Genomic DNA, 405586 nt, shown 5'->3' on the forward strand with positions numbered 1-405586 from the left:
GGCAATATGAGAGAGAGACGGATACAGCACAAGTTTGGTGCTCCCTGCTTGGGTGTATGTTGTGTGCTCTTGCCCCTCCCATCCCAGACAGAATGTCATTCCACGATGGACTTAAGGTTGACTCTGCAACCCAGGATCTTTCCCACATTCCATTTATCATTGTGTCATGGTGCCCAACGATCATACACACACGATTGCTGCATAAACATTTGCTGCAGTAATTGCTGGAGGTTTTGAATGAGGTCGCAACGCTTGCAGAGGGGCAGACTCTTTAGTTGGGGTGCTCTTACAGTCTAGTTGGCGTCATGAGCTGCTCAGGTAGTGCTTTCAGCACATTTCTTGGTCATCGTGTGCATGCACCTTTTAATTAAAGCTGAGCAAAGGGTTCTTAAGTCAGTTGAACATCATGCTGTTTTGAGGCCAGAAAATGCCTGCAGTGCAAGGGAGCCTGCAGAGATCAACCAGACCTGCCAGGATTGCACTTGGTACATGTGGGGACACTGGGATTTCAACTTCCCACCACATGCTTGCTAGATAGGTGTTCAAAACCACTATACATGGGCACCTCCTAGCTTAATACATTTGGAGCTGTTTGCTGAAAGGAGTTTTTCTCTGCCATAAAAGGCATGACCTAGTCCAGATTCCTTATGTCTGACAAAGGGATGAACAAAATGCTGCTGAGAACACATCATAGTGCTATCTACTCCCTGAAAGTCTGTCAGTGTGAGAGCAGGCACAGCCACAGAAAGAATGTGATTCCTGCACACCATACACATGGATCTCCTGGTGAACAACTATGAAGGGGCCATGGTCCAGTCAACAGCCAGTATTTAATAAAATGAACGGAGTCCTTTACAGCAACAGCTTTTATTACATAGACTGGAATACACAGCACACAACAATCATGACCTCTGAAATTTAACAATCATGTTCAAGAAAAGTCCATTAATGTTCTCCTTAGCACTGATTTCTTAGAATTCTTTTTCATAAAGCCTTGCAAAGAGAGGATAAGCACCAGTAAGACTTTTGCTAGCAACAGGTTTTATTTCTTCATCATTTTCATCATCAACATCAAACATGCAATTTCTTTCTTCTATGTACATGGCATTGTAAAATGGCTGCTACACTCTGTGGTACAAAGTTTATGAACAAAGTATACCATTACAAAGTTGAGCCATTTTAAAAAACAACTATGCAATAATTCCAATGTGGTTTGTGGATGGACTCTACAAAGATTTAGCAACGATATACAGACAGAAACATTTAATGTTCTTCTGGAGAAGGGCCAAAAGGGGAACTTGCTACAGGCTACTGACATGTTTTCCATGTTGCTCCCCATTTACTTTCTCTCTGCTATTATCTTTAAATATTGCAAAGCATTGTGAGCTGCATCACTCTGTGCATTGCCACAGGAGATCCCCGAGCCATGACAGACTGTGATGGGACTGGTGGATAGTTCAGCGAGACACTGATACTGTCCGTTGGCACTCAGTTCTTCTGTAAGGACATATTCAAACATGAAGGTTAATGCCAGGTGTACGAACAAGCAGATCCTTTGTAAAAAACCATACAGCCTTTATCACTGTCTTTTCCTGCAAGCATCCATGACATACTGGTGCTTCTACTTACCATCTTTGATGTTCTTGTATGAATAATGACCAAAACACAATTGCTCCACTAGGGTCAGTCTCCAACACAGCTGTGCTTCATAATTACCAGAGGGAATATTCCAGAACTACATGTTGGTAGAGCTCCTTCTAGCCCAGTGGTTATCAACTGCTAGGATCATGCCAGTCCGCAGGTGTAAAAGGGGTGAAAACCGTGCAGGATTCTAGCCTGCTCAATCAGCAGAGCAGAGCTGGGGGAGCCAGGGCCAGAATTGTACATTTTTAGAAAAAGCTCCCAAGGCAATTTTAACATAGTTAAATAATGTCTGCAAATTACTGAATCATCATAACTTTTCGAAAAGGGAACAAAAGTACCTTCTGGAGGGCAGGGGAAACTGTTTCCATTCTGAAATCTAAGGTTATTTTCAGTAGACCCAGGAATCAAGAAACACATTCAGGACAAAACCGCCCTTGTGTCTTCATACTTTTTTGGCAATGAGAGTCTAGTTCCACCTTGTATATGGGCTAGGGTGGCTTAAAAACAATAGCTAAATCCAGGAAACATATTCTTCTCGTCAACTGATGAATCACTTTTAATTGAGTTACCCTGAATTACAGTTATTCGTGACTGAATTTTAGACTCTTTCTAAAGATGGTTGAATGGAACAGGGGAAGAAATAGAAAGAGGTAACTTACAATTTTTTTTTAAATTTTAGGCTTCTCCAGCTATGCTCAGGAAACCCAGGATCTACTCCCAGCATTGCCTGCCAACTTGGCCAGATAGTCGAATGCTTGGGCCTGGCAATGCAGCACTGCCGAACCTAAAGGCGCTGGGAATCATCCTGTGGTGCTGTGGATCAAACTCAAGTCTTAGTGCATGTGAAACATGCACTTCTGACCCTGGAAACATCTCCCAGGCTTGAGTTTTGAGTTACCTATTTTAATTTTTTAAGTTATATCAGCTGAAGTTAATATAATAGAAAATTTCCCAACACAATGAATTTAATGTTTGAATTAAAATGAACATGTTAAAGGGATTTTGATTCTAACATCTAAGGCTTTATTTTTATTTTTTCAACTGACATGAAATTCACATAACCATTTTAAACAACTTTAAAGTGAGCTATTCAGCAGCACTGAACACATTTACTATGTTGTAAAACCATCACCTCCGTCCAGTGACATTTTTTTCAGTTCACTAGCAACACCACCCCCTTGATCAGTTGTGTTCCATTACTATCCTCACATCTCTCACAGCTTCTGAGTATCACCAAACAAGGGATTTAATATTCTGAATATCTGATATAACAATCATATAATGTGATTTACTGTGGCACTTTTCTTCACTTGATCTTTTAAAGTATTTCTGAGGTTCATCCAAGTTGTAGCATGTATAGAAACTAAATTTCTTTACAATGCTGAATTTTTATTTTATTGATCTGTAACAAGTGATTTATTCACTCATCAATACTAATGGTCACGGTCACGGTCCTCCTGTTGTTCATCGATTTGCTCGAGTGGGCCCAGTAATGGTTGGAGACTTTGTTGTTACTGTGTCTGGCATATCAATTTGGAATATATCCACCTTCTATTATATATAAGTAATGCTGTGAATATGTGTGCATAGGGAGTGAATGTCAGTTTTCTTTTCTGTTTCACAAATACCTAGGAGTGTCTGGGTCATAAAGTAACTCATGTGAGGAACTGTAAAACTGTTTTCCACAATAGCAGGAACCATTTTACCTTTCTACCAGCAATGCATAAGAGCTACACTTTCTCTAATCCTGGCCAACATTTGTCACTTTTATTTTCTTCATCATAGGAATCTTAATGAGTATGGACTGGTACCTCCCTGTAGTTTTCATTTATATTTTCTTGATGACTGTAACACTGAATATTTTTTCAAGTGTTGGCCATTTGTATCTTCTTTGGAGTTGACTGCAGAGAAATTACCCGAAACACTGTGGTTTTTAGATGGCTATTCTAGATGTAAGAAACTACTCTGTTTTTGACCTTCGGTGGATGGTGGAGGGGCCGTCCCAGCAGTGCCAGCAGACATCAGTGGACATGTGAGGTAGGAGCTCCAGCCTCTGGAACTATCTCTCCAGCCCAAGAACTCTTTTAGTTCTTAAAGTTAGTAAGAAGCTTCTGAGATGCATCATTAGTTCATAATCTAAAAAGTACCATCTTAAATTTCCAGATTCAAAACATTCAAGCCCGTATCATGACATGGTTAATCATTTATGTGTCACACACCCAATAATGGTGTAGAAAATTATAAATATTTCCTTGATGAATGGTCTCCCATTGCCTTTTCTGATCATCTCTGTTGGTACTCAGTTCCCATGTTCAGCATCATTCTCAGTAAGATACTATTATGCTGTACTTGATCCATCAAATACACATAGATTTATCAATCAAAAATTGGAAAAACTGGGGCTGGAGCAATAGCACAGCGGGTAGGGCTTCTGCCTTGCACGCGGCGAACCCGGGTTCGATTCCCAGCATCCCATATGGTCCCCTGAGCACCGCCAGGGGTGATTCCTGAGTGCAGCCAGGAGTAACCTCTGTGCATTGCTGGGTGTAACCCAAAAAGAAAAAAAAAATTGAAAATCCCTAAACCAAGTAGCTTTCCCATCTATTTTTGTTATCTATTTTATTTTGTTTTTTCCTTGGGGGCAGGAGGGTGTTTTTGTTTTTGGGTCACACCCAACAATGTGTCAGGGATTACTCCTGGCTCTGCACTCAGGGATTATTCCTTGTGGGCTCAGGGGACCTTCTGGGATGCTTGGGTCAGCCACATGCAAGGCAAACTCCCTACCCAGGGCCCAGCAGTTGTCTATTTTAATGATTAAAGACTAGAGAAAATACTGATGATAACTGAGATGGGGCAAAATGTAAACTAACATGTCACTATTTTTTGTCTCAGAATTGGCACAGATACAAAGTAAAGGCTTAGGACCCCACCCAACTAGAAATCACTCTAGAAAAGTGGCTACCTTTTTACCTCTCAAGCTGCCATGAGCTGTTTAATCAACTGATGCTACTAATTATTTCTTTAACCAAGAGTGAGTTTCCTCTCTCGTTTCTGCTTTATCGTTCCCCCTCATTATAAGAAGAATATATCTACCTTCACAAGATGAGAGATATCAGTATATTTGTAAATCAATATATATTATGTGTCACATAATAAACAGTACTGAGTACATAATAAAACTATAAATCTTAGCTGTTATTTTATTTAACTGTATAGATGTTATGATTATAAAAATGAGACATATGAATAATATAATCTGTTCTGCTAATTATATCATTCAAAAAATAAATTTAATCAGAACCTTTTAATTAATATATATATACACACATATATAAGAAATATATATGTCTTAAAATATGAGATTAATACCCAAGAATAGCTGAGATCAGCACCAGGAGGATTACTCCATAGCTTAGTGGCCACCCGGGCATTCTAGAGGAAAGGGCAGCTCAGATAGAGAAGGGAGCACCAAATAAAGGGTGTTTGGAGGATCCTCCCAGGAGGGGAGATGCATGTCGAAAGTAGACTATGGACTGAACATGTTTGCCACTCAATGCCTCTTTTGCAGACCACAATACCCAAAAGGAGAGAGAGAACACAGGGGATTGCCCTGCCACAGAGGCAGGGGGGGATGGGGGGATGGGGGTGGGGGGGATATTATCCATGGTGGTGGAAAATGGGCACTGGTGGAGGGATGGGTATCTGATCATTGTATAATTGAAACCCAAGCACAAAAAATTGTAAATCTACAACTGTACCTCATGGTGTTTCACTAATAAAATAAATAAATAAATAAAAAGAAAAATATATATGTCTTATATATATAAGTATATATAAAAGAAAACCTTTCATTTCTTAAGTGTATATATATATACATATATATATATTTTTTTTTTATTGGCCTAGCCCAACTGTTCTCAGGGTTTACTCCTAGGCTTCGAGCTCAGGGGTCTCTCCTGGCAGAGTCTGGGGAACTAAATATAATAAATATGATGTCAGGGATTAAGCCTGGGCTGGCTGCATGTAAGGCAAGTGCATTACCTATTGTACTATCTCTCTGGCCTGTTTCTTAAAACATATCTTAAATAGAACACAGTTTGGAATAATTCAAAGAATAAAATTAATACCTATATCCAAATATGTGATGTTAAAACCTTGCTCCTTGGCGATTTCACTAAGAAGCTGGATATAATCTGTATTTGGAATACTGAGAAGACTTCTTTTCAGTAAGTTGATCTTTTCACCAGGAGAATTCCTCAAGGAATGCCAAGTACATCCTAAAGAATGTCCAACTACATTTGTCTGAAAATCAGAAATGAAGATTAATCCTCTTAACTAGAACTGGATTACAACAATGATGCAATGAAAAGTAATAGGCACTCTTTTAGTAACTTGTAAAGCATGTTTATCTGATTATCATTTGCCTTTTTAATTTAACTAGCTAATAGTTAACAAGTACACACATACTTTTTTGCTTTGTTTAAAAAAAAAAAAGGGCCACACCTGGCAGTGCTCAGGGCTTACTCCTGGTTCGGGAATCACTCCTAAAAGAGGGCTGGGGGGACCATATGTAATATTGCGGATAAAACCCAGGTTGGATACATGCATGGTAAGCACTTTACCCATTGTACTCTCTCTCCAGTCCCAACAAGTACATGCTTTTAAACATGTGTCACAAGAGGAAAAGAAAAGCACGTATAACAATATACCAGTCTCTGGTCCACATTAACATCTTTTTTCTATTAATCAAATTTTTCCAGGGATGTTAATCAATGAGAAAGCAGCTACCTCATATATATCTGAGATCTGGGTTTGTCCCCAGCACCACCCAAACTGTATTATTTGTATACTGTCATTGAGTTTTTTCTATAGAATGAGACCTCATCTTATAAGCTTAAAGATACCGCTACAGTCCTCATGTCTCATTTTTCAAATAATGTTCTCACATAATGAACCACAAGATCAACCTATCTGTAATTAACAGAATCTCAAGCAAAATGTGTAGCCCAATCTCTGAAGTTCTATGTCCATATATCCAGCTGGCTACTCATCTATGTTTACTTAGACATCCTATATACACTTCAAGCTTAATTTATCTTACATTAGCTTTCCCTCAACTCCTCATTTTCTTTGTTCCCAGAACTATCAAACTGTAAAACCATCAACAAAGTAAAAATGTCCATTTACTCTTTTGTTCTTAAGTCCATTCAATTACTAAGCCCTTCAGTTTTCTAAATTTTAGTTTTATTTTATTTTTTCTTTTTGGGGTCGTGCCTGGTCATGCCTGTCAGTGTCAGGGTGTTTTCCTGGCTCTGTGCATAGGGGTCACTCCAGGTGGTGCTCAGGGGACCATATGTGGAGATTAAACCTGCTGGTCATATGCAAAGCAAGTGCCTTACCCACTATTTCTCCTACCTTCAGTTTTCTAAATTTTTTAATCTACCAGTTCTACTATGACTATCTCAATTTATACCATCATTAATTCTTATCTGCTTTCTATAAGATTTCAGTAGGATTTTTATTATTAATGTTCATTCATAAATGCGAACTGTTTCTTTTCTAATATGAAGATTATATCCTGCCCATTGTAGTTTACAATTCTTCAATAACTTTGACTACCCTTAGAATCAAATTAGGTCCTTAATTTAGTAGTATTTCTGTCCACAATCACCCCTCTTTACCTTTCTGGCCTCATTATTTGAAATTCCCTCCTTCCCTGCAAGTCTAGGTTCTAGTCAAACCAAATTATTTGGTGATTCTAGACTGTGTACACTTCACTTCCACAAGCTCTTTCTTCTCCCGAAAGTTCTTTTGCCCCTTTTTCTTCTATAGGTGTCACTTAACACTTCTTTCCAGAAGCCATCCTGAAACTTGCAGTCTTGGCTGTATGCCTCTTGGGATCAGTTTGTAAATTTATTGCTCTTTCTAGCTATAAAAATTCAGAAGCAAAGAGTGTCTTATTCACTGTATGCCAGTATCTAGTACTAAGCCTGACATACCAAATAAACTTACTACATGTCAGGTGAGTACATATATGAATGGATAAACAAGATAGGAATACAGTGGCACTGTAAAGGCAAAAAAAAGGCCTCATTGGTCTAACATCTTAAGATCCCATTCTAGGGCCTGGAGATTATTACAGAATTAAGGCACTCAGCTTGTATGCAATCAACCCCTTCAATCTCCAGAATCACATATGGTCCCATGAATAAATGACAGGAATGAGCATGGAGCAGAGCAAGGAGTAAGCCCGGTGCTCTTCTGGGTATGGTCCCTAAGCCATAAACAAACCAAATGTATAGATTCCACTCTGTATTCTGAATGAGGTTGCATTTCCTGAAAGTTCCTATCTGTTTGCTGCGGTCACTCTGGTTCATGCCTAGAATACGGACAAAATGGTTGAGGGGGAGGGAGAGGTATAAAACTGAACACAGAGATACTTTGAAAAAACTGAAAATTTAAAGATCTATATAAGAGGATATTAAAAAGGGACCAAAGTAATAGTACAGCAGGAAAAGGGTTTGACTTGCACATAGATGACCAGGTTTCAATCCCCTGGGCCCCTTTATGGTCCCTCGTGCCCACCAGGAGTGATTCCCAAGCAAAGAAGGGTATGGCCAAATTTAACAAAATAGGAAAGGGAAAAAAGAATGAAATTAAGAACAGTTTTCTACAGCAAGAGGAACTTAATGTGCACAATCACGTTAATATTGTAGGTGGCCAATTATGACTCACTAAAGGAAAGTGATTCTCTGGAGAAATTGTACTGAATTTAGCAAGGAATTTCTCAGCAGCATTCCTCTTGGCTTGCTTTTTCGATGCCCCCTTTCCTAAATAGGGAAAAAGAAATGGTAGATTAAGAAAAAAGAGTTCATATAGCATTGGATTTAATTAAAGAACAATCTCACGACTTTTATGCATTAGCCATCCCCTTACTGCCCTGGTACCTTTCCTGTATTTCATAGTTACTAGTTCTTTTCTTATTTGGGTTACACCAGAGGTGCTTGAGAGCTACTCCAGCTTGGCTACTGGAAGCCGGAGATGGGGGGTGTGGCTGGGGGGGGGGGGGTCATATAAGTTCTGGCTATACTCGTGGGACTCCATGGTATTAAGGATCAAACCCAGGACTACTTCAAAGTGCAAAGCACACATTCCATCTCACTGTGCTATCTTCCCAGTTCCACATACTGAGGCGCTTTATCTAAGAGATATAAAATCTCTATCTTTATAATGGGGTTGGAGTGATAGCACAGTGGGTAGGGCCTTGCACGCTGCCGACCTGGCTGACCCAGGTTCGATTCCTCCACCCCTCTCAGAGATACTGAGAGTATCTCGCCCGCACGGCAAAGCCTGGCAAGCTTCCCATGATGTATTTGATATGCCAAAGTAACAAGTGTCACAACGGAGATGTTACTGGGCCTGCTTGAGCAAATCGATGAAGAACAGGAGGACAGTGACAGTGACAGATCTTTATAATATAGTTATAACGTCAATGTTTATGCTTTTGATATGCAAAGCTACTGCACTTTCACCACCAAGGTGCCTAAAATCCTCAACCACTGTCCTTATGTCACTTCTATCTGGCCCTATCCTGCCCCCTTCATTTCCCTACTTGAAATTGCACTTCTGCAGTCAGAACATAAGTGTTTGTTTTCACTGGCTACTAGCCATTCCCTTTGTTTTATATACCATATAGAAGAGGTATCATCAAGGATTACTCCACTGGATTATTTTGCTTAATTTGACATTCTCTAGTTCTATGTTGTAGCAAAATCAGTAGTGTACTTCATTATGTATATATACCACAATTTTTTCCTTTTTTTTTTTTGGGTCACATGCAATGGTGCTCAGGGCTTACTCCTGGCTCTGCACTCAGGGATCGCTCCTGGTAGGCTCGGGGAACCTGGGGATCAAACTTAGTTCAGCCACATGCAAGGTGACTGTCCTGCCTACTATACTATCGTTCTGGCCCCACACCATAATTTCTTTACTTACTTATCTGTCACTTGGCATTCTGGTTGTTTCTAGATCCTGGCCACTGTAAAATGTGCTATAATAATACAGATGTGCACATATGTATCTTTCTGAATATTTTACTATTCCAGGGACTAGATGCCAAGGAATAGAATCACTGGATCAGATGTTTGTTCATAAAAATTTTTTGGGCGACAATTCCTGGAAAAGCTTGGGGGACCACTTGGTTGTGGAGACTGAACCTGTGTCTCCCATATGTGAAGCATATGCTCCAATTCATCAAACTACCTCCTTGGTCCCCATTTAAATGTTTTTTAAGTCTTCAAACTGTTTTCCATAGAGACAGAATGAGATGACGGTGCAAACAGTGAACAGGATTCTTTTTACCCCATCCACGTCAGCACTGGTTCTTTCCAGACTTGTTGAGCTAAGCCACTCTTACTGTTGTGAGATGGTAGCTCAGAGTCTGCTTATGGTGCTGGAGGTTCCAAACGGCAGGGCACTAAGTGGGCAGAACCGGGGGCTGAACTCAGGGCAGAGCTATATTCCCTGGGGCCCAGTGTTGCCTGTTTTTTTATTTTTTATTTATTGTTTTGGATTTGGGGCTATACCTGACAACACTCAGGGCTTATTCCTGGTTCTGTGTTCAGGGGTCACTCCTGGCAGGGCTTGAGGAGACCATATAGGGTGTTGATCAACCACACGCCAGGGGAGGCAGGTGTGTTACCTGCTGCACAATCTCTCCAGCCCTAATATGGCCTGTTTCTTTAACATGAATAAGAAAGGTATAGGAAATGTTCATATTAAAACACCATGAATACTAGCCACTTTAATGCTTTTTTAAAAAAGATTTGAAAGCTGTAAAAAAAAATAATTACCTTGATAAATAAGTACTTTAAAAGCAAATGAAACTGAGAACTAGGGAGGTTAATTTGCTTCTTTGACAATCAAGAATAGAATTACAGTGGAAGCTAAGGTCCTGCCGGTGTCTGATCCTGCACTTCCTGAATGGCCCACATTACACCTAAAAGTAAAAAGTTGCTCATCATTTCAAACATCTAGTCAAGGTAAACTTCCATCTTGAGATACTTTGATATATACATGCTAGCGATGTTGAAATGGGAATTCTTATTAAAAATTTTTAAAATGAGTGCTTTTTTCAGGGCTGGAGCAATAGTACAGGGGTAAGACATTTGCTTTGCACACAACCAACCCAGGTTCAATCCCCAACACCACCACTCAGGACTAATCCCTAAATGCATAGCCAGGAGTAAGTCCTGAGCACTGCTTTGTGTAGACCCCAAATCAAAATAAATAATGCTTTTTCTCGTATTTGTGATTTTTTTTCTTTTTGGGTCACATCCAGCAATGCACAGGGTTTACTCCTGGCTCTGCACTCAAGAATTACTCCTGGCAGTGCTCAGAGGAACCATATGGGATGCTGGGAATCGGGTTGGCCGCGTGCAAGGCAAACGCCCTACCCGCTGTGCTATGGATCCAGCCCCTCGTATTTGTGATTTTTAACAAAATTACAATGTAAAGAATTCAAAAGGATAATTTCTACTTCATTTTTATCTTACATTATCACTTAAAAGGATTATTTCTATTTTGTTTTATCTGAATGCAAATTTTTGCCATTTACTGTCTTATACATGTTTTGGGATCTGCGGGGACAGGGGACATTTGACTATGCACAGGACTGAGTCCTGGCTCTGTGCTCAGGTGTCACTCCTCATAGGGCCTGGATGGAGGGCCTCTGGGGATCAAACCCAGACAGGCTGCATGCAAAGGAAGCTCCTTAACTGCTGTTATATCTCCCTAGTCCTCATTAATTGTCTAATTAGTCATCTAGCTTCAAATGTATTCTTCTAGTTCTTCTATTCTCTGAACAATGAAATTGACTCCAAGTGACTATTACTTTTTTTCTTCCGTTTGAATTAATTTGTAGGGATAGGGGTACCAGGGATCATACCTAGCTCTCCTGCATGCAAAAGCACACACTCAGCCCACTGAGTCATTTCTCCAGCTTGTTTGAGATTTTAGAAGTCACTAACATAGCAATCAAACCTGTTTAAAGAATTGTTAATAACCCATAGTTTAAAATAGCAACCCATAGTTTAAGAAGCTTGGGGGGAAAGGCTGGTGCAGGGGATGGAATCCAGGGCCTCAGATTTGCAAAGGCAAGAGCTCTACAACTAAGTTGTATTCCCAGCCCCTAAACACCCACTCCTCCCAATAATTACTATAACACTGTTTTAGTTTTTGGGTCATACTTAGTGATACAGGGGTCACTCCTTGCTCTGCACTCAGGAATTATTCCTGGAGGTGCTCAGGGGACAACACGGGAATGCCAAGGATCAAACGTGGGTCGAATGCATGCAAGCGAAGCGCCTTACCCGCTGAACTCTCTCTCCAGCCCCATCGCCCAAGGATTCTTAAGTCAAATATTTATACTTAAATTCAACTACAGAAAAGATAAGAGGCCAAGAGAAGTATATTGATTCTTTCCCATAGGAATATCTGAAAGAAGATCACAACAGAAATTTCTAGTATTTCATCAAAGAATTTCAAATGTCATCAAATGTATGAGAGTACAAAGAACTAAGTACCAGTTTCCATATACGACTCTAGTCTGCAAATTGTGGTATATTCCCTCTTATGAGCAGGTCCTCCCTCCTGGGAAAGTGTATATTCAGGAAGTCTCCAACCATGATGAATAGCCAATTCCTACAAAATTGAGATATTGAGAGGTTTTAATGTAAGTTTTATTAGGCAATTGTTTGATTATACAAACGGTATTTTTCCAAAATTTTCATTTCATTCCTATTTATTTGAAAATAGTGATATTCTATAATGAAAAATGAGAAAACGCTCTATTTCCCAAAAATTTTTCTGCATTTTATATCTTACAAGCCCAGTCCCTACTGGGCTTAGAAGACAGTACCAAAATGGATGCAGTTTCCTGCTATGAATAGTGTTCTTCCACCAAACCACTGTAAAGTTGATATCAAAATGTGCAAATGGAGAAATTACTATCATCCTCTTTGAGAACATCAAAGAATAACATTAAGGCGCTTGCCTTGCATGCAGTTGACCCAGGTTCAATCACAGCACCACATATATTTCTCCAAGTACCACCAGAAGTGATCCCTGAGCATGGAGTCAGGAGTAAACCCTAAGCATAGAGCCAGAAGCCCTGAGCATCACAAGATGTGGATCAAAAACAAAAACAAAACAAAACAAAAATGACAGCTAAAAGTCTCACCATATACTCCCAATTACAGAGGAACTTCTAGTTATATACATTTCCACACTGCCGATTAACGACTGTAGGTTTTTTGGTTTTTTGTTTTTGGTGCCCTGCTTTAATGGTGCTAGGGATCAAACTCATGGCCTTCTACATGCGAAGCATATGTACTACCACTGAACTAAATCTTGGCCCCGGTTAGCCACAATTTTATCAAGAGCAGCTGAGCAGAGGGAGCAAACAGGCTTTGACGAGGCTGAGGATAGGAGGGAAGGAAGACCACAAAAACTCTTAGCAGGAAAGCGTGAGGAGGGGAATTGTCCAACAGAGCACATGGATAATCTGCCAAAAGGGAATCTGCATGCAGAAATTCAAAGCTGAATATATTTGTAGAAGAATAAGCAAATAAACAGATTACTTCCCTTTTCTTGAATTAGGTTACCCAGTTGGGGCACTTTATAAAGTCTTCTGTCTCAACAGAAGCAGAAAGAGTTTAGTCACGTGAGTGGAAAGAAATACTCTTATAATACAGAGCACTCTACCCTTGTGCACTGAGGTTCTGATGATCTCAAATGAGAACGGGACAAACCAAAAGATGATACTATATGTGGAAAAAAATCCAAAACACAAACAGGAAAATAATTTCAAGTTAGTGCTGTGATATATAATGATCTTAGATTGGAAAACAAATTATTGGACAAATCTTATCTTTAAAATATGAATTCCTATCCTAGTACCCTTTTTCAGTAATAAAGGCATTCAGCAAAGGGAAACCATGTGCTTACCTGTAATGACCCAATAGGATTAAGCTGGTTCTTTGGTTGCTTGGAAGGGTCAGGCATTAAGGGATCAGGAGCTGCAAAACTGAATGTTCAGTAATGTTATTAAACAATTTCTTCCAAATTATTAAATAATTGATCAATGTTTTCTATTTAACTCACTTTGCCTTTGCTCTTGCTATTTCTTCTATATGGAAAGCCTTTTCTCTCTACCCTTCTAGAATAATCTAACAACCCAAGGGGTATCTCAAAGGCTAAGAAACCAACCTTTTTAAACCAGCCGAACAGAGTTTCTACTTCCTTTGAACTACTATAAAATTTGATTTGACTCTGTCTCTAGGAAATTATTTTATCATAAATTAGATATTCTTACAAATACATAAAATTTGTCCATTCATCACGCTATCACTGCTCTATTCAGTCTGTAAATTCCTTCTATACTGTTCATGTATTACTTACCTGTGACAGTTTTGTAATACTTTGTACATAATAAGGTTGGGTTTTTTTTGCTTTTTGGGTTACACGCAGCGATGTATAGGGATTACTCCTGGCTCATGCACTCAGGTATTACTCCTGGCGGTCCTCAGAGGAACATATGGGATGCTGGGAATCAAACCCGGGTCAGCCGCATGCAATGCAAATGCCCTATCCGCTGTGCTGTCACTCCAGCCCCCATAATAAGTTTTAATAAAAACTTATATGAATAAAACAAATTGTTACAACAACACAAAAAAGAAGAATGTCAAAGAGCCTTGTAATTGAGTCCTTTAGCCCCCAACTGTAGGTAATATAGATTATAAATGTTACCCATCCAGGTAACTATGGAAAAAGTATGTATTTTCTCAGTCCTGGGAAAATTATTTCAAGAATTATGTGTATCATGAATAAAAGGTCTGTGTGAATCTGGTTCCAGCATGTGGAGACTGTGACTAGGGAAAAAGTGAACAATCCCTTCTGAAACTTCGGAGATTTGGTAACTAAAAGTAAGCTGCATTCCAAGGCTACTGCCACCAGGGCCAACTAAAAGTTATTTCTTATCAATTACTAACAATTAATGTAGTTTAGGTATAGGCAAAATGAAGTTATTTTCTGGGGTTTTTTTGTTTGTTTTTTTTTTTGGGCCACACCCAGAGGTGCTCAGGGCTTACTCAGAGGTCACTTTTGGTGAGTTCAAGGGACTCTATGTGGTCAGGGGATCAAACCCGGATTTGCTGTGTATAACGCAAATGCTCCACCCACTGTAGTATGTCTCCAAAGATTTTTTTCTCTTTTTAACTGCCAGAGTTTCAGATTGTACATAGCGGGATGAATATTTATTCACAGTAACAAATGTGAAAGCTATCCAGTGAATTGTAATAAATAAGTGAGAAAGTCCTTATATTAAAGCAGACCATATTAGGCCTGATTAAAGTTTAGTAATTCCCATCTCATCCGTTAAGAAGCACAAATATACAGTAAAGTTAAGTTGTATTTGCTAAAAAGTGAAGTGCCTGTGTGCAGAGAAGAACATTCCAAACATGCTTTTATATATTACCGACTTTGGATGGATCTTTGAACTTCACAGAAATAGTCTGGTAACAGCTACCATGTTTTTTAGCATGTCACACAAATTAGCACAAATCATTTATAATGTATGACATAGAGAATTAAGCATCCAAGGTTTGGCTAGTTCTAAAATACCCGAAAGGTTTTGAAATACTTAGAAAAGGGAGGAGTGTAGGGCCAGAGATAGTACAGTAGGCAGGGAGCTTGCCTTGCACTCAGCCAACCTGAGTTTGACCCCTGAAGTCTGCCAAGAGTAATACCTGAGTGCAGAGCCAGGAATAAGCCCTGAGTATCATGACATCACCAGCTGAGGCCCAATCCCCCTACTCCTCGGAGGAGCACAGCATGAGACTAAACACATCCTATGCTAAACACTTGCTATGACCAAAGAACAAAAATCTATCCTAAATTCCCACTGACCTCTGTTGTCAGCAATGAGCAAATCATATTAGTTTGTGGTGCAAGTACATTTGAGTATGTGCAAAGGGAAGAATTTGAAGGCATACCATGTCCTAGGACATGCTGATTAGAAATCAAAGGAATCAAACTTATGAGCTGCTTCAGACCAATACTCTCCAAAAGCAGCTAAAATTCAAGCACATCTATTTTGGAAAGATATGTTAAGAAAAAACACCCTGCTTAATATCCTCTTGAATCTGCCATACTGACTACATAAACAAAAACACACAGCTCTTTGTTTTCCTTCTTTCCCATTAGAATTCCCAAAAGAATACTTTTAGCTGATTTTTATCCATCTCACATCTGTTTCTTCAGTGTAGAAATAAGATCTTAATAAAGAGTTACTTCCAGAAAAATTACAGTTTTCTGTACCACAGGTGATAACAAAAACACCTTAATTCACAAGTGCCATCATTTAATAGTTAATTGGGAGATTAAATTTCTTAAGGATAAAGTTATTTTTAAGGAATAACAGATTTTTCATGAGGATACAGAACTATTTATTTATTTTGTTACTTCTGTGAGCATTCAAATCTTTAGTCTTACCTCGGCCATGATATTTTTGAGCTGCAGAATAAAAAGAAACTTAGCTCACCAAATACTTGCACTGGCTTTCAAAATGTTTATGGCAGCCTCTGCAGCTCTATGTTTCGCTAACTTCTTACTTGTACCTTCACCTGAAATGAGGTTAAAAAGAAAAAGATTTGATATACTGTCAAAATAAGAGCTTATACTGATGTGTTTATAATACAAACAACAGTGCGACAGTATATATATGTACATATAATATTGATATATATGCTTATAAGTTACACCCTATGAAAGCAGTGAAATCAGTATATTAAAGCGTTTTTAAAATTCTACATACTTAATTCTATGCATACTTATATAAACATTTCTACATTAATTACATAAAAGACAATAAAGTAGACTATGATATGCCTCTAAAAATATGTAACTTAGTGTTTTACTCTTTCTTTACTATGAGAGAAGCAAACTCTTCTGTAGTAAGAAGTTTCCTTTAAGGGAACTATTTACAGCAATACTGTTTCACAGCAAAATAGGTCCATTTGATTCTAACAGCCTGTCCTATACAGGATTTAAGCCCCTCACCCACCCACCTGGTTATGTAGTCCTAGCCGAAAATTGGGTAGAGCTGGTAAGATTTAAGGATTTCTTTCTAAAGATTTCTTTGGGAAGAAACAGACCTATATTCCATGTATTCCATCGCCTTTATGGAGTTGCTAAGGGGGGTTGGTGGAAGGGGATAGGTGTGACTAATCACTGAGATGTCTAAATTTCAATAGATTGAAACATCTGGTAAATGGTAAATTCAACTAGGAGTTGTAAGCCTTTCAAAAATGGCATAAGAATGCTAATGTTCATTCCTTTGGTGTGGCCAAAGTAGAGAAGATATGGAAAAAGTTTTAAGTGTGATCCTCAAGTTGAAAGAACACACAAACCATATCCCTTTCCCCAATGACAGAGGTTTTATGAACACAGCAGAGAACGCAAGCCAAATCCAAACCCTCAGAGAGTACACAGTCTCGAGCAGCGTTTCCTCCTCAGAGGTATGTGGAAAAAGAAGTACATGCTACATCAGCCTCAGTGCAGGCTTGGGAAGGTACATGGCAAGGGCAGCTCCCCAACTCTTGGCAAGCATTCTGAAAGGCTTTACAAAGGAAGAAGTAACTGTATGTATGTCTGAACGATTAATAGACGCTAACTAAGGTGAAGAGACTTGGAGAATTAGAAAGCCAAGCACATCGCACCTGCGAAGAAATGCTCAAGGTTGCACAAAGAACAGTGTTCTCAGGAGCCCCAAGAGGTTGTGGTTTAAGAACTTGAGGAAATAAATTTTGAGATAAAAGACTAGAGGTTAGAAATTGGGGGGCAGGGTTGATGGGGAGCGTGGGATAGTCTTCTAAACATGTTCTTCTCAAACTTTAATATGGATAGGTATTACTGAATTGCCAGAAAATCTCATCTAAAAAAATGCACACTCCAATCTAGATTCAGCACGGGCTGGCCTGTCACAGGGCCTGCTAGTTTACGTTATAATGAAGTACACAGTCAATCAAAGTGGTGTTGCTGATCATTCCTTGAGGAGCAAAGTTGTAAGTCATGGTAAGAAATTAGGGTTGGCCGACAGCGCAGCAACTGTGGCACTTGTTTTGCACAGCCCAACCTGGGTTTGATCCCTGGAATCTTGTATAGTTCCCTGGGCACACCGAGGAGTGATCCCTGAGCAGAAATCCAGGAATAAGCCCTGAGTATCTCTAGATATGACCCCAAAACAAAAAAGAAAAGAATTTAGTATTTACCCAGGAGGTGATGGGGAGCCACCGAACATTTAGTTTTGGTTTTCTGATGGGTGCGGAGGAATGGAGGCCTCTGAAGCAAGGCTAAGGTGTTTCCCCACAGATGTCCAATCAATTGGACTAGAGGGCAATCAGATGGTGCTCAGTCCCAACACTGCTGAGGATCATCAGGGCCACCCAGGAAGTGGAGTGGGGAGAACAGGGGAGGAAAATGTGGTGCCTGAGATCAAACTTGGGTTTCAAAGGATGTGCTTCAGTCTTTTGAGTTATCACTCCAGTTCTGAACACATACTAAAAAGAAATGTAAGAACAGATTTGAATACTAAAAAGTTAACTCTGGTTGTCACCTGCAAAATGGACACCCCAAGACTAGAAACTGAAAGAACTAAGATCACAACAATAATCCAAGCATATATGACCATGGCCTGAACAGTCACTGGAGGAAGATGAGAGAAACAGATTCATGAGATATTTAGGAAATAGTATCTGGTGAGATTGGATGAGAATGTGTATGTGGTGGCTGGGGAGTTAGGGGATGGGGCAGTAGGACAGTCAAAAAGATAAAACTCAGTGCTGGAGAGAGAGTATAGCAGGTAGGGCACTTGCCTTGCAAACAGCCGACCAGGGTTCGATCTCTGGCATCCCATACGGTCCCCTGAGCACCGCCAGGAGTAATTCCTGAGTGCAGAGCCAGGAGTGACCCCTGAGCATCGCTAGGTGTGGCCCCAAAACCAAAAAAGAAACAAGAAGATAAACTCAATTTTCTACTGCAAACAAGTGAATGGTAGTGGTGCCTTTACTGAGCTAGGAAATGTACTTGAGGGACAAGACCCATTCAGTTTGGGACACTCAAGTGTCTTTGAATCAAAGAACCAAAGGGATGGGGTTCTGCAACCAGACCTGAGCTGAAAATAGAGCATTCTACATTAGCAGTCTTATGCAGTATTGGAAGCTTGGAGGCAGAGAAGCTTGCACAAGACAGGACAGCTGAAAAGACAAGGCACAACAGACCACAGACGTCAATTGGTAAAACAAACGGAAGGAGAACAGACTACTACTTACACTGAGAATTTGATTTATATACAAACTAAAGCAGTAATGCAGTGCTGATTCTATGCTCACAAAAGAACTCTCCAGCAATCCTTGAAGAGATTCAAAAATTTTTTTAAAGTGGCTTCAGCAAAAACAGTGGAAATGATTTCAAGCTCATAAACAAATGATGCCTTCAGGAAACCAGATGGTGGAGCTTCAGTTTACCTGAATTTTTTTTAATGTTGGGGGGGGGGGCATTCTTCCAAACTAAATTTAGTATTTAATATTCCTGTGCTTGAGGGTTCCCCCATGGAATAGCCTGGCAAGTTCCCTGTGGCACATTCGATATGCCAAAACCAGTCAGTCTCACAATGGAGACGTTACTGGTGCCTGCTCGAGAAAATCAATGAACAATGGGAGAACAGTGACCGTGATGCTTGAGGGCTGGAGTGATTAGTACAGCGGGTACAGTATTTGCCTTGCACATGGTCAACTTGGGTTTCATCTCTGGCATCCCATATGGTCCTCTGAGCACTGCCAGGAATAACCCCTGAGTGCAGAGCCAGGAGCATTGCTGAGACCCAAAAAGCCAAAACATTTTTTTTTAATTAAATATATTCTTATGCTTCAGTCCTCTGCTCTACCAGCTGAACTGGAGCAACAGTACAGCAGTAGGGCATTTGCCTTGCATGCGGCCGACCTGGCCAACCCAGGTTTGATTCCTCCACCTCTCTCGGAGCGCCCGGCAAGCTACCAAGAGTATCTCGGGGGCTGGAGCGATAGCACAGCGGGTAGGGTGCTTGCCTTGCATGCAGCTGATCCGGGTTTGATTCCCAGCATCCCATATGGTCCCCCTGAGCACCACCAGGAGTAATTCCTGAGTGCAGAGCCAGGAATAACCCCTGTGCATCGCTGGGTGTGACCCTCCAAAAAATAATAATTAAAAAATTTATCTTAACCAAGAGTATCTCGCCTGCACAGCAAAGCCTGGCGAGCTATCCATGATGTATTCTATATGCCAAACACAGTAACAACAAGTCTCACAATGTTACTGGGCGCACTCAAGCAAATCCATGAACAATGGGAGGACAGGGACAGGGATTGTTACGCTTGCAACTAAATATATCAGTCAGCAATAAGTAGGCAACTTTATAAATGGGCAACTACAGTTCACGTTGAAGCTGAAGCTCACAGACCATCATGTATCTGAACTGTAAAATTCCACTACCATGTTAAACTAGTAACATTACTTAATGTCTTTCCAAATCTGTTTCTGCATGTATAACACAAAGGAGCTAACATCTTATTAAAATACTGGGACATGGGCTAGGTATGTAGTTCAAAAGCAGAACTTCAAATATGAGGTCCTGGGTTAGACCCTGTAACCACCAAAAGTGTTACACTGTCACACTGTCCTCCCATTGTTCATCTATTTGCTTGAGTGGGCACCAGTAACAACTCCATTGTGAGACTTGTTGTTACTGTTTTTGACATATCTAATACGCAAAGAGGGGCTTGCCAGGTTCTGTCCTGCCGGCGGGATACTCTCAGTAGCTTGCCGAGCTCTCCGAGTGGGACGGAGGAATCAAACCTGGGTCGGCTGTGTGCAAGGGAAACGCACCACGTGCTTGTGCTATCGTTCCAGCCAAAAAATATTAAAAATAAAAAAATTTTAAAATAGGTCCAGAGGGTTCAGAGAGAGAGAGTACCACAGGTAGGGATCTTGCCCTACAGACAACTGACCTGGGTTCAATCCCCAGCACCTGTATGGTTCCCCCAACCTTCAAGGAGTAATCTCTGAGCGCAGAGTCAAGACTAAGCCCTGAGCACAGCCAGGTGAGCCTATCCTGCATTAAAAGTACAAAAAGATTGTACAGGGGATAAAGTGCTTGCCTTGCAAGTGGCCTGGCCCTAGTTTAATCCCTGGTATTGCATATGGATCTCTGAACACTACCTAGGAGTGATCTCTGAGCAGAGCCAGGAGTAAGCCCTGAACACAGCTGGGGATAGCCCCAAAAACATATTTAAAAAATTAAAGAATATTAAATAAAATACCGGTATAATTTCATAAAAGGAACTAGAAGCTAAAAGATTATAATAGTATAGTTGAGAGTTTGTCTTCCTCGTTTTGTCTAGATGTAGACGGAAATGTGGTACAATGGCTCAGATACTCTAGGGCATCCCTAGAAAGGAAAAGGCTCAGAAAATTCTGGGGTCATGTCTCCTGAGTCAAATGATTGCCATCTGCTATTAACTATGAAATGTGATAGCACTGATAATCTTCAACCTTTCTAACAAATTACCTTTCTTCTTCTCCCTAGTCCTTGGAAGAAACCTAGGAAAATCCTAAGTTAGATATCTGAACTTCTCTTGACATCTGAGGTCAAAATCAGGAAGATTATCAGAACTTGCAAAGTGTGAATCATCTCAGTTTCAAGAGCCTGCTCTTCATAGTTGTCTATGTTGAAAGTGGCCCTTTTTTCTCTACTTAAAACCACAAAAACTTATTTCATTAAAGATATCATTCATTTTATAACTTATTTATCAGTTGTCTGCAGCTCCTTAAAAAAAATATTACCAGCGTGGGGACGGTGCTCAACGACAGCATTATATGTTTGAGGCTGTGAGCTCAATACCTAGTAACTCCCCTTCTACTGGAGTGCCAGGCTAAATGCCACAAGAAATGGGTCTCTGATGCTTCCCAAAAGAATGCTGGAATGTGAGAGCAACAGTCAAGAGTTCCACCCACAGCATGCACCACAAACAAGTGTGAGCCTCACATCAAAGTGCGCAACTCCCAAACATCACAATAACAGAGGGAAGGACTTGCATTAACAAATCGTAACAAAAGCAAACGTTGAAACAGACATTCTGAAGCCTTGTTCAGACACTGTCCCGACTTCATGCCTGCTAAAACAGGGAGGGGTAATTCAATCCTCCGCACTTGGTACAGAGAAGTGCCTCCCGTCTACTCTACTTCGCTAAGAGGTTCAGCAAGAAGCTGTAACGGCCAAGGTGAGAGGAGAAAAATACCAAGAACTCGAGGGGCGCTTTTTCCAAAGGGAAAAGCAAACTCAGGGCACTGAGCACAGCACTGCTGGCTGGGGGAGGGCCCGGGGCCTTACCGACCTGTGCAAGTTATGTCACCGACGGTGACTCGGAAGGTGAATGTGGGCACGTGTATCTGCACATCAGACTTTTCGCACTCATAAACCGGGATGTTCTTGGTCTTCATGCCGTATTCGTGTAACACTTGAATCGGGGTTTTCCCTGGCTTAGCTGTAATCATCTTGCCCGAACTGCAACACAAACAAGCCCACAAAAAGAAGGGGGGGTGTGTGTGTAAAAAAAAAAAGTGTTTTTGCATATTTTTGCATATCAGCGCGGGGAGGGACGCAAAAGGACTCACAAAGGCCCTTTGGGCATTCACGACCCGCCACAGAGGAAGCGGCGTCAAGGCTGTCCCGCGGCCAGGGTCAGAGCAAGTGGGGTAGCGGGGTCGGGGCGTGGGGAGAGGGTGGGGGTTATTGAGAGGGGGTGGGCACTGCCAGTCCGCACCCCCTCACCCCCAAGCAGCCCCGCGGTGGCGGGAGAAGGCAGAAGGCTGGGAGCTCTCTCCAGGGCGGGAAGGCCGGAAGGAAGAAGGCTCGTGCGGGAGGCGAGCGGGTGCAGCTGCCGGGGCCACTCGCTTTCTGGGACCAGCCCTTCCAAAGCCTCCCCTCCGCCGGCCCGCTCCGGGGGTCGCCGCCGGAGGGGCGGGGCCAGGCCGCCGACCAGGGGGCGGGGCCGAGCGCGGGCTCTCCGTCGGGGGCGCCCCCGCGGCCCTACCCAGAATGCCTCCCGCTCGCCCCCTTCCCCACCTCCCGCTCGCCCCCCCCCACCCCCGCCGCCCCCGGCCTGTGCCCAGCTGGGCCCCGCTAGCCCGTGCACCGACCTGAACGTCCCGCCGTCTTCGCGCTCCGGCGGCGCGGCCGCCGCCAGGCGATGCCTGCTCTGGGACATAGCGAGAAGAGACGGCGAGGCGGCGCGGGCGAGAACAACGCGGGGCAGCAGTGTCCTTGCCCCCTGGCTCGGCAGGTCCGGGAGAAGCGCGCTCCTACCGCCGCCGCCGCCTCCCCCTTTCCCCTCCCGGCCTGCGTCCCTCTTCGGAAGGAGGCGGGCGGGCGGGCGGGGGTGCGCTCCGGCCGCCGAGCCGCGGTGCTGCAGCGCCGGGCCCCGCCCCTCGCCCCGCCCCTTCCCGGTACTAGCCCCGCCCCTCCCTTTGGCCACGCCCCTCCCTTGGGACCTAACTCTTTCCCTCTGCCAGCCCCGTCGGACTTCCCCGCCCCCGGGTTTCTAGCGCTCGCTTTTCGCAGATGGGGAGCTCACGGCCGCGGGTCCTGATCCCGGAGAACGCGGGTTCTCCATCCGCAAGGCTCACAATCTGGGAGGCCTGCAGCTCAGCCTGAGCTGCCTTCCTTTGTTTTTGGTGGCTCTGGCGGTGTTGGAATCGACTGCCGGGGAGGGGGCGCCGCGCGTCACTGCAGATTCCCGGGTTCTAATGTGAGCTCGGAGCGCCTTCCTGGGACCCAGACGTTTGAGACTCGCGTTCCATCCGCCCCTCCCCACCCTGAGCGCTGCAGTCGGTTCATCCCAAGCAGGCCCTCCTGCTAAACGGGGCTCGCCGGGATGTCGGGAGACCCCTCCCCTCCTGTTCACTGAGCTCCTTTGTCTTCTGAGCTCTGGTTGCAAGGGGAATGCTGGGCCGGCAGGTGCCCCAGCGGGCGCCCTGGATGTGTGGACCGGAGCGGTCCTGTGCGCCTGATTCGCAGCATGTGCGCTTTCTGCGCACCTGTGTTGCTTGTAATGGCGCTTCCGGGATGCATTACCTTTGGGGAATCACACAGTGACTTTTACTTGCGCCTGTTCTATAGGGACTCTTGTCTGTATGTGCTTTCCTGTGATCTAGAAAATTGCTTTGCACGGTAATGTTCGCACAAGAGACTTTACAGGATAGTCTTTATTTTTGCTGGGGAGTCCTGGATCCTTCAAAGTGTATACGGGAACGGGGGGTGGGAGGGGACTGGTGAGGTTTTAATAAAATTGATTTGCGTTAGAAGCTTGAATTAACCCTATTTTCCCTTATCTCTACCCGTCCTACATGTGCATATAAATTACTATTCACGATGTAACTTTTTTTTTCTTTTTGGGTCACACCCGGTGATGCACAGGGCTTACTCCTGGTTCATGCACTCAGGTATTACTCCTGGCGGTGCTTGGAGGACCAAATGGGATGCTGGGAATCAAACTGGGGTTGGCCGCGTGCAAGGCAAACGCCCTGCGGGCTGTGTTATCACTCCAGCCCACGATGTTACATTGTAATTAATATTTCGTTTTAAGTACCACATAGCCACTTTTTCCAAACTTTGACTACTTCACTATTGGAATTCAAAATTTCTCTAATTTGTAGATAAAATTTATCTTCAGTCACACAATTTCTTTAAAACAAATTAATACCTTAAGAAGCTCTTTATTTTAAGCTTTTACTTATTTTTTTTGAGGGGGACAAGTAAACCCATTGGTGCTCAGGGCTCACTCCTTGCAGTGCTCAGTGGACTATATAGGGTACGTGGGATTGAATCCTGGTCAGATTCAGGCAAGGCAAACAAATTACCAGCTGTACTATCTCTCAGGTACCCTTAAGAAGCTCTTTAAAGATTGCATAATTGGGAGGGCCAGAATGATAGTATAGCTGATAGGGTATTTGTCTTGCACATTGCTTACCCTGGTTCAATCCCCAGCATCCCATGTGGTCCCCTGAGCCCCGCCAGGAGCAATTCCTGAGGATAGAGCCCGGAGTAATCCCTAAGCATCGCTGGGTATGATCCCCAAACCCAAAAATAAAAATAAAGATTGCATAATTGGGATAGTGATGGAACTCAAAATGTAGGTGTGACCCCATTTCAAAAAGACGTCTATAAGCTTCATAGTGATAAACTATGTCATAGTTTATCATTTATATGTAAATCTAGCGGGCTGGAGCCATAGCACAGCGGTAGGCTGTTTGCCTTGTGCGAAGCCGGCCTGGCCGAGCTGGGTTCAGCCAGTTCGATTTTTCCGCCCCTCTCTGAGAGCCGGGCAAGCTACCAAGAGTATCTCGCCCGCAGGACAAAGCAAGCTACGGAGAGTATCTCACCCCCTGACATATTCAATATGCCAAACACAGTAACAAGTCTCACAATGGAGACGCTACTGGACCTGCTGGAGCAAATCGATAAATAACAGAAGGACCATGACTGTGATGTAAATCTAGCATTATTTTATCATTATTTTATGAGAGTCTCCTGCCCCCGCGCCTGGCTGTCCTTGCCGAGGCCCCTTGGAGGGGAGCGGGATGAGTTTCCCTACCCACCCTGACCAGGGCTCCAGCAGTCGAAGACCTCCAGAACCAGCCACCACCATGCTGAGACCACTCTCCACATACATGAAGGTACCAGCAGAGGAACAAAGGCATGCGGGTCCCGGGGCTGAGATCTCCAAGCCTGCTCGAATTGGGGCTGAGCATCCTCCTCCCAGATCCTCCATTTTCCAGTAGGCAAGGGCCACACCCACCAACTGACTCCTGGCACTGTGTAATTCCATCAACGGCCAAGACCCAGAGACTATTAAACCCAGCTCCCAGAAGCATGTGGCCGCATTCGCTTCACGGCTGTGTGATACCTTATTATCTCATTCTTACTTTGGACAAAATGGCATGCTACTGAATGTAACCTGCCCTCACGGCAGAGTCTGGCAAACTCCCTGTGGTGTACCCTGTGTAAACACACAAAAATAAAAAGGGCCTGCGGTCTATCTCTCCCGCCGCCCGCGTTTGGTAATCACAGGCCGTTTCCCCACTCCACGGGGGTCGATGGCGATGGTCAGGAGAAGGAAGGAAACGAGGCCAAGCTGGTTGGTCTTAGTGATATCGGTGGGCCCCACGGGTGACTTACGTGAAGCGGGGAGGAGAAAGACAGTCACTTTCTCCCCACCCGCCTCTGCCACTTGGGACCCAGGGTTGCTGGGTTCTTGTCTCGCCTCGCAGAAAGGAATTTCAGGAGTAGACAAGCAGTGAAACAAATAGATTTTATTTGGAGGATTTTTAGGTATGGAGGGAGGGAGAGAGAGTGAGTAAAGTTAGACACGAAAGCATGAAAGTACACATTTCAAGAGGGGAGATGCGGGCAACACATGTGCTCGGGCACCACATGTGCTCGGCCACGTGGGTGCAAGCAGCACATGGGCTCAGGCAGCATATGCACGCTCTTCCTTTGTTCAAGGTGGCCTTTATAGGGTTTCTCCAGCCTGTCCCCACATGAGGCCTCTTTCCAGGTAAAAGTTCGTTGCTAAGGAGGTTACCAGGGAGGTCCAAAAAGAGGAATTTTATGGAGAGGCCTATATCCTCAGGGTCTGCGGATGGTCTTATCAGGCCTTTGCTTTCTGTATCCACAAGTTGGGTCATTTCTAGAATTCTTCTTCCATTGCAAAGGACCTTTCCCTATCTACCTGCCTACATCATTAGCAGCAGTTTATTACATGGAAGAGATGTATGTCATGGAGGCCCCAGGATCTCTCAAGCACGTGCACCTTTGTTCTCTCCGCTTCTGTTCTCAGCCCCATCTTCCCAGGTTCTCTGATGCACGTGTCCCCCCAGAGAGTCCTGAAATCTTCCTTATATAGATCATAGTCCTCTAAAAGGCGCATTACAGTGATGTCATCAAAAGGAGTTACAGAAAGAACATTGAGGTGGCAAACATACATTGTTTCTTTACATCTGCAGGCCAGGAATCCTGGTCTCACCTTTATAAGCTACAAGCACTTGGATTTGCATCCCAAAGACCAGCCTGGCCAGAGCTGGAAATCTACATCCCAAAGATCAGTCCTGGCTAGTACTTGAGATCTGCATATCCAAGACCAGCTAGGTTTCTGTAAGAAAAGAGAAACTGCCTCAATATACTGAAATCATTTACTGAAGGCAGTTTGAAGGGGAGAAAGTTCAGTCTCATCCCAGCTAGTCAGGACACACAGGAAAACTGCTTCTAGGATGTGTTTCTCCTCTCCTTGTCCAACCAACATGTAAGCATACATAATATTAATCATTTTGTATGGATACAGTAAGAAATACCTTGAGCTTATAGAATTGCTCTCCTAGGGCCATCTCGATCTCAGACTGCAGTGCTCAGGCCAGATAGCTTTCCTATTCTTAGCAGCAGGGTTCTAGTCTCGTCGTTACTTTTGGATCATGACAGCATTTGCCTATGATCAAACTCTTAACTTATAGCTAAGAATCCGTGGCACCTTGGCCTGGCCCATCGCGATACCAGGGTAGCACATAACTTACCGGCTTGCCCTGGTTCCATCCAGTCCCACGTCGGGACCCTGCCCTTGGGGTGCTAGGAAGTGAGGGCAACTGAGGCTTAAGTTGAGAAGGCAGATGCCCAGGAGTGAATAATATTCAAAGCCAATTAAATCCTAAGTTATAAAGCATAATATTAATTAATTGTCTTCCTGTATCTATACAAAAGGACATTGCATTAAGGTAAACTGCTCAAAAGACATAAGGAGAGGAGAAAGGCAATATTAACTTACAGTACAAGTTCAGTGTCCTAGAAGGATGAGACCTTACAAATGGGTTGGGGAAGAGAGCATAGAGGTGGTTACAGGCAGACAAAGTAATGGGAGTGACTCGGGAGCTCTGTGATGAGTGCGACCCAATAAACCTAAGCTCCGTATACTCCAACAGTACCCAATATGCCAAATACCAGTAACAATGATGGGTCTCATTCTCCTAACCCTGGAAGAGCTTTTAATATGGCACTTTTTAAAAAATCTCAGGGCTAGGATGAAGGAGACATTACTGGGGCCTGCTCTAGGTAATCGACGAACAACAGGATGGTTGTGATTGTGATCGTGATCATTTTATCATTGCAGGAACAGCATGCAGTTATGTTATGTTCCTGTATTTTATGTTAATAAATTGGGTTTTATAAGCAGAGAAAATCAATGAAATGCTCAAAATAATTGAAGACTATTTAAGTATTCCAAAGAATACTTCTTTTGTTGTCAAAGTTGATATGATGTAGCAGTGAGGGAATTCCCTTTGGTCTTAGGTGCCCTGTAATTTGTGTCAGGGGTTGTTAATGTCAGTGTTTAATTTGTTCTGTACTCCATAGGGCTAAATGCATTTCGAAAACTTGGCAAAAGGCTATCAGACCTGACTCTCATCAATGACTTTGCTAGTATTTAAAAGCAATTACCTTTCTGTGCCTATTTAGTGCTACAGGCTGTAATTCCAAATTAGACTCACTTTTAGTTGTATCATTTTACACAGTTGATATATAATTCATTATCTGAGACACCAGGGGAGGCAGTGAAGTGAATTGTACACTGGTCAACTATCTGGTGGAACCATGTTTTCTATTTTTTAACAGATATAACCATATTTAAGATAAAACAAGGCATAGTTTTGTGGCCGATTCTCTTTAAAAATATGGATTTGCTTTCTAAGGGTTCCAGGTGATGTTTTTGGCACCCTATTACTATGTTTGCTGCTGCTACCAAGAGCTTTGTTAAACAAGTTGGAAATGGAGGGAGATTAGTTCCTGTTCCAAGCCTCAGTGAGGCTGACAAATATCAGCCTCTAAGTCTTGTGGTAAAAAAGAAGCGATGTTTTCTGTTTCCCAGATACAAATTTACCTCAACACCTTTTACTCTGAAAGATATTCTAATAGGAGACAGAGAAATTTCAGCTGGTAAGTTTTCTTCCTTTTTATTTTTCATTTGCTAAATTTCCATGTCTGCTTAGGTATGACTTCATTCAGCTATATCATTGATAATATAAATATATAAATATAATATAAACATAAGCATTGATAATATAAATATAATATAAACATAAGCTGTAAATAGTAACGTTCCTACTTTTTTATACATTTTATTGATAAAAGAAATTTTTATTATAGGAGTAATATCATTAAGACAAAGAGTGCCTAAAGTTTATATACTCCCGTTTCTTATTGATTGAATAATCTTCAAACTATTTTGTAGACTAATTTTGTTTCAGTTTTTTTAAAAATTATTTTAATCAAATTAGGCTATGATGTTAGAAATGTGTTTATTTATAAAATGATCCTTTTTTCAAGTCTTACCTGTGTTAGTGTCAAATGAGATGAAAGTAATTTTTATTTATTTTGTATTAATCAGTTAAGATTACAGTTGATAAACTAAAATATATTTTACAGGCTAGAATAGAAAATAAATGAACATTCTGACTCTCATAACAATTTTTGGGTTGGATTTTGTTTTTTCCAATTACCCAGCCGATCTTGATACTTAAGAAGTTGTAGGCTGCATTTGAATTCGTCTAAGGATTCTGGATATTATTTATTTTTGCTGTCAAATAATTGAATTGTTGCTTTTAATCTTAGTTTGGGTAATGGAGCCACATAGCAAATTAATGTACTATCAATTGATCTATATTAGATGCATTCAAGACAATGAAAATACTAATTTTCTTTTTTAAAAGGTATTTCATCTTACCAATTACTGAATTATGAAGACGAATCAGATGTCTCTCTCTATGGAAGGCGTGGCAACCATATTGTGAATGATGTTGGAATTAATGTTGCTGGGTCAGATTCCATTGCAGTAAAAGCTTCATTTGGTGTAGTAACCAAACATGAAGTAGAAGTTACAACATTACTCAAGGAAATTACTACACGGTCAGTACAATAATCCTTCATCTACTTGTCTTTTCATCAGATATTTTAATTATATATACTTTATTACCAAGAATATTTTAAATACTCAGGTAATATTTCTAGGTATAATATGACTGGCTTGTTTGAAATTAGTAATATATCTAAACTACGAATAGTAGATGTTCAAAATCATTTGGAATTTTCAATATTTCCTGAAAGTTGCTTTGGTTCTTCTAAGTTATTTGATAAAAAAAAGAACATGTGAATCTGCTGCAACAAATATTCAAAGAGAATCTCTCAATAGGTTCCTAGAATCATGTCTTAAGAAAATAGAAATAAGAGGAATATCATTCTTTTGAGCATACTTTCTCTGATTTGTAATAGACCTGCCTTGATTAGCTCTAAAAGTGGACTTTGAATAGGCAATACATGATAGTGAAAAATGTACTTGAGTATATGTAAATGGATGTTTTCAGACCCTTGTGAATGGTTCTTTATTTCAGAAAAATTAATTTTGACCACAGCTTGATACGTCAATCCAGGAGCAACAGAAAGGCTGTGCTATGTGTGGTTATGGAAAGCATTCGAACCACACGGCAGTGCTCACTGTCTGTGCATGCTGGAATTCGTGGGGAAGCCATGAGGGTAATGAGCCCTATTCATTCTGCTGCTTTGACATCAGAGCTGAAGTGGGAATTGTTTTCAAGTACTCAGATTCAATGAGACTGGTGTATTTTGTCAATTGTTTTTATTATGAAGCTGCAATTATAATTTCTATGGTATTTTTTTAAAATTTCGGATAGAATATGGGTTCTACACAGTTCGAAACACTAATCCTTGGGAAATAATGTGCATGCTGGAGTCCTTCCTATTTCAATTTAAATGCTATTTTAAAAATAGAAATGAAGCATTTATGTTAAACTTTTAAATTATCTTTTATCTTTACTTTTAAAGTCATATCTACTTGTAAATTAAATTAATTTCTAAAGTAAGTAATATTGTCGATAGCCAAATAGTTCCATTCGATGTTAAATCTCTTTTTCAAAACTCATGAGGGGTCAATACACAGCTTAATAGTAAGGTATATGTCTGAGACCCTGCCTTCAATCCCTGTCCTCCCCACAACAAAAGATCTTGAATGTAATTTGTATATAATTTTTAGTTCAACTGTGATGTTATTTGTCCTTATGATTCAGTGATGCATTAAAATGACCTGACTGGTTTTATTAAAATGAATAGTTAAAAAGATAGTTTCAATAATTATCTTCTTAACTCTTGGTAAATATAAGTTCAGTACTCTATGTTCAGCTGCCCACCAATTTCTCTGTAGTAGGATTATTTGGGGGGCATGAATGGAAAGATTTACTTAATTTTTTACTGATTGGTTTGGAAAATAAGTTGATGATTGCTATGTAAAACAGCTGAAATTTCTGAGGAGACAGGTAGGCTAAAAATAATGGCAGTCTTTAAACACAATGGTTTCCAAGATATACAGTTGCCTGAGAGAATTTACTGCTGTGGGAGCATTAATCTTTGTCTCCTCTACAAAGTGAGAGGGGGGAGGTATTCCTAAGAGAGCTCATGAGTTCCTGCTGGAACTTTTGGATTCTACTAGAAACTGTTTAACTGTGATGGTTATTTCTGGTTTTTTGTTTTGTTCTGCTTTGTTTTTAATGGTTATAAGGGTGTTTCGTTTCTCTGAAAAGTGATCCTTACATGTTATATCCCTTAATGGTGTTGTTTATTTATTTAATATAGTTTCATTTTATGGATGAACAGAATCCCAAGGGAAGGGACAAAGCTATTGTTTTTCCAGCACACACAACCATAGCTTTCAGTGTTTTTGAACTCTTCATTTATTTGGATGGTGCCTTTGGTGAGTGCATGAAAAAGTAAAGTAACTATATTGTGAAAGGAATCTTTGTAATAAGTTTAGAATTGTGATGCTCTCAATTCTATTAATTTTATGTGTGGATGAGGTAACTGTCTCTATTTAACAAATGCCTCTTTTCCTTTTCTTGGTGAAGACTGTGGACTTTCCACCTCCCACAAATAGCCAAAATGAATCTACCAAGTATTCCTGATTTATCTGGTGAAAACAGTAAACCCTTGAATAGGTAGTTTCTAATGATGGCAAACAGAGGACAGATAGTCATTAAACCTGAAGATGTCAGGGGATATCAGGAGACAACTCTCCACCAGTTCTTCCCATTTTCCCAGCTATCTTTCCTCTCTTTCTCCTCCAACTTCTTAAAAAGTAACCATAGCAGCTGGAGAGATAGTTCAGCGAGTAGGTTGCTTGCTTTACAAGCATAGCTGACCTGGGTTGAATCCCTGGCATCCCGTATAGTCCCTTAAGCATTGCCAGGAATAATCCTGAATGATGAGCCAATTGAAACCTCTGAACATCACTGGGTATAATACAAACCAAAAAAGGTAACTTTAAGGGCCAGTGAAATAGTGTAAAAATGAAGGCACTTAGTTTGCTACAGCTTGGTTCAGCAATCAATGGTTCAAATATCAGCTAATGGTTCAAATATCAGCAAATACTGGGTATCCCTGAACACCACCAGGTGTGGCCCCCCAAATCAAGTGATGATGATGATGATAATAATAATAATAATAACTTATGAGTAAAATACTTCTCTTAAAATAGTCAGCTCTATTGCATACTACCTGAGGTGCCTTCAACTTCAGAGTTGCTTGTTTCACCGGTCTTTAAGATGCAATGGCCAGACCACTGAAGTCTAGTGCTGCCTTAAAATCTGGGTAAGGGAGCTGGTTAACCAGGGCAATCAATAAACATTTTTAGAATTTTTTTGTTTCTGTACTTTGGGGGTAGGAGTATAAAAGGAGTTCAGAAACAAAATCACTCTAGTTTTTTTTTAACTTTAGATGTAGGTGTAGATAATTATATTGATAAGGGAGAAGTGTGAACTGACATACATTATACATCAAAATTTTAAGTGTATATAAACTACAGCCAAACACTTTTATCCTATAGGTATACTTAGATGTATGTGAAAATATGTAAATATATTAAGTGGAAACAGCCACAGTGTGTTATTAGCATTTAGTTAAATAATGGCATATTCACACAATAGAATACTATGAAACCACAATTAAGAAATGAGGAAACACTGTGGATCCTGGCATGGAATGGCCTCAAAGAGATATTTTAAAGAAATATATATATATATATATATAATATGTAACAGTCCCAATTTTATAAACACACATATATACATATTACTTTATCCCTACAAAACAGTCTGAAATTTGTAAATTGTATGAAACATTTCTGGAATTTGACACAAGAAACTAACAGTAATTACCTTTGGAGTGGAGAACTGAGGTTGGTGTCAGAATTGAGCAGAGACTCATTTTTCACTGTATTTTCTTTCTCTATTCTTGAATTTTGTACCATATTTCTTTCCCAGAAATATGTGAAATTTAACTTTAACAAGTGTATTGAATAGCATTTACCAGGATTCATTGCCCACAACCAAAACTCCCAGTGAGCTCTTTCAGTAATAACATCTTCTAATTTTTTTTATAGACCTTTGTGTCACTTCAGTGTCAAAAGGAGGATTTGAAAGGGAAGAGACGGCAACATTCGCAGTGCTCTACAGATTGAGAAATATACTTTTTGAAAGAAGTATGTGCACCAAGGAATAATTCAAATATTTTCTTGGATTAACACGTGTGGTATATAAACAGTGATCCTGTCTGCTAAGGAAGAATTTTAATGCAAAAGCTAAATGACTGTATTTAGAAATGTAGTTCAGTTATCTAAGTTTTATTATTTCTAACGCGTGTCTCTATTTTGCTCTTTTAGATAGAAGGGTGATGGATGCCATTTCTCGTTCACAACTTTACTTAGATGAACTTTTCTCCGACTACTATGACAAACCTCTCAGCATGACTGATATTTCACTTAAGGAAGGGACTCATATTCGAGTTAACTTACTTAATCACAACATTCCAAAAGGACCTTGCATACTCTGTGGAATGGGGAACTTAAAAAGGGAGACAGTTTATGGGTGCTTTCAGTGCTCTGTGGATGGGCAAAAGTATGTAAGACTTCATGCAGTTCCCTGTTTCGATATTTGGCACAAGAGAATGAAATAAATGAAAAATGAATACACATGACTGTTGATGTACGTCCTACTCTGCCACTGAAATTATCAAGGTTCACGGTGATGAATTATAACAAATTTGGAGGGAGAGAAAATGTAAACCATGTAAAAAGTGGAAATCATAATAGTATCTGCTGCATAAATTATTATGATTGATGTAACTTATGTTAAGTAAAGCTTAAATGTAAAGTACAGAATACATATACTTTTTTTTTTGCAGTGCCAAGGTAATGCTCTACCACTAAGCCACATCCCTGGCCTAAAATTCTTACACAAAGTTGCCATTCAGAGTCTAGAGAGACAGTAGGTAGGGCACTTGTTTTGCACATGGCCGACCAGGGTCCGATCCCTTGTATGGCATATGATCCCGAGCCCTGCCAGGAATGATCCCTGAGTGCAGAGCCAGAAGTAAGCTCTGAGCACCACTGGGTGTGTCCCCCAAACCAAAAAATCTGTCATTCATTCAAGGAGTATTTTGTCTATCATTTTATAACTTTATACATAGAATTTTCTAAACAGCAAATTCAATCTACGTTTAATTCAGTATTTAAGGATGAGAAGAGTGCACTGTGGTAAAGTCATGGTGGTTTGAATATAGCCCTTGGTCTGGTAAAGTGAGGAAAATGTATTAATAATTCAATGTTATCCTAAATGTTTAATAGCAGTATCAGATTAAAAAGCATACTGAACTCAGCTTGGCATTCTGTATGTCAGTTAACATGGTGACTGAGGCTGCCATACTGCAGTGTACATATGCCCACAACTTTTGTCTTTAAACAAATTCATTATTGTCATTTTAATGCTAAGTTAGTTAGGGTGTATTCATTTTCCTCCTTAAAAAAATTAAAATGGGTCAGAGCAATAGTACAGCAGATAGTGCATTTGTCTTGCATGTGGTGAACCCTCATTTCATCACCAGCACCCTCTATGGTCCCTGAAGCCTGCCAGGAGAGATTCCTGAGTGCAGAGCCAGGAGTAAGCCCAGAGCACTGCTGGTTGAGGTTCCAAAACAACTACAAAATGTTAAAACACTTGACATTTCAACCTGAGAGATCCGTTTGTTTGTATTTCTGAGCTACACACAGCTGAGCTCACGGATTAGTCCTGGCTCTGCACTCGAGAATTAATTACTCCTAATGGGATGACAATGGATGCCAGAGACTGAATCCAGGTTGGCCACCTGGAAGGCAAACACCTTACCCACTGTATTACACTCTGGCACCAAAATCCTGAGAGATCTTTATCTACTCTTAAAGCTATCTTTTGAACTTTTTGTATACAAACTTCTTAATCTAAATTGTAAATTTTTATGCCCAATAAAATAATTGAAAAGTATATTAAAATTCTAGAACTTAAAAATGTATTACAGAACTCACTATAAGGTCTGTGCCTATGAGGACATAAGGCAATCGAGTAAAAATAGAGAAAACAATACATGTAGAATTAATAGAATTTAAAATGTGACAAAAATTGCAGAGTAAATCTCCATACTTGTCATATGTGTGTATATGTTTGTGTATATATATTATATATATATATACATATATATATATATATGGGCTGCAGCAATAGCACAGCGGGTAGGGCGTTTGCCTTGCATGCCGCTGACATGGCCGACCCGAGTTCGATACCTCTGCCCCTCTCGGAGAGCCCAGCAAGCTACCGAGAGTATCTCGCCCACACGGTAAAGACTGGCAAGCTACCCGTGACATATTCGATATTCCAAACACAGTAACAAGTCTCACAATGTTACTGGGTCCCCTCGAGCAAATTGATGAACAATGGGAGGACAGTGACAGTGATATATATGTATGTACACAACTATATAATTTTAATATATAATTGAACTTAGATTTCATTCATGCAAGAATGAATATATGATATATACTCACTTCACTTGAGTCAGATGTAAAGCCTGTTTTCTTTTTCCTAAATTTTTAGCTACTGTGAGATTACAAAATTATTATTGTTTGAGGCATACATTGTTTCAACCCTAATCTCTTCATCAGTGCCCACTTATCTCCACCAATCCCTACCCCAACTTGCCTCTCACCCACCAGTCTAACTCTATGAGGGGCACTTTAAAAAAATACATTTTGCACTGTGGTTTGCAATACTGTTGCTGACAGGGTTTCATAAATAACGCTTTACCATTTTCAGCACCATCTCCTCTTCCTGGCTGAGCCCTTCCCTTTATCATAGGCATTGCCCCCTCCCTGTCCTCTCCCCTGGCCACCTCAGGCGACTTGTTTCCTATTGAATACCAGTTCTTGGGGGTACAGTGCCACGCAGCAGGTCAACCTGTACCTGTGGGGTGAGTACATCAGCAGCCTGAATGTGACTTTAGGCTTCCTGATACCCCCAAATTGCTGCTATGACTCTGGCCAGACTCCAACAACTTGGGGCCAAGTTTACTAAGAAATTAAATGGTCAAAAGTTAGGTATGTGGGAGCAACACCCACAAACCACCTCCAGCTCAGCTATACAAGCTCATTTATTGGCCTTGCTTCAGAGACCCATAAATCTCAAGAGAGATCAAAATCGGGCCACTTTAAAGCCCATTAATGACCGTGATCACAAATGAATCTTGGAAGAGAGCAGCACGCTGCAGAGACATCTCCCCACCCTGCACCAGGCTGATTTCACCAGGGCAACTTGGAGGAGGGCAGGCGTGTCCCTCTTCCTGTCCCAAATGAACTCCAGCAGCTGCAGACTTCCAGAACCCAATCGTCGCCTGCTCACGGCCAACCTTCACACGCTCATCCCAGGCCCCCCACGCATGAGAATTGAATGCCAGTCTCATGTTCTTTGTTCTGTCTTTGGGCATTCATTATTGTTTCCTTATACCCCTCATGAGGGAGATCATTCTGTGTCGGTCTCTCTCCCTCTAACTTCACTCAGCATGATAATTTCTAGGTTTCTCCATGTTGCAGTAAACTGACCTTTATCTTTTCTTGTGGCTGATAATATTCCATTGTGTATGTACCAGTTTTTCTTCTTTTTTTTTTTTTGCTTTTTGGGTCACACTCAGCAATGCACAGGGGTCAATCCTGGCTCTGCACGCAGGAATTACTCCTGGTGGTGCTCAGGGGACCAGATGGGATGCTGGGATTCGAACCCAGGTTGGTCGCATGCAAGGCAAATGCCCTACCCGCTGTACTATCACTCCAGTCACCTATCAAATATCTTTTCTCCATTTTGGTTTTGGACCCTTGGGTTTTATTCTGAGAAGTGGGGTGCCTGAGTCAGATGGAAGCTCAATTTCTAGATTTATTTAGCAATGTCCAAGGCTAGACCAGTCAATATTCCCACCAGCTATGAATGAGGCTTTCTCCCTGCATCCACTCCAGCACTGGTTGCTCTTGTTCTTTTTGATGTGTGCCAGTCTCTGTGGTGTGAGATGATACCTCATTGTTTTGATTTGCATCTCCCTGATAATTAGTGATGCAGAGCACTTTTTAATGTGCTTTTTGGCCATTTGTATTTATGTCTTTGAGGAAGTTTCTGTTCATCTTTTTTCCCCATTTTTTGATGGGGTTGGATTTTTATTTTTTTGTAAAGTTCTACCAGTGCCTTGTATATTTTAGATATTAACCCCTTATCAGATGAGTGTTGGATAAATAGTTTCTCTCATTCTTTGTGCTGTCTCTGTATACTGGTTATAATTTCCTTTGAGGTACAGAAACTTCTTAATTTAATGCAGTCCTATTTATCTTTGCTTACACTTGTTTGGTCAGCAGAGTTTCATCCTGGAAGATGCCTGCAGCTTCCATTTCATGAAAAGTTCTGCCTAAAATTTCCTCTGTAACTTATATCAGACAAGTCCACTCAAGGGTGAAATACTACCAAGGGTGTGTTTCTCCTTTCCTTAGTCCAACAATCATTTAATTAATATCTTAATTAACATCTTAGTTCTACTTCTTAATATTAGTTATTTTGTATGGACACAGTAAGAGATTCAATAAGCTTGTAGCGCGGCTCTCCTGGGGACATCTCGCTATAGATCTCAGACTACGGTGCTCAGGCCAGATTAGTCTTTCCTAACCCTAGCAGGGTCCTAATCTAGTTGCTACTTTTTGGATTATGACAGAATTTGTCCATGACCGTGCTCTTAACTTACAGTTAAGTATTATGGCCTGGTCCATTTCAATGCCAGAGTAGCTCACAGCTTGCCCTGGGTCCATCCAGTCCCTCATCAGAATCCTGCTTTGGGGGTGCTAGGAAGTAAGGGAAACTGAGGCTTAAGTGGAGAGAACAGATGCCCAGGAGTGAATATTATTTGGAGTCAATTAACCCCCAAGTTACAAAAGCATAGCACTGTCTTCCTGTGTCTATACAAAAAGCACATTGCTCTGAATTAACTGTGCAAAGGACTTAAGAAGAGAAAAGCAATATTTACAAGTTAACAGAGCACAAAGAAAGAGGTTACAAATAAACACAGAGAATGGGAGCACTGTGATGGGAATAAACCAATAAACCTTAATTCCCTGTGGCAAGGTGGAAAGGACAAACCAATGTTATCCTACAGTATGGAACTGCTCGACCTCCACTACCTCCACTACCCAGCCGCCACCACGCTCCAGGCCACTGTTCGACCCTGCGGTCACTTCACGGCTGTGTGACACATCATAAAACACTTAATACCCATCTTCCAAGATTAAAAGGTAAAAGGTAAAGGCCCTCCTGTTGATCATCGATTTGCTCGAGGGGGCCCAATAACATCTCCATTGGAGACTTTGTTGTTACTGTGTCTGGCATATCGAATACGTCACAGGGAGCTTGCCAGGCTCTGCCGTGTGGGCGAGATACTCTCGGTAGCTTGCCGGGCTCTCCGAGAGGGGCGGAGGAATCGAACTCGGGTTGGCCATGTTGGCTGCGTGCAGGCAAATGCCCTACTGCTGTGCTATCACTTCCAAGATTACTGTACCATATTTGATGGGGTTCAAATATGGTTTGAACCATGGGAACACCTGCAAGGGTGATTAGAGGCCGCCCTAAAAGCTTCTATCCTTCTTGGAGAGCCCGGCAAGCTACCAAGAGTATCCCACTCACACGGCAGAGCCTGGCAAGCTATCCATGGCGTACTCCATATGCCAAAAACAGTAAATACAACGAGTCTCATTCCCCTGACCCTGAAAGAACCACCAATACGGCAGTGTTAAGAAGGATGAGGAAGGAGAGGCTGACAAAATCTCAAGGCCGAACTAGGCAGCCAAAACGAAGGAGGACAAAAATGACTGTCTGTACTTTCAATGCATGTATGCTGGCATCGGATGCATTCATCAAGGACCTGATGGTGCAAGCACGAAAGATCAAGTACGACATCATTGGTCTGACTGAGACAAGGAGGCATCAACCACATGACTCCATTTTCGACACTGGAGAAGTACTGTTCCTAGGAACATGCGACAAAAGAGGCATTGGTGGTGTCGGTGTCCTTGTCAACACAAACTTGGCCATGAGCATTGATTCATTCAAATGCCTAACAACCAAAATTCGATGATTATACTTAAATAGATGTGGCTCACTGCCGGCAGTTTCTATCTTCGTTGTCTACCCACCAAGATCCAATTATGATGAAGAAATTGAGAAGTTCTACATGGAGCTGGAGAAGTTGTATAAAAAAGACCACACCTTCCACAAGACCACTGTTGGTGATTTTAATGCCAAGATAGGACCAAGAAGATCAGCTGAAGAACTCGACATTGAGACCCATGGCCTAGAATGGAATGAACAGGGTGAGAGACTGTCTGAGTTCATCATGTTGACCATGGTAACTCATAGATCCAGAAGGCTGAATCTAAACGTTGGACAGGGGAGTCTCCCGGTGGACGGTTCCACAACAAAATTGACCACATCATATTCAATCGATGATTTTGCCTGCCTGATGATGCTGTTGTCCCAAAATTCCAAACAGGATCAGACCACCGTCTCCTTTGTGCAAATTTCTACTTCATGGAGTGGGGAGAAAGGGCTGCAAAGTTTAAGAAGAGAACTCCCAGAATGACCACCAACTAGGAGCTCTTTGGCACTATTGCGGCAACATGGGAAGATGCCAATCATTGACAACATTAAGGAAGAATATGATCGACTGGTTCAGCACCTCCATGATTGTGTGAGGAACACCGAGAGAGAGAAAGCCACAAAAAGACGCCTGTCTTCGAAAACTCTCGAGCTCATTCACCAACGTGGCTTGGGGCGAGCCTTAGGCAACCACAAGCGAATGTCCAAGGTCACAAAGCAGTGCAGAGAAGCGATCAAGGAAGACCTCAAAGAGAGAAGAGCAGCAGTGCTGGCCGATGCAGCAGAAGCTGGGAAAAGCATTTGCAACACCCGCCTGTTCTTCACCAACTACAAGACCAAGATGACTGTCCTCAGACGGCCTGATGGATCTATCACATCTTCCAGAAGGGTAATGGAGATTATCCACGACTTCTATTCGAATCTCTTCTATAGCCACGTCCACCTCCACATACCAATTCCACAGGATGGATATGTCGTTCCCAATGTTTTCCCTTCTGAAATCCAATACGCCATTTCATTGGAAAAGAAGTGAACAGCACCTGGCCCAGACAAGGTCAGACCTGAAGATTCTGTTGTCAGTACTCATCAATAGACTTGCTTGGCTCTGCAGAAGCTACCTGTCTGAATGCAAGGTTCTGTCCCAATGGAAAACCAGCAGGACCGTTCTACAGTACAAGTAGGGAGACATCCATGACATTGGCAACTACTGCCTGATCTGCCTGTTGTCCGTCGTCTATAAGCTGTTCACTTGAGTATCCTGAATAGGATTGACAGAACATTAGATGAAGGACAACCATGTGAGCAAGCCAGCTTCCAAAAAGGATTCAACATGATTGACCATATCCACACTGAAACCAAGCTTATTGAGGTTTCTCAGGAGTTCAAGATGCTGCTCTGTCTAACATTCATTGATTTAAAAAAGGTCTTTGATTGTGTTGAGATGGAAGCAGTCATTGAAGCCCTAGCCAAACAGTGTTCAAACTCAATATATCAGGATCCTCCGTGAACTGTATTATGGATTCACTACCAGGATCTCACCATTCTACAAGGACGTGATCATCGACGTCAAGAGGGGTTCAGCAGGGTGATACCATTTCACTGAAACTCTTCAGTGCCACCCTCGAGAACATCATGCGACAAGTGGAATGGGAAAGAATGGGAGTAAAAACAGTCGGCAACTACACCACCTCTGCTTCGCGCTGATGACATCGTTCTAGTAATACCAAACATTAGTCAAGCAGCACAAATGCTGGCCGACTTCGACCGTGAGTGTGGAAAGGTCAGACTGCAGCTGAATCTCATGAAGACAATGTTTATGAGAAACGAAGTCGTTCCTGACATTCCATTTGCTCTCAATGGAATGAACATCTCCTAATGCAACAGTTATGTGTACCTAGGTTGAGAAGTCAACATGACAAATAACCTGGTACCTGAGTTGCACAGGAGGAAGAGAGTGGCTTGGAACACCTTCAAGAGTGTTGAAGAAATAGCTAAGAGGATGAAGAACCTTTGGCTCTGGGCACATCTCTTGGACTCCACCGCTCTTCCTGCATTAACACACACCTCAGAGACCTGGGCCCTACGAAAACAGGATGAGAACACTATTCAGGTCTCCCAAAGAGGAATCAAAAGAGCTATACTTGGATTATCACGCTTCACTTAAGTGAGAGAAAGAATTTGGAGTTCCGACCTCCATCGACGATTGAAAATCAGGGATTCTGTGTCGTTTGCCAATGTGTCGAAAATCAGATGGGCTGGACACATAATGCAATTTGGAGATGACCACTGGAATAGAGCCATTACTGACTGGATTCCATGGGATGTCAAAGGATTGTGTGGTGCTCACCTACGAGATGGTCACACTTCTTTGTCAAGACCCTGAACGATCGGTTTGAGGCTCTTCATGTTCCTGGAGCAAGGAGACGCCATTGGGTTATACTAGCACACAACAGGGACGAATGGAGATGTTACTGGTGCCCACTCGAGCAAATCAATGAGTAACGGGATGTCAAGTGATCAAGTGATGGCAGTGCTCAGGGGTCACTCCTGGTTCTGTGCTTGGGGATTGCTCCTGGTGGGGCTCAGGGATCAAACCTGGGTCAGCTGTGGAAGGAAAGTGTCTTCCCCCTGTACAAACTCTCCAGTCCAGGGATGATAGATATTTCACTATAAAGACCTAGCAGGAAGAAGAGTGGCACATCTATAATGATACGTGAGGGAGTGAATATCAGGCAAAGTATAAACTTGCCTGATAGAAGAGGCACAAAGTCTTTGGTAAAATATTTTAAAAAATTCCTCATTGATAGAAGTCCCAAGCCCAGAAGATTGCATGAAAAAGAGACTATGTTTCAGCTTTCTTTATACATAAATATTTGTTTTTTTGGCTATACTCAGCACTGCTCAGGACTTACTTCTAGTTCTTGCTCAGGAATCATACCTGGTGGGCTCAGAGGACTGTATAGGATGCTGGGCCCTGAACTCGGGTTGGCAATGCGCAAGGCAACCCACTGTACTATCACTCCAGCCCCAGCCTTATCATTTTTATATCTTGCTACCTGTTAAATCATGAAATATATACACACAAGAATTGTTATTTCCTGAGTTCCTACTAAGTATTTTTCAAATAGGTGGCATTTTTTTTCTTTTTGGGTGACACCCGGTGATGCACCGGGATTACTCCTGGGTCCACACTCAGGAATTACTCCTGGTATTGCTACCTGTTAAACCATGAAATACAGACATGAAATGTTAATTCCTGAGTTCCTGCTAAGTATTCCTCAAATAGGTGGCATTTTATTTTTCTTTTTAGGTTATACATGGCGATGCACAAGGGTTACTCCTGGTTCTACACTCAGGAATTACTCCTGGTGTTGCTTGGGGGACCATACAGGATGCTGGGAATTAAACCTGGGTCAGTCATGTACAAGGCAAGCCTACCCACTGTGCTATAGCTCCAGCCCCTAGTTGGCATTTTAACACTTAAAAAAATCTTTTAAAAATTGGTATTTACATACTATTTCATTGTGTTGCAATTCATGTTCACAGAATAAAGCAATAGACAATACAATCAAACCTCTCCTCAAAGTTAAATTTGCAAAGCAGCCTCATGTTTATTGTACTAAAATCATACATTTTCATGAGTATCAAAATATGTTCTCATAGGGGAAACAATAACTCGGAGTGTGTATGTGTGTGTGTATTCATAAATATATGTAACAACTACATATGTATAAAATACAATAAAAGTAAAATGAAAATATGCTATAATTCATCATGTTGATATATATTGTATTCTCTGGAGGAAATGAAACCATCACCATCATGGTCATTCTTCTTAAAAATATCTTCTAAAACTGCATTCTGGTATGACTTGTCACGTGGCTTCTCATCTTTTTCAAATTCCTTTTCCAAGTAGTGATTTATCTAGGGAACCAAAGTAATATTTCTTTAATATAAAGGCATCACAATAAACTTTCATGACACTGAGGAATGTTTACATTCAAAGATTTGCACATTACCTATCAGACATGGAAAAGAATATCTGCTTCTCTGGTCTAGGTAGACAGTACAAAGGACTGTAACACACGCCTGACACCCAGAGGACAGAGTTTGATGTCCCACACTACAAAGCCCCTTTGACCATTGTCAGAAAAGGGACTGAGCAGTACTGCATCACTGGGCCTGATCAGTGAAAGTCAGACCTACACTACCAGCTGAGCACTGCTGTGAGTTGCCTGAGGCCTTGAGCACTGCTTGGGTGGCCTCCTTCCAAAGGAAAAAAAAAAAGACCCTTAATATTTGAGACAGTTTACAAATAATTTAAAAGCTATAGGATGCTAATTATTTTTAAAGCTTTGAAGCAATTTTCTCAATAGAAGAAATCTTCAATTTAGCCTTCTGAGTTTATAGATATTTAAGCTCTGTAAATAATGTACATATCCAAAGATTAACAACTGAGTTTGGTTAAAATAAATGCTTTTCAATAATCTACACTGTTCACATTATCAAAGGAAAATCAATCTCAGTGATTTTTATTTGTGGACATAATTCAAATGGGCATTTTATTAATTTTTATTTGCCTCTATGGCTTACTTTATAATAAACATAAGTATTACAACGCCTGATAATACAAAATAAGCGAACAATTATTGCAAAGTATTCTCTTTCCTGTATATAATATTCTTGCACATTGAAGCTTAAACACTAAGAAGGAAACAAGCACTGACTGAAGTGGCAGCTACTAGTCCCACACACCAACCAACCACTTGAAACACGGTAAGATCAAACTGAGATCAAACTGCAGGAGCAAAATACACATTAAAAAGACAACAAGTATTACTTTGATAGCACAAAGAGATGGTAAATTTTAGATGTACTGCATTAAAATATATTAAGACTAAATGTCATTGTTTCTTTTACTTTTAAAGATGTGGCTACTAAGAGTATTTTGATTTTTGGCCCATACCCAGCAGTACTCAGAGATCACTCCTGGTGGGGAGTAGGAAAAATATGTGTTGCTAGAGTCCAACCAGTGTTGGCCATATGCAAGGCAAGCACTTTATTCTCTGTACAGTCTCTCTGGCCCCCAAGGAAAAATATTTTGATTATACGTGTGGCTCAATATTACCATTGGCAAGCACATATGTACATATACGGGCTGGAGCGATAGCATAGCGGTAGGGCGTTTGCCTTGCATGCAGCCAACATGGCCGACCCGAGTTCGATTCCTCTGCTCCTCTCGGAGAGCCCGGCAAGCTGCCGAGAGTATCTCGCCCGCACGGCAGAGCCTGGCAAGCTCCCTGTGACGTACTCGATATGCCAAACACAGTAACAACAAAGTCTCCAATGGAGATGTTACTGGGCCCGCTCGAGCAAATCGACAAACACGGGAGGGCCTTTACCTTTATATATAATAAAGAAAGCAATTAATTTTTCAATTAATGTGGAAAAATGTGTTAAGCAAGGTGAGGGCATTTTAAAGGCAAGCATATTTAGTGGCAATTTGTTCCCTGAGAAATTTATAGAGTTACACATTCCAAACCCTATTCATATGCATAGAATTTACTTTAGAAAGTTCAATGAGTTGTGTGCTTGTAGAGGGTGGTAGGGGCTAAGGTTGGGGCTTAGGCCACACAGTGTGGTGCTCTGGGGCAATTCCTTGCTCTAAACCAGGGATCATTCCTGGCAGTGCTCATATGTGGTGAGGGAGACTCAGAGTTGGTCACGTGCAAGGCAAAAAGTTAATGACTGTACCATCTCTTCAGCCCCTGCTCAGTGGATCTTATTGAAGGGTAGAGCAACTGTTTTAAATAGGTTTTATGATTTATGTGAGGGAGATACTTTTTTTTTTTCAACAGAGCTTTAGCAACTCTAAGGTGAAAGAATTTTAAATGGCTGGAAATAATCCTGATTTGACTAAAATTTTCTGATAAGGCAAGTTTCTTCTTTGTTTCCTTCTTTCTCTTCCTTTCCCCTTCCTTTTTCTTCTTCCTCCCTCCGCCTCCTCCTCCTTTTCTTTTCACGATTCTCTGTTGTACCAGGCGGTTACTCCCAGCTCAGTTCTTGTGGGGGCCACTTGCGGGACCCTGAGGTGTCCTAGCCAGACTTTCTGTATACAAATCTTCCACTCAGCTAGCTCACTGAGCCAACTCTCCAGTCCTGTGAAGCAAGGTAGTTTCTTCAAGTTCATCTTTCCAGTCCAGGTTTCACCATGGACTGGCTGTGTGATCTTAGATAAATAACTCAAACTCTTTGAATTTTTCTAGTGAGGACAAAAATATAATAAAAATAATACAGATGTATTGTTTAATTGGAGTTTAATCACTGCCTGTGGCCGTCATTGAGAGAAAGCTATCATTATTCAGGCATAAATGACTCATCCACTTAGCAATAAAGCAGTTGACACCTGAGAAACACCTGGAAAAATTGTAGGTAGGCAACACATGATTATGGACTTTTTTATTTTTATTTTCCAGGTAGGATCTGAGATTCCTGAATGTCACCCAAGCAGTATTCATAATGAAAGAGGCAGTGCTTGGTGTATAGGGGATACTGCATCTCAGTGTGTACAGAGGTTGCATCCTGAATACTATGTGAATTCACCTGCAGCTGCTGTTCACGCTAGGGAGGGTGCTCAGGAGCCAACGGAAAACACATTCTGGGAGCAGTTTGCCACCCCTTTAATTGTGCTTCATTTTAAAGAACAATGGGTACTATATTTCCTTATCTCTCTCATACTGTTGACCAGCCAAAGAGCCTCATTAATAAGTAGGAGTAGGGAGTAGAATTAGGGAAGGAAAAGGATGAAGGTGGTGGAGGCAAGATATAGAGCAAGAGGGCTTACTCTTATCACTTGAAATCAACAATTACTTTTTATTCCTTAACTATTGTGTCAGTGTTACAGGGATGGGGGGCCCTGGTAGTGACTAATGGGGATAGAAACACTCTCTGGAGCCTAAACCAGTCCACAGACAAGAAGGTCTATGAGACACAGGGTCCATCAGAGGAGACCAGAAAACCTTTTCAGAAACAGAATTCCAGGCACAGAGCATGGCTATCCACCAGCCCCTGAGAGAAGAATCTCCACAGCTGGAACTGTGAGTTCACAAAATAAAAGTGGGGGCTGGACCACTGTGAGTTCCATGGCCCAGAGCCTCCTCCCCACCTCCCCTACAGAAAGACAGGGAGGCAGAGGAGGGCAGGGGGGGCACAGTCTGATAGTGAAATTGGCCCATTTAATGCAGAGCTGCTAGCATACTTACAGAACATCTGAATGGGGAGTTGAGATAAGGACATAGGTGTGATTGATCATTTACTTAGATAAACATTTGGTGGAGAAAACTCTCTTGGGGAGATTAACTCAAGGAGACACTGTCTCCCAGGACATCTGGAATGGACCCGGAGATGACATCTACGTTGCTTTTATCTTTTCTTCTAGTTGTATAAGTTATTAATACTTGCAGTTGTTTGGATGAACACAGGAAGAGACAAAGATCCTAATACTTAGCTCTCTGGGCTTTGAGAGTAATCAAGGCTTTTAACATTTCTCTGAGCTCTGAGACCAAGCAAGGCTTTTACCATAAATCTCAGACTAAGCTCTCAGGCCAGCTCAGCTTGTCCTTCCCCAAGGGGGTCCTGTCTCTTAAATTGTAACAGCTTACATCAAGACCAAGCATTTGTGCTTTCTAGAATGTTCCATTTTGATGCTAGGTGGCTTTGCCACTCGCTTCGGGTCCATCCCAGTCCCATGGCGGGACCTCCCTTTCTGGGGTCTTAGGAACTACAGCAACTGAAGCCTGAGTCAAGTAATTATGACCAAGTAATTATCCCCAGGAGTAGATATATTTCAGAGTCAATCAACTCCAAATGTTAGGAGCATAGCATTAATGGTTTTTCTGTGTTTAACCAAAGAACACTGCTCTATAGTAAAATATGAAAAGGCTATAGGGGAAATAGAAAAACAGGTACAAATATACAGCAATTCAAATACAAAGCAGTACAAATATAAAATTCAGAATTACCAGAAAGTTTTGAGCTATAAGTAATCAAAACTGACTTGGGGAACTGTGACAATGAGAGGTAAAATGCCAGGGAAAGGTTAAAGAAAAACTTTAACTAAATTAGGAATGCTAGCAAGAGCATGTTAAACTTCTCTGGGAAGAAGAAAGGGGGCAATTCACCAGTGAAGCCTGAAACAGGGTTGATATCCAGCAGGAGGAAAGACTATGTAAAGAATGTCAAAGACCATCAACAGCTCCAAGCTCTCCCTGTTGGCAATGGGCCTGGTAATAGACTTCAGGACCAGTTTAGGATAACTGCGTAGATATGAACTTGGTAATAGAACCGTAAGCATTCACCTGCATCTGTCTGAGATGTTTTTTCTTTTACACTAGGGCTTCTTTGGCCCCCATCTCTCCTGAGATGAGCATTTTCTTAGTTTAGGGCACATTTCCCCACACTGGGAAAATGGTCTGTATATCCGTTCTTGGCATGTGTTCTTTTTCTTCCTACTCTGGAGAAGCCTGTGTTCACTCTTAAACACATGTTTTTTCCTTCCTTTATTTACCAAACACAATTGTTTATTTACCTTTATTTGGGGGTGGGGTGGGGGGGCACATCCAACAGTGCTCAGGGACTTTGCACTCAGAGATCACTCATGGCAACGTAAGGTGACCATATGGTATTCTGGGGATCCAACCCAGGTTAGAGGCATCCTGCCTCTGTACTATTGCTCTAGCCCCCAAATAAACTTGTCTTACCTCACTATTCATCTTCTCTCAAAATTATTTTCTGTGCGGGAAGGGAATGAACTTATAAAAGTAAGATTTAGGACTAACTTCCCTTCCCTTGCAAAAATCCTGAGTTCCAACAGCTCCCCTAGAAATTCATTGCAGGGATCATTTCCTACACCCTTAAGAACAATTGGGACTCAAGTGAGGTTTCACAAGCACCTCATGGGCATGGTGAGACATGAGGTATGTAGCATGCAGGTGATCATAGAAAACTCTCAACAGTCCTAGGTTCCCCAGACACTTTCCTGGGTAAGAGGAAAACGGTTGTCTGTCCACTCCTGGCTGCTGCCTTTCTCCTCCCCACTTCACATAAGCCACACATAAGCCTCTTTTCATGAGTCACCTCTCCCATTGGCAACTGCAGTTCTACTTATTACACTTCCTCTAACAGAGGAGGATGACTAGACCAATTTGAGCAAAAGTGTACAGTCAGTGATACTAAGACAGAATTCAACAAAAACTTTGACCTGGTAATATTCACGATGAAAATATCCAGAGTGGCAAATCTGACTCTGCATATAAGAAAACTCTTGCAGCTAGATTGCTAGGGTTCAGCTTGCCAACCAGACCGGAATTCCTGATACAGGAAGGGAGTGTGGCCTCCATGGCAGGGGTATGGCCTTAGGGGGCAGCAGTAGTTATTTTCCCCTGTCCCCACACTCTGGACTTATATCTCAATCTCCATTACCTAACTCTTCGGAGAATATCTTGGCCATCTCAAACACAATAAGCCAATAGGTCAATAGCCTATTTCAATTTCACCAAAACACTGATGAACACAAGAAGCTGTACAATCCTAATATAAAAGAATATATTCTTTGAAGAGACCCTCCTTCACTGCTGGTGGGAATGCCGACTGGTTCAGCCCTTTTGGAAAACAGTATGGGCAATTCTCAAAAAATTAGAAATTGAGCTCTCCAATTTGATCCAGCAATACCACTCCTGGGAATATATTCCAGAGAGGCAAAAATGTATAGTCGAAGTGACATCTGCACTTGTTTGTTCATTGCAGCACTCTTTACAATAGCCAGAAACTGGAAGAAACCTGAATGCCCAAGAACAGATGACTGGTTAAAGAAACTTTGGTACATCTATACAATAGAGTACTATGTAGCTGTTACAAAAGATGAAGTCATGAAATTCATATATAAGTGGTACTACATGGAAAGTATAATGCTAAGCAAAATGAGTCAGAGAGAGAGAGATAGACATAAAAAGACTGCATTCATCTGGGGGACATAAAGTAACAAAATAGGAGATTAATACCCAAGAATAGCCGAGATCAGTACCAGGAGGATTACTCCATGGCTTAGAGGCCAGCCAGGCATGCTAGGGGAAAGGGCAGCTCAGATAGAGAAGGGAGCACCAAATAAAGGGTGTTTGGAGGATCCTCCCAGGAGGGGAGATGCATGTTGAAAGTAGACTATGGACCCAACATGATTGCCACTCAATGCCTCTTTTGCAGAACACAACACCCAAAAGGAGAGAGAGAACAAAAGGGAATGCCCTGCCACAGAGGCAGGGTGGGATGGGGAGATGGGGGTGGGAGGGATACTGGAATCCATGGTGGTGAAAAATGGGCACTGGTGGAGGGATGGGTATTTGATCATTGTATAATCGAAACCCAAGCACAAAAATTTGTAAGTCTAAAAAAAAAAGAATAAAAGAATGTATGATGGCTTCTATGATTTCCTAACATGAATTATTTTCATGTCTTCAAAAAAAAAGAATATATTCTTTGAAACTTCACTTGAAGTCTCACATAAGTCAGAGAGGAGCACCTAAGTGGAACATTGTATTCTAGAAAGGGAAAAAGGTGACCAGCATTGACCGAGCTCATCGAGAATCCTTTCTCGCAGCAAGAGGGGAATACTGATAGTGAACTGGAAGGTCCCACCTCCATACTACCACAACATAAAGAAATAGCACAAATCCTCACCATGAGGAGAGGATGAAGAAAAGAGTTCAGGAGCCTCAATAGAGGTTACCCACAAATATGATCTCTCTTATAAAGAATTCAGAGATGAAATGTTGAAGATGCTCAATGAACTCAAAGAAACAATGGAACAGGCATCCAGTAAATTAAAGGAGGACATGAAAGAAACAGTGGAATCGACAGCCAAGAAAATATAGGAAGAAATGAGAGCAGAAATAAGAAAGCTACAAATAGTGGTGTCACTAATAAAGGATTTGGTAGATGAAATAAAAAACTCAGTGGGTGCCCTCAACAGTAGAACTACAGCTGAAGACAGAATCAGTGAGCTTGAAGATGAGCTGCAGAAAGCTTACAGGCAACAACATACAATGGGAAAAGACCTCATAATAGCTCTAGGGCGAAACAGAGACTTAAGGGAAGAATCCAAGAGGAACAGCATAAGAATCATAGGAGTACCAGAAGGACAGGGAGGCAACCCCAATGAAAAAGCCACAGTCAAAGATATCATTGCTGAGAAATTCCCAGAGCTGGAGAATGCAGGCATCCATATCCAAGGACCCCATAGGGTGCCAGTCAAAAGAGACCACAGATTGCTAGGGTTGCAATCTGCTTCTGACTTAGAGCTGTGTGGCCCTTAGGTCAGTGGCTAAGCCTATCTGAACATCATTTTCACTTGCATGAAATGGGGATGATGGCAACGGTGTCTACTTTATGAGTTGAAGATTCAATGAGTTTATACAGTAATGTGTTTAATCACCAGCTACAGGGAATCCATTGGCTCTCTCTTGCCTCTTGTATTCGGTGGTCTCTCTCGGACCAACTCCCCGCATTGCGGGTAACAACCAAACCCTGGTCCTATAGCACAATCAACATTTAAGAGCCCTCCACTCAAGGGTGAAATACCACCGAGGGTGTGTTTCTTCTTTCCTTAGTTCAACAATAATTTAATTAATATCTTAATTAACATCTTAGTTCTACTTCTTAATATTAGTTATTTTGTATGGACACAGTAAGAGATTCATTAAGCTTGTAGAGTGGCTCTCCTGGGGACATCTCGCTATAGATCTCAGACTACGGTGCTCAGGACAGATTAGTCTTTCCTAACCCTAGCAGGGTCCTAATCTAGTTGCTACTTTTTGGATCATGACAGAATTTGTCTATGACCATGCTCTTAGAGTTAAGTATTATGGTGCTTTGACCTGGCCCATTTCGATGCCAGGGTAGCTCACAGCTTGCCCTGGGTCCATCCAGTCCCTTGTCAGAATCCTGTTTATGGGGCGCTAGGAAGTAAGGGCAACTGAGGCTTAAGTGGAGAGAACAAATGCCCATGAGTGAATATTATTCAGAGTCAATTAACTCCCAAGTTACAAAAGCATAGCATTAACTGTCTTCCTGTGTCTATACAAAAAGCACATTGCTCTGAATTAACTGTGCAAAGGACTTGAGAAGAGAAAAGAAATATTTACAAGTTAACAGAGTTTGATTAGGAGATTAAGCTGATTGACCAGTTGGGGAAGCACAGTACAAAGAGGTTACAAATAAACACAGAGGAATGGGAGCACTGTGATGGGAGTACCCAATAAACCTAAGCTCCCTACGGTAAGGCAAAAAGGACAAACCAATGTTATCCTATAGTAATGTACTTCTAATATTATAGGCTACAAAGAAAATAAGAAAAAAATACATTTTACTGAGATTGTTACTACTCCCTCAAGTAATACAAAAATAAAACTCACTGGAATGTGGAAGACTAGGAAGCTGAACCTTCTGGATTCTGTTTACCAGCTTTCTAATTCTCACAAGGATTTTTCTTAATCCTATTCATACTCTGAGGAGGTAGGAATAATTGGCTCTATTATGACTTATCATACCAGTGATTGAGATCTACTACTATAGTCCAAATGCTGGAAATGCTCGGTAGACATTACTTTGGTATTTAGATAGGGTTTTGTTTGTTTTGGGGCAACATCTGGCAGTGCTCAGGGATAACTCCTAGCAGTGCTCAGGGGACTGTATGAATTGTCAGCAGTTAAACCATGGTTCACCACATGCAATGTAAACATATACCCTCTGCTTTATCTTTCTGACACTACTTTAGTGTTTTAGTGACCTTTTTGTGGAGAAAAGCAAACAACCCAGCTACAAATGGAATAATGAAAAAAACACATTTTCTTTTGCAAGCTTAGACTTGCTGGTAACCCGCACTAGTCAAAGTTTCCAACCCATATTAGGTAAACTGAAAAATTATAGCTGAAACACATATATATTTAAATTATTATGGCATAATCCCAACCATACACATGGAATTGTCTAAATTACCTCAGTTTTAGAAAGTTGCCTGTCATTGTCTATATCTATCTGTTTAAATGTTTCAACACTTCGTGGTCCTTTGGTCACAGCATAAAGTTCAATCTCAAAGATCAGTGTTGCGTTGGCTGGAATCTTGCCATCAGCTGAGGATATAAATTTTAACAGTTTAACTTACATGATGATAAATGTTGAAATATTTATTCACAAATAGTCATTTTTATGATTACATCACCTTAAAAAAACTGATTTCTAAGTAATTTTAAGGAAAAATTTCTGTTTTGAAAACAAATCAAAGGACCCAGGAGATCATCATACCCTCATCTATCTTTCTTTCTTTCTTTCTTTCTTTCTTTCATGTTTTTTTGGGTCACACCTGGCGATGCTCAGGAGTTACTCCTGGCTCTGCACTCAGGAATTACTCTTGGCGGTGCTCAGGGGACCATATGGGATGCTGGGAATCAAACCTGGGCCAGCCATGTGCAAGGCAAACGACCTCCCCACTGTGCTCTCTCTCCAGCCCCCATACCCTGATTTTTAAAATTGTGTAATTTGTGTTAATTTATACTCCATTAATAGTGATCACTATGCAGGAGACACAGAAAAGAAATGCACGAGTGGGATGGCCGAGAGCCAGAGAAGTGCAAGTACAAGTGCTTGCCTTGCCTATAGTTAGTTATTCCATGATACCACCGGGTACGGCCCCCAAACAAGACCAAAAACAAATGAAATAAAAGCATAGGTGGAAAAATTTCAAAGTGAGAAACAGAAGTCTCCTAGAAAATGATTTTGTGTAGCTCTTTTGAAATGCAAATAAAACATTCTAATCAACATACTTACCTCTCAAATTTCTCTTTTTTGGGGGAGGTCATTTGGCCCACACCTGGCAGTGTTCAGGGGCAATACTGGCTCTCTACTTCAGGGTCAATGCTGGTGGTGCTCAGGGCACCAGGCAGTATTGGGGATCAAACTGGGGTGGACTGCATGCAAGGCACGTGCCCAAACAGCCCATGTACTATCTCTCTGGTTCAAGAAGAAATTTCTAATTACAATAACAATTAAACATTACATTGAATAGTTCTCTTAAGTTTATAAACAAGTTTCACTTCATTTTTTTAGCAAGCTATGGAACTTTTAAATGACCCTTTCAAAAACTGATTTGCTACAACACAAGTGGCTAACTTCTCACTCTGCCTGGTCCATTATATTGTTGAATGAATGGCACCTAACATTAAAAACAGTGACTGTATGTCCTCAGAAGGGCATAGCAATTTCCTTGGTGAAAAAGTATAAAAGTCGTTATAAAGTATTTATATAATTTAAAGAGAAAAAAAGATTCAAAGATAGTCGTCAGTCATTTCAAAAACCAGGACGCAAATGTGCAAGTCCCAACACCATCTATTACCTTAAGACCAAAAGAGTCAAATATCTAGAGATTTATTCAGTGGTCACTTTTGTCAAAATACATTTTTATTTAATCCAATCATGATCTTTTGGAAGAAAAATAATTGACAATTAGTAAATCCAAATTTGTCTTCTCTATTCTAGGTTCTGAAACACACCAGCAGTGCTCAGGGGCTAGTCCTTGCTTGATGCTCCAGGGGCTCTGTAATGTCTGGGATTGAACCCAGGAGTCCTATATATAAATCATATTCTCCAACCATTATCTCTTTTCCCCCCAACCTCTAAATATCTTTTTTCGACATGTATGAATCATACCCAGGGAATCACATGTGTAAGGCAAGTGCTCTGCTGCTAGCTACTTTCCTGGCCCAAATTTATATTTTTTAATTAGTTAATTAATTTGTTTATTGGTGTTAGGGCTACACCCAGCTGTGCTGGCTCTGCATTCATGATTCACTTCTGGCTGGTTTTGTGCATCATGTGTGGTGGCCAGGGAATGAATCCAGGTTGGCTGTGGACATGGCAAGCAGCCCATCCTCTGTAGTATCTCGCCAGGCCCCAAGTTTATATTTCTTAAGAAAAGTATTAAAGGGCTCAGAGAACTGGAGCACATGCTTTGTAGGTAGAAGGCCCAGGTTTGCCCCACAGCACTGCATGCCTTCTAGAGTACAAGTGGCAGTAAATTGCAAGCACTTAGACAGGTGTAGCTGCCTGGGCATCACCAAGTTTGCCCTCCCTCCCTCAAATGGGAAATAAAATAACAGTAAAGAAGGCAGAAGCAGAAATCTCTGAACCGTCAATTAGGCTTTTTTGCTTACAAATAAATTAGAGAAAAACATTTATTTGCCATTGAGAATTACTTGCATTTAGAAAAGAGAAAAGACAGAAGAGAATGTCAAGACTATACATACCATCAGTACTGTTAATGAAAGTGGGGGAAAGTCACATGCATTTCAAAACATGCAGGAGGTGCTGTGACATGAAGCAAGGGAACTGCTCAGAGGAAAGACTTCATCAAGTATTACCTAAAATAAAATTAGAGCTAGTGTTAGTTCTTAATGATAGCTTATTTCAAAAAGCTTATTTGATCGATTTGTTTGTTAAGCAATTTCTTACAGTCTGCACTGCAACTTTTAAAATAATTGAATATGGAGCTGGAAAGATAGTACTGTGGGTAGGGTGCTTGCTTTGCATGTGGCCAACTGAGGTTAATCCTTGGCACCTCGGATGGTCCCTTAGGCCCCATCAGGATTGATCTCTGAGTACAGTCAGGAGAAAGCCCTGAGCATAGTCAGGTTTGGTACCCAAGTCAAAATAAATAAAATCAATTCAAACTATCTTAATGCAGATGGGGTACTTCTAGAAAACACACCTGAGGGGTGGAGGCCCGTTTCTTTAAATATAAAAGTAAGTTTGTGGTGGTGGTAGTAGTTGGGTTCTTTTTGTAAAAAAAATTTTAGTTTTTTAAATTTTGGGGCCATACTTTGCTCAAGGTTTATTTCTGGCTCTGCACTCAGGGATCAGGACTGGCGGTACTCAAGAAACCACAGGGTGCTGGGGATTGAAACAGGGTTGGCAACATGCAGCATGCAAGGCAAACCACCTTAAGCCTTGTACTATCACCCACACTCAGGATTCATGATCTCTATCTCTAATGGAGATATCTCAAACTGAGTATGACCGTCTTCAAGTTAAATTTCAACAGACATTTAGCAAAGGTCTGAATCATTAGTTTTGGCCTCTTGGGTAAACATTCTTATCTAAATCCATACTAGTTTATGTAAAGGGTGAACTAAGCAACCTTTTACTTTAGGGTGCAGGGACTCAACAGGATGAGCACCTACTGGAGAGGGATGTGGGTGTTTAGGCAGTAGGGGAGTGGGTGAGTGGGCAGAATGTGACTGCATCTGCAACAGAAAGGAAAACTCTAAAAACAAGATGAATACTTTGGCATTTATTTATGCTATTCTTCTTTGGGTCTAAAACTCAACCCTTAGTACCCCAGGTGGGACTTGAACCCACAATCACTGGTTTAGGAGGCCAATGCCTTATTCATTAGGCCACCAGGGCAGGAGAGATAGCACAGCAGGTAGGGCATTTGCCTTGCACGAAGCCAACATGGCCAATCCAAGTTCGATTCCTCCTGCCCTCTTGGAGAGCCTGGCTAGCTACCGAGAATATCTCGCCAGCACGGCAAAGCCTGGCAAGCTACCTGTGACGTATTCGATATGACAAACACAGTAACAAGTCTCACAATCTTATTGGGCCTGCTCGAGCAAATCGATGAACAATGGGAGGACAGTGACAGTGACAGTGATTGTTCTTTGGGTCAACCTGGTGGTGGTCAGGGCTTACTCCTGGCTCTGCTCCCAGGTATCACTCCTGGAAAGTTTGGGAGACCATATGGGGCATCAGGGGTAGAACCTGGGCCAGCTGTGCACAAGGCAAATGCCTTCTCTACCCTCTGAACTATTGCTCTTGCCCTTTATCATTATGCCTAGGAATTGGCCTCAACGTATGACAGCATTTTCAGAACAAATACTGCACCCAATTTATCTTTAATTTTCTCTTTGCCAGGTTTCTCTACTAAAAATAAAACATGCAAACTACGGTTTCACGGGTCTTGAATGGGAACACACGACTGGCCAAAAGGGACTGACATGGAAGCTGTTGCTTATAGAACTGCCTCTTTAGGAGTTGTGAGTCTGCTGGGTCTGATTTTCAATACTAACCTCTCTCCTGTCCAGTCTGGAGCGGTGACCCTCGCCTCTGTAAGAGAAGGGAATCACTTCTCAGGAGGAAACAGTCTCAAAAAAGCCTTGCCAGAGCTGGAGAGACAGGCAGAAGTTCTGTCTTGAGCACAGAGCCTGCATAGCAACTGATTACTGCCTGATGTGGTCCAATCAGTCCCCATCTCTCCCCCACCCTGCACCATATCCCCAAAGGTGTGCTATATCAATAGACTATGTGGGATAAAAAAAATTTAAAGAAATCTTCAATTGCTTTAATTATCTACCAAGTATTAAAAATAGGTGAAGTTAGTAAAGGTTGTAAATATACTCAGTAAATTCATTCTAGCCTATATACAGCTGCAGGAAGTAAAACCCTATGGGGTTAGTCTGCATCTTGGAAAACAGAGAAAAAATTTTCCGAGATGGAAAATACCCTTCTGCACAATTTGCTCCTATTCCCTCTCTTTTTTGCTTCTTTATTAACTTCAGTGATTTTAAATTTTTTAATGCTGGGGGAAAAGGAAGCTCAGATAGGGAACACCAAGTTAAGGATGTTTGGAGGATTGGCTTGGGATGCGAGATGCGTGCTGAAAGTAGACTATAGACCAAACACGATGGCCACTCAATACCTCTATTGCAAATCACAACACCCTAAAGAAAAGAGAGAATAAAAGGGAATGCCCTGCCACAGAGGCGGGGCGGGGGTGGGGGGTAGGGATGGGGGGGTGGGAGGTCTACTAGGATCACTGGTGGTGGAGAATGGGCACTGGTGGAGGAATGGGGTACTCGATCATTGTATAACTGAAACCCAAGCATGAAAGTTTGTAAGTCTACCACTGCACCTCATGGTGTTTCACTAATAAAAATATAAATAAATAAAAATAGTAGATTGTATGGGTAAAATAGTTAAGCAGTACAAAGATTATTGAAGTAAATATTACAATGTAAGAAATTTCACTTTTAATGCTCAGGCCTCTTTCTGAGGGACAGTCATATCATGAGGTGCTTCTATCTTTCCAGATACAGGCTGTCGAGATGCACAATACACACAAGAACTCCCTTTCTCACAGGCAAGCTCATAAAGGACAGGGAACTATTTGCACGCTGCTCTAAGTACAATCCTTAGAATGGAGCAAGGTGCTGATGTTAAATATTCACTACTGCAAGAATATTTTCTATCTTACTTTCCCATACCTGAAACAATTAAACCTATAATTAGCACTGCACTGTAGCACTGTCCTCCCGTTGTTCATCGATTTGCTTGCGCAGGCCCAGTAACGTCTCCATTGTGAGACTTGCTGTTACTGTGTTTGGCATATCAAACGAACACGTCACAGGTAGTTTGCCAGGCTTTGCCGGGCGGGCAAGATACTCTCATAACTTGCCGGGCTTTTCCGAGAGGGATGGAGGAATCAAACTCAGGTTGGCTGCGTGCAAGGCAAATGCCCTACCCGCTGTGCTATCTCTCCAGCCTAGTGGGAGCTCTAAGGACCAGATATCTGGAATAGCACTATGAGCAACATTGGGTGTGGTTCAGAAACGAAATAACAAGCTTTTCTGTGTCAGCAAATAGAGATCCACTGCATTCTCAACTGCTCCATCACATTATGCTTGCTGTCTGAATCCACCTGCACTATTTAACCAGTCCCTAACTGGCAGGCATGGATTCTTGTCTGTAACAAACAATGCCTACAATTAATGTTTTTAAATTATGTATCTGTGCACATTCTTGGAATTGGAACTACTAGATCAGGAACAATGCTTATTAAAATTTTGATAAAAAAATGCTAGAGATTTGCATTCCATAAGGCATACTATTGCTTATTCTATCTTTGCCAATTTCATGGGTAGAAGAGGAATCTCATTAAAGAATATTTTAATTAAACTGTTTTAATTTTACTTCTAATTATAAATAGAATTAATTCTCTTACAGATTTAAAGATCATTTGCATAATGGGCTGCTGAAGTTGCCCATTTCTACAGGCTGGCCATTTTTGGTTCTGGCTAATATCAGTCTTCATACATGCTGCTTGCATTTTCCACACTTATTTTTGCTTTACCCATTCTCAGATATCACTCTAGAGTTTTACAAATAGGCAAAGTGTTAAGAGAAGCAGTTCCTTTCCCCCACATTTTAGGCCTCTCTAGTAACAGCTTGTATGTCAGATGTTCTTTTAATAATGCTCCACTGCTATTTTCTCTAAAATTACAAGTTCCAGTTTCTAGAGTTTTAAGTATTTGGATTTGCACTGCTTACTGAGATATATGCTATAGATATAATAATAAAATAATGTATTCTAAAGGTAAAAACAACTAAGGTAAAGCTTACAGAATATACTCCATCATATGAATATCACCATTGTGTAGGAAAAAGAACTTTGGTAGATTCCAGCTATGCCTTATATTCTTTATTAAAATAGAGAATTGGATAGGATCAAACTAGATAAAGGTAAGTTGATTGCACCCTATAGTTCTGTAATAATTTTCTACATTTTTGAGCAAACTGAAAAAATTAATTTGGGGAAGATAGATATAAAAGAAAATTTACCATAGCAACCATTTTAAGAATCGAGTTCAGTAGTGATAAACGCATTTACATAGGGGCCAGCTTAAGGCACATAACCTTACATGTCATCAACCCTGGTTCAAGCCCGGGTACCGTATATGGTTCCCTGAGTATAGCCAGGAAGGATCCCTGAGCACAGAGCTAGGACTACGACCTGAGAACTGCTGAATGTACTTCCTCCCTCACAGAAACAACGACAACAAAATATACTTACATCAATCTCCAGAACCCTCTTTTGATTTTGTGAAATGGAAATTACACTCATGTTGAGTCATAACCCCATCCCTGGCTTTACTAGGCTCTGGGATCCAAGAGTCTTTTTCTGTCTCTGTGAATTTGATGAGCTCAGTGGAATCACACAAAGTTTCTTGTGATGGTTTATTTTACCTAGGATAATACATTCAAGATTCATCCCAGTAGCATGTATTAAAATTTCCTTCCCTTTAAAAGCTGAATCCTGGGGGTGGGGGGGGGGGGCGAGGGATACTGGGATCCATGGTGGTGGGAAATGGGCACTGGTGGAGGGATGGGTATTTGATCATTGTATAATTGAAACCCAAGCACAAAAATTTGTAAGTCTACAACTGAACCTCATGGTGTCTCACAAAAAATAAAATAAAGAGAATAAAAGCTGAATCCTATTCCACTGCATGAATATACAAATGTGCCTTGTTTTCTTTACTGATTCATTGCCAGTAGACACATTTTTTAGCTATTTGAGTGATGCTGTGAAATACAGGTATGGAAATATCTTGTTGCGACTCACTTTTAATTCTTTTTGGATATACATATGCATATATATATTTCACATATAGATGAACATATATTTTTGCTGTGATTTAAAGGTATTTCATCTCACATTACTCCTGGCTCTATGTTCAGGGGGAGTCACTCCTGACAGTGCTGTGGGATCATGTGGGGGCAGGATCAAACCAGGGTTGGCCATATGCAAGGTGTTATCCCCGTACTACCTCTCCAGCCATTCTATATTTATTTTTAATGAGAAATTAAAAAAAATAAGAGAAAATATAAGCACTTTACCATGGCCTTCCTTTCCATAGGCAAATGAAGGTGGTATAATCACTTTCCTCTTCTCTCCTGGGCACATATCCATCATAGCAACGTCGAGACCTTTAATGACTTGTCCAACCCCAAGAACAAACCATTTAGGGTGACCTTCATTTTGTGTCCGGCTATAGTAAAAATGACATTTGGGTCATCGGATTTCACAAAAAAAAAAAAAGCATGATCAAATTTAGAAAGCTGTGCTTATTTAAAACTGAAGTTCTCTTTAATCATGTCTTTTGCCATATGAACACTTACTCTGAACTGCAGGGTTGGGAACTTGGTTCTTAAAAGCCAGAAAGAGGTATGACATCACAAAGCTCAACATTTGGGTGTCATCACAATCTTTGGTTCATCTTTACAACCATTCAACAGTTAGCTTTTTATTTGGCCACATCCAGATGACATCTCAGGGGTTATCAGGGCCACAACCAATAGCAGTGCTCATGGGCATGTGGGGATCAAACCCAGGGTCACCACAAGCAATCTACCACTGGGATCTACAGTGTGCAACACATGAATCTTGGCCCTGTATTCACCCTCCTGTCCCAGTTGATTTTTGTTTTGGAGACACAACCGGCCATTCTCAGGGTTCACTCCTGGCTCTGTACTCAGGGATCACTCGAGTAGGCCCGAGGGACCCTATGGAGCGCTGGGGATCAAATCTGCATCTGTGATGTGCAATGTAAGGACTCTACCCACTGTACTATCTCTCTGACCCTCCAGTTTAATTTTTAATGAACTTCTGCACCACAACTAGCCCCACAACTTGTATAACTCATTCGATCTCTCCTCTCAACCAAAAGGATTTCACAAGTTTAGTTTTAGAAAATCATTTTAGCAACTGTTAAAGTGCTATTTTTTCTATGGAAACTATCCTATCTTCATAAAGTATGGCTTAGAAGTAGGAGACATTCCTCTCCTGGATCAGAAACCATCAATTAAATCAAAGCAGTGACAGGGTGGGGCTGGTGAGAACACAGGACCCAGAATTCCCGAGGGTATCTGTTGCCAGCAGCTTCAGAAAACAAAAATACCCATATTTATAAGTTTTACCAGGATCTTCGTGCCCAGGGCGCTTCCCCCATAGCTTTCGAGGTCCAGTTAATGTAGGGATTCATGGCATGACAGAATCCATCTCCTCTGTATGGAATAATGTGTTCTGCATCTCACAACCCCCAGATGCCCCCCAGGAACAAAAGGCTCAACTCTTACTCTTTAACAAAACATGTATCTCGTTGGTGGACAGAGTCTCACCGTCTGCCGGAGCAGTCCTCGACCTTTTCCTACCTGCAGTAGAATTTGGAGCCGTCTTCAGCCAAGTAGCCATCATAATGGGCATGTAGTAGGTCTCCCTTCTTGCTGGTCTTAGAACAGTTTTCTGGCCGATGCAAAACTTCTATCTTCACTTCTTCAGTGCTGCCTTGCCGAGCGGTCAAGACGTCCCACAGGCAGAAGAGAACTACAAACCCGAGTGAAAAGTGCATGATTCCGAAGCCGGCCCGGGAGGACCAGAGCACTCTCCACAGCTGGCTGCAGAGGAACTGGACGCGTGGCAGGCACGCAGGCATTGTCCTGCGTCACAAAGGGCGGGGCGGGGGCGGGGCCACAGCGACAGTGGGGGCGGGGCCGGGGCCCTGAGCTGCGGGAGGGGCAGTCCCGCGCTCGCGGAGGTCCCCCTGTCCCTGCGTGGTGCCGCTTCTCTTTGCCGAGTCCCGCATTTGCAACCACTTTCCTAGGGGGAGGGGTCGTGAGCCTGGAGTTTCCCAACAGAAACTCACCGAAGGCGCGGTTATGGGGGGCTAGGCATTCTGGAAGAAAAGCGTAGAAAGGAAGTGTGCGCGGGAGGTGGGGTGGGGTGGGGGGAACATTCTGAATACTTTCTGGAGGGGGGACTGTCTCGAGAAGCTTTCCCGGGGTCTGAGCCGTGCCTTTGCAGAAGTTTCGGGCAAAGCCGTGCACAACCCGGCGACCTTCCGCACGCGCGTCCCGGGCGGCTGCGGTTCCACTTCCCATCCTCGCGCACCGGCGATTCGCGCCCAGCAGCAATTGGTCGATAAGAGTTTCTGCCCCTTCCGCTCCCTGGCGCTCTTAAAAGAGTAACCGCTGGGAAACCTGCCTCCCCGCAGCAGCGTGGCTGGGCTCTGCGAAGTCGGGAATTAAGTCACATTACACAGGAAACATCCTTTGCTAACATCACGGATGGAACCAAACCTGCATCGCTCACATTGTGTTGCAAAAACTTTCAAGTGCACAGAAAAATAGGAGCGCTACGGTCCTATCCTCGCGGCCTTATTTAATTGCATCCTCCCGGAGGATGCTGTGACAAGTGAGATAGGCAACAGCCCCCTCTATCGAGCCATCAGTGCACTTTAACTGCCAGGTGAACAAATCTCCTCCCACCAAGATCTGGATTAGATGCAGGGGACCCAGAGCCGCAACCCTGGGCTTGCTTTGTCAGTTTCGCTGAAAGCTTGTACCAGTCCCCGCGTCCCGAACGTCACTGTAGGGTTCTGTAAGACGACGAGGCGCTGGCAGGGAGCTCCCATTTCTGGAACGGAACAAACCTCCCAAGTTTGATTCCGTTCTCTATGCCAGCAGAAACGGTTTGGCCACGGCCCGCGTAATGACAATCCCTGGGGGACAACCTCGGCGATCCCTGCCGCCAGCGCTTACAGTTTCCCTAGATAATTCCTCTGCACTCCAAAAAACGAGGCAGCTCGGAAGGAAACGTAAATAGGAAGCCTTTTCTTTCTCCCCCACCCCCCACCCATCGGGCCTTTCCGGTTCGGAGGGGGACGAGGGTGACCGCCGGCTGTACACCCCAGGGATCGCTCCTGGGCAGTGCTCCGGGGACCGTGTGGGAGGAAACGGGAATCGAACCCGGGCCGGCCGCCAGCAAGGGCAGGCGCCCAGCCCGCTGTGTGCTCTCTCTCTCTCCTTGGAAGGAGCCGCGACTCACGTTCTAAGAAAACCTGCGAGGCCTAAGCCCCGCACGCCGCCCGGGTCGCGGGGAGCTGGTTCTCGAGTCGGCCGGGCGCTGGGGCGTGCGGGGTTGGAGGGGGTTCGAGAGCGCCGGTTGGAGGCCGCAGGCTGCGCCCCAGGGCGCCGCGAGCAGGTGGGGAGGGGGGAAGCCGCGGGCCCGCGGCCGAGAGCCCGAGGGAGGAGGCTGCCCGGTGGGGTGGGGTGGGGTGGGGTGGGGGTGCGGGGTGCGGGGTGGGGGACGCCGGGGGAGGCTGGGCCCCCCCCACCCGCCCTCCGCGCTGCCTGCAGCCCTGCGGCGGGGGCAGCAGGCCGGGCCCGCGCGCCCGCCCGCCCGCTGCCGGGGAGGGGTTTCCCGGGCCGAGCCGGCCCCTTTCATCCAGGAAGTGAAAACGACGTCGGGGTCAATGAAAACAAACGGGGAGCCCGGGGGGAAGGAAGGCGGCAGCCGAGCTGGGAGCGCCGGGCCGCGGTGGGAGCGCGCGCGGGGGGCCCGGCTGCACTCGCGACCCGGCCGCGCGGCCCAGGCCCGCCCGGGGATGCCCGAGCCCGCGCCCGGCCGCCCGCGAGCTGCACGCGCCGGCCGCCGTCCCGGCCTCTAAAGGGCGGCGCAGTCCAGGCTGGAGACGCGCGCGCCGGCGGGCGGAGGGCGGCTCGGGGCGGGGTGCGGGTGGGGGGTGCCCGGGAGGGGCCGCTGAGGCCGCGCGCCCACCCATCACCGCGGTCCGCGCCCGGCCAGGAGGATGTGCGGCGCCGGGCTCTGAAGCATGGAGGGGGTTCTGTACAAGTGGACCAACTATCTCACGGGTAAGCGGGGGCCCCCGGCTGTTGCGGGAGAGGCGGCGGGCTGGGGGCCGGGACTTGGGGGGTGCCCGGTGCTGTCCACCCGCACGCGACCCGGCTCTCTGGCTCTGGGGCCGATCCCTCTCCCTCCTGGAACCCATCTGGCCTCTGCAGGGGATCGATGGTCAGCTGCGCACCTCGCCGAGGCTCGCGAGTGCACCTGGTCCGCTTCTTTGCACGCGCAGGAATGCTTGTGTTTCCTCCTGTCGTTTTCGGAAACAGCCCCTCGTCTCTCGACGAGATGTGGCAGTGACTCCTCCTTGATTCACGCTTAATTGTCTTTTGTTCCACAACTTGAGTTCTAGGGGAGTGAGGGGTGGAATGCCACCTTTATTTGCAAGATTGAATTTGCGGAACGCTTCTTCAGGATTTCTTTCTAAAAAAATTTCCGGAGCCGCATGATTCATTTTCAAAGTCTTCCAGGTGGAGGTAGCATGCTTTTTGGAAGGTCTCCCCAGAATAATTCTCCCCTAGGTGTTCGTGGTCAGTGAGGTAGCTCTGGCCTTCAGAAGTGTGTAAGGAGGAGTGGAAGGGCTGGAAGAAAGTAGTGCCAGCCATAGAAGGAAAGAAGGACCGTGAAAGGAAGGAAGGAAGGGAGGGAGGATGGGGGGGAGGGAGGGAGAGAAGGTAGGCAGTCTCAGTATATCCAGGGGAGGTAAGAAGAGAGGGAGGGGAATGAGAGATCAGCATCTAGGACCCTCTTCAGAATGTCTGCAACCTGGTGTATTCAAAGAGACAGATCTACAATATTCTCTGCTATCAACTCACAATAAAGGAGTAAAGACTGGCCTTTTATTCTCTCAAGACTTCAGTTTGATAAGACCAGGATGGTGAACTATTTTGTCTGGAAGGAGTCCTTCCAGTTACCAGAATTTTATCATCTCACCAAATTAGAGGGAAGGGAATGGATTTAAAATAAGATGAAATAGAACAAAAATAACACTTCACATGAAGTAAATGATGACCTTTTGGGGCCTGTTCCTGTCCCTACCATGCTGAAAATGTGAAGGATACTTTTGACCAATAAACAATTGGATTATGTATTTGAGATGCTTTTGGTCAATCTGAGTTTCTGTGAATTTCCATTAATATTCAGTCTTTCATGAAAGAATATTTCCTAAACTTTTTTTTTAAGTATATAAAGTTGGGGCCGGAGCAGTAGTATAGTGCGTGATGTGCTTGCCTTGCATGCAGTTGCCTGGGTTTGAGCCCCTGAATCCTGTAAGGTCCCCTCTCAGCACTGCCAGGAGGTACCCCTGGGCATCACTGTGTGTGGTCCAAAAACAAACAAAAAAACCCTCCCCAAAAAGCCCCAACAAAATAAATAGCAGGCATTTTCTGATCTGTTACTCTCTCTCTCTCTCTCTCTCTCTCTCTCTCTCTCTCTCTCTTTATTTTTGGTGCTATAAGTATCCGATCCCTTAGTAAGTATATGATACTCTCCACTTATGTCCATGCCGCCTGTGTCCACCCATCTTAATCGAAACCTGTAGGTAAACATTTTATAAGCACTTGAGCCACGGCTGCCTCTTTTATCCCATTATTTGGAATCATAGAGCCAAATTTATAGCAACAGTTGCCGTAAAGTTTTTTTGCTGTTGTTTTGTTTTAGGGCCACACCCAGTAGTGTGCAAGGGGTCACTCCTAGCACTGCTTTGGGACCATATATGTGCTGGAAATCAAATTGCATGCAAGTTAGCTGCATGCAAGGCAAGCCAGCACCTTACATACTGTCTTGCTGCCCTTCAATTAAGTTACTTGTTCGGATAATACATGTACACATTTGGTCTTTGGTTGTGGTTCTCACGTGAGGTCATACACTTGTTGGTGCTGCTTGCACAGCCCTGGTGCCAGTACTCTGGGATTTCCTGTTTTGTGGCTGTGATGCTGAGGGTCTCAAATCAGCACATGTAGGTGCATAGGGAATTTTGAGGCCTTATGGTTTCAAGGCAGGTGCTTTTTGAGCTATCTCCAGGCCCTGAATGATATATTTTAAAAACAAAACAAAATAGGAGGCATGAAAGAATGGAGCAACTGGTGTTTTGCAGTTTTGGTGTTTGGACCATCCCTGGTAGTGCTGGGATGTGGGGATAACACCTGACGGTGCTTGGTGCTCAGGACGTGGTGTTTGGGATTGAAGTCTGGGCCTCCGCTCACTGGCCTTGCTCTCTAGCACTTTGTGCTCTCTGGCTCTGGCTCTGGCAAATGTATGTCATTAAGCATTTTCATTTGGGCTACAGTGAGAACAGTTGAGCTCAGGCAGTCATTTCTCATTGTTGTGATGCAAGGGATCGCCTCATTGCAAACATTGATCAATTTAGTGTCTTGGGAGACTATTTAAAGGGACACATGCATAGCCCAGAGCAGTGGGCATGATTGAAATGAGTCATGATTTATTCCTGGAGTGCTGTGTGGTCTTGTGGTCTTTCTCCGATCCTGTGTCACAGACCTAGCTAGTTGAGCCTTGACCCACAAGTGGATGCTTAAGGTTTTCCTTTCGGCAGAGCTTTTCGGTTAACTGCTAGCATGCAGTGTGCAGGAGGCTTGCATCTTTTGTTTGAAAGTTTGTATTTTTAATTTAAAATCGACTGAATGCCTTGCTGATAGTGGTACATCCTAGGTCAGCAGGCCGAGCAGTTTATATTAAAAAACCTGGTTTGATGACTGTTTTTAAAATTTCCTTTGTTAGAGAATACGGATATACAGAATGTTTAGGTGTTTGAGATGAAAGAGCATTTTTAAGAGACTGTCAGAAATACGTATCTGTCAGTCTTTTTCACAGACATAGCCTGCATGTAAATGTGTGAATCAGTTGGAGATTAAGTATTTTTTCGAATGGTGTGTAGTTATAAGAATTAATCATAATCGTCTTTCAAGTTGCTACAAGTGCTAAATGAATCACTTTGGCAAATATTTAGGGATTTGGGGGCCATACTCGAGGGTGGGGGTGGGGGTGGGGGCATTGAACAAGGGATGTGACCAAAAGGGCCGCTTGTAAGACAAGTGCCTTTATCTTGAACTGTCTCTTTGGCCTGCCCAGGATTTATTTGGAAGAAAATTTGAATCTCACTAATACAGGTTTATAAAATTATAATTATTTTCTATAGGCATATAGGATTTAGGGCATTTAAATATATTGTAACACACCCTGCTTAACTGTGTTTGCTAAATGTAAATTAGTATTTGGAAAGATAATGTTTTTGTAATTCCTGTGCATACATAAAGTAATATACTTTTATGAACTATTGCTGTGTGATCATGGCTAACTTGCCCTCTCATTGTTCTGTTGTTTAATCATTCATTCATTCACTCTTTTTTAGATACTATGTTTTTATGTACCTGTTTTATGCCAGGTGCCATTCTGGGTGCTGGGAATGTCATGAAGAATGAAATAAAGTTGATGTATCAGGAGAACTTGCCTTCTGATTTGTGAAGAGGCCTCTTTGGAAATAATTTTCCATGTAGAGGTTTTCGCAAATCTTTGGCTCTTGTTTTAGTTATTTTGGACTTTCTGCAGTGTATTATGACATCCCCTGTTGTGACATTTTACCTATTTTTTAAGACTCAGCACTCTCATTTCAAAAGTGTTAACGGTAAAGCTCTTTGGGAAAAGTATCTCTTGGGCCAGTATTAGGGTATAAGACTATTTTATCTGTCTGCTACTATCTTGGCCCTGAGAGAGTTAATTTTATAGATATGAGAAATCTGATGTCACCAGTCTGAGGCTAGGTGTGTGGCTTACGTGGTAGGACATAAGCTTGGTGTGTATGAAGTTCTGGGTTCCCCAAGGTTATCCCAGGTTATCCAAACACAACAGTATCAACAACAACACATAAGTAAATAAAACTGGGACCAGGTTGCTTTAAAAGGGAAAAAACCCAAAAAAAACATTAACACTAAAGAATACAAATAAAGTGAGGAGGCTGAATTGTGATTTCATGTTCACAGGAAGAACAAGGCAGTCACATGCATGTCAGCAGCACAGTCAGCAGAAAAGATTTCAGGAATATGCTAAAAGGGCCACTCTGCTCTTCATCCCCTGATATGCCTTGGAGCTGTCCTTGATAGTTGTACACTTCAATCACTGAATAAATTCTAAGGAAGTTGGGTGCGGGGCAGGGGAGCAGGGAATCTGTGAGCTCACCACCAGTCTGCAGCTTCTGGCTGAGGCCCTGAACACCTTTAGTACTTCCTCACTGTGTGCAGGGAGCTGCATTTCAGAAGGGAGGGGAGGCCACCTTGTAGAATGAAGGCGCAGGGTGGCATCTGAGATTGGCATCTTGTACCACCCAGTCTCTTTGGAGGCCAAGATCTTTTGATATTTGCTGACATAAGAAACTTTGTTCCTGGCTATTCAGCAGAAGGATGATTCTAGAGCCAAGGCTAGAATACTAGGGGTAGTGTAGGTATCTCTGATTACACTACAGCCTTACTCTTGCCCCTTTTAGAAAAAGGACACAGTTACCCCCTGACTCTCGCTCTACTTAGGAGTGTTATGGTTTTCAATATAGATAGTGAGAGGCAATCATGTCTGGTCCTTTACTTTCAGCATACACAGAGGCAGGGGATGGGGGGGGATGGGGGAGAGGGAAACTTGGGGACGTTAATGGTGGAAAATGTACATGGTGGAGGGATGGGTGTTTGATCATTGTATGACTGAAACTCAATCATGAACGTTTTGTAACTGTAGCTCACTGTGATTCAATAAAAAAAGAAAAGTTTTAAATGTTAGTGAAAAATCTGATCATTTCAAAGGATTTTGTCGGAAAGTTTGAATCATAACAATGAAAGCAAGATCTACGGCTAGGAAGCTGGTTTCACATGCTGGGAAAAAAGTGCAGCTGGGATAGAGAAGGGACCATTAAGTAAATGATGGTTGGAGGGCTCGCTTGGGATGGGAGATGCAGGCTGAAAGTAGATTATGGACCAACATGTTGGCTGCTTAGTACCTGTATTGCAAACCACAATACTCAAAGGGAGAGAGTAAGAGGGACTGTGCCTGCCACAGAGGCAGATGGGTGGAAAGGGGTACAGGTGGTGGGAGGGATACTGGGAACATTGGTGGTAGAGAACGGTCACTATTAGTGGGATGGGTATTTGATCATTGTTTAAATGAATTGTCATCATGAAAGTTTGTAAGTCTGTAACAATATCTCAGGGTGATTCATTAAAAAAAAGAAAGCAAAATTAAATCATATTGAAAAATACTAATTACAAATATATTTTAAGTGTTTTCATTGGGAAATAATTATACCAACTAATAACGTGTTGAAGCATCACTAATAATAAAATTTAAATACTTAAATCTTGACAAAATTGAAAACTATCAAAGTATGATTTTGATAATATTATTTTGGTAATAAACTATTACAAAATATTAAGTAAATATTATAAAATAGGTATTGTTATAATAGCATATAATAAAAGGAATGTTTACTGCTCTCTCTCCGGCCCTAGTAAATGCTATTTTAAATTAATCTTGACAGTTGGAGGGATGGGTGTTCGATCATTTTATGACTGAAACTCAATCATGAAAACTTTGTAACTGTATCTCATGCTGATTCAATTAAAAATAAAGAAAGAAAAGAAAGAGGACACAATTATGTTGCACCCTGTATCCAACTATGGAGGATGGGTCTTAGGGGTTCTTACCCAGAAGGTTGGGGTCTGAATAAAGTAATTATTCCCCATATTTATGCTGGTCTAGAGATTGCTCTAGAAGTCTCTCCCAACAAAGTGGAGGTTGATGTGAGAACACTTTGGCCAGTGATTTGCTGTAAAACATTACAGACTTGTTTTTGAGCCAACGAACAATAGATGGCAAGCACTGAAATTGTAGTTTTCTAAGTGGGCAAAGTAATTTCCTTATTTATCTTTTGTTATTTATGATCTTTGTAGGTTGGCAGCCTCGTTGGTTTGTTTTAGATAATGGAATTCTGTCCTATTATGATTCACAAGATGATGTTTGCAAAGGGAGCAAAGGAAGTATTAAGATGGCAGTTTGTGAAATTAAAGGTAAGTGAATACATGAAATTAGAGGAATTTTAGGTGAGCAAAAGCTTTTTCAGCATACTTCGAGAAAAAATACAAGTATTCCAACCAAGTGGTAATCTTTTAATGTTTTTCGTATCCTTAGCAATCCAGAATGACACCATTGTCAAGCACAGTTTTTGCTATTTCTCCCATTTTAAATTGAAATTCAAAAATAATAGTACTTGTCTTCCAGTTTGGACTTGAAAATCAATTTTTTTTGCTTATATTGAGTCTACAATTGTTCTTACATTCTTATTATAGTAAAGTGTTGTAAAAATTGAGCTCTGAATATAACAAGAGTATTCTTGTATGATTCTGATAAAGTTTGAAGTCAGTAATAATTTGCTGAATCAAAGACACACTTTTTTGGTGTTAAGAGGTTGTTCCCTTTCCTTCTAAGCCAGGAGAAATAAATATAGAGCTCATTGTGTAATTTCCATGAAGGAAGGTTTTATGGACCATTGATTCATTCATGTGGGTGGTTGAGGTGCTCGGATTGGAAGGGAAGAGATCAGATAGAATGATAATGAAAGTATTGAATTCTTCAAAGAGAGTTAAAGGAAAATTAAAACACTAAGGGGCATACATTAATCCCCTATATGCCTTTCTCATTTCTTCTGTGGAGCTTGAATCCTGTCCTTCAGAAAGGGTAGGTAGTTTTTTCCATATGGTAAACTCGTGATCATAGCAGCAAAATATTCCAGACTCATCTTAAGGCTCAGCACACTTTCTTAATTAGATTAAACCAAATGTATTAAGTTGCATTTTTCAGGTTGGATTTACAACATCGTTGTGTGCTTTTGTGGTAGGTCTTTATTAAGATTGAACATGGATATGAGGATTTCTGCTTACTGCACTTCTGGTTCTCCCCCCCTCCCTCCCCCCCCCCACACACATACTTTTGTGTCCAATAGGGCTCTTTCAAAAAAATTTTATAGTGCTGGGTATCAAACCCAGGGCCTCATACATGCAAGGCAAGTGGTCTGCTATTGGTCACATTCCCATCCCTGTAGAGGAGATCCTCAATTTAGGGTTCATCCAGGGAGATTTTGTCAAAGACAGGTGATAATATAACATGTGAGTTTCAATAGAAAGGAGTGGTGGCTTGCGTGACATGAGCGTTTTGGTGAGCGAGAGCCATCTCCCCAGGCCAGATGACGGTGAGGGATGGACTGAGGACCAGGAAATCGTGAAACAGGTTCCCAGGCTGTTGGTAGTCAGTTTATTTCTCTCTCCTCCCCAGCGTAGACCATCTCTCCCCTTACAGCACAATTGTAGTTGTAGTTTTGGTTGTAGTCCCAGTCATCATAGTTCCATCATCCTAGTCTCCTCATAGACCTCAACGTTCTCTCTTTCATTATCTCCTTCTTCGTCTTGTCTTGTTATAGTCTCATAGTCCCCTCTTTCCCCTTACAGCATAGTTATATAGAAATCATGAAGGGTGGGGGTACACATTGTCATAACAACAAACAGAGGTAAAGCCCCTCCTTCAGGGGAAGTCCTGGGGGATTAACTCAAGGAAGAAATCTCATCTATGGGTTCAGCACTCCAGATTACAGATCCGCTCAAGGGCGGTATTCCATCCAGGGTGTGTTGCTTTCTCTTTTCCTCAGCCAGTAGTCCATTTAAACAATTATAGTAAATTTACTTCTTATAATATTTCTAGTCATTTTGTATGAACACAGTAAGAGATATATTAAGCTTAAAGGTTGTCTCTTGCTGGGGACATCTTGCTATGTGTTCCAGACCACAGTCCTGAGGCCAGTTAGTCTTTCCTAACTCCAGTAGGGTCCTCCTTATTCAGTTACTTCTTTTTGGGTCATGACAGAGTTTGTACCATGACCGTACTCTTAATTACTATGCTTATGTTGCTTAGCTTGTCCCCTTTCAATGCCAGGGTAGCTTACCTCTTGCTCTGGGTCCATCCAGTCCCTTCGTTGGGACCCTCCTTTCTGGTAATGATAGGAAGTAAGGGCAACTGAGGGTTAAGTCAGGTAAATATGATGGATGCCCAGGAGTAAATATTATTTTGGAGTCAATTAACTCCCATGTCACGAAAGCTTTCTGTGTCTATTCAAAAAGGACATTGCTGAATAAACCATACAAATGACATAAAGGAAAGAGAAGAGCAATATAGGATTATTAGTGCCTGATGGAATTGGGTATGCCTCAGGGGCACTGTTGTGGGAGTAACTCAATAAACCTAAGCTTCCTATGGGAGGAGCAAGGACAACCCAATGTTATTCAACAATAACATGCTCCCTTTACTGCAGTGCTAGTGGATGGAAGTCATGGCACTGCATCATACAGAAACGTCTCGGCTTGATGCATCATTACTTACATGTTTCTTCAAATATGTGGGATATTGCTTTGTTGTTTAATTCATCAGTTCTTTTATTTTGGAGTCATACCTTGCTGTGCTTAAAGCATGTGCTCCAGTCCCATTGAGCCATTTCCCTGCCCTATGTATTTATCTTAATTGGGATCACACTTGGCAGAGCCAAGAATGGACCCTGATTACCTCTGCGTGTAGTCTTATATCCTTCCACCTATTTCCCTCACCCCATTCCCTCAAAAAATGTAATATACATTTACATCATGAGTGGTGGTGCCAAGGATCAAACTCTCAGCCTCATGTCACAAGGTATGTACTCTAGCATGGAACCACATGCATGGGCCTGAGATGTTTTTCTCTGGGGGTGTGGGAGGGGACTTTTGGGCCACATGTAGAGGTGCTAAGGCATTACTCCTGTCTCTGTTCTCAGAGATCACTCCTGGAGGGGCTTTGGAGACCATATGTGACACCAGAATCAAACCTCATGCAAGGAAAGTCCCTTAACTCTTTTACTCACTTTCCTGATTAATTTTGAACATTTTATAAATGGAAGAATTCAGTATTGGCTTCTGGCTTCTTTCACTCATTCTGTTTGTGAAACTCATCCTTGTTTTTCTGTGTAGTAGTAGTAGTAGTAGTATCCCTCCCGTTGATCGTCGATTTGCTCGAGCGGGCCCAGTAACGTCTCCATTGGAGACTTTTGTTGTTACTGTGTCTGGCATATCGAATACTCTCGGTAGCTTGCCGGGCTCTCCGAGAGGGGCAGAGGAATCGAACTCGGGTCGGCCATGTTGGCTGCGTGCAAGGCAGACGCCCTACCCGCTGTGTGTAAAGATAGTTATTCAGTCATTCTGATGTTTAGTTATTTCCATTGTGTGAATATGCAACAATTGGGTTCTCCAGTCTTGTAATGGATTTTCTTTTTTTCATTTGGAACAATATTATGTAAAGATGCTTTGTTGAAGTATACACACACACACACACACACACAAACACATATGTGTATATATTCTTTACTGTTTATTATGTTTCTAGGAATGAAATTGCTGAGGCTTGTATATCACAATTCAACTTTAGTAGAGAAAAATTATTCTTCACAATTGTTTACAGTAAAGCGTGATCCCAAACTTGCAGATTACCAAAAAATGGGTTCTGATTTTAAAAGAGTCAGTAACAAATGTGGTAAGAGTGACAGTGTGTGTGTGTACTGTAAACGGTAAAGGCGGCCCCAAGGGAGGGAGTTTTGCCCCTGCACCGCTTTCCAGTGCTTTCCAGTATGTAGTTCATCGCTGTTTTCTCTTTCAGTTGTCTCCACCACTCTGGCACCACTGCCAGTGTGGGTGTGTGAGGACAAGTAGCTTTTGCAGGTGTCACCACATGGTCGTCCAGGGAAGGGCACTGACTATTACCTTGCATCATAGTTTGTTGTTTTAGCGTCTGAAACATCTGCGAATCTGTAAGAGTGATGATTTAATTCTCCCAAATTACTTAAGTGCGTCTGTGTTCATCCTCACAGTTCACTCAGCAGACAACACGAGAATGGAGCTGATCATTCCAGGAGAGCAACATTTCTACGTGAAAGCAGTGAACGCAGCTGAAAGACAAAGGTGGCTGGTTGCTCTGGGAAGTTCCAAAGCCTGTTTGACTGATACTCGGACTAAAAAGGAAAAAGGTAAGTATTTAAATTTCCCCTTTGTGATGATGATATTTTCTTAAACGTAAGTATGAATCGTCCTTACCATTTCATAATCTAAAGAAATCATCAGAATGCTGTGGATCTGGCTTAGTGGTAGGAACGATAGGAAAGAATTGGTAATGTTACTGCCTTTGGAAAGGGAATTTTTTGAGTTATTCATTTTTTTGTTATATTTACTTATTGAATCACTGTGGGAAAAGTTACAAAGCTTTCAGGTTTAAGTCTCGGTCATACAATGATCAAACACCCTTTCCTTCACCAGTACTTATTTTTCATCACCAAGAACCCCAATATACCCCCCTCCCACCCCTCCCAATGTTTGTGAGGCAGATGATTTCTACTTAACTCTCTACTTGATTACATTCATTATTTTGACAAAAGATGCACCATTATTGTTTAGAATTTCCCCCCAACAATCAGAACTGCTGAAAAGGCATTGTGAAATAATTTGTTTTCTATAGCTGGTTATGAGAATCATAGGATGTCTGATATTTGAACCATATGATTTTGGATTTCTGATATTTTACTAATTAAGTCTGGAGGGATTTCTGCCAAGAGCCAGATAATTACAAGATTGGTTTTTGTGTGTCTGGTGCTATGGCCATGCTGGAGAGCCGCTCGTGGGGGGCAACTTGTGACTTCAGTAGGGCGTGAAGGATGAGCCGGTACTGCCCCCCATTCCATTGAGGCTGCAGTTGCCCCATCACCACCGGCTCATACCTGGCTTTCCAATAAGCTCTGAGGCAGCAGCCACCTTGCTGGGGGAGGGGGGGACAGAGGCAGAAGGGAGAGACACCCTTTTCCTCCCAGGGAGGCATGGTACCATAGTTCAATGCAAAGTCCATTCACTTTTCTGCCACAAGCTTTTGGGCTCTGGATTAAGTCCTTGGCCTCTGGAGCCATGGCCTTGCCGGAGAGCCGCTCGTGGGGGGCAACTCGTGACCTTGGTAGGGCGTGAAGGATGAGAATTTTTTTTTTTATTGTATGCCTTTTGGTGTCTTTTGAGTTCCAATTAAAAAAAAATAATAAAGATAAAAGCAAAACAAATCATTTGGGATTCAATTATATATAGCTATAATATGAAAGTAGTTACATTTATATTTTAATAGTTTGCAATTATGATTGTTATTCTTTGTATTTTATGACTTTCACAAGTCTTTCATTGAGTACGCATTACTTTATAATTAGGAAAGGGTAGACTTTTTTTTTAAATTAGTGAAGTTGGCTAAGTTGCAGGTATTAAAAGGCAAAGAGTGAGGATTAAATTCATAGTAGTTTCATAAGCGGAGTTTGGTTCAGGGAGGAGATGGACTGGATGGGAAGAGGGGTGGTTGAGTGAAACTGGTAAAGGGCTCACATATGTGAAGAATAGAAATGTGACTTTTGGTGAAGATCATAGTAAGGGCATCCAGGAATTGAATTACAGAACTGTTCACTTAAAACTTATATTGTTTTAAGTTCAGTGTTCCCTCCATAAAATCTATTTAAAGAAAGAGAAGGAATAGCTATTCACAATTACCAAAAGATTATTACTAACCCAAATTTGGTGAGACAGATGAATTGGTAAACAAAATGCAGTGTTTGCATGCCATAGAATATTATTCAGCCTTGACATCCTAGGGAATTCAACACAAGGGCATTGGTGGAAATTTCATACCCTAAAGAAGAACATGGGCCACCCCAGTAGAAATAAAAGGAAAAGAAATTATTTACCTGGGTTGGAATGCGAGTATCTCCTGAATAGTTGTGCCCAATCTATCTAAACTTAACAACCTATGACTGATAGTCTTTCCCTAATTATCTGAAAAGAAGTGGTTTCTTTCTATTCTGTTTACAAGGTCTCATTCTTAAGTCATAGCTTTACTTATAAAATGATAGAATTTATTAATTTTTCGAAACATATAAAAACAGTTTGACGAAGTGTTTATGTTCCTTTTAGAAATCAGCGAAACCAGCGAATCTCTGAAAACCAAAATGTCTGAACTTCGCCTCTACTGTGACCTCCTCATGCAGCAAGTTCACACAATCCAAGAATTCGTTCACCACGACGAGACTCATTCCTCTCCCAGCATAGAGGTATAACAGAATGATCCCTCTCAGAGTTATGCTTTTCAGGACATAGTGTGGTGTGGGTGTGCTTGTATGTATGTGTGGGGGTGGGTAGGTGGGGGGAGGCACTTTCAGAATGAGTTACTTTCAGCTATTTTCGGTTCTCCCTACTGAGCACTACCCCTAGAACTGTAGGATATTCTAGAATTTATTTATGCTGCCAAAGCAAAGCAAAAAGCAGCATATTCTTTTAGAGGTTCACAGTCTTTGCAGTCCAGCTGATCATTTGGAGGTTTGGTTGCAGAAGAAACTTTTCAGATTCTGTTCTCCTGACTGACTAAATGAATTAATTGGCCATGCTTTTTTTTTTTTTTGGCATTTTTGGATCACACCTAATGATGCTCAGGGTTTACTCCTGACTCTGTACTCAGAAATTACTCATGGCAGTGATCAGGGGACCCTGGGGATACTGGGGATTGAACCTGGGTTGGTGTGTGCAAGCCAAATGTGCTACCTGCTATACTATCATTCTGGACCCTGCTATTCTTTTTATTTTGATAGTTGTCGTCCTTCTATATCTGGTGAGAATTGATAAACTGGCTTTATGAAAATGACTTCAAAATGAAGATCCCTTTCAGGACAGTGATGGAAGAATCAAACTTTGAATGTATATGATCTGACTATGAAATTCATGAGTTCTCAGGAATTCATTCTGATAAAGGCTTACTCATTCTGATAAAACAAAACAAAACAAAACAAAACCATTGGTTCTTACTGCTCTTTGGCTTGAGGGCCAAATTAGCTCCCAGTTTCCTTTTGCCTAATTTGGGAGAAGTGGGATAAGAAATCTTATCTCTCCTGAGGCCTCGGGTTGGGGAGGAATATTGTGTGAGATGGCTGTAGATACATTCAACTCTAAGGGGACTTAGGTCTCTTCCTTACAAGCACTCTGTAACTCCATGTCCCCAAATATGTTCCAGCAGCGCTGTGATGGTCCTAGAGATACAGACTGGGCCCAGGCTTCCACTCTGCCATGCTTGGTGTGTTGGGTTTTAATCCTCAGACCACAGCTTTTTTCAGGGCTATTTCCAAGAAGATTCAGAGGCAGGAGGCAGTGGGGTAGCCAGTGGGAAAGAATCCTTTTTAATTTGTTGTGCTAATCTTTGATTACAGGATAGAAAATCCGAGAAAGTCTAATGATCTTTTTTTGGGTTGTTGTTCGGAGCCAGAGGGAAAACGAGTATTAGACAAAGAGTCATGGGACAACGGGGCTTAGCAACAGCCCTGAGTTAAGTCAGGGCTGACTTAAACCAATCTGGATTCATCACCTGGGGTCAGAGCACTTTGTTGTCTTTAAAAAGTTGTGCAGGGTCAGGGGTAGGGGTTAGGCTTTACTTTCTTAAGGAGGGAGTAGGATGTCGGATCTAGGACAGACGAGGATTGTAGACAGTTTAAATAATACTTAAGGTCTTCCACTGCTGTGGCTGCATCAGAGTTCTGAGAGTTCAGGTTTGTGGAAGATCATTTTTATTTAATAGCAAAACTATTTTCATGGAATCTAATAATCTCATAAGTAGTTTGCCCCACGATGCCTATTTCTTTTTCTTTTTTAAATGTATTTATTGAATCACCGTAGCAGCTACAAAGCTTTCAGGTTTAAGTCTCAGTCATACAATGATCAGATACCCATCCCTTCACCAGTGCATATTTTCCACCACCAGGAACCCTAATATACCCCCGTCCCACCCCTCCCCCTGCCTGTGAGGCAGATGATTTACACTTAACTCTCTCTCTACTTTGATTGCATTCATTATTTCGACAAAAGATGCACCATTATTATTTGGAATTCCCCCCCCCCCCCAACAATCAGACCTGCTTAAAAGGCATCGTGAAAAAATTTGATTTCTATTGCTGGTTATGAAGAGCATATGATTTTGGATTTCTGATATTTTACTAATTCAGTCTGCAGGGATTTCTGCCAAAAGCCTCATAGTTCCGAGATTGTTTCGTGTGCTTCTGGGGCCATGGCTGTGTCAGAGAGCTGCTTGTGGTGGGGGAGGGGGCAGCAACTCGTGGTCTTGGCAGGGCGGGAAGGACATACCAGTCACCCCCATCCCATGAGGCCATAGTTGCCCTGTCAATGCCAGCTCATACCTGACTGTCCAATAGGCTCTGAGGTGGCGGCCACTATGCTGCAAGGGGAGTGGGAGTCGGAAGAGGCACACCCTTTCCCTCCCCGGGGTGTACGGCGCCATGGCTTAATGCATGTGCGAATACATTTCTGCCAAAAGCTGCTGGGTTCCGAATTAGGTCCGTGTACCTCTGGGGCCATGGCTGTGCTGGAGAGCCGCTTGTGGGAGGCAACTCATGGTCTCGGCGGGGTGGGAAGGACGTGCTCATTCATGATGGCTATTTCTTATTCATGAATTGCCTTCGTTCTCCAAGGTTCTGTCTTTTAAAGAAGTTGGAAAATGTTCCTGTAAAGGCATCTGTTGGAGATGTTTTCTTAGTTGATTATAAGGTGGTGCCTGGTTCCATGTAGCTGTACATAAGTCTGTTTCATTGTTTGTTTGTGATTTTTCAGAGCATGAACGAAGCCTCTTCTCTACTTAGTGCCACGTGTAACACATTCATCACAACACTGGAAGAGTGTGTGAAGATTGCCAATGCCAAGTTTAACCCTGAGATGTTCCAGCTTGCACATCCGGATCCCTTAGTCTCTCCTGTGTCACCGTCTCCTGTCCAGATGGTTGGAGCTTCTTGATTTTCCTCCAGTGATATTGCATGAGATTGTTTATTTATTTTCATTCCTGAAGGTGGAAATTAGCAGTGGGAGAAATAGTAGACAGTGTTTGCATTCATATTCTGTCCAAAAGTCTCTCAGAGTGAGAGAGAGAGAATGAATATGAATATGAATATGAATATGTATGTGTGGTGCTTGGGATCAAACCATGCTCTCACACCTTACATATGCAAAGTGAATATACCACTGCTGAGCTTTTTTTCCTGCCCCAGTGCCAGGGGTACTTTACAATATTCTGTATATGCTGTGGCACTAAAAAGGCTGGCAGCACTGTTCAACTTATAAACACTTCTCAGTGGGGTACTATTTTACCCACAATTGGGTACAATTAAGCAAATCTTTGGATTAGAGGGATCGAAACAACATGTCAATGTTACAATGAGCAGTATTTGACAGTATTTGGATTTGAACTCAATCTCTCTGGCCTCAGCTTAGAAGTGCTGCTTTCGTTGTAGCAGAGGGTCTGAGCTGTTTGATGTTAGGAGCTCAGTGCTGAGTTTCTTACCTTCTGATTACTCTGGACATCAAGTCCTCTCTTGGTTAGGGATGGCCAATTTGTTGCCCTTTCCAAGCTAATAGATGTGCTCCAGTGAGCTGAGTGGAACTTGTGGGTGAGGTAGGATTTGATAAAACAGCATTGGGTTCTTTTTGTTGTTGTTGTTGTTTTCCATTTAAGTTTTTTTTTAAAGAGGAGGGTCACATGGCTGCTTTTTTTTTTTTTTTAGCAATTACCCGAGACTATTGGAAAAAAATAGGATTGAACGCATTCTCTTGCTACGTTGGCAAATATAACCAGATGACATTTTGTAAAGATCACTGCTGACACTTTTTTTTTTAGATCCTTGTGTTAAAATATGGCAGACTAGTAGAGTATGAAAACAACAGGTTTGCATTCAGATGAGATGGGAGTTGCCAGGTTAAATGGAACAGACAGACTTTCTCGGTCACTAGACTTTCTGGAGCCTCTTTAATGTTGAAGCATATTATGAGTCTGAAAAGGAGTGGAATGTGCGGTGTTTCTGATAGTCATCTGACAGTTTGAACTCTGTTATTGAATAACTTTTTGGAAGTCTCTGGTGTTCAGTAGAACACAATCAGACAGTGCTGCTTTTTAGAACTGTGGTTGATGGTTGATGTAACAGTTGAACAACAAACATGGATGATGACAAAATGGTTGTCCCTTGATATACAAGAGGTGTACCTTACTTTGTTTGCTTTTTTGTATTTTCAGCCCTATTTTTTTTTCCTCTGGTCTTTTTGGGTCACATCTGGCACTGCTCAGGGGTTATTCCTGGCTCTGCACTCAGGAATTACTCCTGGCGGTGCTTGGGGAACCTTGTGGGATGCCAGCAATCAAACCTGGGTGGGCTGTATGCAAGGATATCGCTCTGCCCCCTCCCCCCTATATTTTTTTTAAAGTATATTGTACTTAATAGAGTCAGATACAATTAAAATACCTCCAAGCAGACTAGCGAGATAGTACAGAGATTGAGGTACTTACCCCACGGATGGCTGACCCACAGTTCACAGTTGGATCCCAGGCACTACATAGATCCCTCAAAGCCCACCAGGAGTGATCTCCTGAGCCCAGAGCACAGCCAGATGTATTCCCAGCCCCCCTTCCCAAAATCAACAACAAGCAGGCACCTCAAACTGCCTCCTTTTTTTTTTTTTGCATTGAACTTCTGAGGAAAATGCCTTCTATTATGAAATCTCTGTGGTCCAGAAGGTCATAGTTTATATTTCACGTAAATGAAACTGCAGTAGCTCTTTTTTGTTTGTTTGTATGACACACTTGGCTGTCCTTAGGGCTTTGTGCTTTAGTACCAGGGATGGAACCTGGGGTGGGCAAACTCTTACCTCCTGTCCTACCTGGGTGTGGAAACATTACGAGAAGGCATATAAATCAGTACCTATATTAAAAAAGAGTCTACTTTGTTTTTCTCACTATGCCATTTTACTTTCTACCTAATGCAGAGATTTGGACTATGGTGATTAATTGTTTTTATTTTTCTTCTGTTTACAAACCCTTATGTCAGTGCTGACCTTTCGTAGATCCTCAGCAAGGGAGTTGCTTGGCTGCCTGCAAAACCCTGACACAGAAGCTGATTTTGTGCAAATAGTTTAGCACCAGGTTCCCCACCAGTGAGCTTCCCTCACCCCATTTCTGAGAAGAGTAGCTAGCTCTCCACCCTGGATCACCCGTTGCGACTGGCGCTTTTCAGGGTGGGACGGCAGGACTCCGGGCTCCTTTGGTGTCTGCCTTAGAGTTTTTCCGTCATAATCCTGCAGAGCAGGCTGCTTGGCTGAGCACATGCACTAAGAAAAATTTTTTTTCATTGTTCTTAGTAACATGAGTACATGAAAATGGACAAAGATTTGTGAATTCCCAAACTACTTCAATCTTCATTACTACTTACGTATTGAATCTCATTGTGCCCTTGGAGTAGGATTCAGTTTTGTTTCATACCATCAGGGAAATTCAGAGTTGCCATTTTTATCTGATAGGCTGAATGGTAATAGTTGTGGGAAGGTGCTTGGGAGAGTTGTTCTAGTGGTTTCTTTCAAAGGAGATATATCTGTCTAGTTGTCTTTCAATGGCAGTCTTATTCGCTTTTGTGACTGTAAATTAGATAGGTTGTTATCATTTCAACTGGTATGCCTCAGAGCAACTGATGCTGGGACAGACTTATAAATGTAAGAGGCATTAAGATGACATGAATGTTCTGTTATGACTCTTAAGTTCCTGTATATGAAAGCAGTCAGCCTGGAGTGCGGAGGTAATTCAAATGGGCAGATATGCATGCAGAAAGCCTGGGTTCACTTCAGTAATGAACGGTACCCAGAGCTGCTGGCAAGCTGGGAGTAGCCCTTAAGTGCTTCAGGGTGTGGCCCCAAAACCAAGGGGGAAAAAAGTTATCTCCCTTCTGCCTTTAGCATAGACTTTATTTTTTGCTATCTTTTTCAACATTGAAGCAATCAGCTTTGGAACAGAGTCCTCCAGTTTTTCTTTTCTTTTTTTTTATTCAGAATGTTAATTTTATTATTTTATGATTATTTCCCCCTCTCCTTTTTATTGATTTACCTTCAGACAAAGTTACAAAGCTTTCATGTTTGAGCTTTGGTCATACAATCATCAAACACCCATCCCTTCACCAGCGTACACTTTCCACCACCAAAATTCCCAGGATTTCCCCCACCCTCTCATCTTTCCCCTGCGTATGTGGCAGATAATTTCCCCCATACTCTCTCTCTACTTTGACACCAGTCCCATCACCACTCAAACCTGCCGAAAAGGAAAAATGCTAGACAATTTGTTTTGTATTGCTTGTTCTGAATAGAATATAATGTCCAGGAAATTCTTTATCATTCTCTTCCGGGAGCTTTAGTTTATAGTCTCTGGGTCTTGGCCATTGATGAGATTACACGGCGCTGGGGGCAGTTTGTGGGTGTGACTGCCAATCTATTAGAGAACTGGGGACCTAGGGGAAGGAGACCCAGTCCCAATCCAAGCAGGCTTGGAGGTCTCAGTCACGGTGTCAGTCACTCTTCCGGGAGCTTTAGTTTATAGTGTCTGGGTCTTGGCTGTTGATGAGATTACGTGGTGCCTGAGTCCTCTGATTTTTCTGATGCAATCGGTAGATCTTTTAAATTGTTTAATGCTTTGCTTAGTCATTTATCTTTAAAATTTTTCAGTGTATGTTATATGAACTTTTTTGAGGCTGATAGTTCTGAGTACTTTAAAGACTTGAATAATCAATGCCGACTTCCGTGTAAAACTCACTTTAGAACCTTTGTGTAACAGCTGCCTCTGAGCTCAAGAGAAGTTTGTTGACAGCCTATTCCTTTTATAATAAAAGAAAAGAAAAACCTTTTTTAAAAAGCCCTTTAAAAAACAAACAGGGGGCAGGAGATATGGCTCAAGGGCCTAGTGTCCTGCATTTGTGAGGTCCTAGGTTTTGCATGCTCTGGTACTGCAAAAGAAAAAAAAAAAGAAAAGAAAAAAGAAAAGAAGGGGGGAAAATGATTTATTAGAGTATTTTCTGGTATGCTCACATATTCCTTTAAGTGCTGATTTTTTTTTATCATTATAAAAATGCTATTTCACATTTTGATATATTGTTGATATATATATCTCTAGTTGTATGTTGTATATATTTATGCATAAAGTTTTTTAGTGTTGAGGAAAACCCCCACCATATTTGAATATGTGTTGAGAGATATACTGATGACTGTTATTAGGAAGAGAGCTTTACTCGATGCTACCTGAAAAAAAAAAAACTAAAATTTTTGGTCAGTTATCTTTTCCTCTGAGTAAATATGTCTTAATTATAATAAATAGAACTCAATTTTTCTTACTGACATATGCATTATGCTTATTTTTTTCTGAATTTCTAGATGAAGCGTTCTGTCAGCCACCCTGGCTCTTGCAGTTCTGAGAGGTAAAAGAGCTTTTTTTTTTTCTTGTCCAAGTTCCTTCAAAATTCTCTCTACCTGGGGAAGTTCTCTGAGCCTCTAATGTAGTGTGGCATGTCCGCTGCAGTCAGCTCTGATCGGCTCTGCCTTCTCTCTTCGTGCTGAGCCTGGCCCTCGTAAGTAGTTAGTGAAGAAAAAAGTTAATAAACTATCAGCAAGGCAAGCACATTGCTAGTTATATTTCACATTGATTGAGTTTTGGGTTAGGACCACACCCAGTAGTGCCCAGGGACTCCTCCTGTCATGCTTGGGGGACCGTGTGGTGCTGAGGGTTGATCCCACGCTCCTAAATGCTCCAGCCCATTGAGGTATGGCCCCACCTTCATGAGCTCTTTGGAGTTATACCAACTGATGGCTAATAGGATCCCATTTTTTTAGTGGGGATGACCTCTCAGGCTGTGCTTAGGATTTCTTCCTAGTGATTCTCAGCCAGTGGGCCAGTGGTTCAGGGTAAGAGCACGGAGCTAGGGTTCTGCCTGGGCCCTTGTGCTGGGAGTAACCCATGCTATCCCAGTGGTGTGTTAGCATGGGTTCCAGAGCTTTCAGGGCACTTCCAGGACTGTACCCCGTGAATCTTGGGGAACCATTTGGTGGTCTGGCTTTGCAATTCAGGTTAGCTGGGCTGTGTTTTTTCCAGCCTGGTAACCTTGTTGGGGTGCGCATTGCAGGTGAGGGGTGTGGTGTGGAGAGCACCGAGCACCATGGGTGTGCAGGGAATGTGTGACAGTGAGAGGGAAGTGATGGTGGCAGAAAGTACACACATTTCCAGATGTGCCTGTTTCCAAGGGGCCTTTCACAAACTAACTGGGGCAGATAAATGGGGGTTCTCGCATTAGAACGAAATCACGCTACTTCATGAGTCACACCTCGGGGCCCCTAGACTGATTTTTTTTATTTATTTGGAGGGAGGCACACCAGGCAGTGTTTAGGACTTATTCCTGGCAGGATTTGGGGGAAGCTGTTAGTGCCATGGATTGAACCCAGGTAAGCCACATGCAAGTCAAGCGACCTACCACTGTACTAGTTTTCTAGATCACATACACTGATATTTTTTGGGGGGCGGGGAGGCGGTGAGGGCTCCCAGGCAGTGCTCTGGGGGCCTATGGCCATTTCTGGTGATCTTCGCCCACCTTTGTGGGCAGAATAGTTCACTACTGCTGCCAGAATTGTGATGGTACGTGGTGGGGGCCAGGTGGTGCAGGAAGTTTAGGTTTCCTGAACTGAACTTGGGGTCTTTTGTATGCAAAACATGTACTCTAGGCCTTCGAACACTCTTCCTAGCCCCCAACCTAATTTTTCAAAATAGTTTTCCTAGGGACCAGAGCAGTTAGTACAGTAGTTAGGGTGCTTGCCTTGCAAGGCCCCAACCTGCATTGGATCCCTGGCACCCCCAGTAGTCCTTTGACCTGCTAGGAATGATCCCTGAGCATTGCTGGGTATGATCCCAAAACAACAACAGTTTTTGAAGTTTTCTTTTTGCTACCTGTATGTGCTCTTGTTCCGTCAGTGAGTTGCCATCCGCTCCCAGAGGCCTTGCCCATCCTCTTTGATGCAGCTTCTGATAGATGCGGATTGACACCAGTCTGATAGATACAGGCACAGGTTTGAGATCCCAGTTTTCCAGCATTTGTTATTCATCTGATGTGTGCACTGGCTACTGAACCCTTCTCTATAAATTTGCATTTAGCCCTGTTAAGGCAACATAATCTCAGGGTTATCTAAAGAGTCTGAAAGATGTGACTTGCAGCCCGACCTCTGAAAGAGTAGAATGTTGTTCAAGTAGTAGATCAGATGACATATAGTTCCCCGAGAAGCACGATTAGGTGGAGGGTGCTTTCATTTGTTGAGGAAAATAAATGGAAAGCTTTTCATTTAATTTGCAGGACTAGTCACTCTGCAAAAGAACCAATGTCTACACTCCATCGACTTGCACAGCGTCGCCGCAGAACCTACTCAGATACAGACACTTGTAATGATATTCCTCTTGAAGATCCAGAGAGTAAGTTAGGTCCATTCTCTATTTCTATTCTGTGTTTCTGTCTCTTTGGGGAGGGGGTGGCCCAGGGGTGCTATTTAGCCAAATTGTGGTGTGGCTCTGTAATCACTAGAATAAAGGGTATTGACATTGAACGCTGCATTTTCTGCTTAGATTGATTCCTTAACTTAATCTGAGCTGGGCCAAGAGTACACAGTTACCAGAAGCTCATATGTCCTCTTTTCAGACACCTAAGAAATGCTGAGTATCTCTTTGCAAATATCAAATTCTGGATTCCTATAATTACATGCAAAATTGACTAACTACTTGCGCTCTACCTTTTAGTAATCCTTAGTAATCTATTACTCCCACTACACTTGCATTTTAAAAGCATTTTAGGTGAAATCATTAATTATAGGTAGAATTTTAGGGGAAAATAAAGGTGAGTTTTAAATTCAAAGAAAAATAGTATTAAATAATTCAGAATGACTAGGGAAAATAAAATTTTTTTGACAGTGAAGGTGAATTATAGTACAGTTTATTTCTGTTCTTTTTTTCTTTATTATTTAGAGCTCTTTTATCCTTATTATTACTTATGCTACGACTGGGTACTTTAGGAACATTTTGGTGATTTGTGTTTTAGCTTAATTTTTCTCTTTAGAGGACAATCTTTAAACATGTGTCAGAATATTTAGACTGTAGGGACCATAATTTCCAGGGTCTTCTTCTATCTAATTCAACAACCCAGATTTCAAGAGCTTATACATCATTTGTTGGAACACAGATTTTTACTTCCCTTATGGATATGGCATGGTAATTGCTAAAGAGTCTTCTGATTGCTCAGGCCTTGCTCCTAGTGGTTGTGTGCTAGGTGCTGTGCGGTGTTTGGGACGTAATCCCGGGGCTCCTTCATGCAGTACATTTGCTCCAGCCATTGAGCTCACTCACTTACTCTCCCTCTTGTCCAGTGCCATTAGATTTTTAGTATTTGGATGTGTTTAAAACACTGATTAAGAAATAGTTGTTTTACTTGGCCAGAAAATTAAGTAGATTGAATTAGAGGAAAATGTAGAATTCATGCAGATGATGGACTTGCAGGCCATTTTTAGAAGTTGTTGACACAAATTTTATGCTTGCTTTTAAAAATAAAATTGATTATCTATTCATATAGAGCACTACAATGTGTTCATTACCATCTTACCTTTAAGTTAATAGGTAAAGTACTGGAAGAAGGAAAGGGGTGAGATTGGATGGGGAGAAGAAAGAAATTTTTCAGAGGTAAATGAGTCTGAGTAGGACAACAGTGGGGAATGGGGGAGAGGGTTGAAGAGGCTGGGTATGGGGGAAGTGTTGTCAATGTCAGGTTCTACACATTATCATTTTCTTTGTTACTGCTGGTCTTCCATATGTGACCTTTGTCTTGTCATTGCTGTGATGTCCAGGAGCTCTGGGACACTTTGTGGCAGTGTGCCAGAGGTCACATGGTTTGTTCGTTGGTTTGTTAATTTTTTTTTTAATTAACTCACCATGAAGTACACAGTTACAAAGTTGTTTAATGATGGGGGTTTGATAATCAGTTTTCCAACACCCATCCCTTCATCAACTACATTTCCAGCCACCAATGTCTCTTGTTTCCCTCCTTCCACCTCCGTTGACCCCCAGTCCCCCTGTCTGCCTCTGTGGTAGGCACTTTTCTTCGATTTTTTTTCAAATTTTTAAAATTTTTAAATGAACCATTGTGAGGTACAGTTACAGACTTACAAATTTTTGTGCTTACATTTCAGTCATACAGTGATCGAGTACCCATCCCTCTACCAGTGCCCATTCTCCACCACCAATGATCCCAGTATCCCACCCCCATCCCCCCACTCTGCCTCTGTGGCAGGGCATTCGCTTTTGTTCTCTCTCTCCTTTTGGGTGTTGTGGTTTGCAATACAGGTATTGAGTGGCCATCATGTTCTGTCTATAGTCTACTTTCAGCACGCATCTCCCATCCCGAGTGGGTCCTCCTAGTACCCTTTACTTGGTGGTCCCTTCTCTATCTGAGCTGCCTTTTCCCCCAGCATGTGAGACCAGCTTCCAAACCGTGGAGCAATCCTCCTGGTATTGATCTCTACTACTCTTGGGTGTAAGTCTCCCATTCTGTTACTTTATATTCCTCAAATGAGAGGCACTTTTCTTCTTCTTTCTCTCTCTTGCTCTCTTTTACTCTCTTTCCTCTTGGGCATTATGGTTTGCAATACAGGTACTGAAAGGTTATCATGTATCTCCCTTTACCTACATTCAGCACTCGATTCTTGTCCAGAATTGCACATTTGTTAATGACACTGAGGAACCCCAATGTCATCACCACCCCGTGATGTGGGATGGTGCCAGAAATTGAACTTGTGACCTTATTCCATGCCAAGCAGGCACTCGCTCTGCCATTGAGCTACATCCTGAAGCTCCTGGGCGCCGTAGTTGACCCTTTGAAGGTGGAGCTAGGACAGATTGCTGTTAACTGCCTTGTACTTTTCACTAGATGACAACACTCCCTTTTTTTTAAAAAAAGGATCGTTTTTATTTATGATAATAAATTAAAGACTTTCTAAGCCAACCACTTTCTTAGTTCCTTTCTCTTTTATTTAACCCCATGTTTTGCATTAAAAATACTTAAAAGACCTAAGTGTATCTGACTTATTATTATTTCCCAGTTAATCTGCGAAGTGTGTAATTTTCAAAACTACACATTTTTTTTTACCATCTCTACCCCAAACTACATATTTTTGTGTCTATACACAGACATACATGCAAATTTATATACATTTACATATATATACACATATCCACCTATCTACCTATTTTAGTTTTCCAGAATTTCTTTAAATTGGTTAGTAGACCTTTCAGTATCAATATTGCAAAACCACAATACCCAAAAGGAGGGACAGAGGGAGAGAGGAGGAGAGGGAGGAAGAGAAGGAGTTGGGGTAGGGGAGAGAGAGAAAGAGTCAGAAAGACAGACAGAGACACAGAGGAGGGAGAGAGAGAGAGAGAGAGAGAGAGAGAGAGAGAGAGAGAGACAGAGAGAAGCCCCTGCCATAGAGCCATAGAAGCAGGCGGGGGGGTAGGGGGGTGGAGGGTTATGGGAAGGAGCCTGGGGACACTGGTGCTGAGAGTTGTACACCAGTGGATGGATGGGTGTTGAAATACTGTGTGATTGAAACCTAATTATGAACAGCTTTGTAAGGGTCAATCTCACAGTTATTTAATAAAAAAAAAGTAAAATAAAATAAATTGGTTAGTAGAGGCTAGGTCAGAAGTCTTCAGTCACTTGGTTTGGGACACAAGGACTGTGCCTGGGTTGGTGCTGGGGGTCACTCCTGGTGGTTCTTGGGAACCTTGGGGTAGGGTATCTTTCTTTTGTGTAGGTCAGACATTTATCCTGGTATTCCATCTGTTTACACTGAAGTTGATTGTTTCACTTCATTGACAGGGAAGTAACCTTTGTATGCAGTTTGTATTCCACACTTTCCTGGAAAAACTAATTGTTTTATAGTTGCCAGTCTTGGTTGAAAATGTTTATCTTTGAATATTCTCCTTTATTTTGTTTTGTTTTGTACCTGGGCCATACCTGGCAGTGCTCAGAGCTGACTCCTGACTCTGTGCTCAGGAATCAATCCTGGCGGGCTTGGGAGACCATATGGAGTGCTGGGGATCGAACCTGGGTCAGCTGCATGCAAGGCAAGAGCCTTAGCTCTGTACTGTTGCTCCTGCCCCAAATACTCTTTCTCTCTAAAAGAAACAATTGCTTCTGTTATAAGATAGATTTTAAAAAAAATTGTAACAATGAGTGAGTTGAGTAATAGTGAATGGTCAGTGCAGAGAATAAGTGTGCAGGCAAGTCCAACGGGGGGTGGGGGGACAGCTGCCTGTCCTCCGTGTTGCAGCCCTAGTCCTATTAGATGCATTCCAGATGGAGAAAGGGGGCCTTCTGGTGTGAGCACCCTTGAAAGCTGTGCTCGGGGAATCTTCTTTTTGTCTCTCACTGACTACTCAGGAATCCCAGATGCTGGGGACCCCCAAGGTTGCACCTGGATATGCTTGGGATCAAACTGGGGTCAGCTGCACGCAAGGGATTGTATCTCTCCGACCTGCAGAAAATCTCGTAATGGACGAGGCAAGACCTGAATTAATCCCACTTCTATTACCAGTATTTATCACATCTAGCTAGGTTTCTCTGCCTAGTAACAAGGAAATTAACAATATTAGAATGACCTGACTGCAAAAGCAATCGTAAATGAAGACTAAATTCATCTCAGCACTTAAATGTATTGACTACCCAATGTATGTTCACCATAGTTGGGGCAATGAGCAGAAAAGATCTCTACTTCAGTTTCCCGATCTTTCTCAGGGAGCCTGAGGTTTGTCATTTTGTTGCTTTCTTTTCTGTGTGGGTACTACTCTGGGGTCTGTGCTTCTTGTTCATTCTCTCCTGCTGCTCTGGAACCAGGCCTGGCTTCATGCAGTGTATATGCCTTAACACGTGAATTTCTCTTTGGCTCCTGGAGTTTTTCTTGATAAATGCCAGCAGATGAAATGCTGCATTTCATTACATTTCTATTAGGAAAACAGCAGGAAGCGAAAGGAATTTTGTATCTCTGAAGTGGAAATTTAAAACAACCTTCGCAGAAGACTGTAGTTACTGTTGAAGGATGTTTACCGTCTTAATCAATTTCTTGTAGGACCTGTTCACTGTTCAAGAAGTACACTTAATGGAGATTTGGCATCAGCAGCCATTCCTGAAGAAAGCAGACTCATGGCCAAAAAAAAATCAGAGTCAGAAGATCCTCTTCCATCCTTCTCTTCCTGAGGAAATGGAAATATCCAGCTTCCTCGAAGTATTGCTATGCAAAAGCTGCTGTGATTGAACTATTGTTATAGGGAGTAGTTTTTCCCTTAGGATTTCTCTTCTGCACTTTATAGAATATTGTAAAACAAACAGAACAACCCACATACTTTTGAGTGTATTTTATCTTTATATAGTTTATTTGCAAGAGTATTTTCCTAATAATTCCAGTGTGAATGTGCATCTGTTTTTTTCTTTTTTCTTTTTTTTTTTAAATAAAGATGGTATAACATTTTGACATCTCATTCATAAGGAACAGATGTAGATATTTTTCTAAAAAAAAATCTGTGAGGGACTGACAACTTTGTCAGTGTGTATCATGGTTTAGAAACATGAAATCTTATAAATAAGGTTTCGCTTTAGCAGAAGTCTGATGTCTGTGATTTGTGCCATGGACCAAATGGTCACTTTGCTCCAGCTAAAAATGTCACAATAGCAGCTTGATGGTGATTCTATTGTATTCCTTTAAGCAAAAAAGGAAACACTTCATTATCTTGATTATTTCTAGCCCAAATGCCATCACATTCTGAGCATTTGAAAACAGAAAAAAAAACAGACTGTGCTGTCCTTCATATGTGAAGGTGACACTACTGATATGTCAATACCCAATGTTGAGTTCAAATGCTTAATTTGTATTTATTTATTTTTGTTGTTCATCCAGAAGTGAATTGCGTCCTAACTTTTATGACCTTTCAAGTTAAAGATGTGTAGGCACCATACTTTGTTGTTTCAGAGAAGAGGTGTATGGTGTCTGCGCTCACATCTGAAAAATCCATGGCTTTCAGTGAAAGAATTTTATGCTTTTTCCCCCCTAAAGCAGACATTAAGCTGCTGTTGTAAAGTATTACACTTTGCAGCCCGTTAGATTATTTAGAGACCTTTTTAATTTCTGACTACTTAAACAAGAAAGAGATTCTGTCAAGGCAATTACTCTATATCATTTGAGAGTAGATTATATCCCATAAGGAAAAACATCCCACTTTTGGTAGTGCCTGTACATACCTTTTTGTCGGTGTTTGCCTTGTAAACTGTTTTTTGAAATTTACTTAAGAGTGACAGTTTTGTCCAAAGTCTTGGATGAGGAGCACTTTAAAGCAAACTGGTTTGATGTTTTTAGGTTAATCATATGTTTAATAAATATGTTTTTCGCATTTAAATTCAGCATATAATATATTGTATTTTTTACATTTATTGTTATTCTGTGTAGTCTATGAATTGTTAATAGTATTCTTTATTACTTGGATTTTGTTTGTATTTTGGAACTCCTGATGAATATACAGATGAGGAATATTTTAGGTTTTTTGCCCACAAGCTCTGAATAGTATGGTCTATTTCACTTGTGGCGGATTATTTTTTTGAGTTAATATTTGGTTGGTATTTATTTTACTAAGATTTATAATCATGTTTTTATCCTTAAGTTGAAAATGGCTGTAAATCATTTATATACATTAATATGTATTTGGATAAACTGAATGCTTCTTAAAATTTGGAATTTTGTTTCATTTTATTTCATTTGTGGTGCTAGGGATTGAACCCAGGGCATCACAAGTTTCCACATGACAGGCATGTGCTCTACCACTGAGCCTCATCCCTTTAAAGAATCTGTAATTTTTCAATAGCTCATAGGTCATTAGACAGAATGAAGTGCTTCTCAGATGCAGTACATCATGTCTAATTTAAAAAAAAAGTTCACATTGAGCAAATAGTTATAATTTTGGCTTTTTTGAACTTCATTTTCTTTGGAGTGGGAACTTGAACAATGATTCGACGATGAAGTGCAAAGTGCTACTGATAGGGAATTTTCCTGATAGTGATTTTTCAATCAATAGGTTTATAATGAAAAGATATAATATAGGAAATTTAGTCCAGTTTCCATTGGGCTGGGGTGATAGCACAGCGGTAGGGCGTTTGCCTTGCACGCAGCCAACACGGCCGACCGGAGTTCGATTCCTCCGCCCCTCTCGGAGAGCCCGGCAAGCTACCGAGAGTATCTCACCCGCACGTCAGAGCCTGGCAAGCTCCCCGTGACGTATTCGATATGCCAGACACAGTAACAACAAAGTCTCAAGATGGAGATGTTACTGGGCCCGCTTGAGAAAATCGATGAACAACGGGAGGACAGTGACAGTCCAGTTTCCATTATTTTATCATAAAATGAGTTCCTGAACACTTTTGTGTAAATTTTTAAAAAATAAATTGCAATAATTTCTGGTTTGGATCATTTTTTTCCCCTTAGAAGCAAGCAGGTACTTCGAACAGATTTGCTAGAGACCTCGGTATGGCTTTTATTGTGAATTCCAGCCACTTTTCCTTCTTTAGAACCACAATATTTGTGAAGTCTTCTTTCTTTCTTTTTTTTTTTTTGAGTGATCATGAATGTATTTAGAATTACATCTAGGTCTTGTAGTGAATGAACCACTGTATAAAAGTATCAGGGAATCTTGCATTTGAAGGAACGTTTCAAATGTGTATGACTATTGAATTTTAAGAACATTTTGAATGTAAAAAATTTATCATAGGGAGAATCCTCAAAAAATTTTAGCTTGTGAGGATTTTCGGTGTTTATTTTGGGCAGTGTGGGAGGCGTCCCAAGCAGTGATGAGGGAACGCTCCTGTGAATCTTCAGGCCAAAGCCAGATCATTCAATAACTGGGGCCCAAGGTACTTGGGTATCAGGCAGTGCCGAGGACCAAACTCAGGGCCTCATGCATGCTTGGAATATGCTCTAGCCCCCTGACCCATCTCCTCATTCATCTTGTCAGGATTCTCCATGATATACTGCTATCAGTCTTTTCATGCTTTGTCCCGGGGTAGTTAAGCAATTGGGAGAATCTTCTCTTGACATTCCAGTGATCTCAGCAAAACTAGTGCCTGCTTTTCTTTTCAAATATCTGGTTGGAATTGCTAGCCACTATGATGAAAGAGGCTTTGAAGAGAAGAAATATGTAAATGGACCAGATTTGAATTTTGTTACATATTAGATTGAATTATTATATTATCTTCAATCAGGACAATGCTGCTCCTTTAATTTAAATTTCAAGTCAAGAGATAAAGCACCTAAATTTTTTTTTTAAGGAGAAGAACCAAGTTTATTTTATTATGGAACTGTATGGAATACCCAATTGAATTATGTAACTGATGTATGATCTTGGGAAAAAAATATTCATTCAGTACCCTCCACATCCTTAATTCTTTCTTTTTTTTTAATTTTTATTAGTGAAACACCATGAAGTACAGTTGTAGACTTACAAATTTTCGTGCTTGGCTCTCAGTTATACAAAGATCGAGTACCCATCCCCCCACCAGTGCACATTCTTCACCACCAGTGATCCCAGTATCCCTCCCCCCCACCCCTCCTCCATCCCACCTTGCCTCTGTGGCAGGGCATTCCCTTTTGTTCTCTCCTTTTGGGTGCTGTGGTTTGCAAAAGAGGCACTGAGTGGCAGTCATGTTCGGTCTATAGTCTGCTTTCAGCATGCATCTCCCATCCTGAGAGGATCCTCCCAACACCCTTTATTTGGTGCTCCCTTCTCTATCTGAGCTGCCTTTCCCCCTAGCATGAAAGCACCTAAGTTTTATGGTGCCATGGGACCTGGGCACTGATGGGCAGTTTTTTCACTGTGCCTTTCCACTTAGTATTTAGAAACTCACCACAAGATCTCAGGCAGTGTACCACTACAATATATTAATATTATTTGCTTTATGGGCTGGAGCGATAGCAGAGCGGGTAGGGCATTTGCCTTGCATGTGGCCGACCTGGCGAGCCTGGATTTGATTCCTCTGCCCCTCTTGGAGAGCCCAGGAAGCAACTGAGAGTATCTTGCCCGCACAGCAAGGCCTGGCAAGCTACCCATGACATATTCGATATGCCAAAGCAAATCAATGAACAGGACAGTGCTACAGTGTTACAGTGCATTTGCTTTATACCAGTACCACATATAATGTCATGAATTTGAACACAGTGAAGTCTACTTGTTTTATTGAATGAAGTGCCTCTTTTGGATGTGTATTTTATTTTGTTTTTGTTGGACCTCACCCAGCCTAAGGCTTCTGGGTTTGTACTCAGGGTTCATTCCTGGTGGTGCTTGGGGGACCACATGTGATGCTGGTAGGCTGCATGCTAGACAAGCACCTTACCCTCTGGACTGTCTCTCTGGTCCTGGATGTATCCTTTGAGCCTGGTATTTGCAATCTGGTGCAGGAGTGTTCTGGCCTGAGAGCAGCCCTCATTACCTGTAGACATTCCATGACAAACTCTTTGAAAACCCTGCTGCGGTGAGAAAGCTCAAGTAGGTATACAGGGCTTTCTTTTCATGTGGTTTTAGTACCCAAGATCCCCTTTCAATCCTACTGGGTTTATAAGTTTTAAGTTCTTTTATGTTAGCTTTTTTTTAAAATCACTTATCACTTAACTTCCTGTTAGTCGTTGATTTGCTCGAGCGGGCGCCAGTAATGTCTCCATTTGTCCCTGTCGCGTGCTAGTGTAGCCCAATGGCATCTGTTCGCTCTGGGAACATGAAGAGCCTCAAACCGATCGTTCATGATCTTGAACTTTTTTTTTAAAAAAAGTTAATTTTTTGACTAAAGTTTTAAAAAAACTCAAATGGTGCTAGACAGCTTATATAACGAAAAAAAGTAATTCCTCCAAACTCAGAGGCCCATATTTTCTACTCTTAGTGGTTTAGTATTCATCTTCCAATCTGAAAGTTATCTATCTTGATTTATCAGTTCAGAAGGGATTTCTTGAATTCCTTTTTATGGTAGGATTTACTTTTAAGAATGGATTTGTAATTTATTGAAGTAGCATTTGTGTACAGAGTATATTATTTGCTGGAAGGATATATTGTTACCATCCCAGGCCCACCACCATAATGGCAGCATCACACTTCCAGGGGACTCTCCCCTTACCATGGTGGGTAATTTCTGGACCAGCAACCATATTCAAGGCCTGCAAAATCATGGGGCCTGGCCCTGGAACATGATGAGATAGACACTTAGGCCTTTCAGTGGCTGGTCTGCCTGAATTGTGTGGCCCTTGAATGATATAAATATATAAATGGCCCTTGGCAAAGACATGGTTCCTCATCTGTCCTTATACTCTGACTTCCTTAAGTAAATTCAGTTTTGTGATTAGCATCGAGAGTTGGTTTCCACTGGCTGTCTTTTCCCTTGCTTTGTTTATTTTGATAGAACATATAGGTGGAGTTCACAGTCATTTGTGTTTTTCCTTCTATTTCACACCTTCCAGTTTCATCTATATTGCAGAAAGGGGGAAAAAAAGATTTATTTTTATTTATTTTTTTGCTTTTTGGGTCACACCCAGCGATGCTCAGGGGTCATTCCTGGCTCTGTACTCAGGAATCACTCCTGGCGGTGCTTGGGGGACCATATGGGATGCCAGGGATCGAACCCAGGTCGGCCGCGTGCAAGGCAAATGCCCTATCCGCTGTGCTATCGCTCCGCCCCCCCCAAAAAGATTTCTTATACTGTAACTTCTTTATCCACTCAACTACTGTTGGACATGGGTTGATTTTAGAAATGGGTTATTTTAAACAGCTGCAGTAGACAAATGTGTGCCTATATTTTTTCAAATGAGTGTTTTTGTATTCTTAAGATAGCTCTATAGAAGTGGATTTACTGACGGTGGATTTGTAGTTTTTTGACATGTTTCCAGACTTTTCCATAGAGGTTTACATTCGCAACACCAGTGAGTGAAGGTTCCTTTTTCTCTCCTTCACCAGCACTTGTTAGTTTCTGACCTTCTTGTATGGACTATTCTTGTCCAGGTGGAATAATAATCTCACTATTCCTGTGTTATCTTTTTGTGGGAGGGTGGAAGTAAATAAAACAAATACTTGTGCTTTATTCGCCTTATTTAACTGGATTTGAATTATAATAGTGTGCCTTTTAAGTGTTTTTTTGTTGTTGTTGTTGCTGTTCTTAGTCATAACAGCTAATATTCTTTTGACAAGTTTTTTGGTATTTAACTGAGCTATGTGTAAACTAGAAGTGAAACAAATTGAAAACATTGAGATTGACAGCAGTTAGTCTCTAACATGGCAACCTTATAGCAAATATGGCTGTGGTTAGATATGGCATTTAATTTTGAAACATTTTCAGAGTGGGATTTTTATTCCTTAAGAAAGATCCGTGTACTTATTTTGTGAATACTTTTTTAAAAAAAATTTCTCTTCCTAATGCCAAAAGGTGTACTCTTCAAGTTTTATTATGAAACTTCTGCTTGTTTTAAGTACTGTAGTAATTTTATGAATTAATAAAACTGACCTGTGTCAACAATGCAGGGGAAATGTTTCATAAATTTGCTCAGACACTAAGGACTTCCGTATAGTATGTTCAGAAAGTTAGAGAAAGGTTAGCCCTTTGCTTTTTGGAACTGACAGTTGGCTTCCTCTTTGCATGGAATTGAGTAAACAGCAAGTGCTGAATTTCAGGGAAGGTGGGCTGGGGATCTGGATCAGGTGTAGATCACATGCCTTGCATATGAAAGACCTTGAGTTTGATTCCTAGTGCTGCAGTTAGAAATGAAAATACCATGTGCTAATATTAATTTTAAATGAAAATTGAATATTTAAATGAAAATTGAATATTAGGTGGTTGTCTTTAGTACAGTAGGTCAAAGGTTCTCCACTTTGGTCACTCTTTAGAAACCCTTCAGTGTGTGTTTAATCTTCTGGATGTTTAGGGACCAGACAGATAGTACAGTCGGTAGGTCACTTGCCTTGGGTGTGGTTGATCCGTGTTGGACTACCAGCACCCTATATGGTTCCCTGAGCACTACTAAGAGTGATTTCTGAGTGTAGGGCCAGAAATAAAGCCTGAGTACCAATGGATGTGTCCCCAAAACAAACAAAATAAACTTCTAGATGTTTAGTCTGAATGATCCAGACCAATCACAGCAGAATTTCTCAGTAATCATTGATAGTTTTAAAACTTAGGTAATTGCAGTAGATAGCCAAGATTGGTAAGCAGGGAAATGGGTGGGAATGTCTGTTTGATTATTTAGGTATACGTATATGTTTATATGTTTATATTTAGGTATATTAGATGGCATTAAGGTTGAGACCATCATCTAGCCCTCTGAGGACCTGATTTTCAAGACCCTTAGCATGATCTAAGGACGGGTCTGCAGCAGTGACTCTACTTACTAGCTTATTAGACATGCAGAATACCAGGCACCTGATCAGCAGAAACAATTTGTTCATTTGTCCACCACTCTGGTGAGGCAATGTTGGAGTGGTATTCAAGTCAATTTAATTTTAATAGCATCCTATCTTTTGCTTCTACCTCCGAATTTTTATCTTAAATACATCATGGTATGTTCATACAGGGGTAGAAAATAAAATGAGTGTATGTACTCATGGCTAAGTCCATGACAGATTTATCTAGAGCATGTGAATTAATACAACTCCTCACCATTTCCATCCACACCTGTCTCTCACTTGAGAAACTTTGAGCAGTTCAAGTGTGATTATCAGACTGAGAGCTCTGCTTTCTCAATTCCTTGTAATTTATTCAGCCTAGTCTCAAATGAATAAAATGGAATCCTTCAAGTTCTTTGGAATAAGCCTACCCAGCAGCTATCAGAAACCAATCTATTCAATAGATTGCTGTATTGGGTACCTCCCTCCTTTAAAGGCTAGAACAATTCTTTCTTGTTTTTTGTGTCTTTGTGGGGAGATTCAATCTCCAGTGCTGGAGGTTGAACTCATGGCTTTGCATATGCAACAAATGCTCTACCACAGCCTAATCTCTTTCTTGCTTTTTATTTGGGCCTACAGTATTGTTTCCAAGAAGTTTTTGCTTTGTCACTGTTGTCTTAATATGACCTGCATAGTCAGATAAGCACCCCATTTCCTTGTTAGTTGGCAGGTGCCTATAAAAGGCTCAGCCATTTCTGACCTTAGTTTTCTGTAAAGAGGAGGCATTAATTAAACTGGAAAACCAAGTGGCTTAAAAACATTTTTTAATTGTTATTATTTAAGGGGAGTAACCATGCTGGATTTTGCTGTCTCTCCTGTCTTGAATGTGAAAGGGAGCCTTTTAATTTTCATTATGAGAGATTACCTTTATACAGTTAAACCAAGGTAAAAAAGTTGAACTCAAGTGTATTAATCTGGTATCATTTGAAATGAAAAATTTGGATCTACATATTCTACAGATAAGGGAAATGATGTAGAAAAGTTTGGAGTATAGCTTTCTCACAGTCTAGCTCAGACCAATTTAGGTCTCATAGATTTATGACTGGTAAGCCATCCAAATTTGGATTCTTTGCGCCCCTGACTCAAGCAAACAAATAACATCTAGGACTCACGATGAGACCTACACTAGGTCTTAAATGCTGCCTCTGGGGATCAGAGGGATATCTCACTGGCAAGAAATCTGCCATTCAAGAGTGAGATCACAAGTTTGATCCCTGGCACCATCCTACATGCACCCAAGACGTTCCCTACTACAGGGAGAAAGTGCAGTTCATGGTACACACAACTAAGTGTGTGTGAGCACCACTACTAAAGTGAATAACTCCTCCTCCCCCCCAAAAAAAAAGTGTTGAGCACCACAGTCACTACATCAACAACTAAATGGGAAGTGGAATTAAAAATATAAAGCAGCTTCTCTTTAGATTGCAATGTTCTGCATAGTGATCCTTAATAAAGGGTGTGAATCTTGATTAAGCGCTATGCCAAGCACTTTTCTGAGTTCTCCATGGAATTGGGAAGAGGTCTCAAGTTGATGAGGACAAGGTAAGTGAGGTCTCCTAGATATGATTCTCAGCACCGCAAGCCCTAATGCCAAGTAATGCTGCATGTTTCTCCTATTAAAAACATTAACTATTTTACATGTGGTCATTTGATCCTCACAACAGTCCATGAGGTGGATGCTGTATACATCCAGATAATGTGTGACAACATCAGACCATATGGAGTTTGGTAACCTGCTTCAGTGAGCACTCACAGGCTAGTCAATTGCAGGTTGAGGCTGACCCCCTGAGTTTTGAGTGCAGATATATAATTCCTTTTATGTAGCTTTTCATGTAGCCAGGGTCAGAGACATATTCAGCAAAAGGAGTTAGAGGACCATACTGAAGATTGCTGACAGGTTTGGTATGGTTGGATCACTTAATCTGATTAGATAAGTTGAACCAGAGATTCTTGAGGTGGGCTTGTGTGGGGCAAGAATTTACCCTCCAGGTAAGTTTCCCTCCCCACCCCAACAAAGCCCTGGGCAGCTGAAAACCTCTGGAACTCAAATTGCTGCCATGCCACTCTCCACAGGCTCAGAAGAGCCTAATCCATAAGTGAATCTGCTGTATAATCATTCTAAATTTTAGAATTGCTGGAACACGCGGCCACATTTGCAGCTGCGGGACTTCTCATACTCTACACCACTGATATACCAAGCATAGCACATACAAAGGCTTAATGGCTCCAGGATGTAATACAACAATCTTCACACACTTTCCTCTAATAGTTATTAGACTATTTTAATAGATTATTCATAACAAGCAACACAAAATTGTTTCGATTCTGCTTTGGGGGGTATGTACAGGATTTGGGGTGGAAACTTTTAAAATATGGAGTGGGAAGTTGCAATGATGGTGGAATTGGTGTTAGAATATTAAGTGTAATGAATTATTGTGAACAACTTTATAAAAATAAAGCTAAAAAAATTTACCCTCTAGCTTCTCCATGGAGGAGTATTGTTCTTGGAAGACGAAGGGGAAAGAACCTGGTGGGTAGACCAAGGAAAAGGTTCTTGTTGATCCTTCCAGAGTGCCTCAGGCATGTCCTAGGAGCCTTCACAGGCCTCCCCCAGCACCCTGTGGTCACAGCTCCCTGTGTTGTTCTGAGACAGTGGACCTCCACTAAGGCCTGACCTTTGATGCAGATCTTTTTTATCGGAAAGCTTGTTGGCCTGCTCCTAGGTCCAATTTGCTTCAGGAGCTGGGAGCTGCACCTATAGGAAAGTGCAAAATGGTTTGTTTCAGAAATCTCACCAAGATAAACGATATCTTAGAGGAGTACAAAAGTCAGCACACCTGGATAGGAATGGCCATGAGGAATCACTCTGGTCACTGCCACTCTTGTTGCCAATCAGTCCTGCCACTCTCATTTGAAGAAGGTCATAAAGAATGCTATTAGGTGGTTGTGGATGCTGTGACTCCTGGCTGCATCCCCCATGCATGCATTTAAATAAAATGTTTTATTTAAAGCCCCTAGTTTCTTGAGGCCTTCTGATTTGCTGCCCTGGCCTCGGAGCCTCTCTCACACCCTGTAGCTACCCACTAAGAGGATAAAGAGGGGCCTTCCCACCATGCTCCAGAATAGAACCATTTCTGTGGTACAGGTTAAGCTGCCTCTGGACGAAGCTGAATCTCCTGCTAAGCTGATTTTCCTATCCCCTCCCTTTTTCCTAACTGATCCCTCAAAAAAATTACATATATGAATCCCTATCTAAGTGTTGTCAGAGCCATTGCTGAGTAAAGGAATGAAGAGCCAAGATCTTTGGGAGACTAAAATTTAACTGTACGTTTGTTTCCCATTTGGTCTTTTGTACTTATATTAGGAGGTAATGCTTGTACTTACATGCATAACCTGTACTGATACACTGTGGATCAGTTAGGCAAATGATCAGTTTCTAAGTTTATGTTACCTACCTAACTAAAGTAGAAAATTTCTTCTCATCCCATTTGAAACAAGTCCATTAGAGGGATTTTTGTATTGGTTTTGGTATTTGGGCCAGACCTGGTGATGCTCAGGGCTCACTCCTGGCTCTGTGCTTGTGCCCCACTAGCTGTACTATCTCTCAAAAATTCCTTTAAATCTGAGGTCTTTTATTCTGCAACAATTTGGAGTTGTAATAACAGTATGGATTTATTTGTATAAACTGACAGAAATTGTCATTTTCTCTTCACACTGCTTGAGGACAGTTCTAAAGCATCTACATAATCTTTGCACTGTTCCATGTGGTGTCTGGTACAAGATACTAGGACTGTACATCAATATCTTTGATATGTTTACTTGCATTGGGTCTTATAGAAGCAGTTTTTTCTCCACAAGTTTGGGGAATTTTGTTGACTTTTGGAAATATATCTGAGAGAATCATGGGTACATTTAAAAATAGTTGCTCATTAGCAGTGTTCTAAATCACGGTAATTGATATTTAAAAAATTGTCGAATATGTTCAACGATATTTTGGATCATTTGCTCTAAAGAACTTGTTATTCTTCTTAGTGAAGTAAAATATTTTATTTAAAGAACATTACTTAGGCAAACATGAGGGGAAAGAATAAGAGAGATAAAGTGTTTGTGTTCAAGAGATAATATGGGCTTCTTCAGAGGGGAAAAAAATGAGGGTGCTTATCTCAAGTTGAGATGTGGACAGTATCCAGGGTGAAGAATGAGACGATGATATAAACTTTGGTAGTTTTTGGTTTTGTCTTGTGGGCCACACTTGGAAGTTCTCAGGGGCTATTCCTGACTTGTCCCAGGAGTGACTCCTGGCAGTGTTCAAGGAACTAGATGCAGTGCTGGGGATTTGAGTGGGTAAAGGCGAGTGCTTTACCTCCTGTAGTAGCTCTCTGAATCCCTTCATATTATCTATGATAATTTCTGTGATTTATAAAACTACATACATCCCAACCTCAGAATTTCACAGAAAACCACACATTTTTAAGGTGCAGATAGCTTGCTTTATTTTGTCATTACTATCTCAAGGAGGTCCAATAATTATAACTAACAATTGAATTTATACCTGCAAGAAAAGAACTACATCAAATTGACAGTCTGGGCAATTAGTAAAATTGATTTTAAATTTAACAACAGCTTCGTTTAGTTCTTTTGTTATAGACTTTTTCTTTAGCTGTGGCACATTGCTTAGTTGCCCTGGCTTTTCAGGTGTGATTTAAATTTAGAGCTACCACACAAAGCACTGGCTGCACCCATGACCCCCAAGAGTTGACACTGCTCTGGCATAGGAATACTTGAATAGCTTGGTTGCATGAGGGGATGGCCAGGTGATGTTACTTTTCCAAGCTCTCCAGGTACTCTCTATGGTCAGAGACAGTGTAAAATGAGCGAACAAAGTGTTGGCCGTTACACTTTGCTCTGGTTCTATTTGTCATGATAATTATGAATGTGACATTATCAGAGAAAATGTAAGACGTTAAAGTGTTGCTTGCAGGAGGGTAATGCAAACATCACCAATGCCTTACATTTCTGATTTAATAGGTATCAGTGTACACATCAGGAGATATGCACAGCTTCATCTTTTAGGTGGACAGGTCATCTTCAGTGGGGAATTTCTCAACCCACTGAGGCATACTTAGACATCAACATTATGTTGAGGCACAAAGATTGGTTAAATGTTGAGCAGGGTATTCGTTCCACAAGAAACTTTCTCCTGCCAACAGATAGTTTAAAAAGTTACAATGTAAAATGTCATAAAATAATAGTACAAAACTTTATAACCGTTAATCCGGCTATATACAGTATGTACATATCATTAGAAAATGTATAATATTCTTAGGTCAATAATTATGAAAAGATTGGAAGGCATATGTTTGAACTTTGACTCATTTAGGTTGATACAAAACTACTCTAAAATATTTACAGATCAAGTAAGATTAGTCCATGTGGATCATTTATGTAAGGTTAAGAATGAGTCTGAGTATGAGTATGAGAGCACAGGCCCTCTTAATTGGAACGAATGGTTATATTCACAGTAGCAGAGTCAGATCCAAATTCATTCCCTAAAGTTAGGGTATAAAGTCCACCATCTTGTTTCTGTACGTCCATGATGATTAGAGTTGTCAGGTCATCTGTGTTTTCGATATGGAATCTTCCTTGTTGTTCTTGATTTTGAATTTTTCTTCCTCCACAGGACCATGTTATTTCAGGGGTAGGCTCCCCCGTAAAAGCACAGGCTACTGTTAAAACTTTGCCTTCTTCAATGCTGATGTCTGGGGGAAGAGCTTCAATCTTAGGTGGCATTCCTGTATGGAATAACAGCAAAATAAAGTCTTAGGGTCAATACAAACAAACATAATGATCTGCTTTTGAATTTTATGTGCTCAAGACTATACCACAATCCTGGGTTCTTCTACCACTATTAGTAAGTTAATTGCTCACCTCTTAGGCCTGCTGTAAGCATTTCACTTGTTGAGCTTTCCAGGTGTGTCATACTAGATTTTCCCATGAAACTGCTGGAACTCATTGCAAATGACTCTTGCATGGAGGATATGCTTTGAGCAGACATGCTTGCAAATTTCATTTCAGTCATGCTGCTAGCACTAGTGCTGCTAAAACTGCTGAAGGAAGCCTCCTGCTGAGAGGCAGACATTTGAACAGACTGAGAGAAGCTTCCTTGCAAGCTCATATCATCACTTGTCCTCAATACAACCTCTCTGGACGGTTCTTCAACTAGAGCTATGGAGCAGAGCAGATACACAATGAACATCAATGATATCTGGTTAATTGGTGACATGTGAAGAAACAGAAAACTTAAACACGCACATACACACAGAAGAACTCAATCCTATTCGCTATCAAAGCATAAGCAAATATGTTGATTCATACATTTATCATAAGCTAGCCAAGGTCTCCAAGAAATCCTTAATTGCTTGCATGACATTACATACAAGTAATTATATTCTATTATAATTATATACATACTAGAATCACCAATGAAAAATGGTTAGTTATATAGAAAACATATCCTATGTAGTTCATCCTGAAAATGAAAATAATAGGGCAGCTGATTGCTTTGCTTTGAAAGTTACCTTATCCATGTTTCTGTTTACCTATAAAGAAGCCTGGACCATGAGGATGAATTCATACAGTGGCCTGAGCCTTTTATGTGTGGAAATTAATGAGCCTCCTAAGAATGTGCTATGCTCAACCATCAGATATACACCTCCCCCCAAAAAACCCATACTCCAAGTGCATAAAATCCTAAAGCAAGAAAGGAAAATGGCCAGGATATACTTACGAAGGACAGTTAGAGAAGCAGTAGCTGAACATTGGCCACGGAAATTTTTGGCCTTAATTGTATACTTCCCACTATCGCTTACCGATGCATTTCGGATTTCAAGGGAGTATAGGTTTCTGGAACGACTTACGTTAATATTTGAAGAAATAGAAATCTGAAATGAAAAAAAAACTCAAGTGTTTCTTTGAGCTCTTCAGGAGTAGATGTGCTATTACAAATCTGTCATAACACACGCATGATTAAACTTACCGGCTGATTATTTTTAAACCACTCAATGTCAGGGGATGGTTCCCCACTGATTTCACAAGAGAAGAGAACATTCTGTCCTTCATTTACGTTTTGCGATCTGGGCTGTGAGATAAAGGCTGGAGCATTTGAGAGCTCTTCAGCCAGGGTAAGATCATACTGACACTTGACAACTCCTTCACTGGTTTTGGCTATACAGGTGAGGATTCCTTCGTCTTTGCGACTGGCCTGTTTGATGGTGAGGGTGTGACTGCTGCCTGAGACACCATAGCGGTAGTCCTCAGAATTGGTCAGCTCAACTCCATTCAGTACCCATTTCACTTCAGTGGCACCAGCAATGTCGGCTTTCATAGTCACCTTCTGTCCATCACTTATGCTCATCTGAGTAGAGGAGGCTTTAATCTCGGCATGAGTTATAAATTCTTCAGAAGCTTGAGAAGCTTTAGTGATTTCCTCATGAACAATTGATTTTTCCAGGGAGGCTGCTTCTGATTTCTTGACCTTTTCAGCAATCAGAATCTTTGAAGCTTCCTCTGTTAGGACTTTTTCTTTAGATGTCATCTCTGACATCTTGATTTCTTCCGATTTCAGAGCTTTTTGGGAAATTTCCTCTTGGACCACTGCTTGCTTCTGGGATGTAATTTCAGAGATCTTTTCTGTAGATAGTTTCTGTGTATCAGTTTCTTTTACTGCTAAAAAAGAAATCATTGTAAGATAAAAATTTATTTATTTATTTATTGAAATGAATAGATTTTATTTGGAGGATTTTTAAGGTGTGGAGGGGGAGAGAGTGAGAGAGAGAGTAACATACTCAAGAGAGAACACGGACAGAGAGAGAGAGCCCCTACACACATCCTAGCATTATACACAAAAGCTTAAAAGTACACATCTCAAGAGGAGAGATGCGGGCGACACATGTGCTCGGGCACCACATGTGCTCTGCCACATGGGCACAAGCAGCACACGGGCTCAGGCAGCATATGCGCCAAGATAAAAATTTAATAGGAAAGAGGTTCCACCTCTTTTTTCTATACCTCTGTGAGTGAATCATATACAAGATAAAAAAAATATTGACTTCTTTTTGTAGTGTTGGTAGTATCTAATTCTTTCAGTCCCAGTTTTGGAAAATTGCCATATGTGATTTTTTTTAGTGCAGTGCAATGATTATTCAAACTAAATTGAATATAATTTTTATGATATAGGAAAAAATGTTGAAAGGAATAGAGACAGGAGATTTTAATTAGATAAAGGTGAATTATACTTTAGAAGACTGTGATGAGAACAAACTATTTTTAACTGGAGAAAATTGATACAGCTCTTTCATTGCTTTGGAAAACTAGCAAGAGCAAAAGTTTAAGAAAAAGTACCTTTTTGTATATTTTCCTGAGTTTATTTGTTATACTTTGGTGCCAAGGACCAAACAAAGGTCCTTTTACATAAGGGGAGATGCTGACATTATTAAAAAAATTATTATAGTTTAGGTTGCACATTGATGATAATTCTAATATTTATGGTTTTTTCCTTTGGGGTAGGGAAACCACACCTGGCAGTGCTCAGGGATTACTCCTGGCTCTGCCCTCAGGAATTACTACTGGCAGTGTTTGAGAGGCCATATGGAATGCTGGAAATTGAACCTAGGGTGGCCACATGCAAGGCAAGCACCTTACCCATTATACTATCTCTCCAGCCCCTTTGTGGTTTTGATATGCACAGTTAATGCACATCACCATTAAGGTGCTCAAGACACTCCACCAATGCCCTTATATAACTTTCTAATTTTGTTCTTAAACATTCTTGGGAGCAGGGGCTGATTCTACTGACAGGGAGAGCAGCACATTCAACTAAGCACCTAATCAGCACTTGTTTTGTGGTGGAACTGGAAAGCTTTGGGTGGGGGTGGGGTAGGGGGGAAGGCATACTTTGTGTTATTCAGAGATTATTCCTGGATTTGCATTCAGGTGTTATTTCTGGTGAATTTTGGGCAACCATTTGTGGTCCTAAGGATTGAACCTGTTCAGGTACCCCTTGTACTATCTTTCCAACCCAATCAATGATTTTTATGCTAATGTAAAAGTATGTGCTAACTTCATATGTGTTTATTTCTACATCTGTGAATAAAGGGTGTTCTGGAATTGGAAAGCAGTTTAGAAACTTTGTTTATGTGTGCAGATATTACCTGTGCACTAGGAACAGACAGCATTTAGGAATGTTTCATTAGTGCTGTTTTTCTGAAAAACGCTGGTAAGAACAAAAGTCAGCTTACCTTTTACTGTCAATTTGCAGCTTGAGGTTACAGATCCAGCTGCATTTGATACTGTACAAGTATAGAGCCCACCATCAGAAGCATTAGTTTTAAGAATTTCCAGAAGGAATTCTCCTTTGTCTTCAGAGAGTTTATATTTACCTCCTTGTGTAATAGCCTGTAATATGCAAGTTATTTGAATTTTAAGACAATATAATTTTAAACTTTCTTTAGTAGAGGGGATGAGGGAAGAGTTAAGTTTTTCAGAAGATAAAATTAAGGAATATTTAAACACTAGTTACCTTGCCATCCTTGGTCCAGGTGACAGTTGGTTGGGGTTCTCCAGTAGCTTTAATGGAAAATTTAGCAATATTATCTGAAGAAACAGTTGTATCTTGCAACCCAGTAACAATTACTGGTTTTGAGGAAATTGGCTCAGGAGGTTTGGGCTCCGTTTTCTTGGTTTCTGTTGACTCAGCTGTTTTCTGAGCTGATTTCTTGGTTTCTGTTGACTCAGTAATTTTCTGCGCTGATTTTGTAGTTTCTATCGACTCAGTAGTTTTCTGAACTGATTTCTTGGTTTCTGTTGACTCAGCAATTTTCTCCACTGATTTCTTTGTTTCTGAGACACTTGAGACCTGCTCATGGATACTCTTAAAGGCTTGTCCCGTAAACTGGAAGTTGGTTTTAGAAGTTCCACCATCACCAGAAATCTCACAGACATATTCTCCACAATCAGATTCCGTGAGATTGTAGATTTTGAGCTCATAAGTACCATCTGCTGAATAATGAAATTGGAAATGCCCATTTTCCTTTAGTTTCTTGCCATCCTTATACCAGGAGACCTCTTTGGCACATAACACACTGCTTTCCACAGCACAGGTCAGCTTTGCAATATCACTAGAAGCTTCTGCTTTCAAGGACTGAATTATCTTGGGTGGAGCAGAGACTGGTAGTTGCTGTACTTTCTCTGCGGGTGTGGGCTTTGTCTCCGTGGGTGATACTGCTTTGGGTGGAGAAGCCACCGGTTCTGGGGATTTCACTCGTTTAGGTGACTTAACTGCTTCTGGGGATTTGACCCGTGGCTCTGGTGATTTGACTCTGGGTGGTGATGTCACTGCTTTTTCAGTGGCCTTGGCTTTTTGAACTGTCAGGGTGAATTGTGCTTCTTGCTTCCCTTCACTGTTTTCCACCACCACGCTGTAACTGCCCTCATCAGAAGCCTGGACTGAGGAGATCTCAAAGGTCGACTTGTATTTGGTAGTGGTCACCTGGTGTCTGGCGGAAGCACTGACTGCCTGTCCCCCACGCAGCCAGGTGACAGTTGGTATGGGTTCACCATCAGTATCGCAAGAAAACCTCGCAGTCTCACCTTCATGGACAGTCACGGATCTTGGTTTTGTTAGAATTCGTGCTTCCAAAGTTGTCTTGATCATCCTGTGTGTAGATTTTTCTTCCAGGGCCTTCTCTTCTCGGGCAGCACTTTTCATTTCTGCAGATGCATAGTGTTCATATGAAGAGAGACTCTCCCTAGTCTCTGTCATCTGTGATTTCACTTCCCTGACTGAAGAAGAGGCTTCCATCTCAGAAGTCCTCTTGAATGAGGAAACTGCATAGGCCTCTGTCTTTGTCAGCTCTGGGAAGACAGACCGGGGTACTTCTTCATCTCTACGCCGGGATGCATAGGTAGTGTAATCACCTCCGGTCACATCCAGGGTTGCATAATCAGATGCTTCACCTTTGTAATTGGTGCACACTGCCCGGTATGTTCCGCTGTCTTCGGTCTGACAGTCCTGAATTTCCAAGGTAAGGACTCCGCTCGTATTGGTGTAACGAATCTTGCTGCTCTCTTGGAGTTCTATGCCATTGTGGTACCATTTGACTTCCCCAGTGGGCTTAGACTGAACGTTTAAGATAAACCGCGTGCTTTGGCCACAGGGGACCCTGTGGGAGCGCATCCTCAGAGTGATTCGTGGGGCATGGTCCAGTGTAAAAGGCTGCTGACTCAACACTTCGTATGACCGCTCTGATGTCTTCTGGGTCTTTAAGGCAGCTTTCATGGATTCGTACCTGGAGAAGATATCAAATCTTGCAGCTCTCTCGAATCTGGAGAGAGAGCGCTCACTGGACACGGGGCTGGGGGAGCGTGGACGGGTTCTCTCTGGTGTGGGGGACCTTCTTTCTGTGTCATCTTCATAGTCCTCAGCTGGGGGTGGATGTGAGCGGATCAGCTCAGACGATGGCCTCATCACTTCTATGTAGGAGGGGGACAGGGAGCGCCGGCGACGCAGCAGCCTGGACACTGAGGAGGATGAGGATCTCTGGGCACGTTTGGTGATTTCATATTCTTCCTCAATCTCAGTGATTTCTGTCACTTGCTTCTGTCGCTTTGATTTCTTCCTTGACTTTTCTTCTTTTGACATGTGGTCAAGCTCGCTTCTGTACTCAGCCAGACGTTGGGTGGTAGTGACCGGGCGAAGCAGCTCCTGGTCCTCCCTCTCAGCCATGATCCTCTGCCGTTGTTTGGGTTGACGGTAGGAGGCCCGGGCCTGGCGTTCCCGCAGCTCAGCATAACTGGTGCTCGTCTCTTCCTTTTTGGGCACATGGTAGGTGGAGTATCTTAAGTCTTTTCTTGTTTCCTCCACATGAACTTGTGGTGAGGAGTAACGCAGACTGGAAAGCTCAAAACGTGGAGGGCTGCGGCTTGGGGGTGAAGCAGAAAAGCCCAATTCAAGCTCCTCTTCCAGACGAAGCCTTTCTTCCTCGGTCCTCTTCATGGCCAGATAGTCATCGATGGGCAGGAGCAATTCCTCATCTGAAACATCTCCAAGAGAACGTCTCCGAGGCCTGTAGTAAAAGTCATAGTCAGGAGAAGGTGTGCGTCGGCGGGCTGGCCTCACCATTTCTAGATCATCCTGGGTCAGCTTGGGAATGCGCCACTTGGGTCTGTATTGGTCTGTGATGCGGGGAAGAGGCATCACATAGAACTGTTCCCATCTCGAGAGGCGAATGCGCTTGGGTCTCTTCTGTACGACTCTGTCAATTTTCCCGGGCATCTCAACTTGGTCCCGGATCTTTTTATACCACTTCATGTCAGACATGGGCACAAACTGCTTAATGTGCTGGTCTTCTTCTATGGTGGTAGTTTTGTGCTTTCGTGGTTCTGGGACTTCATAAGGCATACGCAGTTTTCGCTCCTCCTTCTTTTCTTCTGTCTCTAGTCTGAATTCTCCTTTTACAGTCTTGGTGGTTACGGCTGGCTTGTAGAGGATGGCAGCTTCTCTGAGAGCCTCTTGGGCGACCGGTGTCAGTGGCACAGTTTCAGTTCCGGAAAGAATCTCAGCCATTCTCAGTGTCTTGTCAATCTGCTTTTGCACATGCCGTTCACGCTCCTCCTTAGTCTTGTACTCTTGTTTGACATACCTCAGGCGTTCCACTTGGAGGTGAGCCTGGCAGCTGGTGGATCCAGCTGTGTTGGTAGCTGTCACCCTGTAATAACCTGTGTCTTCAGGCAAAGTGTCCCTAATGTGCAAAGCATAGTAATCCAGGCCTTCATGGATAATTTCGATGTTTGGTGCGAGAGACAGTGGTTGGCCATCTTTCTCCCATTTTAATGTTGGTGCAGGGATGCCAGACACTCTGATTTCAAAGCAGACACTTTGGCCTTCTTGGCATTCTGCATTTGCCAGCAGTCGTTTGAACATGGGTCTTAGAGTTGTATCTGTTGGTGGTGGGTGTGGGGTTACGGTCAGTTTTGCTTTACAGCTGTCTTCACCGTATTTGTTCTTTGCTACAACAGTGTACTCAGCATCATCATCTGTAGTTACACTGTTGATTGTTAATTGGTAAAGACCTTTGTCAGTCTCAAAAGTGTACTTCTTATCTTCTTCACTTGGTTTGATTTTCTGGCCCGACTTATACCATGTTACACGGGGTTCTGGGTGGACAGTTATAGTGACTCCAAATCGGACATTTTCACCCACATAAGCTGTCTTGTTATAGAGAGGTAGGGTAAATTCTGGTGGTCGTTCCAGGAGTCTCATAGTATCAGTTCTGCGCTTAATTTTCTTTGTGGTTCTGCGGAAGTAATAGTCATAAACTTCTCTCACCCCTTTAACGAACAGCTCTGCATAAGAACTATCTTCACCATAGTCATTGACTACTTTGCATCTATAAGTACCATCGTCAAATTTGGTAATATCTTTGATGTACATGGTGGCCACACCGTCTTCATAAGTAATCTCATATTTCTCACTGTTCTCCAGCTGTCTGACTCCAAAGTACCAGGTTACTTGGGTAGACTGATCATAATTTTCAATGTGGCATACATATTTGGCATATCCACCTTCTTCAGCAACTGCATGCATTATTTGCCCAGAAACAGGACCAATTTCAATGGATGCCACTTTAACTTTAGCCACACTCACTCCCTTCTGAGATCGGATTGCTCCACCGCAGGAGATCCGGGCAGCTGATACAACCATGTTGAGATCTTTCTTGATCAGGGTGTGGTAGTAACGTCGGTGTTTCAGTGTTCTGATAACTTTAGTACTGACTTTTTCTGTCTTCTGTTTCAACCATGGGTGCTGGAGTGCTTCAGAAGCTGTCATGCGAGATTTTCTGTCTTTTACTAATAGCCTGTCCACAAAATCCATGGCTTCCAGGCTAATGTCTTTGAATGCTTCTTCATCAAAAGTGTATTCAGCATTTATGATGTTCTCAATCATCTGTTGATTTGTTTCAGCCAGGAATGGATTGATACCACTCAATAGCACATAAACAAGGGTTCCAAGTGACCACATGTCTGTGGCTGTGCTGACAACATCATGCTGGTGGACTTCAGGGGCGTAGTATTCAGGGGCAGTGAACTGAAGCCTGAAATTGTCTCCTGGCTTCAGTTGACGGGCCTGACCAAATTCTATTATTTTGATTAGGGAGCTCCTTCTTGTTTGGTAAATGATATTTTCTGGTCTAATGTCAAAATGTCCAATATTATGGCTGTGTAAGAACTCAAGTGCTTCACAGACCTGGCGAATATAACTTACAATTTCTCTTTCATTGAGTTCAAAAGCACTTGTGTTAATACGTTCAAATATGTCAAGTCCTGATATGAACTCAAATATCATAACCAGTTCTTCCATGCTTTCAAATGATTCATGGAGGTATAAGATGTTTTTGTGCCTGGCAATGTTTAGAATGGAAATTTCCTTCTTTACTAAAACTTGATCAGTCCCTTTGACTTTAACAAATTTGGCCATGTATGTCTTCTTTGAGGATGTTTCAACACAATGATGGACAATTCCAAACTGACCACGCCCAAGATCTTCAGCAATCATATATTTCTCATAGAGTTCCTTGGTTGAAGAGTGAGAAGCTTTAGTCGTGGAAACTTCCCTGGTTTCATCAACTTCTTCATCATAGTTCATAGCTCTGGTCTTATCTTCTTTGGTTATGGTTGGTTCTGAAGGCTCTGAAGGCTTGCTCAGGCCAAACTTATTTTCAGCTATTACACGGAATTGGTAACTTGTTTTTCCAAATAAGTTGATCACGGTATAGCGTGTTTCTCGGGCCTGTCCTACACGGAGCCATCTTTCTGCAGTAGTTGCACACTTTTCAACAATGTAGTTGGTGATTTTGCTGCCACCATCAGAAGCTGGTTCAGTCCATGTTAAGTTGACAGAATCTCGTGAGACATCACTAACTTTGACTCCTCTGGGTGGGTCAGGTACATCGGCCACATCCAGTTCAACTGTCTTCTGATCAATTCCAAACCTGTTCTTAGCACAGACCACATAGAAACCAGCATCTTTTCTTTCCACCCCATTGGGGAAAACAAGTGATGTGAAAGATCGTGTAACAATGACTTGGTAGTGGCCATTATTGTCAATGAGATCTTGTCCTTTCTGCCAGGTAATCACAGGATCTGGTTTACCGCTGAAAGGAATCTTGATGCTGATCACCTCACCTCGGAGAGCATGAACTGCTCCCATTCCTTCAAGAGTTTTAGGCAAGTGTATTTTAGCTGGAACTGTATCAGAATAAAAGAAGAAATATAATTTAGCAATATTGTCTAAGGGTAACACCCGCCACCCCCAATGAATAATGTGCATCCAGCATCCAACTGCTTTTTACTGAATTGTTCATACCTTCCACATCCAGAGAGGCTGTGCCAGACACAGATCCTCCCTGGTTGGTAGCTCTGACTTGGTAAACGGTGGCATCATCATCTGTTACGCTTGCAATGATGAGTTGGTGGTAGCCACCCTTAAACTCTTGAATCCTATACTTTAATCCATCTGCAATGATTTCTTTGCCTTGTCTATACCATTTCACCACAGGTTTAGGATGACCGGTCACTTTGCAAACCAAAGTAGCATTGCTCTGATATCTGACATTGAGATTTCTCAGTTCCTCTTTAAAGTGTGGAGCCTTAATTGGGACATCGGATTTGGGAGTGACAGGTTCTGATATTTCACTCCATTCGCTTTCTCCACCTAGGTTTTCACATTTCACACGGAACTCATATTCAAGACCTTCAATAAGGTTTTGCACAGAAAAGACGGTTTCTCGAATTTCCTCTGTTGTCACAGCAATCCACTTATTCTGCTTCTTCTCACGCTTCTCAAGGTAGTAATTTCTAATCTTTGCACCTCCATCACTGGCAGGTGGCTTCCAAGCCACAACACAAGAATCTTTTGTGAGAGCAGTAATAGTTGGTTTACCAGGAGCATTTGGCTTTTCTGTTTAAAATACACATGTACGAAAAGTTTAAGCACAAGGCAAAGCAGACCATTCATTAAAAACTTATTTTTAAAAAATGTCTTGAACCCAAAGTTGTATTAAGAAGAGCTATTACAGAGGAAAGTAAACTGATTTACTTTATGCTAAGAAAGTTATCTTATAATTTATAAGATAAATTATAATTTACTTTTCAAAGAATAAGGGAGTAAGTTATATATTTATAATATATATATATATATATGCCTGCACGGCAGAGCCTGGCAAGCTACCCATGTTGTATTTGATATGTCAAAAACAGTAGCAATAACGGGTCTCATTCCCCTGAAAGAGCCTCCAATATGGCAGCATTGAGAAAGACGAGTAAGGAGAGGCTGTTAAAATCTCAGGGCTGGGACGAATGGAGACATTACTGGCATCCACTCGAGTAAATTGATGAACAATGGGATGACAGTAGATACAGTGATATATATATATATGTATATATATATATATATTTGGGGTAGATAAAACACACATGTACTTTATCTTAATTTCTGATATTTTTCCTCAAAATTTATGTCAAAAATATTTTTTGTAAATATGGAATTTTGTTATATTAAGATTATGAAAATGTGTACACAAAGTCGTACTCACCAAATGGACTCTTGATGATGACAACTGAGGTGACCTCTAGAGGTTCACTGATGCCAAAGGTGTTCTGAGCTGACACCCGGAAATAATAGCCAGCATTTTCTGTGAGGTTCACAATTCTACAGGTTGTCACCGAGATGGCTGAAGACACCAATTGCCATTCAGCCCCCTCCTTAGCCTCACACTTCTCCACCACATAGTTGGTGATCCAGGAGCCACCATCATCTGCAGGTGGTTTCCAGCTTATCACTACAGAGTTCTTCAATAGAGCTTCAATCACAATGGGCCCAGTGGGTTTGTCTGGTTTATCTGTTGGGAGAAAACATAACAGTGGTTTTCAGAATGTGTTCCAAGATGATATTTTTCTTTGAAACGATAAGGCAGGGTGTATGTGTGTGTGTATGTGTGTGTATGTGTGTGTGTGTGAGAGAGAGAGAGAGAGAGACAGAGACAGAGAGAGAGAGAGAGAGAGAGAGAGAGAGAGAGAGAAAGTGCCTGGCAGGTGGTGGGACAGGGTTGTGGGGGAGGGAAAATGGGACCATTAGTGATTGGTGGTGGGAAAAGTATACTAGTGTTGGAACATTATATGACTGAAATCCAATCATGAGCAACTTTGTAAATATGTATATCACTATGATTCAATTAAGAAATAAATAATAAAAAAGAAAGTAAAAGGTACAGTAAACAAAAGTAAAATACCTTGTATTTCTACATCGAGTGTGGCGTCAACTGTTCCATGAATGTTGCTAAGCTGAACTTTATATTTTCCAGCATGAGTCTTATGTTGAACATTCTTCATGACAAGATGAGTATAGTGTTCAGTGTTTTCAATAGTAATGTTTTCTGAGTTTTGCAAAGGTTTCTGGCCATGGAACCAAGTTATGGTAGGTACTGGACGACCAATGTACATAACATGAAGTCGAAGTGTTGAACCCACTGCACCATAATATTTCTCTTTCAGCGGGTAACCAGGATGGAACTGTGGTGTTGCTTGCAGGAGCAGCTTACTACTGGTTTCTACTTCTCCAACTTCATTGGTAGCCATGCAGGTATAGACACCTTCATCTTCTTGTTCATCTGTCATTATTGTCAGAGTATGTGTACGTCCATCTGAAGACATTTTGTACTTCCGACTTTGTACAAGCTCCTTACCAAATCGGTACCATTTAATGTCAGGAAGAGGCCTTCCAACAATCTGGCATGAGAATTGAGCAGCTTCACCTAATTTGGTAGTAACATCTTGCATCTCTTTGCGTACTCCTGGAGCCTCTCCAGCTGAAGGATAAAAAGTTAATTTTTAATTCATTATTGTACTCTTAGCATCCTTTATAATCTACCTTGAATATAAGGAATGAATTCATCTTACTGACCAGCACTTTATGGATACTTTGATTTACATGAGTGATTTTTAACAACTCTCCAGTGATTTTTCTGAGGTCCCATGGCACATTCTTCATGACAAAATGAGTATAATATTCAGTGTTTTCAATAGTATGGTGCAGTGGGACTCATAGGGGACCCCACAATGGGATGCCATGGGCACATGTTCACATTATAATGCAGAGTGATTTTTCTCTTCATTATTGAGAGGAATTAATAGCACATAGGGTTTTGGGGAACTATGAATTATCAATAAATTGATGGTTTCTTGTACTTCCTTACTTTTTTTTAAAGTGGGGGACATTTGTTGACACTGTAAGCTACGCCTGGATGTATTAAACACACCTATTGCATTCAGGGGAGAAACTGTTCTAGGAATATGTTCAGTTAACTTGCCCCTAATATCTGATGGGATCATATGCTTGGAATGACTTCCAACAGAACACACTCACTATTCGGTTTGTGTGTGTGTGTGTGGGGGGGAGCACATGTATGCATGTATGTGTGTGCGCCAAAATGAGTGATTCCTTTAAATGTTATCTCTTCAATAAAGATTTCTGGAGATTTATTTGACTTTAATAAGAGTTGACTTCAGTATGTTTTTTGGTTGTAAATAATAAGCAGAGAACCTAAGGGCTACTCACATGTTAGCTTAGTCTTTATAGACATAGCAGTTCTTCGAGGTCTACTAAGTCCAGTTTCATTCTCAGCAAAAACTCTAAATTCATATTCAGTAGCTTCCAGCAACCCTCCAATTGTGAACTGCCTGTCCTTGATACGCTCCTTATTGCTCTTCTTCCAGGCACTGTCACCAGACTGTCTGTACTCAACCCAGTAGCCAAGGATTTCTTTGCCACCATCACATTCAGGTTTCTCCCACTGTAGAGTGATGCTGTCTTTGGATATTGAAAGAATCTCAAGTTCTCCAGGTTGGCTTGGTTTATCTGAAAAATTTAAGACAGTTGAAGAGGGAAATCAGTTCACTGCTGACACAATAGAAAAAAATACCTTTTTGATTTTTACCCCTTTTTAGGCTTTTCTTACCAAACGGATCTTTGCAAACAACTGGTTCAGAAGCAGGGCTGGTCTCGCTTAGGCCAACATCATTCTGTGCAATAATGCGGAACTGATACTCAGCATCAGGAACAAGCCCGGTGACAGTGTACATTGTGGTTGTTATCTGAGTCTTATTGTGTCGAACCCACTTGTCAGTTGATGTTTCCTTGCGTTCAATGTAGTATCCTGTGACTCGGGAACCACCATCATCTTTGGGCCGAGACCAAGACAGGCTTATAGAACTCTTGGTCACATCGAGTATTTCTGGGGGATTGCTTGGAGGCTCTGGAGGATCTAGGAATGTAAGTGGAAAAATATATATGTTTTAGAGTATAGTCCTGAAACCTCGTGATCTGGTGGCTTTCATTTCAAAATGAAAAGAGCACTGAAAGAATGTTTACAGTATTACTGCTAAAAGTGTACTTACTCAGTGGTGTTTTTGGTATAACTGGTTCCTCAGATTTCAAGGGTTTGCTTATGCCAAACTGGTTTTCTGCTGAAACACGGAAGTGATATTCTACATTTTCTTTGAGGCCTTTTACCACCAGAGATGTACCTCGGACTCTGGAATCAATGGTATACCAGGCAGCCTTAGGCACTTCTCGCCTCTCAAGGATGTAGCCCAAGATGTCGGCACCACCATCATCAGCTGGGGGTCTCCAACTGACCCTTACAGAGCGAGCTTGTATGTCATCATATTCAAGTGGTCCTTCTGGAGTATTGGGGGTTCCAATGACCTTGACCTTGATATAAACGGTCTTCTTGCCACATTTATTCTCCAGAACCAGGTCATAAGTACCGGAATCATCCCTGTCTGCTTCTTTGATGACTAGCTCAGTGTGTGTTTCAGATGTTGCGATCATGGCTCGCCTACTAATATCTTGGCCTTCCTTGGTCCACTTACATATTGGGAATGGTTTTCCTTTGATTGGTATGGTAAGTCTGATGACTCCTCCTTGTCTCACAGAGATACCTTCCTGGTACCTTTCATCAAGTTCATAATCAGGATATTCTGGGAAAGAAAGGTTGGGTTAAAAGGAAGAATTTTGGAGGGAGGGTAGAAAATAAGTGTAAAGGCAATTATAGTGCAAAGTTAAAGATCATATATCTTACCAAGCATTTCAGTGACTTTTACTGTTCCTGGTACCTCGGCTGGCTCCCCAGGCCCACCAGCATTACATGCTAGGACACGGAATCTGTATTCAGCACCCTGTGGTAGGTGTGTTAGAGTATACTCCCGAATCTTGGTAGGGGTGGTGTTACACTTGGTCCACTCATGTTGATCCACTTTTTGCATTTCAATCAAGTATCCTGTGACTTTAGATCCTCCTTCATCTTCTGGAACACTCCATGCCAGGGAGACAGATGTTCTTGTTGTATCGGTAACTCTAGGGTTTTGTGGCTTTCCTGGAGGAGCTGGAATTAAGAATAAATAACAATATGCTTGTTAAAAGTGCTACAAAGCTGAAACTCAACTGTGCCACCTGACAAGTTCAGTGAGTTTTAGAAGCATGGATAGTTAGTATCAGACTGGTTTTTTTTTGTTTTGTAAAAGTTGCATTCATTTTTATTAGTACAAACATGTAAACTTGCTTTTTCTTTGTCTGAAAGTGCTTATTAAAATTTTATTTAATTTTTGGTTTTTGGGTCAAGTCCAGCAGTGCTCAGGGATTACTCCTGGTTCTTTGCTCACATATCACTCTTTGTGGGGCTCGAGTAATGGGTAATAGAGATTAAACCTAGGTTGGCTGCATGCAAGACAAGTGCCCCACTTGCTGTATTATCTCTTCTGTACTTTAATTATTAATATTATTTTTTGCTTTTTTGGGCCACACTCAGCAATGCTCAGGGGTTACTCCTGGTTCTTCACTCAGGAATTTCTCCTGGCGGTGCTTGGGGGACCATATGGGATGCCAGGGATCAAACTCAGGTCAGCCATGTGCAAGGCAAATGCCTTATCTGCTGTACTATCTCTCTGGCCCCTTAATTATTTATTTTTAAAATTTCAAAATTACTACCATCTTAGTTTTCCAACAGTTTTTTTCAACAGTTTTTAAAGTACTTTCAGAAATATTGTTTTTAAGTTTTAAACTATGATAGAGGGCATATAGCAAGAGTCCCAGTTTGAAGAGAGGGAAATAGATGAGAGAATAATATGAAAATTGATGTGCCAAAAACGATGAGAAACTAGAGTGGGAAGAGGAGAAGCTGGAGTCCAAAGTTGATCATTATAAAGAGTTACATATTAACTTTTTGTCTTGATGGAAATACTCTGTATTTCCTATGTGAGAGTGGTTAACAATAGCACATCTCCTGAAACAGAATTGTAGGTTTCAGGAGGATCGCTTTTGCTACATTAAATTATACCTCAATAAACTTAACTCATAGAAAACATGCTTACCGATTGGATCCATGGCAACAACTGGTTTAGAAGGACGACTTGGTTTTCCAGTTCCTCTGGCATTAATGGCTGTGACACGGTGTTCATACTCTAAGCCTTCAGTAAGACCAGTAGAGCGGTAACGTGTCATTGTCACCGCGACTTTATTGACACGGACCCACCGTTCTGCTCTCACTTCTTTGCGTTCCACAATATATCCAGTGACTTGGGAGCCTCCATCATCTTCAGGTGGGTACCATGTAAGTGTCATGCCATCACGAGAGACATCAAATATCTGCAAGGATTCTGGAGGTCCAGGAATATCTGCAGGAAAACAGGTAAACGCAGTGGCAACATGAGCAGCAAATAAGGACTTATGTGTTTTCATAAGTGTGATTGTATTTTAAGTGGTACATGTGATTCCTGTGACTATATTACAGTGTTTTCAGGGTTGTATTTTCTTTCTGTTCCTCATTTTAAGTTCAATAAACATGTATTAAGCAAGTACTATTTTTCCTTCATGCATGCATTCCTCCTCTCCTTCTCTTTTCCTTCCTCCCTGTCTTCTTTCTTTCTATCCCTTTCTAACTCTTTTATCATTCATTAAAAAAGAAATATCTTGAAAACTTCCATGAAAAGAAATAAAGACTTTAAAAACAAGACCCTGTGCTATGGATATTGACCAGGTGTTTGAGCACATGCCTTGCTCAAGTGAGGTAGTGACGTCTTTGGTTTGATCCCTGATACTCTATGCTGCACCCTCTCTGCCAGATCCACTGGTTGGTGGCTTCTGAGCTTTGCTAAGAGTTCCACATATCCCATTTCCCCTCTTCCCCAAAGTCCTTCTTATTAAAATTTAGAATAAAAAGTAGAGAGAATGGTGGAAGGACTTACTGATGCTGCTGCGGCATTCAATGACCTCAGACTGCAAGTAAGAGCCAATGCCAAAGCGGTTTGTTGCAGCCACACGGAATACATATTCATTTCCTTCAGTGAGTCTAGTGAACTTAAACGTTGTTCTTGTCACAGATTCAGATACTGGGAGCCATCCTGGACGATGAGCATCTCGTTGTTCTACCACGTAACCACTCAATGGAGCACCACCATCCAATTCTGGTGGTTCCCATGAAATGATGACTGAAGTGGCATCAATTTCATCAATCTTGATAGGCCCAGTTGGTGGACCTGGCTTATCTATGAAAGACAAAGAAATAAAGAAAATTAGTTTTCACTTCAGATTAAAACTGGTGATTGAACATCAACCATAACTTGCTGGTGCTGGTATCATCCATCCTTACCAAGAATAATAACTTTAATGGTTTCTGATGCAGTTCCAGTTACATTCTTCAATTCAAGTGTATATTCTCCAGTATCTCTGATAGTGGTTTCACGGATGGTTAATTTAGTGACTTTCGTATGAGTTTCAACAGTGATACGCTCTGATTCTCTTAGTTTAGAACCAGCAAAGAACCAGGAAGCAACAGGAGGTGGGCGGCCCGCAATGGGAATGACCAGTTCTATTGGTCTGCCAGCCGGGACATGGATGGTCTTTTGAGGCATTGTAGAAAGATCAATTGTTGGCAACACTGCAAGAAAAAAAATTAGGCATTTATTCTTAAGCATTATTTCCAATAAAAAATTATGAACTATTAAAATTTTACTTTTTTATTGCTATAGTTTGTCTACTTGGTACATACCTCTAAGATCTTGTACAGTTATGGGAGTGACGATTTCTCTTGGTTCTGACACACCTTTCTCATTTTGCGCCCTTACTCTAAAGGAATACTGTTCACCTTCATTTAAGGAAATAACAGTATGCTCTAGGACTGTGGGTTTTAAGGTTACAACCTTCATCCATCTCTCCGTGCCGGCTTTGCAGGCCTCGAGAACATATCCCGTCAGTCGACTACCACCATCATAGAGTGGTTTTTCCCAGGCTAGCGTGACAGTTGATTTGGTAACATCAACTACCTCTAGCTTTGTAGGGACCAGAGGTACTTCTGAGACCAGCACTGCATCAGATGTTTCACAAGGTTCTCCAATACCATAAATATTTTCTGGCAACACTCTGAAATAGTACATAGTTCCTTCTAAAAGTCCAGAAATCCGGTAAAGTGTCTTGCTGCACTTAGTAGTTACTGTTTTGAATGCTCTCATGGCAGCTTCACGCTTCTCAATAATGTAATTGTTGACTGGTGCTCCACCATCAATTGTGGGGATTTCCCAAGTAATGGTCACAGAATCTCTTGATACTTCCTTAACTTTCACTGAAGGACAAGGACCAGGAGTATCTAAAAATTGGAATGAAATTAAAGATTCATGTTTATGTGTCTAATTTCTAAAATAAATCTCTTCCTAAACTCCAGAAGATATACTTTACATAATTTCTCTCTAGAGAGGCGATCAACCATAGGTCAGTGGATATTTTTAGAGAATCCATTCACAGTATAGTTAATTTTAAGTCAAATACTTACCATATACTTTTACAAGGACTGTTGCTGATTTCTTGCCAGACTGATTTTCAGCTTCAATGGTGTATTTTCCAGCATCATACCGGTTAACTTTGTCCACTATCAGCAAGGAGTAGCTTTCAGTGTTGTCAATAATAGCTCGACTTGCAAGGTCAATGCCCTTCTTGCTCCATGTGATGACAGGAGGTGGTCTTCCAGATACAGAGACCATCAAGCGCAGTGTGGTTCCAGCTCTGAGGGTCACAGTTTTCTTCAAATCATCTGCAAGCTCAAGATCAGGTATTTCTGGAAAATAAATGTGAAAATTTAATTAATTCATGAAGAGGTATGATGAGAAAATAATTCACACAAAAGATTATATTATAAATACCTAGTCTTTCCACAGGTTCAATTTCAGCAGTTGATTCACTATATTCACTCATACCCTTCACATTCACTGCAGCAACTCTGAAGGAATATTTCTGACCCATTTTGAGGTCTGGCACAGTGAATTCATTATTTCTCAGTGTGGCATTGGTATGCACTCGGTACCACTGATCAGTGCCCTTCTCTTGCATTTCAAGAACGTATCCTATGATGTCAGCACCACCGTCATACATAGGCTTGGTCCATGCCAAACTAATGCTGCGCTTGGTAGTGTCCACAACTCTTGGAGCAGAAGGTGGTCCAGGGGTATCTATGGCATTTTAAAATAAAGATATCATACAAATAAGGTAATGTTGAGAAGTTGCTTTTAATTTTTTCAAGACAAAGTTGTTACTGCTCTTTGACCACACTCATCAACATAATTTCTGTAACTTGGCTCTTTTGATATTTCAGAACAGCAATGTAGCTATATTATTGCTATCATTACATATTATTTTAAAAACAGAACTACTTAAAAAAGGTACTCTAGCTAATTTCATTGCTCAATATCCATTCTCAAGGACATTTCTTTAGCTGCTCAATTTTCATAAAGGTAATATTTATCTCTATCTTTTATCTCTATATTTTATTTTTTTAATTTTTATTTTATTTATTTTTTAAAATTTTTTAAATTTTTTTTTTATCAGTGAGACATGATGAGGTACATTTGCAGACTTACAAATTTTTGTGCATGGGTTTCAATTATACTATCTCTATATTTTAAATTACTATGGGAATCACTTTCTTAAAAAAATTTCTCCTATTCAGTCTCATTTATAACTATTATCCAGTTCTTAGGCTCAAACTCCATAGAAGTATTGATCACTTATTTTCGAACTTCTCATGGCAGTTATATTGTTATTAATTAAAATATTAGAAATCCCTTTCCTTGAGCAAACTTCTTAAAATACATTGTCTCTCTTCAGTGTTATTATCGACACTACAGTGCATTTTCCTACATACTTAAGAAGATTTATAAGGTATGTCCTTTCCTACTGGTATTTTTCCCACAAATTGGAAAATACTGCTAAATATTTTCAACAATTCAATTGCCAATTAGTTATAAAAATAGTAGTTAAAATAGTTTCTAACCTATGCTATATCTAAACTACCCTAATAAAAATGTGAGTTTCTAAATCATTCACAAATTCTAAAGTTCTTATAAAGAATATGTTAAAAATGGTAATATAGCTTTGACGAGAAATACATTTATGTATGATTCTTGGAACTCACATGATGGTTCTCTGCAGGAGATAAAGTTGGAAGCTTCACTGGGTTCACTGTTACCAGCAGCATTCACTGCAGTCACCCGGAACTGATAATCACAGCCTTCCATCAGACCAGTCACCTTCAGCCTGGTATCATATACCACATAGTCTTTGTTGACTCGTGTCCAGCGCAAGCTCTTCTTCTCACGTTTGTCTACCAGGTAGGTACTAATTTCATTGCCACCATCAGATTCAGGTTCCATCCATTGAATGATGATATGCTCCTTTCCAGCCCCAACTTCTTCAGGTATGCCAGGTTGTGATGGAATAGCTGTTTATATTTTTAATTAAAATAAGTATGATCAGAATTGCACAAAATGACAGTGAGCTGACCACCCTCCCCTCTCCCTGATTCCATAACATTTAATTATCAAGTTGTTTTAAAAGTGGTAATACTTACTGAATGAGTTTCTGGCTATAATAGGCTCTGATTCAACAGGCACACCAGGACCATATTTATTTACTGCCCGGACTCGGAATATGTATTCATTGTTTTTGATGAGTCTGGTAACTACATAGGACAGGGTAGGACATTCGCCTTCCACAATCACCCAGTGGAGCCTGCTGGTCTCACGTCTTTCCACGATGTAGTGAGTTATTTCTGCTCCTCCGTCTTCCTGAGGAAGGCTCCAAGATAAAGTGCACTTTTCCTCTGTCACTCGGCTGACAGTGAGTTTTCCACATGGGCCAGGGGAATCTGAAACAGTGTAATGACAGCCATGATATAGTAAATGTTACTTTGCCCACTGAAAAATTCTGTAAGGATAAGTATATACAGCATACTAACTAAAAGTTACTAACTTTGTCCACTGGAAATTTCTGTAAGGATAACTATATGTGGCATGCTTACCAAGAACTTTGACCATGACAGACACGGCTTTGGTTCCACTAGCATTCTTCACTGTTAAGGTATATTTTCCACTGTCACTCCTGTCACAGAACTTGATCACAGCAGTTGCTCGCTTGCCTGTATACTGCAAAGACACTTTTTCACAGAGATCTAGTTCCTTGTCCCCTTTGGTCCAGATAATTTTGGGCTCAGGTTTGCCACCAACAGCAGCATCAAGAACAAGATCTGAACCTGCTCTGATGGTAACCAAATCACCCTGTAATCTGGCATCTAGTTCGGCTTTGGGTGGAGCTGTCAAAAGCAAAATGAATGCAAATAAATACATGATAATTTATTTTCACATAAACTGACAATTTTAAAGGAGAATGTTGACCATTTCTTACAATATTCATCTCGGCAAGTGACAGGTCCTGTTGATTCTGATCCTTTGCTAACTACGCCTGCTGCATTCTTGGCGAGTACACGGAATTCATAAGTGTCTCCTTCACTGAGTGCCGTCACAGTAAAGAAATTGTCAGACACAATGGTATAGTTACACTTCAGCCAGCGACCATCTCCAACTTCACTGACTGGCTTACGCTCTACGATGTAGCCCACAATCTTGCTGCCTCCATCATACACTGGGGCAGACCAAATCAGTGAAACTGTGGATCTTGTGACATCTGTCACCTCTGGTCTTCCTGGTGCATCTGAAAAGGATGCATAGTTAACATTTGAAAAATACATATGATTTACAAACATTTCTTTCTACAGTAATTTAAATCCAAGGAAGTGAAATGAGACTAGGAAAATAAACAGCAGCACATAAAAAAATGCAGCTCTGAATTCTAGAGGTAACAACAACACCACTGCCAGTAATAACAATAATAGTAATACATACCAACTGGGTTTTGAGCCATTATAGGTCTTGAAGCCTCGCTGGCTTTGCTCACGCCTGCAGCATTGAGTGCATATGTTCTGAACTGATACTCTAGTCCTTCCACTAAACCAGTCACTTTATAGTTGCACTCTAAGCATGGTACTTTGTTTTCTTTCACCCAAAGAATGGTGTTACGTTCTTTCTTCTCAACCCAGTAGCCAACGATTTTGCTGCCACCATCGTGGTAGGGTTCTTCCCAACGAATAGACATGGCATTGGCAGACACATAATAGACCTCAGGTCTGGTTGGAGCACTTGGTGGTACTAAATATAAACAAAGGTAACAAATATGAATACAACTTCATAACATTTAGGGAAAATATTTAATTGAAGATGCTGACATGTGATTATCTATCATTTGTTTTCTTACCAAATGGATGTTCCGCAACTATTGGCGCAGATTCTAGAGGCTTGCTGACACCAAATCTGTTCTCTGAACTGACACGGAAACAATATTCCATGTATTTTGTGAGATGAGTGATTTTAATCTGAGTGCGCTTGACACTTGAATTAACAAGTTGCCAAGCTGTTTTTCCTGACTCACGTTTTTCAACAATGTAATTAGTAATTTCAGTGCCTCCATCATCTTTAGGTTCAGACCATGACAACACACATGATTCAGCAGAGACAGATGAGACGTCAATGGGGCCAGTTACTGGGCCTGGCCTTCCAATGACCACAACTGTGATGGTAAATGTTTTAACACCAGCTGTGTTTTCCAAGGTCAAGAAGTATCTGCCAGAATCTCCTCTCATACTCTCCTTTACAGATAGGGTGGTTCTGTCTTTTGTGGTTGTGATACTGACTCGATCTGTCTCCTTCAGTCTCATTTCTTCGAGCTTCCATATGACTTTGGGGGCTGGACGACCACTGATTGGCACATCAATGGTAAACGGGCTTCCTGCTTTGCAAGTGATCAGTTGATTGGTAATGCCAGTGAGATCAGCAGTGGGCTCGATTTGAGGCTCCTTTATGATGACAGAAGAGAAGGCTTCCCTGGGCTCACTGTAGCCAGCATCATTCTTGGCTTTCACGCGGAATTCATACTCAGTGTTCTCAACAAGACGTTCTACTGTGAAAGTCAGCTGTTTGGTGTGACCAGCTTCAACCCAGAAGTCAGATCCCTTCTGTCTCATTTCAAGCAGGTAACTGGTGATGCGACTGCCCCCATCATGCTCAGGTTTAAGCCAAGCTAAGACTGCAGAGGATTTGCTCGTGTCAACAATATCCAGTCTTCTAGGTGGAGCAGGCTGTTCTGTGGCTAAGATTGGTTCAGGCATTTCATATGGCTCACCAACTCCATACTCATTTTCTGCAGAAACCCGGAAATAGTATGGTACGCCTTCTGTCAGGTCACTGACCTTGAGGATCTGACGAGTGCATTTTTCACTGATAACCTGCCAGCTGCGGCGACTTGCTTCTCGTTTCTCTACCACATAGTGATGGATTCGGGCACCTCCATCAAGGAGAGGGGCATCCCACATCAATGTAACAGATCCTCGGGTCACATCCTTGAAAGTGATCGGGCCAGGTGGGCCTGGAGAATCTAGCACTTTCACAGTGAATGTGATAGACTTCCTACCACTGTTGTTTTCCACGGTCAGGGTGTATTTCCCTGCGTCATTTCTGTTGCAGTTCTCCACAGTGAGGGTACTGAAAGAGTCTGTTGTGTGAATATCAGCTCGAATGCTAAGGTTTGAGTCTGGCTTGCTCCACACAGCTGTTGGAGTGGGTCTGCCTTGGTAGGCAATGAAGAGGCGAATACTGGCTCCGGCTCTAACAATGTGAGTCTGTTTAAAGTTTGCATCTATGTCTAGCTCAGGAGCTGTTAACCGGTCAATTGCTTTAATTGTGCCAGTCACTTCACAGCTGTCTCCTTTCCCAGCACCGTTGATAGCACTAACCCGGAATTTGTATTCTTCACCAGCTTGTAGATCAGTGACTGTGTATCTTGTTTTTACACATGCTTCTACATTCACCTTGTGCCAGTCTCCTAAGTCTGCTTTGCACATCTCAATAATATATCCAATTATTTCCATGCCACCATCAAACACTGGCTTGGCCCATTCCAAGCTCACTGTTGTTTTTGATGTGTCTGTCACTTTTACCACACTGGGAGCACTTGGAGGGTTGACAGGCTCTCTACATTTGATGAGTCTGGAGATACCACTTGCAGGTCCTACTCCAGCAGCATTTTCAGCCATGACATGGAATTCATATTCATTGCCTTCTGTCAGGCCAGTGACTTTGAATCTTGTCTCAGAGATCGGATGTTTGCTGATCACTTTCACCCATCTTGTGCTTTTCTTTTCTCTCCTTTCAAGGATATAATGTTGAATTTCATTGCCACCATCTGATTCTGGCCGGGTCCACGTCAGGGTAATGCTGTTACCTGTTACATTACTAGGTTCTGGAGTACCAGGAGCATCAGGAGTAGCTATAAAGTGAGATGAAGAGAAAGAAAAACCAATTAGGTATGTTTGTTTGTAAATTTATCTTATGCTAGTACCACTAAAGAAAGAGGGACACTTACTGTATTGTATTTGAGCAACCACTGGGTCAGACTCAAGGGGTCTGCCAACTCCAAACTTGTTAACTGCAGAAACACGGAATTGGTATTCATTGCCATTTATAAGTTTAGTGGCAGTGTAGCTTAGAGCTTCACATTTATCCTCAATTAATGCCCAAGCAAGTCTGCTGGTTTCCCGTTTTTCAATGATATAGTGAGTGATGGGGGAGCACCCATCATTAAGTGGGGCCTCCCACCAGAGGGTCATCTTCTCGCCAGTAATATTGGTGACTCTTATTGGTCCAACCGGTATTCCAGGTGTATCTGTAAGAAAAAAGTTCCAAAGTTAATGTCTTTTTTCTCAGATATTAACGTGCAATTCAGTATATCTCTAATATTAGTTTATATGTTGTAAGATTATGAAGACTTTTTTTAAAGTACCTTGTACTTTCACTGTAATTTCAGCTTTTGTGGTGCCAGATACATTTTTGGCTTCCACAGTATATACACCACGATGCTCCCGTGTAGCATCTCTAACAAAGAGGCTGGTAGATCCCAGGACATCAGTTATTTCTACATTCATTCTCTTTTCAATTTCCACTCCATCTCTGAACCAAGTTACTCGAGGTACTGGTCGTCCTTGTACCAAAGCTTTAATTCTAAGACTCTCTCCAGACTTAATAGTGAGACCATCAAAATATTCAGGGCCAAATTCTACTGTTGGTGGAACTATAAAAGAAAAAGTAAAATACATTAATTTGGTCTAATAAACATATTAACATTTCATCAGCACAACTTCATTTTTCATTAGCACAGTATAGTCTGGAAGGGGAATGCTTATACTATTACCTAAATCTATTTTGAAGGACGGATTGATAACTGACAATTTATATTATGGTGTCAAACATTTACGTATTGTTTGGTTAGCTCTTTTATTATGTGCTTAATGTTGTTACACTATCATTTGTAAAATGAGAAAAAATATTAACAGTTCTTTTATTTCCTAATCTTACTATATATCTAGACATGTTATTATAAAAGGGCATCAACTGCATTCATGCAAAGTGATGATTGTACTAGTGGATGTAAGTTATATTTTAATAACTTCAGAAAGATGTATGACTAATCTTGAGAACATTTAAAAATATTTATTATAAATGTTGAAATTAGGAAAATAAAAACTCATTACTATTTGCATGCTCTCTGTATAGAAATGAGTAAAATATATAGTAAAAAGATTTGAAGCCAATCATATGAATTTTGTCACCTGCGTACTATAAAATCTGGCTCATCTACATATTAGCCTTAAGCATTTTTATGACAGGATGTTTCTGTTCCTATTTTACAGACCAGGAACCAAGAGTATATTTTTTCAAATACAAATATTGTTAGTCTTTCATAAATGCTTACCATTTTCATCTCTTGTCATAATAAAGCCAGAAGACTGTGAAGGTGGACTTATTGTTCCAACAGCATTTCTTGCAATTATTCTGAACTCATATCGATCCCCGGGACTAAGTCCAGTAACTGTGTATTGACATTCACTGACATCAGTAAAGTTGCATCTAACCCAGCGATCATTCCCTTGCCGTTTTTCAATGCTGTAGGCCACAATCTTACTGCCTCCATCACGCAAAGGTGGGTTCCATTTAAGTGTGATAGTTTCTCGGGTGACATCAATGTAGTCAGGGGTGCCAGGTGGATCTAAAAAAATCATATAGAGAAGTTCAATACATCATTTCTAAAATGAAGTAAAACAGGTAAACCCCAAGTTCACTTTTGCCATGATTTTCAATTTCTCTGTTCCATAGTATTTTTTAAATAAAATAATGTTGATTTTTTTAAAAAAACAAAGTCATGTTGATTTACAACTCTGTATTTGTTTTAAAAATAAAGTTTCACCTCTTCAAATACATGTTCCACACCATGCCCATTATCCATGTACCAAAGAACTTTATAGTTTTATTGATTTAAAATGATACCTCTTACCTTACATGAAGAAAAGTCAGAAGGTAATACATAGAAATAAAGCCATGCTTATTCCTAGAACATTCAGTTGCTAATTTATATACATCTGAATAATTATGCATCACTTACCTACTGGAGAAACAGCCAAAGTAAATTTGCTTGGGTCACTGGGTGAGCTCAGGCCCGCAGAATTTTCAGCATATACACGGAACTGGTAATCCAGGCCTTCTATTAGTCCAGTAGCTCTATATTCTCTTCCAGATATTGGTGAGGTATTCACTCTTTGCCAGAGGATGCTATTCCTTTCTTTCTTTTCAACATGGAATCCTGTAACTTCTGAACCACCATCATATACTGGAGCATCCCAAGTTAGGGACATACCATCAGAAGTCACGTTGTAGATAACTGGCTTTCCTGGGGGACCAGGAATCCTGAACTGGTGTTTTGCCACAATAATGTTTGAGACAAGTGGCTGGCTGACGCCATATCTGTTTTCTGCCCTAACTCTAAACTGGTACTCAGCATCTTTGACTAGGTTAGGGACCTTGAAAGTTGTTCTGGCAACACTTGAACACACCATCTTCCAGTTAGTCTGTGAAGCTTCTCGCTTCTCAATGCTATAACAAGTAATCTCTCCTCCTCCATCATCCTCAGGTACATCCCATGACATGATGACACTGTCAGCCTTGATTTCATCAAATCGTATGGGCCCCTTAGGCTTTGATGGTGGGCCAAGTGTGATTATTGTCACTGGAAATGAATTCCTACAAACTGCATTATCAAGAATAATGGTATATTTCCCTCCATGCTCCTTCTTGGCATTCTTAATATTCAAGGTAATTTTGTTTTCAGTTTTACTAAAGCGAACATATTCACTTTCTTTCAGTGGCAAGCCATCTTTTACCCAACTGATCGATGGTTTAGGTTTTCCTTTATAAGGCAATTCCAGGTGAACATTATGCCCAATTCTCACAGTGACAAGTGCCCCAGGGATTTCTGACAGATCGACTTCAGGTGTAATGACAAGTTCTTTCACAGTTATTGGCCCAATAGTGACAGCGTCGCTCAGTCCTTTCTCATTTTTGGCAGACACTCTAAATTCCAGGACTGATTGTTCCTTCAGTTGGCCAACCTCAATTTCACAGGTCTTAGTTATGCCAGCATGCGACCATGCTTGTTCACCCTTAGCCTTTCTTTCCACAACATATTCTGTAATAATGCTACCACCATCAAAGTCAGGCTTGGTCCAGGTCAGGGTAACAGATGTCTTTGTGGAATCTTTCATTGAAAGGTCGCGAATAGGAGCTGGTACTTCAGCTGCCTTCACTGGCTCGGTGGTTTCACAAGGCTCCCCGAGTCCCATTTCATTTTCTGCAAGCACTCTGAAGAAGAATGGAATTTTCTCTGATAAATCTGTCACTTTAAAGGATGTGCTGGAGCATTTGTGTGACACTGCAGACCATGTTCTCTTGGTGGCATCTCTCTTTTCAATGACATAATTAATTATGGGAGAGCCCCCATCAATGAGAGGAGGATCCCAGAGCAAAGTGACTGTGCCTCGAGAAACATGTTTAATCTGTAATTTCTGGCAGGCAGCTGGTGTATCAAGCACTTTAACGCTCACAGTTGAAGACTTGGGCTGACCAACTCCATTTTCTATTGTGAGGACATATTTTCCTGTATCATTACGAGTAACTTGAGGAATAATGAGCAATGAAGATGAATCAGTGTTTTGAATACTGTATCTGGTATCGCTGCCAAGATTCTTCTCATCCTTTCTCCATGTGACAGTAGGTGGAGGTCTGCCTTTAAAGGGTATCAATACCTGTACATCTTCTCCAGCTTTAGCTATTATAGATGTTCTGAGAGCCACATCAAGATCAATCTCTGGTTCCTCTGTAAACATAAATAGAAACACAGAATGAGTGTTAAAGCAAAAAAATGAGTAAATTCCTAAACTTTCTGTAAATCAAAAAAAATGAAAAAAACTCTAGGTATATACCAAGTATATCTTTAGCTTGTACAGGTTCAGTCATTTCTATAGGCTCTCCTTGTCCAGCACAGTTTACAGCAGATACCCGGAAGTAGTAATTGACTCCAGGTTTCAGATTTGGTACTACATATTCTGTAGTTCTGACTTCTCCTCTAGTAGAAACAACAGTCCATTCCTCTTCCTCTCCTTGTCTCATCTCCACAATATAACCGGTAACATCACTGCCTCCATCATAGACAGGTTTACTCCATCCAAGGGTGATGGATGATTTAGTTGAATCTGCAATTCTTATCTTAGCTGGAGGGCCTGGAGGATCTGAAATGGTTATTCATAATATAGTAATTACCACAGGCATGTACAATTTAGTGATGAATGGAGACACAGGTGAAGATGCTCTATTTATGAGTACTTACCAATGGGATCAGCAGCTTTGTAAAAGTCAGAGGGTTCAGAAAATGGACCTTGTCCAGCAGCATTTACAGCACAAACTCGGTACTGATAGTCACTATTCTCTGTGAGTCCTGTCACTTTCTGTCTGGTGTCACGGATAGTTTCCTTTAAAACTTTAAGCCACCCAAGGCTTTTCTTGTCTCGCTTTTCAAGGAAATAGCCAGTTATTTCACTACCACCATCTGTAACTGGCCTGTTCCAGACAACAGTCATTGAATTCTTGGTAATCTTTGTCACCTCTGGTATGCTTGGTGGTCCAGGTGTAACTATTTAAAAAGGAAAAGGAAATTAGTTCAAAGGAGCAACCGAGTTACTCCCTGCAGTGCTCATGTGTGGAGTTCATGTGTGGTGCTGAACCTGGCTTGAATGCATGCAAGGTCAAGTGCTTACCCACTGTCCTATCTCTACGACCCCTTAACTTGCACTTGTTCTTTTTTTACTTTTTTATTGAATAACTATGAGATAGACCCTTACAAAGTTGTTCATGATTGGATTTCAGTCATAAAAATTACACATAAAGTATTTTTTAATCTTACTTTAGCTATCTAATAAAATCACATCTCACCAAATGCATTCTTTGCTACCACTGGATCAGATTCCAGAGGATCACCAATTCCATATTTGTTCACAGCACGGACTCGGAAAATGTATTCGTTTCCTTTGATAATTTTTGTGGTTGTAATGATGCACTCTTCCAAATTTTCAGACACCATAGACCACACAACACGACTGGTCTCACGCTTCTCCACAATGTAGTGAGTGATTTTCGCACCGCCGTCATCTGCTGGAGGTCTCCAAAGCAGGGTTATCTTTTCAGCTGTGACAGTCTTAAATTCAATTGGGCCACCTGGAGGTCCTGGTTTGTCTATCAGTGAAAGAACAAGATAATATATTAGCGTTTTTGAAAATAAAATTAAAATAAGGCATTTAAAAGATAATTTAAATTTACCACATTTTTAGGCAAACAAAATATGATGTCCTGTATTCAGTACCTACCAAGGATTTGCACTTTAATGGTAGCTGAGGCTGAGCCCATGGCATTCCTTAGTTTTAATTCATAGCTTCCACTATTAAGGCGGTTTGCATCTTTGATAAGTATAGAGGCAGTATCAGTGGTATTTTCAACACATACTAGTGCATTGGTTTGTAACTCTTTATCATCTTTGTACCACTCAATTGTAGGTGCAGGTTTGCCAGAAATGCCAGCTCTTAGCTTCACAGATGTTCCTGCTCTGTATTTTACAACTTCTGTATATTCTAGAGGCAAATCAATTACAGGCCCACCTGCAAGAAAAATACATCATAAATATTAAAAAGGGAATATATCAGGGTAATGTCCGTTATAAAACATAACAGTTCTAAAATATCTACCTATTATTTTAAACATTTAAATTAAATATTAAGGAAGTAAACTATGCTTCTTTCCCAGATGAAGAAGATTGTGATAAAGCTCTTTATGTTAACAATGTTGAACTAATTACATAGGGACTTGAGTGCTTTTAAATGTATTTTAAAACCTCTTTGGTTTTTTTTTTCAAAAATAAAATAGGAAATGGATATGACAGCATCACTGAGGATGCTTCCCTGCACATTTTCATTCTGTGTACCTTTTCTGCTTCCTCTAGCCACCTTCTAGTTTTCAAAATTTCCTTTCCTCGATCACTGAGATCTATGTGTGGGCAGTACACACCAGATCCTTGAAACCAGAATTATCTACTCATTGAGCTATGTATTTCACTGGACACATTTTTTTTTCTTTTCTGCTAGACTGTCTGGAAATTCTGAGAAACAGAGTTAAATCTGACTTGCTTCTTAGTCTCATAAATGCTGATTCAGTGTCCACAGGCCTGGTTCATAAAAAACAACCCTAGATTTTCAGCATGTGTATGGAGTGAATATTTTTGCTTAGACACTAAATAACTTCTCCTTGTAAATGGGAGTCTTTTAGAAACAGTGTCACTATATAATCCCAAAATATTTTAATTTTCAAACTGCTGTTGAACTGTTGACTTAAATGTACTTATTTTCCAGAATTGTCAAGTAAGTATATTTTGGTCTTATGGCAATATAGAGAAAATTTTGAAATTTGTATGAATCTCCACTATATCACTAATAAGCTACTTTACATTAACCATGCTACACTTTTTTTTTCTTCTGTAAAAAGGAAAGAGTGAAAGCATCAACTTATACAATCAAAGAAATAAACTGTTAGAATTGGAAATATCTTTAAATATCCTGTAGTTCAAATCCCACATTTTATAGTTAAGTCTCTAAACCTGGGAGCCTAGAGAATTTTCCTAAAGTTCTCAGTTATTTCATATTTTTTCAAAAATCTAGCTAATGAGCATCACTAAAGTTAATCCACATATTAGAGCTAGAGAAGTAAAAAAAATTAAGTTAAAACTGTTGTTATTCTAAATATTAAAAATGCTTACCATAAGAATCGATGCATGTAATGGGTCCTACAACCTCAGATGGATTGCTGACAGAACCAACAGCATTTCTAGCAAAGACACGGAACTCATACTGTGAATTTTGAGTCAAACCAGATACAACGAATTGAGTCTCAATAACATTGGTGAAGCTAGCCTTGGTCCATCTGCCATCTGGAAGGTCTCTTCTTTCAATAATGTAGCCTGTAATCTTACTTCCACCATCAAAAGCTGGTTGTTGCCATGAGAGGCTGACAGAGTTCTTTGAAATATCTGTGATGCGAACATTTCTTGGGGGTTCTTTGGAAATAAGAAAAAGAAAATTAGTGGTACATATGTCAGTATTGTTTTTCTCGCAAAGATACAATTTACATTTTTTTAAATAGTCAGGAACAACCTAATCATGACATATACATACCACAGGCATCAATGGCTAGAACTGGTTCAGAAGGAGGGCTAGGCTTTCCAATACCAGCAGCGTTTTCTGCATATACTCTGAATTCATAAATAAGTCCAGCACTGATTGTTGTGACTTTGAAGTGAGTTGTGCGAATGACCATTTTGTTGACTTTTTGCCATAAAATACTGTTTCTGTCTTTCATTTCCAGATGATAACCTATAACTGCATTGCCTCCATTGGACACTGGTTCATGCCAGGCTACAGTAATGCTTTCTCGAGTAACATTAGTGACCCGTGGTGTAGATGGTGGTCCAGGTGTTGCTATAAAGGAGAGAAACCACATGGGTAAATTTTAACTTTAAAACATTAAGTAAAATAAAACCTGGGATCTTTGAAAAGTTTGACAACTTACTGTATGGCAGTTTAACAACCACACAAGCTGAATCTATGTGATCACTTATGCCAAAGCGGTTTTCTGCCTTGATACGGAACTGATACTCTTCTCCAGTGGTCAACTTCATTATTTTAATCACAGTTCTTGCAACTGTTGCAGACACTTCAGTCCATACAGCAGTACTTGTTTCTCTCTTGAGTACAATGTAATTGGTAACCTGACTTCCACCATCGTATTTCGGTGGTTCCCATTTGAGAGTTACACTTTCTTCTGTTATATCACTGATGACAATGGGGCCAGTTGGAGGACCAGGCCTGTCCAGTACAATGATGTTAATGAAAGTTTTGGTTGTTCCACTGGAGTTGGAAGCAGTGATTTCATATTTCCCAGCATCAGCAGCAACACTTTCTTTGAGATTGATAGTCATATTCTCAGCAGTGACTTCTGTATTAAATCTCATGGTTGCTTTTAGGGGAACACCATCTCTTGATAAGGTCACTTTGGGCAATGGTTTTCCAGAGATTGGGATGTCAACTTTAAGGTTTGAACCAGCTCTAACATATACAGTGTGACTTGGGAAGTTCTTCATATCAATTTCAGGTGGTTCTGAAAAATAAGAGTTAGAAGATGAGGTGAAAACTTCTAAAATCAACCAAAATCTATGTAAATAACACCAAATTTTGTTGTTAAATAAAATAAATAAAATTATGCATACCTAGCTGTTCCTTAACAAGAACAGGAAGCAGAAGTTCTCTTGGGTCACTTACACCAGCTTGATTTTCAGCAAACACCCGGAAAAAGTACTCTGAATTCTGCCTCAGACCGGAAACAATGTGATTGGTTGACTTCACCACTGCACATCTGACCCAGTTTTTCTGTCCTTTTTCCTGAGCTTCAACAATGTAATGTAGAATTCGACTTCCACCATCATGCTCTGGTTTCAACCAGGTCAGGGAAACACTGTCCTTAGATATGCTTGTTACCCCAAGTTTTTCAGGTGGGCTTGGTTTTTCTGAGAAAATAATAGAGCAAAAGAAAAGGAAGATTATAAAATTGTTTTATCCCAAATAAATTTTTCTGTATATCAAAAGAAAAATTTAAATGACAGTCATAGAATTACTCTTAGTTTAGTTTTTCTTACTTTTTAGACAACTGATTTGACTTTTGAGCTAACCAAAAAGTCAACATTTTATGACATGTGATGACATTCAAATTCAAATAACCATAAAATGGTAGAATTTACCCCAAATTTATTTTGAATAATAAAATAAGGATATAACAATGAGCAGTGGTACGAATAAAACTTTTTAAGAAACTTCAATAGTCCATTTTTTTGTGCATAGACAGCATATGTGCTGTGAAATCCAATTATACTTAAGCATTAACTATTCAATTCCAGCTACATACATTTCTACACATTTTTAAGTTATGAAAACTTTTCTCTTAAAGATATCATTTTGTGTTATAGTATAAATTTCTTAAAGCAAGCCAAAGTCATTAAAGACTAAAAAGTGAAAAATTAGAATGATTAATATTATTTAATTAATTTGTTTTTAGGTCACACCCAGTGTTGCTCAGGGCTTAATCCTGATTCTGTGCTCAGTGATCATTCCTTGCAGAGCTTAGGGAACCATATAGGGTGCCAGGGATCAAACCCGAGTTGGCTGTGTGCAAGGAAAATGCCCTACCTCTGTACTATCCACTCTGGCCCCTATATTAGAAAAATTAATGTAGATATGTTGATGGTTTTTTGTTTTAAAACATACCTGTTATTTTAACTCCTTCCTTTGTTTCAGCGGGTACACCGACACCAAATTCATTTTCTCCAGCAACTCTGAAGTAGTAAATTGCTCCCTCTTGTAAGTTGGTAACTTTGTAGGAAAGGCGGTTACAGTTACTGGTCACTGAGACCCATGCTTTCTTACTGGCCTCACGTTTTTCTATGTGGTAATTCTTCACTTGAGCCCCACCATCATTTTCAGGAACATCCCAGGATAACACTGCAGACTCCTTGGTTACTTCTTGTACTCTGATATTGGCTGGAGGACCAGGAGAATCTAAAACTTTGACAACTAAGGTCAGGGAAGCAGCACTCAAAATATTCTGAATTGTTAATGTGTATTTTCCAGAATCATTTCTGTTGGCATTTTCAATGGTAAGTGATGTACGAGAGTCTGTGGAATCAATATAAGCTCTAGTGCGGAGGTCAGTATCTGGCTTACTCCAGGAGACATTTGGTACAGGTCTTCCTCGGAAAGGCACTGTCATGGTAAAGGAGGAACCAGCCTTGACAATCAAGGTTTTCCTCATATCACTGTCAAGCTCAAATACAGGCTCTTCTTCTCTTTCCTTTGCTATCTGTGGATCTGAGATATCACTGGGATCACTAGCACCAACTTTATTGATAGATCTTACTCTAAAAACATATTCAGCTCCTGTTGTTAGTCCACTTGCTGTGTACTCTGTGCCTCTGAAACTTTGAATGGCAGTTTTCCAGTCAGTTTCATCAGACTGTTTGTATTCTACAGTGTATCCAGTTACTGGGGCTCCACCATCAAACAAGGGTTTAACCCAACTTATTGTTATATTTGTCTTGCCTGAGTCCACAATTTTGGGTTTGGAGGGAGGTGATGGTAAAAACACTGGATCTTCTGCTCGAATTAAGGGAGTAGTTTCACTTGGAAGGCTTAGGCCAGCAGCATTTTCAGCAAATACCCGATACTCATATTCACATCCTTCTCGAAGTCCTGTTGATTTCACCCTGAGATCAAAAACTGGTTTTTTGTTCACACGAATCCATCGCAGACTATTTTTCTCTCGCCTTTCAATGATATATCCAGAGATTTCACTGCCACCATCAGTTTCAGGTCTTGACCAGCAAAGTGTCATAAAGTCTTTGGTGACAGATGTAACTTCCAAAGAGGTGGGTGGACTTGGGACTGTAAATGGATCCAATGCCTTTACAGCCACACTCTCCAGGGGCTCTCCAACACCATATTTATTAACAGCCGTTACTCTAAAGATATATTCATTGCCTTTGAGTAACTTGGTTACTTTACAAGATGTTGTCATTAACTGTCCTTCACATATTGTCCATGCAAGACGACTTGTTTCACGTTTCTCTACAATGTAATAATCGATATCTGCACCACCATCTTCTTGGGGTGGTCCCCAGGAAAGAGAGCATTTCTCAGAAGTGAGACCATTTATTTCAAGAGGTCCTGCTGGTGGCCCAGGCTTATCAAGCACCTTACAGTTGACTGCCATAGATCGAGTTCCTGCAACATTCTTCAGTGTAAGTACATACTGCCCAGTGTCTCGTCGGACACAATCTTTCACTGTTATTGAAGTAGTATAGTCGGTTGAGGTAATTTCTGTTCTGGCTCTTTCTTCAATTTCTACACCATCCTTGGCCCAGGAAACAACTGGTATAGGTCGCCCTGCAATGTCTGCATTTATCTTAAGGACTTCTCCAGCTTTGACAACAATAACATCACGGAACTTAACATCCATCATAATTCTTGGGGCCTCAACATCATCTTTAACTGTAATGGGTCCAGTAGATTCAGATGGTTCACTAATTGAGTCAGCAGCATTCCTTGCAAATACACGGAATTCATAACGTTGATCTTCAGTAAGTTCAGTCACTTCAAAATATGTTTCTTGTATGTTAGTAAAATTGCACTTTAGCCATCTGCCATCTGGTAGTTCTCGACGTTCAATAATGTATCCTGTGATCTTAGCTCCACCATCATAAAGTGGTTTTGACCATTTAAGTGACACTGATTTTCTTGTGATGTTTGTGACTTCAGGTTGTCCAGGAGGGTCGCAAGGATCTCTTGCAGGGACTGGTTCACAAGCTTTACTGCATTTACCAGTTCCAGCAATATTCACAGCATATACTCGGAACTCATACATCAGTCCTTCATCAAGGCCACTAACTTTCATTTGAGTATCAGCGATGAGGATTTTATTTGCTTTTGTCCAAAGGATGCTGCTTCTTTCTTTATACTCAAGATGGTAACCAATTACTTGACTTCCTCCATCATTAACTGGCACTTGCCAGCTTACAGTCATGGTAGATTTTGTGGCATGCACGACTTTTGGAGTACCAGGAGGACCTGGGGGACTGAATGGATACTCTGCAACAACAGGTGAAGATTCACTGTAGGAGCTCTTTCCATAGCGGTTTTCTGCACAGACACGGAACTGATACTCACTTCCTGTTATCAGACGAACTATTTTAATTGATGTTCTTGCAACTGCCTGTGAAACTACCTGCCATGTTGTAGAAGTAGTTTCTCTCTTTTCAACAATGTAATTGCTAATTTGGCAGCCACCATCATATTCTGGAGGATTCCAAGAAATGGATACATTGTCACAACTAACCTCATCAATATGGATAGGTCCTGGAGGCCCTGGTTTATCAAGGACAATTACAGTAATAGGGATTGTTATGGATCCAGCACTGTTTGAAACACATAATTCATAAGTACCAACATCTTCCCTTGAGGCTTCCTTAATGGATAGGGATGTGACTGTTTTTGAAGAAGAAACATTAACTCTAGTTGTCTCTTTAAGAGTTTGCCCATCTTTTTTCCAGCTTACAGTGGCTTGAGGTCTTCCTTTAAATGGAATATCAATTTTAAGTTGGTCTCCAGCCTTTACATTGAAAGTATTGAAAGGAAGTTCCACAGAAGGCTTTATTTCAATATCTTTTGCAATTACTGGCACTCCAAGTTGTCTTGGGTCACTCCTTCCTTTTTCATTAATAGCAGCCACCCTGAAAATATACTCTTCCCCTGCAGTTAGGCCATTTATAGTTGCTTCTAGAGTCTTAACTTGTGTACAAGTGCTCCATTTTTCACTTCCTTTAGTTTGCATTTCAACTACATAACCAGTAATTTTGCTCCCACCATCACTTTCTGGTTTCTCCCACTTAATTGTAGCTGTGTTACGGGTCACATCAACAAGTGTTACTCTTCCAGGTGGGAAGGGTGGTTCTGAAACTTTCACGGGTTCAGTTGTTTCAGTTGGCAAACCAATCCCATACTCATTGGCAGCCAAGACTCGGAAGTAGTAAGAACATCCTTCTTGTAGATTTTCAATTTTGAAAGTATTCTTAGTGCAGTTGCTTGTCACAGTAGCATATGCTTTTCTTGTAGTTTCTCTTTTTTCAACGATGTAGTTTTTAATCTTAGCTCCACCATCAATAAGTGGTGGCTCCCAAGACAATGTGACTGAGTCTTTTTTAACTTCTCTTACAGTCAAGTTCTCTGGGGCACTTGGCGAGTCAAGAACTCTGACGTTAACAAAAACAGTTTTGGATCCACTGCTATTTTCAAGTGTCAGATTGTAGCGACCACTGTCAAATCTGGTAACATTATCAATCACCAACATTGTATATGAGCTTGTCACCTCAATCTGGGCCCTCTCAGTGAGAACACCTTCAGCCTTTTCCCATTTAACTTCAGGTTCTGGCCGCCCTTTGATGGTAACAAATAAGCGTAAAGTAGCACTAGCACGAAGAATAACCACCTTTCTGAGATCAGCATCAAGTTCTATTTCAGGTGGTTCTAGTCTCTCTTTAGCAGCAACTGAACCAGGTATAGTTGCAGGTTCACCTACACCTTCAGAATTGATGGCACAAATTCGGAAGTTATATTCATTATTTTCTTTAAGCTTGGTCACTGTGAACTGTTTTCCTTGCAATCCTGTTGGTGGAGTGCAAGTTGTCCATTCATCAGCAGTGGCTTCTTTTACCTCAACAACATAGCCCTTAACAGGTGCACCACCATCATAAATTGGTTTATTCCATGCCAAGGAGACAGAAGATCTGGAAGTATCTGTCACTTTGGGATTACTAGGTGGACCTGGTGGATACAGAGCATCACAAGCACGATAGAAAACAGATGGCTCACTAGGCTCACCCACACCAGCTGCATTTTCAGCAGCAACTCTGAATTCATAGGAATGACCTTCAGTGAGACCAGTTACCCTAAATCTGAGGTCTGTTAGTGTTTTCTTGTTGCACTTGGTCCATCTAATACCTTCTTTATCTCGTTTTTCAAGAATGTAACCCTCAATTTGAGCACCTCCATCATCCACTGGGCGTGCCCATGTCACTACCATAGAATCCTTGGTGATTGCTGAGACTTCTGGTGCTGAAGGAGGACCTGGTGGTTTGTACGGGTTACAGGCTATAACAGGCTCAGATTCCAAGGGCTCCCCAATTCCATATTTATTCACTGCCATGACACGGAAAATATATTCATTGCCAGGAAGAAGTTTAGTGACTTTGTAGTTAAGGGCCTGTACCTCAGTTGAAACCTGAGTCCAGGAAAGTCTGCTTGTCTCTCTCTTTTCAATGATGTAATGTGAAATGTCAGCACCACCATCTTGCAGTGGTGGGTTCCATGCCAGGTAACATTTTTCAGCGGTAACCCCAGAAACTTTCAGCGGTCCTTCAGGAGGTCCTGGCCGGTCAAGAACCTTTACAGTGATTGGTATAGATTTTGTGCCACCAACATTGCTGAGTTTCAGAATATACTGTCCCCCATCAGTACGTATACAGTCTTTAACAACCAGTGTTGTTTTTTGAATAGTAGACTTAATTTCCATCCTAGCTGCTGTTTCTTCAAGTTCTTTTCCATCTTTTAACCAAACAACATCAGGTACAGGTTTTCCACGAATATCAGCTTCAAGGACAAAAGTCTCGCCTGCATGAACAACAATGACGTCTCTATATTTTGGATCCAGTGAGGCATCTGGTGCATCTATTTCATCTCTTGCAGTAATGGCACCAGTGCTTTCCGATGGTTCACTAAAGTTGCCAGCTGCATTTCTTGCAATGACTCTAAATTCATACCTTTCATTTTCTACAAGTCCACTTACTGTAAATTCAGTTTCTAATACATTGGTGAAGCTGGCTTTCATCCAACGACCATCAGGTAGATCTTTCTTTTCTACAACATAACCTGTTATTTTGCTTCCACCATCATAGGCAGGTTTCTTCCACTTCAGTGTCACACTATTTCTTGTGATAACTATAGCTTCAGGGCGACCAGGTGGGTCACAAGGATCTCGAGCAACATAACATTCTGATACTTTGCTAGGCTTGCCAATGCCAACAATATTTTCAGCTGAAACTTTAAACTCATACTCGAGGCCTTCATCAAGCCCAGTTGCTTTGAATTTTGTGTCTTGAATGGGAATCTTATTCAATTTGACCCATAAAATGCTATTCTTTTCTTTCTGTTCAAGATGGTAGCCAATAACTTTGCTACCTCCATCATTAACTGGCTCATGCCATTGCACAAGCATTTGATCTTTTGAGACTGATGTCACAAAAGGTGTTCCAGGTGGTCCAGGTTCTTTAAAAGGATACTGTACTATAACTGGCTTAGAATCCAGAGGGATGCTTTTTCCATATCTGTTTTCTGCAAAAATCCTAAACTGGTACTCAGTTCCTGTTTTTAGTTTGGTTATTTTAATTGTTGTTCTCGCAACTGTTGCTGATACCATTTGCCAAGTGGTGCTAGTTGTATCACGCTTCTCTACAACATAGTTGCTTATTTGGCAGCCACCAGTATAGGATGGAGGTTCCCAAGATATTACCACAAAATCTGCACTAACTTCATCAAACCGAACTGGTCCAACCGGAGGACCAGGCTTTTCCAAAATGATAATGTTGAGATTTTCTGTGGCTGTGCCTGCACTGTTTGTTGCTGTTATGGTGTATTTTCCAAAGTCATCTTTGTTACTTTCTTTAATGTGCAAGATAGTTGAAGTAGCTGTCTCCTCAACATTTACTCTTGTTGTCTGTCTAAGAGACTCACCATCCTTGACCCATGCAATTTTAGGTCTTGGTCGACCAATAACTGGAATTTCAATTTTAAGATCTTCTCCAGCTTGGACACTGTATGTATTAAATGGTAATTTAAGACTGGGCTGTATAGTTAAGTCCTTGGCTATGACAGGAACACCAAGCACTCTTGGATCACTTTTTCCTTTTTCATTGTAGGCTTTGACACGAAACTGATATTCTTGTCCAGAACTCAAACCAGTAACAGTTGCATTGCAGACTTTGGATTCAGCTACAACACTCCATTTTTCAGTTCCTTTAGGCTGCATTTCAACAACATATCCCAGAATTCTGCTACCACCATCATGTTCAGGTTTCTCCCACATCAGTGATGCACTGGTCTGGGACACATCAGTGAGGGTGACCTTTCCTGGTGGAGAAGGAGGTTCTGCAGCTTTCACAGCATCAATAGTTTCCACTGGAACACCAACTCCAAATTCATTTTCAGCCATAACTCTGAAGTAATAAATGGCTCCTTCTGTAAGATTTTCAACTTTGAAACTTGTTTTGCTGCATTTAGAGCTCACATTAGCATATGCTTTCCTGGTGGATTCACGCTTGTCAATAACATAATTCTTGACTTTTGCACCCCCATCAATGATGGGTGGTTCCCATACCAGAATAACTGAATCTTTTTTCACTTCTTTCACTGTCAAATTCTGTGGAGGTCCTGGGGTGTCAAGAACTTTCACAGTTACGAACGCAGACTTAGATCCACTGCTGTTTTCCAGCTTGAGAATATATTTTCCAGCATCATTTCTATCACAGTTATCTATTGAGAGTTGGGTATAGTTTATTCCCTTTTCAATTTGAACCTTATCTGTGAATTCACCTTCCTCTCGTGACCAAGTGATCTCAGGTGTTGGACGACCTTTAAATGGAATGTGAATTCTGACAGACCCACCAGCTCTTACAACAATTCCTTTTCGTAATTCAGAATCGAGGTCAAGTTCAGGTGCTTCAAGTTTGTCTTCTGGTTTTACAGTACCAGGAACTGATGCAGCCTCACCTAACCCAATTTTATTGAGGGCACAGACTCGTATTTTATACTCTTGGTGTTCAACAAGTTTTGAAATTTCAAATCGAGTGACTCTCAGACCAGTCTGTGGAGTAACTATTTGCCATTCTTCTTCATCTGCTTTACATATTTCTACCACATATCCCAGGATCTCACTGCCACCATCATAAATGGGTTTACCCCAGGCAAGTGTAATTGAATTTTTAGTGGTGTCTACAATGTGTACATTGGTAGGTTGGCCAGGTTTAAACATAGGATCACAAGCCTTATAATAAACTGTGGCTGGACTGGGTTCTCCAATTCCAGCAGCATTTTCTGCAGAGACTCTGAATTCATACTCGTGATCTTCTGTTAATCCTGTTACTCGTAGACGCAGATCTGTAATGCGGCGTTTATTACATTTTATCCACCTAATACCACTTCTGTCTCTTTTCTCTACAATGTAACCAATAATCTCACTTCCACCATCACTATCTGGACGGTTCCAACAGACAGTCATGGAATCCTTGGTAATGTTTGTGACTTCCAAGTTTTTTGGTGGTCCAGGAAGCACAAATGGATTTTTCATTAATACTGGTGCAGATTCCAAAGGCTCTCCAACACCATATTTGTTGACTGCCATTATACGGAAAATATATTCATTCCCTTCTAGGAGTTTGGTAACTTTTAGAGTATTGGTGACAACTTCTGTAGCAACAACAGTCCAGGCAAGTCGACTTGTTTCTCTCTTTTCAACAACATAGTGAGAAATATCACTGCCACCATCCTGAAGTGGTGGCGACCAGGTTAAAGTGCATTTTTCAGAAGTGACTCCAGTTACCTGGACTGGTCCTTCTGGAGGTCCTGGTCTGTCTAATACTTTTACATTTACTGGGAATGACTTAGAACCTGCAACATTGGAAGCTCTTAATATATACTGTCCACCATCAATTCTGATGGCATCCTTGATAATAAGTAAAGCTTTGAAATCTGTGTTCTTTATTTCACACCTAGCAGATTCTTCAACTTCCTTGTCTCCTCTTAACCATTCAATGGTGGGTAGAGGTTTTCCGTAGACATCAGCCTCAAGCCTGAAGGTTTCTCCAGCATTTACCACAATTGTGTCTCTGAATTTTGGATCCATTGAAATTCTTGGGAGCTCAACCTCATCCTTGGCTGTTATAGGTCCTGTACTGTCAGAAGGTTTACTTATTGCTCCAGCTGCATTCTTAGCAATGACTCTGAATTCATATCTTTGATCTTCAGTGAGACCCGACACAGTAAATTGAGTTTCAATGACATTTGTGAAGCTGGCTTTCATCCAACGACCCTCGGGCAAATCACGTTTCTCCACAATGTAACCTGTAATCATACTGCCACCATCATACACAGGTTTGGTCCATTTTAAAGTGATTTCATTTCTTTTGACAATTATTGCTTCTGGGGTTCCTGGAGGGTCACAGGGATCTCTGGCAACATAGCATTCAGAATTCTTGCTTGGTTTGCCTACACCAACAATATTTTCAGCATAAACTCTGAATTCATATTCAATGCCTTCTTCAAGATTGAGAGCTTTAAACTGGGTGTCATGGATAATAGTTTTGTTGACTTTTGTCCACAAAATGCTATTTCTTTCCTTCCTTTCAAGATGGTAACCTATTACTGGGCTTCCACCATTGTTGATTGGTTCATGCCATTGTACGACCATAGAGTCTTTGGAAATGGCATTGACAAATGGTGTGCCTGGAGGACCTGGTTCTTTGTATGGATATTGGGCTACAATTGGATCAGATTCCAAAGCAAAGCTTTGTCCATATCTGTTTTCAGCAAATATCCGGAATTGGTATTCAGTGCCTGTTTTTAGTTTGGTTACTTTGAGTGTAGTTCTGGCAACAGTTGCAGAAACAACATCCCATACTGTGGTGGTTGTATCTCTTTTCTGAACAATGTAGTTGGTGATCTGGCAGCCCCCAGTATACAGAGGAGGATTCCAAGACAATGTAATACTTTCAGCACTCACTTCATCAAATTTAACAGGTCCTTTTGGAGGATCGGGTTTATCTAAAGTGATAATTTCAAGAGATGCTGTTTTCTGACCAACAACATTAGCCACTGTGATTCCATACTGTCCACCATCATCCTTCTGAGTTTCTTTAATGCTGAGTACGGTGAGGTCAAGTGAATCAGTAACATTGATCCTGGTGGTCTGTTTCAGTGGAAGACCATCTTTAGTCCAGGTAATAGTTGGTTTAGGACGTCCAGAAATTGGCACTTCTATTTTCAAATCATGGCCAACCTGCACACTGTAACTATTGAATGCAGGTCTCACATCTGGCTCAATGACAAGATCTTTAGCAGTGATTGGAACTGCAAGGGACCTAGGATCACTTCTCCCTTTCTCATTTACAGCAACAACTCTAAAAAGATATTCTTCTCCTTGAGTTAGGTTAGTAATAACTGCTTCAAGGGATTTTACTCGGGCACATTCTGACCATTTGTCACTGTGTTTTGCTTGCATTTCCACAATATACTGAATGATTTTACTGCCACCATCATGTTCAGGCTTTGTCCAACTCAAGGAAACACTATTTCTAGTGACATCATCCACTGTTATTTTTCCTGGAGGTTGTGGAACTTCTGCAACCTTAATTGGATCAGCAGTGCGGGCAGGAAGGCCAATACCGTACTCATTCTCAGCTGTGACTCTGAAGTAGTAACTGCAACCTTCTTGGAGTTGATCGATTTTCCAAGAATTCTTATGGCAATTTGTTACAACTGCAGCATATGATTTTCTTGTGGCTTCACGTTTCTCAACAATGTAATTTTTGATTTTGGATCCCCCATCCAATAAAGGAGGTTCCCATGTAATTGAGACAGAATCTTTAGTAATTTCTGTGACTTTCAGATTAACAGGTGGACTTGGTGTGTCCAGGACTCGCACAGTAACAAAGGCAGATTTTGTTCCACTGCTGTTTTCTAGTGTGAGAGTGTATTTTCCAGTGTCATATCGGTTGACATTGTCAAGAACAAGAGAGGTGAAACTGCTAGTGACATCAATGATAGCAGCATCCCGAATGTCACCATCCATTTTTCCCCACTTAACTTCTGGTGTTGGACGACCTTTAATAGGAACAAATAACCTTAGGGAGCCACCTGCCCTTATGTTTATAACTTTCCTTAGTTCTAAATCAAGGTCAATATCTGGTGCTTCCAATTTTTCTTCAACTATAACTGGTCCAGGGACATCAGCATGTTCTCCAACTCCAGCTTTATTAACAGCACAGATACGGAAATTGTATTCATGTTTTTCTATCAGTTTCTCTACTTCTATATGTGTTTTATTGATTCCAGTTGGTGGAGTGCACATTGTCCATTCACCAACACTCACATCACATTTTTCAACAATGTATCCCTGGATTTCACAGCCACCATCATATATTGGTTTGCTCCAAGAGAGGAAAACAGATGATCTGGTAATATCTGTGACTTTGGGATTATTGGGAGGCCCAGGTTTGTAAATAGGATCACATGCCTTTTGGTAAGCAGAAGGTGGGCTTGGTTCACTAAGTCCAGCAGCATTTTCAGCAGAAACTCTGAATTCATAATTGTGGTTTTCTAGGAGGCCAGTGACTCTCAAGCGTAATTCCCCAATCAGACGTTTGTGACATCTTGTCCATCGAATTCCCTCTTTATCCCTTTTTTCAAGAACATAGCCAAGAATCTCACTGCCTCCATCAGATGCTGGCCTTTCCCATACAACAATCATCGAGTCCTTTGTCACTGTAGTAATTTCTGGAGCCTTTGGCGCATCTGGTACCACAAATGGATTCTTGGCAATTATTGGCTCAGACTCAAGGGGTTCTCCCACACCGTATTTGTTTACAGCCATTATACGGAAAATATATTCATTGCCTTCAAGAAGCTTAGTAACCTTGCAGCTGAGAGTTTGTACATTGGCATCCACCACAGTCCAAACTAGGCGGCTAGTCTCCCTCCTTTCCACAATATAATTAATGATATCACTCCCACCATCCTGTAGTGGGGGTTTCCAAGCCAGTATGCATTTTTCTGCTGTAACTCCTGATATGACGACAGGTCCTTCTGGTGGCCCTGGCCTATCAAGAACTTTGACATTTACAGTAACTGATTTCTCTCCTGCAACATTTTTGGCCTTCAATATATAATTTCCACTATCAATGCGTACTGCATCCTTTACACTGAGACTGGTGGCAAAATCAGTGCTCTTTATTTCTAAACGAGCTGTATTTGAAAGTTCCTGATCACCTTTTATCCATTGGATGGTTGGTATTGGTTTGCCATAAATTTCTGCATCAATCCTGAATAGTTCACCAGCATGAACCACAACTGTGTCTCTGTATTTTGGATCCATACTTATTCGTGGTGGATCTATCTCATCTCTTGCTGTTATTGCTCCTGTGCTTTCTGAAGGCTCACTGAACACTCCTGCAGCATTTCGAGCTATAACTCGGAACTCATATCGATGGTCTTCAACTAGGCCAGTTACTTCAAATTGAGTCTCAATAACATTGGTAAAACTGGCTTTCATCCATCGGCCCTCAGGCAATTCTTTCTTCTCAACAATATAGCCAGTGATCTTGCTTCCACCATCATAGGTAGGTTTCTTCCACTGAAGAGTCACTGAATTCCGTGTGACAATGATTGCTTCTGGCCGTCCTGGTGGATCACATGGGTCACGAGCTACATAGCATTCTGATGCTTTACTTGGTTTGCCAATACCCACGATGTTCTCTGCAGAAACTCTAAATTCATATTCAATACCCTCGTCAAGGCCAGTTGCTTTAAACTTAGTTTGAGGAATTGGTGTTTTATTCAACTTAACCCAGAGAATGCCATTTCTTTCCTTGCGTTCTAGATGATAGCCAATGACTTTGCTACCTCCATCACTGACTGGCTCATTCCAATGTACTTCCATGCTGTCTTTGGAGGAGAATGTTACATATGGTGTTCCAGGAGGACCAGGAACTTTGAATGGATACTGGGCCACAATAGGCTCTGAAGTGAGGTAGGTACTCTTTCCATACCTGTTTTCAGCTGCAATTCTAAACTGATATTCACATCCAGTCTTTAGTCTGCAAGCTTTTATTGTTGTCCTTGCAACAGTAGCTGACACAATCTGCCAGGTAGTTGTAGAAGTGTCCCGTTTCTCTACAATGTAATTATTGATAGAACTTCCACCATCATATTTAGGTGGGCCCCAAGAAAGAGTAATACTATCTGCTGTAACTTCATCCATTTTAACAGGTCCAGTAGGAGGTCCTGGCTTGTCAAGAACAATAACATTAAGGATTTCAGTAGCCTCACCAGCAGTATTGGTCAGTTTTACAGTGTAATGTCCAACATCTTCTCGGCAGGCTTCTTTTATTGTCAATATTGAATTATTTTCTGTGATTTCAGCATTGACTCTAGTTGTCTGTTTCAGTGGTATGTCATCTTTATGCCAGGTTACAGCTGGTGGAGGGCGTCCAATGAAAGGAACATCAACTTTTAGGTCTTCACCTGCCAGTACAGTGAAAGTATTAAACAGGAGTTTGAAGGCCGGGGGAATGACAAGATCTTTGGCAATTACTGGAACACTCAGTTGTCTAGGATCACTGATGCCCTTTTCATTCTGAGCTGAGACACGGAAAGAGTATTCTTCGCCCTGAATTAATCCAGTGATGGTAGCTTCCGTGACTTTTACTGTGGCACATGTGGCCCACTTGTCACTGCCTTTACTCTGCATCTCTACAATGTAGCCTAGAATTCTGCTGCCTCCATCATGCTCCGGCTTTTCCCAAGACAAAGACACGCTGTTTCTTGTGACATCCACTAAAGTTATCTTTCCTGGAGGTAGAGGTCGTTCTGATGCCTTCACAGATTCTGCAGTTTCAGCAGGCAGCCCAATGCCATATTCATTCTCAGCAAGAACCCGGAAATAGTAACTACAGCCTTCCTGGAGCTGGTCAACCTTCCAGGAAGTCTTGTGGCAATTTGTTGCAACAGTTGAATAGGCTTTTCTTGTTGATTCCCGTTTTTCAACAATATAGTTCTTTATTTTTGAACCCCCATCAATGAGAGGAGGCTCCCAGGTCAGTGTGACTGATGTCTTAGTGACTTCCTTTATCTTCAGATTCTGTGGGGGGCCTGGGGTATCTAGTACTCTAACAATGACAAATGCGGACTTGCTGCCTGAGCTGTTTTCCACAGTTAGTATGTATTTACCACTGTCAAACCTGTTTACATTTCCAACAATAAGCAAAGTGTAAGAGCTTGTGGATTCAATGCTAGCTTTGTCCAAAGATTCTCCATGTTCCCGGGCCCATTTCACCTCAGGTGCAGGCCTTCCTTTGATTGGAACAAAGAGTCTTAGGGTGCAGCAGGCTCTGATTGTAACAACTTTGCGTAGGTCTGCATCCAGTTCAATTTCTGGAGGTATCATTCTGTCTTCAGCCTTTGGAGTTCCAGGAACAAGGGCAGGTTCCCCAATGCCTTCAGAATTCATGGCATAGATGCGAATTTTATATTCCTGGTTTTCTATGAGACCAGTAATGGTGTAAGAAGTTGCCTTGAGCCCAGCAGGTGGAGTAACAATCTGCCATTCATCTTCCTCTGGCAGGGCAATTTCCACCATGTACCCAGTGATTTCTGATCCACCATCATAGATAGGTTTATTCCAAGCAATTGAAATAGATGATCTGCTTGTATCTAGAACACGGGGGTTACCTGGTGGACCAGGTTTAAACACAGTGTCACAAGCTTTATAAAATGGACTAGTAGCACTTGGTGCACTAACTCCAGCAGCATTTTCAGCCATAATTCGGAATTCATATTCATGACCTTCTGTCAGTCCAGACACTTTATATCTTAAATCAGTAAGAGTCTTTTTGTTACATTTCACCCATCGTTGCCCGGCTTTGTCACGCCTTTCCACAATATAGTTGATGATTTCACTTCCTCCATCAGAGTCAGGATGTCCCCAGCAGACAACCATTGAATCTTTAGTAATGGTTGTAACTTCAGGATTTTTCGGTGGATCAGGAGGTCCATAAGGATCCACTGCAAGTACAGGCTCAGATTCTAGTGGCTCTCCAACTCCATATTTATTTACAGCCATAACACGGAAGATATACTCATTGCCTTTCAAAAGTTTAGTAACCTTTAGTTTTAGTAGCTGAACTTCTGTGGCTACATTGGTCCATGCCAATCTGCTAGTTTCGCGCTTTTGTACTATATAATGATCAATGTTGGCACCTCCATCATCCAGTGGTGGCAACCATGACAACACACATTTTTCTGATGTCATATCAGATACAGCTAAAGGTCCTTCAGGTGGGCCTGGTCTGTCCAGAACTTTGACGTTGAAAATATGTTTAGCAAAACCACCAGGATTAGTTGCTGTAAGGATATAGGCACCACTATCCCTTCTTGATGAATCCTTGTTTATCAAATTAGTAGAGAAATCAGCAATTTTTATTTCTAGTTTTCCTGTGCCTTCAAGGTCTTTTCCATCTTTGGTCCATTCCATTGTGGGAGGTGGACGACCTGAAACATCAGCTTCTAACTTGAATGCTTCACCTGCCTTTAATGTAATTGTGTCCTTAAATTTAGCATCCACCATTATTCTTGGTGCTTCAATATCATCCCTGCATGTGATAGCATCTGAGGGCTCAGATGGGGCGCTAACAGCACCAGCAGCATTTTTGGCAATCACACGGAATTCATATGCAGCATCTTCTGTTAGGCCACTGACTGTAAATTCATTCTCCAAAATATTGCTGAAGTTGGCCTTCAGCCACCGTCCATTAGGAAGATCTCTTTTTTCAACAACATAGCTGGTAATTTTAAAGCCTCCAGTATATTCAGGCTTAGCCCATTTCAGTGACACTGTATGTCTAGTAATATTTAGAGGAATTGGTTTCCCAGGTGGGTCAATGGGATCCAAAGCAAACATAGGCTCAGAGGGCTTGCTTGGCTTGCTTTTGCCTGCCATGTTTTCTGCGATTACACGGAACTCATATGCAATACCATCTGTAAGTCCACTTGATTTGAAAATGTTGCCTGGTACTAAGGCTTTGCTCACAGTCTGCCAAAGAATACCATTCCGTTCTTTTCTTTCAATGTGATATCCTAAAATGGGGCTTCCACCATCAGAAAGAGGCTCATGCCAGCTTATTGTCATCGAATCCTTGGTAACTGCAGTTACCTGAGGGGTACCAGGAGGGCCAGGAACCTTAAATGGATAATTGGCAACTACAGATGCTGATGTGATGCCTGGCCCAACACCATATCTATTTTGAGCTTTTACGCGAAACTGGTATTCCATTCCAGTAGTGAGACGAGTGGCTTTGTAAGTAGTGCGAATAACAGTGGTTGCTAACTCAACCCATGTAGTACTGTCAGTTTGTCGCATTTCGACAATGTAGTTGCTTATTGGCACACCTCCATCATTCTCAGGTGGCTCCCAAGAGAAAGTTACAAAATCAGATGAAATTTCATCAAATTTGATTGGACCTGTAGGTGGACCAGGGATATCATGAACTTGAATGGTGACAACATCACCAACCTCTCCTACAATGTTCTTTGCCGTTACGGGATAAGGTCCACTATCACTTCTCACACATTCGCTGATATTTAAAATGGTTGAAGTGGCTGTATTTTCAAAATTCACTCTCTGTGTCTGTCTAAGAAGCTGGTCTCCTTTCTTCCATGTAACTGTAGGTTTTGGTCGACCAAGCACTGGGATTTCAACTTTAATGTTGTCACCGGCTCTGGCAATGACTAATTTCTGATAAATACCACGGAGATCCAATTCTGGAAGCATTGTCTGCTCCTTCACAATAACAGGTCGGCTTTCTCTAGGGGCACTTCTACCTGCACTATTTACTGCCATTACTTGGAAAGTGTATTCTTCCCCTTCAGTGAGATTCTTCACAACACATTCCAACCCCTTCACAGTGGTGATGTGGGTCCACTGGTCAGAACCTTTCCTTTGGGCTTCAATCACATAGCCAGTGATCTTGCTGCCACCATCATGCTTTGGTTTAGGCCATGCCAGACTGACTGTGCTCTTGGTTATGTCCATAATGTTAAGGCTGTCTGGTGGTAATGGCGCCTCAGAGGCTTTTACAGGTTCTGTTGTTTCTGTCGGTTCACCAATTCCGTATTCATTTTCTGCCATCACTCTAAAAAAGTATTCACAGCCTTCAGATAAGCCAGTCACTTTGTATGTGCATTTATGGCACTTAGTGGTGGCTGTGGAGTAAGATTTCCGTGTTGCTTCTCGTTTCTCCACAATATAGTTTGTTATACGTGAGCCCCCATCTATCAGAGGGAGGTCCCAGTGTAGGGTAACACTGTCCTTTGTGATATCAGTAGGCCTCAGGTTAAGAACAGGTCCTGGTGTGTCCAAGACTCTGACATTAACGAAACCACTTTTCTTTCCAGCAGGATTTTCAATGGTCATTATGAATTTGCCAGTGTCATATCTGTTACATTCTGGGATAATTAAAAGAGTAAATGATTCTGTATTTTCAATATTAGCTCGGTTTTTAAGGTTAATGCCATCTTTGGTCCATGTCACTTCAGGAGCAGGGCGACCTTTAATTGGCACAAAAATTCTAATACTGAGTCCTGCTCTAACTACGAGTGTTCTTTGGAGCTCAGCGTCTAGTTCGAAATCAGGTGCCATTTCTCGATCAACAATTTCAACATCAGGAATCACTGCTGGCTCCCCCACACCTGCATCATTGATGGCACAGATTCTAAAATTGTATTTTTCTTTAGTCTGGAGATCAGAGACAACAAACTGAGTGATTCTGAGGGCTGTTCCTGTTGTATCTTTAATCCAGGCATCATCTCCAACTTTTTGGTGCTCTACAATATAGCCAGTGATTTCAAGTCCACCATCATAATGAGGCTTGCCCCATGCTAAGGAAGCAGATTTCTTAGTAGTATCAGTGACTCGTGCATTTGAAGGTGGTCCTGGAGGATCTAAAGGAGAAATAAAGACACAAAAATTTACATTAAAAGTTTGGTTTTAGAATGAATCACATAAGTATTGGTACTCTCAAATAAGCTGTTTTAGAAAAGATAAATACTAACATGCAACATCTTTCATTAGGACAGGATTTGAAGCATCACTGGGTGGACCAATTCCTGCTCTGTTTTCTGCACTGACACGGAATTCATAGGTATTTCCTTCTTGCAGTCCTGCTACTTTGCATCTCAGATCAGAAACTGGTGTCTTGGTTGCTCTCACCCATCGCAAGCTCTTCTTTTCTCGTCTCTCCACGTGATATCCTGTAATCTCACTGCCACCATCATCAATTGGTCTTTTCCAACTGACAGTAGCAGTATTTTTAGTCACATTTGATATCTCTGGTTTTCCAGGAGGGCCAGGGGGACCTGAAAAAGAAGAAATTTTGTGAGAAATCCAGAGACTCCTTAACTCTGTTGTAAATACTTCTATATGAATGACCTCACATGATTTACATACCAAATTTGTCCACCATTTTGACAGGTTCAGACTGCACAGGTTCTCCTTTGCCATAATGGTTTACAGCTGAAACCCGGAAGAGGTACTCATTTCCTTGAATAAGTTTGGTTGCCACATGCCTACAAGATGGAATGTCTTCAGCGACTACTGTCCACAAAAGTCTACTTGTTTCTCTCTTTTCAAGAACATAAGACTTAATTGGTGAGCCACCATCTTCTAAGGGTGGTGTCCATGTAAGTGTTGCCTTTTCAGCAGAAACATTGCTTATTTCAATAGGACCTGGAGGACCAGGCACATCAAGAACAGTTACTTTCACATGTTCCTCTTTTGTGCCAAAGGGATTGGTAGCAGTGATGGTATATTCACCAGCATCTTTTCTAGTGGCATATTTAACAGTAAGCATGGAAGATGTAGGGGTTGAAGATATCTGAACAATATCTGATGGTCTAATGTCTTTTCCTGCCCTGGACCAACTTGACTTCGGAAGGGGTTTGCCAAGAATACTAATGGCACTCAATACAATGTTATCTTCTGCTTTAACTGTTAGCCCATCCTTTATTGCAGGATCAAGGACAATGGTTGGTGCTTCTGCAAAGAACAACAACAGCAAAATACATTTTAATCAGAAAAAGACTGAGACTTAATTTTCTGCTTTTTAAAAAATTGCACCAACAGTAACATAGACCTACCGTATTCATCCTTGCAAATAATGGTTCCTGTACTCTCTGATGGAGCACTTATTGCACCTGCTGTGTTCTTTGCTCTGATTCGGAATTCATATTTTCCACCCTCAACAAGGTCAGTAACTGTAAAAGCACAATCTGGGACGTTAACATGGTTGGCTTTCATCCAAGATTTAGAAGGTAGATCCCGCTTCTCCACTATATAACCAGTCAACTTATGACCACCATCGTATTTGGGTTCAGTCCAAATGAGAGTCACCGAATTCCTTGTTACGTTAATAACCTCAGGTTTTCCAGGAGGATCTAAACATTGAAAAAAGTCAAACAAATATCAATGCTTAATCATATGTAAAATTAATCAAGGTTTGTATTTGTATAATGACTTACCAATTGGATCAAGTGCCACAACAGGCTCTGATGGCAGGCTTGGCTTTCCAACTCCTGCCAAGTTGATTGCCATGACTCGAAATTCATATTCAAGACCTTCAGTTAATCCTGTCACTTTGAAGTCTTTCATCCTAATAGGAGTCTTATTAGCTCTCTTCCACAGAAGGCTGTTTCTTTCTTTGAACTCAATATGATACCCTACAAAAGACCAGTGATGCATCAGTTTTCATGGAAACTAAAGTTAGGCTGTGTGTGTGTGTGTGTGTGTGTGTGTGTGTGTGTGTGTGTGTGTGTGTGGTACCAGGGATAAAATCCAGAGTCTTATACGAGGAGGAAAGTACTCTGTCACTGAGCCATATTCCTGACAGCAATCTAATTTTTATTTATATATTTTTGCCAATTTCAGAGGTTCTCAGGACTTACTCCTGGCTCTGCACTCAGGGATCACTCCTGGTGGTGTCAGAGGACCATATGGGATGTTGGGGATCCAATATAGCTTGGCAGAATGCAAGGCAAACACCCTCCCCACTGTACTATTGCTCTGGCTCTGAAATGACATATTTCTTTACTAAATTTTATTGTTCATGGATTAAGCATTAATAAATGGATTCATTAGCTATTATAAAACTAATTATCTTAATGTACTGAATGTATAATGTACCTAAGAGAAAATATATTAGTGCATGTTCAGATAGTGTGATAAAAATTACAGGTTTTTTTTAAGGGAGGAATATTTAGAGGTGACATCAGTGGAAAGTCTGTAGAATAACATTAAATGTAATACCTGTAATTGGAGAACCACCAGTTTTCTTGGGGTCGGTCCAAGTTAGAGCTACTGAATCATGTCTGACAGCCACAATATTGGGAGGTGGAGGAGCATCTGGCACATCTGGAAAAAGAATAGATAATGCAATCTCTCTGATAAGAACTTCCAAAAAATAAATTCTTTACTTTATCTCATGACTTTGAGACACTTACCAAATGGATGTTTAGCAACAATTGGCTCTGATTTCAGGCCCTCTCCTACACCATATTTGTTTTCGGCACTAACCCTGAAAGTGTATTCCACACCTTCATGAAGTCTGGTTACTCTAAAGGTGGTTTTCTGGACAGCTGAGGCACACGTGATCCACTTATTGTTTACAGAATCTCTCTTTTCTAGGATATAGTTGGTGATTTCAGAGCCTCCGTCATCCTTAGGAGGACCCCACTTTAAGGTCATGGCTTCTGCTGTGACTTCATCAAATTTGATAGGACCAGTGGGAATACCTGGTTTGCCAACAACTTTTATAGATATAGTTCCTTCCTTGGTGCCAGCAACATTCTTAAGTGTGATTGTATACTTTCCGGCATCAGATTTTTGGCAATCATATACCACAAGAGTTGTATTAACAGCAGTTGACTCAACATTGACTCTTGTATCAGCTGCTAGTGGATCTTCCCCTTTCTTCCAGGATACTGTTGGAGCTGGCTTGCCTTTAATGGGTATCTTAAGACGGAAGTTGCTGTTTTCTCTAGCCAAGTAGCACAAATCAGGTAAATCCTTTAAGTCAAGATCAGGAGCCACTGTGAAACAGAACAGAGAAGTTATTACTACCTTTAACAAGGCAATCAAAATCTTCAGATCTTTAAAATCTTAAAGGCATCAATTAAAAAATAAGCCAATAGTAAGGCCCATGAGTGTAATTTGGACAAAGATACACAGGCTGACACTTACCAACATCATCCTTTGCCACAGTAGTGATTTCACTTGGGGTTCCTTCTCCATTTTCATTCTCGGCACTGACTCTGAAGGTGTATTCCTTTCCTTCAGTCAAATCCTTTGTAGAATACTGTAAGCTTCCTGATTTCATAACCCGTTGCCATTTATTTTCTTCGGTCAGGAAATCAACAACATATCCAGTGATTCTACTTCCACCATCACTGCGAGGTTTTTTCCAGGCTATGCAACAAGATGACTTAGTTACAGATATTACTTTTAGGTCCACAACTGGTCCCGGGGTTTCTAAAGAAAAGAAAAAAAAACACAATTATTCTAAGCCTCAGATACAGTAAGCAGCAATTCAAACCAATGGGGTAGTAGATAATTTGTTCACCAGAAGCTTTGACAGCATCACGTGTTTCACCAGGATCACCAATGCCATACTCATTTTCAGCAAACACCCTAAAGAAGTAGGATTTTCCCTCCTCCAAGTTAGAGACTCTGAAGCTTGTTTTTGAGCACTCAGTTGTCACTGTAGACCAGGACTTCCTCTCTGCATCACGTTTTTCCACTACATAGTTTATGATAGGGCTTCCACCATCAATAATGGGAGGTTCCCAGGTAACATAAGCAGAATCTTTGGATACTTCTTTTACAGTCACATTGATGGGTGGCCCAGGAGTATCTGAAAAAACAATGGATAAGTAAGTAAAAAGATACAAAAGATACATATTTAACACACGATTATTTCCTTTCTCAATAGACTTACCAAGCACTTTCACTACAATGGTATATTCTTTTTTACCACAGCTGTTTTCCAGAGTCAAGATATATTTTCCTGCATCATATTTGTTCACATTTTCACAGCGCAAGAATGTGTCAAAGTCAGTTGATTTTATGTCCAGTCCAATCCTTTCTCTTAGATTGGCATTTGGTTTAGACCAAGTGATCTTTGGAGGTGGCCTTCCTTTTACTGGTACATACAGTCTCATTGTAACTCCAGCACGTAATATGAGTGTTTTCCTCAATTCAGCATCAAGTTCTCCCTCGGGTGGAACTGTTTAATATTGTAATAAAGAAACTCAAAATTATCATTTAACCATCAAATGTATTTCCAAGGACTGATCTTACCACTCATAAAATGTTTACTTTCTTTAACTAATTACTTATTATTTTTTAAAAAGTCAATATAATCCTTAACTGTGATTATTTCAAAACTCTAAAAATAGCTGATTTATTTTCCAATAATTTATCAGCTAAACCCAGTTTTCTTTGAAATATGTGTTCCTCCTCTTCTCAAAAACCTTATGTACTTCCAAACTCTTGATTCTCTGTATCACGGTCACGGTCCTCCCGTTGTTCATCGATTTGCTCAAGCGGGCCCAGTAACGTCTCCATCATGAGACTTGTTGTTACTGTGTTTTGGCATATCGAGTACGTCACGGGTAGCTTGCCAGGCTCTGCCGTGTGGGCAAGATACTCTCGATAGCTTGCCAGGCTCTCCGAGAGGGGCAGAGGAATCGAACTCGGGTCAGCCATAGTAAAGTAAGTAAAGGCCCTCCCGTTGATCATCGATTTGCTCGAGCGGGCCCAGTAACGTCTCCATTGGAGACTTTGTTGTTACTGTGTCTGGCATATCAAATACTCTCGGTAGCTTGCCGGGCTCTCCGAGAGGGGCGGAGGAATCGAACTCGGGTCAGCCATAGTTGGCTGCGTGCAAGGCAGACGCCCTACCCGCTGTGCTATCGCTCCAGTCTCGGGTCAGCCATATTATTAAAAAAAAAAAAAAAAGAATAGATTGGTTCTGGGCTTTCTTCCAGTCCATTTCTATTTCTCTGTTCTACATTCAATGAAGTAGAACTTTGACTCATATTCTCTCTATTTTATTTTAGGAAGAAAAGCACACATAATATAGAGTAATTAATAACCAGTGGAGAACGGGCTTTAGAGAATATGTGAAAAGAAGAAACAGTAAGAAGGAAATTAAGATATAAAACCTAAAATTTGTCCTTAAGGAAAGAGGTGGAGTAGAAGAAGAATAAAATCAAGAATGATAAAATTATTCAATCAGCTAATGAGTGGCTGAATAAATAGCAGTACTTCTACATAAAAAAAATAAAAAAGACCCTGCCGCAGAGGCAGGGTGGGATGGGGGGATGGGGGATGGGAGGGATGCTGGGATCCGTGGTGGTGGAGGATGGGCGCTGGTGGAGGGATGGGTACTTGATCATTGTATAACTGAAACCCAAGCACAAAAATTTGTAAGTCTGCAACTGTACTTCATGGTGTTTCACTAATAAAAAAATTAAAAATAAATAAATAAATAAAATGTTCAAAAGCTTAAAAAAATAAAAAAGAATGATGAAATTAGTTAAAACTTTTTATTTTCAAAATAAAATTCCTATAATACCATATTCTTTTAAAAACATAAAATTCTCTTGTAATTATAAAAAGTTACTATGAAAAACACAAATCACCTTGCATTCTATCTGATCTGTTTAATTATACCTAAAGTACCAATCCCAGCTCTAAATTAAAATGTACTAGTAAGTTACCAACTATGAATTTGTAAATAAATAAATGCTTACAAGGGAATTTTATTCTTTCTTACATATAATTGATAAGGAAGTATCTCTGTATTATTGGCATACTTACTTAATATGTCCTTGGGGTAGTGTTTGTCAGGCACATCACTGGGGTCGCTGTACCCAATCTTATTGACAGCATACACACGGAACTGATATTCTATATTTTCCATTAGGCCAGTAACCTCAAAGCGGGTTTTCTGAAGCTTGTCTGGTAAATTACACCTCACCCAGTTATCAGAGTCAGCACGTTTTGCCTCAACAAGGTAACCAATGATAGGGCTTCCACCATCGTAGGCGGGCTTGCCCCAAGATAGACTCACGGAACTACGAGTTGTATCATATACTTTTGGAAAAGCTGGTGGGCCAGGAGGATCTGAAAACAAAGAATAAACATAACATTTTTATTAAAACTGCACAACTGGTTGATCAATATTGATCATAACACAGGATATGGTAAACCTTCACTGAAAACTTACAAAGAGGGTCCAGGGCATAAACAGCTTTTGATGCATCACTAGGTTTGCCTGGTCCTGCTTTATTTATAGCTGTAACTCGGAATTCATATTCAGTTCCTTCTTGGAGACCTGTTGCTTTTATTGTTCTTTCTATAATAGGTTTTCTGTTAACTTTAGTCCAGTTAATTGCCTGGGTTTCTCTCTTTTCAACCAAATATCCAGTGATAGGAGAGCCACCATCATCTGCTGGTGCTTTCCAGCTTACTGTCATGTGATCTTTGGTTATGTTGCTAATAACAGGAGGATCACAGCGACCAGGTGGATCTGTGGATATTGAAGGAAAATTTAAAAATTAAAATAAATCTACACAATTAAAAACAATAAATAGAAATAATACAAATTTAAATACATGAATGATAAAATTATCTCATTTAAGAGACTTCAAGACACATGGCAAGGTAGCAGCAAAAGGGCCATGGTGAACACAACAGGAAAACTGATTTACACAACTGAGTAGGTGAGGGGGGTGTTGAAATAGTGGGGTGCTGGGGTCCTTGAGGGAGGTCAGTTGGTACACTGGTGATAGATGCAGTGTTGGAATTATGTGCATGGTACCCATCATCAACACTATTGAAATAATAGAACCTCAATAACAAGTTTTAAAAATGAAAATTTTAATAAATTGAAAAATTAAAATATTAAAAATTTTAAAAGGACAGGAAAATGTTCTTACCATAAGGATTTTTAGCAATTGCTGGTTCTGTAAAGATTGGGTCACCCACTCCATATTTATTTTCGGCACAGATGCGGAACTGATACTCATGGCCTTCTATAAGTTTTTCCACAGTGCAACTGGTGATGGGCACAGTGGCAGAGACCTGTGCCCAGTTAGCTCTACTTGTTTCACGTTTGTCAACAATATAGTTGGTGATTTCTGAGCCTCCATCTTCAAGAGGTGGTTCCCAAGATAGCATTGCACGATCTGCATACATCTTGTTGATTTTAACAGATGCTGGAGGGCCTGGTTTATCTAAAAGAACAGGAAAAAAAGAATGAAGTTTTTCACTAATATACGGGAAATGGGAGGAGGGTATACTGTGGGAGCTTGGAGGCCTGGGTTGCAGTCTTTATATAGTCACTGACTTCATATATGACCTTGGAAGTTAATTTTATAGAATTTAAGTGTTCTCATATGTAAAACTAAGCAACTGTGATTTCTAATTCTTGTTCAGTTCTAAAACTGTTTTAAAGTAAAAACAAAAAAATAGTACCATAATTCTAGCCTCCCTAAATTTTCATTATTATCAATCATGATGAAGTCTTTGTTCTCTTTCTATGCATGCATATAGCTCTGTGATTATAAAAGACATAACAGAACATGTATCTTTTCCAAGATATTATTTTGAAATCCTACTATATTAAATTTAGCTAAAATTAGTATGAGAATATTAAGTGACTTAGTTACCTAACACTTTAAGCTTAATTGTAGCTGATTTAGAACCACTTGGATTTTCAGCAGTTATAGTATAATCTCCTGAGTCTTTCCGGTTTACACTGAACAGTTCCAGGGTGCACAGGTTCCGCTGTTTGGCCATCTTTATGCCTTCTGCTGGTTTTAACAGTGTGTCCTCCTTCTTCCAAGAAACTGTTGGTGCTGGTTTTCCAAAAACAGTGGCATCCAGGCAAACATTAGTTCCAGCTTTCACAGTAAGTAATGATTTCATAGCCAGACTTAGTTCTATCCTGGGAGGAACTGGAAAAAAAAAAGACAAAAGGATTTTAACATGAGAAAAGTTATTTATTCAATATCTAAGTTCATGTAATTCTTATGAATCAAAATGGGAAATTCATGAGCACTGTCTCAAGAATTGGATCTTACTGAAGTAATGAAATTTAAATACAAGTGGTACTACATGGAACGTATCATGCTAAGCAAAATGAGTCAGAAAGAGAGGGACAGACATAGAAAGATTGCATTCACCTGGGAAATATAAAGTAACAAATTGGGAGACCAACGCCCAAGAATACCCGAGATAAGTATCAGGAGGTTCACTCCATGGTTGGAGGCCAGCCGCACATGCAGAGGGAGAAGGCAGCTCAGATAGAGAGGGGAGCACCAAGTAAAGGGTGTTGGGAGGACCCTCCCTGGATGAGAGATGCATGCTGAAAATAGACTACAGACCGAACATGATAGCCACTCAATGCCTCTTTTGAAAACCACAGCACCCAAAAGGAGAGAGAACAAAAGGGAATGCCCTGACACATGGGTGGGGTGGGGTGGGAGGGTGGAGGGTAGGGGGGATGCTGGGAACACTGGAGGTGGGGAATGGGCACCGGTGGAGGAATGGGTACTCAATCATTGTATAACTGAAACCCATGCACAAAAATTTGTAAGTCTACAACTGTACCTCATGGTGTTTCACTAATAAAAATAAAAAAAATTGGATCTTACAAGTAATTTCCTTTTAAAAGAAATAGATTTAATGTAGATATTTCATAATACTAAAAACATAAATTAAAAATGCAAAGATCACCTATAATTCCAACATCCCTACACTTTCATTAGTACCAATTTGTTGAATTTATTTGTTCTATTTTTGATACAAAACAAGTTTGTATTCTGTTTTTTCATTGAACTATTATGATTACCCATAATAATAATTTCTGTCATTTTACAAAGCATCTATCGCTTAATTTGTTCTTTTCCCCACAGATGTAGAATTACTTATTAGGAAAAATTAACATCAAGAGTGTTGCCCATATTTAAGTACTACAAAAAATAGATTCTTACCATTTTCTGCAAGGATAGTCACTGGGTCAGAGGGTTCAGAAGGCTGACTAATGTTTACAGCTGTCTTGGCAATTGCTCGGAACTGATACTGGGCATTTTCTTCTAAGCCTGTAGCTGTGTACTCTTCTTGGGGAATCTGGTGTGGTGTGGTATTGCACCGTACCCATTTATCACCAGGAAGTTTGCAAGCTTCAACAAAATAGCCAATAATTCTGCTGCCTCCATCATGCTTTGGACGTGCCCAGATGAGGGACACAGTACTCTTGGAAACATCAATAACTTCTGGTTTTCCTGGAGGATCTAAAACCAAAAAGAGGTATTATCAGCATTTATCTTGGTAGTGTAAGTCTTAAACTTTCATATGTCACATTATTACTGCATACTGCTAAGTAACAGGCTCAAAGAATGAGAATTGTCTTTTTTAAAAATATATATGTATATATAAAACAATTTAATCAAGGTGCACTTTTGAATGCTTGTTATATGCTCATAAGGAATTAAATATAGTCCACTTTCATAGTATGAGAGAGAGAAAAAATCTAAATAGAAGTAGTTAAGTTCAGAGACTTCAAGATCTGAATGTCCTCCATCATACTAAAAAAAAATTACTTACCAACTGGCATTCTTGCAGTCACATATTCAGTTGGTTTGCTGGGTGGGCTGGATCCAGCTTTGTTTAAAGCATAGATTCTGAAGGAATACTCAAGACCTTCTACCAGGCCAGCACAAGGATATTCAGTTGACCGAACAAGGGTATCATTAGCTTTTACCCAGAGCAAGCTGTTTCTTTCTTTGCGTTCAATCAAGTAACCAGTAATGGGACTTCCTCCATCACTGTCTGGTCTATCCCAAGCCACAAAAATACAATCTTTGTTGACTTTAGTGACTCGTGCATTTTTAGGTTCACTAGGAACATCTGGAAATAAATATGAGGGAAATAAATACAGTTTCAATTCTATTAATCAACAGATTTGAAAGAAAACATAATATTTTTCTCTCTGAAACATACCAAATGGAAACTTAGCCAGCATTTTTGGAGAGGTAAGAGGTTCTGAAATGCCAAACCGATTTTCAGCACGGACCCGGAAGATATATTCCTGGCCTGGGATCAACTTCCCAACTCTGCAGGAAGTTTTTGTCACAGACGCTAGAGCTGTGATCCAGTCTCCTCGGCTTACATCACACTTCTCCACTATGTAATTGGTGATGCTGCTGCCCCCATCTTCCAGAGGGATGTGCCAGGCCAGGGAGCAAGCATCGGCGTCTATGTCAGAAATGTCAAACGGAGGCTGAGGGGGCCCAGGTGCATCTGCATGAACCAAGAGAAAAGAAATAGGAGAATAGGTATTTGGTTGGGAATACTGACTTTAATACATTAATGGCTCTCTGTCTCATGCTTAACCTACCCATGACGGTCACTTTGACTTTCTGAGTGTCTGTCCCAGAACTGTTCTCTGCAGTGAGGCTGTAGTAACCACTGTCTTTCCGAGTGACATCTTTTATGATTAGAACTGAAGAGTTATCTGTCTTATGCACTGCCAGGTGACTGGATGTGACAACATCCTCTTCTCCTTTTTTCCATTTACAGATTGGATGAGGCTTTCCATACACATGGGCTTCAACCCGGAGTTTCTTTCCAGCTTTAATAGTGATTTGCTCTGGCATAAGGATCTTTGGTGGCACTAAAAGTAAAATGAAAATACATCAGTTTTTCTTGGAGGTTAAACTTGTTTTCTGGTGGAGAACTATACGAATAATTCTCAAATTGTGGGTTGCAATCTATAGGGGATTCAAATTAATGTTTAAATTACAACTTATATTAAAAACTATTTGGATTAGAGAGTCTCTGAGAAAAGCATAGACACAAATACGGGTGTTGTTTCAGGAAATATTTAAAATTTTTATATGTGTGTATGCATACTCTATTATGATTTAAAATTTATTTGCTAAGTGTGGAGGAGGGCTCAAATGTTTGAAAACTGTGGTTTCATAGTACTTTTAAAGAATTTCTAGAACTTGATTCCACAGAAAGAGGTGTTTATAAATTAAAGAGAAATTCTAAAACAATTTATCCATGATAAAAAAATGAATCATCAACTACTTACACAGCTGTTCTTTGGCCTCATATACTCCTTCAGCTTCTTTGGGCAAACTGACTCCAACAGCATTTCTGGCTGCCACTCTGAATTTATATTTCTTTCCTTCCTTTAAGCCAGTGACAACAAGGCTGAGATCTTTCACTACTGAGTATTCTGTCCAGCGATCTGCAGGCTGATCTTCTTCTCTGTAACTGATGATATAGCCATCAATTTTAGCGCCTCCATCACGCAGTGGTGGCAGCCAGGCCAGTGCAGCGCTGTTCTTTGTCATCTCGGTTACTTCGAGTTTCCTGGGGGGATCTGGCTCACCTAAAAAGAAAAGGCAATTTAAAAAACACTTTTAAGATTTTTATTGATTGAGATTCTGTGACTTGCAATATTTTTAATGATGGTTTCTAGGCATAAAAAAATCTTCATTTCCATAAAACTTTGGCAAATCTAAAAAGTATGTAATGGGTGGGTTAAATATTTATTGTACTGCTTGACTTTCTACAAATTAAACCCTACCTTTTAATAGTACATTGAAATTCTTTGGTATCTTATTCTAGTAAGGACAAGTTAAAAGGAGAACAGAAAATTACTTACTTAGAGGATCTGATGCGAGCACTGGTCTGGGGATATCTGTTGGAACGCCAGGGCCATACTCATTCACCGCAGTTACTCTGAAGAAATACTCATTTCCAGGGACAAGATTGGTTACTTGGAAACTTGTCTTCTTGACTTCTGGGTTAACTGTTGACCATGTCTTTCTTTCTGCTTCCCGTTTCTCAACAATATAATGTGTCACTTGGCTCCCACCATCATTTTCAGGAGGGGCCCAGGAAACATGGCATGATGTTTTAGTCACATCTGAAACTTTTAAATCAGACACAGGTCCAGGAGTATCTACAAAGAACCACAAAATCAGTTTCTCATGTCTCCTCATCGTTAGTGTTAATAAATGTGTTTTGAAGGGAAGGTAAAAAACTTTATAGTAACCTACCTAATACTCTGACATTCACAAACACGGCCTTTTCTCCTGCTGGGTTCACAAGTGTCAAGGAATACTTTCCAGAGTCATCACGGGTAGAATTGGGAATGACAAGGAAGGCCATGGTGTCAAGAATATCAACTTGACCTTTTCTGACTACGTTATCAATACCCACTTTTCGCCAAGTAACTTTAGGGGCTGGTCGCCCTCTTACTGTGGCAAACAGTCGAATAGGGCAGCCTGCTCTCACTGTGACCAATTTTCTCATGCTGGCATCCAAATCAATCTCCGGAGGTTCTACAAACAATATGCAAGCCATTAGTTGACTTTATAGAAAGACGGAAAATTGTGTAAGAAATGAGGTATGAATGAATTGAACAATAAAAGAGGGCCTCACCTAGGATTTCTTTAGGTTTTACAGCCTCCTTTAGTTCTGCTGGGCGCCCGATGCCCACTTGGTTTTGAGCACATACTCTGAACTCATATTCCTGGTTTTCATCCAAGCTGGTAACAGTGAATTCCATACGAACAAGTTGTGCTGCAGCATTACACCTTTTCCATCCTTCATCAGGTGATGCATCAGCTTTTTTGGGTCTCATTTCCACAACATATCCAATTATTGGTGCGCCACCATCATACACTGGTTTTCCCCAACTAAGTGTTATGGAAGTTTTAGTTGTATCAACTACTTTGAGATTGATTGGTGGACCAGGTGGTTCTGAAAATAAATTGTGTAAGAATTTTATGTATAAAATTATATGATTGAAACCTTATATGATTAAAACCCAATCATGAACAACCTTGTAACTGTGTATCTCACTGTGATTTAGTAATAATAATAAAAGGAATAAATTTCACATGGTCAACAACTACTAGTGATACTTTAAAATGTAATAATTTATTTTTTCTGGGGCCATACCCAGTTGTACTAAGTGCTTACTCCTGACTATGTGCTCAGGGATCATTCTTATTGGTGCTCAGGAGACCATTTGTGCTTTTTGGGATTGAACCCAGGTCAGCTGCCTGCAAGGCAAGTGCCTTATCTACTCACCGTATTATTTCTCTGACCCTGAAATGTAATTTTTATTGTCAATTACAGGGTATTCAATTTCTCAATTATTGATTGCTTCTTACTGGATTTCACAATTTTTTTTGCATTGTAGGTAGTTTGATAAAATATGTATTAGAAAAATACTAAGACAAAGTTTTGATGTTATAAACTTAATTTAGCCAATGCCTCATGCATGAGATTAATATTTGGTGTAATATAAGAAAAAGCAAACATATCATACCTATGGGGTCTTTTGCCACTACTGGTCTTGATGGCAAGCTTGGTTCTCCAATTCCAATTTCATTTTCTGCCTTGACACGGAACTGATATTCATGTCCTGGGAAGAGGTTCTGTACTTTCATACGTCTTTCAGGGATTGCACTCTTGTTAACAGGAACCCATCGAATTGAATGCTTTTCTTTTTTCTCCAGATAGTATCCTGTGATGGACTTTCCACCATCATATTCAGGTGCATTCCAAACCACAGTCATTTCTTCTTTGCTTACTTTAGTGACTTCTGGGGGATCAGGACGTCCAGGTCTATCAAACTTGGTTTTTGCAATAACTGGTTTACTTTCTACTGGAGGCCCTGTGCCTATTTTATTTTCTGCACGGACTCTGAAAATATATTCATTTCCCTCGATGAGGCGTGTTACTGTAGCACTAGGTGTTAAGACATTAGCAGAATAGGTAGACCAAACCATTCGCTTGCTCTCACATTTTTCTAGAATATAATTTTGAATTTCACAGCCACCATCATCTTCTGGTGGATCCCAGCGAATAGAACATCTGTCACTTGATACATCAGTGATTTTCAGATTTCTTACAGGACCAGGTTTATCTAAAACATTGACAGTGGCAAAGGCCACAAAACTGCCAGCTGTGTTAGTTGCTGTAATTACATATTTGCCACCATCACTTCGCTTTGCTTTTGTAAGTGTAAATTTAGATGTTTCAGCACTGGTATCAATCTTGACCCTTGGTGATCTTGTTAAGTCTGTAGCATCTTTGTCTTTGGTCCACGAAACGTCTGGGAATGGCTTGCCTCTGACCCCTGCCTCTAGCCTAATAGTATCCCCTGCTTTGACAGTTAGCACACCACTTAATTTTAGATCAAGTACTGGTTTTTGTAAGTCTTCTTTCACAACAACTTCCTCTGTCCTTACCCAATCACTTTCCCCACCTTCATTCTTGGTTTGGACTCTGAACTCATAAATCTGGTTTTCAACACATTTGTCAACCAGGTAGTGGGTTTCTTTAATACTTCCTTTATGCACTCTTTCCCATTCAGTAGAGCCCTTTAGCCTCCTCTCAACATGATATGATAGATTTGGGCTGCCACCATCATAATCAGGTCGCCTCCACTTCAGATAGACGAATGTCTTTCCTTTATCTGCAATGTGAAGGTTCTCAGGCTCGCCTGGCTTGTCTATAGGATTAATAGCCAAAATTGGAGTTTTTGTTTCAATGGTTGGCCCAACACCTACTTTATTCTCTGCACAAACTCGGAAATAGTATTCATTGTTGGATAAGAGATTGGCCTTAACTAATCGCTTGGTGACATCTGAAGCAACAATTGACCAGCCTTTCTGATTTGGTTTGCGATACTCTACTATGAAATTTGTTATTTCTGAGCCACCATTATCTAGTGGGTTTTCCCAAGAAATTGTACAGTTCTCTTTGGTGACATTGCTAACCTTTAAATTCTGGCAAGGCCCTGGTCTGTCAAGAACATTAACAATAGCAGAACCTTGCGCGTGTCCACTGCTGTTCTTAGCTGAGATGATATATTTGCCATGGTCAGTTCTAACAGCTTCTTTAATTTGTAACTCAACACGAGGAAGATCGTGAATTAGGTCAACTCGCTTTTCTCGGACCAATACTTTGCCTTCCTTGGACCAAGTTATATCTGGTTCAGGTCTGCCTTTGACTCTAGCAAGAATGCGGATAGTTTGTCCCACTCGAACAGTAATAACATCACGGCAAGTAACATCAAGTTCTACTTCTGGAGGATTAAGAATGTCTTTTGCAATCACAGATTCTGGTAGTTCTCTTGGCTCTCCCTCTCCCACAATATTAGCTGCCTTTATACGGAATCTGTACTCATTTCCTTCAATTAGCCCAGGTACCCTAAAGGCACATTGCCTAATGAGTTCATCTTTATTAATCCGGTTCCATTGAGTCGTGCCAGCTTTCTGACATTCTACTACGTAGCCTAGAATGGGACTGCCTCCATCACTGAGAGGCTTTGTCCACACCAAATCAGCTGATTCTTTGCTCTTGTCTTTCAGTTTAGGATTAATAGGTGGTCCAGGTGGTTTGATAGGTCGGCAAGCCTTTATTGGGTCAGAACTTGGTGATGGATTGCTTAGTCCTGCAAGATTTTCAGCAAAAACCCTGAACTCATATGTATTTCCCTCATATAGTCCAGTTACTCTGAACTTCAGGTCAGCAATAGGCGTTTTGTTGACTCTCACCCATTTGCCTGTTATTTCTCGACGTTCCACATAGTAACCAGTGATTGGACTACCACCATCAGATTTCGGAAGAGTCCAAGACACTGTTGCAGCATTTTCAGTAATGTCAGTAACCACTGGCTTACCAGGAGGAGATGGAGGACTAAACTTATGTTTAGCAACAGTAGGTGTGGAGTCAAGGGGAGGTCCAACACCCATCTTATTCTCTGCCTTAACTCGGAAAACATATTCAGAGCCCTTTTGCAGATGTGGAATTTTCAGCTTTGTCTTACTACATCCCGCAGAGACAACACCCCATGTTTCTTTCCTTGTATCTTGTTTCTCAACAATATAATTTATCACAGGGCTTCCTCCATCATCCTTTGGTGGCAGCCATGAGATAGTCATATATTCAGGGGTAACATCCAGTATATTAATAGGTCCAGTTGGTGGGCCAGGGACATCAAGAACTGTAAGGTGTACAGCTACTGTTTTGCTACCAGCTGCATTGGAAACTGTGATTTGATATTCCCCGCTGTCTCTTCTTAAGCAGTTGTTAATGGTGAGTACTGATGAAAAGTTGTCAGTTTCAACCTTGAAGTGCTCATCTGTGTTAATCTCACTTCCATCGGTCATCCACTTTGCTGTAGGAATGGGCACACCTCTTATAATAGCGGGAAATCGAACTGTAGTTCCAGCTTTTACCACAAGCCCTTCAATTAATTTCAAATCAAGTTCCACAGATGGAGGCACTAGAAAATTCAAACAAGAGGAAATTAGATTTTGAATGCTGCTTTGTGTTTTAAAAAATAAAAAATATATATAATTACAAAATATTACCTAATTTTTCTTGACATTCTATTGGGATAGTTGTATCAGGGAGACCAAGGCCTACAATATTTTCAGCTCTTACACGGAAGATATAGGTCTTTCCTTGTTGGAGTCCAGTTACGACACACTCCAAGTTTGGTACAGTCTTGAACTTAATCCAGTCTTTGGTACCTTCTTCTTGATATTCCACCAAATATCCAGTGATTGGAGAGCCACCATCACGATCTGGCTTATTCCAAACAAGGGAGACTTCAGTCTTGTCAACATCTACGTGATGTAGGTCCTTGGGTGGACCTGGGGGTTCTTTTGAAGAAAAGAAATTACAATAAATAAGTAGCATTCTTAAAGACAGTTAAATGATAGTGTTGTTATTTTTTTTTTCAGTTTTCCATCCATAAAAAACAACTCACGTAGAGGATCCATAGCCTTGATGGGCTTTGGCGTTTCAACAAAAGGACCCCGTCCGTACTGGTTCTCGGCAGCTACTCGGAAGAGATACTGATTTCCTTCATTAAGATGTTTTGCCCAGTGACTCTTTTTCTTTGATGTAGTTGAAAGAGGTGACCACTGGCCAGTAGCAACTTCTCTCCTTTCAACCACATAATTTGTAATAACAGAACCACCATCATCCAGTGGTTCCTTCCAAGTAAGGTAACAGGAATCCTTCCTAATTTCACTGACTTCCAGATCTCGAGGAGGTCCAGGCTTATCTGAAAAGTGTAAAATAATACAGTTATACAATTTAGGCAATCCTGATAGTAGCTTAACATGTCCCAAATTTAATTTTGAATATGTCACTAAGTAGCCCTGAATAATTCATAAATCTTAAAATGCTTACCTAACACAAGTACTTTCACTGAGACAGTTTTGGAACCAGCTGGATTCTCCACGGTTAATGAATAAGTGCCACCATCTTCATGGGCAGCATTGCGGATTTCAAGTTTACTACCAACTGGAGTAACATCAATTCTCGCTTTAGTTGGAGCCTCTCTGTCTTCCTTTTTCCAAGTTACTTTTGGGAATGGCACTCCCTTAATGATAGCACTAAGTCTTAAAGTATCACCAACCTTTATTTGTTGTTCTCTTGCCATGTTGGCATCAAGAATCAAGTCAGGGGGTTCTGAAATAAAGAGAACAATATTTCAGATTTGATTTGTTAATTTTGTGATTATGAGTTTACATGATGAGACACCATGATCCTTGAAAATGCAGCTAAGCTGAGAACATTTTACTCACCAAGCCTGTCTTTTACTTGTACTGGTTCAGGAACATGAGCTGGATTTGATTCACCAGCTTCATTGACTGCCATTACCCTGAATTTATATGTTTGACCATCTCGAAGACCAGTGACTTTATATTTAGTTTCAGGACATGACTCAGGAGTGTGATTGGCTCTCCTCCACTCTTCATCTCCAACTTTCTGGTACTCAACGATATAACCCAGAATCTTGCTTCCACCATCATGACGTGGTGGTTGCCAAGTTAAATCAACTGAATTGCATGTTGTATCTATTGCTTCAGGATTAATAGGTGGACTTGGTTTAGCTACAAAATAAAAGAAAAATACAATTGGCATTATAACTTAACTGGTAATATAATACAAAGTTGATAATATGAAAAGTAAATGACTGCTTTTAACACTATACCAATTGGATCTTTAGCAAAGACTGGTTTGGATGGTGGGCTTGGATCTCCAATACCAATTTCATTTTCTGCAGAAACCCGGAATTCATATTGACATCCTTCTAGAAGATCAGGAACCCTGTATTTAGTGTATGGATGGATAGGCTCTTTGGTAACTCTAGCCCATCGTTTAGACATAGTTTCCCTCTTTTCCAGGATGTAGTTTGTGATGGGCTTTCCTCCATCATTTGGTTTTTTCCAGGTCACTAAAGCAGAGTCTTTGGTAACTTCTGTAACAATTGGTTGCTCAGGTGCATCAGGAACCCCTATAGCAAACATTAACAAAATAAATTTGAAATGCAATTCTTTGATTAGCAGCACCAAACATTAAATCACTAGAAACAAATGTAATATTTACTGAAACGATCTCTGGCTTTCATTGAATCAGACAGCAGAGGATCACTTATTCCATAAAGATTTTCAGCATATATCCGGAATATATAATCTTTTCCTTCAAGCAGTTTGGAAACTTTGCATGTTGTTTTATTACTTGCAGATGTTACAGGCATCCAAATTTCTTTGCCCACCTCCTGCTTCTCAATAATATAATTGGTAATTTCACTGCCTCCATCATCTAAAGGTGGCTTCCAAGAGATAACCATGTGATCTTTGGTCACCTCATCAAAAGTAACAGGTCCTATTGGTGGTCCAGGGCGGTCTGCAGAAGAAAGAAGTAAAAAGAATCACATCACAAAATGTTATTTTTGCTTCTGTTGGAAAGGACAATACCTTGATTGTTCTTGTTAAATAATACTTACCAACAACATTAACTTGACAGAGGCCTTTTCGAGAACCTGTACTGTTCTCTACAACCACACAATATTTGCCAGAATCTGAACGTTTGGCTTTTATCTTCTCCAGGGAGAGTGTTGTAGGAGTGATCTTTAATTGAGTGCGATCATCTTCCAGCACATCTGCTTCATCTTTCAACCAAGTAATCTTAGGTTTTGGTTTGCCTGAGTAACGCCCAGTGAGGGCAAAAGCTTCGCCAACTCTAACTGTCAGCTTATCTCTGAAGTCAAGGTCAAGTGTTGGAGGAGCTAAAATTTAGAATTATAAAGGTAAGTCATTTTTATTTATATCTAATGATAAATTTATATGAGCAAGGTTTTGGAAGCTAACTGCATTATTCACATACCCAACTCATCCTTGCAAGTGATTGGTTTGGTGCAAAATGATGGTTTGCCTTGTCCAACAATATTGACAGCACTCACACGGTACTCATAGGTATCACCTTCTTTTAAGCCTTTAACAGTGTATTTTCTGCTAAGCAAGTTGTCCTGTGTAACTTTGTGGAACTTCTCAGTGCCAATAAGACGACTCTCTAGGACATAGTTAATAATTTCTGATCCGCCATCATACTTAGGAGGATTCCAAGTCAAAGAAACAGAATTTTTAGTAACTTCCTTGACTTCCAGATCTTCAGGACGTTCTGGTACAGCTGCAAGTAAAAGTAAGAATTTTGTGACAAAACTGTTACAAAATGTAAATAAATCTATTTAAGAATTACATGTGAATATTAAACTATTTACTCTGGTAATAACAAAAGAGATCTTATCAGAGAAAAACTAGAACTAAAAAAGACCCCAAATGATGTAATTTTCCTAAAGATATAAGAAAATAGAGGTTTTACTAAGATAAAATAATTAAAAGAGATCTCCAAAGTTGGTAGTTTTAGAGTTAGGAAAAGAGCTTTATTCCATTCAGTAGCACTTTAATGAAAAAAAGTCTGTATAGTATACATTGAGGGATATTAAATATATATGCAATTCCCAAAATCTCTTTCAGAATCACAAATAAAAATTACTGACATCAGTTATTGAATAATTGACAAGTGAATGTCAGAGAAATAAGATGATTGGCATTTATACACATATTTCATCACCACAGTTTTACATTAAATGAATCAAGAGGTGACTAAGGAAGAAATAGTTTTTAAAAACTGTACTTACTGATGGGATCTCTGATGACAAGTTCATTTGGTGTCTCAACATATGGGCCCCTGCCAATACTATTTTCAGCTGCAATTCGGAAAAAGTAGGCTTTTCCTTGAATCAGACCCTGGACAGTAGCATTTTGTCGGGTAACTGTATATGTCACTGGGGTCCATGCTCTGCGGTCAGCTTCCCGCTTTTCAATGACATAATTGGTTATTGGAGAACCTCCGTCATCTTCTGGGGAAAACCATGTCAGTTTGCAGGAATCATTGGTTAGGTTGTCGGACAGGAATGGTGTTCCAACAGGACCTGGCACATCTGCGAATAGAAGAAAAAAGTTCTCATTTGACTTTGGTAAACCACAGGCATCAATATTTGCTATCTTTTTTTTTTTTTAAGGAGACAGGGTCCAGGGAAATAGCTTGATGGGCTGGAGCACATGCTTTCTTTGCAGGAAGACAGGGTTTGTTCATGCCATGCATGGTCTTCTAAACACTATGTATCTTGAGTGTGGTCCAAAATTTAAAAAAAACGGATTTGGGTTTATTAAATGAGTGTTCTCTACTACTTAGGATCTATACTAAATCATATTTTCAGAAAAAGAGGATTGTAGCAGTTTCTGGCTATCTTTGTTATAGTAGAAACTGAAGAGACTGTCATATTTATTTATTTACTTATTGCTTTTTGGATCACACCCGGCAATGCACAGGGGTTACTCCTGGCTTTGCACTCAGGAATTACTCCTGGCGGTGCTCAGGGGACCATATGGGATACTGGGAATCGAATCTGGGTCGGCCGCGTGCAAGGCACACCCTACCCGCTATATTATCACTCCAGCCCTGAGACTGTCATATTTAAAATTATTTTAAATATATAATTTATGAGTCTGAAAAGAGTAACCTGCTAGATGAAAACTTCATGGAGGGAAAAGGAGAATGAGTGAGGAGGGATCTCTCTCTCTCTCTCTCTCTCTCTCTCCCTCTTTGTGTGTGTGTGTGTGTGTGTCTCCAGTTTTTCTAGGTCACCAATGAACACTACAATGAACACTACAGGAAGTACTAAATTCTTTGAGAGAATTAAAATTTAAGTGGGAAGTTCCTTCATTGTCAAATTAAAGTAAGAGCCAATGGTCAAGAGTGTATAGGAGTTTGAAACAAGTCTAAACACTTATAGAACTGTTGCTCAATGAGTTCTTTCTCTGTATGCCATTTTAATTAAATAAAGCATAAAATATTTAAAAGGTTTATATAATGTTATTTCCAGTATAGAACTTTTTTTGAGATATGCTAAGAGCAGAGTCTGTGGGAGTCATTTCCTGAGAAAAATCACTCCAATAAAACAGCCAATAAGAGGCACTGTAAAACAATATAGAGTTCAACTCTATTCAGTAAAAAGAAATTCAATGTTGATATCTAAATAAGGTGCATCTCTTTATTTAAAATACTAAAACTCTTCAAAGAGATTACTGTATTGTCATAATTAGTGATAAGGGCCCAGACTAAAGGTGTGAAAATGTTTAAATTTCTAGACCTTCATGTATTTTTGCTTTTTTTTTTTATTAGTGAAAAACCATGATGTACAGTTGTAGACTTACAAATTTTTGTGCTTGGGTTTCAATTATACAATGATCAAATAACCATCCCTCCACCAGTGCCCATTTTCCACCACCACAGACCCCAGTATCCCTCCCACCCCCCATCCTTCCCATCATATTTTTGCTTTAAAGCTGCTTTCATGAAAACTATAAAAGAACAGAGTAAGTAATTGTGGTGGTATATTATATAAGTCAGTAAACAAAACTATGCAAATAGGCATACAATATATAAAATATGAAAAGGATAAAAAGCCAGAGGAAACTATAAAAATCGGTAATATGGTATTGAGGACAATTTTTCTTATTTTCTGTGATGTTTGTAACAGTTTTATTATAATGTGGCTTTGTTGTGGACATAATAAAAATGTAATTTCAAAACCTGAATGGTGAAATTAAAGATATTTACCTAGAACATCAACGATAATTGTCTTCTTTCTTTCTCCCCCTTCATTTTTGGCAAGAAGAGAATAGACACCTTGATGGCTCCTCTGGCAATTCTTGATGACCATGGATGAGCTGATGGCTGTGCTCTCAATTGTGGCTTCTTGAGGTAACGCTCTTTCATTCATGCTCCAGGTGACAGTTGGAGGAGGTTTTCCAGACACATAGGCAATAATTCGTATCACTCCTCCAGCATGGACCACAATTCTGTCTCTAACACTGGCATCTAGCTGAAGGTCGGGTACAACTGGAAAGCAAGGGAAAATTTCAAATATACATTTGATTTACATTTTCAATCCAAATTGTAAGTACTGATTAAAAAATACAATAGTATTAATATAATTACCAATTCTGTCCTTCATTTCAATGGCATCTGTGACTTCTCCAGGTTCTCCAATGCCAGCAATGTTGACTGCTCTAACTCTAAATTTATAGAATGCTCCTTCTTTTAATCCTGTCACAACAAGTTTGGTTCCTCTCACTTCTTTATCTTTAGCCTAGAGAAAAAATCATAAACATATTATGATTGTAATAGTTCTTATAACCTTTTGTTTTAATAATTTTACAAAGTATAACCAAAAGCACATTTATTTCTCTTTGGAAAAATTTGTTGCCAGCTCAGACTTTATGAATCAGATACTGTAAGTAAATGGAACCAAATGTCTTGCTAGTAATTATATTTTGAAATTATTATCAAATTAATGAAAAGAACCATGCTATTAACATAATCTACATTTTAAAAAATTACAACCAAAAGGTAAGTTAAAAATAATGTGAGTTAACATTAATTAGATTTTTATCATTATAAGTATTTGGACTATCAGTTATAATTTTGTTGTTTTAATGAGTTCTTAATGAAAATGAATAAAAATTACCAAGATTGAGGATAACTACCATATTACTTTATTCAGAGTACATTTCAATATTCCCAACAGTTAAATACCTTTTCCCATTCTTCTTTTCCTTCTTCTTTATATTCGACAATGTATCCTGTGACTTTCGACCCACCATCTTTTACTGGGGGAGACCACTCCAAATCGGCAGATGATTTAGTCCAGTCTGTGACCTTAGGGAATGGAGGACCAGGCGGAGCTGCAAAGAACCAGTGCACATCAGTATTACTGACTTTGGCAGCAGGGGGAGCACTTTTACAAAGATGAAAAATAAAGAAAGAAATGGTATTAAGGCTTACCAACTGGATCTCTAGCTGTCACTGGGTCTGATGGCAAACTTGCTGGACCCACGCCAGCAGCATTGATTGCATATACCCGGAATTGGTAATCAGAACCTTCAATAAGACCTGTGACTTTATAAGAAACACCCAAAGTCATGGCTCTGATAGGATCTCGATTGACTCTCTTCCATCTCTTGGAAGTGGTGTCTTTCATTTCTAACCAGTATCCAGTCACAGGAGAGCCTCCATCATATTCTGGCTCTTCCCAGTTGACAGTCATGGAGTTACGAGTAACACTGCTTACTGTTGGTTTATCTGGTGCTCCAGGAACAGCTGTGAAAGAAAAATGTTAGTTGGTTTCAAAGAAATTATAAAAAACGCAAATAAGAATGGCTTTATTTGTGAAACATGTCCTACTTACAGAAGAGATTTCTTGCTGTTTCAGGTTCACTGTCAAGAGGTTCCCCGATGCCATATTTATTCTGAGCCATGATTCGGAATACATATTCATGACCTTCTAGCAATTTGGGAACTGTGTATGTGCATTCTTTGGGTTCACTGGAGACACGCACCCATGTCTTCCTATTAGCTTCTCTTTTTTCAATCACATAGTTTGTAATCTTAGATCCACCATCATCTTTTGGTGGAAGCCATGATAGTGTCATTTGATCAGCTGAAACAGACTCAAACTTTATTGGCCCCACTGGAGGACCAGGACGACCTAAAATTAAAAAGGGAACATATTATTAATCAAATGATTTTAAGCCAAATATTAAATGTATGGACAGAAAAAGCATGCAATTTTAATGAAATGCAATTTTTACCAAGGACATTAAGTCTCATCTCCTTTGAGGCTGTGCCCAGATTATTCACGGCTGTGATAGTATACAATGCAGTATCACTCCTGCGAGATTGTGGAATCACTAAGGTGCAAGTATCATCTTCCACCTGCTTGTTGACATGGGTGTCATAGACAATAGGTTCTTTGTTATCAGGTTTCTTTGGAGGAGCTTTAAACCAAGTGAGAGTTGGAAATGGCACACCTTTAATTTTGGCTACAATGTTGACATCTGTTCCTTCTTCAACTTCCATGAATTCTTTTAGGTCAATCGATGGTGGACCTTAATTATAAAAATAAAATTCTCATTAAGAAAATTAGGAAAACAAAGCACTAAAGAATAGAAAGTAGAATATCTTTTGTAGAAAACTTTTGTAGAGTTACAAAGGAATTCATTAACTTAATTCTGAGATGAATTCCTCTTTTAAGAAAGCTGTAGGTGGCCAAGCAATTTTCCAATTTTCATGAATTTAGTGTAAGACTATGCAAAGGGACCAAGAATATAGCTTAGTATTAGAGTATTTGTCTTGCATGTGTAGGTTCCTGGGTTTGATTTCCAGTACCACTAAAAAAATATGCTCTTTTGTTGGTTCAGAAAGTAGTTCAATAAGCTGAGTACATTCCAACACCAGCATGGCTGAAACTGTCACTCGAACACTGAACTTGGGGATAACCCCCACGCACCACTGGATATGTACCCAAAACAAACAAAAAAGTATATGCAGAGAGGGTAATGTCTACAGACCAAATTTTGAAAAGCAAACTGAACCAACACATAGCAACAGTGATAGGAATAATAATTAAAGGGAAAATGACCACCATATTTGTGTGTTCATTTATATATGTGATATAAATATTAAGGAGAGCAAAAGAAAATTGACTGTGGAGATAAAAGAGTTTCAGCTGTTGCTGATTAAATCACTGGTTCCTTTCAGCCCATTTTAAAGATTATGCAAAAGATCTGCTTTAATTTCTCATAAGTAAAATAGCCTACCCTGGACAAAGTTACAGTAAGAAAATCCCAAACATTATCATCTTCAAATTAAGGTAGTGTAGCATATAAGAAAATTATGGCCACTCTGTAGAAATGGAGGAAATGAGTGAGAGAAGCTCATGGGGAAAGTGCCTGAGAAAAGCACATGCACACTTTGATTGCTTTCTGATGCAGAAGCTATGTTTTGAACTATTATTAAATATCTAGGGAGGCAGTCCCAATAAGGACCACTTCTGTTAGTAAGATGGAACTCACATGTCTGATCCTTGATAATGACAGGGCCAACAGTGGACGAAGGTTTACTGACTCCTGCAGCATTGACAGCTTTGACTCTGAATTCATATTCGCCACCTTCGATGAGGTCTTCAACAGTAAACTGCAGCTCTTCTACATCACGCCGATTGCACTGCCTCCAGGCTTCTTTCTTTGTTCCAGTAGGATCCCATGCAAGACACTCAACAATATAGTGGGTGACAGGGGAGCCTCCATCATTCTTAGGGGGTTTCCATGATAAATGTACTGTGTTCTTTGTTATGAGGCCAAGCTTGAGTTTAATAGGGGGATCAGGAGGATCTTTAAAAATAGTGAAAGGAAGTGTTAAGTATTAAGCATAACAATATACATAAAATATGACAAATTAAGCTTATATTTTAAAACTTACAAATTGGATCTCTGGCGGTGACCCTCTGAATGGTTTCTACAGGTGGACCAACACCAAAACGGTTTTCTGCACGTACACGGAAGAAATATTGCTGTTGAGAGATGAGATCAGGAACAACAAATGAGGTACTTCCACAGTTTGGATTGACTTTAGTCCAGGCTTTCCCATCAACAGTCTTCTTCTCAATAACATAGCCTTTGATCCTGTCTCCTCCATCATCATCTGGCATCTTCCATGAAAGTCTGCAACTACCCCTTGTGATGTCACTGACTTTCAGATCTTTTGGAGGCCCTGGAACATCTGATGGATACAAATATAGGCAATGTCACTTTAACTTAAAACAATTTGCTCTTAATTTGCAGTAGGTGTAAATTTCTTTCTTACCCATGACTTTAACTCTGCAGCTTGCAGTCTTTTGTCCTGCTTTATTCTTGGCTGTGATGCTGTATTTGCCTGAATGAGATCGTTTACACTCCGGAATAACAATTACTGATGAATTCTCAGCAGTCTCCAACTTTAGAAAAAATAGTAGTCATACATTAAATAATAGAAAAACAATAGTGAAGTTAACCAAATTCTAAATAATTATTATTTTTTACCTGTGCATCTTCAGGTATATCATGAACTCCATCCTATTAGAAAAGAAGATAGTCAATTGTAGTATAAAGAATAGAGTCAGTTATAGTACAAAATGATCCAATGGTACATTCAGAGAATTAGAATTTTCTCACCTTCATTGTCTTTGTTGCCTTTCCATCAAATTCCCAAGATGATTTTGGTGTTGGGCGCCCCTTGATGACAGCAGGAATCCTAATCTGAGAACCAGCTTGACAAACCAGGCAGTCTTGTGCTCCAATGTCAATGAAAACTTCTGGTACCTCTGTAATATCAGGAAAAATACAAGAGAATTGAGCTCATATTTTTCAAAAAAAGAAAAAGTAACAGGCATATCTTTAGTTAACTAATTTCATAATTAGATAAAAAGTAAATATATAAATATAATAAGGATTGGGACCTTGAATATCAGTGGCAGGAATCTCTCCAGTTGTACCACTTGGTTCAGATTCACCAGCTTCATTGACAGCTTTCACTCTGAATTTGTATTTCCTAAGTTCTTTCAAATTGGGAACCACACATTCACAGGTAGTTAGAAGTTTGTCTGGTTCATTTACTCTCTTCCAGTCAGTAGTGCCTTCTTCTTGCATTTCTACAATGTAGCCTTTGATTGGACTACCACCATCTTTGGCAGGAGGTTTCCATGCAAGTGAGATGCTTGACTTTGTTCTATCTTTGACCTCTGGGCAAGAAGGTGCCCCAGGTGGATCTAATAAGAAAAACATAATAAATTTTGAAATCGTCAGAATGCTTTTAATGTACTCTTACTACACATTATCACAGCTTTTCTATTGATCTATTGAAAGGAGAATACCAAAATAATAATTACAAGAAATAGCCCATTTTCACCTAGTATTAATGTAACAAAGAAAGCAAAATAAAAATCTAACTGGAATTTTAAAGACTCCTCACTACTCACAATTTTAAAGATTACTAGAGCTTTATATTTACATATACTTGGTGGGAAACTATTTTCCAGATCCTTTTAAAAAATATTCTTAGTTTAATTGAATTTCCCATAAAATTAAAATTGCAAAAATGACTTCATCATTAGTTGCTAAGGCTTTGAGCACAAACTAATCTCAATACATTGTAGGAGCAGTATCAATGGCATAAATAATCACATGGCCTTGACAATTATGACACTCCTTTACTATTGGAACAATTCTTTTACTCTTACTTTTTAATTATAGCTTTTCTCCTGTAATTCCTTTTATAGATAATAGCTGAAATGGGATTATACTTACATATGGGATCTCCTGCAACAGCTGGATCTGATGGTTCACTGGGAGGGCCAATTCCAGCAGCATTTATTGCCATTGCCCTGAACTGGTATTTAACACCTTCAATCAATCGGGGAACATTAAACTCCACACCCTTCAATCCCACTTTTGTTATTGGTGCTCGGCTAACACGTGACCAGTAGGTACCTCCCTCTTCTCTTTTCTCCAGCCAATAGCCAGTAATTGGAGAGCCGCCATTATCCAAAGGAGGAGTCCAGCTCACTAGCATTGACCCTTTGGTGCGTTCCAAAACTTTTGGTTTTCCTGGAGGTCCAGGAAGGCGATAAGGATCTTGAATGACCACTTTATCTGATTTGCATTCATCGCTGGTTCCATATTTATTCACTGCTCTAACTCGGAATTCGTACTGACCATTGGGGATAAGTTTCCAGATCTAGGAAAAGGATAAACAATATTAATACGTATTAAGAATATATGTTTTTCACCAGGAGGATTACTCCATAGCTTAGAGGCCAGCCGGGTATTCTAGGGGAAAGGACAGTTCAGATAGAAAAGGGAACACCAAATGGAGGGTGTTTGGAGGATCCTCCCAGGAGGGGAGATGCAGGTTGAAAGTAGACTGGACTGAACATGTTCGCCACTCAATGCCTCTTTTGCTGATCACAACACCCAAAGGGAGAGAGAACAAAAGGGAATGCCCTGCCACAGTGGCAGGGGGAGATGGGGGGATGAGGGGGATGGGGGGGGAGGGATATTATCCTGGTGGTGGAAAATGGGCACTGGTGGAGGGATGGGTATTTGATCGTGGTATGACCGAGATCCAAGCACAAAAATTTGTAAATCTACAACTGTAACTCATGGTGTTTCACTAATAATAAAAAAATTAAAAAAAAATATATATGTTTTTATACAGACTTTCCTTATTTTATAATTTAATTTATTTTGGTAAAACAGCTACAAAACTAAACAAATCTTCAAAGACATACATATCTCAAAACATATGACTCAAATGTAGAGAAATCTTTTAGAAAAGATAATGTGTAAATATGTTGACCTAATGTCTCTCTCAATATAAGATAATCTTTATCTCATATCAAATAGCATTTACTAAGTTATGTTTGTGGCCTAAAAACTGCAATAATATTTTTACCTATCTTTCTCAGTCTAATCACTAAATTTCAAGGTTATACGATAATAATATTTGTTCATACTCATATCTACTTAATATGTATAAAAATATTTAGACAAGTTTATCCCATAGCAGATGATGGGTATTGTGTTGAAACTATGTGCATTAGAAATCATTGTTAACAGTACTGTAAATCACAGAATTTCAATCAATTAAAAAAGATTTTTTAAATAAGCACTTACTCCATATCTCCTGTCTACAGCAGTGTTGGTAACTTCCTCCCATTCACTTTTCTTCCTGCTTGCATCACGTTTGTCGATGACATAGTGGGTGATTTCACTGCCACCATTGTCTAGAGGGGCATCCCATGTCAAGTAGCAAGATTCAGCTTTGATATCAGTAACAGCAAGATTTCTAGGGGGGGATGGACGATCTGGAAAGAAACCAACAGAGGAGCTTGTGAAGTTCAATTCTTAATGGACTTGGATTTTTTTGGATATAAGAAATCATGTGACTTACCATATACTTCAACATGAACATTTCGGAACACTGTGCCAAGGCGATTGGAAGCAGTAATTGTGTAAGTGCCTTTGTCTTCCCGGACTGCTTTGGGAATGCTGAGTTCAGTTTTTGCTTCACTTCGAGATACTTCTTCCTTGGTTATTTTAAGTGCATCAGTGGGTTTTTCAATCACTGTTTCATTCTTGGACCACTCTATCTTAGGCATTGGAAGGCCTGTCACATCTGCAGGGATATTAACAGGCTCTCCTGCCTTAACTTTTATAGTGTCTCCTCGAACAGACAGGTGTAGCTTAATATTTGGAGGAACTGAGATGAGAAAGTAAAGAGAAAAAAAGTAAGAAAGTCATAAGAGTGTTTGGTCAACCTAGGAGATAAAGGTGCATGACACTATAAAAAGTGCACTAAAATTATTTTTACATTCAGCTTCCATACCTTCATCATCTTGTATGACCACATTAAGAGGCAGGGATGGGTCACTTTCACCAACTTCATTGACAGCTTTGACACGGAACTCATACATTTGATGATCATCCAGATTTTCAACCAGAAAAGATGTGGTTGGGCAGAGTCTCTTATTAACTCTTTCAAAGTCAGGTTTATCATGACGCCGTTTCTCAATGATATAGCCTTGGATAGGACTGCCACCATCACTGCGGGGCTCTTTCCAGTCAAGCTTGATGGTAGATTTTGTCCTTTCTGTGTATGTGAGTCTTTCAGGAGCCGTTGGAGGACCTTTAAAAGAAGCAAAAAAGATTATTATTATATTCTTAATATCAAAAATAATGAAATACACATTTATATAAGAAATGATATTTGTTTCAAATAATTATTTGCAAAACAAGTTTCTGTTTGAAACAAACATCTTTAAAACTTCATTAAAATAACTTTAATTTTTGTCTTTTGGGCCATATCTAGTAGTGCTCAGGGCTTCTGGCTTTAAAATCCTTCTCAAATCATTTAAGTTAGCAGAACTATAGGAACTAACATATAAGCAGAACTTTTGTTAGTAAACTATACTGTCAAAATTATTGATTAAAGATAAATCATGGATATATGTGTGATTTAAATTTGATATTTTAGACATTTAAAATTCTGCTACTGAGTTAGAGTGAACATTATGAAATAAGCAGTTACAGTGTATAGGATAGAATTTATGGCTAGAGGTTGTTGATGGTAGAGTAACTAATAATTCTTTTTCTCTTAGGGATAAGTCATATATTCAAAAGATTGCTTCATTGGGTGGGATGTAAATGTTTGTTACCAAGTGTGTGCAGTTGCAAAGTTTCATATTTGTTCATATTTGGTTGCTATATTCTCTTATTTATTCTATATCTTTGGGTGGCTCTTGGTTTTTAGCCTCAATATTTTTTTATAATCATAAGGCATAAGGGCACTTATTCTAAAGCACTTATATGCCCTATCATATTAAAAAAAACTCTTTAAGGGACTATAATTTTATAGTATAAAATTGATTACTCTAGTTTATTTTATAGCATTTATTCAATGCTCTAAACTATTTTTCAAGTTATGTCTAAGGCCTAATAGATGTGGGTATTTCAGTATATAAAATCATATAGGGTTTTAAAATATATAGTAAAATATATAGTGAGTGAAAAGTAACACTGAAATATTAGCAAATATGCTACCCTTTAAATTGCCTGTAACTATTTGATTAACCTTTTAAATTCTATTTATCCACAGACCCTAAAGCTATTGAGAATTTGAAGCTAAAGACATGATTAAAAGCAAACAATATTCATTTAACAAATTAAAAATCTGCTTACCTAGAGGATCAACTGCAAGAATTGGTCCTATTTCAACAGGAGGACCACAGCCAAACTTATTTTTGGCAATAACACGGAACTTATACTCTTGTCCCTCTATGAGACCTGTGATGTCACATTTAGATCTATCAGTCTCTATTGGTTGTCTCCAAGTGTGCATTTTGGCTTCTTTTCTTTCAATAATAAAGCCTGTGATTTCACTTCCTCCGTCATCGGCTGGATCAGACCAGTTCAGCAGACACATCTTTCTGTTTGTTACAACAGGTTTTAAGTCAAGAACTGGACCAGGTACATCTGGAAAAAAAATGAAGCAACAACAATAAAAATCAATGTAATAAAACAGTACTAAATGAGAAAACCCTAATAAAATCCATGGCACATTTCTTACCAAAAACTTCTACCCTGGCTGCTGCAGATTTGGAACCAGAGCTATTGGTAGCTGTAATCAAATATCTGCCATGATCTTTTCTCAGTGCTTCCTTGATAATTAATTCAGATTTGGTTCCAACATTCTCTATGACAACACGCTCTTTATCCAGCTCCCCTTCTTCTATGGTCCATACTCTTGTAGGTGCTGGGCGACCAGTTATCTCTGCTGGAATTCTAAGAGTTTTCCCAGCCATTATTTGTATTCCACCCTTGACAGAAACATCCAGTTCTACATTTGGAGGCTCTGTTAAAAGGGAAGAGTCCTTTGTTAGTCCAAGAAAAAAGGAAAAGGAACAAAACCTACACTGGAAAATATAATTTTATTTATATAACTTTTAATTACCTTGTGGTTCAGCCACAGTAACAGGTCCTGTTTCTCCAGGTGGCCCTTCACCTGCGGCATTGACAGCACTCACTCGGAGTCTGTAATCAGCTCCCTCTCGAATTTCTTTGACAGTGTACTGACGGACTTTGATCATTTTCTCTGTGCAACGTGACCACTCATTTGTGCCAACCAACTGCTTATCCACAAAGTAGCCAATAATTTCTCCACCACCATTGAAAGCTGGGGGTTCCCATTCTAGTTCAATGGTTGTAGTACTTGTGTCAGCGACTCTTGGAACCGGTGGCCCAGGTGGAGCTAGAATGAAAGGAGATGCACAAATCAAATATCATTTATAGTTAAAAAAATGTACAGTAGCTATCTCACTCTATAGGTAAGAGTATTTGCAAAAATTTTTAGTCTTTTTATAGATATATGATATACATAATTCTTATGTTGCAGCTTCAATATGTTTTATTTATAAAATATTTATATATGAAACATGTATTTTAGTTTTAGGTATTGATATATAACATATGTAAACTTAAAGTATACACAATGATTCAATACATGATACACTATAAAATGATAAACATAAGATTAGTTAACTCCTAACTAATTACAAACTTACAAAGTTATCTCATTTATATGTAGCAATAGCAGCTAAAATATATTTTATTTATAGTTCTTAGGTATATAATAAATTATTGCTAATCAGAATCACCATGATATGACCTATTTATTTTTTCTCTTAATTTTTTGTGGGGTTACATGTGATTGTGATCAGGCCTTAGTCTATGCTTAGAGATTACTTCTGGTGGTGCTTGGGATTGAACCAGGTTGACCATGTGTAAGACTAGCACCCAGTGTTCTCTCTTTCTGGAGAGAGCTATTTCCCAAATAGCTCACTTTTTCCTTAAAAAAAATCACTTACAAATTGGATCCTGTGCAGTTTTGGGATCTGAAGGGGGACTGAATTTTCCAGGTCCAGCTGCATTTTCTGCACATACTCTGAAGACATAGGTGAGTCCTTCTAGGAGACCTTCTACTTTGGTCTTCAAAGAATTTAGAAGACTTCTGTTGACACGAGACCAATGTGTACTATTAACCTCACGTTTTTCAAGCCAGTAGCCCAAGATGGGGCTTCCATTATCTTTTGGTTCATTCCATTTTACTAGCATACTGTTGCTGGTGACATCTTCCACAATGGGTTTATTGGGTGCATCAGGTGGTTCTAGTAAAAATAGAAAGTTTTTTTGAATTACCTAATATGATATAAAATAAAGCTTACAGGCTATGATAGTATATTCCAAATAATATGACAAAAAGGCAAAGTTTTGGTGATAGTGGGACCTTACCAAATGGATCTTTAGCTAAAAGTGGCTTTGAAACACATGGTGGTCCAGGTCCAAATTTATTTTCAGCTCTTACACGAAAGAGGTATTCTTTTCCTTCAATCAGTTTCGTCACTGAATATTTGCAATGTCTAACTGTTGAAGTAACAGCAATCCAATCTGAGTCAGGTTTTGTCTTATCTTTCTTTTCCAAAGTATAATTTATTATTTCACTGCCACCATCATCAAGGGGTGGTTCCCATTTACAGAGAACAGAATCCTTTCTAATGTCTTCAAACACAAAATTGATTGGTGGTCCAGGTGTATCTAATACAAAAAAGAGCAGTGAAGAAATGGTTACTGTGGAAAATGTACATATTAGCTTCTTACTTTGACATAATTTTCATTTCCTTTATATATTTCTGTTCTTATATTTAGCCAATCAACAATAAGGTCAGTTAATTTATTTTGCATGGCCAAGAGAATCGAACTTAGGATAACTCATTTCTAAATCATTTAAAGTCTCCCTAAAGTTGTTTATTTTTATATTTTACTGAAATTCTTTTATAGACATTCTTCCCCTTGTAAGCTGCAAACAGTTTTGCCTCTTACCTAGCACTATGACAGTACAAGGAGCTTTAGCAGTGCCATGGTCATTTTCGGCTTTGATCATATACAAGCCATGGTCGGGTCGAACAGAATCTCGAACACATAGCTGAGATTCTCCTTTTTTACTATTATCAATGCTCAAACGCTCCGTTAGGGGCAGGACAAATGGCTCTTCTTCTTGAGCTTCATCCTTCTTTCTCCGAACCATAGGTGCTGCTCGCGTCTTAATTTCTTCTGGTGTAATAACTTGCTCATCCTTCAGCCAGGTGAGAGTTGGGTAAGGTGACCCAGAAATAGTTGCATCAAGTAGTATGCTGTCACCTCTCTTCACTTCTAGACTTGTTTTCATAATGATTTTGGGGGCATCTATAATAATTATAAATAGTAATTGTTTTAAGTCATGTTCAAATATCTGACGAAACACTATTACCATTTAATTTACAATGAAAAAACAGCAACCCCATTAAACAAAACTTACCAATAGGATCCACAGCTTTGGTTGGTGGAGTGGCCCGAGAAGGTTGACCAATACCAGCAGCGTTTTCTGCTCGCACACGAAATTGGTATTCTTTTCCTTCTTCAAGTCCTTTTGCTGTATAGGTCAGGACTGGCACCAGGTGTTCATTGCATCTTTTCCATCTGTCTTCTCCCTTAACAAGTTTCTCTATGATATAACCCATTATTTTGCTTCCTCCATCAAATAAAGGTGGCTTCCAGGTAATAGTCATTGCCTCCGCTGTTGGATTATGAACCTCAACATCTACAGGTGGATCAGGGGGCTCTGAAAAAAAAAACAGAAAAAAAGGATTAACATAGAGAAATTAATCTTACTTAAATGAAAAACCTGCATATTAATTCCTAACTATATTACATCCATGCTGAAAACTTACGCTTTTCATCTTGAGCAATGACTGGGTTTTTCAGTTCGATGTATTCTCCTCCACCAATCTTGTTGACAGCTTTAACACGGAAGAAATATTCACAGTTTGGTATGAGATCTTTTACTGTCCAAGACAGTTTGTTCTCACCAGACATGACTGGTATATATGTCCTCCTCCCAGCTTCTCTGCGTTCCAGGACATAATGGAGAATTGGGCTTCCACCATCATATTCTGGAGGCTCCCAGGTTAATTTACAAGAACTCTTGGTCACTTCACTTGCTTTAATGTCTTTGCATGGTCCAGGTAGGCCTATTATAAATTAAAGTGAGAATTAATATTTTAAACTGAAAAATTAACATAAACTGGCAGAAAAGTGAAGAACTCAATGGTAAAAATACAACTATATTTAATAAATACTTTTTATTTAAACTATCTAGTCACAGTTTATCTTCTATTTAAATTATACAAATAATTTCATGACAAACCAAGTGCTATTTATTTAGTTTTGTAATTTTTGGTTTTGGGGGTCAGTTAGCAATGCTTGGGACTTACTGCTGACTCTGTGCTCAACGGATGGTATGTGGAGCTAGGGACTGGCTGCATGGAGGAAAAGCACTTTAACACCTGTGCTATCTCTTTGGACCCGATTTAAATGGCACTTTTATTATTTTAGAATTAATGTGATTCTCTTATGGGAAGGAATATTCCTAAAGGATATTCAGTATACAAATGGCCAATTCATAAAGCTATTTATACTATAAAGCAAAGTTAACTATTTTTTCAATATGCTAAGAATATCTGACATTTCATGAAAGAACCATTACCTATAACTTTGACATTAACTGAGGCGGTTGCAGAGCCAAGCTTATTCTCCAGTGTTATAGTGTAAACTCCAGCATCTGCATGGACACTCTTAGGGACTTCAAGTTGTGCAGAGATGTGATCACTCTTCATTGTTAATCTATCACTTTCTTTAACCTCTTTGCCATCTTTATGCCAAGTAACAGTTGGAACTGGTACAGCTCTGAAGGGAACAGGAATTCTTAACTTTTCCCCTTCAATTACAACAATGTCATGTGTCTCCAGATCAATTGTTGGCTTGCCTGTAAGGTATAATTCAAAAAGAAAAAAGAAAAAAAAAGTGTATCAAAATGCAGTGTGTAGGTAAAACCCATTTTATTAATTATATGCAAACAAAAATCCTGTGGTTCTTACAGTCTGGGTCTTTGGCAACAACATTTTCGGAGATTTCAGATGGGTCACTAACACCAACAGCATTGACAGCTCTTACTCGGAGAACATACTCCTTGTCAGGAACAACACCTTCTTCAACTTTAAACTTCAAGTCTTTTATTGGGCGAGAATTAACTCGCATCCATTTCTCAGTGCCTACTGGACACATTTCAACATGGTATCCTATAATAGGACTTCCACCATTTTTCTCTGGGGGTTTCCAAGCAATGTCAATGTGCTTTCTTCCAGCATCAGTCACATGCAGATCAAGGGGAGGTGAAGGAGGACCTGAAACAAGAGTGAAACTTTTCATATCCACAGTCTCACTGTCAAGCTACACACAGTATCTTTTGCACAAAAGATACTTACTTGTTGGGTCTTCAATTGCTAGAATTTCTGTGGGTTCACTTGGATGACCAACTCCAGCTTCATTTTCTGCCCGAACCTGAAACTGGACCTCTGTTCCTTCAATGACATCAGTTACTCTGAAGTTGCAGTCGGGTCCTGAGGTCTTTCCAGCTTTTACCCAACGGGTACCTAGCTTTTCTTTCTTCTCAATGATATATCTATTGAAATACCAAAGCATTTTGTTAGTACCAGTAGAAAAAAGCAAAGATAAGAATTTTCAGTTACAAGTAAATTATTTTTTATGAATTAATAAACATAATACCTCTGTATTGGTCTTCCACCATCATTTTTAGGTGGTTCCCATTTCAGATCAACATGTCGTTTTGTCACATCGACCACTGTCAGCGCATAAGGTGGTCCAGGGGTAGCTGAAAGAAAAACACAATATTTAGAAAACCAGAGAGGAAAAATGGTAATCCACAGAAGGGTGTCACAAAGATTAAATGAGAGAACTTACTAAAGGTATCTTTGGCCAGGACAGAGTCTCCAATTTCACAGTAGTCACTCTGTCCAATGGCATTTTCAGCAGCAACTCGGAACACATATAAAGAGCCCTCGGTCAGTGGGGTGACTGTACACTTGGTGTCCTTGACAGTAGTGTCCACTGTTTGCCAACCTTTTCGCCTCACATCTCTTTTTTCCACAATGTAATTGGTAATGGGGGACCCTCCATCTTTCTCAGGAACTGTCCACTTTAGGTCTGCTGAATTTTTTGTGATATTAATGACTTCAAGCCAGCGAGGTGGTGATGGGGGATCTGAAAACGAAAAAGAGAACAAAAAGAAAAAAGAGAACAAATTAATTTTTAAAAATTGTCCAATAGTCAGCCCTTACTAATTTCTCTAATACAATCAAACACTGTCATTCTGTTGTTTATCGATTTGCTTGAGCGGGCCCAGTAACTTCTCCATTTTTGGGACTTGTTGTTACTGTGTTTGGCATATTGGATACATCCCGGGTGGCTTGCCAGGCTTTGCCGCGCAGGCAAGATATTCTTGGTAGCTTGCCGGGCTAACCGAGAGGGGTGGAGGAACTGAACCCGGCTCGGCCAAGCTGCCTGCGAGCAAGGCAAACCCTCTACCGCTGTGCTATCACTTAATGAAATTTTGGTATTTTCTCATCCTATAGCTCCCAGATAGATTTCTAAAAGACTTTTATGACCTAGACTCATGAAAGACTTACATAGTTTCTCCCGGCAAAGCACAGGATCACTGGGTTCACTGGGCTCACTTTCCCCGGCCTTGTTCACAGCTCTAACTCGGAATGAGTATTCCTGGCCTTCCATGAGACCTGTGACCAAATGTTCAGTGGTGGGCACCCCTTCGGCCACTCTGACCCAGTCATCTGTTCCAGTCTTTAGCATTTCAATCACATAAGACTCAATCTTTGCCCCTCCATCGTGTTCTGGTTTTGTCCAATTCAATACTAATGATGTTTTGCCTACATCTTTCACAGTTGGTTTTCCAGGGGGCCATGGTGGATCTGCAAGTCAATGAAATAAAAAAAAATTATTCAGCTTGTTCAATAAAAGTTAATATAAACTTCAAAATAGTCACAGACAAATAGGCAAACATTACCTATAGGATCCTTTATTAAGATTGGCTCTGTTGATCTACTTGGTTTTCCAGGTCCAGCAAGATTTTCAGCCAGCACACGGAATCTGTACTTTTTCTTATTGGTAAGACCTTTCACCCTGGATTAGGAATAAGTATGTACATAATATCATGATGGGAAACAGAAACATTTATTTATTTTACATAGCAGAAGATACTTCAAGTTATGAAAACTAATTTTGAAATCTAACTAAAATGTCCTATGTAAGTTTAAAATTACATTTCATTTTAGTTATAAGTCTCATTCCCCTGACCCTGAAAGAGCCTCCAATCACTGGGAAAAGACGAGTAAGAAGAGGCTGCTAAAATCTTAGAGCTCTCGTCCTTCACGCCCTACGGAGGTAACGAGTTGCCCCCCATGAGCGGCTCTCTGGCACAGCCATGGCTCCAGAGGCAAGATGACTTAATCCAGAGGCTGGCAGCTTGCGGCAGAAAAGTGAATGGATTATATGTTAAACTATGGTGCCATGCCTCCCCGGGAGGGAAAGGGTGTCTCTCCCTTCCGCCTCCTGCCCCCTCCCCACCCCTGGCAGCAAGGTGGCCACCGCCTCAGTGCTTATTGGAAAGCCAGGTATGAGCCTGCAGTGATGGGACAACTGCAGCCTCACGGCAAGGGGAGGCAGTACCGGCTTGTCCTTCATGCCCTACCGAGGTCACGAGTTGCCCCCCACGAGCAGCTCTCTGGCATGGCCATGGCTCCAGAGGCACAGCAACCAATCTAGTAATTATCTGGCTCTTGGCAGAAATCCCTCCAGACTTAATTAGTAAAATATCAAAGATCCAAAATTTGGTTCTCATAACTAGCTATAGAAAACAAATTATTTCACAATGCCTTTTCAGCAGGTCTGATTGTTGGGCGGAAACTCTCAACAATAATGGTGGTTATTTTGTCGAAATAATGAATGTAATCAAAGTAGAGAGAGAGTTAAGTAGAAATCATCTGCCTCACAGGCATTGGGAGGGGTAGGAGGGGGTATATTGGGGTTCTTTGTGGTGAAAAATAAGTATTGGTGAAGGGAAAGGTGTTTGATCATTGTATGACCGAGACTTAAACCTGAAAGCTTTGTAACTTTTCCCACAGTGATTCAATAAACAAATATAACAAAAAATAAAATAAAATAAAATCTCAGGGCTGGGAGTAATAGAGATGTTGCTGGCGCCCCCTCAAGTAATTCGATGACCAATGGGATGACAATGATACATTTTAGTTGCGGTATAATGTATAAAATAAATGATAGTATCTGTAATAATTATAATTATCATATTAGAAACTAAACACTTTTGAACTTCCAGGAAGTTAACATTTTATAATAAATTAGGAAATCTGTCCTTAAGTAGAATTTATATTGTTTTTAAAATTTGTAGTAAAAGAAAACATAAGTAAAATATTTATAAATTGTAGAAATATTTAACTATACATAACGGTAGCACTGTAGTCCCGTTGTTTATCAATTTGCTTGAGCAGGCACCAGTAATGTCTCCATTGTGAGACTTGTTGTTACTGTTTTTGGTGTATCGAATACACCAAAGGTAGCTTGCCAGGCTCTGTCATACGGGCGGAATACTTCCAGTAGCTTGCCGGGCTCTCCGAGAGGAGCAGAGGAATTGAATATGGGTTGGCCACATGCAAGGCAAACACCCTACCTGTTGTCTTATCGCTCCACCATACATAAGTAAAAAGACTTTTAAAGAATGAGAATTTGTATACATTTTGATGTAAACTTTATGTGTACCTGTATGTTGTGTCCTTTACTGGCATCTTATTGCATCTAACCCATTTATCACTATCAGGATCTAATCTTTCAACCCAATATCCAGTGATTGGGCTGCCACCATCATCATCTGGTTCACACCATGTGAGGGTCACTGCATCCTTAGTGATATCAGAAGGTTCTAGGCGAGTTGGAGGTCCAGGAGGATCTATAGACAGGAAAGAGATATATGTTAAATGTCTTATATATAAAGATAACATCTAAATTCAAGTTTGACATAAGCAGTGCTTTCTCTTTTTGCTTTCCCCAACTGATCAATGCAAAACTCACCAAACTGATATTTGGCTATGATTGGAGAGGCCTGAACTGGCTCACCAACACCATACATGTTTTCTGCTGCAACTCTGAAGATATACTCTTTATTGGGTGTTAATTTGGTTGCCTTGAAATTTGTATCCTTGACAGTTGAGGAGAGCTTGTGCCACACATCACTGTCAGTTGCTTTTCTCTCCACAACATAGTTTGTGATTTTAGATCCACCATCATCTCTTGGTGGGTTCCAGGTTAGAAAACAGGACTCGTTGGTCACATCTGTGATGTCAAAGGCAGCTGGTGGTCCGGGTTTATCTGTGGATAATAATTCACATGTAGTAGGAAAACATTTTAAATCATGTTTTTTTAAAAATTTTTTTCTTTACATATATATGTGTGTATACACATACATACACATGGCATGGGATTGGGACTACATCTGGTGGTACTCAGGGCTTACTCTTGGCAACCCTCAGGGAACTAAAAGAACCAGGTTAGCTATACCCAAGGCAAGCTCTTATCTCTCTTGTTTCAAATCATGTTTCATTTTTACATGGTACTGAAATGAATTTTTAATTTTTTAAAAATTTTTTTATTTTTGTTTTTTTTTGCTTTTTTGGTCATACCTGGCGATGCACAGGGGTTACTCCTGGCTCTGCACTCAGGAATTACTCCTGGCGGTACTGGGGGACCATATGGGATGCTGGGAATCGAACCCAGGTGGCCGCGTGCAAGGCAAATGCCCTACCCACTGTGCTATTGCTCCAGTCCCGTTTTATTTTTAAAATGAGAGCATCACTCACCTAAGACATTCACTTCTACCACAGCAGTGGCTCGACCACAAGCATTCACAGCTTCGATGATATATGTGCCTGTGTCACTTCTCTTACTATCAACAATAGTCACTGTGGATTTTTTAGGAACATTTTCAATTGTGATTCTCTTGTCCTGCTTCAAAAGTGTATCGGCCTTTGTCCAAGTTATCTGAGGTTCAGGTTTCCCAGTTACAGTGGCAGGAAGCTCGATCTTAGTTCCTGCTTTTACAGTGAGGCCAGCAAGGAGCTTCACGTCAAGGAAAATTTCAGGAGCCTCTAAATTGGGGAAAAGTATTAAAAGTGTTAGCAAATTTAAGCAGAATTCAAATTAGAGATTTGGTCAACAAGACAAACAAATACCTTGTGTGTCCATAGCCTGGATTTCTTCCGTGGGTTTGCTTGGGAGGCTAGCACCTTGCCTATTCAAGGCCTTCACACGGTATGCATACCATTGTCCTTCTTCAAGGCCTGTCACTTCCATTCTGTTGGAAGACAAGTAGGATATTTTACAATAGTGCATATAACCTATTCCATTCTATAGTATTCTTGATATTTCCAAAATTGTTTAAATTAATTCTGAATTGCTTGATAAATCTTGAGTAGTGTGCAATTTAAAAAAGTAAAATACTGGTAGATATATTTAGGGAATTCTCAATTAAAAATACCTATATTTTATGAAAGGATGCTCATTTTAATGAATAACACAAGCATTTACTCTTGAGTCAAATAATTAAAACAAAAAACGTACTTTGTATCTGCGACAGGCTCTCCACAGGCAACCCATCGATCAGAACCACGGGGACATTTTTCAACTATATATCCTTTGATCCTTGAACCACCATCAAATTTAGGTGGATCCCATGTTAGGAAGATACTCTTAGCTGTTCGATCTCTCCATTTAACATTCTCTGGTGGGTCAGGCACCGCTATAATAATTGAAAAAGAATCATTCTTAGACAGGCCATCTCTGAATTCTCTTTATTGCCAACTCATAATTTTCCTTATAATGTCAATTCTAGGTCTGAAGCAGAGGTTCAGAAGTGTATTTGGCTTATTAAACCCTTTTAGAAGAAAACACTCCTCAGTTACCTCTGGAAAACTAAGTTTTTAAGAAATCAAACAGAAAGCATCCCATCCCCACAATTGCACCGTGAGTCTAATACTGGCCCCCTTGGACCACTCACTTTGGGAAAGACTGGTCTAGTGTGAAAAAAAGATAACAATCTATATAAGAAATCACCAGAAATACACTTACTTGCAGGAGCTGACATATTTACAGGTTCATCAGTATAGGCAGGTTCTCCAGGGCCACATTTGTTACAAGCACAGACTTTAAATAAATATTCTTTTCCTTGAATAAGATCAGGAACTGTGAATTCTAGGTCAGTCACATTGTCCATAACCTGGGATAAAAAAAAATATCAGCTGTTTTCCTGAAACCCTTAGTTTACGTCAATAATGTTTATTTTTATTTATTTTACTGCAAGCAAGAACATTAATAGAAATTATTTTGAATGTTAAAAATTATTCCTATACTAATTTCATATTAGGAAAATTCTAAGTGAAAAATAATATTTAAATTTTCTTTTCTTTTCTTTTTTTTTTTTGGGTCACAAACAGTGATGCATTAAGGGTTACTCTTGGCTCTGCACTCAGGAATTACTCCTGACGGTGCTCAGGGGACCATACGGGATCCTGAGAATTGAACCTGGGTTGGCCACGTGCAAGGCAAATGCCCTACCTGCTGTGCTATCGCTCCAGTCCAAATATTTAATCTTTCACATAAGCAAACTCTTGTATATATACATTAAAAGTGGAAAATAGGTTTGATTCTGTCAATCAGCTTATTAGAAATATAGTTTTAAATGGAAGTTTAGAAATAGTAATGAGTATAAACAGAGGAGAAAAAATGGGAGATTAGTCAACTAAGAAAATCTAGTAGACTGAGTAGAACTATTACCATCAGAAAGCTAAATGTCATTAGGATAACTTAGCAAAACTTAGTCCCCTAAGAATCACTTAAAACTTAATGGGAGCATGATAGATTTTTATCAGGCACCAAAAGAGTAAAGATTTTTATTTTTTATGAACCTAAACAATTGTATGAGCTCACAAAATGAGGTAATTACATCATTCTTTAAGTATCTCAAGTGTCATTAAAACACCAAGACATTTAAAGTTTACCTTATTCTCTCAGCAAGTTTAAGGTAAAAATATGAACGATAGCATAGCGGTAGGGCCTTTGCCTTGCACGCAGCCAACATGGCCAACCCAAGTTCGATTTCTCTGCCCCTCTCGGAGAGCCCGGCAAGCTACCGAGAGTATCTCGCCCGCAGGGCAGAGCCTGGCAAGCTACCCGTGAAGTATTCGATATGCCAAATATAGTAACAACAAAGTCTCCAATGGAGACATTACTGGGCTTGCTCGAGAAAATCAATGAACAATGGGAGGACAGTGACAGTGAGATATATATTACATATATATAGACACACACTATTCATGGAACTTCAGAATTCTAGGTTTTTTTTCCTACTCTCTTCTCTGGAACTGCTATATGGATACTTATTGTTGCATAAAACTCACTTTAGTCCATGTTTTCCGGCTGACTTCTCGCTTTTCAATAACATATCCAGTTAATGGACTTCCTCCATCATCATCTGGTGGTTCCCAAGTCAAATGTACTGTGTCCTTGGTTATGTCACTATATTTTAGTTCTTTGGGCGCACTTGGGCGGGCTGAAAGATGCAGCCATAAGTTCAGTATTATAAGTGACATGAATCAATATGTGTTAATATTGTCAAATTAATTACTTTACATAAAAAGTTTATTTCCTTACCAATTACATTGACATCAATTTCCCCAGTGATTGTTTTCACAGGATTTTCCAATTTCAATGTATAAACACCCTTGTCAGAGCGTTCACTTGGGGAAATGACGAGTTCAGCATAGGCAGATATGGTTTTTATTTTCACACGGTCTTCCTCTTCTAGTACTTTATCTTCAATAGACCAGGTTGCAGTTGGCCTTGGGTAGCCTGTGCTTGGAACGAGGATCTTGATAGGGTTGGGGACAATAACTTCCAGGCCATCTTTAAATGCACTTAAATCCATTGTTGGTTCAGCTGCCAAGAAGAAAAATAAATTAATTTACAATAATTTATATAAGTCCCTGATGCCCCAAAGTAGCTATGTGCTGTTCCCAAATATAAAGACATAACATCCATTTACCAAATGCATCATCAGCAGTGAGAGGTCCAAGAATTTCAGATGGATCTGAAACACCAGCTTCATTTTCTGCAGATACTCGATAGAGATAATTATTTCCCTTTTGCAATCCAGTCACCTAAAATAATGAATTCGTATTCATAAAAATTCACATTCAGGTCCATGATCATACATTGAATATTTTATATGCAAACATCCTACCTTGTAAGTCAGTTCAGGGACAGGTTTCGCATTGCAACGAATCCAGTTATCTTTCCCTTCTTCACATCGCTCAATGATATAGCCTATTATTGGGCTTCCTCCATCTTTCAGAGGAGGTTCCCATGTGAGCTGAACTGATGACTGAGTCTGATCTGAGGAATTTAGGTTGACAGGAGGACTTGGTCTCTCTATAATGGAAGCAGAATTTGCATATGCCATTAAAATCATCTACAATTAATGAAGACATTAAGTATTAGATTTACTGAGTTCACAAAAAATAGGCATACTCTGGATTTATATAATTTTTGTTCAAATTTTTCTAATGTACATTTTTATTAGCTTTTATTTAAATTGGCAGATCTAGTTTCTACACTTTATGAAGTAATTATTTTTCTTTTGAGGGACTTACCAATTGGATCAGCAACTTTGACAAAGGGTGTAGCTGCACTTGGTTTTCCAACTCCAATACGGTTCTGGGCTCTAACCCGGAAACTATACTCCTGTCCTTCCACCACATCAGTGACAGTTGCAGACAGGTCCTCAGCTTTCACTGTCATAGCAGTGTCCCATCTGATAGAAGTTTTGTCCCTTAATTCAATGACATAGTTTGTGATCTCAGCACCTCCGTCATCTTCTGGTGGTTCCCATGTTAATGAGACACCAAATCTATTCACATCAGTGATGGTTACATTTAGAGGAGGACCTGGAACGTCTGGATTTTATCACAGAGAGAAACACAGACTTTGGTTATATCAGGGAATAAAAGTAAAGATAAGCTAGTTTGTAATTTACTTAAAAATTTCTTACCATATTTACTCTTTGCTTCCACAGGATTGTCAGTTTCTACAGGTTCACCAGTACCAACTCTGTTCCTTGCACTCACACGGAATAGATACTCAATGCCTCCTTTTTGTAGACCAGAGACAGTAAACTCACAACTGTCTGCACTGTCAGTGACCAAAACCCAAGTCTTTCTCTTGATGTCACGTCTTTCAACAACATAGCCTATGATTTTACTTCCACCATCAGTCAATGGCTCCTCCCAAGCAAGACTCACTTCACCGTCAAAAGTTTCTGTCACTTCTAAGTTACGGACTGGCCCAGGAACGTCTGAAATGCAGAGATATATATATATATTTTAGTGAATTATTATGGTTTCAGTTGTGTGGTGCCAATTAAATGTAAGCGATGTAAGGACTTACCGATAACCTGTAAGTTGATGAATGCTTCTGCTTTTCCATGTTTGTTCTGAAGCACAACTTTATATCTTCCTTTGTCTCCTTTCTTAGCTTCTAAAATTCTGAAAGAAGTTTGTTCAGCTGTAGTATCAACAGTCTTCGAGGACAGAGCTTCATTTTCTTTAAACCACTCAGCTTCTGCTTTGGGATAGGCATCATAGGGCACCACCATTGTCAGAGGCTGGCCAGCATCAACCACAAGGTCTTGATCAGCTGTCTTGATTTTAGGTGCCGCTGGTGGGGAAAATAATATGTGGAAAGCTTTTCAGTTATTTGTTGTAATCCAGCTATGCCATACCTTCTTTATTATGCATTTGTTAGCTAATATTGGCTACAAGAGCTTTGAAGGTCCTTACAGTAACTTTAAGACAGGCTGGCAGTCTTCTAAGAACTTATTTTAAACATTCTAAGACTGAAGCTAGAGAGATAGTACAGCCCCCACCCCCCGCCACCTTTTGGTGGAAAAGGGGTTTGAACCATACCCAGTGCTGCTCAGGAAGTATTCCTGCTCCGCACTCAGGAGTGAACCCTGGTGGGGCTTGGGTGTATATATATATATGCATATATATGTGGTGCCAGCATTGGGTGCACTGCAAAGAAACACCTTAACCCTTGTACTATCTCTAAAGCCCAGCATTTTCTTTTAAATAAAGTAGACACCTTACACTTTGTTCAAGACAAACCAACCTTTTTTGACATGTCCACTAATGGAGTTTTCATAATGATAACCTATAAGAAGTACATTGGGAGCTAGGTCAGTGTGTGAAAGAGGTCCCAACAGAGTTAGGAAAAAAATAGATCTTAATTTGGGGTTTGCCCTGAAGACTCTCAGGATATAGGCAAATTCTTTAAGTTATTTAAATTCCATATAGTTATAGAGATTGCATGTGCTATGGCTTATAAAGAGGAAGGCTTTCAATGTTCTCTTACTCAGGACCTTTTGCGTAAGAGAAATGCAAACAGTAAACACAAAGTTGGACTTAACCGAAATTAAAAGCTTTAATAAATATATAATTCTTTAATTTTCAAATCTGAAGTTGCTATAATATCTATAATATTATGATGATACTTGAAAATAAAAGAAAGGGACTTACCTGCTAGCTCGAGCTTAGCTGTGGCTTCTTTGTCTTTGGCAATGAATCTGTATTCACCCTGGTCACGGGGCTTAATGTCACAAATTTGTAGCCTATGTATCTTTCCTTCGCTCATCATCTGGTATTTGTCACCCGGAACAATAACCATATTGTTTCTTAGCCACTGAACTTCCACCTTATCTTTGTTGAGCTCAGCAAAAAAGACAACATCAGCACCCGGGGCCTCAAGAATATCTTGGGGAGGCCTGATAATTTCAACAGGGATTTCTAAACAGAAATAAATACAAAATAAATACAATTTTTGTACTTGGACTAACTACTTTGAAAAATGTGCTAATATGAACATCATCCATTCATTTAGTACACACCTTCCACGAAAAGTCTAGCTCGAGATTTCCTGTCTTCTATTCCACAAGCATATTCACATTCATCATCCAGCCTGCAATCTTTTATGATAAGTCTATGTATACTCCCATCTTTTTCAAATTTGTACCTATAGAAAAATATTGCATTGGTCAGCTTGTATAAAAACCACTAAGTTGTCAAAAACATTGGTATAGAGTTAAAAGGTTTTCACTTACTTTTTGCCTTCTTTGATTTCTCTCCCATTTCTATACCATTTTACATTTGCTTTCTCCCTGGAGAGTTGGCAGGAGAAGACAGCATCATCAAACTCAGTGACAGTCTGGTCTTCCAAGTGTTCTACAAATTCTGTAGGGGCTTCTATGATAAGAAGCTCAGCAACAGATTTATCTTGTCCAGCAGTAACAATGTATTCACCCTCATCTGGGAAGCCACAGTCTTTAATGATTAGAGAGTGCTTGTATTTATCAACTCTGTATATAACACGATTGTCAAAAGCCACCTCTTCTCCATTTTTGGTCCACTTCAGTGTTGCATTGAGACGATTCACTTTGCACCAGAATGTGACAGATTTTTTCTCCATTGTTTCAATATCTTGAAGAGGCTCAACAATCCTAAGGTCTTCCTCTGTTGTAAAGGGAAGAACAATATTGCTTTGCTTTGCTTTTATAAGTTAATTTTGAAAACAACCAATGCCATATATACAACTTACCTTCCACTATTAGATTAGCTGCACTCTTAACATTTTCACCTCTGTGGTTGGTCAGAGATACGCTATAGTTTGCTTCATCATCTAACTGTGCATCTCTAATTCTGAGGGTGTATATCAGGTCTTTTTGGAGAATAATATATTTTGCACTATCAAATATGGCTTCTTCATTTCTGAACCATTTGGCTTTTGCACCTTCAGTATTGACTTCACAATTGAAGACACCTTCTTTCTGTTCCTTGACACGGGTGTCCTGAAGAGGAACTACAATCCTGAGTTTTTCTGAAAGAAATCAGAAAGACTTTATAGTAGGAAGAGCCAGTGGTAGCTAGCGATGTAAGCAAACCCATGGCACAGAAACAAACTCACCAATCACTGTCAAGTGAGCTGCTGCTCTGGCAGCACCAACCATGACGACATAAGTGCCCATATCTTGTAATGTGGCATCTTTCACTACTAGGACCCTCTTTTTGCCATCAGCAATAATGTCATATTTATCTCCAGGTTCAAGTGTCTCATCATCCCTCTTCCACTGGACTTCAAAGCTTTCCTTTGATATTGTGCAGACAAATTCAGCCTTTTCTCCTTCAAGTATTTCAAGGTTTTGAGGCTTTGTGATAAATTCAGCAGCAAGTTCTGGGATGAAAAAGTTTTAACATATTGAAAACGTAAGCATCTTTATTTTAAAGGCAACAGCTATAAGTTCCTTAATCTACTAGTCATTGCAATTTTCATACCATGAACTTTGACCTTTCCATCGGTCTGAGAACTGGGAAGTCGGCAGCTGTAGTTGCCAGCATCTTCAAGCTGAGCATTCTGGATGACCAGAATTCTTTTGCGTCCATCAGTAATCATTTCATATCTTCCTGTTTCAATAATCTCTTCATCTCCTTTGTACCAAACCACTTCTGCTCCTGGCTTGGAGACTTCACAAACCAGTTTTATAGTGTCTGTTTCATTAACTTCAATATTGGTAAGATTTTTTGTAAAAACAGCTTCTTCTTCTGCAAGAAAAATGAAAAAGAAGAGTAAGATTTTTGACAGGAAAGATTCTTCTCCAAGAAAAATGAAAGAAAAGTTATATTAGAAATTATTATTTTTCTTGCAGCACCTATACTTCTGGCAAAGAAAGACTTTACTCTTACCTAGTACAGTCAGCATGCCAGAAGTCCTTGCAGTCCTTACTTCACAGGAATATTCTGCTTCATCATCCAGTAGACATTTGTTGATGACAAGGATACGCACTGCCCCCTTAGATATGATGTCATATTTTTTGCCCTTCTTAATTTCAGCACCATCTTTAAACCACTGAACCTATTTTTGAGAAAAAGAAATACTTTGATTAATTCTTTTGTTCTTTCACATGTGTGTCCTTAAGAAGTATGATTCCAAGTTTTTTTTTTAAAGAAACCAACAAGACAATACTATGAAGAAAAAAAAAACCATGTTGGATACAAATACAACTATACTAAAAGTTGCCCAAACAAATTCTTCAGTTATTGTTAACTGAACTTCTATACTAGTAGCAGTTATTAAAATGAGAGCACATTTATTTAAAAGGCTTACAAAGGAAGACTTTACTATCATGCAGACAAACTTCTTTGTTTCATAGATATGTAAATTGAGACTGGAAGCTGAATGGCCTACCGATAGTGGCAACCATTTCTGTCTCTTAATTGAGATAAAAATTTGCTGATGGTTTTAAGTAAGGAAACATATTTCATTTTTGCTTGTTTTTTGGGGAGAGAGGAGGTCACACCCAGTGGTGCTCTGGGCTTACTTCTGGCTCTGTGCTCAAGGATCACTTCTGGGGGTGTTGGGTGAGCATATACAGTGCTGGGGATTGAACCCGGGTCAGCAAAGTGCAAGGCAAGTATCTTACCCACTCTATTCTCACTCCAAAAACCAGAAATTTCATATGCTTCCAGTTTATATCCAGGTATTCTAATTAAGGGGTTTTTCAAGTAACAGTAATTGAATATTAAAAGAGAATCAAGTTTGTATTTCATGTAAAGGTAACAATATTTAAAAGTAAAGTCATGGATTGATAATCCTCATTTTTTTCCTTTTTAGCTAGATCAAAAGTAAACATAAAGTTATCTGACATATAAGGTAGTCACCACATAGCTACAGACCTTAGCATTTTCTCTGGAAATTTCACACTCAAACCGAGCCACTTCCTTTTCTTTAACTTGAAGATCAGTGAGCGGTCTTAAGAATTCCACATGAGGAGCTGTAAGAAAAGGTAATCAGAATTCAAAATGAGATTTCTAATCATCTTTTCTAATATTACTATGGAGATAGTAATAAAAATTAATCTGGGACATTCCAATTAACAATAACTTTCTAAAAATAACATTGAAATTCATTTGGAGCTACCACTCATGTATAATATTTCACTTTTTACATATCTGCAATTTTCATAAAATTATGTGGTATACTGTATATATATCCAACTGATTATATCTATGCTTTATTTCTTTCTCTGGAAAATTCAGTTCTTCTGAATGCCATCTTAAGGAAAAGATTTTATTGATACTGTTCCAGAGCTAGGAAATATAATTTTATTTAAGGCAGTTTTATAGTCTTTGAGAAATTCTCAGAGTTTAATAAAAATGCAACATGGAGCATTATGTCCATGTTGCCTATGGTATAGAACCATAATTCTGTAGTTGAAATCATATATACGTGATATTTTCAAAAATCAGTTTCAATTATGTTGTATTTGTAACATTTGTCCATGCACCAAAGCAATGTTTCTTAACAAGAGATAATTATTAAAAACGTCTGCTTCATATATCTCCATAAATCAGTATATATAAGACTGGCAAGCTGCACCCTGCCCTTCCTTCTCTCAGGGCTCCTTGTGAGTCCTTTCCAAGATGACCTTCCTTGATCACTGAGATTCTGGAACATAAGTGCTGACAAATAAACTTGAAGATATGCTCATTGCTACTAATCTTTAGGAAGTTGAGAGAAAGTAGATGACACACGGAAGAAAGATCCAAGAAGCAAATCTGTTGCAAGCTAAAGCAGAACAACCACAGAGTGGAAAGAATAAAACAGTATAAGATACATGGAAACATAATCCAAGCCACTAATTTGGAACTATTGACATATAGGAAGTAACTACATCCAACAACAAATATTGCACATAAATATACACTGAACAATGTTATGAGCAGACAAACAAATGAATGGAAAAACAAGGCAGCAGGTGACGTTTCGAAAGAAATTATATTTTTCACCAGAGGAAGAAGTGATACTAAAAATATTAGAGCCCTCCACCTTTTCATGATTACAAGACTTTAGACTTAGTTTCATCTTTATAATCTTTTCTCTCAGACAGAGCATTATGTAAACAGGCTTTATCAAATTTAGCTCTTATTAAACTGAAATTCCATGCTCATTTTCTAGTTGTCCACGCCTAACACTTAATTTTCCTTTCAAATGCAAATTCCTTTCATTTTCTTTCCCAAAGACAGTTCCCTTCTTGTCTTTCTCATTCAATCTGTCCTCATCCCTATCAGGATATCCCTATAGTAGGCTTACCCCTTGTTGACAAAGAGTATACTGACTCAATACATTGAGAAGCCATAGGAAAAGTGACTGATTAATTCTAATTAGACACAGCAGAAGGATCTTTCCTTCTTTCTTTCTTTCTCTTTCTTTCTTTCTTTCTTTCTTTCTTTCTTTCTTTCTTTCTTTCTTTCTCTCTCTCTCTTTCTTTCTCTCTCTAGCACATAAAGAATCAAGTTATATCAATATCAACATTATAAGTTGCCAAGAAAAGCAGTTATGCCAAGAAGAGCATGCAAAAGGACCTTTATTTTTTAATTTTCAAAGAGTTGCAAGTGAAAAGTCCAGTGTAAGAGTACTTACGCACGACATTCAGGTTACAGGATGTTTTAAAATCCTTAGCATCACAAGTGTATGTTTTAATATCCTCTGGGGTACAGCCGTGGATAATAAGTTTCCTGACCCTGCCATCAGCAATAATTTCATACTTCTTGTTTTTGAGGATTTCTGTTCCATTTTTGAACCATTTCACCTTAGCATTTTCTCTGGACACTTCACACTCCAATACTGCTGTGGCTTCCTCTTCGACCGTCTGGTCCTCAAGAGGTTTAGTGAATTCAACTGGGGGTTCTGAAAGAATCATACTAATTAGCCAGGGTATTTCTCCTTTCCTTCAGAAAGAGTTTCAGCAGCTTCTCAAATTTCCTCTGGGATCTCCAGGGCTTTTTTCTGTATTTCAAGTTTCATTTGTAAGTTTTTATTTCACTTGAGTGCTTTCCTCTAATAATGATGTTTCATCATTATTTGTATATACAGGGGAAATGAATAAAAATTATGGAAATAATAGCTAACTTTTGGTTGATAAAGTAAGAAATAATTACATAGATAATAGTTCTCCCAGGTGCTGATTAAATACAATAAAGACAGAAGGGATATAGAAAGGAGAATCTACTTGAGTTAATTTTGACTTAAAAATGGCATATGAAAATTTTTGTTAAGATAAAATGTGAAATTAGATTTTGGGTATAATAGATTCAAGTGATTTATAACACTCACAAAAAGAATTAAGACTTGACATAATTTATGAAACAGCATTATACATTTTTTTAAAAAGCCTCTTAATTACCTTTCACAATTAGTTTAGCTTGAGTTTTGAAATCTTTTGCTGTTAATTGGACTTCTCCAGCATCTTCTAACTTTACGTCTCTCAGAGTAAGTGTGTGGACTTTTCCTTCTGAACGTGTAACCACCTAGTTTTGTGCAAAAAAATGTATATATATAATTAAAGACTATATAAAATAGCAATTCATCCTATACAGTTATATTTAATTTAGTTTGGTGAACAAGTATCTAAAAGCTTTTTAAATTGTTTTATAATTTTATACCTTTAGCATATATGAATTTGAAAGTGATTTAAACCAATAGATTGAATTTTTAAAGAAAATTTTATGCTTTCATAATCAAAATTGCATAAATATTAAGTGTCTTTTTTATAGTGATATGCCTTGGGAAATTTCTGTTTATAATTGTGGTCTTTTATACATACTAACATACATATGAAAAAAATACAGACTCTATTCTAGTATCGGACTTATGTATATATGCACATATATATGTATTATATAAAGTAAGAGCTAAATGTATTTTATGTATTATATAAAGTAAGAGCTAAATCAGGAAAGGAGAAGTTGCACATAGCAAACTGAAAATAAATAAACTTTCCATTCTAAATGGAAGGCGTTTACTATGCAACAATAAGGTATAACTCATTGTTCCCATTTATTATAACCATGACAATTATTTTGTAATCCAATTAAAATGTAATTAAAGTAATTTGTAAAATTTCTTTGTTTAAAAAATGTTATTGAGGACTCTTTCACATTGTTTGCATTTCAGCAATGGGAATATGAATGCCAAGCCAAACCATCTAGACAGTAATGAGAAGACAACTAGAATTCTAACTCTATTATCTAGAATTTTATGATATGCTGTGTCTTGTCATAGAGATTTATTGTTCACTGCTCATATTTTTGTTTGTTTGTTTTACTTTGTTTTGTTTATTAACCAGTGAAACTATTATGCTTGTATAAGAAACTATTATGCTTGTATAAGAAACTATTATGCTTGTATAAAGAATTAGGTAAAGGTTGCACATAAAATTTTTTTCCTTGTTGAGAGTTGAGCATTGGCACTAATATAACTAATAACAAAAGATTCTCCAAAACATAGTAAGATAAACAAGATATGCTCTCGGAACACAGTTACTTATTCAAGGACATGGTGCTCAGATGGATAAAAATTATTTTTGTAATGATGTCTTTATGTAAATAAAAATTTTAGACTGTGCCTTATGGTTATTATGATTCTAACCTACTCACAGATATACATTATCTATTAATACCTTGTTGTATCATATAAATTTTGTGAGGGGAGTCTATAATATTATGTCCCCAAGCACATAACTCAGTATACAGTGGTTCTCCATAAATAACATATCAATGTAGCTTGACTACATTAAAAAAATAAAACTGACAGATACTTTATAAAATTAAGTATATAATATGGATTTGAAGACTTTGTGGTGAACTTTGGAAGGATAGTGCTAAATATTATCTATTAAAAGCAATGTTAGGGGCTGGAGCGATTGCACAGTGGGTAGGGTGTTTGCCTTGCACATGGCTGACCTGGGTTCAATTCCCAGCATCCCATATGGTCCCCTGAGCACTGCCAGGAGTAATTCCTGAGTGCATGAGCCAGGAGTAACCCCTGTGCATCGCTGGGTGTGACCCAAAAAATGTTAAAATGAAAGTATACTATACTATAATTGGTATTATGACTGATCAAGCTGCAAAAGTTTATATAAAAATATTATCAAAGAAAATTTAAGACTCAGTTTTGCTAACACTGATGGCTAAAAGGAAAAAACACTACTTATTTCTCAAATGTTCTCTTCTGATTTTCTATTCTACTGTACTGCGTAAGTTTTGTTGGTTATATTTTTGAGAGACCAAACATTTTGCAAAGAGAAGATAAAATGCCTGAATTAATCTGATAATAAGTTTGATCTGACAGACTTAATTTAAACAAAAACTTCAAACTGAAACAAAGTGACTTTCTCACTTCACAGTTTATATTTGAGTTCTTTTTAAAAAAAGATATATTCACATAATGTAAGAAAGCTCCAAAATAGGCTTAAAATAGTTTGGATGGCCAGAATATAGAATTAAAATTCCTGTGCCTAGATGATAAAAGGAAACTTAAAAATGTATAGTAAAGTAAATCTTTCTAACCCAGAAAAACACTTAGTAGCAATAAAATTTTTTTAGAAAAATTAGAATTTTAGGAAACAATATTTTAAATGAAAATAGTACAGTTTTTACACTAAAACTAATGAAGCTAATAAAATAGTCTTAATTTGACTAAAATATGTTAGTGTAAAAAGTATATTTTTTGTCTTTAAGCAGTATTTCTTTGTTGAAGTCATAAATGTACAAATATAGAAAGAATATTGAAAAGTCTTTCAGTTCACTGCCTTCATACATAAAAGCAATTAAATCATAATTAGAAGAATAAATGCATTTTTTAGAACAGCAAATTTGAATGTAAAAGTACCCTGATTACTGAGTTCAATATTTAGAAAATTTCCCTGGCAGGAGAGTTTTTCACTGTGTAGCTTAACTTTCATACTGCAATTTGAACTTATCACTGCTTTCTCTATACTCATTAAAGAAGGAAGCCAATCAACCATTATAATTTACATAATAAACAGGAAATTATAGCCAACTTATGACCATTACTCAATTACCCTTCAATCAATTTTGTACATTACTAGTTTTTATTTTTTTCAGGACTGTTATTCAAAGGCATTTGCCTTCTAATACTACGATGTATTAGCCCTTCGTTAAATTGGATATCTTTTTTAATTATATTTTTGAAAGTCTTCAGTTAGATTTGTACTGATGCCTTGACACAACACTCAATATAATTTCTGAAGTAGTGAAAAGAAAATGACAGAGAACAAAGGACTATCCTGTGCCTTACTTTGAACCCATGTTTGACATTTTAGATACATTTTTTATTTCAATAATTCAAGTCAACAGTAAGTCATCAAAATAATCACTCACTTATCATAAAATATATACAGTTAAATTATATAGCTACATTTGATCCCCAAATAATTGTCTCAGATCTTACTTATTGGTAAAATCTTGGGCATAGAAAGGGCTTATAGTGGAAGATCATTATTTCCTAAAAATTCTTCAAGTCTATCTGTTCTTAAATGTGTGTAACTACAGAACCCTTATTTTCTGTCTGAACCATCAGTTGCACTTTAAATAGAAGCCACTTGTGTGCCAGAATCTACATGGCTCAAAGCACTTGAGAGCTAAAAATAACTTTGGAGAAATGCTGGAAGAGCAAAACTACCCAGAAGTTATCTCAACTACTTGATCTACTGCCTGAAATGGAATTTCAGTCCTCCCCTTTTAATCCCCTTCTATGCAGAACACTAGATAGCATGAAGAGGATTCATCATAAAACTTAGAGTCCACCTCTGTTTCAGCACATCCAATAAGTACTGTTGATCCTCCCTGTCTGCAAGTGAAGCAAACTCTTACTGAGTGCTAAGGAGTCTTTACTTGTTCTTCAAAAAGCAAAAACTTAACTGTACTTTCAGTTCAGAATTATCATTTCAATTAAGATTATCTTACTAACATAAATTAAAACTGAAAAATCTTTGTAATATCACCAGGAAGTGGAAATGAGTGGGCCAGGGAGGGAGAAAGGAGTAAAGAGGACATAAGGTAGAACAAAGAATAAGGAACATTTCAGGGGAGATACCAAGAACTAAAAGCATGAGAAAAAGGAACAGAAAGATCAGGCAAAAAGAGGCCTGCTTCTTACCTTATCTCCGGGCTCTAGTTTACTCCCTTTCAGATACCATTCCACTGGAATGTCCTCATAAGAGAGTTCACAGTCGAAGGTGGCTGTTTCCCCTGCTGTCACCGTCACATCCTTCAGAGGCCTCAGAAGACCAATTACCCGCGCTTTACGAGAAGGAAACAGCTTTGGATTACTCATTTTGTAATTCCAAAAGAACAAATGGAGATTTAGTTATCAAGCTCCATGTTTGCTTTATTCAAGAAGGAAAGTGCCAGAGGACTGGCCGGTATCTAACTCCCATGGCCCTGTGCTGAGAAGGGGAGAGCTGGCGGCTGGAGAGCAGATATTTGTAGGGGCCCTTTCGTTCTGATGCTCAAGGTCAGAGAGAAATTTCCGCTGCATCTGTCCTTCTGCCAGGCGTCAAGTTGCTCTTGCTACATAAGGTATGTGACTTCTAAAATAACCAAGACTCTGATTGGGAGAGGACAAGAGCCCCTCAATCGCATAGCCTGTCCATATCAATCAAACACTTTGCACCTTCCAAAAATGTTATGCCCCCGCCTTCGTGCTTGTTTCTAAAATGCTCACACAGCAGTTTTCCTTTATAGTGCTGCAGTTGTACAGTCACTTAAGGGATGTGGTCTCTAAAGATTTTGAGTTGGGTTTTCATCGTGTATTTCTACTCTGAGTAAAAAAAAAATCAGGAGAATCTAATTTAATTTTATTTTGCTCAGAAGGCAAGACTCATGGCATTTGTAAAACTTCAGAATTTGAACCACTGTATAATAAAACGTCAAAGCAGTAAATATAAGAAATCCAGCAGTTGGTTGGAGATATAGTGTAGAGGTTAAGATGGTTGCTTTATATGAGGGCAACCCGTTTTATTTATCCCCAGCACTGCATCTGGTCCCCTGAACATCTCTAGGACTGATCTCTGAGCACAGACCATGGACACTGCTAGATGTAGCCCAACGTCATCCATCCCACTGCAAAACAGAAGAAAAGCTAGTTTCTGTGCTTTATGTTTTCTAGAAAATAATTTCAGTCATATGAATTTCTGCAAAACTATATATGAAATTTTCAACAGAAACACAGAATACTTACGTTTTACTCTGAGGTGGGCACTCGTTTTAACATTGGCAGCTTGAAAATCCACCCCACCTGTCTGGTCCAGACGGCAATTGTGCAAAATAAGGAAATGTATTTTGCCTTCTTCCTTGATCTCACAATCCTGTACAAAAAGGAAAAATGTTCCCAAGAAATCATTTTCTTTGATAATTTTTCAAAATAATAATTAAAGAAAGTATTAAAATCCACTTGAAATATAGACCGAACATGATTGCCACTCAATGCCTCTTTTGCAAACCACAGCACCCAAAAGGAGAGAGAGAACAAAAGGGAATGCCCTGCCACAAAGGTAGGGTGGGATGGGGGAGATGTGGGGTGGGAGGGATACTTGGTGGTGGAGAATGGGCACTGGTGGAGGGATGGGTACTCAATCATTGTATAACTGAAACCCAAGCACAAAAATTTGTAAGTCTGCAACTTACAAAAATTTGTAAGTCTGCAAAAAATTAGTGTTTCACTAATAAAATCTTTTTAAAAAATCCATTTGAGGTGATTTATAATTTTAAGCTCTTGTATGTATGTGTGACTGTGTGTAAAAAATAAAGGTTACAAGTAGTATCATGACAGTGATGTTTATTTTAGCTGCATCTCCATGAAACAACTAATATATCTGAGAATACCTAGTTTTGTACCCTCCATATTGAATCAAAATAATTTGAGTATGACAGTCTGAGCTCATTTGCAGACCCTAATGTCTCTCGTTGGCTGATAGAGAACCTGATACCATGTTTTAATTGCCCTGCATGCACTCTGACTTTTTGCCTGTCCTTTTCTATCTCACACAGCTCATCTAGGTGTTGACAAGCTCAGAAATAGCCTTACAGGTGTTTGGAGCAGGGCCTCTCCCTTGAGTTTCCAGTTGGCATGGATATCCTCTTCAGAGATTTCAGTTTCAAAGCGAGCTGTCTCCGTCTCTGTCACTTCCACACTATACAGGGGTCGCACCAGTTTAATTTCCCGATCTAAACAAGTGAAGGGTTGGCAAATGTCATTAGCCTCCAGCCGAAATAACCCCAGCAGCTTCATTGTGAAATTCATGGAAATTTCCTTACCCTCAATGTCAAGCTTTCCTGAGGTCTTATCAGTTCCACAGTCACAAGTATAATCGCCAATATCTGATTTTAAGGCTTTCTTTAGAATTAGCATCCGCTTCTTGCCATCTGCCTTAATAACAACATTTTTAGATGGCTTTATTTCCTTTCCGTCCTTAAACCATTTTACTGGGGCATCAGCTTTGCTAATTTCACACTGTAGAATCACTTCATCTTTTTCTACGCCAGTGTAATCTTGGAGTTTGCCTGTAAAATATGGATCTCCCTCTGCAAGTAAAGTAGAATAAAAAATTTTATTAGACCTTATGGGAACAAAAGATTTGAAAAGTTTAGGAAGCAACTCACAAAATTCTGGTATATTTCAAATTATACCAAACTTTTACTCATTTAATAAATTATTTTCAGTAGTTCTCTAAATGTTAGAAAGGGAATCAATGCCTGCGATTTATCAAGTTTAGTCAATCTATATTATATCTGAGGTATTTTATTAACTATAGTTTGAAAAATACTAAAATTTAGCTTCAAATGAAATTACATATTACTTTATACTTTAGTTATATTTCTAGTTCTTACCAAATCTATTATTTCTAGTTTATATTTAAGGTCTCTGATTGACATTATTAGTTTTCCTACATTAATGAGATTTTCAACAGTTTCTAAATATATTAGGCTGCTTATATATTCTGATTCATATTAAGGGAACAAGAAAACCATGATATTTATTAAAATGTCAGTTCTGTCTTCTCTATTACTAGAAACTTGAAAAACATTTAAAAAATGATTTTAATTAATTAATTTTGCTGCACCAGAGATCAAATAAAAGGCCTCACATCTGCAAGGCAAATGTTCTACTGTTAAGCTATACCATAGCCCTAAAACAATTCTTAAAAGGTGAGGAGATAGGAATATATTCTATTTTTACATGCAATTATATTCATATGTTAAACATGCATGGACTCAATAATTAGTTAAGAGCCTGAATTCTGCCTTAATTGTGAGCCCAAGTCCTCATTAGTTTCAAGTCCTCATATTTTTTGATAAAAATATTTCAGAAATAAGCCTGATAAGAAATGTGTTATTTTAAGCTTCTGTGATGTAACAATTAGAAGGATATTTTATATATCTTCCACAAATTTTTGCTGAATCTAATGCAATAAAATTGGATGAAGAAAAGCACTTACCAAGGACTGTGAGTTTAGCTTCTGAGCTTATTCCCATAGCTTCTACTTTAATTTGAGAGGTGTCATCTATAGAGAGGTCTTTGAATGTGATTGAATGAGTTTTTCCTTCATCATGCATTGAGACCCTCTTGCTGGTGTGTAGGCGCTGGTCATTTTTAAACCAGCTAACAGGGATGTTATCATGGGACAGCTCCACTGTGAATACTGCACTTTCTCTCTCTTTAGCTGTTACATCCTTGAGTGGGGTGAGGAATTTGAGGCGGATTCCTATATAAAAAAAGAAAGATTAAAAAAGAAAGATCAGTAACTCCAGAGTTTTAAGGCAAAAGTGTAAAAGTAAATGCAAAATAATAATAATAATATTTTAGAGGTGGCCTGATTAAATATTGACCTTCGATGATCAGTTTGCCACTTGTGTGCTTATCTTCAGCTTCAAAAATGTATTTTGCTTCATCTTCAAAAGCAGCTGATTTGATCACCATCGCATGCTTAGTGCCATCCTTTATAAGTTCAAATTTGTCATCACTGGCCATTTCCTGAGTTCCTTTCAGCCAACGGAATGTTTTGGGCTCCCTGGATACCTCACACTCAAATCTTGCCTCATCTTTCTCAAAGACTTTAACATCACTGAGAGGTGTAATGAAGATAAGTGGCAATTCTGAAAGGAGAGGATGACGTGATTAAAGTTAGAACATGCTGCCACTTTTAACTCTGATCAATTCAGGATCTCATGAGAAAGTTTTAAACAAAGATAGTAATTTTTAAAACGGTTGGCTGTCAGGCAGAGCATACCTTTCACTTTCAGCTTGGCTGCAGATTTAGCATTGGCAGCCTGGAAGGAGACCTCTCCTGTCATATCTAGCTGGCAGTTGTAAAGGACCAGAATATGCTTCTTGCCATCTTCAATTATTTCACAGTCCTAGTCAGAGTAAGTTTGAGAAAGAATGAGAAAGAATGAGAAAAGAATAAGTTATCAGTAGTGCCATGGCAAATCAAAATCGTTCAGAGATTTCAAACCAGAAGCACCTTTCTTTTCCACCTTAAACAATCAAGCAAGCTCCTCCCACCCCCACACTTGTGAGCAGAAAATCCTTACTGGTGATGCAGTTAGAGGCTCTCCTTTTAATTTCCACTCGCCATGAACATCTGGTTCAGAAAGTTCAATTTCAAAACGAGCTGTTTCACCAACAAACAATTCGACGCCATAGAGAGGTTTTTCCACTTTTATTAGTCGAGCTGAAATTAGGTAATTACAAAGTTTTGTGAGGACAAATTGAAGAGAGTCCAGGGAGAAAGGACAGGGTTAAGGTGCCTGCTTTGTATGCAGCCATTTCCAGTTCCATCCCTGACACTATATTTGATCCCAATACCTCCAGGATTCAACCCTGAGAACAGAGCCAGGAGTGAACTGAGCATTACCCTGTGTCGCCAACCAGCGTGGCCGACAAACCCCCTATTCTGAGTAAAACAGTCGAAGAAATAAACTGTCGTTTCAGATAGGGTTTGTTGAGGATTTCTGAGCACTTACCCTCAACAGTAACATTTGCATTTGTCTTGTCCGTGCCACAGTCACACACATATTCGCCTTTGTCTGTAAAGTCAGCCTTCTTGATTTTTAAGATGCGGCGCAGGCCGTCAGTCTTGACAGAATGTTTGGGTGAAGGAACAATCTCCTCCCCATCTTTGAACCATTTCACTGGTACGTCTTTGCTAACTTCACATTTCAGAATAATCTCATCCTTCTCCACTCCAGTTTTGTCATGTAATTTCACAGTGAAGTAAGGATCCGATTCTGTCAAAGATTTTCAGTAGATAAGCAGAGAATGTGAAAATTAAAGTTTATTCGTTTTAGGCTGCAAAATAAGGTTGCAAAATATTTAACTGCTGTCCCCTCCCACCTTCCATATCTGACCCTGTAGCCATGGCTGGCTGCATTTACCTAAGACTTTGAGATGTGCTGTGGAACTCAGTTCCTTAACTTGAACTTTTATCTGAGATATATCATCCAGTGTTACTTCTCTCATTTCCAATTTGTGAGTCTTTCCCTCAGATGAGATAAGTACTGTTCTGCTCGTGTGGAGTTTGGTATCATTTTTGAACCAGATCACATGCATTTTTTCATGAGAAAGTTCACAAACAAAAGTTGCTGTTTCACCTTCTTTCACTGTTTGATCCTCAAGAGGTGATATGAATTTTAATCTAATACCTGTAATTAGAGATGCATAATATGCTCAGAAACACAATTTCCCTTGCACAGTTTTCCACATTTAGCTGCCTTGGTAAAATGGATCCATATCACAGAGCATTTATTAATTGATCAGTTAAAATGGGACTATTAACTATGAAAAAAATCAAGGGGGTTATTTTGATGGCAATAAAAGTTTATTTTGGTGTAACTAAAGTCTTGGTGTTAACTGCCACATATAGGTCATTGATTAAAAGTTGGACTCTTTAAAAAAAATAAAGATTATTGGTTTATCATTGGTTTGCCAAAAAATTATTGGTTTATCACTGTTTTGCAATATTACAGAATTTTAGGGATTTAGCTTTACATTTCTCTGTGTGTAATACACACCACTCACATCTTGGGGCTCTAACTTTAATAACATCACAGTTTGTGTATGTAGATGTTATACTTGACTCTTTTTAGTTCTTACCTGTAACAAATAATTGTGCTGAGGTCTTCTTGCCCTCCACCTCAGCAGTGTAGACTCCTTCATCATCAAAGCGAGAATCATTGATAACAAGAATATGTTTCTTTCCATCAGCAATGATATCAAACTTATCAGATGCCTTTATTATATCAGGTCCTTTAGACCATATAACATTTGCCTCTCGAGTAAGAACACATTCAAATCTAGCCTGTCGCTTTTCTGGAACAGTGACGTCCTTCAGGGGCACAGCAAAGTCAAGTTCGATTTCTGAAAATCAAACATTCAGGAATAAGATTTCTCAGAATGCAGAGAGGTGAAGGGATGTCAAACCCACTCTGTGAGTTCTAAAAGCCCGTACCTTTCACAGTCAGGATGGCAGTTGTAACTGCATTAAAGGCCTGGTAAAGGACTTCCCCAGCTTGGTCCAGTTTGACTTTGTGCAAAGTCAAGAAACGTTTTCCACCCTCTGCTTTGATCTCACAAGTCTGAAAAACAGTAGATATTGTTAGCATTTGAATGACATAAATTCCCTAAAGGGGAAATGCTCCAAGTACGAATTTCCGTAGAGTTTTTAAGATTAAGTTACTAATGAAAGTAAGTACAAATGTTTGGTAATAAAATTTTTAAAAATTGTACAAAAATAATGCACCAAATGTCCTTGCCTTTTTGAGACTTTAGCTGCCTGAAGTAATTCCATTATTGTTGTAACAAATAATATGTAAAATATAGTTGAAGTTACTTTTTATCATGAACAACATAAAATGGGAAATTACTCACAGGTGAGGGCCTTAGAAGTTCTCCCTTCAGTTTCCATTCTCCAGGAACGTCTTCTTCTGAGATTTCTGCATCAAAGCTTGCACTTTCTTTCTCATAAATGGTAACATCTTCTATTGGCTTAAGTAATTCGACATCACGATCTGTATTGGTCAGGGATAAAATACCATAATGATTTCAATAATCTAACAATGCTATTTTAATCGTTTTTTGGGGGCATATTATTTTGCTTCATGGACATATAACTCATTATTTTAGAACAAAAGGTAATATTTTATACCTCCAAGTGTTAGTTTGGCAGGGTATCTTTTCCCTTCAACTTCTATTGCATACTCATCAATATCTTCTGGCCTACAATTCTTAATTTTGAGGTATAGATGATTTCCATCTTTCAGTATCTCAGTCTTATCATTTGGTTCCAGGGGGATTTCATCATATCCTTTGAACCATTTAATATTTGGAGTATCCCTTGCTATATCACAGGTGAAAACAGCTGTACCCTTGGGCTTCACATGCTGATCTCGGAGGGGTTTCACCAGCCATTCTCTAATGACTTCTGTATAAAAATGATATTAGAAAAAATAATTATGATATGAACAAGTTATGTCAACACTTCCTTACTAAATTTCAACAATAGAAGATAATTCTCAATCCTGGACATAAACTACTATTGTATACGTTAGCATTTACATTGACATTTTACTAATGTATGAGACTGCTGATTTTCTATAATTATTACTGGGAAGTGAAATTCTCTCTTCCATTTTCTTGGAATTATAATCAACAGAACAACAACTCTCAGCATAGTACCGACCTACTACTTTGACACAGGATGAGCATTCCAGGTTGTTAGCGTTTTCCACAGTAACAGTGTATGTTCCAGCATCGAAGTCATCTGCGTCATTAATGGTGAGGGCCCGCATCAAGCCAATGACACCTGGCACAATTCTGCCAGGCTTTTCCAACACAATCTTTCCATCCTTTCTCCAGACTACATCTCGCTCTTTATTTAACTCACAGCTCAAGTACAATGGCTGCCCTTTGACCACTGTGACTTCTTCTTCAAGTGTTTTTACAAAACGCACAGGCAGTTCTGTGGAGAATTTCAGTATGAAAACTCTCATAAGAATTTCCAATATCTACAATATTTTCAATGAAATAAAACTGGAAAAAATTTTGTCTAAAATTACAATAAAAGTTGCTGAAGTTCATTGTGCTAATGTTTAATAGAGACTGATTCACAAGACAGAAAATTACCTTCTACAATGAGTTTAGCTGTGGATGTCTTTTCTTTATTTCCCAAACGTAAAACACAGGTGTATTCACCAGCATCAGAAAGTTGAACATCAATGATATGCAGTTTTCTGTCTTTACCATCTGCAATGAATCTGTGCTTTGGGCTTTCACGGATATTGCCTCCATCTTTCATCCATGTTGTAATTGCAGTGGAGGGAGAGACTAAACATTCAAAGATGGCAGAAGAGCCAACTGACTCAGCTTCAGTTAGGACAATATCTTTGATTTCTTTTACAAACTTCAGTGGCACAGCCTTTAGCTGGTAGGTGAATGGAGCTTCGTCCGGAGGTTTCTCCCCGCCACTTCCAGGTCTTAACTTTTTCCTTTCAGCTTCTACCGGGGAAGGAGTCTTTTTGGCTACACCTGATTCAAAAGAAGACAAAAAGTTTCTTTTGCATTTATATGAAGCTCAGAAAGTGCATATTTGGCTCCCTGCTGAGTAAGATTAATGATAAAACAATGAGAGGACCAGAGAACTCTTTAGTTTAGTCAGCAGAAACAAGGGGAAAAGTCAGCTGACATACTACCTTTTATCACACGGGAAAATGTTTTTCTCATGATATTTTAATAAATGATTTTAAGGAATAAATCCATAATAATCTTTATTTGCCCAAGTTCAAATCCAAGTATAAAATGTCTAGATCAATGTCTAATCATTTTGTCATGTAGATATATCAAACAGATAAAGAATAAAACCCTGAAAGTAAATAGTCCATTTTGCTAAACTAAAATTGGTAAATATAAAACCCACATGAGTAATATTAAAGATATATTATTTGAGATATCAGAAGACATATTAGTTTTAGTAGACCCAGGAACCATGGAGATTATTTTAAGTTTTGATTTTTTCCCTTGGGCTGCTCTAAAATTTTTTTCTCTTTGGACTATAGTTTTCAAGGTGATAACACATTTACAGGAAAATAAGTCTTACCTTTGATGGGACCTTTTGGCTTGGCAGCTTCCTCTTTGGGTGCTTTGGCTTCTGAAATGAAAAGAGCATTCTGCCTTTATTTATTTATTTATTTATTTATTTAATTTTATTTAAAAAATTTTTGGATCACACCTGCCACTGAACAGGGGTTACTACTACTGGTTCTGCACTCAGGAATTACTCCTGGTGGTGCTCGGGGGACCATATGGGATGCTGGGAATCGAACCTGGGTTGGCCGTGGGCAAGGCAATGCCCTACCCACTGTACTATTGCTCCAGCCCCAGCATTCTGCCTTTAAACATTTTCAGACTTATTCCTGCTTAGCAGTAAACCACATAGGGTTAGTTATGCTTTTTATTATAAATATGTATATATATAGATAAAATTGCTTTATTTGTATAACTTCTATGGAGAATATTTTGAATTTTTTACTGTTTTCTCAATACATATTCTTTGAATAAAATGAGAAATGATTTCACAGGCACATAAGGAAATTTTAAGTCCCCTGATATTCCTATAAACATGTCCTCGGACAATGTATTTTCCTCTTTCATTTTCATCAGCTTTGAACATACTTACTACTTAATATCAAAAGTATTACAAGAAATAGGAGTGTACATTCTAAGTAAAAGCATGATGAATCTATTCTGTGAGATATTGGGGTTTGAGTTCTGGTAGCCCCCAGAGCATAACCACTGAACACAGTGGAGTAGGGTTCCAAGACAAAACAAAACAAAATGAAAAGATCAGTGGAAGAAAATGTAATCAAAGACTCTTCATGAATCCCCACAGCGGAAAAGATATCTATATTTCAATACAAAGAATGCTTGCCTTTATGAAGCCAGCAAAACAAATAAGCAAAAAGAAATGGATTGAAGAAATACCTGCTTTCTTTCCAACTACAGGCACCTTCACTGGGGCAGCCACGGGAGCTGGCGCTGGCTCCACAGGAGGTGGTTTAATTGTTTTTACTTCTGTAGAGAGAAGTCCATTGCATCAATACATCCACTTGCCTGTCCTTACTGAAATCTCACTTGGTGACCAATTTGTCTTTTCTGAGGCAATTTCAAGGCAATTAAGTAGCTATTTCTTGAGACGAACATCTTAATTATAAGATAATCTATGTACAACAGTATGGTTTAACATAGTTAATATAGTTAGTATGATTCAACATATTTAACATAGTGAATAGGATATAATGAATAGAATAAAATTCTATTTATTTTTTATTTCATAATATAATTGAATATAACTGAATAGTATATAATTCTATTCATATTTAATATATTGAATAGAACCTAAAATTCTATTCTATTCTATATGTACTATATAATCCTATATTCCATGTTACATAGAGAATAGAATATAAATTTTATATTACTATATCTATTAATCTTGGGGCATTAGAAATCATTTCCAGTATTGTATACTGTCTTCTACTTTATCTTATAAGGTACATTTCATTTGTGTGATGCATGGGGGGTGGGGAAACGTGGTTCACACTGAGAATAGCTTGCTTACCTGGCTCAGGCTTTTGTTCTGGTTCAGGCGCAGGAAGAGGTATTGCTGGCTCAATTTCAGGCACTAAAACAATTCACAGTAATAAGAAAATCATTGCGATATCTTAAAAGGTTTTGAAGTCAAGCCAAAGTTAGAACACATGTTGGTTGATATTAGAATTTATACATATATAGTCACCAGATCAAGTATTTGATCTAGGTTTACTTTGCATTTTAAACAAAATAGTTGACAATGTAGTAGATATAGTAATTTACTTTACTGTATTATAGAAAAGTAGTTCTATTAATTCTAATGGTATTTCTCTTATTGTCCATAAAAACATTTACCCTAGTGTGTAAAAGTCATTAACTTAACAAATGAACAATTACTATATAATTGTACATAAGAATGAAATATTAAAGAAAATTAAGACAGATAAGAGTGCCAGATTAAGATCATATGACCAAATCATAATGCCAAGGTAAGAAAAGTTAAGTGGTGCATATGAGATACACGAAAAATTTGTTTAGAATTTTTAGAGAAAGTGCCAGTAAGTTTGTACCTTTTGCTGGTTCAGGAACTTTCCTTTCCACTTTTGTAACAGCAGGTGGAGGGGCTTCAACCTCTTCAACGGCTTTTGGTGATGGTTCTGGTAGTTTAAGAAAAAAAAAATTGTCTACAATTAGTTTAAGATTTGACATACTTAGATATCAACTGATTTGATATGAAGAGATCAAACTGCTTTTAAAGCGGTTTATAGAATCCCCATGTTCTATAATTTTCTATGCTCTCTTCTCCACTCTCAGAATTTATTTAGCTGTCCTTTATTTCATCCACTTCTTCCCCAACACTATCAACTTTAAATCATTTACATACTAGTTCCCAATAAATAAACTGATTAAGAATAGTTTATCATTACGAAAATCATGTAAAAACTTTAAACTTTTATAAAATGTTTGTTGACATCTTTCCAAAAAGCTACACCTGAGCGAACTTGGTTATCCCATATTAACTTCTACTAAAAGAACTTAAGTGGCAAAGTAATAATTTAATAATGAAGAGATGATAAATAGATGAATTATTTGATAATTTCTATAACGTGTTAAAACAGCAAGCAGAGTATGGAAAACAGACTAGATGACAGATGAAATATGAAGCTATATTTATAGTTACTATGTTTACAAGATAAACCTTTTGTTAAATGTCCATTTTGTTAAAAAATAATTTCACAAATCATTGCTCAGATTCCTACCTGTAGGTTTTTTAATTTTTTCTACTTTTTTAGGTTCAACTTTAGGCTCTTCTTCTTCTGGTCTTTTTCTTAGTACTTAAAAGACAAAAAAGGTTTATATGTAAACCAAAACAAGCCAATGAAGATGTCAAATAAGTTAAACAAATGAAAATAATGTGATGACAAATGAAAAAAAATAAAGCAAGAAAAAGGCAAAGCATGTGAGATGGTGCACTGGGGATGAAAATTTATACACACAAAGTTTAAAAAAGTTAAATGTTTTGGTGTTAATCTTAGCACATTGTTACTAGATTTCTCCATAGGTAGCTGTTCAAACACTAAATAAATAATGAATAACAACAAAGTCTAATAATAATTCAATGTTGCAATTTAATGAGAAATAATTAATAAGTAAAAAATTATTCAAGTGATGATATCTAAAGAAATATAGCCCATAAATCAGTTAATCTATGTAAAGTTTTAAAATGAGGTTCTTTATTTGATTAAATTATTTCTAATTCTTTAATATTTTATTAGTAGTAAAGAAATGTTCAGTTTTTAAAAATTGTTATTAGTTGTGGGGTTCCAATGTTACATTTTAGAATCAACTACTGAATTTAAGTTTATATGGTTTGGTGTAATTAAAAGTACTTAAAAAGTATAATGCATTTTACTACAAAATTTGGTTATAAAAATAACAGTTAACAGTGACTGTTATTAATTTTGAATAGCATCAATTTAGTTGCATATATTAATATTACAAATTTCAAAATACTTTGAATACTCACAAAATTTCTATTTTTTAAAAAAGATATGATTCTTGTTAAATTTCATAATTTTCAATAAATTGATAAACAAGCAAATGTATTTTTTTAAGAAGTTATAGAAAAGTTTTGCAAGCTTTCAAAGTTTTTTGGGTATATTTAAAAGTGATATAACAGTTGAAAAATACTATACCACTTTTGAGAACAATTTCTTCCTTTGGTTGAGGTTTAGGTTCAGGAAGTAATTTTCGAACTTTCTTTTCACCTTCAGGCACTTTTAAAAGAATATGATTTTAAATTTTGAAATTTGAATAGAAGTGAATTTATATAAAAAACAAACTTTAGCAAGAAAAAACTCTATTTGAAAACTAATTCATTATAATGCATCAATAATTTCTATTGTATATAAATATAAAAAATTAAAAACAATATACTTTAGGTTCTCCTTAAAAATTTCCTCTGAAAATATCTTCTATATAACCTTTTGATGAAATTCAACTGTATTAATCGAAAGCAAATACATTTATCTTAAATGAGCGTAGAAGACAGTGGTCTATACTGAGTTGGTAAATCTTTCACTCTAACACAGGGGTTTGGACAACAGTTTAGTCCACACCTGCAGTAGTAGATGAATCAAATCCTACTATTAATTATGTTAAAATGTATTGGTAGACGTAAGTGATATGATTCCAGGTACTCTATTGATGAGAGGAGAGTGTTAGCCTTTCTTACGGTCATTTTTATGAAATAACCTTAATTCAAATTTATACAGCTATAGAATCTGAAAGTTGATGATAAACTTATGTTTAATAGATAAGAAAATGTATTTTCATTTAGACTGAAGACCCAAAGAATTCTAAATTTCTTCCTTTTCTTTAGCAAATATTGTGCATAGTAATGTCATTAGTATATAGAATAGCATCTTATTATTATAACCACCGCATGGGTTTGAATTGGAAATAAATGAATTATTTCTGATTATTTTTATATTTATTTTGCTTTTTGGGTCACACCTGGCGATGCACAGGGGTTACTCCTGGCTCTGCACTCAGGAATCACTCCTGGCAGTGTTCACGGGACCATGTGGGATGCTGAGAATCGAACACGGGTAGGCCGCATGCAAAGCAAATGCCCTACCCTCTGTGATATCGCTCCAACCCCACTTTCTGATTATTTAACCACTGATTCAATTATAACATAATTAAAAACATGATTTCTCTCACATTTCTTAATATTTGTTCACCACCTTGAAATCCAAATTTCTTATGTATTTCTATAAAATTTCATTTTGCTGCTTTAAACAAGACAGCATTGTTAATTTTTTTTATAATGAAGACAACCTCATATAACTACAAAAACTTAACATACAAATGGCAAATATGCAAATGTTTCATTTTAAGTAAAGATTTCTTATCAAGTATTTTAGCAAAAATTCACAGATAAACATTTAATATTTTTGTTCATAATAAAACGTGCTGATATTCCATACTATTTTAAAATTACCAATATTCTTCACTTTTTGTTTCTTTCAGTTCTAGGGTTTAATCCTAAATCCATGTATGCAAAGTATGAGCCACACCTTTATTCCCTACCAACTTTCTTAATGGATAACTACTTCACTGGCTGAATCTGAAGAGAAGATCATGCAATAAATTTAAGGTGGTATGGCATAATACCCATTACTTTTAACAGACTTAGTAAAAACATATATCTGCATTTTACCCATAGTATTATTAACATGTATTATTGACATTTGAAGCTCAGATGCAGGAAACGCTAACGTAGTATTTTTAAGTCATTATAAGACATTTAAATGTCTTTGAATGGATTTATATTATCTTATTATTAGCTAGTAGAATTATTATTATCAGCTACTTGCTGGTAATATCCATAGTAACATTATTTTTATAATCTTCATTTTAGATCATTAGGAAAAAGTGTATTTAGATTAATGATTTTTTCCCTCTAAAACTGTAGCATGAATCAAAAACAGATTCAATTTTTAGAATTAGAAACGTTGATTTCTCTTTTGGGCCTAAAGGACTCTCTGGAGCTCTGATACACACAGCCTGAGGCCATTGTTTGATACCTATGACCTGCCAGGCACCAGAACAAGAGAGGTGTTGCTCTGATAATCCTTTGTACCAACAGACCTGAAAATCACTTATTCCTTGGGCCCTAGCATTGTGTTGCTTTCTTAAATGGAATATAACTACCTACTCTTTTTATTATAAATTTTAATTTTATTTTAGATGGATGATTTCTTTTATGATCCACATTTTTTTCTTTAGGGCATACTTTTAGATGAGAAAATATCCTTCAAAGAAAAATTAATTTTGAAAAATATCTTTCAGTGATAATGAAATTTCCCCAAAGAAAAGATAGGTGCACCTGAAAGAATGTCTAGGAGTCAGAGAGAAGAAACTGACAAGAAAGTCATGAGGAAAACTCTGTGCATCATCTTCACAATGTAGAAGGAAGATATGACATTTATCCTGCATATAATACTTCCTAAAATATTACTCTGTGCATCATCTTCACAATGTAGAAGGAAGATATGACATTTATCCTGCATATAATACTTCCTAAAATATTATCAGTTAGGTGACACATCAAAGATTTATCAGCTAATGAGTAAACTGTGATAGATTTAAGTTTTGAAAAAGGCAAAAAGACACAAATGAGACAAAAATAAACAATATCTAACCATCTCATAAATGAAGTTGATGGGAAACAATGAAAGCAACATGCATGTGCCAGAACCATGAAAGCTACTGAAATATAAGACACGAATGAAACAACTGAGTACTGAAAAAATAAAAAGCAAAAGAAAAGAACCCTGTAGATGGTAGAAAGAGCAGGAAGTCAGATAGAGGAAAACTGCATATGAATGCATTTTCCAGACTGAAATACCTTTCAAAGGTGTAAGCTCCACTTTTTCAGGAACTTCAGGTTTTTCTGGAACTTTCTTCTTTGAAACAGCTTTAAAGAATATGACTTACTTTCATTATTTGTATATTTAGGCAAATTTGAAGTTAATTACTAAATACTGACTCATAAATTAAAACCAAGCATTGCTTATAACTAAGAGCATCAATAACAGCCAAAGCCAAAGAACATCCAAGCCATACAAGAAGCATTCAGACCATGAAAACAGACTGCAAGTTTGCCAAAAGTTGAACAGTAAATTAAAGTCTGGCTAAGAGTAAAGGTAACTTTTAGTTTTATAGGAAGAAGAGCCTTTTTTTAAAAAAATATAGAACAAATCTCATGAATTTGCATGTCATCCCTAAGCCAGGACCATGCTAATTTTCTCTGTATCATTCCAATATTAATATATGTGCTGCCAGAGTGATAACAAAAAATTTCCTATGAGTATAAATTTCATATCAAGGGACAATATATCTAAGTGTGTGTCCTTGGGGAGTATTGATCAATAGATGCATAGTCTTCATGAAATTTCAACATTTTCCTCTCTGACTCAAAGTGTGGACATTCTCCCTAATCCATCAGAAGGATTAAAGAGGGACACGAGCCTCCAGAAGCAAAGTCTAACTCTAGAAGATTGTTGTTTGGTTACTATATAGATAGGCATGGAAAAAGTGCTCCTCCAAGATTACAGATAATTTTAATTAGGAGAAACTTATGATGCCACAAAGACAGTATTTTAAAAGATAAAAAGAGCAATATGCTTCTGCTGATATTCTTTCAAAAACTAAGTAGTGTTACGTCAATTCCAAGAACTATATAAATGCAAAAAGAATAAAAGGAAGTTTAGCAATGAGAAGAGATGCTGGATATCAGAAGTATTTATAGTCCCTTTTTGCTGGCTATGTTGAGCATCAACACAGAACACAACAGAGCTTTCATTAGGTCTTTTTTAAAAAAGCTGGAAGCAGCAACTTTGACATATGAACACATACCAGTCACTGGATGCATAAATATATTACTTGTAATATATCTTAAAGCATATAAATTCTTTAAGAACAGTTTTGACTTTTGTTATAACTTCCCTGCTGCAAAATTGAAAACACCTTGTAAAGATTTCTTACACATTCCACATGCTTAAGATCCCAAAGACAAGCAAGTAATCAGGCTTTGAAATTAAACAAACAAACAAACAAACAATCAAAAACATCTCTATATAAGAAAGTTAGCTGTAAAGCCTCTGCCTACAGAAATCCAGGATGAAATAAAAAATGCATTTTCTGCTTTGGGGGCAGCAGTCATGTTCTAACAAAGCACTGCAGGGCTCTAGGACAGCACAAAACTATGCCTTTATGCCATTCCCACAGCCAGATTATGTCTGAAATTACACACTTTTCCAAAATAGCAAATTTCTTGCAAATGCTGTTTCAGATAGACTGGGAAGAAGTTTGAAGCAAGTTAATAAAATTTTGGAAGTAGCATTTTGTACCTTTAAGTTGAAACATTTTCTCTTTTACATCTTCCTTAGGTGGAGCAGGAGGAGGAGCTGGGGGCTTTGGTTTGAGTTTTGGTTTCTCAATCACCTTCTTTTCAGGTTCAGGTTCTTAAAAAGAGTATTTTGGGAGTGTTAGTATATGCCCATGTTAATTACTATGTGGATATAGAGTATGCTGAATAATAATTTATATATATGTAAAAAGATTATATATTGTGTTAGCACCCAATATAAAACATAAAAAATCAACATAAAACATAAAAAAGAACATTGTTACAAAGATTATGTGAACTATAATAAGGACACCGATAAACACAACAAAGGAAGCACCCATATAAGTCACAGAGACATAAGATAAATAGGACAAATTACATAAATATTTAAGAATGATACGCACATTTACAACAAAAAACATATTACATATAGATGCAAAGAGACTATTATACATGTAAACAACATAAAACACACGTATTTCAAGATGAAGAATATGATAATGAAGATGTAAGTCCAATTACTGGATACCTTGTACTGGTATTTCTTCTGGTTCTGGTTCAGGTTCAGATTCTTCAGGCTCAACATATTTTTCAGATTCAAGGTCTTTAAAGAATGTTGACAATGGATATGAGATATCTTCACAAAGACTCAACAACGAAAATTTCACATTGGTGCAAAGATTATAAAAGCCATGAAACCAAAAATACATACACAATGCACACAAAATACTTATCTACAAAGAGAGAAGCCTTCTGTTTTCTTATACTTAAACTTTCTATTGACTATTTTATTTAATGTATGTTGATGGCATATAAAATAGCCTTTAAAATTTGGCATTGGTTATAGTGGAGAATCCAAACTAAATATTTCAGTTTTATTTTAGTAAATGGCACTCTGGAATCTATAATTACTACCAAGAATCAATACAAAAATTAAGGAGTTGGAGAAATTGTACAATGGCTAAGGAGATTGCTTTACACAGTTCGGGTTTGATCCCAGAACTGCATATGGTCTCCAAATCCAAGTCAGGAATGAATCCTGAACAGAAAAGCAGGAGTAAAGCCTGAGAACATTTGGGTGCAGCTCAAAAACAAAACAAAATAAATTAAAAAACAATTAATTAAATTTTAAAAATCTATTTCAGAAGTATAGCTATATTTTAAAATGAAGCAAGCATCTTTTGAAATGCGTTCACATTTACTGTCACCCTATTATAAATTTTTATTTCTAAAAAAAGTTTTCAAAAGATAAAAAACTACATATTGTTATATACCTTCATCAGGGGGAGTCACTGTTCTCTCAATGGTTATGGGTTCTATTTCTTCATGTATTGTTTCCTCTGGAGACTCTTCAACTTAAAAAACATAGTATTTTATTTTTGACTATATTCAGGATATTGCAACTTTTAACTTGCAACAAATAACTTGATTTCAATATTCAGATGACTTTCAAATATCAAACTTCATTACACAACACAAACAAAATATACACAAGACCCATTTACAACCAAAGCAAGATCATGAAGACTTATAGTGCAATTCTGTACCTTGGACAGGTGGAGCCTCTGGTTCTTCAGGGACAGGAACAGACACTTTCTTTTCTGGGACAATTTTCTTGGGCATTTCAGGCACTTTAAAGAGAGTGTTTTTTGTTTACAACTAAGAATTGAGATGTTCAAGATTGTGCAAAGAGCAGGCAAAGAATATAGGGCAAAGAATAACATGTTATAAGACTTCATGGGACAAATGACCTCACAGGCATGACACCCTTTTGGATATAATGGTTTTATAAGTGAAAATTCCAGTTTGCTTTATTTCTTTTCTTTTGTCTAAGTGCGAATGCAGGTGTTTTCCACTGGTATAACGTTGATGACTTTATAGATTTACTCTTCTTTATTTGAGCAATTATTCCTCCATTCTTAATTCTTATTTCCATGAGAGTATCTTTTAGAACAACACCTAGTTCAGATCACTTTCCTAAACTCCAGGAGCACATTCCTAACTTCCATACTTTAAAGTAAAAATGAATTCACTATGTCCTTTCTAATATCAGTTTGTCACAGACCCAATAAGCCATTCTCTTGGCTTGTTTAGCTTCAGGCCTTCTAATCATCTTGGATTTCTAACTACTCTGTTTAGACATGAAGTTAGTCTTCATCTCCCACAGATATAATCTTTTTTTCATTTCTACTACTATTAATAGAACTTATTTGTGTGTGTGTGTATGTGTGTGTGTGTGTGTGTGTGTGTTTCTGGGGATGGAGCCCGAGCCTCACACATGCACCTTGCATGGCAGATGCAGCTATTATTAAGCAACATCCCTGGCACCCTGTTCAACTCTTAACTTTAGATATCTACAATAATTCTTTGCTATTAAAACTGTCTTCCCATAGCTAATGACAGTTATTTATTTATTTTTTTGAAGCTCAACTCCTATTATACATCAGTTTAAAAACTGTGGTACTTGTGATTGTCTCCAGGATAAAGCACATGCTTTATATAAGGATCCAAGAGAGCTCCAAAAGTCTTCATATTCAAATTCATATTCAAAATTGTCTTTCAAGATCCCCTATCCATAATACAAAAGTGTGCCTGTCCTTAAACTTCTTAGGCTCTTCTCTGTTTCTCAATACTATTTTTCTTTTGCCTCAGATAGTATTTTCTCAAATGCTACATGTAAGACTCCATAAAAATGTAAATTTTTTAAAACGGTTTTCCCTGATGTCTCTGCTTGAAATTGATCTCCCCTTACTGGTGTAAGTTAATTGCCTTATATACACTTTCAATTGCCCTTTATATACACTTCAAATATATGATTATTTGCTTTCTATAGAAAATTAAGCTGTACTTTTCTTTCCTCTCAAGAAAAAATCAAGATTTAAGTTGCTTGAGGTCAGGGTCTGCTCTTTTCTGTTGAACACACTGTCTTGTTCCTGGTACTATGCTGAATTGAACTGTTCTATTCTATTGAGAGGACGCCTTTTCTACCACTAGCCACTGAGTCACATTCCCCCTCTCTGCTGTCTTATTTTCTCCTTTTGCCCTCATTATTTCCCTCTTTGTTCCATATGAATGTGAGTCTGCACAAACTCACTACTTTTTAGCCTAAGAACTTCTATTGAAAGACTAAGACAGTGTATAGAGATAAATATTTTTTCTTCACAGTAGGTACCTTTTTTGGGGAGGGCTTCTGGTTTTTTGGTAATGGGTTCAGGTTCTTTCTTTACTGGAACAAGTTTCTTGGGTTCTTCAGGCGCTTTGAAGATATTAGTTTTATTTTAAAGATAGTATTTAAAAACATCGAAAAATAAGAATAAACTATAATAAATAGAGCAGCATTAAAATTAGTGAAACAAAACAATGACATTTTATCTCTAGTGAAGACAACATATACTGTTTTAAGATATAGAATAATTAAGATGTTAAATTATTAAAACAATTAATATGTCAATGATTACATTAATACATTTACCTGCTGTTGTTTCTGGTTTCTTAATAGTTGGCACCTTCTTTGCTGGGACAACTTTCTTTGCCATCTCAGGTTCTTTAAAGATATTAGTAGTAGTTAATATTATAAAATTTCTATATACACAGTAGATTTGACATGTATACTCAACACTGTAACAGACTTGACAAAACAAAATACTGCACAATACATATGGAAAGAGAAAACTCAGATGTGACACAAAAATGAAGCAAATATTTATTTTATTGCAAATACCTTTAGGAGGTGGAGCTTCTGGTTTTTTGATGATAGGAACTTTCTTCTCTGGAACAATCTTCTTGGGCTCTTCAGGCACTTAAAAGATAGTCATTTCTTTTAGAAACAGATCATTAAAATGGAAAAGCTTAAAGCAAGTGAGTAAAAATGATCACACAGATTTTCTTGAGATGCACACTGCAAAGTGCTGTAGACCAAAGCCATAAGGTCTACAATCATAATGTTTAAAAATGAACAATGCGCCAAACGTTAGAATCAGCAATCTTGATTTTTTCTCTTGTTCTAGTAAATATTTCTCTTAGTTTTCTTTAGATAAAACCTCTTGTATCCACTGACTTCTGTTTCTATTTATTTGGATGCTTTGAAAGGTTTTTTGGTACTTAACATCATTTATAGTCATTAACGAGTCATTCTACTGTCTTGTCAATTTTGCTTTTGCCAATGAGGTAAAATTTCAAGGAGATAAAACACTGACATTTTTCCTCAAAGAAGGCATAAAACAGACATACAAATAAAGCAAGGGGCACCCCCATTGGATCCTGTCTTGTACCTGCTGGTGGTGGGGGTTCTGGTTCTTCTTGTACAACAGAAACTGGTTCTTCCTCTTCAGGAGCAATTTCCTCAGGTTCTTCATGTACTTAAAAGATAGAGTTAACTATAATTTAGTGTGTGAAAAAATATTTAAAAACGAACAATGTGCCAAACACCGGAATCAGCAATCTTGATTTTTCTCTTGTTCTAGTAAATATTTTTCTTAGTTTTATTAAGATAAAATCTCTTGTATCCACTGACTTCTGTTTCTATTGATTTGGATGCTTTTAAAGGTTTTTTGGTACTTAACATCATTTATAGTCATTAACGAGTCATTCTACTGCCTATGTATCACTGTAACACTGGCATCCCGTTGATCGTAAAAGTACTCGAGTGGGCACCAGTAACATCTCTGTTCCTCTCATCCTGAGATTTTAGCAGCTTCTTCTTACTTGACTTTTCCCAACATTTGGAGGCTCTTTCAGGGTCAGGGGAATGAGACCTGTTGTCGTTATTGTATTTGGCATATCAAATAGGCCACGGGGAGCTTGCCAGGCTCTGTCTGTCTGTCTCTCTATATATCTATATATCTATATATACAGACACATGCATATATAACATATATACATAACATATACATATATGTGTATGTTAGAGAAGCTTTGTTTAATACAGCTTATAAAGCTTTGTAGGAAAAATTACACAGAATTGGCTTGAGATTGGAACTAATTTAGAATAATTAAGACAGCCAACTTAATAATAAATTACCAAAAGATGGTGAATATAGAATGGAATGAGGCAGGCTCACATTAGAAACAAGCACAAACATCAAGCTCGTTAGTGGTCTCCTGTACCTTCTTCCACAGGAGGAGATTCCACTTTCTTGGGAACAGGAACAGCTGGTTTCTCTTCTAAGACAGGTTTCTTTGGCACCTCTGGCACTTTAAAGATATTAGTTTTACTTAGGGGTTGTTCAGAAGTATATGGATTTATACCACATCAAGTTCACATCTTGCCCAAATAACCCAGAAACAGACCCAATAACAAAATTCCCAATAAGGTCAGTAGTCTGTTCTTGGATATAAGTGGGGAAGACAGTATGCCTATAAAGAATAAAAAACCATCTTAGTGAACTCCTTCAGAGCTCTTCATAGATGCCTATTTTTTAAATAGTGCTGTTATTTAAAAACATTTAAATATTTAAATCCTAAACATTCAGTTTTGTAGTTGAAAATCAAAGAGAGTTGACAAATAGAAGGGTTTCTACACCAAGACACTTGAGACCAAGGTTTAATGCTTTCCTGGAAAATTTCATCAGGGACATGTACCTTTTGCTGGTGGAACTTCTGGTTTTTTGGGAACAGCTACTTTCTTTTCTGGAACAACATCTTTTGGAACTTCAGGCACTTTAAAGATATTAGTATTTTAACATTATGAAAAATTGCTAGTAAACATTCATAACATTTACACAGAACAAAATACTTTTAAAGAGTTTAAGGGTATCTATTTCAATCAAAAGATAGACAGCATTATGTACCTTTAGCAGCTGGGATTTCTGGCTTTTTGGGAACTGCTGGAGACACTTTCTTCTCAGGAACAATCTTCTTGGGCTTCTCAGGCACTTTAAAAGATATTAGTAATTTTTAGCTGATAGTTTCAATGCCTCTGAAAGCAGGCATTGAAAGTAGGAAAGGGGAACATAAAGTTATAAGAAGATATTCTTCTGTGGGAAGTTAGTGGCAGAGAGAAATACCTTTAACTGGTTCAGGTTTTTTGTCAACAACAGCAGGTGGTTTCTTTTCTGGGACAGGTTTCTTAGGTGGCACCATCACTAAAGATATTAGAATTTATGTCTTAGAACCAGTAAGGATGTGTGAAAAGTGCCACACACAACAATGCTTAAACTGCTAAGAATTTTCAGAATATAAAGGTGAGAGATTGGCTAATGCAACCTAGCAACTGGTCTAATACCTTCTGGAGGAACAGCTGGCTCTGGCTCTTCCTCAACTTCAGCCGGAGGCTCTTCTGGGGCAACTTCCTCAGGTTCTTCATACACTTTAAAGATACAAGTTCATTTTAGCACTGTCATTGGCTTTATTTGCAATAAAGAAAAGAAGATTTTTAAACACAGTGAAAAGAGTATTTTTTTTAAGAATATTGTTTGATAGTTTCATTATTACCTTCAGGGGGTGGACTTTCTGGCTTGGGAGGAATCACTTCAGGCACCTTCTTTTCTGGGACAGCCTTTGGCACTTCAGGTACTTTAAAGATATTAGTTTTTATAATTAGGCAGATTAAAAGCAAATGGATAATATCAGACACAGAGACAGAGAGGTGGCTACCTTTAGCAGGTGGGACTTCTGGCTTTTTTGGAGGTGCCACAGATACTTTCTTTTCAGGGACAACTTCCTTGGGAGCTTCTGGCACTTGAAAGATATTAGTAAAATTACATTGGGGAGTAATGGAGACCACAGTCAGAAAATTTTTCAAAAGAGAACTTTGGGTTATAAAGTTTAAGATGAGTGACAAACCTTTAGCAGGTGGGACTTCTGGCTTTTTTGGAGGTGCCACAGATACTTTCTTTTCAGGGACAACTTCCTTGGGCGCCTCAGGCACTTGAAAGATATTAGTAAAAGTACACTGAGGAGCTGTAAAGACTGTAGACACAAAGTCTTTTCAAGAGAGGAGTTTTGTGTTATAAAACCTAAGGTAAATGACAAACCTTTAGCAGGTGGAACTTCAGGCTTTTTTGGAGGTGCCACAGATACTTTCTTTTCAGGGACAACTTCCTTGGGAGCCTCAGGAACTTAAAAGATATTAGTAAAAGTACATTGAGGAGCTGTGAAGACCACAGACACAAAGCTTTTCAAGAGAGAAGAGCTCTTTGTTTAAAAGCCTAAGGGAGTAACAAACCTGTAGCAGGTGGGGCTTCAGGCTTTTTAGGAGGGGCCACAGATATTTTCTTTTCAGGGACAACTTCTTTGGGAGCCTCAGGCACTTAAAAGATATTAGTAAAATTACACTGAGTTGTGTAGACCACAGACAACAAAATCATTTTAAGAGAGAAAGCTTTGTATTTTAAAGCAGACCTGTAGGAGGTGAGACTTCAGGCTTTTTAGGAGGGGCCACAGATACTTTCTTTTCAGGGACAACTTCCTTGGGAGCCTCAGGCACTTAAAAGATATTAGTAAAATTACATTGAGTCATGTAAACCACAGACAACAAAATCATTTCAAGAGAGAAAGCTTTGTATTTTAAAGCAGACCTGTAGCAGGTGGGATTTCAGGCTTTTTAGGAGGTGTCACAGATACTTTCTTTTCAGGGACAACTTCTTTGGGAGTCTCAGGCACTTAAAAGATATTAGTAAAATTACATTGAGTTGTGTAGACCACAGACAACAAAATCATTTCAAGAGAGAAAGCTTTGTATTTTAAAGCAGACCTGTAGCAGGTGAGACTTCAGGCTTTTTAGGAGGGGCCACAGATACTTTCTTTTCAGGGACAACTTCCATGGGAGTCTCAGGCACTTAAAAGATATTAGTAAAATTACAACAAGGAGTTATGAGACCACAAACACAAAATATTGTCAAGAGCAGAAGTCTTATTTATTCTAAGTCTGAGATGAATAACAAATACCTGTGACATGTGGGACTTCATGCTTTTTAGGAGGCCCCACTGATGTTTTCTTTTGAGGGACAGTTTCTTGAGGAATCTCTGGCACTTGAAAGATATTAGTGGTTTTACTATTAGGCTAATGAGATCAATGAGTAAAATTATTTATAATATCCTAAGTGGTATTTTTTCCCTGTAGAGTAACAGGGGTAAAAAATACCTGAAACTGGTGAAGCTTCTGGTTTTTTGGGTCGTGTCTTGGGAACTTTCTTTTCTGGGACAGCTTCTTGAGGAACTTCAGGCACTTTAAAGATATTAGTTTTACACTTAATAAAGTGATGTGAACTAAAATGGACTTCAAGAGCAGGAATGCTTTTTGGAAGAATGAGGTCAAGGCTAAAATGTACCTGTAACAGGTAGAGCTTCTGGCTCTTTGGGCGGTGCCTTGAGAACTTTCTTTTCTGGGACAACCTCTTGGAGACTTTCAGGTACTTGAAAGATATTAGTAGTTTTACAGTCAGGTTAGTGAAGAATAATTTTCTAAAATTATTCTCCTACACTCTTCTAAAAAATAAGGTGGGGTGTTAATTAGCATGGACCTAAGGCAGGTGGGTGTTTCAGGTTTTTCTGGGTGGTGATTTGGGAGTGATATTTCCTGGGAAAACTTCCTGAGAAATTTCAGGAACTTGAAAGATATTAGTATATTAAAATGCAAGACAAGTGAAGGTTTACATTATAATTACTCTGGAGAGGAAAAGACTGTCTTTTTCATCTTATCAGAGTAGTATGAATAAATATCTTTTATAGGTGGGGCTTGTGGATTGAGGGGCACAGTCACACAGAACTTAGAAGATATTAGTAAACATTTAGTTTGAAATTATAAAGAGGAAATACTGACAATACATTTACCCAAGAATATATAATTGTGACAAGACAATTGTGACAACCCAGGAACCTTCAATTCTGGTAGACACCTTCCCCATCCCTCTGAAACAAGTGACTAACAACATGAAAGGATAAATACCTTTAGGAGGTGGAGCCTCTGGTCTTTTAGGAGGAACTGGCACCTTCTTTTCAGGGACAGCTTCCTTCGGTGGCTCCTCAGGCACTTCAAAAATAGGAGTAATTTGTGTTTAGAAAAGGAGAAAATAATTGATGGCAAAATCATTAATCATGCACCAAGATACGTTGTACACGTAACATTTTTTTCTTTATACTTAAGTGGTGGGATTTATAGATGATGGTTTTCTAGCTATAGTAGCAATTCTTTTTCTTCCTAATAAGTAACAGCTTTGACATTACCTTCAAAGGGAGGACTTTCTGGCTTGGGGGGAATCACTTCAGGCACCTTTTCTGGGACAGCTGCCGTTGGCACTTCAGGTGCTTTAAAGAGATTAGTTTTCCATGATTAGACAGGATAAAGACAAATGGTCAGTATTGCACACAGAGACAGAGAGGTGGCTACCTTTAGCAGGTGGGACGTCTGGCTTTTTTGGAGATGCCATAGATACTTTCTTCTCAGGGACAACTTCCTTGGGAGCTTCTGGCACTTGAAAGATATTAGTAAAAGTACATTGAGGAGATATGAAGACCATAGTCACGAAATCTTTTCAAGAGAGAAGAGTGTTGTGTTATAAATCCTAAGGAAGTGACAAACCTTTAGCAGGTGGGACTTCTGGCTTTTTAGGAGGTGCCACAGATATTTTCTTTTCAGGGACAACTTCCTTGGGAGCCTCAGGCACTTAAAAGATATTAGTAAAAGTACATTGAGGAGCTGTGAAGACCACAGACACTTTTTTTTTTTCAAGAGAGATGAACTTTTATTATAAGTCACAAGGAAGTAACAAACCTGTAGCAGGTGGGCCTCCAGGCTTTTTTGGAGGTGCCTTAGATACTTTCTTTTCAGGGACAACTTCCTTGGGAGCCTCAGGCACTTAAAAGATATTAGTAAAATTACACTGAGCAGCTGTGAAGATCACAGATAACAAAATCAGTTTAAGAGACCGAAGTTTTGCGTTTTTAAGAAGATGTAGCAAGAGGAACTTCAGACTTTTTAGGAGGTGCCATAGATACTTTCTTCTCAGGGACAACTCCTTGGGAGCCTCAGGCACTTAAAAGATATTAGTAAAATTACTCTGAGGAGCTGTGAAGACCACAGGCACAAATCATTTCAAGACAGAAGAGCTTTGTGTTTTAAAGCCTAAAAGAATGACAAACCTGTAGCAGGTGGGACTTCAGCCTTTTTAGGAGGGGCCACAGATACTTTCTTTTCAGGGACAACTTCTTTGGGAGTCTCAGGCACTTAAAAGATATTAGTAAAATTACATTGAGTTGTGTAGACCACAGACAACAAAATCATATCAAGAGAGAAAGCTTTGTGTTTTAAAGCAGACCTGTAGCATGTGAGATTTCAGGCGTTTTAGGAGGCACCTCAGTTACTTTCCTTTCAGGAACAACTTCTTTGGGAGCCTCAGGCACTTAAAAGATATTAGTAAAATTACATTGAGTTGAACTGACTACAGGTAGCAAAATCATTTCAAGAGAGAAAGCTTTGTGTTTAAAAGCAGACCTGTAGCAGGTAGGACTTCAGGCTTTTTTGGAGGCCCCACAGGTGCTTTCTTTTGAGGGAGAGTTTCTTGAGGAATCTCAGGCACTTGAAAGATATTAGTAAATTTATGTTTGAGCCATATGTATTAAATGCAACAAGAAACACATACACAAATAAAAAGAACTTTCAAGAAGAAAGTTGGTTCTTTCTATTGCAGTTGCAGGCTTTTTAGGAAATGAAATTTTCTTTTCCTTGACAAAATTCTTTTGGGAATCAGGCACTTTAAAAGTTACAATATTTTATGTCTAGGAGTTTTCAAGTGTCACCACAAATAGTAAACACATCTGTAGAGAAAGACATTTTCCCAGACCCCGAAGCTTTCAGTCAGATAAACTTTCATCAGGAAGGATTTCAGGCTTTGATGAGGAATTGTCTATTTTTTTTTTAGGACAAGTTTCACAGGGAATTCCAGGAATTTTATGAAATTAGCATTTTTCATTTATCGGATGAAGACCATTATCAACGGCAAAATGTTTTTAAGGCTATAAAAGCCGTTTCTTCTTGAACTAGAGGGTATGTAATGTAGACCTTTAACTGATAAAGGTTGTTTTTGGGGGAAAGGAATTCTCTTTGTAGGGACAACTACTTGAGGAGACACAGGGACTTTAAAGATATTGATATTTCATATCAAGTGTTAAATGAGGAATATAAATGGAACTACAGTAGCACTGTAGCACTGTCCTCCCGTTGTTCATCGATTTGCTCGAGCAGGAATCAGTAATGACAAAATTGTGAGATTTGTTGTTACTGCTTTTGGCATATTGAATACGCCACAGGGAGCTTGCCAGACTCTCAGAGAGGGGCAGAGGAATGGAACCCGGGTCGGCTGTGTGCAAGGCAAATGCCCTACCTGCTGTGCTATCGCTTCAGCCCGGTAAGTACAGTAAGCTACAAATATGAATTTCTAGAAGTTTTTTCTCTATCTTTTCTCCCTTTACTCACCAACTAAGCATAATGTGGTTAGTAGATTCTTGAGAAGAGGTGCTCACCCTTTCCTGACACTGAAGACACTCATTGCTAGGTATTTATCAAATGAATACTTTTAATAGGGGAGTTTCTGTTGTAATAGGAAGAGTAGCAGTTTGTTCTGACAAGAAACATCATGGAGAGCTTCTGGTGCAAGCAGTGTTAGTAGATTTACATTTGTGAAGATCATAAGAAAAGCAGTTTTAATAGCAAAAGACAGACAGTTTCTTCTTCAATATCTGTTCAGAGGTGACATGTACCTTTCACAGATGGAGGTTTTGGCTCTGTAGGAACTTCCTCATATATTTCCATTTCAGGAGCAACTTCTTTCACAACTTCTTGTGCTTTGAAGATATTAGTATGACATTTAGCATTTTAGGGATTAGTTGAGATGAGCAAAGTAACAGAACCAGTTGATTTTTATGGCTATAAGGATGCTTCTGTAAACTGTAAAAGGTATATAGTACTGAGGAAAAGAAACCTATCTTATTTGTTCTTGTTTATTATTCCCCAGCTCCCTAAAATAGAGTATACATTTATTTCATGAGGAAAAGAAAGACTTATACAAAGAATAATACCTTTAAATGAAAGGTGTTTCAATTTCAGTGGAATACTGATGGGTGTTTCCTTTACATGAGCTATTTTTTGAGAGAATCAAGCACTTTACAGACATTGCTTTGTACATCAGTATGAGGATGAGCAACAGAATTTTAACTGTGACTGTACCTATAGGAATGCCAGAGGCTGGGAGCTTTTTCTACCTTGAGAGCTAATTCCACAGTAATAGACTGACTGCTTGATTTTTTAGTAGCTGTTTTCTTGGTACCCTCAGTTACTATCAATATTTGTTGTTTTATTTCTTGTTTAAAATTACAATTTGGTAGATGTGTAGAAAATTAGATCACACAAAATTATCTTAAGATTAACTATTTGATCTCATTGAAGCCAACACATTACTTGCAGCTGTGGTTTTTCTTCAATGATAAATAATAGAAAAAAATGTCTTTATAAGAAAAATTAACTTCTTATAATTAATATAATTAATGTACTTTGAGCTGTTAGAATGAGGATAATGATATAGTGCCAATCTATAAAAACTTCATTTTATACCCTCAATTTTGACTCTTTCAAAAGAGAATTATTTTGGCCGGAACAATAGTACAGCAGGTAGGGCATTTGTCTTGCAGGTGGCTAATCTGAGCTGATCTCAGGAACCACAAATGGCACCCTGAGCTCTGCCAGAAGTGATCCCTGAGTACAGAGCCAGGAGTAAGTCCTGAGCACTATCGGGTATAGCCTCCAAACCCCAAAAGTTAAAAAATAAATAAAAGGGGATTGTTTTTCAAGCATGGAAATCAAAATCCAAATATGTTTGATTGAAAGACAATATCAAAGTATCTATATGTTCTTTAAATTACAGATATGAATTTCATGAAAAAACTGTAAATACTGATATTTTAAAACTTTCTCATCTTTTAATGAATCAAAAATAAATCAAAATGAAAAAATGACTCTAAGAAATAAAAGATGATCAAAAGAGTCAGTAAGTATTCAAGGCAGAATTCCAACTAAAATTGATTTTGTTTTTAATTGCCTTGATTTTAAAAGTCTCTCAAATGTATTTTATATTTTGTATTTTATATTACAGCTAGAACAGTTACCATGAAATTTAATCCATGACATTTATTATTTTTTATTTAGGTATAATTTGTATAACGTGGTATTAGCTTCTGGTATGTGAAATTTTTATCTAATACTTGTGTTTATGATGTATAATAATCACCACATTAAGTAAAGTTTTCCTTAAAACACAGTTTACTAAAAAATATATAAAAGATATTTAAGTCTTACAGAAAATTTATTTCAAATTTTTATGCCGGCTTTAATAAATCCACTTTTAGAAAAAAGTAATTCTAACAAGAAAATTTATTTTATCCTTGAATTAAAACTCCATGAAGTACTGAATTGCTAATTTAGTATCTATAATGAAGCATCTGGTTACTTGATGGCACTTATTTATACTTTAAAAAAGATATATTGAGTTAATTCATATTGTCTAGCTTCAGGGACAGAAATATCAGGTGGTCACATAGATTTTTTTCTAGCTAGTCTGATTATTTTGTATGGAAAGGAATGGTCATACCACTCTGAAATTGAAAGTTCATATTGAATCATGTCTCTATACTATGTCATATATATATATATATATTTTTTTTTTTCCCTTAAAAAAATCACCTTTTGGAGGGTCATAGTCAGGAAAGCCAGGGTAAACACAGTTATGTCTGGTAGTGCCTGGGGGAGGGAGAGGAAGGCGAGTGGTTCCAGGGATTAAATTCAGGGTCTTGCAGTGTTCCCCACCATTTGAGCTATCTCCCTGAACCCTATGTAGTTTATGTATTTTCTATAGGAGCATCATAAGACAAACTTTTATAGCCCAAAGTATTTTCCATGTACATGAATTAAAGACTTTCCAATACTATTTTTCTTTAATAAATCATAGGGATGTTTATATACTTGGTTGAGCTGCTGCTTTGGTCTTATCTAACATAGCTTCTGAAGCTTAAAAGATATTAGTATTTTTAAGAATGTTAAATACTACTACAATAAAGATAGAAGAAGATGACTTCCTTTTGGCTTGTACCTTTTGGTGGGGTTGTTTTTCTCCTTTTGACAACACGATCTTGTTTCTCTGGAACACCTTCTTCGGAGACATCCAACTCTTTAAAGATATTAGTATTTTTTAATTGAGAAAGGCAAGTAAGACTTGAAAGAAAATCTTATGTATTAATATATATGTTAACAGATATTGTGACTTTAAGTTGAAAATTTTATCGCTGTTTTAAGTTTATCTTTGCATATTGTTTGAGACTGCTTTCTGTGAATGAAAATCCTGCCATTTTTTTTCTTGAGTACTTTAGGTGCTCTAAAGATATTAGTACTTTAGCATTAGAGATTATGAGAATTATGACACTAAAATATTTTTAAGACTGAGAAAGAAATATTTTCTTCCTCAGATTTTAATAAATAGGAATTATGCCTTCTTTGGGAAGATGCTCTGGAATTCTGGGAATATTTACCAGTAACTCTTTCTCTTGAAAGACTTCTCTCTTTATATAAGGTTCTTTAAAAATATCACTGGGTTTATACTTAGAAGTTGTAAAATATTAAAGTATCTAGTGAACATGAATTTTTTTGAGCTTTGAGGTTAAAGATATTCATCCAAGTGTGATGTGATTGAATGTACCTTTAATTGCTGATGTTTCTCTCTTTTTTGTCATAAATATTTTGTCTTCTGGAACAACTTTCTTGGGTGGTTCGGACACTTAAAATATGAATATAGTAACATAAATGGTTACAAATATTGAGCTTTTAAAATGAGCCCCCAATTTCTTCCCATTAGAGTAGTATCATATATACCTTTTGACTGTATGGTTGTCTTTTGAGGATGGGTCACAAGAAATTTTTCTTCTGGAACTGATTCTTCATACACTTCATAAACTTAAAAGATATTAGTATTTATATAATTGGGGTGAAGATTAGTATTAAGAAAACATAATACATATTACACATCCATCACTCAAATTGTCAGTAATACGTAGACACAAATTAGTGACAAAAGTACATTGCCTACAATATTAGGTGTCACTGTATACTTAAAAAAAATACATATCTATAGTGTAATTGTCAGCATTTCTTTTGTTGTTGCCAGTAGGGAACTCCTAAGGAGTGTTGCTCAGGTACTTTGAGGATGCTCTTGGTGATTTTAGGTCAGCACTGCTGGTATGTCACCATGAGGGACTGAGGATACAGTGTTTCTGAGGTCCTACAGTGCTGGATATTACAGGATTACCCCCCTCCCCCCAGAAGTGCTCAGAGGAGCTGCCAGGGTCACATCTGGTGGTGACTGGTAGCCTTCAGGACTGAATTCAGCAACATTCATGTAATGTGGAAGACTGGACTGGGATTGGCTACATGCAAGGCATATGCCTTAACATCTATACCACTTCTCTGCTCCCTCTCAGTAGTTCTTAATGATTGAGATGAGAAATTTGAAGAATTCACTGGCCAAAGATTACAAAATTATTCTACTTTGTTCACTGGTATAATGCCATATTAGTCAAAATTTAATGGATTTGGGCATAAACAATAATGTCTATATTGAGTTATATGTTGAGAATTCTCCCCTATATTTGACCTACCAGAAATTCATGCAAGTTCTTTACTTTTCTAATTAGCTAGTTATCTATATTTCACACCCTATCAGATTTGTGGCTTCTTAATTTAATACGTATGCAAAATCATTTAGATATTGAAAGTAGAAAAATAATGATTAAATTTTCAGAAATTATAGCAGTGAAACAAATAAAGATTTATTTAAAATTTAGAAAGAAATGATGTCTCATAACAACAATGAAACTCAATTATAGAAAGGATATTCAAAAGAGGATGTTATTACATGCTTTACTCCAATCTAATGTTAATGTTAGTATATATTCAGGATATTTAATTATTCAGTTTATTTTGTTGCTCAAATTATTTACAAAAAGTTTAACATGGAAACAAAAAATGGCTTGAGAGTTCTTTTAAGGCTTGAGTGGCCTTGTAAATCTATGCTCACTTTAGCGACATTGCCCAAATGTGTCTAGTTATTGCTCTACAGGGGATGTACTTTTATTTATACAGGGGATGTACTTTTATTTTTCTGGTTTTGGAGCTATGCCTGACTTGTGCTGAAGTCCTACTGGATTGGTGGTCAGAAATCACTCCTGGCAGTGCTTCAGAGACCATATATGATGTGAAAGATGAAACCCAAGTTAGCTGTGCACAGGGCAAGCACCTTATCAGTTGTACTATCTCTCTGACAACAAAGAATTCTTAAAAAATTTAAATAAATGGAAGAATATTCTGACTAATGGCATTTTTAGTATATATTCAGGATATTTAATTATTCAGTTTATTTTGTTGCTCAAACTATTTACAAAAAGTTTAACATGGAAACAAAAAATGGCTTGAGAGTTCTTTTAAGGCTTGAGTGGCCTTGTAAATCTATGCTCACTTTAGCGACATTGCCCAAATGTGTCTAGTTATTGCTCTACAGGGGATGTACTTTTATTTATACAGGGGATGTACTTTTATTTTTCTGGTTTTGGAGCTATGCCTGACTTGTGCTGAAGTCCTACTGGATTGGTGGTCAGAAATCACTCCTGGCAGTGCTTCAGAGACCATATATGATGTGAAAGATGAAACCCAAGTTAGCTGTGCACAGGGCAAGCACCTTATCAGTTGTACTATCTCTCTGACAACAAAGAATTCTTAAAAAATTTAAATAAATGGAAGAATATTCTGACTAATGGCATTTTTAGTATATATTCAGGATATTTAATTATTCAGTTTATTTTGTTGCTCAAACTATTTACAAAAAGTTTAACATGGAAACAAAAAATGGCTTGAGAGTTCTTTTAAGGCTTGAGTGGCCTTGTAAATCTATGCTCACTTTAGCGACATTGCCAAAATGTGTCTAGTTATTGCTCTACAGTGAAAAAATAGAAAGAGATGAACATTTTTATTCTATAAAATACAATTAAATATTATTATGAAATCAAAGTAAGTTACTCTGAGAATATAAATTGTCTCATATAAATGGCTTTATAGACAGAGCATCTTAACAAGACAACATGATGATAAATGTAACAAGGCAAATGACTTCTAAAATTGAGCAAGGTTATGAAGAGAAACTATTATTTTTATTACTGTGGGGAGAAATTATTCCTTGTCTGAAACAAGATTTTAGTATATTTAAATTTAAAAGCCATACAGACGAAACACTGAATTTAAGTATTCAAATAAAATCAAGGCGAACCAGCAAGGTTTCCATAGTCACTGTATATCTTTGTGCTTTTAGGAAGAATTGTAAGTAATTTTTCTTCTTTAATGTTTTTTAGACATATAACTTTAAAGATATTAGTATATAAGCTGTTACAATAATATATAAGACATTTAGAAGACAGAGAAACAAAATAATGAATAACTTAATGACAAGTTACTTCATGTTAGGATTAGTATCAGTGTATACCTTTGGCTGGAGGAACTTCAGGCTTTTTAGGAACAGCTTCATGAAACTTTTCTTCTGTAAGGATTTTCTTGGGAACTTCTTGAGCTTAAATATAATTGTTTCATTTTTGAGAATGGCAAGATTGGATGTAAGTATCAAGACAAAACCGAGCATCCAAAATTGTTTAATCACCCAAGATAATGAATCAACTAAACGCACAGTCAATTCATCTCTTTAGATTGCTTGTCAATCAGTCCTAGGTTTTTTTATTGGTATGGAAAAGAGTTTGCGTTTTGTATATAACATCATTTTCTGTTAGCATTTGAAACATGTTTGTTTCTAGAGTTACTTGCTGATGGTTTCCAAAATAAAAATAATTTTTTAAAAATAAGTAAAGAGTCAATTTTGTCTAATTATTGCTTAAGAATGGCCACCACAAACAAGACCTTTTAGGGTCATCCCAGAAGAGAAGATTATGTAACCAAACCAACTGAATTACATCATTCACTCAAGATGAGGCAGTGAGGGGAAAATTCTTTCTCTCCTTATTGTAAGTGAATAAAAGAGGGATTTATTTAATCAGAGAATCAGCAAGGCAGGTACCTTTTGATGGTGGAACTTTGGGTTCTTCAGGGACATGAACTTTTTCTTCTACCACAACTTTCTTGGGCTCTTTGTGTACTTTGAAAACAGTAACAATAATTTATTTCACTTTCAGTCATTCATAAAAATTGTGTTAGTAAACAAGCATAAGAGAAAAGGGAATACAGAACAGCAAATAGCCACAGTACAAAAAGCAGGCATCACTTTACTATGCATGTTACAACATTTAAAATTAATTTGAGAATAAAATGACAACAAAAATACAAGGCACACACCAAATTTGAGGGAAAGTAACATAGAAGCTAAGATGCTCAATGAATAAAGACAGTAACACAGAAGCTCAACTAGCAGCAACAATAACATAGAAGGTTCAACTAGCAACAAAGAGTTTAGTAAACCCTCAAACAAGGACTTCATAGTTCCATGATGAATATATAATAATTTTCACAAATTTTCTTTTGCTGAAGTGTTTTGTGATAATTCCATTAGCCCTTTAGTTGTAAAAAACAACTAAAATGAAATTTATATGTAATATTTTTTTTGCCTGCTAAAGGATAAAGTTTGGGGTTGTTTGAGAAAATGGGGACAAGGATGGAGGGAAGGTCACTCTGGTGGTGGGATTGGTGTTGGAACATTGAATGACCATAATAAGTGTGTTATAAACAACTTTGTAAACCATGGTGTTTGGAAAATATTTTTTAAAAAAGCAAGGGAATTCTTTAATACAAGCATCATAAGAACTATGTATTTACTAGGTTATAAAAATGAATAGGAAGACAAACTTATTAATAAGCACATTAGTAAAGATATAATAAAACAATACTAGAGCAAACCTAGATTTGGCTACTAGGTTAATAGTTATATTTATCTTGGATATTTGTGGTATAATGACAAAGATGTCTTTTTTTTCCTTTTGGACTTTAACCTGCCATAAAGACATTAGTTGTTTTATAAATCCCCAACATTGAACAGAAGAAAGATATTAAGTATTATGCAAACTTGTAAAACAAAATGTTACTGTACATAAAGTTAATTATTTTTTCACCAATAAAGTACCTTTCGATGGTGGCTCTTTTTGAGGAATGACTTTAGTGGGTGGTTTTTTTGGAGGGATGATTTTTTCAGATACCTCAGGTCCTTTAAAGATATTAGTGTTTTTATATAGAGTGAACTCTTTAAGGTATTACAGAGCACTATTATCAAAGTTAATACAGTATGCTCATAAAATATACTTATATTTTGATATTTATATTACATTTATTTCCAAAAACAGCTTAATTTAAAAATTTTAACTATATTATAGATTTGCTATACGAACTAGAAATACATATTGTCCTTATATTACTTTTGTGTAAAATATGGAGTGTAAAATATTGTGGAATTTATGATTTGTTCTGAAAATATAATAGAATGTAATTGATATTATGAACAATTAATTTAATTTCTATGTGATTTCCCTAAAGAAATGATCATAGCATAGCTGTATTTTTGGTGAGCTATTATCACTTTGTGAACAAAGCAAAGGTTGTTTTGCCTAAACATGTGACGTACTCAGTGAGAACTGAAATACTTTCTTTTCATTTAGTGATTCTTCTTGGCATCTGTAACAATTATATATCTTTTACTTGGATTTTAAATGATGAATATTGAGAATCATATGTGACTGCAATGAAAGTAGGTATCACACATTACTATCTTGTTCTCCAAATGGTACTTGTAGTTAATTTCTATATCAATCTTAATATTGCATCAATCTTAATATTATCTCTCTATATAACTTAGTACCAAATAGTTTAAAGTCATGCTTTACAAATTTATCATGGAAAGTATGTGAGTTCCTAGTACCCCAAACTGTACATAAAATATACTTTAAAAAGTTAGAGCAGGTATAACAATTTATAATATCTACAGAACTCCCTATACCTTTCGGTCGAGCTTTTGGTTTTTCATATACTTCCACTTCAACAGCTTCTAGACTTTCGATTACTCGATGGACTTGTTCAACTTTATGGACTTCTTGATATCTTTGTTCTTCTACTTTGATAAATTCTTCTACTTCATGGAACTCTTCCTCTTCAAAATATTCTTGAACTTCATGGAACTCTTCTTCTTCTTCAAAAAGTTCTTCCACTTGTGCTTCAACTAACTCTAATTCTCTCTCTTTTACAACTTCCTTTTTCTGGAAGGCAACTTGTATTTTTTCTTCATGGACAGTTATCCCTGAAAGAGCATCTATTTTAAGGTATTTATCTTTTTAAACACAGAATAAGCAAAGACATAAATTCAAAATATAAAACAAAAACATCAAAAAAAAGGGTTTCATGCAACAACATGTAAAGTGCAAAGATCTTTCTAGAAGTACCTTTACTTGGGGGAACAGCTTCCTTTTTAGGCAGAGCAACTTTCTTTTCAGGGATTTTCTTTTCAGGAATTTTCTTTTCTGGGACTTTCTTTTGCATTTCAGGCACTTAAAAGATACAGTTTTAATGTTTAAGAATGTCAAGAGTAAGATTTCATAGACAAAGGCACCAAAACAAGACACAAGACATAAAACAATCCTTATGAAAAAGAGGAACAGGATGTTCAAGTTTAGAAAAGATTGTACCTTTGGCTGGAGGTGCTTCCTTTTTCTGAACAGGAACAGGGACTTTTTCCTCAGGAACTTTCTTTGGCACTTTAAAGATATTAGACACTTCGATTAGCTGACACTATTATATAATAAACATGAATAAAAACATGAGAAACAATATACGCTTTACAAAACTGAGGTCTAAGGGGTTACTTAGTACAACTGGACAACCATTTACAGACAATAAAGATAATTTCCTACATGACTCATTTGTGCTAAAGCAAATCCTTGAAGAGATGAACCTCTGTTTCTTCAGTTTCTTTTAAAAAGGTAGATATTACCAATATTAAGTATAAGTCTATTCTTTTTCATTTAGAGAAGGCTCTTATGAAGTGAGAAGTCCTAAGTCCTAACATACGTGTCATGTTCTGCTGGGTCTTTTTTTAGCAGCTGAAACATTTACTGTGATAGGGATAGCATAATCTAATTAACCAAGAATATCACTGAAACATTAATCTCATTAGAAAGCAAGGAGAGATGGACATTGTGAAATAACCTTGAGTATTTGGGCCAAATAGAATAATAAGGGATATGAAGTTCTTTAAAATAGCATTAGAATTGATTTTCTCTCATAAATTAATAGAATAAACAAAAGTATTATGATAATTACATGAGAAAACTATTCTCAAGAACTGAAATAAAATCAGTAGTAAAATATGAGAAGTTATTGATATGTGCATAAGTATAGAGATATATTGCTAACATTACGATTTTTAGTAATTTTGAATAAAATTTTATAATATTCATATGTATACATGTAATCATCTATTATTAAAAAGATAAATAAATAAAAGGTGGTATATTTTTATTGGTTTATAACCAGCTTAGTTTTCTATTTAAATTTCTATGGAAAGTGGTGGGTGAAATAAGTGATCCTTTGGTTTTTAAAAATAAAATTTATGCTAGGGCAGGAAACAATGTAACAGTTAGGGTGCATGCCTGACATGCTCTGAATGAAACCCAGGTTTCATTCCTAGCATCACATTGTTCCCTGAGCAGTGCTAAGTGTAATTATGGAGACACCTAGCATTGCTGGTGTGACCCTGTAATCCCTGGCACTGCTGGGCCCAACCAGCATTGTAGCCTCAGATCCTTGAGCTGAATGATTGGGCCAGTTGACTAGAACCACAAGTGGGGCCGCTGGACCTCTTGAGCAACTCTCAGAGAGTCCTCCACCCACCCACTTAAAAAATTAATGGGAATATAAAGACTTTTTAATATGGCTTTGTTATACCTTTAGCTGGTGGAGCTTCCACTTTTTTAGGAACAGGAGTTGGTGCTTCAGGTACTGCTTTCTTAACCACTTCAGGCACTTAAAAGACATTTTATGGATTTTTTTTAATGACATGCAAAGAACAGGACATCCATATACCAAAAACCCCATCAAAAACAAACAAAAGCCAAACAAGCTATAAAACACTGATTGATTTTTAAAAAGACACTAGACAATTAAATGTAACTACATACACATATAAGAGAGAGCGAGGGAGAGAGAGAACATGGATTCTAAAAGTGAGAAAAATAAAAAAAGGTAAAAAAGGTAAAGGCCCTCCCATTGATCATTGATTTGCTTGAGCGGGCCCAGTAACGTCTCCATTGGAGACTTTGTTGTTACTGTGTCTGATTACTTGTAAATTCTATAAGCAAATATAGTGTCAATTATGCAAAAAACTGCTATCATCAGCAGCAACTAAAGGCTAGGAAATGTTCTTAAAAGTAAATGGTACAGGGGCTGGAGTGATAGCACAGCGGGTAGGGCATTTGCCTTGCACGCAGCCGACCCGGGTTTGATTCCCAGCATCCCATATGGTCCCAGCCAGGGGTAATTTCTGAGTGCATGAGCCAGGAGTAACCCCTGTGCATTGCCGGGTGTGACCCAAAAAGCAAAAAAAAAAAAGTAAATGGCACAGAAAAATATTTCTCTTTCCTTAATATTGAAGGAAAGAATTGAAAGCTGGATGAAGTAATTGCATTAGCACTTGGCCAGATAACATGCCAATAACATTCCTAATTGCAGATGCAATAGAAATGGTTGGGAAGAAAAAGGGCCACAAGATTTAAGTGCCAGTAATAATTAATCTTCAACTCATTGAAATAATGTAAGAAAAGTTTACTGATGAATATTAGTTGAATTCTGAGAAAGATCAATACTACTATTACTAAGTCAAGTCATAAAAGTGGCTGTACCTCTAGGTGGTGCCACCTCCTCAACCTCCTCTACGCTAGGCGGTTCTTCCAGGACTTCCTCTTCTGGAGTAGGCTCTTCAGGCTCCTCAAACACTTAAAAAAGATTATCATTTTATACATTATTTTTATAATTCTCCTGAACATTAAGGCAAAAATGATATCCCTGAAATCAGAGGTTGTCTAATCAACAAAGGTAAATCATGGTTTAAAACCAAAGACATATAAAATTTCACTAGGCTTTGAAAAGAAACCAAGTGGATCTTCAAAATACTTTAGTCCCTTCCAGGAATTTTGGTAAGGACCTCAGAGATACTCTAGTTAAAATGATGATGATGAATTTTACTGGTAACAGACTTGTTTGAAATTAAGTATCTCCTTAGGTGTTTAACTGAGATTTTTGTTTTTTTCTCAGTCTTAACTGAAATTTTTTTCTTAGACAAGTTTATCCCACAATTACCAACTAAGCAATTTGATGAAAAATCTATCCTGGTAAGTTCAGTTCCTTTTAAAGATAACCAGTGACATGACGCAACAAAGAAACAACAGACTAAATATGCAAAGAAGATTTTGGTTTTATCTTGCCTGTCTAATTTCTATTATGTAAAAAACAAGTTATTTTAGAGTATGAATACATTTGTTTTCTAGAGTTAAATTTAACTTCAAAGAGTAGACAATTATAAGACAACGATGACTTTGAAAATACAATATTTCTTAGAAAGTCATCTACCTTCAACAGGTGGAACTTCCTCTTCCTTAGGGGGAATTTTTTGTCGTTCCTCCACTTTCTTAGGTACCTCAGGAACTTAAAAAATTTTGATTGTTTTAGGCACTTAAAATTCAAGAACTAAAGATAAAGATGAAGCTTCTCACTTTTCAATATAAGAGTAAATATCAGCATGCACTTGCACAAGACAAAACACTGAAATTTTACAGAATCATCAATGAGACAAAAATAATGAGATTTGAGGACTGGAGAGACAGTATAGTGCACAGGGCCCTTGCCTTATCCACACCTGACCAGAACTCAGTTTGATCCTTGCTTGGTACCCCAGATTATCTCCTGAGTCCTTCCAGGAGTGATCCCTGGCCATACAGTCAGGGGTAAGCCCTGAGCACTGCCAATTATAGCTTCCAAACCAAAATAAATAAAGAAAGAAATAAAGAAAGAAAGAGAAAAAGAAAGAAAGAAGGAAAGAAAGGTTTTTAGTTTAAGAGATATTCTCTACTTTTCACTACTGAAGCCTTTGCTTTTTTAGTGAGAGCAATGGACCCTTTAAGGATATAAGGATATAAGAATTTAGTATTTTTAATTTTTTGGATATAACACATGTAAAGAACAAACAAAATAAACAGACAAAAGTGGAAAAATTTACATAGCACAAACATGGATCAAAAGTTACAAATGACAAACGCAAATGAGAGACTGTATAATGTGAACATTTATGTTGAACAGACTTTGCAGATAATATCATGGTTCAACATAAGTACTGCAAATACATCCATGTTTGGCAGAGTTGTACCTTTGGCAGGAGGAGCCACTGGTTTCTTAAGACTGGGAGGAGGCACCTTCTTTTCTGGTTCAGGTTTCTTCAGCACTTTAAAGATATTATTTTATTTTATAATGTTAGTTTCACAAACACAAAGACAATGGGCCTAGCAATAACATAAGTTATGTTAATAAATATGGAAACAGGACATTTAGACTCTTACAAGTGAGGAAAGAAATAACAGGATCTGACTTACTGTTATTTACTGTATTTGGGAAGAGCAATACCTGGTGCAGGAGGAGTCTCCTCCTTCTTGGGAATGGTCACTTTCTTCTCTGGTGCTTTCTTCTTAACCTCAGGAACTTTAAAGACATTGTTTTGTGATAAGAGATTATTGTGACGGATAAAAAATGAGAGAAAAGAAGAAGTCCACAAACAGAAAGACCAACATGCAACAGTGACTTTAGACAGAAACCTAATGATAAGCTGGTAACCTGAGTGCTATCAACTAATTAGTCTGTGGACCTGGGATCAGCAGCCCCTTTGAATATTCAAGTTTCGTTGATGTAATTTCGCCCATTTAAATATTACTTGTAATTGATCAAATCATTCTCCATTTTTAATTCAGAAGAATATCTCAATTCTTAAATCAAATAAAGAATTAGTATCACCATTTCACTGAGTATATGATCATTTTATCCTGATGATAAAGAAGTATTTAAGTTATGATATCTAATATTTCTGCAAAAAAAGTATAAACTTTAAGGCATAGATATCTTTATCATAGTATAACTTGATTGAGTATGGTGACTGCAGTTACATTCGTTCAATGGTAGAGTATTATCTGAACAAAAAGATATTAGTATCCAAATTGAAGCAAAGATTGGTTTAAGGACTTAATTAGGGCAAGCTAAACATCTAGGGATAAAATAAAAACCTGGTGAACTACCATTTATATGTCTGTATTAGAAGATACAAACTATTACTCAGTTCAAAAAGTACATTGACTTTCTTTTTTCTTTTATCCTGATGTTATAAAGGTATTGAATACAAAGGATGAAAGGATGAAATTTAGAAGTTTTATTTATCATATTTAAATAACGCCTTTTGATATAAAATTTAACTTTGTAAAATATTTATATGCACATTATGTTTAATAAAGTCATAAGGATTTAAGTAGAACTCCTGGGGCAATTTTGGGAGAACATTTCCTTTCATCCTTTTCTTAAATATTGCTTTGCATTCATTAAAATAGATAATATATTACTAAAAACACTTTTAGATGTAAAAATGTGACTTGCACTTTATAAATATATTTGTCCCTAAACCCCAGTACTGCCAAAATTTTTCTGGTGAAGTTACAGATGAAAATGTGTATTTTCTAGGGAAATATACCTTTGGGTTGTGGTGGTTCCACTTTTTTAGGAGCAGGAACAGGGGCTTTCTTCTCAGGTACAGGTTTCTTAGGCACTTCAGGCACTTGAAAACATTCATTTAAAACATTAAAAATCACATACACAATATTAAAATACACACATATACATACAAACATGTACATATATTTTACATATATATGTAAAAAAAGAGAAAACTGAGAATAAGACCACAATCCAGTAAAAACATTTCACATCATAAAATGTGAAGACACTTAGATAATTTACAAAAAGCAGCTACATAAGACAGATAATAATAAAAGCACACATATATGGACTGTTTCTAAGATTTAGATGGAACAGAGTAAGACAGACAAAATTGGAGATGAGCAAAAAGGTGGAATTCAACATAAAGAAGATTTTGATTATTCTAAGAAGAGCTGCTGTACCTCGTGTAGGTACTGGCACCTGAGGCTTAACTTCTGGAAGAACTTCTTCTTCAGATACGGCTTCTTCCTCTGGTGCAAATTCTTCCTCTTCAGGAGGAACTTCCTCTTCCTCTGATGGAATTTCTTCTTCCTCAGGCAGAACTTCTTCCTCAGGTGGAATTTCCTCTTCAGGTGCAATTTCTTCTTCAAATACTTCCTCTTCCTGGAGTAGAGCTACTGGAACTGGAACTGTCTCATGTTTCTTTGGTACTTTAAAGATAATTTTTTAAAAAAAATCTGTAATAAGCATCACTTTAATGTATACTATTTCAGGCAATGGGATAACACCAAAAGCAGATGTCTGTTATCATAGTACATCAATTACCATGTTAAAAGTAGATGTTAGAAGCATTAATCAAAATTAGTAGGCTGATGTATACTAGTAAGTTTTCCTTTTTGCTCTGGTTCTATGAGAGGTAAAAGTACCTTTGGGTGGTGGAGCTTCCACTTTTTTGGGAACAGGTGTTGGTTCTTTTTCTTTTGGGATAGGCTTCTTAGGAACCTCTGGTACTTTAAAGATATTATTTCTTGTTAATAATGAGTTCTTTTAATGTCTTTAAAAAATAAACTGTAAAAAGAATAATGATCTACCAAAAAAGATGTGATGTGAAGTTTTTAAACTATATAACATTATGGGGAAATTTGTAATCACATATATGTATGTAACTAATGTTTTATTTTCCATGTATTTTGAATAACAAAGGGTTATACCTTTTGCAGGAGGAACTTCTGCTTTCTTGGGAGCAGGAACTGGCACCTTCTTCTCAGGTACAAGCTTCTTGGGTACTTCTGGGACTTTAAAGAAATTATTTACAGAAAAACATTATAGAACATAAAAATTTTAGTTTAAGTGCAGTCTCAAAAAATTAAGATAATAAAAAAGGATGACCAAGGAGTTGTATGAAGCATTTAAAAAAAATCTCTTTTTTAGTAAAAGAAAAAAATTGCATCTCTAAAGAGAATGGGACTGAATTGATTAATTTTATATTTAGATTAAAATTTAAAATTAAAATTTTGTGACACTGTTAGTTCATGTACCTTTCACAGGTGGTTCTTCCACCTTCTTAGGAGCTGGTGCTGGCACTTTCTCCTCTGGGACAGGTTTCTTGGGTACTTCAGGAACTTTAAAGATACCAAATAAGATTAGTGTCACATCTTTCATTTGTATACAAAAATCAAGTTATTGTAGGCTTTAATTGGTAGATACAGATAACAATAGATATCAATTTCAACAGATTTTATCATAGATATCAATTTTATTTTAAGATAGAAAATAATAATGGTATCCACAAAGGCCAGAAAAACATACAAAAATTAAAATAAAAACACTGAAAAAGCAGACTAGTAATAAAGATAACACACAATGCCAGGTAAATTGTGATTCTATTCATTTGGCTACTACAATAAGAATCTTTTTTACACAAGAATCTTACACTAAAGAGGAAGAGCTAAGGATTAAGTATCAGCATGATTCAATGGCAAAAGTCAGAGATGCTAACTGCTCCTGTTAGCAAAATGTCCTTGTATAGTATTGATATGTAAGTTTCATCCATAGGAAAAGCAATGATATTGTTCACCAAGTTATATTACATGAACAGGTTATTAATGATGTCACTGATGGATTATAAAGAGGTGTACCTTTAGCTGGTGGAGCTTTCTCTTTCTTAGGGGTAGGCACAGACACTTTCTCCTCTGGCTTCTTTGGAATTTCAGGCACTTTAAAGATATTATTTATGTGTAAGTTCTAAGTACTAGTCACAGGACATTCCAAACAAAGTACAGTTAACATTTCTAATGACAGACACACAAAGTATTTGAATTCAGGAGATAGTTAATTTAGAATGTGCAGATTAAGGTTTTTATATACCCATGGTATGAGTAAGTGATCATATACCTTTTGCTGGTGGGGCTTCCTTCTTTTGAGGAACAGGAACAGGTTTCTTCTCTTCTGGAACAGGTTTCTTGGGTATCTCAGGCACTTTAAAGATATTAAGAATTTTGGAAATTTTGTAGAAAAGATATAAAATTGAAAATCAACTGTAGAAACTATATCATCTAAGAGTGGTTTTAAAATATGTGGAATCAGTGGTAAGTGCTCAAATATCCCAGAATCTGATCAAATTAGACACCCAGACTGCAAATATGCTGTGGAGTATGCCTTTTCAGAAGATATAATCTACCTTTGGCTGGTATAACTGGAACAACTTCCTCTTCAGTTACAAGTTCCTCTTCTTCATAAAGGTATTCTTCTTCATGGTATTCCTCTACATGGCTTACAACTTCCTCTTCGAAGGCAATCTCTTCTAGTTCTTGTCTTTTAGATACTTCTGGCATTTTAAAGATATGATTTTTAGGTGGAATATTGTCCAATCATTCAATAAAGTTAAAGATACTATTGGAACATAGCCATTGGTATAGAAGAATAGGCTTTACTGTGCCCAGAGAAGAACTTTACACACAGAACTGAACATAAATTTATGACAAGTGAAGACAAACAAACACATTTAAAAGAGTAATATTAAGTACCTCTAACAGGTGCAGCTACTTCTTTTTTAGGAACAGGAACTTTTTCTTCTGTGACAACCCTCTTGGGCTTCATGGGCACTTGAAATATTAAGTGTAAAGACATTTTACTGCCAGAAACAGGATACCTGGTCAATGTTTTCTTTGTTTTATTAAAAAAATTTTTTTTTCAAGTGCCTCTCCTGTGAGAGAAGCCTGTGACCTAATTTTTCATTTATGAGAAATGAGAAACTTTTTATTTTCTATGGAATAGTTTAATATGTTTCAGGATCATAAACATGCAGAAGTACTGATGTAAGTCCCAGACTGTAAAGTTGAAACGTGAAATGGTGTTTATTGTCTTGGTATCTCTGCTCACAGAAAACATCCTTTAAAGAAATACCAAGTTTGCTTTTAGAATAAATATACCTTCTGAAATGGCAATATTTACTTCATGCTTTATACATAAAAGTAGAAAAAATAACTAGATCCTGCATAAACACTTTAAAAAATTATTCTCAGATCAGTACATAGAGTTGTAGTGAATCAATTTAGATGTAAAGTGTACTAAATGGCATGTCAATTGAAATCTAAGGAGTATATTATATATTTCTATGAGCAGCACATTGCTATTGAATTAAAGGCTGCAGATGTATTTTGAGATAACTTTTATCTATGTTCACAGATTTATTGTTAGAGAAAACATCTTTTTATCCTATGTATATACATATATATACTTTTTTTTACAAACAATATCCTCTTAAAGAATATCTAAAAAGGCAAGAAAACAATGAAGTAAGACAAAAACAATGACAACTAGCTTATTTTTAAAAGAGACAATTTAGGAAGAAAATTATTATACCTTTGGCAGCTGGTTCAGTCCCCTGCTCTTTTTCTCGTTTGGTAATTGAAATGTGTATTTTTTCCTCAACAACTTTCTTTGATTCTTCAGTCACTTTAAAGATATTATTAAAGAGTATTATAACCAACAACATAAATATTGTTTAAATGAAATTATACACATAAAAAACAACTTTAAAATGCACGAGTCAGAACCAAACCAGAACAGTACATTGACAAAACAAAAACAAAAAAAACAAAGACCAAAAGACAAAGTTATGTGCATCATCTAATGCACATAAATCACAAAGATGTTTTGGTAGTTACCAATTTGCAATATACCTTTTGGTGGTACAGGTTTGAGTTTCTTAGGAATGATCACTGGGGCTTTTTCTTCAGGAACAGTTTTCTTTGGCACTTTAAAATACCAATATTAACAAATTACAAACCCTGGCCCAGATATTTTTAAGAGTATTAAGAACAAAATGTCAAGAAACATGATGTATGACATTACCAAAACACACGATTTAAATTATGACAACTATTTATTGTAAGACAGACACACAGGACACACATCTCTCAGAACTGACAGATGCTGGGTCACTCTACCTTTAGTTGTTGGCAACTTTGGTTTTTTGGGAACCAGTTCTTCTTGTACAGGCTTTGCTGGAATAGGTTTCTCAGGTTCTTGAAAAGTACATACAGGGAATGTAAAATGTTAGACATTAGAATATAAACTTTAAAAAGACATCTTAAATGGACTCAAAAGAATTAGGCTCTTCAAGCCTGTGTTCTCTTAAACACACACTTCTCCCTTTCTCTTCCCTCACATCTTTCTGGATAGATTACAATAAAGCTATCTTGCTTCAAACACCAAAAAAAAATGGACTAAAAGAATTAAAACAGTTTATCCTGTATTTATACTGTGGCATAAGCTTTAAGGATGGTGAAAATCAGAGGAATATGGTCTAAAAAGACATAAACAAAGATATCATGCCTTTTCTGTCTTAATGTTTACTTTAAATAGGTAATTTCACTTTTGTCCTTCATATTAAAATTCTCATTTCACTTAAGAACTTTTTTAAAGAACAAAATTACAGTTAAAACTCTCCTCTATATAATAGTGGTTTTCCAATGTTACCCCTAAAATTACATAAAATATCCTCAAAGTTAGGTTATGAAACATGAGAAAATAAGGGAATTGTATTAATTTATTTAAAATATCCAATACAAATAGATTATTTGAGTGAAATAAATAATTCCTTGACACAGAGCTTGTGCCTTGTATTTGTAATTCATTAAATAAACACAGAGCTCGAGCGGGCCCAGTAACGTCTCCATTGGAAACTTTGTTGTTACTGTGTTTGGCATATCGAATACTCTCGGTAGCTTGCCGGGCTCTCCGAGAGGGGCGGAGGAATCGAACTAGGGTTGGCCATGTTGGTCGCTTGTAAGGCGAACGCCCTACCCGCTGTGCTATGGCTCCAGCCCACACAAGTGCTGTGTGAGACTTCTGGTTTTTTAAAGTTGTCTCTGTCAACTTCATTGGTGATAACCTCCAAATCAGTGTATTTTATCAACAGCCAGTCATGCTTGGCAATAACAAAATACAGAATAAGACATGTCCAGAAAAGTTTAATCATGTGATCATTAATGACTGGGGTCATGCTAAGACCAAACCCATAACATTCTGGAAGAAGAAACTTAATAACTATTGACTGTTTGTGTGTAAGAAAAATAATAGGGAAAACTGATTAAAACAATAACCTTTAAATTTATATGGATTCCCCCCAACCTTAGAATTTAGTCTTAGAAAAAATTCTAAATTTGCCAAAAAAGAGGTTTTTCTAAATCTTATTAGGTATCAAAGTTTTTAATCCTATTCTATTGGAATTTGCATGTATTTAATATGGTCTCATTTTTATAGTTTTGCTCATACCTGTGATATATTCTTCATGCTCTTTATATTCTTCATAATGTTCACGTTCTTCATATTCATCATACTGGTCATATTCTTCTGTTGGTTCATACTCCTCATATTCTTTATATTCTTCGTATTCCACATATTCCTCTTCTCGTTGTACTGAAACAGTTTCTTCTTCTTGGGTATAAGACCATTCTTTCTCTTCTGCAACAATTACTTCTAGAATGATATTGATAACAGGCAGCATTTCACTTGAGACCCACATAGAGATAATATTGACAGTATTCTTTGTGGTGCCAGGGATTGAACCCGGGGGCTTACACTTGAATGGCAAGTGCTCTAATGCTAAGTGCTCTAATGCTAAATTAAAATCCCAGCTGACAATGTGCTTTAATTTAATTTCTTGAAAATTTCTTGATAAAAAAAACCAGTAACAACAAGTCTCGCAATGAAGACGTTACTGGTGCCCGCTTGAGCAAATCAATGAACAATGGGAGGACAGTGATAGTGCTATAATTATCTCATGTAATCTTTTTGGGAGTCCGACTAACCTTTCTGGTCAAGGTATCACAGATTGTAATTTGGCCTCCAATGTTAAACTACTTGCTTTTAGAAAACAGTAAATCATTTAAAGAAAGGAGTCAAATTAGAAAGTAGTAGGAAAAAAGTTGAGAACTTTCACATTTCTTTTTATTATTTCATTAAAGAATAATATACCTTTAGTGCGAAGAGGTTCTCTTTTTGGAATTTCAGTTGATACCTTTTCTTCTTTAACAGCTCTTTTCCTGATTTCAGTCACTTTAAAAAGAGCAATTATTAAAAATAAATTGTAAGATGCTGAACAAATCTGTGTTAAGAGAGGTTATGTACCAACAACCCAAAGACAAAGATGACTATAACGGTGACAGTAACATAATTTTTTTTGTTTAAATGGTATGAAAAATCAATACCTTTCACAATAAGCATTTCTAATATACATGTGAATACTTTTTTAAAACTCAGAAGGCTTAGAAGATAGTGAATAACATTAGGAAGATCACGTTATTTATAAGAAAGTCATAAAAGAAAACTTGATAACATAAACAATGACTATCAAGAAATTTACATTACACAAAGTTCTTCATATTAATACTAAGGTATTTTCTTAATTTCTACTGACACAATGTAGAAAGATTTTAAAAATTCTAAATTTCATTAAAGATTACCACATAAAGAACGCTTGAGGTAGATGAGAAGAATGTATAGACAAATAAAGACATAATAGAAGACAAATGCATTCCAAGGCAAAATTACACATATTTAAGAGGAGGACTTCACAATTTTTTTTAAAACACAGTACTTTCTGGTATCAGAAAGGTGTAGTTCTGAAATAGTATGAAATTGCATGAACATATTACTTCATAATGTCTATTTAAACTATTTTATTAATAACCCCAATTTCACTAGATTGGTTCCAATCCCTACATGCTTATTTTGATTTCTAAAAGAGATGGTATACCTTTTGTGGGTAGTTCTTCCTCTTTTTTAGGCTTAAGTTTTAGAACTTTTTCTTCTGGGACAGCTCTCTTGGGTTCTTCTGGCACATTAAAGAAAGATTTCAATGTAAAGAACTATTTCCCTCATCCAAACCACAACAAAAGACAGTCATTGAACAATCACACGAACATAAAAGACTACATATTCTTTATATTAAACATAAAATAACAATTATAACACTGACAATAGAATCAATGCCCATAACCAATGTGAGTGAAAGAGTAGGTTAAGTACAATATTCTATGTGTTGAAAGCCCCATGTACCTCTTGTTCTTGGAGGTTCCTCTTTTTTAGTTACAGCAACATGAACTTTTTCTTCCTGGGTAATTTGCATGTGCCTCTCAGTCACTTAAAAAATAATTTTAGGGTTAGGGAGTTGTATTACTCAAAGTGGAATTTAAAAAAAATATAGCCAGAAAGTACTGTGATTTTGGAGTATAACAGTCTACAAGGTACAGACATATACACTTCACAACAAATTATACATTGTCCACAGACAAGGAAATAATACACATTGCCACCAACATATACCAGTAATCTGCAAATAAAAGGTGTGACCCTAGGACAGCAGCAAGAGGACAAAAGACAAGACTTGTTTCTCAATATTGTGCCAGGAAATTTGTTTACCTTTGGTGGGGGGAGGTTCTTCTATCTTAGCAACTTTTGGAGGAGCCCTTTTCTCTGGAACTGGTTTCTTTGGTTCTTCTGGCACTTAAAAGATATCAGGCAACCCAAGTCAAACATACTATATAAAAACCTAAACACAGACACACTTATATTTTTGGTCCTTGTTATAAAACTATGAAGACTATGTGGATAGCAATTTAAGATTAAAAAGACAAACATTACTCAGGAATAAACGAAACCCCCAAATACCTTTGGCTGGGAGCACTTTTTCCTTTTTAGGAACTGCAGCAGGAATTTTCTTTTCTGGCACAGTTTTCTTAGGTACTTCAGGAACTTTAAGAAAAAGTGAGGTTTATAATGTTACCACATGATATGGTCTTCCATATCTGACATCTGGAGCAAAGAACTCACTATTCAAAGACTGCACAGATATTAATAACTATGTCTAGCAAATGTCCTTCATCTCAATGCAGAAATTCAGAAACTATTTAGTATGCTTTGTTAGGTATGTTTTCAACTCTGGGTACACTTTTACCATTTATATGGAAAAATTTTGAACATGCCAGATCTGAAAAATTGACCTACTAAGTCATGCCAAATAAAAATATTCTGCCTTTGAATTGAGTAAGCCTATGATTGTTGACAAAAAATGTTGGTAGTTACTTGAACAAAGGGAATTATTACAACTATTAAGATAAATGACTTTCTTTGAGGGAAAATTGTACCTTTAGCTGGTGGAGGTTCCTCTATTTTAGCAGGAATTTTCGGTTTAGGCATAATTTTCTTCTCAAGCTTCTCGGGCACTTGAAAAGATTATAAAATAGACTTGTAGAAATATGTTTCTTTTAAATAAAATTCAAAGAATCTTTTCATTTTGATATAACACTTATCAACACTTACAAGACAGACAATCACTTAATTAAAGAGAATATAAAGAATGACACAAGCTAAATACACATAAGGCTAAAATTAATTTCAGAACAGATATACCTTCAATTGTTTCAGCTTCTACTCTCTTGGAAATAAAGTGCAGTTTTTCTTCCACAACATATTCTTCAGGCTCTTCTGTCACTTTAAAGACATCAATTTTAAAGAAAGTAAGCTACAGTTTTCTATGTTTAGTCTTAGCTATAAGTTATTACTTCAAAGAGTAATTTAAAAGTTCAACAATTGTCAAATCCTTATTCATCCTCTTTTTAAATACAAAAAAATACAATTTAAATCAAAGTGCACAACTTAAGAAAGAATTTAAGATGTTTAAACTTAATCGCAATAAAGATGATAACGCTTGTAGTCAGAAGAACAGAACAAGTACAAGACATAATATCTAGGTTAAGAACACAAGAGTTTGAAGATATGTTTCAAAAAAAAGAAAAAACCCAAGACAACTGTAGACTGGAAGTTCTCAGGGCAGAAACATACTTGAGGAATCAAAAATAGGTTTATAAGAAAGAAAAGATCTACAGAACATAAGAAAAATCTACAGAAGACATGGAAACAAGCTTTCTCCTTCACTAGTGTAGGGGAAGAGTGGTAGAAATGAATCTTCATGTAAATTTTGAGTCTTTGTATATTTTTAAATAGTAGATAGAAAAATCGAGTTATAAGTAATCTCTTTATAATATTTTCTCCCTAAACATTTTGGGCTTAATGAAAGCAGAAAATACCATAAAATGTCTTATAACTAAATTCTACAGTACCAAAGAAATTTATAATATGAAATATCGAAGGCTGAAATCTGATTCAGATTTCTCTTTAATGGACAGGCAAATTAGAAAGTTCTCAGGAAAGATCTTTCTGATATATAGTTTAGCTAGAATAACTAATATTAGCAGTAAGCCTAATATTATTTAATTCATTATAAAGGATTTCAACTTTGAAACAAATTATTTCATTCAATACTTAAAAAACAACTATAGAGAACCAGCATTATTAGATATGGGAAAATCTGATAATAAATTAATCTATCATTGTGTGGCCTTGATTTTTACCTGGAATTAAATAAGGTAACGTAATTTGTAGTTCGTTTTAAAATTTTGAATCAAGACTTAAGAGGAAATTGTACTATCAACACAACTTGGTTTGCCCGAGTTTTAGATTTTAGATTATCAAGTAAAGATCATGCCAATGTATCATACTGATATCAAGTCCTGTCTAAAGAAAAGACAAATATATATGGAGTTATCTAGCTACTCAGTCATTAATATGCATATGAATATGAATATGAAATGATTACTAGGAAACCTTCTCTACCTCACTGCTACACAGTCAAGTAAGAGGTCATATATATGATACACTTGAATGTCTACTCCCTAGCTGTGTGTTCTAATAAAATGATTAATGAAACCATTATGAATTCACTGAATTTGCTTCATTTTCATTAATCTGAAAAGTAATCTGTGAAATAAAACAGCTAATCATCTCTCGCTTATTTGCATTACCTTCATATTCTGTAACCTCCACTTCTTCCTCCTCCTCCTCCTCCTCCTCCTCCTCTCTTTCCTCTTCTCTATAAACTGAAACAGATACTCTTTCCTCTTCTTCAGAATAACTCCATTCCTTCTCTGCAGATACTTTAAAATATAAGGTTTAATTTTAATTAAGTCTTTGAAAGACTAACTAGCCAGAATTATCATTATTCTTCTTTTTGCTTATTGAGTGGCTCATAATACATCCTCATTACAGGAAGGAGAGTTAATTTTAAGATGAGGGGTAAAGAGCCAGAGTGATAATATAGAGGGAAGGTATGCCTTGAATGTGACCAACCCAGGTTTGATTTCTGACACCCCATATAGTACCCCAATTCTACCAAAAATGATCCCTGAGTGTAGAGCCAGAAGTAAGCCCTGAAAACTGCTAGGTGTGGTGCTATACCTAACTACAATAACAACAACAACAAGAAAAAAGAAGAGGGGAGAGTATCATCCAAGAATATTAAAATTATATACAAGTGTGCCACTTTCACGAGTATCACAATCTTCACAATTATATATACAATTTCACATTTTCAGGGAAGAAATCATTCATTTTAATAGAATGGTGCAGAATTGAAGTGGACACAAAAGACGGCCTCAGAAGACTGCAAGTGGACTCTAATAAAGACAATCTCTGAGGCAAACTCATTTCTAGACTCAAGACAAGATAATGATGAAACAACACACAAGCTCATTCCTCTGCTCACTCCCATTGTGTACCTTCATGGCGTGTGACTTCCACTCTGTGAGGAACTGTGATGGAGCGTTTTTCTTCTGCAACAAATCTTTTTTCTTCTACCACAGTTTTCTTAGAAATTTCAGCTTTAAAAAAGCATTAAAGTTGGAAAGTTTAAAATTCAAGAACCTTATTAGTTCTCTCCCGAGAGTTTGCGTGAGATTTTGTGTGGATTCCACACTTGCATTAGCAAAATGGGAAACAAGTTAGATGTCACGAAAGTTACATGTACACGCGCAGCTTTTATAAGAAGAAAATTGGTAGGAAAAACAAGATAAGAATTCTCAAGCTCCAAGATTTGGGGCGGAAGCTTGAGACGATTCCTACCTCGAGGAGGAGGAGCTTTCTTAGCCACAGGAACTGGGACTGGCACTTTCTCCTCTGGAACAGGTTTCTTAGGCAGAGCTGGCACTTTAGAAACATACACTTTTAGAACTTTAGTGTCATCACACTGAAGCCCAACACAAAACACAGATATGCACCACATTATCTTCATGTTACAAAACCAACAAAAACTATCATTTGCCTTGGAATTTAATATTAAAAGATATTTTGTAAGGAAGATGGAGAGACAATACCTTTTGGTGGTGGGGCTTCTTCTTCTTTCTGAGGAACGGGTCTTTTTCCTTCAGGAACTTTCTTCTTTGGAATTTCTGGCATAGAAATGATAGTATTTGACTTAAAATTCTCAAAAAAATGCAGAATAAATGAGCAATATAGAACTTGCAGATGCATTAAAGAAAACATGCAATTAAGGTAACTTGAAGGAAAGACAAGATTTCATGGAGATGGGATTACCTGCTGGTGGTGGAGATTCCTCTCTTTGTGTAACAATCATTATTTTCTCTTCTGTGACAACCTTCTTCTGTACTTCAGGAACTTGAAAGAAATGAATTTTTGAAACTGACTTTCTTTTTCCCAATGATCAGTAATGTTGCAAGAAAGAAGACCCATGGACAGATAATTTGGCTGAATTCTCACTCACAGCACAAAACATTCATTCTGACTTAAATTAAATCAAATTAACAGATAAATGCAAAAATATTCTGTATTCAAGACATAAAAACAGACTTTCTTTACTAAGAAAGTCACTGTACCTTTAGCTGGTGGAACTTCCTTTTTCTTTGCAATTGGAACAGGAATTTTTTCCTCAGGCACAGGTTTCTTTGGCATTTCTGGGACTTAAAGATTTTAAAACAGGATGTTAATTCAGACACTTAGTCCTTTTGTTAATGGCATCAGCATAAACACAAACATTTAAATAGCTCATTAATGTTGTTACAACTTTTCTATTCCTTGGCAGAATACAATTAACTTTAGTGTTGTGAAGGTCATAAAGTGTGTCAGAAGTAATGTTCTAGAGGCATTAGGCAACTAAAATGGGCTATTAAATACCCCCCTTACTCCAAAAAAAATGTTTACAGAGCTCATTCCTTATATACTTGGTATGTTTTTATAAAAGCAAATTAGTAATTGAACAAACAACATAGAGTATAAAGCTTATTAAATAACATTTGTTTATGTGTTGTATTGAGGAATGAAATTCATAATGCCAGTTGCCAGTGGGCTTAATTTGCTGAAGACTACAAGACCAGTAAGTCTTCAAAATAGTTTTATTTATGTATTTATGAAAGTTACTGTCTTTTTCCATTTTTGTTCTTTTTTTTTTTTTTTTTTTGCTGTGCCTATAGTGTACTTTAGTATGAGGAAAAAATCCTAAACCAAATTATGGCTCTCAAACTAATGTCCCTGAGTTGTTTGATTTGGGGAGGGGGTATATATAAAAAAATTATAGGTATAAGCACACACACCTTTTGAATGGTGCTCTATAGTTTTCTATATGATATCTGGTCACCCCAAGTAACATCTTGCTTTACTGGCAATAATTGTTTTCACTTACAATAAGATATTGACATTTTTATAAACCCCAATACTTCTACAAATGCCTCTGTATTATCTCTCTGTAAATACATAGGCATACATTTATGTGTGATTATACTATGTTACAAATATCAGATAGATGCAAGCAATGGTATGCATTTGCTTTTATGGATAAATGAGATACATCTCTGTGTCTCCTTCAAGAACTATAAAGTCTTTGGTATTGGTCAAATTTTTGTTATTGGTAGTGATGGTAATATTGGTTTTAGTAATATGACCTTTTCATATTTTATTTTCATGTAATCATTATATTTTATGATTGTATAATTAAAAATAACTAAAGGCATTTAACTAAAATATAAGGGCTGGAACTCTAAAAGAGTCAATAGTTTGAGTAACACAGAGCCAGATATGATTCAGGAAGAAAACAAAACTCTGGGTAGTCAGGCATAGTAAGCAATACTTAAAACTTGATTTTAGGAAGCCAGATTTCTCAGAATTTGAATAGTACTGAATTCTTGGTGAATCTCTTTCTAACTAACTACATGTAGGCAGTTTGTAGCTCCATTGTCTAAAAAAAACTACTGCCCTTTTCCCACTAGAAATCAAAACCAACCAACTAAACATTAAAAGAGATAAGCACATTTGAATCCAAGCAGACCTATATTAAAATCTAGCTAGTTAAATAAGCAGTTGCTAAATTTATGCCAAATGTTGACATTCAATTAATATATCAAGAAAAATGGCAAGAAAATGCCAAAACGTGGTATTTCCAGCTATTTCAAACTTGTCATTACTGACAGCAGTATAGTTCCAGCAGCACTGTGTACATTGTTATCAATTCAGTTCTGCCAAATTCTATGATTGTCCCTATCAGTATCGCATCATAAATCATGGAAGTGTTATATTAAGAAAACATGACATATCTGAGGAGTGACTAATTTTTTTTACTGGAAATGTGCCTGTGGAAAAACAGTTTTGCAAATACTTCTCTCTCTGATAGAAAAGCTGTGAAATTTTCTCTTTGTTTTCAGGTCACACGTTTAGGTGCTCAGGGCTGACTCCGGACTCTCTGTGAGAGGTCACTCCTGACAGAGCCCAGGGAACCATATTTGGTGCCAGAGAGCCAACCCAGATGAGCTATGGACAAGACTCACTGTACTATAGGTCTGGTCTCAAGATCTGAAAATTAAGGAAAGTAGTTTGACTCAGTTACTTCTTTCAATAACATATTCTTGATGATACTTTGGAATATGGAGAAATATAAATAAGGCATGTACAGAGTATAGACCAGAGCTGATAACATTTGCAACACACAGGAAGCAAGTAAGAGACACCAATTAGAAAGACAGCATAGTACATGCAAAGACTATCCAAAGCCAGACTGACACTTGTGGCCTCTTGATCAGTTCTGGTGTACCTTTTGGGGGAACAGCCGCTTCCTTCTTGGGTATAGGAACTGGCTTTTTCTCTTCTGGCTCTGGCTTCTTGGGAACTTGAAGAAGTTTAAAGATAGCAATGGTGAAACAATGTTGGGAATTCTAGTCTCCTCATATATTTAAGAACATATACTCAGTAAGAGTGTAAGATTTTAGGAAACAACTTAATATGCTCTATGTATGAATATGTTTGTTAAATACAGTAATATGATGGAGATGTTATTTACAGTACATGAAGCGAAGACCATTTTAACCTGGTGTGGAGTCTAAAATTATAATACTTGAATAACATATTATTACAAATTAATGAAGACCACAACATGGAATTATATATATATGTATATATACAAGTGTATTACAGATGATATTTTGTTAATACAACATCACACAGAAAAAGATGCAAGAAGAAAGACACTATAACTTTAAAAAATCTTATTCTACCTTTGGTTGGTGGGGGCTCCACCTTTTTAGGAGTGGGAACAGGGACCACTTCTTCTGGTTTCTTAGGTGGCTCAGGAACTTTTGAAAAAAATTGGCACAGTGAGAGATTGTTCATTTTGAAAGAAGGTACATATTGTGCAAAACAGAGTTAAAGTAAAGAGTTGATACTTCCATTTTCTGTTCATTAATATAAGATAATTAGGTATTAGAAATAAGGTAAAAGGAAAATGAATGAGTGGCCAGTAGGAAAATGTTATATTCACTTCCAACTTCTTAGGAAAAGAAACAAAAAACCCTTTTCCGAGGTGTCTAGATCTGTTCCTCATATACCAACTTTAGGGAAAAAATTTAATTTTATAAAGCTGCTGTATTAAAACAATTATACTGAATTATATTAAATATCTTTTGTCTCAAATACTTAACAATTTTGAAATTTTGACTGGGCAAAATTCATCTTTTGTAGTGGCTACAATTTATGATATCTGTAGTGGTATAGACCACCAGACCACTAATTTTGGACAGAGTTGGACACGGAGTTTAAAAGAAATGCATAGTAATATGTGATTAAATAGTATTTACACCATATAGATGCAATCAATGTAAATAACCTCAGAAACATAAACAGGAAAATATCACCATATAGGAAGCAATGAGTTTCAATATTTATGGGCATACTTTCAAATACAATATATTCCACTTATTTATACAATTTACTTTTAAATCATGAGATACTAAACCATTAAAATTAAATACTTTCTGAAAAGTTAATCTTTAGGTGAGCTCTCCATCGATGCTGGTACAAGCTGGCTCGAGGACACCATATTTCTATTTAAGTATCTGGTCAGTAAATTTTAAGTTCTATGAATAAGGAATAAAACCCTCCATTTCTTTTTCTTTTTCCTTTCTGTGCCTTCCTTACAGTCTTCTCATATCTCTATGCTGTCCTTCATTCATAGAGGAGGTAGGTCTGTTGAATGTGTGACCAAATATACGAACAGTAATAGCATGCAGATGCTGTTATGGAACTTTTAAAAGATTTTAAACTTATTCTGAATCACTGATACCTTTAGGTGGAGGCTGAAGCTTTTTGGAAACAGCAACTTGAATTTTCTCTTCAGTAACAGTCTTCTTTTGTACCTCAGGGACTTTTAAAAATGTACAGTTTATTTATTGATATGTCATGTTGTAGTTATAAACATAATTTACAAAGAATATTGAAATACAAACTACAACAGTAACAAATGAGGAATGAAAAAATGACAAAGATGAAGACAGAGATGCCTACATAACCACAAGAGATGCCTACATAACCACAAATTAGATATGAAGAAGGGTAAAAGTGGATCTACGTTCTTTTCATTTGGGGGCGCCAATTCAAATTTATCTTATACCTGTGACTGACACCTCTTCCTCTGTGTGAGAAGCAAAGAACATCTTTTCTTCTGAAATAACCATCTTCTTTGTATGCACAGCCGGTACTTTAAAGAGAGTATTTCACATTAGTATTACTTTTTTGAGGAGAATAGGTAAAACACATAGTTCATAACCTATATCTAAGATGTTAGACATAGAATGGATGAATTAATATGATAGCTGGAGAACAAACTGACAAGAAAAACAACTTCATATTAACAAGAAACACAATTCCTATGTTTTTATCTATAGAGACAAACGACTCGTGCAATTTTTATTAAACATTAAATGGGAATCAAATAGACACAACTTCTTCACATGTAATGTGTTGCCTTTTCAAATCTATTAGACTATTTATATAAGTGAGATGATGAAGAATATGATAGGCAATGGAAGATACTGCATAATAAAGTTAGAATACCATTCACTAAACACAAAACCTTCCAGAGATTAAAAAAGAGTCTTTCAAAGCAAAACCAGAAATAAAACAGACTATTTCTATTTACTTTACACATACAATATGTGCAACTCCACACAAAATGTATGTTAGATAAGAATGTCTTCATCTGGATGACTTTAGATTTGTAAATTATTTAACAATATATACACATAACCATTCACATAAATAAGAATGTTTAAAACTTGTAGCTGAAAGACAAAGATGGATACCTTTTACTTCAATAACTTCTTCCTGCACTGGAGTCCGAGAAGGTTTTTGTGGAACAATCTTCTTTGAAACTTCAGGTACTTAAAAAATATGTACAAATATATTTGCATAGTGAAGAATATTTATTTGTACAAAATTTAACATCTTTTAGATTAGATGACTAGTTTGTATGTGAATATATGTCATAAATAGATGTTTATTTATGACATATATGACATGTAGATAGACATCTTACTAGAAACATTTTAAATGATAATACCTTTGGTGACTTGAACTTTTTCTTCCTCCATTCTTCGAGAAGTCTTTTCAATTTTTTCAACTACTGGCTTCTTTATAACTGCAAGCATTTTAAAGAAATTGCAGTACTTTTAGAATTTCTATTAAAATACTCTTTTTATTTATATATGTTTGTATATATGAAGGGATAAAAAATTTAGAAAGAGGAAAGACTGGTGCTCTGAATTTTAAGTACAAGTTTCTGTACTTTAAGTTTTTGAATTATTTTTTATTTTATATTTACCATGAAAATCTTTTTTTTCATTTTTCGCATTAAATAGATTAGCCTTTGAAAATTCATTGATAAAATAAGGCTTAGAGAAGAAGTTGTGCCTATTGGATTTAGCTGGTGATTTATACATCATAGACAAACAAGCTATAACAATTTTGCTGATGCTCTGATCTACTGAAATGATTCCAATTACATACCTTTAGGTGGTATTTTCTTTTCAGGTACTTTTGCTGGAATTTTTCTTTCATGTGATTCTTTAATGAAAATATGGGGATAAGAAGAGACACTTAAGTAATTTAGTTCTAATAGGTGGTACTAATTGCAAATAACATTAGCTAAGAATAGTATGTAATTAGTATAAAACTTGTATATGGGATTATTATTACTAACATGATTCCAGGAGCTGGATTTCAAAAAAAGGCTTAAGATGCAAGACAGTGATAGTAAAAATTTGAATGACTGAAACAGCACTTTTAATTTACTCTTAGCAAGATGACTAAATAAATCAACTTTAATATTAAAGCCTAAAAGTAACTCCAAAAAATAGAATTTTAAAGTTAAGTTTTTAAAGACCATTAATCTTAGAAAATGGGAATGCTTACTTCATCTATTCCTGATAGCCAGTGTATATACATAACATCCAGTGTATATCAGGTTAGTAACACTGAAAATACATTGAACTGAACAAATATAAAGAAAAGAAGGGGGGAAAAAGACACTCAATTAATTAATACCTTCATAAACCTCCTTTTGAACTTGAGTAACTTCTTTTTCTTCTCTCCATTCTTCCTCCCCTTCATCATAACTTTCTCCTTGTTCATAATATTCTTGCCCCTCTTCATAATCTTCTTCCCATTCCTCATAAACTTTCTTTTTAGCTTCTACCTTAGTTTCTTCATAGTCTTCATCTGGTTCTTCATAATAATATTCTTCAAATGGTTCTGTATATGTTTCCACCTCCAGTTCGTCATAAGGTTCTTCGAAAGATTCTATGTAGACTTTCTTCTCCTCATAGACTGCTTGCTTTTTCTCATACACAGCTTCCTTTTCTTTCTGAACCTCCATCTTTCTGGTTACAGTCATTATTTTCACTTCTTCAGCCTTGGAGGATACATCAATTATTTCAGGAGCTAAAATAAACAAGATAGTCAGTATAGTAATGATATTCATACAAATGCTTCCCTAAATGAAAGTCTATGTAGTCATAAGATATTATGATATTATGATATACATTAAGGTTTATGACTCAGGGGCCAGTCCTAATTGGAAATTTTTTTTTTTTGCTTTTTGGGTCACACCCAGCGATGCACCCCTGCCGGTGCTCAGGGAACCATATGGGATGCTGGGAATCGAACCCGGGTTGGCCATGTGCAAGGCAAACGCCCTACCCACTGTGCTACTGCTCCAGTCCCCTAATTGGAAAGTTTTTTTATGCTTTATTTTTGTATAGATCTGATTTAAAATTTTTTGACTATGGAACACAATAAAGTATCAAGAAGCACTCTACTCTAATGTGAAGATAGGATTATTCGATATTATCAAATGAAAACATATTTTACTGTTCCATGGGAGCTCCTTTACACAAAATTTCATTTTCAGGTGATAATTTAATAATTTATGATTTAATAGAATTTATTGCTAATGTATATTTAAATTTCTAATGATTATTTTGAAAACATTTCAAATTCTAAGCTACATTTTTGACAATTTAATGACTCTTCAGTCAGTTTAATAATACACTGTCCTGTTGTTCGTCAATTTGCTCGAGCGGGCCCAGTAACGTCTCCATCATGAGAATTGTTGTTACTGTGTTTGGCATATTGAATTCATCACAGGTAGCTTGCCAGGCTTTGCCATGTGGGCAAGATACTCTGGTAGTTTGCAGGGCTCTCTGAGAGCGGCAGAGGAATCGAACCCGGCTCAGCCGGCCGCCTGCACGCGAGGCAAACGCCCTACCGCTGTGTTATCACTCCAGCCCGAGTTTAACAACATTGCTTTGAAAAGTACAAACTATCTTTGCATAACTTTAAAATCAACTTCAAGGCAGAATTTTGACAATAGATATTAATTTTAGTAGCACTATCCTCCGGTTGTTCATCGATTTGCTCGAGCGAGCACCAGTAATGTCTCCATTGTGAGACTTGTTGTTACTGTTTTTCGCATATCTAAAACGCCAAGGGGAGCTTGCCCCGCTCTGACACTCGGGCAGGATACTCTCAGTAGCTTGCCGGGCTCTATGAGAGGGACGGAGGAATCGAATCCGATTCGACCATGTGCAAGGCAAACACCCTACCCGCTGTGCTATCAGTCCAGCCCCTAAGATTTTAAAAGAAATTAATAAGTGTAATAAGGTTTTAACATTAGTGTTAGCTACAACTGAATTAATGTAACATGAGCCCTCCTTGCTTTTTTTTCAACCGTTTTTATTTCTTTCTATGTGTCTAGTACCTTGAACTACAAATATCTGCCTGGGTCTCCTTTCCTGGGATGAAAGAAATATGAACTAGCTGTCATTTCTAATGTCAATCTTAGAAAAGCAGAGGAAAATCTAAACATTTACGATAAGCTGGAAGCTTAATTTTTAAAAATAAGAACATTAGGGTCAATCCTGGTAAGACAGGAACCTTACTCACTGTACTATCTCTCAAGTTCTAGTAAAAATATTCTTTTTTTTTGTTTTGTTTGAATATAGTCTCTGAGATAAAAATGCATTTTTTCTGTGTTTCTATTTATTTATTTTTAAAAATTTTTATTAGTGAAACACCATGAGGTACAGTTGTAAACTTACAAATTTTTGTGCTTGGATTTCAATTATACAATGATTAAAAAGGGAGCTCAGATAGAGAAGGGAGCACCAAATAAAGGGTGTTGGGAGGATCCTCCCAGGATGGGAGAAGCATGCTGAAAGTAGACTATAGACCAAACATGATTGCCACTCAATGCCTCTCTTACAAACTACAACACCCAAAAGGAGAGAGAGAACAAAAGGGAATGCCCTGCCACAGAGGCAGGGTGGGATGGGGAGGATGGGGGATGGGAGGGATACTGGGAACTGTGGTGGTGAGAAATGGGCTCTGGTGGAGGGATGGGTATTTGATCATTGTATAATTGAAATCCAAGCACAAAAATATTTCTTAAAGGAAAAAATATATGACTGATACAAATCTCTGAAAGACGTGATATACTAATGCCTAAAAATTTCTTTTTATTTACCTTTTGCTGGAACTAAGGTAGTAGGAGGAGCAGGCTTCTTGACATCTGGAATTTTGAAAACACAAAGTACACATTTACCTTTAGACTGTATTGTTTAATGTTTACTTATTCTGTTCACTCTGTGACTAGCAATCTGTGACTCCTATTAAGCCAAATATTTTTATAATTTCCAAATTGAGCTATTAGAAATGCTCTGCATGCTATATTAATAATGCCACAGAGAGACTGAAATTTGATTCTAGTTTATGCAGATATAACTTAAAGTAACATAAAAATGAAATGAATATTTAACATGTACAGTGATGAAAAATTAGTTTTTGTAAACATTAACCGTAAAGTTTATGAGACAGCCATACTTTTCGAGTTTCTTTTTATTCCATAATATTTTACCAATGACAGTAAATATGTTTTAGTGGAGAGTAGTGATTCTGTTTTTTTTTTTATTTTGCTATTGTCTGGTCTTAGTAAAATGGGTAAAATTATTTAAGTTTAGTTATTCAATATCCTTATAAACCTTTCAGAATTTAGTAAAAGTTAAAGCAATTTAATTCATCCTCTTTCAAAAGGTGTGTTTTGTTTTATCTGACATATTTGCATTAGTGCAGGAGAGCTTGGAAGGATGCTGAGTTGAAGTTTAGTTATTCAATATCCTTATAAACCTTTCAGAATTTAGTAAAAGTTAAAGCAATTTAGTTCATCCTCTTTCAAAAGGTGTGTTTTGTTTTATCTGATATATTTGCATTAGTGCAGGAGAGCTTGGAAGGATGCTGAGTTGAGCTGGAAAAGCCATCATCGGTGTGAGCTGCTGATCTTTTACTGATGTGACTTAATCAACAACAGATGTCAGATGGAAGGGCAGGGCAGTGCCTTCTGTAAATCACTTTGCCGAGACAAGAAACCTTTGGTGTGGCCATTGAGTGCTATGAGCAGCACAGACACAAGGGGGAGAACAAAAGGAACCAAAAAAACGGAGGCTAGAGTCATAGAGAATTAGAGTAAGTGAAGGGGCAGTTTTCTTTTCTGTTTTGTGTGTGTGTGGGGGGGGGGGGGGCGGGGGAGGATGTCAAGGGAGAGTTTGGGCGACACTGGCGGTGCTCAGGAGTTACTCCTGGCTCTGCACTCGGGTATCACGCCTGACAGGCTCAGGGGACCACATGGGGTGCTGGGGATTGAACCCGGCTCTGTAGCATGCAAGGTAAATTCCCTATCTACTGCTCTGGTCCCCAAGTTTTCATTTTTAACTTCAAACTCTTACTCTCCTTCACCTTCTACTATTTAAGATTAAAACATTTAACCAAGAGAGGGTATCACGATAAATTATTGATTAATTTTAATACCTTTAGGTGGTGGTACTTCTTCTTTGGGCTTTGTGACCACCTTTTTGGTATCTTTCTTTACAGCCTTTTTGGTTACTGAAAAGATAAAAAGTAAAATGTCAATAATCTATGGGATTTTAGAAATCAGAAGCCAGAATATATTTTTATTTTACCACTTTTTTATGATACAAGAGTTTCTGCATAGTGGCAAATATCCATTTAAGAAAGATGTTGGCCTAGGTGCAGAAAATATTTTTATTTGGCTGTGCAAAGAATTAAATTCAGGGAGTGAGACATGCACGGTTAAATGCTCTACTGCTGAACTATAACCAGAAAACATTTTGGAGGGAGATATCTATAACCTTATTTCTTTACTGAGTTCAACTCTGCTAACAGCTAAAACTTTCAAAATATCAATAGTAAATGTAGAGATGATATGAATAGAAAAAGTACATAGCTTTATCTTTGATTCACTTAGAATGATAAGTATAAAAAAATAAAATATTCCATGTAACGTATTGTGGAAGTTTTTCTTTGTTGTTGCTGACATTATACCTTAATAATAACCTGCAGTCAAAACTTGAAAGTAGCACTCAAAGAAAAGTCATTCATTAAGACAGACTATTCCTGTCAAATGTAAATATTATTTTTTCCACATTCCACTATCAGAAGTAGATAAGTGTATTTAAGTATTTTTATATTAATTATAATCAGAATTTTTGCTGTTAATATTGTATATCTTTAAAAAACTGGCTGTCCATTTTAACTAATTTTCTCCAAAAGTGAATGAAGAATAGTTTTTACACCAATATATAAGGGGGGCGGTATATCGATCTTTTAAACTACTGTACTGGTGGCATGGTGATAGAAAAATGTCATTTAGCATGCAGAATTTTCTCCCCAGTAAGTGTTGTGGGAATTTTGATAGCAGTTTCATATTTCCAAGATTCTGAAATCTCAGGCTGTCTACTGAATTCTAGCTAAGCAGTCTGGGGGGGGGGGGTGGCAAATAGTACAATTTTATCTACTGAATTCTCTGATAAATTCAAGAGCTCCTTGATGATCTCATCACTAGCTTGAAAAAAAACCACAAATATTTCAAAGGTATTCTAAAATATTTTTGCAACAAAATAGTGAATTTTTAAGAGAAATTGTGATTGAGGGAGAGTTTTCTTAAATTGAGATTGGGAAAAACGTAATTTGCACGTTGGTAATAAATTAATATGATTTGTTTTCATTAACAGCATTAGGAACTGAATTATTTGTTATATATAGAAATTAGGAAAAATCAAACATCAAATCGATTTACTACTAATGCCTAAGTGATTTTATTAAATATTTTTTAAATGTTAAGCACTATATTTACTCTGATGATCTTGGATTTTAGGCACGTTTTAGAACATTCAAATTAAAGGCAAATGATTCACATTTTGAAAGGCAATTAAATCTGTTGACCACTAGAGGGCCAACGTGTTGCATTGACGACACCCCTTTTCCTAGTCTGCAATAGCTGGAGTCTATTTAGACAGGTAACATATCGATACCTTCAATGCGTTTTTCTGGTGGTTTCTTTTCTTCAGGTGATGGTAGTAACAGAGGGATAGGAAGACCAACCTTGGCAGGAATTTCTGAAAAAACAAATATTTTCCTCAGTAACACAGTTCAGTTTTCTGTTTTGTGTGAAATATAGTGAAAAGTCTCATGTGTTTCTTTTAGTACTTCTGGAAAACAATTATTCAACCAGAATAAATGAAAGTTGCATATATATATAATTTTACTACTCTTCTGCTTTTCTTTTTAAACAATAAAGAGTAAGACATGGAAATTCTGTTCTGGTTCTCTTATGATTTGGCATGAGTGATTTCCAAATAGGATATTTTTGTTCCAAGCCCAGCCAGATGTGGGTCTTACCTTCTGGAGGTACTGCTCTGATAGGCATCGTTGGGATTGGGACTCTGGAGTCAGGAATGTCTGAAAACAGACATTTAAGGATAAACATAAAGGGATCAAACCCAAAGACATTTAGTTTAGATGTATTTAATTTGGCAGGCATTTCCAAAAGAAGACTTTAAAATACAGACACAAAGATATTAGACTTCTTTTACTGCAACTATTTAAACAAATTAAGCAAATTTATTTCCTGTGAAAAAGTTTTATTTTATGGCTACTGTATTTTGTATGATCCTCGTCACTAAATAAATGAAACATTATTATTCCAGTTTACCAAACTCACAATGTCCTGAATATTTATTATTTTCCCAAAAACTATTTTTGCTGTATAATAGATTACAAGAGTATTTTTAGACAACTTATTAGAATTCTATTGCTTACAAAGTACAACAAAAATTAATATTTTATTTAAAAAAATTAGTATCTAGAAACTTACCAGGAGGCTTCATTTCAAGTTTGATTTCTGTTAAAGAAAAAAAAAGAAAAGACATGTTTATATTTAGACTTGCCTAGGCAAGCTCTTTGTTTCAGAGGTTGCAAAGTGATTTAATATGTTTTCTGACCTTTAGTTGTTAGGTACAGCTCTGCTGTGCTTCTGGCTTCGCCTCTTGGCTCTAGTCGGGCAATTACTGAATAGACACCTAAAGAGAAGAATGACCAACATATTGATTATGATATGTTTGCTAATGACCATCCTTTACCTAAATTGTTCTTATTTTTACTATTCCCTAAAAAGTTATTTTTTAGAGAATGAGAAAGTATAAATGAGAGCAAGGGTGGCTTTATAAGCCTGTTATACACAAACCAGAAAGTTTGGGTTATATAGTAACAGGGAAACTATGACGTAAATTACCTTCATCATCTGGGGTCACATTGTGGATAGTCATATAATGGCAGCGACCGTCATTCCTAAAGTTGTATTTCTGGCTTTCGATCAGTTCTGTCGGCCCTTTGTACCATGTTACAATGGCATCATCAAAGGACACTTCACACTCAAAGGTGGCAGACTGGTGTTCACTCACCACAATGTTTTGTATGCGCTTTGTGAACTGAATTGGTTCAGCTGTTAAAGGACAGAGCATTTAAAGTTAGATTAGATAAGGAAAAAATACTTTCACTGGGATTTACCCTCAGGTATCTAAAGTCCACCTTCTAATCCAAGTGGAAATAGCAGAAAAGGACTGAAAATAAAAACCAAAGGAAATTATTCTAAGTCTCTGTCACAAAATATCACTCAATATTTTAAGTGTATATTTGCAAGATTAGTAGAAAAGTATTAAGAAAATGCCTGAGAGTCTTTGATTGTAAATACTGTTGCCCATGAGGCAACAGTCAAACTCTTTTGTAATTTAGAAGTCAAATTAAACTTTAAAATGAAAAAAAGGAAGGAACATTTCAAAATAAGAAATATGAACTTAATTTTCTCAATCATTTATTCCCTTTAGAATCTTTTATTTCCTCCATACAGTAATTTTGCTATTCAAGATCAAGAATTGTTTATTAGCTGGGGAGATAGTACAGAGGTTTAGGTGCTTTACTTGCAACTGACAAACCCTGGCTTGAATTCTGGCACCACGAATGGTCTTCCTAATACCACCAGGTGCTAGCTCCCTGAAGACTGCTGTGTGCACTCCCCTACTTCCCGCCCAAGAATTGTTTATTATCTAAGATACATAACTCCCTGTAAAATAATTTCAAACTGTACGAGAAACCTGTCTGCCTAACTTTCAGAGAATTTATTCATAAGATATTTGGAACCTGCTTTGTAAGCAACTGTGGGCACCCACTGGAAATGGCAGGGTGTTTAGTCGAGGGTGGGCTAGAGTGAAGGGGTCTTTTGCAACATATAACTCAGAATCTGAAATTGAATGTAGGAAAACATCATGAACACTTTGGTGGTAACTTTCTCTGATGACCTTTATTTATGGAAGGTCACATAAAATATGCTCTTATTTAAAAGGTATAAGTGGTATCAACTTCAGTTTGAATATGATCCAGCATTGATAACCATTATACCTAAAGTCACTGTCACTGTCCTCCCGTTGTTCACTTATTTGCTCAAGTGGGCCCAGTAACATTGTGAGACTTGTTACTGTGTTTGGCATATCAAGTATGTCACAGGTAGCTTGCCAGGCTTTGCCGTGCCAGCGAGATACTCTCGTCAGCTAGCCGGGCTCTCAGAGAGGGACAGAGGAATCTAACTCTGATCAGCCGTGTCAGCCACCTGCGAGGCAAACGCCCTACCCGCTTTGTTATCGCTCCAGCCCTTGATGTTTAAATGCAATTGTAAATAATAAGTCATATTGTGGTGATTAAAAGCTACAAATGAACATCAACGATTGGACGTAGATGCCAAGACTATATATAGCCAATATATTGCTCTACACAGTCCAAGGGCATCATCATAAATCAGTGCATTTAACAACTGGATGAAGAAAGGATATTGCTGCCTTGAAATTATGAGATAATATGTAATTTGAGAGTTCAGAAGACTGTAACGTGATCCACACATAAAACATCTAGTTTTGAAAATAGTTGCTATTAATGCATTACATATGCTATTGATTTTTTTCTTTTTGGGTCACACCCAGCGATGCACAGGGGTTACTCCTGGCTCTACACCAAGAAATTATTGCTGGTGGTGCTCAGGGGACCATTTGGGATGCTGGGAATCGAACCCGGGTCGGCCGCGTGCAAGGCAAACGCCCTACCTGCTGTGCTATCGCTCCAGCCCCATGATTTGAATCTCTAAACTTTCATGCACATAAGATCAAACTGATTCTGATACATATCTATCCTAGCCAAAATCTTCTAGATTCATAGCTTCATCTACCTATTTGTGTATGAAACATGGTCATTTCTGAAATTTCTTCAGAAATGACAAGGAAATTCTAGGAATCAGAATCCATAGATCTGAGAATTATGGAGTTTACCAGAATGATGAATTAACAGAAATTAAATTTCCACTAGAAAATCATGTCTTACTTTGTATTGAAATCTACTTCTGACGAAGAAAGAATGATGCAAAAGGACTGATGGTGAATGCTAGAACCATGTTTGTTGGGAAATTAGAAATATAGTCACTAGGTGCTAGAATTACAAGTTTTCAGTGCTGGAACAACAGCACAGCATGTAAGGTTCTTGCCTTGCACGCAGCGGACTAGGTTCAATCTCCATTATTCTATATGGTTTCCTGAGCACTGCAGGGAATAATTCCTGAGCAGAGAGCAAGGACCAACCCTTCAGCATCACCTGGTGTGGCACCATGGCAAAAATAAATAAATAAATAAATAAATAAATAAATAAATAAATAAGTTATTAGGAGACAATAGCAACAACACTTGCTATTGACCAAATCTATTACAACATTCCATCTGTGATCTTTCAACTCACCTTCAATTCTGAGTTCTGCTGAAGTTTCTTGGTCTTCATATTTGCAGGTATACTTCCCTTGGTCTTCTGCCTGAACATCTGCAATGGTCAGTTTATGAACTTTGTGCTCTACTTCTGTTTTGTATCTCCCTTGGGGCCTAAGAATACGGCCATTTCGGAACCATTCAGATTTTACATTAGGCACAGAAAACTGGCATGTCATGGTACATGTCTGGCCTTCTTTCAAAGTGACATCCTGCAGATGCCGTTCCCAAGTGGGTTCTGTCACATGATATAATACACATTTGTTAAATATCACATGCAAATGTACTCAAACGGTAACTTAATTTCACAAGGTATATATAATTTTGCAAGGTATATGTAATTTATTTTCTATAAAACTACTTTTACTTACCAATTACAGTTAGTTTAGCACTAGCAATGTGTGGACCACACACTAATCTGTAATTTCCCTGATCTTTGAGTTGACAGTTTCTGACTCTGAGTATATGTCGATCACCATCGATGCTTATTTCAAATTTATCACTAGGTTCCAGTTTCTCGGTTCCTTTGTACCAGGAGAGCTTGATTTCTGGATAGTTAATCTTAATGTCAATTTCAAACACAGCATCATTATCTTTCAAAACTGTCTGATTTTCAATATCCTTGATCAGAGTGACAGGCTAGGGGAATAAAGAATGAAAACATTAGTCATCCCATAACTTGTAGTTCCCAATAATAACTGGTTCACATCATTTTCAGCAAAATAATTTACCTCTGTTTGTGTCAACCTTTGCTGAATAAATGATACAAGTTCCTCAAATTCCTTTTCATCTTTCTCTGACTTCTCTATTTCTTCAATTTCCTGAAAAGAAAAGAAAAGAAAAGGCTAAGTATTGCGTAGAAAATAAAATTTTACTTAGAGGATGCACCATTATATTCATCAGGAATACTTGATGCTGCTTAGATTAAATTAAATTGACTCGCAGAAGCATAGAAAACTAAAGTTAGAAGTTTCAAATGTAAATTTTAAAAGATGATTCTATAATACAAAAAATTGTACCAATCTATGTGTTTCTTCTTCTTGACTTTGCTTTAGCAGTTCAAATGCTTGAAGAAGACCCCGGAAGTCAGTGATTCCATACATGCGGGCATATTTTTCATATTCTTTAGGATCAACATTTTTAAGAAGCTCCAGGATATCTATTTCCTCTTCTTCCCCAGATCCTTTCTTTAAGGCTGGTGTCCTAAATGAAAAAAATATATACATAAATAACCTGTGTCTTATTTATTTTTGAAATATCTATCATCAAAGATATATTTTTTCTATCTTTATGAAACACTGCTTTTATTGTATCAACTGAAACAACAAAAAAGATTCATTTACAGATGAAGTGGGATGATTGTTACAATATACACAATTTGATGAAGGAGATTATTAAAAAAATGGAAATATTTTTGTAAATGTTTTCATCAAATAACCTAGTGAAAGAATTATAAATAAAAATAACAGAAACAAAAACTATTAATAAGAGATAAATATCGTGTCATGAGAAATGTGTATGCATTTTAATTAAATAATTGTGTTACATAAGTTTTACTGAGAGCACTGGTGATTATGGAAAATGTTTAAAACAGTTATTCTAGAGAACCACTCAGAGCAAAAGAAGTCATATAAAGAAACAACAATTCTACACCTTTTTTGTTTTTCAACAGTCCACTTTCTATTGCTTAAATTTAGATAAAAAATTCACATTCACCTAGTTATAAAAACTGATATCTGAAACTGATCTTAGTGAACTACGAACTTCCACACAAATATTGAGTATTTGCTTATTTTTATTTAAATGCACGACGTATTCATCAGGAATACTTGATGCTGCTTAGATTATATTAAATTAACTCAAATAAAGAAATTTAAAGTTAGAAGATTCCAAGGTAAATTTTTAATTCTCTATGTTTTTAATTCTCTATGTTTTTAATTCTCTAAATTACATATGTCTTATATATAAGTTCTACTTGTATAAGTTTATATTCTTTAGACACTGAATGTTAGAGATGATCCAGGTTTCTTGATTCTTCTGTGAATAGAAAATTATCATGAGTGATGTTTTATTAAACTCACTTTTTCAGCATTGCTCTAAGATCTCCTTCAATTTTCTCTTGTTTCTTCCTTTCATCCACCTGTAGGTTAACATTACTTTCAATTTCACCATGTTTATTAAATGCCACACATCGGTATAATCCAGAATCTGTTTTTGTGGTGTCTTTTATCTCCAGCTTTGCTTCATCACCCTTCTGGTGGATAAAAATGCGACCTCCTTGGTTCAATTGTCTCCATTTCCCTTTTGTCCATTTAACATTTGGGATTGGATCACCTCCAACTTTTGCAATGAATGTAGCGGTGGTTTCTAAGGGATAGTCAAAGCAAACAAAATATGATTTTCCAGAATTGGTTACTCTGAAAGTAAACCAACAGTGATGTCCAAGACAGATAAAGATGTATTTTTCATCAAGTACTCACTTTCTACCACTCTGATACTCTGGGGCTCTGACACAAAGAAGAGTTTCCCATCTACTGCTGCTTTCTTAGCTGCTGGGGCTGCTGCTGGTTTGTCTGTAAAACATATTCACATGTTTTATTAACATAAATAGTCTAACGTTGTAATATAAACAATTATTCATTTGTAGAAGTTTCAGGAATGTGGCCATCAAAGATATCATCATGTATTCTAGGATTCACTCCCTGAGCGTGGATTACAGAAGACAATGCAAGTTTACAGATGGTTATAATGGTAGCTGTCACACACAGGTTGAATGATAATAAAAATAGTATCAAATTCGGGCTGGAGCGATAGCATAGCATTAGGGCGTTTGCCTTGCACGCAGCCAACATGGCCGACCCGAGTTCGATTCCTCTGCCCCTCTCGGAGAGCCCGGCAAGTTACAGAGAGTATCTCGCCCGCACAGCAGAGCCTGGCAAGCTCCCTGTGACGTATTCGAGATGCCAGACACAGTAACAACAAAGTCTCCAATGGAGACGTTACTGGGCCCGCTCAAGCAAATCGATGATCAACGGGAGGGCCTTTACTTTACTTTACTATCAAATTCTGTATTTCAATATTTAACTTTATAATAGAGATTTCCTCCTGTAGTATGACATTAGACTACTTTATGCCACATTATTACAGCATTATGTTTAGAATTCACTTAATTACTCCTATTGAATATGGTGAAAAAAAAGTTTAAGGAATATGATAGTGTACCTGTGGTAGTTTCATACAATTTGTATAAAAATCACTACCCATTAGATTCTTAATTTTTTAATTATACTAAGAAGACTACAATCTGGAAATATATTTCTAATAATTGAATTTCATCTTTTCTTCAACCTGTATATGAAAATAAACATGAGCAGTTGGTTTAATTGGAACCATCTGAAGGGTTGTAAGATGTCTGTACCTTTAATGGTCACTTTTGATTTGGAAGTGTCACTTCCAGCCACATTTGAAGCTTTACACACATAATCTCCAGAATCAGCCTTCACCACATTCTTGAGTTCCAGCACAGCAGTCCCATTAGCAAAGCTGAAGCTGCATCTGTCTGAAGGCTTTATTTCTCTGCCAGCCTTCAACCACTGGATCCTGATAGGTTCTGAGCCCTGGACATGGCAGCTGAGCTGCACAAATTCGCCTTCACTTGTTGTTACTGGAGAGAGGTGCTGATCAAACACAGGAGGCTTCTTAGGTTCTAGAATTTAAAAAAGAAGTGTGGCATTTTTGTGAGGAATGTAATAGCAACAGTGGATTCAATTCCAGAGGGAAAAAAAAACAGCAATGGATTTTGCCTCTAAAGTGTCACAAGGATTACTGTAGTAGAATGGAACAGCATGCCTGGTTGATTCCTCTCTTTAGGCAACAGTTACATTTGTTAGGTTAAAAAAAAGATAAATGTTTCAAAACAATCAAAGAACAGATGTCATGCTACCCACAAATTACCCAAGCATCTGTGTCCTGATTAAGCACTGCAAACATTGCACTGATTCTTACTGGAATCTTCTGTGCCATATGCACACTATTGAGTCTCTTGGACCTGGGTGCAGCTGCAGTTTCAATGAAACCTTTTAATAACTAAGGGGTTGTTGGGGAATTCTGCTCATCTTCAGCAGCAATTCTTGCTCTACCCTGGGAAACACTGGCAACATTTGCATACTCTATGACCCTACATCTTAATAGGATATTCTCTGATGTTTACCCTGAACTATTAAATGCAGCTAAAATAGTGTTTAAAATTCATCCTCGGCCCAAAGGAATTAAAATCTGAATCTCAGTATTCAACTGAAAACCAATGAAAAGGATACAAATAACAAGTATCTTCAGATATAAGTACAAAATACCAATACAAGTACATAATAAGAAGACCATGGACAACTCTGCCTATGATTTTATTCAATGGTTCTAAGACCTATTCATTGGAAAAATAAGTCAATATTTATGATTGTAAAGTTTAAAATATCTGATGCCTATTTTTCCTTTTAATAATATAATCTGATTTCCATAGAAATTATTTATTCAGTAAAAAATTAACAAAATTGCAAATTGTGAGGGTCTGGAAGATTGCTTAAAGGACTGGAGGAGGGGTTCTGTACAAGGGAGCCCTGGTATGATCCTCAGCAGTGCATGGACACCTGAGCATATGGGAAACAGCTCTCGAGCTCTATTGGTTATGTTTCAAATACAAAAAAAAGCAAAAATACACAAAAATCCCAGAAAGTAATTGTGAATAAGAACAACATGTTTTACTTTCCTAAATATGTTTTAAAACAAAGTGCATTTTAATCTTATGAGTGAGTAACACTTGCATTTTAAACTAGCTTAAATACTAGTTTAATACTATAGTTTAATACTATTTAAATACTAGTTTAAATACTAGATCAATGATATTATCCTATGAATGATCATAATCTATTAATGAAATTAACTTATTGATTGTAGACCAAGCCAACTAGAACATCAAAGTTCATAGTTAATTCCAAGCTACTCTAGAAGGTTAGGCATGTAAAATCATTTTGATGAATCCACAATGTAAAAATCTGGATGAATTCATTACAGTTAAAGGATCAGTTAGGGGAAGATCTCCTAAACAATCCAGTCTATTTGTTTGTATCAAGCTATAACTATGTATTGGAGTATATCTTCTATAATGATATGCTGCATCTTTTCAACCATTTTTTTTATTTTGAGAAAATTTACCCTTTTATATGGAACTAGTGTTCATTTACAGGTTAAAAGCTTTGGGAAAAATGTGCCAAACATTAATCAATACATTTTAAAAATGTGTTTTAGAATATGATATAATTTAAAAGAAAAGCTAATACAACAATCAGTGATGAATTATTCTAAAAGTTCAGAGTAAATGTGCTTTATAAAAAGGACAGTGACAGTGACAGTGATAAATTTCAGAATAGACTTAGGACTTCTGTCTAGTGGAATCTGCAATATCATTTACAAGCTAAGGTATTAGATCTTATTGTCTAAAGTATGATATATTCACATCTATTTTGATCCACAGAACTAAATCACAAATAACACACATACACACGCATACATATACATATACATATACATATACATATACATAGAATATGAATGAATGAACTCATTACAGTTAGCAATCCTACTAATGTAGATAGTTAATCTTTCAACAACTAAGGGGCTATGGAGACCAACCACTACACCATTAAAAATTCATGCATAATGAATTTATGCATGATGATCAGGCTACTTGGGATATTGGTTTCAGGACCACCCTCGTGAGTATCAAACTACGTAACTGCAGAAGTCTCTTAGAACTGAGGGCTGGAGCAATAGTACAGTGGGTTGGGTACTAGCCTTGCATGCAGCCAACCTGGGTTTGATTTCTGGAATCCCACATGGTCCCCTAAAACTGCCAGGAGTGATCCCTGAGCACAGAGCAAGGAGTAAACCCTGAGCACTGTGGTATGTGGCCCCAAAACAAAACAAAAAAAAGAAAAAGAGAAGAAAAAATGAAGTCCCTTAGAATCTTCCCACTGTAACTGAGAGCTCAGCTTTTGCAAATTTAGCCAACAGACATCCAAATGTGGATTGAAACTCCAAATGTGGAAGTCATGGGTAGGAATAAAACTGTGTGTGACTTGCCCTGGTGACACTTTTGCTGTTCAAGTTTCAACTGCATTTATATCTAACTTTCTTACTTGGCCAGGATATTAGAAGAAATCTATATAGTGGTCTAATAGGTGGTAGAGAAAAACAATGAAAGATGAAAAGATAACTAACCTTTGATGACTATGGAAGATGTACACAGAGCAGAACCTGCATCATTTGACACTTTGCATGTGTACAAACCAGCATCGTCCATGCCAGCTTTCTTGACTTGTAGTAAGAGTACATTGTTCTTGAATGAAATTTCACAGTTAGAAGTTGGATGCATTTCTACATTATTTTTGTACCAAGCAACAGTTATAGGCTGGGAACCAGCAACACGGCCCTCAAGTTTGAAGGAATTCCCTTCTGTTTCTTCTATTGTTTCTGAAAGCTTTTTAGTGAAACTTGGTGGGATTAGCCGCTCTGTAATAAATTGTGAAGATAAATTAAGTGATATCCAGAATCAGACTATTAATATGTGACTTTTCAAGAAAAATATGTTAAGTTAAATTCGGTGCTGACCAACCAAAATCAGTACACCAAAACATGTTCTTAAATATTTAAATCTCTCTTTGTATTTAAAATTGCTTTCTCATTTTTGAAATGAATAAGAATAACTTACAAGAATAACTTATAGTCACTTAAAAACCAGATATTAGAGAAAAAAGTGGGAGAGGATCTTATAAGGGATATATCAAGTTTTAGTTAAGTACACGTTTTAAAAGATGACTTTTTACACAGGGGATTGCCCTGCCACAGAGACAGGGGGCGATGGGGGGATGGTGGTGGGGGGATATTATCCATGGTGGTGGAAAATGGGCACTGGTGGAGGGATGGGTATCTGATCATTGTATAATCGAAACCCAAGCACAAAAAATTGTAAATCTACAACTGTAAAAAAAAATAAAAAAGAGAAGATATAATATTTTAATATGATAAAAAAGATGACTTTTTATAGAGAGAGAGACACACACAATTTCCTCTTTATCTTAATTCTTGCATCATTTAAAAATTGCTTAAATTTCCTTCATCCTAATAAAAACTGCACCCTCAGACTAGAATTGAAAATTTTCATATTTTGTTGGACCACATGCAAAATAATTAAAAAAAAATTATCTTATTCCTACTTTGGACAAACTTGCAGGCTATCGAATGTAGCCTGCCCACAGGGCAGAGTCTGGCAAACTCCCCGTGGCATACCCAATATGCCAAATACCAGTAACAATGATGGGTCTCATTCTCCTAAATAGCCTTGAATATAATCTCAGGGCTAGGATGAAAGAGACGTTACTGGGGCCTGCTCGAGACAATCGACGAATAACATGCAAAATAAATGATACCTTTGATATTCAGTTGAGCTGTGCAGGAATCCTTTCCCACTTCATTCACAGCAGAGCAGGTATATTTTCCAGAGTCGCCTTTGTCTACTTTCAAGATTGTTAGGTGGGCACTGTTTTCCAGATAGCTAATCTGGTAGTTTCCACCACTTCGTATCTCCCTATTGTCTTTGGCCCAGCTGACCTTGATGGGTTGTGTTCCAGTAACGTGGCACTCAAAGTCTGCACTTTCTCCTACCACAGCATCCAAGGGTGCCAGGGGGATGTCAAAGAAGGGGGGATTCTTCCCCTCTGAGAGGACAGCAAGAAAGACAAGGTTTCAGGCTTCATCCCTGGGTTACCACAGCTCACAGAAATCATGGTGCTTTCTGTATCATCTCATGTTTAGTTAGAAAAAGTTTAATTATAGAAAAAGAAATTTAAGAATCCACAAACCTGTGAGGATGAGTTTGGCACTAGAAGAAGCAGAACCGATAGGATTTGTTGCTGTGCAGGAATACTGGCCTGCAAGGCTCCTATCTGTTTTAAAAATGTTGAGAGTAGCTACATTATCTAAAAATGATGTTTGTATATTGGGGCCATCTTTCAGTGCCTTGCCATCTTTAAACCAAGACACTGAGATCGGTTCTGATCCATTGATGGAGCACTCAAAAACAACTGGCAGTCCCACTGTTTCTTGGACATCTCTCAATTGTCGAGAAAAGGATGGAGGAAGTTTTTGCTCTGTAAGAATAGAATTAAAAGTTATTATGTTTCTGGACACTTTTAATGGACTAAGCATTCTCATAATTACTGCTATAGAAATAATGAGAGATAATGGGGTTTCTACAAACATGTCAGGAGGTATTAACATTTCTAGAATTGAATTAGTAACAGAAAAGCATGAAAACTTCTGGAGGAAAAGTTTTACTCTAACATTACCCTAATATTAATTAGTAAGAAGTATGTAAATCTATAGAAAAAAGGGTTGGCTTAAGAAATGCAATGAATTCTTCTGTATCTAAATACTGTATTCAAACAATTTGAATGAAAGGCTCAAGGTGTAGAGTTTAGAAAAATGTGGCCACTCACTTTTCTTAAAGATTCAATCATAAAGACAAATAATTACAAGAACCTTACAGTTTATGATTAAGACGTCTTACCTGTAAAGAAACGTCTTTCTCTGTAAAGTTTATAGAAAAAGATAAGACACTGACTCTAGATAGAACTACATAAGCAGCAAATATTTTCCTAATAAGAAGGACTTCACCATATATTTTTAGTCTTGCTCGAAACAAAAACAAATTCATTCATTCATTTATGAAAAAATGCAATCACCTTGTACAGAAAGGAAAGTTGATGAAGAGACTTCTCCCACACTGTTTTCCGCTCTGCAGATATATTCTCCACTGTCATTACTACCAACCTGGTTGAAAACCAGTGTAGCAACATTATTCCGAAAATGCATTTTGTAGGTAGTAGAGGGTCTCAATTTCGTATCTCCTTTATACCAGGATACCACAATTTCAGGGGTTCCAGCAATTTGGCATTGCAAAGAGGCAGAATCTCCAACAGTCACCTTTACAGGTTCCAACTGCTTCACAAAATACGGTGGTTCTGTAGCCAAGAGAGAGAATCAGTTACACAGGAGACATGTGCCAGAATCATTACAGATATGTAAAGATAGGAATCGGCCAATTAGCTTAATCAATGACTGAACAAATAGCAGTACTTCTACGTTATTAACTAACCTAATATTAGTATTTGTGCTGAACAGGAATCTTTTCCGGAAGCATTTTCAATGTAGCAGTTGTACTGTCCGGCATCATCTACTGTGCTACTTGGAATTTCCAATATTGCAGATTTCTCGGTTGTGGTTATATTACACCTCTGAGAAGGAACTATTTTTACACCATTTTTCTTCCATGTAACTGAAATGGGAGGAGTTCCAGTGTATGTGCCCTCTAGGATCAAAGGTTTTCCTTTCTCTATGCTGTAATCATTGAGTCTTTTGACAAATTTGGCTGGGGCTATAGTAAACAAAAAGAAAAGATGCAATCAAACACATCTTTCATTTTATATAATAGACATACATATAGACACATTAATTATAAAAATTTATTACAGTAGTCAACAAACCTTTGACATAGAGATGTGTTGTACATGAAGCTTTACCAGCTTCATTACTAACAATGCAGGTATATTCTCCACTTTGTGATATGTTTACATCAAACAATTCTATTTCAGCAACTGAATCCTCCAAGGACACATTACATCTGTCTCCTGGTACTAATTCACTGTTCCCTTTGAACCAGCTCACACTGAAAGGAGGTGTTCCTTTTATGATGCTTGTGAAAGTTACATTGGTTCCAGTTAAAACATCCAAAGGTTCAGGTTTCTGAACAAAAGATGGTGGTTCTAAATAAAAAAGCAGATAGCAGAAAAAATTAATTTTTTTGAATTGTTCTGATAAAAATGTCTAGTAAGTTGTAAGCCATTATTCTATTTTACTGTATTTTAACTGACCTCTCACAGTCAAGGGAGCAGAGCAATCATCAGAACCAGCTGTATTAGTAGCTACACATGTGTAATTGCCAGCATCTGATTCTTCTAGCATGTTTACAGTTAGAGCACATGTGTTATCTGTCAGAGTGGTCTGGTATTTCCTTCCACTACTGATTTCATTTCCTTCATGGAACCAAGAGACAGAGATTGGAGGTGACCCATAGACTTTGCACTCCATTACAACTGAAGAGCCAGACAGACCATTTGTTTCTTTCAATTTTCTTGTGAATGAAGGTGGAATAATTCGGTCTGAGTGTGAAAAAAAGTGAAATAAACAAGTTATAAGATAATTTAAAAAGAGAAGTATTGTTTTTTTTTAAATACAATATTCCTAGATCTACATAATTCTTTTTTTCTTAAATTTTTATTAGTGAAACACCATGAGGTACAGTTGTAGACTAACAAATTTTTGTGCTTGGGTTTCAGTTATACAATGATCAAGTACCCATCCCTCCGCCAGTGCCCATTCTCCACCCCTACCAATCCCAGTATCCCTCCCACCCCTCCCATCCCCCCATCGCACTCTTCCTCTGTGGCAGGGCACTCCCTTTTGTTCTCTCTATCCTTTTGGGTGCTGTGGTTTGCAAAAGAGGCATTGAGTGGCAATCATGTTCGGTCTATAGTCTACTTTCAGCATGCATCTCCCATCCTGGGCGGATCTTCCCAACACCCTTTATTTGGTGCTCCCTTCTCTATCTGAGCTGCCTTTACCCCTAGAGTGTGCGACTGGGCTCCATGCCATGGAGTGAACCTCCTGGTATATTTATGACAGCTATTCTTGGGGTTTAGTCTCCTATTTTGTTACTTTATGTTCCCTAGGTGAATGCAATCTTACTATGTCTGTCCCTCTCTTTCTGGCTCATTTCGCTTAACATGATATTTTCCATGTAGTACCACTTCTACATAATTCTTTTATAAGAGTATCAGAGTTCCCTTTAGGTTCACACAATTGAAAGATTCAAGAATCAATGTGCAAGATGCAGGAGGTGATATGTTAGGGATTTGGGTCTCTGTTGTGAATCATGATATAGTGAATTATTCCTGGAATGGAGAAATGTCTCGAAGGGAATACATATAACCTTTCAACTTAGTTTTCTTTTTATTCTGTGGAGAGGTGACTTCTGGTTTTTGCTAATACTGAGGATGTGAGGCTTTAAAGATTGGACTTCTCATACATAAATCTTTAAATCTAAAACCACATTACAGTTACATTAGAAACAAAATCCAGCCAACCAACCTGAAACCTGAACTGAGGTTTTGCAGCTGTCTTTGCCAACGGGGTTTTGCACCTCAAAAGTATATGTTCCACTGTCATTGGGTGCCACATTGATAATCTTTAGGCCAGATACTTTGTTGAAGAAGCTTATTTTGTACTTGCTGTCACTGGTCAATTCTTTTCCATCCTTAAACCACTTAGTATTGAGTTCTGGGGTGCCAGTGACTGTGCATTCCAAAGTACATGTATCTCCTGTGGTAACTTTGATGGGTTCTGGCTTTTCCACAATTGCTGCAGGCTCTGAAAAAAAGATGTTAATCGCATGCAATTTATAAAATCAGATAGAAAACTAAAGAAAACATAAATAATGGTAGGCATATGCCTGTTTTCATGCTAATAATTTTTTGTACTGACCAAGGATGGATAGCGTGGCAAAGCACTCTTGCATTCCAGCATCATTCTTGATCTGGCAGGTGTACTTTCCTGCATTGGTTGTTTCTACTCTTGAAAACTGTAGGGTTGCAATGTTCTCTGAATAAGAAATCCACATGTTGTCACTTTCTCGGATCACTTCCCCTTTATCTTTGAACCAAGTCACTGAAATCGGCTCAGCGCCTTCGATAGTAGTCTGCAGCTGAACTTCTTTACCGACAATGGTAGAAATGTCACTCAGTTTCTTCACAAATCGTGGTGGTGCTGTTGAAAAGAGGCAAATCAGGGATTTAAGATGTGTGGAGCTTTGCAAGCCACAGCATCCAAAAGGAGAGAGAGAACAAAAGGGAATGTCCTACACAGGGGTGGGGTGGGATAGGGGGGTGGGGAGTGGGAGGGATGCTGGGAGCATTGGAGGTGGGGAATGGGCACCGGTGGAGGGATGGGTACTCAATTCTTGTATAACTGAAACCCAAGCACAAAAATTTGTAAGTCTACAACTGTACTTCATGGTGTTTTACTAGTAAAACTTAAAAAAAAAAGATGTGTGGAGCTAGTAACATTTACCTCAAATCATGAATCCTAGTAATCAAACTAGTGAAAATATGTTCTTTTCTTTTTCATTAGAGATAACAATTGTGTCATTTGTGTATGTGAATGGGAACAGAGACACAGAGTTTATGTGAAACAGAAAAAAAAACCCAAACATCTTGTCCTCTCCATCTTCCTAAAATTCAATTAAAAACTTCTGGTAAATTATCCAATAGGACATTGGTAAGATTTAAAAATGGAATGGACACTAAACATAGAAGGAAATGAAAAGGAAAAGGACAGAAAGTAGGAGAGATGTTTTGGAATAAAGAACTGGGCAATAGTAAAAGAGCAACAGAGTGTTAACATTATAATGAAAATAGTTAATCAGAGAGAATGAAATAGCACTAACCTTTGAGAGTGAGAGAACCAACACAAGTGTCACTTCCTACATCATTGGTGGCTTTACACTGATACTCCCCAATATCTGCAGCATCAACATTCAGGATGTGAATACTCGTAAGAAAGTTCTCAGACATTATCTTGTATTTCTTGCCACTCCTAAGTTCTCTCTTGTCTTTATGCCAAGAAACTTGAAAAGGGGGAGTGCCCTGAAGCTCACACTCAAGGTGAACGTCTGCTCCTTTCAGCGACTCCACAGGATGAGGTTTTTTGCGGAAAATGGGTGGTTCTAAAATTGGAAGGCAATCACGTTAGACAGAAAGGAAAAGTAGGGTGCAGTCTGCCAACAAAGGCTGCAAGGATAAATCAGTTTTCCATTCCCAGCAAAAAAGGAAGAAAAATTTTACCCCCCCCCCCTTTTTTACTGCATCCCTTTAAAAGGTAAGACATGCACAAAGAGTTTAACAGTGAATTAAAAAGACAAGTAGAAAGGAGGCAGAGACTGAAAACACGAAGAAAGAGTTAGATACAACCTTTGACTTTTAAGGAGGTGCTGCTGCTTGCACTGCCTGCTGCATTGCGGGCCTCGCAGGTGTAGTCTCCAGTGTCTTCAACTCTGAGATTGTGCATCTCCAACACGGCCACGAAGTCATGAAACGACATTCGAAATTTACTGCTCTCTTGAATTTCAGTCTCATCTTTGTACCATAAGACTTTGATTTCTGGAGACCCTCCTATTTTACATTCATATCTTGTAAATTCATCCTGTTTCACAATTCTTGAAGGCTCTAACTTCTTAATGAACCTAGGTGGTTCTATGGAACCAAGAGGAAAATAAAAGGTAAGGCAAGGAAAAAGCTTATAATTTAGATGAAGGAAAAATAAGGACACTGTCAAATAGAGAGATCTTAAATAGGGACACTGTTAAACAGAGAGGTCTTCTGCTCTAAAAACAAACAAATAAACAAACAACAAAAAAACCCACTCACTGCAGTTTAAGGAAGAACTGTTAAATGAATCACAAATGCAAAATTTGTAAAATAAATTCATTTTTTGGGTATGTGTGTCCATATCAAATACATTTCTAAGAAGAAAGAAAAAGATAGTAGTTCCAATTGTGCAATCCTCTTTCCATAAGAATCACTGCTCCAGTGTGGATCTGTTGGAAGTACTCAGGGTCCCAGTATATTAAATAGTTAAATTATGCTTTTTTTTTTTTTGCTTTTTGGGTCACACTCGGTGAAGCTCAGGTGTTACTCCTGGCTCACGCACTCAGTAATTACTCCTGGCAGTGCTCGGGGGACCATATGGGATGCTGGGAATTGAACCTGTATTGGCCATGTTGGCTGCGTGCAAGGCAAACGCCCTACCCGCTGTGCTATCACTCCAGCCCCTAAATTATGCTTTTGTATGTGAATCAGTGGAAGACTGTTTCCTATGGCTTCCAAGGTATCAGTGATTAAGTTAATCAACCACAAAGAATCAAAAGAGCAAATCTGGATCAGGTATCTTAATATTTTAGCATCCCTTTTCTAGAGCTCTTAAATAGATTATTTCTTTAGTTTCAAAATTTTCCTTTGAGGTGGGGAAGCAATGCTGTATTCATTAACTGAAGCAAAAAAATGTTCCTGCTCAGGTAGGTAAATTAAATTAACCCTACTTTAATTTCAAGATAATCTATAAACTACCAGAAGAAACAACTTTAGAAATTTTCTAATGAATTTGACCAATATATTGCTCATTGAGCTATTTAATTTCTGACAGTAGCAGCCATGAGTAAGCTACAGAAAGAAATGGTTGTTCTTTATAGTCATCTCTGGATGTATTCTCCAGCCCTCATGTTATTTTAGTGGGGCTGGTAAGGTAAAAGGAAGTTGAGACAATCTGACTCTTCTTGTATGACTTAACAGTTTGGGGTCCTACTATCCCTCTGAGGGACCAAAATCCACTAGTTTATTAACAACTATGGAAAATAAGTCATCTAACTTAATTTCCATTTTTGCTCAAAGATGACTATTCCCCCCCCCCCCCCCCTGGAAAATACTTTCTTCATTCTCTCTCTTTGTTTCTAGTTAGAATGGGATTTCAATGTGTTTTCTCAGTCATCTATTTTTTAATTTTTTAAAAAGTTAAAAATTTGACCCCTGGGTCTATTTAGTCATTTTAATTACTAGTCCATGACAAGAAACAAAAGCATTTAAATATATACTTTCTCCTATATTTAAGATATTGAAAGTGTAAAAGAGACCTTGTTACTCTGTTTAAGTACCTTGTACACCCAGATGAGCAGAACAGGAGTCTTTTCCAGCAACATTGCTTGCATAGCAGGTATACTGCCCAGCATCTCCTTTGCCTACTTTGAGAACCATCAGAGTTGCAGTATTTTCAACCAAAGTCATCTTGTAGTTGCCTCCAGGGCGAATCTCTCGGTTATCTTTGGCCCAAGTGATTTTGATAGGCGCAGTTCCAGTTACATGACATTTAAAAGAACCACTTTCTCCAAGAGCAAGATCTACAGATTCAGGCTTCAGATCAAAGAAAGGAGGCACTTCATGCTCTGAAAAGAATGAAGACAAGAATGGTGACCAGTTTCCAAGCTCTCAGACATGGAGGAGAACTAAGTAGCACCAGCCCTCTAGTGGCTGAGATCACAGAAGTTGCTTTATTATGGAAAGCCAGCATGAAGAGCTACTTACCTGAAAGAATGAGCTTGGCACTGGATGAAGCAGTCCCAAGAGGATTAGAAGCTGAGCAATTATACTGACCAATATGACTCTGGTCAGTTTGCAAAATCTGAAGAGTTGCAACATTATGAACAAAAGATGTTTGCAAATTGGAATCATCTTTCAAAAGTACCCCATCCTTGTACCAAGATACTTGAAGAGGTTCTGAGCCATTGATACGACATTCAAATGCAACTGGGAAGCCAAGTGTTTCTTGAACATCCTTCAGTTTTCTTGCAAAGGAAGGTGGAAGTTTGCGCTCTGTAAGGAAGTTATGGACAATTCTTACTTGTGATGAGAAAACATCCACAACATATTTCAATCCATTAAAATGTTGACATTTTGAATAAAATGAATTTGTCAACATGCAGCAAAACTTGTTAAAACCATCATCACCTTTGATGACAAGCACAGCTGAAGAAGCTGCTGTCCCCACACTGTTTTCTGCCTTGCAAGTATATTCTCCCACATCACTAGGATCCACTTTATTTATGACTAAGGATGCAACATTATTTTTGAACTGCATTTTATATGCTGGAGCTGATCGTAGCTTTGTGTGTTCCTTATACCAAGAAACTTTTATTTCTGGGGTTCCATCCAATTTACACTGTAAAGTAACAGGTTCTCCAATGGCTGCTTCCACATGTTCCAGAGGTTCAATAAAATACGGTGGTTCTAAGGTACAAAGAACAGTAACAATAAACCATGCATAAGAGAGGATTTTATAAAAGAAAGAAAAGAAGATAAGGAAAAGATAACTGTCAACACACCTAGAACAGACACTAGAGCTTCACAAATGTCTTGACCAGCCTCATTTTCTATTAAGCAACTGTATTGTGCATAATCCTCTACAGTGCTGTCAAGAATTTCTAGAATTGTAGATTTCTCTGTCATGGTAATACTGCAATTCTGAGACTGTGAGAGAGGGTACTCGTTCTTCATCCAGCTCACAGAGATGGGAGGCGTGCCTGAAAATGTGGCTTCAAGAACGATGGGGTTTCCTGTCTCCACTTTGCAGTCAGCCAATCTTTTCACAAAGGTGGCTGGTTCTATAAGGGGATAACGAAAGGGTAAAATTGCCACCTTTAAAGAAAGCTTTAGGAAAAATGGAAAAGATACAAGAATTGAAGGAAAGAGCAAACCTTTCACAAAAAGATGAGTGGTACAGGAAGCACTGCCAGCATCATTAGTCACAAGACAAGAATAGTCTCCGCTCTGGGATGGCTCTACCTCCAACAGCTCCAGTTCTGTGACAGAATCTTCCAGAGAGATAGTGCATGACTCCCTTGAGGCCAGTTCTTTACTGCCCCTAAACCATCTGACCTTGAAAGGAGGGGTGCCTCTAATGACACTGGTGAATGTGACACTTGTTCCAGGTAAAACTTCCATAGAATCAGGAGTTTGTTCAAAAGATGGTGGTTCTAGACACCCAGAAGAGAGATGAGGAAGAATAGGAGAGAGAAAGAAATCCAAGTTAGATGTACTTTCACAAGCTAAAACAAGGGCATTCTAAAACTAAACACAAAGACAAAACAAAGAGATTCTATGTTGGCAGACACTGAGCCACATGGAAGCAACATCAGAGAAACTGATCCTTGACACTGACCTTGCACAGTCACTAACGCTGAGCACTCGTCAGAACCAGCTACGTTGGTGGCCACACACGTGTATGTGCCTGTGTCTGAGGGCTCCAGCATGCTCAGATTCAGAGTACACACATTCTCTGAAAAACTGGGCTGGCATTTTGGGCCACTCACAATCTCATTTCCATTCTGAAACCAGCCAACTGAAATGGGAGCTGAACCCGAGATTCTGCATTCCAAAACCACTGATGCCCCCAAGACGGCATTCATGTCTTTCAACTTGCGGACGAAGGAAGGAGGTACAATTCGATCTACACAGAGAAGGATTGTTTTCTGTTTAAAGAAAGTTCTATTTTCAGGGCTGGGTGATAATGTATTCAGCAAACCCTCATACTACTTACCCGAAATATGAACAGATACAGTGCAGCTACTTTTACCAACACTATTTTTCACTTCAAAGCCATATAATCCTTTGTCATTCATTTCTGCTGAGGGGATTTTTAGTGAAGCCACTTTGTTGATGAATGTAATGTGATGTTTGCTGTCTGCAGATATTTCCCTTCCATCTTTAAACCACTTTGCTGAAAGTTCGGGTGTTCCAGCCACTACACACTCTAAAGCAAAAGGATTTCCAGTTGTGACGGTCATGGGCTCTGGTTTTTCTATGATTCTGGCTGGTTCTAAAAGAAGAAGTACATTGCACAGAACATGAAGTCACTTTCCGAATGAAGCTAGAGCCTGCTCAGCATCTTACTAGCTAAAAGTAAGGACCAAAAATGATCATGAGCCAGTCAATCTGATCCTTCTTTTTCAGACTGCCCTTTTGTTACTAACCTAGCACAGTCAAGACTCCTGAACACTCTCTCATTCCAGCGTCGTTTTTAATTTGGCACACATATTTTCCAGAATCAGATGCTTCTGGGCTTTGAAGTTGGAGAGTTGCAATGTTCTCCGCGAAGGAAATCTTAGTGTTTTCACTCTCTCTGACGACTTCGCCTTTACCTCTCAGCCAAACAACAGAAATTGGCTGGAAGCCTTCCACTACTGCCTGCAAAGCAACGGCATCTCCAACTAGGGTGGAGGTATCACTTAATTTTTTCACAAATCGTGGAGGTTCTAATAAAAGAAATTCATGGTTAGAGAAAAAAGTGAGAATAATAGCCATATAAATTATTAGTCAAGCAAGAAAAGATGGAAAAAAGAGGCACATATCTTTTGTGCTCCTGCATACAAACCTTTGAACTTGACAGTGCAAACACACGTGTCGGTTCCCACCTCATTAGTAGCCTTGCAATGATATTCTCCTATATCAGAGGCTTCGAGACCAAGGATATGAAGACTAGTATCAAAATTTTTTGAGGTAATTTTAAATTTCTTGCTGCTTCGAACTTGTTTCCGATCTTTAACCCACACCACTTCAAATGGGGGGGTTCCCGAAATTTCACATTGGAAGATAACATCAGAACCTTTAAGGGCTCCTACTGGAGAAGGCTTCTGTGTGAAAACAGGAGGTGCTACAAGACGGAAGAAAATAAGATAAATCATGACAAATGCTAATTAAAAAGGAAAAAATATATTTCATAGGTCTAAGTCATAAAGAGTTTATGGTATGGCACTAACAGAATGAAAAAATAAGAAGCTACAGTTCATAAAAACTGGTATTAAGAACTTAAAACAAATAGCCTCAATTAAACTTTTATTTTGGAGATTATTATATGGCAGAGAAGGACTCCAAATCAGAGGAGAACAAAGAAAAAGAAGCATATGCTAACCTTTAACAGTCAGTGATGTGCTGCAGCTGGCATCGCCAACACCATTATGTGCTTCACAGATATAGTCACCACTGTCCTCAGTGCTGGATTCATTGATGGTAAGCAATGCCACAGAATTAACAAATGACATGTTGTACTTCCAACTTTCATGAAGTTCACTGTCATTTCGGAACCACACAACTTTGATTTCTGGGGAACCACTTATTTTACATTCCAGTTGGATGGATTCTCCCTGCTTTGCTACTTTTGAAGCTTCTAATTTCTTAACAAACTTTGGAGGTTCTAGTAAATCAAAAGAAAAATAGCTTATGTTTATTTTTAAAGTCCTCCCAAGTATAGATTTTAAGCGGTTTATTATTAAGAATATACTTTTTGCTAAAATACTTGTTTCATAAATATTTAAAAGTCCAATGCACTATCCTTTGCACCACAAAGCCCATTTTAGTTGGCTTTTAATATTTTAAATAGAAAATTTAATTGTTAAAATTTTTGGTAGTTTGGATCTAAAAGATACGTTAATATGTAAAAGATAATTTTTTTTTCAACATTTACAAATGAAAAAACAAAATGACAACAGGAAAGCATGAAAAAGAGAAAATGAAGAGTTGAAACAACATTTAACATATTTCAATTAAACAAGATGATATTATTACACTTAGTGATACAATAATTTAAGGCATTTTATTTAAAGAGGAATCATAACTATGATCAATGTTGTCTACAACTTTTTTTTTGGCTTTTTGGGTCACACCTGGCGATGCACAGGGGTTACTCCTGGCTCTTCACTCAGGAATTACCCCTGGCAATGCTCAGGGGACCATATGGGATGCTGGGAGTCGAACCTGGGTCAGCCGCGTGCAAGGCAAACGCCCTACCCACTGTGCTATCACTCCAGCCCCCAAGTCTACAACTTTTTATACAGATTCTAAGATCTAGTTAATTTCAAATATTAAAATGTTAAGAAATTTTAGAAGACAATTATACCAATATCGGAATAAAAAATTAGAGGTTAAAGCCATGTAAAGATCACCTTTTACACTGAGTTGAGCTGAGCACATGTCTTTGCCAACATCATTAGTGGCCTGGCAAGTATATTGACCAGAGTCTCCTTTGCCTACTTTAAGAATTCTTAAATGGGGAGTGCTTCCCACACATGTGATTGTATAATTTCCTCCAGGACGGATCTCCTTGTTATCTTTTGACCAAGTGATTCTCATTGGTTGAGCACCAGTAACATGACACTCAAAATCAGCACTTTCACCAGCAATTACATCTATAGATACAGGCTTGATGTCGAAGAAAGGAGACTTTTTAGGTTCTGCAACATAAGAAGAAAAGGAAGTATGTTTTCTTATTCTCTCCCTTTTTTTGTCATTTCACTTTAATAGTGAATAAGAAGTCCTGATTTGCAAAGAAAAAGATTAACAGTAACAAACCTCTTGCTGTCAATCTAGCACTAGAAGATGCTGTTCCAAGTGGATTAGAAGCTGAGCAAGAGTACTGACCAGAATGATTCAAGTCAGTTTGCAAAATTTTCAAAGTGGCAACATTGTCTACAAATGATGTCTGTAGATTTTCATCATCTCTTAAAAGCACCCCATCTCTGTACCAGCACACTTGGATGGGTGCAGAGCCATTTAATCGACAAGTAAGAGTAACTGGTAGGCCAACAGTTTGTTCAATGTCCTTTAATTGTCTTGCAAAGGAAGGTGGGAGTTGGCGCTCTGTAGGAAAACAAGTAATACTTGAGGTATTAGTAGCTTAAAAGACATTTTCCTTCTGAAGATAAAAAAGATAAGTAAAAAAGAAATTTCTGAGTTTCCAAAATAACATCACCTTGAATTCTGAAAATAGTTGTAGAAGAAGCAGTTCCTATACTATTTTCTGCTTTACAAGTGTACTCTCCACTGTCATTGATATTCACTTTATTAAAAACAAGTGTGGCCACATTGTTTGTAAAGTATGTTCTATATTCAGGAGTTGACCGTAACTTGGTATCTCCTTTGTACCAAGACACAGTAATTTCTGGTGTCCCAGCAACTTGGCACTGTAAAGAAACTGAATCACCAACTGCTGCCTCCAGAGGTTCCAGTTCCGTAACAAAATAAGGTGGTTCTACAGAAAGAAGAGTCACTATCAGTAAGTGAAATTCGAGAGAACCAAGAAAACCAAACTTCATTTTAGAAAAATGCCAATGATAACAAGAGAATAAGACAACACACCTAATGTTGATACCAGAGCTTCACTAACATCCCTTCCTGCCTCGTTTTCAATCTCGCAAGAGTAGTGTCCTGCATCTCCTTGCGTGCTATTTAAAATTTCCAGGATGCAAGTTTTCTCTGTTGTAACTATGCTGCATTTTTCAGATGGGGTTATGTTAAAACCATCCTTTTTCCAGGTAACTGAAATTGGAAGTGTTCCAGTGTAGGTGCCCTCCAGAATTATGGACTTTCCTGGTTCTACAGAGTGATCACTTAATTTCTTCACAAATGCAGCTGGTTCTGGGAGTGACAAAGCACAGAAGTTAAAAGACAATAAAACCATATTTTTAAAGAAAGACATCATTACGCAGAAAGACAGGAAGAACAAATACACTTGAGCACACCTTTTACAAAGAGATGAGTAGTGCAGGATGCTTGGCCAGCATTGTTAGACACTACACAGGTATACTCCCCACTCTGAGATATGTCAACATTAAATAATTCCAGTTCTGCCACAGTATCTTCAAAATAGATGTTGCATCTGTCTCCCTTCACCAGTTCTCTGGCACCTCTGAACCAGCCAACCTTGAATGGAGGGGTTCCTCTAATAACACTTGTGAAAGTGACATTTTTGCTTGGGAGTACTTCCAAAGGTTCAGGTTCCTTCACAAAAGATGGTGGTTCTAGACAGACATTAAGGACAATGAAAAAAAGTCTTGTAAGCTTTGAATTTAGTTATAGTTTTGAATCTAAAAAGAACACTTTTTAGAATGTGTGTCAACCTGGAATACACACAAATAAGTGTTTTTAAGGATGGGCTGAGTGTCTAACACTGACCTTGTACAGTCAAAACTGCACGGCATTCATCAGACCCAGCAACATTAGCAGCAACACATGTGTAACTGCCCATATCTGATGAGTCCAGAGAATTCAGCTGCAATGTGCAGACATTATCTGAAAACGTGGCTTGGTATTTTGCTCCACTGACAATTTTAGTTTTCTCATGAAACCACGCAACAGAGATAGGTGATGATCCAGCTACTTTACACTCCAAGATGCAAGAAGTACCCAGTACCCCACCTGTATCTTTGAGTCGCCGCGTGAAAGAGGGAGGAACCATTCGGTCTGTGTGAGGAAAGGCAAGAGACCCATTATGATTTGAGAGCATCTGAGACTTTAGAAAAAAAACTCATGAATTTTCACAAGTCATGGGAGTAATACTGATAAGAACTAACCTGAAACATCAACCACAGCTGTGCAGCTGCTTTTTCCAACATTATTTTGAACCTGGAAAGTATATGTGCCAGCATCTTGCTTTTCAACGGAGATAATCTTTAAGGAAGATGTTTTGTTGTAGAAGCTAAATTTGTGTTTTTGACTGCTGGTCAACAGCTTTCCATCCTTGTACCATTCAACAGAGAGTTCAGGAGTGCCGGCCACCTTACACTCAAGAGTACATGTTTCTCCTACAGTCACTGTCATTGGTCCTGCTTTCTCAACAATAATTGCAGGCTCTGAAATAAAAGAGCCCTCTGTCAAAGTCTTTTACCATCTATGTCTCTACTCTTATGGTCATTAGATAGTTTTTTCCCCCAAATAGGGTTAGCATAGGGTTTTCTCTCTATCTTTTTCTCTCTATCTTTTTATCTCTAGAGGATAAAATGTGATTCTATAAATACTTGTTGTCAGGAAATCATGGAAATTATTATTAAGGAATTTATATGCCCTAATTGGCTTCACAAACAATTGAGATAATGAACCCAGATTTTTATTTGATCCTCTCTAAAGACTACATCAATTATTATGAATCAATAATTTCTACTATACATTTTGGGTGCAAAAAGCAGTTATTTGAAAGTTGTACAAAGTTTGCTGGGCTGGAGAGATAGTACAGCGGGTAGGGCATTTGCCTTGCATGTGGCCAACCTGGGTTCTATTCCTCTGTCTCTCTTGGAGAGCCCAACAAGCTACCGAGAGTATCCCGCCTGCACAGCAGAGCCTGGCAGGCTTCCCCGTGGTTTATTCGATATGCCAAAAACAGTAACAAGTCTCACAACGGAGACGTTACTGGTGCTCACTTGAGCAAATCAATGAACAATGGGAGGACAGTGTTACAGTGCTACAAAATTTGTTAAATTGAAATTTAATATACCTAGAGATCAAAGTGAAATTTCTACTAGGTAATGATCTTGGAGTTATTTTCAGTTTTATTGTATTTTGGAAAGAAAATGCTTTGTAGTATATCCTGGGATCCCAAATATTCCCATGCTTAAACAAAAGATAGTTCTAGTAATATCTGATAATCAGGAAAAGTATTAAGTCAACAGTAAAACAGATGCCTATATTTTGTTAAGATTTTTTGTTAATAGGGAAGTGTTTGAGAGATTAATATGACTCCCTAAATCTTTCAAGATGGTAAGGATCAAAGTAGTTCTGAAAGAAACTCAGAAAAGGAGATTCTACTTGTGACTCTTAGTTACTCATCTCAACATCTGGCACTGACTTCTAATGGGAATCTATTGTACCATATTGTACCAACCTAAAACAGTCAGTGTGGCCATGTTCTCTCTCATTCCACCATCATTCTTGATTTGGCAGATATATTTCCCAGCATTAGCTGGTTCTGCTTTAGCAAATTGTAGCGTTGCAACATTTTCCACAAATGTAATTTTTATGTTTTCACTTTCTCTAATTACTTCTTCCTTGTCTTTAAGCCACTGGACAGAAATAGGCTGGGGACCTTCTATGGATGCCTGTAACTCAGCAGGCTCGCCAGCTACAACAGTGAGGCTGTTCAGTTTGGAGACAAATCTTGGTGGTTCTGAACAGGAAAAGACAGATGAATTACTGAAGAGATTGTCCAGAAAAGAGCAAAAGAAAGATAAGTGTTTTGCACATTCCTACCATTTCTGCCACATGTAGGAAATATGCTTACCTTTTAACTTTACAGTACAAACGCAAGTCTCACTGCCCACTTCATTCTGTGCTTTGCAGTGGTATTCACCCATGTCTGAAGTTTCAACATTGAGGATGTGAATACTGGCATGAAAGTTTTTGGATGCAATCTTGTATTTCTTACTACTTCGGAGTTGCCTCTTATCTTTGTACCAAACCACTTCAAATGGTGGTGTTCCCGAAAGTTCACATTCAAGACTAACTTCAGTATTTTTAAGGGTTTCTACTACAGGAGGGAAGCTGCTAAAAACAGGTGGCTCTGTGAAAAACAAGATTTTTTTTAATGAATTGGGTTATTGAGGCTTTTGAAATAAGGTTTATTTCTTCTTCTTCTTTTTTTTTAAATTGGGAGGCAGAATCAAGATACCACAATGTGTAAGTAGTATCCAGCATACCACTTTAGCAATACCAGCCTCGGACTGCCCATTAGCCTTTATAGAATTATCCAATTTCATTGGCAGAGAACCCAAATAAAATCCCTGGATATCTGATGAGGAAGTTCGGCATTCAGTCTGATAGACTTTACTACTTTATCTTGGGCTTTGGAGGTTGTTCCAAAATTTATTTTAATAAAATAGCACCCCCAAATAAGTTCATTACCACTATTTTCATGTAGTATATAGAATGTGATGTTAGCAAGTAGAAGTTATCACATCTGTGATATGTCTTTCACATCAACAAATGGTTATTTCAATCATTGTTCACATACAACAAATGGGTTTTGTGACAAAAACACTAGAAAATGGAAGCATAAGATGTTAGAGTTATTTGCACCAAGATAAACTGTTGTCTAATTTTTAAAAGATGGAACCAATTTTTTAGAAAGAAAAAAATACAAAAATGTCTAATTTTTAAATACAAGACTAAAACACTTATACATGGAATACGGGTGGTAAATATTCTTGTTATCAGTGTTAAGGAATATAATAAGAATAATGATATAAGTTGGGAGAAAATTAAAATGTAAAATTCTATGTTGAGGGTCAGGGACATGGATCAGTGACAAAGAAAGTACATGCTTCATATGTGTGAGGAACTGGGTTCAATTTCTGGTAGTACACATGCACACACACACACATACACACAAATTGCCTATAAAGATTTCTTTTTTTGGAATGTTCAAAAATATCAAACTTGAACTGCTTGGTTAACGAGTTAAGGCAATCACAATTATGGCAAGACTACATACATGTAAATAAATAAGAATAACATTTTAAATAGGAAATAATATTAATTTATGAAAATATGCAAATCTCAAATTGAAGCTAAAATGACAGTAAATAAATGAAGAGCTATGATACCCAGGGGATAAGAAGGCATATTTTAGGAAGTAAGAAACAAAAGATTTCTACCTTTGACTATAATTTTGGTACTGCAGCTTGTACTGCCAGCAGGATTCCGTGCCTCACAAATGAAATCCCCACTGTCTTCAGTACCAAGATTGTTCATCTGAAGGACAGCCACTGAGTCCATGAAAGTCATTCTGTATTTATCATTGACTGGGAGTTCCTGTTCATTTCTGTACCAAACAACTTTGATTTCTGGGGATCCAGTTATCTTGCATTCAAGTCGTGCTGAGTCACCTGCTTTCACTATTTTGGATGCTTCTAATTTCTTTACAAACTTTGGTGGTTCTAGAGAGTGAAGAAAGAGGACATTATGAGGGAACAGAAATGAGTGACAAAGTTAAATAGTGTGTAGGAAAGAATAAAATGAGCAATTTCTGGCAACTACAGTGTACTTTCTTTAAAAAGAAGGGCACTTTCTGATTGACTAGATGCATTCTAACAGATAGTAGAAAAGACAGGATCCTCGGGCCAGACAGAAACACAAAACATGAAAATTTTCACACCTGTAACAAGCAACATCGTAGTACAAGAGTCGCTACCAACATCATTGGTAACTTGGCAAGTATACTGTCCAGTCTTTGAAGCATCCACTGAGTAAAGATTTAAGAAAATAGTTGACCCTTCCAAGCCAATAAAACATTTAGGTCCAGAGGCAAGTTCCGTATCATCCTTAAACCATTTTATTTTAAAAGGAGGTGTTCCTTTTAGTACTGCTTTAAATTCCACAGTAGAATCAGGAATGGCTTGTTGTCGCTCAGGTTTCACTAGGAAGCTTGGTGGTTCTATAGATTTTAAGAAAAATTCATTTCATTAAACTTCTTTGAACTCTTTTGACAGTTGCATGTACACATAAGAAAACATTACTTAAAGAGATCATGACCCAAAGAACAAGTATCTAAAGAAGGAGAACAATTGAAACTTGCAGCTCTAAAGAATAGAAGATGGTGAGTTTTAAAGGTGTTTATAAAAAAGAAGAAAGAGGAATTAAGGAATTCTAACCTTTCACAGTTAAGATGGCACTGCATGCATCATCCCCTGCTACATTTGACACCTTGCAGGTATAATTCGCAGTGTCTTCTAATTCCAGATTATTAACTTCCAGTGACACTGTGTTCTCATGACATACCAGTCTGTATTTTGCACTTGTAGAAATTTCTTTTCCATCTTTAAACCAGTGAGCACTAATAGGTAGTGACCCAGAAACTCTGCACTCCATATGGATTGAAGCACCCAAAACTTTATCCATTTTAGTTAATTTTTTGGTAAATGATGGAGGTATATTTTGATCTATCCAATGCAAGCAAAAATAAAAATCCATTAATATATAGGCCATTTGTTGACAAAGGAAAGCCTAAATAAGGGAAGATGACCAGGGCAAGATACCAACCTAGCACTCTCAGGTAGGCATCGCAGCTACTGCTTCCAAAGTCATTTTCCACTTTGAAAGTGTACTGGCCACTGTCTTGTTTCATCACTGACTGAATCCTAAAACTGGCCACGTTATTTTCAAAAGTCATGGAAAAATATCTACTTGGCAAAATTTGTTTCCCATCTTTAAGCCACTTCACTTTGAGTTCTGGTGTTCCAGCCACAACACACTCCAAGGTCACTGGATCTTTCTCTGTCACATCAACAGATTTAGCTTTCTCTAGGATTTGAGCAGGTTCTGCAGTAAAAATTAAAGCATGGTTGGGTTTCATTGATAATTCCACAAAAAGAATACACATTTGTAAAGCTATCTCTAAGTTCAGAAGGGAATAGCTTACAAACCTTGCACTAAAAGGAATGCATAGCACCGCTCCACTCCTGACTCATTTTTGGCTTGACATGTATACCTCCCGCTGTGTCCATTGTCCACAGATCTGACTTGAAGTGTGGCTATATTGTTCACAAAAGAAATCTGAACATTATCATCTTCTTCAACAATCTGGTCATCCTTTATCCAGGTGATAGAAATAGGGGGAGAGCCTGCCACAGTACTCTGAAAGGTGGCAGAACTTTTCAAAACAGTGGTGACATTTTCTATCTTCTTAGTGAACGATGGTGGTTCTGTGATTAAATGAGAGTGTAGGATAAGAAGAGGTACATTTTATTTCCTACCTGTACTCATAAAATCAGAGGGTATTACACAACTTGTACTTGGTCATCTGCTTCCTAGGAGTGAACTGACCTTTCAGGGAAACTCTGGTGGTACAGGAACAGCTACCGCCTTCATTGGACACAATGCACTGGTATTCCCCAGTATCTGAAGGGTCACACTTGGTTATGTGGAGTTTAAACACGGATACTCTATCAGTCAGTGTATACTTTTTGCTACTTCGTATTTCTTTGTTATTCTTTAACCATGTGACTTCAAATGGCGGTGTTCCTGCAACTTCACATTCCAGCTCCACATCATTATCCCTCACTACTTCCACAGGCTTCAGCTCCCTGAGAAAGGTGGGAGGTTCTAAAAATTCAAAAGGAAGACAGAGACTAGCTTACTCAAGGGAAGATCAGGAGCCTAGCTGGCAGCCCAACCTGAGTGATAAGCAAATTCAGTAACAAACCTTTCACTTTTAATTCAATGCTGCAGCTTGCTGTGCCTGCATCATTTCGAGCTTCACAGACATAAGTCCCACTATTCTCTACCCTGGCACTAGAAATTTGGAAAGTGGCTAAACCGTCAACAAAGGAAATTCCATGTTTCGCAATAGCTGTTACTTCATTTCCATCCAGATACCAAGAAACTCTGATTTCAGGAGTGCCTGTTATTTGACACTCAAAGGTTGTAGACTGCCCGTTCTTCAGCACTAATACTGGGCTGGGCTTCTTAATGAATTGAGGAGGTTCTAAAGATGGGGAAGAAAAGTACAATGTTGAACCTTTTAAAGAACAAAAAACAATGTGCAAAACTGCATCATTAAGCATCTTCCAACCATCCACCCCGCACCCTGAATCCAAGAAAATCTAGATAAGAAAGAAGGGGAGGATATGTAGAGACCAGACCTTTTACAAAAAGAGTGGCTTTACTGGTTACTGAGCCAACATCATTGCTTAGCTGGCAGATGTATGTCCCAGAATCTGCAGCTTTGGCTGAAAAGAGTTCTAGAATGGTAGAAGTGTTATCTTTCCAAATTGAGCGAGCTGCTCCTGAGTGCAACTCTTTGTTATCTTTAAACCACTTGATTGTCATGGGCACAGTGCCACCAACAAGAGCTTTGAGCTGAACCCTTGTACTGGGGTTGACATCTTGTGACTGTGGCTTTTCCACAAAGTAAGGAGGTTCTGAGGCAAAAATAAAGCAAGAAAAGAAAGAAATGCTTATTTCAGAGCTGTGCAACAAAGGTAAGCATTAAAAATGAAAGAGAAACAAGTTCTTGATTGGTAGAGATAAAAAGCTGCCAACCTTTGACGGTCAGATAGCCACTACACTGGTTGTGTCCTGCTTTATTCGTGGCAGAACAGGTGTATGTCCCACTGTCTGCACCTTCCAGCTGACTGATTTCCAAGAAGGCAGTGTTGTCATGAAAAGAGAATTTGTATTTTTCACTAGCTGATATTTCTTGGTCGTCTTTGAACCATTGGATGCTTATAGGATGTGACCCAGCAACTATACATTCTAAGTCAATAAAAGATCCTTTAATGCTGTCCATTTTCTTCAGTTTTTTGGTGAATGAGGGAGGTATGATAAGATCTAGGCAATGAAAATGTTAACAAAAAAGGTTAGCCAATACATTAGTATTTTCTCTTAAATTTTAAGAAACGAAGGAACACAGAAATGCCCAGTTCCTCCCAATCAAAAAAAAATCAATACCAACCTAATACATTAATGCTAGCCTTGCAGCTGCTTCTCCCAACATCATTTTGGACCTCAAAAGTATATTCTCCACTATCTTTCTTTTCTGTGGAAATAATCTTCAATACAGAGACTGTGTCTGTGACACTGATTTTATATTTTTGGCCTAGGGTCAGTTCTTGTCCATCTTTAAACCATTTGGCTATAATCTCCTTAGTCCCTGAAAATTTAACCTGCAAAGTGGCTGGGTCTCCTTGAGTGACATCTATAGACGCAGCCTCTTCTGTGATTCTGGCAGGTTCTGTAGAAAACAACGGGATAAGTGTGGGTTGTGAATTACTCTAATAAAAGGGTCAAACTGCACTTGCCCCCTTAAGTATCCCCAGCAAGCTTCCTGAACCAACCTTTCACTGAAAGTATTGCAGAGCATCTTTGTATGCCTGCATCATTTTTGGCTTGACAGACATATTTTCCATCATGCTTGACTTCAATGCCACTGAGGTATAGACTAGCCACATTGTTCTCAAAGGCCATTCTTATATTGTCATCTTCAGTGAGCTCATCACTGTCTTTGAACCAAGTCACGGTGATAGGCAAAGAACCCTTCAGAGAAGCCTGGAAGGCAGCTGTGCCTCCTCGAAGGGAGCTGGTGCTCTCAATCTTCTTCACAAAGCTTGGGGGTTCTAATGGAAGAATGAATTCTCAATCAATGCCAGCTCTAGGGCAAAATGGACTCTATCTGCAAACAGCTGATTTTACAGAGGAGCCAGTTCATCATTTGAATGGCACCTACCTCTCAAAGTTACCCTGGCACTGCAGGTGCTGCTGCCGACCTCATTGGTCACCCGACACTGGTATTCACCAGCATCTGCAGCCACAAACTTGAGGATCTGCAGGCTGACCATATGATCCTGAATGAAGGTTTTATACTTTCGACCACTTCGCAGTATGGTGTTGTCTTTGAACCAAGTAATGTCAAAGGGAGGTGTACCTGCCACCTCAGCCAGCAACATGACATCATACTCCTTCAACACTTCAATGGGCTTAAATTCCTTGGTAAAGTAAGGTGACTCTATAGCAGGAAAGGAATTTTTCTGAGTTAATGTGTCTGTGCTATGGGCAACAGTTGTAAGAGAATCAGAGGCAAAATAATCACAAACCTTTGACTATTAAAATGCTGCTGCAGTGGTCACTACCAGCCTCATTTTGTGCCTCACACATGTATTCACCACTGTCTTCGATGGCTACATCTGTAAGTTTTAGAACGGCAGTGGAATCCACAAAAGACATTTTGTGTTTGCTGCTTTCCTTAATCTCTCTATCATTTGCAAACCATGTTATTTTAATTGGAGGGGTGCCAGTTACTTTGCAGGCCAACTGGGTGGCATCTCCCTTCTTCAACAATTGTGATGGCTCTAACTTTTCAACAAATGTGGCAGGTTCTGTGGAAGGAAAAATCATTAAAAAGTAAGAGAGCCAGGAAAGAACTTGTAATCATGGTGGTATTAAGAGGTCAAGAAAACAATGCAAACCTTTTACAAATAAGTTTGCACTGCACTCCACACCACCGGCGACGTTGCTGACTTTGCAGGTGTATGTGCCTGAATCAGAGGTTCTGACTGCATAGAGTTCCAAAGAACTTTCTAAAGCTTCTTTGGTGATGTAGCAACTTCCACCGGAAACCAGCTCTTTGTCACCCTTAAACCATCTGATTGTGAGAGGGGTAGACCCTTGGAAGGTGCTCTTCAGGCACACTGCTGAGCCGGGCAGAACATCCTTGGACACAGGTTTAGTTACAAAACTGGGTGGCTCTAAAGAAGGGCGTATAAGAAAGAATTTCAAAGAGTTATGAGGCGCATTCCAAGGGAAGAAGACTTAGTTTGAACATGGTGTTTATGGTAAGAATAAAATGCAGTTTCCAGCCAACCTTGCACAATCACGGCTCCACTGCTCTCTTTGCTTCCCACAGAATTGGTGGCTCGACAGGTGAAATTCCCTGCATCATTCATATCTACTCTGCTTATCTCTAGAGAGGCTGTGCCTTCCACAAAGGCTATTTGGTACTTGTCAGAAGAGGCCAGTTCTTTACCATCCTTAAACCAGGACACCCTCATGGGAAGGGAGCCAGCAATTTTGCAGTCCAACCTACAGGTACCGTTGACAACACTGTCCACATTTCGGAGCGGTTTGGTGAAAAATGGAGCAATGTCTCGATCTGTTCACGGCACAAGAGAGGAAGAAGAGAATATGGAAAAGTGCTCAGTGATTTTATTTGGGACCATTTGTTGGTTTTCAAAGGAAGATGGCACAGGTTTATGACGGTACTAACCTAATACTGTGAACGTTGTCTCACAGGAGCTACTGCCCACTTCATTGGAAATCTCAAATGTGTACTGGCCACTATCATGAAGTTCAGCAGAATAAAATTTGAGCTGGGCAACGTTGTTTTTAAAACTTATTCGATATTTTTTACTGGCAACCAAAGGCCTCCCATCTTTGTACCACTTGGGCTTGAGTTCTGGGGTGCCTGCAACTGTGTACTCCAGTGTGGCTGGGTCTCCCGCTGTCACCTGGATCAGTTCTGCTCTCTCAATTATTTTTGCAGGTTCTATAATGATATTAAGTAGTTAGAATTCCAGTGTTTCTTAAGGCTTCAATTTAAATGGAAACACTGTTTCAGAAGTAAAATGTTTCTACACAAACCTTTAACTATTAATTCCCCAACAGATGTTTGGCTTCCAGCCTCATTTTCAGCCAGACATGTGTATTTGTCACCAAAACTATGCTGAACGTCAGGAATTATCAAGACTGCTACCCCATTGGAAAAGCTCATTTTGATTTTCCCATCTTCTTTAATGATCTCTTGTCCTTTCATCCATGTGACAGAAATGGGTTCTGATCCTCTCACAGCAGCTTGCAAGGTAACAGTTTGTCCTGCTAGTGCAGTGACATCATCTACTTTCTTTACAAAGGTTGGTGGTTCTAGTTAAAGAGAGTATAAAAAAGTGATCAACCCCCCAAACACTTTCTGCACCATATATATTTAACAGTTTTATCTAGATTACATTTATCTTTTCTAATATTCTGTGCCATAAAGCGGGTTAATTAGAGAGAAGAAAAAAAATTTAAGAAGAGTGTTTATAATTGTGTTCAAGAGAGAGAAAACAGAAGATATATGATTAAATGCGACAGAAAGATTATCAAAGTGATCAAGTTTGTTCTTAGAGATAAATATTTATACTGGTCCCAGGATAAGGACTGAATAAAGGTCACTGATTAGTCCCCAAGGTCCCACGTCAAACCAAAGGTAAAACACATTTTCAAATGCTACTAGAAGAAAAGTACCAATTTTCCTTTCAGGGGTTAAGAAAGCCGCCGGGGCAGATGATTCAAGAGGGCAGGTTTTCAAGCACTAACCTTTTAATAAGTGTGTCGCGCTGCAGCCACACTTCCCAACTTCATTAGCAACCACACACTCATATTCACCAACATCAGCACTATTGAAAGAAAAGATCTCCAGGGACACGAGAGACTTCTGGGCAAACAACCTGTATTTTTTGCTACTTCGAATTTGCTTCTTATCTTTGAACCAGCTAATTTCAAATGGGCCAGTGCCCGAAATTTCACACTGTAGGAGGGCATTTGTTCCTCTCACTATGTCTGCAGGCTCAAGAGTTTTGATGAAAGAAGGTGGTTCTATAAAAGCACGAAAGTATCAGGTAAGTAATGTAGTAACAGCACTTTAGAAAGAAAATCTTTTCTCTGAAAAATAGTGACAATAAACAGACCTTTGATAACTATTTCAGCACTACAGCTGTCACTGCCAACATCATTCACTGCCTCACATGAGTAATTTCCACTGTCTTCCACTTTCACATCCGTAATATCAAGTATAGCCTCAGAATTGACAAAAGACATTCGGACAGTGTTGCTCTCATTAAGTTCTTTGTTGTTTTTAAACCAAGTAACCTGGATCACAGGTGAGCCTTTGAGCTTACAGTGGAGGCGTGCTGATTCACCTGGGAGCATTAAGTAAGAGGGATCCACCTTCTTCACAAAAGATGGAGGCTCTACATGAAGTTAACAAAAAGAAAATTTTTAAAAAGAAGTGATATTGAAGTATACATTCTACAAAAGTAGACATACACAACAAAAAGACACACCACACATATCTTCACTGAATTCCTGAAAAAGTTGAGCTGCACTTAATAAACTTTTGTTTGCATGGTTTTAAAACACACTTTTCACTAAGAGAGTCTTGATTGAAACAAGTAAATTTTGCTTGCACAAAAGACAAGCATATGAAAAAAAAGATAATCAAAAACTGGGTAGACACTTGAAATTCATAGAAAACACATTCTAGCAAGCTTAGTTAACAGCATTTTTAAGAGAACCAAAAGTACACGAATGGTGAAGAAAATAAACTCAGAAAATGCTAGGATTTCCCTAAACCAAATGCTTGCTTAGATGAAACTATTTTAATAACAAAGTGCATCAACTGCATTTCCGTCAACAATTTTTCTGCTGAGGTCTCTTTTTAGAGAGGGAAGCGAAAAATAACATTCATACGTTTCTTACCTCTGATAGCTACTGTTGCTGAAGTGGTGCTACTTCCAGCCTCATTTGAAGCTGTGCACACATAGGTTCCTGAATCTTTCAGTTTGGCTAGAGGAATCTCAAGGGAAGCTATTTTGTCTTCAAAAGAGATCTTATAATCTTTCTCAGGGGGGAGTTTCTGCCCATCCTTATTCCACGTCACTGTGACTTTTCTGTCTTCATCTACTTGGCACTCAAGGTGGATCTTCTTATTGATAGCTGATTGTACAGGCTCTAGTTCTTTAATGAAATGTGGTTTGTCGATTATGATCAATTCAGCTTGGCAAATGTCTGCTCCAAACTTGTTAGAAGCCTTGCAAGAGTAAGTGCCTCTATCTTGAATCGTAAGGTTGGAGAGTTCTAAAGTGTGTTTGTTTTCTGCATCTGAAATCTTGTGATTAGGTGAAGGCGAGAGTGCGGCACCATCTTTCTGCCAAATGGTTTCAATCACAGGAGTTCCTGACACTGTGCAGAGAAACTTGGCTGTCTTACCCACAAAAGTTGTAATGGACTTAGGTCTGGAGAGAAAGGTTGGTGGATATGCCTCTGCAAAAGAAATTTTTTCAGTATTATATTTTGTCCTCACCAAAGCACTTACTGTAATCATATAGTCCAAGAAAGAAGAAAGATGAGCTACAGCTTTCAATAGACATAAGACATTATTTAAAAGCTGGGTAATGCATTAATAAGATGAAAAGATTTGTCAAAGGAAAGAGATGAGAGTATTCTTTATACAGTAGAAAGTCATCACTTTAAATGTCTTTATCAAAGCAAAGAATGAATGTTTCTTTATTTAGCAATAGTAACTTACACTGGTTTGTCCATTTAGTCACTGACTGACTGGATTGATAAGCCATTCAGCTTACTTTAATGTTGAAAATAAGAAAACGGACAGTAAGGAAGATAAAGAAAATGTACTTGACTTTTTTGAAGAGTAGGGATATTAAGTGATAAGATGATCTAGTCATTTCATAAAGTCTAGCACTCTATCAACTGGTAGAAAATTCTTAAATCGCTCGACTTTAATGTATCCCCAAAGTAATTTCAAATTTGTAAAAATATTTAAAGAAGTAATTTTTCATTTTTAGTTTGTATTTTGAAGGAAAAATTTGAAGACCTTTTTTCAGACTAAAATAGAAATATTCCTCCTTCTTTCAACCTTATTATTTGATAGTATCATTGTCAATTGGACTTAATTTGTGTAAAATAAAAGCTTCTTAAGTGTCATTAAGAATAATGATATGTGTGTGGTTACATGAAGACATTTTGATCACAGAGTGAACCTTGTGCTGGGTTGCCATGCGTCTGAAATTTGAATTTTCAGATACATAAAAGAAGGTAAAAATGTGGAGCTATAGGAAAGAATTTTTTTTCCACACCGAAGGGAACAAGAAGAGAGCCAGAACATAAGTTCATAGCTTCTTTCAACAACATAAGTTGGAAATCACAGTTTATACTCATACTTTCCCTTGGAAGGAACACACATACACACAGAGAGAAACAGAGAGAGACAGAGATAGAGACAGAGAAATGAGAGACAGAGACAGGGACACAGAGAGGATAATCAAACAGAGCAGAGAGAAGGAAAACAGAAGAGAGAGAGACAGAGAGAGAAATAGAGAGAGGACAGGAGAGCAAAGAGATGAAGACAGAGACAGATTGTTTTTAATTAATGAAGGAATCTCGATGATTAGGCATTAGCTACTTGAAAGTCATCCTGTGTCAATTAGGAAATTGAGAATGAAATTTTTGCCCAATTGATCTTATTTTTGTCTAAGTAGTAAGGAAGACTGGGGGTGAGAATTCTAGTTTGTAGTCCTGTACTAGTTTCTGTCTCACATTAGGATTTGTTTAACTTTATTTTATCCTCTGGACTTTTTCAATTTGTATTCTGACCTTTACTGGTTAACAGGTTCCAAATTATTAAATACATTGGAACATCTTATTTTTAGTAGCAGCAAACTTTCCTGAAATTTTTTTATATTAAGAGCTAAGTCAGGCTGTGGGTATCGGACTCAGAAATTTCCATCAAGCTTGTCATTTAAAAAAATGAAATAAATAAAAATTAATCAAAAATAGAACAACCACACAAAACTTCCAAATGGTCAATCAGGAACCACAGTTCATTTGCTTTCTTAACACTGTCCTCAGGATTATAAGTTATATATATATTTTTATCTTCTGCTAGAACTATGACTTTAAGTAGTGATTTCTTGTCCCATGTAGGCTCTGCAGTAGCTAGCTACCATGGTGACATCATGGATATTGCTCTCTCCAGTTGGTAAGGACAATCTTCCAGTACCTGTATAAAAAGCAAAATAGTCAATAACATGAAATGGGATAACATATGTGTCCATGTGTGGTATTTACCTGTCACAGTGAGTGTGGCTGTACAGCTGACACTGCCATACTCATTGGAAGCCTTGCAGGTATACTCGCCGCAGTCAACAACCTGAGTTCTGAGGATTTCCAGGCTGGAGACATAATTGGATGATCGGACAGAACACTTGTCACTGTCATATATTTCTCTTCCAGCTTTAAACCACTGGAACCGGACATTGGGGGCACTTTCGATCTCACAGGTAAATTTGGCTAGGTGGCCCAGAGCTACTTCCAGGGGCTCAATCCTCCTCTTGATCACTGGGGCAGCTGCAAAAGGAAGCAGAGTTCATTAGCCTGCTTCCTTTTTATAGTTACCATACTTTCCCTTCTAACTCTTGTTGCTGTTAATGAAATAAAACTGTTGAGATTTGTGAAACGGACTGCAGCAGTTTCAGACAAGTGACTGGAAAATGAGAAACATCATTGAAAGCAAAAGAAGACAACAGCAGCTTTAAACATATTCAACTGTTATGCTGCAGTAAATTGTGAATTGCAGTCAATTTTATTAAAATGTGATGCTATTGCCTTACCAAGCATAAGATCATGATATATATTTTTAGATATATCATGTGACTAGGAACATTGAAAATATTGTGAAGAAACCTGATAAACTATATAAAGTGATGAAGTGAAATGACAGCCAAAAAAAAAAAAGAGGAAACACAAATAGACAATTAATCATGGTTATTTTGAATTTAGGGATGAAACTGATGATTTCAGAATGGTCAGGTATTCACTGTAGATTTTTATTATGTATAGTTACAATATCTTCATATAGAAATAAAAATCATGTTCATTAGTATAATAAAGCATATAAAATGCATCTTGGACTTAAAATAGATAATAACCTATAAATGATAGCATACTACCTAATAAGGTATTACACAGAAAGGAGAAGAGCTATAACCATGATTAAGTCTATGGTTTCATTCTTACTCTGAATAAACTGCATTCTGGCAGTGGCTGATAAGTGAAAATTCAGTGATGAAACCTAAAGCATTACAATCCAGTGAATGTTAGATCCTGATCTGCTTAAACCTTAAAAATCCAACCTCTTTTGACTACAGTGAGTTTTGCTGAAGTTGCTGTTTTTCCATTGTCATTCAAGGCCTCACAGGTATACTCTCCTTGATGTTCTTCTGTGTTTACTTTGTCGATTACTAACGTATAGGTATTTTGATTCTGTAAACACTTGAACTTTTCATCTGAAGACACCAGTTCATTTCCAAAATACCAGTTCACCTCTTTGGCATTTGTTATGGATGATGAGAGGTTTATCGTGTCCCCTTCCTCAGCAACGGTGTCCACCAAGGGCATGTGTATGACAGGTCCCTCCTTTTTGACTAAGTTTCCCTCAGCTTCTCGAATCTCCACTATTGGCTCCTCAGTGCCACTTTCAGAAGACTTATCTTTTATTATGGGTGGGTTTAGCGTCTCACCATGTTTTTCATCAGAAATTTCAGCCGAATCAGTTATAGCTGTGGGCTCCCCCAGTTTGACCTGACTTTCTACATTAAGATGACTGAATTCTTCTGCTGAGATAAGATGTTTAGATTCAACTTCTGTTTCAGTGATTGCTTCAACCTTCTGCAAGACACTTTTTGTGGATTTCTGAACGCCAGGATCTTCAGCTGTTAATATATTTTTTTCTTCACAGATAATAGAGCACAAAGCATCCCTAAGTTCAAAGTTTAAGTCTGACACTTGAGGATCAATGCCTCCAACAGGAATGGTCAATTCTTCTGGTAGAGCCTTCACTGAGGTAATAAGATAGGTGCACATGATTTGTTTGGGCTCTTGGGTGAAGTTTATGGCCTTCACCTCTACATTTTCAATATTTCTTAGCCACTCAGAGAAAAGACTTGGTTGCTCGATGGCCACTGTTACTTGCAAAGCCCTGCGAACCTGAGTTTTCAGGTCTAACTGTTGCTCTTCAGGAATACCAGAAATCAAACTTTCCTTAGGAAAAATGTCACTTCTCTCCACCCCCTGTACTGCTTTTATGATCATGAACTCCTTTTCACATTCACTGGATTGATCTGGAGGCACTGACAAGTTCTCAACATACTCTTCTTTGAATAGCTCCTGCTTCCCTTCACATGCTACTAGAGTGCTTAAAACCTCGCTTTCCTCAGTCCTGGCTGTGGATGCTTGTCCTGCACTTTCCAGTTGATCTGCACTTTTCATCAAGATTTCACCTTCAGTATACTTCTGCAATGGTTCAGAAGCTAAAGTAACCTGACTGCTCGGTTCGTTGCTTGTAACAACATGCTCATAAGAAAGCTGCTCTTTTTCTTTAATTGTCAATCCTTTAAATGATGCCTGTGGGGTTTCTGGTGAGGACTTTGCTTTGCAAGGGGCATCGGTCATGTCTGTGTCTTCTGTAAGCACAAGTAACTCTGCAGCAGAAGTGGACTCACCCCACATGTTCGTGGCTTTACAGAAATAGAGGCCACTATCTTCCTTCTGAGGGTCATTGACGATGAATGTCCCAGAACCATCAGGATGATGAATGATAGTGTAATAAACATTGGTGCAAAGCTGTTCATTTTCCTTGAACCACAAAATAGTAGGTGTAGGTTCTCCAAGCACTGTGTATTCAAAGATAGCAGGGAGCCCCTGAGTACAGCGAACTGCTTTTAACTCTTTAAGGAAGTAAGGAGGGCAAGGACCTTCAGGTTTTTCCAGATCTTTCTCCACTGTTGATTCCATTTCTCTCTCTCTCTTTCCTTCTCCTTTGGAATTTATTTTGAGATAGGCACTGCATATTGCCTTACCATACTCATTACTGGCAACGCATGTATATTCCCCCTCATCCTCAAATTTGGTAAACAGAATAATCAAGCTATGAACATTATCATCAAAAACAAATTTGTAGTCAGCAGAAGGGGTTAACATTACTCCATTAAAGAACCACTGAATTTTAGGCTTGGGAATGCCAGTGACAGCAACAGACAATTTAGCCACATCCCCAAGGCTTATTTCAGCATTTGACACTTCTTTGATGAAAACTGGGACACTGCCTTCCTTTTTAGCACTGAATTTAGTTGAATGAACTGGAGCTTCAGACAAAGGTTCAAGTGTTTCATTTCTATTAGACAAATGAAGGTCAGAGCTATAGGTTTGAAGTTCTTCTTCAGTAGACAGAGAAAAGCTAGAAAATTCTGTATGGGGAAAAACGATCATTATTTTACTATCAATATTGCTTAGAAACAAGAGAAATCAAAGAATTATGCACTGATGGACTTCTTATTCTGCAACCATAAGATTATTCTTAAATTAATCCAAAATACATATTTGAATTTTTAACCTCAGATTATATCATTTATGTGCTTACAAATACTGTAAGCATGACTTTCAATATACTTAATCTACGTTAAAGTTTGTAAATCTGAAATGTTTTTAAGGTTTTCTTTCCTTCATAATAGAATGGTAATGCTAAAGTTTAAAAAACTGCTGGTTAAATATGTATAGCAAAATAATACAGGATTAAATACGCTTATAAAAATCTAAAGAATTAATATTTATACATTTTTAACTTTATAGAGATTAAGAATATTTCATGTCAAGTCAGAGTGATTATTTCCAAAATAAAACATCTATGTTCTAGTTATTATTTATAAATGGAAGCCATTCTAAAAACAAATAATCACAGCAATATTAAAATTTTAAAAGAATCATTGTTTTTAGTTACTACAAATGTAGGCCTTCTTTTGCCTGCGTAATGCCATTTTATACCAATAAAGCTTTTATAGTAAAACTTATGTTAAGTCAAGAAAGAGGAGAACAAGAATGATAAAACAAATTCAACTTAAAAATCTAATTATATTTATTGTGAAAAAATATAACAACAGCACACTTTAAATAGAAAACAAAGAAGTGAACAACATATTCTTTAAATCAAATCTAGATAAAAGACATGAAATTTAATAACAAAGAATTGGAGTTTTTATTAAATGTGCTAGGTATGTAGAAGAACTTGTTAATAACAGTTTTACTGCCTTGCTAAAAAAATCAGTTTTGTTAGTTTCCTCCATTTGTATCACATGGAATAGTCTCATGCCATAGCTATTTTCTGCATTAAGCATTAGGAGGCAAGATTCTAGTATCTGTTGCCTACAAATATATTGGTAAAACTAATCTATATGTAGATGACTTATCTATGACTTATCTATAATAACTCAATTAATGTGTAGATAACTTATCTATAATATGTAGAATACACTGATTTATTATTTCAATCAGTAAGTCATAAATACTTTCACATACTAGTGGTGAACACTTCACTTTTATGACAGTGATAGTTGGAACGGATGACTGGATAAAAACTGAGTATCTAAAAGGAGGTAAATTGATATGCATGATACCCTTTCAGACACAATATTGCAAACCACAGTGCTTAAAAGGAAAATAAGTGAGGGGGAAGATGTAGGGGGCAGAGATAGAGAGAGTGAGAGAGGAGAGAGAAGAAGTGTCGGTCATAGGGGAAGGCTGTGGAATTGGGGTGAAGGGTGAAGGGCGCAGGTGAGAGGAAAACTGGGGACACTGATGGTGGGAAACATACATTGGGGAAGGGATGGGTGCTGGAACATTTATGACTGAAACTCAATCATGAACAACTGTATCTATATCTCACAGTGATTCAATTTTAAAAAATTTTAAAAATACATGTGTTAGTATCAACCAAATTATATCTAAACTCTACTATGTATAATATAATGAGTTCTTTAGCATCAGAGAAATTAATATTTTAGACCTTTATTATGTGTGATTGAGTCAGAAAAAAGCTCAATTATTTCTATGACCAAGGAAGTTAGGTCTGGTCTATGCTTAGTTTTCTTTAATTGTTATTTTTATTCTGCATGTCTTCAAATTCTCAAGGCAAAATAAAATAAATACCTAAATATTATGTATAAAAGTATATATCTTCATCCCTTCCTGAAAATTCAATACAGTATTAAAACTTTATCTTTTAGAAACAGGTTTAACAGTTGCTGTGACGTATATTTGGGTAATGATTATGCTATTTATAATGACCTAATTTACTTAATTTACTTAAGTAAATTAAAATTTTTTTACTTAATTTCTAATTTACTTAAACATCCTTTACATGACGACTTAGAATATAATAACTCCTCAAATCTTGAACTATAAAACTGGTTTCAGTCAAGGGATTTATGATGTGAAATATTATAATTCTTATTAAACTGTCATATGCTCATTGGTTGAAAGAGAACTGATAATTACAAAATTGTACCTATCGTGATGAGAGAGGTAACTCAAAATGAGTAAAATAAACACAATTTTTCTTGGGGGTACAGGATTAAGGTGCAATGTAAATTGCTTGATCTATATTCTGCATATTATTCTAGTGTTGCTTCTTAAATTTTGTAGAGATTTTTAGGGAATTTTCATTGTGGAAATAAAAATTCACCAATAAAAATTAATCAAAATAGAAGATTGGCATTCTTTTGAACAATATACTTAAGTTATTAAATTTTTAGAATAAAAATAATATACTTATAGCACCTAAATACTAAATATTTAGAATTAAAATCATATAATCATGGACCCTAAAAACTATTCAATGCAGGGAACACATATAGCTATTGGTTAACAAGTAATTTACAGAGTTCAAGAGAAGATTGATAATTTTATTACTGTATTCTATTTTTCTCTCATTGTCTGTGCAAAACTAAAATTTAGTCTAAATTACATTAAGTACAACTAAGATGACAGAACTACGAGTGAAAATATCACCTTTGAGATATATTGGTTCAATTCCTTTGTTCTCAGAAAACTGAATTTCTTTTTTTTTAATTTAATTTATTTATTTATTTATTTAGAAAACTGAATTTCTTTATATATTTATAAATAAACAAACACTGTCCTCCAGTTGTTCATCAATTTGCTCGAGCGGGCCCAGTAACGTCTCCATTTTTGAGACTTGCTGTTACTGTGTTTGGCATATGGAATACGCCACGGGTAGCTTGCCAGGCTTTGCGTGCGGGCAAGATACTCTCGGTAGCTTGCCGGGCTCTCCGAGAGGAGTGGAGGAATCAAAAGAAGATTATATAGTTACCTGGCTCGACCGGGCTGCGTGCAAGGCAAACGCCCTACCACTCCAGTGTGCTATCACTCCAGCCCTTATATATTTATACATCATGAATAAGAAGACTTAGGGTCACGAGAGTACTTAGGTACAATGTTAAGGATTTTGTAAATAGACATGAAAAAGTTATCACTTTAGAAATAAATATACAAAAAAATAGAAATAAATATACATTCAAATTTAAATACTGATTTCTAGTTTTAAAAACAGAATATTATAGGAAAGTTAACTAGCTTCCTATTTGTATAAAATGAAAATAACCATACTGCTTCAATTCTGAGTGTTTAATCCTATTTTTTCCAATTTTAAAGATTATGAAAATTTTACAATTCAAAATCTATATATAAATGTAATATAGGAAAACTAGTTTCCCAGACCACTATTAAATTAAAACTTCATTTTATATTTGATTTCCCTCAAAAATAAAGAAAATCATTTATTTTCAAAAGTGTAAAGCTTCCCACTCTCTATTCTGCATGGCTGAAGTTTGAACTCTATCTGAAAAGAAAGCGCTTTTGATTCATCAAAACCAACAAAAAATAAAACACCTATGAGGCATATTAGCAGTGAAAAAATTTTTTGAAACAGTCAAAACTACACTGAAACTTTAATACAAAGAAGATTATATAGTTACCAACTGGAGCAAAGCTAATTTCTCTTCCTTTTTAACCAACTCTCTAAGTCCAAGAGAATAGGCAGAGATTTGAATGTGAAAGTATTAAAATTTTAAAATAACATGCTCTGAGCAATTTTTCTGTGTATCATATGACATGATCCTCTACCTCTAAATATGTACATATATTTAATACATACATTTTTATATAGTAAATTTATATCATTTTCTAAACGAGAATGCATTGCTTTGATAGAAATACTCTGTGCATAGTGAAGAAAAATAAAGCAGAAGTACAAACAAGTAGGTAGGCCAGGAGATATTTAATCATGCTTAATGTACCACAAAATTGACACAGGTGATGATTCCACAGTTTTGATAACAGAATATTTACATGTATTACAAACATGAGATTTCTATAGAGCGAAACCATTCTCCCAGAGTTCTTCAACATACTGTGTCCAAGTAAAGTAGATGTATTTGGAAATTTATAAGATCTATGTAATTGGGAAATATGGAAGTACTCAAATCAATTCTAATACTGTGCACTAATCGCTGCACAAGGACCTTTATGTTAGGGTGAGTGTTGCACAACTCTCAACAGATCCTGATTCGTTGGTGGCCACACACTTGTACTCACCCTCATCACTTTTCACTAAGTTCGTTATGAACAGGTTGTGGAATCCTATGCCACTTTCCTCAGCACTGAACCTTGCCCCTGCTACCAACTTTCCATCTTTATACCAGCAGGCTGTGGGTCTTGGAGAGCCACGAACCAAACATTGGAAATAAGCTGCTGTGCCTAACAGTGCACAGCAGTTAGAAATGCCTTTGATAAACCGGGGCGGCCCATCTACCACTTGAAATTCAAAAAAGCTGCCGGAATATTTGCTTTTTAAGAGCAATTCTTCTTGCAAACTGCTTAAAGTCACTTTACTTTTCTTTGTTATCATAGCTAACATTTCAGAATCTCCCATGGTGAGGAAGCCCCGACAGATAGCCTCTCCTACAGAATTTATAGCTCTGCACCTGTATGTTGCACAATCAGAAAGACAGATATTTTGAATTTTAAGGGTATGACTTCCATTTTCTTCACTAATCACATATTTAACATTATCTGGCTCAATACACATATATTCTTTATACCACTTAACTTCAGGACGAGGGATGCCTATGACTGAACATTTGAACATGGCATCAGAGTTTTCTGGCATTTTGAAGTCACAAATAGGCATTATAAAGCGAGGGGGCATTTCAAATACTTCTAAGTCAATTTTTAAATCTTTGTTATCTTTCCCTCTTGATGCCATATCTGGATCTGCTAAATTCAATGGAAGAACATCTAGATTCACAATCATGCTTTTATGATCAGGAGTAAATTCAGGAACTGTGACTATTTTCACTTGTTTCTCAAATTCTTTAACATCTTTTTCACTTAATTCAACTTCCAGCACAATTTCTTGAGGAGACGGTGTTCTTGATGATGTAGTATTTTCCAGATCAAACTCCATGACATGCTGATGTGTGACTGGAGGTGGGAGTGCCACTACTCTTTCTTTATGGTGTATTATCTCTACATTTGCAAAGCTCTTTGCTTCCCCTATGATATTTACTGCATGGCACATGTATACTCCCTCATCTGTTTTTTGCATGTTGGAAATTTCTAAAGAACACACATTACCCACCCTTTCTATCCTGATTCTCTCATCTGGTTCTAGCAAAGATTTGTTTCTATACCATTTGACACCAGGAACTGGAAGGCCCTCAACTTCAACAATGAAGCCTAATGTTGTATTCTCATAGATCTTCCTTTTGGTCAAAGGTTCAATAAAAGATGGAGGCATTTCATTGTCTTTCGGTTCAATTGATTCATTGGGTGTGCCGAATGAATCAGAACGCCATATCTCATAAGCTGAACTTCTCTCCCCCGTAGGTGTATGGAAGTGCTCATTTGGCGTACTATCCTCTCTTTCTATTTTTAGTGGGAAACTTTTTAAGTTTACAGTAGGGTTTGGTCCTCCAGTAGGAACAAAATACCTTTCAACTGTTTCTCTTTCTAAAGGTACAGAATATCTCTCCAGAGTCTCTCCCGGGGGTGTGGAAAATCTCTCCAGAGTCTCTCCCGGGGGTGTGGAAAATCTCTCCAGAGTCTCTCCCGGGGGTGTGGAAAATCTCTCCAGAGTCTCTCCCGGGGGTGTGGAAAATCTCTCCAGAGTCTCTCCTGGGGGTGTGGAAAATCTCTCCAGAGTCTCTCCTGGAGGTGTGGAAAATCTCTCCAGAGCCTCTCCTGGGGGTGTGGAAAATCTTTCTGAAGCTTCACCTTCAGAAGGTGTTGAATACCTTTCATCAGTTTCCTGTAAAGGCATGGTTCTACTTACAGTATCACTTCCTGAATCTGTTAGGGATTGTTTAGTTGTTTCTGAAGGAGTGAAATATAAATCAGGTGATTTTGGAGTTTCAAAATGTTCAACAGAGGATGGTGGGGTATAAAACTGATCTAACTCAGATAATTCCTCACTGCTGGTACTTCCCAAATCAATAGAAATTTCAGATTCAGGAGAATATGGACGATCTAATGATTCCTGACGTTGTTTATAGTATTCATATACAGTGTTGAAAGTTACTTCTTCAACTTCCATTGATGGGAGTGATTCACTCTGGATAAATTTTGCCTTTTGCTTGGTATCTATACTTTCAGGGATTTTGTGTTTTCCAGCAGTAAGTAAATAATGTGTTAGGGAGGTCTCAGGTTCCATCACTTCCATTGTTTGTGACTCATCCAAGTTAGGAAGCGGGTCAGAGAAACACGTTTCTATCTTTTCTGCATCAGTCTTAGAGAAATATGTTTCATTTTGAACTTCAATGTCATCATAACATTTTTCTCCCCCAGGAACAACATTTTCAGCTATTTGTTCATTTGGATTCTGTTCTTCAGTAACTAAAAATGGAAGGCACTGGCTTAGGGAGAGTTTTCTATGGAGTGTGTCTGCTTCCTCACATCTGTGGTCCCCCAAAGTTCCACTGGCATATTCCTGTTTCCCTTTATCTTGCGTCTGAAATGATGAAAACTCTTGTTCCAAATTTTTTTCTTCCACTCCACAAATCTCTAAAAGATTTTCTTCACTTGCTGCTTTTTTCAATTGTGAAATAAAACTTTGATCTCCATTTTCTAGAGACCTTTTTTTCTCAGAGATATCTGCTTCTTCTACAGAAGCTGCTGCTGAGGTCTGGAGAAGAGCACATGATTTACTTGTAATTTCTTCAGAAAAGTGATTAGGAGTACTATCAGTGCTTAAAAATTCTAAATTTCTTTCTTGTATATGTTGGACTTCTTTTTCCAAATGAAAGGTATCTTCAGTAATGTGACCTTTCTCCATCATAGTTCTATTTAAGACTTCTAGATTGGAAGAAATTTCTGAGCTGGGAAACATGTCATTTTGCACACCATTAGAGGCATTCAGTATATCAGACTGAAATGTTTTAGGAATAAGAATGTCTTCTTCATATGTTTCCTGCTGTGGTCTAGTGTCTTGTCCATGGGACTCTTTAGTTGGATCTCCTATGTGGGAAAACATTTGTTTAAGATCAAATACAATGTTCTTAGCATCAGATGTTTCAGAAGGATTCTGGGTTTTAAAATAAGTTATTTCTTGTTGATCACTATCAAATTCTTGGAATTTTATACCTTCATTTTCTACTTGGGAATGAAACAGCTTTAAATCGAATGTGACAGGAGCTTCATTTCTTGCCTTTTCAGTAACTACAGGTTGATCTACATGACCTACTTCTTTCTGCTGTTCCTTTTCTTGTACTTCAGAATCCGTATGACTTTGAGTAGAAAGCAGTTTTAAATTTGTTACAATGTTAGAAGAGTATATTTCAGTGTTTGGAGACATTTTCTCTACCTGTTCTGTGTATACATTTAGGTCACTTGCAATTGATTCTCTTTGTCTTAATGGAAAGTCTGTATCATCAGACTGCCTTTGGGGAAGATTAACAGATGATTTTCTAACTGGCCTTCTGTCTAGAATTCCTTTTTCTACCTGTTGTAATTTTTCAAACTCAATGATTCTATATTTCACCTTCTTATGTGGGTATTGTCTCTCTTCATTGAGGGAATCTTCATGTTCAAAAATAGATGGATCTTCTATATTGTAAGTATCAGAAGTTCTCTCAGAATGAATATTCCATAAATAGTCACTTTGGGTATATTCTTGCACACTTTCCATTTTTGGTTCACTAAATTGTCCAAAATCATCTTTGGCCTTTTCCCTAATTTTAACGTCTCTGAAATCATCAACAAATGGATAAACGATACCCTCAGCTTCAGGCAGTTTTGCTTTTTCATTTTCATGTTCTCTATTACCTTTATCATGAGACTGGATGATATCTTCCCTGAAAGGCTTGTTGATTTTTGTAGACCAAGAAATGTCCTGAAAAAATGTTGGTGTTTGTTCTCTAAAGGACACACAAGGAATCTGGTCTTTCTGATCTATCTGCTCAATTGTCTCAAGGCTTTGAAAATATTCCCTTACAGAATATTCTTTCATATTAGATTGAGGAATAGAAGAACCAGGTAGGTAATCATAAGAATGTGCCTTTACAGAGTCTTCTTGCATTTGATCTTTGGAATATTTTACATAAATGCTATCAGTATTTTCTAATTTATTATATTTTGTTGGAGTTACTGGTTCTACTGTTAGATCTGAAATACTCTCAATTATTCCTGAATTGTTCTCAGCAACACATTTGTATTCTCCAGAATCATAAGAATTAACATTAGTGATATATAATCTGTAGCTACAATTGATTTCTTCAAACTGAAACTTTTGGTTCTGCGTTAAAGGGACTCCATTTTGAAGCCAAGTCACAACTGGCCGAGGTTCACCAGTGAGCAAACATTCAAGTATTACGGAATCACCTTCCCTACATCTGGCATGTTTTGGCATTTCCTGTAATATTTTTGGTGGATCATTAGTAATATCAGATGAAAATACAAATTTGTGTTTGGGTGACTGAGTATGCTCAGCTCGAGGTACTGTTTTAGGTTCCAACTCCTCAAGTTGAAAAACTGAACTTGCTTCTTTATCCTGTTCTGGGGTAGGAGTAGCTGCTGTAATCTGAATTTCTACAGGAAAAGACAGCAATTCTACATCTGCAGAAGGAGAAACTGGTGGATTGGTCATGCCAAACATATGGAAATCTGTTTTTCTCTCTTGTTGCAAAGATGGATGAATAACCTTCTCTCGATCAAACATCAATGCCAGTTCCTCTTCCTCATCAGTGTAGTCTTGAAACACTGAGACCTCAGCTGCTTTATTTTCATGACTTTGTTTTGCTTTTACTTTAAGAATACCAGTTGTTTTGACTGTTCCATATTGGTTAAAAAGCACACAGGTAATTGTGCCTTCATTTTGAGGAATAACAGAAGAACAAATTAATGTTGAATAATTTTCTGAGGTATGAATGATAAAACCTTGGTTCCGAGGGATTGGTCTATCATTATTATACCACGTCACTATAGGTTGAGGATATCCTTGAAAATGACATACAAATTTACAACTATCACCTTCATAAAGTTCCTGAGATCCGATTTCCTGGAGAAGGGATGGTTGGCAACGCTGTGGACGATTTTGGAAAGACTTTTCCAAAGATCTTGTCTTTGCTTCTTCCTCTCTTGTTTTGAATTCCTCAACTTTTGTGGAAGTGAAATATTGTAATTCTCTCGAATCATTCTTTCTTATTCCTTTGCTCTTTATTTCTTTATTTTCTTTAATATCTGTGTATGTATCAAAAGATTCACTGTCACATACCACAGTATATTGAGGCACCTCTTTAGGAGTCTCATATATTTCTTCATTCTTATATGCATATTTAGATAACTCTCCAATTTCAGTTTTGGTCATAATTTCTTCAACATGTCCTTCTGTTTGGGTATTCTTATTCACTAAAATTTTATCATTTAAATAGTCTTTTGATAGACTTTCTTTCTGGAATGTATTTTGGTTCATTCTTATTTCAGTCTGGAGAAATTCTTCATCAACAATGGTTTGAAAGCTTGTAGGAGGTTCTTTATATTCTACAATTTTATTTGTTTGATTAGAAAGAGGATCAGTAGAGTAGGTAATGCCTTCAGTTGAATAATCTACCTTATCCCTATTTTCAGTTAGATCAAATAAAGATCTTCCTTTTACTTCCTCTCTAGAGAACAGAATATCTTTGTGACTATCTCTGCTTCTGAAAGTTTGTGAATGTATTTCAGACATGTCTAAAAGAGATGATTTCTTTTTTTCCATTAACATCTTTCTAGCCTCCCGTAAACGCTGTAACTTCACTTTGGTCTCCTCATCCAGAAAACTTTCACCTACATTAAGCCATCCTCCTATATCATCAGATTTAGCTTCTAAATAGTCTTCATCATACAGCCAATCTATTTTCTTGCCAGGGCTTACTGCCTTAAAGTGTATAGTTCGCACCATTCCCTTTTGCTCCACATCTTGTTTTTTGTTAAAGGGAGAGCCAGTAAACCTCAAGTCAACCTTTATTCTATCTTCTCTCTGTTCAACTAATGACCTCATATCTTCATGTGTCTGTTCTGCTCTTTTCAGAAATTCTAAATATTTTTTATCTTGCCCCTTTTGAATGACATGCAATGATGCTGCTGATTCAGTAGACCCTTCACTATTTATTGCTAATAATCTATAAATTCCAGAATCTCTGTCTTGGACCCTACTAATCTCTAAACTGGAAGAGTGATAATGTAAATCACTTTCAGTTTTTATAACCCGTCTAAGGCCAGTTGGGATGGGCTTATTGTTATGAAACCAAGTTATTTCTGGAGTTGGACAGGCAATTAATTTACATGTGAAAACAACAGGTTCACCCTCTAAAACATATTTAAATGTAAGTTTTTGGGTAAAACTAGGCTTGAAATATTCAGGCCAGGAGCTTGTAGATGATATTCTACTTGCATATCTTTTAGCAGCCATGGATCTGTGGTCCATGTCTTCAGAATCTGAAAAGGCATCACGTGTATCTCTTTCTGAATCTTCATATTCTCCCTCTGAGAATAATTCTGGGGAAAAAATTATAAAGCAATTTACTATTTTCCATAGTATTTTAAAAGTGGAAAAGAAATGAAATTGAAAAATAGCAAATAAAATAAAATGCATGCTACAGATTCTCACAAATCCATAAAAAAAATTCACTCACCATATTTGTTCGAATAAACGCAACACCATGCTCTGTTTAAAAGATTCTGACACGAAAATCGTTCGTTGTCTGGTCTTTTCTTCAAACAGTTGAAATTTCTTCTTGAACAAGCAAAAATGCATTTCAAAATAACATGTTCTTGTGCATATTTGTTTTGAGAGCAGGAAGACTTTGTTCTTTTGATGGCTATGAGGAAACTCTTACCTGACTTGCAGAGAGTGGAATAAACGCCCTTTCTGATCCTTTTGATTGTAGATTAAATTATTATATTTTTGATAATGAACTATTTGAAATATTTACAAAAACCATAACCATAAATAATCAGCTAAAGTCAAATGAGAAGGCGTTTATTCGAACTAATACAGCCATAAAGTCACAACATTATGCAAGAAAAGCAGGCAATAAAGGATCACATAGGCAGCTATCTGCAAGCCAGTGTAAGAGACATATCAATGTTAAAATGATATATGTGCATGAAGTGAAATGTAAATCAAAATGGGAATGACACATTTTCACACACCCTAAATAAAGTAGCATTTTCACCATAATTCATTCATGACGTTGCGTTCTGAGAATGACAGCTAGGTTATTGTCTATTGTTCAATTTAATTTGCTGTGATTTTAAAACAAACCTCTATTCATGATTTCATGCATTAAGATGACAACTTTTTCTAAAACACACCTTTTAAAATGACTGCAAACAATGAATATAACTGATAATTTTTTAAAAACAAGATATGAAATTACTGTAAAACAAATTACTATGAATGCATGTAACCATCAGCATACTAAACCAGGCATGCGACATACTAATATATACTCTAAGAGATATATTTGTATATATATATTGTACATATATTTTTCCCTGTAATGCTAAAGAAAGAAGGCAGCTCAAGGATCCTATTAATCCTTCAGCATTTCTATTTAAATTTCACATTAAATAGTACCTTTTATCTCCATCTCAATCTGTTGTTCGATCCTCTCATGCAAAATTGATTCTGGTGCTAAACAGAAAAAAAAGATTTTATGATTAATTCAATAAACTTCTGCTTTAATTCATAATTCATATAACTTTCTCTTTATTATAATAGAAAATAATATTGCCCCCAAAATGATATTCTTTAAAAGTTCATGCAGACATATCAATGAGCTGATAAAGTACATGATAATGTGACAGAAAGGTTTTAAAATGTTTTTAATTTCAATTCTCTATGGATTTTCCATTTTTAGTTCCATCATTCCCCATGCCTTTACATGCATTCAATAAACAATCTACAATCTAAAAGAACATTTTTTGTTCACGTCCTCTTGCAAAAAGATAAAATCACATTTAGAAGGAACATGAATTTTTTAACTTTTCACTTCTAGTTGATGGTTATTATGTTTTTTTCTGCAGAATCAAAGATGTTCTGCTAGTAAATATCCTTGACTGGAAATATCTTCCGAACTTTAAACTCCACCAAGTTCAGTTACATACAAAGGAACAAATGTAGTCCTTTATTCAAAATACTTTTATTGCATAAGGAAAGGGCACAGCCTATAGACACAGTCATCACGAAACAACTTCCTGGAAAAGTCAGGATACCCCTGTACCACTCACACTTTTCAATCTGGATTAGCATTGTGTCAGTTCACTTAACTCCCTGGCTTCTAAATTCCTAAAGATGTTTGGCCTAACGATCAACACATTTGTTTGTTATTTCGATAACTCTTTACTTCATGGATTGTTTTAATTTGTGACTCTGAATGTTTTAGTGTTCTAGTGTCTGAACCAAGGATAACTTTGTAACAACTATTTTCTTCTTTCCTTCCTTCCTTCCTTCCTTCCTTCCTTCCTTCCTTCCTTCCTTCCTTCCTTCCTTTCCTTCTTTCTATTTTTGCGATCCTTTTGCTAGTTAAAAATAAAGTTAGGAAAAGGAATAAATTAGTAGTGTTTTGTGAAAGTAAAATACATGCGGAATAAGAAAACAAAATAATGTCATTAGGATAAGAAAAACAGCAAGTTAGTTCCAAAACGTAGACCATTTTCAAGCTTATTGTAAATAAGAATTCTATCCAAATAGTGCATTTTACATTCCTTCTTGATTTTTGAAAATCTGTATATAACCTAAATAGAAATGAAGACTGGGCTTGTGTCACATAATTAGAAAACTCTGCCTGATAATTTTACTAGATTGAAACAACTAGAACAACTAGAAGTCACTCATTTTATTGATCTTCTAACTTTTCTTTTTTTGTTTTTTTTTCCCTTTTACAGTGCAGGATCAAACCCAGGGTTGTACATATATGAAGCTTGTGCCCTACTGATGAGTAATATCCCTGGCTTATCTTTCTGTCTGGACTTGCCTAGCAAAAAATGTTGATGCTCCAAGAATACTTTACTACAATATTTAACAGGAAACGAGTGAACTGGAAATACTGGGACAGAACCTCTAGTTCAAATCTGTGAACATGAAATTTAAGCACAGATCTACAGCACTAGATACTTTGAGAAGTGAGTCGAAAGATCTACATGTAGCCCATCTCCACAACACACCAACTTCCAATCAACGGCACAGAATGTTATTTACAACACTTGGAGGCAGCAGCTCCAGAATTACTCTTTGTGATTACTGTGTTTGTCTGCAGCTGCAGTCAAACTGAGGGTCAACATTCAGAAAAGCAGAATTTTCTATGCAATTTGCATAAGGAGACCACAGTTCCTGAGGTATTTATTTCCTTTGAAGCCTATTGGAATATAGCTCAAAATAGTAATGGAGCAAAGTGCCAAATTAGAAAAGAAAAAGTCCCCTTTTGCTAACAGAGTACTGCAGATAAATTGAGAATTAATGAGCTTGTTTCAAAATTCAGTACATAAACAACAACATTATGTTGTCCTGTGGTCATTAATAATACCAAAAATAAAAAAAAAGATTGTTTAGATCAGGGAAGAACTTGTAGTCACAGCTCTCTGGAGAAACCAAGAGATGACTTACATTCTCTTACTACTTCCTTCCAGTGGGATGCACTGTAGCTCCTCTGCCTGCAGTCACACAGTACAGGTTTCTACTACTGAAGACCAAATTCCTGATTTCATTTGTATCCAAAAGGAAAGTCTTTGGATAGGAGAAGGAGTTATCCTTTACTCAGACAAATTTATTTATGCCTTTCCAGACACAGAGGACAATTAGCACAATAAAAACAAAAATGATAATCTTTCCATGAAATAATTCTATAATTCCAGGGTGATTTGAGACTATAAAAAGCTATGTGTAGTGTTAATTGAAAAAAGATCTAGAGATCAAATTTAAAAAGATCTAAAGATGAATAATTTTGGTCCAGCAAAGCCCTGTTCTTTTCACTTGACATTTTTCTATTTCCATGGCTAGCCTATAGCTATGACCTCCAAATGTAAAATCAAAAATTAGGAGTTGTTACAGCTCAAACATTAAAACAATTTAAATTGAGCATGCTGTCAGATACAAAAATAAAAGATAAATATTTGATGAACTACGGCATCTTAATCTTTGATGCTCAAATAGATGGCATTTTTGTTAAGTATTAGGAAAAAAAACAACACCTGAAATAAATCTTAAGTTCCTGAAACAAGACTTGAAAGATAAACTCCCTGAATCTAAAACAAAAATTTGAAAGTTTGTATCAAATCTGATCAATGACTAGCTTACTTGCCTATGTTATTAATGAATAGAATGCCAATCTAGAGATCTACTAATTCGTATAGTTATTGATTCCTTTCACATGGCAGGAAATCTGCTTAAAATGATGAGAATGAAATGATGCCAGTCATAGCTAAAAATCAAGTAACCACCATCAATGCTTAGTAGTGCTGACATTGTCTCTTCTCATTCACTGAGCAATGCATCTGTATAGTCCTTGGTCTAATATTTGAACATTATGTATAATAGAAGCTACATGTTTTTATTCTATTTTACTCTAAAATTCCTCTGTCTTTACACATTCATGGGTCCTGGTTATATTTACCAGTCGAGTCAACTTTTAAGTACAGAGATATTGATCAGTGTTGTCACATTTATAGAGAGGTCCTGAAGATGGAGGAGAATCTTTGGTTCCCCACTCATGGACTTTTCAGTAGAGTTCTGAGATATCACAGCACTTTCTGCAACTTGTAAAATGTATGCAACATGGTGCAACTCTTAAATGGATGTGGCTGTGTGAATGACCTTTGAGAAACACTTTCAAAATCCTGCACTTCATAATCATGTGATGATCTTTGCAGTGACTTAATTTTGTTTTGGACTATTTTGTTATCCAGCTTTGTGAAAGAGGGCTCTGTCTTTGTGGGATTTGGTGGGCTCGTATCTTTTTCAGAATTTTGCCTCACGAGGGCTTGCACTGTATAATAAAGTGACAAGAAAGAGAATAGAATATTAAGATCTAAGCTTTGTCACTTGGCTAACTTAGTAACATAAAGTGGCATGGAAGCTGAAGATGAAAGACATAATCGTCACTTCGAAGCAGCATGCCAGAAGCAGTGTGCTCTAGGATGTCAGGATCATACAAAAGATAATTCATTCCCAGTGACCCAGTGATGAATGATGAATTCTCATGCAGATATCACACAGTATCTAATTCTTTTCTTTTGCTGCCATTATAGCTATCCAGAGTGACAGACTCTCTTCTCTCTAGCTCTTTCCTATTTTCTCTCTTCTGACTCGATTTGAGATATCATTTGTTCTTCCTCCATTGTGTATTTTATAAACAACATAGAAAAAAATACAATATTAATGTTGACAAGGATGAGATGTTTTTAGAAAAGTTAAAATAGTAAGCAAAGTTGGTGCCTAACAAAATAATTACTAATTCTTTAATGCACAGAACACACAGAACAAGTGTGCTTAACATATGTAGATTGAGGCCAATTGAGGAGTTAGGAGGATTTGTGGGTGTTACTTTATTAGTAAATGATGGAATGACTATAATATGCAATGAGACAACAGCAGAGACTGATTAGTAACAGGAAGAGGAGGAGGTATGCAGCAAATCAAAGGCCTTGAACCAAGCTGGGTTTTTACCTTTCAGACTCACTGTGAGTGTAGCTGTACAAGAGGCTTCCCCAGCACTATTGGTAGCTTTGCAAGAGTACTGCCCAGCATGCTCTGAGTAAGCATCAACTATAAGCATTAAAACAATGCCTGTGGACTCCTCAAAATGGAAAACTATATCTCTTGTTGGTAGGATTGGCTGCTGGTTATGAAACCACTGAATTTCTGGTTTGGGATTGCCAGAAATCCTTGCATAAAATCTGACTGCCTCCCCGCGGTGCACCCTGAGGCTCGATAGAGGCTGGATGAAGATGGGCCTTTGGCCAAGAGACTCCTTCTTAAATGAAACTGATGAAGAAGATTTATGCCATTGGGCGTTTGATGTAATTTCTTCAAGTGTGCTAAATCCTGAAAAGAAGCATGCCAACCTTTAATGTCTTTCCATGCATTAAAATAAGAAGTCATTTGGAGTTGTCTACAGCTATGTTTCAATTTCAGTGGTGGGCTAGAATCCAATCTAATCCTAATGGCTGTCATCAGATGCCACTATTTATTTGAAGTCACCCACGTCACCAAGTCATTCTATTTTCCAGACAAATATGCTGACAAATAAAGAGTCCAAAGAACATCACTGTATTATTATGAAGGTAGTATACAGTATACAAACTGATTAGAAACTCTTAATTCATATTTTTATTTTTTCCTCTCTGGCTATGAAAACACTATTTTTCTTTTTAAGCGATCAGTCTAAGTTAATTGATTATTAAGAAGATATCTGGTTATAGTAAATGTCTAAAATTATGTAAAACTCAGTGAAAATCTTGCCTAAATACTTATATGTCTGCCTAACACTAACACAACAAAAATTAAATCACTTCAGGAAACACTTTGACTGTGTACAATCTTATCTCAATTAGATGAAAGTTTCATCTCCACCTCCACTAGGGAAGTGTTTCTGATCGTAATTTAAGAGCTTAAATAAGAGAAATGTTAAAACATTTCAGTAACATGCCCTTAAATCTCAGGTATTTTTAAATTACAATGTAAAAACATCTCTTGTGTATAGACCTGAAATAACCCACTGCAGGACTGAGCGAAATCATAATTGTGTCAGCACAATAAAAGCATTTAGATTTCTAAATCTTAGATTAAAAAAACAACTGATTTCACCTGGCCAAATGAGAAAACCAGTCTACCTATGTCTTCAGTATATTTCGGATATATGCTGATTAGAAAGCACAGAACTGGTGATGATGAGAAGAGTAATACATTTTACAACATTATAGAGACATAGCAGGAAAATATGAAAAAGGATGGTTTGTAATTTACAATGTGAAGGGGTAAATGAAAAGCAAGAACATCACATGTAATGTGGAAAAGATTAGTTGCATTAAAAGAGATTGGTAGAACCAAAGATAATTTATACAAAATATTTAGTAAGTTACTGACATTTTGAAATTAGATATATAATAAACACATTTCTTAAAGGTGTGTGACTCTACCTTCCAATCTCAAGTTGGCTGTGCTTGACACTTGACCTACAGCATTATTAGCAACAAAGGTGTAAATTCCTTCATCCTCTGGATAAGCTTCAGCAATTTCCAGTTGGTAAGTGTCTTCAAATTGAGTCATTCTAAAGAACCGAGATGGCTTAATTTGCTTGTCTTTGCTGTACCAAGACACTTTTAGGTCTGTGGGACAAAAGATAAAGAATATTTAAGTCACAAAAACAAAAGGACAGTTTTTATGTACCTGTGAACATAATAGTGATTGTACCGGTAACTGCATATCATATTTGTCTTAATGATACTTTTCTTTTAGGTATAACACATCTGGTCTTAGATGATTTCTTTTCATACTTACGAAACATGATTCTAGAAAAATACATCAATAGACAGGTTGTTGTAAGTTTGACATTTTACCATTTTATTTTATAGGGTTTTAAAATCTCTTTTGAAAAAAATGATTGGACTAGAGCGATAGCACAGTGGAAAGGGTGTTTGTTTTGCACACGCCAACCTGGGTTTGATTCCTCCGCCCCTCTCGGAGAGCCTGGCAACCTACGGAGAGTATCTCGCCCACATGGCAAAGCCTGGCAAGCTACCTGTGATGTATTTGATATGCCAAACACAGTAACAAGTCTCACAATGTTACTGGGCCCATTTAAGCAAATCTATGAACAATGGGAGGACAGTGATAACAGTGATCAATCATCTGTACATTATTCTGTACTAACAAGGATGAAGTTCTGATGTTTTTAGAGGCCTTAAAAAAGAGATAGTATAATCATGATGAAAAGTTTGCTCTGAGATGGTGGCTGCCTACTAAGATAGGAAGTGAGAACATGCACTTCTAATGTGCAAAAGATTAATCAAAAAGAGAGCTGAAAAGACCAGTTTTATACAAAGTCTATAATATACATTTTCAAGGGTTAAAATATAAATCTCTTTTTTTGTTGCCACTGTTCAACATTAAAAAATATAGAAAATAATTTTTATTTATAATAGAAATAGAATAGAAATAAACCAGAATAGAAAGCAACTGTTTAATTAAATAGGGGCATCTTATACATTTTAAGTAGTAGTAATAATTATACAACTAGCTACTTATGTATGAGCCTGAACTTTTAAGATGATATCAAATAAAAACACAAAAAGCTAAGATAAATAAACTTATAATGTTATAGTTTAAGATGATGTACATTTTGTATAATCCCTTAAAAACAGCATTCTTCTATCGAAACCATACCCTATAAGTCAAGAGTAGGTTAAAATTTAGTTATGGCTTTTTAAAATATTTAATGAATTTGTGTATGTGAGTTTGTGTGTGTCTGCATGTGTGTGTGGTTCTAAAAATGCAACCCAGTGTCCCATACATGAAAGGAAACTATTCTACTATTTTTTAAAAATTTTTTCCCTTTCTTTCTTTCTTTCTTTCTTTCTTTCTTTCTTTATTTTTACAGTTGTAGATTTACAATTTTTTGTGCTTGGGTTTCGATTATACAATGATCAGATACCCATCCCTCCACCAGTGCCCATTTTCCACCACCATGGATAATATCCCCCCACCCCCATCCCCCCATCCCCCCATCCCCCCCTGTCTCTGTGGCAGGGCAATCCCCTGTGTTCTCTCTCTCCTTTTGGGTGTTGTGGTCTGCAAAAGAGGCATTGAGTGGCAAACATGTTCAGTCCATAGTCTACTTTCGACATGCATCTCCCCTCCTGGGAGGATCCTCCAAACATCCTTTATTTGGTGCTCCCTTCTCTATCTGAGCTGCCCTTTCCTCTAGGGTACCCGGCTGGCCTCTAAGTTATGGAGTAATCGTCCTGGTGCTGATCTCAGCTATTCTTGGGTATTAATCTCATACTTTGTTACTTTATATCCCCCAGATGAATGCAATCTTTCTATGTCTATCCCTCTCTTTCTGACTCATTTCGCTTAGCATGATACTTTCCATATTGTACCACTTGTATGTAAATTTCATGACTTCATCTTTTCTAACAGCTACATAGTACGGAAACTATTCTACTTTTAAGCCATATCCCTTGTCTTGTTTCTTGTATTTAAGTCAATATCAAAACCAACATCAAAACCAAATTGTTTTTGGAGTATAGTAACTACACCATTTCCTAATTTCAAATTCACCCCATGAGATTTTCTAATAATTCAGTCTCTAGTGTTTGTTTGTATTTTGGCACAAACTCATTTTTATGAATATTACCTTCCCTCCCATAATGATACTTGTTTTTAAATTGCAGATTCTAAACTTTTAAAGAAACAAATCTTTCCACTTCCTTGGATAGTAACTTAAGGTAGAAAATGGAATCTTGACACTACAATTTATCTTTTATGCAACTTTAAGTATGTCATTTAGATTCTTTGGACCAGATTTCAAATTTGTAAAATGAGATGCATAATAACTTAGGGAATTCATTACATAAAATTATGGTGTACATTATTTGGCATGAACATCTGAAAGGTTTTTATGAACACTGACTGATTCAAGTCAATCAGAGCAAAAATGTCTGTGCAGAAGGCATGTACCTTCAAAACATGCCAAAAGACAGTGCCATTTCAGAAAAAAGGTTAACAAATATCACATGGAATTTAATTCACCTGACAACTAGTCTATTTGTCAATGGAAATAAAAAGGTGAAGAGACTGATATATCATCTTACTAAATTATTTTATTTTTAATGATATTTCTTTGGTGAACTAAATGAGGCACTGGGACTTGCATAGATTCCTGACAATAAATGAGTTAAGACATTTTTTAAAATGAACTTTGTATTTCCAGATGGGCTATTACTATCAGTGTTGGTCATTTGTTTCTTTGAAGCTGCCCATTAGTCCTGCTCCTCACCTCACCACTGCCATTTATTTGGTCTCTAAATATTGGTCATTCAACTTACTGAATTCTTTTATAATCTACCCACCTTTTCTTTTGACTCCTTTGATCACGAACCTTCTAGACACCTTTCAAAACCATTGTAAGAGTCAGTTTGCTGCTCCTATACCTCTAGTCTCACCTCCCAGATCTGCCTATTTATCCTCTTACTACAACAATTTAGTTTTAAACAAGTAAACTTTATCATATTTTGGGAGCTTAAAATTTCCTCTGTGGCTTCTCAATGTACTCAAGGAAAAAACCCTACAACCCTAACCAAAAATACCAAATACTTAAGTATCTGACCTTTGTCTTTTTTCTAGCTTTCTCACCTATGCTTGACATCACTTTTCAACCACACCTCAGTATTTCTCATCTTTGCATTAATTGTCCTTGAAATTTTTTATTAATTTATTTATTTTGTTTTTAGGCCACACCCACGGCACTGAAAGGCCTACTTCTGACTCTGCAATCAAGGATCACATCTGGCTGACTTGGGGTACCATATGTGGTATTGGAGATCAAATTTTGATCAGTCATATGCAAGGCAAGCACTGTACCCATCGTACTATCTCTTTAGCCCTATATATTTTCATAACTTGTCAATGTTGTTACCTGTCTATAATGTCATGTACTCAAAGATTGATTCTTCAGAGCTCAGATGATAAATCTTTCTGTTTCATAACAGAGTTGCTGGGGGAGTACAGCGACTACAATCTTGAAATCTACTTCAGCAAATGTATATTCCTCCTCTACACACTGAACTCCATGAGGACAAGAGCCAGGAATCATTTTCCAAAGTGGCTGATGTAATATCTCAATGGCAGGAATATGATAAATATTGATAGGAGAAAATTAAATAAATTTTTACAAGGATTATAGGAATCTTTCTTGCTATACTAATTATCTATCATTATACTGAACTAGCTGTTTCTCTAGTGAAAGCCATTATTCAAATGACTGTCATCTATAAAATAAACAGGATTTACACTAATCTTAAATTTACACTTTTCCAAATTGCTCTACAACCAGGAGATGGCACCAGAGATCTTTAGTAGACATTTTCCCTGTTGTTTGAACACCCTCAGATTGATTAGGACCAATCTTCATGCAACAGCAAGGATTACATTTTCAAAGACATGTTTGAAGACTCAATTTTGTCTTTTTGATATTTATAAGAGGCAGAATTGAATTTTATTTCCCATCTGAAAAACTGTATTGAAGAAATGGTGACTAACAATAGCTTTCAGTTGACAGATACTACAGTTTCACATCTTTATAAGCCACTTTATGATCCCCAAGAAAAATTTAATTTCTATCCATCATCCTCCAATTGATCAATTTACCTTAATTACATTTACTTTCTTAAGAAAACAGCTGGGTGGGGCAGAGATAGTTGTGTGAATATTTCAGCACAAGGGGCACAAAAGTTTGTTCATCTAATGTTAATAAAATTAATTTCAGTCAAATAGAAAAAATATTTACAAGAAGATATTAAAAGTTCTATCGGTATAAATATGATCTTTATTTAAATAGCTAAAAGTCTTCAGTCATATAAAAATTTTTTTTCTTTCTCTGTTAATAGCTGGTTTGTAGAGAACTTTCAGTGTATTTGTAGCACTTTACAAACAAAACTATAAAATGACATATGAACTAAAAAGCACATACACACATAATTAAGATTATCACATTAGAGAATAAATGTATATGTATTTCTATTTGAAAAACTCTTCTAAAATTCATATTGAATAATTATGCTATGCAGCTGAAATGAATATAATGTTAATTGCCAATTACACTGCAATAAAAATTTTGATGAATGTATAAATTATTTAGTATGACTTTAGTGAATTTTCAATTAAAATAAATTTTTCTTTATAGTGTTAGTAGGATATTATCAAATCAGTCTTCATTTGTTGATACTTAGTATTTTTCTAACACTATATTTTGAAGTCACAATGATGTTTTTCCATATATCTACCCAATAACAGATTTTTATGTTTATATAATTCCTCTATATAGCTTAATAAAATTAATGTATTGAGTACCTGTCACTTGCCAATAATGCCTATATCCTTTAATTATGCTAGTAAAATAAATCAGTCCACTTGATTTTTAGATTAACATCTCTAGCCCAGAGGATGAAACCATGAGGCCCCAATAGTACAAATGAAATACTAATTTGATTAAGAAAATGGCTCTTGGTAATGTGGCAATGTAGAGATAGGGTCATAAGCTAATAGGAGAAGCATACTAGACCAAAAAACAAAATATATTAGTAGCTCTATGAGGTACCCAAGTTTTGAGAATTTCCTCTTGGTGGTAGTATACAAAAGCCAAAAAAGAGATGCATGACTTCAATTTGAGGTAAAGGTGATTTATTTTGTTTTTACCTGAAGAAACTCTATAATAATAATTAGCTTAAAATGGGTCTTAAACATTTGTTTCATTCTACCAAAGATCCTTTATTCTGTCAGAAAGGGTGATAGTATTTGGGAAGCTATCCCCAATTCAAAATTGTCATAGCTATCTGATCAAGGGATTATTTTGAGATATGACGACTAAGATTATAGAACATAAAATATGATCTTAGTTAAGAAATTGGTCTTAAGTGATTAATCATAATAACTTAATAAGTAAGCATTTTCCCACCAACACTGATTTGATATCTATTGCATGCCAGGAGCTATTCTAGTACAAAGAGCTTTCTTTCTCATAGCTACTGTTTCTGGGTACTACAACTTTCTACTCTAATGAAACAAGTTCTTTGTTTTCTTTTTTCTTTTTGTGGGGAGGGGTGGAGTCAGCGATACACAGGGTTACTCCTGGCTCTGCACTCAAGAATCACTCCTGGCGGGACTTGGGGGACCATATGGGATGCTGGAAATCGAACCCGGGTCGGCTGCATGCAAGGCAAGCACCCTGCTCACTGTCCTATTACTCCAGCCCCCTAATGAAACATGTTCGGAGAGTGAATGCAATCCTTACTTCATCGACAAAAGAAGAGAATCATGTATTTGCTTAAGATCGTACAAAGGAGACAAGATTCCTGTCTAACCTCTATAATGATAAAATCCCTCCTTTGAACCACTGTAGGACACTGTCTTTCAAGAAAATCAACATTTCAGGTAACATTTTCCATAGACCGAATAATGACTTACACATAACTAGGTTCTTTTGAAACATGTGCTTCTTACTCTAACTAATCTAAAACTTATGTATTTAAAGAATTAAGAAACACATATAATCATAAAGGAGCTCAATATGTGGAAATTTTACATTTGAATCAAATTTTATTTTATTTTTATTTGCTAATAATTTTCAAATGTACTGTCCAGGGCAGAAAAGTTGCCCTTACCCAGATATATATATACATATATATATATATATATATATATATATTATTGAATCACTGTGAGCTATTATAAAACTTTCATGTTTGAGTTTCAGTCACACAATGATCAAACACCCATCCCTCCACCAGCGTGCATTTTCCACCACCAATGTCCCCAATATCCCTCTGTCCCACCCCTTCCCGTCTCTATTGCAGACAATTTCCCTACTTCCCTCTTTCTCCCTTTCTCTCTCTCTCTCTCTCTACTTACGCTGCCCTGACTCTACTCAATAATTCAAGATTTCTATAAACTGTTAAACTTTAAATTCTGCATGAAAGATGCCTCTGATGAAGGAAAATATGAGAGAACTCCACATACCACCAACATGTAATCCCTAATAAATTTTAACAATGATACCCTTGTTCCTGGAGCAATAGCACAGCGGGTAAGGCGTTTGCCCTGCATGCGGCCAACCCGGTCGGCTCAGGTTCGATTCCTCCGCTCCTCTTGGAGATCCCAGCAAGCTACTGAGAGTATCTTGCTCTCACAGCAAAGCCTGGCAAGCTACCTGTGACGTATTCAATATGCCAAACACAGTAACAAGTCTCACAATGATACTGGGCCCGCTGGAGCAAATCAATGAACAACAGGAGGTCAGTGCTACAGTGCTACCCTTGTTCCTAAACCTACCTGTTCCAGAAACTTTGCATTGAAAACGTGCTGGCCGTCCCTCAGAAGTGACAGTATCCTGAAGTGGAGTGATTATGGCAGGAGGATAAACTGGCATTTCCTGATCTGGAGATACAACTTCTGGAACTAAAGAAAGGGAACACAGATCTGTTACGATTAGATCACTATACAGACCTTGAATAACAGTTCATACCTATTGATCTTTATTTTGTGTGGAATACTCTGCAAGTTTTATAGCAATATATTTTTATGAACTCTCACTTCCTTGCATTTTTAAACACACTAAGAGAGTGCAATATCTAATTTTTAAGGTTTACTTTAAGCCAAGAAGTAGTAAGACATTTTTACCTTCTACTGAGAGTGAAGCTGAGGTTGTGGCAACTCCATAGTCATTCTTGGCTTCACAGGTATAGACAGCTGCATCCTCAGGGAAGGCTTCAATGAGCAGAAGTGTGTATTCTTGCCCATCATGAAGAAATTTGCACTTGAAGCCAGTAGAAAGCATCTGCTCTTCCTTGTACCAGGAAATTTTGGGCTGTGGTCTGCCAGATATCACAGCACAGAAGCGGGCAGGCTTGCCAGATTGCACTGTAATAGGCTGGAGTTCCTGCAGAACTTGGGGTGGTTCTGGAGCTGAGAGTAAATGAAAACAAATAGCGCATAAAAAATGTGAAGCAAGAAAGACCCTGAGAAATTCTAAATTTATTTATTTATTTGGTTCCAGGCAGTTAGGTGCTTGGAAACATAACTATAGAATCATGATATATTTACTCATCTCTGAATATTAGAACTTTGTGTTAAGAATGAAAAAAATAAAATTGTGTCCTTGAGTGAAGTGAATAGCTTTAAAAGGGAACTACTGAGAACATCGATTTTTTTTCAGCATAATACAATTATTCATGTAACTTTCTAGAGTCTGTGTGAAAGTATAGTAGTAGAGAGTACAACAAATTCTAGAACTACCATATATTATCTAGTTTTAAAAGTTCTCTTGACAAGGGTGTCAGCATGATAGCACAGCAGGCAAGGAACTTGCCTTCCACATGGCTCACCAGGATTCAATCTCCAGCATCCTATAAGGTCTCATGAACTTATGAGGAGTAATCCTTGAGTGCAGAGCCAGGAGTAAGCTTTTTAGCACCACTAGGGTGCGGCCCCAAACCAACCAAACAAATAAATGAAAACCTTTGGACAAATAATGTAATAAAGTGTCTCATTTCATACAGGTAGTTTGTTTTCCAAGTATATGTGTATATTTTATAGTCTCTTCTTTACATATATAGAGGTGCCAGGGAAGTACACACAATATGTAAGGATGAATGACTTATTTCAAAAGACATTTATTTCAGACTAAATAAATGCAGCTTGATAAAGTTTTAAATATTCACTTTTTGCTGTGCTAATTATATGTATTAATATTTATTGTAATAAGTGAAGGGAACTGGGTGGCTCATCGAATCCAGAAATGGCAAGCAACTTCTATGAGGCTGATTAATGACATTGTCATAGAAAAAAGTCCAATTTTTTTTGTAATTTAGTATTTCCACCACTAATATGTAATAAAGGTTTTTTTTGTTTTTTTGGGAACAAGGGAATCTGGTTCATTTTCTTGAACCTTGAGATAACTCCTACTGTACATTAATTAATCTTGGTCAGATGTCTTTGCTATATGTTAAAAGAGGTATGACAAAAATGAAGATAAGTATGGAGAATCCATTTTTTCTGTGGACTAGGTTGGTCTCAAACCTGTCATCTTCAAATTCAGCTTGAAGATTTCTTATGAGAAAAGTGTAGGTCTAATGACATCCCTCTGAGGACTTGGTAGTATGAAGAATTGCCCCTACAAGAGCTTGGGACAGAGAACCTAGTTCCACATTGCCTGTGGTTTTCCAGGCCATCTGTGTTCTCAAAGGGACCTTTGGGGTTTTCCCAGGCATTGTATACTAGAGGCTTGAAATACCCCTCTATTTTAGGCTTTAAGTAGTTTGGACTAGGCCAATGAATCAGAATTGCTAAACTATATATCCAGAAATAATTTGGAGTAGAATATAGTTGACACCAGTGAATAATCAATAACATTGAACAATGAAATAAAAATACAGATCTAGTCATTACCTTAGTACTTCTGAGTAATGATATTGTAGCAATCTTAGAGCTATCATCTTCTTGCCAAAGTTATTAGGAATTATTATACCTATAATGTAATTTTCTACAATACCTTTGGAAAGGAGGTATATACATATCTATCACACACACATATAAATATGATACAATATGACACCATATAAGCATGATACGTTCCTTAGAAATGATGTAGGACCTTTAGTAATTTAAAAAGTATGGCATGATCGTTGCTTGAATATTATATGTCTAATTCCCAACTATGAATAACTTTATAAATCATGGTGCTTTAATAAAACAAATTTTTTAAACTGGAAAATAAATATAAGTAAAAAAGTATGATTATTCCAAATGAATCCACAAAACATGTTAAAATCTGTACTTACCATTAACATAGAGAGTAACAGAACTCCTGTTCTTTCCTGCCACAAAGGTGTATTCACCAGCATCGCTAAGTTTGGTCTCAGAGATAAACATACGGTGAATTCTTCTCTCCACCATATATTGGTGTCTTTCTTGAATTTGGAAGTTGATTTCAATGCCATCTTTATACCAGTGTGCATCAACATCATCTTCATTGACCTCGAACTCAACCACAGCACGTTGTTTCTCAATAACCTGTGGATGTGCCAATGTAAAAATAACATTAAAAGTCTGCTTCCCTTCACCTAACATGTACTAGAAATGCTCATTCAAAGAGCATGCAAGTCCCATACGTTATGACAAGAAAAACTGACTGGTTATAGCACTTTCTCATTTTTTCTCCTTATCTTTGGACGGATGTTACTCAAACTCCTTATTTCTTATACCTGTCTCAAAAAGGGGACAGGCCCCCCAAAACAATTATTTTATCCTAAATGTTTATTGAATAAATAACAAAAAGATGTTATCTTAGGGCTGGAGTGATAGTACAGCAGGTAGAGTGTTTGCCCTGCAAACGCGGCAGACCCGGGTTCGATTCCTCCGCCTCTCTCAGAAAGCCCAGCAAGCTACCGAGAGTATCCCGCCTGCACGGCAAAGCCTGGCAAGCTCCCCGAGGCGTATTCGATATGCCAAAAGCAATAACAATTCTCACAATGGAGACGTCACTGGTGCCCACTCAAGCAAATCGATGAACAATGGGAGGACAGTGCTATGTAATCTTACATCTTTGTCCTTGTATTCATTAAAAGTCTCTTAAAGTTGCTACTTAACTTTATTTCCTATTATATGAATAATAGCCATGTGGGCTTGGTATGATTTATACCTTCATTTTAATAGTGAAGAAACAGTTTTACATTTGGAAAATAAAGGAAAGAAAACATATCTAGGTTTTCTGAGTTCTCATTAAGGGTTTTCCCACTATGATAAGACTTGTAAGGCCTCGTCCTCCTTAAACTGAGCAATGTGCTGAAGTTAAACACAAATTATATTTCTCTTAACATATTACTATATCAGGTCTTATATGGAAATCAGCACCTAAGAGGACAAGTTCTGCACAAAGAACAGAGAACAAAAGTGTTTGCTCAGCATCTTTGGTATAATCCAGCTTTCTCAAACTAGTGAGACCCTCAGATATTACAAGAACTGTTTCCAGTCCTGTTCTCAAATACTTTCCTTTCCAGAGACATAAACCTGAGAAAATGCCCACTTGTTTTAAATTTCATTAATTCTGAACAGTGGTGGAGGGAAGTTGACATTGGTGTTGGGACAAATATTATATGCCTAAACTCAATTATCAATAGCTTTGTAAATCACAGTTCTTTAATTAAATTAAAAATTAAAAATAATTAAATTCCCTTAATTCTAATTGATGTGTGAGTGCTCTAACTTAAAATTTTATTCTTTTATGGTGGTTTATGCTTGCCAAATAGCCTTTTATTAGATATTGAAGTTTCTATAGCTACTTTAATTAAAGTATTTAGACAGCTGCGAAGGACAAATTTATTCCCTAAGTGAGTGGAAACTGAATAAATTGATGCCAGCATAGTATTCAATGCCTGTAAGAGTAGCTGATATCAATTTTTATAAAACTGTGTTTAGAAAATTTTAAAATCAAATATGAAAACATTAAATGTTGAACTATGTGGTCTTAATGATTTCCCCAATGAGATTCTTTAGAAGACTGTGTTTAGAAAATTTTACAGTCAAGCATGAAAACACTAAATCATGAACTATGGGCTTTTGATAATGTCCCCCAAACTTCAGCACGCAGACAATACCTGAACCTCCTTTTTAATACTTCGAATGCGAACATCTCTGCCCTCGACAAAGAGATTAGCTGTAGACATGTTGCCTCCTGCCACCACTGTGTACTGCCCAGCATCAGACATCCGAGTAGATGGGATCAATAGGCGGTGGACATATTTCTCCTTCTGCACCTTTATTCTAGAGATGAAACAGGAAATAAGTTAAATGTGTGATGACTTAAAAGAAACTGAGAACCACTGCAATGTAGCAAGACAGAATGACTGACCTGTCTGTAATCTGCAGTTCTTGGCCATCTTTCATCCACTGAACAGTGATGTCAGGTTCAGAAACTTCACATTCAAACATGGCTCGCTTCTTCTCCAGAACTTTAATGTCCTTAATGTGCTTCCTAAACTCTATATGACGGGCTAGAAAAATGCATACATAAAATTAACCTTTTAAACAACTTTATTATGATATAAGTTACAGACAGTTCACCTTTTTAAAGTATAAAATTTAGGGATATTCAATACGGTCAGAGTTGTATTGAATCACCACAATCAATTTTATTACATTGTCACTGCCATTTTCTGCCCAAAACAAATGTATACAGTAACCATCATTCCCAGGCCTCTTAGGTAATTCACATCATTAGACAACCTCAGTTTTAGATACTAAAGAATTTCCTATAGATTTGTATATTATAATGGAACCATATAGTATATTGTCCTTTATGGCTGGCTTTTTCACTTAGTGTTAAGTTTTCAAGTTTTTTCCATAGTGCTGTTATGCATCAGTATGTCTTTTATCACTGAGTAATATTCCAGTATACTGTTTCATTAGCTATCATCAGTGAATGCAGTGATTAATATTTTATTTAGCATACTTGACATTCATTTTTTAAGATTTTTTTTATGAAGCCATTCATACCTTCTACATAAAGGGTGGCTGTTGATGTAGATTTTCCAGCCACAAAGGTGTACTCAGCAGCATCCCCAAAGTGAACATTCCTGATATTCAGTGAGTGTGTCAGTTTTTTGGCTCTTGTTTGGCACCTGTCAGTTGATTTGATTTCCACACCATTTTTCAACCATTTGTAAGAGATGCCCTCATAGTTCACAGTCACTTCAAAGGTAATAGTGTCCTTTTCCTCAGCATTGATGTCCTTTAGCATGGATGTAATCATGATTGCTGAAAGGGGGAAGGAAAGACACCCAAGCAGACTTTATGTTAATATGAAGTGGATTAAAACAAAACTCGGAAATTTTAAGTATATCTATTAAGGACATTACAGTTTAGATAAATGGGGTATTTCTCTATAGAACAATGCCAAGAGATAGAGGAAACAGAAAGAACAAGAGATAAACAGTGGAGAATCTTTAGGTTGTCTCTCAATGCTACTCTAGTTAAAAATTTTTATCTAGGTAGATGGAGATGCTGGTCCCTAGCTCATTTACGTATATGGCATGTAGATTATATATTATATATTATATATATATTAGACAGTCTAATCAAGATTTTTGAGTAACTCAAATCATGATAAATGAAAAGTGTAGAATCCTATAATGATGGACCTACTAGATAGCATTTCTATTTTACTTACGTGTCACTTTCAAAGTGGCACTGACTTGGTCATTGCCACAGACAAACGTGTATTCAGCTGAGTCCTCTGTACTCGTGTTCATGATAATCAGCTGATGGAGCTTTCCTTGAACAACTATCTTAAACTTCTCGCTCATCTCAATCTCCACACCATTCTTCAGCCACATGGAGGGGACATTGAAATGAGAAACTTCACACTCAAAAGAAGCAGTTTTCGTCTCAGGAACTTCGATGTTTTTCATGGTTTTGGTAATGTGCAATGCTTTGGAAAATCAGAGAACACTTCAGTTAATATTTTATTTAAAAAATATAAATCAAACAAAATAAATGAATACTTGGGACCATCTAGGAAAATTACATGGGATTCTCAAATACTTACTCTCCACAAACAGTTTAGCTTTGCATTCCAGTTGTCCCACCACAGCAGTATATTCTCCAGCATCTGAAGGTGAAATTTGCTGCAGCATCAGCTTGTGGACTTTCCTTTCTGAGACCAGTCTGTGTTTGTCACTTGGCTTAATCTCTACATTCTTGTGGAACCATTTTACCGGAACTGTATCATGGGATACACTAACTTCAAAGGCAACTGTGGAATTTTCCAAAGCAGTGACATCTTTTGGCTTTTTAATGATCTTAACAGCTAAGGAGAAAAGTTGAAGCAATTTGTGATATTATTAACAAGAATAAATGGGAGTTGACTATTTTTAAAGTGTTTCTAAGTCAACTTACTCTCAACATGCAGTCTGGCGCTGGCTCCTAGCTTCCCAAGCTTGAAGCCATACACAGATTCATCCATAACAGCACAGTTTTTAACTGTTAGGGAGTAAGTTGTTCCTTTGACTGAGATATCATACTTGTCACTGGGTTGCAGCAGAACTCCATTTTTGATCCACTGAACACCTTTCACATCTGGGTGTGTAAGCTCAACAGTGAAAACAGCATCCTGAGTCTCTGTCACTGTGAGGTTCTTCAGAGTCTTCTTAATTTTGACAGCTGAAAACAGATTAGTGGTTTAGAAAATAGAGATGGCATCATCAAATAAAACAAGTACTGAATAAGATTTTTATCTGGGCCCTCTTAAAAAGGATAGTTATTAAATTCTTTCCATTATGCATTTTTAAATACCATTGATGGTATTTAAAAAATAACAACCCGGGGCTGGAACAATAGCACAGCGGGTAGGGCGTTTGCCTTGCACGCAGCCGACCTGGGTTCGATTCCCAGCATCCCATATGGTCCCTTGAGCACCGCCAGGAGTGATTCCTGAGTGCAAAGCCAGGAGTAATCCCTGAGCATCTCCGGGTGTGACCCAAAAAGACAAAAAAAAAAAAAAACAGCCCTAGAACCCAATTTGAAATGTACATTGGACAGTGATTTTTCTAAAAGTGAATTCGATAAAGTTTCCATATGTGTATACCAATAGCTAAGGGGCTGAGAGGAAAAATAAAAAGGGAAGTTTAACCACAGTATCAAATTTAGCTATTCCACAGAGCTAAAACCCAAACAAATGACTCATTCACATTAACACATAAGCATCTTCTCACCTTCTGTTCTATGGTTAAAAATTAATGTTTGGAGGGTTCAGAATGACTACATGAAACGAATATTTACAGTATCCAAAATGGCTGTATCATTTGACTTTAAAGTAACGGTCAAGAAGCTAATATGATTTAAAATAGACAACTGTGTTTCTGTACCACTGACCTTCAACTTTGAGCTTGGCAGATGTTGTAGAAGTGGCCACTTTGTAGGTGTATTCTCCAATATCATCTAATTTGGTAACAGCAATGATAAGTCTTCTTTTGTGGCCATCAGATTCACTTCTGATGTTGTTACTCAAAGGCAAGTGTTTGCCATCCTTTAACCATTCACCTTCAGAGTCTGGGTTGGCAACTTCACATTCAAACACAGCTTCCTGGGATTCAGCAACAGTCTGATCTGTGAGTGGCTTGGAGATGGCCCCCCCTTTAGAATGAGAAAAGTACAAGTTGTAAGTCCCTTAAACATTTTTATACAATGAGAAAACCATTACACAATTGACTATAAAATTACAATGCTAACAAAATGATTTTGAACACCATCAAGTGTTTAACAAATTTATTTTTACTCATACGAAGAAGGTGTCACAAAATCCTGTATTCTTTGAATCCATGACCAGGGAATATACTGGTATTAGGGAAGGTTTTGCAAAAGAAGAGCAACTATCGTTAATACAGAGCTTGGAGAACAAAATGTGCAGCACACATCATGACTTCTGCTCAAATTCTTCTTTTAAGGTTTACTGTCTGGAAATTTGTTTACTATTTGATTCAGAAAAATTAACTACTACTTTCTTCACAACTGGCCTACATTTTTGATTATTTTAAAGCTAGTTACTTCTGTCAGATGAAAATTATTTTGATGAGATGTGTGAATCATGCATGTTCAATACAATTAGAAATTTCCATATCCTGAAAAATCACTATTCTGTCCAATACACTCTCTGAGATAATGCTTTGCTCCGATTGCCTCCAGTGCTATCAAATGCTGGCAGAAATTCAACAGCCAGCTATTGACATATTTGTTCCTCTCTAAATTGTGAATTTCTTAAGAAAAACTATCATGTTTTATTAACTTTTGTAGTCTGAGACCCCAGAGTAGCTGGTTTAAGAATGTAGGGTGGGGGCTGGAGCGATAGCACAGCGAGTAGGGCGTTTGCCTTGCACGCAGTCAACATGGCTGACCCAGGTTCGATTCCCAGCATCCCATATGGTCCCCCGAGCACTGCCAGGAGTAATTCCTGAGTGCTTGAGCCAGGAGTAACCCCTGAGCATCGCCGGGTGTGACCCAAAAAGCAAAAAAAAAAAAAATTAAAAAAAAAAAAAAAGAATGTAGGGTGAAATCACATAGAAGCTCATTTTTTTTCTTTTTCACACATTTAAAAACATATCATTTATATCAAACATATCAAGTGTAAGATATGAAATTTTGTATTTGAAATTCTATCCTGGTCAAATCTCTGAGAAAATCTAATACTGTAATACAATAAACACCATGAAACTTTTAAACCAAATAAGATACAATTTTTCCTATGATTCACTTATATACCAGATGTCATGAAAGGCAAAATTTAATCTCAATATAATATCTCAAATCCTTGATACTTAAATTGCAATGACTCAAACAAATTAATGATGGCTTTCAGTTTCTTTTCTGGAGAGTTGGTTTATAATTTTGATTCTTCAGTTTAGAGCTAGGAAATTTTGGCTCCATACAAATTGTCTACTTAGTGTCACAGAAGACACATACACTAAGTGATATTTTTTAAAATGTTATAAATTAGTAAAAAGTATGTAGGGAACAAAAGAAAATTAATACAATAAACACATCTTTGGAATAGGAAAGGTTCAAAAAGTTCAGTTCACAATACATTTATGATTATGTATCATATGCAATATATTAGAATTTTAAAAGAATAGAAAGAAGCTATTTAATTTTGGGAGTTTCTAATCTGGTAAAGAAAGAAACGGAGAATAAAGAATGTATACAAGGGCGTGGAGTAATAGTACAGTGGGTAGGGCATTTGCCTTGCATGTGATGACCCAGATTCAATCCCCAGCATCCCATATGGTCCTCCGAGCACCACCAGGAGTAATTCCTGAGTGCGGAGTCAGGAGTAGCCCCTGTGCATTGCCAGGCATGACCAAAAATGTAAAAAAAAAAAAAAGAAAGAATATATAGGATAAGAGGCAGAGGAGAATAACTGTGAAGTAAATCATGAGGTTGGAACAATAATATCCTCTACAAATGAGGAAAATAAGATACAGACTAATGGAAAAGACAGCATTTGAAGTAGGTTTGCCTGTAAGGACTTTTAGAATTTTAGGGTGATAGGGACAGTGTTAAAGATAAGAGTTCTGTCTTTGAGAAGAGTAGCACTGTAGCACTGTCGCACTGTCCTCTCGTTGTGCATTGATTTTTCTCGATGGGGCCCAGTAACGTCTCCATTGTGAGACTTGTTACTGTATTTGGCATATTGAATACATCACAGGTAGCTTGCCAGGCTTGCTATGCGGGCGAGATACTCTCGGTAGCTTGCCAGGCTCTCTGAGAGGGGTGGAGGAATCAAACCTGGGTCGGCCGGGCTGGCCATGGGCAAGGCAAGCGCCCTACCACTGTGCTATCACTCCAGCAAAAATATAAAAGTGAGAAACTGATGAAAGTTTTGGAGAAAATAACAATTCTTTAAATTAATAAGTTAAGAGATAAATGCACCAACCTGCCACAGTAAGTTTTCCAGATGTCATATTTTCTCCAGCATAAAATGTATATTCTCCTTCATCATCTTTCATCATATTTAGAACTGTCAGCTTATATATTTTCCCCTGTGCTTCAATTTTATATTTAGAACTGGGTTTTAGTTCTTTGTCCTTAAAATTCCATGAGACATCAATTCCTGAGTGGGACAGTTCAACCTCTAAGATCACATTTTGGGTTTCTGTACAGGTAAGGTCCTGGAGACCTCTGATAATTTTAATTTCTGGGGAAAATAAAAATATACGGCACTTAGTTTTTACACTGGGGAAGTAGGATGCTTTATAAAATGATGAATAAGTGGAAGAATTCTTACTTTCTACAGATAGATTACAGCTGGTCTCAACTTTGCCAACCATCAGCTTATATGGTCCTTCATCTGAAGCATAGGTGCGGTTAATCACTAAGCGCTGCTTGGTGCCTTTGACAATGGCCTGCACTCGATCATCAGGCTTGATTTGTTCATCATTTAAGTACCATTTCACAGAAGACACATCAGGAACTGAGACCTTACATTCAAGCACAGCCTTGGTACCCTCAATCACATTTACATCCTGTAGAGGTGTTACCACATCAACACCTGCAAAACCACACATGTATGTCTTAAAACTATGAATACAAAAATCAACATATTAAAGTTCTTTACTGTACTTGACAATGTACACTTAAAAATTCATGAGCTTCACTCACTGTAGACAGAGACACGCCCACTGGTTGACAGATCAAGGGCTGGAATGGTGAAGGAGTAATGTCCGGCATCCTCCTTTGTCATATCTTCAATAAGTAGCATGTGCGACTGCTTGTCGATCACAACATGAACCCTGTCACTGGGTTGCACTTCTTGGCCATCTTTCATCCAGACACCTTCCACATTTTCTAAGGAGAGTTTAACTTCTAGCTGAACAATGTCACCCTCACATACTTTCTGATCACTCAGTCCTTGTAGGATAGCAATTGGACGAGCTACGAAATATATTGAGGAAAAAAGAAAATTATAATCAATTTTTATGAATAAATCATAATTATGCTCACTGAAAAGAGGAATGGGAATACTTACGTTTCATTTTTAGTTTACAGGTTGTCTTCTTCCCATCAACAACAAAGCTGTATTCTCCCTGGTCTTCTTTGGTAACATCCTTCACAGTGAGGTTCTGACGTCCACGGCGAGATGTAATTGTGTATTTGCCATTGGATTTAAGCTCCACATCATTGTGATACCATTTGCCTTCTATATTTTCAGGAGATATAATGCATTCTAATTCTCCTGAAAATGACTCTGGAACTTCTACATCTTGAAGTTCTTTTACAAACTCAACAACTGCACCTGAGACACAAGATAAGAAGAAGTTAATTTCTCTGGAGTGTTAGGAGAGAGACATAGAAGTGAGAAAATTCCTTATCTTTTATATCTCATAAAACATGTCTTATATATGTCATACCATGAGAAATATTAACTTTTATCTGCTGGTGGTCTAATAAATAAACATCCAATGAAGGGATGGTAGGTGTGGTGCAGTGATATTGTCTGTCTAAAGCATATTAACAATGCTGTTGTAAATAAGAACACCACAATAGAAAAAATAAAATAAACTTACATCAAATACAAAGGAAGTTTAATATTTTTAAATTTGCTTTTATTAAAATACAATCACAGTTCACCATATTTCATAAGCCAACATATTAAAATAATATTGCTCTTTAAAAACCCAAATTTCAAATATTCATAATATAAATTCATGATTTTTAAACTGCATATTAAAAATCAAACATTATGCTGTATATGTGCAACTAATATATATCAATTATATCTCAATAAAAACGTATGGCTCTTGCGTGAAACTTACCCAATACCCATATAACTTTTTATAAAAGGAAAATCACACCGCTAATTTTGTCACAAAATACTGGTGACTTAAAAGCTTATGTAAATAATAAAATTATTACCTTCAACAAGAAGTTTGGCAGTTGTTTTAACATTTTCATCGTCTACAAGTACACAGCTGTAGTCTTCAGCATCAGATGTATCAATTGTCAAAACTGATAGAAAGTGAACCTTTCTGTCAGAGTGCATCCTATATTTATCTCCTGAATGAATCTCCACACCATCTTTATACCATTTCACTTTGACAAATGGCTCTGAAGTTTCACATTCAAAGGTTGCCATGCTGTCTTTTTCTTTAGCAGCAACATCTTGTAATTCCTGGGTGAAGGTGATTAATTGCTTTGCTATAGGAAAGAAGAAAAAAAAGCACATTATATTAAATTAAATTAAATTTGCAGTTTGAATAATAGAAAAAGAAAATTCAAGGAAAACACTAAAGGGGATATGCTTAAATAGACAGACAACTGATAAAAGAAATTCAAAGTACCTTGCACAAGAAGAAATGCATGGCTTGAGGTTTCTCCAGCTATATTGATGGCTTTTACCATGATGCTGGCAGAGTCCTCAGCAGTCACATCTCTTATGACCAGTTCACAAACATTATCCTCAGGCCAGTACCAGTAGACTCGGTCAGATCTTTCTATTTTCACTCCATTTTTATACCATTCACATTCAGGATCTGGTTTTCCCACAACTCTAACCCGGAAGTGTGCATCAGCTCCTTGACCCACTGTTTGGCTTTGGATTCTTTCAAAGATTTTTGGGGCCTCCATACTAGGACTAAGTTCAATTCTCTCAGGCTTAAAAGTTGGAATAGTGATTTTGCCTTCTTCTTCAAGGGCTTTCTTCTCCTCCTCAGTTAACTCTTTGGTCCAATGGAGGAGCTCATCTTTTGTCTTCTTTAGGAGTTCTTCATAGGATTCATCCTTTTTACGAGACTTAAGCTCCACAGCAGTAATGGCTTCATAATATCCCTCCTCTGTCCTGCGCTTGAATTTACTGCGCAGTTCTTCGGACTCTTCAGACACTTTTTCATGGGTAATTCTTTCAGCCCTCTTCAACTTCACAATTTCCTTGGCTTCAGTGGTGTCCACAGGTCTATCTACTTTTTGTACTTCAAACTGAAGCTTTCCAGGTTCATGTATATGAAACTCTGTTTTTGGTTCAGGGGCTCGTCTAAGGACAGACCTGAAATCTTCTCTCTGTTGGATCTCAAGTTTCACTTTGTGCTCTATGACACCTTCAGGATTTTCTGCAGTGACCCTGACCTCTCCTGTATCATATGATTTACAGTCTACAATGTCCAGGTAATGAATGCCATCATATCGAACTCTAAATCTTTTGCTTTTGCGGATGAGCTGTCCATTGAGATACCAGTTGACTTTAGGCTGAGGATAACCTGTCACTCGGCAACGGAATCTAGCAGTCTCCCCTTCGAGTACTCTTACTGGCTCTGGGAACAAAACGATATCTGGCTTTTGTTTCTCTTTTTGATCTGTGGTGACTCCTGTCAGTGCACCTTCATGAGCCATCCTCTCTAATTCTTCAATTCTCTGTAAGCCTTTTCTCCCTTCAGGCAGTTGAGATTCTTCCACCAGGCTCTTCTCATCTTTAACAATAAGGGTAGCAGATGTATGATCTGTTCCATATTTGTTAGTGGCTCTGCAGGTAATGACGCCACTGTCTCTGGAATATGCAACACCATAATCAAGGCTGCAATATCCAAATTCATTGATCATGCGGAGCCTGTTGGCTGCTTCAAGAGGTTTTCCATCATGGAGCCATTCCACCACCATTGTTGGATCACCAATTGGCGTGAGTCTACATTCAAAGTGGGCAGGTCCAATTCGTTTGAGTCTTAAGGAAGTGAGTTTTTTCTTGAAAAAGGGTTTTTGTTGTTTCTCTTTGTCATAGAGGTCACCCTCTTCCCATTGTTCTTGACCATATCGCAAGTGGAGAGGCTCCAGTTCTGGGGCTGCAATCTCCTTTGCTTTATATGTGCCTCGTGGAATGATTAACTTTCTCTCTGGTTCAGGCTCTGCAAACTCAACTTCAACATTTACTTTACATCTTGTAGTGTCTCGGCCAGCCTTATTAATAGCAGTTGCAGTATACCAGGCAGAATCTTGGCTGACAGTGGAATCAATTTTAAGGGCAGCTTCTCCCTTGGTTCCTTCAATTCTATATAAAGTAGATAAAAATATATCGATATAATTCAAGTAATAGTTCCTTGGTTACTGGATTGATATGATAAGCTTAGTTTTATTATTTTTCAGCCAACCTACCTGATTTTTGGATACTTATGAGGTACAATAATGTCACTGTTTTTCAACCATACAATGTCCGGGTTGGGGTTACCCATAGCTCTGACTTTCATTTCAAGTGGGGAACCTTCCTTTACATTAATATTTTTCAGTTTTTCCACGAACACTGGTTTTACCTGATGTTCCACAGCTGAAAAAGAAAGATCATGATTTAGAGCAAGTTGGATTAAAACACCAATTTATAACCTAGACAATAAAATAACTTCTTTTTCGTTGTAAGAACAAATACCTTCCACAGTTAAAGTCACTGAAATTGAAGATTTGCCTGCCCTGTTTTGTGCCACAACAATCCACTCCCCAGAATCACTGGGTGATACAGGGACAATAATCAATGATTGGGTACCATCTTCTTTAATGACTATTTTATGGGTAAAATCATTGATAACTTGCTGGCCTGTTTTAAAAAAAAGATGTTAAAATCAATTTTTGATGTCACTGCACATATATTTATCATATATGCTTATTTTGTGTTTAATTTTTGTGGAACAAAATTTATTATGCTTACCATTATGAAACCAGAAAGTCTCCGGCATAGGTCTACCCACAACTTTCAAGTCAAATCTAGCAGTCTGCCCCTCTAAGCATTTGAAAGAAGTGGGCTTTAAAACAAAGACTGGCTTATATAGTCTTTCAAGTTGTGACTCATCTGTTTCCTCCAGCCTACGTCCAGGAGACATCCGTGCAGGGGACATCCGTGCAGGGGACATTCGAGCAGGAGACATTCGTATCGGAGATCTGCTCACTGAACGTGGAGAGACAGATCTGAAAAATAAAGGGAGAAAAGAAAAGTTTTATGAGATGAAGAGAAATTGCCATAAAATTAACAACCACTTTCTGTTTTTGTCATTAATGTGATTTCAGAATTTGCTTCTTGTGCATATTAGAGTCACCCCAAATTTACTAGGAATCATAAAATAACACATTATTATTGCCCCCAAGCTATATTTTTCTTATATTCTCAATCCCTATCACACTGTCTGCAGTCAAAAACCCCATCTCAAATGTTAGACCAATCCTCGTCAGCTAGATTTAATCAGTCACCAAACTATTTTTATTCAACACAAATGTTAGTTGGTTTAATGAAACAATAGGTAATTATGTGTATTGCCAATCACAAGAATCTGGGTTTCTCAACCTTCAGTCTCATCTTCCGCAATACCAATTCGCTACTGAGAAATTCATCGGCGTTTTTAAGCAATTAAAAAAACTGTTACATGTTATACCTGATTCTGGTCATTGGCTCTGGTGGAGGTATGAAAGTTGGAGCACTAAATGGTGCAGCAGGCTCCACATACAATTTTCCTGAGCAAATAGCATTTCCCTTAATATTGCTGGCAAATGCTGTATAGATGCCTTCATCTTCTGGAAGAACAATAGGTATACGCAGACTAGCTCTGCCATCTTGTAAAAAGTCCATTTGGTATCTCTCTCCATGTTTGATGCGCTTGCCATCCTTGTACCAAGCAATCTGCAAATAATGTCATGCATATATGAAAAATTTGATAAAGCTGATAGGCTATGACCTATATGTCTGTTGTTACATGGAGTTATGTTTTACCTTGGGCAGGGGATATCCAGACATCTTGCAATGAAAAGTAACACCCATCCCTTCAAGAATTCTGTAGTTTTTTATTCTTAATTCGAATCCTGCTTCAACAGCTTCAGATTCAGAAATGTCAATTGCCATCCTTTCTTCTCCATCTTCTTCAAGAAGTTCTTCTAATGTTGTTTTTATTATTCTATACTCAATTTCTTTAATAAGCCTTTCTTCAAAGGAAGAAATATGGAATTCCTATATAGGGAAAAATATGAATTTGTTAAAAAGATACATCCTGACTGATAGTAATTATTAGTTACTAGTTTCAGAGGTAAAAATTGATGATTAAAGCTCTAGAAAAATCTGGGAGATGTTTTACTCTTTGCTCTTTAATCTGAATTATGGACATCTTTATCAGTTTATTCTGTGGCATCTTGGCATATTTTAACCTAAGAGTATCAATTATATCTGGGATGTTCATCATATAAATGAAGGGACTGTGAAGTAATAAATTAGATATGTTACTATTTATCTTTTCCTGCATATATGCAAAAGTCTGATTCTAAATTAATATTTACAACTTTCATTAAGACCAAGAAAACTTGTTTGCAGTTGTTCTGTAGTCTTAATATTATCTTTAACTCTGTCGTTTAAAAAAAAATCAAATAAAAAGGGCATTGTGGAAGGAAAGTAAAACTTATGAAATGAATCATTAACTTGGTCATTATTGTTTAACTCACCTGATCTTCTATAAAAGTTCTAACCATCACAGTATCTTTAGCCATTTTCTTCCTGATTAAGGCTTGCTCTTTTTCATACTCTTTTTCATAATCAGAATACATAAATCCTGGCGCCATTTCTCCAACTTTAGGTTCTTGCACAAATGCAGTCTGGTAAAACATTTCTTGTTGCGATTTCATCAGTGACTCATATTCAGCTAGGAGTTAAAAACATAAGACATTTCTTTTGTTGGTTTTGTTGTTTTTTTTTTTTTTGGTCATACTCCTTACTCCTGACGTTATGCTCAGGCATCACTCCTGGAGGTGCTAGGGGCACCACATTCAGTGTTGGGGATTGAACTTAGGTTGGACACATTAAGGCAAGCAACTTACCCACTGTACTTTCTCTCCAGTCCTGGGTCATAAATTAATTTTTAATGTTCTAATGAAAACACCTACATTCTATTCTTCATTCAAGTAAGCCCCACACTAAGAGCCACATTTTCCTTTACTATCAAAGTATTCAGTAAATATCTATTGGATTGAATTTCAATATCAAAACCAAACTTATTTTAACAGGTCAAACAAGATACCATTACTGTACTTCATATTAGCCACCAGTCTTTTTGAACCTACCCTAAATATTTACCGATTTTCTGTGTGGCTTTGGACATTTGTTGACCTTTCTACGTCTTGAGAAATTAGCTTTAAATGGAAATAACAAATTAATTTTCTCTAAGTTCAGCTGGACACACCTAAAGAGGATGGGATGACCCACGCTACATGTGAACAAGCAAAGATGATGGTGCACAGAGGCACTTCATTTAGCCTAAATGTTTGTATTTCATTCAAATTCCTGATGATTATTCAAGACGCTAATTTAGAGTTTTTTTTAATATTAGAAATGAGCAATGTTTGACACTTATATAAAACTGTTTGACATGTTGAAGACGGAGTGATGGGCTACTGCCTTCTTGAGACAGTTCATGAACATACTATTTCTTGTTTATGTCATGGCATCTGCCTGGATCTGAAAGGCAACTATGCCAGAACCTCTGCATTTTCAACACAAACTATACATACAAATAAAGGCACCAAATAAAAACTGCATCTAGAACTTAAACATTTAGGACTAGTATGATTTTTGAAGACATGTAGTGTAAAATATTTCTTATACATCTGAGATCAGGAGAGGGGGAGATGGGGAGAGTCAGCATTACCAGGAAAACACATCAAATATTTGACAAACAGGTGACACCGATGCTTCCCTGCATTTGTTTTAATGCACATAGTAACTTCTTAGGATTGCACTTACCTTCTCCAAGCAGTGAGGCAGATGCAGAAGTTTCTCCATGCTTATTACGAATAACAATAGTGTATTCTCCAGCATCATCCGCAAAAGTCATAGAAATTACCAGTTTACATTCACCAGTTTGTTTATTGTAACTCACTTTGTATCTTTATGGATAGGAACAAACAAAAAATATAGTCATAAAAATCCAGTATTACCTTAACTGAGTAAAATATCTTTTATTTTACTGAGTGGTAAACAATTCAATGATATGAAACTATCTAAATTCCATCATAGAGCAAAAGAGGTTTGTTTTGAAAACAAAAGTGTATGAAAATGAGAAATGAAGGTCAAACACATTAACAATTTCATTTGGAATAATATCTATATATTTTAAATATTAGGACGTAATACATGTATCCTATTCAATAAAGTTCACATCATACCATTTTATGACTTTCATTAGTATCTATTTGGGGGGTAGATGTGTTGTGTGAAACCCAGTGGTACTTAGGGCTCACTGATGAGGGATCTGTGCTCAAGGATTAATCCTGGAAGTGCCTGGGGGACTCAACCTTGCTCAGGGTGTTGCTAGGGATTCATCCAAGGTATCTGCACACGAGGTAAGTGCCTTACTCCCTGACTACCTCTCCAGCTCCAGCATCTGTTTTTGGTAAGTAAAGTAAGTAAAGGCCCTCCCGTTGATCGTCGATTTGCTCGAGCAGGCCCAGTAACGTCTCCATTGGAGACTTTGTTGTTACTGTGTCTGGCATATCGAATACTCTCGGTAGCTTGCCGGGCTCTCCGAGAGGGGCGGAGGAATCGAACTCGGGTCGGCCATGTTGGCTGCGTGCAAGGCAGACGCCCTACCCGCTGTGCTAATAAGAAGATATATAAAATGGATTTTCACTTTTATGACAAAAGTCAGAAAGCATTAAATAGCTCAGTCTGATTTGCAGTCAGCCACTGTAGAGGCACTGGAGTGGCCACGTCATGCTTTTACTGACTTAATTACAATTTTAACTAAAAATTGTCTCAGATTTTTTATGAAAGAATTTGTGTGTGCTTAAAAATCCACATCTTTCTTTCGATAACATTATAAGTGAATCACATTAGAAGGTAAAGGAATTTATCTTTAATCCACTTTTACCCCAGTTTTTTAAATTACTTTTAAAATTTAAAAAAAATTTTAATGAATCACCATGAGACAGTTACAGACTTAGAAACTTTCGTGATTACATTTCAGTCATACAATGATCGAGTACCCATCTGTTCACCTGTGCCCTTTTCCATCCCCAATGTTTCGAGTAATTCTCCCACCACCCCCACTCCGACCCCCACCACCCCCTGCCTCTGTGGCAGGCACAACTCCTTTTACTCTCTTTCTCCTTTTAAGGGTGCTATGGTTTGCAATACAGCTCCACACATAGTTTTGATTCTCAATAAGAGTTTATACAAAAACTCAGGACAGACTGTACAGTGAGTGGGTGTAAGGTGTTTGCCTTGCATGTAGCTGACCAGTTCCTTGCCCAGCACCACATATGGTTGGTTCCCTGAGCTCCGCTAGGAATGACCCAAGATCACTGTGCCAGGAGTAAGCCTGAATCTTAGCACAGATGGATGGGGCCCCAAAACAAAGCCAAAAAGTAATACCCACCTTATCCCACCCCCACAAATGTGATACTATCTCAAAAAAAAAAAAGACTTCAATAGTGAAAGAATCTACATTTGAAAAGGGTGGGATCAGAAAATCCTATTTCTCTTGGGTCTCCATGTATGTGTCAACGGAAAGGAAAGCCACTGAGAACTCTTCCAACCCTGAAAGTACCTATATCCAGTGGTCAGAGGAACACCGGCCTTTTTCCAATAGATGTGTGGCTTGGGGTTGCCGCCAATCTGGCATTCAAACACGACACTGGCTCCCTCCACCAGTTTCTGCACCATGGGTTTTGTAATGAAGAAAGGTGCCAAGGGCTCCCCAGGTCCTGCCTGCTCCTCTGGGACGTCAGCCATCGTCACATCTCTTGATTCGACAAAGCTGGAAAAGGCAAATCCCTTGATATCAGTTTCGGGGTCGCTATTACCAGAGAGTACAGGGACAGGAAAACAAAACAGAATGAAATAAGAGAAACTGGACTAGACCCACAGCCCATTCGTGCAAGAGGGTATTTACCGTCTTTCTTCTGTGGTGAATTTCTCGGTCGTGGCTGTGCTCTCTCTCTCAAACTCCTCGGACACTGCAAAGACAGAGAGGTCTGTGTCACTTGGGTCTTCCGACGGCGAGTGACCCCGAGGCCGGCCGCGCTCCAGACCCCAGGCCCCTCCCCCTCCGCTCCCTCAGGGGGCGCCCTGGGTGTGCAGGGTGCGCCGCCCGGGGGGCTGCGGACACTGACCCTGCACCGCCAGGTAGCAGGAAGTGCTGACGGTGCCCGCCTCGTTGGCGGCACTGCACGTGAAGCGGCCGCTGTCCTCGGCGAAGGCTTCGCGGATCAGCAGGCGCGCGGCGCCGCCCTGGAAGCTCATCTGGAAGTCGATGGAGCCCTCGATCTGGTAGTCCTCCCGGAACCACGTGACCCGGGGCGGCGGGTACCCGGAGATGTGGCACTCCAGGGTCACGGACTCCCCCTCCACCACGGTCGCGTTTTTCAAGCCCTGCAGGAAGGGGAGGAGGAGGAGGCATTTTGAAACCGGCCAGTTAAAAGTGGGGGTGCCTCCGGGGTCTCCCCGCCCAAGGCCAGCGCGGAGGGAAGTTTCTTCACGCAACCAGACGGCTGCAGGTAACGGGGGGGCGCGCTCGAAAATGGGAATACAGGCTCTTTTATGAACAACATTTCTTCTCTCTCTTCCTTCCTTCCTTTCTTTCTTTCTTTCTTTCTTTCTTTCTTTCTCTTCCTTCCTTTTCTTCTTTCTTTCTTTCCTTCCTTCTCCTTCCTTCCTTCCTTCTCTTTCTTTCCTTCCTTCTCTCTTTCTTTCTCTCTCTCTTTCTCTCTCTTTCTCTCCTTCTCTCCTCTCCTCTCTCTTTCTTTCCCTTCCTTCCTTCCTTCCTTTTCTTCTCTTTCTTTCTTTCCTTCCTTCTCCTTCCTTCCTTCCTTCTCCTTCTTTCCTTCCTTCTCTCTTTCTTTCTTTCTTTCTTTCTTTCTTCCTTTCTCTCTCTCTTTCTCTTCCTTCCTTTTCTTCTCTTCCTTCCTTTTCTTCTCTTTCTTTCCTTCCCTTCTCTTTCTTTCCTTCCCTTTCTTTCTTTCCTTCTCCTTCCTTCCTTCCTTCCTTCCTTCCTTCCTTCCTTCCTTTCTTCCTTCTTTTCCTTTTCCTTCCTTCCTTCCTTCCTTCCTTCCTTTCTTCCTTCTTTTCCTTTTCCTTCCTTCCTTCCTTCCTTCCTTCCTTCCTTCCTTCCTTCCTTCCTTTTCTTTCTTTCCTCCTTCCTCTCCCTTCTCTTTCTCTCTCTCTCTCTCTCTCTCTCTCTCTCTCTCTCTCTCTCTCTCTCTCTCTCTTTTTCTTTCTTTCTACCGTGAGTACACAGTCCCAAAGCTGTTCTGCCTTTTAAGTGACTTTGGGTGCCTTTAGTCACTTTTAGTCACTGACTTTCAGTCAGACAGGGTTCCAACACACGTCCCTTCACCAGTGTCCATTTCTCAGCACCCATGTGCCCAGTTTCCTTCCCGCCACCGCCCCATCAAACCTGCCTCTCTCTCCCTCTCCCTCTCCCTCTCCCCTTCCCCTCTCTTCTCGGTCCTCTTTTGAGCGTTCCATAAAAGACTTCCACTCCTGCCTGGTTTCAGTTACCGAAAGGAGTCTCTTTATAAAAGAGGGCTTAAAAACCCTTTAAGAAAACTGCAGCGGCTAACCCCCTTGCTGCTCTTCTGGTGCCTGTGGGGTGCTGGGGGCTCCGGGGCTTCCCGGGATCTGCTCGCCTGCCACGTGCGCTCGCCCTTGCTCCATCCCCAGGACATTCCCTTTTGCGACAGGAGCCGTAAAGTGAGGGAGGGGCCCAGTGTCCAGAAACTCCACAGACTCCGTGCTAACCCGTATCTGTCGTGTATTTACTAGATGTGAATATGTATCTTAGCTTTTATGTCTTAGTTGATAAGATTTGGTACATTATTTCGGGGACCTGCAAATGCTAAAAAAAAAAAAAAATCCCAAATAAATTAACAGTTTGCATCTTTGTCAAATTTTAGTTTATGAAAGATCTTATAGGACCACTACTGTCACTGTCACTGTCCTCCGGTTGTTCATCGATTTGCTCGAGTGGGCCCAGTAACGTCTCCATTTTGAGACTTATCACTGTGTTTTGGCATACTGAATATGTCATGGGTAGCTTGCCAGGCTTTACTACATTTAACATTTTTTATTTATAAATTTATTGGTTTGGGAGGTCCACACCCCCAGCTGTGCTCAGGACTTAGTCCTGGCACAGAGTGTTCAAAGATCATTCCTGGTGAAGCTCAGCGGACCATGCCAGAGGTCCAAGCTGTTTGGTTACTTAATCACTTAATCACTTAACTTCCCGTTAGTCGTCGATTTGCTCGAGCGGGCGCCAGTAATGTCTCCATTTGTCCCTGTTGCGTGCTAGTGTAGCCCAATGGCATCTCTGTTTGGTTACATTCAGGGCAATTCCAATCTCTCTGGCCCAGAAGCACTTTATTTTATTTTATTTTTTTTTATTTTACTTTATTTTTTTAATGTCAGATGTCAGGGGCTTCATCCACAATGGGGCATAAATGTAAGGTGGTTACAAGTTTATAAGGTGGAGATTTATTAATACTAGACAGTTGGGTTACTGTGTATCCTTGGATATTTAAACATAGTCAAATTCTAATGATGCTTCAAGTCTGAGCAGCAAATATCTTTCCATGCCCACCTCGGTTAGAAGTAATCACATCTTCCTATGGATTCCCTACTCTGTTGAGGTGCTTATTAACTTCCATTTTGTCCCCCTTAGGATTGCTGATGAACCTTTTCTTTGTTCATAAGACAGAGATTTCAAAAAGGGCTGTGGTAATATTTCTGCACAGCTCTCACTATTATACCTTACACATCACAGGATCTCATCCAAACTGTGAGTACATGACTGATCGATGCTCCCAGAACTTCCCTTTTCATTGCCAAGTAGTGCATGATCTTAAAACCAGTTCCTGCAAACTCATAAGATCCACTCTCCAATCTTTAAAACCAACCTTTGCACACACTAAAATATTTTGACAAAATAAGCAGATCATTCAACACAATCAACTTCTTAACTCACCGAGACTAAAGTGGGGGGTGTCACAGGAATTTCAACAGGTGCAGGCACTCTTGCTTTTTCTGTCACCTAGGAAATTGACAACAGATATTATTACAAAATGCCCATGAGATTATGGAAAATCTCACAAACTATTGATATATGCAAAATTATAAAAATTATAACTCGAGAAAAAGAGCTATGGCCTACACCTTAATCATTAAAATTGAATCTGAGCATTGCAAGGGAGAAAATAAGAGTGCAGTAATTCCTAAGTCTCTGCATATACACTGGCAGAGCACAAGACAGCTCAATAGGCCGAGATGAAGAAGCAGCTCGAAGTCCAGGGACTAACCTTGGCTTCCCTCCCGTGCAGCATTTCAAAATGCTCCTCACGGACTGTGCCACCGGTGATGCTCACTCCTACTTCCTTCTTTACCTCAATGCCAGCCTGACTCTTGTAAGTCTCTGGCGTGTCTGCGAAGGGGAACTGGGGTGAAGGCGTAGGCTCGACTCTCACTCGAGTCTCACCAGGCCTCACAGTTGGTGCCTTCACTGATTTGGTGATCTTCTGAGCAGAAGTTGTAGATGACAACTCTTTTTGTAATGTAGCAATAGCACTACCGGCTATTGATGCCTAAATAGAAATAGAGTCAGAAAATAAAGTCATCTGATTGTCATCTGTGTCATCATTCAGAAGTACTTCACCTCTTACATTCCTAGAATAAATCTGCATTTATTTTCTATATGTTTTTTATGGGCTGGAGCGATAGTACAGTGGTAGGGTGTTTGCCTTGTCCTCACACAGCCCGGCCAACCCGGGTTTGATTCTTCTGCCCCTCTTGGAGAACCCAGCAAGCTACCGAGAGTATCTCGCCTGCACAGCAAAGCCTGGCAAGCTATCCATGACGTATTCATTATGTCAAACACAGTAACAACAAGTCTCAAAATGGAGACATTACTGGGCCCGCTCAAGTAAATCGATGAACAATGGAAGGACAGTGTTTGTTTGTTTTGTTTGTTTTTTATAAATACTCTCACAATCACTCTTATGGCTAATGAAGCTATTGCCCATTGAAAAGCTCATATTCTTTCCAGGCAGTTTGAAACATAGAACAGAAAATATTTTAAGGATTTTTATTAAAGGCCTGTGGAGATAGCACATGGGTTAAGGTGTTTGCCCTTAGCTCAGATAGAGAATGGAGGGCCAAATAAAGGGTGTTGGGAGGATCCTCCCAGGATGGGAGATGAGTGCTGAGAGTATACTCTAGACCGAACATGATTGCCACTCAATGCCTCTTTTGCAAACCACAGCACCCAAAAGGAGAGAGAGAACAAAGGGGAATGCCCTGCCACAGAGGCAGGGTGGGATGGGGGAGACAGAGGGTGGAAGGGATACTGGGATCAGTGGTGGTGGAGAATGGGCACTGGTGGAGGGATGGGTGTTCGATCATTGTATAACTGAAACCCAAGCACAAAAATTTGTATATCTACAACTGTACCTCATGGTGTTTCACTAATAAAAATCTAAAAAAAAAAAGGTATTTCCCTTGAAGCCCCTTGGGATCCTAGGCACCCAAAATGGTCCCTTAACACCTTTAGAGAACACTCCTGAGCACAAAGCCAAGAATAGCCCCTGAACATCGCTAGGTGTGGTTCCCCACAGCCACCCTTCCCTAAAAAAATTGTACTGAGGGTTTCTTATTTTACATTTTTATCATAAAAGGATAGAGTGTCTTGGAAAACTCAGGCATGAGTTTTCACTTTACTTATCCCAATGAAAGCTGTATTTGAAATACAGGGAGAAAATTAAAACCAAGAAATTATCTTAAACGTTTGATAATTTCTGAAGAGTAATTTTTAAATGGCACATTCAGCAAAAAAATCCTTGTGAAATGTAAAAATATCAACATTCAGAAAATTATTTTAAAGACTTCCTTACTGTTTTTAATTCTGTTACTGTCCATAGTTATTTGCTTTTAAGATTACCCCAAAATATAGCTATGAAATGTACATAATAGTGCTTTCAAAACATATCACATTTGGATTCTAACTTATGACTATGTTTAATAAGAAGAACATGAAGTAATAATGAGGATTATTGTATAATTAGGCTGGAGCGATAGCACAGCGGGTAGGGCGTTTGCCTTGCATGCAGCCGACCTGGCTAACCCAGGTTTGATTTCTCAGCCCCTCTTGGAGAGCCCAGCAAGCTACCTAGAGTATTTTGCCTGCACGGGCTGGCAAGCTATCTGTGACGTATTTGATATGCCAAACACAGTAATAAGTGTCACAATGGAGACGTTACTGGGCCCGCCTGAGCAAATCGATGGACAACGGGAGGACAGTGACAGTGATTGTATAATTGAATAAGGTTTTTACATGTATTAATTCACATTTGATGGCAGAGATAACGAGGAAGAGTAGGACACACTAATTGAGGGCTGTTTGATTCTACAATCTAAAATACCACCTCTGGATCCTGGCATAATATGAATATATGATTTTTCAATGTCTTTATCATTAAGATAAATTTCCAATTTAGTTACATTGATCTGCCTCACAACATAAAGAAAGCTAAGCTGAATTATAAAATGTGAACACAAATCATAAAATGTGAACAACAGAGAAGCCTGTATTGTCTTCTCAGAAGTGTAAGATGACCACTTGGTGCTCTATGCTCACCCTGCAGGGCAAGTTTCAGAAAGCAGACTTTCAGGAAGTTCAGTAGTCCACCACGAATGCAAAGAGATATGGGCCAAAGAGGCCCACTTGGCTGAGGCCAGAGATAAACTTCACCATACACTGATCAGGATTTCCTTTGATATAAGCATTTCCTTGTCATGTTCCTTAACTTACCTCATATCCTTGTTCTGTCTTAGGAACAGAAATTTTTGAAACAGTAAAATGAGGGCTTGCTGTGCGAGGGCGTTTATCCACATGGACTAATCTATCAGTTGTATAATCTGTAGTTTTCTTGATCTGCATTGAAATGAAACTCAGTGAGAGTGCTGTTGATCAAAGACATAGCCATTAAGCTTGAGTACCAATGCATAGGGTAAAAATTAGCAAGTACAGACTCACCTGTGATGATATTTGCATTCCCATTTGATCAGTAGTTTTGATATGAGTCTCAGAAGGAGCCTGGATTACTTCAGGCTTGACTGCTTTAGGGACAACATGTGGTTCAGAGGCTGGACGCTGGGGATGCTCAGCTACCTTTGTGACAGAAACCTGCTCCTTATAGCCATAATCCAAAGTGGTCTGCTGAGCGTAGGATTCTTCGAGATGCCTGGGCTCTCTGGGCTCTCTTGGCTCTCTAATGCGGGCTTGATCTACTGCAGCCACAACTGTTGCTACAGCTTCTGCCTTTTTCCCAGCGCCCACCTGGAAACAAGGTTTCCAGAATTAATGCAAAGTAATGTCAAAGGCAGGTTGGGACAACTATGATCACTAGAACAGACCATAGTAGGCAGTAGCACCCACATTACTAGGATATAGTGATGTCTGCAGAAACATAACTCAGAAATACATTTAGAAACTTAATATTTACTTATCATGATGTACTGCATCCTCTTAAATAGCTCTCTATATAATTGCTTAGACTAGACGTGAAATCACATAGACACACATAAGACAAAACAGTAAGTTTATAAAGAAGAAGTGTGATTGTGAATTTCTCTAACATTTTATCTGAGACAGTCAGTTTTTGGGAAGTCAGAATTTAGGGACTGTTTATCTTCATTGATAATTTTATCATCTTATTAATCGTTTTATTTGGTGTTGATGAAGTGACAATGATGATGAGGTGCACTTAAAATACTGTCATGGTCTCATCCAGAAAAAAGCCATTGCTATAGTATTGTACAGCCACATGCAAATCCGAGATAACATGAAAACTCATGAACACTAAGGGAGCATTTTAATTTACTTATTATTCCCTAGGGAGGAGAGTGTTCTAATTTATTATAAAAGATCCTTCTTGAGACATGTGAATGGAGATATTGTGATTAAAGTGAAAGTGCTATCTTATTTGGGTTCGAAAGAACAACCTTTCAGAGTGAAGTTCAATTTACTTTCATTATCACTACTCGTTAAAGTGAAGAAGGAAACAGAAATGCTGTTTCCTTATTTCTATGAATCTGATTAACATAAACAGGAACACAGTTTGCAGAAGAATTTCTCTTTTAAAGAAGCAAATCATTTGATAGGGCTTGCACATCATGATTCCATGTAATGCTAGAAAACAGCATTTCAAAAAAATCACATCATTGCATCCATCAGTGTTCTTCAAAAGTAAGGCTGAAATATTATGTTAATATCAGTTTTTCTTTCTACTGCTATGAATAGAATCTAGATTATATCTGAAATGTTTTGCCAGTATGCTGCTTATGTATCTCTTTAAGTTATTCTCTGAACTATTTATGATATAAATAAGGTTTTTCTCAAGGAAGAATTATACTTTTAGTGATCGTGGACTTCATCCAGCGTTTATTCTAGGAAGTCACAGTTCAGTTTTCCTCAAAGGATTGCAAATATCTTTACTTTAAATTTTATCTTAGAATAAACTATAAAATGTAGCTGAAACTTAGGTAAGTGAAAGTTGCTCATTTGTTCCTACTTTTATTTTCTACCAAATATGCTGTTAGTAAACAAATTTGAGAGTCTTTTTTCATTTATTTGTTTTGGGGCCACACTGGGAGTGCTAAGAGATAACTCTTGGGATATGGGAATACCAGGGATTGAACCCAGGTTGGTCACATACAGGCAAGTGCCCTACCTGCTGTACTATCTCTCTGACCTCTTAATAGATATTAAATTTTAATGGTTAACACAAATTTTATATTATAGATATAAATATTTGAATTTGTAGAGTAATTACATTTACATTATAGCTCACTCAAACTAATCTATGGGGTAGGTTCAGTTTTCATTTTATTTAGCAACAAGTTATGTTTAGGATCATAGAAATTATTATTAACAACTGAAATATAGAAATCATTTTTGGGAGTACTCCAAAGCAGTGATCGGGGGCCTGTGGCCTCTCCAAACTATATTTGACCACTGACCCTGATATTCAAGGCAAGTGTTATGTTTGTGCTTGTAGGCAGTGGTGCTGGGGACTACTAAGGTCACTAGGAAGAATCTGAAGGCTTCAAGGGCTATACCTGACGGTATTGGGGGCTAGGGTGTTGCAAAGATGAAGACTGAACTAGGGACCTTGTGTGTCTCGACCCCTGAACTATTTTCCCAGGTCCTAAAATATGTAAAACTTGTTTTTGAGAGCATGCCAGGGCTTACTCCTTTTCTTAACACTCAGAGAACACTCCTGCTAGTATTGGGGGAACCTTATAGGGTGCCAGAATCAAACCTTAGTTGGCTGTGTGCAAAGCAAGTGCCAAATCCACTGTACTATCTCTCTGATCCCAAAATATTTAAGTTTTACCCTTACTTTAAAATGTGTGCAAAGAATAAAAATATCTTAACTATGCCAAAGTCATTGTAAATTAGGGAAGTATCCATGTATTTCTCCTGAGTTAATACACATTGGTATTGATGCTTGTGGGACTCTTTAGACAATTGTTGATGAGTACTCTATGCTGGTAGCTTCTTTCTTAGTTTATTTAATTTCTCCTCTCATTTTTTCTTTTTGGGTTCTAGATGAACAAGATCAAATATTAGATTAGAAGTGCCCCAACTAATATCAGTTAAATGCTGAGATTTAATTTAGAAACGACACCCAAAATAGGGTATGGATTATGGCTTTTTAAATAGGAATGCTAAATATTCTTCTGGAGGAGCTGGGCTGAATCTCAGTATTTGTTAATAAATTAAAGGATTACATAAAACATTTGGGGCATGGTTTATGATGGATGGATGAAAGGTTTAGAAATATGATGATGAAATGAAATAAAAAACAATTCTTTTCATCTCCACAGCATCAGTTTTAGTTTTTATCTCATCATGAAAAAAGATGCATTTGTTCTTGACCAATAGAAAATCCCCTCTAGTTCTTGGCAGGCTGGTCAGTTCAGTAGTTTAGTCATGGCAACTATTGCTTTGGGTGTAGACATTTTCCAGCTTTTATTAGTAGTTAATTTTTAACACAAAAATAAGATAGTCAAGTTTATATAATTCAGAACAAATATATATATTTAAAATAGTTTGTCATCAATGAGACTTCTTAAATGCTGATATATTCTTCAGTATTAGATTAAAATATTTCTCTTAGATCATGTTTTGGGGAGAGTTGGGGAGGTTTGAGCTGCACCCAACTGTGTTTAGGCCAATTGCTGGCTCTCTGCTCAGGGATTATTTCTTCAGAACTTGGGGGACCATATGTGGTGCTGGGAATTGGGTCAGCTGCAAGGCAAATACCTTAACCACTATATTATCTCTCTGGCCCCTTAAATATTTTTTTATAAAACACCAAAGATATAGAGACAGAAACAACATTAATGAAAATATAAACAGAGCTCAGCTAATGTCTTAATGAAATTTTGAAACTTAGTTGCAAATTTCCAAATACTATATTAACAATAGATAATAATAGTGAGGTATTTTCCTAATTACCCGATCTGGAGAAAACTATAAAGTTCATGGGAAATTGATAATTCATGGAAATTTTAGAGCTACAAATAGATGCAGTAACCATATATGAATCTGTTCTGGTTGAATCAATCACTCCTTGTTTAGATTTTAATGTTACATCTTGCTTAGTTGAGAAGTACTAGAGCATTATCATTTTCTCAGCTCCTTTTCTTATCTGATATTTACATTGGGGGGAGATTCCACAAGGAGAAAATTATAGATTATTTACCAACTAAGTCCATATTCTACAATGAAATATCCTGAATTTATAAGAATGCATACATAAGAACGTACATCTTCATGACAATAAGATTCATGACATACATTTTTATGTTAATGGAGTATCTTAGCCTACATGCAATTTCACTCATCAACTTCCAAAGATTTTCCTAGATGTTAACAATAAAATATAAAAAAATGAACAAATCATTGGATAAAGGAATATCTAGTAATATTAATAATAACAAGTAATTTTAGCCCCCAACTATTTGAAAACTAAATTAGGTTAATAATGCCTCAAATACTTACTACCAAGAAAATTATTTTACTTGATTTTTGGTATTAATGTATTATAAAAGGGATTTCACATAAGATTTCATATTAAATATATTATAATAGAGGATTTCACATGATATTTGGTATTAATATATTATAATTGGGGTTTCACACTTGAAATATCAATAGTCACCTTTCCATGAGTAACTTGCATTTGTTCTTGTCTAGTAGTCATTCCTTCTCTAGTTCTCAGTATTGCTTCTTGTTCTTTGGCTTTCGCAGTAGCAACTGCTATTGTAGACAAGGCAGTTTTCTCAGCTTCCTTTCTAATCTAATTATCATGGTAAAATGAAGGTTTAAATTGTATAGGTTTCCAGATACACATGGTTTGACCCTTCCCCACCCCTCTTAGTGAGGATACAAGATGAAGTTATTCAGGGTTAACCACACAAAATAAGTTAATTTATACTTGAAAATGTTTGCATATACTCACTAGGAATCACAAAAATTTAGAAATAGTAACTTAAAATTTTTGTGATGATTCCATATATTGGTTTAATAAAATCAGTTTAATCTCCATGCACATAATAATGTGAATAAAATGAATGACAAATATTATAAAATTAAAATCAAATATGCTGATAAAGTTAATGGTAGATGGTCACACATTGATCACTAATTTTTAGTTAGTGATTCAAAAGGTAAAATATAAATAAATAATTTTATCAGGTAGTAGTAACTGTTTCACTGGAAAATTAGTTTAAATATGAACTTTCCCCATTTCGAATATCTATATTCACCTTTTCCTGAGAAATTTGAACTTGCTCTCTTTTGGTAGTGATGCCTTCTCTAGTTGTTGATACTAAATCTTGTTTTTTGATTTTGGGAGCGGCAACTATGACTTTAGGTGCCACTGTTTTTCTAGTTTCTTTCATTATCTGGTTATACAATTAAAAATGAGAAAATTATTAAATGTCCTATTATTTCTAATATGGTTTCACAACTGAGAAGGTAAGTAAGTTTCTTTCTGTTCAAGGGTATTTTAATCGCATGCCTATATAATTTCTTGCTTTAAGTATCCTTAATATTTCATTGTAACAGTATGAAGATAAGCCTAGTCTAAATGGAAGAACACATAATTAGCAATGAAAAGATAAAGAATGAATTCCTCTTTATCCTGTGATTCTTACTGTAGTTAATGGGAAGTTCTAATTACCAGAATTTTCAATTACCGTAAATAACCCAGAATTTTCATTTCATTTTTATAAGCTGGAGTCTACTTCACTATTTAGGTGAATTATCATGTATTAGTAACAATACAAGGAAAGTCTATAAGTTAGGTATGAAAAGTGTAAGTGAATGCTAGAATGGTGGCAAAGAGTGCATAAGAGACTTTAAAGTGTTCTATTTTAGCTATCAGAAGAAAAAGAGGTGAAAAAGTGTGATTATATCCACAAATAAAACATAGGTGGCTTGCAAGTGAAATGATGGAATAGTGAGAGAATGTCACACCCACAAGAAGTCATCACCTTTTCATGTGTTATGTGTATTTGATCATCTTGTGTGGCAATTTCTTCAGAAGCTTCAAGGGTTGTTTCTAGTTTTGTGGATTCTGCTGTGGTATCTACCTCCATAGATACAGCAGATGTCTCAGCTTTCTGTATTATCTAATTTTTTAGAGTAAAATCAACATTTGAGTTTCAAATGACACAAATACCCTTGCAATATTACAGTGAACACAGATTGTTTAATGGTGAAAGGGAAAATATCACATCTCCATTTTAAGGGAATATCTTTGTGCTTCAAATATGGACTTTTGTTTTACTGAAGCTTATTTGCACATTTACCAATTTGTTTTATAAATTGGGTAAGTGCACATCTTTGAGACATAATTTAACTTGAGTGTTTGTATTGAAGGACCGTTGTCAACTGACCAGAAAACTACAGCCATGCTGAACTTGCTAGTCACCAGCATTGCAATGGCAAAAGAGACACTTGCATATCTTGATTAGGTCAAGTAGAATTCTTATTTATTCAGAGTCTGTCTAATTATAAGGAGAGAGAAATCCATCCAATAGCCTCTGAGTATCTTTTAAGTATATAGTGATCTCAACTGTGCCTTTTTTTTTGTTATATATTCTGGTAACAGCAAAAAGCATGAGATCAAGAATAATAAACAAAAGTATTCCCCTGATCTTGAGAAAATTCAAATATATGCCTCTTTGCTGACACTTTAAGGCTTAATTTTACACTGGGAAGAATAAATTTTGGTAACATTGAGGTTGTTCTTATATGGCTCTATAGCACATAAGGAGGAAACACTTGATTTCTGTTGAGTCAAACAGGAATAGACTACATTCTTAAAGAAGTACTGGTTTTCACCAATACCTTCACTTTCCTTTTAAATTTTGTTGGAGTTTTTGTCACTGGTGGGTATGTGCACACATACACGTATGCATACATGTGCACATACTCCTACACACTTGTTTGTATCTTATACATGCAACAGTTATGTGTAACAGTCTGAGTAACCAATGGCTCAGGCTATGCATGAAAACTTTACTGTATCAGTGAATAACTCTAGTGGACAGGAATTAATCTATTTTTTACTTTGGTGTGTTTTAGAATGTTACAGATGTGCTCCAAACTGTTCTATTAGATAAACAATTTCCCCAAAACCAATAAACTGAATAGAAATTGTTACTACTCAGTGAGTTTCAGTACAATATCAAACAACAACAAAATCTTCATTTAGGAGTTTTTGTTATAAAGTACATACAGCTGACTAGTGTATCATGTTTATCAGTAAACTTGAGTATTTACAAAATCAAACTTACTGTTTCTTGAGTTATCTTTTGTTCGTGTTTTGCAGTAATTTCTCCAGTAATTCTTGTTTCTTGCTCTTTGGCTTTAGCTGTGGAAATTACTACTTTTGGTACAAATGCTTTTTCAGTTTCTTTTCTTATCTGAAATAAAAAAAATAAAACACAGGGCCTTATTGTCTCCTTATCTAAGATTGCAGTACCATAATGCTTACTATTAAAATTTATAATTTGAAGAAAGAAGCAAAATCCTCTTCCTGATGACAATGCTAATCAATAAATTCCTTTTCATATGTATGACTACAATCTTCGTCACTCTAAACTTAGTGAGGATACAGAGAGAAAAAAGTTTGACTCAACACTGATTTTGTTTTTGTTTCTATGTTATTCCATTTCCCCTTTTTGCTATTGTTGTGTTGTGATTACTGGAGGTCACATACACTTGGTTGTGATATTTTCACACTTCAGTTGTAAAGTTCACCAGAGGCAACTTTGTTGTGAGAACTTTGTTGTGAGGATTCCCCAATAGCAGAGCCACTGGGATTGCACTGGGGTACATAATGTGGTGCTAGGAATTGAATCGGATGCCTCACCAGCTTCAGGTTTACAAGACAAGTTTTTTTTTTTTTTTTTTGCCAGTGTAGTGCTATCCCTGGTTCCCCAACACTTTTTGATTTGCAGGAGAGAGTTAATGTTTTTTTTAAAAAGACTTCCAATTTATATAAATGATATTGTGCAATGTTATTTTATGCTACTGTATAATATAAAGATTATTTTTGTAAGTTATTTTTCAGTTTTGAAGCCACACTCAGCACTACTCAGGGCTATTCCTACTATGTTGCTCAGCGGCCCGTGTGGTTCCAGTGATGGGACACAGCTGGCCACTTACATGCAGAATTTCACACTAGTCATTTGACCTATGTCCCTGACCCCTAAAGGTAATCTTAGAGCATAAGCTATAAGGATATAAGGTTTTGGAAATAATTTTTCTGATTCTTTAACTTCATATGTGAGAAATTAAGTATAGACAATTTTTATGTACATTTATACAACAAAAACTTCCTGAAATATTGTGATAGCAAGACATCTCTTATAAAATTGAGATATTGTGGGTCAAAATTCTGTATCTATTCCAGGAAAAAATGCTTTTCAAATGTTTAGCACCCTGTTGGACCTGGATCCTGGATGCTTAGGAGTGTATGTGCATGTGTGTGTGTGTGTGTGTGTGTGTGTGTGAACTCACTGCTGGGTTTGTTTTCCTCATTTTCTTTTTTTTTTTTTGCATTCTCATACATTATCACTAATATTCAGGATATCAGATTTGAAAGAGGTTTGAAAGTTCATCTTCTCAAAGCACCCAATTGACAATCGGTTTCGAGACCAATAGTCTTACTAATTAGGCCTTATATATTCTATCCCTGAAGGCCCTAATTATTGGATGGTGTGGGCTGTCCTTTTCACTTTTCTGGTCATTTGATCTACAAAGGCCAGGCTGTCCATCTCACTTGAAATTCATCCAGGATGTTCACCCAAGGAGGCAAGAAGCAATTGGGCAGTTTTTCAGCTTTTTTCAAAGATTGTGTGTTGAATCTTCATTTTACTTTTTCCTAGCACTCCCTCAGCAAGTGTTTTTTTTTTTTCCTGGCATCCTTTCCTCATTGCCTCCTGTTTAGATCAATACAGATCAGTGTAAGTGGGCTCCTGTTTTGGCCCCCCACTGTGTGTTCATGAAGATCCCTTTCTTCTACATCAGAGGAGTGTCCAGTGGTTTTATGGGACTTTGGTATTCTTTACCCAGGATACAAGGAGATGTCAGGATAACCATGTTGTACAAGTAACAACACTCTTCACAGTAAACATTATCTATGTTAACAAGGGTCACTGTCACACTGTCACTGTCACACTGTCACTGTCTCTGTCCCTCCATCGTTCATGTATTTGCTCGAGCGGGCACCAGTAACATCTCCATTGTGAGACTTGTTACTGTGTTTGGCATATTGAATACGTCACGGGTAACTTGCCAGGCTCTGGCCGTGCAGGCAGAATACTCTCAGTAGCTTGCTGGGCTCTCTGAGAGGGGCAGAGGAATTGAACCCGGGTCAGCCGCGTGCAAGGAAAACGCCCTACCCGCTAAGCTATCACTCTGGCCCTAAGTTAACGAAGGTAGCAAGCGGAATTTCACATCAAAAGCCATTTTCACCTGTTCATGAGTTACGTGCATCTGCTCTTGTTTTGACATAATTACTTCTCTGGTTCTTGATTTTAATTCTTGTTCTTTGGCTTTATCGGCGGCCATTACTGCCTTGGTTACAGCAGTCTTCTCCGCCTCCTTTCTTATCTGGTTTACATGGGGGGAAAGAAAGGAAACACTTTAATGCACCTTATATAAAAAAGTCGCAGTGATAAATCAGGATAAAGACATAAATGTCACACAAGAGAGGATAAGAAGCCAAGCTAGAGTGATTTTAAACTATAACAGAAAATCTATTCAAATATAAGGTGGGAAATTATCCTGGATTTATAACACTTCTCAACCATGAATCAAATCTCACATTTGTTTTGAGGAAAGTAAAAGCAGTGATATTTGGGGAAAGCTTAGAGAAAGGTAAATGTCTGCCCTGCAATAATGGTTTCAAGCCTGGCTCTTGTAGTGAATGAGCTCTGGATTTAAGTGCTCTGGACTGTAGCACTGAAAGCAAGAGTGCTCACTGTTTGGCAGATTTTTTCTGGCCTCTACTTGACCTCTCTCAGCCAGGCACCTTATACTTTGAATACCTCAAACGACTTCCTGTTCTCCTTCCTAATAGTTAACTCTTGCCAGTCTAACTGATGACAAAGAACAGTCACTTTGTCAAGTAGCAATTTTTTGAATACCTTTGGTGTTTTAGATCACCATTTGCTGCTGACCTCCAGTGCTATCCTCAGAATGACTGAGGCATTGGTTGGTCAGGTCAGCCTGGCTGCCCTGTGCATACCTGTTCTTGAGCAGGTTGGATGTGCATGGCAGTCGTGGTTGTCCTCTGAGCAGTCTGCTCTACAGCACTGATAACCGGTTCTCTCACTCTGGCCATATCAACTGCAGCAACTACAGTCGCAACAGCTGCACTCTTGTCAGTTTCTTGTCTCACCTGGGTTAGAAATGACCAAGTATATTGTTCTTTAAAATGACATGCCTGGTAGATAATACAAAAGCATACAGACACCGAACTACCTGTGTTAACTTAGATGCGTGCAGATGCAATTATCAGTGCCAAGAGAGAGTTTCATGAGGTATGTTACAAATACTTGACAAAATTTTTACATATATTTTATAAAGTTCTCAGAGGTTAGCATCTTGGTCCCAATGAAGAATACTTTCATAGGGCTGGAGCAATAGCACAGCGGGTAGGGTGTTTGTCTTGCACGATGTCGACCTGGGTTTGTTTCCTAGGATCTCGACTCGGGTACGTTTCCCAGGATCCCATATGGTCTCCCAAGCATCGTCAGGAGTAATTCCTAAGTGCATGATCCAGGAGTAACCCCTGTGCATCGCTGGGTGTGACCCAAAAAGCAAAAAAAAAAAAAAAGTATAGAGCCAAATTGGCTCTTCTGTTTTCTATTATGTTCTGAATTCATCGGACTTTTTCCTTCCACTTACACACCGTGTGGATTTTGGTCTGAGAAACCAGAATGGGCAATGAAGTAAAACTGAACAAGATAATCTCTAACAATTTCTTGGGGGGGGGGGGGGGGAGGAGAGGTGGGGGAGGGGATGGAAGGGGGCGAGGTGAGTGTGTGACACAGCGTTGCACAGGGTTTACTCCTGGCTCTGCCCCGAGGAATCACTCCTGGCAGTCCTAACTCAGGTCAGCCTCAGGGCAGACAAGCGCCCTACCTACAGCAGTATCCCTCTGGCCCCTGATGGTACCTCTTTTGCACCAGCAGCTCCTGCCGCGAAGGTCGTGCTGGCTGACATGCTGGCAGCAGCGCTCGCAGCCCCGCTGACCGTCACTTGCTCCTGGAGCCCGTATCTCCCTTCCCATCGCTCTTCTGTCCGGATCTGCGTGGAGCTCGTCACCGTGGTTTCTCTCATCTCAGCCTCCGAGGAGGCCACGTAGCCCTCTTGCTTCCAAGGGGGAGGCACTTCGGGGCCCGAGGCCAAGGTGGGCGTCTGAGTCTTCCGTATGAGTAACGGGGACTTCACAGATCTGATGGGGGACGTGGACGTGGAGATCCTCCCCGCAGGAGACACAGACCTGAAAACCAAGCAGCTTGGTCAAGATGCGTCAAAAGAGGAATAGAATGTGGGATTTCGATCATGACAGGAAAATCTGGGAGTGTCTAAATCATGCATCAATTCCCCGCACCTATTTAGGGAGCAAATAGCGTTTGAAAGCAATTTGTTTTAAATCTCAGAAAGCCCATTTTGTTGTAATTCTTTATGAGAGTCACACTCAGATCTGAGTTACGTGCTCCTGTAACCGGTCTACTTTTTAGCATTAGGAAAAAAATTGTCATTTTCCTTAAAATATAGACAAATACATATGCATCACTGTCACTGTCACTGTCTTTCCGTTGTTCATCGATTTGCTGGAGCGGGCACCAGTAACATTGTGAGACTTGTTACTGTGTTTGGCATATCCAGTGCGTAGCTTGCCAGGCTTGCGGTGCAGGGGAGATACTCTCAGTAGCTTGCATGTTTCTCCCAGAGCAGCGGAGAAACCGAACTCTTCAGGTCCCCGGGTTAAGCAAGGCAAACACCCCACCCACTGTGCTAGCGCTCCAGCAATATATATACATATAAACAAATATGGTTAAAACTACTTGTCCTTGAGTTTCTTTGTGCTCCCAGTTTTAGGATGGATGGTGAGGGGATGTCACATAGGTGTTGACTCAAAATGTTTTTGCAGCTCTAGGCTAAAGTTTGCCCATGTTTTTCTGCAAGACTTTCCACAGCCATTATGTCATGTGCATATCCTGCCTAGAAAGAAGCTTTCTAGTTTCTCTTTTTATAGATTTATATATATATATATATATATATATATATATATATGCCAACAGTTGTAGGATACATCTAACATTTTGGATAGAGACTCTACAGTGTACTTTGGAAATTCTTGTTTCATTCAAAATGTTGTGGACTACTTTATCCTCATCTTTATTTTTTTTTCAGACTTCTTTAGAAGAACTTAGAGTTACTATGAGACTGGTTAATTCTAGAACTAAGGATTTTGTATAGTCTTTAATTTCATTGATTATACCCAAATGTGCCTTCTTTGAAACAATTTTCATCACTCTTTGTGAGTCCAAAGTAAAATAGCTTCAGTAAAAGAATCTTAAATTGAAAATTTATAACCAAAGAAAAGTGATCCTGATCTTGCATGGTCTTAGGCATTGCTTAATCAAGTTAAACTTTTTTTAAATAACTAATTTCTTAATAAAATTAGTTTCATTTCCCCTTTAGGTGGCAGTGTTGCCTTATAATTGTATTTACTGCATAGAGGGTAATAAAAAGATACTGTCACTACACAGTATTTAACTTATACTGATCATAAATGAAAAAATTTTACAATAACTAAGGCTCAAGGTAAAGTTAATATTTTCCCTAAACTACACAGTAAATTTCATCGTATAGTAAAGCATTAACTAGTTTCAAAAAAGTGTTTAATCATTTCTTTAAAAAGTGTTTATTTTCTTGAAGTAAATTTACTTTTCATATGTGCAATTGTAGGTAAACTCAAAGCGGATGTAGGGAAACATAACTATTTTGAAACTGATTTCCTTAGAGTTATAACAAACATTGGTTTAAAATAACTTAATTTGTATGCCAATTGATAAAAAGCAGTGACATGTACTTCACAAAGTTTCAACTTCAGGATTTTTTTTTGTACTTAGTAAGGTGGATTATAAGGAGTTAAAGACATGATTAGCATGACATAAATTATTAGCAGCAGGTTGCAGGTAAGCCCATAACTGTGAAAATCAATGTAATTTGAGTCATTATAGGAAATTATAGGAAAGTGCTTATTTCTGCTATTACAATAAAAATAATCCCTTGGTCACAGCAAGATACAATGCCCTTATTCAATAAAATATATTTGCCTTACTTTCTGACAAAATCAAGATTAAACCATGAAACATTTAGGAAGTAGTCTATCTCGAATAGTCATTATTTTTTCCACAAATGGGACATTTGTATTTTTTAATTATTGCAAGGTGAATTTGGAGGCTAAGAAATTAAGACTTGTTAATGAACTCTCAGAATTGTTCAAACTTCCTCCTAGGAAATCACAGAAGCTCTGGAATTCTAAATATCTATTAGACTTGGATTAAAAATATGGCAAAACTTTTTTCTCCTTAGAAAGCACAACTGATCTCTCTTCTGGTGTTCAAACTTGTAGATAGCATAAAAAAGAATACTTAAAAAAATCTAATAGCCGAACACGCATTTTAAAATAAACCCTTTGTTCAAGGTTTCATATTTATATTTACTAATACATGCATTTAATCTTTTTAGTGCCAATATAGTAAAGATAGAAGATATCAAGCTTCTGTTTGTTTGTTTTAGTTTTCATGCCACACCCAGCTATATTCAGAGTATACTCCTGACTCTGCTCTCAGGGGCTACTTCTGGTGGTGCACAAGGGACTCTATGGGGTGCTGGGGATCAGCTTGGTCCACTGCATGCAAGGTAAGCACCCTGACCACTGTGCTATCTCTCTGGCCCCATTTTTGCATATAATTATTGAATACTACATTTCCTCACTGTGAAAATATTTGAGTCCTTTCATGTTACTTAGTTTTTCCATTTAAAATTGTAATTTGTGGAAGTTTCCTTAAACATATTTGACATTAGTTCTCTATTATAAACGCTGCAAATACAAGCCCTCAGGTCCGCTGTTTGCATTTGGCTCCTTTTATGGGGTCTGACTGGGCATCACCATATACTGCTGCTGTGTAGGTTAATGCACTGTTTCTACTCATGTGCCCTTTCCATTGTAGCATTTGTGCAATTGTGATAATATGTCGCATAAAATACCTTGAGGAAGGAATACCTTAATTTTCTTTTCACAAGTGCACCCTTTGGTTTAGCAATGTTCTTCTGCCTTACATACATTTTTACTTTGGAAGGATTAAATCTGAAATCTATTTTGAAAACCTCTCCCTTGCAAATGTTTTTCCCTAAGACTTTTCATATATATGTAATGAATATGCATGTTTAATCTTTATTTAAATTCAGCTCTTTATTCAGGAGATTTCTTTTGTAAATGGTGTGAGGTAGAGGGTAGAGATTTATTTTCTTTCAGACATGTAGCTTAACAGAGTAGCATTTGTTGTAGAGTAAAATATCCCTTTTTCCAATTAACTGGAAGTTCACTTGGTTTAAAAATTGAGTCCTGTATATGTGAATCTATTTCTGTACTCTTTGCTACCTCTGATGCATTTTCCAATCATTTATCACTACCATGCTCTTTGGAATATAGTAATTTTACAGCAAATTTGTATGTTTTTTAGGTCAGCTCTATCTTTATGCATATTCAATATTTTTCTGGAAGGAAAACTTTTCCTTAATATGTCTTACTTCATTTAATTGATCAACAATTTCTTTTTCGTTTTCTTCAAATTTTTCATATTTTTCAGCTTTTTTATATTAGTAAACTCAACATTAGTAAACCCAATTCTAAAGTTTCAAATCTGTGGTAAATAAATTGTATTTGATTATACAATTCTTGAGCCTTGTTAGTGTATGTTTACTTCTGAAATGTCTCCATGGGAAGGTGTTTGGAACACATTATGTGGCGTTCAGGGCTCAATAGTCACTCCTGGAGGTGCTTGGGGAACCATATGTAGAGCTGGGAATCAAACTGGAATTGGTTATAAGCAAGGTAAGTGCCTTATGCCTTGCCTCCTATACTACTTTTCTGGCCTCTGAAATATCTTCATCTTAAGTGAACACCAAAATAAACTTATTTCTTATATATAATAGCATAAGCACATGCAAAATATTTCGATGTTTCTGTTTAGTATTGACACAGAAGAACATTTGTATAATTATTTCTGTTTTTACAAGGCACCTTCAACAAATTGTCTTATTGATTCCTTCAAAACACCCTGAAGTCATTCTTATTGTGATTCTCTTATCAAAGACATAAGGCCTTAAGCAAATTACTTAACTTCTTTCGCTACATATAAAATTAGAAGGAATATTTATTAGAAGTAATTGTTACTACTTTTTTTGTTTTGTTTGGGGGGTGGGTTGAGCTCAGGGCTTATTCCTGGCTCTATGTTTAGGAATCACTGCTTTGGGGAAACATAGCCATGCTGGAGGTTGAACTCAGACCAGTCACATGTGTGGTAAGTGCCTTACCAGCTGTACTATCTCTCCAGCCCTTATTGTCACTGTTTAATGAGATAATGCTCAGAGAGTGCCAATCAAATGTCAGGTATAGAAAGAGCAGTATCTAGTAGGGGCTGTTTTGTAAATAATTATTTCTCTAGGTCAGTCTTAATTTGTTTAAAATACAAATTTATGAAGTAAAGGGCATTTATTGGCAATTTTGGACACTGAACCCCCAATCTTTGCACAATGAACCTTAAATTCTGTGTTTTTTTTTAATTTCTTGACCCCTAAGCAAACACTTATTAAACACTGTACAAATAAGAATGTAGAATTAAAATTCCAACTGTTCTCAAATATAAACTAATATAAGATCTGTGAAAATAATCTTAAATATCTTTTTGACTGGGCTGGAACGATAGCACAGCGGTAGGGCGTTTGCCTTGCACGCAGCCAACATAGCCAACCGAGTTCGATTCCTCCGCCCCTCTCGGAGACCCCGGCAAGCTACCGAGAGTATCTCGCCCGCAAGGCAGAGCCTGGCAAGCTCCCATATTCGGTATGCCAAACACAGTAACAACAAAGTCTCCAATGGAGACGTTACTGGGCCAGCTCGAGCAATCTTTTTGATTATCTTCTTTATTTAATGATACACTCTTCCTTCTATTTTTCTTCTTATGGATTTAACCTAGCCCAAAGATGCATTAGTAGATTTTACCTTACTGGAGATGGGGTCGGTGCTCGCACGTGTCTGACTGGGGAAGGGGACTGTCTTATTGGTGATGGGGACTGCTGTCGTATCGGCGATGGGGACTGCTGTCGTATCGGTGATGGGGACTGCTGTCGAGCTAACTGTGCTTTGGCAGGAACGGATGGTGGGGTTGGAGACCTTGACTTTGGCTTAGGAGGTATTCTGGGAGGTGTTTTGTGTGGCAGCTGTTGCCCAGTGGCACTGTCTATGACCATTTCAACTGTTGCAATTGATCTGGCATCAAAGTGGGCTTCAATCTTCTGGAAAAGAGGGAAACAAAAACCGCGTTGAGAAGGGATTGGTGAAGCACCCATATGCAAAATAGGAAAATCAACAGTTTAGAAAAGTACCTTTTCAATCCGGGTTTGTCTTGTTTCCGAAATCTGAGCAGTCGAAACAATTGTCTTTGTCTTTTTAGCGGGGACTACTTCTTCGCCTGCAAGAAGGGAAAGATACATCTTTAAGAAGATGAACCTGTTTTATTTAATTAATTGATTAATTAATTAATTAATTTTTGGCTTTTTGGGTCATGCCCGGCGATGCACAGAGGTTCTTCCTGGCTTTGCACTCGGGAATTACTCCTGGTGGTGCTCGGGGGACCACATGGGATGCTGGGAATTGAACCTGGGTCGGCCGAGTTCAAGGCAAATGCCCTACCCACTGTACTATCACTCCAGCCCAAGATGAACCCATTTTAAAAGAAATCATATTAATTCTGACTGCAAAGTTAATAACATTTTCTAGTTGTCTCAATGGAGGAAAAAGCACAAAGTTTGGTATTCTCTGAATACAAATTAGGCTTAAAAACAGAAAATGTTCATCATTAGAGAAGAATCAACTTAGGATCTAAAGAATAAAAATCCATCACTTGCCAATAATTTGAAAATATAAATAGCTTAATTGAAATACTTTCCAGCTCATAATGGGGTTACTAACTAACCACAGATTACTTCAATGATTCTGAGTTTCTGCTCATGTCTCAGAGACTTTTCATAGGTGTTGAAATTTGATTGCAGCTCCCAATATCTGGAGGACCTCAGGGAACAGGCAGATGAACCCCTGACCCTAATTAATCCTAAATCAGCCCTCTCTCTTTTATTTTTTTTCTTATTTCTTAACCTCCAATACGCACCTTGAACCAGCAATTCAGCAGTTGAAGTAGCTCTTCCAACGCTATTGGTCGCATTTACTGAATAGGTCCCAGAGTCTTCAGGGTATGCTTCTGAAATCAGTAAGCTGTAGAGGTCGCCTTCTTGTGAAATTTGGAAATCAAGGGAGCTCTGAATTTCAGCTCCGTCCCGATAGAACTTCACCACAGGTGTAGGGATTCCAGTCACTTTCACTTGGAGTCTCACTTGGCTTCCTTGTCTCACGGTCATGCTCTGCAGTCGTTGAACAAAGTTGGGTGGCGCTGTCTCTGCTGCAGGGGAAACAGAAGAAAATCAGGACCAACAGTGAATGTGATATCAACAGGCTATTTTTAAACAATCACGGCTCGCTCTACTTACAGAACTGGAAGATAATTTTCTGAACCAAATACCCTTGCCTGACCTTGAGTTCCAACTTAATGAACAACTGATGACAAAAATGAAGTATGGAGACGGGAGGAGGTCATCCCACCACATTTTACTCACAATTTGTTTAACAGTTTTGTTTACAAATGTTAACAAAAATGTAGTACATTTTAAAAAAAAAAGAGGAAGAAGAAGAAGAAGAAAAGGAAAAAAAATCTAGGTTTAGTCTAGCATTTCCAACCAGTATCATAGCTAGCATTATATTAACATGTTAGGCAATCTTCTATATTTCAGTTAGTTCCAATAAAATTCATTCCTTAGGTTGGTTTGATGGGTGCACCTGTGATCTACAGAATCATCAAATTTTAATTTAATTTTAAATATCAAAAAACATCTCTAACTTCATCAGTATTCAAATAATCCAAATATTTACTTGCATTTAAAATATTTATCCAAATAATGATATGATTCAATGTAGTTATACTATGGAAAGGGAAATTTTTTGTTACAGTGAATGAAAAATTTTATAATATAAATATGAAGGGTAAGCAGGATTTATTTTGATCTGATTTTGAGTAACAAGCAATAACAGATGCTGACAAGCCTGTGCATTTTTCATTTCCATTTCTAAATTTTCTGTGTATGCATAAAAATGTTATGTTCATGCCCCCCTCACCTAAAGGGCCTTCATTTATGTCACTTATAGCCTTATAAATTATTAGTGTAAAGTTATGGATTATCAGATAAACATCTATAACATTATGTAAAAGTTAAAGACACAGAATAATTTTAATAAGTTTACTGAGTAAGTGGAGTCATGATTTTAAAATGTAAAGAAACATTTGCCTTCTCTGTATTTACTATGCACTAAATACTAATGGCTTTTTGGTTTTGTTTTAGTTTGGGGCCAAACTGTGCTCAGGGTTTATTCCTGACTCTGTACTCAAGAATCATTCTTGGAGAAGCTCAGGGGACTATATATCATGCCAGGGATCAAACCAGAGCTGACTATGTGAAAAGCAAGTGCATAAACCCCTCTATTATTTCTTCAGCCCCTATTATAGTTTCTTTAGCTCCTGTATGTTTCCTACTATATTTTTTGGAAATTAAAGAATAATTGTTAAATAGTACAGCCAAAGGGTATTTTTTTTCTTCCTTAAATTATTATTAGTGAAACACCATGAGGTACAGTTGTAGACTTACAAATTTTTGTGCTTGAGTTTCAGTTATAAAATGATCGAATACCCATCCCTCCACCAATGCCCATTCTCCACCACCCACCAGTCCTAGTATCCCTCCCACCCCCCATCCCCCATCCCACCCTACCTCTGTGGCAGAACTTCCTATCATCTAGGCTTCTTCTTAAAATGTGAGTTCTTTATTTTCATAGTGGCATTGCATACATGACACCAAGCTTTCCTACTTGCTCCTAAACATGATGTTCATGATGTTTTAATATTTCCTTGGAAAACTTTTGAGTCTTTAATGTGTTCAATAGAGGAACTGATTCTTAGCCACTTTTGTTCTCTTTTTTGGGAGACACTGACTCTGATAAGGCAAACTCTGATTTCAATGCAGTCTCCTATCAGCCTTGTTTAGATTTGGAGCTGTCTCTGATATGCAGAGGTGCTTTATAGATCCTGGCTCCAATGTCTGTGATGCACTGGGGAAAAGATGGGATGGTCCCCACAAATCCCTTCAAGCATACCTGTCACCAGAAGCTCAGCAGTACTAGTCGCTTGTCCAGATCCATTGGTGGCTCTCAGGGAGTATCGTCCACTGTTGGCTTTTGTCACGGCGGGGATCATCAATCTAGCGCGGCCATCGCTAAAGGAGATCTGCACGCCGGGCAGTGTGGAAGTAGAAATCACCTGGCCATCCCTAAACCAGCTCACCTCAGGAACTGGGAAACCTGCAGAGCAAAGAATTCATCTTTAGGTTTGAGTGGGTCATAATCTGGTGCATGTTGATTACTGCCCCATCTTAACCTGTACAAGCTACTCATCTGTCATGTGATACTGTATTATGATAGTGAAAACTTGACAGCCAAATGATAAAAGCCTGAACTTGCAGACCATTCGGGAAGTCTGTGGGTTTATGTAGAGGCTAGGCCCTTAATTTTATAGGGAAGGAAAATGAAGTTCTAAAGTTTCTCTGTTTTTTTTTCTTTTTTTTTTTGCTTCCTTATTTTGGGGGGTCACACCCAGTGATGCTCAGGGGTTGCTGGATTTGCACTCAGGAGTTACTCCTGGTGATGCTCAGGGGACATGGGATGCCAGGGTTTGAACCTGAGTCTGCCTTGTGCGAGGCAAACGCCCTCACCAATGTATTATTGCTCCATCTGATTTTTTTTTTTTACCATTTTTACCATCCCTCTCTAATTTTTCTAAGGTTCCTCAATAAACTAGAATTTCAATCCCCTGCCCTTCTGTCCAAGGCTCTAGCTAATGCAGTTTAATAGACATCATTAAAATTCTGAAAGGCATTTGGAAAGGTGAAGTAGCAAGGGAACTTGGAAATAATAAGTGAGTCTTGTCTTCTACAAAAACAAATGGAGAGCAAGCAAAAGCTGCAAAAGAATCTGAAAGTCCAACTTAAGAATACAAAGGATTATGCTCAAGTCTCTCTCTCCTCTACAGTTGCAGGAACAATGCCTTTCTGAACTCTCCAGCCTTTCAAATGAGCAATTACTAATAAAATGCTATCTTAGGGGAGGCAGTTTCTCATAAAGTAAGAGGCAAAGCCAAACCTAACCTTCCAGAAAAACATGTATTGCTGGAGTTGCAAATAGAAAAAACAGATCTTTTTCTGTCTATAAGTTGTGGAGTGAAGATCATCCCAATAGTTTGTTTTGAAGTATGTCAAATCCGTGCATTCACAAGCCATCTGGCTAATTCAAAGCACTGTTTATTCTACATTTTTCACAAAGTCAGGTGCTCTCTCTTTATACTGAGGATACTTAGTCAGCCAGGAAAACGTTGTTTTATCATTCTTATATTAGCCTGTCTCCCACTATGACCTTGTAAATAGTTTATTTGATGCATTCATAGGTATCTAGTATTTTCAGTGCTGTTTTCCTCAGACTTGTTAGCATACTAGTGTGACGAAACAAAAATCTATGAGGAAGGCAGAATGCACTGCCTCACATGCAGAAAAGATTCTTACTGAAGCCGTATGTGTTTCGTTAAGCTCATAAATTTCTGAGCAATACAAGATAAATAAGTGAATGCAGTCAGTTTATTAGGTATTAGGAGAATTATACTGGCCTTTATGTGTACATAGTAGAAAATCCAGAATTATTTTATGATACTTGTGTAATCTAAAATAAAATGCTATCTATTTATGAGTAAGGTGGTATAAAATAGGAAATAAAAGGAAAAAGAAAGAAAAAAGCAAATCTTATTTTACATCTTTATTATAAAATAGCACTGTAGCACTGTCCTCCCATTGTTCATCGATTTGTTCAAGCGGGCACCAGTAATGTCTCCATTGTGAGACTTGTTGTTACTATTTTTAGCATATCTAATATGCCATGGGGAGCTTGCCAGGCTTTGCCCTGCAGGCGGGATACTCTGGGTAGCTTGTTGCACACAGCCAATATTTTCTGGAACTATCTTTGGAGTTAGAAAAAACTGAAGATTAAAAAAAAAGAAACAGCTCTCACTTTTAAATTAAATTATAGGGCCAATGTTTTTTTTTAGTATATAGAATAGAGACGTATATATTACTTTTGTTGCATTTCCAGAAAATTGGAAAATCTTTTAATTTCCTAGGATCAATGATGTTTTAAAATAAGAGATTAAAAAATTAAATTAAGATTAAGCTCATCACTGGAAATTCTGCATCTAATGAAAAGCAGTTGCACTGCTGTTTTCTGGATAAAACAACTGGGACTCAACACACAGACAGGTCAGCAGCAGCCCACCTGCCCAGCAGCTCCAGCGCTGGCCCCTAAGGAGCTGGGGCTCTTGGCTTCTGTCTGAGTTTGCGTCTGAACCCAAATATAGAATGACCAGATTTGGGCCTTCTTAGCAGCAGGATTCTGACAGCAATTTTAATCCTATGCTAATTATTTTGCTTTGTGAAATTAGAAATATGAATAAAACATTTTCAAAGCCCATTATACCGTCAGGATTTGTCAGTACTCTGTGAACAGTATACCTTTAAAATGACCCTTCTATAGAGTTGAGCCAATTTCACCGAGCACAAGTGTGCATTTAACTTGGTTCAAGCCCTACAGCAAGATTAACTTAATGGAAAGGAGGTGAAGAAAACAAAGGAGGAAGGTACAGTGTGTGCTTACCACTAATGTGAGCCTCAAAGGTTGCGGTACTACCCTCCAGTACCACAACACTTTGTAACGGCTGCTTAAACGTCGGTGCTTGGGTCGTCATCTTTTCAGGCACTCTGAAAAAGTAAGAGAAGGTTAGGATGTCACTAGAAAGAGGCACATGAGTTTATTCAGAGATGGCAGAGAAGCAGTTTTCAAACAGCTAGCTCTAAAGTTCATCTCTGGGCCTTTGAGCTGATGGGCCCACTTGTGTCTTAAACTTGTACAATTGGTCCCTGAATTTCCTTGCAAATGAATAGGTTAGGCAGTTTAAGGGAAAGGGGCTGGGGGGGGGGGGGGGGAGGTGGGAAGGGCAGGCGGAACTATGGAGAGGGGCAAACCAGCCAACTGATTGAAAGTTCCTAGTCAAAGGATAGTGGAAATTCTGTCATAAGAAGGGTGAGAAGTCTGGATGAGAGATGGAGAAAAAAATGGTGAAGGTAATAAAAATAATAAAAGAAATGAATTGAAAAGACTAAATAAATCTTCATGTCAGTTTAGAGATTGGCACTAAACTATCAAAATAATTGTTTAAAATAGATTTTTTTACTTTTTTTTACTATATTACTTTTTTTTTTTACTATTTTTTCCAATCTTTTTACTGCTAATATTTGTAAACTTCACATAATTTATTACTTTAAATAATCATGTATTTCCTTCAAACAGTGAATGAAACTGAAAAGCTGAACCTGGAAATTTCTTCCCTTGAAGAGTTTTGGGAAAACTTATTCGTATGATGTATTTGTAGTATACCATATTTTCTGTTTCTTGCTATTTCTTCAAATTGTAGCTGTGCAATAAATATTGTACTGCTAAAGTGAAAATTAAAGAGATTTGAAATGCATGTGAGAAGACTAAATTTTTAGAGATCTGAAGGAAAAATACTAACTTTAGTTTATAATTAGGCACATTGTGAAAACACCAAAAAATGGAAGACTGAAGTGATCTATAAATGAAGTTTAAAAACATACCTGTGCTTTCATAATGACCAATCAGGAATAAAGAAATGAATATGAAAGTTGCAAATAAGTGGAAAAAAGTAGCTGTCTAATTGGATTATGTGGGCAAAATGCCTGATGGAGAAATGCCTTAATGATTCTATGTGGTTATTCTCTTATTCTGAAATGAAAAAGGGAACTCCTCTGTTGTCAACTGCTTCCTTGTTATAAAATTTTTTGATTACTAAAATTTTATGGTATGTCTTCATAACAATAATTCTGTATCTTACTGTTAACTTTTTACTTAGCTATAGGAAAATAAAACCAGAATTCTCCAAAATTATAAAACTTGTATAAGGAAAATTCAGTGTCTAAAACTATTTTTGAAACTTCTACTGTCACATAGTCACTTTAAGATGACCAACATTTTGTAGTTAACTTTTTATGTTTACAGTTTAGTGCATCTTATAAAATAGCTGGATTCTCTTACATTGAGTGTTTTAGGAAAAATTATATAGCTTTGTTCCAGATTTCTGAATACATTCTGAGTAACTGACTTTAATTGATCTTTCATTCCTATTGTCTAGGTAAATTTTGTTGTTTTTGCACTTGCTCTTTAGACTGCCTTTGTCTAATTAGGGTTGAAGGTATGCATCTAAAATGCCATGCTCTCAAAATAAACTCTGCAATGTTGACTGACAGCAGGCAAGTGTTCTGTCACTGCCCTGCAACTGATACCTCAGCAGTTGATTTCCTTAAAAAGTCATCAGGGTGTAGCTGATACCACATGCATTTTATCAGAGCTATTCTTGGTGTGTCTCACTTTATCACTGAGTAATATAACCTTGAACACTCTTAACAGACAAAAAGAGTCTATAAAAGAAACAAACAGCTCTATCATCATTTTGGACCTCAACTTTAACATGTTTAGAATATGAGGTGCATTTAAACAGTTTGAACCTGCTGTGCTTTTCTAGTAAAGCTTTAAGCCTTTTAAAGAAAAATATTTACTCAATTTAAAACAAATTTGAACAGATTTAGAGAACAGACCAGCACCGGCCACAAGTACTTAGACAGACACTTCCACAATAGGCATTGAGCATTTAAAGATAATCAGAAACCAAAAATTAATTAGAAAGGAGCTCTACTGCTTAAAAAAAAAAAAAGCTGCTCACCTGATTTCTCAAGAGTGCCCAAAAACGATGGGACTAAGCCCAAGGTTGCTTCTGAAACGACGTCCTATCTAGAGTTGGTGTTTTCGACCATCTCTAACATGAATCGGTGAGCCTCTAAACCTAAAAACAAAACTACACAGTCACGACTGTGTAGTTTTGCTTTTCTATGCAATCCCTACACCCGAGGCGAGGCTGGGAATGCACGACTGCTCAAGAGCCAGGCTTGGGCCCTTCCCTTTTATTCCCCAGATCTGCTGACAGGCCCACATCTTCAAGCAGGGACCCGGTGATTGGCTCTTTTAGGGACGCATGATGGGAGAGGGACCTATTTGGTAGTGTCACACACCACCTGTTCCTCTGATTGGCATTGCTAAATTTAGCACCTCCGAAGAGGACTTATCCAAGTAATAAAGCCGTTTTTAAAGAATAACGGTGTTTAGACTCAGAGGAGAGCATTTGTTGCCCATATTAAAGTATAAAAATATTGGTCTAAGAAGAATATAGGACAACATAAAAATACGTGTGGTCAGTCATATCAAATACCCACAAATCTGAGAACTCTGACCCGTGTGAGAATCTGTTCCTATTCCCTTCCCCCATAAAACCAACCAAATGGACCCGTCAATCATGACAGCAGATGAGGGGATTTATCTCATGCATAAGACTTCACCTTCTTTGAAGAATCAGTGGCTAGCTTATTTGTATTAAATGCATTCTCCAGAATCCATTTTACTTTGGTGAGAATTAAGCCAATGTTAATGAGCTAAGTGTGTATACAACTCTGCAAAAAATAAAGTTGACAGAGAAGTCTGAATCCTGCTCATGGTTTATTCCAAGCTTTACAATTATTTTACTTTGATCAGATTTGGGTTTTGTGTAGCATAAATATTAACAAATTTTCCTGTGCCTCTCCTTAATGAGAAGCCAAATCTTACATTTAAATTATCCATAGGGTTCTTTTTCCTGGAACATGAAGACTACTTTACTAATCTCTGGAGTTTGCTGTTACTAATGGGAAGTGGTTAGGAGATGATATAGTTGCTATTTTAGGGCTGAATTTAATTTCAGGCAAGAGATATTTCAAATACAAAGGGGCATGCTTAAAGATCTTTATAATGGTTCAGCTGAGAGATTTGTAAAACTCTACTGAGAGTGAAGAAAATTGTCCTATTGATAATGTAAAGAGGATTTTCTTATAAAGAAAAGTAGATCTATATTTTAAATTTTTATTTAAATTTATTTATGTCTTATGGAATATCTTAGCTATGAGGAAGACTTTTTAACTTTCTTAGTATTTCATATATTATAATTTTTATGTAGCGATTAATTTATTTATACTCAACAGAACTAAAATATATTAGATAATGGCTATAGTACAGTACATAGACAATATTGCATCATATATTTAGCATTTACTTTCTTTAGCAGTGATTGCTGTACAAATATCACTTCCCCTAAATGCTTTATCTGTCATAATCCTGTTTTATTTCATAACTAATATCATGTTATATATATTATTATGTCCATCTAGAGATTCATTTTACAGGCAATCTTCCAGTTATAATGCAAATTAAAACTCAGATGAGTAATCTTTCAGATCTGGGGTATATTTACCAACTCTCTGCTTAAAATGTGTTATAAGTTTGTGTATATGAATGTATGTATGTATATGGTTTTTGTATGAGTGCCTGTATGTTTTCAGATTCATTTAAGCTAATGTGAAACATGTTAATGTTTGTTGGAACCAAAATCAAACCACTTTAATTCTCATGGGAACTAGAGACAATGAGTGAATAGAATCTTGAAACTTGTATCTTCTTGATAAGATTACAGACTGCACAAGTGCCAAAAAAGTAGGCCGTATTCTTCAAAGAAACTGTTTGTTTCTTCAAAACAAACAATGTCTTTGTTTTGGAACATTTCTAGACTTTGCTATAATGTTAATATTCTTGCCTTTTGGTATTTGCATTTTTAGACAACATTTAGAGTTATGAGCAAAAGGAAAATGAGTAAGAAAGGAAAGAGGGTAAAAGAAAGGAATGATAAAAGGAACAAGTAAGTGACTGTTTCAGTCACTAATTCACTAATTGCTTTTGAATTAGTGAATAGTAGGTGATCAAGATAGGCACTAGTTTTAAGATTATATGTACTATAGAGGGAATATAGTAAGTTTGTCCAGAGGGAAATAAATCTACTCAGATTTAGGGAGTTTGTTGATGCAGTTAGATCTCACTTTACCAGTTAATAGTGGGGAGGAGCCCCATACATAATCCCAAACAGCTTATCATTCAAATATAATGCCAACTTAGTTTTGGAATTTTTTTAGCCTCATGTCAAAGCAATCCATTAAGTACAGTTAAGCATGCTTAATGTTAAACACTGGGCTACAGTATTATGCTACTAGGTTCTATCATTGTATATCAACTCAGTAAGAATCTGCTTGATTGTGTTGTGTCAGACATGCTAGATGATGTATCTGCTTGATTGTGATATTGTGTCAGACATGCTACATGATGGCCAATAGTGGCCATCACCGCTACAGTGATGATCAGGATTATAGTTACGTATCCTGCACTTTTCAAGACTGTGGTCTACAGAAGCTTCTATTCAAGAATACATTTTGATAATCTATGACCTAAATTATGTGTAAAACAGTCACTCCATCTACATAGTTGGTAGTGTTAGACTTTGTTTACTATACCTAGATCAATTACCAAAATAAGAACTATCAAAGGGTTATTTGAGAAATGGGCACAATTTTTTAGTCAAATATGAGTCTTTTCAGAGTGAAAAAGCAAAATACACATTTCCAAAATACATTACCATACTGTTGTGTTTTCTTAATGTGTCAATTATCATTCTAGCATTGTAATTATAGCAATGCACACAACAGAGAGAATAGCTGCTTTTCAGGAGTTTGCATTTTAGTAATATTTTGTAGTAACATATATATGTACATATATTTTTATATATAGTCCTTTCCACTTATAAGGCACTTTAACTCTGAGATGCAGGCTTATTACTGAGCTATTTTTACGTAAGGGAACTGAAAAGAAAATTCCGGAGGCACACAGAGAAGAATGTGCAGACTTAAACAATCCTTTTAAAAGGATTATAGTCTGTGTTCCTTGACTTAGAGAGACAGAGCTACACTAGAGAAATGGGCAGGGCTGTAGGACAGTTGCTTAAAATTCAAGAAAAGATCCATTTTGCTCCATTTTTATTACCTCCAGTTATAATAGCATTGGTAATATCAGATCAGTTGATTTATATAATTACTTGTGGGTATATTAATAGTTATTGATATATTTACTGCACTATTAATTACAGAAAAATTATTTTAATCTGATTATTTAAACTTTGACCAAAATAAGTAAGTTCATAAAGTTGAAATCTAGAAGATTTCTAAACCACTGACTCTGGAGTAATGACCCTGAAGAGACACCTGAAATGTCCCCCATTCACTGGAGGATCCCAGGCAACTCACTTCATTCTCTGAGTTTCAGATTTGTCAGCTGTAAATTGGAGATTCCAATACTCACTTCAGAGGGATATTGAGAAGATTAAATGATGTTTGGCTAGTACAGTGAGGGTATGAGAAACATATGGTGGATGTTTTGTTTGCTGCTGCCAAGCATGGAAAAGTGAAATAATTTCTATACTTAGTAAAATTTATGAGCAAGTATGTCACTACCTGGGTGAATATCCAAGGTATTGTTTTCTAGGATATTTTAGAAAAGAGAACATATTGAAATATGTGTCACTCTTCTCTGAAAGGCCTCAGAATTCATACATGGAATTGAAGCAGAGTCTAAATACTAAGAAAACCTAATGAAGAAATATGCTGAGTTTCTGGAAACATGAGACAGGAAATCATAAGTCATATCAGATTCAGTCACCAACAGATGCTCACTGGGAGATTTTGTTGCCAAATAAAAAGCTCTACACGCTGAAGGGAAGCACTCAGGCCCATTTTATCCCACGATCACAGCCAGCACAGACTGTCAAGATTAAGGACTCATCTTAGACCATAGGGAGCTAAAAATTGTATGTTTGTATAGCACAGCGGTAGGGCATTTGCTTTGCATGCAGCCAGCCCAGCTGAGCCAGGTTTGATTCCTCCACCTCTCTAGGAGAGCCTGACAAGCTACCGAGAGTATCTTGCCCACATGGCAAAGCCTGGCAAGCTACCCATGAAGTATTCAATATGCCAAACACACTAACAACAAGTCTCAAAATGAAAATGTTACTGTGCTCGCTCGAGCAAATCGATGAACCACGGAAGGACAGTGTTTGTTTGTTTGTTTGTTTTCATTGAAACATAAAGAGTACTATACAAAAATGAAAAAAATTTAAACATTTATCAATGCCTACAAATGCAGGCATGTTCGTCAGTAAACTATATTTATATTTATGTTTGCTCTGTCAAGAGATAAATTTTTCAAAAGTAAGAGAGCCTGTGTGGGACACAATTCTAAAACAACCTGAAGTAGCTCCACTCTCTCAAAAATCAAAGGTAAACTTGAAATATTTGAAAACCTGTGAAAACTTTTGTAAGTTGAAGCTGCATAAAATAAAGTAGTAGTTATCATTAATATTTGCTATTGTTTTGATTCATGCCTGACAATGCTCAAGGTTTACTCCTGGAGCATCACTGCTAAAGAATTATTCCTGGAGGGGCTGAGGGCAGTCATTTGAACCCAAGGCAAGTACCCTACCCAATGCACTCTACAGCCTCTGTAATTACCATTAATTTATGTAAGAATTTTTTGAACATTGAAAGACAAAAGTAAAATGTACCAAACTATAATAATGCACAAAACCTGAAGTAAATTTGACGTGTAGTTGAAATATGACTGTGTTGTATATTACCCCTAAATGTTTTGGGCTTCCTCAGTGAATTGCCCCTTTTTCTCTCCCACAGAGAAATGTATAGTCTTCTTAAGAGCACCACTAATCTCCCTTTATGTTTAACCTTTCCTTTCTACTTTACCACAATTCCCGGTTAGGGTTGGTTACTTATAAGTCAAACCTTTGGTAACTTTGGACTGTGTATTTTTAGTGAATGACTTGCTTTTCTGTTTCCCCTATAAGCTTTTCAGATTTTACTAGAGAGCAATGCTCTTTGCTTAAAAACAGAAAGACCATTAATCCTAATATTTGGTAGTTGATTGACTCTGAAATATCTGCTTCTGGGCATTCATCATAATTACTTGACTCAGGCTTCAGTTGCCATAGTTCCTAACACCTTAAAAGTGGGGAGTCCCACTGTGAGAATTAGATGGACCTAAGGCGAGTAACAAAGCTACCCCAGCATAGAACTGGGACAGCCTAAAAAGCATAAAAGCACAGCCTTGATGAAAGCTATTATGACTTTAGAGACAGGACCCCCATGAGGAAGAACAAGTCGAAACCTCCTAAAGACCTAGTCAGAAATTTATGAGAAAGCCCAGCGGGCTTGTCCTCTGAGCCCAGACAACTAAGTTTTGGAATCTGTATCTCTTACTGTGTTTATCCAAATAACTGCAAGTATTAATAAGAAGTAAACTTAATCTTTTAATATTTACTAGTAGCTAGGGGAAGAGAAAAACAAAACAATTACCCCTGTTACCTGTTACCCCTGTTACCCCCTGTTACCCCTGTTACCCCTGTTACCCCTGGAAGAATCTCTCCATATAGCCCGTGGGACACAGAGTGTTTTCTTGAGTTATAGAATTGCCTCCATTGAAATGCTTTACCTCTGTAAATGATTGATCACACCTACATGCAGTCCTATATCTCAAATCACCTCAAATGTTCTATAAGAATGCGAACAGATTTGAATTAAATGGGCCATTTTGATGATCAGTCTGTGGTCCCCACCATCACTTTGTTCCTTGCCAGAGAGGCCAAGGAAGTGGTTCTCCACCACTGAATGCATCATGCACCCACTCATTAACTCATAGGGCTGATCTAGTAAATTCCCAGCCTCGATGAAGTTAGTCCTAGGCAAGATGCACGGTGCCGCCATTCTTGTTGCCTTGGCTGTGCACTGCTTAGATGGTCTGCTGCAGAACAAACCTGATCACGAATTTTATTTTTCAGTTTTTGTCCTAAGAGTGAAACTCCTTGTGAGAATTCTTTTGTTTACCAAAAGTGGGGTCTCACGTAAGGGTTTCTTTAAAAAGAAAGTGGCATAATGCAAGCTTCTGAAAAGCAGAGAATACGTGTATTTGCTTTAACTGATCTCAGTTTGATGAAAAGTTTCCTTGAAATTAAAGAACAAAGAGGGATGATTCACATATTGAATATAGAGAGGGAAGCAGATCAAGGTTCTTTTAAAAAATACTAATTTTTCAAAATTTATCCTGTACCATTTTATAGAAATGTATTGAGTGAGATACAGAATAAGAAATTATCAACAGCATATGTATGACAGATGGAGTGAACTAATTTATATTTTCATTCTTTTGGTAGGATCTGTAAATAAAAGTCTGGAGCATTATACTAAAAGGTTACCATTAAATGCAGCTGAATGAAGGACGAAGGGAAAATATTCTAAATTTAAAATATTATAATGGAAGAAGTCTCCAATACCTGATTTTCCCCCAACTTAATTTATGGGTAAGATTTATATTATCCAAAGATCTTTAATAACACTCACCTCTCTCAAATGTTTTTTGATAAGAATAATGGTACCGAGACTAAACTCTTGGTGTTCTGTGTGCCTGATTGAAAAGATTAACATTATCTCTAAGACTTTCACAGTTAACATTTCTGTCATAATAGAGAAGGCTGTACATTTTCTCTCTTGAGTTGCTAACAACAATCACTACATTTACCAATTAATTCAAGTTCCTGGAAATAAATTCACTTCAAGTTTCATACAAGTATATGCTTGGATTGTAGGATACTGATGTAAAAGAGTTCTTAGAGTAATTGAGTGGATATTCTCTTGTAAATGTGTAAGAAATGAGCAAACACCCTGGGTCAGGTCATCATGGAATGTCAATAAATATCCATATTAGAAGCTTCTGGAGAAGATGGGAGACTCTCAGTGCATGTTGGTTTCATGACACAGATAAGTTTTGGAGATAAAATCATGTCCTGTGTCCATATTAGAACTAGCTTTTTGAAGTCAACTGCATCATACTTCTGTTTGTAAGAATTTTGATTAATATTTGACAGTGGGCTGAATAGGAATTACCAGTAGGTAAAGAACTTAAGGGATTTGTCAGCTAAATATTTGATCTTCAAAGTTTGAGAGTCTGAAAGCTAATACAATTAGTAGAATTGTTTATATAGTAGGGCCTTGATATTGAAAGATTGATCAATTGTATGTATGGCATACTGTAAATCTATAGAGTCTTTGGGAATATATAAAATTGAATTAAGTGTATGATACTATGTACAATACAGTAACTTATTTGACAGTATTATCATGTACTAATTAGTGAGACTATCATATCAAAAACACATTATAGTGTGGCTTTTGTTTGCCTTTCAGGTTTTCAGTAAGTGATGAAAAAAATCCTTCTAAGAACATGTAAACTGGGAACAGCTTATAAGTTTACCAGTGGGGAATACTTTTACTGACAGAATAAGCTGTTATGCAGCTCTTTTTAAAATAAGAATAATAGGAAATGGGAAATAGCTTTAACAAAAATTACCACTTACTATAAAATTGCAGCACCCCAGAAATGAAACCGCAGTTTTTGTAATATGGCACAGTAATATAAAAATTAAGTATTAGAGTTCCAAGAAACATATATAAGAAAATCTAAGCTAATTTATGAAAATTGCATTAATAATAATGTGAAAATTATTAGTTATTTAATCACAGAGAGAAACTCACATCATGATAAATAAATACCAAATGTATTAATCATCCAAAACTTTTAAAATAATAAAGTATTTTAATATTATAAAGAAAGATATTTGTAGAACTTCATAAATAACAGACTACATTCAGCAAAATGTTGGAAGGTTACCTGCCATAAGAAAAAGACTGAACATTTCTCCAAGTAAAACAGTTTTGAATAAGTCAGTCTACCTTAGTCAAAGACCTGAAGAAAACATTTGTATGCATAAGTCACTAAAGGTTCACATACCTCAAAACATAGAGGCATGAGTTAGACATGCTTATTTTAACATGATTTGAAGTGGAAAATTTTGCAAAACAACCTGAATGTCAATCAGTGAAGAACTGTTTGAATGATTTATGGTATAACCATGATATGAATATTATCCAGCAATTAAAGATAATGAATTAGACTATACATTGCCTCAGAGAGATGTTCATGACAAGTAGGTAAAAAAGAACACTGTGGGATGATGTATAATGCACATTATTCTCTTGTCACAGCAATCTGTTTATTTCAGTCATTGTTCTTATTGGTTTCCAGTTTGTATGTTTGGCTGTTTTCTGCATTATTTCCTGATTCTCCAACTGTGCTCTAATTCCTGTAAATATTTTGAGCACCAAAATCTCTCTCTCTTTCCACGTACCTGCTCCCTGTACTCTTCTACATTCTTCTCTCTCTGTTCCCCTTGCTAGTCTCTCTGCACTCCATCATGCTGCCCTGCTCTTTCTCTCATTTTTCCCTGCTCTCTTGTCTCTCCAACTCCCCAGCACTCTGGGCTGACACTGCACTGTCTGGTCGCCAAATCACTAAGAAAGCCCTTTCTGAGGGCCCACCAAGTTCAAAGGGAGCACCACCTAAAAGGTATTCCGAAGTCCTTCCTGACTGCCCAAGGGCAATATACCTCTTAAGGTGTTTTTCTCCTTTCCTCAGTACAATAACTCTATCAACATCTTAATACAAGTTATTTTTTTACAAACACAGTAAGAGATAACATTGAGGCTTATAGGACAGCTCTCCTGGGAACATCTTGCCTCAGACTCAGACTACAGAGCTCAAGCAAGATTAATCATTCCTAACCCTAGCAGGGTCCGAATCTAGTTATTACTTTTTGGATCATGACAGCATTTGTCCATGATCAAGCTCTTATCGTTAAGCATTATGGAGCTTTGGCCAGACCCATCTTGATTCCAGGGTACCACATAGCTTACTGACTGCCATGGTTTCATTCAATCTCTCATCTGGACCCTGCTTTTGGGGGCGCTTGGAAGTAAGGGCAGCTGAAGCTTAGGTTGATAGAACAGATGCCCGGAAGAAAAATATCAATGAGAGTCATGTTTACAAAAGCATAACATATAATGTCTTCTTGTGTCCATACAAAAAGGATATTGCTCTGAATAAACTATGCAAAGGACTTAGGGAGAAGAGAAAAACAGTGTTTAAAAGTCAGTAGAGCACAAAGAAAGAAGTTACAAATAAACACAGAGTAATGGGAGTACTATGATGGGAGCAACCTAATAAACCTAAACTACCTGAGGCTATGCAGGAAGGACAAAATAGTGTTATCCTACAAAATACTCTCTTTTTTGTAGTGTTTTCTCCCCACCGTTGCTTTATTCTTTGTCCATTAATTAGAATTTGCAAGTTTTCATTTAACTTTTACATTTCATATATGGGTCAGTACACTGTCAGGATAACTAGCTAGTCTTTTCTTCTCAGCCCTGTAAGTAGTCATGGTCCGTGTGGAAGGTGTTGTTGGTTATTGTTATTTGTTGGCCTTTTCTCCACGTTGGCACCAAAGTTCCTATCCTTCAGGTCTTGACTCATATTCATTTCTTTATTGAAAGGAGTTTGTATGATGCTTGGGAAGTTGGAGCTAAGAACATTCTGCTACAGTGGAAGTATTTACATACTACTGGAAACTATGAGATGGATCATGTAATAAAGGAATCCTTCTTTTCTAAATTTAAGCAGAGAAAATTCTTCTGCCAGAGATATAGACTAAAAAGTTTGAGACTAGAATCACTATATCTATGTTCTTTCTTTGATTTGTTTCTATCTAGTTTCTCATAGTTCTGGGTCTCTATTTGACACTAAGAGTCAGGAAGATCAGATAAAGAGATTGTTCTACCATACCATCCAATAATGTTGTCAGTGAAGATAAAATAAGAAATTTTAGATTTTAGAGATAATCATGAATGCTTAGGAATTAGAGAACTTAACATAAGAAAGATGACTTAGTTTTTTGTTTGTTTATTTGGTGCCACATAGATGCTAGATCAATGCGTAGGTGTTTTATTCCTAACCCATGCTCAGGAATCATTCCTGGAAATGCCTTAGGGGATTATGTATAGTGCAGTAGATTAAACCCAGTTGACAACTTGTAAAATAAGTACTTGCCAGATGTACTCTGTTCTACCATGACTTCAATTTTTTTTTTGTCTTAAGTAATTGGATTGGTAACTATACCTTTTTCTGACAAGTATATACTTTATTTTTTTAATTAATTAATTTATTTATTGAATCACTGTGGGAAAAGTTACAAAGCTTTCAGGTTTAAGTCTCGGTCATGCAAATATCACACACATTTTCCTTTACCAATACTTATTTTTCACCACGGAGAACCCCAATAACGCCCCCCCCCCAGCCCTCCCAATGCCTGTGAGGCAGATGAATTCTAGTTAACACTCTATCTATTTTGACTCGATTCATTGTTTTAACAAAAGATGCACCCTTATTATTTAAAGTTTATACCCGCAAATCAGACATGGTGAAAAAGCATTGTGAAATAATTTGTTTTCTACAGCTGGTTACAAGAATTAAATGATGTCGCACGGCCGCAATTGAGGCCATGCGATTTTGGATTTCTGGTATTTTACTTATTAACCCTGAAAGTATTTCTGCTGAGAGTGAGATAATTATGAGATTGGTTTCTGTGCTCTGGAGCCATGGCCGTGCCGGAGAGCCGCTCTTGGGGAGCAACTGGTGACCTCTGTAGGGCGTGAAGGACGAGCTGGGAACGCCCCACTTTCCATGAGGTTTTAGTAGCCCCATCACGACCAGCTCATACCTGGCTTTCCACAAAGCTCCCAAGCAGTTGCCATCTTTTTTTCCAGAGGGAAAAAGGCGGAAGGGACCAACACCCTTTCCCCTCTGGGCAGACATGGTGGCTTGGATTAACACATAGTCCATTCACTTCTGCTGCAAGCTGCCAGGCTCTGCATTAAGTCCTTGTGCTTCTGGAGCCATGGCCGTGCCGAAGAGCCGCTCTGGGGGACAAGGATACACTTTAATATAAGTAAAACTGAGATGCTAGAGATCAATTGAACTGGAGGTAAAGAGCAGTTGGATATATTTTGGAGCTTGAAATTAAAAAAAAAAGATTTTAGGTAAATATTGAGAAGATTTTAACTTATTTGTTTGGTATCTGAAACTTTGGGTGTGAAAGATTTCTCAGTCCAGAAAGCAAAAGGCTAAGAAGAGAAGTATGATGAACAATTAAGAGAGGCAACAATTATGAGGAGGAAGTGTGAAAAAAGACTGTGAAGGAAGACTAATAGAAATCTAGATGAGAATTTTCACGTGAAATCCAAAGTAAATAAAGAATAAGTAAGAAATTAAAGTCATTGGATATGTCTTTTAGATTCAATAAATCAAGAATGCATAAGAAATTAAAGTCAACGAATACATCTTCTAGCAGCATTTCCAATTGTTAACATGTTGGAAATGCTTCCATAAAATGATAGGTAAAAGAATATAAATCTCTTTCAATAAATATCTTTTGTGCAGAGGATGGGAAAATAAAATGATAGTTGGAGGAGTCTTCAGGTTAAAATAGAAACATTCACCAATTTTTCCCAAAAGTATTACATACAGCATTTCCATGAATGGACTCTTGATTGCTGAGAGTATTCAAGGCACAATACCTCCCCAAATAAGGCATATGAATAAAGTTATGCCTCCAGAGACACTCTACTTTGTCTCTTGGTACTGATGAGGACTCAGAATTTTTAATTAGACTTTTAATTTCAAATGAAAAACGAGATTAATTCTGGCTCAATAAAGACCTCTTTTGACAGTGAGTGGTAGGGTTGGAGGTGGAGAACTATTTGAGATAGAACACTGAGACTGCCCTCAGAACCCCTGAATTAGAGAAAATTGGTTGCTTTCTGAGCATCACACTGTTCCCAGATGTTTTATTTTCAGAATTATCATAAAAAGATACAATGGCTTTTAGGCCAGAGTAGAATGCAAGGGAAAAAAACATGCTGATCAGAAATGGATGCAGAAGAGGTAGCTGCCAAAGCAATACTGACCCTTCTCATCCCTTACAGCACCATCTAAAGGCAGCAGTGCACACTGGGAAAGACTCAATATTTACTGAACTTGCCC

General features: G+C 38.1%; 5 protein-coding genes and 1 non-coding gene across 6 annotated transcripts; 2 read left to right on the top strand and 4 right to left on the bottom strand.

Annotated features, from left to right (window-relative positions):
* Positions 1-862: 862 nt before the first annotated feature.
* On the bottom strand, positions 863-23137 carry PRKRA (protein activator of interferon induced protein kinase EIF2AK2). The gene is made up of 8 exons (XM_056110262.1): positions 22936-23137; positions 22131-22300; positions 16244-16325; positions 13651-13729; positions 12228-12345; positions 8380-8474; positions 5772-5946; positions 863-1497 (listed from the first exon to the last, which is right to left on the bottom strand). The coding sequence occupies exons 1-8, from the start codon at positions 23001-23003 to the stop codon at positions 1340-1342; spliced, it is 945 nt and encodes a 314-aa protein (XP_055966237.1). The 5' UTR covers positions 23004-23137; the 3' UTR covers positions 863-1339.
* Positions 23138-28194: 5057 nt separating this feature from the next.
* PJVK (pejvakin) lies at positions 28195-33850 on the top strand. Its single transcript, XM_056110387.1, has 6 exons — positions 28195-28771; positions 29545-29740; positions 30223-30364; positions 31478-31595; positions 33279-33377; positions 33558-33850. The coding sequence occupies exons 1-6, from the start codon at positions 28561-28563 to the stop codon at positions 33848-33850; spliced, it is 1059 nt and encodes a 352-aa protein (XP_055966362.1). The 5' UTR covers positions 28195-28560.
* Positions 33851-42974: 9124 nt separating this feature from the next.
* On the bottom strand, positions 42975-61782 carry FKBP7 (FKBP prolyl isomerase 7). The gene is made up of 4 exons (XM_056110370.1): positions 61474-61782; positions 60160-60311; positions 52429-52562; positions 42975-43305 (listed from the first exon to the last, which is right to left on the bottom strand). The coding sequence occupies exons 1-4, from the start codon at positions 61752-61754 to the stop codon at positions 43144-43146; spliced, it is 729 nt and encodes a 242-aa protein (XP_055966345.1). The 5' UTR covers positions 61755-61782; the 3' UTR covers positions 42975-43143.
* Positions 61783-63582: 1800 nt separating this feature from the next.
* Positions 63583-91752, top strand: PLEKHA3 (pleckstrin homology domain containing A3). Its single transcript, XM_056110316.1, has 8 exons — positions 63583-63972; positions 69907-70023; positions 73893-74048; positions 76012-76148; positions 78706-78870; positions 83323-83366; positions 85284-85399; positions 90097-91752. Exons 1-8 carry the CDS (start codon positions 63933-63935, stop codon positions 90222-90224), a joined length of 903 nt encoding a protein of 300 aa, XP_055966291.1. The 5' UTR covers positions 63583-63932; the 3' UTR covers positions 90225-91752.
* Positions 91753-101947: 10195 nt separating this feature from the next.
* On the bottom strand, positions 101948-393550 carry TTN (titin). Its single transcript, XM_056110131.1, has 314 exons — positions 393354-393550; positions 391214-391317; positions 388619-388822; positions 386529-386816; positions 385747-385832; positions 385364-385656; positions 380236-380563; positions 379304-379456; positions 378529-378666; positions 376344-376472; positions 374307-374444; positions 373700-373837; positions 369505-369807; positions 369280-369402; positions 366776-367057; positions 366445-366510; positions 363596-363854; positions 363376-363439; positions 363031-363240; positions 361227-361369; positions 359933-360129; positions 359214-359447; positions 358879-359123; positions 358161-358417; positions 357885-358049; positions 357617-357785; positions 355819-357512; positions 355394-355675; positions 354507-354773; positions 354140-354412; positions 353766-354029; positions 353415-353675; positions 350861-351121; positions 349886-350149; positions 349536-349796; positions 349158-349418; positions 348485-348745; positions 347841-347982; positions 347587-347752; positions 345772-346003; positions 343613-343897; positions 343265-343390; positions 336355-336543; positions 334883-335260; positions 330797-330853; positions 316965-319076; positions 315901-316179; positions 313513-314076; positions 312723-313004; positions 312352-312630; positions 311638-311916; positions 311264-311542; positions 310862-311149; positions 310467-310745; positions 310095-310376; positions 309728-310006; positions 309339-309617; positions 308957-309235; positions 308545-308832; positions 308145-308423; positions 307706-307987; positions 307327-307605; positions 306927-307205; positions 306544-306822; positions 306156-306443; positions 305660-305938; positions 305160-305441; positions 303788-304066; positions 303392-303673; positions 302088-302366; positions 301690-301977; positions 301257-301535; positions 300874-301152; positions 300488-300766; positions 300088-300375; positions 299682-299969; positions 298652-298933; positions 298115-298393; positions 297714-297995; positions 297281-297559; positions 296903-297190; positions 296439-296717; positions 296067-296345; positions 295693-295971; positions 295270-295557; positions 294843-295130; positions 293107-293388; positions 292584-292862; positions 291623-291904; positions 291230-291508; positions 289954-290241; positions 289567-289845; positions 289179-289457; positions 288766-289044; positions 287884-288171; positions 287452-287739; positions 286244-286534; positions 283389-283676; positions 282451-282543; positions 282052-282337; positions 280990-281173; positions 280702-280791; positions 280342-280609; positions 279948-280208; positions 277408-277617; positions 277118-277195; positions 276991-277017; positions 276516-276575; positions 276149-276232; positions 274626-274700; positions 273289-273333; positions 270810-271205; positions 270273-270329; positions 269827-269904; positions 269570-269647; positions 268879-268965; positions 268552-268632; positions 267488-267565; positions 267028-267102; positions 264824-264907; positions 264525-264605; positions 264305-264385; positions 264054-264137; positions 263711-263812; positions 262958-263089; positions 261507-261587; positions 261242-261319; positions 260766-260849; positions 260517-260600; positions 260155-260237; positions 259852-259936; positions 259071-259151; positions 258369-258572; positions 257039-257116; positions 256772-256846; positions 256452-256544; positions 255614-255691; positions 255268-255420; positions 254982-255065; positions 254726-254803; positions 254126-254209; positions 253799-253882; positions 253514-253597; positions 253049-253297; positions 251514-251588; positions 250467-250541; positions 249740-249832; positions 248787-248864; positions 247529-247597; positions 247286-247369; positions 246847-247143; positions 245980-246060; positions 244924-245001; positions 235719-235802; positions 234349-234432; positions 233997-234080; positions 233806-233889; positions 233615-233698; positions 233264-233344; positions 233055-233138; positions 232837-232914; positions 232621-232704; positions 232412-232489; positions 231938-232024; positions 231103-231189; positions 230553-230630; positions 226833-226946; positions 225329-225397; positions 222609-222689; positions 221673-221747; positions 220983-221069; positions 220442-220504; positions 219805-219894; positions 218921-218971; positions 217951-218352; positions 217508-217786; positions 216974-217249; positions 216697-216836; positions 216278-216404; positions 215923-216186; positions 215205-215471; positions 214794-215057; positions 214362-214501; positions 214058-214184; positions 213657-213923; positions 213266-213532; positions 212085-212351; positions 211855-211994; positions 211009-211135; positions 209926-210068; positions 206150-206273; positions 205387-205653; positions 203640-203737; positions 202650-202818; positions 202242-202508; positions 201874-202140; positions 201508-201786; positions 201014-201422; positions 200801-200925; positions 200433-200699; positions 199303-199572; positions 198908-199210; positions 198510-198812; positions 198101-198288; positions 197903-198017; positions 197512-197796; positions 197259-197410; positions 195931-196078; positions 195424-195601; positions 195036-195157; positions 194664-194951; positions 193879-194175; positions 193570-193756; positions 191801-191916; positions 191406-191705; positions 190681-190980; positions 190486-190591; positions 190185-190381; positions 189798-190103; positions 189407-189685; positions 188592-188891; positions 188180-188482; positions 187705-188067; positions 187117-187419; positions 186693-186992; positions 185780-186076; positions 185396-185680; positions 185008-185301; positions 183656-183955; positions 183221-183529; positions 182944-183134; positions 181576-182005; positions 180729-181037; positions 180445-180593; positions 180313-180345; positions 180098-180227; positions 179714-180013; positions 179308-179625; positions 178045-178341; positions 177642-177941; positions 177239-177553; positions 176990-177138; positions 176393-176543; positions 176012-176293; positions 174027-174329; positions 173213-173515; positions 172833-173114; positions 172433-172732; positions 172038-172340; positions 171628-171936; positions 171230-171511; positions 170802-171101; positions 170401-170694; positions 167346-170312; positions 166451-166771; positions 166066-166350; positions 165669-165968; positions 165090-165392; positions 164391-164666; positions 163994-164293; positions 163598-163900; positions 162985-163284; positions 161659-161946; positions 160927-161223; positions 160215-160517; positions 159806-160111; positions 157920-158207; positions 157545-157835; positions 157166-157453; positions 156427-157014; positions 156233-156337; positions 155449-155646; positions 155068-155364; positions 154379-154966; positions 153985-154287; positions 136768-153873; positions 135717-136013; positions 135020-135607; positions 134626-134928; positions 134211-134507; positions 132772-133059; positions 132341-132640; positions 131739-132041; positions 131335-131640; positions 129462-131228; positions 128775-129068; positions 127806-128093; positions 127389-127688; positions 125226-127292; positions 124817-125119; positions 124320-124625; positions 123937-124227; positions 123487-123783; positions 123052-123357; positions 121784-122089; positions 121417-121698; positions 120640-121233; positions 120241-120528; positions 119837-120136; positions 118964-119266; positions 117676-117978; positions 116990-117574; positions 116551-116856; positions 116151-116450; positions 114826-115401; positions 114130-114435; positions 112902-113495; positions 107385-112783; positions 107058-107267; positions 106777-106933; positions 104517-105205; positions 104268-104421; positions 103409-103705; positions 101948-103272 (listed from the first exon to the last, which is right to left on the bottom strand). Exons 2-314 carry the CDS (start codon positions 391302-391304, stop codon positions 102974-102976), a joined length of 102543 nt encoding a protein of 34180 aa, XP_055966106.1. The 5' UTR covers positions 391305-391317; positions 393354-393550; the 3' UTR covers positions 101948-102973.
* On the bottom strand, positions 225666-225774 carry LOC130019818 (U6 spliceosomal RNA). Its single transcript, XR_008791891.1, has one exon. It is a non-coding gene; the product is annotated as a U6 spliceosomal RNA (small nuclear RNA).
* Positions 393551-405586: the final 12036 nt, after the last annotated feature.

The sequence above is a fragment of the Sorex fumeus genome, unplaced genomic scaffold (assembly GCF_029834395.1).
Source record: "Sorex fumeus unplaced genomic scaffold, SorFum_2.1 ptg000009l, whole genome shotgun sequence".
Taxonomy (NCBI): domain Eukaryota; kingdom Metazoa; phylum Chordata; class Mammalia; order Eulipotyphla; family Soricidae; genus Sorex; species Sorex fumeus.

Coding starts and splice junctions, on each gene's coding strand:
- PRKRA (XM_056110262.1), bottom strand. CDS start 23,003: ATGTCCCAGAGCAGGCATCGCCTGGCGGCGGCCGCGCCGCCGGAGCGC. Junction 16,326..22,130: donor CGGTGACATAACTTGCACAG/GTCGGTAAGGCC, acceptor ACCTCATTTCAG/GTGAAGGTACAAGTAAGAAG. Junction 5,947..8,379: donor CAGAGAATCACTTTCCTTTA/GTGAGTCATAAT, acceptor TCTGATTTTCAG/ACAAATGTAGTTGGACATTC.
- PJVK (XM_056110387.1), top strand. CDS start 28,561: ATGTTTGCTGCTGCTACCAAGAGCTTTGTTAAACAAGTTGGAAATGGA. Junction 30,365..31,477: donor TTCGTGGGGAAGCCATGAGG/GTAATGAGCCCT, acceptor TATTTAATATAG/TTTCATTTTATGGATGAACA. Junction 33,378..33,557: donor AAATATACTTTTTGAAAGAA/GTATGTGCACCA, acceptor TTGCTCTTTTAG/ATAGAAGGGTGATGGATGCC.
- FKBP7 (XM_056110370.1), bottom strand. CDS start 61,754: ATGCCTGCGTGCCTGCCACGCGTCCAGTTCCTCTGCAGCCAGCTGTGG. Junction 60,312..61,473: donor GGCTCCAAATTCTACTGCAG/GTAGGAAAAGGT, acceptor TTTTTACTATAG/CCGGACACAAAATGAAGGTC. Junction 52,563..60,159: donor CTATGGAAAGGAAGGCCATG/GTAAAGTGCTTA, acceptor TTATATCCTCAG/CTGATGGCAAGATTCCAGCC.
- PLEKHA3 (XM_056110316.1), top strand. CDS start 63,933: ATGGAGGGGGTTCTGTACAAGTGGACCAACTATCTCACGG. Junction 63,973..69,906: donor GTGGACCAACTATCTCACGG/GTAAGCGGGGGC, acceptor TGATCTTTGTAG/GTTGGCAGCCTCGTTGGTTT. Junction 74,049..76,011: donor TCGGACTAAAAAGGAAAAAG/GTAAGTATTTAA, acceptor TGTTCCTTTTAG/AAATCAGCGAAACCAGCGAA.
- TTN (XM_056110131.1), bottom strand. CDS start 391,304: ATGACGACCCAAGCACCGACGTTTAAGCAGCCGTTACAAAGTGTTGTG. Junction 261,320..261,506: donor AGAAGCTGAAACAATTGAAG/GTATATCTGTTC, acceptor AATCTTTTCAAG/TGCCCGAGAAGCTTGAGAAG. Junction 124,626..124,816: donor AATGGCTCAAAACCCAGTTG/GTATGTATTACT, acceptor CATCCTTTTCAG/ATGCACCAGGAAGACCAGAG.